We start from the raw sequence: 576,716 nt of genomic DNA, 5'->3' as shown, positions 1-576,716 counted from the left end.
TTTAAAATTCCAGATCAGTCTGAAATAATCTAATATCGGTCAATAAGCTTGCTTCTATCACAACGTCTGCAAGAGAGCGAATTAACATCTCTATTAAAGTTTTTCACTGTAGTCGCAGCAAACTTACAGCTTCATGCGGCTACAACTCTTTTCTTGGATAAATGTTATCTCTGATAACTTTGTCTCGTCTGGGTTTTAACCTTCATAAAGCATGTAGTTTCAATTCTTTATTTAGAGTTTCATGCTTTGTAGATTAAGTGATCATCTGATAGTCTTTCATTTAGTTCTTTCCATGGAATAGATGTTGTTAGTTCCCTAGCATTTCTGTTGGTCAAACTTTCAATAATGATAGTATTTTGTTGCCAATAGCTACTGTCAAGGTCAGGAGAACTAATTGTTATATCTTTTGCTGTCAAAATGGATGTCATTAGGGGCTCTATATTTGGGGTGTTACATAGCCTAATGTGCAACGGTTCTGTCTGTATTTTCATCTATGCTTATTTCATCCAGTGCATCAAAAACTTCTCGCATGTTATACTTACGAGAGGTGTCTGCATCAACCCTGTGTTTCCATCTTGTTGTTCCCAATGGCTTCAATGCTAGGACAGATATATGACCACTCAAGACTTCTCAGTGCTGTGTATGTGTAGAAGAGAAATTTTAAATTTTTCTCAGCAAATAAAAGAAAAAACTGCATATTCTAATGCCATTGCAGTATTATTCTATTGGTTATAGCTTCAACACTGAGAAAAAAGGGAATGAGGGAAAACTTAAAAGAAGTTACGGACAAAGAAAATAAAATTAATTTAGAGAACATGGCAAGAAGAAGAGCTGTGTAAATGGTATCAATGGTAGATTCAAACGAGAGAGAATGGTGGGGAAAGAATGCCAGGCATCTTTCCATGTGCAAACGCCACTTAATCATAATGTGTGAATTCAAAACACTATGGCATGTGACACACATTGCATAATTTACTTATTCTTTAGTTATTTATTACAAAGTTAATGTACCTTCTCTCATGACACACACGATTTCAGAGACTGTGTGTCCATACAGTTCATAGGCCCACTTACAGAGGCCACCTGGTTCAGCCCCCTGGCATGCTCAGGTGAGCTACAAAGAAAACAGTATTATTTAAGTGATCACAAACAAATGCTTGGCCTATTCTGTAACCTGTATTACTGCTGTCCAGTCATTGTGTTCAGTGTTATGCCCAACCTTTACTTCATTGTAAATTGCATGTTTCCCTACAAAGTACTACATTCCATTAATTGAGTTTGTTTTTGCTATAGCAAACTTGGTGATGAGTGAGGGTTACGTTTCCTCCACATGTTAGTGTCAGTGTTAAGTAACCTGATGAATGTCTTGATAGAGGAAATACTCTAATGTCTCATTGCCCAGAAGTAAGCTTTTGTGGAACAACAGCAGGCTCTTACCCCTGCTCTAAATCAAGCAGCATCTGCTTGTTCGCTGCAGGCTACTCTCCTGTCAGTGCAACCATGGTCCTTTTCAGCATATGATGAAGTGGCTGAAAATGGGACTCCTACAAAATATGGTTATGCCAACATTTCCAGGGTTTTTGTGTGGACAATGCAAACCTGTGTAGGGCTTTCTTTCTCTCCTGACTTCCGCTGTGCATTTGTCAGTTGTTTTCCCAACTCGCGCCTTTGCGAGAAATGGCCAGCTTATCATTTGATGAAATGTGCAAAGTTCTCTCAACTTATTACGGTGACAGAAACCCTGCCACTGCAATGCATATAGAATTTTGCGATTGTCAGAAATGCCCAAACGAAACTTACAAAGCCTGGGCTGAAGAATTACATGGGTCGATATGTCATTTGAAATTTGTCACTAGTGCCCACCACAAACCCTATGCTGATCACACTGTGCATTACGTTACTATTTGTCTGGACTTGGATAGGAAAGTCTGCAAAAAAGCACCTCTGCATGAAAGTCCAATGCTTATGGATGTGCTCAATATAGCACAGTCCTTTGAAGTGTCATGGGCCGCAGGTGATCGGGGAGTGTTGCATGGGGGGAGGTTCCAGAAGTTTCTCAGTCAAACACTGTTAGGCATGTTGCAAGTGTTCAGGTTGACAGGGAAGCCATTGTAGCATTACAACCTTTGACTCAGCATCATATGGGGCAGTGTCGGTTATGGCCAAAGCAGCAACAGGCTGTGCATCACAGAAGTGGTCATGTGCCCCCTCCCATCTTGCTGTACTGCTTCACTCAACACTAGCGTGCTGCTTGCCCTAAGTGTTGGGTGGTTTGCAACAAGTGTTGAAAGAAAGGTCACATGGCATTGATACGTAATTTCTCTTCAAATGTGGTAGATACAGTAGCACCGACAGACATAAACTGTATCTCTATGTCTTTCCCCGAACAAATTGTTTATTGACTTGTGTATGTTTGATAAACTGCTGAAAATGCAAGTGGACACAGGCGCTGCAGTGACTTGAGTAAATGCACAAACGTATTTGGACTAGGGCTCCCCTCCCTTCACACAGGTTTCATAGAAGTTGATTAGCGACAATAAACAGCAGATTCTGGTTCTAGGCCAGTGCTCCAGTCCTATCTCATACAAATCTGTGGTTCACCTTCTCACCTTCCTTGTAGTGGATCATTCCCATACTGCAGACCTGTTTGGGTTAGCAGTGTTTAACACTTTGAGTTTCTCCATTGCCAATGAGATAAATTTAGTGTTAGATCAAGTTTCATATCAGCAACTACAGTTTCTCTGCTCTGAGTTTTTGTCTCTGTTTTCCCCTGGGCTTGGTTGTGCTACCAGTTTTCAGGCCAACATTACCATGATAGAGTCTTCCCACCCTCGTCCCCCCCCCCCCCCCCCCCCCCCATGCAGCATGTGCCTGTCACATTGCGTGACTCTGTCAAGGCTAAATTAGATGTTGCTTGATGTCATTCAGCCTATTTCCATGACCACTGGTTATTGTTAAGAAGCCAAGTGGTAAACTTCGCCTCTGTGGTGATTTCATTGTCACAATTAATGCACAGCCCATGATAGATACATACCCTGTGCCTCGCCCTGACAAGTTGCTCACAAAATTGTCAGGCAGCCTCTACTTTTCCAAGATTGACTTATCAGAAGCATACCTCCAACTCACTTTGGATGAGGCCCCTAGGTGCCTTCTGGTTGTCAATATATCTTTCAGCCTACACTGATAATGACACTTACCTTTTGGTGTCGCTAGTGCGCCCGTAACTTTTCAGCATTTTTTAGAACAGCTGACAGCCTCTGTACCTGGCTGCATCAATTACCTGGACAATCTCGTAATTTCAGATTCTTCCACTGATGAACACCTTAGTAATCTTCGATTGTTGTTTTCTGTTTTGCAGTTTGTGGGTCTCAAATGCAATCTTGCCAAATCTCAGTTTTTTCAGCTGCCAATTGAGCACCTAAAAGTTAAGCCATTGCATCACCATGTTGACGCAACTGCAGCTTTGGCATGGCCAACTTCTGCTAAAGAATGCAGGTATTTCTAGATAAAGTCGCATACTACCATAAGTTTTTACCAGAGGCATCGACTGCTACTCAGCCACTGCACACTCTTTTGCATAAAAATCTGCCTTTTCTCTGGTCCCCAGCTCGTGGCGGAGCATTCACTTTGCTTAAATTGAAGCTCCAATCTGTCCTGCGTCTGGCTACTTTTCAGCTGGGTCAGTACCTCGTGTTGGCTACAGATGCCTCTCATCATGGTCTTGGTGTGGTGTTGGCTCAAAGATATGCAGCTGGGTCTGAATGATCCACTGATAACACATCTAAGACTTTAATTCCCACTCAGCAGCGGTATTCTCAAATTGAAAAGGAGGCTTTAATAATTGTGTTCACCCTCGAGAAATTTTATGTCTTCTTGCATGGTTCTAAGTTCCATTTCACCATGGATCACAAGCCATTGCGTGCTCTTTTTAACCCTTCAGCTTCTGTGCCAGACAAGACAACACATTGTTTGCAGCACTGGGCTCTCTTCCTCTCTTGTTATCATTATCAGATCAATTACTGGCCAACAGCACAACAGGCCAAAACCGATGACTTATCTCACCTTCCGATTGGGCCAGACCCGGTGTTTGATGAGGATGAGTTGCTTTGTTTCTATATAGATATTGAGAATCAGTATGTGATCAATGGTTTTCTCATCACTAGTGCCATGACAGCACACTGCAGATCCTGCACTTAGTTGGGTCCTCTCTTTTGTGCAGCACAGTTGGCCAGAAAAACTCCCGGGCCATGCCTCAGATCCCTTGCGCAATTACACTACTGGCCATTAAAATTGCTACACCAAGAAGAAATGCGATGATAAACGGGTATTCATTGGACGAATATATTATACTAGAACTGACATGTAATTACATTTTCACACAATTTGGGTGCATAGATCCTGAGAAATCAGTACCCAGAACAACCACCTCTGGCCGTAATAACGGCATTGATACGCCTGGAGATTGAGTCAAACAGAGCTTGGATGGCGTGTACAGGTACAGCTGCCCACGCAGCTTCAACATGATACCACAGTTCATCAAGAGTAGTGACTGGCGTATTGTGACGAGCCAGTTGCTCGGCCACCATTGACAAGACGTTTTCAGTTGGTGAGATATCTGGAGAATGTGTTGGCCAGGGCAGCAGTCGAACATTTTCTGTATCCAGAAAGGCCCCTACACAACCTGCAACATGCGGTCATGCATTATCCTGCTGAAATGTACGGTTTCGCAGGGATCGAATGAAGGGTAGAGCCACGGGTCGTAACACATCTGAAATGTAATGTCCACTGTTCAAAGTGCCGTCAATGCGAACAAGAGGTGACCGAGACATGTAACCAATGGCGCCCCATACCATCACGCCGGGTGATACGCCAGTATGGTGATGACGAATACACGCTTCCAATGTGCGTTCATCGCGATGTCACCAAACACGGATGCGACCATCATGATGCTGTAAACAGAACCTGAATTCATCCGAAAAAATGACGTTTTGCCATTCGTGCACCAAGGTTCGTCATTGAGTACACCATCGCAGGTGCTCCTGTCTGTGATGCAGCGTCAAGGGTAACCGCAGCCATGGTCTCAGAGCTGATAGTCCATGCTGCTGCAAACGCCGTCGAACGGTTCATGCAGATGGTTGTTGTCTTGCAAACGTCCCCATCTGTTGACTCAGGGCATCGAGACGTGGCTGCACGATCCATTATAGCCATGCGGATAAGATGCCTGTCACCTCGACTGCTAGTGATATGAGGCTGTTGGGATCCAGCATGGTGTTCCGTATTACCGTCCTGAATCCACCGATTCCATATTTTGCTAACAGTCATTGGACCTCAACCAACGCGAGCAACAATGTCATGATACGATAAACCGCACTCGCAATAGGCTACAATTATAAAAGTCGGAAATGTGATGGTACACATTTCTCTTCTTTACACGAGCATTACAACAACATTTCACCAGGCAATGCCGGTCAACTGCTGTTTGTGTATGAGAAATCGGTTGGAAACTTTCATCATATCAGCACGTTGTAGGTGTCACCACCGGTGCCAATCTTGTATGAATGCTCTGAAAAGCTAATCATTTGCATATCGCAGCATCTTCCTCCTGTCGGTTAAATTTCACGTCTGTAGCATGTCATCTTCGTGGTGTAGCAATTTTAATGGCCAGTAGTGTACGTCTCACTCCAACACTGCCTTTCTGTGTTTGCTAGGGTTCTTTTGTTAGCTAAGGAGGACACTACTCCACTAGTTGTTATTCCCGCTTCCTTATGCTGTAACATACTGTGATTTATGCATGTCAGTCATTGAAGGATCTTTCGCACCAAAGCTTTGGCCCAATGGCATGTGCATTGCTGGTGCATAGATGGGGACATTACACAGCTTATTGTGCTTGCACTCACTCTGTTCAGCAACAGGCGCCCACATGGGCGTCTTTCTCCCCCCTGGTTGATGCTGCAGTGCCTGTGGGAGCATCTACATGTTGATTTTGCTGGGCTCTTACTAAATCAGTATTGGCTCATTGTAGTGGATGCCTATTTTGAGTTTGCCTGGATAGCACATTGTCCATCCCTGTCCACAGCTGCCACTATTTTGGCCCTGTTCAAGATTTTTGCAATTGAGGGACTTCTGTAAACTGTAGTTACTGATAACGGCCCCCAGTTTGTTTCTCAATAATTTGCATCTTTTTGTCAGGTCAGGGGTGTTCACCATCTCACAGCTCCCCTGTTTCATCCTCAATGTAATGGTGAGGCCATACGCATGGTTCGGACATTTAAAACTCAGATGTGGATCTATGTATCCAGCAGGTCCCCTGAAGCTGCTTTAGACTTTTTTTTTTTAGCTTGTACCATTTCACTCCAGTGGATGACAAGAGCCCGGTGGAGCTGCTACATGGATGCCAACCATGGGCCCTCCTTCAACTACTGCATCCAACACCACAGCCATTCCGACAAAATGCGCCTTTTGGGCTTGTAGTTTTGGCTGCTGGTCGAACTGGGTTCCTGACGTCATTGAGCGTCACTGGAGCAGGTGCCTCTGCACTGTCCACACTCCCGACATGAGGACATCTCATTGCTTAGACCAGTCGCAGCTGCACATGGTGGTGTCTGTTCCAGAGGGACCACTGCCTCTCCCACTGCCGCTAATGCCTGTGCCACAGACAGTCCAGTTCATGCCACAATGGGGGTCACTGCCTGAAAGATCACTGTCTGAGATTCCTGCCTCTGCCCCTACCCTTCAACTGCTGTCGCTGGTGCAGCACCCACTGCACCTGACGCCACTGCCACCTCTGTTGCTGGGTCTCGTCATCTCTGATGGCCCCGCTGATGCCTCCAGCATTAACTGCTGATGATGACAAGTACATTACTATGGAGATGCTGTCCCCAGTAGCTGTCCCCTATAGCCTCTCATGAGAAGGTGAACAGTGCACCAAATCGTCCCTTCATCACTACTGTCTCTACTGGCTGGTGGCGACAGTAGCAACAGCATGTTTGGGTCATTGAAAGCATCTGATTCCATCCACCTGCATTGACCCACGATGGGGGTGCTGTGATCACTGTGGCTCGTTGCTTGGTTGTTACTTTTAGTGGCATACTCTGGTCACGGATGATGACACTTGAAGTTGTTCGTGTAATATGTGATATTGGATTGATTTGTGTCTGAATAATGAGTGTGGTAACATGAATCTAAAATGTGTGCTTTGTTTCCATTGAGTTATTATAATTTATTGACTGCTGTGGTTTATGTGTTAGGTATTTTTGCTAGGTGTTATTAGTTTCATGATTACCATTTGGAATGAAATTTAATTTTTTTAATGGTTTTTCATTAGGTATGGATATGACTGATACGTTTACAAGCTATCCTTTACGTGCGATTTTAGGCAAAGACATGTTGATGAGCATTAAGTTTCTGCAGCCTTTTGGTTGATAGCACAGTATGTTAGGGTGTCTGCTTGTGGGCAGTCAGTGAGGTTCACCAGAGACTACATCTACATCTGTACCCTGCAAACCACCGTGAAGTGTATGGCACAGGCTACATCCTATTGAATGGGTTATTAGGGTTTCTTCAAGTTCCATTCACGTACAAAGTGCAGGAAGAATGATTGTTTGAATGCTTCTGTGCATGCTGTATTATTCAGTCTTGTCCTCACAAATTCCAAGGTGAGTGATAAGTAGGAGGTTGTAGTCATCATTTAAAGCTCGTTCTTGAAACTTTGTTGGTAGGCTTTCTCAGGATAATTTACACCTGCCTCCAGGAGTGTGCCAGTTCAGTTTCTTCAGCATCTCAGATAAACTCTTCCATAGGTACAAACAAACAATGACCATTCATGCTGCCCTTCTCTGTATACATTCAATATCCCCTGTTAGTCCTGTTTGATACAGTCCTACACACTTCAGCAATATTCTGGAGTGGATCACACATGTGATTTGTAACCAATCTTCTTTGTAGACTGACTGCACTTCCCCAGTATTCTAACCAATAAAACAGAGTCTGCCACCTGTTTTACCCACGACTGAGCTTATGTGATCATTCCATTTCATATTCCTCCAAAGTTTACATCCAGGTATTTTACGAGTTGGCTGATTCCAACGGTGACTTATTGATATTATAATCATAGGATATTATGATTTTTCTTTTGTAAAGGCTTCACTGCTACTGCTGTAGAGGCTGGGATGCCACTGTTGTTAAGGTAGGCTGAGTTTGTGAGTTCATGAAATGACTTCTGGTGCAGTACACCCCTAACACAATTTCTCCCTGCCACTATTACACAGCGTAGACCCAGGGTCGGGTAACAGGATAGCAGAACAAAGGTTCTGCAACACTCCAATAAATTAGTAATGAAGTCACACAAATGAGTTAAATGACTTACTTCTCTTTATGTCTTGCGAATACGACGTCTGCAACCCTACTTGTAGTATTTAACACAAAAAAGGCCATCAATGGCTAATAGCAAATAATCGTAAATATACTTCACAGTACATAGCAAATGCAAATTACAACAACTGTCTCTTCACTTCTAAGAGTTCACTAAACGATATTCCCTCTCTAAGTCAACCCTGGAAGATGATCTATGACCAAGTGGACGAGAGCAGCTCTTCTATCTTCTGAGTAGGCTTCTGTCGGTTGTCATCCGGTCATTGGCGGATCGTACTCAGCTGGCAAATGGCTGAGGCGAAGTCGATATCTTCATCCTCAGTGCCGCCCGTGGTGATTTTCTATTGCACTTTCAACGGCTCGCATCTTTGCACCTGTGGTGCTTTTGCCCTGGCTGTGTCTTGTTGGGGTGACACGGCATTTTCGTTTTGTGAAGTGCACAGTTTTACATTTCTGGCCATTTAAAGTAAGTTGCCAATTTTTGCACCACTGTGAATTCTTTTCAAGATCTGACAGCATATGTATGCAGCTTCTTTTAGATACCTGCATCATCTGCAAAAAAGTCTGAAGTTACTATTAATATTGTCCGCAAGGCCATCAAAGTATGTATATTAACAGCAATGGTCCCAACACACGTCCCTAGAGCATAACTGAAGTTACCTCTACATCTTACAATTACTCTCGACCAAGAGTCCCGGCGTCTAGGACCATGGACCTATACATCTGGAGGTGGTCTCGCAATAACATCTGGTGATTGATTCAGTGTGGTACCTGGTTCTGGGCAGGCAACATGTGTGTGTGTGTGTGTGTGTATGTGTGTGTGCGTGAGTGTGTGTGTGTGTGTGTGAGAGAGAGAGAGACAGAGAGAGAGAGAGAGAGAGAGAGAGAGAGAGAGAGAGAGACAGACAGAAAACTGTGTTAGAATGGTTTTCTTTATGTAGGGAGAGTGTTCCAATTATGTTAAGCATAAGGGGAGGTTGGGTGTGCCGGGGACTGTAGCTAAAATTGATGAGTACCAGTTCAGTAAGAAATATGGGAGGGGCCATCTGCAGATTGGTTTGTGGGTAGTTATATTTTTGGAGTGGGGGGGGGGGGGGGGGCGGTGGGTATGCTGATTTTGTTCTCAAGGGTTTACGCGCTCGTAGCAAGAGGGAACCTGTGGGGCTTATTGAGGGATATGTTTTGTTGTTGTTGTTGTTGTTGTGGTCATAAGTCCTGAGACTGGTTTGATGCAGCTCTCCATGCTACTCTATCCTGTGCAAGCTTCTTCATCTCCCAGTACTTACTGCAACCTACATCCTTCTGACTCTGCTTAGTGTATTCATCTCTTGGTCTCCCTCTATGATTTTTACCCTCCACACTGCCCTCCAATGCTAAATTTGTGATCCCTTGATGCCTCAGAACATGACCTACCAACCGGTCCCTTCTTCTTGTCAAGTTGTGCCGCAAACTCCTCTTCTCCCCAATTCTATTCAATACCTCCTCCTCCTAATCTTCAGCATTCTTCTGTAGCACCACATTTCAAAAGCTTCTATTCTCTTCTAGTCCAAACAATTTATCGTCCATGTTTCACTTCATACATGGCTACACTCCATACAAATACTTTCAGAAACGACTTCCTCACACTTAAATCTATACTCGATGTTAACAAATTTCTCTTCTTCAGAAAAGATTTCCTTGCCATTGCCAGTCTACATTTTATATCCTCTCTACTTCGACCATCATCAGTTATTTTGCTCCCCAAATAGCAGAACTCCTTTACTACTTTAAGTGTCTCATTTCCTAATCTAATTCCCTCAGCATCACCTGACTTAATTCGACTACATTCCATTATCCTCGTTTTGCTTTTGTTGATGTTCATCTTATATCCTCCTCTCAAGACACTGTCCATTCCATTCAACTGCTCTCCCAAGTCCTTTGCTGTCTCTGACAAAATTACAATGTCATCGGCGAACCTCAAAGTTTTTGTTTCTTCTCCATGGATTTTAATACCTACTCTGAATTTTTCTTTTGTTTCCTTCACTGCTTGCTCAATATACAGATTGAATAACATCAGGGAGAGGCTACAACCCTGTCTCACTCCATTCCCAACCACTGCTCCCCTCTCGTGTCCCTTGACTCTTATAACTGCCATCTGTTTTCTGTACAAATTGTAAATAGCCTTTAGCTCTCTGTATTTTACCCCTGCCACCTTCAGAATTTGAAAGAGAGTATTCCAGTCAACATTATCAAAAGCTTTCTCTAAGTCTACAAATGCTAGAAACGTAGGTTTGTCTTTCCTTAATCTTTTTTCTAAGATAAGCCGTAGGGTCAGTATTGCCTCACGTGTTCCGACATTTCTACGGAATCCAAACTGATCTTCCCCAAGGTCGGCTTCTACCAGTTTTTCCATTCGTCTGTAAAGAATTCGTGTTAGCATTTTGCAGCTGTGACTTATTAAACTGATAGTTCGGTAATTTTCACATCTGTCAACGCCTGCTTTCTTTGGGATTGGAATTATTATATTCTTCTTGAAGTCTGTGGGTATTTAGCCTGTCTCATACATCTTCCTCACCAGATGATAGAGTTTTGTCAGGACTGGCTCTCCCAAGGCTGTCAGTAGTTCTAATGGAATGTTGTCTGCTCCCGGGGCGTTGTTTCGACTCAGGTGTTTCAGTGCTCTGTCAAACTCTGCACGCAGTATTGTATCTCCCATTTCATCTTCATCTACATCCTAATCGATTTCCATACTATTGTCCTGAAGTCCATCGCCCTTGTATAGACCCTCTATATACTCCTTCCACCTTACTGCTTTCCCTTCTTTGCGTAGAACTGGGTTTCCATCTGAGCTCTTGATATTCATACAAGTGGTTCTCTTCTCTCCAAAGGTCTCTTTAATTTTTCTGTAGGCAGTATCTATCTTACCCCTAGTGAGACAAGCCTCTACCTCCTTACATTTGTCCTCTAGCCATGCCTGCTTAGCCATTTTGCACTTCCTGTCTATCTCATTCTTGAGACATTTGTATTCCTTTTTGCCTGCTTCATTTACTGAATTTTTATATTTTCTCCTTTCCTCAACTAAATTCAATATATCTTCTGTTACCCAAGGATTTCTACTAGTACTCCTTTTTTTAACTACTTGATCCTCTGCTGCCTTCACTACTTCATCCCTCAGAGCTACCCATTCTTCTTCTACTGTATTTCTTTCCCCCATTCCTGTCAATTGTTCCCTGAAACATTGTACAAGCTCTGGTTTAGTCAGTTTATCCAGGTCCCATCTCCTTAAATTCCCACCTTTTAATATGCAGTTTCTTCAGTTTTAATCTACAGTTCATAACCAATAGATTGTGGTCAGAGTCCACATCTACCCCTGGAAATGTATTACAATTTAAAACTTGGTTCCTAAATCTCTGTCTTACCATTATATAATCTACCTGAAACCTTTTAGTATCTCCAGGATTCTTCCACGTATACAACCTTCTTTTATGATTCTTGAACCAAGTGTTAGCTACGATTAAGTTATGCTCTGTGCAGAATTCTACCAGATGGCTTCCTTTTTCATTTCTTACCCCCAATCCATATTCACCTACTGTTTCCTTCTCTCCCTTTTCCTACACTCGAATTCCAGTCACCCATGACTATTAAATTTACGTCTCCCTTCACTAACTGAATAATTTCTTTTATCTTATCATACATTTCATCAATTTCTTCATCATCTGCAGAGCTAGTTGGCATATAAACTTGTACTACTGTAGTAGGTGTGGGCTTTGTGTGTATCTTGGCCACAATAATGCGTTCACTATGCTGTTTGTAGTAGCTTACCCGCACTCCTATTTTTTTATTCATTATTAAACCGACTCCTGCATTACCCCTTTTTGATTTTGTATTTATAACCCTGTATTCACCTGACCAAAAGTCTTGTTCCTCCTGCCACTGAACTTCACTAATTCCCACTATATCTAGCTTTAACCTATCCATTTCCCTTTTTAAATTTTCTAACATACCTGCCTGATTAAGGGATCTGACATTCCACACTCCGATAGGTAGAACGTCAGTTTTCTTTCTCCTGATAACGACGTCCTCCTAAGTAGTCCCTGCCCGGAGATCCGAATGGGGGACTATTTTACCTCTGGAATATTTTACCCAAGAGTACGCCATCATCATTTAACCATACAGTAAAGCTGTATGCCCTCGGGAAAACTTACGGCTGTAGTTTCCCCTTGCTTTCAGCCGTTCGCAGTACCAGCACTGCAAGGCCGTTTCGATTACTGTTGCAAGGCCAGATCAGTCAGTCATCCAGACTGTTGCCCCTGCAACTACTGAAAAGGCTGCTGCCCCTCTTCTGGAACCACACATTGCACCTATGGTACGGCCATCTGTATCGCTGAGGCATGCAAGCCTCCCCACCAACGGCAAGGTCCATGGTTCATGGGGGGGGGGGGGGAGGGGGACGGAGGGTAATACTGCAGTGTCAGATGCATCTTTGTCCTATAGGATCCTGGAGAAGAGGGATTATGAACATTTAGTGGGTAACCATAGCATTCAGTTGAAGTTTTACGACACTGGAGCTTGCACTAATACCATAGAGGGGCTTAGTGGCAATTAATTCTGTTATAAGGAAGGATATGAACTGCTCTTCCAACTGGCAATCCATTTACATATTGCTGGCAGAAGAGTGACCCTCCGAACTTTTGGGAGGGCAGTAGGGAGGACGTATAGGTCGAGGATGGTGAGCTGAGGGGGTTGGGTTGGAGTGGCGAAGGCTGTGAGCATGGTTTGTGAGGTTGATGGGGCAGGTTATGGGTGACAGAGGTGATTTTTGAGTTTGTTTTGAGAGGACCAGTTTGGTTGGTTTTATTTTATTAAGGTTTGAATGATTTCGGTTTTTGTTTGCTTTTGTGTTTGGGGTTGGTATCAGGTGGGTTGGGAATGGGATCAATTTATGGGAGGGATGTTGTGGGGCCTGGGGGTGTTTTTACAGGATTCACTTTTGTGTGTGTGTATGTGTGTGGAGTGGGGGGGGGGGGTCACAACCTAGGTGTTTTTATCGGAGGCTTTTGTTGCTAAGTAACTTTTTGTTCGTGTTATTTTAATGTAATTTTGGTGCTTTGTCTGTTTTGGGTTTGTGGTATTTTGGTTGTCCTTTAATTGTTATAGTGGGTTTTTGGGTTTTCGAGTTATTGTTTGGCTTCTGGTATCATTGGTTCCTTGTCAGCTACATGAGTTGTGTGAAGTTTGTGGTACTGCTATTTTTTATTTGTGTTTGGACTGTAGGTATTGAGGGCTTTGTTTTAGCTATCTAGGTGAAGGGAATTTTGTGATTCCACATTTCAGAGTAATGTGTGTTGGTTTTTTTAGTACTGACAGTTTGTGTTGAGTTAAACAGGTGAATCGAATTGTGGGGTGCCATGTTTTGGAGTCGCATGTGATCGTATTGGATGCCTCGTTTAGCTATGTAGGTGAAGGGAATTTTGTGACACCTCGTTTTGGAGTTGCATATGTTGGTATCAGGGCCTCTGCTTGAGCTACATTATAAAAAGAAATGTATGTTTCCAATGGTTTTCGTGTTTGTGTCGTTATGTCGTACGACTGGATATTTTTTTGTGTTTGATTTTGTGGATATATTTGTTTTGGGATGAAGCTGTTTTTTCTATTGACGCATATCTAGCTTGTCCCCACTGAAAACACTGTACTTCCTGAGATTGTCCCATGGGCTTCATTTTTTTTTGCTGGAGTGAAATATTCTCGTGTTGTTTTCATGTTTGTTTACGTATGGAATGATGTTATGGCAGCCATATTGAATAGGCTGGAAGTAGGCTAGGCGTTTCCATCATCCTGATGATGTCATTGGTCAAAGCAGGTGGGTGCAGTTGGACGCTTCTTCTTTTTATGCGTGACCTCCTTTTGGTTAAGCTCCTTCAAAACCAAGTGGAGTCATTTGACTTTTCTTCATTCCGATAGTTGACTTCACCGACAACAGCTTTCACAGATAAATCTGCTACAGACTCATTAGTTTCCTATCACTTCACTTTATTTTTCCGTTTTAGCTGGTGGAGGGGTGAGTATTTACCAAGGTACAAAGTGTTTGAACAACAATACATCCTTAATCACCTGCTTGCAGTGTATACAGTGGTCCGATATTATTCTCAAACATAAGGCTACTGCATTTTTTGGGGTTCAAAAACACGTATATTATCACAACTGGGTCTACAATTGCAATGTTGCAGGAAAGCCCAATACATTTTTCTCAATTATTTTTATGTCAATACGAGTTCCACAAAGAGTCCAACAAACAATTCCTGACACACAAAAAGTACAAAAGTCAACTGAAACATATTGTTCATCAGAATTTTCGTATGAAACTTCATTTACATGGATTAATGACTTTTTATATGCAGTTGTGGATGTGTCCTCTTCACACTCACTGAAACAAACGTTATAACTTTCATTGTGATCAATGGGTGATGAAGCAGAATCACTTACACAATAGATGTTTGTAAATCACTTTTCCGCAGAACTTAACGCTTTTCATTTAATGATGAACTTCTAGGCATCCTAGGAAATATAACTATGACACTCAGCAACATAAGTAGGCTAACAAGAATAAAAAAAATTAACAAACCCCTAGCGAGACGTCAACGACACTCAAGAACCAAAACGTAACAATTAAAAAACTGGATTGTAAACAGCCGGTTGCTACGACAATGGCACCAACCAGAAGATCGCAGTTTTTTATACAAAAGAGTGAAATCTTTTGTTTCGTAAATGCGAAGCCTTGTACGCGAACACAGTTTGATGCCAAATTATTTTATAAGCTTAAAAATGGAAAATGTGATTTTCGTACCATTTTGAATCATTTCGACTCTCCTTTTAGGTCATAATTTAAAATGTCGAACTATCGACCAGTAAAGATGGTCGATGTGCACACACAATTATAATCGATAATTTCGTCGAGTTATTTTGGTCGAATATGATGTTTGCTGTTAGTAAGTTGATTGTGTTGGTATGGCGGTATCGTTTGGCAGGAGAGTAGCAGTAGCTACAACAAATCAATTAACTCTAAGTCGGAGATACGGATATTATGTATTGTAAGAAACTGCTAAATACCGATTGATTTATAACGTGACGATTGGACGTTGTTAACCTCCATGATGAATGATTGTAATGCAATAGGTTACCGGAGACTGGGCACGGTGAAGATGTTTCAAATAATCCATTGCTGCAGAGTGCTGCTACACCAAAATTCAGTGACATCACTGCAGAAAACTGCGTTTCCGCAATCGGTGTCCAGACTATGGACTACGAGACGAAGATAAAGCGTCTGGAGGAAACATTGGCATGTATGAATACCATACTGCATTCCATACACCACCTGGAAGTCACAATTTCTTACATTGTGCCGTCAAATATATTCCCAATGAAACATCGTGTGGCACACGTTACTCATTGTGTGACGTGTGTAGAAATAACCGCACTGTTGATATTAATTGTGTTAATTTGGGGATAGAGGAAAGGGGATGAAAGCGCTTTCTTATTGTAATCAGTTTACCCATAATCATGTCATTGCTCTGACAACTTGTATGATATTTTATGATATGTCCAGAACATAATTACGTGTTACACTATAACAACTTTCTCATAATATGTGAATTGCAGCAAACATGGACGCCAATGATAATTAGTGGAATAGGCCCCTATGTCGTACATTACACAACTCACGCATGTAGCAATTTTGTGTTTGTAATGCTTGAATGGCCTGGTTTGAAACTTGTGTAATGACAGGGAATTCATACCCATACTAAAATATTAGCTCATTTTGAATAAAATGATTTTTTTTATTAGGCCACATCATTATAAAACACTAAAGCAGTTACATTGCTGACACTTCAGTAGTCTTTGCAGTGGCCCCCTTTAGGGCAGTAACAGTTAGACACTGGTGAGTATCTCTTCCTACCGTATACATTGTCTACATCAGTGGTTGGGTGGCTACTGATGCCACTTATCTGAAATGCCATTGGACAATTTGATGGGAAGCTGCTATGGAAGGGAACAACTGTACAGTATGCTATTGCATGGTAGATGACTGGTAGGCAATAGCTAATCAGCAGCTTGTACCTAGGGTTAGTCTTTTCCCACAGTGAAGCATTGAAGTTGCACAGCAGTTCTCTTGTGGCTGCTGTTTATGCTTTTAAGCCTGTGTCAAATGGAGCTGCTGGCTGGTGAACACATGTGGTCCGCTGTAATTAAATTGCTAGCAGTCAGGCAATAGACAACTTATAGCCACCCTCCCTGTTCATTCTGATAGGGCATTTCATTATATCAAGCATCTCTACATGCTCCATGGCTTGCAACACTATCACCTTGACACCAGTCACAAGTATACTTCTTGCTTCATGCACGTTATATAGTCGTTTGTAAATTTAAATTGTCCATTCCAACATTATCTTCTAATCATGTAATTGACTCATTTCTTCAACCAATTGTTTTGCACAACCAACTCACTCCTCATACAGAAGTGCAGTAGATATTCTCCTTCTGGGTTTATTTTACTGCAGCCATGCAGTCCCACTGCTTTTTTAAAACCAGTTTTGTTTGTCCCAAGTTGTGCATTCATTTCTGCAGTTATAATTCTCTCTCTCCAGAGATTATCCTGTCTCGGGCATGGGTGTGTGTGATGTCCTTAGGTTAGTTAGGTTTAAGTAGTTCTAAGTTCTAGGGGACTGTGGACTTCATATGTTATGTCCCATAGGGGTCATTCCATGTCAGTTCAACCAGGGGCTTCCACTCATAGTCTCAGATTTGACTGAAATTCAGTACACTAATTCTACGATGTGTGGAACACTCGTGTACAAAGTATTAGTTTCCCCTGCCAATTAGTTCCAGAATTATGACTTATGAAAGAAGGTGGCGTGACCCGGAAATTGCAACCTGCATCTGGCAATCTATCTTCAGACCCAACTTCAGGTCTTAATAACTTTGGAACTATTCCACACCGTCCAGTGAAATTTTTACAACCCAGTAACATGCACTTAGAGAACACACTCTATGAATCAAAACACCAACAACATATTTCTGAGGGAAAATAAAAAATTCCAAAATGTGATTAAAAAAATGTAATACGTTAAAAGGTATATATTGTAGGTGCCCTCTATGCCAAATATAATTCACTCAAAAAGGGTAGGCCTATAAATTTTTTTGTGGTAAGCTTAATGTGGCCTAAACACACACAGAACTCATCGTGCCCATATCAGTCACAAAAACTGAGTTACATGCACACAAAAATCAAAAAATTGAAAACATGGGTTTTCGAAGTGTGGTAGCACAAAAGGGACAAGTGGTATCCAAGCCAAATTTCACACACTGCATAAGTAGACCATAATGATATATATCTCAAAATTTCAGCATGTTATTGCAAGACATTTGTGTACAATGGGAGTTGACATGTATTTAGTGATGTGGCCACTGTTCCACCACACAATTTTGTAAAAACATATTGTAAACTGTTCTGCCTCTTCTTATCCTTTCCCACAGCTGTTTAATCACTAAGCAACAACATATAGACAGATTAACACAACCTATCATTAATGTTTACTGCACCTTAACTGCTAAAAACCAGTCGATTGTTCTTCGAACAGAAGTTCTCCCACACTTAAGCTACTGTACTCTGTACATTGAGTGGCAAATTGTACTGTCTTCCTGACGCTGTGGTAGGAACTGGAACTGTCGTAAGAATATGTTCAAAAGGAATCCAACACCTGTCTGCCAAACGTGGTCAATGAAATGATTTTGCTGGTGCCATGAAGTTCACCAATACATCATCTTCTGCTTCACAGCACTCTGCAACACATCCTAAGAACCATGTGTCATCATAAACAGCAATAACATAGCAACTTGGTTGTATGTTGCTGCTTTTGCTTCTGATCCCTGAATCAGACACACTGTGAAGACACATGTTGTGCATGAACCTATAGTTATAACCGGACAGTCTGCTCATCTGCACATTGCCAGACTCCGCTGGAGAGAAGTGATGATGGCTCCTTGTGCCTGCAACAGTTTTAACGTGTTCTAGTCTACTTTTTAGCAACTCTTCGTCTGATTTCACCTCATCTTTCGAAACGTAGAATGATTGTATGCCAGAGATATTTTTCTGTGCCCAGGTAAATAATTGAAGAGGTCTTAGAATGTGACCTTCTGTAGGGTGGTGCAGACTAGCTCGTGATGCCATGTGCTTAATGGTACCACCAATACCATCACATAAATTTTTACCATGACTTGCTGCAAAAAAATTCCACTCTGTGTGAATCTGAAAATCATGGTAATGCATGAATAAATTTTTGAGATTTTTACAGTTTTTGTACTGACTAGCTGCCCCATCACTGAAGTATTTCACAAAATGTATGAGGCAGCTTGTTTTTCACATATGCCATGACAGTGCGGATGTGGGCATGAACTGCAAAGGCATCATGAATTAAACAGTCACTAAAAACGCACAGGTTCATGATAGACACATCACCTGATTCACCTCTATAGTAAATCACAAATGGCTGGAGAGTTGCTTGACTGTTGTCCCAATGATATCCTTGGATGGCATCTTGAACTATAAATGCATAATTTTCAGAAGAGTCTGCTGTTACTATAATTTCATCTTGTTTAAAATTATCCTTACAAAACTGGAGATAAGCCGATTGTGCTGTTGCTGTGTGTGGTCTGCTTGTCCGTTTTTTGACAACACATTTCAACAAAATCTTCCACTGTACTTTGCTTTGTTTCAAGACTTGTGCAATCCATGTGCATCCATCGTTTATAAGAAACAAGTTCATTGTCATCCATAAGGAGTTCAACATACAGTTTGTTATTCATGTGTTCTGCAAGATTTGCCTTATCAGGACACTTTTCACACCTGTGCATCATGTACTGGTACGAACTGATGTCACACACTATCAGCTTCATTGCACCTTTGTAATCCAGACCAGAATCCTTTATAGCAGCAAACATCGGCTTAGCATTTTGATGGGTCTCACATAAACAAACATTGTGTGTGCCCCTTGCACTTACAGGCACAACCCATTTTGGCCGAAGATTGAAAAAAGATGATAAACCTACTTTGGTATTGGGATACTTTTCCTTGAGTTGTACATATAGTTCTGATATGTTGCATAGCAACAGTCTTTTTTGCATCTGTACATGTACATTTCCCATTTTCACCGTTACATAGTCTTTTTTTCCAGGCATTATTCGGCTGTAGTCATTATTTTCATAAAACTCCGACACTAGCACCTTTATTTCTGAACTCAATTGCTTACCCTGAGCCTGCTGAAGTTGTGGGAGCACTCCTTGGGTTGCTTTTATTTTCCTAGCTTGCTTTACCACATATGTAGGAACATTGAATTCTTTTGCAGTGTAGTCAATAGACCAGCAGGAAGGTGCAAGGGTAAGAATAGCTACTTTTTTCTGGCGTGTGGATATGGCACATTTTTCTTTCAAATCGTGCACAATTTTGTCCAAATCAGAGCATTTCTGGCATGATTTTTGTTCCTTTGGAGCAGATAGTTCTTCCTCTTCCACCATTAGTGTGTTAGCTATTTTGTGTTTTAATTCCATTTGAGCTTGTTGTAGTTTTCTTCTACTATAGCTGGGCCTGTCTCTTTTCCAACTTTGTATGTCTTCATGGGAGACAAACCAAGAGCAGTCACTGAGGTATTTAATTGCTCATCCGCTGTGGTTGTAGGTGGTTGATACTCTTCGTCACTGTCATGTAAATTATCAGAATATTCTTCATTTTTTAGCGGTGTAACACACCTGGAACAACTTTTGTCCTGGTTTCATGTTAAGTCCCATGCACTGATTCACTTTCAATACTGATTTTATATCAATTTCTCTGAGGCTACACTTCACTGTCTTCTTATGAATCCGAAATGGATCAAAACAACTTCTTTGTAGGAAAGAATACTTATCCAGAAACACTTTCATATGATGATAACAAACACTAAAGTTTCCTGGAACTGTACTTCTTGTGCCCACAGGGTGTATCCCGAATCTCCATAGCAACAAATCTTGGTCCGATTCATCCAGATCATACAGTACAAAGCGAATGCTACATTTTGTTCCATATGTTGTTTTATGACATTCAGATGCTTGTGCTCTACCAATACTGCAATTTGTTTGAACAAAAACACCACTAGTACTCTCTTCTGCCTCCATACTGACTTTCCACATCCGTACTGACCAGTCTGAACTAGAATCTTGAGTAACATGTAATTGTTGCTTGTTTCTTTTGTTGTTCCTGCCTAACAATGACTCATTGTGTCCCTGAAAACTACCATTGTTTAACTTTCTGTTGCCTAATGGTTCCCAACAATTTCTGCAGTTTTATCTGAAACAAGCTGTCGGCATCATCACTATTACTTGCTAAATCGTGTTAAAAGAAACGTAACCAAATACATCTCTGTCACTTTTATTGTACACAAATGCCTTGCAATAACAAGTTGAAATTTTGCTACATATTATATTATGGTCTACTTATGCAGTGTTTGAAATTTGGCTTGGATATCACATGTCCCCTTTGTGCTACCACACTTAGAAAATCCATGTTTTTCAGGTAATTTTTCAAATTTTTGTATTTTCATGTGCATGTAACTCTGTTTGTGTGACTAATATGGACAATATGAGTTCTGTGTGTGTTTAGGCCACATTAAGCTTACAACAACAACAAAAAAAAATTATACCCTTTTTGAGTGAATTGTATTTGGCATAGAGGGCACCTACAATATGTACCTTTTAACGTATTACATTTTTTAAATCACATTTTGGAATTTTTTATTTTCCCTCAGAAATATGTTGTTGGTGTTTTGATTCATAGAGTGTGTTCTCTAAGTGCATGTTACTGGGTTGTAAAAATTTCACTGGACTGTGCGGAATAGTTCCAAAGTTATTAAGACCTGAAGTTGGGTCTGAAGATGGATTGCCAGATGCGGGTTGCAATTTCTGGGTCACGCCACCTTCTTTCACAAGTCATAATTCTGGAACTAATTGGCAGGGGAACTTAAAATTTTGTACATGAGTGTTCCACACTTAGTACCTTTGGTGTGCTAAATTTCAGCCAAATCTGAGACTATCAGCTGGAACATTTTCTCAAATTGGTTGAATTGACATGGAATGACCCTCATGCAAAGTGTCAGAAATGGACAAAACAGCAATCAGCTTGACCAGGCAGTTTTGCATCAGGGTAATTAAGAACAACTTAATTGGTGATATGAGTGGAAATTGAAACTTTTCATGAACAGCAGTTGCTAGCAATATAATCATTAGATCTAAAAGAAGAAAATAAAAATCAAGATATGAGGTGTGATTCGAAAGTTTTGAGAATGGATCCGCTACTATTTACTGGTTTGGCAGGCAGGTACACGGGGGGTGGGGAGTGAGTCATTGCCTTGTTCTTGAACGCCCTCTGACAGTAAACTGCATTTTCTTTATTCATTTTATTGTGGCAGCTGGTTGAGTGCGGGTCTGTTAGGACTTGTTGCCAGATTCTGTCTCCATGAAAATGGACGTATAAACAGCAACGAGTTCATGCGAAATTTTGTTTTAAAACTGGGAAATCAGCTTCTGAGACTTACGAACTATTAAAAACAGCTTTTGGAGGTAATTGTATAAGCCAGTCAAATATTTTTGTCTGGTTCAACAGATTTTAAAATGGCCATGAATCATTTGAAGATGAACCATGGTCCTGACATCCTTCCATCTCAAAAATGAATGAAAATGGTGTGAAAGTTTGCGACTTCATGTGCCCTGATCATAGACTTACAGTTAGGGAGATGGCTGATGAACTTAATTTAAGTTTCTGTGCAGTTCAGTCAATTTTAACTAAAGATCTGAACATGCGTTGAGTGTCCGCAAAATTCATTCCAAAAGTGTTGTCAAGTGACCAGAGACAATACCGACTTGAAGTGTGCCAAGAACTGATTAATCAGACTAAAAATGACCCAGATTTGTTAAATAGGGTAATTACATGTGACGATTCATGGGTATATGGATATGATCTTGAAACCAAAGTGCAGTCTTCGCAGTGGAAGACTGCAGGTTCACCACGACCGAAAGAAGCATGGCAAAGTCGGTTGAAGGTGAAGACAATGTTGGTTATTTTTTTCGATTCTATTGGTATTGTGCATCATGAATTTACCCCTGGAGGACAGACAGTTAACCAGGAATACCACAAATGTATCCTTGAGCATTTGCTCAAAAAGGTGCAGAAGAAAAAGCCTGCATTGTGGAAAGACAGGAGTTGGGTGCTACACCATGACAATGCTCCGGCTCATCGTGCCTTGTCCATTGTTGAATTTTTGACCAAATTAAATCACAATTCCTGTGCTTCCACAACTGCTATATTCCCCTGATTTGGCCCCTGCGGACTTCTACCTTTTTCCTAAACTGAAATTTTCACTGAAAGGGAAGCTATTTGACTCAATTGAAGACATCCTTAACACTCTTCAGGAAAAAATTTCCAGGAATGTTTCCAAAAGTGGAAACACTGTTGGAGTCGGTGTGTTCAGTTAGAAGGGGACTATTTTTAAGGAGATGCATCACAGTAGCATGTAAGTACCACCATTGTACAATTACAAGCCCATTCTTAAAACTTTTGAATCACACTTCGTATTTCAGAATTTGTAACACATGGACCTGTTATATACACCTGGAAAACAAATAAGCCAGATACCAAAAGAATAGAAGCACTTGGGATGTGTAATTGTAAAATAAGCTGATTAAAACTGAATTCAGGGGGGGAGGGTAAAAGATACAAAACATGGTTCCCATGGAATGAATGGTGGCAGATTATTAATAAGCCTGTCTGTACTAACAGTAATTGTACGTCAAAAATGTAATTGGAAGAAAGATTTATAAATTTCAATAATAGTCGTGATTGAAAACTATTGAATGCCAAAAAAAAAAAAAAAAAAAAAAAAACCCCTGTGGTTTAATTACTTAAAAGGCTGATGTACGTTAAGGCCAGAGTAACAGTAAATTTTTCCTTAAAAAAATTGAGGCATATCAAAAGCAGGAATATCTGGGAGTTATAGATTCCCATAAACAAAAAATAAGGCAGAGGACAATGCACAAGCTAAACAAGCAAACCTTTGGTCAGATAAAATTATAAAAAAGACAAAAAAAGGTTATGTGAATTAGTAATACAAAGCGTGAAAAGACAAAACAAGGTGGAAGCTATGTAAATGAATGGTTTGAGAAGTAAGAGTTTCAAGACGAGAGAAGATCCCAAATAAAGAAATCGGGAAATGAATGAAAACTCCTTCATACATCATTGAAGAGGTGGAAAAGCACTGTTTAAAATTTGTTGGACATATGATGAGACTAGGTGATGAACAGTGACAGGGAAAAGTACCATGTTGGTAACCTCTATACAAGAGAAAAAGAGGAAGATCCTGTGCATAGTGGAAAGATCAAGTGCAGCAGGGAGGATATGCAATGAAGAAATTTGTGAGAAGGTTTATGCAAGGAATGAGAGGCTTGTAAAGTGGGAAACTATGTAACAAGTGGTAAACAACTAAAAAAATCTGATGGGTTAAAATGTAGTGGCAGTAATGTAAAACATGCAAAAATCACTTTTAATGTGTAAAGTTTCCATTGTTGTTGTTGTTGTTGTGGTCCTCAGTCCTGAGACTGGTTTGATGCAGCTCTCCATGCTACTCTATCCTGTGCAAGCTTCTTCATCTCCCAGTACCTACTGCAACTTACATCCTTCTGAATCTGCTTAGTGTATTGATCTCTTGGTCTCCCTCTACGATTTTTACCCTCCACGCTGCCCTCCAATGCTAAATTTGTGATCCCTTGATGCCTCAGAACATGTCCTACCAACCGATCCCTTCTTCTAGTCAAGTTGTGCCACAAACTTCTCTTCTCCCCAATCCTATTCAATACCTCCTCATTAGTTACGTGATCTACCAACCTTATCTTCAGCATTCTTCTGTAGCACCACATTTCGAAAGCTTCTATTCTCTTCTTGTCCAAACTGGTTATCGTCCATGTTTCACTTCCATACATGGCTACACTCCATACAAATACTTTCAGAAACGGCTTCCTGACACTTAAATCTATACTCTATGTTAACAAATTTCTCTTCTTCAGAAAAGATTTCCTTGCCATTGCCAGTCTACATTTTATATCCTCTCTACTTCGACCATCATCAGTTATTTTACTCCCTAAATAGCAAAACTCCTTTACTACTTTAAGTGTCTCATTTCCTAATCTAATTCCCTCAGCATCACCCGATTTAATTTGACTACATTCCATTATCCTCGTTTTGCTTTTGTTGATGTTCATCTTATATCCTCCTTTCGAGACACTGTCCATTCCATTCAACTGCTCTTCCAAGTCCTTTGCTGTCTCTGACAGAATTACAATGTCATCGGCGAACCTCAAAGTTTTTACTTCTTCTCCATGAATTTTAATACCTACTCCGAATTTTTCTTTTGTTTCCTTTACTGCTTGCTCAATATAGAGATTGAATAACATCGGGGAGAGGCTACAACCCTGTCTCACTTCTTTCCCAACCACTGCTTCCCTTTCATGCCCCTCGACTCTTACAAGTGCCATCTGGTTTCTGTACAAATTGTAAATACCCTTTCGCTCCTTGTATTTTACCCCTGCCACCTTCAGAATTTGAAAGAGAGTATTCCAGTTAACGTTGTCAAAAGCTTTCTCTAAGTCTACAAATGCTAGAAACGTAGGTTTGCCTTTTCTTAATCTTTCTTCTAAGATAAGTCGTAAGGTTAGTATTGCCTCACGTGTTCCAAGTTTCCATTAATGCATATTTTACATGCCTTATTATGCTCTACATTCTGGAGATGCACTGTGAAATCTTATAGAACACTTTACTTAACATCATGAGGTCATTTAATTAAAGGTAAATAATGATCTGAACATATTTTTAGCCACTTAATTTTTTTCTGTCAGCATCAAGTGTTTTCACAAAATAGTGCAAAATACGACTATAATGAAGTATGCTGTTGCAGAGAAGCAGTCGAATGACGCACTTAAGTTTTTTTAATTTTTTGTGTGTGACTTGAGTTACTATTGTAAAAAAATGTATGAAATATTCCGACAATAGCTTGCTTTTGATATAGACGATTGCAGTTTAAGCAGTGCCTTTGAAATATTGTTGAGATTAAAAATTACGATATGTTATCCTTCTTGCTAACAGTGAATGGGGATTATGACAGCTGTCCAGTGTAGCATACTGCTTATATTGCTCTCACATTAGCCTATTTGGTGCAGATTAAGGCAGGGGCCTCGTAATAGGGAGGAAGGGTTTTAAAATCTCCGTATGCCCATTGTGATTTAGACTTCCCCTTTGGCTTTCCAGAAGCACATCATGTGAATGCAGAAAGGATTTCTTAACGAACTGCATGGCTGAAATCTTGATCTTCAGTAACTGTGATGTTCGTGAAATGTTAAACTAAAATCAATCTTGCTAATTCACAAACAAGAAACTTTGTTTCAGAGTTCAGACTGTTTGTTGATCCACGAAAAAGTTTATGGCTAAAATTTCTGTTGTTATAGAGTTACAGAAAAAACTACTTTGCTTTCCATTAGCGGGGATTATAATTATGCTTAACAATTCAGATAATTTCAGAAATTTCATAACCATATTTGCTCTCTCTGATAAATAACTTTAATGGAACTTGTGCAAATGGTAAAACAACAGGTGGTATCAAGAACAAGTTGTAGTTAGAAAAACATACAGGTGAACCCATATGTATGTATAAAATTGTAATGTCAGAGAGATTACAATAGACTGAGGGAGCAAAAGCAATTCAGGAGTTTGGAGTGCTAACGGTATAACTGCAATATTGGGCACTTATAGCTGGGAAATTGTTGAATGAAGTAAGCACACTCTAAGTTCCATGAGGTATCACAATTATCAGAAACGTGAATTTGGTGGTAGCAGTGATAGTGTTTCTATGGTTGCATAATTTTTTTTTGCCTTCATCTCTAGACACACTTTTTGTGGATACATCATTATGACTCTAATACCCCAAATTGTTCATTTAGAAAACAGCAACATAATTTTTTTGCATTTGTTGTAGAATGAAAAAAAAATTATATTAATGATGCTGAAAGACAGGCATAAGTTCAGTGGGGTGAGTGAGATATGAAGCATCACAAAATATAGAAAGAAAAAGAACATTAATTGTGGGGAAACAGTAAACATGACATTGAGGTAAGGACTTGCATGTCGTACACGAGGCAGAAATTTTGGAGAATATTTATGAACTTTTCATTATTACTGAACCTCCATGAAAATTTACCATACTATAATACAATAATATTTCTGATTTTTTTTTTTGCATCGTGCACAAAACAGTTGTAAACATATTAGTATGGTTTTTAAACTGATTTGAAGTTAAAGTGATATCATGTTTGTGGAACTGAAAGTTGTTTTTATTTTGCAGCAACTGAAACTTCTACAACAGACATATTTGAAGATGTTCTGGTTCCTATAGAAAAAATTGGTGCACCTCTTGATGCAACTTGGGGCACTATTAAGACTCTTCACATAGCAAATGCGAAAGTGGTACCTCGCAAAGCTTACATGGGTATTCATGAACGAGCCAAACATGTTCGTTCACTAAAGTATACCAGTGAACCTATCTATTCTACTTTCAAGGTAGAAGCAGAATTTAATAAGGATCATGTCTGCTTGTTTTACTTAATTTCTTAATTTTAATTCAAATATTATATGATATGTAAAATAAGGGGATCACTGCTGACACATACAACAACAAATACATATTATATTGTAGGTAGCAATATTATGAAAAGGAAAGTTGCTACTCACCATATAGCGGAGATACTTAGCCGCAAATAGGCACGATAAAGACTGTCACAAATATAGCTTTCGGCCGTAAGGCCTTCATCAAAATTAGATGACAGAAACACACATACACACTCGCCAAATGCAACTCATACACACATGACTGCAGTCTCAAGCAACTGAGGCCAACTGCGAGAAGCAGCACCAGTGCATGATGGGAGTGGTGACTGGAGGGGGGGTAAGGAGAAGGCTGGTGCAGGCAGGGGGAAGGATAGTAGGGTGGGGATGGTGGACCGTGGTGTGCTGTCGGAGAGCGTGCAGGGACAAGGTGGAAAGAGGGTAGCGTAGCTACGTGCAGTTGGGAGGTTAGATGGAGGGCTGCAGAGAGGTTGGGAGGGGGGGGGGGGGCGATAGCGGAAAATGAGAGAAGTAAAAAGACTGGGTGTGATGGTGGAGTGAGAACTGTGTAGTTCTGAAATGGTGGGAACAGAGAAGGGGCTGGATGGGAGAGGACAATGACAAACGAAGGTTGAGGCCAGGAGGGTTACAGAATGTAGGATATATTGCAGGGAAAGTTGCCACCTGTGCAGTTCAGGAAATCTGGTGTTGGTGGGAAGGATCCATATGGCACAGGCTGTGAAGCAGTCATTGAAATGAAGGATGTCATGTTTGCAGCGTGCTCAGCAACCAGGTGGTCCATTTGTTTCTTGGACGCAGTTTTTTGGTGGCCATTCATGTGGATAGACAACTTGTTGGTTGTCATGTCCACATAGAATGCAGCACAGTGGTTGCAGCTTAGCCTGTAGAACACATGACTGGTTTCACAGATAGCCCTCCCTTTGATTGGATAGGTGATGTTTGTGATTGGACTGGAGTAGGTGGTGATGGGAGGGTGTATGGGACAGGTCTATTAGAGGTGTATTATGAGCTATGAGGTAAAGGGTTGGTAGCAGAGGATGTGTAGGGATGGACGAGTGTATTTTGTAGGTTCAGTGGATGGCAGAATACCACTGTGGAAGGGGTGGGACGGATAGTGAGCAGGACATTTCCCATTTCAGGGCATGAAACAAGGTAGTCGAAACCCTGACAGATAATGTAATTCAGTTGCTCCAATTCTGGATGGTACTATTATGAGGGGAATGGTTCTCTGTGGCCGGACGGTGGACTTTGTGAGGTGTTGGGAGGGTGGAAAGATAAGGCACCGGAAGTTTGTTTTTGTACAAGGTTTTGAGGATAATTACGGTTTGTGAAGGCTTCAGTGACACCCTTGGTATATTCCAAGAGGGACCGGTCGTCACTGCAGATGCGATGACCATGGGTGGCTAGGCTGTATGGAAGGGACTTCTGGTATGGAACAGGTGGCAGCTGTGAAAGTGGAGGTATTGCTGGTGGTTAGTAGGTTTGAAATGGGCAGAGGTACTGATGTAGCTATCTTTGTGGTGGAGGTCAACATCTAGGAAGGTGCCTTGCTGGATTGAGTACGACCAGGTGGAGCAAAAAGGGGGGAAGTTGTGAGATTCTGGAGGAATGTGGACAGGGTGTCCTAACCCTCAATCCAGATAGCAAAAATGTCATCAATGAATCTGAACTGGGGTACTTCTATGGGCAGCGGCATGGCACCATCATGTTCCAATCTATTCATGGGCCATCTAGAGGAATCCTTCCTAAACACCCTGAATCCTAAACCCCTCACCTGGTTCAGATTCATTATTGACATCTTTGCAATCTGGATCGAGGGTGAGGACACCCTATCCACATTCCTCCAGGACTTCAACAACTTCCCCATTTGTTTCACCTGGTCCTACTCAGTTGGCTTAGACTGCAGTCATGCGTAAGTGAGTTGCATTTACATGAGTGTGTATGTATGTCTCTGTCATTTAATTTTAACGAAGGCCTTACTGGCTGAAAGCTATATTTGTGACATTCTTTTTATCATGGCTGTCTGCGACTCAGCATCTCCGCTATATGGTGAGTAGCAAATTTCCTTTTCATAATATTGTTACATTCCATCCTGGATTTTCCATTGTTTTGTGTGGTATGTAGCTTAGATTTAAAATGCACAATATAGGGACTGAAAGTGACATGTATTTAATGTGTTTTAATAATGTGATTCTTCAGTTGTCCATGAAGTATGAAACCTATATTTTCTCAAGGCAAAAGGTAACTGTTCAGGCACTGTATGTAAAAGCTTGAAAGACTTCCTGGTGAACTCCTGTTGGAATTGGTGGGGGATGTCTTCTTTAAAATGGCATGTCAGACAACATTTCTAATCTGTCAGCTCCTGAAACCATTTTGCAATACACATTTGTAAGAAATATTACTGGAGAAGCACATAGAATTAGATTTCTCCAGTGCCCAGCTAACCTAGAAAAATAGACCAAATCTATGAAAGTATCGAGAATATTATGTGAATTTAGATTTTTAGATTAGATTTACTTTCATTCCAATTGATCCGTAGTGAGGAGGTCCTCCAGGATGTGGAACATGTCAGAAAAACAACAATACATGACAAATATTTACAATTAAAACAAATAAGCTAATGTACCATTCCACAGGTCCCAAGTGGAATGATCGTCATTTTTTAATGAACACTAAGAGTAATTTTACAAATACTAATGCACTGAATTTAAAATAAAAAAGTTTTTTATTTATTTATAAGGTAATACAACTACTGTAATACTTATTTACAATGAACACATTACTGCACTGAAATGGTGCAGAAGTTAGATTATACTAACACACACACACACACACACACACACACACACAAATTTTCAATGAACACATTACTGCACTGAAATTGTGCAGAAGTTATGTTGTACTTATATACAAATCAGTTGGTTTTACTAAGAAATTCATCAATGGAATAGAAGGAGTTGGCCACCAATAAATCCTTTAGGCTTCTCTTAAACTGAATTTCATTGGTTGTTAAGATTTTTATGGCTGCTGGCAAGTTATTGAAAATGTGTGTTCCTGAATAATGCACACCTTTTTGTACAAGACTAAGTGACTTTAAATCCTTGTGAAGATTATTCTTATTTCTAGTATTGATTCCATGAATTGAGCTGTTGGTTTGAAAAAGCTTGCATTGTTTGTTAACCATCATAATTGGGAGATTAACCTATATTTCCATTTCTTTTTTTATCTTTTGATATTGTCTTGTGCTGTTTGAATATTTCTTGAAAATTCTTAATGTGATGTGGCTTAATGGCTCATGTGCCGAGTATTATGTTTTAATTTGATCACCTTTTAGTGCTGTTTTTTCTTTCTGCTGCTTGACATGACTTGGCTCTGGCCATGATTTGCAAATGTGACATTTGTCAAATGCACGCTGCTTCGAATTCATGGTTAAATGATAAGTCTCATTAATGATTGGATGAAAAAGTCAGTTCTCAGCTCAAAGGAAGACAAGAATACAACTCTTGGAACAGGACCATTATAATAAAGCATTGTGCTGTCAAAACCAAACTTCAGATTGATGACTATTTAATCACTGACATCTTCTATTTTTGCCTTGCCCACAAATTCTTGCAACAGCAGATGATTGAACCTCACTGCAACAGCTCTGTCACCACTACAGTGTTTTTCAGTATCAACATGAACAGCTACACCATCCATTATTGTCTGCTTGTTGTGGGGCACAAAAGCTACTATCTTACGTGAGTGTGTTTGCTTGAAGGATTGAACTTACCAATGCCGCCTGTTGGTTTTGACCCCTGACGTAATGATGCTGTGACATGTGGCACAAGCGAAGATAAAACAGAACACTGACAATATTTATTTTAATTTTCATATAATCTTCTAGAGTGTATGTTGCGGTGATAGCGTGGTATGTAGCAAAGTGCGAGATGTAGGTTAAATTGAAAGGAGGCAGTTTGCTTGGGAGTTGATGTAGGTACGAATATGGTGTCATGACAGTAATAATGATTCTTATTAAGATGTGAACTTTATGCATATTATATTGGAATGAGTGGTTTATGTCTACCATTTTGATCACTCCATCATAGGTCAAACTAAATGGGTGGTACTGGCTGAGTCAGTATTTTCCATCTACTAATCACACATCATAGCACTCAAAGGTTATAATGGGTACAGGAGTAATTCCATTAGATGTGGGAGGAATGAGTAAACACTTTGTTAATGATGAGTCATGATATACATAGGAATCCTAATTGTCAACAGTATACGTACCAGTAGGAACATCTTTGCAATGAGAAGGTGTTTGAGGCTTGAAAAGTGACCTCCCCTTTCAGTTACCTGCCACAATTTAAAAAATATATTACCTGTTGCAAGGTAAAAAATACATTAATCTGTTTGCATGTTGTATCTATTAGCTCATTTGACTTTGAAATCCCTACACAGCTTTCTGTATTCAACAGATCTGTCTCCTGACTAAAGTCAGTGGTACATGGACATTGTTAGTGGCGATCTGCCAAAATTTACTTCCCCATCTGAATGAATTCACATACATCCACTCCATGAATTGTTGTGTTGAAGTTTAGGACATTGGTATGCAGTTTATTGATAAGTAATTGTCTGCCATTACCTCTTCTCATGCAAGCCAAATTGTGGTAATAAAATTTTTCATTTGTCAGAGTTCACTGGCATGTGTTAGCAACCAGCAACTTTTGCAACAGAACTGGGTCATAATGATATTTTATAATCATTAATAATATAGAAAGTGGCAGGAAAACATTAGTATTGGCCAGGAACAAAAAAGAAGTGTGAAGAAGCACTAGAACGAAGGGCTCATAAATGGAGAAAATTGAGATGTTAAAAAAAATCATCATTTGGAACAATTCAAACAAGAAAGAAAAGAAATTTCAACAGTAATCTAGAAAATCAAAAGAACCTTTGAAAAAACTCAGCTTATAGAAATAAAAGAAAGTGTCACCAAAAATAATTCTAGAAATGTTTATCAGACTTCTAATACATACTTGAAGGCTACAAAGCATCAGGTATTTGTTTCAAAGATGAATCTGGCAAAATAGGATTAAATAACAAGGAAAATCTTAAAATATTAGCAATATTTTGTGGAGGTCTCTTAAACTGTCCAGTTCCAACAGTCCAATTTGAGTCTCCAGCAATACCAGAAAATCATGAAGATTTGCCACCAACAGAACTAAAACCTCATGGAGCCACCAAAACATTAAAAAATAACAGAATTATTGAAATTGTCAGGACCATAGATTAAAAGTGATATATACTTGTTTTTTGAGAACATTTGGAAAACAGATGAGAGTTAATCCATCCATTACATAAACAGGTAGACAAACAAAATGTCACAAATTATGGAGGAATGTAACTTCATATAAAATTTATCAAAAATTCTCCTGAACAGAGTTGTTGAAACTTCAGAAAACAGCTGGAAGTGTGTCAGGGTGTGTTTCAAAAGGGAAGGTCCTGCACAGAACAGATCTTTTTAATATTTTAAACATAGCTGCGCTACAGCAACGGTTCCACGTCAAAAAATTAAAAAACAGCTGACCAGATGCAAAGGATAAAGTAATCTTTACCTAGGTTTCAATAGATATAAATCTATCTTCTTCAGAAGACGGCCTGGGGACAATGAACATCATAATTTATATTCAAGGTAAGATACATGAGTCAAGAATAAAGTATAACACATATTAGGAGAATCTTGTATTACAACATGTGAGAAGGATTGCTGATACTTACAGTATTACATTAACATGGAGTGAAGTATCCTAGTCGTTTTTGCAAACATTTACATAACTCAGTTAATCCAAATAAAACATAGCCCTGAGAACAGGGTTTGTCAGACATATAAAAATTAAGAACATAGTAGTTAAAGAGCGCATGGGCGACTGAGTAAAATCGGCCAGCATAGTAGCACTGCGGCCAGGGCAGGTGGCGCTCAGGTCGCAAACTATTTGCCGATTAGCGTACTCATCCAAAAGCTCATAAACTGGCATTTTTTCATTCCGCCATTCATCGAATGGTAACCACTCCTTTATCACCTACGGCCCAAAAAAAGGAATTGAATGTCATCAAAGCTATTGCAGTCAATAATGGGTACAACCAGAATATGATCGATTACCTGCTCAATAAGAAAAATTCCCAAAATTGCTCGATTTTGAGAAATAACCTCCCCACAGATACCATAGAAACTAAAAAATTTATTTCCATCCCCTTCTTGGGTAACATATCTTATAGGATCAAACGTCTTCTAAATAAAAAATATAACTGTAACGTCTCTTTCTCTACAAATAACAGTTTAAAAAGAAATCTTGTACAGTCAGTAGAGATTGCCAGGGATTGGTTTTCTAATTCAGGTATTTACAAACTAACCTGTAATAACTGCCCCTCATATTACATTGGTCAAACAGGCAGAGCTGTGAAAACACGATATAAAGAGCATCTATTAGGTAAAAAAGGAATGAATATTCGCAACTCTACTTTTGCTGAACACCTCTTGATAGCCGGCCATACGCCTAAACAGTTAGAAGACACGGTTATCCTACACAGACAAGTCAAAGGACGGAGACTAGATCTGTGGGAAGAGTTATTTATTTTTAAACATCTTGAGCTCAAAGACGGCAATATACTGAATGATCAGCTGAACCTTGCCTGTAGACAATTTTTCGAAGGCTTTAAACCCGTACTGTTTAATATATAACATAAATGCTAGTAACCTCAGTACTCTATTTCCTCAGGAAGCTATAATGCACTTTCTTATCTTTTAGCTCACTGCCTGTTATATAATATATTTTTCTCACGATGTATGGCTGCCACTATACGGGCCTTCATGTAATAATTTTTTCTCATTCTAACATATGTATTAACTGGATTGTAGCCCAGGTTTCATAATTATGACTTAAGAGCCATTACGATTTTCTTAAATTTTTACTTATATACATCCTATGTGCTTCACTATTATGGTAATATAACCTTTATATTCTGGCTGTATATGCCACTACATATTACTCACGGCGAAAGCGCCACCTGCCTTTTTTGATGAATGTTCTACGTATTGCTCCTATAACTCCCAGAATGTCACAACGGGAGTGGTAAATGATTTTATTTATTTTTGTAACTCTATCTAAGGATGCATTTAATATTGATACTTCACATGTTACTTCAGTACGCTAATCGGCAAATAGTTTGCGACCTGAGCGCCACCTGCCCTGGCCGCAGTGCTACTACGCTGGCCGATTTTACTCAGTCGCCCATGCGCTCTTCAACTACTATGTTCTTAATTTTTATATGTCTGACAAACCCTGTTCTCAGGGCTATGTTTTATTTGGATTAACTGAGTTATGTAAATGTTTGCAAAAACGACTAGGATACTTCATTCCATGTTAATGTAATACTGTAAGTATCAGCAATCCTTCTCACATGTTGTAATACAAGATTCTCCTAATATATGTTATACTTTATTCTTGACTCATGTATCTTACCTTGAATATAAATTATGATGTTCATTGTCCCCAGGCCGTCTTCTGAAGAAGATAGATTTATATCTATTGAAACCTAGGTAAAGATTACTTTATCCTTTGCAACTGGTCGGCTGTTTTTTAATTTTTTAGATCTTTTTTACTTAAAATCGCTGAGTTTTGACCAGTAAACCTATAATAGTGCTGTTATTGACTTAAAGAAAGCCTTTAATTCAGTAGACAGAGAGACAATAGATAAAATCATTAGGGAATTTGGTCTTAAAGCAAAATTAGCAAACAAAATTCATCTAACTCTTAGGAAATACAACATCTAAAGTTAAATTTGTGGGAGAAGTATCTCAGCCATTTGAAACAAAAATTGGTGTTAGACAAGGGGACAGCTTATCACCTTTACTGTTTAACTGCATTTTAAGGAAAAAAATTATAAGATTCGGGATTTGGAGCAAAAAGATCACAAAATTTGAACCAGTAATTCTGAATAGGAAAAGAAATAGAATTAATGTACACTGCCTGACTTTTACAGCTGATTTTCAATACTTTCATAAAATCAGACAAAATCAATTACTCAGATAAATCTTCAGGGAAAAATAGTAGGTAAAGTGATCTAAAAATTTCAGCTGAAAAAAGAAGTTCATGACAAATATAAAAATGCACCAAAATACAAAGAAAAACAGACAGGTAAAATAGGGCACGTTAATAAATTTAAATATCTTGGAGAAACCATACAGTAGGATGGACCAAAAAAAAAGTTACAGTATGTGTATGGGTTAATAAAATGGAAAGAACATAGGGTTTGACAAAAAATATCTACAGCAAGAAATGCATATCTAGGAAAACAAAACTATATCACTGTGGTAAGACGAGAGTCTTGCATATCTGTGCTTCGATGAACTACAAGCTGCGCTGAATAGAGGTGCTCAAAAGACATATTATTAGAAAAATAATGGGTGCAGTACAAACTACAGATGGTTGGAAAATGAGGAGGAAAAGGTCTATGAAAATATAAAGAAAATATCAGAAACAATGAAGAAGCAAATAGTAATTGTCTTTGGGCACCTGCAACAAATGAATGAGAATGAGCTGATGAAACAGATATTACTGTATTTCTGGAAAAATAAATTGACAGTTCCATGGATTACAGAAATAAAAGATGTAGAGACAAACACAATCAAAGAATATGAAATAACAGAAAGAAACATGTTTAAAATGAAAACACTAAAGCTTTTCAAAGCAGAAGAAATAAGTATTCGGGTGCAACATTGGCAAAAGAAAGAAAAAGACAACATGAGGAGAAGATGGAATGTTAATGTGAACAATGCTGCATTGCACCATGGCTCAATATCTGCTTTAAGCTTAAGGTTTCCCTACTACTGGTAACATAAATGAGTGCAAAGGTCAGAGGAAGGCAATGTCACAGCACCGCATCAATACGCATGAACGAATAAGACGGGGCATAAATCTTAACCTCTGGAACTGTTTAGAGTTGTGTGTACTATTATTATTATTATTATTATTATGGATTTCCCACTTATTTTATGCTGTGTAGTCCTTATCCAGAAGTCATTGACAACTTTAATCCATAATAGTCCTGTTCTCTCCAACACTTACTTTCTCTTTATGGGTAAATCCATTTTGGTTATGAAAGTCAGAGTTTTCATAGTTTTACAAGCTGTGATGTAGTTGCGAATAAAGGTAGTGATCCAGGAAGTATAGAACTTCATTCTTTGTTTGTCATCAGAGTGTTGATTCTTGTACATAATGATCATCTTCAGATATGGTTAAAAAAGAAGAAGCCTTTATTCTACATCTGCGTCTACATACAGTCTCTGCAAGCCACCACATGGTGCATGGTGGTGGGTACCCTACAGCACAAGTAGTCGTTTCCTTTGCTGTTCCACTCACAGATACAGCGAGGGAAAAATGGCTGTCTATATGCCTTTGTATGAGTCCTAATTTCTGGTATCTTATCTTTGTGGTCCCTATGCAAAATGGATGTTGGAGGCGGTAGGATGTTTTGCAATTAAGCTTCTAGTGCCGGTTCTCTTAACTTTCTCAGTAGTGTTCTCGAAATGAATGTCTTCTTCCCTCCAGGGATTCCCACTTGAATTCCGAACCTACTGATAACAAATCTAGCAGCTTGCCTCTGAATTGCTTTGATGTCTTCTTTCAGTCTGAACTGCTAGAGATCCCAAACACTCGTGCAATACTAAAGAATACCGTAGATCACACTAGTGTTCTATATGGTCTCCTTTACAGATGAACCGCACTTATTCTAAAATTCTCCCAGTAAACCTAAGCTGACTGTTCACCTTCCCTACCACAATCCTCTTTTGCTAGTTCCATTTCATATCGCTTTGCAACATTATGATCAGATATTTAAATGATGTGACTGCTGAACCCAAACATTACTGTTTTTCATAATAATCTGTATTTACGTACATTTTTCTACATTAAGAGCCAGCTGACATTCATCACAGCAACTACAAATTTTGTCTAGATCATTTTGTATCATTCTACACTCACTTATCTTCAACACTTTCCTGGACACCATAGCATCATCAGCAAACAACCGCTGATTGCTGCCCACCCAGTCTGCCAGATCAATTATGTATACAGCAAATGGTCCTATCACACTTCCTGGGGCCACTCCTGATGTTACCCCTGGCTCTGATGAACACTTGCTGTTGAGGGCAGTACACTGTGTTCTACACTGCTGGCCACCGTAAATGCAACACCAAGAAAGACAAGAGGTAGCACAACAAGATTTATTTTGTAGATAACATGTTGACCAAGTATCAAATGATTACATTTACAGACGTCTGTGACATGTGGTTCCTGCCAGAATCAGTAGCCAGAGTAGCCGCCATTGTTGGAGATCACCGCTGCCACACGTCTCGGCATTGAGTCAAAGAGACATTGGCTGTGTTCCTGGGGTACAGCAGCCCAAGCAGCTTCCACACGTTGCCAAAGATCATCTGGTGTGGCAGCTGGGGATGTAATCTGGGTCACTCATTGAGCAACCATGACCACATGTTTTCTATCGGCGAAAGATCCGGAGAGCGAGCCGGCCAGGGAAGCAATTCAATCTGGTTATTGATGAAGAACCTTTGGACAATGCGTGCCACGTGTGGTCGCGCATTATGCTGTTGAAATATGGCTGTGGCCGAGCCCTGAAGGTAAGGAAGGACAACTGGCTCCAGCACCTCAGATATGTAGCGCCGGCTATTTAAAGTACCGGCAATGCGTACTAGAGGCGTGCGAGAGTAATATCCAATACCGCCCCATACCATAATACCCGGTGCAAGACCAGTGTGGCGGTGCATAATGCAGCTGTCCAGCATCCTCTCTCCACGGTGTCTCCACACTCGAATCCGACCATCGTGGTGCTGCAGACAGAAGCGTGCCTCGTCAGTAAAGACAACGTCATTCCATTCTGCCGTCCACATCCGTCTGTCATCACACCATTGGCGACGGAGACGTCTGTGGTTCTGCGTCAATGGTAGACAAAGCAATGGACGTCTTGCGGACAGACCACTCTGCTGTAAATGGCGTCGAATGGTACGCGCAGACACTGGATGATGCGTTACAGACGCAATGTGCTGTGCTATGGTTCGGGATGTCACTGAGTGATCCGTCACTGCCATGCGCACAATTTGCCTATCAGCACGTGCAGTGGTGCACCGAGGTGAATGCGATCGACCACGTCGGTCTGTCGTACCCTCCTGCATCCAACGGTCACATATCCGCATTACAGTTGTTTGGTTTCGTCCAACACGACTAGCGATTTCTCTGTATGATAATCCACAATCTCGGTAAGCCACTATCCTTCCTCTGTCGAACTCGGATACTTGATCAAAAGATGTTCGCTGTTGTCTACGAGGCATAACTGATCGTCTTGTGAAACAAACACAAGGTAAACACACGTGCCGAACGTACACTCGTCGAAATCGCCAAGCCTTAAATGGCGCTATGAGGTGGCGCCACAGGCGCGCGTGATGTGTGTCTGCGCTGAAATTCTAATCAGTTGCATATCTCATCGCTGCAAACCCATGGTGTAAATTTCACTTGATTCGGATGCTTCCTTCAGGGTGTTGCATTTACGGTGGCCAGCAGTGTATTAATTAAGAGGTCTTCAACTGGGTCACATATCTGGGAGCCTATTCTGTATGCGTATACCTTCGCTAACAATCTGCAGTGTGGTACCATGTCGAATGCTTTTCATAAATCTAGAAATGTGAGATTAGCCTGTTGCCTTTCATCTATAGTTTACATTGTATCATTTGAGAAAAGAGCAAGCTGGGTTTTGCACAAGTGATGCTTTCTAAAACCTTGCTGATTTGTCGACATGAGCTTTTTGGTCTCTAGGAAATTTATGATATTCCAACTGAGAATATGGTCTAGAATTCTGCAGAAAACCAATGTTAAGGATATTGGTCTGTAATTATTTTATCTTTCTTATATTCAGGGGTTATGGGCACTTTTTTCCAGTCACTTGGCACTTTGTGCTGTTTGAGAGATTTGTGATAAATGTAAACTAAGTAAGGGACCAATGACGTTGTATACTCTTTGTAAAACTGAAATGGGATTCCATTTGGACCTGGTGATTCATTTGTTTTCAACTCTTTCAATTGTTTCTGTGTGCCAGGAATGCTTATTGCTATGTCATCCATTCAGGACTCTGTGTGATCATATTATCCAAATATGATTAGCTTGGCATCGTTGTACAGGTATCATAATTGTTACCAAGTATATTTCTTGGTGCCTGACAAGTGAAACATTGTTTCTAGCTATATCTAACTGTGGTTATGTTGTGTACAACTAGTTGCATGTTGATATTCTTGGAAACATGTTAGAATTTAAGCAGAAATGTATTGTTCATTGTAAACACACTATTGTAAGAATTATTAATTGTTAAAAGATAGTTGTTCACACTGCAAGTGTTGCAAATAACTTTTTTGTTACTTAATTGGATAGATAAAAATTAATTGGTAAAAAATCTTCTCACCAAGCAGCGGCGGAACACACACATAAAAGACTGTTGTGATTGGCAAGCTTTCGGAGCCAGAGGCTGCTCTTTCAGGCAGAAGGGTCGAAGGGGAAGGAAGAAGGGCGAAGAAAAAGGACTCGAGAGGCCTAGGAAAAGCGGTTGATTTTGGGAAAGCCAACCAGAACCCTGAGTCAGGACAGACTTACTGTATGGGATGAGAAGGAAAGACTGATTCTTCCTTCTCATCCCATACGGTAAGTCTTCCCTGACCTGCGTTTCTGGGTGACTTTCCCAAAATCTACCCCTTTTCCTAGACCTCTCCAGTTCTTTTCCTACACTCTTCTTCCTTCCCCTTCAATCCTTCTGCCTGAAGAAGGAGCTACTGGATCTGAAAGCTTGCCAATCACAAAAGTCTTTTATGTGTGTGTTCTGCTGCCGCTTGGCGAGTAGATTATTTACCTATCCAATTAAATAATTTTATCAATAATTGATTTTTTTGTTTAGTGGTAACTTGTAGTCACTGTTATAAAGTTATTATTGTGTGTGTGTTTTGTTTTCATTCCTGATTTTGTACATATACATCATACTCCACAAGCCACATAATGGTGTGTGGCGGAGGGTAGTTTCTGTACCACTATCTGATACCTCCAGCCCTGTTCCACTCACGAATAGTGTGTGGGAAGAATGATTGTTGGTGAGCCTCTGTATTGGCTCTAATTTCCCGAATTTTCTCCTCGTGGTCAATACATGAGATGTTGATGTTGTTGTGGTCTTCAGTCCTGAGACTGGTTTCATGCAGCTCTCCATTCTACTCTATCCTGTGCAAGCTTCTTCATCTCTCAGTACCTAGTGCAACCTACATCCTTCTGAATCTGCTTAGTGTATTCAAGTCTTGGTCTTCCTCTACGATTTTTACCCTCCATGCTGCCCTCCAATACTAAATTTGTGATCCCTTGATGCCTGAGAATATGTCCTACCAACCGATCCCTTCTTCTGATCAAGCTGTGCCACAGACTTCTCTTCTCCCCAATCCTATTCAATACTTCCTCATTAGTTATGTGATCTACCCATCTAATCTTCAGCATTCTTCTGTAGCACCACATTTCAAAAGCTTCTATTCTCTTCTTGTCCAAACTATTTATCGTCCATGTTTCACTTCCATACATGGCTACACTCCACACAAATACTTTCAGAAATGACTTCCTGACACTTAAATCTATACTCGATGTTAACAAATTTCTCTTCTTCAGAAACACTTTCCTTGCCATTGCCAGTCTACATTTTATATCCTCTCTACTTCGACCATCATCAGTTATTTTGCTCCCCAAATAGCAAGACTCCTTTGCTACTTTAAGTGTCTCATTTCCTAATCTAATTCCCTCAGCATCACCCGACTTAATTCGACTACATTCCATTATCCACGTTTTGCTTTTGTTGATGTTCATCTTATGCCCTCCTTTCAAGACACTATCCATTCCATTCAACTGCTCTTCCAAGTCCTTTGCTGTCTCCGACAGAATTACAATGTCATCGGTGAACCTCAAAGTTTTTATTTCTTCTCCATGGATTTTAATAGCTACTCTGAATTTTTCTTTTGTTTCCTTTACTGTTTGCTCAATATTCAGATTGAATAACATCGGGGAGAGGCTACAACCCTGTCTTACTCCCTTCCCAACAACTGCTTCCCTTTCATGTCCCTCAACTCATAACTACCATCTGGTTTCTGTACAAATTGTAAATAGCCTTTCGCTCCCTGTATTTTACCCCTGCCACCTTTAGAATTTGAAAGAGAGTATTCCAGTCAACATTGTCAAAAGCTTTCTCTAAGTCTACAAATGCTAGAAACGTAGGTTTGTCTTTTCTTAATCTTTCTTCTAAGATAAGTCGTAAGGTCAGTATTGCCTCACGTGTTCCAGTATTTCTACGGAATCCAAACTGATCTTCCCCGAGGTCAGCTTCTACCAGTTTTTCCATTCATCTGTAAAGAATTCGTGTTAGTATTTTGCAGCTGTGGCTTGTTAAACTGATTGTTCGGTAATTTTCACATCTGTCAACACCTGCTTTCTTTGGGATTGGAATTATTATATTCTTCTTGAAGTCTTAGGGTATTTCGCCTGTTTCATACATCTTGCTCACCAGATGTATGTGGGGGGAAGTAATATGTTGTCCGACTCCTCCTGAAAAGTGCTGTCCAGAAATTTCAGTAGCAAATCTCTCCGCGATGCACAACGTTTCTCTTGTAACATCTGCCAGTGGAGTTTGTTTAGCATCTCCGTAATGCTCTCTCGCCAGTTAAATGATCCCGTGACGAAACTTGCCGCTCTTCGTTGGATCTTCTCTATCAGTCCTACCTGATAGGAATCCCAGATGGATGAACAATATTCAAGAATCAGACTGAACAAGTGCCTTATAAGCCAGTGCTTTTATGGGTGAGTTACATTTCCTTAAGATTCTTCCAATGAATCTGTCTGGTGTCTGCTTTTCCCACTATCTGATTTATATGGTAATTCTACTTAAGGTCGGAGTGGATAATTATGCATAGGTATTTTATGGCAGACGCTGTCTCCAGCTGTTTGTCATCAATAGTGTAGCTGTACACTAGTGGATTTCTTTTCCTATGTTTGCACAATATGTTACATTTATTTACGTTCAGGGTCAGCTGCCAGAGTCTGCACCATTCATCAATTCTGTGCAGGTCATTCTGCAAGTTCTTACTATCTTCTGGCATTCTACTTTGGTATAAACAACTGCATCATCTGCGAATAGCCTTAAAGGGCATCTGACGCTTTCTACTAGATCACTTATATATATTGTGAACAGCAACAGTCCTCTCACACTTCCCTGTGGTACTCCAGATATTACCTTTACATCTGTCGATTTAGTTCCGTTAAGAGCAATGTGTTGAGTTCTATCTGCAATAAAGTCTTGAATCCAATGGCAGGTCTGCTCCGATACTCCGTAAGCTCGTATTTTTTTCATTAAATGGCAATGTGGGATGGTGTCAAATGCCTTTCTGAAATCAAGGAACACAGCATCAACCTGAGCGCCATTGTCCATTGCGCTGTGGATCTCATGGAGGAACAGAGCGAGCTGAGTTTCGCAAGGTCTCTGTTTGTGGAATCCATCTTGATTTTCATAGAGGAGCTGTTCATTTTCCAAGATAATTCTTGAACATAAAACGTGTTCCATAATTCTACAACAGATTCACGTCAACAATATAGGCCTAGGCCTACAATTGTGTGGATCTGTCTTAGGGCCTTTCTTAAAAATGGGAATGACCTGCGCTTTTTTCCAGTCATTAGGTACCTTTCGTTGCTGAAGCGATCTACAATAAATTACTGCTAGAAGGGGAGATTATATAATGGTAAGACAGAGATTTAGGAACCAGGTTTTAAACTGTAAGACATTTCCAGGGGCAGATGTGGATTCTGACCACAATATATTGGTTATGAACTGCAGATTGAAACTGAAGAAACTGCAAAAAGGTGGGAATTTAAGGAGATGGGACTTGGATAAACTGAAAGAACCAGAGGTTGTAGAGAGTTTCAGGGAGAGCATAAGGGAACAATTGACAGGAATGGGGGAAAGAAATACAGTAGAAGAAGAATGGGTAGCTCTGAGGGATGAAGTAGTGAAGGCAGCAGAGGATCAAGTAGGTAAAAAGACGAGGGCTAATAGAAATCCTTGGGTAACAGAAGAAATATTGAATTTAATTGATGAAAGGAGAAAATATAAAAATGCAGTAAATGAAGCAGGCAAAAAGGAATACAAACGTCTCAAAAATGAGATCGACAGGAAGTGCAAAATGGCTAAGCAGAGATGGCTAGAGGACAAATGTAAGGATGTAGAGGCTTGTCTCACTAGGGGTAAGATAGATACTGCCTACAGGAAAATTAAAGAGACCTTTGGAGAAAAGAGAACCACTTGTATGAATATCAAGAGCTTAGATGGAAACCCAGTTCTAACCAAAGAAGAGAAAGCAGAAAGACGGAAGGAGTATATAGAGGGTCTATACAGGGGCGATGTACTTGAGGACAATATTATAGAAATGGAAGAGAATGTAGATGAAGATGAAATGGGAGATACGATACTGCGTGAAGAGTTTGACAGAGCACTGAAAGACCTGAGCCGAAACAAGGCCATGGGAGTAGACAACATTCCATTAGAACTACTGACGGCCTTGGGAGAACCAGTCCTGACAAAACTCTATCATCTGGTGAGGAAGATGTATGAGACAGGCGAAGTACCCTCAGACTTCAAGAAGAATATAATAATTCCAATCCAAAAGAAAGCAGGTGTTGATATATGTGAAAAGTACTGAACTATCAGTTTAATAAGTCACAGCTGCAAAATGCTAACACGAATTCTTTACAGACGAATGGAAAAACTGGTAGAAGCGGACCTCGGGGAAGATCAGTTTGGATTCCGTAGAAATGTTGGAACACGTGAGGCAATACTAACCTTACGACTTATCTTAGAAGAAAGATTAAGAAAAGACAAACCTACATTTCTAGCATTTGTAGACTTAGAGAAAGCTTTTGACAATGTTGATTGGAATACTCTCTTTCAAGTTCTGAAGGTGGCAGGGGTAAAATACAGGGAGCGAAAGGCTATTTACAATTTGTACAGAAACCAGATGGCAGTTATAAGAGTCGAGGGGCATGAAAGGGAAGCAGTGGTTGGGAAAGGAGTGAGACTGGGTTGTAGCCTCTCCCCGATGTTATTCAATCTCTATATTGAGCAAGCAGTAAAGGAAACAAAAGAAAAATTCGGAGTAGGTATTAAAATTCATGGAGAAGAAGTAAAAACTTTGAGGTTCGCTGATGACATTGTAATTCTGTCAGAGACAGCAAAGGACTTGGAAGAGCAGTTGAACGGAATGGACAGTGTCTTGAAAGGAGGATATAAGATGAACATCAACAAAAGCAAAACGAGGATAATGGAATGTAGTCAAATTAAATCGGGTGATGCTGAGGGGATTAGATTAGGAAATGAGACACTTAAAGTAGTAAAGGAGTTTTGCTATTTAGGGAGCAAAATAACTGATGATGGTCGAAGTAGAGAAGATATAAAATGTAGACTGGCAATGGCAAGGAAAGTGTTTCTGAAGAAGAGAAATTTGTTAACATCGAGTATAGATTTAAGTGTCAGGAAGTCGTTTCTGAAAGTATTTGTATGGAGTGTAGCCATGTATGGAAGTGAAACATGGACAATAACCAGTTTGGACAAGAAGAGAATAGAAGCTTTTGAAATGTGGTGCTACAGAAGAATGCTGAAGATAAGGTGGGTAGATCACGTAACTAATGAGGAGGTATTGAATAGGATTGGGGAGAAGAGAAGTTTGTGGCACAACTTGACTAGAAGAAGGGATCGGTTGGTAGGACATGTTTTGAGGCATCAAGGGATCACAAATTTAGCATTGGAGGGCAGCGTGGAGGGTAAAAATCGTAGAGGGAGACCAAGAGATCAATACACTAAGCAGATTCAGAAGGATGTAGGTTGCAGTAGGTACTGGGAGATGAAGAAGGTTGCACAGGATAGAGTAGCATGGAGAGCTGCATCAAACCAGTCTCAGGACTGAAGACCACAACAACAACAGAAGGGGAGCAAGTTTTTTCCCATAATCTTTATAGAATATAGGAATCTCATCTGGGACTGAAGCCTTTACACTACTAAGTGATTGTAGCTGCTTTTCAATTTTGTGATCGGTTATCTCAATAGCTGCCATTTCGCCGTTTGCACAACGATTGAAAGGAGGGACAGTGTTCGATCTTCCGGGGTGAAACAACTTCAGAAGACCGAATTCAGTATTTCGACCTTCTCTCTGTTATCTTCCATTTCGGTGCTGGTGTGGTTGCTGAGAGAATGAATAGATGATTTTGACCCACTTACTGATTCTACATACGATCAAAATCTCTTAGGGTGTTTACTCAGGTCGGTTAACAACGGCTTGCTTTCAAAATCATTGAACACTTCTCTCATTGCTCTTCTTAAGCTCATTTATGCTTCTGTCAGCTTTTGTTTGTCAGCTAGGTTTCTACTTCTCTTGAATCTGAGATGGAGTGCTCTTTGTTTACGTGTTTACGTAGCGCTTTTCTAACACGGCTATTAAACCATGATGAATCTTTCCCATCCCTTAAAAACATACTTGTCTAAGGCATATTGAATGATGCCTTTGAATTTTTTCTGTTTATTCTCCACATCTCCGTTCTCATCATCGAATATTTGTGACCACTGAGATACTGTGAATTTTGTATCCTGTCACCCTTGCTGAGCAAATATATCTTCCTAACTTTCTTAACATTCCTTGTAGGACTCGTCGTCATGTATGCTGTCACAGTTTATATTTGCATCTTTAATATAATGAAGAATGCTTCAGTAAATGTTTCATATCTTCCACAGAAATTAAGTGGTTGTGCGAAGACAGAGGAGCAAAAGCGGATAGTCCAAAAATTTTTACTTGAGGGTCGTTTAAATGGCTTAGATTTAGAAAGAAGCAAGAAGGCCAATCTTAACAATATTCTTTTTAAACTGGCAAAAGCGAAGACAGCATATAGAGATAAACTGGAGGTCAGTAATGAAGTTTATATCGAAGTTTTTCATGTTACAATGTGTAAACCATTTTTAATTTGTTGCACCTATTTTGTCTACAGATTGCCACGAATCAATTTAAACATGTGATTAAAGGTTCATCTATTATGACTGACTTTCCTGAAGATGTTTTGAAGATGATGGCAGCTGACAGGTATATCTTTATTGTACTCCTTGTAAATGGACAAAGAAAACCATTTATCAATTAATTATGTATGTATGCTGACTTCTTAATTTTTTAATGATTTTGTGCAGAAAGTTATTCTTTTACTATCTAGTATCTTTATACAGGGTCCAGCAGAATGAATAGTAGGATATTAAAAAGACAGAACTTGGAAACAAATTACAAAATTTATTGAGATAGACACTGAAAACAAAGAAAAATATATGATGTTGTGTATCATATATGCCCTCTGCTTGATTCTGAATGTGACACAATACAAATGGTTGCCATCACGTTCCGTGCATTCCTCCCCGTAGCAAACAGGAGCTTCCATCACCTGATTTGGCATGTTCAGTGGGATCTGCTCCACAGCTGTATGCAGCCTTTCCTTGATTTCAACTGTGGTATGAGGATGTGTAGCATACGCTTGACTGTTCAAGTATGCTCACAAGACACTGGGTAGTCAGATCAGGTGATTGTGCTGGCCAATGAACTCCAGGCCTGGAAAGAAGTCAACCTGGTAAATGATGCTGCAAGACATATGTGGACCGATGGGCTGTTGGCCCTACCTGTTGGAACCATATATCATTGAACGTTGGAAGGACAAAACGATTTTCCACTTGGACATAGTGATCGCTAGTAACTGTTATTGTGTGGCCAAATTCCCAAAAAAATATGGACTGATGGTGCCAAATGAAGCCATGCCACACTGTGCAGTCGCATGTTCACATTACAGGTATTTCTACCACAGATGAAGGGGATGACCTTGGTTATGTGGCACCCAGTTCTGTTTATTTGCATGACTGTTTAGATCCAAATTGGCTTTATCCAACGTTGGTATGTTGTCTTGCGTGTGCGGGTCAGCTGCTGCAAGTTCCAGGAACTGCAAGGTGAAGCTTCATTGGTAACTTCATCTTGCCCATTTAATTTCTGTACAGCCTACAATTCATGTGGGTGGAAGTGCAGGTTATCACAGATGATCCGACCGATCTGACATAGAGCCAAGTCATGTCTGCTAGCAGAATGGTGAGAACTTGGGATAAGTGCCTGGCACACCTCCTCCACTTGCTCTACTGTCTGCTGTGATCTTTGTCACCCTGGATTTCGTTGCACAAGATGCAATAGTCATGAATCGTTGCACCGACCTACAGTCATCCAGGACTTTATCATATGTTTCAACTCGAAATGGCAACAAAAGAGTCATGGAAATATAATGGGAGACTCATTATTTTTCAGATACACCTTGATGGTGAATGCTCGTAGCTGTGAATTCTTAACGGTGTTAGTTACAAATGTCGGTCATTCCTCAGTGTGCACATGTATTTATTATACACATGCACAACAGCGACAATGTACTATATGGCTCAAATTGTACTATTTATCCTGCTCGAACATGTATAAGGACAAATATGTTATTTTAGTGGACACTATTTTTACACTACCTTATGAATCCTATGGACCATTATAAATCTGTACTGTGTATGGTGTATCTTCATTTCAAGTGATCCACACCATCCTTTGGATCTTTAACTATAAATCAAATGTACCCAACTGTTTTTTTGTATTTTGAAATTTGAATTTTTGAAGCATACATGTCAATAGCTTTCCAATGAAATTAGATAATTTCTGAATCATGTCCTTTTGTATGGAGAATGTTAGTAATTGACTCAAACTAGCCATGGTATTGTGCTGCTTAAATAGTTGTGGACCTCTCCATAGTCCAGCTGCTTCTCTCAGCTGTTGTAGTCTTAGATGTTGTATAGACAGCTGTCAAAATTTTGTATTTTTTTGAAAGATATTATTTCCTGGTAATTTTCAATATGGAATTGAAGAATGTTGCTAATGACACTCATGACTCAGAAGTCTTTCTATCTGCAGATTGCTACTAATTAAAGCAATAGAAAATCTTGAATTGAATGACAACAAAGTGGAAAAAGTAGATTGTAACTCAGGGCATAGAGGAGGCATAATCCATCAATACAGGCAGTATGGAGCTGTAGGCTCTGCCTGTAAAGAATGAGCTTCACCAAAGATTACTGAAAGCATCTGACATACCGTAGTCACCATTACACTAACATGTTTTTTGTCTCCACTGTGCTTGAGAATGTCTTGTGCACAGAGAATTCAGAAATTGTGAACGACATTGTCATGCTAGTTTTCTTTCTTTTTCAACTCCATGAATTACATTTCACATTGCGGACTCCCAACTTAGGTAAATCTAAATCCTATATGCAAAATTACTATCGGCTGGTGTGGCCGTGCGGCTCTAGGCGCTTCAGTCCGGAACCATGTGACCGCTATGGTCGCAGGTCCGAATCCTGCCTCGGGCATGGATGTGTGTGATGTCCTTAGATTAGTTAGGTTTAAGTAGTTCTAAGTTCTAGGGGACTGATGACCACAGTTGTTAAGTCCCATAGTGCTCAGAGCCATTTGCACCAGTTTTTTGCAAAATTACTTTGCTGCAGAAGCCAACCAGGTCGTGGTCCTTGGACAGTCACATTGCAGCCTGCAGTGGCCACTGGATTTCTAGAGCATTGTGCAGATAGAGATCAGCGCTGGAATGTGTGGCAGGCGAGTGTACGCCGCTGTTCGACACACAATGAGAAATCGTTGGAGAACAGCACAACTGTCCAGGAGATCCGTATACAGAGGTGAGTTAATACCTTAATAATCCACTGCAAATACCTTAAGTGTTACAGAAACAGGGTGTATACGCTGCGGGACAATGGGGAAAAACCCGGAATTTTTAAGAATTCCGGAAATTTTTCGTTGTTTTCGTTTTCAGTTAATTTTTTTAGTTTTGACTGGTAAGAACTGGTACGCTAACAAACAATTTTACTTTAGCCCGTTACTGCAATATAATACTGCAGCAATAAAACGTAAATGAGGAAAAAATAAATAAATAAAACTTAAGTTGCAAAGGAAATGAGCAATTCACAGAAACGAAACATAGCACACACACAAGCGCCTGCCAACAGCAAAATGTGTCGATGGCTTTAGGACGAAGACTGCAATTATTCATAACAACAAACTACTGGGCGTGACGTCACAGCAGTTAACTTAACATTAGGTTCGTTTGAGAAGTCGCCAGTGGGCTTATGCGCATGCGCAGTTGAGTCTTGTAAGACTACCTTCTCATGCTTCTGGCTACTTGAAGTGCGGCTGTTAGCTGTATCCAAGGTAACTAAACCACTCATCATAAGAATAAACCTGATGTAAACGTTGCACTATGTATTCTTCCGCTTTTACTGGAACCTCATTGGACTTCGTTTCACATGGGACTACAGCCAAGTTGTCTCGAGTACTGTCAAGTACGATAATAAGGGCATGTTTTGTGCCGTACGTTATGCGCACATCGACTTAGCGATAATAAGGGACAACAACTTTGTTGTTGTTGTTGTTGTTGTTGTTGTTGTTGTTGTGGTCTTCAGTCCTGAGACTGGTTTGATGCAGCTCTCCATGCTACCCTATACTGTGCAAGTTTCTTCATCTCCCGGTACCTAGTGCAACCTACATCCTTTTGAATCTGCTTAGTGTATTCATCACTTGGTCTCCCTCTACGATTTTTACCCTCCACGCTGCCCTCCAGTGCTAAATTTGTGATCCCTTATTGCCTCAGAACATGTCCTACCAACTGGTCCCTTCTTCTTGTCGAGTTGTGCCACAAACACCTCTTCTTCCCAATTCTATTCAACACCTCCTCATTAGTTATGTGATCTACCCATCTAATCTTCAGCATTCTTCTGTAGCACCACATTTCGAAAGCTTCTATTCTCTTCTTGTCTAAACTATTTATCATCCATGTTTCACTTCCATACATGGCTACACTCCATACAAATACTTTCAGAAACGACTTCCTGACACTTAAATCTATACTCGATGTTAACAAATTTCTCTTCTACAGAAATGCTTTCCTTGCCATTGCCAGTCTACATTTTATATCTTCTCTACTTCGACCATCATCAGTTAACAAACTGCCTATTGGCTTCTGTCTCGGGTTCTTCGGCCGACGTTCATCTAATGATTTTTCTGACGTTTCGCCAGCACGAGTGGCTGGCATTGTCAAAGCTTCACCCTCCATTGCCGGCAATGGAGGGTGAAGCTTTGACAATGCCAGCCACTCGTGCTGGCGAAACGTCAGAAAAATCATTAGATGAACGTCGGCTGAAGAACCCGAGACAGAAGCCAATAGGCAGTTTGTCAACAAGTGGCCACGAAAGCCTTAACAATTTTGCATCATCAGTTACTTTGCTCCCCAAATATAAAAACTCCTTTACTACTTTAAGTGTCTCATTTCCTAATCTAATTCCCTCAGCATCACCCGATTTAATTCGACTACATTCCATTATCCTCGTTTTGCTTTTGTTGATGTTCATCTTATATCCTCCTTTCAAGACACTGTCCATTCCATTCAACTGCCCTTCCAAGTCCTTTGCTGTCTCTGACAGAATTACAATGTCATCGGCGAACCTCAAAGTTTTTATTTCTTCTCCATGGATTTTAATAACTATTCCGAACTTTTCTTTTGTTTCCTTTATAGCTTGCTCAATATACAGATTGAATAACATCGGGAATAGGCTACAACCCTGTCTCACTCCTTTCCCAACCCCTGCTTCCCTTTCATACCCCTCGACTCTTATAACTGCCATCTGGTTTCTGTACAAATTGTAAATAGCCTTTCGCTCTCTGTATTTTACCCCTGCCAACTTCAGAACTTGAAAGAGAGTATTCCAATCAACATTGTCAAAAGCTTTCTCTAAGTCTACAAATGCTAGAAACGTAGGTTTGCCTTTCCTTAATCTTTCTTCTAAGATAAGTCGTAAGGTCAGTATTGCCTCACGTGTTCCAATATTTCTACAGAATCCAAACTGATCTTCCCCTATGTCGGCTTCTACCAGTTTTTCCATTCGTCTGTAAAGAATTCGTGTTAGCATTTTGCAGCTGTGACTTATTAAACTGATAGTTCAGTACTTTTCACATATATCAACACCTGCTTTCTTTTGGATTGGAATTGTTATATTCTTCTTGAAGTCTGAGGGTACTTCGCCTGTCTCATACATCTTCCTCACCAGATGATAGAGTTTTGTCAGGACTGGTTCTCCCAAGGCTGTCAGTAGTTCTAATGGAATGTTGTCTACTCCCATGGCCTTGTTTCGGCTAAGGTCTTTCAGTGCTCTGTCAAACTCTTCACGCAGTATCGTATCTCCCATTTCATCTTCATCTACGTTCTCTTCCATTTCTATAATATTGTCCTCAAGTACATCGCCCCTGTATAGACCCTCTATATACTCCTTCCATCTTTCTGCTTTCTCTTCTTTGGTTAGAACTGGGTTTCCATCTGAGCTCTTGATATTCGTACAAGTGGTTCTCTTTTCTCCAAAGGTCTCTCTAATTTTTCTGTAGGCAGTATCTATCTCACCCCTAGTGAGATAAGCCTCTACATCCTTACATTTGTCCTCTAGCCATCTCTGCTTAGCCATTTTGCATTTCCTGTCGATCTCATTTTTGAGATGTTTGTATTCCTTTTTGCCTGCTTCATTTACTGCATTTTTATATTTTCTCCTTTCATCAATTAAATTCAATATATCTTCTGTTACCCAAGGATTTCTACTAGCCCCCATCTTTTTACCTACTTGAGCCTCTGCTGCCTTCACAACTTCATCCCTCAGAGCTACCCATTCTCCTTCTACTGTATTTCTTTCCCCCACTGCTGTCAATTGTTCCCTTATGCTCTCCCTGAAACTCTGTACAACCTCTGGTTTAGTCAGTTTATCCAGGTCCCATCTCCTTAAATTCCCACCTTTTTGCAGTTTATTCAATTTTAATCTGCAGTTCATAACCAATAGATTGTGGTCAGAGTCCACATGTGCCCCTGGAAATGTCTTACAATTTAAAACCTGGTTCCTAAATCTCTTTCTTACCATTATATAATCTATCTGATACCTTTTAGTATCTCCAGGATTCTTCCATGTATACAACCTTCTTTTATGATTCTTGAACCAAGTGTTAGCTATGATTAAGTTATGCTCTGTGCAAAATTCTACCAGGCGGCTTCGTCTTTCATTTCTTCCCCCCAATCCATATTCACCTACTATGTTTCCTTCTCTCCCTTTTCCTACACTCGAATTCCAGTCACCCATGACTATTAAATTTTCGTCACCCTTCACTAACTGAATAATTTCTTTTATCTCATCATACATTTCATCAATTTCTTCGTTATCTGCAGAGCTAGTTGGCATATAAACTTGTACTACTGTAGTAGGCGTGGGCTTTGTGTCTATCTTGGCCACAATGATGCGTTCACTATGCTGTTTGTAGTAACTTACCCGCACGCCTATTTTTTTATTCATTATTAAACCTACTCCTGCATTACTCCTATTTGATTTTGTATTTATAACCCTGTATTCACCTGATCAAAAGTCTTGTTCCTCCTGCCACCGAACTTCACTAATTCCCACTATATCTAACTTTAATCTATCCAGTTCCCTTTTTAAATTTTCTAACCTACCTGCTAGATTCGAGTAAATATGGTATTTTACCTCCGGAATATTTTACCCAAGAGGACACCATCATCATTTAACCATACAGTAAAGCTTCATGCCCTCGAGAAAAATTACGGCTGTAGTTTCCCCTTGCTTTCAGCCGTTCGCAGTACCAGCACAGCAAGGCCGTTTTGGTTATTGTTACAAGGCCAGATCAGTCAATCATCCAGACTGTTGCCCCTGCAACTACTGAAAAGGCTGCTGCCCCTCTTCAGGAACCACACATTTGTCTGGCCTCTCAACAGATACCCTCCGTTGTGGTTGCACCTACGGTACAGCCATCTGTATCGCTGAGGCACGCAAGCCTCCCCACCAACGGCAAGGTCCATGGTTCATGGGGGGGACAACAGCTTTACCTGCTCATTTTACTTGGACAGCACTGACCAGTCAGCTGGTACAGCTAGCCTGCTGTGGTGTGAGCACCTGCAGTTAAGACGTACCGTAAAAGAGGCGAGCAGAGGAGCAATAATACAGCTTCGAATATCATTTAATTTTTAAGCAGAATCAAATAAAACACTGCAAACCTACCACAATACGCTTCTTTGACGACTAGACTAAATCTACAACACTTTCTCGTTTTAGCAAATGTACTGTTGTAATTAAAAACAAGAATGATGAAAATTTCTGGCTTAACCACAGGGTAGTTTTTGTGCATTACCTGTGTGTAATGTAAGAGAGTATTGAAGGATTTCTCCTCATAGTTAAATATTGAAGCCACTGAAGGTATTACTTAGTCAATCATCTGGTAATCTCTTAGGTCCATCCTGATCTGAATTCGAGAAATACATTTCAGTTCTGGAAGTGACACCTGCTATGTTGATAACGAACCTATCAACAACAGAATCTACGAAGCCAACCAGGCGCAGCATTTTCTCTTGTTTTATAGCGAGCCGTTCTATATCCCGCCAGTATTCGGCAGTGACGTGTGAAAAAGCTGTGTGTGTTAGTTCCAGTACGTCTGGCAGTTTAACAGTCATGTTACTTCTCGGGCCAAATCCCGCAGCTTGGCTCCAGATCTGTTCTGTTGGGTTCATATTGTACTGATACAGTAGCAAATGTAAAAAATGCAGCATTTGTATGATGTGCTCGATGCTGTGAAAATGGTTGTTTTTGATGTTTCTACGATACTTATCTACCTCTGTGGTATAAAACGATGGACCTAGTCCAAATAAAGAGGATTTGGTGTTTCATTTTTGCCTTAAAAATCAAATTGTTATGTTTTCTTAATTTAAACAATTTTTATGAACAGTCTTTCGTAAAATATCGATAATTAAGAATTTGTATTTGAAATGGAAACGGGAATTTCGCATACAATATGTAATTAGAAACAAGAAAACATGCATTATTCATAAAAAATGATGATGAGTTTTATAATTACGAGATGCAGGTATTCCAAATTGAATGAGGAAAAAAAAAATTATACTGGGTAGATTTGAATCAATGCACATTTGGTTGACATATCATTACACTACTGACTGCGCTACATACAACATGGGTTTGTTGATCAACTACATTGTATTATACAAAGCAGGGAAAACTTCTGAAAAACATTAAGAACAGCCATTTATCGTCACTTTTAACCATGTTCCACTATGAAATAGACAGCAGCCTCAGCCATTTTCATACTGCGCATTAACAGCGTGACAATCAGAGCACAACACTGCAGAGGCTGTGACTATATACGATTTTTGGAATAAAAACTACGTAGCTAAAGCGTGATTAAGAGAAACGATGATGGCTGTTAACACATTTGAATCTCTTAAAGTTTCATTTAACGTAACTTAGCAATAAGATATCTAATACATAAGTAGGACATACTTCCAAGAGCGTAACACCAGTGTATGTGTGCTGCGGCTTCTGACCAATCATCGCGTTTGTGTCTGTCTATATCAGGTTTATTCTTATGATGAACAGATTGTCACGAGCTGTATCAGCAATAGAAACAAGCAGCCATGCTATCCGGAAACATTTCTCTGGCGCATCCAAGCTGCCACATTCGCGCATGCACAGAGCAGTCTGAGCTTTATTACTGTAATGAGGGGTAGTCTCCATGTGAACTGTGTTTACGTTTAGTTTTCCGTTTCCTCTTGGTTTACAGCTCTCAAAAACAAATGGATTTCTGTGGCCAGGAGCTATAAACTGAATTAAAATATTAACATAATTATGGAAGGCTAAAATATGTTATTAGTCTCAGTTTTCTGGTTTTATTTTATTCCCAGGTTTTTGGCAGTCAGGTATTAATTGCCTTGCAGAACAATGAAGTTATTTTTGACGATTTGCTAAAAAAAATTGTCTTTAATTAACCTTTTCTGCAGAGGCTGTCAATTTATTTGAAACGCTATTGGCTAGTGTCAACTGCTTGCGGAATTTCAAGTGCACATTGCTGTCTTTTGTGAAGTATAGCATTATGCCATAGAACTAAACATGAGATAATACAGTACTGGTACTTAAAGAAAATTTGCGTTTCAAAAACCACACTGAAAAGTTTGATATCAGCATGGGACGTACTTCTTTGTGAATCTGGACATACTAATGTACTCCTTAAGCCGAATTAAGGATTTTAGTATGGTGTACAATATTACGATGCTCTAGGTATCCTTTGATGTCCTGTTTTGTTTACGACGCAATGTAAGATCTTTTAATGCAATTATGTACGAGCGTACTGGCTACCTACGTCATTGTGTCTTTGCAGGCACAGTAAGCCATTTTCTGGTGCTCTCTGACAACTGCTGAAACGAATTCTAACAGGTTGCCGCAAAATATTGCAATTGGTTGTTTGAAAAGTGTTGCTTTCAAAGTACATTTAATTTTATGAAATATGAGTTACGGTATGTTCCAGTGCGAACGTGCTTTGAATTTCTTAAATCACAGAGTGTTTGATTTTCATTTAATGCTTAACACTTTGGGGGCCAGCCACTTTCAAACATTTACGTCATTACTTAAAATTTTACTGGCACAGTTGTGTAATATATCGAAGTGTAACACCCGCAAAAAAATACAAATATTATATGTGAAACCTTAGCTTTTCTTGTAGATTTAATTTAAACAATTAAGTTTCCCCTATTTGTGTGTACGCGCTACTTAGCGGTGATGTTGCTACAGGCTCACTCACTCACTCACTATATTGACGGGCCTGCCTTGGCCCGAGGTGTAGGAATTTAAGCTGGTTGAGCTGTTCCTCCTGAAATCCTCTCTGTTGGAAATGTTTTTCTTCTCGTTTTGGATTGGCCTCTGGTTTCTGTGGATGAAGAAATTTATCTGCCGGGTGATTCTGGTGGCTTCTTGTTCTTCTTTCTCTTGCTGCTTCCTGGCTGCCCGAATTCTATCTTCTTCAGGCGGGAGAAGTCAACTGGCGGCGTCTGTTGCTGGATGTACATGACTGCTTGGTCAGTCATGTACCGCCGGTCCTCGTCGGTGAAGATGGGGCTGCTTGTTTATCAGCTCCAGATCTGCACGCCTGACTAGTTTCCTCCCATGGATCTTCTGGTTCAAGGGTTCGCACCCCCAGTGGAATGGATAAGGTTTATGAGGTAGGGGAGGGATGTTGTCTACCGTGAAAGGGTAAGGATGGCCATCTTGGGGGTAGCTACCGTCGCGCAGGGAATCTGCGATCTTCGTCAGCACCTTCCTCACACAGTTCTTGTTGGGGAGGGGGAGGCACTCGAACGGCTCGTCTTCGTCTTCTCCCTCGGTTTTCATTGGCATTTTCTGTGTCATCTGCGTTTCCGCAGAGACAGGAGTGACGACTGCTTCCGAGGGGGCCGTCTCCTTGTTGTCGGCAGTTTTCCCTGACTGCATGACCACCTCCCTAGCAAACTGCGTTGCCGCGTTGGCCAGGGAGGCGGTTGTTTCTGTTGCCGCATCTACCCCCGTACTGGTGGGGGTCGGTGCCACGTCCGGCGTCGTGCGGGACGCGAGGTACAAAGCGATCCTTAGTTGAGTCACCTCCCGACGCGTCTCTTCTAGTTCCGCTCTCAGGGCCGCACTCTCCTCCGCCATGGCGGATTTGAGCGCTGTGATTGCGTCCTTGTTGGCTTCCCGCAGTGCTTGGCGGAAGGCGTCCACGTCATTTTTGTGGTGCAGCCCGTTTCCCCTACTAAGGTAGGAGGGTGGGGTGTCCACCTTTTCTTCTTGTTGGGCCACCTCTTTGTGTGTGGTGGCCAACTTCCGCTGCTTCCACGTCTTCTGATAGCTGCAGCTGCATGCATTTGCGGCATGCGAGCCACCGCAATTTACGCACGCTGCTGCAGTACCTCTTGGTTTGGTGCAGTTTCGTGTGTCGTGTGGTTTCCTGCACTTAACACACTCAACCATGCCGTCGCATTCCCTGGCTGTGTGTCCCAGCTTTTGACACTTATAGCACTGTAATTGTGCCACAGGCTTCTGCTTCTTCTTGTTGTTGCCGCAACCGTTGCTCCCGACTGCGTTTAGCAGGAGCTCAACAGCAGCAGCAATCTTGCCTCTTCCTCCATTCCTGCATCTTGGCACGGCATTGGGCTAGTGGCATTGGTGTGCGCGAGCGACGGTAACGAAGTGAGCCGTAGCGAGTCGAGCAGCAGAGTGTGCGTCGTGCGTCGCGTGTTGCTACAGGCTGACATCATCACGTGTCCTATGCTCTGAATCACTATTTTTACATGCGACACATCATCCGAAAGACGAAAACCGAGTTTCCAAAACTGTTTTTTCGCTGTCGTGTTGACATGTTAATGTCTGAAATGGCTTTGCTAGCACAGTTAACTACGGCGCCTGAAAAACAGCAGATGTGGTTTATGATTTTGTCAGCACAATCGCTATTTCTTCTCAGTTAGACGAGGTGTAAACAGATTCAGTCTAATATTTCTTCTTATCCTACACTGTACAAAAACCCACTCCGTCAATATTAGCCCAAATTTTTAAAAACTAGACAAAACCTGACAGCCCAACCACGTTTGAATACTGGATGTGTTTACATGGCAGCGAAAATCGATTGCCGAATAGGAAAACAGGCAAACAGAAGTGGATTTCCAGAATCGATTTTGAAGTGATTACGTGGCCACCCAGGAGTGGTATTGGGAGATCGATTTAAATAATCAGGTTTTGGGAGCCCCACGTAAACGCGATGAATATCTGCGATCATCGGCTGCCAAGATCACGTGACATAAGCTATGATTGGCTTACAAAAGCGCATGGTGATCTCGACTTCAATGCTTTGGAAACTAACGTTCTGTGTTTGGTGGAAATCGACTATATAATTTCGTAATACGAAAATATACAGCGTACATATTGCTGCAAATCAAAGATCTTTCCAAAACACATTTCTTTCTGGGGTTTCTTTCCTAAAGTGGCAGGAAGTTGTACGCCGGTGTATAAAACCTTAACGTTGAGTTAACCATTCAAAGGATTGATAAGTTTTACAACCCCGAGGGAGAGTCTACTGTCACTTACCATGGAAAAAGCGTATTTTCATCACGGAGAAAGTTTATTTTTTAACCAGGAAAACCCCGGGAATTTTTTTTTCTTGTCCGCGTATACACCCTGAGAAAGCATTTGAGATATTATCCTGCATCTTTTTTCACTTCAGTTCATTCTTTCTATTACACTTTGGGTGTCAGCACAACTAAATTTTTTAATATGGAGTTTCATTTAAAACGGCCCTTGCAAATACTGAAAAATTCTGCTATTTTGTGTGTTTTTAAAATTCTATTTTTTTATTAAAGTCAATAAGTTTTGATGTACTTAATTAATTTTTTTACAGTTACATATATATAGTTAAAAATTTCGTTAAGACATCTTGTTACATGAGTGCCTGCACTGAAAGCAAAACATGCTACAGCCCATTATAAATCAATTGTCTTCCATGTTCATACGTAACTTCCGATTTGATAATAGCTAAGAACTTTAAATGGAAAGCTGTATAGATATACAGTGAAAAAGCACATCAACATCCTTTTGTAATATTTCTCTCTATCACAAACCTCTATTGTGAACCATTTAGCACTCCGCTGGTTGCATTTTATCATGATGTGGTGCTAGTATAATACAAACTCTTAGTTACTGCATGCTGCCACAAGTTGTTTCCAAATGAGAACTCCTAGAGAAATTAATAAGAGTAGTAAATAACCAGTGATAAAATATTAAGAACTCTTTTTCGCTGATTTAAATTACTGTCATGGATCTGCAGTCATTAATTAAATAACTGTTAATATGTAAATATTTATGATGATGATGATGATGACAAACAAGTACATATGATTAATCAACACTACTATGTCGTTATAACCATTCTCTGTTAATAATACTCCACCTTTAAAGTTTACACATCATCTTTATTTCTGTATACTTGACTTACTAAATGAATTGTGAGATGGAAATGGATCAGACTTCTTTATTTTCTGCAGGAGGAATTTAGCAAAGCTCTTGGGATACGACAAGTATGCCGATTTGTCAATGGAAACAAAGATGGCAGGAAGTGTGGAAAATGTTCAAAAGATGTTAAGTCATCTTTTAGACAAAGGTAAACATTCCAGTTTTTTATTTATGCAAGTATTATTAGGTACTGAAGTAGTAAAATGAAAATAAAATTGTAAAAAATCATTTCAGCACTCCCTGTTCAAGAGGAAGAACTTCTACAACTGGAAACATTTGCAGCAGAACAGGGATTTGAAGGTCCCATGCAAATATGGGATGTACCTTATTGGAAGACAAGGCAGCAGAAACTGGAATTTGGGTATTTGTTTAAGATGAATCATTACTTGGATCATTACTTGGATCAGTATTGGGTTTTAATGATGTAGTGATGAGTAAATTATTTATTTGATTGCCGTTTGAAATGAGCATGGGAAACATAGTGTAGTGCAAAAGAGTAAGGCACATTTCCTTATAAAAGAGGGCAGGCAATATGTTCGTAATTTGAAATAATTAGACCTTGTTTTGAAGAGGAGGGAAAGGGAGAGGGGGTGTTAGTGCTTTGTCTTTGTTGAGGGTGTCACGAAGTAAGTTGGGATGTTTTTTACTTCCCCTATTGTTTTGCCATCTGCCTCCTTAAATTCATTTTTTCATTTATCATTAACATATTTGAGTGTAATCTGCATTTTCATAAAAGAGATAGGTTGGCCTACAGTTTTAAAAAATGTAACATCCCCCATGAACCATGGACCTTGCCGTTAGTGGGGAGGCTTGCGTGCCTCAATGGTACAGATAGCCGTACCGTAGGTGCAACCACAACGCAGGGGTATCTGTAGAGAGGCCAGACAAATGTGTGGTTCCTGAAGAGGGGCAGCAGCCTTTTCAGTAGTTGCAGGGGCAACAGTCTGGATGATTGACTGACCTGGCCTTGTAACACTAACCAAAACGGCCTTGCTGTGCTGGTACTGCGAACGGCTGAAAGCAAGGGGAAACTACAGCCGTAATTTTTCCCGAGGGCATGCAGCTTTACTGTGTGATTAAATGATGATGGCGTCCTCTTGGGTAAAATATTCCGGAGGTAAAATAGTGCCCCATCCGGATCTCCGGGCGGGGGCTACTCAAGAGGATGCCGTTATCAGGAGAAAGAAAACTGGCGTTCTATGGATCGGAGCGTGGAATGTCAGATCCCTTAATCGGGCAGGTAGGTTAGAAAATTTAAAAAGGGAAATGGATAGGTTAAAGTTAGATATAGTGGGAATTAGTGAAGTTCGGTGGTAGAAGGAACAAGACTTTTGGTCAGGTGAATACAGGGTTATAAATACAAAATCAAATAGGAGTAATGCAGGAGTAGGTTTAATAATGGATAAAAAAATAGGAGTGCAGGTAAGCTACTACAAACAGCATAGTGAACGTATTATTGTAGCCAAGATAGACACGAAGCCCACGCCTACTACAGTAGTACAAATTTATATGCCAGCTAGCTCTGCAGATGATGAAGGTATTGATGAAATGTATGATGAGATAAAAGAAATTATTCAGGTAGTGAAGGGAGACGAAAATTTAATAGTCATTGGTGACTGGAATTCGACAGTAGGAAAAGGAAGAGAAGGAAACATAGTAGGTGAATATTGATTGGGGTTAAGAAGTGCAAGAGGAAGCCGCCTGGGAGAATTTTGCACAGAGCATAACTTAATCATAGCTAACACTTGGTACAAGAATCATAAAAGAAGGTTGTATACATGGAAGAACCCTGTAGATACTAAAAGATTTCAGATAGATTATATAATGGTAGGACAGAGATTTAGGAACCAGATTTTAAATTGTAAGACATTTCCAGGGGCAGATGTGGACTCAGACCGCAATCTATTGGTTATGAACTGTAGATTAAAACTGAAGAAACTGCAAAAAGGTGGGAATTTAAGGAGATGGGATCTGGATAAACTGAAAAACTAGAGGTTGTACAGAGTTTCAGGGAGAGCATAAGGGAACAATTGACAGGAATGGGGGAAAGAAATACAGTAGAAGAAGAATGGGTAGCTTTGAGGATTGAAATAATTAAGGCAGCAGAGGATCAAGTAGGTAAAAAGACGAGGGCTAGTAGAAATCCTTGGGTAAGAGAAGAGCTACTGAATTTAATTGATGAAAGGAGAAAATATAAAAATGCAGTAAGTGAAGCAGGCGAAAAGGAATACAAACGTCTCAAAAATGAGATCGACAGGAAGTGCAAAATGGCTGAGCAGGGATGGCTATAGGACAAATGTAAGGATGTAGAGGCTTATCTCACGAGGGGTAGGATAGATACTGCCTACAGAAAAATTAAAGAGACCTTTGGAGAGAAGAGAACCACTTGCATGAATATGAAGAGCTCAGATGGAAACCCAGTTCTAAGCAAAGAAGGGAAAGCACAAAGGTGGAAGGAGTATATAGAGGGTCTATACAGGGGCGATGTTCTTGAGGACAATATTATGGAAATGGAAGAGAATGTAGATGAAGATGAAATGGGAGATATGATACTGCGTGAAGAGTTAGACAGAGCACTGAAAGACCTAAGTCGAAACAAGGCCCCGGGAGTAGACAACATTCCATTAGAACTACTGACAGCCTTGGGAGAGCCAGTCCTAACAAAACTCTTCCATCTGGTGAGCAAGATGTATGAGACAGGCGAAATTCCCTCAGACTTCAAGAAGAATATAATAATTCCAATCCCAAAGAAAGCAGGTGTTGACAGATGTGAAAATTACCGAACTATCAGTTTAATAAGTCACAGCTGCAAAATACTAACACGAATTCTTTACAGACGAATGGAAAAACTGGTAGAAGCCGACATCGGGGAAGATCAGTTTGGATTCTGTAGAAATATTGGAACACGTGAGGCAATACTGACCTTACGACTTATCTTAGAAGAAAAATTAAGGAAAGGCAAACCTACGTTTCTAACATTTGGCAGGGGTAAAATACAGGGAGCGAAAGGCTATTTACAATTTGTACAGAAACCAGATGGCAGTTGTAAGAGTCGAGGGGTATGAAAGGGAAGCAGGGGTTGGGAAGGGAGTGAGACAGGGTTGTAGCCTATTCCCGATGTTATTCAATCTGTATATTGAGCAAGCAGTAAAGGAAACAAAACAAAGATTCGGCATAGGAATTAAAATCCATGGAGAAGAAATAAAAACTTTGAGGTTCGCCGATGACATTGTAATTCTGTCGGAGACAGCAAAGGACTTGGAAGAGCAGTTGAACGGAAGGGACAGTGTTTTGAAAGGAGGGTATTAGATGAACATCAACAAAAGCAAAACAAGGATAATGGAATGTAGTTGAATTAAGTCAGGTGATGCTGAGGGAATTGGATTAGGAAATGAGACACTTAAAGTAGTAAAGGAGTTCTGCTATTTGGGGAGCAAAATAACTGATGATGGTCGAAGTAGAGAGGATATAAAATGTAGACTGGCAATGGCAAGGAAAGCGTTTCTGAAGAAGAGAAATTTGTTAACATTGAGTATAGATTTAAGTGTCAGGAAGTCGTTTCTGAAAGTATTTGTATGGAGTGTAGCCATGTATGGAAGTGAAACATGGATGATAAATAGTTTAGACAAGAAGAGAATAGAAGCTTTCAAATTGTGGTGCTACAGAAGAATGCTGAAGATTAGATGGGTAGATCACATAACTAATGAGGAGGTGTTGAATAGAATTGGGAAGAAGAGGTGTTTGTGGCACAACTTGACCAGAAGAAGGGATCTGTTGGTAGGACATATTCTCAGGCATCAAGGGATCACCAATTTCGTACTGGAGGGCATCGTGGAGGGAGACCAAGAGATGAATACACTAAGCAGATTCAGAATGATGTAGGCTGCCGTAGGTACTGGGAGATGAAGAAGCTTGCACAGGATAGAGTAGCATGGAGAGCTGCATCAAACCAGTCTCAGGACTGAAGACCACAACAACAACATAATATCTAATTTTGTGCGTGGTTTTATGTATGTAATTGATTTTCTAATTTATTTTGACTATCGCTAGTTAATATCTTCCATTATAGGGTGAAATCAGTAATTGTTTTGTAACTTAAATTGTATTGTTGGCTTATAAACACCTATAAATTCTGTACTAATTTTAAACATATGGAGGAACAATTAATAGTATTCTTAAAGGATCTATTTGGTTCTATTCGGAAATATGTTAGCAAAGCCATCCCTTCATTAATCCGAAAGTAATTACCAGTTTTGTCAAAAGTATTGTTTGTGTGACTATACAGGGTGGTCCATTGATCATGACTGGGCCAAATATCTCACGAAATAAGCATCAAATGAAAAAACTACAAAGAACGAAACTTGCCTAGCTTGAAGGGGGAAACCAGATGGCGCTATTGTTGACCCGCTAGATGACGCTGCCATAGGTCAAACAGGTATCAACTGCGTTTTTTTTTTTTTTTAATAGGAACCCCCATTTTTTATTACATATTCGTGTAGTACGTAAAGAAATACCAATGTTTTAGTTGGACCACTTTTTTTGCTTTGTGATAGATGGCACTGTAATAGTCAAAACATATGGGTCACAATTTTAGATGAACTGTTGGTAACAGGTAGGTTTTTTAAATTAAAATACAGAACATACGTACGTTTGAACATTTTATTTCAGTTGTTCCAGTGTGATACACGTACCTCTGTGAATTTATCATTTCTGAGAATGCATACTGTTACAGCGTGATTACCTGTAAATACCACATTAATGCAATAAATGCTCAAAATGATGTCTGTCAGCCTCAATGCATTTGGAAATATATGTAACAACAGTCCTCTCAACAGTGAGTAGTTCGCCTTCCGTAATGTTCGCACATGCATTGACAATGTGCTGACGCATGTTGTCAGGCGTTGCCGGTGGATCACGATAGCAAATATCCTTCAACTTTCACCACAGAAAGAAATCTAGGGGTGTCAGATCTGGTATGGGCCATGTTATGGTGCTTCGATGACCAATCCACCTCTCATGAAATATGCTATTCAGTACTGCTTCAACTGCACGCGAGCTGTGTGCCAGACATCCATCATGTTGGAAGTACATAGCCATTCCGTCATGCAGTGAAACATCTTGTAGTAACATCGGTAGAACATTACGTTGGAAATCAGCATACATTGCACCATTTAGATTGCCATCGATAAAATGGGGGCCAATTATCCTTCCTCCCGTAATGCCGCACCATAAATTAACCCGCTAAGGTCGCTGATGTTCCACTTGTCGCAGCCATCGTGGATTTTCTGTTGCCCAATAGTGCTTATTATGCCGGTTTACGTTACCACTGTTGGTGAATGACTCTTCGTCGCTAAATAGAACGCGTGCAAAAAATCTGTCCTCATCCCGTAATTTCTCTCGTGCCCAGTGACAGAACTGTACACAATGTTCAAAGTCGTCGCCATGCAATTCCTGGTGCATAGAAATATGGTACACGTGCAATCGATGTTGATGTAGCATTCTCAACACTGACATTTTTGAGATTCCCGATTCTCGCCCAATTTATCTGCTGCTGATGTGCGGATTAGCCGCGACAGAAGCTAAAACACCTACTTGGACATCATCATCTGTTGCAGGTCGTGTTTCACATGTGGCTGAACACTTTCTGTTTCCTTAAATAACGTAACTATCTGGCGAACGGTCCGGGCACTTGGATGATGTCGTCTAGGATACCGAGCAGCATACATAGCACATGCCCGTTGGGCATTTTGATCACAATAGACATACATCAACACGATATTGACCTTTTCTGCATTGGTAAACCGTCCATTTTAACATGGGTAATGTATCACAAAGCAAATACCGTCCACACTGGTGGAATGTTACATGATATCACGTACTTATACGTTTGTGACTATTACAGCGTCATCTATCACAAAGCAAAAAAGTGGCCCAACTAAAACATCCATATTTCTTCACGTACTACATGAATATGTAATAAAAAATGGGGGTTCCTATTTTAAAAAATGCATTTGATATCCATTTGACCTATGGCAGTGCCATCTTGCGGGCCAACCAGAGTGCCATCTGATTTCCCCCTTCAAGCTAGATGAGTTTCGTTCTTTGTTGTTTTTTTGTTTGATGCTTATTTCGTGAGATATTTGGCCTGGTCACTATCAATGGACCACCCTGTATATGTTAATTTCATGATTTAAACAAATAATACAGCTTAACCCTTGTATTAGAAGAAACTGTTAAAAAGACAGAATTTTTTGATGTATTCCGTTAATTTAATGAGTTAAGTTTTAATTGTAATTTCTATAAATTAAACATCAAAGTGTAGTTTCAGTGTCTATTATTGTGATGATATATAAGGACCCAATTTTTGGTCCCAAGACAGTCAGTCCACGACCAAGTTTCAGACAAGAAGCCTGTGTTGGTTAGATCAACAACAATGCATCAACTTAACCGTGAAATAAGTGTTACACAAATAGGCCATGTGTTAAAGCAATGAAAGTGTCTGTTCAGTTTATTTGAAAGACTGTGAAATGTGTGGTTAGGTTTTCACTGCTCATAGATATTCAGTATGAAACTATTGTAGCAGTATGTTGATGTTTACCTGCAAACTATTAATGAGGTTTATTGAAAGTTAAACAATTAAACAATAGTGCACTGACCATATAACTGTGTGTTGGGGGGGGGGGGGGGGTGGAGGGGGTTGTGAACAGTGAAAGTAAAGAACTGTGAAACGCAAATGTGCACCTGTCGGCTACATCATTTAAAGTAGTCAGTGTTGAACTTCCACCTCCCATTTTTTCAGCAAGTATAGCAACACAGTACATCAACACTGAGGACCATCAACAAAGAAATAAAGCAGGCGAACATCACAAGGGTACAAGCACTTTTGGCATTCTTCAGAAATTAAATATCTTTTCTTATGTTTCATGCTATTTTATTCACAGGATATATTCATATTCTCTGGCTCCATGTCATTTTATTTCTATGCCCTCTCCTGATGTAAAATGTATTTACTCTAACTGCATGACCAAAGTAGTTACTGTGCAGGGTGTTAAAGTTAGTAAGAACCATCTCAGTTCTTGATGCATTTATTATGATGTGACCAGTTTCATTTAATGAACTTTATCAGATGACTTTGCAACTGACCAAAACAAAAATGAGCTAAAAACTACTGTATCATACACATAATAAATGATATGCAACACACACTGCCACAGTCTTCATAAAAATTCCCACAGAAATATGTACTGATATAGCGACTCAAGTCTGGTCGTCTTATGTAAAGTTGAAGGCACATCCTGGAACATGTAGATGATTATGTCAAGTCTGGCATAGTTTATTCAGGCGTTTTATTTAGTAATGTTGTGGCTTGTCCAGCTTGCAGTTACCAGCACCAAAGGCGCAAAACTGGTTTGAAGTGATGGAAATCAGAGTTGGAGTACCATTAACATCAACTTTAAATGGCTTCTCCTTTTGACTCAGAACTATATATTGTGGCTGCAGAGGCGTATCCATTGTGTGTTATGCCAAATAAATACCTGGTTACATATCCAAAGGTTAGGAAAAATGGCAGGGCTATGATAAGCTGCTTATTCATCTCGACTGGCCATAGTTGGTGAATGTCCAGACACAACTTTTGAACAAAGTCTGATACCTCAATAAGGTCATTAGGCATATTGTTGAAGAATTCACTGGGCAATCAAACTGATTGGCCATAGACCAGTTCTGATGCTGTGGCGTTTCCCAGTAGCACAGTTGGTAGAGTTTCTGTCCAGTGTTGTGATTCATTGCATCTTAGAGCCACTTTTAACTTATGGTGCAACTGCTCAACTAAGCCTTCCACTGCTGGATGATAAGCTGTGGTCCGAATATGCTCCGTGCCTAATAAAACAGTAAGTGATTTGAATAGACTTGAGTCATATTGCCTGCCTTGGTCAGTAGTGATATGTAGGGGCACTCCAAAATAAGCGATCCATCCCTGAAAAAAAGGTGGTTGCAATGGTTTTAGTGGTGGCATCAGCCATAAGAAAAACTGCAGACCAATTGGCGAAGCAGCCGATGGCAGTTAGACAAGTGTGTCCTTCAGGTGGTGTTAAAGGTCCAAGAACAGCTTACCGTATTTACTTGAATCTAAGCTGCGCCTGAAAAATGAGACTCGAAATCAAGGAAAAAAAAATTTCCCGAATCTAAGCCGCACCTGAAATTTGAGACTCGAAATTCAAGGGGAGAGAAAAGTTTTAGGCCGCACCTCCAAATCGAAACAAAGTTGGTCCATTGTGCTTAGCAGTTAAGCTTTACCAGGTAGCCATTGCTATGCGTCAGGTGCTCCGTCTGTATTTATACAGATCATCATCATCATCATCAGTTATCTGTTATATTAGCAGGTCCTTTGCCTCTCCATTTTCTGCGATCCATTGCTTCCTTCTTAAGGCTGCTGTATGTTGTACCATCCATCATGTCATCCAGTATCTAGAATCTCTTCCTTCCTCACTTCCTTTTCCCTTCTACATAACCTTCTAAAACTGTTTTTATCAGTCCATCATTCTTTCTTAATATATGCCCAATCCAATTTCTTTTTCTTCTCCTTATTACATCTAGTAACTGTCTTTTCTCTCCCACTCTTCTCAGTACCTCTTCATTTTTTTTACTCTGTCCATCCAACTTATTCTTTCCATCCTCCGCCATGTCCAGATCTCAAAAGCCTCCAGCCTTTCTCTTTTTTTTTTTTTTTTTTTTTTTTTTTCCCCCTCATAGTCCATGTTTCAGCGCCACATAGAAGAACACTCCATACAAGACATTTTATGAGTCTCTTTCTGAGTTCTCTGTCCAGACCACTGCAGAAAATTCTCCTTTTCTTATAAAACACCTCTTTTGCCATTGCTAACCTTGTTTTAATTTCTGTGGTGCACTTCCAGTCGGTGTCTATCCTGCTTCCAAGATACTTAAAATTTTACACCTGTTCTAGTATTTCTCCATTCAGCATAATTTTTATTTTCTTATTTCCTCCTAGTGCCAATACTTTTGTTTTATTTGTGTTAATTTTCATTCCATACTTTTTTCCGTTAGTTGCAATGGTGTCCACCAAATCCTGTAATCCTTTTTCCCCTGTGGCTAAAAGGACCATGTCATCAGCAAACCTCAAACACCCTACTCTTCTTCCCCCAATTTCTACTCGTGTGTCATCTAATGAGCATTGGTCAATCATATTTTCCAAGTAGAGGTTGAAAAGAGTAGGTGATAGACAGCATCCTTGTCTTACTCCTTTTCCTAGTCTGATCCAGTTTGTACTTTCTCCTCTCACTTTAACTGAGACTTTTTGATTAAGATATAATGGTTTTCCTGGCCACTCTCTTTTCCCTCATTATAGTCGCCATCTTGTCCCAAACCACATTGTCAAATGCCTTTTCTAGATCGATGAAGCACGTGTATAGGTCTCTTCCTTTTTCAATAAACCTTTCTCCCAAGATTCGTAGGAGCCCTGTTGCATCTCTGGTGCCCGTATTCCGTCTAAAGCCAAACTGCTCCTCACCAAGATTCTCCTCCATTACTTTTTCAAGTCTTATATTAATTATTCTTAACATCACTTTGGCTGCATGTGAAATGAGGCTGATTGTCCTGTGCTCATTGAATTTCTTGGTTCCTTGTTTTTTCGGTAATGGAATCATTACTGTTGTCAGAAAGTCCTCAGGCCATTCACCACTGTCATATATTTTATTACATAACCTCAATATTTCTCTTATTCCATCTTGGTTCAAGCATTTTAGTATTTCTCCCGGTATTGTATCTGTACCTACTGCTTTGCCATTTTTCATTGCAGCTATGGCAGACTTTACTTCTTCCATTATGATGGTTGGTCCTTTCTCGTCATCACTTACACTGTTGTGTGATTCAAGTTCCAGAGTTTCTGGTTTGCTATTTGTGTCATATAGCTCTTTTAGATATTCTTCCCATCTCTGGAGGACATCGTCACGATCTTTGTACACTACCTCTTTGTCTTTACTCAAAATTTCCATAGTAGCACTTCCTGCTCTGTTTTATTCCCATGCCACAGTCTGTACTCCGATGTATAGTAAGTCGTATCTTCCGTTCCTGTCCAGTTCTTCAATTTTATCACATTCCTATTTTAGCCATTTTTTCCTAGCTTGCTATATTTCTCTTCACAGTTCATTATTTAACCTTCGATATATCTTTCTTGCATCTTCAGTGTTCTTGTTTTTCAATTTTCTTCTCTCCTCCATCTTGGAAATAATTTCTTGTGTGACCCATGGTTTTTTATCTTTTCCCTTTTACATATCCTATATTTTTCTGTTTTGCTTTAATGATTCCTTCTTTCAGCATATTCCAGTACTTGTTGGCATTATCAGGTGGTTCTTTGTCTTGTAATGTGTTTAGAAATTCCCGAGACAGTATTTCTGTAATTTGTTCTTTGTTGGATCTTATTTTCTCTAAATCCCACTTCTTCACCATGGTCGCCTTCAGTTTCTTTCATTCTTATTTCTATTTCTGCCATAAGTAAGTTGTGGTCACTCTTAATATCTGCACCTGGTAATGTGTGCACCTTCTTGATTCCATTCCTGTATCTTTCTTCTACCAGTATAAAATCGATTTGGCTTCTGTATTTATCCCCTGATGATTTCCAAGTGTAGAGCCTCCTCTTGTGGTTCTTGAACCATGTGTTTGCCGCTATCAGCTGCCTTTCCCTGCAGAAGTCAATTAACCATTCACCTCTGTCATTTCTCTTTCCAAGACCATGACTGCCTACTATGTTTCCCTCTTTCCCTTCTCCCACAATGGCGTTCCAGTCTCCGATTACCATTTTGCAGCATTTTTTTATTTGTGTCCATTATTCTCTCTATTACACTGTATGTTTCATCTACAATTTGGTCATCATGTTCTGAAGTTGGCATATACACCTGGACAATCAGTAAATATTTTTGTGCTCCTTTCAGCCTTACACCAATAACCCGGTCATTTGCGTAGTCTACATATTCCACACATTTAGCCAATTCCTTTGTCATAATCATTCCTACTCCATTCATTCCTTTTACTTCTCCTCCTGAGTAGTACAATACACATCCATCTGACTGCAGCTCTCCATGTCCATTCCATCTTACCCCAGAAACTCCTACAAGGACCATATGATTCTTTTCCATCTCTCTTTTAAGGTTGTCTAGTTTTCCTGCTTGTAGCAGAGTTCTAACATTCCAGGTACCAATTCTCATTTTGATTTTTTGCCTCCTTTCAAGTTGCCCCCCCCCCCCCCCCCCCCCCCCGGAGATCCGAATTGGGGACAATTTTACCTCCGGACACTGATTTAACATGAGAGGAAGCCAATTTTGTGCATAAAATTGAGCCTGCATTATGCAGGGAAGATAATCTGCGGTGGTATTCCGTTGCCTTCCGCAGTTCTGGAGGCCGCCCCTAACATGGGATACAGACGCCTTTTGCAGCCGCCCGCTCCGGCTCAGACGCTGCATGAGAAGTATAGGTTGGGAAATGAAAGACCCCTAGTCCTCGAAACCTAATAGCGTCAGGGTCGGAAAAGAACAAGAGCTGGCCGAGGGTGGCCAGATAGGAAAGATAAAAGTGAGGAGCCTGGCATAAGTAAGTGGAAGCAATGCCAGGACTCAGCTCGGGGCCCTGTGGTCGCCAGCCATGTATCACTAGGTGTGACTCCCTTCCTTTTTCGTGTACTTCGTCTGGTTTGAATTGATTGTTTATTTTTCTTTGATCTGATAAGTGCTGTTCTCTTTGTTATAGGTGTTTATGTCACTCTAAGCAGAAAATGCATTACTGTTCTGTGTCATGCATTGTTTGTCGCATTCTGATAATGAGTGTTCACGACCTGTCGCCGCTCGTGGCATGGCTTGCTTTTGTGCACGCTACAGCCGCTTACAATTAAAAAAAAAGAAGGGGAGAGAGAGAGAGGGGGGGGGCGGATCGTCCCATTAGCGAAACAATGGCAAGAGACTGCTATTTGATGTTACCTACACTCCTGCTTTCTTTGATAATGATCAACAAGAACCAAATAATAGACAGCATATGATAGATGATGTTCTGAATGAGAGTTTAGCGAAAATTTTTCTCCATTTGAAAATCTTTGCAGACGCCTCTTTAGTACATTAAATTCTGCACTGAAATTAGAGCCATCTTAGATTTAAAAATCTAGTCAGTTGCCGTGCTTCATTTCTGACTGTATCACTATTAGGCATAAGAATAATACGAATATAAACATGGCATGATATCTATATTCTTCCGCGTTTGCTGTTGTCTCACTCCAGTTTTGTAGTTTATTAGGCAGACAGGATTTAAATGAGTTAGCAGCAAACACGAAAGAATACATGGCAAAATGTTTATATTTGTATTATTCTTATGGTGAAGAGTATATTGCATGCGATTCACAATTCATATAAGTTCCTGTAAGGAACCATCTCTTCTCACAGGTAGGAAAAAATTCAGAACGTATAGTTGGCCATATTGACAAACATCCCAAACAGTCTTGCCAGTCGGATTTTCGTAGTACATTGAAATGCTGCTACATTCGAAGAGGGACAATACGGAAATTGTATTTACTTCATTGGATAATGTATAAAAAATGCAGTGGTCGAAACTCGAGGCGGAGAAAAAAAGCTCAACTTCCACCTTTTTTTTAAATTTATTTACTGACGCAGAGGGTTTGGCGCCAGTATTTATCTTGTGCCTGCAAAGCATGCCTGTGTAACGCTACATATATTCGACGGCAGAAGTTAGTTGTGGCGGCACCTACCAACATTTTTCAGAACTTCCGCTTACTTTGCACTCGATTCTAAGCCGCAGTTGGTGTTTTGGATTACAAAAACCAGAAAAAAAGTGTGGCTTAGATTCGAGTAAATACGGTATATGTGGGGCTCAAGTGACAAAAGCTGCCTTTTGGGTTGCCAAGATGAGTGGGGCACCATAAGTGCCAAAACTCAAAATAATTTCTATGCAGGATGTATCACAATTAGTAACAGCCAGTTGTGGTGTGCCAAGCTGAAAAGGGGTGGGGTGGGGTGGGGGTGGGGGGGGTGGGGGGGAAAGGGGGCAGGAATGCCCAACTGCAAGATTTGTATACAGTGTGTATCACAATTAGTAATGAGAACTGACATGGTTGAAAGTGTATGAGGGAAAGGAGGAGGGAGGAGGGGTGCCAAATAATAAGTTGCTTGTGAGGATAAATGTTCTCAAACTGGCCCTGCATATGTGAACATATTCAGATTATTGGTTGCATGGAACAAAAATATCAGGAGGTGCACTGATATGGTGGATGATGTTATGATGTTGACAGGCCACTTATAATTGTATCTCTATTTGGCAGAACCTTCAGGATCAGGCAGCAGACTGGGATCAACAGCAGACATGTTGTTTATCATGTGTAGCATCTTGTATAAGATTATTATAAATCTTTTGCCGTTAAGATATGTTGTTATCAACCAAAGACCTAGTTTATAAAGTGCATGACATTCAGTGTATATGAAACATAGTTACTAATTTGGTTCCATATTATAATCTTGAATGTGTTTAGTTTGTACTTCAGATATTTAATGGTGTAATCATTTTTCTGTGTAGGTTGGATGAAGATTCCATTCGGGAGTATTTTCCATTACCGAAGGTGCTCTCTGGATTGTTTATGCTTTGCGAATCTCTGATGGGTTTGCAGTTTGTTGAAGAATCTGGAGTAGACAAATGGAATCCCGATGTCCAGTTCTACAACATATTTGAGGTTGGAAGCACAGAACCTGTTGGCAGTTTCTTTATTGATCCTTACATCAGGTAGCTACTTAGCAGGAAAAAATGGTATTAGTAAGAGTAAACAAATTTCAGAAATTGGCTGTTACTGATACAGGAGCAGAAAGGAATAATAAAATAAGCTGGGAGTATCTACCAAGTATTTTATAAATTTGCAAACATAATTGATTTGGTCTTACAAAATATAATTAAAGATGTGCACTATATCTGTAAATGTCAGCTATGGTGGGAATGTTGTAGAATGGGAAGGAGAAGAGCAACATACCAATCATTTATTGTTGTCCCTTGGAACCATGTATTTGTCCATTGACAGAGACCATTTTTCTTGTACGTTTTGTGCCAAAATACCAAATTCACTAGAAACAAGTACAAACTAGAACTGCATAATTCTGTTATGTATTTTGGTCACAAATGCAGAAACCATAAAGAAAATTTGATCAAATACAGGAAAGTCATAGGTGGAATACTAATAATGGAAGGAATGAAGGTAACAATTCAACATGTATTTGAAGCATGGCATGGTTGACTTGAAAAAGTTTCCAAGTTATCAGGCAGTGTGTTTCACAGCTAACCAATACAAAATACGAATACTTTGGATTAAAGGAGACCAGTCACCAAAAAGCAGAAGCATTGAGTCATCAGTACACACACACACACACACACACACACACACACACACACACAAGAGAGAAAACTTGGTATATTTTGGAGTCATCCTTTTGTGAGCAAAACACACTCAGTCACTCAGTCACTCACCAACTCCTATGCCTACACACACACACACATACACACACACACACACACACACACACACACACACACACACACACACCAACTGAATTGAATAAGTCGTCGTCTTGGATACAGCAGATTGGACGAAGAAAGGGGTGAGGGGTGGAATATTGGAGACTGCAGAGAAAATCGTGTGGATGATAATTTTTAAACATATAAACCTAATTGTAGCTGTTGTAGTGGAGCAGGGGTCAGAGTCAGATGTAGATCAGTGACTTTTGAAGATTGAGGCTAAGTGAATCAGGAAAAAGATGCCATATGCTACTAAATGATAAAATTGGTATTGACCACAGTTTTTCAGTGGCTCATCTGTGATCAGGTCTGCATAAAAAACATGCAGTAGTTGCTGCAGAGTATAAATGTCACATGACTATTTACACATGTACTCCTACTTTTGATGTAAGAGATTATACGAGTAATAGAACTGTAACGCAATGTGCTGCTAATGGATGGGTAGGAAAAGTCCTACAACTGGGATTTTCACTCAGGTATGCTATGTATGACTGGGATCAAGAATGGGGTAAGGATAGGAAAATATGTTTTGTAAGTTGAGTGGTTGACGGAATGCTACTTGTGGGAGAAGAGAATGCTTTTGGGGAGGCTGTTTCTCTGCCCAGATGGTAGTCAAAGCTGTGGTAGAGGATGAAGTTTAGCAGTTTGTTTTGGGTGGCGGTACGTAATGAGAAAGTTTGGTCCTTTGCGAACAGTTTGCAGTTGCAGCTGGGGTATTATTGTCAAGGAAAGTGGACCAGATTTGGGGAAAAAGGTAGTGCATGCCTGTTAAGGACTCAAGAAGGCTTTCAGCATTCTGGAAGGGGGCTGCTCTCTACTCAAGATGTTCTGTTTTTGGGTAGCATGCATGTACAGAAGAGACTCTGATGTCAAAGAGATGGTTGCCATAAAAATAAGTATACAAGGACTGTTCAAAAAGTAAGCTGACTTCACAAATTGCGCGGGTAATGTACATTGGAGTATCAATCTATTTTTTTGTTTTGTTGGTACACATGTCCCGAACATATGTTCACAGTTCCAAGTGTACAGCACACTTCATTTGTTTTTACAGATAGAAAGGTTAGATGTTTTTTAGTTTGCTCGGCGATTTTTGATTTTTATAAAAAACAGAGCAAAGAATCTGCATCAAATTTTGTGTGAAAAATGGAATCAAGTGCTCTAAAACACTTGAAATGTTGACAGTGGCGTATGGTGAGTCTGCTCTAATTTAAAAAAAAAAAAAATGTTTAAAGTGGTTCAAGCTCTTCCAAGATGGCCAACAAGATGCCAATGATGAACCTCCTTCTGGACGCCCCAGCACATCAACAATAGAAGATAATGTCAAAGCTGTGGAGAAAATTGTTTTGGAAGATCATCAAATTACTATAAGAGAAGTTGCTGAGAATGTTGGTATATACGTCAGCTCATGTCATGCAATTTTTTAGATGTTTTGGGCACGAGACGTGTCAGCGAAGTTTGTTCCAAAACTTCTCAATTTTGATCAGAAGAACTGTCGCATGAGCACCGCTCAAGAGCTCTTAAATGACATCAGTGATGATCCTGATTTGCTCAGAAGGGTCATAACTGATGTCAAGACATGGGTTTACAGTTATGATTTTGAAATCAAAGCCCAATCATCCCAGTGGAAGCCTCCTAGAGAGCCACAACAAAAAAAAGCACTCCAAGTTCGATCAAATGTCAAAGTTTTGGTCAGTGTTTTTTTATAACTACCATGGCATAGTGCATCATGAATTTTTGCCCCAAGGTCATACAGTCAACAAGGAATATGACCTTGACGTTATGCACTGTTTGCGAGAAGCAGTACACAAAAACCATCCAGAATTGTGGAAAACAATTCATGGCTTTTGCATCACGACAATGCACCTGCTCATGCCTCAGCCATCATATTCACTGGATTTGGCCCTCTGTCCTCTGTGACTTTTTCCTGTTCCCAAAACTGAAGAGACCTATGAAAGGACGAAGATTTTCAATGATTGAGGAAATAAAAACTGTATTGCTGGAAGTACTCAAGGCTCTACTAAAAAGTGCTTATGAGAAGTGCTTCAAGGAATGGAAGAAGAATTGGCACAAGTGTATTGTATCTGAGTGGCGATTACTTTGAAAGAGACAATATGAATATTAATGAATAAATAAATATTTTTTCATAAAAATATAAACTCGCCTTACTTTTTGAACACATCTCATATTGTTGACCATTTTTGGGCTTATATTGCATGAAATGTCTGTGGAGCCATCAGAGAATAGGTGGCTAATTGAGCTGAAAAGGATCAAGTGAAACGTATTTATAACAAAATTAGAGCTGCTAATGACCCTTCCACAGATCCCAAGTGTAATAGTCCTGATGAGTGTTATTGTTTCACACATTTTTTCTTTTATCGTACAGTTTTAAATAGATATTAGAATGACTCCTCCTGCAGACAATTTTTGTAGCTGATACGAGACATGATGTATTCATTATTCATGTTCTGACTTCCTTTTACATCTCATCTATGTTATGTACATTTGTTAATGACTATGGGTCATTTACTGGGTGGATGTCCTCTTAGATCATTTCACTGTATTCTGCTCTATAGCCCATTATAAGTTGTGTGCATTTTAGATCTCATTTGTTCTACTTTATTTATCAACCATTCCACCTATCATGTGTCTCTGTGCCTTCAATTCTGAATGTCATATTGCTCATGTATTATGTTCTTTTCTGTAAATTTTCCATATTATTTTCTTATTAGCTCTTAAAGGTAATAACCATTGCTTATTAAAGTAGCTGTTATACTTTTACAAGCAGTAACAGTTTTGTGTGAATGCTGTTTTTAATCTTTCTACTGCGATCAGTAATCTCTTTTCTTTTTGTGAGCATAAAATCACTGGAACTCATTTTTGAAAGTATTTGTATGGAGTGCAGCCATGTATGGAAGTGAAACATGGATGATAAATAGTTTGGACAAGAAGAGAATAGAAGCTTTCGAAATGTGATGCTACAGAAGAACTCTAAAGTGTAGATGGGTTGATCACATAACTAATGAGGAGGTACTGAATAGAATTGGGGAGAAGAGAAATTTGTGGCACAACTTGACTAGAAGAAGGGATCGCTTGGTAGGACATATTCTGAGGCATCAAGGGATCACCAATTTAGTATTGGAGGGCAGTGTGGAGGGTAAAAATCGTAGCGGGAGTCAAAGAGATGAATACACTAAACAGTTTCAGAAGGATGTAGGTTGCATTAGGTACTGGGAGATTGAGCAGCTTGCACAGGATAGAGTACAATGGAGAGCTGCATCAAACCAGTCTCTGGACTGAAGACCACCACAACAACAACAACAACAAAATCACTGGAATGGGTGGTCTAACAGTTCTTAGCATATCCAGATTTAGATTTTCTGTGATTTTCATAAATCTTTGCAAACAATTTCTGGGATGGCTCCTCCAGTGAAATCATACCTGGTCCCATCCCTTGTCTTTCAAACTAGTTATCTGCTTTTAATGGCCTTACTGTTGTTGAAACATCAAACTCCAACCTTCTTTCTTCCATGTCATTCCGTGAGATAATATTTGTATGATGTAGTACTAAAATAGTATTAGAATCAAAACTTAAGAGTTTCAGAAGACTTAAGATCAAACAAGGCAGAAGATATAGGTAACATTCCATCAGAATTTCTAAAATCATTCCGTGAGATAATATTTGTATGATGTAGTACTAAAATAGTATTAGAATCAAAACTTAAGAGTTTCAGAAGACTTAAGATCAAACAAGGCAGAAGATATAGGTAACATTCCATCAGAATTTCTAAAATCATTTGGGAAGTTGCAACAAAACAACTATTCACGTTGGTGTGTAGAAGTATGAGTCTGGTGATATATCATCTGACTTTCAGAAAAATATCATCGACACAATTCCACAGATTGCAACAAGTGTGAGAATTGTCACAAAATCAGCTTAATGCTTATGAATTCAAGTGGCTGACAAGAATAATATGCATCAGAATGGAAAAGCAAATTGAGGATGTGTTGGATGACAATCAGTTTTGCTTTAGGAAAGGTAAAGGCCCAGGTAGGCAGTTCTGACATTGCAGTTGATAATGGAAGCAAGGCTAAAGAAAAATAAGACATATTCATAGGATTTATTGACCAGGAAGAAGCATTGGACAATGTAAAATGTTGCAAGATGTTTGAAATTCTGAAGTAAGAGTAAGCTATAGGGAGAGATGGCTAATGTACAAGAGCCAAGAGGGAATAATAGGAGTGGAAGACCAAGAACGAAGTGCTCAGATTAAAAAGGGTGTAAGATACGGATGTAGTCTTTCACCCCCTACTGATCAATTTATACAATGAAAAACAATTATGGAAATAAAAGAAAGGTTCAAGAGTGGAATTAAAATTCAAAGTGGAAGGATATCAATAACAACATTCGCTGATTATATTGCTATCCTCAGTGAAAGTGAAAAAGAATTACAGGTTCTGCTGAATCGAGTGAACAATTGGTTGAGTACAGAATACGAATTTAGAATAAATCGAAGAAAGGTGAAAGTAATGAGAAGTAGTTGAAGTAAGAATAGCAAGAAACTTAACATCGGGATTGGTGGTCACAAAGTAGGTGAAATTAAGGCAGTCTGTTACTTAGGTAGCAAAATAACAGATGGAAGAATTGGATATGTGGTGCTACAGGCGAATGTTGAAAATTAGGTGGACTGGTAAGGCAAGGAATGAGGAAGTTCTGTGCAGAATCAGAGAGTAAAAGGGATATATGGGAAACACTATCAAGAAGGAGGGACAGGTTGGTAAGTCATGTATTAAGACATCGGAGAATAACTTCGATGATACTAGAGGGAGCTGCAGTAGGTAAAAACTGTAGAGGAAGATAGAGATTGTAATACATCCATTACATAATTGAGGACCTAGGTTGCAAGTGCAATTCTGAGAATAAGAGGTTGGTACAGGAGAGGCATTCGGTGTGGGTGTATCAAACCAGTCAGAAGACTAATGAGTAAAAAATGCTTGATATAAAAAAGAGAATTCAGACAGGCATTTGCACAGACAGGCATTTGCAAATATTTAATGGTAAATATACAGTTAATTTCCTTTGATATCAAAGCTTTTTATCATTATGGACAAGGACATGAAAGGAAAAAATAAAAAAAATATTTGATATTATTGTTGCAAGTAGATCAATGAAAGGGAGGATGTTTTCATTTGAACTACATGACAGTTCTCTGCAAACTGCAACTCTCTAGCCAGTACAATTTTGACTTCTGCAAGCAAAACAGGAACCTCAGTTATAATTGTAACCCACTGCTGAAACTATAATTCAGAGTACTATGTGGATATTAATTTGTGGATTTATGAAACTGTAACTTGGTGAGTAAGTGCTGACTACAAATCTAAAGGTCTGGGGCTCAATTTTCAGTCATATGTAAGATTTTTTTCCGTGATTATTACTTCTTTGACCTTTTGGCAGTGATGTGGTAATGTGAAAAATGCCAATTTGCGTTGTGGTTTGGAATCGATGTTGGACTGTAGACACACAAATAACTTATTAAAAGACATTTTATCAGAGGCTGTTCTCATATCACTGTGTGGGTACTCCAGTTCAGAAATTGAAAGAATGCAAAAACATAGCACCTGCAGTAGGGCCATGCCTAGTTAAGCACTGTAATACTCAAACCACCCTTCAGGCTCTGACAAAGTTGCTTTTATTTTTGTACTTAATTTATATTTTACTTTCTCTCATGGTGGTCTTCTCTTTTCACTAGTTTAGTATGGCACTGCAAATGATATAGAAAGCCCTGAATCAGAGAACTTAAAAACCAAAAGATGTCAGTAATAACGTTCCATTTATCATCACAGTTAACTGGGTATTTTGAATTCTTTGTAATATGAAAAATAAAAAATAGCTCCAGATGTGTTGTGTGTTTCCACATACCTTAAAATAGCTTTGAAGCAGCATAATGAAATGATTTTATATTGTATAAATTCTAATTTTGTTTTAGGGAAGATGAAAAGTTGCAAATGGATGGAGCCTCTGGTTGGATGATTCCTATGGCAAATAAATGCACAATAATTGGAAGAAAGCCTTTAGCAGCTCTTGTGTTCAATTTTCGGCCGCCTCTTTACGGGAAGCCATCTTTGTTGTCCTTCACTGAGGTGAACCGCCTTTTCAAGACGGTAATGAAATTTCTTATGTTTGAATGAAGTGGTAAATTACACTTTGCACATATGGAAGCTGCTAATTGTTCAAAATTTTGTTTTTACAGTTTGGTCATGGATTGCAACATCTCCTTTCCAAGGCCTCCTACAGTGAAGTTAGTGGCCTTTCAAATTTGGAATGGGATGCTGCTGAAATAAGCAGCAATGTCTTAGATAACTGGTGAGTTCTGTTCCATATGTTTGTGAAGATATAATGGTACATAAATAACTTCTTCTTACAAGTTTATCATTACAGTATCAACACCATAGTCTGTGAAAATGTCAATTAGACAACATGGGTTGTTACATTCAGTGAATAAATAGAATAATGTTGTAGATGGCAGGGTATCGTATAAGTAACTTGGGAGTAGCTGGAAACATAATTATGGTCCATACAGACTGGAGCACTCAGAAACTAGACTGTGATAGAACAGTGCCTAGTATTAAGATGTTGAGGTAATTAGTGAAGTGTTACCTAACACATCGGCAACGTATGTGTGAAGTTAGTATGAATAGTAGGGCAGAAGAGTAAGAGATCCTCAGACAGACATCCTAACAGTGCAATTTAGGACGAGCCACACATACCTGTGCACAAGAACGTCCTTGTGAATGCAGTCTGTCAGCACACATGTGCGCATGCTGGCCTCAGCAGCCAGAGACAGTGGTTGTGTGTGTGTGTGTGTGTGTGTGTGTGTTTTGTTTATTCCCGATGAAGGTCTTTTTGCCAAAATCTTATTTTCTACTTTCTGACAGTCTTTTTTGTTGTGCCTATCTGTGACTCAGCATTCGCACCATATGGTGTGTAGCAACTGTTCTTTTCATTCTATTGTTGGATTTTCCATTATCTTTTATTCATTAGACAAAAGTGTGCAACTGTATTAAAATACTTCATGGACCACAGCATCAACCTGGAGGAAAATTATCTAAGGCCTTCTGGAGCTCATGAAAATACAGAGTGAGCTGAGTTTTACATAATCGCTGTTTGCAAAATCCATATTGATTCCTACAGATGCGGTTTTCAGCCTCCAGGCAGGTCATAATATCCAAGTGTAAAAAATGTGTTCCTTAATTCTGCAACATATTGTGTAAGTAATATAGGTGTATATTTAAGCTCATAAGTTTAATGACCCTGACTGAAAATTGGAATGACCTAAATCTTTTTGCAGTATCTTTGAATGGATCTTTGCTAAAGTGACCTGTGATAAACTGCTGCTAGAAGAAGCAAATTCCTTCACATAATGTATATAGAATATCATGAAGTTCTCTTCAGTTCCATTTACCTTTCTGTGAGTGCGTTTAGGTGGTGTACTGTGCTTTGATCACTAATCACAATTTAATCATGATAGTAGAATGTTCTGGCACAATATAAATAATTTAGAAGTAAAGAAAGCAACTTACCAAATAATAGAGACAGTGAGTCACCAACAGGCATATAAACGAGACTGAAAACTTGCTAGCTTTGGAATGCATCCATTTTCGAGCTAGAGCGCGCCCCTGTGCCCCCCCCCCTCCCCCCTCCACACACACACACACACACACACACACACACACACACACACACACACACACACACACACACACACACACACACTGCTCATTGATTGGGCTGAGGAATTGTGCCAGGTGGAGTGGGAGGGGGAGAAGGGAGGTGGGAAGTGGAAGGTAGGTTGGGGAAGAGTGGCTGATGGCTAGGAGAGAGGCAGCTGGTGTACAGGATTGGAATCCATGAGCAAGAGGTAGTAGGTGTATGCAATAGGATTGGAGCGGAGTGGATATCGAAGAGTTGACAGAACCAGGAAGGAAGGGGAGACTGTGGAGAAGAGGGTTTTGATGTAGGTTGAGTGAAGTTGGGTTTCTGGGGCAGAGTGGGGGTTGGCGTGGGATGGGGCTAGTGGAGATTGAGGTCAGGAGGATTACAGGACTAAAGGATGTGTTGCAAGGACAGTTCCCATCTATGTAATTCCAGTTGTTTGCGGGGAGAGGATTTGGATGGCATGGGTTGTGAAGCTGCCATTGAGAGCTTGTTGTGCTTAGCAATGTGTTCTGCCACATATTGGTCAGCTCTGCTCTTGGCCATCATGTAGTCAGCTCTGCTTGTGTCCACATTTTGGTGGCTGTCGTTCATTGTGGTGGACAGTTGGTTGGTTGTCATGCCCACATAGAATGCAGTGTAGAAATTATAGCTAAACTGTTATGACATAGGTGCTTTCACTGATGGCCCAGCTGCTGATGGAATATGGCTTATGCAATGGTCTGCTTGATAGACTTTAAAGAGAATAGAGACATACTTTTTAGTGGTTTATTTATTGTGAGTTTTCTGAGTTATTCATCTGCTTATCCATGGAGAGAAACATCATCAATCTAATGTATAAGAGGTGTTCAGTAAGTAATGCAATACTTTGTTTTCTTGTAAGCAGGATGATGGGAAGTGGGAGGTAGGTTGCGGAAGAGCGGCTGATGGCTGGGAGAGAGGCACCATATTATTCTGCACACTTTTGGCCACAAAATCCTATTTTTCAACATAATGCCCATTCTGCCTTTTGCCACCTTACTGGGAAAGCCTGTATGCCAACATTGTACCACTCTGCCACTTGACCTTCCCATCTTCCATGTACTGCTTCTTGAGGAATGCACCCTTTATTGGTCCAAACAGATGGAAATTTGAATGTGCAATATCTGGGCTGTAGGGTGGGCAAAGAAGAACAGTCCATTAAAGTTCTGTGTACAGCTTCTTCTGTTTTGGGAGGGTAGCACAATACACTTCAGAGTTGATTGTTGCACCATAATGGAGGACATCACACAGAGTAATCTCTTCAGTGTCCCAGAAGACTGCTGCCATAACTTTACTTGCTGAGGTTGTGGCTTTCAACTTTTTCTTTCAATTTTAACTCATTGGGTCAACATTTTGCTGAGATTTCGAGCTCTTCAAATTACCCGCCAGCCTTTCTCCCGAAGAAATGTGCAGCAGAAGTGTGAGCTCTTGCTTTCTCCTCTCAAAATAGTGAAAGCTATAATACTGTTTTCTCCATGCGGGAACTCCAACACGCACTCTCTTCTTCTTGCTCTTCCGCCCCAGGATCAGATGGTGTCCATGTCCAAATGTTGCTGCATTTATCATACCATAGTCTGCATTACCTCCTTCGCCTTTATAATTGAACTTGGACCTACAGTACTTTTCCCAGAAGATGGTGGGAAGCTATCGTCATTCCTGTTCCGAAACCTGGAAAGGACAAACATCTCCCCTCTAGCTATCGCCCCATTTCTCTCACGATTAGTGTATGTAAGGTTTTGGAGTGTAAGCCTGGTGGCTGGAGTTCTGAAGCCTTTTAACACCTGCCCAATGCGGTTTCTGAAAGCATCGTTCTGCAGTTGATCATCTTGTTGCTCTCTCCACTTATATCATGAACAATTTTCTAAGAAAATGCAAACAGTAGCAATATTTTTTGGTCTGGAGAGAGCATACGATACCTGCTTTGAGGACAGGCATCCTCCGCACACTGTTCTCTTGGGGCTTTCGAGGTCAGCTACCCCTTTTTATTCATGATTTAAAGTGCGAGTGAACACTACTCTCTCCCGTACTTTCTCCCAAAACAACGAGGTGCTCCAGGACTCCGTGCTAAGTGTTGTACTGTTTGCCATCGCCATAAATCCAATTATGGATTGTCTCCTTCCTGATGTCTTGGTCTCCCTCCTTGTGGACGATTTTGCGATCTTCTACGGCTCTCAATGGATCGGCCTTCTTGAATGACGTCTTCAAGGATATCTTGATCGCCTCCACTCTTGGAGCATCGAAACCGGCTTCTGCTTTTCTCCCAGTAAGACCATTTGTGTCAATTTTTGGCTTCGTACAGAGTTTCTTCCCACTGCCCTACATCTAGGCCCTGTCAACCTTCCTTTCGCGGATGTCGCTAAATTCTTGGGACTTATGTTTGACAGAAAAATGTGCTTGTCCTCCCACGTTTCCTGTCTTTCGGCTCGCTGTCTGCAATCCGTCAACACCCTCCGTGCTCTGAATGGTACCTCCTGGGTAGCGGACCGAATGGTCCTTCTCTGCCTATATTGCGTGTTAGTGCACTCGATATTGGACTATGGAAGCATAGTTTACTCCTGTGCTCGGCCGTCTATTCTTCAGCGTCTCGACTCTGTCCACACCGTGGATTGCGTTTAGCGTTTGGAGCTTTTTACACCAGCCCTGCGGAAAGCCTTTATGCTGAGACTGCTGAACCTCCGCTGTCCAATCGGCGAGCTGTCCTTCTGAGTCATTATGCTAGCCATCTGTCTTCCATGCCTGCTAATCCGGCCCATGACCTTTTTTTCGACATCTCCTTGGATTTATGGTATGCAGGCTGCCCTTCCTCTCTACCACCACCGGGAGTCCGCTTCCATCAACTGCCACATTCTGTTTCCTTCCACTTTCCTAAAACTTTCTTGACAACTGGGGGTACAGCACCGCCTTGGCTCTGGCCCCGGACCTGCCTGCTCCGTGACCTTTGTCAGCTTCCCAAGGATGGTGCCCCTTCTCTCGTTTATCGTCCGGCATTTGCAAATGGAGGATGCCACATTTATTTGCACTGACAGCTCAAAAATATCATTTGGTGTTGGGAGTGTCTATATTGTCAGCAACACCCCTAATAGATTTCGGCTTCCCAACCAGTGTTCATTTTTTACTGCAGAGCTTTACGATGTTCTCCAGGCTGTCCAATACATCTGTCGCCATCAGCTGATACAGTATATTATATGCTCAGATTCGCTCAGCTCTCTCCTCAGTCTCCAAGCTCTTTACCCTGTCCACCCTCTGGTCCATTGGATTCAGGACTGCCTCCACTTGCTCCTCTTGGGGGGCATCTCTGTGGCATTCCTCTGGATCCCAGGACACGTTGGTATCCATAGAAACGAGGCGGCCGATATAGCGGCCAATGCTGCAGTCTCTCTTCCTCAGCCTGCTGTTCATTTGGTTCCCTTCGCCGATCTACAGAGTGTTTTATGTCGTCGTGTTGCTGTTCACTGGCATGCACATTGGTCTACACGTCCCAATAATAAATTGTGAGACGTGAAAGCTCTTCCCTGTGCTTGGACCACCTCCTCCTCCCTAACTTGTTGTTGGGACTCCGAATAGGGCACTGTCTTTTTAGCCATCGCATTAGCGATCCTGCCGGCTTTGTCCTCACTGCTCTCAGCTGTGGATGGTGAGACACCTTTTACTTCAGTGCCCCTATTTTACTCTGCTACGTGCCCGTTTACAGCTGCCGACTGATATATCTTCCATTTTAGTTGATGACACGCTCTCAGCCGATCGTGTCCTCGAGTTTATCAGTGTTAGTGAGATGACATCAGTCATTTGAAGCTCTTTTTGGGGAAAACAATCCTCCCTTCTATAGTGGGTTTCTAAGCTTTCCTGTTTTTTTTAGTTTCCCCACTGTTTGAGTTTCACTCCCATTGCTGCTTATGTACAATTTTTTTTTTTTACCCTTCCCAAAGCCACACAATGAGCACTAATGACCATAGCAGTTTTGCGCCCTAAAACCATATAAAAAAATTTTTTTTCTTTGGAGGAGAGGCCGTGTGGTGCCATTCCATGGATTGCCATTTTGTTTCCAGTTCAAAGTGATGTTTCATCACCTACGACTATATTCGACAACAAATTGTCATGATCAGCCTCGTAACATGCAAGCAATTCTGCACAGATGGTCCTTCATTGCTCTTTATGCTCTTCTGTTAGGTGAGGAGCGCAGCAGGCACAAACTTTTGAGTATTCCAACTGGTGGACAAGTTGTCAGCACTACCAACAGAGACATCCAGTTGAGCAACAAGGTGTTTGATTGCAATATGTAAGTCACCTTGAATGAGAATGTACACACATTCCAACAGTGCAGGAGTCACAGCTGTGTGCAGCCGGCCAGCATGCGGGAAACTTGACAGATTTGCACGATCCTGTTGTGATGATGACGATGCTTCACCTAATGACTTGTCTGTCGGGTCTCTGTAGACACTCTGCAAGCACCCATGAAGATTTGTGATGCTCTTGTTTTCTGCCTAAAGAAACTCAATGACAACACTCTGCTTGGAATGCTTCTGATTTGCAGATACCATTTTGAAGGCTATGTGCATCATTGCCAAATATCGGAACTTAATGAAACTATAGGGACTGAAGTAAGACTATTCCACAATGACCCACAGCAAATTCCACAGTTTTTCAACCGGAATTGGCCGAGAAAAAGAAGCGCTCCATTACTTATCTAATGCCCCTTGTAGTTTGAATGTTTTGGTATATCGTATGGAAAATATGTACAGTTGCTTGGGAATTGAAGAGTGAACAAAGTGCTATAGTGGTTAAAACATTGGGCTCGTATTCAAGAGGAGCTGTTTGTATAAGTGGCCAGTGATCTTTAGTTAGTTCTTCCATTGTTTTCATATCGGACTTAACTGTCAACAAGATCATAGTCCATCATCTCCCCCCCCCCCTCCCCACAGCCCTCATTTGTTTAATGATTTCTATGTCATATTATTCTAGTAGTCAAACCTTTCTTGAGGGTAGACCATGTTCAAATGTCTTTCAGTACTGGATAAATTTTTAGTTCTGTCTCTTCATCTTGAACAGGGTGGTGCAATGGCTGGTGCAGTTGGCTGTCATTCCCCTAAACCACTTCAGGTGAATGCCAGAATGGTTACTTTGAAAAGGCCATGGCCAGTTTCCTGCCCCATCTTTGTCCTATTCATCTTCATTCTGAATGTTAAGCCCTACTCTTCTCTCCTTATAAATTCTCAGTAGTAGCTGTTTCATATCTGTAGCAATGACTATTTCTGTGAGCCACTTAGCATCCTTTCACCATGTAATTTTCCCTCTACATGTATACCTTCACTTTCTTGAGTGGAACAAACTGTAATAGTTGAAATGAAGGTATTTACCTGTTTCCTGTATTGTGAATATTTGTAAGATTTTTTGTTGCTTTACTGAAGCACACAGTAAACATATAAAGGTTTGTTTTTATGTCCCTCTTCCACAGTGGCTGTATTAAATTTTTTTTCTCAAGTAATTTAAGAGTATTTTACACTGCCATGTTTTGTATTTATTTAAAAAACACCATCAGTGGTTGTTCCTGAAATTGTACACAAAATTCATAAAGAAAAACTATTTTTAATGTATACAGGAAAAATTAGAAATGTGAAGAGTTTATATTTGCAAAACATGCGTGATGGATTGTATAGAGTGGAATATCATTCACCTCAGTGGGGTTCATGTCAGGTTGAGCATATTGCTGCAACTTGTGGTGTATGCAGTATGGCATAGTGCTTAGTATTGCTGGCCGATACACTGCAGGTCACCATTTCAAACGCGACTACCAGCAGTTTCTTGGTTATTTAGAATTTATCATTACTGGGAGATACAGGGTGACACAGAATAACTGGAATGTTTGAAATGAGCAGTGGCAGCCATGGGCAGGTGGCAGCACTGCGGGTTCATGACAGTGAGTAAACAGTCTGCCATTTGAGTAATCATGATCAGTGAAACGGACAACAGTGTGCATTAGCCATAAAAATGTTTTATAAAAACAATGATTGATTGATTGATTGATAGCAGCCCAGAGGTAGTTTAGACATTTTTATAATTTGGGACACCATGATGCTGTTCCGTCGAAACACACGATATAATGTTGGATTAATAACTTTGAAGAGACTGGATCTGCCTTCAAGAAGAAACCATCAGGATGACCAAAAAGTGTGCATTCTCCAGCGAACATTGATGTTGTACACGAGTCTGTCTTAGGGAGTCCATGGAGTTCAATTCATAAGCAAGCAGCAGTGGTTGGAATGCCCCGGGAGAGTGTTCGCAGAATTCATCTTGATTTGAAATTTTATTCGTACAAACTGCAGATGGTGCAACAATTGAAGGACAATGATTACCGGTTACGATTAAGATTCTATCAACAAATGGTAACAAAAATAAACAATGATGATGAATTACTAAACAAGTTGTGGATGTGAGATGAGGCACATTTTCGCCTCAAAAGTTATGTGAATAAACAGGACTGCCATTACTGGGAAAACACAAATCCTAATGACCTTTACACGCTAGTAAAGTGACAGTATGGTGTGGGGTTACATTACATGGGATTATCGGACTGTATTTTTTTGCAAATGAACAGAGAAACACAATAACTGTCAATACCGATTGTTACACAGAGATGTTACGAACTTTCATTACATTTGCATTGAACTTCTTTCCAAACATTCAAGAAGCCTGGTTTCAGCAGGGCGGAGTTATGTCACACACTGCACGGCAATCAATGATGCAGTTCACAATATCCCAGCTGAGATGTTGGAGCGGTCAGTGTGGAGTCTCAACAGCAGATTTCACGAATGTATTTGCACAGGACAACGCCATGTAAAGGACGTAATTAAAAAAAAATTATAAATGCCATCAATGTTTTGTAAGTGGAAAGTTGTAAGGTTTCAATTACTATGAATGAAATTTCTTTCCTTCATCACTTCTAGTTATATTGGATTGTGGAAATGTTCCCATTTTCTGTGTTACCCTTTACTTGAAATGTCATATGCCTGTATATTCTAGAATATTTGATGTTTGTATAAATAGCTCCACTCTCCATCGAGGAGGTCAGTCCCGTTCTGGCTATGTGATGATTATCTTAAGAAATGTGATTACAGTGCTAAATGTTGTAGTTCAATGACAACTGTGCTTTCGGACTTTGGTCTCAAGTGTGGTTACAACATGCCAGTATTACTGTCAATGTGTTGCTGTCCTGTAGTAGTCACATCTTTTCATTATTCAACCCTCTTTCTGTGTATGCCTTCCAGTTCACTGCCCTTTTCTCGGATTTACTCAGTTGTTGTTTGTTTTGTCATTTATCTTCTTTCTCCTCCCTGCTTGCTCTCTTATTCTTCAGTTTTGGAGTTTTTGACTTTTTGATCCTGTTGTAAATTTCTCCCTCCAGTTTTTTGAAGAGTTTTTGTATATTCTTGCAAGTATGTTGTGGTTGTAGATGATTATTGCAGCTGTCTTCAAGGCATGGCCTAAGGAAATTATAGCTCCAGAAAATACATTATTTAACATAATCCAGTTCTTTCTCTCATTTCGCAAACTGTTATGCTTTTAGTGTTTCTCTGATCGTACCATAAGTCTGTCTGAGGATCTAGTCTGGTGATTCATTGTAAGAAATTGAGGTTATGGTGGAGCTGTGTGTTCTCATATTTGAAAATTAAGGTACTTATCAAGGATTTTAGGAAGGGAAAATTATGCACAGTAAGGATGGAAACCATCAGAAAATAAGTATTTTTGTTTATTATTGGGGTTTATGGGTAACTAGTAAAGGAAAGTGGATTGACATGAAGATAAATATTCAATTGGTTGTTTCACACACCTCATGCTACATTCATTGACCACCACCTCACCCAATGTCCAGTTTTTTCTCTTTACTATTTCTTATTTCTTATGTTGTTATCTCTCCCAAATATATTTGTCTTTAGTTATCCACTTCCATCATGCCTGCTTCATAAATTGCCCTTTCTTGGTATGATACCCAATTATTTAGGTTTTCAAATCTTATTTATCTTGTCTGATGATGAAATTTCTTTGTTAACTTTCAAGCACCATGACATTTAAGGTTAGGTGAATGAAATGATTTATATGGCATTTCCAATGCAAATGTATTATGAAAAATACAAACATGAGGCCACAAGTTAATTTTGTTGTATTGGTCAGTAAGAATTCCTCTCAGAATGTTAGAGAATATGATCAGAGAGATGATTTCAAGAACTGCAGCTGAAATATAAAAAGTATTTTAAAATCTTGGTAAAATATGATACAGACACCGTCTATACACTCATAATAGCTTTCAATGTAACGTGAATTTGTTATTGTGAACACTGTCACAGAATTTTTTTTCTTTTATTAGGTTGTATCAAAGGAGCTTTCTGGAATCCTTAAGTGGACACTATGAAAGTGGAGAACCACTGCCAACTCCAATTGTAGAGCAACTGGTTCAGCTGCGAAACCACATGGCTGGATATGATCTCTGCAGAGAACTCTACCTCTCTGCTCTTGACATTGAATTACACTCTTCGTTAGTATGACAGTCATTCTCATAGATAGAAAAACATAGCTATAAATAAAAGTTATATTAACATTTTTCTGGATTGGACACTGTCTTACGTTGAACAGGTTGTTTTTAACGAAAGTCAGTATCATGAAACATATGTAAACTAATTTCATTCTGTGTGTTTTTACCTGTACATCTTTCTGTGTAAGTTCTTAAATTCAGACAGCATTTTTCTTTGAACTGTTGTATATGGAAGTAATGACAAAGTGCAACATCTCCACTCGAAATTACTTCCGAAAATGTGATGATGTGGACTAGTTGTGAGAGCTGGACATACCACATTGCTGTTGAAATGTATACTTAAGGCAAACTGTGAAAGTTCTGTCTATTCACCTTGTGTCTTGCATGGTTGTGTCCTTATCCCAGAAGGTCTCTCTCGGCCATAGCTCTGCTGATCACAACTGCCATGACTGTAATGAGTATCTATGATTATCTGAACTTGGTGAGTGATTTTGTATTTTTCATGGATACCACAGTAATTTTATTGCCATGGTGCAATGTGTACTGCTACACTTTGTGACACTCGGAATGTAATGCGTGTACATAATCCAATTTGAATGAAAATGCACTGTCACACTATGTATGTGACTGCCCCAGTGCACACACTTAGCTAGTCAGAAGCAAGGAAAGGCAACACTTCTTTATAAGGGTATGCTGTTGATAGCTAATAGGAGACAAAATAATGTCATTAACATGTTCACAATGCAGCAGTTGTTGCCCAACTGGGTTTAAGCCATATTGTACCACACTGCATTTTCTGTGAGGGCCAATCAGCCACAAATATTACAAAGGCTTAAGTAGTTGAAACAACTTTATTGTCTGATGTACAAATACAATGTAAGAATCCTGAACTGAAATAATCTGTAAAGAGACAATCTGTTTGTTGTGGTCTTCATTTAACGACTAGTTTGATTCAAACCTCCTGCTCGGATCTACTTAATCAACAGTAATTATGTAGAATTTGACTTGAAAGTAGCTGATACAAAAATAGTAGCTATGTTTTCTATTGTAATGTGTCCCCCCCCCCCCTTTCTCTCCAAGAGAACAAAAACAGATGTATCCTGTATTATTCTAATATTGTTACAGAACAGAATTTTGGGTGGATGTGATTGAACGAATGTGGCCACAATATAATGTTCTCCCATTGGACAAAAAGGATTCTCATCCCTGCTCATTTTCAGCCATATTCTCAGATGAATGGGCAGCAGCATATTACAGTCATATTTGGGCTCGTTTAGTGGCTGCAGATGTGTTCAGTGCATTTCTAGAAGCAGGACTTGAGAACAAAGAGGAATGCCAGGTTGTTGGTAAAAGGTTAGTCGATCATTAATTTTTTATGCTATAAGTTATGATTAGATGTGTTTCTCAAAGGAGTGGCTGTTGTGTGTTAGTTATGAGTACTTTTACAAATAATTGGGATCTTTTATATCGGTGCATTATCATTTTTGTAAAATTTTTTGATCTAATCGCATTCTTCTTGCTAGGACTTTCATCCAGGAACTGGCTGCTCATTGGTTCTTGAGCTGCCATGTCTATAGTACAGTTAGCAGGAGAAGATCCTTGACAGCTGTCATTGCTACTGCCGTCTTTCAACTGCAGAGAACAAGTGGCTGCGGGTTGAAAACATGCCAACTATACATTTGCAGCAACACTGAGATGTTTACAAAATCGCGTTATGTGATTGGTTGAAACACCTTCAACAAGCCCAATGCAGCTGTCAGTGGTCTTCTTTTGCCATCTCTTCTATAACTATCAAAACGGAGGTACTGTTGATGATAAATGTGCTTGCTATGAACAGACGTTTTTATGGGGTCATCAGAGAGTTGGAGATCAATGTTCAGGAAGGTGACATGCTGGGCTGAGGAGGAGCAGGTGAGGCAGATGAGAGAGATCATGAGGTTGTGGAGTAATGATGATAGTGTTTCTTGGACTGATAGAATTCATTGTATGTCTTATTGATGATAGTTGCCACGTCATTTTGAAGAGCATTTGCTGCATTATTCAAGAAGTGACAGTTACATGGTGCCATGAGCAAGCTGGGATTTTCTGTGTGGAGCTTGATGCATGCACTTTAGGTCGGTACAAAATTTACTGCAACAATATTAGAACAAAAACTGAGGTTATTCGTGAGGAGTAAAGATGCCTTGCTAAGCTCACTTTTGATTCCTGGCAGTCGGATGTTTCACTATCACTGCTGTAAAATGAGAAAAGCTTTGTTCAGAGACCTGACAGCTTTTTCACAAGAAAAATAATATGCTATGAGAGGAAAAGTTTTAAGGTGCCATTTTTGCTGAGTGCACCAAAGAAAGACAATAATAATGAGTTGCTTAATTGCTTATGGACCTAGCACTGACAAAATAATATTTGTTGCCTTTGTACATGCAAATAAATATTTTTCCAGAGGTTTTTTCAATCGGGAGACAGATCTGGGTATAAATTTGTACAGCAGCCCACAATCAATCTGTCGCACACCATGAAGTGGCTTGTGGTGTGTAGGTGTAGAACAATGACTGTTTAAGTGAGTGAAACACAAATGCTGCTTCTGCAGCTCACACATTTTGCAGGCCTCTACTTTCCTGAGAAAGACCAAAGTTTCGGTATACCACAATGTTTTCATGTATTTTATCATTGTTTTTGCTTCTGTGAGGCCCACTAAAATGAGTTGGATTACACAGTATAGTGAGCATTATAACCATCTCATCTTTGTTAAACCATGAGTAAATATTACACCATTCATTATCAAACTTGGCTTTCAATTTCAGCTTACATGCTGCCTTTTTGGTGTTATCACTTCTAATCATTAGTTTTGCTGTCTGGCAACGGTGGCGAATATACTTCATGATATGTAAAATTCAAAGTGACAGCAAAAAACTGTCTGATAAACTGCTGACTTGCTACTGGTTGTGAGTATGTTTGATGTAACAACTGGTGAGATTTACCAACTTGGCTCTCATCAAACAACAACCTGAAGTTTTAATTTCAGTTTATACCCAGCCACACTTACATTATCAAATGTGTCATCACAATTATAATGGATATGTGGTGGGGAAGGATAAAGAATTTGTAAATTACAGCTGTATTTTTCAGCTGCTTACCTGAAGACTGTCAAGTATAACTGTTCCAAAATGATGGAATTACATGTTAGCTGTGCTATTTCTCTTTGACGTATAGTGGGGTGTTTAATCGTGTGGGAAGTAGTAGTGGAATGCTGAACTAATGAAACAGTGAGGTAAGTTCCAACCATTGTGGAGGAAGGGAGGTGCTTGTAAAAGTATTTGAAATGTTGGTTCACAATTATGAAGCAGGATCTCACTTTATTTTTTTACTCACTCCATTATTTTTCGCGAACTTTTGGAATTCCTTTTCCTGAAATTAAGAGAAGTCAAATGATGCAGAAAGGTGGACCTGATAATTCAGTCTTGGCTAATGAATGAGATGCATAAAATATTGAGATTGAAGGCAGATGAGCAATATCTGAAGAGAAATGATAGCATCAGAAAATGGGAGGGGGGAATTGGAAACCTGAAGAGGAATGTCAAAATTGAGAACCTACGGCTAAGCTTCAGGAAATGGCAATGACAGCTGCTGTAAATAGAGCAGTGTAGTTAGTATCATTTACAATAGTATTTTAATACTACCAGGTTATTCGCCAAGGATTGAACAGGGATGAGGATAGGTGACTCAACAAGTTCTGTTTTGGCCTTCCTGCCATCTTTATGTAGATTATTGCACATTTTGTCCTTTGTGAATACAATTAAGCTTCAGTAGTAAAAGACTAAAATTTGCGTTTTATTATTCTATGTCTCTCTCTATTTTCTGTATTTACTACATAATGTGGTAAGTTTCCTATTGTATTTTTCACTCATTTTTGCTGCCATTGTTGATACTATTACAGCTCCAACCTCCCCATGTCAGTGGCAGCTACAGCTGTTATTCGGTTTCGAGTAGATTGCTTGTAATTATTGGAGTGTAAAATAAATGGGCAGCTTGCTTGTGTAGCGTAATATGTAGTAAAAATTAGGTTAAACATTTTACAAAGTTAAAGCAACATTAGTTGTTTGAAATCTAAAGATAAATTTAAAAAAGTGTTACTTTAAATGTCATTACATTGACCTAGCAGAAGTTCATGAGTGCAAGAATAACAATTACTTGTCGTATTGCTTTGTTACTTTGTGTATTGTAAACTGTAAGTTATGATTGTTTGCACAGGTTTCGTTCCACTTACCTGGCACTTGGTGGAGCTTGTCATCCAGGTGAAGTCTTCAGAAGATTTAGAGGTAGAGATCCTTCTGCCAAAGCACTATTACGATCACTTGGGATTAAACAGCCAAAACTGATGCAGGCTGTCAATGGATAAGAAGTTTAAATCTCTGTTACTTTCAGTTAAGTCTGTTTGCTGTGGAATTGTGGTGCTGTGGTGAATATCATGCAAAGACTGAAGTTACTTGTTTTGTTTCAGTCACATTGTAATTACTGTGGAATTTACTAGTGGTAGAGCACTTTATGAATAAAAACAGATGTAAGTTTTTGTAAAAATCAAACTGACCAGTACTACTTCCTCCTTCATTATCCTCAACTACATTTATTTGCCAGAACATTATGACTGCTGAACTACTGTCAGTATAAACTCATCCAGGTAATAGCAGCATCACCTGGCAAGGAATGACTACTAGTCAGTCACAAGCATGGTGCATGTAGCATCAGTGAGTGTGCTGTCCGTGTGTAGAATGGGGACAGTGCATGACCTATCTGAGTTTGACTGAGGGCAGATTATGATGGCCCAGAGGCTCTGGCACGAGCATTTCAGAAACTGCATGACTTATAGGGTGTTTGAGCAGTGCCTTGTTTTCAACATGTGGCTAAACCAAGGTGAAGCTGTGTCCAGACGTCATGGGGTCGGGTGGCTACCCCTCAAAAGAAATTTCAGATGTTATGGGCTGGGCAGACTGATAAAACAGGACAGGCCACAAACTGTGGTGGAATTAACATCAAACTTTAATGGTAGGCAGAGTACAAGTGTGACTGAACGCAGCCGATGACCCATGCATGTGTCTTTGATAACACCATGACGTTGACGACTACAGCTGAAATTGGGCAGGTGACTGTTGGCACTGGATGTTGGCACAGTGGCAGAGCATTCCATGCTCTGATGAATCCCAATATCTTTTTCATCATGCTGATGGGAGGGCACGAATCCGTTGTCTTACAGGGGAACAGTCCCTTGACATCTGTGCTGTGGGTTGGAGACAAGCTGGTGGCTGCTCCTTTATGAACTGGGGGAACATTCACATGGACATCCATAGGTCCAGTGGAGCTTGTGCAGAGCACCATGAGTCACAATGTTTTGGTTGATGAGTGTATATTCGCTGTAGGGAATGAACAGTTGAAAGTTACAAATTCAAACATGTTGTTTGATAACTCTGTCAATGGAATACAAGAATGTGTCAATTGTTGTTTGTACACTGTAATAAACTAAGTTGCTAAGATTGATTTATGGTGCACAAGTGTGACCAACAAGTATGTGTACATCATGGTGGCGTGGAGACTGGAAATTCCTCTAAAGTACACTGACATGGTCAGCCCTGATGTAAAGGTCTGTAATACAGCATTTTATGTTCACAAGTTGAAGAATGCAGGCTCTTTTTTGCCCCAGGGCATGCTCATACAGTCATCTGAACAGTGAGAAGATGATATGACAGTATGCTTTGACAATACAAACCATCGTTAGGAGCAAACCATATCTTAATATGAATTTACATAGTTTAGATGTGTCATGTGACACAGGTGATTTTCGGATACGTTATGAAGGTATGGACTACACAATACCCAGCCCCTCAGCAGAGAAAGTCTCCGACCTGGCCAGGAATCAAACCCTGCTGCAATGACCCCCGCAGCTACCAAGACAGACATAATGGAGTTGGTCAACTATAGCAAAACAGTGGTGTACTCAGTTACAGAATTAGCAGACGTGACTTGGGTATGAACAAGCAAGTTAATTATCCATATTTGGACCAATGACTACAACATCTGTGGCTTGCATAAGATATTGTTGATGAAATAGAAAAAAAGGTGGACTGTATATGAATGGTTGTCAGAGAGATGGAAAAGAACTTTTGGGATGGGGGGAGAGATAGTGGCCAAGAATGCAGACTAGTAGAGGTTTATATCATGGGGACTACAGGAACAGAAAGCATGTTGGAAGGACAGCTTCCAACAATGACGTTCAGGGGAAATGGGAAAGTTATTGTTGTATGTAGCACATTTGGCAACCAGGTAGTTGAGTAGAGTTTGTAGTTATGCAGTTTGGCAGTGGTTTTCGCATAGCTAAACAGCTAGTCATACATACATTAAATGCTGCACAATAGTTCCACATTGTTGGTAGATGATGTGACTGCTTTCACACATGGCCCTACCTCTTATTGGACTGAAAACACTTGCAACTGGATTGCTATAGGTGGTGGTAGTTGGCACATGGGAAGGTCTCTCACAGGCATTGCCAATAGTTAAATGACATGTGTGGTGCATGATAGGGACCACAGATGGATTAGAGAATGTTGTTCTAGCTCATGTGTCCGTAAGGAGGGGTGCGCAGACAGCTCACGCATGGGCAGTAAGCCAACTGAACAGTAGCCTACATAATCGTACTGATGTGGTCAACTGCCTGTGGCCAGGGATGACAAAGTGGCTCGCACACACACAGAATGTGGTGGAACAGGGCTACCTGGATGTAGCCTATATGACATGTACCTGAGTGCTGGCAATTTGATGGGTGCTCACATGTCCCTATGCCTAATGGGGTAGAGTTAAAAACTGCCTGGACAAGGATATTGTTTGTTTGGGTGGTTGGTTGAAGAATACTGTTTTTGGGGCCCAGAATAGGATTGTAATATGACATTTATAAAGTCAAAGCATACCAAGAAGTCATCAAAGCCCTGATAAAGGATGTAATAGAATTTTGAAGGCCTGAATGATAATGGACATTATGAGCAGTACTGGTCACTGGTTGGTAAACAGTAAAGATGTGCTACCTGGATTACAAAAAGAAATTACTGGACATTGCGGGGGTGGGGGCAGGAGAGCTGAATGTTTGTGTATGGGCTAATTGAGCAGTGTATAGTCTGACTGTAAAAACTGTCAGTGACATAAGCTTATTTCCCACTGCAGTTGTGACATGCATGGCTCAGTAGAAAAGCATTTTTTCAATGCTGAGGTGGTTGTAGTGACCATAGGATTGAGAAGGAATGTCCAGATGAAGTTGATTTGAGAATAAGTGCTGAGATTCTGGAGGTGGGTGAGAGGGTGACAGCCATGGATGAAGATATGTCGGTGATTATGAGAACAATATATATTGTTTCCCACATTGGGCAGACTATAGGAATGTAGACCGTACACTTTCTACAGTGATTGTCGAATATTAAGTATTGTACGTTATGAATTGATTACACATCTGTCATTTTCCTTTAATTGAATACAGTCTGTTTTCTACTGGTATGAGATGTTTGAGATGCCTTGGAAGAACTCTCCATATTTTAGAAAGATAATGAAATGGTCATTTGAAGCAGAAAAGTTAATCTAGATATGTATCGTAATATGAAAATTCCTGAATTAAAGATATTGGCATTTCATATTTTCATGGAATAAATTTTACCTGTTAATAAAGAAAACAAACCATATGTTCAGACACTGAGCCCTTGCATTTTTAGAATGGAAAGTTGCTATTTTTGTTTTAATGCATGGCCATAGAACTACTTTTCCTTCACACTTGTGTCCCCATACAAGAATTCCACAATGATTCAACAGCATTCTGGAGATTTTAGTTTTCAGCTGAGTACAAAGATGAAGGCAGGGTATCAGAGACAGTAGGTGAGATATATGGGGTGGACAGAAACAGTCTGAAAAGCAGCACCACAACATCCTGTGCAACACCTTTACAAGATTGTTTCAGACTGTTTTGGACCACTCTGTATGTTATATAATGAAAAAGGAGGGGAGGGGTGGAGTGTTAACAGAGATGAAGTCTAGTAGTAGTATGTTGGGGTATAAGGACATGTTGGAGGATATGCTTCCATCTTTGGAGCTCAGGGAAACTGTTACTAGGTGGAAGAAACCAAATAGATCATTTGGTGTAGCAATTACTCAGGCCCCTTCTGTAATTCTGTGGAGCATGCTCAGTGATTGGATACTGAGCATCACCAAAGCAGACAGTTATCCTATGCCTCTTCATGCACTTAATTTAGTGATGGTCATATCTGTATAAAACACTGTGCAATTGACACAAAGTTAGTTGATGAACATGTTGTTTTGTAAGTTGCTCGACTTACGGTACCGTAGGATTTGCCAGTGGTGTAGCTGGTAGTTGATGGCTGCATGGGGCATGTATTACATGGAAATGACTGCATGAATAGGAACATTGAGGTACAAATAATGTTTTGGAAATGTCCTAAGGTTTGAGTAGGGTGTTGTGGAGGTTAGAAGGGTGACTGAAAGTGACAGTGGTTGGCGTGTGAAGGTTACCAGGGAGAGAGGATCTCATTTCAGAGCTCAGCTTGACAAACTCATAGCCTTTGTGGAGTAAAATTTTTAGGCATTCAAGACATGAATGGTACTGGGTAATGAGGGTGTCGCTTCTGAATATTTTGGAAGTGAGAACTGTATTAGTCAGAGGGTGAGAGGAGGACACTTGACTGGCTAACTTGTTTGCGAATAAGATCTCTAGGGTAGTTGTGGGACATGTGAGTCCTTGTGAGGGGCCTTGTGTTTTAGGGATCTATTGGAGGTTAGCCTGGATGGAAGGAATGGGATCATTGGAACAGTTTTACGTGTTGAGGTTCCCAAGAGCTGATGATGCCCCTCTGCCACATAATTCACAGGGTCAAGTACTACAGTGGTCGAGTCCTTGTCCGCTGGGAGGATTATTAATGACAGTTGGAGTTCTGGGAAACTGTTACTAGGTGGGAGAAACCAAATAGATCATTTGGTGTAGCAATTACTCAGGCTCCTTCTGTAATTCTGTGGAGCAGAATATCTAGTCTCAGTTTGACTCAGATTTAGGGGTTTCACTGGTATTTTTCAGGAAGGACTGAGAGGCAGTGATTGGAGTGAGGAACTCATGAAATATGTTAACAGGATAGTTTGAGAGAAGAGGAGGAGGGACCTATTGGAACTTGGGTCGGAACTGTTCTAGAGAGGGCCTGCTGTTTCAGAGTGAGAATATTAAATAGCTGTTTGAGTTGAATGATCGTATTGCATTTCGAGATCTTATATATCTGCATTGACAATGTTTCAGTAGAACCTTTAAAATCCAAGAAGTCAGTCATATGCATTGGAATTACATGGAATGGATTCCTAGCTGACTCAACAATCTTATGTAAATCTTGCACAACAATGGCTATGCTTACCTTTCTTATTTCTCTATAATTGCAAAATCTCTGTCTCATCTCAAAAACCTGTGCCCACACACCAAAAACTTGTGTGTTGTCTCTTCAAACCACCCCAGGCTAAGTCAAGGAGATGTTGACAAATGGTATTTGGAACCCCAAAGGGAAGCACTTATAGCGTCCCCAGTGCTATGTTACAAAAAGACTTAAAAAACAATATTTATAAAGAAGAGACATTCAAAAATTGAATATATATTTTTACCATGTAGCCGTAAAACAATAATTTCTCTGTCGAGAAATGCAAAGAAATAATTTATGACAAAATGATCTAAAGAGACAAGATAGGCTCTTTTGTTAATTTTTTTAGTCATCACTTCCTATCTTGTCTTTGTTGTGTATAGACGGACATCTTTCAAGTGCTGGCAAATGTAAGCATATTTGTACGAGTTAAGCATATAATATACCGATTTAATATTATTGTGCACTTTTAATTTGTAAGAGGTGATCCCGATTTCATGTCCGCCTTCCTTGAATTAACCTGCATTCAAGTAATTTACAGTTCAACAATCGCAGCGGCCGATGCAGCCAACGACGCCATTACGTGGCGATATTAACTTATGAAAAATTAGCGGAAGCGAAATACTCGCCCGCTATTAACATAATATTAATTTTTCTCCACAGCCGCCCGACGTTGCAGAAAATATGTAGCTTTAAGATTCTTATTTTCAGTACCGTAGCCAACAGCCAGAGCCAGGACTCCGACTACAATACAATGGTTAACGGAGGTAAGAAAAATACTCTCGCGCGTGTGTGGGCCGCAGTTGTAATTAATAACTAAAGATCTTTTGCTTTAAAGTGAACTGACTAGCCGAGGAAATTAATATGAAAGGTTTATTCCAATGTTCAACTTATATGCTCATGTTTTAAGATTCTGCGAGTCTAACATTCATTAACGTAACAAATAATTTGAGATTAGTATTGTTAAAAAGGAGAAACAAAAGCATTTAACCGTAAATCAAAATTAAATGAAATATCATTTTTAATTAAGGCCCACCACGTAAGTTGCCAACAATCAAAAAATCAAAATAACAATAATAATATATTAAATTACGACGGCCGGATGCGAGACACTGCTCAGAACAACGATCATGCACCATCTAATAATAATGATTATTTGTTGCATGTCCATAGACTCATTCCAATTGTCAGATCACAGAGAAAATGTTTCAGAGTACTGATAACACAACAGCACTGTAAATACATCTTTGACAAAAATGGCACTGAGATTGCTTCCCATTTCCACTCTTCATATGATATGAGTACAATGAGGTGCATAGTTTTCTTGTCCTGTCTTCCCTTTTCTTCATAACATGTTTTGTTAATAAAGAATCAAACCATTTAAATTTTATATTTTACTTAAATACATTTTTTACATAAATTTAGGGGTTTTGAAGGGGATAAGTAAACAATTTACAAGAAGAATCCTCTGCACTAAATCAGTATATGGTACAAAGTTACAGAAATCATGCATAAATTTACAGCATTCACTTTATTTTGTATTCATCTACTTTACTACAAACATTTTGGAGGTATTTAAATTACTCCACGTAAACAGGCTTTTAAATTGATAACATTTATATTGTTAGCAACATGCACTTTGTATACGCATAATATACATATTTATATTCTATATACTGCTACAACATGTACCAGTTAGAAGCACAAAATTGAAGTACAAATATCCTCTTATATTAAGCATACCATATTGTTTTTTGTATCCTCTTACAGAGTGCTATTCAACAGTAATTAGTGCCAAATAACAGAACTTAATCAGCCTTCAGTTTAAATTCATTTGCTCCAGCAGAGTTGAGCTCATAAATTAGAATTTATTAAAAAGTATTATTGCCACTATTAAGAATCTTCTAGTGATACAACTTTCATGTGTACATTCTATTACTGTCAATTATAAGCACCTGTGGTCTAAGTACATGGTATCCAAATCGATAACTACATTCAGATGTTGGTGAAGATGAGAGAGATGTCATGGGGCTATGTCGGTTGGAAGAAAGGTGCAAAACACACACACACACACACACACACACACATATGCAGGTATGCATGCACGCACACACAAACGCACATGCACACACCTGAGAGAGGCAGAAAAAATTTATTGAAAAAATTATTCTGTTACCGTAGTTCCCATAACATTGCACAGCATATGGTACAAGCATAAAATAAGCAACTGTAATGGGATTCATTGCTGTTGCACAGTGAAATAAAACCAACAAGTGCATTTTCAACAGTAATTAATTGTATACAGCAGTTACTGGACACACTGCTCAGTCTTACCAGTACTGAAGTTTGAAACTTAACATAAAGCATGTAGTCATTGGGTTAATCTCATTTCATGTTGTGATGAAATGAGCCAAAAGTTTATTAAGTCAGTGAACTGGCAAATAACTTGCCATTTGTTGTTATGTGTAACTTAACTGTGTGTGATTACAGTAATGCGTATCAGTTGCTTGCCACAGTGGAATAAGTTAGCCTAAGCTTCAAAAATGCGTATGTCACAGAATGTTTTACTGTTGTCACACTGAACATAATCACTACAGCTGAAAATAACATACTAGAATTATCAAGGAGACATTACATATTAATAACCTGAAATGAATGCAAGATTTGCTTGATTTGCTGTAGTAATGATTTTTCAACACTGAATGTACTTTATTGTGGTTGTGATCCAACAGTAATTGTTTTGATTGTAGAGAAGGAAGCCCTTCAAAATTAAACAAAATCTTGTAAATTTCTGTCATTTTGGTTGATTTCTAACAAATCAGGTGACAGATTAGAGACAAACATGTTTCAGGTGCTTCCAATAATGAAATAGACTTTACTGCATATTATTTGATGAGCACTCTCCTAGTCACGCTGCCCTTTTTTTCATTCATTACATGTGTGCAGCTCAATATGCAAAGAACAAAAAAGTGCCCCATATAAATTCTTTTTCAATACGATACTCATACAATTAATACTAAATGAGTGTGACATGCTGCACTTGTGTGTAACACCTCATACATTAATACTTATTCCAGTGTTCCATGTTGTTTAATTGCCTTAACAGAAGTCACACTTCCTGGAAGGTAAGAAATGAGATCAAATGTGACATTGAAATATGAAATACCCTGTTGGTAAAGATTAGTGTCTTTGTGATTGCAATTATTTGTTGATACAGATTAATAATCACATAAGTAGTGTCCTATTTCTTACAAGGAAAGGTCGCAAGCAGTCAACTTCTTGAAACTGTCTCTAAGGTGATGTCAGTTAAGATCCCAGGTATCACACACTGTAGCTATTCAACTTAGTGGGCCCTCGCTTGTGATTAATTGACAAGAAAGAAATTCAGAATTTTATGTTAATCTCAACAGCATTAAAAAAGTTGCATTACATACTGTTGTTGTGTGGTGCGATATTTTTTTTTTTCCCAATTACTTGCAAACGAGGGCGCACGATGGTGAATGACTGCAGTAGGCAATACCTGGGATCTTAACCTAGAACACCGTATAAATAGTTTCAAAAAGTCGATCGCATCACTGGGTACCTCTCTTTGTCAGTATGCATTGCAAATGAACATAAGAGCTATTGGACAATGTGACAAACATTTTTTAAAATAGCTTACATTAAGTATCTTGTCCACAAAACCATATGTGTGCAATGTCAACATTTCCTGTAATTTTCTAAGACCTCCATCTTCATGCGACATTCTATGAGATGCAAAATTAACAAATGCAGTACTTTTGTTCATTTATGCCTTTCCATAAGAAACAGTGCAATGTTATAGTGAATGCTGGCTTTCAGTTATTAATTTATTAATTCATTGTGTTCCAACAATGATGCATTTAAGTACTTCAGATAATATTTTAAACTATGGAATGAGTTAAGGGAGCCAGTCACTCACTGTCTCAAAGAAGTGCGCGCGCACGCACGCACACACGCGCACACACACACACACACACACACACACACACACACACACACACACACACACACACACACACACACTTGTATTCACTCATTCCATTGCTTGTGTTCTACTAAGGATTCATTTTAAATTTATTTAATTGTGCAGTTATTGACCAATCAGACTGTGCATGCGAGTGTGAGATATGGTGACAGATAATACTGTGTGACGCCCCTGATCTGTGAACCAGACTAATGGAATTTAAATGTTTGAAACAGTTTGATATACATGTTCTGCCGATTTTTGATCCGCATTCATGTGTATCCATCAGTGAAACTTTCTTGATACCAGAACACAAAAAATTCTGCAATTCAGATTTTAAGATGAAGTGCACAAAAGTACTTAGTTATAGCAACACAATTTTAGGAACTTACTGACACATACCTACAACACTGTGTTATGGCACATGATAGCTTTACATTAATACTGTACAAGTTGTGCTAGCACATAAAAAAGTTTGTGTAAAATTACAAATATGATATAAATATTTTTATTTAAATAATAGTCAAAAATCATTGGTCTATGAACTAAGTGCATTGGCAGACTTTACTTTACCAAACCTGTGCAAAACTGACAACTGGGTTTCAGTTAGTGAAGTTCATTTCAAGTAGCTTTTGCTCCATAGTTCTTGTCAGAGATATGAACATTGAACACAAGCTAGACAAATGTAAATCTAATGTGGCTGTTCAGTCAGATTGCTTAAAGGCAAAAGAAATTGCAATAAACAAGTTGAATAAACCTATATTTTCCCAAAAGTAAATTTTCTAATTTAATTGCAAAAGAAAGGGTGATCAAATTACAATGTAGCTAAAAGCTCTCTCAAATGTGTTTGCCTTAATTACAAATTCTTTCTTAAACCACAAAGATCAAGTGGACTTTCTAATAAAGTCATAAAACTTAAACAGTATACTAGAAAATGAAAACCTTGTCTAAAGACTGGAATTTGTCCACAAACTCTGATACATTAAGTAATGATTATTTTTAAAATTTTGTTAAATTGGACACAGACTATACAAACAAATTCTGATACAGTTGATTATAGTACTGATTTAGCAGTTCGTAGGACAAGGGCAACTGCCCTTTACACACAGTCCTGAGCACATTCCAAATCCATTGCAACAACAGTCAAGGAGATAATCACAAAAATAATGCTGATGATCAAATAAAATTCTAGAAATTAATGTAGTACTCACAACTATCAGCTTGTTTGTTTCTTTTATGGTTTTTGGATGGCATTCTGTTTAAGACCCAACAAGTCACTCGTGTAGAAAGCAGGTTTTTTTTTTTTTTCTTACTTTGCCGTTTATGACTTCCCTGTATGTATTTCAGAGTGAAACATAACAGGTTTTCTCTTCCCACAATAAAGCAACTATTCTCACTGTTCTTTGTTTATTTCAAAAAGAATTAAACATGAATTTCTGAAACATCTGCAGATTTGCAGCTACAAGCAGTAAATCACTTCTCACTTTGTCTAAACACTAATTGCATCTTATACAGATCTTGCTCATTATATTATGGGCTTTAACAAAGGAAATTCATTTAATAATAAATTAATAAAAATTATCTAATCTGAAAAGTTCTAATATTGTAAATTTGTTCTTAATATACAGTTACTAATGCAAAAGACATTCAATTAAATAATGCCACCATTATCGTGGTTTGGCTAATACTTTTCTGTACAATCATGAACTTGCCACACTCCCCACTTTCTTTTCTGCTTTATTCCTGCAGTCTACAATTCTCACAAGATTCTGGTAACTTTCTTCTTCCACTAACACTTGTTGCACTTGCAGGATTTCACTCGCAGATCTGAGATATGTCATTATCTTATTAGATTTGGACTTAAGAATCCGGTGAATGATACATCTTGAACTACTAGCTTAACATATATTTTCACTGGTGTTACCAGAGGAAACCTGTTTTACTATGAATAGCCTGATTTTTGAGAATATGTTATTAGTTTTGCTTCTTATGCTGACTTACCATTCAGTTTGATATGTTACAGTTTATATATATGACAGTCTAATACTGACTTCTTGTACCTCTGTTACATAAAAACGTAATTATGAGAATTCTGGGATACAGCAGTTGGTAACCAAAAATAGGTAGCACCTTACTCACGATACCTTTCTTAAAATCTTGTAATGTAAAAAGCAATATGGCCATGAATGAGCGGAAAAACACACAGCAGCTGCTAAGAATATGCTGTAGTGTTATTTCTGTCACATGTTATTATTGCAGAATCTGTAAGTGAATGATCCTTTGTCACAAGATGTGGAGTTGCCTCTACCGGTTTCAGTCACATTTGCGTGCTCGATGCTGGAAGCGTCTCATTCGCCTGTGCCATTCATCTTTCCATTCTATGACAATAGAGCGCCGTCCTATGGTCAGACCAGGTTGGTCACCTTCACGTTCTTTTCCAAGAATCAAGTAGGACCTGTAAAGGAACAAAATCCTAAATTTATCCAATATTTGTAATGGGTTATCAAGTTTCTGACTTTGATTCATACATATTAATCTCCTGAGACTAGAAAGATTAACTGTGTAAGACAGACAGTACATCATCATGATAGCAGTAATGAAAATACCAATTAAGAAAGTCTTCCTCCACATTAACTCACAGAAAATGACAAAAAAGTCATAAAGGTTAAAGACAAATGCCCCTTTTTTTTCAGAAAACAGGTAATGGTGTGTAAAACTATTCACTGTGTGTGATGGAGTTACGGAGTGTGATCCTGCTGATGGTGATCCACCAGTGACAGAGGAAAGATGTTTAGATCTGCAGTCCCCTTGGTGTCGTTTGAGTACGACACGGGATATCATCACCAATGCCACCACTGGCACAAACCATTGACATAATTACTACTACTGCTGCTGCTGCTGCTGCTGCTGCTATTATTATTATTATTATTATTATTATTATTATTATTATTATTTCTTTCTTTTCTCAGACGTTATGTCTGGTCAAAAATGGAAAGTGACGCGGACCTTGATCAAGCGTGACTTCCTTTTAACTGTACGGTATATGTTATATTGCATTTAGGAACTTTCGGGTAATTGAACATGTATCAATAATTACGGATTTCTGTAGTTGTATATAGAAGTTTGGATGTAGCTGTATTGCATTGATGTACTGGTGTATATTGTGTGGTATGACTCCTGTAGTTGATAGTATGATTGGTATAATGTCAACTTTATCTTGATGCCACATGTCCTTGACTTCCTCAGCCAGTTGGATGTATTTTTCAATTTTTTCTCCTGTTTTCTTCTGCATATTTGTTGTATTGGGTATGGATAGTTCGATTAGTTGTGTTAATTTCTTTTTTATTGGTGAGTATGATGTCAGGTTTGTTATGTGGTATTATTATTATTATTATTATTAATAATAATAATAATAATAATAATAATAATAGCAGTATAAATATGACCCTACCCCTATGCTCACACTTACTAATCACCTTCTATAAACAGTTGTACACAAGATTGTATTGTATGTTAACCGGGGACTTAGAAACGATGGAGAGGCTCCGACCCCAGTGGAGCCACAGTGGTCCACAACCCCACGACGATTACCGCAGCCCACTTCACCCTTCCGTCGCCCCACACTGAACCCAGGATTATTATGCAGTTCGCCTCCTGGGGCCAAACCACACAATCACCCTGGGTTCGGTGTGGGGTGATGGTGGGGTGAGTGGATTGCTGTAGCCTGTTGTGGACCACTGAGGGCTACAGCGGGGACAAAGCCTCTCTGTTGTTTCTAGGTCCCCAGTTCCATACAATACAATACGATACAATAGAAGTCACACTTTGCATGTTAAATTTGTTTGGTAATTGTGCTTCATACCTATTTGAGGAACAAAGCAATACTGCTACTTAAATATACATTACTTATTAAAAGCCAATGATTCAATGGTCTTAAATTATCTTAATTTATATTACTCTGCTCGCGATGCTCTCAATGCAAGCACACATACATGACAAAATTAAGTTTAAAGAAACCTACTTGTTGGTTTTGACTTTGGGACATTTGCATGCCAGATCTTTCATGTGAACCCAGAGATAGGTATTGCCTCTACGCAGACGTGACTCCCTTGCACGTTTGTACACAGACTGGATGCTCAGAGAGAACTTCACCCAATCTTCCACTGTCTCACGCTCCAGCACTTTCCCTAGAATAGCTGGAACCAAAGAAAGCAATTACTACCATAGCATTAGTCCAAATGAAATGAATAAAATATTTTATATTACAGTAGCTATGCATTTTCTAGGTCAATAGGTGAACAATATGCTATACCTTGATGGCATTTCATTCACAGAAACAGTTTATCTTGGCCATCTTAACAGCAATAGGAACTATATGATTAACTGTTAATACTTACCAGACTAAACTATTTTGGAAAAATCTGTTATATCTACACCTCTGTAGCAAACTACTAAGATAGTGGTTTCAAGCACTTCATGACAATGGACAGATTTTCATCCAATTATTCAAGTGCCTAGTTATTTACACTAAAGAGCCAAAGGAAATGCCTGCCTGATTCATGAGGTCTTCATACCCATACATGTCCATTTGCTCAATACAATTTGAAACAAGATTCGTCTGAGCAGGAAACGTTTCCAGTCATCAACAGTCCAATGTTGGTGTTGATGGGCCCAGGCAAGGTATAAAGCTTTGCGTTCTGCAGTCATCAAGGGTACCCGAGTAGGCCTTCAGCTCCAAAAGGCCATATTGATGATGTTTCATTGAATAGTTCACACGCTGACACTTCTAGATGGCCCAGCATTGAAATCTGCAGCAATTTGTGGAAGGATTGCACTTCTGACATGTTGAATGATTCTCTTCAGTCATCGTCGGTCCCGTTCTTGCAGAATTTTTTTCCAGCCACAGCGATGTCAGAGATTTGATGTTTTATCAGATTCCTGATATTCATGGTATACTGATGAAATGGTCATATGGGGAAAATCCACACTTCATCGCTACCTTGGAGATGCTGTATCCCATCGCTCATGCGCCGATTGTAACACCATGTTCAAACTCACTTAAATCTTGTTAACCTGCCATTGTAGCAGCAGTAATCAATCTGACAACTGCACCAGTCACTTCTTGTCCTATATAGGCATTGCTGATCGCATTGCTGTATTATGCCTGTTTCATATCCCTATATTTGAATACGCATGACTATACCAGTTTCTTTCTGTGCTTCAGTGTATTATTTTTGGCACCTATTGTGCAATATGGTTACATCCTCAGCTGTTATCTTTGTAAACTTCATGATTCTACAGATCTCCTTCTCAAGAGAGGCAACCACTATACGAGGGCTGTTCAATAAGCAAAGCCCCACATTTTTTTTTCTCAGAACATATTTATTGTTATGAGTCAGAATTTGGTGACAATATACATCATCATGTCTTGTCCATGTTGAAATATTGTATCCCGGCTAAGACACAAGTTGAAAATATGGTCACTATTTTTTATTTACTTAAATTTGCCATATTTAGTGACAGTACCTTTTCCGTTAGACATTTGCAAGGCGATATTAGTCTTGGCTTCAGTTGTCTAAGTATGATTCCACAATGCATCTTTGTCGGCTGCAGAAAAGACATGGTTCAACGTGTTTGCCTCATTTTGGTGTTTCAAATACCATTTCTTCAAATGTAGTTTCTTTTTTTATGGTTAATACAAAAAAAATAGTAACATAATTCAAAATTATTTATGACAGCGACCTTCACATTGTTCTTCCGTCAACACACACCAAGAGTTAGCTGCCGACTGACTATAGTCAAAGACAACTCCAGCGTTAAAGATACTTTACACAATACACAAGCTTCCACTTGTAATCAGTCTCTTTGCTATTCTTCGATACATTTACTAATAGTAATCAATATGCTTTCACTCTCAAAAACAGAAGTAAATTAACATATAATAAGGCAAATTACAATAAATTCTGACAAAAAGTATAAAAAAAACATTTACAATTTGGTATCGACAAATACAGTAAAAAAAAAAATAACATCTCCCAGATCCATTACAATGTCCTAGTTTTCCAAGTAGTTTCCATCAAATTCTATGGCTGTATGCCAATGCTGTGGAAGAGCATGTATTCCCTGCTGGTAAAAGTTCTTATCCTGCAGGCGTAGCCATGTTTCCACTGGATAACTAACACTCTCATCATCTTCAAAGTGTGTTCCCTGTACAGAATCTGTAAGCAAGAATAATGGCATCTGCACAATTCAGCATGTCGAAAGCAGTGGCTGTGACAGGGCGTCCTGAGCATGGCTGATCATGGTGCTCTTTTTTCTGCATTTCCTGAGACTGTAACTTTCTTAACCCATGGCCTAACCATACTCCTATGAATTGCAGCATCACCATACACTGCACACAAAAGTTTATGGATGTTCATCACAGTTTCTTTTTCTGTACACAAGAATTCAATAACAGCACACTGCTTGTAACATGAGTCATATGTAGACGCCATTTTGACACCTACTACAGCTGTGCCACCTGCCAGAATGGTTTGAAACTTCACCGGCACACAGAACAAACATCAAATGTGAAGCGCCAACAAGGAAATTTGTCTATGTATTTTAATTGCTTTTTTTTAAAAAAAATGTGGGACATAACTTATTGAACGATCTGTAGTTCCAGAGAGAGGAACATGTCTGTTGTTCAATATAAGAACACTTTATTAGCTTTTATCATATACTGCATAGGAAACATGATTACTTTCAGAGAAGATACTAGCAAAAGTTAAATTTCATTGATTATTCAGCAATTATCTTTAATCACATTGCTTTAGTGAAGCTCAAAAATTACCTTTTTATGTAACCAGCAATTCAACAAAGACTTTTAACACTGTTTCATAAAATGGGAGTGGCCAAAGAACATTTTTTATGTTAAAACCATTAATTTTCATTTCATAGTTCATGTAAAGCAAATGGAGAGTTGTAGAACTGGACTACCTGAAAACATCACGTAGGATATCTTGTCAAGAACATCTAAGAAGTATAACAGTAAGGAAAATAAACCAGACTCAAGAAAGCATATCAGACAGAATAGAACAGCAACTCACATTGTATGCACATAAAATGCAAACAATGCTAATGACAGATGACCTAAGAAGATCTTGATATACCATCCTCAGGCAAGAAGGAGAAGAGGAAGACCAAAGGTTGCCTGGTTAGGTGGGGTAAAGGAAACCGTGGGGAAATGAGAAATAGAAGAATCTGAGGAAGCCTGTAGAAATAAGTGGTGACAAATGTGTGGGATGAGGTGAAACCTGTAGGAATGCCATGAGAGAGAGAGAGAGAGAGACATCACATGCATGTTTGTTATTTGTTATTTGAGTAGTGATTTTTTTGTGTTTGAAAACTGCCTCAATTTACATGTCCCATGATGAATCAGTGTTTACAATCAGAGTGCTACCCCCAGTAAGGAAAGAAAAACAAATAGTTTCTTTGTTGAAATATCTTCCTCAGGATGTCTCAAGCAGTTTTGTTAAAAATTAAAAAAAAAAAAAAAACACACAGAAAAAACACGCAGCAACAACTAGCTGAAGCTGATACTTCATGAATGCAAGTCTGATACCTTACATTTGCATAATATTGGTTAATATTTGGGCTCTTTGAGAGCAAAATGATTCACCAGACTGATGTTACAGCTAGATTTAGAATCAGAACCTCACTACGTCCCTATGAGCATTTTGTTGCTCATTGTACATTCAGAAAGAGATGAACATCAGGGAATATATATGGATTGTGATGCACATGATTTACTTCCAGCTGGATGGGTGAGCATTACTAACACCTCTGTGTTGTTGAAAACAAGAAAATCATAACATAACGACTTCCAGTTAATTTCTGATGTGAAAAAGGATTGGCCAGTCACTCTTAAAAATGATAACTTTATTTGTTAACAAGCACGTGAGCTCACTATACTGTTGACACTCATCATCCCTAGCAGGCCTAGCTTTGTCATATGTATGAACTGAACAACTGCCAGCATTCCAAAGTTTATCTCAACAAACTGGGTTTTCTGACTGCATTCTTTGAGGTTTTGACTCCTAGGCAAAGGAATTTTAAAACATTCAACCATACCAACATCAGACATGTGGGATCCTGTTCGAAAATGCCCTGGATCAACGATGTCCTAAAGCAGTTGATATGAATGTACTGGCTCAATGCATTACAGTAGTACATTTCCCATTTTTCCCAAACTAAGAAGCATGCAACTTTTAAAGAAGAATGATATGAAGAAGAAGACCAAGATATAATAACATATGTGAGAATAGACAGTATTCTGACTGTTCGATCTACCTACCATGCTGTGCATTTTTCTTCTGCTAAAAAATCTGAAATGTATACTGTTGAGCTGCTGTTTTTTATGCTATTTTATTTACACTGTGATTTGCAATATAGATTAGATATGAATGATTCTTTGTGATCAAGTAATAATAATAATAATAATAATAATAATGTCTGAGAAAAGAAAGAATAATAATAATAATAATCCATTTGACTTCAACTGCCAAATAAAACTCTCCTGTACATTATGTTCTTTAGCTTTATGCAACCATGTTGTTCTTGCATGTCATCTAGATACCTTCTGTAAAGACATTGTCTCGGTCTTCGCACTGTGATTTCATTTTCACTGCAGTCGTAACTATCTCTTCCATTTCAGTATATTCTCTGGTCCCTTTTTTGTTTCATTTTCTTTCTCTCATTGTAGCTCCCAATATCCATCTCTCCATTCTTCACTGAGTAGTCCACTATAGTTTTAACATTAACAGTCCAGCATCCTCAGTTATTTATTTTATCACAAAGCTTATCACAGAGCTCATAGCTCATAATTCAACAATAATTTTCAGTAGTCAATTAAAGTTCAATAAAAACTTTTGATGATATTGATTGGATTACTGGCACTCTCTTTGAAATTATGATACTAGTAGGCATAAAATGCATAGTGTGGGTGGTTGTCTATAACATGTACTGCAACTATACAGCAGTTATAAGAGTCTTAGGATGTGGAGGGGAGGCATTAGTTGAGGAGCGAGTGAAACAGGGTTGTAGCTTATCCCCAGTCTCAAGGAAGTTATTGTATTTGAACTGAGAACGTGTTCAAAGATTCTGCAACAAAGCAAAGTTAGCGATATTGGTTTTTAATTTTGTGGGATCATTCTTTTACCATTCTTACACACCATAGTCACCTGCACTTTTTACCAGTCACTGGAGACTTTTTGCTGGATTAGAGATTCACAATAAATGCAGGCTAGGTAAGGGACCAATGCTGTAGAGTACTCCTTGTAAGAGCAAGCAGTAAAGGGAACTAAAGATGAATCTGGAAAATAGATTAAAGCTCAAAGAGAAGAGAGGAATGGCATTGTAATTCTGTCAGACATGACAAGGGTTTGGAGGAACAGTGAAACAGACTGGATTATTCGACATAAAAGTTTTCTGGGTATGGTACTGCATCATAATGTATAAAACTACTGCTGCTGGAGAAAAACCAACGTTTCGGCCACAGTTGCAGCGGCCTTCTTCTGGGTCTACTGGTGCATTATAGCTATGCAGTGTCCCTTATATTTCATTGTTACTGTTCACTGTGCATGCCATTAGGTCATAATTTTAAAAGATACTTCGTTTCGTTGGTCACTTAAAGAAGAAGGAGAGGGAACTTTATTTTAATTGGTTATTGCTCTTGTGGTATGTGCCACGATTGGTGGTCACCGTCGAATGAGAAGTTGGCTGCTGTTTACCAAATGATGGATGTCGGCTGCACGGCACCAGTTACTCGCCGGTAGTGCTCGTGCCTAGTGTTGACAGTGCGGTCTGCTGGGCTCTGATCACTGGCAGCCAAGATGGGGCAAGCCTGAGGCCATCCTGTCTATTCATGTTATTAGGATGTTTATGTATTTCGATGCCCTCTCTGATTTTGCATTTTGTCATAACCGGCTGCTTGACCTACACACAGGCTTCGCTGAATTTTATTTCTTTTCTGCAGTCTTGCTGATGTTTTGCCACCGCAGATTTGTTGTGTTGCCCTAGACGAATATAACACCCATGTTCCCGAATGCGGATTGCTATTGGCCTGCCAGTCTCACCGATGTATGCTTCTCCACATGCGCATTCCACCTTGTACATGCCTGCTGTGTGTAAAGCATCCACCTTGTCCTTAGTGGAGCCTAGCACGTCCTGGATCCTGCGACTACTATAGAAGACAGGCTGCACCCCAACCTGGTGAAGGTAACATTTTTCACGTAATGTAAGTGCACTGTTGGCTGCAGTTTATCTATTTCTTGCTTATCTTGCTTTCTTGTGTTCATTGACAAGGCTATGTGGATCGACTTATGGCTGTGACCATTGGTTAGAAACATTATGCGTAGCCTTTTAAGCTCAAGTGTTTTGTTTTGAGCATCACTTAGGCGCTGCGCACAGATTGCCAAAGAACGGATGACCGAGTTGTTCTGTGCTGGGTGGTGGTAGGATTGGCGTGCAGATACCTGTCTGAGTGTGTAGGCTTGCGATATACTCTGTGCCTCAGTGTGCCCTCCCTTGTCCTCACAAATACAGCAGTGGACAACGACTGTCTACAAGCCTATGTATGAGCCCTAATTTCTTGTATCTTATATTTTGTGGTCCTCATGCGCAATACATGTTGGTGACAGTAGAATCGTTTGGCAGTTAGCTTCAATTACTGGTTCTCTAAATTTTCTCAACAGCATTTCTCAAAAAGAATGTCACCTTCCCTCCAAGGATTCCCAGTTGAGTTCCCAAAGCATCTCTAATACTTACATTTTATTTGAACCTAATGGTAACAAATCTAGCAACCTGCCTCTGAATTGCTTCAGTGTCTTCCTTCAATCGAACCAGTACAGATCCCGAACAATCGAGCAGTACTCGAGAATATGTTGCATCAATAACCTGTATCTGTTCTCCTTTACAGGCGAACCACTCTTTCCTAAAATTATCCCAATAAATTGAAGCAGACAATTCACCTTCCCTACCACAGTTCTCACATGTTTGTTCCATTTTGTATCGCTTTGCAACATTATGACCAGATATTCAAATGACTTGTCTGTGTCAGCCATGAAACTAGTAATACTGTATCCTTACATTACAGATTTGTTCTTCCTACTCATCTGCATTAACTTACATTTTTCCACATTTAGAGCTAGCTACCATTCATCACACCAACTAGAAATGTTGTCTAAATCATCTTTTATCTTCCTACAGTCACTCAATTTCAACACCTTACTGTATACCACAGTGTCATCAGCAAACAACTGTGGATTACTGCCCACCCTGTCTACCAAATTATTTATGTATATAGAGAACAACAAGGGTCCTATCACACTTTCCTGGGGCACTCCTGACGATACTCGTGTCTGATGAATGCATGCCCTTGAGGACAACTTACTGGGTTCTATTACTTAAGAAGTCTTCAAGCCACTCACATATCTGTGAACTAATTCTATACACTACTACCTTCATTAACAGCATGCTATGGGGCACAGCGTCAAACATCTTCTCCAAATCTAGAAATCTAACATCCGCCTATCGCTGTTCATCCATAGTTCACAGTATATCATGTGAGAAAATGGCAAGCAGAGTTTCGCAAAAGCACTGCTTTCTAAAACCAAGCTGATTTGTCTACATGTGTTCAAAGATTCTGCAACAAACATAAGTTAGGGATATTGGTTTGTAATTTTGCAGGACTGTTCTTTTACCATTCTTATACACCGGAGTCAACTGCACTTTTTGCCAGTCACTTGGGACTTTTTTCTGGATGAGAGGTTCATGATAAATGCAGGCTAGGTAAAGGGCTAATGCCATAGAATACTCTTTGTAAAACCAAATTGGGATTCCACCCAGACCTGGTGAATTATTTGCTTTCAAAACTTTCATTGTTTCTCTACACCAGGGATACTCATTACTATGTTGTCCATACAGGATTCTGCCTGACGGTCCAGTGATTATATGTTTGTACAATTCTCCTCCGTAAACGATTCCTTGAATGTGAAATTTAAAACTTTGGCTTCTGTTTTACTATCTTCAACTGCCACTCCAAACCTTATCAACAAGAAACTGAATGGAAGCCTTAGACCCGCTTAGCAATCTTACATAGGACCAGAGTTTTCTCAGTTCTCTCTCACATATTTTGCTAAGGTGCAGCAGTGGTAGGTATTGTATGCTTTGCTCATACAACAGACACACGAATCTCTACTAACCCCAGCTTGTTGTTATTTATGCATTCTCTTTTGAACGAGAGTGCAACAGTCTCTGTTTCTTCAGCACCTTCCAAATTTCATCATTAAACCATGGTTCTCTTCCATCTTTTATCAACTTACTAAGCATGTAACTCTCCAGACTGCAATTTACAATCTGCTTAAACTTTGTCCATTATTGTGTATCTCAGCATAGCACTTGCATCCTGCACCCTCAATTATTTGTTGGATGTATTCCAGTCCTACCTTCCCCCTGCAGTTTTTACCCTCTAGAGCTTGCTCTTGTACCAGGGAGACTAATCCCCAGTGTCTTGAAACTTGTCATGTTATCCAGCCCCTTCTTCTTGTCAGTGTTTTCTATATGTTCCTTTCTCCATCGATTCTATTGATAACCACTTCATTCCTTATCCTATCAGGTCACCTAATTTTAAACATTCTTCTGTAGCACCACATCTATTATGTTTTTCCACTGTCCACACAATGGTGTGCTCCAACCGCACATTCTCAGAAGTTTCCTCCTCAAATTAAGGCCTATGTTTGATAGCAGCAGACTTCTGTTGGCCTATGCTAGCCTGCTTTTTACTTCCTCCTTGCTTCATTTCTGCTACTCCTCATTACTTTCTTTTTCTTTTTTCTTTTTTTCCAGTTTACTCTCAGTCTGTAGTGTGTGTTCATTAGACTGTTCATTCTATTCACCAGACAATGCTTACGACAACTGCAGAAAATGACAGTTGACAGAAGATAATTGAAGGAAGGAAATCCCCAATTAGGCCCAGAAGACCACATGATAGTTGACCAACCACCGTGTCACCCTTGTCATTCATCATTGGATGTAATATGAAGGGGAATGGGGTCAGCACAACACACTGATTGACATTTTGACCTTTGAGCCGCTACATCTCAATCATGTAGCTCCTGCCACTAGCTTCATGAGGCTGTGTGCACCACAGTCCAATCATCCCACCAAGGAAAGGGCCCTGGCAGTACCGGGACTCAAACCTGGATCCCTCGTGTGAGGGTTTGTCACGTTGACCGTTTGGCTACTGAGGTGGATGGCAGAAGATAATGAGGAAAACGTTATATTCTAGCTGACCTAACGACCAACCAAGGTTAAGGTGGATGGAAGATGTAATGGATGATATAGCAAGATTGAAACCTGTGGAAGCAAGAAGGGACAGTGGTCAACAATGTCCTCTAACAGCTGTAGGGCTGAAGAAGTAATGGCAGAAAGTGCATCAAATGCTCTTGTTCATCCCATGACAGTCATGTAACTACAAGGTCCGGCAGAAAAACCTCCCCTTTAAGGAAAGCTAATAAAAACAAAACCAAATAAGGTAGAACAATTTTATTTATACTAAATAAAAGTACATATGCCATTTTAGAAAATACTCTTATGGTCTTACTTTTTAAATAAAACATCCCTTAAATGGCTTCCTGCACTGTCGACACACTGATTGAGTCTTTCCCTGAAGTTATTCATTACTCTTTGAGTCATTTCAGGTGGAATAGCTTCAACCTCTTGTGTAATTGCTTCTTTCAGGGCTCGTAAAGATTGTGGACGTTGTTCATAAACGTTTGCTTTTAAATAGCCCCAAAGAAAGAAATCACAGGGCGTTAAGTCCGGCGATCGTGGGGGCCAGCCAATGTCTCCACGCAACGAGATCACATGTCCAGGAAACATTTCCTTCACCAATGCCAGTGACTGCCGCACTGTGTGGGCTGTAGCACCATCTTGCTGGAACCACACGTTCTCTATTTCACCAAAAAGCTCCCTTAGTTGCGGTTGGAGAAAGTCGCGGAGCATGGCACAACAGCGTTCACTGTTGACGGTTAAATTCCTGTCATTTTCTTCGAAAAAGTAAGGACCGATCACTCCGGAATTGTAAACAGCACACCATACTGTTACTTTAGGGCTATGAAGTGGTCGTTGATGAAGTTCTTGGGGATTGTGTTCACACCAGTACCTGCAATTTTGGCTGTTCACTGTTCCGGCAAGATGAAAGTGTGCTTCATCAGAAAAAATCACAATATCGTTGGGACGAATGTTCCGAAGAAGGTCTTGGCACAAACTTACACGGACACCACAGTCTCATTCACTCAGTTCCTGCGTAGTTACAATTTTGTAAGGATGCATTTTAAGATCTCGATGCAAGATTCTTCTCACACTTCGATCAGATATCCGTAATGCTGCCGCATGCTTTTTAGCGGATCGTCGAGGAGATTGTTGAACTGAAGCTCTAACTGCATCAACATTTCCGGGGCCTGTTGCAGTCCGTGGTCGTCCAGGTGGTTTCCTTTTTAATGCGGAACCTGTCTCACGAAAGTTAGCAACCCAAGAATAAATTGTTTTCTTATCGGGAACAGGGTCCCGTCGTCCGAGCGCAAAGCGAACGCGAAAAGCACGTTGAGTATTAATAGGCGATTCGCCATTTTGAATAAAATCTTCCACTACGAAGGCACGATGTTCACCAGACCACGCCATGGCGTACACTGAAAACGGCACGTAGGCAGCTACTTAACGACGCGCCCTCCACCACTCTGCTCCTTCTACTGTCCGCTGCACGTTACTTTGTAATCGGGGAGTTTTTTATGCCGGACCCTGTATAACTTACTAACTACTGCATCTAGATGCTCAAATTGCATCATCGACCATTGTACGATGATGTACATAGTTGAATTTATACATCACATTGTCAACTAGTTGTATGATGTGTGTAGCTAAATTCATACATTTTCACTGTGGCTAACTGTAAGCGAAGAAAATGGCAAGTAAGAGGAAGTTATTCCTACTGCAGTAAATATTCCTTGTACAATAAGCTACAGACTTAGTGAACTTTGTTTGGTACTTACCATAGTCCCTGCGGCAGTACTTGTTCAGATTGAGCCTCCGTGTCCCTGCACGGCATTTTCCGCACTGGTCTGAAACACACAATTGCAGTCCTCACACGTCTATGGTACAGGAAGAGTAACATGTAAGTGGGAGTCATTACTCACATGGGAATAAAGTTTTCAGAATTTACAGTACAATGTAAACAATATCCAGTATCTAGACAGGAGGCCTATATCAGTTATAAAAATGAAGAAGTAGGGAATATCGTGATGCTTTGCCAGAACAACTTGAAATGAGTAGTTATTTGAAGAAAATTACATATTTAATATAATATGCTTTTAAATTGGACTAAGCAGTATAAAATGATTTCTTGTAGCTGCATACAAATTCTTAACCCCATAAATATTATTTTTAAAATATCTGCTTGTGAATTTTTAATAGCTGTGACAATGCTTGTCAGATTTAGAATAAAAAACACAGGATGTATGCAACACATAGTTGATGCATGAATAGTTCACCTCCTAACTATTATCTGTTGCATGTTCTTCATGTTTTTCATCATAAATCTTACAAGTACTGTCATAGCCATCATAAATTCTCAAGCACAAATTTTCAGGACTGTCCGTATGGTATCAGGACTCTGCATGGGATTAGGAGAAATTATTTTATAGTTTTTAGTCTGATATAAAAATGTTTTATATTAAACATTTATTTTTATTTAAATAATTATTTTCTGCTTTTTAGTATTGTGTGTATGAAATTCCACAATGTATTTTAACATGTTGATGGTATGACATTTGTTCTTAATTAATTATTTACACACACACACACACACACACACACACACACACACACACACTAGCTTTTTATCACCGCTTTAGTGATGTACACATCCATGGGCATATGCCTGGAATGCGTCCTGATACTACCCGCACAATATGCTGGTCCGGCAGGGCAGCCAAGATAGCAAATGTTATCAACCTCCTTCAGATCCTCCCCAGCTCTAGCCAACAGACCGAGAAGTTAGGGTGTTAATATTGCATTATCATCCAGGTACAAGCTGTGTTTAAAACATCAGTACTTAAGCTCATCAGGAAGCTGCAAACTTTGTACTGAATGGAGAGACAGACAAGAAAGAGACCTAATAAAAACATGTTAAAAAGACAGAACCGCTCTCGGAAAACATCTAATTTCGGGAAATTTTTTTAAACTTTTATTTTCAGTAACGAAGAAATTCAGGCTAACCTTTTTATTCACTGCCGCTTAAATACAGTGTGCGATTTGCAGGGGGGGGGGGGGGGGATGGGGGGGATTTCCCCCCCTCTGCATCAGACCATCCCCTCCTCTGGCTGTAGTTTATGCATCCCAACCTGGGATGTTTATTTCCTACGCACTGGAGTAAAACTTTACATATAATTTAAATTTGTGGAGCCAAACATTGAAAGTTTTTAATACAGTCTTACTATTAATACTATTAATATGTTTGCTTATTAATTTTGAAAAATGTTATGTAGTAGTTAAGCATTTCAAAACATTTAGAACTAAATCATCATTGTCATGTTGTCATTGTTGCTTTCGTCTAAGGTGCGTCATCCGTTTACTTGCGAGCTTGCGAGGGAAGTAGTGTGGCAGTCATACCGCAGCAGTCGTACCGGTGAGCTGGGGGCTGAAAGTCCCACCCACAGGGTGGTAACCGGCCCGGTACCTATGCGAACATTTATCGTTAGGCCACCTTTTGGCAACGGTATGGCGCGGACTAACGCGCCTGGGACGAAAGCACACATTACTAAATAACGCACCATCGTCTGCTTCTAGTTCCTAGGATACTATTTCGTGGACCTTCATTAAATACTCCTCTCTTCCACCATCGTTTACTTTTCCTTTGGTTTTCATTTCCGTTGTTAGCTGCATGTGCAAGTAGCAAGTAGGCCGCCGCTGCGATACTTTATCATCCTTTATACTGCAAGACTGACACACGTGTGGCACAAATTCTGTTGCTTTGGAATAAATTAACCTGTCGCATGCAATGCTACAAGACGACGCACGCCACATTTCCGTAGCATTCCACAATGTTGCAAGACGTCGCCCCAGCGTAAATGAGGCTTTAGAGCCAGGTCTGTATTGTATGATGGATGTGATGTGTTGCGTACGAAAGTAAAACCTGCAATCAGATCGAAACGTCGTGGAAAACTGTGAAGAGGTGTCACCCTGCAGCAAGATAACGTTCGCCCATATTCTGCCAAACGGACAGCCGACGCAATAAAGGAGTTGAGATTCGAGGTGCTGGAACATCCACCATACAGTACAGACCTGGCTCCAAGTGATTTTCACATGTTTGGACCCTTAACGGAAGCACTACAGGGAAGAAGATTTGAAAGTGACGAAAACGTCATTTCTGCAGTGCAAAATTGGTTACAGATGCAACCGAAAAACGTATTTTCTGATGAAATAAAAAAAAAACCTCGTAAAACGTCGGGAAAACTGCATTGAAGTCCAGGTTTCTATCATCAGAATAAGTACAGCTTTTCACAAATGTGCCTTTACTTTTTGAATTCCCGTCGTATACCTGTATGTAAATAAATTTTGTAAATAAGCTTTACCTATAATGCACTTTTAAAGATATAACAAGGGATGGCTTTTCTGATAGTGCATACGCGTGAATAGTGAGTTTCGGCATTAACATCTATTTATAAATAACTGTTTAACCATGGGTAACGCCACGGTCCAAGCTAGTAACATATGTAATTATACTAACCCCCTAAGACATCCCCCCCACTGGTAAAAGCACAAATCGCACACTGCTTTAATATAACGATATGGTTAAGTTTCCTCTAAAACAACAGATACTCGAAACACCAAAAAGTATAACTAAATCAAAGCGCAAAGAACAAAGGAATGTTGGAGGCTTTTATAGCTCGTCGACGACGATATCATTAAGAAACGCGAATTGCGACGCGCGAGACAAATTACGTGCCGTGCTGCTGCTCGAGTTTACACGGAAGCGATTATTGGCGTGATTTCAGGACTGCGAAGTCCGACCACTGGGTCGGATGACATACACTGATAACAGTGGCCTCCGATCAACTTCCGACGATAGTCTCTACAAACCAAATCAAATCAGGAACACAGTTCAAAGTCAACTGGTCAAAAGAAAAGTCTTGTACATTTTATGTCTGGCGATGTAATATTACAATGTGATAACAGTGAGAGCGGCTCTAGGCGCTTCAGTCTGGAGCCGCGCGACCGCTACGGTCGCAGGTTCGAATCCTGCCTCGGGCATGGATGTGTGTGATGTCCTTAGGTTAGTTAGGTTTAAGTAGTTCTTAGTTCTAGGGGAGTGATGACCTCAGATGTTAAGTCCCATAGTGCTCAGAGCCATTTGAACCATTTTTTTATAACAGCGACGATTTCACTGATGTTATTATCTGGCGCCATTGATTTTTTATCGCCTAGTATGATCTTGTAAATGCTTCTATGATCCTGATGATCGTTCACAGATTGAAAGTGGTTCTTCAACAGAGAAATTTTATCTCCAGCTCTTGGCGGTAAATCATAGCATTCTCCAAATCACACAAGTTTCCAAGGAAACAAACGGAACTTGTTTGTTTCAGTTAAACTTCGCCTGGTCCGTCACTTTTATTGAATACTGCCTCCAGTTAGCTAACGTCACCTCAATTAGACACAGGTCTCTTCCTGACAAGCACGTGTATACCCACGTAAACAGCAGTGTTGTTCACAAAACCGACAAAAGTGTAAGTGCACTGCACAGTCGCTCACTGGAAACGCACTTGTGTTGCACGCAGTGAAAGAAAAACTTCATGGATCACGGTACATCGCTAAATCTCCGAACCATAAATCGGTAACACCTTCAAATAAGCACTCTTCTACACTACTCGGCATAGGTAGAACACAGTTTACGATGACTCGCACTGGTGGTGTTGCAGAGACCGGTGGAACAATCAGGCGGTTCCTGTGGTTGGTGATAGTGGAGTTCACGAAATGAACAGGTAGCCAGAAGCATGCGAAAAATAATAATAATAATAATAATAATTCCTCGGAGCTATCCGAATCCAAAACAGCGTAAATACAGGCAAGGTACAGTTGAGTGCAAATTAATTGGGACAACGCATATATTATAACAAGCTGAAGTAGGTTAGCTATAATCAGTTTTATCCGCTCAACTGTTGGACCCTTGGCGGACTACTGTTGCCTTGACTATGAACAACCATTGTAGGTACTCTCCAGTTCTCTTGAGTGCTTTTATGTGTGCAGCAGTATGTGTTATTTCCGTGTTCTCAACAGGAAAACTTTGTGTTAAAATGGTCATTTCACCTAATAAGCGGACAAAAATAGTTACTTTCCACGAACACACATCTGTGGCCATATGAGACATTGCCTCTGTTGTTGGTGTGAGAAAATCTAGTATACCAACACTTACTTGGACATACATTGAAGCGCCAAAGAAACTGGTATAGGCATGTGTATTCAAATACAGATATACGTGGACAGGCAGAATACGGCGCTGCGGTCGGCAACGCCTATATAAGACAGGTGTCTGGCGCAGTTGTTAGATCGGTTACTATTGACACAATGGCATGTTATCAAGATTTAAGTGAGTTTCGACATGGTGTTGTAGTCGGCGCGCGAGCGGTGGGACACAACATCTCCGAGGTGGCGATTAAGTGGGGATTTCCCGTGCGACCATATCACTAGTGTACCGTGAATATCAGGAATCCGGTAAAACATCAGTCAGCAGCTCGTGGTCTAGTGGCGCCGGCACAGTAGCTCAGCGTGTTCGCTCAGAGAGCTGGCTGGTCTCTGTAATAAAAAAAAACTGGGCGAAGGGATCAACAACGAACTTCAACGGATGTCATGTGACGTCTGCTACGGTGAAAAAAAGTGGCTACCGTCGCTGCCTCTGCATCACTGGGTCCTGGGTTTGATTCGGGGCCAGGCTGGGAATTTTCTCTGACCGGGGACTGGATGTTTGTGTTGTCATCATCACTTCATCATCATTATCATCATCATCATCATCATCATCATCATCATCATCATCATTCCTGACAGTGGCTAGTTTGGACTGTACAAAAATTGGACTGTGTAAAATTGGGGACTTTGTATGGGCGCTGATGACCGCTCATTTGAGCGCCCCACAAACCAATCATCATCGTCATCATCATCATCATCATCATCATCATCATCATCATCATCATCATCATCCGGCAAAACAAATCTCCGACGTCGCTGCGGCAGGAAGAAGATCCTGCAAGAACGGGACCAACAACGACTGAAGAGAATCGTTCAAGGTGACAGAAGTGCAACCCTTCCGCAAATTGCTGCAGATTTCAATGCTGGGCCATCAGTAAGTGTCAGCGTACGAACCATTCAACGGAACATCATCGATATGGGCTTTCGTGTACCCTTGATGACGGCAGGACACAAAGCTTTACGCCTCGCCTAGGTCTATCAGCACTGATGTTGGACTGTTAATGACTGGAAACTTGTTGCCTGGTCGTACGAGTCTCGTTTCAAATGGTATCCAGCGGATGGACCTGTGCAGGTATGGAGACAACCTCATGAATCCATGGACCCTGCATGTCAGAAGGGGACTGTTGAAGATGGTGGAGGGTCTGTAATGGTGTGGGGCGTGTACAGTTGGAGTGATGTGGGACTCCATGTACGTCTAGATACGACTCTGACACGTACGTAAGCATCCTACCTTATCACCTGCATTCATTTATGTCCATTGTGGATTCCAATGGACTTGGGCAATTCCAGCAGGACAATACAATACCCCACACGTCCAAAATTGTTACAGAGTGGCTCCAGGAACACCCTTCCGAGTTTAAACATTTCCGCTGCCCTCCAAACTCTTATTGAGCGTATCAGGGATGCCTTGCAACGTGCTGCTCAGAAGAGATAGCCACCCACCTCGTACTCTTACGGATTTATGGACAGCCCTGCACGATTCATGGTCGTAGTTCCATCCAGCACTACTTCAGACATTAGTCGAGTCTATGCCACGTTGTGTTGCGGCATTTCCGCGTGCTCGCGGTGACCCTACACGATATTAGGCAGGTATACAAGTTTCTTTGCTCTTCAGTGTATAATGATACTGCCTCATTGTCTTCAAAGAGAAAAGGCAGATGTGGGTGGAAACACAAAGTCATCCCTAGAACTGACAAAAGTCTGCTTAGTAGAATTCATCCTCGCAGGACTAATAAGGACCTTCAGAGAGATCTATTGGCTACTAGGGTTGAAACTGATTGACTCTTCAACATTACAGCGTAGGCTCTCTGATAGTGGGCAGAAGGCCCAAAAGCCAATAAACAAGCTGTTAACATCTGCCGTGAAGAAAAAAACCCGTTGATGTGAGCCAAAATATGTAAATCTTGAACATCCAGTGGCTGGAAATGAGTAATTTTCACTGATGAGTCACATTTTATTGTTCATGATTGTCAGGCGAAGTATCCATGAGGCAGCGAGAACTGAGCGCCTTGAACGGACTATAAAACAGCCTCCCGAAAAAATGTTCTGGGTTTCTTCATTGCCAGTGGCTCTGGGGCAATAGTTCTAGTTAATGGCACGATAAATTCAACCAAATACATGACAATGCTTAGGCACAGGGTTGTGTTATTCCTACAGACCTTTGCAGACTGCAGAGGAAAGTTTCAGTATGAACTGGCCCTGTGTCATACTTCTAAAGCAGTCAAATCGTTCATAGAAGAAAACAACGTTAATCGGCTTCAGTGTCCTGGCAGTCCACCAGACTTAAATCGATTCGAAAATTTTCGGTAGAAAGGCGGCTCGTTAAAATGGGCTGTTCAACAAAAGAATGCATGCTAGTAAATGTGGTAAAATTGTGGTTTCTTGACGACGAACTACGAAAGATTTTCTGTAACCTGATCGAATCTGTGCGATAACGTATTCAAAAGCTCATTAACGCAAAAGGAGGGTACATTTGTTGTTAATATTCAGTACGTGCACAGTCAAGTTTGATCGTCATGTCCCAATTAATATGCACACTGCTGTATACTCTACTATCAATGGCAACTATCGAAGGCTTGAGAGAACAGCAGGACTGCCAGAGGAGTGTGGCGCTGCGGTGTGTATGGACACTTTCGCGTCAGCAGAAGGGTCCATGTGACGTGCTTGAGTATGTATGGACACTGTCAGTCAGTGGACAGACCCACATGACTTGCCTAGGTATGTATCAGTAGATGGGCGCAAGTGACCTGCCTGGGTGTGAATGGACACTGTCACGTCAGTGGATGGGCCCACGTGAAATGCTTGCAATGGCGGCAGTATCCTCCATGGGCGTAAGCTGTGACTGTAGTAGGAAGGCTGAGTATCATTGTCTATTCCTCTATCTCGATACTCTGGCTGGGCAGCAAATCTGACTAACTGTCCGCTACTAACAGACCCTCTGCCCCAGAGGGGTGATGACTCCGAAACCCAAGTGTGGCTACCGATTGGCAGCTTTGATTGTGCGCGCTCCAATGAGCTCCCTGAAAAATGTTTCAATATCCAAACGTTCTTGCGAAGCAGACTAGTAGCCACATGCAAACAGTTTCAATTTCATTGGTCATTTACCACATATGCTAACAACATGGCACTGGAAAATGGTGCTTCCTGCGAGGGCTTATCAAAAGTTCTTTTGATGTTCTGTCAAAACGTGAACATGTAAGGATCGACTGCTGCAGAACATACTGTGCTCTGGAACGTGCCTCCGCCTGCATTGTACTCCGTCGTCACATCTACCACAAATCGCCGTTTTTGCTGCTTTAGGCAGCGGGCAAGGTCCCACCTTCTATGATGAGGTGTGGATGTCCAACACCTTTTCACCTAGTCGTAGTTTCTCCTTCCTCCAACCACTTTTCGTAGATACATGAGACAGTAGGACGCGAACAGCAAATACGTGAGAATTGTGCCCAATGAAATACGAACCCATACAAAAATATGTGAAATTTGTGCTCGTTATTCCTGGAGTTTGGTTTAGTTTTGAAAGCAGGACGTATTTGCTCAGCTGCTGACTTGCTAGACTTAACACAGGCGAGGATTTTCTTCCAGGGTTTTCTCCCCTAGCCTTTGAAGATCCTTCTTCTCCACAAGGCAATGGTGTCTTCTTCTAATTATCCCCAGGGAGGATGGGTTACACCATCCGCCATCTCCACCACTCCGAAGGTCTCCTCCTCGTTTCAGCCACCTAGGAAGCATGATCTCGAAAGACAACACCATTAAGCAGAAAATACTCAGCAGGACATAGAAAGCATCAGTTTTTACAGTCAAATCAGAAATATTGTCTGTGTCGATGAAATGCCACGAAAAGCAAAAGCGACCATTTACTACACCTATTTCGTACCAGTCCTAACATATGGCTTAGAAACAAGTACCACACTAAACAAAGACTTTAGGTGAATTCAGGTAACAGAAATGGGATTCACTAGAACTGTGAACCAAACAACTAGAAACGACAAAATCAGGAATGAGGTGAACAGAAAAGTAGCTGGTATTGAGGTTCCTGTTACCAGAAACGCAGGTTCAGTGGTATGGACACATAATGAGAATAAACATCGAAAGACCTGCCAAGAGGTAGTTCAGCCTGAACCCCGTAGGAAGAAGATCACGGGGAAGACCAAGAAAAAGCTGGATAGAGACTGTAAGATCAGATGTAGATGAGAAAGGACGCAAATGGGAAACTGTCCTGGACCAGAAGGTGTAGTGTATGAAGACAGAAGGAGATGGCGAGCGCTTGTACAACACAACCGGGAAATTGGAGTTGGTTCAAATGGCTCCAAGCACTATGGGACTTAACATCTGAGGTCATCAGTCCCCTTGACTTAGAACTACTTAAACATAACTAACCTAAGGACATCACACACATCCATGCCAGAGGCAGGATTCGAACCTGCGACCGTAGCAGTCGCGCGGTTCCGGACTGAAGCGCCTAGAACCGCTCGACCACAGCGGCCAGCACTGGAGCTGGAAAACGATGATGGTGATTCCTGGAGCCTACATGCTCAATAAATCACGACCTACCTGCACCTTGAAAGACGTCTACCGGAAGGGCTCTGTATGTCCCCACTGAGTTGCTGTGGGCGCCCTGTCAGAGCGTCGTCGATGCCGCCATACAAATGAGCAGCACCTGTCGCGCTACACTAATTTGGGACCGCTCTATCGAATGGACATGTAAAATTCCTCTTTAAAAATAATTTTGTTCGTAAGGAGAAACAAACCTCCGCTTTTCTTCAATACTAGGCGTGGCATGAAAGATGTGAAGAGTGGTATTTGTTGGGTCTGACCCTGTCTACAAATCGCAGAAACAAAATTGTAAATATCTGACGACATCAGAGGAGATGCACATGACAGCTTATGATGAAACAAGCTCTGTATCACTGTGAGAGATAAAAAGGTGACCGAGTGTGCGGGGACTTACCCCAGTTCACTTCTACCAACGCCACGTAGTCACAACGCGCCCGTGCTTAGCATACGAAGTACTGCGCCATAATGTAAGGATGAAATTAGAAATTAAAAATTAAAATAACTTTTCCAAACCTTTTCTGTGTATGCTTCAACATATTAATCTTAGCACTGTGGAGTCTCAGAATAATCTAATGGATGTATTTCACTAAATACAGTATTTTAAGAAAAATTAAGTGACGCTAAATAAAAAAAGCTGAAAATTGTTCGGAATGTTCAAATATATGTTACAATCAAAAGTTATAATCTCAACTTGATCGGAGCAATATTTTGGTCAAAATCGGCGCTTCGACAAATTTAAGGCTCTAATTAGACTCAGAAAGATGAAAATTTGTATGTAGCCTCAGTTTGATATAAAACCACGAAATATGTAACACCAATAAGTTACCTCTATTGGCTTTCAAATTATTTACTAAAAATTAAATTTGGAACGAAAACATCCCTATTCATAACAGTTTAAGTATCGTTTGTATTTGTTACAGAAAGTTCTAATTGCAGCACTCGATTACATTTATGAAACAATACAGCTGTACCAAGTTTCAAGACTTTATGATGGATAACGATTACTACAAGGAATGCTTCGCTACCTGTCGGACATTTTATGTTATTGGACAAATGATCAAAAATTGACTTCTGAGTATTTCATCCGGGTGCTCAATCTCTTTTTTTTTTGGTCTTGCAGTGTAATTTGGACGTAGAACCTATCAAGTAAAAGGATCATGCAATCTTTTATACAGCTGTATAAGGTGATATAGTTTAAGAATGCATAAATAAGTGAGGTAAATATAGCGGGATGATAAGATACCGTATTTGATGAGGATGTTAAACTTCGTTGACCCCTGTTGGTTTTCGAGAGGAACAGGGGTTGTGTGAGGCTGAAAGTTTTAGTTTCTCTTTCCGTTCATTCCATACTCACCGGTAACAACACACACATCTTCACACTGCAAAACTAAAAGTTTCAGTATCCACGCATGCCATTAAAGCTTTAAAGCGAACATGTTAATTTTAATTTCCTTAGGTATACATAGGTATACTATCCTATTATATTTCATAGTTCCTCTACTTTTGCTTACCAGGCGACAGGGAAATAAGATTGAAGCTTCTGAAATGAGATTCCTAAGAACTACGAAAGGATTTACAAAACTAGATAAACAAACAAGTTCGATGCTACAAAGGAGTTAACAGTTCAACACATGAACAATGTTTTGGATGAATACAGAGTCTAGTGAAAATACAATGTGAAAAGAACGTCAGAGCGACGATTATCACTACCAGCAATAACATTTGTACCAAATAGAGAAAGAAGTACTGGAAGACCCAAGATGTGATGGCGTGAAAAAGGCTGACCCACGAAGACGAAACAGGCGTGACGTTCAACCCTTAAAAGTGGAGAAGAGGAAGAAGAAGGTGAAGAAGAAGGTGAAGACGATTATGACTATAATGAAGACGGATCGGGGATTCTTGTTTCTTCATATCACTCTGAATATCAGCACGCTGGCGGAATCCGCTCTCTAACATGACAAGCGCTGAGCACAGCAATTAGAGGCAATACATCAAGCGGACGGACATGAAGATAAAAAGAAGCCAACCCAGTGCCAAAGATGGGGCTCGCTCCAGCGACACATAGATCACCGCTACTCATCTTGGAGGTCTTGCCTAACCGGACCTGCACTTCCATTCGGAGTAAAGCAACTTGGTGACATCATACGATTTGACGAACAGAGGGACAGGGGGAGGGAGGGAAGGGGGGAATGCATCCGGTAATGGGCTTCAAGGCACGTCAAAATAAATGCGGTAACCTGTCTCTGTAACCAATGTCGTTCACAGGCGGTGATCGCAACAAGACGCAACGAGACGCAACAAGAGCTGCAGACGACAAACAATTGGTACAGGGACTGGGAGTTGACTCTGAACGTAAATAAATGTAGAGGGTATAACTAGGCGAAAAGATACGTTACTGATCGGTTGACACTGCAAGCAGTAACAACCGTGACACATCGAGGAGTAACCATCAGCCGCTAAAGAGGAATGACCACCTAAGATTAACTATAGAAAAAGCAGATGCCAGGCTGAGATTAAAAGGAATATTCTTAAGGAAATGTAGCTCCTCCACGAAAAAAGTGGCCCACAAAACACTTTTGAGATCGATTCTTTAGCATCGTTCTTCAGTCTGGGACACTTGCCAGCTGGGATTAACAGGAGAGAGAGAGAGAGAGAGAGAGAGAGAGAGAGAGAAGATCAAACGAAGGGCGGCATGTTTCATCACGGGACCATTTAGAAACTGCAAGGGTGTTTCAGAGATGGTCAACGAATTCCAATGGCTAAAAAAAGGCATGCGTTGTGAAACGCGGATAGTTTTATTACTGGGATTCCGAGAAAGTACATTCCAAAAAGGATCGAGCAACACATTAATGCTCCCTATGTACGTCTCATTAAATGACCAAGGCTAGGAAATAAGAGAATTACAGCTTATAAGCAGGTTTACCGAAGGTCGTGTTTCTCAAGCACCAATGGCGAACTGAACGGGGATTATAATGGCACCAAATGTACCCGCCGCTTGCGGAGTACAACTGTAGTAGAGACAACATTCGCAGAACTTAGCAGAGTTGATGGTGAAAAGTTCCTTATCTTTTATACGAACAGACATGATTTCGTCGTCAACCTATGGTCACTGCTCATTCTAAAGTATTATTTATTCACCGCTAGGATAACAAAGATAACTTTTTGAAAATTAACGGTTTCATTTTTTTTTTTTTTTTTTGCAAAACTTCCTCAGCTATATGTGGAAATATGAAAGTAAAATAGAATTACAATATACGTTAAAACTCAGACACTCAGAGTAAAAGTATTAGAGGTTTTCGAACAGACTGCCCTTATTTTGGATATCGTTTAGTTTCTGTTTCTCAGATTTATTTTTTTTTTTTTTGAAACATTAGTTCATCTCATCGAGACGTCGCGCGATCATGCTACGTATTTCTTCGAAGACTAGCTATTAAAAACCAGTCATAGGAAAGGCCTCCAGCCTCGCTTGGATCGGCAAGACAAGGTTAAATTTTATATGTAAATTGAAGGCAGAGAGGGGAAGAAAGGAAAGGAAAGAGAGGGGACCACAGCTGTCAGCTGCATCGGGACATTACAAGGAATCAGCGGCGACGAGCGAAAATGTGTACCGGACCGGTATTCAAACCCGGGACCTCCTGCTTACTAGGCAGGTGCGGTAACCACTTGCAAGGACTATCTCGGCACGCTTCACGGCCTATCCCTTCTTCCATCGAGGGCCACCCATCTGCAGTCCACGTCCATTTCCTCCAAGTTCGCTACTCCGAGATTCCCACAGGAAGTCGGACGTATTTGTATATCAGCACTGAACAAGGTGGATCCATTGCCCAGCTAGGCGTATCAATTATATGAATGCATGGTGTCAGCTCTTTCGGACATGTAAGCTTAGGGACCGATGACCTCAGCAGTTTGGTCCCATAAGATCTTGCCACAAATTCCCAATTCCACTGCGATCTATCTAACTACTAACTACATGCAGGGACTACTCCAGCCGGTTCCTAGCAACTTCCGTCGATTATTTCCAATAATATACAAATAAGAATAATACACTGCCTAAGAAAAAAAGTAAAGCACCAGGAAGATATGGTTGAACGTCACCATAATTTCGTGGACGTACACACAATCGGCGCTTAGTGCATTAGTGTTGTTCGTGTTTGGTGGTGTTACCAGGCCTGTTAGGGTATATAAGGAACGTGAACAGCTTCAGATATTGAGTTATCACTGTGAAGGACACGGGGACGCAGCGTACTCGTGTAAGACAACGTTATCAGTAACCATCAGATTTTGCAAAGGGCCTCAACGTGTTTCCGCATCTGGAAGGCTGGTAGAACCGGGCGTTATCCAGATTTTTGGGGGCATTCAGATGTGACAGTGGCCCGATTTTAGACTGCATATTTCTCTGCCTCGTGATGACTGGGTGTTGTGTGCTGTCCTTAGGTTTGTTAGGTTTAACTAGTTCTAAGTTCTAGGGGACTGATGACCATAGATGTTAAGTCCCATAGTGCTCAGAGCCATTTGAACCATTTTTTTTTAGACTGCATATTCAACGTCAGTGTTCTAGTCGACCACATCTGACGACCACACAGGAGGAACGCCGTATCGTGCGCTTCACATCTGCGTCTGCCGTCCGAGAACAAGTAATGGACTCCTTGTAACATTGCATGTGTCCCACACTTTTAGTCGGAGACTAGCAGCGGCCGGACTATAGAATTAGGGTCCCTTGCGTAGGCTGCCGTTAACACAGCGCAAAACATTGTGTTTGTGGTGGTGCCATGACAATGAAGCATGAATGAATCGCGTTTCTGCACTACCCAGCATGACCATCGTCGGTGAGTATGGAGAGAGGAACTCTGTCAGCACAACGCTACGTCACGAGCCACCCTGCATCCTCTTGGGTTGTCGTGCGGGGTAGCCGTGCAGTGTAACGGTGTTTTGCTACGGTTCGCATGGCTGCCCCCGTCGGAGGTTCGAGTCCTCCCTCGGGCGTGTGTGTGTGTGTGTGTGTGTGTGTGTGTGTGTGTGTGTGTGTGTGTGTGTGTGTGTGTGTGTGTGTGTGTTGTCCTTAGTTTAAGTTAAATTAAGTAGTGTGTAAGCCTAGGGACCGATAACCTCAGCAGTTTAGTCCCACAGAACTTACCACATATTGTTTCCTCATGTATTACCTCTCATGCAAAGTGTCATGGCGCCATTTTCAGCAGGGAAATCCTCGTTCACACACGACACGTATCTCTTTCAAGTGTCTGCATGACGCTGAGATACTCCCTTGGCCAGCAAGATCCCCAGAAGAGTCCCCAATAGAACATGTCTGGCTCCAACTAGGACGAGAACTCTGTCCTAGTGCCAGTATCCAAGATGTCAAGGGCCAGTTACAATATTTTTGGGCCAGCCTGCTCACGCGAGAAGAGAACGGCTTTATGACAACCTTCCCGTCGAGTCAGTGCATGCTACCACGACAGAGGAGATGTAATGTCATACTGATAAGATACGTAAATCTAACAGGCTCTTGTAATCACTTAACTAAGATAAAATACACTCTCAAGCCTTTAGGTTTCATTTAGTCTCTTGTTCAAAGACAGCAGGTCAAAAGTCACACAAAAGCACATCACTTGAAATCTGCATGAGAAGAAAAATAATTTATTGACTTTAATTAGACCTCGCAAAGGGCCCATGACACGATATGTGATTTCTGCCTACCGAGAATGTGCACAAAAATCTCCTACACTCGCCTAGAGAAGCAGAAATGACTCAAATAAGGTAACACCCCCATGAAAGATGTTTTAGGCTCTTTGTACTGGAAAAATAAGATTATCACTGAGAAACACTACCGACCGACTTCGTAAATATTGTCTCCGTCTCACAGAGCCCACGACCTGCTTCCTACACCTAGGAAGGCTGCCGACTCTCTGCTTTCGCAAGGTGATGACAATTCTGTGCTCCGTAATCACACTATTCTTGACATTCACAAAGATGAGACAGTAAAACACCTTACGGGGCCACAAAATACACCTCTATCACCCATGAGTGGTGATTACTCTCCTGCGATGTGTCGAGACTTTAACGTTAGATGCTAAGGAGGAGGAGGAGGAGGAGGAGATTACTGTTTAACGTCCCGCCGACAACGAGGTCATTAGAGACGGAGCACAAGCTCGGATTAGGGAAGGAAATCGGCCGTGCCCTTTCTAAGGAACCATCCCGGCATTTGCCTGAAGCGATTTAGGGAAATAACGGAAAACCTAAATCAGGATGGCCGGACGCGGGATTGAACCGTCGTCCTCCCGAATGCGAGTCCAGTTAGATGCTAAAGAAGAACATAAACACATCTTTCATCTATGGTGCTTACGAAATATTGTAGGCGTAACATACAGGTGCCACGTGACTAACGAGACGTTCCTGATGGCTGCCAAGCCACCGAGTATCGTCACCCACGAAAGTGCTTGCCTGAATCTTGTGTTAGGAAGTACTGGGTCATTGGACAACTCTACGAAATTCTTTTAAAATTCGAACCTTTCCGCCGATCTACATCTACGTCTACATCTAGTTATACATCTACGTCCGTAGTCCGCAGGCCACCTTGCGGTATGTGGCGGAAGGTACTTCGTACAGCACTGTCACATCCCACCTTTCCTGTTCCAGTCACGAATAGTTCGTGGGAAGAACGGTTACCAGAAGCCTCCGTGTGAGCTCGAATCTCTATAATTTTATCTTCGTGGTGTTTTCGCAAGGTGAAATTGGAGTAATCAGTATACACTGAAGTGACAAAAGTCATGTTACAGCGATAGGCACGCATACAGATGGCGGTAGATCGCGTGCATAAGGTATAAATGGGCAGTGCATTGGCGGAGCTGACAATTGTACTCAGGTGATTCACATGAAAAGGTTTCCAGCATGATTATGGCCGCACGACGGCAATTGACGGGCTTTCAACGCGGAACGGTGGTTGGACCTACACGCATGGGAAATTCCATTTCGGAAATCGTTAGGGAATCCAATATTCCGAGATCCACCGTGTAAAGAGCATGCCGAGAATACCAAATTTCACGTATTATCTCTCACCAGGGACGTTTAATGACGGGAGAGCAGCGGCGTTTGCATAGAGTTGTCACTGCTAATAACAATCAGCACTGCGTGAAATAACCTCAGAAACAAATGTACGGCGAACATATCAGTTAGGACAGTGCGGGGAAATTTGGCGTTAATGGGCTGTTGCAGCAGACGATCGACGCGAGTGCCTTTGCTAACAGCACCATATCGTCTGCAGCGGCTCTCCTGAGCTTGTGACCATATCGGTTGGACCCTACATGACTGGAAAACTTATGCCTGGTAGATGAGTCCCGATTTCAGCTGGTAAGAGCTAATAGTAGGGTTCGAGTGTGTCACAGACCACACCAAACTATAGACCCAAGTTGTCAACAAGGAACTGTGCAAGCCGGTGGTGGCTCCATAATGGTGTAGCCTGTATTTACATGGAATGGACTGGGTCCTCTGATCCAACTAAACCGATGATTGATTGAAAATGGTTATGTTCGGCAAGTTAAGAGACCAACGGCTTCCATTCATGGACTACATGCTGTATGAGACCAACGGCTTCCATTCATGGACTACATGCTCCCAGGAAGATTCGGTTTAGCGTCCCGTCGACACAGTGATCGTTAAAGACGGAAGACAAACTCTGATTGTGTCAAGGATGGGGAAGGAAAACGGCCCAACCCTTTCAGTGCAACCATCCCGGCATTTACCTGGAGCGATTTAGGGAAATTACGGAAAACCTAAATCCGGATGGCTGGACGCGGGGCGGGACAATTCGAGCGACTGATTTGGGCACCCAGACAGTACAACATTAATCTCTTCGAATATTTATGGGACATAACGGAGAGATCAGATCGTGCACAAAATCCTGCACCGGTGACACTTCCGCAATTGTCGACGGCTATAGAGGCAGCATGGCACAATATTTCTGCAGGGGACTTCCAGCGACCTGTTGAGTCCATGCTACCTCGAGATGCTGCACTTCGCCGGGCAAAAGGAGGTCCGACACGATACTAGGAGGCATCCCAGAACTTTTGTCACGTCACTGTGTTTCTTGACTCTTCTCGCAACGTACACTCTCCGAACTTTAACAATACACCAGACCGTGATGCACAACAACTCTGCCGGCCGGTGTGGCCGAGCGGTTCTAGGCGCTCCAGTCTGGAACCGTGCGACCGCTACGATCGCAGGTTCGAATCCTGCCTCGGGCACGGATGTGTGTGATGTCCTTAGGTTAGTTAGGTTTAATTAGTTCTAAGTTCTAGGGGACTGATGACCTCAGAAGTTACGTCACATAGTGCTCAGAGCCATTTGAACCATTTTTAGAACGACTCTCTTGCAGTGTCTGCCACTGGAGTTGGTTGATCATCTCTGTGACGCTTTCGTGCCTCCTAAAGGAACCCGTAACAAAACTCGGTGCTCTTCTTTGGACCTTCTCAATTACTCTATGAGTCTTATCTGGTACAGATCCCGCACCGACGAGAGATACACTACTGGCCATAAAAATTGCTACACTAAGACGAAATGCAGATGATAAATGGGTATTCATTGGACAAATATATTATACTGGAACTGACATGTGATTACATTTTCACGCAGTTTGGGTGCATAGATCCTGAGAAATCAGTATCCAGAACAACCACCTCTGGCCGTAATAACGGCCTTGATACGCCTGGGCATTGAGTCTAACAGAGCTTGGATGGCGTGTACAGGTACAGCTGCCCAGGCAGCTTCAACACGATACCACAGTTCATCAAGAGTAGTGACTGGCGTATTGTGACGAGCCAGTTGCTCGGTCACCATTGACCAGACGTTTTCAATTGGTCAGAGATCTGGAGAATGTGCTGGCCAGGGCAGCAGTCGGACGTTTTCTGTATCCAGAAAGGCCCGTACAGGACCTGCAACATACGGTCGTGCATTGTGGTACTGAAATGTAGGGTTTCGCAGGGATCGAATGAAGGGTAGAGCGACGTGTCGCAACACATCTGAAATGTAGCGTCCACTGTTCAAAGTGCCGTCAATGCGAACAAGAGGTGACCGAGACGTGTAACCAATGGCACCCCATACCATCACGCCGGGTGATACGCCAGTATAGCGATGACGAATACATGCTTCTAACGTGCGTCCACCACGATGTCGCCAAACACGGATGCGACCATCATGATGCTGTAAACAGAACCTGGATTCATCCGAAAAAATGACGTTTTGCCATTCGTGCACCCAGGTTCGTCGTTGAGTACACCATCGCAGGCGCTCCTGTCTGTGATGCAGCGTCAAGGGTAACCGCAGCCATGGTCTCCGAGCTAATAGTCCATGCTGCTGCAAACGTCGTCGAACTGTTCGTGCAGATGGTTGTTGTCTTGCAAACGTCCCCATCTGTTGACTCAGGGATCGAGACGTGGCTGCACGATCCGTTACAGCCACGCGGATAAGATGCCTGTCATCTCGACTGCTAGTGATACGAGGCCGTTGGGATCCAGCACGGCGTTCCGTATTACCCTCCTGAACCCACCGATTCCATATTCTGCTAACAGTCATTGGATCTCAACCAACGCGAGCAGCAATGTCGCGATACGATACGATAAATCGCAATCGCGATAGGCTACAATCCGACCTTTATTAAAGTCGGAAACGTGATGGTACGCATTTCTCCTGCTTACACGAGGCATCACAACAACGTTTCACCAGGCAATGCCGGTCAACTGCTTTTTGTGTATGAGAAATCGGTTGGAAACTTTCCTCATGTCAGCACGCTGTAGGTGTCGCCACCGGCGCCAACCTTGTGTGAATGTCTGAAAAGCTAATCATTTGCATATCACAGCATCTTCTTCCTATCGATTAAATTTCGCGTCTGTAGCACTTCATCTTCGTGGTGTAGCAATTTTAATGGCCAGTAGTGTAGTTGGGTACAAAATCCGAGCATTTCTCACGTATACAAGCCGACTTCCGGTATTTACCTTGTGCCCGAAGAAAATCAAGTGTGTTAGAAGAACTTGCTTCGAAAACTAGATCCTAAAACCATCCAACAAGTTTGACTCAAGATGGGGGATGCAGATATTAGTATCTGTGACAGAAAAAGCTGAAATGGCCAAAACTGAAGCAGGTTCCGGTACTTGATATAATCTCTATCGAATTCTACAAGGGGCAGACAAATGAAAACCAAAGTCGGCCGGGGTGGCCGAGCGGTTCTAGGCGCTACAGTCTGGAACCGCGCGACCGCTACGGTCGCAGGTTCGAATCCTGCCTCGGGCATGGATGTGTGTGATGTCCTTAGGTTAGTTAGGTTTAAGTAGTTCTAAGTTATAGGGGACTGATGACCTCAGATGTTAAGTCCCATAGTGCTCAGAGCCATTTGAACCATTTGAAAACCGAACACCCACCACAGCGGGACCATGGAGTGGTTCCTTCCAAAAGTAATCACCACACACGGTAAGACATTTATCCCGCTTGGAGACGAGATGATTAATTCCTGTTTCGTAGAACGCGGTCAGCTGCTGACAGATCCACAACCGCACCCACTCTTTCATTTCCTCATCCGACTGAAACTGACGTCCACACATGTTTTTCCTCAGATCTCCAGAGGTGTGAAGATCACATAGTGACAGTTACGGGTTCTACAGAGGACGTTGCAGTGTTTACCAACCAAATCGGTGACGCGTAGGTTTCGTCCGATTGGCAGTGTGAGGGCGGGCGTTATGGTGCAACAGGATGATTCCGTTTGACAGCATTCCAACAAACCAAGGGCTAACGGCAAAGTCAACAGTGGAAACATCCCAGATTTCCCCAGCCAAAGAAATTCAAAGCTATTTACACAAGTGGCCCTCTGCTCGAGTTCCTCGGGCGTGGAACCACAATCAGTGCATAGCGCTACGAAGACACTGCAGAAACTGCGATGAGTCATGAAGTCAAAGCGCTCTGAAAGGAATCGTCCTGTTGTTCTGTAACACCCGCCCCCACACTACCAATCGCACGAAGGCTGTGCTCCAGTGATTTGGTTGAGAATGACTGCAACATACGTCGTACAACCCGGATCTTTCACCGCGTGATTTTCACGTCTTTGGCGACCTGAAGGAAAACATAAGTAGGCGTCGGTTTCAAGCGGACGTGGAAGTGCAACAGCGAGTGCGGTTGTGGATTCGCCAGCGGCCGACCGCGTTCTACGAAGCGGAAATTGATCGTCCCATACGCACGGGGGACAAAAGTCTTATCGCGTGTGGTGATTACTTTTGAATAGAACCATTCCATGGTCCTGTTGTGGCTGGTGTTTCGTTTTCATGTGACTGCCCCTCATATAGCGAATTTAAGCCCGAGTTAGCCCCTCTTTTTAACGGTATTATGCTGTTGATTCACCGAATAACCCAGTAACTAAGTAAACATCGTGGTTATCGTATTTCGGCTTGTACCTTTCAGCGTCTCACTGGGTGGGAAATGGTTTTAAATTATGACACCGGCACATTTCTGCCGCTTTGTGACTATTATTTACAAAGACTTTTGGTGAATATTCGCTGTCAGAGGTACCTGTCACATATTACGTGCATGTTTAAGTAATTTTTATCGTAATCTGTTTCTTGCTGAAATGAAAGTCATCTGAGGCAGTTCGTATAGAGAGGAACCGGTCGTGAGTTAATAAACAATCCGAAAATAACAGCTATGGTGGTTTCGTTAACATTCACAGGGGACTCTATTTTGTCAAGGTTCCGTAAATTTTCACATTCGCCTTCATTCCAACACAGCGCCGATAACACATCCGCGCCAAGGAAAAAGCAAAGCTTCCCGTAAACAGCCTGACAGCAAAAAAAAAAGCGAGGTTGTACAGTAATCGCTAAATTCACACTATTTCCCGCCGCACTCGGTAATGCTACGGTGGTCTTACTGAAAGTAAAGAGCAACAGTTTTTAATATTTAAATCCTTATATCTTTTTAGACAAACCGAGTACATCATCTTAATCTCCATACTGTTACTTTTCAACATAGTCTCCAGTTCTTTGGACTCATTTTCCCATTATTCTGCAAGTTTGAAAACACCCTTACGATAGCAGTTAGTTCAGCTTCTCCAAGACACTGACGCACTGCATGCTGGACATCCTCCACTGCTCGTAGCGCTGGTCTCGCATCTGTTCCTATCAGAAACGTAAAGTTGGTAGTCGGAGGATACCAAGTCGGGACAGTAGAGAGGACGTATCCCACCCAGATGTCTTGATCTTCTCCATAGTGACACGTGCAATATGAGGACGCGCGTTGTCCTGTTGCAGGATGGTGATCTTTCCAGGGCGTTCATCGCGCAAAGCCCGGAGGAGCTTTAAAAGTAACTATAGTGGGCGTCATTCGTGGTTTGTCCAGGTCCAATAAAATCAACAATAACTGAACCCTATGCATCCCAGAAGACGGCGTCCTTAACTTTACCAGCACATGACACTCTTTTCGCTGTTTTCTTTGATGGCGAATCCAAGCGGTACCTTTCCATGCTCTGGCATTTTGTTTCAGGTTCGTAATGATGGAACCTGCTTTCATCACCTATCACAAAACATTCATTGATAAAGTTAGGTGGCTGCAGGTATTCCTCAGGCACACAAATTATCAGCTTGCTTTTTATAATAACGATCTATCTGATAAACTTCTGATAACGTTTATTGACTTCTGATTAACCACAAGGAACTGTACCACTTGACAATCAGCTATCAACAACAGAACGAAAGGTTATAGCACAGAGTTGCCATCAAAAAGGAAAAGGGACATATTGAAATAAAAATTAATTTGAAAGATTTGAACTGCTGTTCTCAACACTCATCAACAATAATAAATTTCATTTTGAAATCTGTGAACAATGTTTTGGTGATGGATCGTCTCCGAAGTTTGTGGTCTTGGGACCCGATGGGCAGCAAGTTTTCAATAACTTAAACTTTGAATCATGTCTTGCACAGAACTGTGTCTTGCTGCAAATTTTTCAGCGATTTGTTTCACTGTACCACCGGTGCCTTCTCCAATGAACTCACCAACTCTTTCCTTGTTCATTTCCACGCATCCAGCTCGCGGGAGACTGCTTCAAGTCTCATCTTCGATGCTCACGTTACCACCTTTGAAATGTTCTACCCATCTTCTGACACTGCTCATGCCTATGCAAACGTCTCTACAGTCCACCTGAAGCCCAAGGTGAATTTCACCGGCACATTTCCCACCTTAATAAGAAAAAAATGGTTCAAATGGCTCTGAGCACTATGGGACTTAACATCTGAGGTCATCAGTCCCCTATAACTTAGAACTACTTAAACCTAACCAACGCATCCATGCCCAAGGCAGGATTAGAGCCTGCGACCGCAGCGGTCGCGCGGTTCCAGACTGAAGCGCCTAGAACCGCTCGGCCACACCGGCAGGCCCTAAATAAGAAATTCAATGGCAGCACGCGTTGGAACGAAACAGCGATGTCGGTCATTTTGTGAGTACTGCCCTATGGTCAAGTGATATTGGTTTCTCATGACTTTCACTATGGCTCTCGGAGTTCTATGGTTATTACGATCGCAGAAATCACATCTAGAAATGTGTGAGAATTCTGTTGTTGTTGTTGTTGTTGTTGTTGACTTCTGTCGGAAGAATGGATTGACGCAGCTCTCCATGCTACTCTATCCTGTGCAAGCATCTTCGCCTCTACTACTGCTTACTGTATTCATCTCTTGGTCTCCCTCTACGATTTTACCCCCCCCCCCCCCCCACTTCCCTCCAATACTATATTGGTGATCCCTTGATGTCTCAGAATGTGTCCTACCAACCGATCTCTTCTTAGAGTCATATTGTACCACCAATTCCTTTTATCCCCAATTCTGTTTAGTACCTCCTCTTTAGTTACGTTACCTACCCGTCTAATCTTCAGCATTCTTCTGTAGCACCACATTTTAAAAGCCTCTATTGGCTTCTTGTCTAAGCCGTTTATCATCCATCTTTCCTTTCCATATCTGGCTACGCTCCATACAAATAAATTCGGTAAAGTCCTCCTAACCCTTAGACCTATATTTGATTTTAATAAATTTCTTTCCTTCAGAAACGGTTTTCTTGCCATTGAAAACCTACATATTATATCCTTTCTACTTAAGCCATTATCAGTTATTTTGATGCCCAAATAACAAAACTCATTTACTACTGCTTTTGTTAACGTTCATCTTATACCCGACTTTCAAGACACTCTCCATTCCGTTCAACTGCTCTTACAGGACCTTTGTTGTCTCTGACAGAATTACAATGTCATCGGCAAACCTCAAAATTTTTATTTCTTCTCTCTGAACTTTAATTCCTTCTCCAAAATTTTCCCTGGTTTTCTTTACTGTTTGCTCAATATACAGATTGAATAACACTCCCTTCCCAACCACTGCTTCCCTTTCATGTCCCTCGACTCTTACAACTGCCATCTGGTTTCTGTACAAATTGTAAATAGCCTTTCGCTCCCTGTATTTCACCCCTGCCACCTTCAGAATTTTAAAGAGAGTATTACAGTCAACGTTGTGAAAAGCTTTCTTTCTGTCTGCAAGTACTATAAACGTAGGTTTGCCTTTCCTTAACCTACCTTCTAAGATAAGTCGTAGGGGCAGTATGGCCTCGCGTGTTCCCATAGTTCTCCAGAATCCAAACTGATCTTCCCTGAGGTCGGGTTCAACCAGTTTTTCCAGGATTCTGTAAAGAATTCGTGTTAGTATTTTGCAACCATAACTTATTAAACTGATACTTCGGCAATCTTCACATTTGTCAGCACCTACTTTCTTTGGAACTGAAATTCTTGAAGTCTGAGAGCATTTCGCCTGTCTTATTCATCTTGTACACCAAATGGAAGAATTCTGTCATGGCTGGCTCTCCCGAGGTTATAACTAGTTCTGACGGAATATTGTTAACTTCCAGGGACTTGTTTCGACTTAGGTCTTTCACTGCTCTATCGAATTCTCGGATCTTCCATCTCATCTTCATCTAAGTACTCTTTCAGTCCTATAACATTGCCTTCAATTTCATCTCCCTTGTACAGATCCTCTAGATACTCCTTCTACCTATCATATTTCCTGCTTTGCTTAGGAGGGGTTTCCCGTCTGAGCTCTTGATAGTCATACAGATGCTTCTCTTTCATCCGAAGGCTTCCTTAATGGTCCTGTAGGTGGTATCTATCTTTCGCTAAGTGATCAGTGCTTTTAAATCCTTACATTTGTCTTCTAGCCATCCCTGCTTAGCCATTTTGCATTCCTTATCAGACTCATTTTTTACATGCATGTATTCCCTTTCGCCTGCTTGATTTTCTGCAGTTTTATACACTGAAGCGCCAAATAAACTGGTATAGGCGTGCGTATTGATATACAGAGATATGTAAAGTGGCAGAAAACGGCGCTGCGGTCGGCAAAACCTATATAAGACAACATGCGTCTGGCGCAGTTGTTAGATCGGTTACTGTTACTACAATGGCAGGTTATCAAGACTTAAATAAGTTTGAAGTGGTGTTGTAGTCGGCGCACGAGCGATGGGACACAGTATCTCCGCGGTAGCGATGAAATGTGGATTTTCCCGTACGACCACTTCATGAGTGTACCGTATCAGGAATCCGGTAAAACATCAAATCTCCGACGTCGCTGCTGCCGTAAAAAGATTCTACAAGAACAAGAGCAACGACGACTGAAGGCAATTGTTCAACGTGAGAGAAGTGCAAACGTTCCGCAAATTGCTGCAGATTTCAGTGCTGGGCTACCAACAAGTGTCAGCGTGTAAACCACTCAATGAAACATCATCGATATAGCCTTTCGGAGATGAAGGCCTACTTGTGTACCCTTGATGACTGCACAACACAAAGCTTTCCGCCTCGCCCGGGCGCATCAACAACGACATTGGACCGTTGATGACTGGAAACACATTGCCTGGTCGGACGAGTCTCGTTTCAAATTGTATCGAGCGGATGGACGTGTACGGGTATGGAGACAACGTCATGAACCCATGTACCCTGCATGCCAGGAGGGACTGTTCAAGCTGGTGGAGGCTCTGTAATGGCATGGGAAGTGTGCAGTAGTAGTGATATCGGACCCCAGGTACGTGTAGATACGACTCTCTGATAGGTGACACGTACGTAAGCATCCTGCCTGATCACCTGCTTCCATTCATGTCCATTGTGGATTCCGACGAACGTGGGCAATTCCAGCAGGACATTGCGACACCCAACACGTCCAGAATTTGTACAGAGTGGCTCCAGGAACAGTCTTTCGAGTTTAAACATTTCCGCTGCCCACCGGACTTCCCAGACATGAACATTATTGAGCATATCTGGGATGCCTTGCAACGTGCTGTTCAGAAGAGATATCCACCCACCTCGTACTCTAACGGATTTATGGACAGGCCTGCAGGATTAATGGAGTCAATTTCCTCCATCACTACTTCAGACATTAGTCGAGTCCATGCCACGTCGTGTTGCGGCACTTCTGTGTGCTCGCGGGGATCCTACACGATTTTAGGCAGGTGTATGAATTTGTTTGGCTCTTCAGTGTATATCTTCTGTGTCATCCAAGGGTTTCGTCTAACCCTCGTCTTTTTACCTATTTGATCCTCTGCTGCCTTCACTGTTTCATCCCTCAAAGCTACCTATTCGTCTTCTACTGTATTTATCTCCCCTGTTCTAGTCACCCCAATTCTGTAACGAATAAAACGTCTGTACCTCAGATTCCAGGAAGGTATGGGTGTCCCCGCTTGATCCCCCTCCGTCATCGGTGCTGGGGCAACACAGAGGCAGGATTCAGCTTCGGGCGGCAGAGGACGCTAGGAGTCTAAGAGCTGGGCGCGGTGGCTGAGAACACGTGTTCTATCGGGCCGATTACAGCCGGCCCACCTTCCTCCTTTCGGCGCATTATGCACAGTAGGGTGGTCGGGGCGGTCCGACAGGCGTATTAAGTCATTATTCCACCACGGTAGGCCGGGCTGCCAGCCACCCACCGCTCCTCTCTCGCTCCCTTAAGCATGGCGCCGTCGCAAGACCGACCGTCAGTTTCTCTTCATTCATAACCAAACCACCGCCCAGTCATAGTTACCGCCCGAGGGACGAGATTTCGATATTTCAGAGTCTCTTCCTTCCTTTTTTGTTCTGAGTTCTTCCGCATGTTCCCCGGCTGGCGTTTATATGCGTCCGTCTGTAATAATAGTGCTGTGTTTACGATCATGCCACACCGGTAAAGAGAGCGGATTCACCACGCGAACCACGCCAGTGGCGAACGAGCGGGCGCTGAAGTCAAGACTCTGGGCTCGGTATTAGTTAAAACATGCGTGTGGCATTCCTGATTCAGGTTATCCATGCTTTCCCTAAACAATGACTGGAGTGCTGACACCAAAGCTTTCAGATAGTCTGCGTAACCAATTATGTTAGTCACTGATACGGTATATATAGGAATCGTGTCAACCCCTTCAGCGTCAACTACAGCCTGAAGATGGCGCATTGAAGTGCCGAAACTGGTAGCTACGAAATAAATAAAATCATAAGAGCGGCTGTAGGCGTTTCATTTTCTCACAATAATGAACGGCCGTCATCCCCAATACTTCCTGTCAAAAGGATGGTCGTACAAATACTTTTATACTATTTGTGCGTTTAGAGAAAGCCTTTAATAATGTTGTCTGGAATATAGTCTCCGAATTTCTGAAGGTAGCAGGCGTAGAATACAGGGAGTGAAAAAGTATCTACATTTTGTACGGAAACCAAATGCCGTTATACACGGTCTAGTCGCATTTCCCTAAGTTAAACAAGATTAATGTCACGAGGACTCGCCAACAACGGCCATGTTCGTTCACTTCCCCGCACACATTAACCGACTGCAGCGAGAACGTTCGTGTATAGGGAAAATGGGTTAGCGCTCTGTCTAATGACGTCGACGTGTCGTCGACCTCGACGGTATGTTGTTAAAATATCTGAATGACAAAGTTTTACGTCCTACGGTTTTTTCGTGTTCTCTTGTTGGGAAGTGACACTGCAAATCACATTTCTCTTTTTCGAGAAAACGTTTACGCCTTTTGAGGTACAATGAACAAGCGATTAACTTCTTATTCCGGGACCACTCCAGCCCTTGCTATACACAGTGGTTTAAAAAAGTGAGAAAAGTATCCTATATGTTAAGTGCTGGTCGTCTGGAGCAAAACAAGAAAAAATACCCAGAAAAAAAGTATTCTCAATCGCTTACCTTAAGAGCTATGAGCATTTGTTCAGTAGAAGACATGTGTTTCACGGTATCGAAGATTAACAAATGTTCATGGCTTCAAAATATCCATTTTGGATCCCACATTTACAGGTCATTTATGTCTTCTTTTGGTCCATACAACAACCTCTCATGATATGGAATACATTTTTAATACCTTGTAAATAAATGACCTTCCCATCTTACTCAGATAGAGCAGAAATAATGCTCTTTTCTAATAACGCAAGCAACGCAACCAATCCGAAGAGAGTTGCAACAACAGTAGGATCAATAAATGAAATATTGAGAAGCGTTATTGACTGGTTCTCGGTAAACAGTCCATCGCTTAATTAAGAGAAAACTAAAGTCCAAATTCCATAGCAATAATAGTAATAATAATAATAATATGAATTACAAGTTGGAAAAGCTGGAGATACTAGAAAGACGTATATTTCGGAAAATCATAGGTCCAATCGAGGCTGAAACTGACTGGAAACTTCGGAGCAACAGCGAAATCTACAAAAAGGTGTAGAAAACTCAGAGACCATAAAAAAGATGATGGTATCATTTCTAGGACACCTGTACAGAATGGACAAAAGCAGACTAACCAGAAGGATGTTCGATTACCGGTGGAAAAAGAAGACAACAACGACGTGGAGTAAGGAAGCTCGTAAAGATCTGGAAAGGTTCAATATTCAGGAAGTTCAGATGTTAAATATGGACTCAAAAATTGGAAGGATTTAAATTCGAAAGAACTAAGAAGACTGGAAGAGCCTGGACGGATGAACAGAAGTAACAGCACAGCGTCTTTATGAAGGAGTACTGGAGAAAGGGAAAACTTAAGACAAAGAAGAAATGAAACTGTACGTGATAGTAAGTGGTAAATTGGCGAATAGAAAAAAATAATAACCCTCATTGTACACAACGATCAGAAATTGAATTGAAAATCATAATTTATAGATATTCTCAAATGCACGTGTTCGGCAACTTTTTCTCTACGAGTAATTTCTGATTTTGTTTATGAAAGTATTAGAAAATTACTTACTTTGCATATTCTCATGCACTGCTGACTTAAGAAAGGATTTTATGGTGCAGTTTTACCCAAACACACAAAGTATTCATTACACAGAAACACGCGGTAACGACAATATATGGTTTCCTTCGTCGAACTTCATGTATGCGAATGTTTAAAAATTTAAGCACACTAACAACAGCCTTACTCTCTTGTGCAGTTTGTTGTGAAGAATAGGCCACAATTTTTTTAAAGAAAAACAATAGTATCACTCATGAATATGACACTGGCAACAAAAATAGCGTCCACTATCAACAACTTAACCTTACTCTTGCACAGAAAGGATTGAAGCATGTAGCCATAAAATTGTTTTCGGAAACAGCTTAGCAAACTATCGTCGTGTCGTTCTTCCGATGCACTCGGGGAGTCGATACATGAGGGGCATATTCTCCAACTCTTCGTAACCAGATCGCCCGTACTGCTTTGTATCACTGTTAACGTACATCTAACACTGACGAAAAAAAAAAAAAAACTCAAGACAGAAGCGAGCAGTATTGAAGGCAAGTTTGAGGGTGTAGAGTAAAGTGGACATTACTGTTGTCAACAGCAAGTCCCGTGAGTGAATGAAACTAGGTTGTTTCCCAACAACACTCACAACACATACCCTGGACAACTGCACTGTTGTGCAGGCAACAGACATAAACAGGAGTGGGGTGTCAAGCGAAATTCAATTACTCTGTAACGACTCCTCGGCGACCACGTTCCGTTGTACCAAAAATCTCAGGTAATATCGCTGAATAACCTCCGCAACTTTGTTGCTGGACTTCTTGTTCGTCCTGTAGATATTTGTTGCCAATGTCCATGATGTGTCGTTAGGTGGTCTCTACGTCCTTACAAATCGTTATAATCATCATATACATTGCCATGTTATAAAGTGGTGAGTGCATGATGTGTCTTCAAAGTACAAATTAATACAAATAAAACAAATTCTCTTTGATTGATCTGGCAAGGTGTAAAGTCTACACAAAAGAAAATATCCCGAATTTGCTGAACTCCAGGTTTAGTGACCATTTATTCGCAGCTGGGCTTTTCGGAATTTTAGGCCGAATTTAAAAAAGAAGAGAATGAAGTTTAACGTCCTATGGGCACTCCGGCCATTAGAGACTGAGCGCAGACAGTCAGCGATGGTGGAGGACTTCAGCAGTGTCTCTGCTGAAAAGCTCATCCCAGAATCACCTGATGGTGTTTACGGAAACCTACACTACTGGCCATTAAAATTGCTACACCACGAAGATGAAGTGCTACAGACGCGAAATTTAACCGACAGGAAGGAGATGCTGTGATATGCAAATGATTAGCTTTTCAGAGCATTCACACAAGGTTGGCACCGGTGGCGACACCTACAACGTGCTGACATGAGGAAAGTTTCCAACCGATTTCTCATACACAAACAGCAGGTGACCGGCATTGCCTGGTGAAACGTTGTTGTGATGCCTCGTGTAAGCAGGAGAAATGCGTACCATCACGTTTCCGACTTTAATAAAGGTCGGATTCTAGCCTATCGCGATTGCGATTTATCGTATCGTATCGCGACATTGCTGCTCGCGTTGGTCGAGATCCAATGACTGTTATCAGAATATGGAATCGGTGGGTTCAGGAGGGTAATACGGAACGCCGTGCTGGATCCCAACGGCCTCGTATCACTAGCAGTCGAGATGACAGGCATCTTATCCGCGTGGCTGTAACGGATCGTGCAGCCACGTCTCGATCCCTAGGTCAACAGATGGGCACGTTTGCAAGACAACAACCATCTGCACGAACAGTTCGACGACGTTTGCAGCAGCATGGACTATCAGCTCGGAGACCATGGCTGCGGTTACCCTTGACGCTGCATCACAGACAGCAGCGCCTGCGATGGTGTACTCAACGACGAACCTGGGTGCACGAATGGCAAAACGTCATTTTTTCGGATGAATCCAGGTTCTGTTTACAGCATCATGATGGTCGCATCCGTGTTTGGCGACATCGTGGTGGACGCACATTAGAAGCGTGTATTCGTCATCGCTATACTGGCGTATCACCCGGCGTGATGGTATGGGGTGCCATTGGTTACACGTCTCGGTCACCTCTTGTTCGCATTGACGGCACTTTGTACAGTGGACGCTACATTTCAGATGTGTTGCGACACGTCGCTCTACCCTTCATTCGATCCCTGCGAAACCCTACATTTCAGCACCATAATGCACGACCGCATGTTGCAGGTCCTGTACGGGCCTTTCTGGATACAGAAAACGTCCGACTGCTGCCCTGGCCAGCACAGTCTCCAGATCTCTGGCCAATTGAAAACGTCTGGTCAATGGTGGCCGACCAACTGGCTTTTCACAATACGCCAGTCACTACTCTTGATGAACTGTGGTATCGTGTTGAAGCTGCCTGGGCAGCTGTACCTGTACACGCCATCCAAGCTCTGTTTGACTCAATGCTCAGGCATATCAAGGCCGTTATTACGGCCAGAGGTGGTTGTTCTGGGTACTGATTTCTCAGGATCTATGCACCCAAATTGCGTGAAAATGTAATCACATGTCAGTTCCAGTATAATATATTTGTCCAATGAATACCCGTTTATCATCTGCATTTCTTCTTGGTGTAGCAATTTTAATGGGCAGTAGTGTAATTTGAATGACCGGACGGGGTTCTGACTATCACCCCTCACGCATACTGCCAGTGCGCCACACTGCAGGTCTTTACGCTAAAGGCATGCAATGACAGATTCTAGTATTCCGGCAACGTACGCCACCATCCTGTTTGTTACCCGCGAAGCCAAACTGTCAGGAGATGTTGCCAGACGTCGACAAAAAAATTCTGATAAGCAAACGAGCGCTTATACGCGGATGTTACCGCAGGAATCGGCTGATTTGTGCGGGCAAGTGAGCTGGTTCAAATGGCTCTGAGCACTATGGGACTTAACTACTGAGGTCATCAGTCCCCTAGAACTTAGAACTACTTAAACCTAACTAACCTAAGGACATCACACACATCCATGCCCGAGGCAGGATTCGAACCTGCGACCGTAGCGGTCACGCGGTTCCAAACTGAAGCGCTTAGAACCGCACGGCCACACTGGCCGGCGCAAGTGAGCTGGCTTGAAGCGTTCGGCTAATAATCTAACATCATCAGGATCTTTTTTTATAGCAGTTGTTAACAATGCCTATATCGACGTCGCCTGTACACTTAATTATGGTTCATTGCGATTTGTAGCGCATGTTTATTTAGTGTTTGCGATGTATAAAGAAAAAAAAATGTTCCACGGTATGCAATTAAGACTTCTGACGTCAAGTAGCTTATGAATTATGTAACTCGTCAGTGCGTACCTATTACGATCGAGGCCGGCCTTCTGTCTGCATAACTTTCCCTGTAGTTAAACGATTCACTTCAGTATATTATTTGCATTTGAAAGTAAAAGAGAACGACTGCCAAGCTGACTGTGAAGTAAATTAATGCAATTCATTAAGTATACTTAGTTGTTTGCCTGTTCCGAGGATCAAATCTGCGGCAACTCGCTGTGACATTCCAGCGCCAGTGGATGTACCGATATTACGGGTGGACAAGGTGTATTTATTTATTTGTTCTTCGCACTGCAGCCTGTTATCTAGAAAGCTAAAATAGGCCATAGTGTCACATTCTTGTGGCTAGTAATAAATGTAGACTGGCAATGGCAAGGAAAGCGTTTCTGAAGAAGAGAGATTTGTTAACATCGAGTATAGATTTAAGTGTCAGGAAGTCGTTTCTGAAAGTATTTGTATGGAGTGTACCCATGCATTGAAGTGAAACGTGGACGATAAATAGTTTAGACAAGAAGAGAATAGAAGCTTTCGAAATGTGGTGCTACAGAAGAATGCTGAAGATTAGATGGGTAGATCACATAACTAATGAGGAGGTATTGAATAGAATTGGGGAGAAGAGGAGTTTGTGGCACAAGTTGACTAGAAGAAGGGATCGGTTGGTAGGACATGTTCTGAGGCATCAAGGGATCACCAATTTAGTACTGGAGGGCAGGGTGGAGGGTAAAAATCGTAGAGGGAGACCAAGAGATGAATACACTAAGCAGATTCAGAAGGATGTAGGTTGCAGTAGGTACTGGAAGATGTAGAAGCTTGCACAGGATAGAGCAGCATGGAGAGCTGCATCAAACCAGTCTCAGGACTGAAGACAACAACAACAACACGGCGAGACCTTCAGAGGTGGTGGTCCAGACTGCTATACACACCGGTACCTCTAATACCAGTAGCACGTCCTCTTGCATTGATGCATGCCTGTATTCGTCGTGGCATACTATCCACAAGTTCATCAAGGCACTGTTGGTCTAGTTTGTCCCACTCCTCAACGACGATTCGGTGTAGATCCCTCAGAGTGGTTGGTGGGTCACATCGTCCATAAACAGGCCTTTTCAATCTATCCCAGGCATGTTCGATAGGATTCATGTCTGGAGAACATATTGGCCACTCTAGTCGAGCGATGTCGTTATCCTGAATGAAGTCATTCAGAAGATGTGCACGATGGGGGCTCGAATTGTCGTCCATGCAGACGAATGCCTCGCCAATATGCTGCCGATATGCTTGCACTATCGGTTGGAGAATGGCATTCACCTATCGTACAGCCGTTACGGCGCCTTCCATGGCAACCAGCAGCGTACGTCGGCCCCACATAATGCCACCCCAAAACAGTAGGGAACCTCCACCTTGCTGCACTCGCTGGGCAGTGAGTCTAAGGCCTTCAGCCTAACCGGGTTGCCTGCAAACATGTCTCCGACGATTGTCTGGTTGAAGGTATATGCGACACTCATCGGTGAAGAGAACCTGATGCCAGTCCTGAGCGGTCCATTCGGCATGTTGTTGGGCCCATCTGTACCGCGCTGCATGATGTCGCCGTTGCAAAGATGGACCTCGCCATGGACGTCGGGGGTGAAGCTGCGCATTATGCAGCCTATTGAGCGGAGCTTGAATCGTAACATGACTTCCTGTGGCTGCACGAAAAGTATTATTCAACACTGTGGCGTTGCTCCGAACCATAACCCGTAGGCGGCGGTCATCCACTTCAGTAGCAGCCCTTGGGCGGCCTGAGCGAGTCATGTCATCGACAGTTCCTGTCTCTCTGTATCTCCTCCATGTCCGAGCAACATCGCTTTGGTTCATTCCGAGACGCCTGGACACTTCCCTTGTTGGGAGCCCTTCCCAGCACGAAGTAACAATGCGGACGCGATCGAACCGCGGTATTGGCCGTCTTCGGGAGTTGCGTGAAATGGGGTGATGAAAAACTTTTTTGATGTATGTATCTAAAAGTATGTGTATGGAACGATCTAAAATGTAATAACAACATAGAATTAACTGTGAGGATGGGGCGTGGGTCGTGCTTGGGTAGCTCAGTTGGTAGAGCGCTCGCCCGCGAAAGGCAAAGGTCCCGAGTTTGAGTCTCGGTCCGGCACATAGTTTTAATCTGCCACGAAGTTTCATATCAGCGCACACTCCGCCGTATAGTGAAAATTTCATTCTCTAAACATCCCCCAGGCTGTGGCAAAGCCATGTCTCCGCAATACCCTTTCTTCCAGGAGTACTAGTTCTGCAACTTTCGCATAAGAGCTTCTGTAAAGTTTGGAAGGTAGGAGACGAGGTACTGGCAGAATTACAGCTGTGAGGACGAGGCGTGTGTCGTGCTTGGGTAGCTCAGGTGGTACAGCACTTTCCCGCGAAAGGCAAAGGTCCCGAGTTCGAGTCTCGGTCCGGCACACAGTTTTAATCTGCCAGGAAGTTTCAACATGACATATTGTTTGTGAACTAACCGTTCTACGCTTTTAAACGTGGTCTGAATGAAGTGATGCCGTGCGCTTCAGTCTAGTTGTCAAATTTAAACATTAACTTGTAAATGCGTTATATACGCTAGTAATAATAATATCCTAATCTCTTGGTTGATACAGGCTCAACTTTTCGATTCAAAAATCGATCTAGGTGAATAGACAAGCATGTAACAGATTTTTAGTAATACATAAAATGTATTTGCAGTTACGAATATGGACAACCATCAACTATACAATGGATTGATGACAATGAAAATTTGTGTCCGACTGGGACTCGAACCCGGATATCCCACTTATCGCGAGCAGTCGCCTTGCAATTTTTTATTTTATTTTCTTTCTCGATCTCATTTTGTTCGTGACTGTGTGGAGCGGCTGGTGGATTTTATTTGTTGTTTATATGTTTTGTTTGTTTTTCACGGCCGATTAGCACCAATTGCGGGGCGGCTGGTGGATTTTATGTTGTTATTTAATGTAATGTAGAAAAGATGCATTTCCCGGCCGATTGACCATATGTGGGGCGGCTGGCGAAATTTAATTGTTATATAAATGTTCTTATTATTTATGCTGTCTTTTGCCGTTCTCAACACTGGCTCTCTAACTACAATATTGGCAACCAGAAAGTGATTAGCAAAACGTGAAGCCTGTAATTAGAATTCCTAGTGCCCACTTCATCTGAGAAATACATTTATAGCTACAGCTTATAGCTCTGAGGAATTAGGAGAGTTCTGGGATTCATAATCAAAAACCACTCTCACTAAAAAATTCACTTTATTCTGAAAGTCACAGACCAAAAAGAATCCACACAATCCAACTACCAGAGCAGTTCACAGTCTAATGCGCTGATGCAACTATAACTGTTCAAATTAAAGGTTTAAGTGAATGCTCGCCATAATTTGATGATAATGTTCATCAAACGCCACGCTAAATAATGGTAGAATGTCTGTCCCGCGGCGGCACGTGAAAATACGACATACGCGAACTGAAGATAGATCATTAAAGTCATCCCAGAATTAGCACTTCACTCGAAAATGATTTCATGGTTACGCGTATCCCGAGTAACTTATTACGGCATCCGAGGCTGTTTATAGTAATGATACCGTTGAGACGCGACTCCCGACACAGATGGTGCGCAAATCAGCGTCTGGAGAGAACTGGGGCCTTACTTCCTCGCGCAGCGTTCTTATATATAAAGCCGCGGTGCTGACGGCTAAGGGAACGCCTGATTAAATCCGCTCTCCCGACTAGCCGCTGGGCTAATAATTCACCACTTTTAAGTTATTGAATAAATTATTGCTTCGTTTGCTGATGGCCGATGAAGCTCTCAATTTAAATGTGCAATCAGCACACAGGTAAGTAATCATAATAAAAGTTTGACGTGGCTAAGTTAAATATTTTGGGCGAGAGAATTAATTTAATTACACTGCACGCAGTAGACGAGCTCTGAACTTGCCCTTTGGAGTTACGCTATCACTATAGTTTTATAGTTATTCAATTTAAACTTCTCACATCTTTATGATTATAGCGGATCTCCCTTCAACTTAAATTTAAGCATCCTAGCTTTATTTATTCGCCTACTTAATCTATCTTGCTTCTTTAATTTCTAAGACAAAAACCAGAAAATTATGAATTACAACTAAAATTTTTAATTTGTGAGATCCAAAATACTGTTTCTACTAAATTATTATGAAAAAGGAATCTAAATAAAAATTTTTAAGTTTCTAGCTCTCTTCTGTTGCGCCAATGATTTTTACAGAAAAACGTCCAAATTTCGAAAATGGTTAAAGTTATTGAACTGATATTCAACACATATTGATTTAATATTACTCCTGACATACTAGAACCGTTTCATGTTATTTACTTGATTTTTAAAGTATTGCGCAACATTTATGACGTCAGAGCTAGTTACAGCGGACTAGACTGGCACACAATGGAAAGACTGGCGAGAATTTTGTAAGGCGTTAGTAGGCTGCTTCCCTACAACTGTTCGTTCTATTTGTTCGGGGCGGACGTCCCATGACGCTTGTTCAAGTTCATGTCACTCCATTAACTCAGTTTTTTATTACAGACGGCGGTTAACCCTCTGACCGAACACGGTGAGCTACCGTGCTGGCTGCCATTAGGCTATCCCTGCACGACTCACAACCAGACGCCAACTTCCATATGTTGTCAACCACGCGTCTACAAGCCGTACTCGTGCATCCATTGTGAATATTCCCGTAGAGGGGAGACATTTTGTTCGAAAATCGCTTGCCCGGTGTCGCCGAATAAATACGACATTGCAGTGCCTCTGTTATTACGAATTACGATGAAATGTACCTTAGAACGTGGATGCATGCATGCACTGCAGTATCGTATATATCCGCCGACATCGGAGAAGCAACTTTGAAGTAAACTGTCTCCTCTGTACGGGACTAAACATACATACATACTGGAAGTATAGGTTTTTGACACATGGTTGACGACGAATGGAAGTTTGGGCATGCCTGTGAGTCCTGTTTGGGTAGCCAAATGGCAAGGCGACCGTTCGCGACAAGCGATAAATCCGGGTTCGAGACCCAGCCCGGCACAAATCTTCATTGTCGTCATTCCATTATACAGCCAATGATTGTCCACATTCGCAACTGCGAGTACATCTCATGTATTTCATACTGGCTTTAGTCACCGCAGTGCCTGTTCCTTCGGACACTTATGCATGTCTGAAGGTACATTGCATCGTAATTCTTAACAACACAGGCGCTGCAAAATCGAGTTTTAGTAATGTTGACGTTTCTTAGGTATCGAGATCATCCCAGTTGATATGCACATATGGAATGCAATGAGATGAAGTGTTCTCCAGGACCAGTCGACTATTTGAAGTCAGAGAAACAGCTTCAGCAAATCTCTGAGATGATTCACTACATCCACTGTGGATGGCGAACTGCAACTGTAATTTAAACAGGCAATTTACTTGGGTACGATATGCAGCCAGTCGTTTTTTTTTAAATTTTTTGTTACAATTTATTTTCTGTACACCTAACTAGTTTTCAACCACTGCAGGCTCGTTATCAGATGGAGGTGTTACAGAAACATCAGGTCTTAAAAAAAGTGGAGTTACGCACTGTGTTCGTGGTGCTGGCGGAAATAACGGAAAAAATGGTTCAAATGGCTCTGAGCACTATGGGACTCAACTGCTGAGGTCATTAGTCCCCTACAACTTACAACTAGTTAAACCTAACTAACCTAAGGATCTCACAAACATCCATGCCCGAGGCAGGATTCGAACCTGCGACCGTAGCGGTCTTGCGGTTCCAGACTGCAGCGCCTTTAACCGCACGGCCACTTCGGCCGGCTAATAACGGAAATGTAGTAGCGGTGACGAAAAGGTTATGAAACTTAAATGTTGTTATGTTGTAGGATACAATCAATGCACTGTTTCGTGTCGGCCGTGCCCTTTGAAAGGAACCATCCCGGAATTTGCCTGAAGCGATTTAGGGAAATTACGGAGAACCTAAATCAGGATGGTCGGACGCGGGATTGAACCGTCGTCCTCCCGAATGCGAGTCCAGTGTCTAACCACTGCACCACCTCGCTCGGTAAATGAATACAAGTGAAGACTGCGAGTTGCAGATGTGTTCATACGTTGACAATATACATGTAACACGAATCAAAAAGTTACACAGAAGATAAACAATTAGGGTAAAATATTTACTGCATAATTAAAGAGTGAATGAGCTACTAGCACATGTGACAGGTTTGCGTTTGTTCCATCTGTTCATCACATTCACTAGATTGTTCATATGGGGTAGTAATCTGTGCCATTACTCACTTGTACAACATTTCTGTTTTATACACTCACATAATTGTAATATCTGAATATACTGTAATATAAGAATTATTTGTTTAGAGTCTCTTGAGGTATAACATCATGCTCGTGTTTTGTATCAATATAGTCATAAAATGTCACATATCTTTGTACAGCTACGAATTCTCGCTGAAGTTTTGTGGACTATCTGTTTAGCATTAAGTTATCTGCGATGGCCTAAGAAGCCAACATGCCGATTCATAACGAACAAATAAATATTATAGGGGAACATTAATACTTCGTATTGAAGTTATTAAAATGTCTATGTTCCTCCAAGAACCGACGGAATATTCCATAAATGTTCTCCCTTTTGTCCTATATAAATTGAAGAGCCAAAGAAACTGGTATTGTATTGTATGTTAACTGGGGACCTGGAAACGACGGAGAAAAATGGTTCAAATGGCTCTGAGCACTATGGGACTTAACATCTATGGTCATCAGTCCCCTAGAACTTAGAACTACTTAAACCTAACTAACCTAAGAACATCACACAACACCCAGTCATCACGAGGCAGAGAAAATCCCTGACCCCGCCGGGAATCGAACCCGGGCGTGGGAAGCGAGAACGCTACCGCACGACCACGAGCTGCGGACGCCCGTTAATCCGTAAGATTACGGAGGGGTGGACACCTCTTCTGAACAGCATGCTGCAAGGCATCCCAGATATGCTCAATAATGTTCATGTCTGGGGATTTTGGTGGCCAGCAGAAGTGTTTTAACTCAAAAGGGTGTTCCTGGAGTCACTCTGTACAAATTCTGGATGTCTAGAGTGTCCCACTGCCCTGCTGGAATTGCCCAAGTCCGTCGGAATGCACAATGGACATGAATGGATTCAGATGATCAGACAGGATGCTTACGTACGTGTCACCTGTCAGAGTCGTATCTAGACGTACCCGGAGTGCCAAATCACTCCAACTGCACACGCCCCACCTCTTTACAGAGCCTCCACCAGCTTGAACAGTACCCTGCTGGCATGCAGGGTCCATGGATTCATGACGTTGTCTCCATAGCAGTATAGGTCCATCCGCTCGATACTATTGGAAACGAAACTCGTCCGACCAGGCAACAACTTTCCAGTCATCAACAGTCCTATGTCGTTGTTGATGGGCCCAGGCAAGGCGTAAAGCTTTGTGTCATGCAGTCATCAAGGGTAGACGAGAGACCATATCGATGATGTTTCGTTGAATGGTTCGCACACTGACACTTGTTTTGGCGCAGCATTGAATTCTGCTGCAATATGCGGAAAGGTTGCACTTCTCTCAGGTCGAACGATTCTCTTCAGTCGTCGTCGGTCCCGTTCTCGCAGGATCTTTTTTCGGCCGCAGCGATGTCGGAGACCTGATGTTTTACCGGATTCCTGGTATTCGCGGTACACTCGTGAAATGGCCGTACGGGAAAATTACCATTTCATTGCTACCTCCGAGATGCTGTGTTCCATCACTCGTGCGCCGACTGTAACATCACGTTCAGACTCACTTAAATGTTGATAACCTGCCAGCAGCCGGCCGCGGTGGTCTAGCGGTTCAGGCGCTCAGTCCGGAACCGCGCGACTGCTACGGTCGCAGGTTCGAATCCTGCCTCGGGCATGGATGTGTGTGATGTCCTTAGGTTAGTTAGGTTTAAGTAGTTCTAAGTTCTAGGGGACTGATGACCACAGATGTTAAGTCCCATAGTGCTCAGAGCCATTTGAACCATTTTTGAACCTGCCAGCAGTAATCGATCTAACAACTGCACCAGACACTTGTTGTCATATAGAAGCGTTACCGACGGCAGTGCCGTATTCTACTTGTTTACAAATCTCTGTATTTGAGTAAGCATGCCTGAACCTTGCCCTTCTAGTTCCACCCTTGGCCTGGGAAGATACTATGCCCTACCGTAACACGCCGAGAGTAACGATCTGCCGGAAGGCGCGGGACGTGCGTTTGGAGGTGACAGGGCTGGAGCCCAGCTTCCGCCCGCCCGCAGCGGCTTAACCCCGCTGACTGGGGCGTGGGTGGCCACTGGCGACGTTGCGGCGGCGGCAGCGGCGGCGGGGGATGACAGCGGCGATCTGGCGCTGATGTACGGCCCGTAATTCGCTTCGTTATCATAATAGAAGCGCTAAGCCGCTCATTTGTGGGAGGCGCGCGCGCACGTCGGAGGTCGACCTGTAGGGCTGTCGATTACGATCGAGAGTCCGCGTGTACCGCTGTCGATTACGATCGCGGAGGCCGAGTAAGAGGCTGTAACGGACCGGCTGCGGGCGGCCTCTGCTGCCGACTGCGGAAGCGCCTCAGAACTACCGCATGCTGCGTCCGATGCTACACTCGAAACAGATTGTAGTACGCACAAGAGGGCTCCCGTCTGCACGGTACCTCTGTTTATGGAGCGGAAAACGTGTGATCACCCAAAAGTGTGCCCACGGTGTGTCATCAGAAATCGGAAGTGATGACCAACCCAAACTACTGCGACGACCAAGACGTACTGCGTTTTCCGCTACGGCAAACGCTCCTGGTTCCACGATCTCCCCCACGACTAGTGATGTAAAATGCCTGGGCATTTATAAGTTGGGGCAACTACCCTGGGTAAAGGCACAAAATTCGTAAATGCCCATGCAAAAATGCATTTTAAAGATTAATTGATAAGCAGCACTTATAAAGAAATTTTACACTGATATTTTATACTGGAAAAGGTGTTTTACAACACTGCTCCTATAGTGGTTGGGTAACCATTTTGAAAAAGCTGCTTGACATTTAGGGAAGAGTCATTATAGGACATAAATTGGACTGTAAACGTAACTGAGGTAGTGCATAACAAAAACAGGAAACAAAACTCAAGTTTAAAAGTAAATCTTGAGTAAAGTATAGTTTACATTAAGTAGGCAGTCTGTAGATACTATTTTTTGCTTGCACTATACTACTGCAAAAATATTAGAGTAAAAAAAGTTTATCCACAATAATTTTAATTAGAGATGAGTCATGTGCCGATGCAGATTCCGATTCCACGACTGCAAGAATCAGCGATTCTCTAGGAATGGAGTACTATCGGAATCAAACGATTCCACTGTCTTCGGGATCGATTCTTTTGTTCGTGTTCTCATTTTATCTCCGCAGCAGCGCACTCATACGAAAGTAGATAAAGAGATGAGCAAAGTAGAAAACTATAGTCTGCCTCAAATGTCACTACATCTGACAATGAAGCTTCCCCCCCCCTCCCTCCCCACTGAAAGCAGTTTAACATTTAAGAATACATTTATTTTCAAGAAACACATACCAGCTGTTTAATACATTCATTAATAATTTTACTATCAATAATCATGCTTAAGTAACACTCAAGAGATATGACACGATTTGTAATGTGTGTTACATTATAAAGCGATGACCTCATGATAATGTTTCATGCGCGTGCGTGAGAAGGAGAGGGAGAGAGAGGGGGAGGGAGGAGGGGGGAGAGGGGGAGGGGGAGAGGGAGAGGGGCGGGAGGGAGGGAGGGGGGAGAGAGAGAGAGAGAGAGAGAGAGAGAGAGAGAGAGAGAGAGAGAGAGAGAGAGAGAGAAATTCGTCTCAGAACACAGTGTGTAGCCGTTTCTGTGTCCAGTGATAACGAAACGTTCCTTACACACATTTCGGAAACAACACATACTGTTGACGATCCACAGCTGCACGAAATAATTCGAAATTAATTTGCTGACTGCAAATTCCTTGATATTAGCCGTATGGGTACAGGTCTGGGAAGCGTGCACGGATGGCCGAAGTGGTTAAGATGATCACTCGCGATAAGTGGGACATCAGGGTTCCTAGTCCCCACCCAGCATAAATTTTCAAGTGTCACTATCGAGTAGTAGACCAATATCTAATACAGAAGACGTCAAGGAATTTGCATTTAGAGAATTAATTTCCAAGTATTTTGTACATCTGTGGACTGTCAGCAAGGTCTCTTCTAATAACTTACGGTTTTGCTGCCGGGTGACGTCGTCGACCGCCGCTGATATTTCGACAGGAGCACACCTTGAGAATGACAGGGTGTGCTCCTGTCGAAATATCGGCGGTGGTCGATGACGTCACTCGGCAGCAAACCAGTAAGTTATTTGAACATTCAATTCGCCGGGAAAAGTTAAGGTCTCACACGGTCTCTTCTTTCAGACATGCGTGTAAGTATTACAAGCCTATGCGGGAACACGACATAACAACATTGGCCTTGATTCCTCGTTGTCTCGTTCTTCCTGTAGTGGGAATCCAAAAATGGTTCAAATGGCTCTGAGCACTATAGGACTTAACTGCTGACGTCATCAGTCCCCTAGACCTTAGAATACTTAAACCTAACTAACATAAGGACATCACACACATCCATGCCCGAGGCAGGATTCGAACCTGCGACTGCAGCGGTCGCGCGGCTCCAGACTGGAGCGCCTAGAACCGCTCGGCTACCCCGGCCAGCGTGTGGGAATCCAAGTAACATTGCGAGCATTAGGTGGTGAATTCACCGGACTGCTATGTAAGAACATATGGAATGTTTGGTCGGTCCAGTACCCACCGCGCGGGGTAGTCGAGCGATCTAGGGCGCCTTGTCGCGGTCCGCGCGTCGGAGGTTCGAGTCCTCCCTCGGGCATGTGTGTGTGTGTGTGTGTGTGTGTGTGTGTGTGTGTGTGTGTGTGTGTGTGTGTGGTCCCTAGTGTAAGTTAAATTAAGTAGTACGTGAGCTTAAGCACCGTTGACCTCAGGAGTTTGGTCCCATAAGAAAAAAAAGAAAAAAAAAACTCTATACCTGCTACAGCTGATGTCAAGTGATTCGCATTAAGTGAATCAGTATCGAGTGAATCATTCGACTGACCCTTCCATCAAACGCCACAGCTAACTTGCTACAAGCTTCGAGAACTAATACGAGGCCTATGCCTGTTTGAACAAGTGCACAGTCACTAAGCTGCAACTCTCATCTACAGAAACTGGAAAATCTATTTCGAATTCTAAGCCCGCTGATGAGAAACCACTTGTCATTTCTTGTGTTCGGTGAGTGAAGGCACTAATAGTCATTTAGCACCCTCCCAATGTTTACCATGGCCAGAGTCGAGCGTTTGTACACAAATTTTCCGTTGAGAGACCCTCAACAAAGTTACCAATCAGCCTGAATTAACACTCTCTTAAATACGTCCGCATTTCCCGTTTCGTGTCCACAAAATTGGCTGTCTTTCTATTTCTTTGTACTGAACAAACGATGCTCGCCTTACGTATACATGTGCAACGAACAGCATTCTCGTTTTTATGATAGCAAATATCCCATTATAGTTTTACCTCCTAGCTCTACAAGCGCTATGCATTGAGTTGATGATCGGACTTCGTGCAAGGCAAAAAGGACCCCACTCCATGGTACTCTGCTGGAAAATCGCTGAAGTATGGCTCTATGGCTTGAAACGTTTTTACTATTTACAAGAATAGACGCTATGTTGAACATTTGTTACAAGTTAAACATTTTTGCCCGTGCATCCTCTTACTGATTGTCTCAAGAACACAGTAAAAAAGCACTTCATGACAGACCGAAATTTTCAACTCGCAGCTAGTTCCACACCATATATTCCAAACTCCAATTAACATGATAAAGAAGTGTAAATCATTTAGTGTACCTTTCTGACAAGTGTGCTGGAAAATGGAACACCAATTTCAACTGCAGTACACAAACTTACGGTTGTTACTATGTATGTATTCCTTCTGTCTAATCCACAACAAGCAGAATTAGTTGTTCTTTTCTGGACGTCAATAGTATCGCAATCAGTCCAGTCAGTCACTGAGGTGACAGAAGGCGCGGGATAGCGATATGCACATATACAGATGGCAGTAATATTGCGTACACAAGGTATAAAAGGGCGGAGCTGCTATTTGTACTCACGCCAGGTGATTCACGTCAAAGCGTTTGCGACGTGATTGTGGCCGTACGACGGGAATTAACAGACACTGAACACGGAATGGTGGTTGGAGTTATAATCCGTTAATCATAAGAATAAACCTGCTGTAAACTTTGCACTATGTATTCTTCCGCGTTTGTTGGAACCTCATTGGATTTCCGTTTCAGGTGGGATTGCAGCAAAGCTGTCTCGAATACTGTCAAGTACGATAATACGAGTAAGGATACGTATAGTGCTGTGCGTTACGCGCACGTCGACTTGGCGATAATACGGGACAACAGCTTTTCCGGCGCATTCAATTTGGAGAGCACTAGCCGGTTTACACGTAAAAAGGGACGAGCAGTGGAACAATACAGCTTCGAATGCCATTTAATTTTTAAGCAGAATGAAATAACACACTGTAAATCTCCCACAATACGCTCATTAGACTACTAAACGGAAACTGCAACAAGTTAATGTTTTTAGCTAACGTACTATTGTAATTAAAAACAAGAATGATGAAAATTCCTGACTTAACCACAGGGTAATTTTGCTGCGTAAGCTATGTGTAACGTAAGAGAGAATTGAAGGATTCCACCGTATAGTAAAATATTGAAGCCATTGAAGGTATTACTTACAGTCAGTCGTCTGGTAATCTCTTAGAGCTCCTTCCTTGTCCGAATCCGAGAAATACATTTCAGTCCTGGAAGTGTCACCTGCTATGTTTCTGACGAGCCTATTAACAACTGAATCCACGAAGCCAACCAGGCGCAGCATTTTCTCTTCTTCTTTTATGACGAGCCGTTCTATATCCCGCCAGCGTTCGGCAGTGACGTGTGGAAAAACTGCGTGCGTTAGTTCCAGTACGTCTGGCAGCTTAACAGTCTCGTTACTTCTCGGGCCAAATCCAACAGCTTGGCTCCAGATCGCTTCTGTTGTGTTCTTATTGTAATGGTACAATAGAAAATGTAAAAATGCATCATTTGTATGATGTGCTCGATGCTGTGAAAATGATTGTTTTTCATGTTCTTACGATACTTACCTACCTCTGTGGTACAGAACGATGAACATAGTCCAAATGAAGAGGATTTGGTTTTTCAGTTTTGCATTAAAAATTAAATTGTTATGTTTTCTGAATTTAAACAACTTTTATGAAGTCTTCCATAAAACATCGATAATTAAAAATTAGTATTTGAAATGGAAAGGGGAATTTCGCGTCCAATGTGGACGTTCATTATTTATAAAAAATGATCATGAGTTTTATAATTACGAGCTTTAGGTATCAAAATGCCTCTGAGCACTATGGGACTTAACATCTGAGGTCGTCAGTCCCCTAGAACTTAGAGCTACTTAAACCTAACTAACCTAAGGACATCACACACATCCATGCCCGAGGCAGGATTCGAACCTGCGACCGTAGCGGTCGCGCGGTTCCAAACTGAAGCGCCTAAAACCGCTCGGCCACCTCGGCCGGCCAGAACGAGAAAAAAATTGATACTGAGGAGATAGGAACGTACGTACCGCATTTGGTTCACATTCCATTACGCTACCAATTACGCTACACGTTTATCAACTGCATTATATACAACGGTGGGATAACTTCAACGCCTATTATCTCCGTAAATTTATGAATAGCATTAAGAACAGCCTCTTTCTCGGCACTTTTTAACCGTGTTGCACGCGCGTGTTTCACTACGAAACGGAAAGCAGCCTCAGCCATTTTCATACTGCGCATTAACAGCACGACAATCAGACCACAACGCTGCAGAGGCATTGATTGTACACGATTTTTGAAATAAAAAATACGTAGCTAAAGCGTGATTAAGAAAAACGTTGATGGTTGTTACTACATTTGAATATTTTAAAGGTTTCATTTAACATAATTTATTAATTATATATCTAATACGGAAGTAGGGCCTACTTTCAAGAGCGTAACACCACCAGTGTACGTGTTCTACGGCTTCTGACCAATCATCGCGTTTGTGTTTCTTTACATCAGGTTTATTCTTATGCTGAACGGATTATAGACGCATGGGACATTCCATTTCGGAAACAATAAGGGAATTCAGTAGCCGGACGCTGTGGCCGAGCGGTTCTAGGCGCTTCAGTCCTGAACCACGCGGCTGCTACGGTCGCAGGTTCGAATCCTGCCTCGGGCATGGATGTGTGTGATATCCTTCGGTTGGTTAGGTTTACGTAGTTCTAAGTCTAGGGGACTGATGACCTCAGGTGTTAAGTCCCATAGTGCTTAGAGCCATTTGAAGCATTTTGGAATTCAGTGTTTCGAGATCTACAGTGTCAAGATTGTGCCGAAAATACCAAATTTCAGACATTATCTCTCACCACTGACAACGCAGTGGTCGACGGCCTTCACTTAAAGACCGAGAAAAGCGGCATTTGCATAGATTTGTCAGTGCTGGCATCCGAGCAATACTGCGTGAAATAACCGCAGAGTGCGTCTGCTAAGAGCACGACATCGCCCTCAGCGCCTCTCCTGGCTCAAAATGGCTCTGAGCACTATGGGACTTAACTTCTGAGGTCATCAGTCCCCTAGAACTTAGAACTTCTTAAACCTAACTAACCTAAGGACATCACACACATCCATGCCCGAGTCAGGATTCGAACCTGCGACCGTAGCGGTCGCGCGGTTCCAGACTGTAGCGCCTAGAACCACTCGGCCACTTCGGCCGCCGCCTCTCCTGGGCTCATGACCACATCGGTTGGACCCTAGACGACTGGGAAACAGTGACCTGGTCGGATAAGTCCCGGTTTCAGTTGGTAGGAGCTGATGGTACGGTTCGACTGTGGCGCAACATCACAAAGACATGGACTCAAATTGACAACGAGGCACTGTGCAAATTGGTGGTGGCTGTGGCTCCATAATGACGTGGGCTGTATTTGCAACTGAACCGATCATCGACTGGAAATGCTTAAGTTCGGCTACCTGGAGACAATTTGCAGCCATTCATGGATTTAATGTTCCCAAACAACGATGAATTTTTTAGTGGATGATAATGTGCCGTATCAATGGGCCACAATTTTTCGCAATTGGTTTGAAGAACATTCTGGACAATTCTAGCAAAAGATCTGGCCACCCAGATATCCCAACGTGAATCCCATAGACCATTCATGGGACATTATCGACAGGTCAGTTCGTGCACAAAATCCTGCACCGGCAACACTTTTGCAATTATGGATGGCGATAGAGGCAACATTGCTCAGTATTTCTGCAGGGAACTTCCAACGACTTGTTGAGTCCATGCCACGTCCAACTGTTGCACTACGCCGGGCAAAAGGAGTTACGACACATTTTTGGGAAGTATCCCATGACTCTTTGTCACCTCAGTGTACCACTACAAAAGCAGAAGGAATGGTGAATAAAGTTCTTAAAAGTGTTGTTGAGTGTTTTTTTGCAAATGGCCACGCTGTCAACTACAGAAGGACACAACATATTCAGTTCTGCGCATCTAGACTACTACACTAATGAAAAGTGTAATACGTTGATGGGGAAATAATAACTATGGTCGGACCTTGAAAAAACTTAGGTTCCATACTGATAATAATTTAAACCAGAAAAAACATTTTTAAGTCATAAAACAACATAATTCAGCCACATTTGCATTTGGAATCATTGAAAATCTTTGGGAGAGTATTTTGCATACTTCGCATATTTTCATTCAGTAATGTCAAATGGAATTATGTTCTGAGGGAATTCATCTTTACAAAGAAAATTCTTCATTGCTCAAAAACGTACTGTAAGAATAATACGTGGTGCACACCTGCGATCATCTTGGGTTGGGTTGGGTTGTTTGGGGGAAGAGACCAAACTGCGAGGTTCAAATGGCTCTAAGGACTGTGGGACTTAACATCGGAGGTCATCAATCCCCTAGAACTTAGAACTACTTAAACCTAACTAACCTAAGGACATCACACACATCCATGCTCGATGCAGAATTCGAACCTGCGACCGTAGCAGCAGCGCGGTTCCGGGCTGAAGCGCCTAGAACCGTTTGGTCACAACGGCCGGCAACTGCGAGGTCATCGGTCTCATCGGATTAGGGAAGGACGGGGAAGGAAGTCGGCCGTGCCCTTTCAAAGGAACCATCCCGGCATTTGCCTGGACCGTTTGGGGGAAATCAAAGAAATCATAAATCAGGATGGCCGGACGCGAGTCCAGTGTGCTAACCACTGCGCCACCTCACTCAGTCATCATCTTGCAAACATCTTTCAAGGGATTACGCATTCGACTACTGCTTCACAGTATATTCCCTCACGAAGTCTGTTGTAAATAATCCACTGCGGTTCAAAACGAAGTGTGATGTACATAATTACATTAACAGAAGGAAAAACAACACTCACTTCTCCACAGTAATGTTGCTTTAGCACAGAAGTGTGTACACATTGCTACCACCAAAATTTTTGATCTAGTACACAGTGATACAAAATGTGTGACAGATAGCAAAGCCGGCCGGTGTGACGGAGTGGTTCTAGGCGCTTCAGTCTGGAACCGCGCGACCGCTACGGTCGCAGGTTCAAATCCTGCCTCGGGCATGGATGTGTGTGATGTCCTTAGGTTAGTTAGGCTTTAGTAGTTCTAAGTTCTAGGTTACTGATGACCTCGGATGGTAAGTCCCATAGTGCTCAGAGCCATTTGAACTGATAGCAAAGTTAAGTGTGAAAACAAACTGAAAAAGTTTCTTCTTCATTACGCCTTCTGTTCCGTGGAATAATTTCTGTTTTTGTAACGTGTAAAAGATGGTGGATAGAAGTTACAGACTCACTTCTGTGTATAAAAGAAAACCTTGTAAATGGCCAGCTTGTAGACATATTTAGCCCTACATATGAATTTGTAATGTGTGTACTGCGAATGTAAATTGATTCCTTCCACAGCATAACTATTAACCCTAAAACTGATCAATGGAACATGAAACTAACTAACTAACTAACAGCAATCTGTCAACCAGGAAATGTAAGAGGTGTTAACAGTAAGCTATAGACATACTGTTCAAATCTCTCTCTGCATCTAAATAGGCATTACTTGACGCCGCTGAAGTAGGTTTGCAATAAACTGACACGAAACAGTGCTAATAAGTCTTAAACTGTACTTATTCAACTGCATGTGAGACATACCTTTAATTTTTTTACAGTAACTGTTTCCTGAGGCTTAGAACGCGGACCAAAGCAGATCTTCCTGTTTTCCGTGTCGCCATCCGTTGCTCGATGCGTCTTGAAAGGCTAAGGAGATATCTGACTGATTCTCTGGAGAAACATGCTGTCAACACTGAACTCGCTTATCTTTCGGAAACAGCTGAAGTGTGTATCGTAACCGCGCAACGGCCATACTAGCGTGACGTCATCCGAACAATACCGAAGGTCAGCCCTTGGACCTCCGTGTTAAATCCTACCTGCCGTTCGTCGGACGTGTGGCGTTCTTGTTTCAATACGCTCAAAAATCTATTCAATAGTAAGCGTTCCTCTTTTCTGGCGAAGTTGTTCTAGTTTTTTTTCTGAACTTCAATAGCCTCAGTACATTCTGAAACAGTGACGATTGGAATTTGACAAAACTTAAGTGTCGTAGGCAACGAGTTCAGCAGAAAAGAGGAAGGACGTACACATCTTATGAGACACAGCATTATACAACAAACTGCGTCAACTCGTAAGGTGATGATTTTGAGGTTACGTCTGTGCATACGCAACTGAGAAAAAGATTTTTTGTTTTCCCATACACGTTTTAACTTATTTTACTGACTGAACTTATGTAGCGGCATGTTTTGATGTCTTTCACATATATGACGAAAAATATCGATACTGCCACTAAAGAAGCCTCAAGGTAAGGTGAAATGCGTCAGTTGCACATAGAACTAACCCAGAAATTTGGTAATTATATATTACTAGCAAGTGAGGTACATAGACCAATAATACTGAACCACCACCTCTGTTCTAGTTGTCGCCAATAGTGTGGGCGATCATGGTTTACGATGGATCACCACCGCTTTCGGTGTATCGTGAAGAGAATCTCAGGATGTTGTTGTGGTAGTTAGTTGTTTCGGGCGCTCAGCATCGTGGTAATCAGCGCCCTTGGATGACAGGACGAGTCGTTGTTCTCATTAAACGAAAAGCGGATGCCCTCAGTCCAAATGCTAATTACTCTAAATTCTCTGCTGTATGCTCTCATATTTTATTTATGTCTTGATACATTTTCTACGTTTTCACCGTGGTCCATGGTATTCTACACAAACATTCAGCTATCACTACTGTCGATATTTTTCCTTGAATTCTAAAAGTCAGTGTACCAACATTAAAAATTAATACTAATTTAGGTTTCACGAGTAAGGATGAATATAGGTGGTACTGAGTGATGTAGTACTATGTGATCTCACACTGGCGGCAGTAGTGTGACAGAGGATAAATAAACAATTATGTCAGAAAACGGCACACTATAGGGTGTCCCAGAAATGTTGCGACAACCGTTATGTGAGGTACATCATAAGGATTGCGAATTGCGTAGCAACCCATGACCGCAAACGTTAGGGGTAAGTGGTAGCAGACGAAGTAGCTTTGAAAGGAAACAAGTGAGGGAATTGCGGAATGGGGTGTACTGTCGGTGGTCCGTGTCTTCCGAACACGATTTGTCGACGTCGTAACTCGGCGTCTTTGTGAGTTATGTTTATTACTGCGACACTACGGCCGTCCTTTCGATGTTATCTAGTCGATGTCTACCACTTTCTGTGCTTCAGTACACCATCTTCAGGCCTTAACTGACGCTGAATGGATTCATTCCAATCGTATACACGATTGCATCAGTGGCCAACATATATATGAACTCGTTTTCGCAGACTACATGTAACAATGACGTTGTGTCCCCAACCATCAACTTGAGTTGTTTCCTGAGGCTGTTGGCTTTGCTGACAGGGTCCCATATTTCGCGACCAGTCTCAGGAAATACCTGACGAAACGCCGAGTTACGACCTGGTAGCATCGTGTTGGGAAGACGCGGACCACCAGTAGTACACCCGATTCTACGGGATGACAACGAATCGCCAGGAAAGTCTAAGAAATCATGTTATAAGAGAGTGATTCATTTGAAACATTTGTTGTACATAATGAGAACACGTGGTGTACAACATGGATCTAGCTATAAAGCTACAACAGATGCTCGAAGTATGCAGCATAAGACGCCACGCACGTCTAATACCGACGGGGCATTGACTGCCGGACACCCTCGAACACACTGGGAGTGTCTTTGATTGTGGCAATTGCTTGCGACGAGGTCCATTCCAGACTGCTCAGGATCGCGATACAGGAGAGTTTTCGTGGCTCCTCATACAAGGAAATCACCTCTCGAAAAACCCGGTGAGCGTGGGGGCCACGCCCAATCCATCGACGCGGGAATGACCTGTTCAAGTGCCTACAAACAGCCAGTCTAAAATGAGCAGGTACCGCATCACGTTGGAACCACAAGCTGCGCGTCACGTTTGCAAGAACATCTTCAAGTAAGCCGGAAAGAACCTGTTGAGGCGTAGCGCCTTCGCATCGCTCCTGTCACTTCTTATGACGATATCGTTATAGGCATGAGTCATCGACAGATGTCACAAGCTGACATGGACCTGAGTTACAGAGCTGCATGTAGTTGTACTAGTAGGCAGCAGAGGTCAGCAGTTGACGGACAGTGCTAGCAGTCGTAGTCAAAACAATGTTGTAAAGTTATGTTTGATTAATATTTAATGTATTTGCAGAATTATAATTGTTTTATATGCGTAGTAATTAGCAGTGTGAGTGTTGTATGAGTGAAGAAGAACAGAAGTAAATGAAAATTGTTTTTTTTATTCACGAAGTACCGGTTAAACAATACAGGGGATTTACTATAATTAAATGTGCAGTCAGTTTATGGTATCAATGAATCGTGAGTAGAACACAAATTAATCGGTAATTTCAGAAGTAGTGATTTTTTTTTGTTATGATTTTAGGGCGCAAAACTGCTACAGTCATTAGCGCTCGGTCTGTGACTTAGGAAAAAGTAAAAAACGAAACTGGAAACCAGCAGAAATGGGAACGAAACTCAAAAAATTGGAGAAACTAAAAATGGAAGGAAAGCTTAAAAAACACTATAGAAGGGGGTTGGTTGTCCCAAAAGAAGCTTCAAATGTCTGACGTCACCTCACTGGCACTAACAAACTCGAGAACGCGATCGGCTGAGCGCGTGTCATCTGCTAAAATGGAAGATATATCAGGCGACAGCAGTAGACGCACGCGTAACGGAGTAAAATAGGGGCACTCAAGTAAAAGGTGTCTTACCGTCCACAGCTGAGAGCAGTGGGGACAGAGTGGGGGAGGATCACCACTTAAAAGATGTCGATGGCTAAAAAGACTGAGCCCTATCCGGAGTCTAGTTAAAATTACCTCCTCCCGACGACGAGTTCGGGAGGAAGAGGTCCAAGCACAGGGAAGAGCTTTCACGTCCCGCAATTTATTATTGGGAAGTGTCGACCAATGTGCGTGCCATAAAAGAGTAACACGACGACATAAAAAACTCGGTAGATCGGCGAAGGGAATCGTGCGAATAGCTGGCTGAAGAAGAGAGACTGCAGCCTTGGCCTCTATATCGGCCGCCTCATTTCAACAGATACCAACGTGTCCTGGGATCGAGGGGAACGCCACAGAGACGCCCACCAAGTGGAGCAAGTGGAGGCAGTCCTGAATCCGGTAGACCAGAGGGTGGACAGGGTAGAGAGCTTGGAGACTGAGGAGAGAGCTGAGAGAATCTGAACAGTTAACATACTGTATCCGCTGATGGCGGCGGATGTATTGGACAGCCTGGAGAACAGCGTAAAGCTCCGCAGTATAAACCGAACACTGGTCGGGAAGCCGAAATCGATTTGGGGTGTCGCCAACAATATAGGCACTCCCTACACCTAACGATGTTTTCGAGCCATCAGTGTAAATAAATGTGGCTTCTTTCATTTGTAGACATAGAGCAGCAAATGCCCGACGATAAACAAGTGAAGGGGTACCATCCTTGGGGAAACTGACAAAGGTCACGGAGCAGGCAGGTCCGGGTACGGAGCCAAGGCGGTGCTGTACCCCAAGTTGTCAAGAAGGTTTTAGGAAAGCGGAAGGAAAGAGAATGGAGCAGTTGATGGAAGCGGACTCCCAGTGGTGGTAGAGAGGAAGGGCGGCCTGCATACCCTAAATCCAAGGAGGTGTCGAAAAAAAGGTCATGGGCCGGATTAGCAGGCTTGGAAGACAGATGGCTAGCATAATGACTCAGAAGGACAGCTCGAAGATCGGACAGCGGAGGTTCAGCAGTCTCAGCATAAAGGCTTTCCACAGGGCTGGTGCAAAAAGCTCCAGACGCTAAACGCAATCCACAGTGTGGACAGAGTCGAGACGCCGAAGAACAGACGGCCGAGCACAGGAGTAAACTATGCTTCCATAGTCCAATTTCGAGCGCACAAGGGCGCGATAGAGGCGGAGAAGGACCACTCGGTCCGCTCCCCATGAGGTACCATTCAGGACACGGAGGGTGTTGAGGGATCGCAGACAGCGAGCCGAAAGGTAGGAAACGTGGGAGGACCAGCACAGTTTTCTGTCAAACATAAGACCCAAGAATTTAGCGACGTCCGAAAACGGAAGGCTGACAGGTCCTAGATGTAAGGAAGGTGGAAGAAACTCCGTACGACGCCAAAAATTAACACAAACGGTCTTACTGGGAGAAAGGCGGAAGCCTGTTGCGATGCTCCAAGAGTGGAGGCGATCGAGACATCCTTGAAGACGTCGTTCAAGAAGGCTGGTCCGTTGAGAGCTGTAGTAGATCGCAAAATCGTCCACAAAGAGGGAGCCCGAGACATCAGGAAGGAGACAGTCCATAATTGGATTTATGGCAATGGCAAACAGTACTACACTTAGCACGGAGCCCTGGGGTACCCCGTTTACTTGGGAGAAAGTACGGGAGAGAGTAGTGGTCACCCGCACTCGAAATGTGCGCTCTGCCATAAATTCGCGAAGAAAAAGGGGCAGCCGACCTCGAAAGCCCCAAGAGAACAGTGTGCGGAGGATGCCCGTCCTCCAACAGGTATCGTATGCTCTCTCCAGATCAAAAAATATTGCTACTGTTTGGCGTTTCCGGAGAAAATTGTTCATGATATAAGTGGGGAGAGCAACAAGATGGTCAACTGCAGAACAATGCTTTCGGAAACCGCATTGGGCAGGTGTTAAAAGACTGTGGGACTCCAGCCACCAAGCTAAACGGCAATTCACCATACGCTCCAAAACCTTACATACACTACTCGTGAGAGAAATGGGGCGATAGCTAGAGGGGAGATGTTTGTCCTTTCCAGGTTTCGGAACAGGAACGACGATAGCGTCCAGCCATCGTCTGGGAAAAGTACTGTCGGTCCAAATTCGATTATAAAGGGAAGGAGGTAACGCACACTATGTGCTGGAGTGCCTTCAACAGAGGGGAGATCAAATCGGACTGACTGAAAATAGGGGAGAACAAAGCGGTCGTGGGGACGCAGCTTTGTTTGCTGAAGACAGAAGATGACCGGCGAGTAGGATCGTAAGAGGGTCGACAATTCATCCCGATTGGCTCGAATGCCGCGGATATTCCGGTGGATAATGGACATAGGGTGGACATAAAATGGAGGAATGTGACCAAGGTTGCCGTCAACCCAACGACTGATCAGAGCTTGCGACCGACAGCGTGGAACGGCATTCAGCCGAAGGCAGAAGATCCTGATCCATAGGTTGTTCAGGAGCAGCTCCTGCCACCAGCGATCGGCCGGTTGATCGGCCGCCAGCAGTGCGCCTCGGCGACACAGAAGACGGCCGAGGGCGGCTACCGCCAGGTGGTGGTGTAGACGAGACACGCCGTGGCAGAGAAGGAGAGGAACTGGGTTTCTTATTAGCCTTCTTGGAAACAGGATGTTTAGATGAAGGAGGAACCGATAGTTGTGAAGTTGGGGTACATAAAAAATCTTCATGAATAGGCTCATTTTTGGAAGTCTTGGTGTCTGACTTTTGGGCTCGAAATTTAGCAGAACCTGATGAAGGGTGAGCCATAGAGTGAGCAGGCGAAAGTGGGGAGGTTGAACTGGCGATCTTTGCGCTGGCCAATCTGATGATCGTTGCACTAAAGGTGAGATCACAAGTCTGCGTGGCCGCCTCCTTTGTTGGCCGAGGAGAGGCAAGGACAGTGCTGTATTTTTCTGTCTGAGGCACAGTGGGCTTTCGACTGGCGAATAATTTTCGAGCAGCAAAGGTCGACACCTTTTCCTTCACTCTGATTTCCTGAATGAGCTTTTCGTCTTTAAAAATGGGGCAATCTCTAGAGGAAGCAATGTTGTCACTCATACAGTTGATGCAACGAGGGGATGGAGGTGGACAAGCACCGTCATGGGCATCCTTGCCACACATAACACATTTGACCGGATTGGAACAGGACTGGCTGGTGTGATTGAACCGCTGACACCGATAGCAACGCTTAGGGTTTGGGATGTAAGGGCGAACGGAAATTATCTCATAGCCAGCTTTTATGTTCGATGGGAGTTGAACTTTGTCAAATGTCAAGAAGACAGTACAGGTTGGAATGATGTTCGTGTCGCCGGCCAGGGTGGCCGAGCGGTTCTAGGCGCTACAGTCTGGAACTGCGCGACCGCTACGGTCGCAGGTCCGAATCCTGCCTCGGGCATGGATGTGTGTGATGTCCTTAGGTTGGTTAGGTTTAAGTAGTTTCAAGTTCTAGGGGACTGATGACCTTAGAAGTTAAGTCCCGTAGTGCTCAGAGCCATTTGAACCGTTTTTTTTTTATGTTAATGTCAACCCTTTTCATGACTCTATGAACAGCCGTTACGCCCTGGTCAGACAGGTAGTGTTGAATTTCCTCGTCGGACAATCCGTCGAGGGAGCGTGTATAAACGACCCCACGTGAGGAATTTAAAGTGCGGTGCACTTCCATCCAGACAGGGAAGGTGTGTAGCAGTGAAGTACGCAGCAATTTTTGTGCCTGGAGGGCACTGACTATTTCTAACAAGGTGCCATTTCGTAATCTGGAACAAGACTTTACAGGACCTGCAATTGCGTCGACACCTTTCTGAATAATGAAAGGGTTGACCGTGGAGAAGTCATGACCTTCGTCAGACCGAGAAACAACAAGGAACTGTGGCAACGATGGAAGGGCTGTCTGTGGCTGAGACTCATTGAACTTACGCTTGTGAGCAGACATAGTAGAAGATGAGGAAACCATTGCGAAAGTATCCCCCATGATTTCCGGCGTCTCCGATGGCGCGCTCCTTCCTTGTGGGGGCCCTCTCTGAGGGCACTCCCGCCTTAGGTGATTGTTCATACCTCAGGTCACACCTCCCGAGAAAAAGACGGAGGGACCAATCGGCACTTTCGGAAGGTATCAGCTCGGGTAATCACCCCTCCCTGGGCCTGGCCGTTACCAGGGGGTACGTACGTGTCCTACCTGTCTACCCGGGGCTGGGAATTACGCGTTACCCCGTCACCGGCTACGCACGGAAATGCGTGGGTCGGCCTTCAGACACGCACAGGGAGGAAAAAAGAGAAAGGGAAAAACAAAGGGAAAGGAAAGAAGAGAGGTCTCAAACGCCGCAGCGGAGAAAAGGGCAAAGAGAAGAGGTAATTTAATTGATTAAATTAGTTAAGTCTCATGAGCTCTCATTTTAACAGTTCCCCTAATAGTCATAAGAGGCATGAAATGTTTTAATGTTTTATTGTTACAGTCAAGGACCAATACGAGCTGAACGGATCGTGGTGTGGAGACGCAATGGCCGAATACAATTAGTATTCTGCCATTTATTCGTTTGTAACTAGCTCCAGGGTCCCTCAGATTAACTGCCAATCATCACGAAGCGTTTTGCAAACGTGAATGCAAGCGCGGAACCTTAAATGATCTGGCCACAGTCTCCAAGCCGTGATTCAATTTCGCCCGTAAATAACAGAAACCGGCCCCGCAGAAGTAATGGTGGTATCAAAACATGTAAACTTCTCTAAATTTTACTAAACTTTCTAGAAGTTAATACGGTAACTAAAAAAAATGCCTCCACCATCAACAATGCCGTCTGCTCCAGTTAATTTTAACAGTTTTCTTTCCAGTGAATAATTTCAGTTTCTGCTTAAAACCGAATTTTAGCAATCTTGGGTGAGCAGACGCGTCACCACCCCCTATAGAAGTTTGTCGCAACATTTCCGGGACACCCTGTACGTTCTGTACAAAGCTTAGGTACCCGTAACGATTCACAATCGAGTTGCAGTGTCCAAAAAGTTATGAACAAGTGTAATCGCAAATATTGATTATTACCAATAACATTTCTGTGCAGGCATCCACTGACAACTTTAAGATACTTGGGAGAAACTTCACGATATGCATACGCAGCTGTACTTGCTTTTTTCTCCCTTTTTTCCATGAGTACGTGCAGAATGGATCAGCCTTCACTGATGTTGACAGATGAACAATCCTTGACAGTGCCTACCACTCATGGTGGTGAAACGTCAGGAAAATCATGGAGCAAATGCCGTCCCAATAGAAAAGCCAACAGGCAATGCGCCAACAAGTGACCACGACAGACTCGACCATTTTGTGAGACGATAACAGAATATCTGCAGCTAACAAAACGCGTGCTTACTTCTGTCGGGCTTAGTCTTAGAACAACATCTGATCAAAAATATCCGGACACCCCTACGGTATGCAGAATTCACCATTAGACGTCACTAGAGGTGGACCCTCCAGGGAAAGAGGCGGGAGTACTGGTTGTCAGTAATGAAGTAACAGGTGGGTCAGGAGAGCTTAGTGACTTCGAATGTGGGCTAGTTTACATCTAAATCTGCAAACACACTCTGCAAATCACACTTATGTGCCTGGTAGAGGGTTCATCGAACCACCTTCACAATAATTCTCTATTATTACACTCTCGAACAGCGCGCGATACGCCTATGTTTTGATGATGTTCATCCCAAAACCTGTATCACGTCAGTGACAATCTGTTCCCTATTTCTCGATATTACAAAACATGCCGGTCTTCTTTTAATTTTATCGATGCACTCTATTAATCCTATCTGGCAAGGACCCGCCACCGCGCAGCAGTACTCCAAAAGAGGACGGACAAGCGTGGTGTAGGTAGCCTCTTAAGTAGATCTATTGCATCTGCTATGTGTTCTGCCTATAAAACCCATTCTTTGATTCGCCTTCCCTACAGCATTTTACCAAGTGGACACCTTGCAAAGAGCCTGGCGGACAATGAGAAGCGTGCTGAAAACTGATGGGCACCTGCAGCTACTGGGACGGAGCACAGACACAAAAAACATCAAGAATGCACATGTGGATGCGTGTGAATCTTGTGGATGGCAGGAGCCGTTTTTACCTGCCTTAAAAAGCGAGAACGTGTCGAGAATTCAGGTACCTCACAGGCATTGGGGCAGGGCATAGACAGAATCTGCTAAGCATTGGCACAGGAAGGTGTGCGAGACTGAAGAGCCTGCTTAATTTTTTTTTTTCTGGACAGTAAGGACGTTGCTTGTAAATCACGAACCCAGCCCGCCTGGTTGGCCGTGCCACCTAACGCACGGCTTTCCGAGCGGGAAGGGGCGCATGGTCCCCGGCACGGATCCGCCCGGCGGATTTGTGTCGAGGTCCGGTGAACCGGCCAGTCTGTGGATGGTTTTTAGGCGGTTTTCCACCTGCCTCGGCGAATGCGGGCTGGTTCCCCTTATTCCGCCTCAGTTACACTATGTCGGCGATAGCTGCGCAAACACGTTCTCCACGTACGCGTACGCCACCATTACGCTATCACGCAAACATAGGGGTTACACTCGTCTGGTGTGAGACGTTCCCTGCGGGAGGGGGGGGGGGGGGGCGGGTCCACCGGGGGCCGAACCGCACAATGATCCTGGGTTCGGTGGGGGCGGCGGAGGGGTGAAGTGGACTGCGGTAGTCGTTGTGGGGCTGTGGACCGCTGCGGCTGCGGCGGGGACGAAGCCTCTCCGTCGTTTCTAGGCCCCCGGTTAACGTACAACACAATACAATACAATACAATACAAATCACGAACCCGGCAGATTATTTGGCGAAGCTCATACATGAGACTGTCTGGGTCTGACGTAGAGATAGCCTTTACAAAGAAGTTTTGTGTGGCTGTTCCCACAGTAACTAAGGAATGCACAAAAACTTCAGAACAATACGTGACGAATGCTGGGAGCAGCGTTGACAGTGAAAACGTGAGACTGATTACAAGTCACACACCAGTGCACAAAAGGAAGTAAATCGCCATTGTGCGCTGGGAGGCACGGTCAATGGGCGGCATTGCAAATTTACTCCTCTAATGGAAACGCCGAGAGGAGGGACACTTCGAGGAGTCGCTGAGCTTACCAAGGTGATGAGAAGGGAAGAAGATCCGTGCTCGCTAAGAAAATTGGATAAGGAATCCCGCCTTATGCAAGATACCTTTGGAGTTTCGTTTTACCCAGACATACCGCCGGCCTGTGAAAACCGTCGTTGAACGCTGTGGGCTATCGAAAAACCATCTACCTTCTGTTCTGCGGAAAGTTTAGCGTGTGAAAGGAAGGAATTTCAGGGTTACGAATACTGCAGACCTCGCCCGAGTCGGGCACGAACTGAAGGCGAGGAACGAAAACATAGCGAGTAACGAAATGTATGACTTGCTCCGCCGAGAATAAGAAACTGGAGGAACACAAAAACTAGAAAGCCGGCGTGAACGTACAGGTAAGAACACAGGCGAGTAACGATACGGTTCCGTTACGGAAAATACCGAGTTGGGCACCAACTGGGTGCGGGGAAGAACATTTGTCAGTAACAAAACGTTACAGGCGGTAACAAAACGCTACTTCGAGTCTCGAGGAATAGCCATTAATCAGTAACGAATACTTCGGATGTGCAACAGTCCTAGAGGTTGAGTTCTACTAGAGGCAAACATTGCCTCATTGGATATCTCGGCAACGCATTATCCGATTGCAGCAAACGAGGTGTCTACGGATACATCTCGTAGAACTGTATCGGACTGTGATATCTGATTCACTGAAATTATTCACATACTTAAATGAGAGGCCGAAGAGTGGATTTCGCGCAGTTGAAACACCCTTTCTTACCACATAAATAAAGCAGCATTAAAAGTAGCGGCAGTATTGTAAACGTTAGATATATAACAAATAATTTAATGAATAATCCAAACTGTTTGTTAATATTTACACTTATAAATACGAAAACGGAGGAAGACCATAGAAATTACTGTTTATAAATAAACTATGGCAAATAATGAATAACTGATAACAGCACAATATTTCTCGGAAAATTTCCCTGTGGTGTGGTGCATCGTAAGTTTGTAAAAGGTTAAAATTAATTCCGCAATTTTCACGTTCAATAGTTTAACTGGGTTCAGCGGTGCTTGATCGAGGTTTTCTGGGTGAACAGCGTCAGTTTAGTGGGGATTTAGGTTAGGACGCAGTTGGAGGCGGTCAGGCTGCATCAGTCTGTGTTTTATCAGATGAGGCGTGAAACAGTCGCTCATTCGTGTGTGTGAATTATCCAGAGTTCCTACTTTCAGACATAGACATTTTTCGGCGTCTGATAAACTTGTTACTTTTCGGGTTGCGTGTTATACATATAAGGTTTCGGTGTGCAGCCATTGTGGAATTTATAGGCTAATATACTGCGGAACTTTAACGGCTTTCTAAAGATAACTCGCGCAGTTAATCGTCGCTCATTCCGTTGACTTCAAGATCTTTAAAAAGTCGGCGAGGTTCTGAAATTAATTTACTGTAAACTGTGACTTTTGATTTTTCTATGTTCTTATTGGAAATAAACTCGAATTTGTGAAACTTGAAAAATTTTGGAGGGCGTTCGTGATTCTTTGCATAACAAATCCTGCTTGCATTTGTATCAAATAACTTTGTGGAATAATGGGTACGTTGCGACGAATGCGCCCCACAGACGAAACGTAGCCAAACTTGTAAGTCCGACCATATTTACGGGAGCCCATTGAAGTGTTTGTGTTGCGTTATGTGTGGGTAAACCTTTTCGAGCAGTAGCACGTGAGTAAAAAAATGGCTCTGAGCACTATGGGACTTAACTTCTAAGGGCATCAGTCCCCTAGAACTTAGAACTACTTAAACCTAACTAACCTAAGGACATCACACACATCCATGCCCGAGGCAGGATTCGAACCTGCGACCGTAGCGGTCGCGCGGTTCCAGACTGTAGCGCCTTTAACCGCTTGGCCACCACGGCCGGCAGCACGTGAGTACTCCGAGCTGATATAGAACTTGTGAACAGTTTAGGACTTTGATTTTCGGCGCGTTGATGAAAGAGATTGTATTTTATTTCGTCGTCCACACCACATCCGCATTCCCATACAACCCATGCGGTTGCAAGGTGCATGCCCCCACTGTTGAATGCTAGCAAGTTCGGAGGCAGCCATTGCGTCAGACGTTGACTGAGCGACGAAATTGCGACAGACGTGCATGGCTGTTCGCACACTTGTGCCATTCTTCCGTTCGCCGCACTCCTTGCGCTGCAAGGAAACACGCTACACTCCTTGTTCTTCTTCTGATGCGTCCATGCGGTGGATGGTTGACGCGCGCTCGTGTCCCTCTAGCGGCGAGTTTGTGTCTCTTACAGGGACCACGCCTTCTTCTGTAGGCCGTGGCATTGCAGCCGTTTCAGAGGTTTTCGTTTCTTTCTGAATGTATCTTATGTTTATAAATCAGTATACTATCTCAGGAAGGTTAAATGCTTGTTTCTCAGAGGCTTCATCAAAACTGAATCCAATGTGTGTTCGAAACTTTTAACTTCCAGACAAAACATTCAAACTCATTGCAACATTTCATAATTTAGTTCTCGACTTGCAGTTTGTTTACTGCACAGTCCACTACCACATTAGTTTTTTTTTCCTTTGCTTTATTGGAAGCAAACGCATTTTTCTACGCAGAAGGTGATAATTTCGTTGAATATTTTATATAGCGTGGATCGGAGGTTGATAGTCCATGCTTTTTTTGCCTCCTCTGTTTCGTTTCTTGTGAAGTAAAACAATTAGACAATTATTTCTGAGATATTGTCTTCAATGGTATATACGCAAATTCCCAATCTACAATGAAAAATATTGATGTAAATACATAAAACTGCGCTCAATCACTTTTTTTTGAAACAGTGATTTATTCATTCCATGAACCGACTTTCGAACCTTTTCAGACTCATCTTCAGATGGCGTATGGGATGTTACACAGTTGTTTCACGCATGATGTTGGGTGCTGGCTAGCGACAGTATGGGCGAGTTTTGTTTTGAATATCCGTCTGTCTGCTTCCTTGTGATGGCCGGTTGATTCCGCTGGATGCCGGCAATGTTTCGTTATCAAAGTGTATATGCATACATATTATGTACAAATGAGGAGTTTTGTGCTACCAAATGGAAGCAGACAGAGGGATATTAACAACAAAAGCCGCCCGTACTGTCGCAAGCCAACATCCAGAATTATGCTTAAAATACTTATGTAACTTTCTGCACACCCTTGACGATGAGCCTGAAAAGGTTCGAAAACAAGTTCATGGAATGAATAAATAACTATTTCAAAAAAAGTGTCTGGTTGCGGTTTTATGTATTTACATTGAATAAACAGTCACAGGTTCTTAAAAATCCTTAATGGATAAGCTTAAAAATATTTATATTGAAGCTGATCTATTTCCTAAACCGGCAAGTGTATACTATCTGATCGGAAGTATGTGGACTCTACTACGTAACGCGGAACTGAGTGTTAGACGACAAAAGAGGCGAACCGCGAGTACGAAAGGAGAAGGGGGAAAAAATGGTTCAAATGGCTCTGAGCACTATGGGACTTAACTTCTGAGGTCATCAGTCCCCTAGAACTTAGAACTACTTAAACCTAACTAACCTAAGGACATCACACACATCCATGCTCGAGGCAGGATTCGAACCTGCGACCGTAGCGGTCGCGCGGTTCCAGACTGTAGCGCCTAGAACCGCTCGGCCACCCTGGCCGGCGGAGAAGGGAAAATTGTATTGTTAGTAGACAAACAGTAACAGCAGAATGAGTCGCTCAGGAGAGCTCGTTGGTGTCATTGGAGGTCGTCCGAGTAACAAATCCATCTGGGACATTTCAAGTCCTCTAAAGCTGCATAGGTCAATTGTTAGTGACGTGACTAGGCAATATAAAAAGGAAGGAAGACCCACAAGTAAACAAAGACCCGGCAAAGCTTATGTACTGGAGGACAGGGAGCCCGTCGAGCACTGTGGAGGGTGGCTGTAAAAAATAGCATGAAATCTGCGGAAGGAATTACTAGTGAGTTCCATAGTGCTACTAGCAGTCCAACTAGCACAATGACTGTGTGTAGAGAGTTAAATGGAACATGCTACAATGCCGAGCAGCTCCCGATAACCCACACATTTCTGCAGTTAGTGCAAAGTGACGCTGAAGGTGATGTAAAGTGAGACGCCACTGAACAGTGGATGATTGGAAATGTCACCTGCCATCATATGTTGTGCCAACACGGAACTACGGAGGAGATGGTGTTAGGGGGTGTTTTACGGGTTTAGCACGTGATATCTTTATTGCACTTGAGAAAATACCAAATGCGGAAGGATACCAGCACATGTAACATCATCGTGTACTATGTGCAGTAGTGGAACAGTTCGCAGACGAAGACTGTAGAAGCACGAAAATGCACCCTACCACAATGCAGGATCTGCTATTTAATGGCCTGTGGTTTATAAAATTCCTGGAATGGACTGGTTATCAAGAAGTTCGACCTGGACTCAATGAAACGTCTTTGGGATGAGTTAAAACGTTGGCTTCACTCCAGACCACAAGGGTCCAACATCACTAACTTCTCTCTTTTCCGTTTCAGCCCCTGAGGAAGAATGGGCTCCCATTCCTCCACGGACATTCTGACTTCAAGGGGATAGTGTTCCCAGCATATTTCAAGACATCACAGAAGCGAATGGTGGACACAACCCATTTTAATGTACACTAGGTCTCAAGATACAATTGATCAGTTTAAGCTATAAAATAACCATTAATAAAAGCAAATTTGTTGACTGGTTTTAACTGAATTATCAGCCCGTCAGACTCAAATGTGTTGAAAGCAATTTGAACCGTCGTAGCGAGGTGGAACGAGCATGTGAAAACTGTGGTAGGGAAGGCAAATGGTCGACTTCGACTTGGCAGAATTTTAGGAAAGAGCGGTTCACCTGTGAAAGAGAGCCGGCGAGAGTGGCCGAGCGCTTCTAGGCGCTACAGTCTGGAACCGCGCGACCACTACGGTCACAGGTTCGAATCCCGTCTCGGGCATGGATGTGTGTTATGTCCTTAGGTTAGCTAGGTTTAAGTAGTTCTAAGTTCTAGGGGACTGATGACCTCAGATGTTAAGTCCCATAGTGCTCAGAGCCATTTGAACCATTTTTTTTTTTTTTTGAAACAGAGACAGTATACAGAACGACGGTGCGACCTATTCTTGAGTACTGCTCGAGTGTTTGGGGTCCGTACCACGTCGGACTGAAGGAAGACATCGAAGCAGTTCACAGGCGGGTTGCTAGATTTGTTACCGGTAGTTTCGAACAACACGTAAGTGTTACGGAGATGCTTCGTGAACCCAAAAGGGAATCCCTGGAGGGAAGGCGGCGTTCTTTTCAAGAAACACCGTTGAGAAAATATAAAGAACCGGCATTTGCTGACTGCCGAACAAGTCTACTGCCGCCAACATACATGGCGCGTAAGGACCACGAAGATAAGATACGAGAAATCAGGGCTCATACGGAGGCGTACAGACAGTCGACAGGAGGGGGAAATGACAATTAGTGGTACAGGATACCCTCCGCCACACACCTTACTGTGGCTTGCGGGGTATAGATGTAGATGTAGATATTTCTAAAATAAAAAAAGCATGAAATACACTATGGCAACGGCCTTGCCGCAGTGGATACACCTGTTCCCGTGAGATCACCGAAGTTAAGCGCTGTCGGGCGTGGTCGGCACTTGGATGGGTGACCATCCAGGCCGCCATGCGCTGTTGCCATTTTTCAGGGTGCACTCAGCCTCGTGAAGCCAGTTGAGGAGCTACTCGACCGAATAGTAGCAGCTTCGGTCAAGAATACCATCTTACGACCGGGAGAGCGGTGTGCTGACCCCACGCCTCTCCTATCCGCATCCTCCACCGAGGATGACACGGCGGTCGGATGGTCCCGGTAGGCCACTTGTGGCCTGAAGACGGAGTGCTTTTTAATGAATTACACTATCAAAAACTTGTCTCATCAAAAGTTATCACTTGCTGAATATGCGATTGTTAATTCCTTGAATATTATATTTAATGGGTGTGTCTACGTTATGCGGGATATTCTGTAGTCCTGGTTAAAGTGTTGATGATGTCAGTGATCGTATGCTGGCGCGGCTTCGTCAATGAACTGATTAACGTGGAATCCACCCCGTTAACCCAGTAACGGTAACAGGTGCTAAAGGAGTATTAAAACGCTGTAAGTCATTTGCGGAATGCTGTTAAATACACAACTGTGTGACGGCTCGTTAGCGCGAGCTTAGCCGAAGAGATCACAGCGGCTTTCGGCCCTCCTTGCAGGAGGCGAGCTGTTGCGTCCAGTGTGGGCCGTGCGTGGTAAACGCCGGCCCAAACTCTTCCTGCTATCTGCGTCGCCGTGTGACAAACTGCTTCACTGGTCCTCGTAAAACAGCTGTGTCCCGGATGAGTAATGCGGCTCATTACCGATTCACTTGGCATCCTAATGGAAAGCTCGCGTTTAATGACCCGGGCCACGCTCCGGCGACTGGTATAATCGTCACACGACTGTTATATACGCGTGTAATTATTTCCATAACTGCAGGAATATATCCCGGCGGCGCGAGAGTAAATCCTGCGGCTCGCATGCTCTCCCTGGAGCGATTCTCGGCAATTGGAATCTCCAGAGTAAGGCAGTTTATGTTCTATTTATGGCGTCACTCCAGACGTTCATTATCCCGCCCAGCCGCAGAGCACTCTTCTTCCTCCTACAGAGCGATACAATTTACTCCGCTATATCTTACTCTCGGTAGCGCAACATTCAGCGACAGAGCAGTAGCGAGGTTATACCGAGACACTGGCAGAAACGCCAAAGTTGTCCCCCCCCCCCCCCCCCGTTCCCCCTATAAAACTACCTATCTGTAAATATGCGTAGTCCTGTAGTTAAGCTCTCTAGGTCACAAGTAAAGTCATACAAGAGGTGAAGAATGAGTTTTTTAACCACAAAGTACGCATGACACGCCGGCCAGGGTAGCCGAGAGCGCTAACGCTCTGCTTCCTGGACTCGGGTATGCGCACCGGCCCCGGTGCGAATCCGCCCGACGAATTAACGACGACGGCCGGTGTGCCGGTCAGCCTGGATGTGGTTTTAGGCGGTTTTCCACATCCTCCTAGATGAATACCAGGCTGGTACCCACGCCCCGCCTCAGTTACACGGCTCGCAGACATTTGAAACTTTCACACTATTTCACGATTTACACTAGACGCTGACAGTTGGGGTACACTAACTCCGTCCCGGGGGGTAAGAGGTGGCGGCAGGAAGGGCATCCGGCCACCCCTTAAAATTAACCATGCCAACTCCGTTCTTAACCCTGCGCACAATCCGGGATAAAGGCAGTAGCAAAAGAAAGAAAGAAGAAAGTATGCATCACACGTTATGGAGTTATTTCCATCTACAGAAATCCAAGTGTGAAGGTGGCAGAAGGACAATAGCATTACCAAATGTGTACGTAACATGAGGTGACAGACTACGCATGTTACGTATACAACTGGTAACACTCTTGTTCTTGTGCTACTTTTGTACTTGGATTTCTGAATATGGAAATAACTCTGATACGCGTCATGCTTACTTTGCGATCAATAAAGTCATTGTCATTCTTCACAAGCGACCTAGCCAGGTTAATTAACACATTGGTGGTCGCTTTTTCCGCGCGCTATTCGAGAGTGGAATAAGAGAGAATTATTGTGAAGTTGGTTCGATGAACCCTCTGTCAGGCACTTAAGTGCGATTTGTAAAGTGTCCATGCAGATGTAGATGTAGAACACCTTTCTGCAATTTTTTCTAGACGGATTTAGCAAATTTTATAATTTTGTGCATGCCATCAAAACTCAGAAACGAGTCCCGGTACGATCAAAGGTGTTACATGGTGCGGGAGTCCACTATCCAGTTTTTACCTGAAGCGCGTACTTTTGAAGATCTAAGGGCTGAGAAGTTTCGCCCTCTAGAAATTTCTAGAACATTCCAGAACATTCGAGAGTATTCGAGGGCATTCTAGAGCATTTCACAACATTCCGGAATGTTCCGGAATATTCCACAACGATCCAGGACGTTCTGGAATGCTTGGTAATAGTCTACAACATTCGGGAAGATTCCAGGATCTTCGGTAACATTCAGGAACATTCCAGATAGTTGTGGAATATTCCAGAACATTCTCGAATGTTTTGGAATGTTGTGGAACATCGTGGACTATTCGAAGCCTTTTTGGTATGTTTTAGAATTCGAAGAACAGTTCTCGGTACGTAAAATCTCAAGAGCATATCGACGGGGTGAATTTCTAAAGCAAGCTAAAATTATCTTCTGGGACAAATGCACAATGGGACTTAAGAAATAACTCGAAGTGATGGACGGAACGTTACAAGACTTGCGAGGAAACTCTGCAGTGATGGGCGGAGTTCTACTCACACTCTCACGATATTTTCGACAAACACTTCCAGTTATCGCCTAGCCAACACCAGCAGATGAGATCAATGCATGCTTAGAAACGTCACATCTCTGGCCTCACATACAAATACTACGGCTAACAAAAATATGGGAGTTGAACTATAGAAAGACGAAACAACAGCGCAAAACAACAGTACATTTTGCTCAGCAACTTTTACAAATAGGCAAAGACACATATCCTACTGACCAGACGACAGGCCTCATTAAACTCAACAGTGATTTCTGCAACATAGCCACTGCTGAAAACGAACTCATCGACCAAATTTATTCAAACATTGTTCACAACTACATGAATCCGGACTGGCTATTTGAAACGGCAATTTTGGCAACTAAAAATAATATTGTCGACGATACCAACTTTAATATTCACAAGAAAATTCCCCGGAATGAGATTTTCACTCTGCAGCGGAGTATGCGCTGATATGAAACTTCCTGGCAGATTAAAACTGTGTGCCGGACCGAGACTCGAACTCGGGACCTTTGCCTTGGCAAAGGCAGAAGTGAAGCTGTGGGGACGGGGCGTGAGTCGTGCTTGGGTAGCTCAGTTGGTAGAGTACTTGCCCGCGAAAGGCAAAGGTCCCAAGTTCGAGTCTCGGTCCGGCACACAGTTTTAATCTGCCAGGAAGTTTCAAGAAAATTCCCGTTGAAGAAAGTGTGAGCTTTCCCAGAGAATTTCTAAACTCTTTGCAAATACCCTGCCTTCGACTTAAAACTGGATCTCCGATCATACTACGCGGAAACCTCAACTCACCAAAATTATGCAATGGAACAAGGATGATCGTCAAACAACTGCCGAATAACATAATCGAAGTCGGGCTTATGACTGGAAAGTGCGAAGGACACTCAGTATTTGTCCCCAGAATACTACTGATTTAAAGGACTGCAGTTTTCAATCATACTAAACTACAGTTTTATAATTAACAAAGCGCATGGACAAACTTTAAAATATTGCAGCATCAACCTCAAAGACTCCTGTTTATCTCACAGGTGGGAAATTCGAAAAATTTGTACATATATTTCCCCGGCTAACAAAATTAAAAATGTTGTTTATAAACAAGTATTGTAAATAGGTATAATATGTTTTGAACAAATTTTTTTATCTCTTATACTTTAAAGTTTATCCTTTTATTCCGACTGCCACACAATCTCATATCAACTCCCTTAGTAAAGCCGGGTACCCCAGCTAGTGTTAATAAAATGAAACCATTCTTGAGAATTATTGCTTGAAGGAACTATTGGAGGAAAAATACTGCACACAACAAATTTAAATGTATCATTGTAGTAAATAAATTAATAATTGTGCATCTGCATGTTTTCGTGGCGCAGTGACCGATACGTTAAATGGCTAAAAAAATTGCAGGACTTTTTTTTTAAACATCTAAATTCCATCCACAGAAAAATTCCGCTTGCAATGGAAATCGAAGAGAAGGGGTGTCTTTCATTTTTGGATGTTTTAATTCGTCGCAAAGGTGGGAGCCCCTTGGCAGACGCATTTTATCGGAAGCCGATTTATACGGACATATTTACGTGCAAAAATCTACCATCATCCTTCCCAGACAATGAGAGTTCTCACAGTTCAATGAGCACATCATAGTACTCAGAACGTAGACGTAATAGCATTGACGCAGCAGGAGTAAAGTGCCACTGTGCAGTGGTAACCTGATTGCCTCACTCCCAAGTCATAACTGCGTTGTGGTTTACTGGACAGATACCGACGCATTAGCAGAATGAACTTCTGCATTTAACTTGAGTTTTTCAAGCAAGCGCGTATTGTACGCAACGGATACGGAAGGCGCTACGGATAAAACCGAATGTGGATATGAGGAACGAAGAGAGAGACGTACAGAGATTTAAATTCATGGCTCTCCTGCCGTATGTGGGAAACATGTCGTGGAAAATAAGCTCGGATTCTCACCATGCCCAAAGTTATTTACGTGATCTACCCTTCTTAGCATTCTTTTGTAGCACCACATTTCAAAAGCTTATATTCTCTTCTTGTCTAAACTGTTTACCATCCATGTTTCACTTCCATATCTGGCTACACTCCAAAGAAATACATTCAGAAATGACTTCCTGACACTTAAATTTATACTCGATATTAACAAATTTCTCTTCTTCATAAACGCTTTTCTTGCTATTGGCAGTCTACATTTGATATCTTCTGTACTTCGACTAGCATCAGTTATTTTGCTGTGCAAATAGCAAACCTCATCTACTACTTTAAGTGTCTCATTTTCTAATTTAATTCCCTCATTATCACCCGATTTAATTGGACTACATTCCATTACCCTCATTTTACTTTTGTTGGTGTTCTGACGTTCATCATGTATCCTCTTTTCAAGACACTGTCCATTCCGTTCAACTGCTCTTCCAAGCCCTTTGCTGTCTCTGACAGAATGTCATCAGCAAAGCTCAAAGTTTTTTCACAAGCTACGACACTGTCGCGAATAAATCAGTGACCCTTATATAGCATACATTTCCTTTACTTTATGTCTATGGTCACAAAATCTTATGTCAATAGATTACCGGTTTCGGTCTATAATGAGCATCTTCAGAATTGCAGACAATCTGCTGATGTATTTATTTTCCCATATTTTGCTGCAGAGCTGAAGATAGTAATTACAGACCGAAACCGGTAATCTGTTTACAAAAATTTTTGTGACCACAGACATAAAGTAAAGGAAATTTACTCCAAGTTTTTATTTATTCTCCGTGGGCTTTAATTCCTACTCCAAATTTTTCTTTTGTTTCCTTTACTTCTTGCTCAATATACAGATTGAATAACATTGGGGACAGGCTACAACCTTGTCTCACTCCCTTCTCAACCACTGCTACCCTTTCGTGCCAATCGAATCTTGTAACTGCCATCTGGTTCCTGTACAGATCTCAAATATCCTTTCGCTCCCTGTATTTTACTACCCCAGCCTCCTTCAGAATTTGAAAGAGAGCATTCCAGTCAACAGTGTCAAAAACTTCCTCTTAAGTCTGCAAATTCTATAAATGGAGGTTTGCTTTTCCTTAACCTGTTTTCTAAGTAGAGTCAAAAAAAAAAAAAAAAAAAAAGGTTCAAATGGCTCTGAGCACTATGGGACTCAACTGCTGAGGTTATTAGTCCCCTAGAACTTAGAACTAGTTAAACCTAACTAACCTAAGGACATCACAAACATCCATGCCCGAGGCAGGATTCGAACCTGCGACCGTAGCGGTCTTGCGGTTCCAGACTGCAGCGCCTTTAACCGCACGGCCACTTCGGCCGGCTTAAGTAGAGTCAGTACTGTCTCGTGTGTTCGTGCATTTCTACAGAATCCAAACTGATCTTTCCCGATGTCGGCTTCGACCAGTTTTTCTATTCGTCTGTAAAGAATACGTGTTAGTATTTTTCAACCGTGACTTATTAAACTGACAGTTCTGTAATTTTCACACCTGTCAGCACCTGCGTTCTTTAGAATTGGAATCATCATTCTTGAAGTCTGAGGGTAACTCACTTTGTAGGGAAGCAGCCTACTCACGCTGTAGTAAATTCACATCAGTCTTTCCATTGTGTGCCAGCCAGTCCGCTGTAACTAGCTCTGACGTCATAAATGTTGCGCAATACATTAAAAATCAAGCAAATAACCTAAAACATTTCTAGCATGTCAGGAGTAATACTAAATTAATGTGTGTTGAATATCAGTTCGATAACTTTAGCCATTTTCGAAATTTGGACTTTTTCTGTAAAAATCATTGGCGCAACAGAAAAGAGCTAGAGAGTTAAAAATTTAAAATTAGATTCATTTTTCATAATTATTTAATAAAAACAGTCTTCTGGATCTCACAAATTAAGATTTTAGTGGAAATTCATGATTTTCTGGTTTTCGTCTCAAAACTTAAGGAAGCAAGATAGATTAAGTAGGCTAATAAATAAGGCTAGGATGTTTATATTTAAGTAGAATGGAGATCCGCTATCACCATAAGGATGTGAGAAGTTTCATTTGAATACCTATAAAACTATAGCGATAGCGTATCTCCAAAGGGCCAGTTCAGAGCTCGTCTACTGCGTGCAGTGTAATTAAATTAATTCTCTCGCCCAAAATATTGAACTTAGCCACGTCAAACTTTTATTATGATTACTTACCTGTGTGCTGAATGCACATTTAAATTAAGAGCTTCATCGGCCATCAGCAAAAGAAGCTATGATTTATTCGGTAACCTAATGTGGTGCATTACTAGCCCAGCGGCTAGTCGGGAGAGCCGATTTGATCAGGCGTTCCCTTAGCCGTCCGCACCGCGGCTTTATATACACTCCTGGAAATGGAAAAAATAACACATTGACACCGGTGTGTCAGACCCACCATACTTGCTCCGGACACTGCAAGAGGGCTGTACAAGCAATGATCACACGCACGGCACAGCGGACACACCAGGAACCGCGGTGTTGGCCGTCGAATGGCGCTAGCTGCGCAGCATTTGTGCACCGCCGCCGTCAGTGTCAGCCAGTTTGCCGTGGCATACGGAGCTCCATCGCAGTCTTTAACACTGGTAGCATGCCGCGACAGCGTGGACGTGAACCGTATGTGCAGTTGACGGACTTTGAGTGAGGGCGTATAGTGGGCATGCGGGAGGCCGGGTGGACGTACCGCCGAATTGCTCAACACGTGGGGCGTGAGGTCTCCACAGTACATCGATGTTGTCGCCAGTGGTCGGCGGAAGGTGCACGTGCCCGTCGACCTGGGACCGGACCGCAGCGACGCACGGATGCACGCCAAGACCGTAGGATCCTACGCAGTGCCGTAGGGGACCGCACCGCCACTTCCCAGCAAATTAGGGACATTGTTGCTCCTGGGGTATCGGCGAGGACCATTCACAACCGTCTCCATGAAGCTGGGCTACGGTCCCGCACACCGTTAGGCCGTCTTCCGCTCACGCCCCAACATCGTGCAGCCCGCCTCCAGTGGTGTCGCGACAGGCGTGAATGGAGGGACGAATGGAGACGTGTCGTCTTCAGCGATGAGAGTCGCTTCTGCCTTGGTGCCAATGATGGTCGTATGCGTGTTTGGCGCCGTGCAGGTGAGCGCCACAATCAGGACTGCATACGACCGAGGCACACAGGGCCAACACCCGGCATCTTGGTGTGGGGAGCGATCTCCTACACTGGCCGTACACCACTGGTGATCGTCGAGGGGACACTGAATAGTGCACGGTACATCCAAACCGTCATCGAACCCATCGTTCTACCATTCCTAGACCGGCAAGGGAACTTGCTGTTCCAACAGGACAATGCACGTCCGCATGTATCCCGTGCCACCCAACGTGCTCTAGAAGGTGTAAGTCAACTACCCTGACCAGCAAGATCTCCGGATCTGTCCCCCATTGAGCATGTTTGGGACTGGATGAAGCGTCGTCTCACACGGTCTGCACGTCCAGCACGAACGCTGGTCCAACTGATGCGCCAGGTGGAAATGGCATGGCAAGCCGTTCCACAGGACTACATCCAGCATCTCTACGATCGTCTCCATGGGAGAATAGCAGCCTGCATTGCTGCGAAAGGTGGATATACACTGTACTAGTGCCGACATTGTGCATGTTCTGTTGCCTGTGTCTATGTGCCTGTGGTTCTGTCAGTGTGATCATGTGATGTATCTGACCCCAGGAATGTGTCAATAAAGTTTCCCCTTCCTGGGACAATGAATTCACGGTGTTCTTATTTCAATTTCCAGGAGTGTATAAGAACGCTGCGAGAGGAAGCAAGGCTCCAGTTCTCTCCAGACGATGAATAGCACGTCATCTGTGTCGGGAGTCGCGTCGCGTCGGTATCATTGCTACAAACAGCCTCGGATGCCGTATTAAGTTACTCGGGATACGTGTAACCATGAAATTATTTTCGAGTGAAGTGTTAATTCTGGGTTGACTTCAATTATCGATCTTCAGTTTGCGTATTGTCGTATTTTCACGTGCCGCCGCGGGACAAACATTCTACCATTATTTAGCGTGGCGTTTGATGAACCTTATCATCAAATTATGGCGAGCATTCATTTAAACATTTAATTTGGACATTTATAGTTGCATCAGCACATTAGACTCTGAACTGCTCTGTTAGTTAGATTGTGTGGATTCTTTTGTTTTCATCTGTGACTTTCAGAATACAGAACGTTTTTTCAAGACCGTTTTTGATTATAAATCCCGGACACTCTCCTAATTCATCAGAGCTATAAGCTGTAACTATAAGTGTATTCTCAGATGAAGTGGGCACTAGGAATTCTAATTACAGGCTTCACGTTTTGCTAATCACTTTCTGGTTGCCAATATTGTAGTTAGAGAGCCAGTGTTGAGAACGGCAAAAGACAGCATAAATAATGGGAACATTTAACAACAGTATTTCCACCCGCCGCCGCACATATGGTTAATCGGCCGGGAAGTGTTTCAACATTCAAACATTTATGCAACAATTAAATTCCACCCGCCGCTTCACATAGGGCGCATCGTCCGGGAAAGGAACTGGTTTTACATTCAACATTCAAACAAATTTTATATAACAGCAACACACAAAATTCCACCCGCTGCCCCACATATGGTGCATCGGCTGGGAAAACAGGAAATAAACTGAGTGAAGTGAATGTCATTTTTAAAGATTCGAATTCGGGAGTGAAATGCGACACGCAACTGAGTAATAGAACAGTGAATGTGTTACGTGTGCATGTGGACGACGCAATTGGAATAACGACGCATCGGGATTGACGGAGCTGGCACTGAGTCTAGCGGCGCTGCCGGCATTGCGAGAAGCCAGTTTCGCCGCACCGCAGTCATCCGCCGGAGCAGCCGAAGCCACGCCTGCAGTTGCGGGCCACGCAAACGCACAACATCCGTCGGAGTGCCGTCTGCAGTTCAACGTGCCACGTCGCATCAGTAATCCTGGTACACCACGCCGGCAACGCCATACGTCGTGCAGAAGGAACTAAGTTAAGTGAAAAGCTATTAAAGTTTTTACTAACCTGCACTAAAAGACTGTCGGCAATGGAACCGCCAAAAGAAACTGAGGTGAAACTTAAATCAGAACCTATGTCTGTTGAAGGAACTGTAAATCCAGACAACGGTTTAAGTGTACATATGCGTGAAAGTAGTAATGTCAAAGTGAAATATGAAGTATTGTCTCCTGACAGTAGTGTCCGAAGGGGCAATGATTCAATAATAGAGACCCCTGTAGTAAAGCAGAAATCAGGAATTGTTAATTTATTGGATGATAGTTTATCTGATGAGTTAAAAACGAAACCGCCATCAGAAGTGGTAGAGTTTAAACAGGAGAAGTTAAATATGACTGATAAATCAGAAGTTTCGTTTAGTTTTGATGATTCTGGTGTTGGAGCTAGTTTTTCGTCACCTGAGTGTGATAAAAAGCCAGCTAGTGAGCAACCCAAAGATGCTGGGGCTATTGATTTGAATGTTATATTACAAGCAATAGCTGCCAGTAATGCAAAAATGTCAGCCAGTACTGCTAGAATGGCAGCTGAATTAAAGTCTGAAATAAGTGAACAGCTCAAAAGCAGTAATGCTGAATTAAAATCTGATATAATTGAGGTAAATAATAGGATTGTGGCCAGCCAAACCAATTTTAATAAACGATTGGAGGTAATGGACGATACCTTCAAGGCTGGTTGCAATAAGTTGAAAGAGGATCTGGACAGTTTGAATTATAAAATTGATTACAACCATGAGGATATTAAGAAAATGTTGCTCAACAGTTTTCTGAGATGTATAAAACAGTAAAATCCGAAGTTGCTGAGGTTCGCAGAGACTTCCAAATGGAAGATGCGAAGCTGGAGCACAAGTTAACAGAATAGATTGAGGCGGAGTCTGAACTGTGCTCAGATAGGTTTAAAGATGTTAATATAAAAGTAAACATATGTCAAGCAGAAGTAGATGCAATCAAAACTGATACTACTCATATTGTGCAAAGAGTAGATAATGTTGAAATGAAAGTAGAAAATATTAGTACTAACATTGCTAACATTGAGAGTAAAGTAGCTTCAGTAACTTCTGGTAATGGTAGTATACAACAAGTTGTAGCTGCAAACGCCGCTTTTATCGGGTGTCGGCAGTTCTTGCGGTTCGATCCAGATAAAAATATCCACCCACTAGATTTCTGGAACGATTTTGAAGATGTGATTCCACCAACTTGGTCTGAACGAGAGAAAATCTCATTTATTAGAAGCCATTTAGCAGGTGACGCCATGCGTTGGTCAGCTGATGTTATGTTGAAGTGTAAAACATTAGCGGAGTTTAAAACAGCTTTCATTAATGAGTATTGGTCTAGCAATAAGCAAAATGAAGTGTTGAGAGAATTTTGGAGTGGAAAACGCTTCAATGCAGGCAAGGAATCTATTAAAGAGTTTGCTAGGTCATGGATCTCACGTTTGTCACATTTGAGCGAAAAGCTAAAACCGGAAATGATAATACTAGGTCTTGAAGCCAAACTGCCATGGTATTGGCAAACTAGAATTATATCTGCCCCTAGAGACAATCTGGATCGTTTCATTGAGTATCTGGAACGTGTAGAACGTGTTGCTGCCAATGAAGAGCAAGCACGTAATAACAGAAATGCTAATAACAATAGTAGTAATTTTAAGAACGAGCAGAATGGCAATGTAAACATCAGAACAGTAGGTGTTCGCCATCCTAAGAGAGGTAGGAATTGGAGAAATAATTATCAGAACCAACAATGGCATCCAAATGATAATAATTTTGTTCAAAACAAAATTATGCATGTAAACAACAGTACGGAAAGCAATGCTATGCCAGTTAACTATAATGAAAATAAAGGAAACAGTAGTGGGCCGAGGCAGGAAAACTAGTTCCCGTCTATGAGGACACTGGCGCTCACCAGGCGGTTACTTTTCCTAAGCCAGTAGTTGCGGGAATTGGTAAGACAGATCAGAATACTCAGACTGAACATGTGGATGAAGAGTCGGTAGCATCTAAGAATACAGCAGAAATATTAGATCACTCACAGTATTTGATAGATATCGTGTTAGAGACGCTTTCTAAGTGGGAAGAGAAAGAGAAGGCGCAGCAGTGTAACGGTAAGGAAGAGCTACAAAATACTGAATTGTCAGGTGAAGAAGCAGAAGAAATTCATGATTATATTTACGGTGAGGATGATGTGCTCTTATCTAAAGTGCCTGTGCAGGATGTTGATACTGTACTAATAGATTTAGGACAGGAGGTAAGTGAGAATATAGAGGGTAGCCTGTTGGGGGTCGATGAACCCAGTAGTTGTGACCAGTTGTCACTTGAGAAGGAAACCGACGATAATGGTGAAAGTGGTTTAGCTGTAACTAGTATTATGCCCGGTCTGAAGGCGCAGAATCGCTCAGACTACAGTAATTTGGGTCATTTTCAGCAAACTAAATGTAATGAAGCCGTGCGGTGTTTCGATTTGAAATTAATAGACCGACTGGAAAAGGTAGCTGAAAATGTAATTCAGGAAACCCCGACACACTGTGACCTAAATGTAATGAAGACAGATGTCGATCACTTTAGTTGGAGACAAATCCAAAAGGAACTGTTGGATGAGTTTGAGGAACCACCTGTACAACCTAGAATAAGCCACCCTATAATAATAGTGAATATGTTGGGTATCAATGTACGTTGCCTCTTAGACAGTGGAAGTGAGGTGAGTGCGATATCTCAGTCCTTCTTTGATGCATTACCTGGTAAAGACAAGCTTACAGTAATGAGGGTATCAGGACTAAGAATAATTGGTGCTACTGGCAAGGTGTCAAAAACGGTAAAGCAAGAAGCTTTGCTGCCCTTTAACATTAATGGTAATTTAATTGATCATCCATGTTTAATTGTAAACAATCTCAGTATTGAGGTTTTAATTGGCACAGATTTCTTGTCGAAATGTCAGAGTGTTGTTGACTTTGAAAGAAGCCAGTTAAAAATGGTCTTGCCGATAACCGGAGTAATTACGGTACCTTTTATTGATAAACATGTAGTAACTAATGATGACAATTGGGAGCTGCCTATACGAATTCTGAAAAATAGGATATATTGGGACGAAAGTGTTAATCTTAGTAACAGTAAGCTAAACACAGAAGAAGAAGAAGCAATTATTTTGGACAAAATAAAAGCTAAATTGCAGGAAATCGATAAAATTTCAGCGAATCAGAAGGAAGAACTGAGAAAGGTTCTAAAAAGGCATCATAAAGTATTTTCAGATCGACGTGGCTTGGTCAAAGGTTATGAATGAATGCTGTAGGGAGGAGGTTGTTCTGTAACCTCTACACAGTGTGGCAGCTGTGCAGTCCCAGCTGTGTGAGATCTTCTTTCCATTTCAGGTCTCACTCATTCTTCATCTTTCTTATCCACCAAAATTTCTGCTCTTACTCTCAAACACATAAAATTTTCTGAAACCAATGAATGCTGTAGGGAGGAGGTTGTTCTGTAACCTCTACACAGTGTGGCAGCTGTGCAGTCCCAGCCGTGTGAGATCATCTTTCCCATTTCAGGTCTCACTCATTCTTCATCTTTCCTGTCTACAAAAATGTCGACCCCTTCTTTCCAATATGAAAATTTTCTGAAACCAATGAAAGCTGTAGGGAGGACGTTGTTCTGTAACCTCTAAACAGTGTGGCAGCTGTGCAGTCCCAGCTGTGTGAGATCTTCTTTCCATTTCAGGTCTCACTCATTCTTCATCTTTCTTATCCACCAAAATTTCTGCTCTTACTCTCAAACACATAAAATTTTCTGAAACCAGTGAATGCTGTAGGGAGGAGGCTGTTCTGTAACTTCTACACAGTGTGGCAGCTGTGCAGTCCCAGCTGTGTGAGATCTTCTTTCCCATTTCAGATCTCACTCATTCTTCATCTTTCCTATTCACAAAAATTTCGACCCTTTCTTTCCATTATGAAAATTTTCTGAAACCGGTGAATGCTGTAGGGAGGAGGTTGTTCTAGGAGCTCTACACAGTGTGGCAGCTGTGCAGTCCCAGCTGTGTGAGATCTTCTTTCCCATTTCAGGTCTCACTCATTCTTCATCTTTCCTATCTACAAAAATTTTGACCTCTTCTTTCCAATACGAAAATTTTCCGTCATGGCTATCGAGCCATGAGTTCTGTAACCATTCTATCCACCGATTAGTGAAGAAAAATACCTAATGTGAGAAACCTAACAGTGACATGAACAATAGAGAAGTATGACGTAATTAGGATATAAAATGTATTTGAGTAACAAGTATGTATAGAATCCTGGTAATATAGTAAGTACAAAGTGTTGTTTTATTGGAAATGGTCCCACAATAATATTTTAAAAAGATATACAAATTCGTGTACAAGCTGGATCTGAAGTGGTAGTGAAACCTAGTGTATGCATTAGAGCTAACTAAGAAATAGTAAGGGAGAGTGTTTAGTGTTATGGAAAATTATGCAGACAAGTTGTAAGAATAAACTCACCTTGTGTAGCAAGGAATGGCAGTGTAATAGAATTGAACAGTGTTTGTGGTTGAGACGTGAAGGACACGTCTTTGAAGTATTTATAAGGTTGGAGCTGGCCATTATTTTGGTGTAGTGTCTGACAGGACACACCTATACGTATTGAGGTTATGAGTTGGAGGCGTGAATGCGACCATAGGTACCCTTATGTTAGATGAGACAGAGCAGCTCATGGTGTCCTATAGGTTTAAGGAATTTAGCATTACGCTCGTCCATAATTACTTAATGCACTTTAGTGGTAGGTCGAGAGAGACTACCTGAGGTTTCAGCGTCCGATCGAGTGGAAATGCATTGCCACGTGAGCAAACTGATCAGCTGCAATACACTATAGATATGAAATAAATGTGCTATCCTGTGCTTTAAATTTTAATGGAGTGAGTATTACTTAAGTTCATACACTAGCAAAGTAAGTAAATACATAATGGCAGACGTGAAACATTATTTATAGCTCAGCATAAATACACTTCGATGAAGTAAGTACCTAATTACAGATGTGGAACTGACACAGCAGCAGAGGACCAATAAGTGGATTTAGTAGTCAACTAAACGTAGTGTGTTTTGAACACTCAGAACTGTACTATTACCAAAAGTTACTCACATGTACAAAGAAGCTGAGAATACAACTACTAATCAAATATACTCATACTATCTCTAAGAATAAGGTAATCAAAGATGGGTCAGCTAAGTAAATAAAATACAAATGTATCAAGAATGTACCGAGCATTGGTTCAGTGTTCCGGCCCAGAAATAATAAATTGAAATTAAATAGGATTCATGATTGTATGCCTTGAGCATAAATTCTCTCTAGTAAGTGACTAACGGCGTTTGAGCCATTTGTTTACCGATTTTATGACAGTCAAGTAACCGTGAGAGTAAAATTAGAAAGGTTCTGTTAACTTTGTTCCAGCAACATATTGAAGGATAAAATGTATATATCCCCATTTTATTGTGACCCACCCTTAGATATTAAGTGAACAGAGTCTGAGGCACTCTTTTTGTTTGTTCTACAGGACAAACCAGATAATGGCAGCCTGGTACCTGCGTGAAAGCGTGGAGTGACTTGGACACAACTCACAGTGACCCCTCCCCTTTCCCCATGTAATTTAGAGTGAACGTGAAGGACGCACACCATAGCAACTTCCCCTCCTCTACCCTTGTGAATGGAAGTGTAGAACGCCAGCCAAAGCGGCTACAACCACGTGTGTAAAAATTATTTGTGAAATATTCTTGCAGGTTTAGAAAAGACTGCTAAGATATAATCATCTGTTTATGTATCATGAATAACTTAATTTCTTTGAATTTGTTTATGTAAGCATGTATTTAATGTATTTAAGATTTCCATAATTTTACATATTTTGTGTGTTTGTCTAAGGCAATATGTATGCCAAAGTGTTTCATAGACTTTGCTTAAAAATTTGAGTGATAATGTTGCTTAAGAGGCAGTGAACATGCCCGCAATTTAAATAGTTGAAGTAGGTAATCAGTTTTCTTTTAATGTTCCTACATGTTTACATTTCAATTTTAATTTTCATAGGAAGTTAAGCTGTACTCTTGCTTCCCTTTTTGTAATTAAATTTTTTTTCGTTCATTAACATTCAAAAACAAAAAATTTAAGTAGAGGGTGATGTAGGGAAGCAGCCTACTCACGCTGTAGTAAATTCACATCAGTCTTTCCATTGTGTGCCAGCCAGTCCGCTGTAACTTGCTCTGACGTCATAAATGTTGCGCAATACATTAAAAATCAAGCAAATAACCTAAAACATTTCTAGCATGTCAGGAGTAATACTAAATTAATGTGTGTTGAATATCAGTTCGATAACTTTAGCCATTTTCGAAATTTGGACTTTTTCTGTAAAAATCATTGGCGCAACAGAAAAGAGCTAGAGAGTTAAAAATTTAAAATTAGATTCATTTTTCATAATTATTTAATAAAAACAGTCTTCTGGATCTCACAAATTAAGATTTTAGTGGAAATTCATGATTTTCTGGTTTTCGTCTCAAAACTTAAGGAAGCAAGATAGATTAAGTAGGCTAATAAATAAGGCTAGGATGTTTATATTTAAGTAGAATGGAGATCCGCTATCACCATAAGGATGTGAGAAGTTTCATTTGAATACCTATAAAACTATAGCGATAGCGTATCTCCAAAGGGCCAGTTCAGAGCTCGTCTACTGCGTGCAGTGTAATTAAATTAATTCTCTCGCCCAAAATATTGAACTTAGCCACGTCAAACTTTTATTATGATTACTTACCTGTGTGCTGAATGCACATTTAAATTAAGAGCTTCATCGGCCATCAGCAAAAGAAGCTATGATTTATTCGGTAACCTAATGTGGTGCATTACTAGCCCAGCAGCTAGCCGGGAGAGCCGATTTGATCAGGCGTTCCCTTAGCCGTCCGCACCGCGGCTTTATATATAAGAACGCTGCGAGAGGAAGCAAGGCCCCAGTTCTCTCCAGACGCTGAATAGCACGTCATCTGTGTCGGGAGTCGCGTCGTGTCGGTATCATTGCTACAAACAGCCTCGGATGCCGTATTAAGTTACTCGGGATACATGTAACCATGAAATTATTTTCGAGTGAAGTGTTAATTCTGGGTTGACTTCAATTATAGATCTTCAGTTTGCGTATTGTCGTATTTTCACGTGCCGCCGCGGGACAAACATTCTACCATTATTTAGCGTGGCGTTTGATGAACCTTATCATCAAATTATGGCGAGCATTCATTTAAACATTTAATTTGGACATTTATAGTTGCATCAGCGCATTAGACTCTGAACTGCTCTGTTAGTTAGATTGTGTGGATTCTTTTGTTTTCATCTGTGACTTTCAGAATACAGAACGTTTTTTCAAGACCGTTTTTGATTATAAATCCCGGACAATCTCCTAATTCATCAGAGCTATAAGCTGTAACTATAAGTGTATTCTCAGATGAAGTGGGCACTAGGAATTCTAATTACAGGCTTCACGTTTTGCTAATCACTTTCTGGTTGCCAATATTGTAGCTAGAGAGCCAGTGTTGAGAATGGCAAAAGACAGCATAAATAATAGGAACATTTAACAACAGTATTTCCACCCGCCGCCGCACATATGGTTAATCGGCCGGGAAGTGTTTCAACATTCAAACATTTATGCAACAATTAAATTCCACCCGCCGCCCCACATATGGTGCATCGTCCGGGAAAGGAACTGGTTTTACATTCAACATTCAAACAAATTTTATATAACAGCAACACACAAAATTCCACCCGCCGCCCCACAACTTGTCTCATACATGTTACACAGTAGATGGAAGAGTTTTGTCATGGCTGGCTCTTCTAAGGCCTTCAGTGGTTCTAACGGAATGTTGCCTACTCCCAGGGCCTTGTTTCGACTTAGGTCTGTATGTGCTCTGTCAAATTCTTCACGCAGCATCGTATCTCCCACCTCATCTTCATCCACGTCTTCTTCCATTTCCATAATATTGTTCTCAAGTACATCACTCTTCCATAGACCCTCTATATACACCTTCCACCTTTCTGCTTTCTTCTCTTAGCTTAGGACTGGCTTTCCATCTGAGCTCTTTATACAGTAGAGTGTTGATAGTTCGCGTCTCGGTATTTCGCGTCCCGGTATTTTGCGTCCCGGTATTTCGACTCACGGTATTTCAACTCACGGTGTTTCGACTCACGGTGTTTCGACTCACGGTATTTCGACTCACGGTATTTCGACTCACGGTATTTCGACTCACGGTATTTCGACTCACGGTATTTCGACTCACGGTATTTCGACTCACGGTATTTCGACTCACGGTATTTCGACTCACGGTATTTCGAGTCTCTATAGTTCGAGTCCCGACAGTTCGGGACTCGACAGTTCAAGTTTCCAGTAATCCGAGCGTCCTTAAATGATAAATAATGAAAACATCATTGCAAAAGATAGATAGGGAGAGTACAGCTCAGTGACAAAGCAGACAACAATGCACTCAACACCGACGATTAGCTCGCTGCCCTGTTGCACGAACATCTGTTGTCAGTATGGCACGAAATACCCCGGCTGCTGCCGGCTGCTACCGATCAAAACTGGGGAGTTCATACGCTGCTGTAGTTCCCAGTACCTGTACTGTACAGTATTGTGTGTCGTTTTGTTTGTTGACTGTGTGTTCCGTTATACACCTTACAAAGATGAGTGCTGTAACAAAAAAGAGGAAATTTGTGCCTTTGCATCTAAAATTAGAAGCACTAAGACGACTTGACAAAGGATAAACAATAAAAAAACTTGCTCTGGAATATGGTGTCGGTGAAGTTACTGTAGGTGACTAGCGAAGAAACTGACTTAAATTGGAACAGTTTTCTTCACAGAAATTCTCTCACGAATCTCTCAGTCGAATAAGTATAAAGAGGTCAGGCTTCGAAAAAACAAGTAAGGCACTGTTCATGCGGTTTACCCAACAGTGACAGAAGGGTGCTCCGATTTATGGCCCAATCTTGCAAGAAAAAGCTTTGTTTTTCAGAATCCAGCTGCAGGAAGGAGATGACAATTTCGCCGCTAGAGTGGGGTGGCTCGACAATTGGAAGAAGAGGTATGGAGCGCGTCAACTAGACGTATGTGGAGAAAACTCTCTGGTGACGCTCAGGCCGTTTCAAAATTTATCGTCGAGTTTAAAAAAATCATAACTGACGAAAATTTGTCTAATGAAGAAATATATAACTGTGACGAAACTGGGCTAAATTTTGAAATGTCACTAGCGAGAACACTTGCTTCTTGTGAAGAAAAAAGTGCTCCTGGGCACAAAAACAAACAAAGAGCGGCTCACAGTTATGGCAGCTTCAAATGCAACTGGCAACCACAAACTAAAACTAGTTGTGATTGGGAAGTCTGCCAAGCCAATAGCATTCAAGAATGTATCCATCTCCTAGGCGCGCAGTCCGGAACCGTGCGACTGCTACGGTCGCAGGTTCGAATCCTGCCTCGGGCATGGATGTGTGTGATGTCCTTAGGTTAGTTAGATTTAAGTAGTTCTAAGTTCTAGGGGAATGATGACCACACCAGTTGAGTCCCATAGTGCTCAGAGCCATTTTTTTTGTATCCATCTCAGCTCTTCCGGTTGTCTATACACATCAGAATAATACCTGGATGAATCAGGAAATCTTCAAGAACTGGTTTTTTAACTCATTTGCACCTGACTGCAAGAATTTTTTAAAAGAAAGGGGACCCATGCAAAGCAATTTTGCTCATGGATAATGCGTCCTCACATCCAAGTGCAGGAGAACTGCAGTGCGACGGTATTCACGCCTTGTTTTTCCCACCAAACGTTACCTGTTTCATTCAGCCCATGGATCAGGGCGTTCTGGAATGTCTAAAAAAAAAAAAATAGTATCGACGGCGATTTCTACAGTCAATCCTGCATTCCGAAGGCAACGAAAGCATTGTAGGAGCTTTGAAGAAAGTGACTTTGAAGGACGTCGTGTACTGGATTAGCGAATCTTGGAGCGAAATAAAGTCAGACACAATTTCTAAGTCATTCTAGACGAAAGTATGCCAGACACAGAAACTGAAGATTTAGCAGATGAGCACGGTCAACCATTGCGTAATTTAATCAGAAGATTGCCAGGGTGTGAAGAGGCAGAAGAGGTGGGAGTAGGCGAGTGGTTAAATTCGGACGAACAGTTGGAAGTGACAGACTCTTCTATAATTGACATGGTTGACATTCCATCGCAGTGTGAGAGTGACGAGGATGACGAGGCAGAGGCTGCACCGATGGTGAGTCACACCGATGGCTACGCTGCTCTCGAGGCCGCCATATGCTACGTGGAACAATAGCCTGAGGCGACACCAACTGACCTACTGCTCCTGAGACGGTGGCGTGACATTGCCGCGAGGAAACGTTGCAGCTTCGCCGAACAAAAGACACTTCACTATTACTTGCCTAAATAAATAATTATTGTTAGTCAGCCAATACAAATGCATGTGTAAATACTTTTATTTTAATAAAGTTCATATTTTGACCTGTATTACTTACAATATCATAATATTTCTTTTTCCTATTTAAATTTCGATAGTCCGAGTTTTCGATAGTTCAAGGTGGTTTCTATATTTAGTTACAATGAGTGGTGCAAATACACCTTCCACAACTTCCAAAGGATTAACAACTAGTGATATGTTGTCGACACAAAACATTTCATAAATTAGATCTCTGAGGGGTAATGCAGGAGTAGGTTTAATAATGAATACGAAAATAGCAACGCGGGTAAGCTACTACAAACAGCTTAGTGAACGCATTATTGTGGCCAAGATAGATACGAAGCCCACACCTACTACAGTAATACAAGTTTATATGCCAACTAGCTCTGCAGATGACGAAGAAATTGAAGAAATGTATGATGAAATAAAAGAAATTATTCAGATAGTGAAGGGAGACGAAAATTTAATAGTCATGGGTGACTGGAATTCGAGTGTAGGAAAAGGGAGAGAAGGAAACGTAGTAGGTGAATATGGATTGGGGCTAAGAAATGAAAGAGGAAGCCGCCTGGTAGAATTTTGCACAGAGCACAACTTAATCATAGCTAACACTTGGTTTAAGAATCATGATAGAAGGTTGTATACATGGAAGAACCCTGGAGATACTAAAAGGTATCAGATAGATTATATAATGGTAAGACAGAGATTTAGGAACCAGGTTTTAAATTGTAAGACATTTCCAGGGGCAGATGTGGACTCTGACCACAATCTATTGGTTATGACCTGTAGATTAAAACTGAAGAAACTGCAAAAAGGTGGGAATTTAAGGAGATGGGACCTGGATAAACTGAAAGAACCAGAGGTTGTACAGAGTTTCAGGGAGAGCATAAGGGAACAATTGACAGGAATGGGGGAAAGAAATACAGTAGAAGAAGAATGGGTAGCTTTGAGGGATGAAGTAGTGAAGGCAGCAGAGGATAAAGTAGGTAAAAAGACGAGGGCTAGTAGAAATCCTTGGGTAACAGAAGAAATATTGAGTTTAATTGATGAAAGGAGAAAATATAAAAATGCAGTAAATGAAGCAGGCAAAAAGGAATACAAACGTCTCAAAAATGAGATTGACAGGAAGTGCAAAATGGCTAAGCAGGGATGGCTAGAGGGCAAATGTAAGGATGTAGAGGCTTATCTCACTAGGGGTAAGATAGATACTGCCTACAGGAAAATTAAAGAGACCTTTGGAGATAAGAGAACCACTTCTATGAACATCAAGAGCTCAGATGGAAACCCAGTTCTAAGCAAAGAAGGGAAAGCAGAAAGGTGGAAGGAGTATATAGAGGGTCTATACAAGGGCGATGTACTTGTGGACAATATTATGGAAATGGAAGAGGATGTAGACGAAGATCAAATGGGAGATACTATACTGCGTGAAGAGTTTGACAGAGCACTGAAAGACCTGAGTCGAAACAAGGCCCCCGGAGTAGACAACATTCCATTGGAACTACTGACGGCCTTGGGAGAGCCAGTCCTGACAAAACTCTACCATCTGGTGAGCAAGATGTATGAAACAGGCGAAATACCCTCAGACTTCAAGAAGAATATAATAATTCCAATCCCAAAGAAAGCAGGTGTTGACAGATGTGAGAATTACCGAACAATCAGTTTAATAAGCCACAGCTGCAAAATACTAACACGAATTCTTTACAGACGAATGGAAAAACTGGTAGAAGCCGACCTCGGGGAAGATCAGTTTGGATTCCGTAGAAATACTGGAACACGTGAGGCAATACTGACCTTACGACTTATCTTAGAAGAAAGATTAAGGAAAGGCAAACCTACGTTTCTAGCATTTGTAGACTTAGAGAAAGCTTTTGACAATGTTGACTGGAATACTCTCTTTCAAATTCTAAAGGTGGCAGGGGTAAAATACAGGGAGCGAAAGGCTATTTACAATTTGTACAGAAACCAGATGGCAGTTATGAGAGTCGAGGGACACGAAAGGGAAGCAGTGGTTGGGAAGGGAGTAAGACAGGGTTGTAGCCTCTCCCCGATGTTATTCAATCTGTATATTGAGCAAGCAGTGAAGGAAACAAAAGAAAAGTTCGGAGTAGGTATTAAAATCCATGGAGAAGAAATAAAAACTTTGAGGTTCGCCGATGACATTGTAATTCTGTCAGAGACAGCAAAGGACTTGGAAGAGCAGTTGAACGGAATGGATGGTGTCTTGAAGGGAGGATATAAGATGAACATCAACAAAAGCAAAACGAGGATAATGGAATGTAGTCGAAGTAAGTCGGGTGATGTTGAGGGTATTAGATTAGGAAATGAGACACTTAAAGTAGTAAAGGAGTTTTGCTATTTGGGGAGCAAAATAACCGATGATGGTCGAAGTAGAGAGGATATAAAATGTAGACTGGCAATGGCAAGGAAAGCGTTTCTGAAGAAGAGAAATTTGTTAACATCGAGTATAGATTTAAGTGTCAGGAAGTCTTTTCTGAAAGTATTTGTATGGAGTGTAGCCATGTATGGAAGTGAAACATGGACGATAAATAGTTTGGACAAGAAGAGAATAGAAGCTTTCGAAATGTGGTGCTACAGAAGAATGCTGAAGATTAGATGGGTAGATCACATAACTAATGAGGAGGTACTGAATCGGATTGGGGAGAAGAGGAGTTTGTGGCACAACTTGACCAGAAGAAGGGATCGGTTGGTAGGACATGTTCTGAGGCATCAAGGGATCACCAATTTAGTATTGGAGGGCAGCGTGGAGGGTAAAAATCGTAGGGGGAGACCAAGAGATGCATACACTAAGCAGATTCAGAAGGATGTAGGTTGCAGTAGGTACTGGGAGATGAAGAAGCTTGCACAGGATAGAGTAGCATGGAGAGCTGCATCAAACCAGTCTCAGGACTGAAGACCACAACAACAACGGGTCGTACAGAAAGCATTTCATTTACACACAGCTCACAAATATTTATTTTCCATCTTGAATTCTTCAAGTATGAGTTATTAATCTTAATACAATAATACTACACATTTATTTTGAAAACACCGTTAAAGAAATTGAAAGGCTCCATATCACTCATTGCTAACACACATAATTCATTCCAAGGTTTCCTTTCTGAATTACGAAACTTTCTTCCAAACATAGAAGCTTCTATTACAATTTCTCGCAACATAGGTACATTTTCTGAGTTGTGAAAAATATAATCTGGTGATAAACGATAACGTGAAAGAATATAACGGATTTTTTTCATTTCCAAAATGTAAAATAATATCCTCTTTCAACAGATCCGGAACATTTAAGTCAATTGAATGGAGAGCATTGTCCAGGTGTCCTATTATTACAAATCTGCTCAACTTGTACAAAGCAGAAACCATTTCGTAGTGTACTTACAAAAAATTCACTAAGTGCAGCTTCGGCGAGGTCAGAGGTAGACGCAGTGTTCAGTAAGTTGTCAGAAGACATGGTTACTAAGACCCTAACATACCTCTTTATACAGGGTGTTACATAAAGGTACGGCCAAACTTTCAGGAAACATTCCTCACACACAAATAAAGAAAAGATGTTATGTGGAAAATGCGTGTGAAATCTTACGGGACTTAACTGCTAAGGTCATCAGTCCCTAAGCTTACACACTACTTAACCTAAATTATCCTAAGGACAAACACACACACACCCATGCCCGAGGGAGGACTCGAACCTCCGCCGGGACCAGCCTCACAGACCATGACTGCAGCGCCTGAGACCGCTCGGCTAATCCCATGCGGCATGTTATGTGGACATGTGTCCGGAAACGCTCAATTTCCATGTTAGAGCTCATTTTAGTTTCGTCGTCCACCTACGCTCAATGGAGCACGTTATCATGATTTCATACGGGATACTCTACCTGTGCTGCTAGAACATGTGCCTTTACAAGTACGACACAACATGTGGTTCATGCACGATGGAGCTCCTGCACATTTCAGTCGAAGTGTTCGTACGCTTATCAACAACAGATTCGGTGACCGATGGATTGGTAGAGGCAGACCAACTCCATGGCCTCCACGCTCTCCTGACCTCAACCCTCTTGACTTTCATTTATGGGGGCATTTGAAAACTATTGTCTACGCAACCCCGGTACCAAATGTAGAGACTCTTCGTGCTCGTATTGTGGACGGCTGTGGTACAATACGCCATTCTCCAGGGCTGCATCAGCGCATCTGGGATTCCATGCGACGGAGAGTGTATGCAGTTATCCTCGCTAACGGAGGGCGTTTTGAACATATCCTGTAACAAAGTGTTTGAAGTCACGCTGGTACGTTCTGTTGCTGTGTGTTTCCATTCCATGATTAATGTGATTTGAAGAGAAGTAATAAAATGAGCTCTAACATGGAAAGTAAGCGTTTCCGGACACATGTCCACATAACATATTTTCTTTCTTTGTGTGTGAGGAATGTTTCCTGAAAGTTTGGCCGTACCTTTTTGTAACACCCTGTATAGTGCATGGCGCAAATGACCGTGACCGATTACGCGCGATTTCTTTCTGTCGCCAACCTTTTGCTGGCGTGGGTGCTTGCCCAGATAGCCGGTGTGAAAAGCCAACTATCTCAGCACCACAGCCACAAGCGCCATGGCGACCTTGGGACCAGGGGACCAAGGGGGTGGGGGGTGGGGAGATCGAGTGTATGGTCAACGAATCGACGCACATGTGCGGCCGCACGCGCGTCATCATTCACCTCGAACTGCCGAGACTCTACTGTATTCATAAACGTATTTAAGTGTTACGTTGTAACGTCAATTTATTGACACCTTTCTTTCGATGAGCGCGATGAAGTAATGTCTGGGTGGATGTGCGGGAGCAGCTGATGACCTAATCTTGACGGGATATACAGGGTGAAAAGTATTTAAACCGACAAACTCTGGGAAGTTGTAGGGGACTTTTTTTTTAAAAAAAAAACAAACTTTTCCCTAATGTAAATTTTTCCTATGAGGACTATTTAAACCGATGGAGGCCGTATTACGCTCTTTCGTTGTTAGAGGCCGTATTACGATCTTCAGTTGTAGGCAACTGCTGTCCACCAGTGTAGTTGTGCATTGTCACTTGTTTACTAATGGAGCGATACGCCTGGAGTGAGTACACTGATATGGTTGGTGCGTACTACGTAGCGCACCACAACGGATGAGCTGCAGGGTTTATCAACAACAATATCCTAATCGCCGTATCCCGCATCATACGACCTTTGGCTAAAATGGTTCAAATGGCTCTGAGCACTATAGGACTTAACTTCTGAGGTCATGAGTCCCCTAGAACTTAGAACTACTTAAACCTAACTAACCTAAGGAAATCACACACACATCCATGCCCGAGGCAGGATTCGAACCTGCGACCGTAGCGATCGCGCGGTTCCAGACTGTAGCGCCTAGAACCGCTCGGCCACTCCGGCCGGCCATACGACCTTTGCTGTTGTGTAGCAACGTCTGCGTGAGACCGGGTCATTTAGCAGATTACCTGGGCACGGACGCCGTTTCACGGTAAGAACGCTGCAATTTGAGGAAGCTGTCTTGCAGCATGTGGAGCGGGATCCTTCAGTCAGCACTCGTGCAATTGCACGTAACATGGGGACGAATCAGACGAACGTAAGAACACTCCTTCGACAGCAATTGTTACGTCCATTTCACTTACAGCGTGTCCACAACCTGGGACCAGTTGATTATCCAACCAGAGCACAGTTTTCGCAGTGGTATCTGGAACAGTGTGGAATGCATCCTACATTTCAATCATCTCTGTTGTTTACCGATGAAGCAACGTTCGTGCGTGATGGAGTCTTCAATATGCACAATTCGCATGTTTGGAGTGAGGATAACCCATATGCCGCAGTTACTAGCGCTCATCAAGTGCAGTTCTTCGTTAATGTGTGGGTCAGTGTTGTTGGGGACTGTTTAATTGGGCCGTATCTGCTACCTAGGCCATTAAATGGCAGGCACTATTACAATTTTCTCGCCAGAGCATTGCCAGAATTGCTGGAAGACGTCCCGCTCCCTACAAGACAACGCATGTGGTTCCAACGTGACAGGGCGCCGGCGCATTTCAGTCGTCGTGTGCGTCGATTCGTGGACCGACGATTCCCAGAAACGTGGATTGGCAGAGGTGGTCCTGTACCATGGCCTGCTCGGTCCCCAGATATGTCCCCTCTGGACTTTTGTGTGTGGGGAGAGATGCGCAACCTTGTTTGCGCAACTCCTATTGCATCAGAAGAGGATCTGGTTGCCTGGATAGTAGCAGCAGCAGGAACAATTCAAGATACTCCTGGGATTTTTGCCCGTGTCAGACAGAACATGATCCGACAATGTAAACTTTGTTTACGTGTCAATGGAGGAATTTCTGAAAATCTACTGTAATTGAAATTGGGTTATGTTCAAAAATGGTTCAAATGGCTCTGAGCACTATGGGACACAACATCTTAGGTCATAAGTCCCCTAGAACTTAGAACTACTTAAACCTAACTAACCTAAGGACATCACACACATCCATGCCCGAGGCAGGATTCGAACCTGCGACCGTATTGGGTTATGTTAATGTGTTGTCTCTTAGTCATAAAAAAATGGGAAAGTATTTGCTGGTTTAATTAATTTGCCGCCAGAGAAATCTTCCTCTACCGGTTTAAATACTCCTCATAGGAAATGAAATGAAATGATCGTATGGCATTGTTGGCCGGGAGGCCCCTTGCGGGGAAGGTCGGCCGCCATATCGCAAGTCCTTTTTAGTTGACGCCACTTCGGCGACTTGCACGTCAATGATGATGAAATGATGATGATGAACACACAACACCCAGTCATCACGAGGTAGAGAAAATCTCTGACCCCGCCGGGAATCGAACCCGGGACCCTGTGCGCAGGAAGCGAGAACGCTACCGCAAGACCACGAGCTGCGGACACATAGGAAAAAATGACACTAGGGAAAAATATTTGTTTTTATGCCCGCTACAACCTCCCAGAGTTTGTCGGTTTAAATGCTTTTCACCCTGTATAAATAAATAAATAAAATAAAATAAATACCATTGTGTGTGGGAAGGTCGTAGTTCAAACTTTCCCAGACAAAGGAGCAAGACAGTGCTGGCACACCGGAGGCTACTGACCCACCAGTTTTAGGGCGCTGCGGCAACGGCCCAGAGGCCGGCTGGTGGAATCTCGCCCAGAGGAGCCGTCAGCGGGAGGACCGGCCGGTGGTGGCCACGCGGGAACGATAAACCGATCGCGGGGCGGGGCCGTGCGCAGCCGGCGATCCCACCGCCTCGGGCAGCTCTAGGCTGACAGGCGCGGTGAGACGCGCTTTCCTTTGTTCTTCCCTCCCATCTCGCCCGTCACGGGGGATCTGGCCCCTGATGCTTCTGCTTCCCGCGGACCTTTTTGTGATAGATTTGTGAGACTGAGGAGGCAGTCGCGCGCTCCTCGTCCCGTGTTAAGACCGCGCGCAGATTAACTCGATCGCCCACCCCGAGTGCCGCCGCCGCCGCCGCCGCCGCCGCCGCCGCCGCCGCTGCTCCTCCTACTCCTCCTCCTCATTCCCGGGGGCTTTAGCGAGGCTCCCGGCAGGCAATACGCTCTTTCTCTAATGCATTCCACAAACGTCGTGCCCTCGCCAACGCTTTATTTGTTGGCCCGCCGTTTTTATTTGATTATTCGCTCGCCTTGGCAAGCACTCTTGTTGCAGTCCCTGCTCGGGGCGAGGGGAGAACGAGGACAAAGGGATGAAGTGCGCCTCTGCTCTTGTCTTCGGTAGTCCAATCGGTTTGATGGTGTCCTCCTGCTCTGGCTTCCTTCCAAATCTCGACCTTCGGGACGTTTCGCCCGCAGATTGGTTGGTTGTTAGGAGTTTTAGGAGGTTATACGAGAGCTGTTCAATAAAGAACGATAATAATTTTTTTACTATCATAATAAGTCAAACTATAATTTTATATTATGATATTCTGATACACACTGCCGGACGGAGTGGCCGAGCGGTTCTAGGCGCTACAGTCTGGAACCGCGCGACCGCTACGGTGGCAGGTTCGAATCCTGCCTCGGGCATGGATGTGTGTGATGTGCTAAGGTTAGTTAGGATAGACTAGTTCTAAGTCTAGGGGACTGATGACCTCAGAAGTCAAGTCCCATAGTGCTCAGAGCCATTTGAAACATTTTTTGATAGAGACTCGTGAAATCTAGGACTGGTTCCAGAATCACAAGATTTCGCTTACTGTTTTTTTTTGTGTGTATTCTAAGGCAAACCGCTCTGGAAATCACACCATTGTTTTTCGAGAAAACGTTTATAACTTTTGAGGTACAGTGTTTTGAGGAACAATGAGTAAGAGGTTTACTTCATATTTAACTGGTAGGAAACAAAAGGTCGTGCTTGATGGCTCATGTAGCTCTCTTGACGAATCTGCTTTTGAGAGGTGACAAATTGCTACTGACCATTCCTGGGGTTTTGCTGTGGAGGCACTCCTGCTTTTGCTATACAGGATGTGAAAAAAGAACTATTCCATATTTTGAGAGGTGATTATATGGACCAAAATAAGACAAAAGCGTCCATGAAACATGGGCTCTAAAATGCACACCTTAAGAGATATGAGCAGTTATCCATTTTTGCTTCTATGAAACACGTCTTCTACTGCAAGCTCTTTGCTATTACGAGTAGTCTACAGACCGCAGTAAACGAATGAGGGCACATTTCTCTGTTAATGTCCGTGGATACAGTATGTAGTAAACATCTGTCAGTTTTGTTACTGTAACCTGTATTCACAGTTCTCGCTAAGTGCAGGGCATACATTAGTTATGATTGAACCATTTTGTATTTTCGTAACTTTACAAAATGCTTGTAGAGTGTAATTTTACCTTCGCACTCGCCAGTGTAATGGAAGCCTATTATTCCACACAGGAAATGGCAGACATGCTCATCTGTTGTAATAAGAGAAGATGATATCTACCATTTCCCATGTGGAATAACTGGCTTTGTGTATGTAGCTAAGTGCAATGATAAATCTACAACGTAAAAGCATTTCACAAACTTATCACACCACAAACTGGTTCTAATAAAACTAATGCATGTGTTCCAGTTACCCAGAACTGCGAATACAGGTTATAGAAACAACACTAGCTGTAGGCCATCCGTAATAACAAAGATTTTGCAGTAGAAGACGTGTGTTCCATAGTAGCAAAGACGGATAACTGCTCATAGCTCTGAAGGTATGGATTTTAAGCCCATATTTGCAAGATTTTTTGTCTTGTTTTGGTCCACACTATCATCCCTCAAAATACGGAGGTAGCTCATGCAGACGTATAGTACTTTCTGAAATCCTGTTAAATATAGGTAAACAACAGAGCTAAACGTACTGGATAAGAATCATATACCAGTTCAATCAGTTCTTTCGAAAATGGTGAACTGTAAAGAATGTTTTATTTACCAGTATTTACTTTGCACATAGGTACAGGGGTTAGACAAAAATATAGAAACACGACACGAACTGCATATGTGGGCATAAACACAGATACTAGCCAAACATGCATGTGGCACTGTTGCATCTGATGACGAACTGCATCTGTCGGAATGCCCACAATAAGTTGCAAGTGTCAGTTGTGGTCAGAACAGTGTGTAAGGTGGCAGACTGAATGAATGTCAATTTCGCACCTTATATGAAAGATTTTCTATGTCGTAATAAGGAGATGAATATATAAGCTGACATACTTCGGCGATAGTGAGAAGATTTACTTATCAAAATGTACAGTATGTGAAGCAAAGGGATGACACTAAATTCGACGGTATTAACACACCGAACCTAAATCCTGCGTCTCAATGAGCAAGAGGTGAAAAAAAGCTGCTGGAGGAAACATTTTAGTTTGGGGGCAGATGCGAGTGCACCGTCACAGCCCGAGTACAATGGAACACCTCTAAAAAGTGGTTGGTGACCTGCAGCACGAGGGACAACGAACGTACCAGGCGCTACAGCGAGGGGAGCAGGTAGCAGCGCAGAGCTACTTGCTACGGAAAAATAATTTAGAAAAAAACATTGGGGAATTTCCAGATGGATACAAACAGACCAGCGACGCAGTTGATCATGTGAAAGACCCGTAGTACACTCGTGATGTATGCGTGTAACTTTTAGGCGTCAGGAGCAGGCAAAACATGTCCGATTGGCTGTAATAAATTTAGAAGGAGAAAAAGGGGCGATGTTGCGATGCAGTTTAAAGTTAGGCCCTTTGCGATTGGCAGAGGTAGTTTCTACAAGATGAAGGGAATGCTCCCATTGGTCTGAAAAAGCCGTGACGTGAAGCACGAAAGGACACAGATGGAGGATAGTTTGCTACGAAAGACACAAGACCGAAAATTTCGGGGAGTCTCCTCTGAACCAGTGTCAAGTGTAGAACAAGGCGCATCATGCTCTGTATGACGTCAAAAGAAGAATTTTTGTGTGAACACTGTATTCACTTTGACTGACATTCAGCTAGAAATTAGCTGAAGAGTCGTCGAGCTCCGATAGCAGAGAAACGAAACAGCCACGTAGTTAATTATTCTTGCGAGAACTGAGAGGGCATTGAAGTATACACGCTGCACCATCTATGCACGCGTATATCGCTATATTTTCCAGACTAGGGATGAGTGCATGTTTTCTCCTGTATCGAGAAATATAGGACAGGTTCTGCTCACAAAATTAGTAAAGATTTTGATTAGCTTTTTGTAGGATTTTCAGAGGGCGAGGGCAGCCATGCAGCCAACAGCTCATTGCAGCTAAGGTAAATGCCGCTAGCAGAGGTGGTTCACCAGCTTGCGTCCACTGTGGACTGAAGCAACCTTGAGTAATCTTTTGCTCATCTTGTCACAAAAACTAACCATCCTCTGTATTCTTGATTGTCATCCTAAATAGTACAAAACTTAGAACCGGAATCGGATGAATTGTCGTAATATTGGCCAACTTCCCTGTATAGAAGTTAGAATAATTTTGTAGAGTACCTTCTATTTAAATTTGATATTGTTGTGTTCAGAGTTTTTCTACTAAACAGGACATAACGCGTTCTATTGACAAGTATCCCGTAAGTGTCATGTCACAATCTATGTAAATTTGTGTACTTCTTTGACAATAATTCTGAAATTAAACCAATTTTACAGCTAAACACCAATGTGCTCTGTGCTAGAATAAGGGTCCACTCCTAACCCCAGTCACTGATTATAGCGACACTAAAGCACTCACAGGGTGATTTTGCTGTTGTCTGACGAACGTGAAAAGGAGTAGAGTATCAGAAGTGTTCTGTGTAGTTTGGGTTCCTACACCAAATTAGACATGGTAATGTGTTGTGCTTTCTGGTGTTTCTATATTTTTGGCGAACCCCTGTAGATAACGCCAGAGCCAAGTGACGTCGAGTGCAGGCAGACTGTTCGTGCTCAAATGTTGTATGCTTCTGAATCAAGACAGCCGAAGTGTTTGGTGTTTCAAGACTCATCGTATCGATGATTCACACTGCATGCAGGGATAGGGAACCAACTGGCCAAGTTTATGTCACAAGACTGAAACATGGTGGGGGTTCATTAATGATTTAGACAGCCATATCGTGGTATTCCATAGGCCTCTTGGTTACTCTGCATGGTCGCATCAGTGCCAGGAATTATGCAACCATTTTGGTTGATCAGGTCCATCCCATGGAAGAATTTCTCTTCCCCAGCGGTGATGCTGTGCCCCCTGTTCATCGTCCAGAACTGGTTTCGTCAGCACGACAAAGAATTGTTGCATCACCACTGGTCAACACAGACACCAGATTTCAGTGTTATTGAGCCTCTGTGGTCTACTTTGGAGAAAAGATTGCGTGATCGCCATCCACCTCCATCAACGTCACCTGAACTTCCTGCTAGTTTGGTTTCCTACGCCATATTAGGCATGGTAATATTTTTTGGCGAACCCTTGTAGAAAACGTCAGAGCGCAAGTGAACTTCGCGACCAGAGACCTGGAATCAACTACAGCCATCGAAGTTCACAAGTTCGTATTTTGGAGTACTGATGCTATACTGCAAGGGGACCTATTTAATCTGCACAAGTAAATTCACAATGTCATACTACTCGATTACAAAAGCTGTAGCAGCACTCGCCATTACGGACAGCCCTTGTCGCTTCGGCCATTCTCGGATGACGCGCCACCTCGGCTAGAAGGCTGCGGCCGCGCGATCTGAATTTCAGATGCTATGCAGACTCGCCCGCGCCGCTTTGAATAGTTGTAAGTGCGCCGTGTAGCCTACCTATCGTTCCAGAGAGGGCGCTCCGGCGTTCTGGGAGGCCGGGCCTGTTCGAGCAGAGGCGCGCTGTTGCTCTGTTTGCTCTTCCCCCCCCCCCCCCTCCCCCGACCTGCCCCACCCTTATAACCTTCCGCCCCTCGTCGCTCCATCCTCATCAATATAAACATTACCCGACCTCCGGCGAGTACTATGGCTGCTGTTGACTTGCTATCACACTCGTCTGATTTACACTGCAGCAAACATCCTACTTTGTCCCTCTCTCTCTCTCTCTCTACACACACACACACACACACACACACACACACACGCATTGGAAAAAGAGCACAGGTGGTCTCAGTCTTCAAGAAGGGTCGTCGAGCAGATGCGAAAAACTATAGACCTATATCTCTGACGTCGATCTGTTGTAGAATTTTAGAACACGTTTTCTGCTCGCGTATCATGTCGTTTCTGGAAACCCAGAATCTACTTTGTAGGAATCAACATGAATTCCGGAAACGGCGATCGTGTGAGACCCAACCCGCTTTATTTGTCCGTGAGACCCAGAAAATATTAGATACAGGCTCCCAGGTAGATGCCATTTTTCTTGACTTCCAGAAGGCGTTCGATACAGTTCCGCACTGTCGCCTGATAAACAAAGTAAGAGCCTACGGAATATCAGACCATCTGTGTGGATAGATTGAAGAGTTTTTAGCAAACAGAACACAGCATGTTTTTCTCAATGGAGAGACGTCTACAGACGTTAAAGTTACCTCTGGCGTGCCACAGGGAAGTGTTATGGGACCATTGCTTTTCACAATATGTATAAATGACCTAGTAGATAGTGTCGGAAGTTCCATGCGGCTTTTCGCGGATGATGCTGTAGTATACAGAGAAGTTGCAGCATTAGAAAATTGTAGCGAAATGCAGGAAGATCTGCAGCGGATAGGCACTTGGTGCAGGGAGTGGCAACTGACCCTTAACATAGACAAATGTAATGTATTGCGAATACATAGAAAGAAGGGTCCTTTATTGTATGATTATATGATAGCGGAACAAACACTGGTAGCAGTTACTTCTGTGAAATATCTGGGAGTATGCGTGCGGAACGATTTGAAGTGGAATGATCATATAAAATTAATTGTTGGTAAGGCGGGTACGCCCGCATCTCGTGGTCGTGCGGTAGCGTTCTCGCTTCCCACGCCCGGGTTCCCGGGTTCGATTCCCGGCGGGGTCAGGGATTTTCTCTGCCTCGTGATGGCTGGGTGTTGTGTGCAGTCCTTAGGTTAGTTAGGTTTAAGTAGTTCTAAGTTCTAGGGGACTTATGACCACAGCAGTTGAGTCCCATAGTGCTCAGAGCCATTTGAACTATTTTAAGGCGGGTACCAGGTTGAGATTCATTGGGAGAATCCTTAGAAAATGTAGTCCATCAACAAAACACTCGTTCGACCTATACTTGAATATTACTCATCGGTGTGGGATCCGTACCAGGTCGTGTTGACGGAGGAGATACAGAAGATCCAAAGAAGAGCGGCGCGTTTCGTCACAGGGTTGTTTGGTAAGCGTGATAGCGTTATCGATATGTTTAGTAAACTCAAGTGGCAGACTCTGTAAGAAAGGCGCTCTGCATCGCGGTGTAGCTTGCTGTCCAGGTTTCGAGAGGGTGCGTTTCTGGATGAGGTATGGAATATATTGCTTCCCCCTACTTATACCTCCCGAGGAGATCACGAATGTAAAATTAGAGAGATTCGAGCGCGCACGGAGGCTTTCCGGCAGTCGTTCTTCCCGCGAACCATACGCGACTGGAACAGGAAACGGAGCTAAAGACAGTGGCACGTGAAGTGCCCTCCGCCACACACCGTTGGGTGGCTTCCGGAGTATAAATGTAGATGTAGACACACACACTCACACACACACACACACACACACACACACACACACACACACACAGAGAGAGAGAGAGAGGGAGAGACAAGAAGAGAGAGAGAGAGAGAGAGAGAGAGAGAGAGAGAGAGAGAGAGAGAGAGAGATCCCGGACATCGTAAAAAGCCCATCTTATTGGTAATGAAAACGAACTTTGATTGGTTCCTTTGCAGCTATCTTTTATCTAGTAACATAAATTCTTGGTAAGACACATCCAAAGGACTCAAAAAATAAATACTGACTCAGAAAGAACTCCCTGAAGGATTATGTTGTGTGCCGCCTGGGTAAAATATATGCATACTGAGCGATTGTAGTGTTAGTGATTTATCTGGCACGGTCATCAGCGATCAGATGCCACTCAGGAGGCCTGTCTGTTCAGTCTTTTTTGACGTAGGTTAAGACCCCAGGTATCACACATTGCAGCCATTCACAATAGTGGGCCCTCGTTTGCGAGTAAATGAAGAAAAAAAAATAGGATTTTTGTGTGACAGTAGCATTAAAAACGTTGCTATATACTGTACAATCTAGTTGCGTGATGTAATGGGTAGGATAAAAGCTTCAAATGCAGGAGGTTGTGGGCTCTAATCTTGTCAGGTACATATTTTTTTATTTTTAAATTTTTATTGAAATTACTTCGATCAATATTTTTATTCAGTTAATTGATTCAAATGTAGTTTTTTATTTCTATTCCTTTGTCATATCATTTTAATCACTGCATAAACTTCATTTGTTTCATTTTTCTTTATATCATTTTTTCCTATCGGAATTTTTGCGAATATGAATTTGATTACATTCGTCTATCATAACATGAATTTATCTGAAAATTCCGGTCTATCAGTTAAAAACAAAAGACGAAATAATCTATTTATGTTTGTGCAATGGTGTGGAAAATGTCTTCTTGTTACCAGATTTGTAATTTTTTTTGCATGGTAATCGACATATAAACGTTTAAAATATAACCTAAATACCTACTGCACTATGGACAATATAATTCAGATGGAAATTTAAATGAAAGACCGGCCTATAAGCAAAACTAAATTCAAAGAAAATGAGAAATAGATGTAATGGACGCAATAATGTTGACGAAAAAACAGAGTGATAAAACAAAAGAAATAAAATCGAAATTAATATATAAAATTAATTAAAACACACGAACAAAGATTTCAAGAACAACGAGGGAAAATAAAGATGTTGATGTTAAGATTAAAATTATGTGAAAAAGGAATAGAATTAACAAATTACATTTAAAACTGAAGAGAAATAATGATCAAAGTCATTTCGATATAGATTTAAAAATTAAAAAAAATTTCTGTGCCTGGCGAGATTTTAGCCCATAACCTCCAGCATGTGAAGCTGTTATTCTATTTATTACACTGCAGAACCAGTCTGTGCAGTGTAATATTTTTAACTGTATTAATTGTCTCAAAAAATTCCGAAATTTCTTTTCGTCAATTACTCGCAAACGATGGACCACCAGGGTGAATGGCTGCAGTAAGTGATACATGGGATAGTACCTTACATCACCGTATAGATAGCTTCAAAAAGTTGATTGCACCGCCGTGGACTTCTCCTTGTTAGAGGTGGACAACGTCTGCAGTATTCATTACAAGATACACCATCCCCCACAGAGACGCACGTAGTCCTGTTGAACAGCTTGGGCCGTTTGAATGGGGTCGCATTGTAGGCAAGAAGCTGGTCGAAAATATCGACGGATTGTTATATAAGTTGGGCACTACATATAGCTGGCGTGTCACCTTCTTTCGACAGAGATCTGTGGAATATTCCCACGCCCGTAGACTAGGTTCTCTGCGACCACATAAAACAGGCGCATGTTAAGATTGATGCATTCTACCAGCAGCGGTGGCCGATCGATCATCATTCAAGGGAGAGATCTGGACACATGCTGTGTCACCTGGGACCAATGGGGGACCATCTGCTCGCAGGACGAAGATCATTAGTGCTTCTGTTCAGGCTACCAGTAAAGTCATTACGTCACCAAGCACAGCTGCTCTGGTGTCGTGAAAGATTCGACTGGAGCGTGGATGGAGCTATGTTGTCGTCAGTAATGAGAATAGGTTCTGTCTGTACGCGAGTGATGGACATTCATGTGTATGGCGTAGTCCTGCTGACCTGCCTGTTCTTAGTGTATTCTCCCACGATGCAGAGGTCCCGTGGCTCATGGTATGGGTTACAACTGGCAGTCACATTCGGTGCTTATGCACAGTAAAGTAACCAGCGCCCGCCATATCTCTCAGACTTGTTATTACCGTGCTAATATCATTTCTTCGACAGGAAGGTGATGTGCTTTTTCAGCAGGACAATGCACGTCCACATGCTTCTGCTGCGACGCAATGTGCTCTTCTTGGTGTACAACAGTTGCTCTCGCCAGCAAAATCACCAGATCACTCGCCAAGTGGACACGTATGGAGAATGATGAAGCGGGAACTTATGCGTTCTTCAGTGCCCGCAAGAAACACTGCTGAATGGTGCAATATGAGTGGGACAATCGCCCGAATGATACCATTCGGCACCGGTACGATCGTTTGCAGGCGAGGCCGCCCGAGAGGGTTACAGTTTGTGCTGACGCGACTGTTTGGACAGGCTTTACTGTGACATGTATGTTTCATTTGATCTGAATTTTCCTATGTTCCTGCAGCGATCAACTACTTGTCATTAAAACGAACATGCGGTTGAGGGTGTTGCATTTTCTTCGACAATGTACACTCCTGGAAATTGAAATAAGAACACCGTGAATTCATTGTCCCAGGAAGGGGAAACTTTATTGACACATTCCTGGGGTCAGATACATCACATGATCACACTGACAGAACCACAGGCACATAGACACAGGCAACAGAGCATGCACAATGTCGGCACTAGTACAGTGTATATTCACCTTTCGCAGCAATGCAGGCTGCTATTCTCCCATGGAGACGATCGTAGAGATGCTGGATGTAGTCCTGTGGAACGGCTTGCCATGCCATTTCCACCTGGCGCCTCAGTTGGACCAGCGTTCGTGCTGGACGTGCAGACCGTGTGAGACGACGCTTCATCCAGTCCCAAACATGCTCAATGGGGGACAGATCCGGAGATCTTGCTGGCCAGGGTAGTTGACTTACACCTTCTAGAGCACGTTGGGTGGCACGGGATACATGCGGACGTGCATTGTCCTGTTGGAACAGCAAGTTCCCTTGCCGGTCTAGGAATGGTAGAACGATGGGTTCGATGACGGTTTGGATGTACCGTGCACTATTCAGTGTCCCCTCGACGATCACCAGTGGTGTACGGCCAGTGTAGGAGATCGCTCCCCACACCATGATGCCGGGTGTTGGCCCTGTGTGCCTCGGTCGTATGCAGTCCTGATTGTGGCGCTCACCTGCACGGCGCCAAACACGCATACGACCATCATTGGCACCAAGGCAGAAGCGACTCTCATCGCTGAAGACGACACGTCTCCATTCGTCCCTCCATTCACGCCTGTCGCGACACCACTGGAGGCGGGCTGCACGATGTTGGGGCGTGAGCGGAAGACGGCCTAACGGTGTGCGGGACCGTAGCCCAGCTTCATGGAGACGGTTGCGAATGGTCCTCGCCGATACCCCAGGAGCAACAGTGTCCCTAATTTGCTGGGAAGTGGCGGTGCGGTCCCCTACGGCACTGCGTAGGATCCTACGGTCTTGGCGTGCATCCGTGCGTCGCTGCGGTCCGGTCCCAGGTCGACGGGCACGTGCACCTTCCGCCGACCACTGGCGACAACATCGATGTACTGTGGAGACCTCACGCCCCACGTGTTGAGCAATTCGGCGGTACGTCCACCCGGCCTCCCGCATGCCCACTATACGCCCTCGCTCAAAGTCCGTCAACTGCACATACGGTTCACGTCCACGCTGTCGCGGCATGCTACCAGTGTTAAAGACTGCGATGGAGCTCCGTATGCCACGGCAAACTGGCTGACACTGACGGCGGCGGTGCACAAATGCTGCGCAGCTAGCGCCATTCGACGGCCAACACCGCGGTTCCTGGTGTGTCCGCTGTGCCGTGCGTGTGATCATTGCTTGTAGAGCCCTCTCGCAGTGTCCGGAGCAAGTATGGTGGGTCTGACACACCGGTGTCAATGTGTTCTTTTTTCCATTTCCAGGAGTGTATTTTAGAGATGAGCAACATTGTTAATATTTGCAGCTTTTCTTCCTGGTTGCTGTTTCAGTTACGTTTATCATGTAGACAAGATTAAATATTTTCCGTCTTTTGCCACTGAATGTTTATTTTGCTCTCCCACGTGTTTCATCTATTCGTATTAGACATCATCAGTGGTTTTTATGTTTGCTGTTCTTTTCGTGTGTCCATTTGTCGGTACGTATGCATTAGATAAACACAATATAAACTTCCGACAAATTTTAAGTCACATTTAGACATTTTATTGGACATAATTTTGCTCGCGATACACGGCTCATAACCTTGCTACAGGGTTAACGATTCAGGTGTAGCGTTCAGGTTATATACAATTAAATGGCTAAGTGTATTATACTCTTTAGATAGTATAAACGTTATGCCAGATGTCTTATTTAGTTTTTACGTACGCACACTGTCAAATTGCTGGTCACCTTATACGACTGATATACTATCATCCGTCTGCGCTCTATTATTTATAACCGTGTACAGTAGTAGAAATCAATATAAAGGCAGGGACCACAAAAGTGATAGTACAACGTCTGAAGCATACTTGTATCGAATTCACTGTGGAAGTTGTAGATACATATAACAGTTGCAATCATAACAGAATTACAAAGTGTCTTTCATAACACGAATAACAAAACCAGACGTTTTCATTTCCTGGATGGAAATTGGTATAAAGGCACTCAATCACTGTCCTGCTGTGTAAGTGCACTGTTAGTAATTCGGACAACCTCCGTTCTTCCTAATTACCTCAAGAATTCTCTTCGGCATTGGTTTTGTTAGGGATTGTAGTTCTTCTCGCCCACTCTTCTCGGTGTTCTTTTCAGCTCACATACGACCTAAAAATTGCCCTCCTTTGCGATAAACACGCCTTGCAACTATTCCCCAAAGGTTTTTGGCGGGTCTCAAACGCGGGCTACTGCTGGCCAGGGCAATACATCGATGTCTTTATCTTCGAACAAATTTTTAGTTGCAGCAGAATCATACTCAGATGCATTATCTTCTTGAAACATTGGACTTTCGTTACCTAGGTCCTAATACACAGCGACTGCAACCATTTCCTGCTTTTTTTGTTTTGTTTTGGATTTCTTCTGTCCATTCTCAGAGTTAATAATCACTGTGCACATCTAGAGGCTAGCTGCGGCTACGGCAGGTCGACGGTTTAGGTGAAGTGGAATTACCACTTCCTGAGAAAACAATTTGTATCCCCCTTCCCGGCCGCGGCGCCTGAGTAAGGGAGCGGTGAGCAAACAGGGTGCCTACCCCTCCATCCTCCATAATCCTCGACAATCCCCGATAGACGACCGAGGAAACGGGAATTGCCGGGCCATTTCGGCGCAGCGCCCAGGAGGCAGCAAATTTCCGGCGCAGGAAGCAATTCTAAACACTCATCTCGCGGTGCGCCGGCATTCGGAACCCGGCGTCTCCGCCCCTACCGCCATCGCCTCCGCTTCTTCCGAAATAAACAGGTTATTTGCGCGCTCTTAGCAGACCGCGTTAAACAGCAGCTACAGTGCTGGAGAAGTGCATTCGGGACAAACGATGCGTGCTGGAATTTTATGTCGGACGTCTACAGGATTTAAATAATAAGAAGAGTCTTTATCATTCACTTCATTTCTGCAAAGTAATCGAACATCAGCTGTTTGTTGCGGGGCGATTATTGAATTAATGGCTACCCTTAAGTCACGAACACATATTGGATACGTCCCCGTGTTAGTGAGTGTATTGAATACTTCATTACTTCCCGTACATCTATATCACTGATATTCAAGCCCATTTACTGTATGTGGCGGAGGGTTTTCCTTCAACTATCATTTCCCCCTCTCCTGTTCAGTTCGAAATTGTTGCGTGGGGAAACTACTATCTGTAAACCTTCGTATGAAGTCTGATTTCTCTAATTTTCCCCATTATGGTCATTTCGTCAGATCAACGGGGAGCAAGTAATATGGTCGGTGTGACCGAGCGGTTCTAGGCGCTTCAGTCCGGAACAGCGCGACTGCTACGGTTGCCGGTTCGAATCCTGCCTCGGGCATGGATGTGTGTGATGTCCTTAAGTTAGTTAGCTTTAAGTAATTCTAAGTTCTAGGGGACTGATGACCTCAGATGTTAAGTCCAATAGAGCCATTTGAAGAATTTGAACCAGTAATATGGTTGCTGTCTCTTCTAGGAATGTACACTTGTAGTCTCCTTCGTATACCATTTCTTAAAAAGAGACATAACAGCTTGTAATATTAACTACAGTTTTTTTGGAGACTATGGGAAGCTGCCATTTCAACGTATCCATACAAATGGAACTCTGCAAGGATGGCTACCGTAACTCCAGGCATACACATGAACACACTAGGTCGCATTCACCTAGATTGGTCGAAGTGGCTACGAACTCAATGACACCGAGACCTCCAAATCGCACCTGCGTAACTTTAAGTGCCAGGGTGTCCTCTAGCGTTACGAGAATGAAGGTGACCACTTTCTACCTTCAGTTGTGACAGGAGACGAAGCATCGGTCTGTGGAATATCGACGCAAAGACTCGCCCCAGAAAAAGAAATTCAAGACGCAGCCCTCAGCTGGAAAATTTATGGCCACAGTGTTCTGGGGCGCAGATGGTGTTCAAAATGTTCAAATGTGTTTGAAATCTTATGGGACTTAACTGCTAAGGTCACCAGTCCCTAAGCTTACACACTACTTAACCTAAATCATCCTAAGGACAAACACACACACCTATGCCCGAGGGAGGACTCGAACCTTCGCCGGCACCAGCCGCACAGTCCATGACTGCAGCGCCTGAGACCGCTCGGCTAATCCCGCGGGGCGCAGATGGTGTTATCTATGTTGATTTCCTTGATAGTGGAGCAACAATGAATTCAGAGTGTTACATCACAACGCTACGAACTCTGAAACGACGGCTAACAAGGGTCCGAAGGGAAAAGGGAAATGTTTTCCTGCAGCATGACAATGCCAAACCACACACTTCACGTGCCACCACAGCAGAACTTCAGAAAAAAATGGTTCAAATGGCTCTGAGCACTATGGGACTCAACTGCTGTGGTTATGTCCCCTAGAACTTAGAACTACTTAAACCTAACTAACCTAAGGACATCACACACATCCATGCCCGAGGCAGGATTCGAACCTGCGACCGTAGCAGTCCCACGGTTCCGGACTGCGCGCCTAGAACCGCGAGACCATCGCGGCCGGCTCAGAACTTCAGAGACTGAATCTCACCACCGTACGGCATCCTCCATACAGACCAGATTTAGCACCGTCTGACTTGAATCTGTTCGCGATAATGAAAGACGATCTGCGGGCATCATTATGCTTCTGATGAAGACGTTGAGAGAACTGTGAGACTGTGGTTGCGGAGTGTCGACGTCTTCCGTGACGGCTTCACTAAACTTGTTCATTGTTGGCAGAAATTTATCCAACTGGCTGGTGATTATGTGGAAAAGTGAATATTGGTAATTAAATATCACATTCTAAGGATTATTTCTACGTTTGATTTATTAAAATATTCCCATCATAACCCAATTAACCAAGGTGAAGGCATTACTTTTCATTCAACCCTCGTATGTTTGTTTGTGTATATATATATATATATATATATATATATATATATATATATATATATATATATATATATATATATATATATATATATATACTGTCCGTCCCTGGTAGCTGCGTGGTCAGCGCGACGGAATGTCATATCTAACGGCCCAGGTTCTATTCCCGGCTGGGTCGGATATTTTCTCCGCTCAGGGACTGGATGTTGTGTTGTCCTTATCATCATCATTTCATTCTCATCGATACGTAAGTCATCGAAGTGGCGTCAACTCGAAAGACTTGCTCGAGGAGAAAGGTCTACCCGACGGGAGGCCCTAGCCACGCAGCATTTCCATTTATATATGTACTCACCTCTTCCGCTGGTGGAGGCACCACCGCCACTTTCTTCACTGCCAGTAGAGATCTGCGTGGCGGCCACTCGCGGTATTTCTGAAAAGAAGGACACAGTATTCAAAATCGCCTCTCTCTTTCGCCAAGACAATAAATCATGACGTCCATCTGGAAATTTGATTGCTATATGTCAATATATTAAGAATAAGCCCTTCCTAATTCATTACTTTTTCAAAGATCTGTTCTAGACACAGCCAAAACAGGCAACGTATGATAACTCCAACATTACAAAGGTAGCATAAGAAAATTAAGCTCAGGCTATGAAAGAACATAATAAAATTAGGAAAGAGGTAGTATGACTTTGCAGGGGAGCAAGATCCACCGAATAGATACAATTTTTCTTTGAACTTCATTCACAGACAGGTTTTGGATGTATAGTGGACTAAAACAACTTAATATGCCTATTAATTCTACTAAAATAACTTATTCTGGCCCAACATACAGCACTTATAATGAAAATATTAATTTCCGATAGCTGTCTGCGAATGAAGTTGATCTTTGTTGAATCTTCTTCCGTTACAAAATTGGTTTTACAGTTGCGGACTCAGCCTAAGCATCCAGCACACGGAAATACATCAAGATATTCCTACTGTAGAATAACCTCAAGTTTATGCGGCTTGTTCTAAGATACCGCTGTTTATCTACTACAGATTGCTCAGTACTTGTCTAACCACACTAACAAATGACAAACAATATCGGTTACATGCATGCTGTGAGAAGAGAAGCGTAATTACGAGGAATACTGCACTACCTGACAACGCTATTAACAGGTGTTTTCATTTCGTTCAGACTAGGCAATGAAAAATTTGGAAATTTGTGGTAAGGTTCTATGGGACCAAACTGCTGAGGTCATCGTCCCCTAGGCTTACACACTAATTAAACTAACTTACGCTAAGAACAACAGACACACCCATGCCCGAGGGAGGACTCGAACCTCCGACGGGGGGAGCCGCGCGGACCGTGACAAGGCGCCTCAGATCGCGCGGCTACCCCGCTCGGCAGACTAAGTAATGATACAGTATATACAAATAGTGAGTAACACATATCTTTAAATGCTTGTCGAATTTGCAGGAACTCACCATTTCTTGCTTTACTTTTCAAAATACAAACTGTAGTCTGAGCATTTGAAATATGCTCTTACAAAGGAATGATGAACATCAGATGCATAGATTTAGTAAAAAATAAGAAAATACTGAATCGAATCGAGAAGAAGAGAGTTATGTGAAGCAACTTGACTAAAAGAAGGGACAGCTTGACATAACACATCGTGATGCAACAAGGACTTGTCAGTTTTTTAATGGAGGGGAGATGGAGCGGTAAAAATTATAGAGGGGGATCAGGTCTTGACTACAGCAGATAGATTGAAGAGGCTATAGGATTCAGCATTATTACACAGATGAAGAGATTAACGTGGAGCGCCACCGATGTTTCCGGACCACTGCACTGCCAGAAACAACAAATCTGGGAATAAATGGCTTTGAAATTATGTCTGTTTCGTGTATTGATGTTGCGTACAGTGTAGCTCCTCTTAAATCGACTTCGTTTGCAAATAATAGAGGCAAGGACTAAATGTGATGGGATGTATTTGGCCTTACCATCACGAAATGGTGGATGCTGAATGCGGACGAGCAGTTGTGTGTTACATTATAACACGAACATAAATTCCACTGACTGCCCATTAGAATTCCATTGTTATTTACATAAAGCTACTAATTCAATCTTCACATGTGCCTGTACCTAAGAACTCTTTATAAATAAGAGCAATAAAGATTTTGTAATGAACATAAACTGCAACAATAAAACCGATAAAACAATTGCTAAAATTTTAGTATATTCCACTGGATTAGCAGTGATGATATTGCTGGAGTAATTTATCAAAATATCACGTACGGGTAATTATTACTAAAGGATAACACCATCCGCACCAAAGTTGTCCCATGGAACATAGAAATGAAGACCGGTGCCCACTCCACCAGTCGCAAAACAATAGGAAAGGAAGAGAATTGGAAAACTCACGAACCGCAGGTTATAGTGCGCAAACACGTTCAGAAAATCACCAGCACAGTACGGCACATGTTTGGACCAAACCCCTCTCCCCCCAATGTTTCAAGTGCTATTCTAGTGTGTGAGCTACTTTACGAAAGGAATTTTACCATGTAATGTATCGTATGTAACTTAAATTAAAATCTAAAGTGCACCCAATGGATTTTGTTTTCATTTTGTAATGAGGAAAAGAAAAAACGAACAACTGCTACAAGCTTACATCGGCGAAGATCAGTTTGTGTTTCACAGAAATGTAGGAGCACGCAAGGCGATACTGTTCACACGACTGTACCTTAGACGACAGATTAAAGAAATGCGGGATTACAATGTTGATCAGAAAACTATCTTTGAAATTATGAAGGTATCTGGGATAAAATATATGGTCCGAGTGGTTATTTGGCACTCTGCACAGGAAACAGACTCGAAATGTAAGGAAAGTAGTTGTTGAGAAAGATGTGACACAAGGTTGTAGCCTACAGCCGATGCTATTCAGTCTGTGCATTTAGGAAGCCGTGAGTAAAACCACAGAAAAACTTTGGAGAAGGAATTCAAGTTCAGTGAGAAGAAATAAAACCTTTGAGGTTTACCGATGACATCGTAATTCCGTCAGAGGCAGCGAAGGACTTGGAGGAGCAGTTGAACGGAATGGTCAGTGTCTTGAAAGGAGAATACAAGGTGAACACGAACAAAAGATCACAAGCATAATGGAATGTAGACGAACTACATCAATAGATGCTGAAAAATTGGTTTAGGAAAAGAGACACTAAAAGTAGTAGACGGGTTTCGTTATTTGGGCAGTAAAATAACTGATGGCCTAAGTAGACAGGATACAAAATGAAGACTGGAAATGGCAAGAAATCGATTCTGAAGAAGAGACGTTTATTGACACGGAGCCGGCCAGTGTGGCCGAGCGGTTCTAGGCGCTTCAGTCTGGAACCACGCGACCGCTACGGTCGCAGGTTCGAATCCTGCCTCGGGCATGGATGTGTGTGATGTCCTTAGTTTAGTTAGGTTTAAGTAGTTCTAAGTTCTAGGGGACTGATGCCCTCAGATGTTAAGTCCCATAGCGCTCAGAGCCATTTTTTTGTTGACACGGAATATAAATTTGCATGTTGAGAAGTATTTTCTGAAGGCGTTTTTCTAGAGCGTAGCCTAGTGCGGAAGTGAAACGTGGACGATTAGCAATTGAGACAAGAAGAGAATAGAAGCTTTGGAAATGTGGCACCACAGAAAAATGCTGAAGGTTAGATGGGTAGACAGCGCAACTAATGATGAGTTTCACAAGCTGCGACATCGTCGCGAAAAAAAAAAAAAAAAAAAAAAAAAAAACAGTGACCCGTATATGTAATAAGTTTCCTTTAATTTAGGTCTATGGTCACAAACATTTTGTTAACAGATTACCGGATTCGGTCATTAATGACCATCATCAGATCTGTTTCATTAGGACTTTGTTTTTATGAATCAGATCTGATGATGGTCATTAACGACCGAAACCGGTAATCTGTTAACAAAAAGTTTGTGACCATAGACTTAAATTAATGGAAACTTATTAATGATGAGTTACTGAGCAAAATTGGCGAGAAAAATAAGTGGCCCAACGTGGCTAAAACAAAGGTTCGGTTAATAAATTCAGTATTGGAAGGAAGTGTGGGGAGAAGAATTTTCTAGGAATAGCAAGGGATGAATAAAGTATACCGGTTCAGTAGGAATCACCACCACCACCACCACCACCACCATGAAAAACAACAACAACAACAACAACAATGGAATTTTTATGGAATAGAGCAGTTTCTGATCCGTAGGTCAAAATCTTTGCGATGAATTCTCATTACTTTGGTCTACGGCACCATGTAAACAAAATAGGAATGATGAAAAGTATGTGTCTTGGTGGCGGTGCTAGAAGAAGTGAGGACTGTGCTTCTCAAACTAGAAACCAAGATTTAGCAAGAGACATTGCACCAACGGGACACACAATTTCAATGGGAGGCAGGATCGAAGCATGATTTGATGCTGTGACACACTCGCATGCATTATTGGACGAACATGTAGCAGCAGGATCTGCGAGCAGAGTACTCACTGATGCAGGGCGCGATGTGCGACCGGCTCTGTTGGTAGCCCTTGGCGCAGCGGTTGCAGGTGACGCCGGTCACGCCGTCCTTGCAGGGGCACTGTCCCGTCGTCTGGTTGCACGTCTTGCCCGACGCCCCGATAGGGTGGCAGTCGCACGCTGTGGACAGGAAAAGCACCAGTCAGCCAGCCGTTGGAACACACTCTCCAAACACTCTGTTTCTCATGGCTACACCTACAGCTGCACTTCATAAGTCAGTGTACGGTGTACAGTATTATTTTCCGCTCCTTCTTCCAGCCAAAGACGACTCGGTACAGAAATTATCTAATTTCGCCGTCGGGGCTATTGAAGTGTAACTGCCTCTTTCTTTCTTTCGCTTACGCCATAGTCCCGCAGCGATCGCAGGGTCGGCATGGTTACAACGGATTTGGCAATGTAAGCGTTAGGTATGGACGGATGCCCTTCTTGCCGCCACCCCGTACCCCCCAGGACGGAATCAGTGTACCCCGTCTGCTTCTAGGGCAAATCGTGAAATAGTGCGGACGTGTTTCAAATATCTGCGACGCGTGTAACTGAGGCGGAACGTGGGGACCAGCTCGGTATTCACCTAGCGGGATATGGAAAACCGCCAAAAAACCACATTCAGGCTGGCCGACACACCGGCCCTCGTCGTTAATCCGCCGGGCGGATTCGATCCGTGCCGGCGCGCCTACCCGAGTCCAGGAAGCAGCGGGTTAGCGCGCTCGGCTACCCTGGCGGATTGAAAAGTAACTGGTTCTATTGTATTATAATATAGAGATCGATACCATGAATTAGTACAGCATCCGAAACATGTTTATTTTCCGATTTATGGAGTGTCTCTTCGGGTTTTTGGCATTTTCATATGGTTTTGAGTAGGTAATTAACATTTCTGAATACTTTAACGTTTTAGATCATCTATTGGATACTAAAACACTGAAGTAGGCTGCGTATTGGATACTACAGTACAGTTGTAGGTTATGTATACACAAATGTCGGCAGATAAAACTTGAAAATCTAAAAATACATATCACAATACTGTCTTTGGTAATTGCACTTACATAAATTAATTGTGTTCAATTTCTGGTCTCGCGGACTGACAAAGGCAAGAAAGTTTTCAGACGAACGGTAATCACAACCATCTCTTTGACATTTATATATCTGAAGCTAATATCTTAAGAAGGAATTCAGTTGTGGCTAATATTTGATTCATTTCGACAACGACCACGTCTTGTGTGGAAATCCAAAAAGTCAACGAACTATTAAAAAATACAAATCGATACATACTCTGATGAAACACCTGACTTCAAAAGTAACATATATATGTTTAGTTATTACATTTCAATAATTTATCTCTCATTGAAAAGCTTGGAGGACAGAGTAAACACACTGATTTTTAGATTATGTCAAAGCTGCTGAACTGGGATGAAATTCAAGTATTACATACGTAAAATGAGCCTAAAATGGAAATTCTAACACACACTTAATTCGCACAAACACTGATACGAATGGATGTGTGTGATGTCCTTAGGTTAGTTAGGTTTAAGTAGTTCTAAGTTCTAGGAGACTGATGACCTCAGATGTTAAGTCCCATAGTGCTCAGAGCCATTTGAACCATTTGTTAAGAATGTTGGTTTTCGTACCATTATATTCACCCACTAAATAAATCAACATAGAATTCTTAATTATGGATTACACTGACTGACAAAAGAAGTTAAGCAGCCAGAAGACATAATGTAATTTCATAGACGTACACACCATCGACTGGTATGTGGATGATTAGAGCTGGAATTCTCAGCGACGTGTAGAATGGTTCAAATGTGTGTGAATTCCTAAGGGACCAAACTGCTGAGGTCATTGGTCCCTAGACTTACACACTATTTACTCTAACTTACCCTAAGAACAACACACGCACCCATCCCCGAGGGAGGACTCGAACCTCCGGCGGGAGGGGCCACGCAATCAGGTACAAGGCGCCTCTAACCGCGCGGCCTCCCCACGCGGCTATAGAATGGTCACCCGAGTGCACTGCATAGTTCGTTCAATGCCGTCTAAGATGATAATGCTGTCAGTCCTACTGCGAGAAGTTCAGATTACGATCCATCAGCGTCAAGCTCGCGAAATCCTGCCGTTGGTGAGGCCTAGCAGTATAAATGAATTAATAAACTGTTTGTATTGCTCTTGGGTGTTCAGGCGGGTGCAGTCGCTTCCCAAAGACGATATTTCGACAGCGTACCTTGCCTTCAGGTCATAGCTGTACAATGACCTTTTTCATTACATCGCGCCTCCTTTATTATACTCTTAATGCTCAACACCTGTTCCCTCACTACCAGGCCGCACGTCATGGTGGTGGTTGTGATGGTGGTGGTGGTGGTGGTGGTGGTGATGGGAGGGTGGAGGGAGTGGGGGAGGCAGGAGATGCTGGGCGCGAACGCCGGTTCCTCAGTGCTCTTGCCGCATCGGTCGGGCGCGTAAAAGTCGATCTCGGCCGTCGTTGAGACTTCGGATGGCTGAGCACTGGGTGCCACGCTTCACTGAGAGTGAAGCCACTGTCCCTGCTGACCAGCCTGTCGACCACTCGTTCTTCAACAACCTTCTTTAGAACGCAGTCCGATACGATGAGGTCTGTCTGTGTACTCCCACTTCTTCATATTTATTGAGTCCCTTACGGCTATGCAGTGGTCCCGAAATCGCAGATTTTGTTGGTTGCTCGAATTCACCTGCGTTCTTGGCACCTTCATTGACTGTCCCCGAAGTCTGGCCGATGTATGCCTTAGCGCATTAGAACAGAATACGGCGGACAGCCCGTTTACGGAGCCTCAAACCATCTTTCATCGTACCTAATAATGCACTCGTTTCCTGAGGTGAAAGGATAACGCATTTACTGTTAAGTCAAGCCAACAAAATAAAAATGGCTCTGAGCACTATGCGACTTAACTTCTGAGGTCATCAGTCGCCTAGAACTTAGAACTAATTAAACCTAACTAACCTAAGGACATCACACACATCCATGCCCGAGGCATGATTCGAACCTGACACCGAAGCGGTCGCTCGGTTCCAGACTGTAGCGCCTAGAACCGCACGGCAACTCCGGCCGGCTCGAGCCAACATCCTGTCGATTTTGTGCGGTATCTCGTCGGCGTTCTATTTGCTGGGCCTATACCTTCTGCCTGGAAGAATTTCGGATTTCTCTCCCACTGTGTCCGTATCCGTTCTTCTCCAATACGTACCGCTTAAACATCTATGCAAAGTGAAAGTTTTTTTCTGCAAATAATCTTAAAAAGCAAGTGGGGCCCTAGTCTGTCATACTAAGTCTCCAAAGGGCGCTAGTCCAGCAATGCACACTCACGAGTTCGACTAATAGGGAGACAGTTACTAACTACAGAATGAAAAAAACTCTTTGCAGATAAATCAGCACCACTATTTGGCCCTCAACAACCTGACAGAGAATTAGCAAACCTCACTGGGAGCGCAGAATGTGGCGTGGAGGTGAGTGTGTTTAAGAGAATTAATCACCAGTCGTAAGACGCGGCGGATAGATGACAGTCCACTTTGCTAGGTTTTCCACTGTTATCTGAACTCACCTGACGCCAATACTGGTGTGGTTATTTAAACACCATAACGGTCGATATCTTTTCCCACCGTTAACGCGTTCGAGATCCCATTTCATATCTATTGACGCCACCCTCGATGTGGCGTAAAATATCCAGCTTATTCCGTTGCGATTGAATGGGACGTAACATTGTATCTCTCTCGCTTCATCCTTTCTGGTATACAGCTAAGGTTTGAGGGAGGGGAGAGGGGTTGGCACGTTTTACGATACTAAGAAATATTCGCAGTCCGCAATTCGGCTAATCTCGAATATTTCCTGTAAGGCCCGTGACACTATCTTTATAACCAGCATCCCCGAGGAAGTTCCCAACTCAAAGACAAGACCTGCGTGTTTTGTGTTTTCTGTCAATACGAAACGCAATTAGAATACTATGCAGAAAACAGGCGAACAGTTTTGCATGTAAAAAAATGGCTCTGAGCACTATGGGACTTAACTTCTGTGGTCATCAGTCCCCTAGAACTTAGAACTACTTAAACCTAACTAACCTAAGGACATCACACACATCCATACCCGAGGCAGGATTCGAACCTGCGACCGTAGCGCCTAGAACCGCTCGGCCACCTCGGTCGGCAGTTTTGCATGTAGCTCGGGCACTGGTATACTCTGTAACACAGGTCCGCCGTCCCGCGCTTTAAGGGGACCAAAATGTATACGAAGTTAATGTCCGTCTAGCGGCTTAAAATTATCGTCTACGCTTTAATGGCTCATGTGGTGAGTAATATATTGCTCCATGTGTCTCACCTCAACAAGTAACTGCCGGGGAAAGGAGGAATATTTATAATCCACCTTTGTTGGACTGTATCCTACACAAAGAAAATAATGGGCAATCTACCAAATGCTCGATTTAGGAACAGAGGACTGAAGTGACAAGATAAGGTCGTTGTACCTAGTGTCGCATGGATACGAATAGGCTTGGATAACAGTCAGTTTTTGAAAGAAGGCGAAATAAAGGACAGTGTTAACGTACCGCCGATGTCTACGTCATTACAGTCGGAGAACTAACTCACGACAACGCAGGTAGGAATGGAAACTGTCGTGTCTTCATTGCAGGAACTGTTGCAGAATTCGCTTGGAGTGATTTAGCTGAAATAAGACAAAAACAATCAGGATGCTCGGACAGCGGTATAAACGCCGCTAGTCACAAATGTGAATCCAGTGGCTTATACAATTTATGACTACGCTCGGATTCGAAAAACTCTCTCTTGTTGTCAGCAATTTGAACTCAACTAGGAACGAAGCTGGCAGCCAAGGTGCAGCCGGTACAGTAACGAAATTGCAAATTGCACTCTGTGTGTCATTATAAATAAATTACAGGTTGGTACATTAACACACAGCGAGTGCTCCTCCACGGCCGATTTCCCTACTTGTCGGCTGTGACAGAGGACGCGCAGTATGAGAGCGATCACGTAACAAAATTCGCCGACACGCAGGTTCTCGCTGTGGAGAAGAGCTGCTATGCCTGCTTGTTCACAACACAACGTTCAGACTGACTTAACTCTTGATAACCTGCCATTGTAGCAACAGTAACCGATCCAGCAACTGCGCCAGACACCTGTTGTCTCATATAGGCGTTGCCGACCGCAGCGCCGTATTGTGCCTGTTTACATATCTCTGTATCTGAATACGCATTCCTATACTAGTTTCTTTGGCGCTTCAGTGTAACTTTCCTTGACAACTGTGCCAAATTTAGTTACATTGCCTTGAAAACTTCGGACTCTTCTAAGGTTTTTTTGAAAGCATTGTAACGCATACGGTCCCCCTTAACAATACCGACCACTCGTGCTGGCGAAACGTCAGGAAAATCGTTTAACAAACGTGTGCCTAAGATCCTGAGTCTTTAGGCAACAGACAATACGTGACCATGGCACGTGACGGTCTGCAGACGTCCTTGGCGCTTTGTGAGGTGCGAGGCGAGGCGCAGGCCGCCGACCGCCCACCGGCAGACACGCGTTCTCTCGCACCACCGCCTGCGCCAGCGCGGGCCCTCCGGGAGATTAATCGACGCACCGGAGGCGCCAACCCGAGGCCCGTGTGATGTATGGCCCGGCCGGCCGTTTTAACGAGCGACTCGGCGCCCGCCGATCTCCGGCGATACCTTTCCGCGTCGCTCCACCGAGCGCTAAGCGCTGACGCGAGCCCCTCTGCGTCGCCAGCGGTGCGTTTCTGCGGGTGGATTAGGTAGACATTCCGACTGTGTACGTTCCTAGAACAGTCAGCCGATGTATTGCTTCCTTCTACTTACATCTCGCGAGAAGACCACGAAGGTGAGAGTAGAGTGTTTCTGGCTCGTACGGCAATTGTTCTTCCCGTGGGTGGAACAGGTGAATAGGAAACTGACAGTGCGCTAGTTAGGGGTGGGGAAAACCGACCGGTTAAAACCGATTCCAGTATTTCAGTTCCGATCAAGCGGCATTTTTTCGGTATTTATTTGGTCTCGGCTATAATACGTGTATCCTTTTATTTTTTACTAGTAAGCGAGTAAAAAAAACGAAATATCCATTAACCATAGCAGGAGTGCTAAAACTTTTCGTTTTTAAATAAACCTTCTTAAAGAAGTAGTTGGGTATGTCATTTCGATTTTTGTAAGATATCGATGTGGATGTCAGGGAGGGAGGGAGGGAGGGAGGGACGGACGGAGGAAGGAAGGAGGAGAGAGAGAGAGAGAGGGAGAGGGAGAGGGAGAGAGAGAGAGAGAGAGAGAGAGAGAGAGAGAGAGAGAGTTATGTTAGTATTAAACTATCTTTGGTCTTCTTGTGGGACAGTCGTTGTCTCTGCGCAGTCTGATACATTGTTAGTTGAAGTGTAGTGGGTGATGGATGTATTCAGTAATGCTGTGTTGACTTGCGATTGTTTCTGTTAGATGATGAAAGGTTTATTGTAAAGGACAACAAGGTTGAATATGGTTGTGTTGAAAGGCGAAAAGAATGTAAATATTGAATAACGTAATTTTTTTTTTGAACGAAGTACTATAAGATAATACTGCAGCACTGCGCAGCTGGTTTGTCGGAATGATTATTGTCAGCTAGTTAACTTTGTTCACTTGCTGAGAGCTGTGAAGAAGGACCAGCTCTCTTCCCTGAGTAGCACATTAACATATAAAGTGATCACAGTGTTTGGTTTTTACAGAAATTCACTGTTAACATCGTACCCATTTTAAATCATTGTTCACTTTGTTAAGCTTGGAATTGTTAAGACCTATGTTGTGTGTGAAGATCACGCGAAGTTTTACTCTATCTTTTTGAATATATACTTCGTTCTAAAATCGTTGTCTTGGAATATCTTTTCATAGGAACAGTTACTCTCCCCACCCCATTGTTTATCATTACGCATTACCACATGCGGTATGCAACAGTTGGAAATTTTATTTAGAAATAGAAATCTAGCTTAGCCACTGCTGCTCGCTGTTTGTTGTTGTACTTTCGAGAAATGTGCAATAATGTTGTCAAGACGCGAGGCAAGCTGAAATTTTGATTAGGGCCAGATAATTTCAGCAGCGCGTTTAATGTAAAAACAAGTTATATTCAGACCGGTTACCGTTCAATTCAGGTTAGGTTCTGTGTAGTCAAAGGTTAGCGTACCATTTTAACTTGGGTAACAGTTTTGGGGTACATAGCTTTGGTAATACAAATATTTTCTATAAAGTGGGAGGGAAATTGGGGGTAAATTTCATACAGAATGGTTATAAAATTTCCATTGATTTGAAGTATATCTCATTACTATAGAAAACGGGGAAAACGATCAGTGCTATTCTAACAACAACTCCGGCAGAAAAGGACAACAAACACATTGCATAAGAACTGGTACAGCATTGCTGAGATGATAATCTCTCTGCTGCTGAGTGTCGTGTCTTAAGGTACCGCGTATGTGCAGTGTAAAAGACTTGCTTCTACCTCTTCTATACGGCAGTTTCTCGCTGTCGCCGCCGGACATTCGTTGTACTGCAGAATGGCAACAACCCTAGTTTGGAAATATTTTTACAAAGTGACGTATCAGTGAAGTACAATGCTTCATTTGCTTTAAAAGATTGAAGATTTGTCTGCCATATCTAGAAAACAATAAAATAGAAAGGAATTTATTGGTAACAGTAATATATCAAAAACTTCACCATAATTCGTTCACAGTAAACAATAAAAATAAAAAATAGTTGATCTGCTGCCTGTGTCTACATAATATGCCATTATCTGATTGTAGCTCTTGGAAACGGACAAAATAACACGGAAAACAGAGTTCTTCAACCTCAGTTTTCACCCTTTAGCACAGACTATCCGTAATGCCAAAAAGTGGTATGATCTCCGATTACAAAGTGAATTTTGAGCAGAGTTTCAAAAAATTAGGATCAATAAGGGAATACCGGTGATATTTAGTAGTATTTAACCACTTACCATTTTTCAAGAAAAGCAGCGAACGGTGGACGGACTAAGTTTTCTTTTATTTACCTATTTCAGTATTTTGATTCTATTATCGTGAAACGGAGGGAGACAAAATTTTTCAATCTTTGTTCTATTCTTATGTTTATTACAGGAAATAATAGGCATAAGAAACGTAAAATCAGTTATTTCAGAAACCGCTTATTCTGAGCGGTTTTAAAAGCCAGGTTCAACTGGTGTGGAAAAAAACATGATATAACTGAAAACCGATTGTTTCATCTCTAGTGCTACTTACCGTTTAGGTAAACATATAGTGCAACAACACAGTGCTAATAATTTTTCAGTTAATTCTTTAATTTCAAAGTAACACCTTGTATACGTATGAACTTTATTAATTTTGCCAGTATTCGCAATTTAAAAACTGTAATATAGTTATTACGAAAACGAATACTGAAAAATGTGCTAATAACTTTGTAGAAATTCGGGTAATGTCAGGAAAGATCGTGTTCTATAGAAGCCAAAGAATCGCTGGGCGCGAACGCGTGCAGTCAGTACAGGTGAGAAGGGGGGGGGGGGGGGAGGGGAGGGGAAGGGGGCGAGAGAGAGAGAGAGAGAGAGAGAGAGAGAGAGAGTTGCTAGTCTTCTGTGGTGAAAGAAGGACGCAAAGTGGCGGTGCTCAAGGGCGTAAAGGAGGGTGGACTCGAAATGGTGTTTAAGCATGGCAAGGCGTTGGCGAATGGATGAGGAAGCACATTATGTGGCCACAGTACAATGCACGTAAGAAGTATTGGTACCTGAGGAAGACTACTCTGTGGCCAAAATGATTAAAAGTTGCTCGTTGTTAAAGAAGAGCCTGTTGCCGATAATGGTCGTTACAAAATGCATTACGTCGCACCAGCTGCAACATGCCACAAAGTAGGATCAAGCCATTTATGTTTGCAGTTACGTACGCGACTTGCCAGCGTGGTAGTTTCAGTACCTTGATCATTGTAGTGCTTTTTAGTTGGACTACAAACATTTTGAGTGCTACTGGTTATCCCAATTCATTAACCATCAGGAGGATCCTATCCCTTCATCATTACTACCGAGAGAATCATTAGTGAAAGAGATAAAGATACCTGAATGATGAGAAAAGAATTACGTTTGCAATTAACTTAAATCAAGTAGTTAACGAAACTATATACAATAGTAATTAAAATTCATTTTGTATTGCAGTGCTTCCAATGCATCCAATTAGTAACTAATTAAAGACGCAGCAAAGTAAAAGTAATGGAAATAACTGACAAAGTGAAGTCCCTATGCTATTTCGACTAAAGTGACAATTATAATATTTATTTTTTGTCTGGATATATTGTTTGTTGTTAGTTAATGAAGTCATTAGAACTTTTCTGAGCTAACGTTTATTAAGAAACAGTGATTAGTCGTGGGTGTTTGCTCCACAAAACCTGACAACAGATAGCATTGCAGGACTGACGTCATTCAGAACATCTCGCGTGGTATATTGTTAATAAGTAGCCATTATTGCGTTTTGGTGATTACAAGTAATTTCAATGCATCTCTAAATATTTTAACATCATTTTGTCACACGTGGATTTTGCATTCAAAATCGTGTTTGTGCATGTTTGACCCTCTGCTACCTTCATTTACAATATTAATTATGAATTAAATTTCAATTCAGTCGTCAAGAAACAGTAAATTTTGCTCTCTTATAAGATGGCGACCGTAATTAATTAGTCTGAGGCCCAAATTTCATACCGTTTCAGTTACTTATTCCAAATTAAAGTTAACTACAGAGTATTATTAACTTCCATACAAGATTTCCTTTTCGATCTTTGTCGGACACGGTAGACAACTGGGTGACAACGTTCGGTTATAAACACGACTGCATTATTCCGGTTAGCTTTAGTCTTCTGAATAGACGTCTATCCTATTAAATAAGAAACATTAGGTAATAAAAAGTCATTAATATACCACAAAGTCCTAGCAGGTTATAAAAGTGTCTTGGGAGGGGATCAGATTTACCTCAACTGATTTTTGCGCGTCTGTTACAGTCCAGTAACCGATCAAATGCTGCTACAAAACAAAAGAGCTTATACAGGTTGACAACTACTGTACTATATGAAATAGAATCGTCATAACTTCTGGACTGTTTGTGTTAGGACGTTCAAACTGCACAGTTGGCCACGGGGCATTATGGGAATTATTATGTGCATGCGCACGCGGCTTGTTGTCGTCGGTCATTTCATTTGGATGGGCTCGTCAATAAGCATAACTGGCGCATTTGGGGGATTCAGAATCCGCATTTCGCGATCGAGAAATCTCTTCATCCTCAATGGGTGACTGTATGGTGTGCAGTGTCCAGTCACGGAATAATCGGTGCGATATTCCCTGATGGCTCGGTGACTACCGAACGGTACGTGAAGATTTTGGAAGGTGATTTCAACCCCAGTATCCAAAGAGACCCCGATTTCAAGAAGATATGGTTCATGAAAGACGGAGCTCGACCCTATCGAAGCAGGAGAGTGTTTGATGTCCTGGAGGAGCACTTTGGGGACCGCATTCTAGCTTTGGGGTACCAGGAGGCCACTAGGATGACCCTCGAATGGCCCAAATATTCTCCGTATCTGGACACATGCCACCTCTTTTTGTGGGGCTATATTAAAGACGAGCCGGCCGTGGTGGTCTCGCGGATCTAGGCGCTCAGTCCGGAACCGCGCGACTGCTACGGTCGCAGGTTCGAATCCTGCCTCGGGCATGGATGTGTGTGATGTTCTTAGGTTAGTTAGGTTTAAGTAGTTCTAAGTTCTAGGGGACTGATGAACACAGATGTTAAGTCCCATAGTGCTCAGAGCCATTTGAACCATTTTTATTAAAGACGAGGAATGCAGAAATAACTCCAAAACCATTGCTGTACTGAAAATAGCCATTCAGGAGGTCATCGACAGCATCGATGTTCTGACACTTCAGTATGTCATACAGAATTTCGCTATTACTGGTTACGAGTGATAAAACTGTCTCCCTGGATTTTGAACTTCTGTGGAGTGCACATCTTCGATGGCTGTACTTGGCGGTTTCATTGCACGTTTTTAAGACTCAGGAAAGGACCAGCGCGGCAGCTGTAAGGCCGTCCCCAGTGGTTGGGGGTTCGGATTTGGGAGTTTATTTACGGGCTACACGACCGGCCGGATTGGGCGCTATTGCCGCGGCATTACGTATTCGAGGCGGCGCTTGTAGCTCATTTCTCGCATCAGCCGCGGCACAATGCACAGTGGTGAGCAGTGCATCTAGGCCGGCGGGCTGTGGTCGGTCGGCCCGTGCGGTCACGGCTATCGGGCTGAGTGGCGCGGGCGGCCGACGCCCACGCGGTGCTGGGAGCAAGTTCTGATGAATGGCTGCCCACGCCTCGCAGTACATGAGCTGCCGGCACGGCTCACAGGTCCAGACGGCTATACAGGCACCCCCCCCCCTTCCCCTCACTATCGCAGGTGTGTGTGTGCGCGCGCGTTGTGTATGTGAGAGAGAGAGAGAGAGAGAGAGAGAGAGAGAGAGAGGCAAGGGGAGAGGGAGAGGGAGAGAGAGAGAGAGAGAGAGAGAGAGAGAGAGGCAAGGGGAGAGAGAGAGAGAGAGAGGAGGGGGGAGGGAGGGAGGGAAGGAGTGGGGGAGAGAGAGAGAGAGAGAGAGAGAGAGAGAGATACTACACTGCCTGACAAAAAAAAAATGTGAAGCACCTAGAAGAGGAGGAGGAAACGAAATGAAACTGCACAGGTTGAGAGAGAGTATGTGACGTTAGTTCAGTGATTACAAAATCTAGCCAACTTTAGGAAGAACTTGGTTTTATGTCAAAGAGGTAGGTGGATGAAAACAAAATGTCCAGACACTCTGTGACCAAAATGGTTCTGAAACAGAGAATGACAGACTAAAGGCCGAAATATTAAATATCTTTTTCCAAAGCTGTTTCACAGAGGAAGACTGCACTGTAGTTCCTTCTCTAGATTGTCGCGCAGATGACAAAATGGTAGATATCGAAATAGACGACAGAGGGATAGAGAAACAATTAAAATCGCTCAAAAGAGGAAAGGCCGCTGGACCTGATGGGATACCAGTTCGATTTTACACAGAGTACGCGAAGGAACTTGCCCCCCTTCTTGCAGCGGTGTACTGTAGGTCTCTAGAAGAGCGTAGCGTTCCAAGGGATTGGAAAATGGCACAGGTCATCCCCGTTTTCAAGAAGGGACGTCGAACAGATGTGCGGAACTATAGACCTATATCTCTAACGTCGATCAGTTGTAGGATTTTGGAACACGTATTATGTTCGAGTATAATGACTTTTCTGGAGACTAGAAATCTACTCTGTCGGAATCAGCACGGGTTTCGAAAAAGATCGTGTGAAACCCAGCTAGCGCTATTCGTCCACGAGACTCCGAGGGCAATAGACACTGGTTCCCAGGTAGATGCCGTGTTTCTTGACTTCCGCAAGGCGTTCGATACAGTTCCCCACAGTCGTTTAATGAACAAAGTAAGAGCATATGGACTATCAGACCAATTGTGTGATTGGATTGAAGAGTTCCTAGATAACATATCAATGAAGAGAAGTCTTCCGAAGTAAGAGTGATTTCGGGTGTGCACCAGGGGAGTGTCGTAGGGCCGTTGCTATTCACAATTTACATGAATGACCTTGTGGATAACATCGGAAGTTCACTGAGGCTTTTCGCGGATGATGCTGTGGTATATAGAGAGGTTGTAACAATGGAAAATTGTACTGAACTGCAGGAGGATCTCCAACGAATTGACGCATGGTGCAGGGAATGGCAACTGAATCTCAATGTAGACAAGTGTGATGTGCTGCGAATACATAGAAAGAAAGATCCTTTATCATTTATAGCAGGTCAGCAACTGGAAGCAGTTAATTCCATAAATTATCTGGGAGTAGGCATTAGGAGTGATTTAAAATGGAATGACCATATAAAATTAATCGTCGGTAAAGCAGATGCCAGACTGAGATTCATTGGAAGAATCCTAAGGTAATGCAATCCGAAAACAAAGGAAGTAGGTTACAATACACTTGTTCGCCCACTGCTTGAATATTGCTCACCAGTGTGGGATCCGTACCAGATAGGGTTGGTATAAGAGACAGAGAAGATCCAACGGAGAGCGGCGCGCTTCGTTACAGGATCATTTATTAATCGCGAAAGCGTTACGGAGATGATAGATAAACTCCAGTGGAAGACTCTGCAGGAGAGACGCTCAGTAGCTCGGAACGGGCTTTTGTTGAAGTTTCGAGAACATACCTTCACCGAGGAGTCAAGCAGTATATTGCTCCCTCCTACGTATATCTCGCGAAGAGACAATGAGGATAAAATCAGAGAGATTAGAGCCCACACAGAGGCATACCGACGATCTTTCTTTCCACGGACAATACGAGACTGGAATAGAGGGGAGAACCGATAGAGGTACTCTAAGTACCCTCCACCACACACCGCCAGGTGGCTTGTGGAGTACGGATGTAGATGTAGGTGCATGAGCACTCTTACCAATATGACGTCGCACACGCTCCATACACTGCTCCGTCTGTGAACTATGTGATAAAGCCGTCATGTACTCTCCAGAGACCAGCTGGCTCACAACTGTTGTCAACTGGTCCTTGATATTCCAGATACTGGCAGTAGGACGGAGTTGATGTCCGAACTGGTCCACACGTGTTCTATTGGGGAAAGATGTGGAGATCGTGCTGGCCATAGGAGTATCTCAACGTCACGCAGAAATTTTGGACACACATGTAGCACGCGTGGACGAGCACTGTCCTGTCGAAAAATGGCACCATGATACCGTCACAAGACAGGTAATACATGAGGACGCAGGCCCGTGACGTATCACTGTGCTATCAGTTGGTACCTCAATCACTATAAGCTGTGACCAGATGGCTCCCCACACCATGACACGAGAGGTAACACAGTTGCGTCTTTCCAAACCAGTGTAAGAAAGAGACCTCTCCCCAGGTCGCCGCCATACTCCCCAACAATGGTCATCCAGAGTGGTATGGAATTCAGATTCATTGCTAAACGTAGTGTGACGCCATTAATCAGCAGTCCACACCGTGCAGTCACAGCACCACTCCAAACACTGCTGTTTCTGTTACGGTGTTAAGTCAACACATCGGCGGTAATACCGCAATAGGGTTGCTGATGGCCTCTGATCAGTGGTGTGGGATGACACAATGTTGCAGGGAGTCCATTACATATTCTCAGATGGTAGTGTAGATTTAAAGACGTTACGACGTGCTTTGTGCACAGTACGGCAAACCTCCCTTGTGCTGGTCAGACAGGGTCGATTGGAAGCTTGAATTCGAATATGCCTGACGTCACGTTCCCTTGCACTCCATTGTCGAGCCACTGTCACATACGAGTGCCCCACAGATCTGGATATTGCACGATTCGGATAGCCGACCAAATGCAGACCCACAATTAGACTCTTTTCAGATTGTCAGGAGCTGATAACGCTGTCTCATACGTGAACGCAGCATCTCTTATCCTCGACAGAGATCACGCAACATCCGACGCTGTTGACGACTCTTATATAGGGTGTAACAAAAATGTATGGCACAAACTGCAGGACACATTCCTCAAAAGTAGACGAAGAAATTATCTTATACGAGGGTGAGTCAAATGAAAACCTAAAATTTGTAATAACAAATCGAAATTTCGCGCCGCTATCCTGTAAGTTGTTAAGCGTGCTACGAACAACCTGCAGATGGCCTGTAGGTGGCAGCATAGTGCAGATGCACACATACCGTCGCAGTATCAGTATAAAGATGGCCGCCCCACTTGCGAATTGCACCAGGGAAGAACAGCGTTCTGTTATTCGGTTTTTGCGTAGTGAAGGTGTGAAACATATTGAAATTCATCGACGAATGAAGGTTCAGTACGGTGATGCATGTTTGTCACAGCAGCATGTTTACGAATGGAGTAGGAGGTTCGCAAATGGTGTGACTTCAGTGGAACATACTCCTCGTCCAGGTCAGGCACAACAAGTTGTGACTCCACAGAACGTTGCAGCAGTTGAAGCCATAGTGAACGAAAACCAACCGCCGAGTGACACTGAATGACATTGCAGCATGTTCAAGATTATTGGGTCAGCACACCACATTGTGCATGATGTGCTCCAGTTTCACAAAGTGTCTCCAAGATGAGTGCCACGGCAGCTGACTCCTGAAATGAGAGAACGACGTGTTGATGCTTGTGAAGAACTTTTACGACGCTTTGAACGAGAAGGTGATGGCTTCCTTGCAAGAATCGTTACTGGGGACGAAACCTGGGTTCACTTCCACCAACCGGAAACGAAGAGAGCGAGCAAAAAATCGCGCCATTCATCACCACCAAAACCAAATAAGTTTCGAACAGAATCATCAGCAGGGAAGGTTATGCTGACTCTCTTTTGGGACGAAAAAGGCGTCATTTTAGAGAATTACATGCCTAGAGGGACCACTGTCACCAGTGCATCATACACAGATCTCCTAAAACATGATCTGCGGCCTGCAATCAAATCAAAGCGACGTGGATTGCTGTAAGCAGGTTTTGTTTTTGCAACATGACAATGCAAGGCCCCACACTTCCGCACAACAGCTGCAACAATCACAGACAGGCATTTTGAATGTCTTCCTCATCCACCATACTCACCAGACCTTGCCCCAAGTGATTTCCATACGTTTGGACAACTCAAAGACGCAATGGGAGAAAAGAAGTTCCGCTCTGATGAAGAGGTACGCCACGCGGTGCATGAGTGGTTTCGCGGACTACCAAAAGAATTTTTTTCTAAAGGAAATTATGCACTTTGTAAGCGCTGGAGGACTTGCATTGTGTGTGGGGGAGATATGTTAAAAAGTAATACAGCTTTGTACCACTTCTACACAATAAATAATATTTAAAAAAATATTTAAGGTTTTCATTTCACTCACCCTCGTATGAACATGGGTCTGCAAACATTTTCTTTCCACATTACAACTCATTTTCTGCAAATCACTAGTCATCGGAAACACACAAGGAAAGAACGTTAGCATTATGGTGAACACGCACTCTTGATGACGTCTGGCTACGTTGTGCATCGCCAGTGTTTTGTTTTACATGTCCCCGTTGCCATGCGACGTACATCATTGCTTGTTTACATGTAACATCAACTGTTCCAGCGATCAGTACGACCGTTGCAAGCACACGAGTTACTTCGTTGAGTTAAGCACATGCTTCGCTCGTGCAATGACAGTGTACACAAATACAGAGGTGGCAGATGCCCATTTGATGCATGGATTAGTTGACGGCAATGGTGCTAGTGCTCAAAGATTGTACTTAGAGAGATTTCCAGGATGAAGGTGCCCCAACAGTAAAACGTTTGAATCCATTGATCGTTGTCTTAAGGAACACGTAGAATTTAAGGTTGATTCTCGCGACCGGGAGAGGTTTACGAGGACACTACAACAGCAGGCGGCAACTCTTCATGCATGACGATCCTACTGTCAGTACAAGATATATAGCTGCAACACTGAATGTTGACCACGAGACTGTCTGCAAGTGTTACATGAGGACCAGCTGTATCCACACCATTTACAGCGTGAGCAGGCACTATCAGCAGCTGATTTTCCTACATGGCTACTCTTCTATGAATGGTATATTCAACAAAGTGTCCATCCTAATTTTAATGCAATGGTGCTGTTCACAGATGAGACGTCGTTTTGGCGAGACCAGATTGTAAATTTTCACAATTGACATGTATGGGCAGACGTCAACCCTCACACAAGTGTTGAAGCATGTCATCAACAAATATTTTCTATCAATGTTTGGGCTAGCATTTTCGGTGACCGGTAAGGCCTCACTTTCTGCCACTCAGGTTCAACCGACAAATTTATAAATTCGTAGTGAATGTTCTATCTGATCTGTTAGCAGATGTACTCCATGGATGATGGGGCGCCTCCTCATTTTAGTGGTAATGTCCGTCGGTTTCTAACTAACAGGTTCAGCTACAGATGGATAGGAAGAGATGGACCAATAGCGTGGCCTCCATGCTCTCCAGACGTAAACCCACTGGACTTTTATTTATGGGAGCATTTGAAAGTTCCTTGAGTATGGAACTCCAGTAGAAGATGTTCAGAGTTTCCATGCCCTTATTATGGAAGGCTGTGAAACTATACACAATACACAGGTAATACATCAGCGCATCTGAGATTCACAACGGCGGTGGGTTGATGCATGTATCAATGCCCACGGAAGGCATATTGAACATCTCCTGTGAGAAAGAGTTACATGTGGTATGCTGTTGCGTTCTGATTGTGTGTGTTTCGTATGATTAATGACATGGAAAAAATTAGTTGTAACATGGAAACAAAGCGTTTTCAGAACCATGTTCATACATTTCTTTATCTAAGTGTGAAGAATGTGTCCTGCAATTTGTGCTGTGCATTTTTGTTACACCCTGTATACTGCTACCAGAACAACAATAATGCATTTCGGTGTCCGCTCTACTTCTCCAAGAGAATACAACTCTAATAATTTACATACCTCCTATGGTCCATACGTGAATGAAGTTAAATTGACTTCTGACCATGTCTTAAGTGTACCTCGCTTGTTTTGACAGACAGTCTATTTGCAAGAACGAAGGAAGGAAGAGTAACCTTGAAAATAGTTACTTGTATCATCTCTCCTTTAATGCTCGCATCCAGCCATCATGGAAGCACAGATTCATTTATGACGGACTTTCTACCTCTAATTTTGCTGCAACCTCTCCACTGGCACACTGTTCTTCGAGACGAGATTCTCACTGTGTATGAAGGTAGTAACTGATCTCGAAAGAACAGAAACCACTGATGACCGTGCAGCTTCTCTAGAATAAATGATAATTAATTGAAACACTCAGCTGCCGACAGGTGTTGTTGATATACCTCGATGGGGACCGCTGAAAATGTGTGCCCCGACCGGAACTCGACCTCGGGATCTCCTGCTTACATGGAAGACGCGCTATCCATCTGAGCCACCAAGACACAGATGAATAGCGCGACTGTAAGGACTTATCCCTTGCACGCCTTCCGTGAGACCCACCTTCCCAATTGTCCACAATCTACATACATAATAGATATTTGTCCATCCACTCATTACTTTCGGCATCTAAGGTGACGATTCCCGTAAGAGTTCGGGCAACCTATGCGCATTCGCGCAGACGAAGGTCAATGGTCGTGTAGCCTTTAACTAGGTAGCAGGAGGCCCCGGGTTAGAGTCCCGGTGGGGGCACACATTTCAGCTTTCCCCATCGAGGTATATCAACAACACCTGTCGGTAACTGAGGGTTTCAATTAATTATCATTTATTCTCACTGTGGCTGAATTATCTCTGCAGGTCGATTCCTCCGTATGCTCTAAAAGGAAGTGTAGTGTCAGAAGGAGTTTGACTCCACAAAGGAGTGTACAGTGATCTGAAACTTCCTAGCAGATTAAAACTATGTGCTTGACTTGGACTCGAACCTAGGGGCTCTCCTTTCCTTAAGGACTGCTAGCCCCATTAGGTATATAGAAATATAGGATGTCCACACGAAACCTCGTGATTTCCCAATAAAATATAAAAAAATCTGTGAGACATAGATATTTGCTGTTTGCAGCATCATGTAATGCAACTCACCAAGTTTTGTGTAGATTTTTTCCAAACGATTCCTTTCGTTGTTTCACGTGATAAATAATTACCTGAAATGACTACACCTCAAGACAGAGCCCAATTCATGGTGTGGTACGCGGCGACGAAATCACCAACTGGTGTAATAAGAAATTTCAGACATGAATTTCAAAGGGAACCCCCACTTGTTACGAAGATTAAGACTTCTTATGACAAGCTCCTAGCCATTGGGAGTGTGAACAGTCAGTCAGGTTCTGGCAGAAAATACTTATCTAATGAAATCGTAGAAGAGATCAGAGACCTTCTAAACGAGCCCATCAATGTCAGTGCGACGGTTACAAAATGCAAATTGTGCAAGCACCGGAACGAACGACTAGCAGCTTCGCCTCGACTTTGTTATCACGATGTTGGAATGGATCAGGCAAAACCCCAACTACCTGGGAAACGTCGGTTTCTCTGACGAGCCAATCTTCCAACCTGTGGAAAGCACAAAATTCTCATCTGAGTTGCGTAAAACGCCCACATTTTTCGGAAACATTGATTATGATGTTGCAGCAGAATGTGTACCGGAGTTTACATGTTCGTGATTTCATGAGCTGAACGATTCCACAGCCATGGATAGGACGTGAAGGACCAACCAAGTGACCACCGCGGTCTCCAGATATAGTCCCTCCGGATTTCTTCCTGATGGGTTATGTGAAAGACACTGTGTATAACTCGCTTGTACATGATCTTGGTGACTTCAGCAGAAGAATTGTGAATGCAATAGACTTCATCATGCCAGACATGTTTGTATGCACTTCCGTTGGAATAGAGTATCGTGTAGGCACTTTACATGCTACGAAAGGAGCTCAAATATTTTGTACAACACTTTTTGAGTTACTTTACATGATACAGCAAACAGAAAATATCTATGCCGACAGTTTTTTTAAATTATTATTTAATTTCTTTTGGAAATCAGGGTGGTTCGTGTAGACACCCTGTACTGGTGATGCTCAGAAGATAGGAGAGATGCTGGTGGAAGTAAAGCTGTGAGGGCCGCTTGTGAGTATCCTCGGATAGCTCTGCCGGTGGAACACTTGCCAGCGAAACACAAATGTCGCATGTTCAAGTCCCAGTCGGACAAACAGTTCTAATCTGCCAGGAAGTTTCAGGGACGTGTGGTGCATTGGCACTCGTCTTCTTGAGCCTCTTTGATTCCGCATTGCCTAACATGCAGAGCACAACAGAGCTGCAAGTATCGTGGACAAGGCTGGTTAACTTTGTCCATTTCACCTTTTGAGCCATAAAGTGGTCATGAAGTGGCAACTAATATTTATTGAATCAAACTTACTAAAACATGTTAAACATCGAAGCATTACATACATACGTTAAGTTGGAAATGATTAGGACTACAGAGAGAAACAGTAGAAGAATAATTCATATTCGTCTATGCTTCCATGGCTTAAGAATTCTCCTATTCAAGTTGCATGATTCATGTGTAAGGGATATAGGTACTTCATGCTGTTACAAGGCAGTTTACGCTCAGCTGTCAAATAACCTATTTTTACAATGTAATATGTAGATCGCAGTAGTCAGTATAGTCAGTTCTTTATTGCTGCATGAAAACTGCAGACAGTACTCACAATTGCCAATGACTGCCCTGCTGATTACTCCTTCTTTCCTTTTCATAAGATGATGGAGACCTGTTATTTCTGCAACCTTGGGGGCTCCCTCACGACAGGGAAGTTAACTTAGGACAGGAGTGCCATAAAAATGTTTGGTGCTGAAATCTGTCCCATCTCTGTGCAGGTACAGAGCAAGGAAATGGCAGACTCCTGTGTCCGTACAACACAAGTATAGGAGAGAGCGGAGTACATTCCATAAAAATTGCATTTTGCGAAATGCTAAAAGGATTCCTTTCTGCTAGATAAGATCTGAAGACCTACTGAAAACACAAAGGTCAATACCATGGTACCAGCCATTGGACACTGCCATGCCATGCAGGAATGTTCGTTAAAAATCAGAGTAAGAGATTCTCTGACTTTTTCACAGTCATTATTTTGGTAGAAGATGTGTTTTCCCATGCATGCCTACATGCAAGGCTTTTGGTTGGCCATGGCTTGAAATATTCCGTATTGTGGGAGAGATTTTGTGCTTACTTTCCTGCGCCACACCATTATTTCCTAAGCACGACAAAATCCGTGAGAGTAAGAAATTGTCAAACTTGTTTATAAACAGTTTTATTAGTCGGAACTCACAAGGTCTGTTGCAGTTAGCTGGTGAGATTCCAACATTGCAGATCCAGTTAAGTATCGTAGATTAAAGTCAGAAAACACTTGCTGCTGGGACATCGAAGACTATACTTGCTCTTGTTCATGGGAAAGAACTACAGAGGGGGATGTGTCCGACTTAGAGCAAAGTACAGAGGCTGAACTGGACTCAGAATTCCCAGTTGCGACAGCAGTGGTCTTCCACATACACACATCCGTTAAAGAGTGGTGAGAATGAGACTTCAGTGCCCGCATCTCGTTGTCGTGCGGTAGCGTTCTCGCTTCCCACGCCCGGGATCCCGGGTTCGATTCCCGGCGGGGTCAGGGATTTTCTCTGTCTCGTGATGGCTGGGTGTTGTGTGCTGTCCTTAGGTTAGTTAGATTTAAGTAGTTCTAAGTTCTAGGGGACTGATGACCATGGATGTTAAGTCCCATAGTGCTCAGAGCCATTTGAGCCTTCTGTGCAGCCAACGAGGCGAACCTAGTTAATTTTCATCAGAGTTTCCCTCTGTAGAGCTAACATTCACAGCAAGCTAAATGCACCTAACACATTCTTGGGCAAAAGTATTGGTGTCCAGGGATCTTTCTTGAAATCACCACCATTTTCGGACTCACTGGCCGTAACTGCGATATACAGGGGGACAATTATTGAACTATATTTAAAAAAACGTAAATTAGTTACAAACTACGGCGTGTACGCGCTTTATTCAAATGTAAACGTCACTACAGATATTCAGATTTAACTTATGGCGTGTGCAATATGCCTGCCATCATTGGCGATGATATGGCGCAGACAAATAGCGAAATTCTGCATGACATGCTGAAGTGTTGGAACATTGATACTGTCGATGACTTCCTGAACGACTGTTTTCAGCTCAGAAAAGGTTTTGTGGTTATTGCTGTACACCTTGTCTTTAATATAGCCCCAAAAATGAGTCGCATGTTTTCAGATACAGAGAATATGGGGGCCAATCGAGGCCCATGCCAGCGGCCTCTGGGTACCCCAGAGCCAGAATTCAATCCCAAAGTGCTCCTCCAGCACATCAAGCACTCTCCTGCTTCGATGTGGTAGAGCTCCATCTTGCACGAACAACATCTTGTCGAAATTAGGGTCAATTTCAATAATGGGGATGAAATCATTTTCCAAAACCTTCACGTACCGTTCGGTAGTCACTGCGCCATCAAGGGATATCGCGCCGATTAATCCGTGACTGGGCAGTGCACACCACACAGTCACCCGTTGAGAGTAAAGAGACTTCTCGATCGTGGAATGCGGATTCTCAGTTCCCCAGATGCACCAATTTTGCTTATTGACGAACCCATCCAAATAAAAGCGGGCTTCGTCGCTAAAGCAAACCATGTGTCTGTGCATACTAATTCCCATCATGCCCCGCGGCCAACCGTGCAGTTTGAACGTCCTAACACAAATCGTTAAGAAATTATGACGATTTTATTTCATATAGTTCATGAACTGTCACCCTCTAGTTTCTTATTATGGTTTCGTATATCTGTTCAGCTCCACCAATAGTTCATAGATGCGCTCTCTTGTCCACACGTTACATGTTTGTATGTCTTACTCAATGGGTGAATCATTTCGTTTGGTGTCTTACGGCAAATAAACCAAATTTTTGTTGTAACTGCTAGTTTTCTTTTGTAATTTGGTGAAGCCGTTACTGTAATTTAATAAGTAGTTATCCACTGCGTAACACTGTTTCCCTTGAATCTACATGACCTTATGGGGAACTTCCCTTTCCTGCGAGCTGCCAGAGGTCATATCTGTAGCAGCTTGGTGGTACGTTAGAAGGTAGGCCAGCATCTACTTCGCAAGGTTTATAGCTCATATACCTGTGTTTCTAATACTTCAATGGAGATCTGTGCTTAATCAAATTTTCGTGACTTTATTTTCTTGCCTGTCGACAAGTCCGTCTTATCTTTAACTTGAATAAAATATTTTGCACTTCTAGAGTAATTACCAAGTCTGATTTGCAACCACTTAAAATACTTCACACACACGATCCAATAAAACTGTCCGGACACCCCTATGTAATCCGGAATTGACCACTACGTGTGGCTACGTGGGGTTTCCTACCGTGGGGTTCCTACAAGGGTGCAGCAGGTAGCGAAGCTGTCCAGAGCAACCGGTTCCCTAACGAGGTGTTTGCTAACTGAGCCTCCCCCACTGCTTGTCTACCCCAGTCGCTCACCCTCAGTGCAGGTGTTGTCACCGTTTCTCATACAGTGTCGTCGTCGATCAGCATCAATAATTTCGCAAAGTTAACTTGCCGAGTCTGGAGTTTTGTCATATATGTCATACGAAACTAATTATTTGTGTTTGGCGGATCTCATTCACAAAAGTACGCTTTTAACGGTATTTCTAAAGTTCTAATACACAATCTGCTATTTATTGAATTTTTATCCCAACAAAACTGAATTTTTACTTGGTAAATTTCTTACATAATATGGTCACTTGTCCTGTGAAGCTTCCAGAATTTTTGGTGAGGAAGGCGGAATGAGGACTCAGACAGCTGGTTGCGCACTTTTCTGTTCAAATGGTTCAAATGGCTCTGAGCACTATGCGACTTAACTTCTGAGGTCATCAGTCGCCTAGAACTTAGAACTAATTAAACCTAACTAACCTAAGGACATCACACACATCCATGCCCGAGGCAGGATTCGAACCTGCGACCGTAGCGGTCGCTCGGCTCCAAACTGTAGCGCCTAGAACCGCACGGCCACTCCGGCCGGCGCACTTTTCTGTCAGAGACTTTTAAACACGATCATATTTGCCTTTATTGTGCTCCAACAGGAGCATTTTTCAGCTGATTATTTTGTAGTTCATTTTATAAAGATGAAATTTCATCTATATTAAGCAACGAATTTTATCATCTGTAGACATCAAGAACAACACTCTAGTTATCGAGACTTTATACGTCGCATCTAACCATAGGAAAATATTCTGTAATTTCTTTCACATGAACACCCATTGTCGCGTAAATCTTTATCTAATTACTAACTGTAAACCCGGCGTTGCTCGGATATTTATTCATCCCAGTTTTATGCCAGTTCATCCCCTCTTCCCTCATCTCTCTTGTCCTATTCTCGTCTCTCTATCCACCTCCTCCTTCCGCCCATCCGTCTCTCTTTCCATCTCTTCCATCTGGCCCCCTCTCTCACAACACTTCCTCCTCCTCTCCATCCTCCTCTTCTTCTCCATCCATCTTCCCGTCTCTGTCCACCTCCTCCCCCTCTTTTTTCTAATAGTACGTCAAATTCACAATAACACCCCTAATTTATGTATTTATTACAGTGTTCCACTAGTCATTCACCACCTTCCCCCTTTCTCTGTTTACATGCTGCTCCCTCTCTCTTTTAATCTGCTTCTCTCACTTCTCTGGATGCACCTCCTCCCCCCTCCCCGCCCCTACCACGTTCTCCTCTCTCCGTAGATCTCCTCCTCCGCCTCCGTCATGCCATCTCCTCTTTCCCCGTCTATGAAAAAATACGTATATCTGCCAACTTTCATGCTGATTGACGAGAAGATGTTGAATTTATTTAAAGGTAGGCCAACCATCCGCCATTCAGCATACGTTGGCTTGTGTAAATGCCTCCACCACGAAAACATACATACATGATCCAACTCCCAAGCTGATCAGTCAAACGGTGTGTAATTCTGTTGTAAGGTACCCTCCGCCATACACCGTATGAAATTTCACGTTAACGGTGAGGTTCCCCTTGTTTTGAAGATCAAATGTACAAAATTTCATCAAGATCGGAGCAACACTGTGGCTTTAGTTGAAATCCGTAAGTAAAGTACCCTCCACCATGCACTGAACGAAGTTTTATGTAGACAGTGACCTTCCTCTTGGTTTGGGAAATAGGAATTCATTTTCATACACCCCGCTCACTCTATGCCGACTTAGTTGCGAAACATAAATAATATAAGGGGCAACATAGCTATTAAATAATAGTAACGAGATTACGAGAGCAGTCACTTTCAGTTTTACGTAAACTAACGTTATACCTTGTAAATTATCACGACACAAAATGAAGATAAGAAGCAATGTGGGACTTCCTTCCGTTTGCGTTTGAAACTCTCGGAGAAATCCTGTGTGATGAAGAGGGTGGGAGGGGGCAAGCAAGGGCAGCCTCGATCTGTTTTGCCGGCCCAGGCCTGTGACAGGTTTAGTTTGCCACTGCTAGTAGGAAATCCCACGGTAGGAAACCCCACGACACCCTACGTGTTAAGAGAGGCAAACCCATCACTATAAAAGGAGGAGGGAAGCATCACGTTGTCAGCAGATAAGCAGTAGCTGCAGGAGAACTCTGTGCCTTCGAACATAGACTAGTCACTGGATATCATCTCAACAACAGATCCATCGGGGACATTTCCATTCATCTAGAGTTGCTCAAGTCTACAGTTGTGATGTGATTTGTGAAGTGGAAACGCGAGGGAACAACCACACCTAATCGAGCACCACACAAGACCGCATGTAGTGACGGACACGGATGGTCGAGCGCTGTGGAGCGATGTTGTACAAAAAATCGCATGACATTTGCGGAAGGTATCATTCATGAGTTCCAAAGTCCTTTTAGCAGTCCATCTAGCACAATGCCTGTGCATAGGGAGTTAAAAAGAATGAGGTGCAATGATCAAGCAGCTCTTTGTAAGCTACACACTTCTGTAGTCAATTCTAAGCGACTCTTGAGATGGTGTTAACAGCGACGGCACCGGGAAGTGCCTGGAAATGAATGATAAGGAGTGATCAATCATGTTATACCCTGCCGCAATAGGATGGAAAGATTCGGGTTTGGCCAGTGCCTAAAGATCGTTACCTGCCATAATGTGTAGTGCTAGCAGTGAAGTACAGAAGTGATGTGGTATTGAGGTGTTTTTCGTGATTGTGGTGTGCCCCCTGAATATGTTTAAGAACACTGTAAATGTGGAAGGATATGAACAACTTTTACAGTACTGTGTACTGCATACAGTAGAGGAGCAGTTCGGAGACGAAGATTAAATTTACTAACAAGACAAAGCATGCTCTCATAAAGAAGCATCTATGGGACAATCGTTTGTAGAGAACAAGAATCCTGAAATTGACTGGCCTACCCATAGTCCTAACCTGAACCCAATGAAACACCTCTGGGATGAGTTATATCGTCAACTTCGCTCCACAACCTAGCGTCCAGGATCGTTACCTTCTCTGGTTTCGACTCCTGAGGAGGAATGGGCTGTCATTACTCAACAGACATTCAGACGTCTCACTGAAAGTGTCCCCAGCAAAGTTCAAGCCGTCATAAAGGCGAAGTGTGGACATATCCCATCTTAACGTACACTAACAGGTGTCCAGATACTTCTGATAATGGTGTGTACAGTGTAGTTTATAGTTTAAACATCTTTTCCAGGTTGAATCAAAGGGCAGGCAGATGTTTTGAGGAGCTCACCGAGGTAAGTGAATAAGTTGAGAAATGTATCTATTTCGTATAAGTTGTAAATAAATAGTTGCCACTATTGAAGTTCCACCTACCATATATATTATTTGTCATAATGTCCACTGATATGATGGCGACTATATCTGAACCAATTATTCTTTCCATAACGCGTCCTGCCATCTCGGCAAAATAACATAAATGTAATTTTTTTAACGGAATTTAGAACAACTGTGAAATGACGTGTGTCTCGTCGTAAGGGATTTTTTGTGCAGACTCGAGCTTTACATTTCGCTAGCCTGTAATATTTCCAAATTTATCGAGCATTTAAAATAATGATTAGTATTTTCTTAATATTAATTCATCTGATGAGTTTGCGTTAAAACTGAATTTGTAAAACGTGATCTTTTGTTCTGTAACATCAGTTCAGTGAATGTTACTTTTCAAAATATACGCTGAATTGTATTTCAGTATTACACCATAACAACTCTCGTTAATAGTCACACGATTCTATAATTATCCAAGTGAGTATGTCCCGAATGAGATACATTATTCTGTTATGATCTTTGTTTCTGATAGATCCTCAATTAATAGCAGCAAAATATGAGGTGACGAATGTAACTAGTTCCAACAATCGAAATATGGATTCTTACAGGCATCCTAAAATGCAAAGGCGCGCTGAAAAGTAATGCCTCCGAATTTTACCGTGGACACTTAAAGCTTTTTAAATAAAACAAATGTCATTAACATTCCGCTTCATCATTCTTCATGTCTTAATATTTATTTGTCAACATAGACACCCTGGCGACGAACGCATTTCTTCCAACAAGGGACCAATTTGTTTAATTAGTTAGTTAGTTGGTTGTTTAGTTAGTTAAACGTGCACTAGATAATTTGAACGAAGCTTTTATCGAAACGATGTGGAACGAGTAAGTTTACAGGATGTATATATATATACACCATGTGATCAAAAGTATCCGGACACATGGCTGAAAATAACTTATAAGTTCGTGGCGCCCTCCGTTGGTAATGCTGGAATTCAACATGGTGTTGGCCCACCCTTAGCCTTGATGACAGCTTCCACTCTCGCAGGCATACGTTCAATCAGGTGCTGGAAGGTTTCTTGGGGAGTGCAGCCTATTCTTCAAGGAGTGCTGCACTGAGGAGAGGTACCGATATCGGTCGGTGAGGCCTGGCACAAAGTCTACATCTACATCTACATCTACATCTACATCCATACTCCGCAAGTCACCTGACGGTGTGTGGCGAAGGGTACCCTGAGTACCTCTATCGGTTCTCCCTTCTATTCCAGTCTCGTATTGTTCGTGGAAAGAAGGATTGTCGGTATGCTTCTGTGTGGGCTCTAATCTCTCTGATTTTATCCTCATGGTCTCTTCGCGAGATATACGTAGGAGGGGGCAATATACTGCTTGACTCTTCGGTGAAGGTATGTTCTCGAAACTTTAACAAAAGCCCGTACCGAGCTACTGAGCGTCTCTCCTGCAGAGTCTTCCACTGGAGTTTATCTATCATCTCCGTAACGCTTTCGCGATTACTAAATGATCCTGTAACGAAGCGCGCTGCTCTCCGTTGGATCTTCTCTATCTCTTCTACCAACCCTATCTGGTACGGATCCCACTCTGCTGAGCAGTATACAAGCAGTTGGCGAACAAGCGTACTGTAACCTACTTCCTTTGTTTTCGGATTGCATTTCCTTAGGATTCTTCCAATGAATCTCAGTCTGGCATCTGCTTTACCGACGATCAACTTTATATGATCATTCCATTTTAAATCACTCCTAATGCGTACTCCCAGATAACTTATGGAATTAACTGCTTCCAGTTGCTGACCTGCTATTTTGTAGCTAAATGATAAGGGATCTATCTTTCTATGTATTCGCAGCACATTACACTTGTCTACATTGAGATTCAATTGCCATTCCCTGCACCATGCGTCAATTCGCTGCAGATCCTCCTGCATTTCAGTACAATTTTCCATTGTTACAACCTCTCGATACACCACAGCATCATCTGCGAAAAGCCTCAGTGAACTTCCTATGTCATCCACCAAGTCACTTATGTATATTGTGAATAGCAACGATCCTATGACACTCCCCTGCGGCACACCTGAAATCACTCTTACTTCGGAAGACTTCTCTCCATTGAGAATGAGATGCTGCGTTCTGTTATCTAGGAACTCTTCAATCCAATCACACAATTGGTCTGAGAGTCCATATGCTCTTACTTTGTTCATTAAACGACTGTGGGGAACTGTATCGAACGCCTTGCGGAAGTCAAGAAACACGGCATCTACCTGTGAACCGGTGTCTATGGCCCTCTGAGTCTCGTGGACGAATAGCGCGAGCTGGGTTTCACACGACCGTCTTTTTCGAAACCCATGCTGATTCCTACAGAGTAGATTTCTAGTCTCCAGAAAAGTCATTATACTCGAACATAATACGTGTTCCAAAATTCTACAACTGATCGACGTTAGAGATATAGGTCTATAGTTCCGCACATCTGTTCGACGTCCCTTCTTGAAAACGGGGATGACCTGTGCCATTTTCCAATCCCTTGGAACGCTACGCTCTTCTAGAGACCTACGGTACGCCGCTGCAAGAAGGGGGGCAAGTTCCTTCGCGTACTCTGGTTCAAATGGTTCAAATGGCTCTGAGCACTATGGGACTCAACTGCTGTGGTCATCAGTCCCCTAGAACTTAGAACTACTTAAACCTAACTAACCTAAGGACATCACACACATCCATGCCCGAGGCAGGATTCGAACCTGCGACCGTAGCAGTCGCACGGTTCCGGACTGCGCGCCTAGAACCGCGAGACCACCGCGGCCGGCTCGCGTACTCTGTGTAAAATCGAAATGGTATCCCATCAGGTCCAGCGGCCTTTCCTCTTTTGAGCGATTTTAATTGTTTCTCTATCCCTCTGTCGTCTATTTCGATATCTACCATTTTGTCATCTGTGCGACAATCTAGAGAAGGAACTACAGTGCAGTCTTCCTCTGTGAAACAGCTTTGGAAAAAGATATTTAGTATTTCGTCCTTTAGTCTGTCATCCTCTGTTTCAGTACCATTTTGGTCACAGAGTGTCTGGACATTTTGTTTTGATCCACCTACCGCTTTGACATAAGACAAAAATTACTTATGATTTTCTGCCAAGTCAGTACATAGAATTTTACTTTCGAATTCATTGAACGCCTCTCGCATAGCCCTCCTCACACTACATTTCGCTTCGCGTAATTTTTGTTTGTCTGCAAGGCTTTGGCTATGTTTATGTTTGCTGTGAAGTTCCCTTTGCTTCCGTAGCAGTTTTCTAACTCGGTTGTTGTACCACGGTGGCTCTTTTCCATCTCTTACGATCTTGCTTGGCACATACTCATCTAACGCATATTGTACGATGGTTTTGAACTTTGTTCAAAAATGGTTCAAATGGCTCTGAGCACTATGGGACTTAACATCTATGGTCATCAGTCCCCTAGAACTTAGAACTACTTAAACCTAACTAACCTAAGGACAGCACACAACACCCAGCCATCACGTTGAACTTTGTCCACTGATCCTCAACACTATCTGTACTTGAGACAAAACTTTTGTGTTGAGCCGTCAGGTACTCTGTAATCTGCTTTTTGTCACTTCTGCTAAATAGAAAAATCTTCCTACCTTTTTTAATATTTCTATTTACGGCTGAAGTCATCGATGCCGTAACCGCTTTATGATCGCTGATTCCCTGTTCTGCGTTAACTGTTTCAAATAGTTCGGGTCTGTTTGTCACCAGAAGGTCTAATATGTTATCGCCACGGGTTCCAAAACATCCCAAAGGTGATCTATAAGATTCAGGTCAGGACTCTGAGCATGTCAGTCCTTTACAGGGATGTTATTGTCGTGTAACCACACCGCCACGAGCGTTGCGTTATGAACAGGTGCCCGATCGTGTTGAAAGACGCAATCACCATTCCCGAATTGCTCTTCAACAGTGGGAAAACAAGAAGGTGCTTAAAACATCAATGTAGGTCTGTGCTGTGATACTGCCACGCAAAACAAAAGGGGTGCAAGCCCCCTCCATGAGAAAGACCACCACACCATAACACCACCGCCACCGAATTTTACTGTTGGCACTACACACGCTGGCAGATGACGTTCACCGCGCATTCACCATGCCCACACCCTGCCATCGGATCGCCACATTGTCTACCGTAATTCGTCACTCCAAACAACGTTTTTCCACTGCTCAATCGTCTAATGTTTACGCTCCTTACACCAAGCGAGGTGTCGTTTGGCATTTACCGGCTTGATGTATGGCTTATGAGCAGCCGCTCGACCACGAAAACCAAGTTTTCTCACCTCCTACCTAACTGTCATAGTACTCGCAATGGATCATGATGCAGCTTGGAATTCCTATGTGAGGGTTTGTATAAATGTCTGCCTATTACACATTACGACCCTCTTCAATTGTCGGCGGTCTCTGTCAATCAAAAGACGAGGTCGGCCTGTACCCTGTTGTGCTGTACGTGTCCCTTCACGTCTCCACTCCACTACCACATCGTAAACAGTGGTCCTAGGGATGTTTAGGAGTGTGGAAATCTCGCGTACAGACGTATGACACAAGGAGTGACCCGAGGAGTGGTTACAGGTATATATACGAGACAGGTTATTCGTAGAAATAAGTCGATTCCATTCTACACAAATGAACATACGTCTTGTCTTCCACTCTTCGGCACCTACTCGGTATAAGAGCGTCACTAATATTCTGCGAGTCAGTGACCCGAGCACGTTAGAAGTGTGTGAGTTCCGCGGAGGGACCTGGCAGTACGTGGCAGCACAATTAATTAATATGAAAAACGTATGTTTTTGGGGGTGTCCGGATACTTTCGATCACATAATATAAATTAGTGTTAACGTTGATGAACACATTGTTTTAAGTTCCACTCATGCATGTACTCTAAATTTTTATTTTATTTTATTCTGTTTTATTTTACCCTCACTTTAGGATGTTTGACTTCGTTAACAGAGCAACAACCTCACCTCTGCTTGCACCGCTTCCTCACTATCAAAGTGAAGTCCTCGAAGGCGTTCTTTAAGTTTTGGATACAGATGAAAATCTGATGGGGCCACGTCGAGACTGTATGGAGAATGATCGATGACAGTGAACACCAAGGCGTCGGATTGTTTCAGATGTTGCTGCATTCGTGTTTGGTCTGGAATTGTCATGCCGAGGCAGAAGGTGCTCCATGTGTAGACGAACTCTTCGAATTCGAAACTCGATTACAGCACGCTGATTCTCACGCAGGCACGTAGTTCCGTTACACACAGCCACATGCTACAATTCGGAGCCCTGTAGCGGCAGACGGTTGCGAATATGTAGACATGAAGATTAAAGAATTAGAATCTTAATGACGTTTGTTTCATTTAAAAAGCTATAACAGTTTTCACATTTAAGTTCGGAGGCGCTACTTTTCAGCACGCCTTCGTACAGTTTCACAAGGATTGTATTATATCTATGGAATCAGCAAACAACCAGCAATCTTGTGTTGTTGTTTTAAACCTGTCTTATGTATGAAAAAATTTACGTACTATAAATTTAGGATGGGGTTAAGGAATATGTTGCTAGGAATCGCCATCGACTTTGCTTCATTAAACGATAATCGATTACGAAATTATATCGCAAGCTTTTTCCTAATCGAAATGCCCACGGCAGGTCGTGGCTGTGAAAAGGTGCCGGCCGCAGTGGCCGAGCGGTTCTAGGCGCTACAGTCTGGAACCGAGCGACCGCTACGGTCGCAGGTACGAATCCTGCCTCGGGCATGGATGTATGTGATGTTCTTAGGTTAGTTAGGTTTAAGTAGTTCTAAGCTCTGGGGGGCTGATGACCTCAGACGTTAAGTCCCATAGTGCTCAGAGCCATTTGTGAAAAGGTCAGAGCCAAGTTTTACGGAGCAGAATGCGAAGATCCCGTGACACGTTTGTCCCTTGCGCAGCTTTCTGACAGATGCTTGCGCCGCACGGTCTGTCTACAAAACGGTCGCGATGGAGAACTGTAAGCTATTTCACTTCATGGGCAACAGGAAGGCTGTCTCTTTAATAAACCTCGCGTCTATAATTCAGGAGCTCGTCAGCGTAAATTGCCACGTATGTAGAGGGAAACTCTTAGATGCAGCCGCAGCTACACCCACGCTAGTGATTATCGCTGACAAAATGAAAGTTATCGACTGACTTGCTGAATAAGTGTCATTAAAATTAACGCCCTGGAGCTGCAGTACCGGCACTAGATTGCCATCGGTGCGAGCGTAACAGTCACCGGCAACCTTGAGCTCTCGCAGTGAATTACTCGAGAGCGGCAAAGCTGCGTCTACCGTGGCTCTAGTCCAAACACGAGCAGGTTTTTTCTGGCTGGAGTGGCCTCGTGCAACGCATTCCTGATAGCCGAGTCGTAACGTCTGATATCCCGTTGGCAGCCTGGGCTGTTTACATTCTGTTGTTAACTGTATGTGAGACACTGCTGACATTTCCACAGCCGAGGACAAAGACTAACAAACAATCTGATCAGTCCTGCCGCACTTTTCCTTCGTCGGCACCGAGTTAGCTAGTGCAGTGGCTTAAGACAGTGGAGTCCTGGGTTCCATGTAAATACTCTACGACTGCATGGCAGGACGCGTTATGGAAAGAATAGTTGGTTGAGATATAGCCCCCATCATATCAGTGGACTTTGCGACAAATAATATACAGGGTGGTCCATTGATAGTGACCGGCCCAAATATCTCACGAAAAAAGCATCTCACGAAAAAAGCATCTCACGAAAAAAGCATCAAACGAAAAAACTACAAAGAACTAAACTCGTCTAGCTTGAAGGGGGAAACCAGATGGCGCTATGGTTGGCCCGCCAGATGGCGCTTCCTTAGGTCAAACGGATATCAACTGCGTTTTTCTAAATAGGAACCCCCATTTTTATTACATATTCGTGTAGTACGTAAAGAAATATGAATGTTTCAGTTGGACCACTCTCTTCGCTTTGTGATAGATGGCGCTGTAATACTCACAAACGTATAAATACGTGGTATCACGTAACATTGCGCCAGTGTGGACGGTATTTGCTTCGTGATACATTACCCGTGTTAAAATGGACCGTTTACCAATTGCGGAAAAGGTCGATATCGTGTTGATGTATGGCTATTGTGATCAAAATGCCCAACGGGCGTGTGCTATGTATGCTGCTCGGTATCCTGGACGACATCATCCAAGTGTCCGACCGTTCGCCGGATAGTTACGTTATTTAAGGAAACAGGAAGTGTTCAGCCATATGTGAAACGTCAAACACGACCTGCAACAAATGATGATGCCCAAGAAGGTGTTTTAGCTGCTGTCGCGGCTAATCCGCACATCAGTAGCAGACAAATTGCGCCAGAATCGGGAGACTCAAAAACGTCGGTGTTGAGAATGCTACATCAACATCGATTGCACACGTATCATATTTCTACGCACCAGGAATTGCATGGCGACGACTTTGAACGTCGTGTACAGTTCTGCCACTGGGCACAAGAGAAATTACGGGTCGATGACAGATTTTTTGTACGCGTTCTATTTAGCGACGAAGCGTCATTCAGCATTAGCGGTAACGTAAACCGGCATAATATGCACTATTGGGGAACGGAAAACCCGCTATGGCTGCGACAAGTGGAGCATCAGCGACCTTAGCGGGTTAATGTATGGTGCGACATTATGTGAGTAAGAATAACTGGCCACCGTTTTATCGATGGCAATCTAAATGGTGCAATGTATGCTGATTTCCTACGTAATGTTCTACCGATGTTACTACAAGATGTTTCACTGCATGACAGAATGGCGATGTACTTCCAACATGATGGATGTCCGGCACATAGATCGCGTGCGGTTGAAGCGGTATTGAATAGCATATTTCATGACAGGTGGATTGGTCGTCGAAGCACGTTCACCGGATCTGACGTCCCCGGATTTCTTTCTGTGGGGAAAGTTGAAGGATATTTGCTATCGTGATCCACCGACAACGCCTGACAACATGCGACAGCGCATTGTCAATGCATGTGCGAACATTACGGAAGGCGAACTACTCGCTGTTGAGAGGAATGTCGTTACACACGTATTGCCAAATGCAGAAGTTGACGGACATCATTTTGAGCATTTATCGTATTAATGTGGTATTTACATGTAATCACGCTGTAACAGCATGCGTTCTTAGAAATGATAAGTTCACGAAGGTACATGTGTCACATTGGAACAACCGAAATAAAATGTTCAAACGTACCTACGTTCTGTATTTTAATGTAAAAAACCTACCTGTTACCAACTGTTCGTCTAAAATTGTGAGCCATATGCTTATGGCATATTTCATGACAGGTGGATTGGTCGTCGAAGCACGTCAACCGGATCTGACGTCCCCGGATTTCTTTCTGTGGGGAAAGTTGAAGGATATTTGCTATCGTGATCCACCGACAACGCCTGACAACATGCGACAGCGCATTGTCAATGCATGTGCGAACATTACGGAAGGTGAACTACTCGCTGTTGAGAGGAATGTCGTTCACTTGGTTCAAGAATCATAAAAGAAGGTTGTATACCTGGAAGAATCCTGGAGATACTAAAAGGTATCAGATAGATTATATAATGGTAAGACAGAGATTTAGGAACCAGGTTTTAAATTGTAAGACATTTCCAGGGGCAGATGTGGATTCTGACCACAATCTATTGGTTATGAACTGCAGATTGAAACTGAAGAAACTGCAAAAAGGTGGGAATTTAAGGAGTTGGGACCTGGATAAACTGAAAGAACGAGAGGTTGTAGAGAGTTTCAGGGAGAGCATAAGGGAACAATTGACAGGAATGGGGGAAAGAAATACAGTAGAAGAAGAATGGGTAGCTCTGAGGGATGAAGTAGTGAAGGCAGCAGACGATCAAGTAGGTAAAAAGACGAGGGCTAATAGAAATCCTTGGGTAACAGAAGAAATGTTGAATTTAATTGATGAAGGGAGAAAATATAAAAATGCAGTAAATGAAGCAGGCAAAAAGGAATACAAACGTCTCAAAAATGAGATCGACAGAAAGTGCAAAATGGCTAAGCAGGGATGGCTAGAGGACAAATGTAAGGATGTAGAGGCTTATCTCACTAGGAGTAAGATAGATACTGCCTACAGGAAAATTAAAGAGACCTTTGGAGAGAAGAGAACCACTTGTATGAATATCAAGAACTCAGATGGAAACCCAGTTCTAAGCAAAGAAGGGAAGGCAGAAAGTTGGAAGGAGTATATAGAGGGTTTATGGACGAATGGAAAAACTGGTAGAAGCGGACCTCGGGGAAGATCAGTTTGGATTCCGTAGAAATGTTGTAACACGTGAGGCAATACTAACCTTACGACTTATCTTAGAAGAAAGATTAAGAAAAGGCAAACCTACGTTTCTAGCATTTGTAGACTTAGAGAAAGCTTTTGACAATGTTAACTGGAATACTCTCTTTCAAATTCTGAAGGTGGTAAGGGTAAAATACAGGGAGCGAAAGGCTATTTACAATTTGTACAAAAACCAGATGGCAGTTATAAGAGTCAAGGGGCATGAAAGGGAAGCAGTGGTTGGGAAAGGAGTGAGACAGGGTTGTAGCCTCTCCCCGATGTTATTCAATCTGTATATTGAGCAAGCAGTAAAGGAAGCAAAAGAAAAATTCGGAGTAGGTATTAAAATTCATGGAGAAGAAGTAAAAACTTTGAGGTTCGCCGATGACATTGTAATTCTGTCGGAGACAGCAAAGGACTTAGAAGAGCAGTTGAACGGAATGGACAGTGTCTTGAAAGGAGGATATAAGATGAACATCAACAAAAGCAAAACGAGGATAATGGAATGTAGTCAAATTAAATCGGGTGATGCTGAGGGAATTAGATTAGGAAATGAGACACTTAAAGTAGTTAAGGAGTTTTGCTATTTAGGGAGTAAAATAACTGATGATGGTCGAAGTAGAGAGGATATAAAATGTAGACTGGCAATGGCAAGGAAAGCGTTTCTGAAGAAGAGAAATTTGATAACATCGAGTATAGACTTAAGTGTCAGGAAGTCGTTTCTGAAAGTATTTGTATGGAGTGTAGCCATGTATGGAAGTGAAACATGGACGATAACTAGTTTGGACAAGAAGAGAATAGAAGCTTTCGAAATGTGGTGCTACAGAAGAATGCTGAAGATTAGATGGGTAGATCATATAACTAATGAGGAGGTGTTGAATAGGATTGGGGAGAAGTGAAGTTTGTGGCACAACTTGACTAGAAGAAGGGATCGGTTGGTAGGACATGTTTTGAGGCATCAAGGGATCACAAATTTAGCATTGGAGGGCAGAGTGGAGGGTAAAAATCGTAGAGGGAGACCAAGAGATGAATACACTAAGCAGATTCAGAAGGATGTAGGTTGCAGTAGGTACTGGGAGATGAAGAAGCTTGCACAGGATAGAGTAGCATGGAGAGCTGCATCAAACCAGTCTCAGGACTGAAGACCACAACAACAACAATGCTTATGGCTATAACGCGCCATCTTTCCAAAGCGAAAAAAGTGGTCCAACTAAAACATTCGTATTTCTTTACGTACTACACGAATATGTAATAAAAATGGGGGTTCCTATTTAAAAAAAAACGCAGTTGATATCCGTTTGACCTATGGCAGCGCCATCTAGCGATCCAAGGTTCGTTAGACAAGGTTCGTTCTTTGTAGTTTTTTCGCTTGACGCTTATTTCGTGAGATATTTGGCCCGGTCACGATCGGTGGACCATCCTGTAATTGACAGGTGGAACTTCAATAGTGGCAACTATTGATTTACAACTTATAAGAAAAAGTTTTACTGTTCTTCAAAGTAGTCATCAGCATTGAGTATACCCTTAGTAGCGCCAGTTGTGTTGGTAGTCCGAATGGAGCGGCCTATTGCCCGACGAATCTCTGTAACATTTCTGAAGCAAATGCCACGAAGTGCTTCTTTCAATTTTTGAATCAAGTTTGAAATCAAAAGGGCTGAAGTCCAGGAGTGTGGTGAGTGATACATCACATCCAAGCCCCATTCCTCGAACAAACCAATCACAACTTGCACCACATGTGCCGGAGCATTGTTCTGCAAAATGATGGGCCTGTCCTGCAAAAAGTGTGGCCGCTTCTTTCTCGAAGCCGAGCGCAGGTTGTGTTCGAAAAATGGACAACTTAGAGAAAGAAGTGGTGACACTTTCTGCAGGATGTGACGATCATTTTGCAGGACAATACTTGGAAACATATGAGCAAATTGTACTGGTTTGTTCAACCGACGGGGCTAGGAAGTGCTGTACCACCTACCACATTCCCAGGACTTAATCCCTTGTGACTTGAGCTTGATTCCTAAGGTGATGGAAACACTTCATGGAATTCGCTTCAGAACTGTTACAGAGATTCGTCGGGCAATAGACCGCCCTAGTCAACACAGTTAGGGTATATTATGATTTCTGCAATGCTGACAACAGATTTTGCATAATGCTGGTGTCTACTATGAAGGAGAATGAGACTTCGAAACACGTATTTATTTTGTATAATTTGTAAATAAACAGTTTCCACTGTAAAGTTTCAGCCATAAAGGATAAAACTGTTCGCGTGAAAACTAATATAAATTAAAATAGTGCTAGCCATTACGCAGCTTAATTCTGCTATGAAGTGCATATTTATACTTCGTTTTTGGGAGCTCACATTCCTCAAATTGGTGGGTGCCGGCATTTTTACACATATAGAGACTTCTGTCAGAAGTCCCAGAAGGCAGTTCGGAGTGAGGTAGGTCGTTAGACTTACAATAGTTTATTTTTGCGAATGCTTTCCAAAAATAGCTTGGCAGCCATGTAAAGCCATTACAGATGCTTGCTTATATTGTCAAGTACGATTGTGAACTTTATTTGGATAATAAATATAATCCTATAGAGACACGTTTTGACTTATTGCTTGGTACATGGAACACGGTGCCTAGCTCGAGGGATCAAACTCCTGGAGTCGACTGCAGCTAGTTTAATTAATTCGTCACTGTCAGTCGGTGAAGTTCAAAAGTTGGCTTTGTGTCTTTGAATGGTGGCTCAGAAGTTAATTGTTTATTGACCTCGGATTTACAAAATGCCACAAACTTCCATCTCAAAGGACGACTGTCGTGCTCAACCAAGTGTAACTGGCAGCAGTTGCCGTCGGTAATTTGCAATTGTAACGACTGATACACTCTCCGCCTTGCAGCATGGGGGCTAATCGCAATGTTTTGATTATCACTTCCAAGAAATCAAGCTGCGACCGTGAAACTTGGTGCTGATGTTTGTTCATTTACACATTTTTCTCAACGATGGATGGCTATGCAGAGACCTGGGTGTGCAAGTTTGCTTTCTGTTTGTTCTGGAAAGGTCGCACCTCTAAAGTCACCTCGTCCTCGCTATGGGAACAGTTTCTTCTTCTGAGGGAAATAATTGGGTGCCAAGTTACGTGAATACGTACTTTCAGGCAAAATTTGATAGCCCGAAGAAGGAGAATTCTGTCCGCAACGTCTTCTACAGCTCAAGTCATGTGATTTTGGGACGGCCCATTTTAGCCCGTGTAGCAGTTAGCGTATTTTGAGTGTTGTTACTTCGCTGCTACAGACATCACCTTCAGAAGTACCGTGAAACTTTCCATACACATTTTACAGACATCTTAACAATTTGATAGTAGGAACTGAAACTGGATGAGAGATGCAAAGAGCAATGATACTGTGCTTTTTCGCCGCAATATCACAGCTCAGATTTGATCTTATTCAAGTTTTTTGGGTAGCCAGATAAGAAGTAAAGCCAACATTTTTTTACGTTTTATGTTGCACTTATTCACATTGTCGTGTCGAAGAGTAACCAAAAAAATTATTATTTTCTGTTTTTCTTTATTTACACACTTCTAAGGTACATGATGTTTGTTGGACTGCCTATCTTAAGGTGCTTGAAGTACTAGGACTTTTTCAAGGTCAGACAGGTCGCTAAATGGAAACCAGAGCGCAATTAAAAAATGTTTCTTTCGAAACATTTAGCTACACGTACCAGCAACTTCTCTATATATTCGCCACTCCGACCTAGATATCTGGCTTAGCGTTGTACCAAATTTCCAATATCCTCGTCATAAAAGGCAGTTACATGTAGGAGTACTTTCCACCAGTTCTCTACGCTGAAATGCTGCACGTTGCTTGTGCCAAAATGCTTTTCACATACAGAGTGATTCGAGTGAGCAAAGTGATGAAAATCAGAGGGAGCTAAGATCGAACTGTACGGCAGGTGATCCAGCACTTCCCATTGAAAACGCTGCAGGAGCGTCTTTGTCGCAAATGCAGTGTGCTGCTGAGCATTTTCATGAAGGACACTGCTTGACGACAATATTCCTCTTCGGTTGTTCTTAATTGCCTTCGTAGACGATTTTCTCGAACCGCCTGATCCACTCGTTGAACAAGATCGTAAGTTAACACTCACTTCCTACCCTGACCGCCTACATCATGAACGTCCGTACGTCTTGCTTCAAAGTTCCTGCACAATTACCACACTTTGCTGTCACGCACGGCAGTTACGTTACATCGTTTGTATGAAATCAGGAGGAGCATCTCGTTGAGAAGAAATATGCATATACGTACATTTATATCTGCATAGATACTTCGCAAGTCGCCGTACGGTGCGTGGCAGAGGATACCCTATACCACTACAAGTCATTTCTTTTGCTGTTCCACTAGCTAATAGAGCGAAGAAAAAACGACTGTCTGTATGTCTCCGTATGAGCCCTTATTTCTCACGTGTTATCTTCGCGGTTATTACGTACAGTGTATGTAGGCGGCAGTAGAATCATTCAACAGTCAGCTTCACATGCCGATCCTCTAAATGTTTGTCAATAGTGTTCTTCGAAAAGAACGTCGCCTTCCTTCCAGGGATTCCCATTTGAGTTCCCGAAACATCACTGTAACACTTGCCTGTTGATCGCACCTAACTGTAACAAATTTAGCAGCCCGTGTCTGAACTGCTTCGATGTCTTCCTTCAATCAGATCTAGTACAGACCCCAAACACACGAGAAGTATTCAAGAATGGGTCGCACCAGCGTCCTACATGCTCTCTCCTTTACAGGTGAACCACTCTCTCCTAAAATTCTCCCAATAAACCGAAGTCGACCATTCGCCTTCCCTACCTAAGTTTTCACATGCTCGTTCCACCTCATATCGCTTTACGATGTTACGCCCAGATATTTAAACGACTTTACTGTGTGAAGCAGGACACTACTAATACTGTATCCGAACATTACAGGTTTGTTCTTCCTACTCGCTTCCATTAACTAACACTTTTCCATATATAGGGGCTAGCTGCCATTTCTCACACCAATTGGAAATTTTGTCTATGTAGTGTTGTATCTTCCTACAGTCAATCAATTTCTACATCTTACCGTGCACCACGGCATCATCAGCAAACAACCGCAGATTACTACGCACCCTGTCCGCCAAATCATTTATGTATACAGGGAACAACAGCGATACTATCACACTTCCCTGGGCCACTCCTGACGAAACCCTTGTCTCTGATGAACACTCGCCGTTGGGGACAACATATTGGGTTCTATTACTTAAGAAGTCTTCGAGCCGCTCATATATCTGTGCTATTATTCCATATTCTGCTATGGCGCACCGTGTCAAATGCTTTCCGGAAATCTAGAAATATGGAATTTGCTTGTTGCCCTTCATCCATAGTCCGCAGTATCTGATGAGAGTAAAGGGCAAGCTAAGTTTCGCACGGGCGATACTTTCTGAAACCATGCTGACTTGTGGACATAAGCTTCGTAAGTCTCAAGAAAATTAGTGATATTCGAACTGAGAATATGTTCAAGGATTCTGCAGAAAACCGAAGTTAGGGATATTGGTGTGTAATTTTGAGGGTCCGTTCTTTTACCCTTCTTATGTACAGGAGCCACCTGCGCTTTTCTCCAGGCGCTTGGGACTTTTTGCTGGTCGAGAGAGTCGCGATAAATTCAAGCTTAATAGGGGGCTAATGCCTTAGAGTACTCTTTGTAAAACTGAACTGGGATTCCATCCAGAACTGGTGACTTATTTTCTTTAAAATATTTCAGTTGTTACTCTACGTCAGGGGCACAGGGGTTAATCTAATGACAGCACGCACTTCACACTTGGCGAGAGACGACTGTTCTAGCCACCTTCACGAGCTAACTGTACACTCAGAACACTTTTTAAATGCGACAAGACGCGATCAACGGGCGTATTAGGGACACTGCACAACACATCTCCATGCAAAGCTTAATCGGATTTTCACTGTGGTTTTAACTTCGTGACCGATAGAACTTTGAAAAAAAAATATCCCTCGTATTTTTCAGGCCAGTTTATAATGGCCACCCTGTATAACTACTGACTGGACATGAGGGGGTGTGGAAGTTATCTTTTCCTTTTTCCAAATGTCGTTTACTGGACGGATAAGTTGTTTTCCTCTTTTTCCCGATAATCACTAATAGCTCGATGAGAAACCCGACGACCAAGTAATCAGATACGAAGCAGAATCTCGCTCTAGCATGGGGAAGCAAGTCCACCGTGTTCTTTTCAAAGCTAAACTTGCGGACATCGTGTTTTAGCAATTTAGGGAAAACGCGGAAACACAAATTTTGATGGTCACATGGAGATTTGAACCGTCATCCTCTTAGAATGCAGTCCCGAACTGCAACATGCAACGTGCCACCTTAATAGAATCAGCATGCTGGGTATCTCTTTGTTTTGCGTTTACCGCGCTAGAGAAAAAGTCACGCGATACCTTGGAGTCCAACTGGACGAAAAGCGTAACTTCGCACAACATATGCTGACAATCGTAAACTAAGCAAGCAACATTATGCATCAAATTGTCCGTGCCTCAAGAGTGAGCTACAAGCTACAGATGCAGGGAATGACAACCTGTTGTTATGCCATTTTCATGTCCATCACGGGCTACGCAACAAGTGTTTGGGAGCACAGACTTCGGTGCACGCCGATCAGGCAAATCCTGCGATGTACACAGAGGGGTGTACTGCCCACACTAATAGCGGCCTTTGGGACTACGCCAAATGATGCGTTGCACGTGGTCTTCGGTATCAACCCGGTAGACATTCAAAAAATCTTAGACCAAAGTGTAACAACCAAGGCTCCACTCCTGGACTGGGAAGAGGGTACGTTGCAGAGTCAATGGTCCAACAGTGAAACAGTTCGAAGAGTCTACCAACTATTTCTTTCCATTCGAGAACGCCTGACGCTTGGGCCATCATGATACATTATCTGACGGAATACGGCCCAGATCCAGTTTACCTGCACAGTTTTAAGAGGAAAGACAATAACGTCTGTAAGTGTAGTCCGTACCAGGTTCGACTGAAGGAAGACAACGAAGCAATTCAGAGGGGGGCTGCTAGATTTGCTACCGGTAAGTTCCAACGACATGTAATGTTACGGAGAAGCTTCGGGAACTCAAGTAGGAATCCCTGGAGGGAAGGCGACGTTATTCTTGATTCTACTGCCGAACGATTCTACTGCCGCCAACTTACATTGCGCGTAAGGACCATGAAGATAAGATACGAGAAACTGGGACTCATACGGAGGCATATAGACAGTCGGTTTTCCCTCGCTCTGTTTGCGAGTGGAACAGGAAAGGAAATGACTAGTAATGGTATAGCGTACCCTCCACCATGCACCTTACCGGTGGCTAGCAAAGTATCGATGTAGATATAGACCTTAACTGTGACGCTTACAACGGAATCATGGAACCAATAGAGACTAACCAACTATTATACGAACATATGAAAAAATGAAATGATCGTATCGCACAGTTGGCCGGGAGACTCCAACGGGGGAAGTTCGGCCGCCGAGTGCAAGTCTCATTGCAGTCGACGCCACATTGGGCGACTTCCGTGCCGGTGATGAAGATGAAAAGAAGATGAGGACAACAAAACACCCATTCCATGAGCGAAGAAAATCTGTAACCCGGCCGGAAATCGAACCCGGGCCCGCTGCATGAGAGGCAAGCATGTTACCACTCTCTTTTTTTCATTTTGTTCGGTATTGTTCGTTGCGTTTGGTCTGGGCGGACGTCACAAGACATCCGTTCAAGTTGATCGTTGATTCCTTTACTCAGTTTTATTTTATTTTTATTATTATTATTATAGAGGGCGAGCAGCCCTCTGACCGAACACGCTGAGCTACCGTGCCGGCGGTCTAAACAGGCGAACATACGGACATATAAGGAGTTACGAATGGCTAACAATATCAGAAAACATTGTAACAGTGTTTCCCGGCATGAAAAAGACAAGTATGTCACATAGAAGCACTAATATTGGTACTGATACAAACATTGGTGAAATTATATATACACTACTAGGCATTAAAATTGCTACACCAGGACGATGACGTGCTACAGACGCGAAATTTAACCGACAGGAAGATGATGCCATGATATGCAAATGATTAGCTTTTCAGAGCATTCACATATGGTTGGTGCCGGTGGCGACAGCTACAACGTGCTGACATGAGGAAAGTTTCCAACCGATTTCTCATACACAAATAGCAGTTGACCGGCGTTGCCTGGTGAAACGTTGTTGTGATGCCTCGTCTGAGGAGGAGAAATGCGTACCATCACGTTTCCGACTTTGATAAAGGTCTGATTGTAGCCTATCGCGATTGCGGTTTTGTCGTATCGCGACATTGCTGCTCGCGGTGGTCGAGATCCAATGACTGTTAGCAGGATATGGAATCGGTGGGTTCAGGAGGAGTAATGCGGAACGCCGTGCTGTATCCCGACGTCCTCGTATCACTAGCAGTCAAGATGACAGGCATCTTATCCGCATGGATGTAACGGATCATGCAGTCACGTCTCGATCCCTGAGTCAACAGATGGGAACAGTTGCAAGACAACAAATATCTGTACAAACAATTCGACGACGTTTGCAGCAGCATGGACTATCACCTCGGAGACCATCGCTGCGGCTACCCTTGACGCTGCATCACAGACAGGAGCGCCTGCGATGGGGTACTCAACGAAGAACCTTGGTGCACGAATGGCAATACGTCATTTTTTCGGATGAATCCAGGTTCTGTTTACAGCATCATGATGGTCGCATCCTTGTTTGGCGACATCGCGGTGAACGCACATTGGAAGCGTGTATTCGTCATCGCCATACTGGCGTATCACCCGGCGTGATGGTTTGGGGTGCCATTGGTTACACGTCTCGGTAACCTCTCGTTCGCATTGACGGCACTTTGAACAGTGGACGTTACATTTCAGATGTGTTACGACCTGTGGCTCTACCCTTCATTCGTTCCCTGCGTAACCCTACATTTCAGCAGGACAATGCACGACCGCATGTTGCAGGTCCTGTACGGGCCTTTCTGGATACAGAAAATGTTCGACTGCTGCCCTAGTGAGCACATTCTCCAGATCTCTCACCAATTGAAAACATCTGGTCAACGGTGGCCGAGCAACTGGCTCGTTACAATACGCCGATCACTACTCTTGATGAACTGTGGTATCGTGTTGAAGCTGCATGGGCAGTTGTACCTGTACACGTCATCCAAGCTCTGTTTGACTCAATGCCCAGGCGAATCAACGCCGTTATTACGACCAGATGTGGTTGTTCTGGGTACTGATTTCTCAGGATCGATGCACCCAAATTGCGTGAAAATGTAATCACATGTCAGTTCTAGTATAATATATTTGACCAATGAATACCCGTCTCTAAGAAGCAATAAGCAATGAATAAATAAACAAAATCCTGTTCCCTTGCGCAACAACGCAGCTGTCTCTGCAGCAGACACGTTGTTGTAGCCGGAGAGTTAGTTTTAAATGAAGCCGTCAAGCACGCGCCGTGATACGGGCGTAGCGCACCGCTAGGCGTGTCTCGCCACCGCGTGTTATTAGATGTGAGCATGCCGCCGCTGCAAGCGCTGCCATCCGTCTCTGCACCTGATAGACCAGACGTTATCCGGCCTCCGCTCCGCGATGAAAAATGAGTCCGCAGATGCGTCATTCGTTTGTCCCGACAACAACAGCGGGCTGCGCCACTCATGCGTGTAATACCGCGCGCCTACAGTTGGTCAATGCACTCTTTTACACGTTCCAAACTCCTGTGTCTCCCGCTAAAGGTAACAATGAAAGTGACAGAAGATGATTTCTTGAAAAAGTGTATAGGCATGCGAACGGTGAGGTGACCCGCGGGTAAGATTGATATACATGCATAATCTCGCGGGCCTCCTCGTAACGTGACACGACAGCAGCGCTCCTAGCGAATAAATTAGAAACTATAAACTCCGTGATGTTCAAATTTACGCTGTAACGCACTGATATGAATGGTACAGCTTTCCCGACACGCCACACCAATAAATTATGCTTCAAAACACGAGTTTCAGCAGCTCTGTGGGACTCAACATGGATTCCGGAAACAGCGATCGTGTGAGACCCAACTCGCTTTATTTGTTCATGAGACCCACAAAATATCAGATACAGGCTCTCAGGTAGATGCCATTTTCCTTGACTTCCGGAATGCGTTCGATACATTTCTGCACTGTCGCCTCATAAACAAAGTAAGAGCCCACGGAATATCAGACCAGCTGTGTGGCTGGATTGAAGAGTTTTCAGTAAACAGAACACAGCATGAAACTTCCTGGCAGATTAAAACTGTGTGCCGAACCGAGGCTCGAACTCGGGACCTTTGCCTTTCGCGGACAAGGCAAAGGTCCCGAGTTCGAGTTTCGGTCCGGCACACAGTTTTAATCTGTCAGGAAGTTTCATATCAGCTCACACTCCTCTGCAGAGTGAAAACCTCATTCTGGAGAACACAGCGTGTTGTTCTCAATCGAGAGACGTCTGCAGACGTTAAAGTAACCTCTGGCGTGCCACAGGGGAGTGTTATGGGACCATTTCTTTTCACGATATATATAAACGACCTAGCAGGTAGTGTCGGAAGTTCCATGCGGCTTTTCGTGGATGACGCTGTAGTAAACAGAGAAGTTGCAGCATTAGAAAATTGCTCTGAGCGCTATGGGACTTAACATCTATGGTCATCAGTCCCCTAGAACTTAGAACTACTTAAACCTAACTAACCTAAGGACAGCACACAACACCCAGCCATCACGAGGCAGAGAAAATCCCTGACCCGGCCGGGAATTTTTGCGCTGTTGTTTCGTCTTTCTATAGTTCAACTCCCATGTTTTTGTTAGCCGTAGTATTTGTATGTGAGGCCAGAGATGTGATGTTTCTAAGCATGCATTGAACTCATCTGCTGGTGTTGGCTAGGCGATAACTGGACGTGTTTGTCGAAAATATCGTGAGAGTGTGAGTAGAACTCCGCCCATCACTGCAGAGTTTCCTCGCAAGTCTTGTAACGTTCCGTCCATCACTTCGAGTTATTTCTTAAGTCCCATTGTGCATTTGTCCCAGAAGATAATTTTAGCTTGCTTTAGTAATTCACCCCGTCGATATGCTCTTGAGATTTTACGTACCGAGAACTGTTCTTCGAATTCTAAAACACACCAAAAAGGAATCGAACCCGGGAACCCGGGCGTGGGAAGCGAGAACGCTACCGCACGACCACGAGATGCGGGCAGCGAAATGCAGGAAGATCTGCAACGGATAGTCACTTGTGCAGGGAGTGGCAACTGACCCTTAACATAGACAAATAGCGGAACAAACACTGGTAGCAGTTACTTCTGTAAAATATCTGGGAGTATGCGTGCGGAACGATTTGAAGTGGAATGATCATATAAAATTAATTGTTGGTAAGGCGGGTACCAGGTTGAGATTCCTTAGAGTCCTTAGAAAATGTAGTCCATCAACAAAGGAGGTGGCTTACAAAACGCTCGTTCGGCCTATACTTAAGTGTTGCTAATCAGTGTGAGATCCGTACCAGGTCGGGTTGACGGAGGAGATAGAGAAGATCCAAAGAAGAGCGGCGCGTTTCGTCACAGGGTTATTTGGTAAGCGCGATAGCGTTACGGAGATGTTTAGCAAACTCAAGTGGTAGACTCTGCAAGAGAGGCGCTGTGCATCGCGGTGTAGCTTGCTGTCCAGGTTTCGAGAGGGTGCATTTCTGGATGAGGAATCGAATATATTGCTTCACCCTACTTATACCTCCCGAGGAGATCACGAATGTAAAATTAAAGAGATTCGAGCGCGCACGAAGGCTTTCCGGCAGTCGTTCATCCCGCGAACCGTGCGCGACTGGAACAGTAAAGGGAGGTAATGACAGTGGCACGTAAAGTGCCCTCCACCACACACCGTTGGGTGGCTTTCGGAGTATAAATGTAGATGTACGTTCATTGTGTATTCACACAAGCTTCAGATGTTTACATTAATTTATGCTATCAAGGTGGAATGGGGAGGAAGGAAAAGAAAGGAAGGGGTTGTCAGCTGCATCGGGACACTGCGCGGAATCAGCGGCGGCGAGTGTAAATATGTAGTGGACTGGGATTCGAACCTGGGATTTCCTGCTTACTAGGCAGGTATGCTAGCCACAGCGCCATCCGGGACAGTGTTATCGCAACTGAGCGGACTATCTCAGTACGTAACACGGCCGATCCACATTCGCATCTAGCGCCACCTATTCGCAGTCCTTGTCCATTTCCTCCAAGTTCGCTACTCTGAGACTAAAATGGCTCTGAGCACTATGGAACTTAACATCTGAGGTCATCAGTCCCCTAGAACTTAGAACTACTGAAACCTAACTAACCTAAGGACATCACACACATCCATGCCCGAGGCAGGATTCGAACGTGCGACCGTAGCAGCTGCGCGGTTCCGGACTGCAGCGCCTAGAACCGCTCGGCCACACTGGCCGGCTACTGTGAGACTCCCACAGGAAGTCGGATGTATTTGTGCGTCCGCACAGAAGGAAGACCCGTTGCCCAGCTCTGCTTAATTCATTATAAGAATGCGTGGCGGCCGTTCCCTCGTACATATCCGAAAGAGCAGACACCACGCAGAATCCGTAGCTGTGATACATTGTACGGGGTGTTCAAAAAGTCTCTCTGCAGTGCCGTATGATTGTTAGATGTGCGAGCCGCATGGCGGAGTGAATATAACGAAATGAATCTCAGTGAAATACAAGTTATTAATTTATTGAATATTCATTTTTATTGAGATAAACGAAACACTGGAATGTTGGGAAGTAACCCTGGCAGGCGAACAATCATACGGCACGCGCGGCTAACAATCATATGGCACTACGGAGAGACTTTTTAAACACCTCGTATGTAAACTGAAGGTGGATAGTGGGAGAAATGGCATCTGAAGATTAGATGTCAGGCATCTTGAAATGTCATCATGGAAAATTAAACGCCTATAAAAGCATCTGGTTGCAGTTAATTCACTGTAAATTACCTTCAGTTTCGACAGGAGCAGTATTCTAATACTTGCACATCGGACAAGAATTATTTAATAATGTTAACCGAGAAAGAATACAGAACCGAAAAACGGCAATAAAATAGTCAGTCCCAGGTGACAAGCAAGTTCTACATGAAAGTTGGAAAAGAGGGTCTATGAATGCATTGAAAGAGATACAAATTTACACGAGTGCTAAAAGGGAACGGGACAATGTGCTGAATGAACAAACAGAACTGCATAACAAAAGGTTCTTGCGGAATTTTAACCGTGTGTTTGATGGGGTAGAACGGTTGTATATAATGCACATACAGTCTGTAATTACTGTTATTTTATAGTATGACAATTTTCTACCTTGTTAAGCGTGATTGTTTTTAAAATTCAGTGATTAATAATATCCGTTTTAAAGTCTGATTGCGTGTTATGGTGACTAACTATAGAACAGGACGTAAGCTTGAACGTATTTTTACGGTATACTGATAATTATTTACTTTATGGACCGCCTGACAGCTTCTGAATGAAACACAATTTTAGTGAAACGAACACTGAAAAACATTGAACAGGCACTCACAGACAAACAGAAATACTACATAACCCAGAAAAACCCACAAGCACCAACACTCCGCAGTCAACCAAAAGTACATAAAGACGGAATGCCAATGAGAGCTGTTAACTTCACAAAGTCCCAACATACCACATACCCAAACACCTCCAAAAGTTAGTTACTAACACTATAAAGTAGAAAACAACAGAACCGTGATAAACACAGGAAACCTAATAGAACACATACAGAACATACAGATACCACACACAGCATCACTGATTTCATTCGACAAAGAAAATATGTATACCTCCATCCCTGTCACAGAAATCATAGAACAAAATCTTTCATCCCACAGCAGCCTCGCCACAGAAGCAATAAAAGAAGTAACAAATATGCTCAGACTGACAACTGAACAAAACTACTTCCAGTTTGAGAATGAATATTATCTGCAAAGTGATGGATTGCCCATGGGATCCAAAATATCAGGAACATTAGCAAACATTTTCATCAGTCATTTAGAAAATCAGATATTTGAAAAGATAACCACTAATGAAAGTTTCAAAATCATATATTGGTACAAATATGTGGATGACATTATTTGTCTGGTAGATGAGCCAAGTGAAAAAAATAAACTCCATTCGGAAATCAACAAAGCTCATCAGAACATAAAATTCACACTTTGGAAAGAAAAAGAAAATCAAATAAATTTTCTTGTCATTACAATAAAAAAAAGAAAACGGCAGACATACATTTAACATCTTAAGAAAACCAACAGCCATGGACACAATAATACATTCCACGTCTAACCATCCCCACAACCAGAAATTTGCAGCAATAAGACATATGTTACATAGATTAAACAGTATCCCACTCAACAAGAGGAACTATGAAAAAGAAATGAGTACAATTACACAAATAGCTAGGAACAATGGCTATGACACACATGTAGTACACAGGCTCAATCAAAAAATAAAAACACAAATACAAAACAAACACAACATTTCCAGAATACAAGAGAACTCACAAGCTGAATACTTACAAACACACTCAACAAACACACACAGTGACAACACCAAATAGAGAAGAACCAGATGGTACACCATGACCTACAGACACAAACTAACACACAGAGCTACAAACATCCTAAAGAGACAGGACTTCCAAATAGTATATAAATCTGGGCAAACCCTCCAATCACACCTAAGCTAACCAGCCACCAAGAGGGACAAATTCCAACAATCGGGAATATATAAACTTGAATGTCAAAGTTGTGATGCAGTATACATAGGCATGACATGCAGGAATTTTAAAACACGATACAAAGAAAATATCAGTTGTTGGAAGTACGAAACAGACCATTCCACATTTGCAGAACATTTAAAACACCATAACCACCATCCTACAAACATGGAACAAGAAATGGAAATAATGAGAATAAGCAGCCATGACAAACATCTTATACAGATGCAAGAAAACTTCCACATTCAGAAAGCCATCGCTGAAAACAAACATGTGATAAATGAACAAACACACATCAGCACAGGTTCCTTACTACACCCAATAAAAGAAATGATAAGATAAAAAAAAATCGTCCCTCTCACACAACCAGAATAAAGAAAACTCTTCGCCCCTTCGGCTTCTGGAGACACACACACACGCACACACACACACACACACACACACACACACACACACACACACACTCACAAATGCATACACGAACAGTTGCAGATACTTCAATAATTACACTCGAAAGTTCGGCAATAACATTCGATCTTTGGCAATAACATCTGACAGTCGGCAACACAAACCAAAAAATTGCATCGAAAAAAGTGTCAAGTTCATAGTGCTGTGAGATGTGGGAAAAAAACGCAAATTGGCATTTATAAGAAGAACAACAACACCAAAAATGCAACAGGAGCGAAATATGTAGGAAGTCGTCCACGCAACCAGTAAGTACAGTTCAAAATGTTACTACTTAATAGGAAATACCAACCATCAGAACTGTTTATAATCGATAGATACAGTGACCAAAATGTAAATTAAATAGCAAACATATGTACATATTCCAGGCCACTGAAGATGCCTTGCAGAAAATAAAGGCAAAACGCGTAAGGCACTAAAATTGTGTTTCATTTAGTTGCTGTCAGACGGTCCATAAAGTAAAAACTATCAATATACCCTAATATTACACGCAACTGAGGAAGACAGGACTACAAAAGTTGAAGACGTTGAACGTATTTGTATATACGAGGTGGGATACATACGTAGAATAATTTTAAGCACATCGAAAAAGGATGTGATCGTGAGGCACCGTATCCCCAGACATAATGATAGGTATGATCAGATGGGCATTAGTGACTGTCTGCCAGTATACCTTTGGACAGCCGTTTACCGGCAAATGGACAGTGTCGAATTAACCTGAGGAGGACGATGGTACGTGTGATTAGCGAGGTGTGAGATTTATTTTTGTATGTCACTGCGGCAGTAATTATTTATCGCCCGTGTCTTTAATAATATCAAAGTATTCACTTTTAAACAGGTAACGGCTGTAATCAGCTAATAGTGATGTAAGGTCAGCCAAGGTGGAAAATGAAATTACCCTTCAGAGTCTTGAGTTTTCTTCAGATCTGCCATCTGAAACGTTACTCAAACAACGCTAACGCTATCAGAATCATAGAACTGAAACAAGGTCAGAAGCATTATAACTAATGCATATCATTTCGCTGGGTCTCTGTTGCAAGTAATCTATAGCATTACGCATTTATATAGCAGAGCCTGCTGAGGTCATCGGTATAAATGTTGTTAATGTTAACAACACAAACGGTTCAGAGATTCTTACGAGCATTAGCGATACATTAACAAGCCATTCGAGCACCGTCTGGTCGCGCTATTGCATTGGAAAACATTGTGCTTGAATACCAACGGATTTCTTAGAACTTAACGATCTGAGACTTGATGATTAGCGGCTTGTATTACTCTCTCGTCGTGACGGCGAGCACAATGTCTCTTCAATGACCTTTCATCCACTTCTTTATCCTCCTCGCTTTGCATTTAAGAACTGAATGGGATACTACTACAAGGCTGCGATGCAGTCGAATCGCCGCTCAATACGGTATTAATATTTATGAAACGACCTATTTCATGCCGTTCACCTATTACAGGTGACAGTAATTCGTGCGGGAGCTTTATCGACTATGCATACACAGTGAGGAGCGGCAGTTAATTTATCCACGCGCATGACTAAAAACGTCTTTCCCATTAATCGGTCGACCAACGACCGAGAAAACCAGACGGTTCGTAATTTGGCAGCAAGCTCACAAACGCCTTTGTGCGCGGGATTTATAGGCGACTGTAATGAAATGCAGTGCTCAGAAGACGACCCGTAACACAACAGAGCATGCTCTCGTCTCCGAACAATGGTCGTATGTTATCGGCAGCTAGCCTCACGGGAACCGCCCATACGGAGATCTTCTGCGCGGTAGTGATGAAACCGTGGATTCCAGAACACGATGGACGTTACTGAGTGGAAAGCAAGAGTATTGTTTGTAGCTGTAAGCCCGTACATGAACACGAAACGTAATCTTTGGTTATGTCACCACTGCTGTCGCCCATGAGATACGAGTTGTGGTCAGGAGGTTTTAAATCCACAGCAGGGAAAACAATGCAACCGCCTCAAGACTACAACCAGTGTCACCAGGATATAATACGGACATACTAAGGGACTGTAGTGTTGGTGATTCAGTTTGTCACGGTCATTGGCGATCAGACGGCGCTAGGAGGCCTGACTGATCATCCACTGTTTTGGCTCTGCAGCCAGAAACTGTGCTCAGTTTACAGGTGGACAGTGTTTGCAATATTCATTCTAGAATACAACCGTAACCGCCGATGAACACGCACTCTTGTTCAAGAGGTGTGGCCGTTTGAACAGGGTCGCATTGTTAGCCTGCGGGAAGCTAGATGGACGTATCGACAAATTGCTGCACATGTTAGGCACAGTGTATCGGTGATGTGTTGATGCTTTCAACATTCTACATCTACATCTTCATAGATACTCCGGAAGCCAATGTACGGTGCGTGGCAGAGGGTACCCTCTAACACTGCTAGTCATTTCTTTTCTTGTTCCACTCGCAAACAGAGAGAGGAAAAAAACGACTGTCTGTGTGCCTTCGTATGAACCGTAATTACTCGTGTTTACCTTTGTGGTCCTTACTCTTAGTGCATGTTAGCGGCATTAGAATCATTCGGAGTCAGCTTCAAATGCCCATTCTCTGATTTCTCTCAATAGTGTTCTTCGAAAAAAACAGTCACCTTCCCTCCAGGGATTCCAATTTGAGTTCCCGACATATCTCCGTAACACGTAAGTGTTGTCTGAACCTATCAGTAACAAATCTAGCAGCCCCCCTCTGAATTTCTCCAACATCTTCCTTCAATCCGACCTGGTACGGGTCCCAAACATTAGAGCAGTACTCGAGAACAGGTCGTACCAGCGTCCTACATGCGGTCTCCTTTACAGGTGAAACACATTTTCCTAAAATTCTCCCAATTAACCGAAGTCCCTAACCTAACTTAACCTAACCTAACCTAACTATTCGCCTTCCCCGCCACAATCCTCACATGTTCGTTCTAATTCATCTCGCTTTGCAACGTGTAATGGTTCTTTATTTACGTGACCATTACGACACTCCAACCCCAGTTCTCGGTTGGTTGGTTGGTTTGGGGAAGGAGACCAGACAGCGAGGTCATCGGTCTCATCGGATTGGGGAAGGATGGAGAAGGAAGTCGGCCGTGCCCTTTGAAAGGAACCATCCCGGCATTTGCCTGGAGCGATTTAGGGAAATCACGGAAAACCTAAATCAGGATGGCCGGACGCGGGATTGAACCGTCGTCCTCCCGAATGCGAGTCCAGTGTCTAACCACTGCGCCACCTCGCTCGGTCCCCAGTTCTCGATACCAGTAATATCGTACTACTTTTCTGCGAAGTAACAGACATATTTTTGTGACAATATTCACATTTGGTTTTATTAATGTATAGGTACTCCGATGTATCCATATATTACAGTGATATGGTACTTGTATGTATTCATTTCTGTGAGACTGTCATAATTTTTGACTGGCTTGTAACCGTTTTGGCGCGAATACGCACAGAGCAGTCTTTGTTTCACTTTGCAGAAATTAAGTTGTTATTTCGCTTTGTAGAAGAACAGTCAAGTCCTGTGTTAGGTTAAATTGGAAATTAAATATATGGAAATTGATACAAAACTGTTTTCTTGATGATGTGACAATTAAGAAGAAGTATATCTGAATTTACAAGAAATTTAATAAAAATGTGGATCGTGAACACCAAGTCAAAAATTATTTCTACCATACCATTGTTCTGATCTGGGATTGTTTGATCATTACGAATTTCCTGAAAAACGCATTTGTTAGGTCTTGAAATATTGTTAAAATGCAGATCTGGACCTTCTAGCAGTCAAAGTGGAATCACCCTAGAATCAACAAGATGAACCATAACAACTTCGACGAAATCTACGCGGGGATCCACTCAAGATAAGTGCCAAAATTAATGACTTTTTTACAGTGACTTCATTATTTCCATTCTGACGATACCATCCACAGTCAATAACTTTGTTGTTGCCCGATAAAGCGAACATATGCTGCGTGAGCAACATTATTAAACTGATTTCTAACCTACTTTGCAAGTGGTAGTATTGTTAGAAACGCTACACCCAGATATTTAAACATCAAAATGGTTCAAATGGCTCTGAGCACTATGGCACTTACGATCTGAGGTCATCAGTCCCCCAGAACTTAGAACTACTTAAACCTAACTAACCTGAGGACATCACACACATCCATGCCCGAGGCACGATTCGTACCTGCGACCGTAGTGGTCGCGCGGTTCCATGCTGTAGCGCCTAAAACCGCTCGGCCATTTAAACATCACTGTGTCAAGCAGTAGTGATACTGTATCCGAACACTACGTGTTTGTTTTTCCCACTCATCAGCATTAACTTACATTTTTCCACATTTGGAGCTAGCTGCCATTCATCACACCTACTAGAAACAGTGTCTAAGTCGTCTTGTATCTTCCTACAGTCACTCAACTTAGACACCTTACTGTATACCACAGCATTATCAGCAAATAACCGCAGATTGCTGCCCACCCTGTCCACGGAGAACAACAGTGGTCGGATCACGTTTCCCTGGGGGCAGTCCTGACGATATCTTTGTCTCAAATGAACAATCATCGTCGAGGGCAACATACTGGGATCTATTACTTAAGACGTCTTCGAGCCACTCACGTATCTGTGAATTACTCCATATTGGTGTGTGAACATTCTCACACGTATAGAAGATGTGCTGGACGTCCGTGTTTTGTATAGACGCAAGTCAAGATCAACTCATTACCGTGCAGCAGAGGCCGACCGAGCACCAGGACACATGCTGCACCTGCTGTGTGATCATAGACTACTGGGAACCGTCTGCTTGCATCAGGACTAACATCACTTGTGCCTCTGGCTAGGCTATCACTGACACTGCGGCAGCACCAAGTGTGGCTACTCTGGTGTCGTGAAAGAGTTGAGTGGACAGTGGAACGGCGCTCTGTTGTCTTCACTGATGAAAGCTGGTTCTGTCTTTATCTGAATCTTAGACTGCACGTGTATGGTGTAGATCTGTTCATCTGCCTAATCCAGAGTGCATTCGACCACGACACACATTCCCCTACCTTCCAAACTTTACAGAAGCTCAGAGCTTCTGTAAAGTTTGGTAGGTAGGAGACGAGATACTGGCAGAAGTAAAGCTGTGAGTACCGGGCGTGAGTCGTGCTTCGGTAGCTCAGATGGTAGAGCACTTTGCCCGCGAAAGGCAAAGGTCCCGAGTTCGAGTCTCGGTCGGGCACACAGTTTTAATCTGCCAGGAAGTTTCATATCAGCGCACACTCCGCTGCAGAGTGAAAATCTCATTCTGGATACATTAAATGTGTTCTGTCTCGGAAACCATTGAGAATATGGTGTATGTCCATAAGACGATTCTTGCTTCAGATAATCATTCCCGTCCCATGTCTTACTACTGATCTTTCCTTCTGGGGCAACCAGTGTAGTCTTCACGTGTGACGATGGTAATAACGTTTTCAAATGTGGCTTTTTAAATGGCAATCTTCGGTATGTCGTCAACAGTTTCATTATATTTAATGTTAGCATGTTCCTTGATACACGTAAATTTTACTTTCTTCCAGAGATTTTCGTTTTCCTATTTGGCTTTCAAACTATCCCTTACCAATGGATTAGTTTTCTTGAGAAGGGCTGATGTCCGCATGTGTTGGAGTAAGTTTCTACAGTCTGTTAAAATCAAAATGTTTCCTACTGTGATGATCTACAAGTAATGTAAAGTCTCAAGTATAGCTGTGGCTTCTGCAGAAAAACTAGAAATCAATTATTTGCAACCAGTCCTTGGACGCAGGAATGCGCAACCCACCCGGTTATTACCTGTGGTTTTCGAGTCGTCTACATAATCCAAAATACTCTGGGAAATTATCAGCAATGCATGATTTTAATAATTGCTCTGCTCCAGCTACTGTTTTTTTTTTAGAAAGTAGAAACTGTCGGAAGTTGAAGTTATTGCGTTACCCTGATATTCGGAGTTAGGGCCGGCCGTTGTGGCCGTGCGGTTCTAGGCGCTTCAGTTCGGAACCGCGCTGCTGCTACGGTCGCAGGTTCGATTCCTGCCTCGGGCATGGGTGTGTGTGATGTCCTTAGGTTAGTTAGGTTTAAGTAGTTCTAAGTTCTAGGGGACTGATGACCTCAGAAGTTAAGTCCCATAGTGCTCAGAGCCATTTGAACCATTTTTTTCGGAGTTAGGGCATGTTGGCGTTTCTCAGAGTTTAAGTGAAATTTCCTTTAAACTTATGAGGCTTGTACAGTAAAATAGGATGAATACAAACGAAACTTCCAAAAAAACTTCTATGCTATCATGTCGCAAGACAAATGGGAAGACCATTCAAATATTTGTTTATGTAAATCGGTATAGTCTGATTTAACAGAAGAATTATGAATTTCCAAATTGGCGACACAATCACTTGATGTTTTGTTCACTCTATGACAAACACTGGATGTAGTGCTGAATTTGCTCGCTTCGAATTTTATTTGAGAGTACCAGTCTAAATTGTGTTCTTTTAATTTAAGTAGGTGATAAAAAAATTTGCAAATCCCACTTCCTTAACCGAAAGTTCAATTTTAAAGTAAACTTCAATCTGACTTGTTTTTTGGCTAACTTAAAATATATGGGTGTGGTTTCAGAATTCGTGGGGTGAACAGAAACAGTAATCGTCAGTGTTTCTTCAGAAGAAGACAAAAAAATTGATGGAAATGGAGAACCACCTGGCACTTTTCTCAAAGTAGGAGATTATGCTGTTTTTGAAGTATTTGGAAAAAAATAAATTGGGATTGTATGCAAGTAAAGTTTGTCATTGAGAAGACAAAGTTTATTAAATACGTTTGTTGTGACAGATGAGATGTCAATCTATAATCAAAAATGTGTTGTTCAAAAGCTCTTTGTTACTTCTGGCGATAGAGCTTGCAGATTCAAAGACATAGTCTTTAAACACGATTTCAGTGAATTCATGTATTAACAAAGTAAGTTCATGAATTTAACGCAAAAATAATGTAGTTAGAGGTAATACTTTTTTATTTGAAGAAATGTATAAAAAACTGCAGTTCATCCAGTAGTTTTAGTTTTTGAATTGAATGAAACTACTGTATATTGATCCAGATAAATTTTGTTCCTTATTCTCCTAGATACAAAACAGGTTCTGATATGTTCGTATTCACCCTAAATGCCAACAAATAGTAAAAATAATGAATTTAACACCCCTCTCTGGAGTTAACCCTGGAATCGATTTCAAACAAATTTGGCACAGCAACAGCGAGCCTCCTGAGTATTAGCACTGTTGGGTTTATAACCTCCTAGTTCCAGTAAGAGCGAAGATTCAGGCAAAAACGCGTTTGTTCCAACCCCTGGCCTATAGGCTGGCACACACAACACGATATTGTGTGGGAATAGCATCAGCCTGCCAAATCGACCTACTTTACAGGGCAGCCTATATGTCAGGCACAAGAAAGAGTTTTCTTGGATCTGCCCTGCATGACAGATGTGCTGTGTTGGAGTATTAACGGCCTGCTTTATTGACCTGCTTTTCATTGTAGTCTGTATGTATGGGTAAATAAATAATTTCCAAGCCAGTGATGTGTAGCCTCCTTTGCAAGATAGGCATATTGTGGGAGTAGTATCAGCCTGCTTTATTAGAGTATCTTGTAGAGGCTACATATGCTGGTGAACATTGCTGGAGACAGGCTGAGATGGATAGAGGAGCAGATGGACAGAGAACGAGGGAGGAGAAAATGGACAGAGAGATGGGGGTGATGCATTAGACAGGTGGGTAGAGGGTTTTTGTGGGCAGGTGGAAAAAGAAGGTGGAGGCAGACATGGGGAAAAGAGAGAAGCATTAGTACATGGTCACAGGGAGGAGTGGAAAGATATGGTCACTGAGGGGGTGGAGGAAATACAAAGAGAGGAAGAGGAGGAAATGAAGAGACAGATGGAGTCGGCAGGTCCAGTTATGTAGATAGAGGTGGGAGAACGAAATGGACAGACAGACAGACAGGGAGGAAGAGGAGGCTCCAAAAAGGGGAAGGAGGAGGTACGTTCAATATATGTGTCAAATGGACACATGAGCAAAGCCACAGAGAAAAGGCTAGTCTAACTATAAGTTTAAATGAGGCACAACATCTATAGTTCTGATTTTCATATTTTTTCTTAGAATTATCAATTTTTTTATTTTAGATTTGAGAACTGTGTCTGCTCACACCATTTTACAGTACATGATTCTGATTTTTGGGCAGTGTTTATTCTCTACCCATTAATTTGTTCTTGAGACAATCTGTCGAGTTACTGTACGGGTGGGTGGCCAATTGCAGGAAACCTTTCCAGAAGGAATATGGCTCTCATTAATTTCCATCGTAAGGCGTTGGGCATTTCTATAACTTCCGCTAACAATAATGCAGGCTTGTACAACCAAGTCATTTATCGTTGCGAAAGATATTTCACACTTGAGAGTGTTTATGTAGGGAAGGACTAACACCATCACTAATTTTCAAGGTTGCAGCTTGATTCTTTCCTTCGAGTTGATAAATAAAGCTGTATGGCTACCCCTCGCAGATATTCCCCTCCGCATTTGTTTGCAGATAGCTCTGAACCTCGAAATGAGCGAGGATTGACGAGGGATCACGGAGCGGGAACCCGCGCCGAAGCACGCGCGGCAGTTGCGTCCCGACGCCGCGGAAGCACAATAAACAGGGACCGGGGCGAGGAGGTATCAATACGCGTCCGGCGCGCGCCGACGAGCGGACGAGCGCCGCTCGAGGGTAAACAAACCGCCAATGATGGACGACCTGCTGCGTCTATCGGGCGCGGCCGCCCGCGGCGCCCGGTCAAGCAAACATTTTTGTTATGTCTTGGAGAAACAATCATTCACAGTACATCTGAACCAGCAAACACATTTACATGCGTGAGAGCTTTTCCGGGGTGACGAATGGCGTGCCACTCTTCCCGTCCCTGAGCCTGGTCCGTTTCGCAGTTAATAAGCCCTGAACGTAAGTAAGTGCGTCCTTTATCAGCATTGCTGGCCGTTAAAATTGCAGGAAGGATGGTAAATCACGGAACTTCACTTATTGTGCTGATACAAGTGAAGGCATAGCTCTAGGGAGCCTATATAAATAATTTTTGACGTGGAAACATCTACTATTCACTCGCCGATCGAAGTCTCTAGGTGACAAAATGCCGGCAGATCTGAATCACTGGTAACTAAGAAACTAATAATGCGTAAAGAGTGGTTGAGCCCACAACGGATATCGCACACTCGTGGTAACAGTGACACAACTAAAAAATTCAATTCCTGAGAAAACTCGATTTAAAGAATTCAATAAAACTTATAAACACTACTGGCCATTAAAATTGCTACACCAAGAAGAAATGCAGATGATAAACGGGTATTCATTCGAGAAATATATTATACTAGAACTGATATGTGATTACATTTTCACGCAATTTAGGTGCATAGATCCTGAGAAATCAGTATCCAGAACAACCACCTCTTGCCGTAATAACGGCCTTGATACGCCTGGGCATTGCATCAAACACAGCTTGGATGGCGTGTACAGATACAGCAGCCCATGCAGCTTCAACACTATACCACAGTTCATCAAGAGTAGTGACTGGCGTATTGTGACGAGCCAGTTGCTCGGCCACCATTGACCAGACGTTTCAATTGGTGAGGGATCTGGAGAATGTGCTGGCCAGGGCAGCAGTAGAATATTTGCTGTATCCAGAAAGGCCCGTACAGGACCTGCAACATGCGGTCGTGCATTATCCTGCTGAAATGTAGGGTTTCGTAGGGATCGAATGAAGGATAGATACGGGTAGTAACACGTCTGAAATGTAACGTCCACTGTTCAAAGTGTCGTCAATGCGAACAAGAAGTGGCCGAGATGTGTAACCAATGGCACCCCATACCATCACTCCGGGTGATGCGCCAGTATGGCGATGACGAATACACGCTTCCAATGTGCGTTCACCGCGACGTCGCCAAACACGGATGCGACCATCATGATGCTGTAAACAGAACCTGGATTCATCCGAAAAATGACGTATTGCCATTCGTGCACCAAGGTTCTTCGTTAAGTACACCATCGTAGGCGCTCCTGTCTGTGATGCAGCGTCAAGGGTAGCCGCAGCCATGGTCTCCGAGCTGATAGTCCATGGTGCTGCAAACGTCGTCCAACTGTTCGTGCAGATGGTTGTTGTGTTGCAGACGTCCCCATCTGTTGCCTCAGGGATCGAGACGTGGCTGCACGATCCGTTACAGCCATGCGGATAAGATGCCTTTCATCTCGACTGCTAGTGATACGAGGCCGTTGGGATCTAGCACGGCGTTCCGTATTACCCTCCTGAACCCACGATTCCATATTCTGCTAAGAGTCATTGCATCTCGAGCAACGCGAGCAGCAATGTCGCGATACGATAAACCGCAATCGCGATAGGCTAGTATCCGACCTTTATCAAAGTCGGAAACGTGATGGTACGCATTTGTCCTCCTTACAGGAGGCATCACAACAACGTTTCACCAGGCAACGGCGGTCAACTGCTGTTTGTGTATGAGAAATCGGTTGGAAACTTTCCTCATGTCAGCACGTTGTAGTAGGTGTCGCCACCGGTGCCAATCTTGTGTGAATGCTCTGAAAAGCTAATGATTTGCATATCACAGCATCTTCTTCCTGTCGGTTAAATTTCGCGTCTGTCATCTTCATGGTGTAGCAATTTTAATGGCCAGTAGTGTAGAAATAGCATAAGCTTTCTTTAAATGTCAAATAATTATTGGTGGCAGTGAACTCCACTACATTTTCCGTACGTACCTTCTTTAACAGCCTGTATGGGGCACAGTGTAAAATGCTTTCCGGAAATCTAGAAATATGGAACAGCTTGTTGACTTCATCCGTAGTTCGCGGTATACCATGAGAGAAAACGGAAAGCTGAATTTCCAACGAGCGATGCTCTCTAAAACAACGCGGAATCGTGGACATAGCTTCTCAGTCTCAACAAAGTGTATCGTATTCGAACTGAGAATATGTTCTAAGATTCTGCAGCAAACAGAAGTGAATGATATTGGTCTGCAATTTTGCGTGTCCTTCTTTTACCCTTCTTATGTACTGGAGACACATGCGCTTTTTTCCAGTCGCTTGGGGCTATTGCAATAGAACGAGAGCTCATAGTTCGTAGTAACTGACAAAGTCATCGAGTAAATCAAAAGTGATATCTGGCGTTCACCGAGGAAGTGTTGCAGGCCCTCTGCCGTTCCTAATCTGTTTAACGATTTAGGAGGCAATCTGAGCATCCATCTCAGATCGTTTGCAGATGATGCTGTCATTTACCATCTCGTAAAGTCATCAGATGATCAACACCAACTACAATATAATTTAGATTAGATGTTATGATTAAATGGTGCGAAAAGTGGCAGTTGACTCTAAATAATGAAAAGTGTGAAGCCATCCACATGAGTACTAAAAGGAATCCGTTAAATATCGGTTAGACGATAAATCATACAAATATAAAGGCTGAAAACTGAACTAAATATTTAGGAAATACAATTACGAACAACTGAAACTGGACTGACAGCATAATAGTGTTGTGGGTAATTGCGATTTATTGGCACAACACTTAGAAAATCAAACGGGTCTATTAAGGAGACTGTCAGCACTACCCTTGCCCGCCCTCCTTTGGAGTATTAGTGTGCTGTGTGGGATCCGCATCCGGTAGAATCGACGATCGAACGTGTTCAAATAAGCACAGCACGTTTTGAATTATCGGAAAATAGGGAAGAGAGTTCCACTGATACGATACGCAAATTGGGGCGACAATAATGAAAAGAAAGGCGTTTTTTGTTGTGGCAGGATCTTCTCATTAAATTTCAATCATCACCTTTCTCCTCAGAGTGTGAAAATATTTTGCTGGCAGCTACCTACACAGAAAGAAATGATCATCATAATAGAATAATGATCATTGTAATAAAATAAGAGAAATAAAAGCTCGCACGGAAAGATTTAATTGTTTGTTTTCGTTGCGCGCTGTTCGAGAGTGGAACGGTAGAGAAATAGCTTGAAGGTATCAGAATGAGATTTTCACTCTGCAGCGTAGTGTGCGCTGATATGAAACTTCCTGGCAGATTAAAACTGTGTGCCCGACCGAGACTCGAACTCGGGGCCTTTGCCTTTCGCGGGCAAGTGCTCTACCATCTGAGCCACCGAAGCACGACTCACGCCCGGTACTCACAGCTTTACTTCTGCCAGTATCTCGTCTCCTACCTTCCAAATTTTACAGAAGCTCTTCTGCGAACCTTGCAGAACTAGCACTCCTGAAAGAAAGGATATAGCGGAGACATGGCTTAGCCACAGCCTGGGGAATGTTTCCAGAATGAGATTTTCACTCTGCAGCGGAGTGTGCGCTGATATGAAACTTCCTGGCAGATTAAAACTGTGTGCCCGACCGAGACTATGTCTCCGCTATATCCTTTCTTTCAGGAGTGCTAGTTCTGCAAGGTTCGCAGAAGAGCTTCTGTAAAGTTTGGAAGGTAGGAGACGAGATACTGGCAGAAGTAAAGCTGTGAGTACCGGGCGTGAGTCGTGCTTCGGTAGCTCAGATGGTAGAGCACTTGCCCGCGAAAGGCAAAGGTCCCGAATTCGAGTCTCGGTCGGGCACACAGTTTTAATTTGCCAGGAAGTTTTAGCTTGAAGGTAGTTCGATAAACTGCAGAATAATTCATGCAGATGTAGGTAAGTACAATTTTGTAATCTTAATACACAGCCCGTTAATTCTGGTGGGTGATGGGCTTGCTATTGTAAATAAATGATGATGAAATCATGTCCGTGAACACTGCAAAGAAACGGGTTTTCTAGTTCAAGGCACATTAAGTGGTTGTACTATGCTGCATGACTGAGCAAAAAAATCTGTGTGTCCTTTCGGATGCTAGTCGCGTGGGGCCCATAAGATTCTGCATGGCTTTCGCCACGGCCCTCCTAAAACCATCTATTGTTTATTTGCATGCCAGTCGTCGTATTCCTGCCAATGGGAGCACTAATATCGCGGAATGATAAACCCTTGCCGCGATCATTTCGCTGTCTATTCCGACACGTGCTGGTAGCATTTTTCTTTCTTACACATGGCATAACACGACCTTCTCAGAAACAACACCGAAAAGCAGTTTCTGAACGAGAAATCCGCTCCTTAATCTTCCCTCGTATACACAATATATATTCTAACTACTTCGTGTGGCTGCGCTGAAATGCTAATCATTTGCATACCCAAGCATATACGCTGGCCCAACAACTCACCAGATCTGAACCCGATCGAACACATCTGGGATGTGACTGAACGTGGTGTCAGAGCCCACCGCCCACCTCCCTGGAATTTACGGGAATTAGGTGACTCCTGTGTACAGATGTGGTGCCGCTCCTTCCAGCGACGTACCAAGGCCTCATTGCTTCCATGACGCGAAGCGTCGCAGCTGTTATCCGTTCCTAAGGTGGACATACCGACTATTGAGTAGGTGGTCATAATACTCTGGCTTATCAGTCTAATAATCCAGACAATTTTCACCACCATGTAAGATACGATAGAACGCACTTGTCATTGGCAGTGCACGTAACATCCAAAGATACTGATTCAGATGTTTATTTTGTAGTTCAAATAATTTCATTACTAAATTGCGTTAAATGTTAAACGAAATTTCTAAGATAGGACTCTATTGCACCACTAAAGATTTATTAGAATTTTGTTGAAATTTTCATTCAAACATTGTTTTCCAGGTTGGTCGGTTTCTTCAAAAATGGTTCACATGGCTCTGAGCACTATGGGACTCAACTGCTGTGGTCATTAGTCCCCTAGAACTTAGAACTACTTAAACCTAACTAACCTAAGGACATCACACACATCCATGCCCAAGGCAGGATTCGAACCTGCGACCGTAGCAGTCGCACGGTTCCGGACTGCGCGCCTAGAACCGCGAGACCACCGCGGCCGGCTTCGGTTTCTTCAAAACAATGTGAGGAAGTTTATTTAAATATGGGAAAATTTCTATTTCATCCAGAATATTTAGCAGGCTATGTTTTTAGCCGTGTGTGGTATTGACAGATATTATGTTACATCACTGGCTGTGTGCTTTTGTTCTTTCAGGTGTGAGAAAGTGAAGACAGACTAATAGGAGTGAGATTCAGATGCTCTCTAAATCTTATTTCGAAATTACGTCCTCTCTATCCTATGTATATTTTCTCACAGCTACCGCATTTTAACGTAAAAGCATTTGAACGCCTAGTTTTGGAGGGTTGTTCTAAGTACTGGTAACAGCGAGAAAATGTGAATGGGACAGGCAAGAAGGAATTTCAAAACAAGATTCAAAGAACATCTGAATCTAACTGGCATATACTTATCTCCATTTATATTACATCTGAAAGAACAAAACACACATCCAGTAACGTAACACAATGCCTGTACACATGGTCAAATAATGGAGTCTGAAAAAATTACGAAAAGTAAAATCTTTTCGCATATGAGGCGTATTCGGAAAGTAAGATCGAATTAGGCGCGAAATGGAAACCACTGTGAAAATCCGATGGAACTTTGTGCAGGTGTGTTTGACAGTGGGCAGTGTCTTTAGTCTGCCTGTCAATCGCTTCACGTCGCTCTCTTCAGTTCAGAGCGAAAAGTGATCATGTAGAAATGCCTAAAACAAGTGTCTCCCGCCAAGTATGTGGATCAGGTGAGAGATTTCGCCTGAAGCTATGCAGCCCATATAACATAAATGTCATGCATTTCTTTCTTCAAGACAATTTTCAGCCGCATTCTGCAGGGCCAATGAAGACGCTCCTGCTGCGTTTTCGATGGGAAGTGTTTGATCACCCACCATATACCTCTTAATTGTCTCCCTCCGGCGTTCATCTCTACTCACATGAAGCGCTGGCTATGAAGACAAAATTTTGGCGCAAACAACGAAAGGCAGACCAGCGTAGAGAATTGGTGGAAACTACAGGCGGCTGCTTTCTGTGACGAGGGTACAGGAAAGTTTGTACAACGCCACAACAAATGTCGTAAGTGGGAGCGGTGAATATTGAGAGAGGTAGCTGGAAGATAGGGATAACTGTTACGAATAAAATATTTTTGATTTTTACTCTAGGCGCTCAGTCCGGAACCGCGCGACTGCTACAGTCGCAGGTTCGAATCCTGCCTCGGGCATGGATGTGTGTGATGTCCTTAGTTAGGTTTAAGTAGTTCTAAGTTCTAGGGGACTGATGACCACAGATGTTAAGTCCCATAGTGCTCAGAGCCATTTGAACCATTTTTGATTTTTACTGTAGTTTCTATTTCGCAACCGATCGGACCTTACTTTCCGAACAGCCCTTGTATTTGACTAAAAATCCTGACATTAGTTTGAACGAAGAGACCGACATCCTGAGTTAACATTCTGATTAAAAGTCATATAATTTATAATTACTTGACTGTGATTGGCAAACGTCTTTGGCATGTGCTAAGAAACCACTATGTAAGACATGTTAAATTATATAAAAAAAGTAGCAGTCACGTTACGTAACACAGAACATTATACACTACACTACCGATAAATATGTTTCGAAAGTTATTTTGTCTTCTGTAGTGCAGAAGCCCCTGATGATGGGCATATGCCTGATAGGCCTATTAGATTGGCAATAAAAATAAATAAATAAATAAATAAATAAATAAAAGTAATCTCTGTTTGGCCACAAACGTCAATAAAAATACAAAAATGAGGCATTTCCAATATTTGCAAGCTGCAGAGTGCCACTTGGTCACGATATTCGTATCGATGAATTTGTTTAATGTCATGGGAACAGATTCTAAGCATTTTTTAATATCTTTTGTTTGTAATTTTTGATTTCATTCAAACAACTGTCACTTTGTTACCTATATCTCTAACGTCGATCAGCTGTGGAATTTTGGGACATGTATTATGTTCGAGTATAATGATTTTTATGGAGACTAGAAATCTACTCTGTAGGAATCAGCATGTGTTTCGAAAAAGACGATCGTGTGAAACCCAGTTCGCGCTATTCGTCTACGAGACTCAGTGGGCCATAGACACGGGTTCCTAGGTAGATGCCGTGTTTCTTGACTTCCGCAAGGCGTTCGATACAGTTCCCCACAGTCCTTTAATGAACAAAGTAAGAGCACATGGACTATCAGACCAAGAGTTCCTAGATAACAGAACGCAGCATGTCATTCTCAATGGAGAGAAGTCTTCCGAAGTAAGAGTGATTTCAGGTGTGCCGCAGGGGGGTGTCGTAGGACCGTTGCTATTCACAATATACAAGAATGACCTTGTGAATAACATCGTAAGTTCACTGAGGCTTTTTGCGGATGATGCTGTGGTATATCGAGAGGTTGTAACAATGGAAAATTGTACTGAAATGCAGGAAGATCTGCAACGCATTGACGCATGGTGCAGGGAATGGCAACTGAATCTCAATGTAGACAAGTGTAATGTGCTGCGAATACATAGAAAGAAAGATCCTTTATCATTTAGCTACAATATAGCAGGTCAGCAAGTGGAAGCAGTTAATTCCATAAATTATCTGGGAGTAGGCATTAGGAGTGACTTAAAATGGAATGATCATATAAAGTTGATCGTAGGTAAAGCAGATGCCAGGCTGAGATTCATTGGAAGAATCCTAAGTAAATGCAATCCGAAAACAAAGGAAGTAGGGTACAGTACACGTGTTCGCCCATTGCTTGAATATTGCTCACCGGTGTGGGATCCGTATCAGATAGGGTTGATAGAAGAGGTAGAGAAGATCCAACGGAGAGCAGCGCGCTTCGTTACAGGATCATTTAGTAGTCGCGAAAGCGTTACGGAGATGATATATAAACTCCAGTGGGGGACTTTGCAGGAGAGACGCTCAGTAGCTCGGTACGGGCTTTTGCTGAAGCTTAGAGAACATACCTTCACCGAAGAGTCAAGCAGTATATTGCTCCCTCCTACGTATATCTCGCGAAGAGATCACGAGGATAAAATCAGAGAGATTAGAGCCCACACAGAGGCATACCGACCATCTTTCTTTCCAACAATAATACGAGACTGGAATAGAAGGAAGAACCGATAGAAGTACTCAAAGTACCTCCGCCACACACCGTCAGGTGGCTTGTGAAGTATGGATGTAGATGTAGATGCAGATGACGGACTAGTTAGCCGACAACCGGTTAGTAGCACTCAATTAATGGTGGTAGATAACACAATTCGCTTGCTTTTCACCTTTAAGTACGCACCGAAAATGTTGCGAAGAATATGAGTTTATAGGTGGAGGTGTGACAACTGTCGTGAATAGGATGTGGACTCCTATTGAACAGGACGCGGAGGTGCGTACCAAATGCTGCTGTGGGAATTTCAGGTTTTTTTTTTCCCTCTCTTGTGCAGGCTGCGACGACAGGGTGTCTGCATGGCGCGTTAATCCAACAGCTACCGCCCGATCCACCCCCGGCCTCCAGTTCTGGCGTATGGCTAAGCGCAGCGCCCGGCCCATTCTAATTCACTTTCTCCTAATTACGTGCTCGGCTAAATGCCCGGGCTTATGGACCAGCGCAAATGCCTTTAGAGAGCCGGTAGGCCCAGGGCGTCGCGTGTTGGCAACAATGCCGGCGTGTAGCCGGGCCACCACTCCCCGTCCGCCGGGAGCCTACTAATTACCGTTTTATACACAAATAAATCAGGCCTGCCAACACCCTCCCCGGGCAGGCAGTTAGCCACGAGCGGTCGCTTTTGTTCGCCGCCGTAACCCCAAACTTTTCAGAAATAATTACAGATTTTTTTCCCCGTCCCGCTTCTTTAATTTACTCTGCAAACTAAATAATGAGCTTCAAGTCCTATTGGGCTAAGAGCTACCGCTGGAATTACGTTTTATCCTTAGGGGGGGTGGGGGTGGGGGAAAGAAGGGGTGACTGTATCGAAAGCAGCATTTCTTCAACGTGCCTTGGAGGCTTTAGCGTCAGGAAGATGTTATTTTCTGCATTTGTTAAAGAATTTCTTTTGAGAAATATTAACAGTGGAATAAATTAAAAAAAAACTACCATCTTCGGTGCTACACAATTATTTCTTTCGCCTTTTTAATGAGACCATACAAAGAACAACATTATAAAAAATTGTAACGTATATTTTATGCACGGTACAAATGCAGAATAATTATATAATGTCTAAGTCCAACATCTTTAGACAGAATATCTTTACCGAAATGGCACCTTCTGAAATTCTTTGGAATGGGAATTGTAATATTCTTCTTGAAGTCTGAGGGTATTTCGCCTGTCTCATACATCTTGCTCACCAGATGGTAGAGTTTTGTCAGGACTGGCCTCCCAAGGCTGTCAGTAGTTCTAATGGAATGTTGTCTACTCCCGGGGCCTTGTTTCGACTTAGGTCTTTCAGTGCTCTATCAAACTCTTCACGCTGTATCATATCTCCTACTTCATCTTCATCTACATCCTCTTCCATTTCCATAATATTGTCCTCAAGAACATCGCCCTTGTATAGACCCCCTATATACTCCTTCCACCTTTCTGCTTTCCCTTCTTTGCTTAGAACTGGGTTTCCATCTGAGCTCTTGATTTTCATACAAGTGGTTCTCTTTTCTCCAAAGGTCTCTTTAATTATCCTGTAGGCAGTATCTATCTTTCTCCTAGTGATATTTGCCTCTACATCCTTACATTTGTCCTCTAGCCATCCCTGCTTAGCCATTTTGCACTTCCTGTCGATCTCATTTTTGAGACGGTTGTATTCCTTTTTGCCTGCTTCATTTACTGCATTTTTATATTTTCTCCTTTCATCAATTAAATTCAATATTTCTTCTGTTACCCAAGGATTTCTACTAGCCCTCGTCTTTTTACCTACTTGATCCTCTGCTGCCTTCACTACTCCATCCCTCAAAGCTACCCATTCTTCTTCTACTGTATTTCTTTCCCCCATTCCTGTTAATTGTTCCCTTATGCTCTCCCTGAAACTCTGTACAACTTCTGGTTTAGTCAGTTTATCCAGGTCCCATCTCCTTAAATTCCCACCTTTTTGCAGTTTCTTCAGTTTTAATCTACAGTTCATAACCAATAGATTGTGATCAGAGTCCACATCCGCCCCTAGAAATGTCTTACAGTTTAAAACCTGGTTCCTAAATCTCTGTCTTACCATTATATAATCTATCTGATACCTTTTAGTATCTCCAGGATTCTTCCATGTATACAACGGAATGTTGTTATCGAATCAATAAAAAAAGTTGTATAAATCTATGAAATGTTCCTTGCCACAAGGAAACTACAACAATTACTTCTCGACTTGGTTATCGATGATCATTTGTAATTTTTTCTCCGCCCCTTTCACAAGATACTAGCTTACCAAGCAAAATGGAGGGTTACCGGGTACATGCTACTTTACCATCACGTGAGAAGTATAGAGTTCTAGATGTAGGATTATTCATACTGTTTATTATTCAACCATGTCATAAACGACAGAAATGGGAAACACATTCCAGAGACAGAAGACTCAGACGTCATAAGACTGTATTCTAGTCTATTCTAATTTGTGGGAAATGAAACCCGTACGTTGCATGTGAAGGAAAAGCTACAATAACAGGACAAAAAATTTGATTTTTATGATTCATCATAACATGTACAATATTTGAAAGATGTATATGTATACGTTTAATGTCGAGTGACTAACAAACAGGCAGAGTTGTGAAAACAAGATATAAAGAACACCTATTAGGTAAAAAAAAGGAGCGAATATACACAACTCTACTTTTGCTGAACACCTCTTGATAGCCGGCAGTACGCCTAAACGGTTAGAAGACACGGTTATCCTACACAGACAAGTCAAAGGGCGTAGACTAGATCTGTGGGAAGAGTTACAAATTTTTAAACATCTTGAGCTCAAAGACGGTAATATACTGAACGACCAGTTGAACCTTGCTTGTAGACAATTTTTCGAAGGTTTTAAACATGTACTGTTTATGGTATAACATTAATGCTGGTAACCTCTGTGGTCTATTTTCTCAGGAAGCTATGATGCACTTTCAAATCTTTAAGCTCACTACCCGTTATGTAATGTGGTTTTCTCACGATGTATGGCTGCCACTACATCGGCCATTATGTGATTTTGTCTGGCTCTAAAACGTTGGCTCCCCGAGAATATATATTAACTGGATTGTGGACCAGGGTTCGTAATTCTGTCTTAAGAGCCATTATTGTTAATGTAAACTTCCGACATATATACGGTTGTGTGCTTCACTAATATTGTAATGTAATTTTTATATTCTGGCTGTATATGCCACTGTACGTAACTCTCGGCGTAAGCGCCACCTGCCTTTTTGATGTATAACTACATTAATGATACCAAGGCTCCCATACTGTTATAACGGGAGTGTTAAACGCTTTCCTTCTTTTTATTGTTACTTTATCTAAGAACGCTATTAATACTGATAATTTACACGTTGCCTTTGTACGCCAATTGGCACATGGTTCGCGCCATGAGCGCCACCTGCCCTGGTCGCAGAGTACCTACGCTCGCCGATTACACTCAGTCGCTTGTGAGCTCTGCAACATCCATGTACTAATTTATATTTACATGACAAACCCTATTTTAGGGCTATATTTTAATTTGGACAAATGGACCTATGCAGACATTTGTAAAAACTGCGATGATACATCAGTCCATACTAATGTAAAATTGTAAGTACCAGGCGTCCTTCTCATATTTTTGTTATACAAGAGCTCTCTAATATGTGTTAAAATCTATTCTTGACTTAAATTCATACCTTTTAATATAAGCTATGATGTTCATTGTCCTTAGGGCACCTTCTGAAGAAGACAAATTTATATTTGTCGAAACCTAGGTAAAGAATTCTTTATCCATTGCAACTGGTCGGCTGTTCATAATTCTATTACGCGGAACCGTTGCTGTTGTGCAGCTATGTTTAAAATACTAACAAATTTCAGTTACCTGACAGCTGCCCATTCTTCTTTAAAGAGCACATAAGAAACTTTTTAGAAATATATTCCATTTTCACGTGGCAAGTGAAAATAATTATTTATTTTATGCAGGCACAGGCATCTTGGAAACTGAATGGCTCAGAATATATGCAATGGTAATGTCGAGTATTGACAATTTGATGGCTGAAATGGCTCTGAGCACTATGGGACTTAACATCTGAGGTCATCAGTCCCCTAGAACTTAGAGCTACTTAAACCTGACGAACCTGAGGACATCACACACATCCATGCCCGAAGCAGGATTCGAACCTGCGACCGTGGTGGTCGCGCGGTTCCAGACTGTAGCGGCTAGAACCGCTCGGCCACCCCGTCCGGCGACAATTTGATGTATTAATGTGACTGCACTATTTGTCAACGCTTGAGCACGTTCTTAGCTCTTGAACTGAGCAAGACTTCAGCGACTTAGCAGGAGCTGTCGTGCAGAGTAAGCTAGGAGCATGTGAGAACTGTGGTAAGGGGAGGCGAATGGTCGACTTCGGTTTATTGGGAGAGTTTTAGGAAAGAGTGGTTCAGCTGTAAAGGAGACCGCATACAGCACGGTGGTGCAATCATTTCTTGAGTACTGCTCGAGTGTTTGGGATCCATACCAGGTCGGACTGAAGGAAGACATCGAAACAATTCAGAGGTGGGCTGGTAGATTTGTTACTGGTAGGTTCGAACAAGGGGATGCTTCGGGATTTCAAATGGGAATCCCTGGAGGGATAGCGACGTTCTTTTCGAGAAACACTACTGAGAAAATTTAGAGAACCGACATTTGAAGCTGACTGCCAAACTATTCTACTGCCGCCAACACACACTGCGCTTAAGGACCATGAAGATAAGATAAAAGAAATTAGGACTCACACGGAGGGAGACAGACATTCGTTTTTCCATCACTCTGTTTGCGAGTGGAACAGGAAAGGAAATGACTAGCAGTGGTACTGGGTATTCTCGGTCACGAACCACACGGTGGTTTGCGGAGTATCTATGTAGATGGAGATGTACCAGTCATCAAGTTCAGAGTGTAGATACGTCCTATACCTTCTCAAGTATACCACACACGTAAGGTGGTTGGGACCGCGAGATTTAAGGATCATAGACCGTGAGATACAAGGACCATGCACGACTGGACGACTAGCAGAGTGTGAAGACTGTTAATAGTAAGACATCCAACAGAGTGACCTGTGGTTCGAGAAAACGCGATTATGGAAATCTTATCTGTTAATGACTGTGGACGTCAGTTATACCAGTCTAGAGAGACTATCAAACTCATATCCTCAGAGTTCAAGAAGAATTTAGTAATTGTAATTCCAAAACAGGCAGTTGCTGACATGTGTGAGCACAACTGAACCATCAGTTTAAAAGTCAAGGATACAAAATACTGGCATGAATTGCCTACAGAAGTACAAAATTCTTGAGGTCTTCGTGACCACTTATTGACATATTGTCTGTTGGCTTCCGTCGCGGGCTCTTTGGCCGACTTTTTTTTAACGACTTATCTGACGTTCAGCCATCAGGAGTGTCTGGCATAGTCAAAGGTTCACCCTCCATTGCTGATGGCGGACTAGAGTCGAACCCGTGGACAGGGATTCTATTTAATTCTCGATCCAACATCTGAAGCCTTTTCCCTGGTCATTACCGCTGTGGTTCTCTCCTTGCTACCTGCAACGGTCGTTCGCTGCAGCATTAGAATCTAGCGACCGGTTTCGCACCACATATCAGTGCATCCTCAGGCAATATTCGCTATTTATAACATGGTAACGTTGAACATAGCCCTGTAGCCACTCCCCACCATCCACGTCCAATATACCGTCATCTGGTGAAAGCGGTAGTTAAAATTTAAACATCTTTTCTAAAAATGGTGGGGAGTGGCTACAGGGCAATGTTCAACGTTACCATGTTATAAATAGCGTATATTGCCTGAGGATGCACCGATAAGTGGTAATAAACTGGTCGCAATTTAGTAAAAATCACTGATGCAGCCAGTGCGGAATGTTCTAAATGTCGAAGTTTGGCTGCGGTTGCCCGCCCTACAAAACAACATGTTACTAGAATCTAGGTTCTGTTTACCACGATGTTTTCTTCTTTCTTATTGAAACTACTGTCATGTGAATTTCTATGGTTTCCCTCAAAAATTGGGGTTTGTGGAAGAACACAAAAATTTGTAGAAGTCGGTCTGGCGGAAGTTAAGTATGGGTTCGGGAGAAATGTAGGAAACCCGAGTCAATACTAAACCTATGACTTATATAGAAGATAGGTCAAAGAAAGGCATACCTACCTTTACAACAAATTGCAGACTACGAGAAAACTTTTGACAATACTGATTGAAATTACTCTTCAAGATTCTGAAGATAGTAGGCACAAAATACAGGGTTTGGATGGTCATTAACAACTTGTGTAGAAACCAGACTGCAATTATGAGTCTAAGGACGTTAAAGGGAAACAGTGGTTGAGAACGGGGTGAGGCAGGGTGGTTTCCTGTCCCCAGTGTCTTTCAGATTGTGCCCTTAGCAAGCAGTAAAAAAACTACAGAGAACTTTAGAAAGAGAATTAAAGTTCAGGGAGAGAAGTAAAAAAGACATTGGAGACGGAAAAGAGCTTGCAAAAGTTTGGTAGCGCTTGGAATGAAGTTATAAGATGAACATCAAGAAATTTAAAACAAAAGTAATGAGTGTAGACTAATTAAATAAGGCGATAATGGGGGAATTAAAAAAAAAGGAAATGAGACACTAAAAGTAGTAGATGAGTTTTTTTATTTGGGCAGCAAAATAACTAATGACGTCCGAAATAAAGAGGATATAAAATGAAAACTGGTAACAGCATGAGGAACATCGTGGAAAAAGAGGAATTTTTTAACATCTAATATAAACTTAAGTGTTAGAAAGTCTTCTCTGATAGTATTTGTCTGGAGCGCAGTATTGTACGGAAGTGAAATGTGGACGATAAGTAGTTCATATAAGAAAAGACGAGATGCTTTTGAGATACGGTGCTCCAGAAGAATGGTGAAGATTAGATGGATAGACAGAATAATTAACTAGGAGGTACTGTACAGAATTGGGGAAGAAAGAAATTTATGGCAGAAGTTGCCTAAAGACGGGAGTGGTTTATAGGATACATTCTGCATTAAGGGACTGCCAATTTTGTAATGGAAGAAAGTGTGTGTATGTGTGTGGGGCGGGAGAGGGGGGAGGGGGGGGTTAAGAATTGTAGAGTGACACCAAAGGATGAACACAGTAAACAGGTTCACATGTATGTGGGTTGCAGCAGTTATGCAGAGATGAAGAGGCTTGCACAGGATTATCTAGAAGGGAGAGTGAACCAAACCAGTTTGCGGACTGAAGACAACAAATCGTCGCCACTATCTACTCTTTGGGGGTCGCTGCTGCTGCAAATAGTTTCTCCAGATACCTCCCCGATAATCTGCTCATACTCAGCTGGTGAACGTGCCTCTTAAAGCCTCTTAAAACTTTGGTTATTTGTCTTATCCCCCGGCCACCTCTGGGCTAACCGTGTCTTGTCTGCGTACTATCGTTGACCATTGTTTGGAGTGGTAAGCCAGCCTCCTGACACTGTTGTACTGTGTCGGAGACTCCTGGGATAGTCACTCTATATCCCGTCAGTGATATACAGTATCTTGGAAACGCCGTGAAAGCCTTCTAGTACTGATGTATCTTTTTGGTTAAGTATGTTGGAATCCCTGGGACAGTCTGTCTAACCAAGCCAAACGTGTGCATCTAGTTTCAACTTCTGGCACTAGCAAGTGAAAAACATAAGAACTGTTTTCATCTAAAGAGCAATGTCTAGACTTACAGGTAGTCTCTGTTCTTTCTGGGAGGCTATTGTGTGTCGTAAGTGAGGACGCGCTTGAACTTCGTCGTTCAATGTTATGACATCAGAGATACAGTATTACGTGGCACATGGGAGTAGGCATCTCTAGTGGCAAGACGGATGGTCTAATTCGCTAAAGAAGAGTAGGAAAGAGTCACAGAGATGAAACTTCCTGGCAGATTTAAACTGTGTGCCGGACCGAGACTCGAACTCGGGACCTGTGCCATTCGCGGGCAAGTGCTCTACCGACTGAGCTACCCAAGCACGACTCACGCCCCGTCCTCACAGCTTTAATTCCGCCAGTACCTCGTCTCCTACCTTCCAAACTTCACAGATGCTCTCCTGGAAACCTGCATAACTAGCACTCCTGGAAGAAAGGATATTGCGGAGACATGGCTTAGCCACAGCTTTGGGGTTGTTTGTAGAATGAAATTTTCACTCTACAGCGGAGTGTGCGCTGATATGAAACTTCCTGGCAGATTAAAACTGTGTGCCGGACCGAGACACAGTTCTAATCTGCCAGGAAGTTTCATATCAGCGCACACTCCGCTGTAGAGTGAAAATTTCATTCTAGTCACAGAGATGTTCATCCAACTCAAGTAGCAGACATTGCAAAAGAGGCGGTGTGTATTAAACTGAACTGTTGAACTCCGAAAGCGTACGTTTCTAGGAGACTCGACCAAAATATTGATTCAACCTGCATACACTGTCTAACAAAAGTGGGCGGGGGGGGGGGGGGAGGAAGAAAGGGAAGAGAAAGAGAAATAACACTTTACCGGTTGATAAGATGTATGAAGTTATTTCAGTGATTATAATATCGAGTCACTTTTACAAACCATTTGGCAGTCTGAGACGACGTTTCAGTACGACGTTGCAACCTCTCTGGTTTGGATGCATGCACTGATTCTGTCGGGAATGGTGTCATAAATCCGTTGTATACTCTTCTGAAGGAATCTCTACCCCACAGGTGTTGTTGACATCCTGGATACTGGTACAAGGACGAAGCTTGCCTCCAATGTAGTCCTACCCGTGTTGTATCAGGGACAGATCAGAGTATCTGACAGGCCACTGGAGTTACTCAACATCACGCAGACGGTTCACAGACAAAGGCTCCGTGTGTGGACGAGCATTGTGAAGTTGAAAAATAGCACCACGATGCTGTAGCATGAAGATGCACGATGCTGGTGACATGTTGTTGTGACGTCATTGTTCCCTCAATCACTAGTAGCCTTGAACTGAAGTCATAACCGACGGCTCTCTACACCAGGATGCCGGGAGTAACATCGTTGTACATCTAAAAACGCTGGAAGTATGGGATCTTTCTCCCACCTCGATCCTCGACGAAAATGGTCATTCGGGGTAGTGCAGAATCGTGATTCGTCGCTGAACACAATACGACGCCATTCATCAGTCCACGCTTCCCGGTGACGGCACCACTCCAAACACAGCCTTTTATGCCGTCGTAACGGCAGCCTACACATGGGACACTAATTCGTTAATCCAGCTGCTGGTAGTATCCTGCCAATGGTACGAGACTGCAAAGAATATTGCAAGGAGTGCATAACCTGTTCTCAGATGGCAGATGCAAGTGTAAATTGGATGGAAGGCACAGATGTGAAGCGGTTAAGATATGCTTGGTGGTCCTATCCTGTGGTGGTTACATGTGGTCGACCGGAACCTCGACAACGAGTATGCCTGCCTTCACGTTCCCACGCGGTCCAACATCGCAACACTGTCACATCCGAATGCCCCAAAAATCTGGATATTGCACGATTCGACCACCCAGTCAAAAGCAGACCCACGATGAGGCCCCCTTTCAAACTCTGTCAGGTATTGATAACGCGGTCTCACACGGGTACGTGACATATGCGTGTCCTTTACAGTCTCTTTACGCCCCTTATATATCCTAGCAGGCCTGTATAGCGTCCCCAGTGAAATAATACGAAAAGACTTAAAAACAGTATTTATAAAGAACAGACATTTAAAAATTGAATAATATGTATTTTTATCATGTACCCGTAAAATAATAATTTCTCTGTGTAAGTTTCGAGTGCAAAGAAATATAACAAAATGATCTAAAGAGACGACAAGATACGCTCTTTTGTTAATTTTTTAGTCGTCTTCACTACTTCTCTTGTCTTGGTTGCGTGTAGACGGACATCTTGCGAGTGCTGGCAAATGTAAGGATATCTGTACTAATTAAGCAAATAATATTTTGATTTAATATTATTGTTCACTTTTAATTTTTAAGAGGTGATCCCGATTTCATGTCCGCCTTATTTTGAATTAACCTGCATTCGAGTAATTTACAGTTCAACAATCGCAGCAGCCGATGCAACCAACGACGCCATTACGTGGCGATATTAACTTATAAAAAATTAGCGGAAGCGAAAAACTCGTCCGCTATTAACATAATATACATTTTTATCCACAGCCGCCCGACGTTACAGAACATAAGTAGCTTTAAGATTCTTATTTTCAGTACCACAGCCGAGAGCGAGAGCCAGAGCCAGGACTCCGACTACAATGCAATGGTTAACGGAGGTAAGAAGGAATACTCTCGCGCATGTGTGGGCCGCAATTGTAATTAATAACTAAAGATCTTTTGCTTTAAAGAGAACTGACTAGCCGAGGAAATTAATATGAAAAGTTTGGTTGGTTCAAATGGCTCTGAGCACTATGGGACTCAACTGCTGAGGTCATTAGTCCCCTAGAACTTAGAACTAGTTAAACCTAACTAACCTAAGGACATCACAAACATCCATGCCCGAGGCAGGATACGAACCTGCGACCGTAGCGGTCTTGCGGTTCCAGACTGCAGCGCCTTTAACCGCACGGCCACTTCGGCCGGCATGAAAAGTTTATTCCATTGTTCAACTTATATGATCATGCTTTAAGATTCAGCCTAACGTTCATTAACGTAAAAAATAATTTATAGTGAAGATTAATATTGTTAAAAAAGAGAATTTCACAAAAGCATTTAATTGTAAATCAAAATAAAATGAAATATCATTTTTATTAAGGCCCACCACGTAAGTTGGCAACAATAAACATAATAATAATAATAATAATAATAATAATAATAATATATTAAATTACGACGGTCGACGGACGCGAGACCTGGTAGCAACGCTAGACAAGAACAACACTAATGCCCTCTGGCGGGCCTTCTAACTGTCACAGAAAATTGCAGATTTAATGATTTACTTACCTGTCGTTGGTTTGTACTCGTATGTGTGCGAAGTTACATTGACATCCGGCCACGTCTTCTGTATGCTTCACTTTTTCTGGCAGGCAGTGAATATTTGTGAAAGGACGAGGCAGGTAACTTTTGGGAGGCTGGAGCCCACACCAAGGCTTAGCAACGGTTCTTCTTCCCACCTAACATTCACAACTGGAGCGGGGAAGCGGAGGAAGTGATCGTGGTGCACGAAGTATCATCAGCCAAACACTTTGCTGAGTCTTGCATAGTGTATATGTAGATGTGATAAGTTACCAAATGTTTGAGAGGAATGTGCCTCGGTTCAAGGTGAAGAGTACCGAGCGAGATCACCGGCGGCGGGCTCCAGCTGTGGTACCAGCTGATGCTGAGGCCCCTCGAGATGAGGGAGGAAGGGGTGGGGCTGGGGCTGGGGGCCGGGGTGGGGGCTGGTCCCACGCGTCGCACCTGGCTATGCCACCTCCGCCTCCGCCTGCCCGCTAATCCCCGCCTCCCCGGCGGCCTCACGCCGCTCCTCGTGACGTCGCACCGGCCTCAAGGCTGAGCGTCGGTCCAGTAATCCTCTCGTCTCGTTAAGCGCCAACTCTCCCAACCGACACCGCCTCCCGTATCGCACAGTGGCTCCTCCTCCACTCAGCAGCCGGAACACTCTTTCTGCCTCTCACACTCCGTGCTCCGTCTCTCTTCCCTCAAAAGACTACAACAGTACCAGTTCTTGTCACTTTGGCTACATCTCCTTTGGACATGGGCAATGGGAGGAAATCTGCTGTGTATTGGCGTAAGAGAAGAGACCAAAAGTAAATGGCTAAAGAGAGATGAACACATGTTAATTCCAGCTAACGAACTACCTAACCAGAAAAACATACTAGAAAAATCATCGAAGCACAACTTCTGTCTTAATAAAGATCTTACGTAATATCGGTAAGCGGGTCGAACGCTTCCATCCAGTCACTCACAGATCAGTCTGGCCTGGCAACGGAAGACAGCAAAACGAAAGCTGAAATTTTAAATTTAGCATTTGAGAAATCTTTCACGCAGGACGATCGTACAAACATACCGCCGTTTGAGTCTCGTACAGATTCCCGTATGGAGGACATAGTGATAGACATCCCTGGGGTTGTGAAGCAGCTGAATGGGTTGAAAATAAATAAATCGCCACGTCCTGATGGGATTCCAATTCGGTTTTACAGAGAGTACTCTACTGCAGTGGCTCCTTACTTAGCTTGCATTTATCGCGAATCTCTTGCCCAACGTAAAGTCCCGAGCGACTGGAAAAAAGCGCAGGTGACGCCTGTGTATAAGAAGGCTAGAAGGACGGATCCTCAAAATTACAGACCAATATCCTTAACATCGGTTTGTTGCAGGATTCTCGAACATATTCTCAGTTCGAATATAATGAATTTCCTTGAGACAGAGAAGTTGCTGTCCATGCATCAGCACGGCTTTAGAAAGCATCGCACCTGCGAAGCGCAACTCTCCCTTTTTTCACATGATATCTTGCGAACCATGGATGAAGGGTATCAGACGGATGCCATATTCCTTGACTTCCGGAAACCATTTGCTTCGGTGCCTCACTGCAGACTCCTAACTAAGGAACGAGCATATGTGATTGGCTCCCAAATATGTGAGTGGCTCGAAGACTTCTTAAGTAATAGAACCCAGTATGTTGCCCTCGATGGTGAGTGTTCATCGGAGGTGAGGGTATCATCTGGAGTGTCCCAGGGAAGTGTGGTAGGTCCGCTGTTGTTTTCTATCTACAAAAATGATCTTTTGGATAGGGTGGACAGCAATGTGCTGCTGTTTGCTGATGATGCTGCGGTGTACGGGAAGGTGTCGTCGTTGAGTGACTGTAGGAGGATACAAGATGACTTGGACAGGATTTGTGATTGGTGTAAAGAATGGCAGCTAACTCTAAATATAGGTAAATGTAAATTATTGCAGATGAATAGGAAAAAGAATCCCGTAATGTTTGAATACTCCATTAGTAGTGTAGCGCTTGACACAGTCACGTCGATTAAATATTTGGGCGTAACATTGCAGAGCGATATGAAGTGGGACAAGCATGTAATGGCAGCTGTGGGGAAGGCGTATTGTCGTCTTCGGCTCATTGGTAGAATTTTGGGAAGATGTGGTTCATCTGTAAAGGAGACCGCTTATAAAACACTAATGCGACCTATTCTTGAGTACTGCTCGAGCGTGTGGGATCCCTATCAGGTCGGACTGAGGTACGACATAGAAGCAATTGAGAGGCGGGCTGCTAGATTTGTTACTGGCAGGTTTGATCATCACGCGAGTGTTACGGAAATGCTTCATGAACTCGGGTGGGAGTCTCTGGAGGAAAGGAGGCGTTCTTTTCGTGAATCGCTACTGAGCAAATTTAGAGAACCAACATTGGCGGTTGACTGCAGTACAATTTTACTGCCGCCAACGTATATCTCGCGGAAAGACCACAAAGGTAAGATAAGAGAGATTAGGGCTCGTACAGAGGCATATAGGCAGTCATTTTTCCCTCGTTCCGTTTGGGAGTGGAACAGGGATAGAAGATGCTAGTTGTGGTACGAGGTACCCTTCGCCACGCACCGTATGGTGGATTGCGGTGTATGTATGTATATGTAGATGTAGAAGGTAACAGATGACACTGTCGACTTCGACATATTACTTGCTAAACTTCGCAGCCTAATTTTTTCGCCAAGTGCAGTGCAATCGTTTCGCTCATACCTGACGTATCGCCAATAATGCGTCATGTCCGGCACCGTAATGTCACATTGCAGGCAGGTAGTATCACACGTCTTCCAGGTTTCGGTATTAGGTCCTGTCTTCTGTTCATTGTATGTCAATGATGTGCCATCGGTTCTGTCCTACTGCAAATACCGCATGTGCGCTGGCTGATGACCTCCACTAGTATCTAAGTGCAAAACCAATAAATCTTAGTACCGACATGTGTGCACTATCAAAATCGGTGGAGGATATAGGGTTAAAGCTCAACTCATCTAAATCCAAGCGCTGCTGGTTGGTCATTCTAGGCCCATTAGCCAGAATTATCGGGGATCCCTATCATCTTTAGCACTAAATGTGATAAATACCAACTTCTCTCCCTCAGTAAAGAGTGTAGGAGTAATAATAGATGAAAATTAAAAATAGACTGCGCACGTAACTTCAATATGCAAGAAATCCTCAGCATCCCTCCCCCTGCAAAAAAAAAAAAAAAAAAAAAAAAGTACAGGCCTTTCTTAGAATACCTCAAGGCGCCTGTAACTTCCTGAATGCATGTGTCCATTACATCTGTGATGTCCGAATCTTTGATCATATTTCACAATATTATGCACAGCTATCCCGTCTAAGTGCAGAAGAGCACTGAGATTTTCATACCTTCTGTTTTCTTTACTGTAGCTCAACAACACGACAGAAACACCCGTTCGAATCCGAACAAAATCCTTTCTGTCCCTCTCCGTCGTTCAGCGACTTTCACAAAGTGCTTCATCTTATATTTTATTCACTTGGAAAAGTCAACAGGCACAATGTCCACATATGAGGATCCCAGAAACACCGCATAATTTTTGAGATTTATCGTGTCAGCATCTAAAAGAAAATAAAAAATGTAAAAAATTATGTCATTTCTAAACGAAGTATCTGCACTCTCTCTCTTCACGGGGAGGGGCATCACCGCTGTATCTAGTCCAGGTGAAGATTAGATAATACTGCATTTTACAATGAAGGAGAAATTGCAATTGATTTTCGAACAACTCAAAGTTAAAGTTGAATTTGCAACAAGACAGGACACCGTAGAATTGGCATACGAGAGTTTGCGCGTACATCAATCGACTTCATCCACGCTAATAGACTTATTTAATTCATAAATTATATTTTTAGGTGTTACAAATGCGGAAGTACCTGCCAAATCACTGAAATGGGAGAATGAAGATGGTACAGACATTACTGAGGTATGTCAGACCTAAAACGATAATTTATTGCGTATGTCTTATAAACCTTTTAGATAACATTTATTAGCAATTTCTTACGGAAAGCTATTTATGGAAACGAAATGAGACTGCTCCTGAAGACTAACAAAAGAGAAACTGAAGCAGCAATTAGGTGTCTATATTGTAGGGACTTACGTTATTGTGAACAGATACCAAGTAAGATACTGAATACATGTAACCCTGCTTTAGCAATGTACTAAGTTATATGTGTAACATTTTTTCAAACAGATATTGTCTCATTTCATATCAGCTCTTAGTACTACTTCTAGATATTTAAATTATGTGACGGTTTCCAGAAGCTAACCACTAATCTTAAAATGATGTGAATTTCCTTAGGGGAGGGAGGGATCATCACTCTTCTGACTGGTTTGATGCGGCTCGCCACAAATTCTCATCCTGTGCCTATATCCTAATCTCATAGTAACACTTGCACCGTACTTCCTCAATTATTTGCTGGGTATATTACAATCTCTGTCTCCCCCTACAGTTGTTACCCACTGCACCTCCATCAGGTACCATGTAAGTCATTACACGACGTCTTAACGTCGTCCTATCATTCTGTCCCTTCTTCTTATCAGTATTTTACGCTTTTTCCTCTCCTCGCCGACTCTGTGAAGAACCTCCACATTTCTTATCTTATCAGACCACCTCATTTTAATATCCTCCTATAGTACCACATCTCAAATGTTTCGATTCTCTACTTCTCCAGTTTTACCACTGTCCGTGATTCACTTCCATACAATGCTGTACACCAAATGCAAATCCTCAGAAATTTCTTTCTCAAATTAAAGTACGATGTCGGATATTGATAGAATTCTTTTAGTTAGGAATGCCTTCCATACCTTTACTGGTCTCATTTTTACGTCCTCTTTCATTCGTCCGTCATTTGTTACTTCTCTTCCAAGGTAGAACATTTCTTTCACGTCGTCTATTTCATTCACCAAAATTTTGATGGTAAGTTTCTCACTATTATCATTTAGGCTAATCCTCATTACTTTCGTTTTTCTTCGGTCTTTTCTCAATCCATATTCTGTGCTCAGTAGACTGTTCATTCCATCTGGTCCGTCATGTAATTCTTCCTCGGTTACAATGAGGATAGCAATGTCATCAGCGAATCTTATCATTCACATCGTTTTACCCTAAATTCGCAGTCTTGAACCTTTCTTCTATTTGTGACATTGTTTCTTCGACGTACTGATTGAATGGTATGGCGCAAAAGACTGAATTTGTCTTAGACCGTTTTTACTCCGGTCTTCCATTCTTATTGCTCCTTCTTGGTGCTTACACAGACTGTTCATTTCCCGCCTTTCCCTAAGGCATAAGCGAATTTTTCAGAAAATTTAGAACATTTTGAACCATTTTTTCTAGGTCGACAAATCGTTTTTAGGTGCCTTGATTTCTCTTATGTCTTGCTTCCATTACCAAGAACAATGTTAAAACGTTCTTTCTGGTGGCTTAACTTTCCGGAAGCTAAACTGATCCTCATCGAACAGATATTCATCTTTCCTTCCCATTCTTCTGCGTATTATTCTTGTCAGCAACAAGAAAACGTGAGATGTTAAGCTGGTCATGAGATAGTTCTCGCACTTATCGGCCTTTGCCATCCTCGGGATGTTGTGGATGATATTTTTCCGAACCTTTGATGATATGTCTCCGTACTCACAGATTCTACAAATCAGGCTGAACCGTAGTTTGGTTGTCACAGTCTCAAATGGTTTTAGAAAGTACGAAGGAATGTACCTATCCCTCTGCTTTATTTGCTAGCAAGACTTCCAAATCTCTGTCAATCTCTGACTCTTGTTTTGGATCACCTTTGTCTTCCATATCGACACCCGTATCTTTTTCTATCACGTCATGAGGTAGCTCCTCGCGTTCGTAAATGCCGTCAATGTATTCTTCCCACTTATCCACTGTCTCCTCTGCTATTAACTGTGAAATTATTCTTGCACTCTTGATGTTGACACCTTTGCTTTTTAATTCCGTCGGAAGTTGTTTTGACTTCCCTGTATACTGATTCACTTCTTCCAGCGACCATTTCTTTTTCGACTTCATTGCATTTTTCCTGCAGCCATTTTGCCTTGGCTTCCCTGCAGTTTCTGTTTATTTCATTTCTAACTGACTTATATTGTTGTACTCCTGTATTTCCCTCAACAATTCTGTAATCACTACTTTCATCGATCAATTGAAATGTTTCTTCTGTTAGCCAAGGTTTCTTCGCAGTTATCTTCCTCGTACCTACATTTGTCCGTCCAGCCACTATGATTGTCCCTTTTTAGAGGTGACCATTTCTCTCAACTGCATCCCCTATTGTAGCATTCATTATCGCAATATCTACAACACTAGATAACTTCAAACGCACGTCATTCTTGTTCAACACTAACGTATCCCACTTGTTTCCATATTGATTCTTCCGGACGATATTGGCCGGCCGCGGTGGTCTAGCGGTTCTAGGCGCTCAGTCCGGAGCCGCGCGACTGCTACGGTCGCAGGTTCGAATCCTGCCTCGGGCATGGATGTGTGTGATGTCCTTAGGTTAGTTAGGTTTCAGTAGTTCTAAGTTCTAGGGGACTGATGACCACAGATGTTAAGTCCCATAGTGCTCAGAGCCATTTGATCCATTTCGGACGATATTCTTAAACTTCAGTGTATTCTTATACATTACTAAATTGTTAGTCTCTGTCTGCTCTTGAGCACGTCCTAAAATCTAATATCTGACTTCGGAATCCCTGTCTGATCATGATACAATCCAACTAGGTGTTTCTAGTGTCTCCGGTACAGCAGCTCCTCTTGCGATTTTTGAACAGTGTTCACCTTATTACTCGCTGAAATCTACTGCAGAACTCAATTGGCTTTTGCCCTCTCACATTCCTACAACCAAGCCCGTATTTTCCCATACTCTTTCTTCTCTTGCTTCCCCTACTATGGAGTTCTAATGACCCACGATTACTATATTATGATCTCCCTTTATATACTGAATTACACTTTCAATATTGGTTGAAATGGCTCTGAGCACTATGGGACTTAACTTCTGAGGTCATCAGTCCCCTAGAACTTAGAACTACTTAAACCTAACTAATCTAAGGACATCACACACAGCCATGCCCGAAGCAGGATTGGAACCTGCGACTGTAGCAGTCTTGCGGTTCCAGACTGTAGAGCCTAGAACCACTCGGACACGTTCAATATTGTCGTATAATTTTTTCTGTATCTCCAACTTCCGCTTGTGACATAGGCATGTACACCTGACCTACTTGTAGCCGGCAGCTGTGGCCGAGCGGTTCTAGGCGCTTCAGTCCGGAACCGCGCTGTTGCTACGGTCGCAGATTCGAATCCTGCCTCGGGCATGGATGTGTGTGATGTCCTTAGGTTAGTTAGGATGAAGTAGTTCTAAGTCTAGGGGACTGATGACCTCAGATGTTAAATCCCATCGTGTTTAGAGCCATTTGAACCATTTGACGTATTTGTGTCCATTACGTCTTGAATAGAAACAGTGAAGTGGTCAAAAACAGTGTAAAACAACGCACTATGAATAGCGATGAGTACATAAACAGACGTGGAGGAAGACGGCCATGTACTTTCAAAGGAACCATCCCAGCATTCGTCCAAATCGATTTAGGAAAGATACAGCAAACGTTGACGGGATATACAGACGGAAATTCGAGAACTTTGCAAGCGCAGTAGCCAACGCTCTCACGCTCTCTCTCTCTCTCTCTCTCTCTCTCTCTCTCTCTCTCTCTCTGCCAGCACCGTGCGTGACAGTGACAAGAAACAGAGTTTCATCAAGTGATACTTGAGAACAAGGTGTCGAGAAGTCATGGGACGCAGTGAAAACGCGTTTGTGAGCTGAAAGTAACTGGCTGAAGTTCTGAGACCTTCCCCGTCTGAAACTCGTTGGCATGAAGACAATGGGGACGCGCGGACGTGTCCCCCTCGTGAGCAGTCGCTGCATGATTTAACGCCGTAATCGCCGCGCTGGGTGCAGTCGCTCCTTAAGCCAGGAGGTTAGGGGGAGAGGGGGGGGGGGGAGGGGGTTGGGTGCACGGGACGGCGTGCAAACACTGGCCCGCCGCATACTCGTCGATATTTAGAGTAGCGGACGGGTCCCCCGCATCGGTAGTACCAATTAGGGAGGCGGAGGTGGAGACGGGCGCCGCCCCCACGGCAAACAGCGGGGGCGCCGGCACAAAGGCGGCCGTGTGCCGGTGCGCCGCGCCAGACCAGGGGCTCCTTAAAACAAACAGCTGTAAATAGTTTTGACTGCGGGGGCGGGCGCGGGGCAGAGGGCGCGTCCTGTCAGGCAAATATTGACGGCGGGTGTCACTGAGGCGAGTCCGGCGCGCGGCTACTTGCCGGCCGGGACCACCTGCCTTCAGGGGGCGTGCTGCGAGGTGGTCGGCAGCGGCGAGCAAGGGAGAGCAGGGAAGAACGCACCGTGAGGCGACAAGTTCACTTAGAGACGGCGCACAGGCTCGGACATGCAGCTCGTGTAGCTCCCATTTCATCTACACCTACATACGTAACCCGCAAGCTACAGTGTGGTGCATGGCGGAGGGTACCTTGTACCATTACTAGTGATTCCCGCAATTTGCATGAAAATTGCTGTGAGACGACTATTTTTCAACAACCTACGCGTTTCGACCTTACATTTACACTTGTCTCGTTATCGAGAATGTTGACACGATGCAATGATACTACGAAAAATTTTATATAACTGACATGACACTGCCCTTGAAAGTGACGTAAAGTCGAAACGCGTAATGTTGCTGAAAAATAAAAGTGTGGTCAAGACATAAGAAGAGTTATCAAGAAACTAGTAATTCCCTCTGCTGTTCCACTCGCTGATGGAGCGATACAAAACTGACAGTCTATATGCCTCCGTACAAACCCTAATTTCTCTCCCCTTATCTTCATGGTCCTTTGGCGAAATTACGTACGGTGGCAGCAGTAGAATCGTTCTACAGTCACCTGAAAATCTGGCTGTCTAAATGTAATTACTCATGGTGATCTCCCCTTCGGCAGTCGCCTCCCGAATGGGCAACTTTTTCCAATGGCGAGCTATCATGAATTACAGGCCACAAGTCTTGTCAATACACATCGTGTTTCTTTGGATCAAATGGCTCTAAGAACTATGGGACTTAACATCTGAGGTTATCAGTCCTATACACTGAGAACTACTTAAACCTAACTAACCTAAGGACATCACACACATCCATGCCTGAGGCAGGATTCGAACCTGCGACCGTAGCAGCAGCGCGGTTCCGGACTGAAGCGCCTAGAACCTCTCGGCGACAACGGATGGGGCGTGTCTCTTTGATGAAGTGATTTGAATTCCCTTCCGTAACCTCATGGCGCTGATTAGTTGTTGTTTCTTCCGAGTTTTAGGGGCAGTTTCCCATTCCCGAGGCAAGAGAGTGTCCCAAAACTTCTGTACGCTCTTTCGCCCTCTTTGACGAGGCCGTCTGGCGAACGAGGGTGACTCGTTATGCCGGAAGTTTTCGGCCGCCTTCATTGACGATTTTTATTCAAAATTTAAGCAGTTAAGATTTAGAAAGCTGCAATTCGTTATACGAACTGCGAATTCTGCTTGGTTCTTTTTGAATCTCCATTCGATGGTCCGTCGAAGTTATTTTCTTGTAGCTAAATGATACGAGGGTGAGTCAAATGATACGAGGGTGAGTCAAATGAAAACCTTAAATATTTTTTTAAATATTATTTATTGTGCGGAAGTGGTACAAAGCTGTATCACTTTTCAACATGATCTCCCCCACGCTCAATGCAAGTCCTCCAGAGGTTACAAAGTGCATTAATTCCTTTAGAAAAAAATTCTTTTGGTAGTCCGCGCAACCACTCTTGCACCGTGTGGCATACCTCTTCATCAGAACGGAACTTCTTTCCTCCCATTGCGTCTTTGGGTGGTCCAAACATAAGGAAATCACTTGGAGCAAGGTCTGGTGAGTATGGTGGATGAGGAAGACACTCAATATGCAGGTCTGTGATTGTTGCAACTATTGTACGGGCAGTGTGGGGCTTTGCATTGTCATGTTGCAAAAGGACACCTGATGACAGCAATCCACACCGCTTTGATTTGATTGCAGGCCGCAGATCATGTTTTAGGAGATCTGTGTATGATTCACTGGTGACAGTGGTCCCTCTAGGCATGTAATGCTCCAAAATGACGCCTTTTTCGTCCCAAAAGAGAGTCAGCATAACATTTCCCTGCTGATGGTTCTGTTCGAAACTTCTTTGGTTTTGGTGATGAGGAATGGCGCCATTCCTTGCTCGCTCTCTTCGTTTCCGGTTGGTGGAAGTGAACCCAGGATTCGTCCCGAGTAAAGATTCTTGCAAGGAAGCTATCACCTTCTCGTTCAAAGCACCGAAGTAGTTCTTCACAAGCATCAACAAGTCGTTCTCTCATTTCAGGAGTCAGCTGCCGTGGCACCCATCTTGCAGACACTTTGTGAAACTGGAGCACATCATTTACAATGTGGTGTACTGACCCCATGACTAATCTGTAAACATGCTGCAATGTCATTCAGCGTCACTCGGCGGTTGGTTTTCCTTCACTATGGCTTCAACTGCTGTAATGTTCTGTGGAGTCACAACTTGTTCTGCCTGACCTGGACGAGGAGCATCTTCCACTGAAGTCACACCATTTGCGAACCTCCTACTCCATTCGTAAACATGCTGATGTGACAAACATGCATCACCGTACTGAACCTTCATTCGTCGATGAATTTCAATAGGTTTCACACCTTCACTACGCAAAAACCGAATAACAGAACGTTATTCTTCCCTGGTGCAAGTCGCAAGTGGGGCGGCCATCTTTATAGTGATGCTGCCACGGTATGTGTGCATATGCATTATGCTGCCACCTAGAACTTAGAACTACCTAAACCTAACTGACCTAAGGACATCACACACATCCATGCCCGATGCAGGATTCGAACCGTAGCGGTCGCGCGGCTCCAGACTGAAGCGCCTAAAACCGCGCGGCCACTACATTCGGCTGTTGTTGGTGTTCTTAGAGTAAGTTAGTTTAAGTAGAATGTAAGTTTAGGGACCGGTGACCTCAGCAGTTTGGTCCCTTAGGAATTCACACACATTTTTTTTAAATATTTCATGTGTTGCAGTTTCGATGATCCATCTCCCAGAGCAATCAAAAATTGCTTCGATGTATTCCTTCAGTCCGACCTGGTACGGATCCCAAACATTTGGAGCAGTGCTCTAGAATAAGTCGCAGCAGCGTCCTATATGCGGTCTTCTTTGTAAGTGAAACACTCTTTCCCCCAATAAACCGAAGTCGATCATTTGCCTTTCCTACCACAGTTTTCACATGCTCGTTCCACCTCATATCGCTTTGCAACGTTGCGCCCAGATATTTAAACGACTTGACTGTGTCCAGCAGGACACTAGTAATACTGTATCTGAACATTACAGGTTTGATCTTTCTACTCAACAGCATTAACTTACATTTTTCCACGTTCATGGCTAGCTGCCATTCATCACACCAACTGGAAATTTTGTCCGAGTCGTCTTGTATCTTCCTACAGTCTCTCAACTTCGACACCTTACCGTATACCACGGCATCATCAGCAAACAACCGCAGACTGCTGCCCACACTGTGCGCCAAACCGTTTGCATATATGGAGAACTACAGCGGTGCTATCACACTTCCCTGGAGCACTCCGGACGATAGCCTTGTCTCTGATGACTCTATAAAAGGGACAGCGTATAGAACACTTGTGTGGCCGATTTTTGAGTACTGCCGGACTGTTTCTGAATCCCACCAGGTCGGATTTCAGAGGCGTGCTGATAGATTTGTTATCGGTTGTTTCGATCAACAAGCAGTATTGTGGAAATGCTCCGTAGACTGAAATGGGAATACCTGGAGAGAAGATGATATTCTTTTCTGAAACACTGTTGAGAAAATTTAGAGGAGCGACATTCGCGGCTGACAGCAGAACAGTTGCATTACTGACAACGTACATCTGGCATTAAGGACTGCGAAAACAAGATAAGAGAAATTAGAGTTCGTATGGAGGCATATAGACAGCTGTTTAACCCTCGCTCCATTTGTAAGTGAAACAGGAAAGAGAATAACTAATAGTGGCAAAAGGTACTCTCCGCCATGCACCGCGTGGTAGTTTACGAAGTGTATATGAAGATTTAGAAAGAACTGTGTCAAGTGGTTCGAAGTCAAGCACAGATCACATACACGTCTGCAAGAAGGATAGCAGAAGCGATCCATAAACCTATCCTTTAACATTATTGCTGTCCATGTGTTGTAAAATCCTACAACATATTATGAGTTCAGACAACATAAGCGATCAGGAGCAGAATGATCTCTTGCATGCCAACCATAATGGCTTCCGGAAATACTGATCACGTGAAATTCAACTCGCTTTTTGCTCAGCCTTGGATCACGGACATCAGGTGGATACAGCATTTCGTGACTTCCGAAAAGCATTTGAAAAAAAAAAAATGTTCAAATGTGTGTGAAATCTTATGGGACTTAACTGCTAAGGTCATCAGTCCCTAAGCTTACACTCTACTTAACCTAAATCATCCTAAGGACAAACACACACACCCATGCCCGAGGGAGGACTCGAACCTCCGCCGGGACAAAAGCATTTGACTCGGTATCAAGCTATGTTTACTAACAAAAAAGCGCCCAAATGGGATATCAAACAAAATTTGTGACTGGGTTGGGTGTTTCATAGTGTGATGAACTCAGCATGTTATCTTGAACTGGCAGTCATCGATAGACGAAGAAGTAATTTCAGGCGTACTCCTGCATAATGTTTGGGGGTCCCTTGCTGTTCACACTATAAACGAATGAAGTGTCAGGTAATACTAATTGTGATCTCAGATTTTTTCAGATGATTCACTTATCTGTGCAGAAGTATAGCCTGAAAAATCTGCTCAAATATTGAGTCAGGTCTTGATAAGATTTCAAAGTGGTACAAAGACTGACAACTAGTTCTAAATGTTCAGAAATGTAAAATTGCATATTTCTCAAAGAGAAGTATCCTACGCCTACAGTATCAGTAAGTCACACATAGATAGAAGGAAGGAAGGGAGATTGGGTTTAACATCCTCACGCTTGGAATCTGTCAACTCGTTCATATACATGAGTGTAACATGAGTGTATACATTACATGAGTGTAACAGGGAGAGATCGACTAGGCTTCCGTTCCTTGGAAAGATACTTGGAAAATGCAGACATTCTACAAAGAAGACTACTTACAAAACATATCTTCTCAGAATATCCCTTAAGGGTGCGGGAGTCATATCAGATAGGACTAACAGGGATAATGAACGTATTCAAATAAGGGCAGAACTAATAGTCAGCCGTTTGTTTGACTCTCAGGGGGATGTTGCTGAGATGCTAACGAACTTGAACTGGCAGACGCTTGAAGATATACTCAAATTCTCCCACGAGAGTCTATACGAAGTGTCAATAACCAGTATTATGTGAAGCATCTAGACATAATCTTCAGCTACGTAACGCGAAGACGACTAATTACAGCGTGTACAGAGGTATTTAAACAGTCATTTTTGCCGTCACACGTAAATGATTGTACCGGAAAGAAACGTTACTACGTGTATGTGGGAAATACCATCTCCGATGCACTTTACAGTGGTTCGCAGAATACAGTAGATAAAGAAAGGAAATGGACTATGTTCTTTCAAGGGAACATCTCAGCATTCGCCTTGAGGGAAATCACGTAAAACCTAAATCTGAATCTGAATTTCTTTTAATAATTCACATAATGACAAAAGATAAGTATGCATCCCTGTCAATGTTTGTATAATAATTACTTATTACGTTAAGGTCGCCCTTGTAATTATAATGATAACATTACCGGTTTCGGCAATTTACTGCCATCTTCAGATGTGACTCATTCACTAACAGCTTCGTCATGCTATATGTATTACAGCTAAGCACTCTGAACTTAATGAAGTAGTATAAAATCTTGACATATTTCTTCAGCCACCTTCAGTCTCTGAATCAGGCATAATTACAGAAAATGGAGGATTTTGTGGTGGTAAGTTCCTATAGGAGCAAACTGCTGAGGTCATCGGTCCCTAGGCTTACACACTACGTAATCTACCTTAAACTAACTTACGCTAAGGACAAAACACACACACACACACACACACACACACACACACACACACACACACACACACACACACACACGCCCGAGGAATGACTCGAACCTCCGACGGGGGGAGTCGCGCGAACCGTGGAGAGGCACCTGAGACCGCGCGGCGAGGATTTTGTTATTTGCAGCACAATGTCTCATGTGAGCCAGAGTTTCCAGGTCTTCGTTTGGTATCTCTGGCGCCAGCCAGGTATCGCTGCCCTTAATCCAGGTCTTTAGTTCTTGTACATCTTTATTCCTCTCAATGTGGAACGTCACGAGCTCTCAGAGCGTTTCCCGTTCGACCTAGAAACCTGAGTGAAACGATAATTACTGGTAAAGTGGTTATAGCTACCACCTGATCTGTCAGCAGATGGTATTGTAGTACTCACTATGTGGACAGACCTACCGTAGGGTTAGTAGAGATCACTCTCACTCTTATCTTCGTAATGAAGGCTAAGATAAGACACAAACCATTCCCAGTTACAAGATCTTCCTTTCCTTCGAGGAAACTTAGGACAGGATAGAATGTAGTAGGAATTATAAGCCTTTTAACATTCTTTGAGAGACAGTAGCTTCAAGAATACGACAGTTTGATTCAGTTTTAAGCAAGAATTGCAGTCTACCAAAATGCTAACAGCTTATTTGCTGACATGACGCATAATTTTTGTTACTGATTCCGCCTATAGGTAGTGTGCATCTTGGGTCAATTTTGGGGAGTGGGTGCAGAAACCGTATTTCGCCCCCCCCCCCCCTCCCAATCGAGACAATCTGCTGTGTGTGTGTGTGTGTGTGTGTGTGTGTGTGTGTGTGTGTGTGTGCGCGCGCGTGCGTGTGTGAGAGAGAGAGAGAGAGAGAGAGAGAGAGAGAGAGAGAGAGAGAGCGCTTGCGCGTGTGTGTAATGCGGCGTGGATATTATCAAAACCGACGAAGCACAATAATCGCTAAAGTAGTCTTCGAAACGAGTTTTGAGCGCTAATCATCGCTTCGGAAACGAAAATTCAATTCTGTAGCCGTCAAAGGCAAAGTTAGCGGACTGAATCAATTTTCAAACTGCTATTGTCGCCCGGAGCAACTGGATAGGGAAAAAGCAATTGCAAAGCTGTTTGTCGAGTCATAATAAAACGTAAAATTCACTTTATTAATTGAAAAATCTGTCAAGTATTTAACTGTCGTAACATGGAAATTGGAAATCACAAAACAAACTTGACGCCCAATTGAACTTGTATAGCGTCAATTTGGCGTTTGCGAGTATGAGAGAAATATCGCAACAAAAACTGTACTCCGTACTGTAAGCGTGAAAACGTGTGCAGTTGTTATTCCAAAGTCTACAGTCATACTAAGGATGGTAAAATTCGAAGATACACGATCGTGTGTTTCTGATGCTTACAGACCGATAGGTATCGTGTGAAGTGCAAAACAGACAGTAATTAATACTGAGTAAACAGTGAACTTTTCTCTGCTTTTATGCGTGGATGAAATGAGGCAGTTGTCGCACGTGTAATAGACGCAAATCGCTTGGTCATTGGTGAAACAATGAGTGTGTACGGTATCAGAGCCAAACATTTCGAGAACTGTGCTTTGATGTGAAAAAACTTTAACTGTGTCGTATCAACCATAGAACTGAAACTGTTACTGTGAGGCAACGGAGTAGGATATTGTTTAGACGAATATACAGGGTTCCTCAAAAAGACTACGACAACGCTTAGTACGCAGAATGAAACAGTGAACTTGGAAGGTAGGAGACGAGGTACTGGCAGAATTAAAACTGTGAGGACTGGTCTTGAGTCGTGGTTGGGTAGCTCAGTTAGTAGAGCACTTGCCCGCGAAAGGCAAAGGTCCGGAGTTCGAGTCAAGGTCCGGCACACAGTTTTAGTCTGCCAGGAAGTTTCAACGCTTAGTACGTTGCTTGGGAAGGGGAACTGATCGGTTCTGAACGAGGAACTCACATCCGCAACGCAAGGCTTGGGCACTGGAGAGCTTCGAAGTCTCAGAAGGAACGGTTGTGACGGTTTGTTGTGGAAATAAGTCATGTAGTTGACGGTATTACATTCAGAAAGTTTTGGGCATGGCTTCTGTAGCCTGTCTTGTTCTATCACTTGAGCTGCAGGCTACTTCAGCACTTGTCTCAGGCTTCGCTCAAATTTTAACTGTCGCTAATGTTTCCACTTATTCCACAGACTACACTTGGTTAGTAGTGGTGCTATTTTATTCCCACATACCCCATGACGAAGCTTCTGCTAATAGTATTCGGAAAACCCAGGTGGAAACATCAATGACAGTAAAAGTTTGAGTCAAATCAAGAAGCATACTCAGACATCCAAATGGTTGAGGCGACTGCTTGCGATATGCAAGGAACCCCGGATAGAGTCGCTCTCTGACACCAATTTTCTGTTGTCACTATACGTTCAAATAAATATTGTCAGTGCTTTGTTCTATTCTGTCAGCGTGTGTATGATATCACACGCCACATCATCGTTGCATCATGTGCCGAAGTCGGCGACTTGTGAACCTGAGTCTTTTCGGCAATGTATCACCTACACAACAGGTGAATTATCGAGCCCCTTACAAAGGAAGAGTACTTACTCACGGAAAACATTTCTAATCGCGGATTTATGCTGGAGGCAAAATTACGAAACCAGTTATAGTGATCACTGGTCGACTGTATATTTCTTAAATCGCAAGGATTGACAGACAAATGCCAGTTGTACACGGTCCAGTCACATTAATCTACTAAATTACAGGCCCATATCGTTAAAGTCGATATGCAGCAGGATTTTGGAACATACATTGTGTTCAAACATTATGAATTACCTCGAAGAAAACTGTCTATTGTCACACAGTCAATATCGGTTTAGAAGAAATCGTTCCTGTGAAACACAACTAGCTCTTTATTCACATGAAGTGTTGAGTGGTATTGACAAGGGATTTCAGATCGATTCCTATTTCTGGATTTCCGGAAGGCTTTTGACACTATACCACACAAGCGGCTTGTAGTGAAATTGCGTGCTTATGGGATATCGTCTGAGTTAAGTGACTGGATTTGTGATTTCCTGTCAAAGAGGTCACAGTTCGTAGTAACTGACGGAAAGTCATCCCTGTAAAACAGAAGTGATTTCTGGCGTTTCCGAAGGTAGGTAAGACCCTTATCTATACAAACCATTTGGGAGACAATCTGAGCAGCCGTGTTAGGTTGCTTACAGATGAAGCTGTCTTTTATCGACTAATAAAGTCATCAGAAGATCAAAACAAATTGTAAAACGATTTAGAAAAGAAGTCTGAATGGTGCAAAAATTGGCTGTTGACCCTAAATAACGAAAAGTGTGAGGTCATCCATATGAGTGCTAAAAGGAATTCGTTAAACTTCGGTTGCACGGTAAATCAGTCTAATCTAAAAACCGTAAATTCAACGAAATACCTAGGTATTACAGTTACGGACAACTTAAAATGGAAGGAACACATGAAAATTGTTGTGGGGAAAGCTAACCAAAGACTGCGTTTTATTGGCAGGAGACTTAGGAAATGTAACAGATCTACTAAGGAGACTGCCTACGCTATCCTTGTCCGTCCTCTTTTAGAATACTACTGCGCGGTGTGGGATCCTTACCAGATAGGACTGACGGAGTACATCGAAAAACTTCAAAGAAGGGCAGCACGTTTTGTATTAGAGCGAAATATGGGAGAGAGTGTCACGGAAATGATACAGGATTTGGGCTGGACATCATTAAAAGAAAGGCGTTTCTCGTTGCGATAGAATCGTCTCACGAAATTCCAATCACCAACTTTCTCCTCCGAATGCGAAAATATTTTATTGACAGCGATCTACATGGGGAGGAACGATCACCAAGATAAAATAAGGGAAATCAGAGCTCGTACGGAAAGATATAGGTGTTCATTATTTCCGCGCGCTATACGAGATTGGAATAATAGAGAATTGTGAAGGTGGTTCGGTGAACCCTCTGCCAGGCACTTAAATGTGAATTGCAGAGTATCCATGTAGATGTAGATTAATGTGACCACCATCTATGATCGGTATCGTCGTGCAAAAACCTCACACAGACGCCAGGTGGCAGCATTAGCGGTGGAGGGGATATAAAGCGTGTTGTGGGACGATGATAACAGTGCAGTAGTTATCGTCATGCGGAAACGGAGTCATTTATGTGTAATTCAAAAGGATATGATCATTGGATTTCGGGCCAAGGATGGAAGCAAGTCTGTAAACTATTCGAGTGCCTCTGTGGTAAAAACTATGCCGTGCACGTGAAATGGCGCTACCCAAAACCATCGCCGAGGCAACTGTGATGCACCCGGAGCACAGATGATGGGTGCAGAGATGTGTACGGTTGAACAGACGTGCAACTATTGAGCAACTGACCGCCCAGATGAACACAGGGGGTACCAACATCTTCTCTTCAACGACCGTTCAGCAAACTTTGCTGCGGTTGCGCCTCTGCAGCAGGTGCTTGATTCGTGCACCGATGCTGACTGCTTTTCATCGACGACGAGGGCTGAAACTTGCTTGACAACAGCGCAACAGGATGTCAACTGTGTGGCAAGAGGTGATCAACCGAGAAACCGAGCGCAACTGGCCACAGCACTGGGGTGTCCATGACCCCACATCCCTGTCGGTACCTTCCGGAACCTTCATGACTCTCTTCCTGCACGTCTAGTAGCGGTCCGTGCTGCGAAACGTGGTTATCCAGCCATCTGACAGGTGATCATGTTAACGTGACTAGATAGTGTAATATGAATATTTAGTGATATTCTGGAACCACTAGTTTATCGCCTGTGGGTACTACAATTGGATTTTAAAAACACGCAAAAAGAGAAAACTGTACTCACGCAACTTGGCCATAATTCCAAACTAACAAACAGCTAAATGGCGGTACGTCAATGAATCAAAATCATCATGACTATAAAGATCCAATGAGCGACTAGTTTAAAGAACATGCATCGATGTGGGGCAAGAGTCCAAAAAAATCTGGGCAATGTGTGTGAAGCAAGTAGTTTATTAACGGATAAGGAGATATAAATGAAGTTATCACATATCACAGTTTCAGTCTATACGCATTCCCTGAACACGGGACGCTACAGCGTACTTTGAAATTCTGACATCATATAAATAAACAGCCGGACCATGGAGGTCTCGTTCATGCGCAGATGATGCGCCGGCGCAACCGAAGAATCGGTGGTCTTATGGGGAATGCGCGAATAATCAAATAAGAACAAGGAATATGGGATGTCCACGTACTGTATCCTAAAACTTTTAAGGAAAATATAATAGTGAATCTGTATTAAACTGTCACTAATGACGTCAATACCGTGATGGCAGCCTGCGAGGAACAAAATGAAGTAAAGACATTGAACGACAAGCAACGACCACCAGATACTTACACTACGGCAAGGGGAATAGATCCTGCTGGAAGTAATACCAGGAGATTAGAGTTTAACGTCCAATCGACAAAGAGGTCATTAGAGACGGAGCACAATCTCGGATTGGGGAAGAATGGAGAAGGAACCATCCCAGCATTTGGCTTAAGAAATGTAGGGAAATCACAGAAAACCTAAATCAGGATGACCGAACCGTCGTCCTTCCAAATGAGAATCCATTGTACTAACTTGGAAGTAATAACAATATCCACTAAACAAACAGCAAAAATCTAAAATATAAATTATAAAATATATTTGCAAAAATTATGATTTTCGCAATTCAGACGGATCCTAAAATCTCAAAAATACACATCTTTTTACAATTTTTGTTTTTCTCAACCTCCAATTTTTTCATTGATCTGCAGCTTTTCTGTTACGTGTTTATGGCCTTCTCTGTAACTTTTTGTGCCGAATACACCTGCTGTAGGGTCAATCTCCGATATTGCACTGCTCACGGAATAGGCGACCTGCACGTAAGATTTCTTTTATCTGTTGATAGGGAAGCAAAGAAGGGAAAGCAGAAAGGTGGAAGGAGTATATAGAGGGTCTATACAAGGACGATGTACTTGAGGACAATATTATGGAAATGGAAGAGGATGTAGATGAAGATGAAGTGGGAGATATGATACTGCGTGAAGAGTTTGATAGAGCACTGAAAGACCTAAGTCGAAACAAGGCCCCGGGAGTAGACAACATTCCATTAGAACTACTGACAGCCTTGGGAGGCCAGTCCTGACAAAACTCTACCATCTGGTGAGCAAGATGTATGAGACAGCGAAATACCCTCAGACTTCAAGAAGAATATTACAATTCCCATTCCAAAGAAAGCAGGTGTTGACAGATTTGAAAATTACCGAACTATCAGTTTAATAAGTCACAGCTGCAAAATACTAACACGAATTCTTTACAGGCGAATGGAAAAACTGGTAGAAGCCGACCTCGGAGAAGATCAGTTTGGATTCCGTAGAAATATTGGAACACGTGAGGCTATACTGAACTTACGACTTATCTTAGAACAAAGATTAAGGAAAGGCGAACCTACGTTTCTAGCATTTGTAGACTTAGAGAAAGTTTTGACAATGTTGACTGGAATACTCTGTTACAAATTGTTAAGGTGGTAGGGGTAAAATACAGGTAGCGAAAGGCTATTTACAATTTGTACAGAAACCAGATGTCAGTTATAAGAGTCGAGGGACATGAAAGGGAAGCAGTGGTTGGGAAGGGAGTGAGACAGGGTTGTAGCCTCTCCCCGATGATATTCAATCTGTATATTGAGCAAGCAGTGAAGAAAACAAACGAAAAATTCGGAGTAGGTATTAAAATCCATGGAGAAGAAACAAAAACTTTGAGGTTCGCCGATGACATTGTAATTCTGTCAGAGACAGCAAAGGACTTGGAAGAGCAGTTGAATGGAATGGACAGTGTCTTGAAAGGAGAATATAAGATGAACATCAACAAAAGCATAACGAGGATAATGAAATGTAGTCGTCTTCACTCGGGTGATGCTGAGGGAATCAGATTAGGGAATGAGACACTTAAAGTAGTAAAGGAGTTTTGCTATTTGGGGAGCAAAATAACTGATGATGGTCGAAGTAGAGAGGATATAAAATGTAGACTGGCAATGGCAAGGAAAGCGTTTCTGAAGAAGAGAAACTTGTTAATATGGAGTATTGATTTAAGTGTCAGGAAGTCGTTTCTGAAAGTATTTGTATGGAGTGTAGCCATGTATGGAAGTGAAACATGGACGATAAATAGTTTGGACAAGAAGAGAATAGAAGCTTTCGAAATGTGGTGCTACAGAAGAATGCTGAAGATTAGATGGGTAGATCACGTAACTAATAAGGTGGTATTGAATAAGATAGGGGAGAAGAGGAGTTTGTGGCACAACTTGATAAGAAGAAGGGACCGGTTGGTAGGGCATGTTCTGTGGCATAAAGGGATCACCAGTTTAGTATTGGACGGCAGTGTGGAGGGTAAAAATCGTAGAGGGAGACCAAGAGACGAATACACTAAGCAGATTCAGAAGGATGTAGGTTGCAGTAGGTACTGGGATATGAAGAATCTTGCACAGGATAGATTAGCATGGAGACCTGCATCAAACCTGTCTCAGGACTGAAGACCACAACAACAACAACAACAACAATAGGGAAGCGATAGCAGACAGGACAGCTAACTCAGTTTTATTCTGCTCCACTTAGACTTCCTCGAATAATAAATTCCGTTCACGCTACAGTCTGGCATCGGAAGGTCCAACCAACCCTCTCTGAGGTGACATCCCGAGCGTCAGACGACCGGGGTCGCCTTCCTCTTAAAAACGCTTCGCGTTTCTGGAGGGCAGAGCAGGAGGCAGGGGTCAGGGGGAAGGGGGAAGGAGCGTGCAGGAGGGTGCAGGGGAGGATATTGATAAAAATTGTCAGCTGCCACGGATGGAGGGCGCCGGGGTTATTAAAATGGTGCGCTCCGTCCCGGCCGCGGGGCGCCTGGAAATGAAACTGTTAATGGCAGCAGAATTACACCGCGTGACGGATGCCTCACCGCAGACGCTGGAATTTCATTAAGGTCAGGCAGGGGCCGCGTCTTGCAGCGCCTGATGACCTCATGCTGGGGTCCTCCTAGCGCAGTTCCCGTACCGCGGAACACATTCGCTCCCTTACACAAGGCTGGCCGGGCGTCTCCAGAGAACACTGCTACGCGACATTCTCACTAAAAGGCTCATCTTCTGTTAAGCACCTGTTATCTTCCGATCCAGTGAGAATGAGATGCGGATCCACTTTCGAGAGTCTCGTGCTATTAATGAGAGGCTTCTCAAAAGTAAACTGCTATTTGTGTGTGTTTGCATGGCAATCTTCCGCAGAAGCTGTTACAATAAATTGTTCCTTATTTTTCCCGTCTTGAGCTTGGCGCAGTGGCTAGCACACTGGACTCGCATTCGGGAGGACGACGGTCCAATACCGCGTCCGGTCATCTTGATTTAGGTTTTCCGTGATTTCCCTAAATCGCTCCAGGCAAATGCCGGGATGGTTCCTTTGAAAGGGCACGGCCGATTTCCTTTCCCGTCCTTCCCTAATCTGATGAGACCGATGACCTCGCTGTCTGGTGTCCTCCCCCAAAACAACCCAACTCTTAAGCTTACTGCAATTAATGGGTATTTTTACACCATACATGTTTCGCTTTTGCTTTCAAAGCATCTTCTGTGGTCATTCCGAAAATATGGGTACATAATACGTTAGTCCATTTTGGTCTCCATAGATAAAAAACAGTATTGCCTTATAAACTTCTCTCTTGTAGGCATACTCTCAAATCACTGCTTTATCCTTCCTTGTTAGCGGAGATTGAAGTCTAAAGAAACTTGGTTTCACCTCCACTCACGGAAATGTTTCGGCATTTTTTTTTATTGAAAGCTGTTTTTCTTACGCTGCATTGGTGTCATTTTCACTTCATCTCACTTTGTAAAACTTCAAAACAGTGTTAGAACTGTGGTTTCATGAGTTCAGCACACAGCACAGCGTTCATATCTGTTTTTTCTTTTTTTTTTCGGTGTAGGTTTTGAGCGTTGCCAACCTGTGAACGGAATAGTTCTTTTATTTTTCATATTTGTGTGTGTGTGGTGGTGATGGTGGTTTGTGATTAACGTCCCGTCGACAACGAGGTCATTAGAGACGGAGCGCAAGATCGGGTTAGGGAAGGATTGGGAAGGAAATCGGCCGTGCCATTTCAAAGGAACCATCCCGGCTGTGTGTGTGTGTGTGTGTGTGTGTGTGTGTGTGTGTGTGTGTGTGTGTAAGGGGGAGAGGAGGAGAGAGAAATCGTAAGACCAAACAAAAAAAAAGAACATTATCACCCTGCACGAAAACTAACATATTCAAAAAAAACTATGACAGAAAACAAGAAATTCATGAATGATGAGACCAACCTGGCAAACCACACACTGTTTAAATTAATGGACCACTTAATATAATCTATATTAATAATAAGTCTGTAGAAGTGTCGTGCCTGTCTGTCTGAATACGCTTTTCCAAAACTACTAGAAGTATTTTCATAGGGTTTTAGCATGTAACTTGAGTGTAACTTGGGTCACCATATAGATTTAGTTTACCAGAACTGGATCACGGAAAAAGGTAACGTTATTTAATGTTTTACTAAAACCGTCGTATCTGTCTGTCTGTACGGCCGGCCGGCCGATGTGCCCGAGCGGTTCTAGGCGCTACAGTCCGGAATCACGCGACCGCTACGGTCGCAGGTTCGAATCCTGCCTCGGGCATGGATGTGTGTGATGTCCTTAGATTAGTTCGGTTTAAGTAGTTCTAAGTTCTGTGGGACTAATGACCTCAGAAGTTAAGTCCCATACTGCTCAGAGCCATTTGAACCATTTTGTCTGTCTGTCTGTCTGTCTGATGGTTCTAATGGCTCTGAGCACTATGGGACTTAACTTCTGAGGTCATCAATCCCCTAGAACTTAGAACTACTTAAACCTAACTAACCTAAGGACATCACACACATCTATGCCCAAGGCAGGATTCGAACCTGCGGCCGTAGCGGTCGCGCAATTCCAGACTGTAGCGCCTAGAACCGCTCGGGCACCGCGGCCGGCCTGTCTGTCTGAACACGCTAATGGCTTTCATGTGGTTTTCAGAGGCAGCTTTAGCATACCTTGGAGCAACGTACAGAGTTTTTTCCATCAAAATCTGATAATGGAGACAAAAGATATGGTAACTAAAAATTTTGTCCACATTAATACTAAAAACGTGAAAGCAACTCTGTTACGTTATCACGACTAACCTTTCTGAACCGATTACCATGAAATCTGGTGCGGAGATAGTGTGAACCCTCAGGAAAAACATAGGCTGCTTTAGAAAGTGTATACTCCAAATACGAACTGATATGAAGAATATTATACGAATTACGGAATATATATGATTTTTGGAAAAGTAATTTACTCTTTGACTTTCGATTTATGTCATATTTGTGAAAATGCTTTTCTTGTCTGATAGGTGCTAATGGTACGATTAAAAGTAATGAATACAGTACTTATACAATCGTCGGTGTGTTTAATCTGTACTTCCACACTATTCGTTGTGCAATGTACACATTGTATAATGTATAGCTATTCCAATAGGACTTAGCACAGGTTGACACTCCTGCACTTGCCCCTCTGTACGCATTGCTCTGCAACGAAACTGCGCATGGCGGCACGACGTATCGTGCGTTAGGAAGAGTTGGGTGTGGGAGGATTGGACGCACATCACGAGCTATGCTTATCTTATTTTAACAGGCAGACTCGCGAGGGCAGCTGACATTATCATGCTCACAGTAGCTTACTTACTCATCATCACTCATCATAACAAAACTACTAATGTGTGAGCACAGCCACAGGTAACAGTATTAAATATCAACATACGACCACACCTCAACAGATGTCAGCCACTCGCTACCGCCACTCACTCCTCTTGCCCCCTCCCCCCCCCCCCCCCCCACACACACAGCACTCAGTTCCCACTCACCATGATTATTTTCTCCCAGATGATTTCTATCTGCTACCACCCCTTCTCACCAAATACTATTCCACACACACACACACACACACACACACACACACACACACACACACACACACACACACATTACATGTATGTATACCACACAGACATACACTCGCCTGCCTATGCGAATGCAGGGAAAAAAACTATTGCATTCAGAGATTGGCAACTCTCTCAACCTACACAGAAAACAAATGAATAGACATCACATTGTGCTGAGTGCGGAACACACGAAACCACAGGTCTAATTCTGTTGTGAAACCTTACAAAGTGAGGAGGAGTGGAAGTAACGCCAATGCAGCGTAAGAAAAAGTGGCTTCAGAAAAGGTGAGAAACTGCCATAAGTCGATGTGAATACAAGCTCTTTTTCTACTTCTACCTCCGCTTATAACGAAGACAAAGGCAGTAGTTTGCAGAGTATGTAAACAACAGGGAAATTTAGAAGAAAACACTGGTTTTGCTCTATAAAGACCAAAATTTACAAACGTATTATGTATCGATACATCCAGAATGACCATATAAGATGTATTGTAAATAAAGTCACAACACATGTGGAGTAAACATACTCTTTAACTGCAGTAATCTTAAGACGGAAAATCTAATAATTGAAAGTTCTATTTATTTGAAAATGAGATTGGCATAAAATCGAGAACCATTTCATTAGTCTGTCAAATCCACAACAACCTCGTTCACAAGCCTTACATCAGAGTTACAAGGTGACTTTTGAGTCAAACTGAATTTGTACAGTTTCAAATGGCTCTAAAGACGTCCATTTTCGCTACAGTTCTCTGGATCAATATAGAATTTCGTGACCCATGGAGATTTCCCGTTTTGTTCTCATGGAAATGTCTGTTGAGCGTCCATGTAAGCAGGAGATCTCGGGTTCGAGTCCCGGTCGGGGCACACATTTTCACCTGTCCCCATTGATGTATATCAACGACACCTGTCGGCAGCTAAGGGTTTCGATTTAATCATCAAAATGGATATGGATGCAAAACCGGGCCCGAGGCAATTGTTGTTCGCCAGGGCCCAAGGATGAGAAGTGTGTACGACGACTGCGATGATATGTACGGTCGAGTACAAGTACAACTGTTGAGCAACAGACCGCCCAGATGAACCAAGGGGCTACCAACGGCGTTTCGTCAACGGCCGCCCAGCGAATGCTGCTACGTATGGGCCTCCGCAGCAGGTGCTTGGTTCATGTAGCCATATTCACAGTTGTTCATCGGCGACGGAGGATGGAATTTGCACGCCCTATCGCAACTGGAGGTCCACCGAGTGGCCACAGGTGGCCATTTCAGAGGAATCACGTTTTATGCACTATCGAACAGAAGGCCGTTGGCATGTACCGCTTGAAACGTCTGAAAGCAAACAAGGAGGGAGCGTTACGGTCTAGGGAATGTTTTTGTGGCATTCCCTTGGTGATCTCCCTACGCTGGAAGCACAATGGATCAATACAAGAACACACTACCGTTGGGGACCGTGTCCAACTCCCTACACGCAGTTTGATTTTCCTCGCTAAAATGGCATCTACCAGCAGGACAATGGAACATGTCACACAACTCGCAGTGTACGTGTGTGGTTCGAAGAGCACCATGTTGAGTTTACCATACTGCCCTGGCCACCAGACTCCCCGGATTTAAATCAATCGAAAATTTGTGGAAACACATCTGTCAGGCTGTTCGCTCCATGCATCGTCAACCGATAAACCTAGCGCATCTTCAGAATATCACTGACCCTCTTCCTGCATGTCTCGCAGCAGTCCGCACTCCGAAAGGTTGTCATTCATGCTTTTGACAGATGGTCGCATTAATGGGACTGGACAGTGTGTTATATTATTCAAGTTTAATGAAAAATTTCGAGAAGCAGAAGTAATTCTTGAGTCAACGGACGGGTATCTGCCTATTTTGGACCAAACGAGGGATAGGTAGGTTGTAAGCGTGTTGTCATATCGCTGGCTTAGTTGTGGAGTATCATTGCGGGCAGTCGGGTCTGTCGAGTCGAGCATGGGACGCGGAATTTTTTTTAAATGGTTCAAATGGCTCTGAGCACTATGGGACTTAACATCTGTGGTCACCAGTCCCCAAGAACTTAGAACTACTTACACCTAATTAACCTAAGGAAATGACACACATCCATGCCCGAGACAGGATTCGAACCTGCTACCTTAGCGGTCGCGCGGTTCCAGGCTGTAGCGCCTAGAACCGCTCGGCCACAACGGCCGGCGACACGGAACTGTTATGTTGTGTAGTGTGTAGCTCTGCATGTGACAGGCATTGTTAGTATGGAAGCTGAAGTGTTGCTCCAAGTGATGGAATATGGAAATGATTCAGAGGAAAGTGCGTAATGATATAATTAAAAGTGAGCAGTGCTGCCGATGACGTATTTGTGCATCCTCTCGTTTCGCGTCACACCGTTCATCAATCATCCGCGCCGTGTTCGGTCTCCAAGAATGAACTAATGTGAATCGGTTACACTATTTACCACGAAAGAGAGCATTTAAGTGCCAGTGTCTTGTAGCGAGCGTGAGAACGTGCGTTCGATCATCGCGTTCCGCATCATCAGCAATCAACCACGTCGCGACGGTTACGCGCACGCTCGTACAACTGAGAACTGCGACCTGTAACTTTAACTTTGTGAACAGTGTTAAAATTTATTGCTAGTGTCAAGTAGGACTGGTACCAGATATCTGTGTATGCGTGACGAGCGTAAGGACTTTCGTACGATCATTCGGCTTCCGCATCATCAACGATCACCCGCGTCGTGTCGGTTACGCGTACGCTCGTCTGAGTCATATTGTGGACTGGTAATCATACATTAATTGGGATAAACACTTATGAATTAGAATGTAAGCAGTGCAACCTGCGATTTTCTTTAATCGTCTCAGAATATAGTTGTTCATACCAGACGTCGAACAGTGCTGTTTTTTACGTTGAGTGGCTCCCCTAAACCGCTTGCATATTTCGATAGATAATTTCAGGCAAGCCAACAGCAGTGCGAAGCAGGACAATACTACCGCCGCGGGATTATCAGGTACGTGGTGTGGACAGGGCGCACGGTCAAGAAAAGCAGAAGCGACAAAAGTTACAGTTTAAAGTACCCCCACCCAATTGTACCCCCGGGCGTGTTACAAGGTGATTGTTCAAATGGCTCTAAGAACTATGGGACCTAACATCTGAGGTCATGGGTTCCCTAGACTAAGAACTACTTAAACCTAACTGACCTAAGGACATCACACACATCCATGCCCGAGGCAGGATTCGAACCTGCGACCGTAGCAGCAGCGCGGTTCCAGACTGAAGCGCCTAGAACCGCTCAGACACAGCGGCAGGATAGGTGATCTTGTCCGTTTCACGGAAAGCAAAAATCTATAATGCTGCAGTCTTAGAGCACCGGTACAACGTGAATCGCTTTTCAGTGTTAACACATCACGGCAACTCTGCTACGCGAATTAGCGGTATATGTGCACGGTGGAAGAGTTTTGTACTTAGGTCTCTTCTAAAGCTCCAAGCTATGCATCTCTGCCTTTCGTAATCCAAAAGTTCCCGCCGCTACTCCCAAACTTTTGCACGCCCTTGAGGCTTGTCCGTGGGACATCTGCAGCTGGCAGCAAACGGACGATTTGCTAAAACGACGCTCAGGGGAAGAGTGTTGCTGTGTCTTCCGAGAGGAGCAGTATTACTTAGCGTGTGTCCCATCTCCTAAAGCAGAATTTTGTGCAATGGTTACACTAAGCTCTATTGTCATGATGGCAGAGAGTGTGTAACGTCTCTTGCAGCGGTCTCTCCGCGATATTTTCAGAAATTTTATAAATTATATAACTCAGTACATATCTCGAAATATCTCTTCTTATCTTACCGATTCCTAAACCTTACTATACGATGATTATCAATGCAAAGTAGTTTCAAGCCCTATTATTCCTTGGAGCGTCCATTTACTCCATGGAATAGCTTCTCTGCTATCTGTTTTCTCTTCTGAAAAGAATGAGGCAATGCTTGCCGATTAGCCGTGAAAGAAGGAGGATGTATATGTATGTATTGTATAGCTAGTCGCCATCTTGATGAGATTCTGTATGAGAAGGAATTTAATACATGAACTAAACTAAAGTAAGTGGCTAAAATGGTTCAAATGGCTCTGAGCACTATGGGACTTAACATCTTAGGTCATCAGTCCCCTGGAACTTAGAACTACTTAAACCTAACTAACCTAAGGACATCACACACATCCATGCCCGAGGCAGGATTCGAACCTGCGACCGTAGCAGTCCCGCGGTACCGGACTGCAGCGCCTAGAACCGCACGACCACCGCGGCCAGCAAAGTAAGTGTGTTCGCGTATTATTTAACGAATTATTATTGACAGTATCTGCTTACTACGCTGTGTTGCACGGGATCAGTGGGGAACGTCTGATTTACACTGGACGAACCTGCCGTTTTGTATGCTCAAGATATCCAGATCTCCGGTCTTCCCCATGTGATCACCGAAAGTTAATAATTATTACAAATGTTTTCAGGAGATCGACTGACAATTTTCGTCGCACCGAGACTTCGAAATTGCTTCACTGCCTTATGGAATTTAAGTTAAGCTCAATTTAATCAGGATAGAACAGTATTGAACTGTCTGAATGTGATAAGCCTGCTTTGTGAATGAAAATTCCCTTAACATACGCATGTTTTTACTATCCTGATCAGTGAAGCTAAATCAGGCCGGTGTGAGAGAGGTTTTTAAATTTTTTGAATACCACAAAAAAATATTAAAAGTGCAAACATATATGGTGTCTATTTGCTCGTTTGAAGAACTTTCCAAATCTAAGCACATAGACAGAATTACTGCCTCAGATATTCAGTGTTTTTGGAAGACTGTCAAAGTGTTTTCAGTCATGTACTGTTTCCAAATTTCCATGTACTCACTTCCCGTGTTTGCCGTGTTTGCTGTTGGTTTTATGACTAGCTAGAACAGGCAGCGTCAAGATCCAGAAGCTTCTGGGATAACTGGTAAACAAAGTCCAGGTTCTGGATGAATAACAAATGTTATGACGATATGTGTGACATAACGAACCTACATTCAGTACAATCGAAACATGTTTCGCAACCGTTGGATATGTACAAAGTTGGAGCGGACTCAGCTTCACCTATCTGCTTAAGATTTTGCTTAAGTCACCTAAAGTGTATTACGGGACGTCGCTGTCATGAAGATCACGACCAAATTTCTCTTCCATTTGCTCAATGAGCGAGAGTTTCGCCCTAATCACGTCCCTAATCACCGATCTTGTATTTATCTGCTCTGAGACTAAAGGAAGCTGTTTGGAGAGCCAACGGTTTTCCTATGCCGTGTTAAGCTCGTGAGGTGTTCCGTTTTTCGTTTTTCCATGTTTTTGTCGACTCCTGTAAGATATTTGCAAAACTTGTTTTCGTTATTATCAAATGCAGCATTTACTAAAATTCTAGAAAGACAGTTCCCCATTGTATCTTTGTTTTTCACGTAAAAATCTTTACTCAAGCCAAAATAATTATATTAAAGGGCAAGTATTTTGAGTCTTACCATTGCTCCATTTTTAATTAGGTTTACTTTAATATTCTTTACCGTCTCATGATTTGATCTCTCTGTAGAACAGTTGGAATGAGGTAATTGATACCAATACCTTGGTGTAATGCAATCAGTCTGCAACGCACATTACTACACTAGTGTGACAAGCAGCACGCAGAATAGTACTTATATATATATATATATATATATATATATATATATATATGGGCGCAATATTAAGTAGGGAATACTGAAGGTACAGAAAGAAGAGTAGCACGAATGTTCACAGGTTTGTTTGTTTCACAAAGAGCGTCACGATGATGCTAAGAAACCTGAATTGGTAGACTCTTGAAGACGTCAACTATGACGCGAATGGCTACTAAAAAAATTTAAGACCCATTATAACGTACGAAATCGCTTAAGCCCTCTATGTGTCATTGCTGTAAGAATTGTTAAGATAATACACTGTGTGGTCACAAGTATGCGGACACCTGGCTGAAAATGACTTACAAGTTCGTTGGCGCCCTCGATCGATAATGCTGCAGTTCAATATGGTGTTGGCCCACCCTTAGCCTTGATGACAGCTTCCACTCTCGCAGGCATATATTCAATCCGGTGCTGGGAAGTTTCTTGAGGAATGGCAGCCCATTCATCACGGAGTGCTGCACTGAGGATAGGTATCGACGTCGGTCGGTGAGGCCTGGCACGAAGTCGGCGTTCCAAAACATCCCAGATGTGTTCTTTAGGATTCAGGTCAGGACTCTGTGCGGGCCAGTTCATTAAAGGGATGTTATTGCCGTGTAACCTCTGCACCACAGGCCGTGCATTACGAATACGCGCTCGATCGTGCTGAAACATGCAGTCGCCATCCCCGAATTGCTCTTCAACAATGGGAAGCAAGAAGGTGGTCAAAACATCAATGTAGGCCTTTGCTGTGATAGTGCCACACAAAACAACAAGGGATGCAAGCCCCCTCCGTGGAAAACACGACCACACCATAACACCACCACCTCCGAATTTTACTGTTGGCACTACACACACTGGCATATGACGTTCACCGGGCATTTGCCGTACCCACACCCTGCCATCGGATCGCCACTTTGTGTACCGTGATTTGTCACTCCAAATTGTCCAATGTTTACGCTCCTTACACCAAGCGAGGCGTCGTTTAGCATTTACCGGCGTGATGAGTGGCTTATGAGCAGCCGCTCAACCATAAAATCCAACATTTCCCACTTCCCGCCTAACTGTCATACTACTTTCAGTGGATCCTGATACAGTTTGGAATTCCTGTGTGATGGGCTGGATACATGTCTGCCTATTACACATGACTGCCCTCTTCTACTGTCGGCGGTCTCTTTCAGTCAACAGTCGAGGTCGGCCGTGCTGTACGTGCCCTTTCGCGTTTCCTCTTCATTATCACATCGGAAACAGTGGACCTAGGGATGTTTGACAAAAGTGATACCAAATCACTTGACCACGTTCGAAGCCCGTGAGTTCCGCGGAGCGCCCCATTCTGCTCTCTCACGATGTCCAATGACTACTGACGTCGCAGACTAGGAGTACCTGGCAGTAGGTGGCAGCACAATGCACCTAATATGAAAAAAGTATGTTTTTGGAGGTGCCCGGATACTTCTGATCACATAGTGTATTAGACTAATTATGTCACGCACAGAGGTATTTCAGCATTTATTCTTCGTGCTATCCACACGCAAATGCAACGAGAAGAAATCGTAATTTGTGGCACAATGGCAAGTACCCACTGCTATGCGTTGCACAGTAGTTTGTGGAGTATGTACAAACATACATACATTAATCCTTGTTCCATATATCATGAATACGACATTTCGTAATGATGTGGAACATGTCACTTTAACATAAGTGTTTTTTCAACAAAATAATTAATTGTTATTTCTTTACAAGTACTACTTCATATCTAAGAATTCATCTATTGAGTAGGAGGAGTTGTCATTCAGAAATTCTTTTAACATGGATGCTGCTTTGCGACTGGCTGTGATGTTTCTCTGCCAATTAGAAATTAGCATACTTGCGAGTGCTTTTTGGGGACTAGAAACTTCTTTTGTGTAGAAGGAGGAGTAGAGTCGGACTTGGATCTCGTAGTGATCAGACATATTGATACGTGCTCCTCTGAAAATTGTTACTATTGTGATCTTACGGTACTAAAATGTTTGAGAAGTGCCGTTAAGTGTAGAAGAAAATTCGAGTCAACACACGCTGGGTGTGAAATTGGGAACATTTGGTGACATCTGAATCATTAATTATCACGTGGCGTGTTGCTTACTCATGAACTTGAAAATTTTGCCCCGTGAGACTAATACTAGCAACGTTTGAGCGAGCAATTCTATGGGAAACACTCCGTTCGTAAACTTTCGGTGAAGAATTACCATAAACTGGCTACGGTTATGAATGATGTGTGCGTGCGAACTTTTCAGAGTATGTGCAGTTTTGAGTAAGGCTTGGTAGTGACTGGTGTATGCAGGCTTATGGTAATAGAGTGAAATATTACGCACGCAAATCCTTTCACTTAACGGTTTCCTTCCACTGCCAAAGTAACTTTAGAACGACTTGAGAATATGGCATGAACAGCTGTTCTTTCTGTAGTTTTTTTTCCGTTAAGAAATGCTTGCCAGTATCTGTAACGAGGCGTGGGCGTGTAAGAAGAAATCCACCGCCAGGTGAGTGGAACTTAGCAAACACGCTGCGCCGTCGCAAGTCCTCATGGACCGATTAAGAACAGTCTTTTCTTAGAAATTTATTTGCAGTCGCAAATTTTCCTTCGCCTTTCCATTTTTTGTCTTTTTTGAAAATATTAATAAATAGAATATATTGAGCTTCATTTCGGTTATTTACAGTGTAAGCGAGGTAAAAACGGAAAAAAAGTTTCCGCACAAGGAGTCGACACGACGAACCTCGGATAACCATTCTGTGCTGTTTTCGCTGCGCCAACCGCTGCCTCGAAACTACGTTAACATAAATGGCTCACGTCTCTCCAGATTCGATCCATAATTTTTCTAAATGCTTGGCCATCTTGAGCTCCCATTTCCGCCACTTTCCTGCATACACCACACACTTGGACGAAGTCAGTAATGGCGAGCAGGTGCGGTCCTCTTCTTAGTCAGAGCCTTGCTGTTTGTTCCCAGAATGAACCTTGGCGATGATTTCTCGGGTTACCAGGAGAATTATGGCTTCCTGTTGTTGCAACGCTTCGACGAGTTTTCGACACGCCATCTTCAGGCGATAACCCGAGAAGATTTCATCGATGAAATTCGCCGAGAAAGCCTGCATTCTCATATAGAATGAAACTTGCACATTGCAATGGAGTGGATGCTGTTTTGAAACTTCCTGACTCAGTAAAACTGTGTGCTGGACTGGCAATCGAATGCGAAAAAAGCCAAATTCAACGACCGAGCTCAGAATGGTTCAAATGGCTCTAAGCGCTATTGGACTTAACATCTGAGATCATCAGTCCCCTAGACTTAGAACTACTTAAACCTAACTAACCTAAGGACATCACACATATCAATGCCCGAGGCAGGATTCGAACCTGCGACCGTAGCAGCCACGTGGTTTCAGACTGAAGCGCCTAGAACCACTCGGCCACAACGGCCGGCTGAGCCTTAGGCCGCAAGGAGTTTTCATCGATCAGGAAGTTTCAAAATGCGCATGTTCCGTTGCTGTGTGAAAGATGATTTATATAGCCGAACCGTATTTAACAGCTTATTTACGCTTTGAACAACAGTCTTATGAAGTGAGTGGCCGAAGACCCCCAGCGAGGAGCTGCACGCCTTCGACGGTTAATACTCGTATTAACCACGCCGCTTGCACTGTACGAGGCGGCGCTCTACTGGGCTTTGCCGTTGTGTGGCGTGGTGTGGTGCAGTCCGGGACGCGTCCGCCGGCGTATATCGCTCGTCGCGGCGCGGAAGCACGCCCCCCACTGTTTACTGTAGCGGCCGCCGGGATGGAACTGCGCCGATGACAGACGCCCGCGCAACCCACAGGGCTGGCCGCCTCACTATCTGTCCGGTCTAGACCGCAGCGCGCACCCTTCTGCTTCTGTGGTCACGCCCCATCCAGTTTCGTCCTTGGGCGACCTACACTGTCATTCTTTCTTCCTTTCGCTTGTGCCTTTTTCCCGCAGGTACGCAGGGTCGGCATAGTTAATCGGATTTGGCAATGTTAGATTCAGGGGTAGCAGGATGCCCTTCCTGCCGCCACCCCGTACCCGCCGGGACGGAATTAGTCCACCCCAACTGTCTGCGTCTAGTGTAGTCCATGGAATAATGCGAAAGTGTTCAGATGTCTGCGAGCCCTGTAACTGAGGCGGGGCGTGGGGACCAGCCCGGTATTCACCTAGGGGGATGTGGAAAACCGTCTAAAAACCACATCCAGGCTGGCCGGCACACCGACCGTCATCGTTAATTCGTCGGGCGGATTCGATCCGGGCCGGTGCGCCTACTCGAGTCCACGAAGCAGCGCATTAGCGCTTTCGGCTAACGTGGCGGGTTTTGGGCGACCTACACTGACGAGCCAAAACATTACTACCACCTGCTCAGTAACCCAGCTTCGTTCTTGAGCGACCTACACTGATGAGGTGAAACGTTACGATTCTGCTTAGTAGTGTGTTGGTCCACCTTTGGGACGCAGAGAACCAATGATACTGCGTAGCATGGGTTCGGCAAACCCTTAGTAGGTTTCCTGAGGCTGTGGTACCAAAAGCCGTCGCACAGGCCACGCAATTCTTGTAAATTACCGCCCGGTGGTTAGTGGGAGCGGAGTGTTCCAGTTGTGTTCCATCGGGATCAAATCAGGCGTATTTGGTGGCCAAGACGTCAACGTGAATTCGCTGTCATGCTCCTCAGAACCATTTTAGCAAAATTCTGTCCGTGTGACATGGACAATTATCCTGGTCCATCGCCGTTGGTGGGAGGCAATAAGTATGAAGGGACGTTGACGGCCTTCGCGTGGTCCTCAGCTATTATAGTGCCTTCAGCTACTACCACAGGCCCCTTGGAATCCCAGATGAATGTCCCCCTTAGCGTAATACTGTCCCCACCGGTCAACGTCCGTAGCCGTGTGCATCACGTGTTCCCACTTTTCTCCATATGAAATTAAGTCCAGCGTTGTCGAACAGGATCGTTTTGTTGGTCCACTGTTGTGGCATGGGGAGAGGTAATACTGCGTGGCCGTACTAATCTCTAGATCTTTGAATACGGAACACTTACTGGTCAACGTTATTGTAGCTCTTTTCTCCTTCCCCAATTGGTCTTTCCAGCGCTGCATTCGTCCCTCACCTAATTTTTATGGATATTGCGCAACTTCACAGACAGCGCAGAATGGAGCAGCTCTTGGAACGAGAGGATATTCGGCGAATGGAATGGCCTGCCCGTTCCCCTACCTTAAATCCCATCGAGCACGTGTGGGATGCGTTGTGATGAGACTAACACATGCACCAACGACCATTCGGCATCTGCGAGCCGCGCTGGTGGAAGAATGGAACATCCTACATAAGAACTCCTTGCTAACCTTGTGGCCAGCATGGAATCACATTGCAGGGCATGCAATGCCGTCCATAGTGGTCACACACCCTATTAAGAACAATGTCCCGCCTTTTTTAATGTCCAGTGGATCATCATAAATCGCAGTGACTTCAATGAATTATTGTCTTTGAATGAAAGTGTCATTGCCCCTCGGTGTGGCCGCGCGGTTTGAGGCGCCATGTCACGGATTGTGCTACCACTCCCGCCGGAGGTTCGAGTCCTCCCTCGGGCATGAGTGTGTGTGTTGTTCTTAGCATAAGTTAGTTCAAGTAGTGTGTAAGTCTAAGGACCCATGATCTCAGCAGTTTGGTTCCTTAGGAATTCAAACAAATCTGAACATTTATTGAAAGTGTCATTTCTGTTCGTCTAATTGCGTAAGCCTTTCAGGTACCTTCTTTACAATACTGTACCACTTCTTTGTATGTACATCATGCGAAAGTTACTTTCATCCTTAACTTTTGCGCGTGTATGAAGTCAATTGTTACAATGAAGCCTGTTATCAGCTGCCATCAAAAGTTAAACTCGAGAACGAGAAAAAAAAATAATATTATAGTAGTATTTCCCTCCTACCTTACACGCTACACCCTCGCGGTATTTGGCAGACTACTATCACTTAAATGAATCATAAACAAATTTATTTCTTCCGTCACATTTCACTGAAAGACCACTGCGATGAACGTTTTTACTGTAAAATATCGGGCACCTTAAAGGACATCACAGTTCAGTCCGTTATCTGATCCCCATTCTCCAGTTCATGCCTTCAACGTTGTTCCACTTCCGTACGACATAGGGGAGAGATGCCTAAATTTTACTTCGTTGAAGATTTTACTTCTTATAGCGTAAATAGTAAGCCACAAATTTATTTAAACTATACTACCCTTCACTTCAGGACGCTGTTCTTGGAATCCGATTTAAAGAATGGAAATACTTCAAAAAATACTCTACTTGGTTTACTAAAAAACTGAAATGGTACAAATTAGGAACCTGGTTTCGTAATTTGGCCCAGTGAGTGCTTAAAATGTACCACTTTTATAAACTACATCCGCGACCTTAAAATGTGTACTAGTTCAAGACTAAGGAAATTTTCCGTATTTTAGTTCTTACATCACTATCTGCAGGGCTAACCACTGCACCTTTGTATGGATTCACATTTTGCATTTAATGCATCTAATCATTTCTTCCATTCAATCTTTCTCGCACACCTCGGAGTGACATTCCTCTCTTTTACGAATGAGTCCTTGGAGAGACACCCAAGGAGCGACTCTAAAGCCTCCCTTTTCACGGACAGACTATAGTCCTAGATTTCTTCTCCTTTGCTTATTCAGGTCTTTTTGTGTGGATTGCCCGTCTCGGAAATTTTATACGAAGCTTTCATAACCGCGCTACTTCTACGGTCGCAGGTTCGAATCCTGCCTCGGGCATAGATGTGTATGATGTCCTTGGGTTAGTTAGGTTTAAGTAGTTCTAAGTCCAGGGGACTGATGACCTCAGATGTTAAGTCCCACAGTGCTTAGAGTCATACGAACCATTTGAAGCTTTCATCATTTCCCTAGAATTCGCCGATATTTCTTGTATGGACACCTTAAGTCCAATTTTTGCTTGTCATGGCTTCTACTACATTCAAATCACGGACCAATCCGTTTCGTTTTCTTACGTCCGACATGAGTGAACCGTACATCTTATTTTCAAATGTAATAATATGCTCTTAAATTTGTTTTCGAGACATTGCAAAACACTTTACTCCGGCCAAATGATTTTATACCCCGTTTGGATTTTCATTTTTATTTTCAGCATGCCTCTTAAATGTTAGGTTAGGCACACTTTATATCCATGCACAATCACTTAATCCATGATCCTCATTAAGATTCACTATTACAGCTAAATGCAATTCATCTGAGCTCCACTATCAATGACGCCTTTCTGTTGCCGTACTGTATACAATATAATTATTTAATTAATAAATTACGATAAAGAAGTGATTCAAAAGTCACCACATCATTTCTAACCATTATGTTGCACTAATAATGAAAAACACATCTTTTAAAGCTCAGTACAGGAGCAACTTTCTCAAATTGCACCGAAGCAACAGCGGGAACGCACAGGAACTTATGTGATATGTTACAGACAACGTCGCTATTTTCTCGTTGTCAATATCCAATTCTGACTGTCACCCGTAATAAGACGTTATGTTGCCACTTACATTATAACAGCATTTCTCCATATACGCAAAAAGTTAGATGACAATTGCAACAAAATCCACCTGTGTCTGCAGACGACCGGTTCCTCGAGACACACAGCTCATAGCTGGAAATATGGTTCGAACCAGCACTTAGTTTACTCTGCTCAGTACATGAAGGGTGGTACAAGAGGAACGAATTTGATATTAATGGTACAGATTAGTACCTGGTACAATAAAGGCAACTCTGCCAAATTTCCTTGTATTGTTTACAATATTGCGGAAATTACTGCCGTATAACACAATTATCCACGTTGTCGAGTCTTACACACTCCTGGAAATGGAAAAAAGAACACATTGACACCGGTGTGTCAGACTCACCATACTTGCTCCGGACACTGCGAGAGGGCTGTACAAGCAATGATCACACGCACGGCACAGCGGACACACCAGGAACCGCGGTGTTGGCCGTCGAATGGCGCTAGCTGCGCAGCATTTGTGCACCGCCGCCGTCAGTGTCAGCCAGTTTGCCGTGGCATACGGAGCTCCATCGCAGTCTTTAACACTGGTAGCATGCCGCGACAGCGTGGACGTGAACCGTATGTGCAGTTGACGGACTTTGAGCGAGGGCGTATAGTGGGCATGCGGGAGGCCGGGTGGACGTACCGCCGAATTGCTCAACACGTGGGGCGTGAGGTCTCCACAGTACATCGATGTTGTCGCCAGTGGTCGGCGGAAGGTGCACGTGCCCGTCGACCTGGGACCGGACCGCAGCGACGCACGGATGCACGCCAAGACCGTAGGATCCTACGCAGTGCCGTAGGGGACCGCACCGCCACTTCCCAGCAAATTAGGGACACTGTTGCTCCTGGGGTATCGGCGAGGACCATTCGCAACCGTCTCCATGAAGCTGGGCTACGGTCCCGCACACCGTTAGGCCGTCTTCCGCTCACGCCCCAACATCGTGCAGCCCGCCTCCAGTGGTGTCGCGACAGGCGTGAATGGAGGGACGAATGGAGACGTGTCGTCTTCAGCGATGAGAGTCGCTTCTGCCTTGGTGCCAATGATGGTCGTATGCGTGTTTGGCGCCGTGCAGGTGAGCGCCACAATCAGGACTGCATACGACCGAGGCACACAGGGCCAACACCCGGCATCATGGTGTGGGGAGCCATCTCCTACACTGGCCGTACACCACTGGTGATCGTCGAGGGGACACTGAATAGTGCACGGTACATCCAAACCGTCATCGAACCCATCGTTATACCATTCCTAGACCGGCAAGGGAACTTGCTGTTCCAACAGGACAATGCACGTCCGCATGTACCCCGTGCCACCCAACGTGCTCTAGAAGGTGTAAGTCAACTACCCTGGCCAGCAAGATCTCCGGATCTGTCCCCCATTGAGCATGTTTGGGACTGGATGAAGCGTCGTCTCACGCGGTCTGCACGTCCAGCACGAACGCTGGTCCAACTGAGGCGCCAGGTGGAAATGGCATGGCAAGCCGTTCCACAGGACTACATCCAGCGTCTCTACGATCGTCTCCATGGGAGAATAGCAGCCTGCATTGCTGCGAAAGGTGGATATACACTGTACTAGTGCCGACATTGTGCATGCTCTGTTGCCTGTGCCTATGTGCCTGTGGTTCTGTCAGTGTGATCATGTGATGTATCTGACCCCAGGAATGTGTCAATAAAGTTTCCCCTTCCTGGGACAATGAATTCACGGTGATCTTATTTCAATTTCCAGGAGTGTACATTGTTCGCAATTTGCTGTTTTACCTTTTCGGTAAATGTTTCAATTCCACCCATTTCAGCATCGTCTGTCACATGACGTAATTTTCTCACCATCGACTCACTCTGCTTTAACATCTTGTTCATACGCTCCGTCACTTTTTCCATGCGCGGTGTCACTGCTTTCTTCTTCTCATCGCCAAAAAACTTTAATATTGTTAACAGCAAGCTTTCACTGGCAGGTAAGAACCCGCACTAGTTTAGTTGGAGCGTAGCTGTATAGCTTGTTTGTGAACTGTTGAACGAGAGAGCGGCTCCCCACTTTGCGCACTGCGTTACCTCACAAGGTGCTTCTGCAAACTGTTTCACAAAGCTACACCGGCCCCGCCGTGGCGCTCTTTAAATCTCTGGCGATGCAGTGTGCAGATACATTCGGGCAGCGTTCATTTTTAGACAAATGCGTTACGATCATACGGAATACAAAAGATGATTGCTCGTCCCGAAACGCAACATTACAGAGTAAATTATGTTAACGAAGGAACGGAAGTCAGGATTCATATATCTACCCCATATTCCCTCCATGGGACTTTTTGCTCCCAAAAATAAAGAAAAACTTTAAAGGGGCAGTCTTTTACAACCATAGATGAGATTAAAAGCGCGTCGGTGGGAGGACTAAAAGCTATCCCGAAGAAAGTGTTCCAGAAGTGTTAAAGGTTTTCGAAAAAGCACTGGTTTAACGGTATTATATATGAAACGGAGAATATTTTGAGAGTAATAATATAGATGTAGCCTAATAAATAAACGTATCAATAGATACAATATTCACAACAATAATGCTGTTGCTTTCACTAACAACGCCAGGACTCAGATAACATTTTCTGAAAGTAATGTTGTCTACCCAAGTTTTCGTTGATAAAAAACGTAACAGTTGGTCACATAAGCTGCAACAAATGAACCCATCAGTTTCACAATCACACAATTTCTCTGTGGCCTGTCAAGATGTTTTTGAAGTTGCGTTCCGTTTTCGAAGTTTTGACTCTTGTAATTCCTTTGTAGTAACACAGTTCACACCCACTTATTTGTTGTTTTCATTTCTGTGAGACGTCTATATGGTATCTGCCCGCTCTGACTATTCATTACATTTACTTGCGAAGGTAAGGTATTCTTACCACATGACTCATGTTCTATAGCCGCGTGGGGTAGTCGTGCGGTCTTGGGAACCTTGCCACGGTTCGTGCGGCTGCCCCCATCGGAGGTTCGAGTCCTTCTTTGGGCATGAGCGTGTGTGTTGTCCTTAGCGTAAGTCAGTTTAAGTTATATTAAGTAATGTTTAAACCTATGGACCGATGACCTCAGCAGTTTGGTCTCATAGAACTTACCACAAATTTCCAATTTCATGTTCTATAACCAATATATAGTGTGACAACTGCCAGGACTACAGAAAGGGAAGAAATATATCAACGATCGGACGGACAGTTCATAAGTTTGTAGAAAAAAAGGACACCGTGGCTCTTCTACTTCGCTCGATGTTGCACGTGAAGATTTTGGACCGTTGGCTGTTTCTATTTTCCGTTTTCTTCTCAGTGCAGTACACCTTCTTCCTGTTTTCATGTTTTCATATTTTATCTGTGTTCAGTTTTTGATGGGCTATCAAATGGCCCAGCTTACCACTAAATCTGAGGGTCGTGCGATGGGGAGTTTCCCTTGTTAGTGACGTGACCACGTTAGTTACCGCTACTGGCAGATATAGCGTTCGCTTTGCCGAGTAACGGGTAGAAGGAAGCAGTGGCAAGTGAACGCCGCTCGGAAGGTTCCGCCGCGCGGAGCACTGCATCGCGGGCTGCACAGCTGTCAGGCGCCACGCCGAGTCTTGGCTTGGCTTGGCTGGATGTCCGGCGTAATTACTCGTAATACGGGCGCAGAGCGGGCGGCACGTCTCGGCGATCAGATAGCGCCGGCCGACCAGCTGCGAGCGCCTGCCGCTATCTCGGGCCCGCGCCCATATTCGGCGCCGCGGAAATTCATAAACACCTACGGCGCAGCTACCATCGCCTTATACGGCGCTCGGTCGCTGGGAGGCGCCGTTTCTCTCTAAGGCGCCGGCGAGTTCTCGCGCTAAAGGGGAGAAAGTGCGCTTAACCACCCGTCACATCTGTCCCTGCGCGCCGTCCGCGAGAACCTGGCTAACGGCTGCTGCTTACCGACGCCTGGCGACTGGATCTAATCTCCCGTGATGTACTGCAGCTCTGAGCTGCACCTTCGACCTCTACAGGTCGCGTAAGGAACGAATGGAAGGTTACAGCTCCTAGCACTGTAAGGTAACTGTTTGTATTACATTGTTTGCTTCATTCTGGTGCCGAAGGCCAAATGTGAATTAACTGCACTACTAGTGAATACTTAGCCCATAGTATACAGTGATCAGCCAAAACGTTATGACCACCTGCCTAATACCAGCTATGTCCACATTTGACATGGCTAACAGCGGCGAAGCGCAGTGGCGCGGAAGCAATGAGGCCCTTGTACGTCGCTGGAGGGAGTTGGCACCATATCTGCACAGACAAGTCAGCTAATTCCTGTAAATGTCAGATCCCAGTTGTGTTCGATCGAGTTCAGATCTGGAGAGTTGGAGGAGCAGTAAATCAATTGCCACTCGCCACTGTGTTTCTTGAACCACTCCATCAAACTCCTCGTCTTGTGACATGGCGCATTATCTTTCTGAAAATTGCCTCTGTACATGATCGTCATGAAGGGGTGTAAATGGTCTGCAACCAGTGTACGATACTTCATGGCCGTTATGATGCCTTCTACGAACTCCACTGGACACATGGATGCACACGTGAATATTCCCCAGAGCATAATGGAGCCGCCGCTAGCCTGTCTCCGTCCCGCAGTACAGGTGGCAAGGAGCTACTCCCCTGGAAGGCGACGGTTTCACGTCCTCCCATCGGCATGACGAAGGTATCGGGATTCATCAGAACATGCAAAGCTCTGCCATTGCGCCAACGTCCAGTGCAAATATGGTCACGTGCGAAAAAAGTGGTCCAACTAAAACATTCATATTTCTTTACTTACTACACGAATATGTAATAAAAATGGGGGTTCCTATTAAAAAAAAACGCAGTTGATATCCGTTTAACCTATGGCAGCGCCATCTAGCGGGCCAACCATAGCTCCATCTGGTTTCCCCCTTCAAGCTAGACAAGTTTCGTCCTTTGTAGTTTTTTCGTATGACGCTTATTTCGTGAGATATTTGGCCCGGTCACTATCAATGGACCACCCTGTATACAACGGCGTTATGACACACTTCCCAACCGAATCAGTCCATGCGTCCAGGCCAGAGGGAGTGCAACGTGGTGCTAGTAAATAGGCTCGTACTGCCTTTTTTTTGTTCATTTCGCTCTGTTTTGTTATCACTGAAATATCATCATATAACCTCTCAATCTGTGAAGTTACATTTCGTTTTCTGCTCCGCTTCCGGGTGCTTCACTATTTTTGACAGGCAGTGTAGTTGTGGGATGCGTAATGTTAATTATTGCTGTATTGATTGATTGATGAACATTAAATGGGGATGATGCCTGAATTAAAATGAACGGTGGGGAATTTTAAAACTGCTCTTTCCGAATCTTAATTGTGGTTTGCGCTGGCGTACGCTGGCGCCAGCGCACCATGCAGCATAGAGGTTACGAGAGAGTCGATAGAGGCCAACGACAAGACTCGCTGGAAACGCGCCGCCAACGCCCTCTCAGCCGCCAGTATTTAGGATCGCCGCAGCGGACCGGAGGCTTAGTTTAGCCAGTTAGTTTAGTCAGTTAGTTAGTTCGAGTCTGTACGCCGTGAGGCATCCAGCGTGTCACAGCGACGGAGCCGCAGACTTAACGTCTAGCAGAGAGGCAGGCAACACGTACCAGCCTTATAGTGAACATAGCAATGAGGCTACGTGCACTATACAGGAGAGCTTGTACCTCAGCATATGGAGTTAAGTAGATCTTTGTTTATGAATAAAGAATCCAGTTATTAATTGCGTGCAGTTTGTGTTATAGACGAGGATACCGGCCACCAACCAACATCCTCTGCTTGTCTCCGGTGGTACAGCTCTACAGAGACAACGAGACGACATAAAAGCGGCTAAAGAGAATACAACGGTAGCAACTGCACCAGCTCGCTCGAGTCCAGAGAGAAAAGTTTACGCTTATTTTCAAAGTTAATTGGCCCGTGTCTTGTATACCACTTCACGGAGATAACGATGGAACGTGATTACTGGAGTTTATGTTCGGCCGCATTTCATTCACCACTGACCCCTTTTCCGCCCGCGGTGTCCACGTGCGGAGGGCGATCACAAAGAGCGACTGGCCTGGCCGTATACCTGCGCCGTGATTTACTCGCGTATACACCTCGCCTCGACCCGCTGGGCCGTCTGCTGCCTGCCTTTCGTCCGCCAGCAAACACTGACCAGATTGGAAAAGTTGCGCCCGCCCTGGTGTTTGCGTTGCCCACCCAGGACACAGGCGCTCGCCGTTAAGACTCATCTACCCGCCCAACCCAAGCCACCACACACCACTGTCGCGCCCCTTACGGCTTCGAGCATGCTCCAGTACAAAGTGTCGACGCGGGCATTCACCGTAATTTTCAACTGTAGACTTAACGACATGGCCGTAGCTGGAACTAACTTACAAGGGGAGGCCACGACGTTTGGAACGCGGATTTACTGCAAATTTCGTACACTCGTAGTACTCCATGAGGACATCAAAATTTGTAAACAGTAGGGTGTACTTCTCAAGCGTTGCTGAGAAAATAGCAAGATAATTTCGGTCGTCAAATATATATCTGTGTGTGGCCATTTTTAACATGAAGCGGCTGCAGCCTAGTGGTGCCGGCACGGTAGCTCAGCGTGTTCGGACAGAGTGTTAGCTACCCTCTCTAATAAAAAACTGAGCGAACGGATCAACGAACAAACTGAATGGGTGTCATCGGACGTCCACCCTTGAACGTATTCAACGAACGATATAGAACTAAATGCCTTTTTTTAAAAAAAAAAAAAAGAAAGTGGTTGGCGTTCAAGCCCCTGGATCGAGTTCCGTTCGTCAGTTTTTTTTATTTACAACACAGTCATTTTCTTTACTATTTATATTACAATTGATATAATGGAAAAATACGTGTAATTGGATGAACTTTTATTAAATTTACAATGTTATTTGGCAGTCTACTAATTTTTATTATCACAAATAATACAATATTCATAACTATCGACTAGTAAAAAAAACTAAAAATGCATGCTTGTCCGTGATTTGAGAAATCCCTTATACCTGGAAGGAGCCCGAAACGACTTGTTACCTCCAAGTTTTGACCGGCACAGACGGCTTTCGAAAGATGTACAATTAATCGTCGTATTCGACATTACGAGTACAAGTTGCAGGATGGTATTTTTCGTAAAAACTTGGAAAACATAAAGTTAAACGGCACCAGCTGCAGTGAATAAATGCTATGTTTCCGCATACGCGAGGTCTTTTGACGTTTTCCGTGGAAAAACAAACCTCGTTAACATGTTCAAAAACCTTTCTTTCAGACGATAATTTGGAAGCAAATCATGCATAGTGCAGTATTTCCTTGAAAATCGGCGCTGATAATTGGTTATGCAATATCGAGTGTATTTTAATAGCGTCTTCCGAGAAGCAATTTCTCGTTATCTTTCGATTAAATACGAATAGTTTTGAAGACACGGACAAGCATGCATTTTCAGTACCACTTTATGCGTTTGGTCGTTTACTAGTCGATAGTTATGAATATTACATTATTTGTGATAATAAAAATTAGTAGACTGACAAATAACATTGCAAATTTAATAAAAGTTCATCCGATTACACCTATTTTTCCCATTATATCGATTGCAATATAAATAGCAAAGAAAATGACTGTTTTGAAAATAAAAAAAATATCTGACGATCGAAACTCGATCCAGCGGCTCGAACGCCAACCAATTCTATTTTTTTTTTTTTTAAACATTTTGTTCTATATTGCTCGTTGAATTTGTACAGAGCGGACGTCCGATGACACCCTGAGCTTGTTCGTTAATCTATTCGCTCAGTTTGTTTATTAGAAAGGGAAGCTAACACTCTGACCGAACACGCTGAGCTACCGTGCCGGCACCACGCCACTGCAGCCGCTTCATGTTAAAAATGGCCACGCACAGATTATATATTTGACGAGCGAAATTATCTTGCGCTTTTCTCAGTAACGCTTGGGAAGTACGCCCTACTGCTTACACATCTTGTTGCCCTCATGAAGGACTACGAGTGTACGAAGATTACAGTAAATCCGCGTTCCAAACGTCGTGGCCTCCCCTTGTTAGTCGCAGACTGAGTTTACAGTCACGCTGCAGTTCACAGTGAGGTGCGCTGTTAACTTCGCTGTCCAAGTACGGAAAGCGACTGCGAAAGGTGTCTTCGCGGGCTGCTGCGACGGCTTATTATCGACGTCATTAAATTTATTGATGAATAGAACAAGTGAGTGATACTGATGCCGGAAGAGGTGACGGAAAGTGCGAGCCAACCACTAAGGTTCAGTGAGACGACGAAGTCTAAATTACGCCAGGAGTGGAATTGAGCACAGTGGAATTCAAATACACTATCTCATCTAATGTATCCGGACACCTATTATAGGGCATTAATTTGAGGTGTGTGTACGCTTGACCTTTATGATGTATCGTCACAATTTAATGTGAACAATTTTGTCAGTGAAATGACTGACTGACGCTGTGCGATAAATATTGCAGAGAGATATGAATAACCCTATCATCTTGATTCATATATAATTTTTGTTGTTATCTGGTATGTTCATTATTACGACTATTGTTCTGCGAACTATTGTCCTCGTTAAGATTACCTTGAAACTAATGGAATGGCTCTGAGCACTATGGGACTTAACATCTGTGGTCATCAGTCCCCTAGAACTTAGAACTAATTGTACTTAACCAACCCAAGGACATCACACACATCTATGCCCGAGGCAGGATTCGAACCTGCGACCGTAGCTGTCTCGCGGTTCCAGACTGAAGCGCCTGGAACCCCTCGGCCACACTGCCGGCCCTTGAAACTACTACAGCTCTATAGATATATTGTGTCGTTTCAGAAGAAATGAAAGAGCTCATCTCAACTGATTATTTGGTGAGACCTGAAGTTAATTATTCTTCTACAATTACATTTTCATACATATCTAGAGAGTTTACTATATCTACGTTGACGTGCGTTTGGACAGACGCTGGAGACGTGGCGAACGAACCTGTAGCCACACGGCGATTCTTTACAGACTCGAGAACCCGCAATTAAATTCCGTTAACAGCGCTTTACCAAGATTTCGTCACTCAACATAATACGCAGACGATAAGCTTAGTTAACAGTACATCACTTGAAAGCCAACAGTACAAACCAAACTCTCGTCTAAATAATTTTCTAACACGACATAATACACAGCAAAAAAGATACATCGACGAGCTGAATTTTGCTGTGGTCACTTTCAAATCCAAGGAGCGTTCAATAAGAAACGCAACACCTTTTTTGTGAAAGCTGGTTGGTTTTATTCACGATTCAGATAGACCATCCCCATTCTTCTGGATACGAAATCCTATTTTTCGACATAATCTCCTTTCAATGCGACGTCATTACGCCACCTTACAGCGAGGGTCTGATTGTTCACACGATACTATTCTACAAGTCGATGTCGGACCATATGTCTTGCTGAACGAATAACCTGCCCCATCATCCACGTACAACTTCCCGTCGAGTACATCCTTCATTACGATAAACGGATGTAAGCTGGACGTGCGAGTTCCGGGTTGTAGGGTGGATGCGGATGAACAGTTAAATTGAGTTTTGTGAGCTCCTCTCAGGTGGGCAGACTTGTGTTATGGGGAAGGAGAAGCTCGTTGATTGTAATCCGTCGATCACCTGGAATGTGAGTGTCCGCGCGTTTCAACACTGCAGGAGTCACAGCTGTGCAGTCAGCCGCCACGAGAGAGATCGAAGAAGTGTGCGCGACCTTGTTTCGATTATGACAGACGCCTCGCCCAAAGACTCACCGTGCTTTTGTTTACTGCCAAGTCTCCGCGGATCTTCTGTGCTCGTCTATAAACATCTGCGATGCTCTGGTTTTCCACCAAAGCTTGGAACGCACCTCCATTACAGACGGCATTTTGAAGTCTCTGTATGGCGTCGTGAAATATCCGAACTTGAATAAAGTGTAGAAGCTGAAACAGGAATATTCCTGGATGACCTACAGTCAAATTCCACGTTTTCTGAACCGAAACTGGCCGAGAAAAAAAAGAGTGTTGCATTACTTATTGGACGCCCCTCGTAGGTATTTGGATACCTGTGGAGGGGTGGCAGCAGGTTCTTCCTCAAGAGCCGAAACTAGGGAAGCCAGTGATGTCGGACGCTAGGGTCTGGAGCGAAGCGTACGTTCAACCTCGTCCTAGCGGTGTTCGTTGTTGGCACTACACGTGATGGCAGGTAACTTTCACCAGGCATTCACCATACTTTAACCGTTCCATCCGATTACCACAGAGTATAGCATGATACATCAACAAAAGTTACTCGTTTCCAGTCATCCACTCTCCAATTGCATCGTTCTTTACATCACGTCAAGCGTCGCTTAGCGTTGACTACAGAAATACGCGGGCTACGAGGAGCTACTCGATAGATGTACCCCATTGTACACTACTGGCCATTAAAATAGCTACACCAAGAAGAAATGCAGATGATAAACGGGTATTCATTGGATGAATATATTACACTAGAACTGACATGTGATTACATTTTCACGCAATTTGGGTGCATAGATCCTGAGAAATCAGTACCCACAACAACCACCTCTGGCCGTAATTACGGCCTTGATACGCCTGGGCATTGAGTCAAACAGAGCTTGGATGGTGTGCACAGGTACAGCTGCCCATGCAACTTCAACACGATACCACAGTTCATAAAGAGTAGTGACTGGCGTATTGTGACAAGCCAGTTGCTCGGCCACCATTGACCAGACGTTTTCAATTGGGGAGAGATCTGGAGAATGTGCTGGCCAGGGCAGCAGTCGAACATTTTCTGTATCCAGAAAGGCCCGTACAGGACCTGCAACATGCGGTCGTGCATTATCTTGCTGAAACGTAGGGTTTCGCAGGGATCGAATGAAGGGTAGCGCTACGGGTTGTAACACATCTGAAATGTCACGTCCACTGTTCAATGCGAACAAGAGGTGACCGAGACGTGTAACCGATGGCACCCCATACCATCACGCCGGGTGATGCAACAGTATGACGATGACGAATTCACGCTTCCAATATGCGTTCACCGCGATGTCGCCAAACACGGATGCGACCATCATGATGCTGTAAACAGAACCTGGATTCATCTGAAAAAATGACGTTTTGCCATTCGTGCACCCAGGTTCGTCACTGAGTACACCATCGCAGGCGCTCCTGTCTGTGATGCAGCGTCGAGGGTAACCGCAGCCATGGTCTCCAAGCTTATAGTCCATGCTGATGCAAACGTCGTCGAACTATTCATGCAGATGGTTGTTGTCTTGCGAACGTCCCTATCTGTTGACTCGGGGATCGAGACGTGGGTGCACGATCCGTTACAGCCATGCGGAGAAGAAGCCTGTCATCTCGGCTGCTAGTGATACGAGGCCGTTGGGATCCAGCACGGCGTTCCGTATTACCCTCCTGAACCCACCGATTCCATATTCTGCTAACAGTCATTGGATCTCGATCAACGCGAGCAGAAATGTCGCGATACGATAAACCGCAATCGCGATAGGCTTCAATCCGACCTTTATCAAAGTCGGAAACGTGATGGTACGCATTTCTCCTCCTTACACGAGGCATCACAACAACGTTTCACCAGGCAACGCCGGTCAACTGCTGTTTGTGTATGAGAAATCGGTTGGAAACTTTGCTCATGTCAGCACGTTGTAGGTGTCGCCACCGGCGCCAACCTTGTGTGAATGCTCTGAAAAGCTAATCATTTGCATATCACAGCATCTTCTTCCTGTCGGCTAAATTTCGCGTCTGTAGCACGTCATCTTCGTGGTGTAGCAATTTTAATGGCCAGTAGTGTATTTAACTACTTGCGCACAGTCACTGTGCTACCTGGATTGCCAGTAGCACTTTGGAACTCGCGTCTGATTCCTCTCGCTGATTTAATGACACTTTTTACAATGACCCTCCCCAATGCTCGACCGTTCCTGTCTACCAATACATGAAGTCCGCCTGGTCTTGGCTTAGCTATGGTTGTTCCTTTGCGTATGCAGTTCACAATCACATGACCAACACTCGACATGGGTAATCTTAGAAGGGCTGAAATGTCATTGGATTTGTTACTTAGCTGACAGCCAATGACTACTCAACGTTCGTAGTCATTGAGTTCTCTTGACCGATTCATTATGCTAGAAGCGCTTCTCCACTCACAGCTCAGTAAGCCCCCCCCCCCCCCCCCTTCTTTTATACTGGCATGTCCATCTGTCATGATTCTAATGGCCAGTTCTGCACTACGGAGGGGTGACCGGATACTTATTTCTTTTTATTTTTATTTTATTTTATTTATTTTTTTTGCACCATTCACGAATGTTACAGGGAAGGAGAAAAATAACAGTGGTACCCCAAGCTGCCCTCCACTACACCTACATCATACTACGCAAGCCCCTGAATGTGTGTGGCAGACGGTACTACATACCGCAAGGTGATTTGTGTAGCATAGATACAGATGTACGGTGCCCGAAATAAGTAAACAGACATCGTTATTCTTCTGCGTAGTTTTAACAACGTCATACATTTGCCATCGACGTCGTCGTCATTATCATCTATCTGACATTCAGTGCCGGATTAAGGGTACCTCTGGAGTTTTCCATGTTGTTAAGATTTTGGGCTACACGCATCCACGTCGCTCTTCCGTGTCCTAAGAAGTTAGCTAGCTCACCTTCCAATAAATCTACGTGATCAAAAGTATCCGCACACCTGGCTGAAAATGATTTACAAGTCCGTGGCGCCCTCCATCGGTAATGCTGGAATTCAATATGGTGCTGGCCAACCGTTAGCCTTGATGACAGCTTCAACTCGCGCAGGCATACGTTCAATCAGGCGCTGAAAGGTTTCTTGGGAAATGGCAGTCCATTCTGCACGGGGTGCGGCACTGTGGAGAGGTATCGATGTCGGTCAGTGACGCCTGGCACGAAGTCGGCGTTCCAAAACATCCGTAAGGTGTTCTATAGGATTCAGGTCAGGACTCTGTGCAGGCAAGTCCATTACAGGGATGTTACTGTAGTGTAACCACTCCGCCACAGGCCATGCATTATGAACAGGTGCTCGGTCGTGTCGAAAGATGCAATCGCCATCCCCGAATTCCTCTTCAACAGTGGGAAGCAAGTTTCTCGTTTCCATCCGCAGCGCCACAACAATGTGCCCTTTGTCAAAACGGCTTATATCAGTGGATTTCCGCATTTGCGGCCATTATCTTCGCTATAAAGGCTCCCTATTCGTCTCTCTTCCACTTACATTCTTTCCTTGCTGTATCACGTGCCCGCACCACCACCAGGAGGCATTCAACTTTGCGGTGGGCAGTGATCATAATGTTTTGGCTCATCAGAATACATGTAAATGCTATTCGTTTCTTAAATCAAAAGTAAGGGAGCGTGGTCTTTTTACTCCGATCTTCACTTCTTCTTGTGTTTCAAACGGTTCAGACCGATCTAAGCGCTATGGGACTTAAGATATGAGGTCATCAGTCCCCTAGACTTAGAACTACTTAAACCTAACTAACCTAAGGACATCACACGCATCCATGTCCGAGGCAGGATTCGAACCTGCGATCGAAGCAGCAGCGCGGTTCCGGACTGAAGCGCCCAGAACCGCTCAGCCACAGCGGCCGGCTCTTGTGTTTCCTTGGCTAATAAAGGTACGTGTAATTGCTCGGTGTAACTGGTAATTATTATTGAATACTAACAGTTAACTTCATACTGAAAAGGGGTTTGTAAATCATTTGTAGAATCATTTATTGGTCACATTAATTTGTTGTGTGAGTTTATGTTTCAGAGAAAAACGACCGAATGCCATACTGCTTCGTGTCGTTTAAATATCCCTTACATACAAAGTCGAACTTGCACATTTTTCTTGAAGTCCGAACTGATATTTGTCATCATATTTCTTATGTGTTAACTAGTACAGTATTCTCACGCTCAAAGAATGCTGTCAAACAATGAAGGAATACATGGTACGATACAACACACGATGGCAACAATATGATAAAAAGTAATTTAGCTATATTAAATAAAATAATTCACCTTTCTAGTGATGTCTATTACACTGCATCGTGCCATCGCACTTTTAACGCATTGTCCCAAGGGAACCATTCTTAAATGCATTCCCTACGTTTTTATCACGTCCAGATATGTTTTCTGAATTTTATTCTGCCAGTAAGGAAAAGCTACGTTACATCCGTCAATAACTTGCTGAATAAACCTCAGTTACCGAATGGTTTTTGCTACAGAAACCTGTTCCTCACTGCCAAATCAAAAGAGATAATACGCACTGAATACAAAATTTCCTTTTCAGGCACACTCTCAAAGGCGTACTCCTTTTAATCTTTTTCTGTATCAACGTAATTCTTGTGCTTTAATGACTTAATAGGTAAAATTCGTGTAATGTTTGTAATAGAGAAAAAATTATAAGGGACGTAAAGGATAACAGTTTACAACGTGCCACAATGGTGTAGAGGAAATTGAATTTGAATACTCTCTCGCCATCTTCCGTCACCGACTTAGTAAGCCCAATTTTTGAAATTTTTCATTTCTTTAACTGCCACGTGAGGGTTATGAAACAAAAATAAGCTTTTATAAACGTTATTCAAAAACTAATTACCTTTTGAATTCGATCTCGTACTAAGACTGTCAGAGAAGCACAACGATTTAATTGGTAATTTTAAGCTTTTAAAATTCACGAATTTTTGAGGTAAACTTTAACGAAAGTAAGTTTTACAATTTTTAAGTGCAAGAAGAATATGTATTTAATAATTAAGAACTATTTTAGCGAGAAAAAGACATGAGCTTCAGACGGTTAAGACTGACTATGCCGGAGCAGAAGAGAGCGGAAGGATATTCAAAACCTCGCGCTACACTCATGTGCTGTAGCTTAGGAGGTTTTTGTATCCTAGTTTGAGGTTACTTCCCAGCTTGACAAACCGCAAATACCTTACATCAGTTTGTTCGACACGGTTTCCCCTACACCACCGTGGCACGCTGCAAACAGTTACGGTTTACACTTTGCAGAAATATTTACGAAGTTTTCTTTGGCCAAGTCAAACACGACAACGTTATGGCTACGTTCTTACTAGTGCATCCAACTTTCTCGATCATGACTGTACTGAGACAGGACCCGAAAGTATAAACCTTGCACTAACACGTATCATTGGGATTAGTTGAAAAGTATAACCTTGCACTAACACATATCACTGGCAATAGTTGACAGATGTCAAAGGATGAAAAGCATGTCTGCCATATTTTCAGGTTTTAAAACTTCCTTAGTGGCGAATTGGAGCTTTACTGGAATCTCAAACTTTCACAGAGATATTCGCAAACGACTGGCTCCATTATGGAAAAATGAGATTCGTAAAATATTTTTGCAAACTGGTCTTCCATAGCTGCATTTTGCGTAATGAAAGACGTATTTATATGAAACAATAACACGAGTAGTTTGGACAGGGCTTGCAAGAAGTGTATACACAGCCTTTTCAGCGAGAGTACATGTGTGACCAGTTACCATAAGTGTGCTGTATTACTGTATTAGTGACATGTAATACAAAAACTGATGTTTTCATATTGAAGCCACTATTAAGGAAACTATGGTTTATATGTGAAAAAGCAGTATGCTGAAACGGCTTTTGTCCAGTGCCAGAAGATGGTCCGCATGGACCGAAACACTAGCACATTTCAATAACGTTTATACAGCAGCTGACAGTGAATGTAAACAAAATAAAAACACTGTATGTATAAATGATAAGAATATTCTGTGATTTACAGAACTCTTTTCGCTAAGACTGTGTTCGATACACCACCAGTGATTCAACACGCCCATTATTAGCTTCCAAATAATTCTGTTCATTTGAAGGACGGTGTTGGTAACCTTGAGGAGCTATTCGCTATTTTACTACGTCACGAGGCCAACGAACGGCCGTTGTTTCTATAGTCGCAGATATTCGGATTCCTTGCCGCCGAAATTCCGGAGCCAGCTTGTTTATGGCTGAATTACGAGATTCTGAAAGAAATCTGCTGCCGCCAGCAGCGATTTGTTTCTCTGAAATGTTCAGCGCCAAATACTTTTCTGAGTTTTACCTTTCTAAAATTAGATCATGTAAACCTTGAAAGTCTTTGCTCCAATCGTTTTGTTCTTTGTTGAGACTTAGTGAGACTGCTGTGCTTCCAAAATAGATAAAAACGTAAACAAAGCTCGAGCATTGCAAGAATCGCCCTATTGCAGTTGACGGCCCCAGATATACGCCTGCTTCTGTTGGCAACTAACCCTGTCCCAGCAAAATGAAGCTGACCACGAATGCCGCGGCAAACATGAAATAAGACCCTAGCGGATCGACCGAAAATAGTGAAGCAGTGCGACCGTTGGCAGAACGACCCAAAGCGTCCAGTTTTATTGCGCTAAAAATTTAGGTACTACGTCTTTCTGTAAAAGTAATATATTTGGTATCAGAGACCTATAAAATTTTAAATAAGTTAAAATTGGAGTGATATGAAGAGGACTGGATGCTGTGTATGGAGTGTAAAGGCTGGGCACATGCAGGATGTGCGGGTCAGGAGAATATTTTGTATTTTATTTACGATCTATGACGTAAATAGAGAGCTAAACATTGGTGAACTGATGTGAAATAGTAACAATAATTTACCACGCATATTTGCTCTGTAGTATCAGTGCAGTGTAACATTAAGAACTGTTAGAAAAGAGAATGGTTGATACTGTAAGACACTTCCTACAAACCTTGTAATTATAGCTCTTTTACTTTAGATGTAATTAAATACTATAATTATAAAATCACTGCACTGTGTTGTTCATAGAACATGTCTCGAGGTAGGAGAATATTATATTAATATTCCGATTACCTACCACAGTTACACCCGACCGATACTGCCAAGGACCAGATCAAAGAAATTAATTGAACAAATCTGCTGTCATCCAGATGTCTCGTTTCAATCTCCACAGGTGACAATCCAAGGATCATTTAACAGTAGTAACAGCTCCTATAACACTCCCTAGAGTATGAAAGCTGGGTGTGAACACACAAAACTGTCACTAGAGAGCAGAGCTGTGAAATTGCATTTCGAAGGACAACTTAAGAATTTACATGGAAAGACGTGTTTAGAAACGAAAAGATAATATGACCATGAAAAAGAGAGGCAGTTGGCATCAGAATGCAGGAATACAGATGAAAAGAGGGTACCGAGAGGATGGGAGATACCGGATTTTCAAAGGCACCTCCACAGTTTGTGCCTAGAAGGAGAAGAGTTGTGGGAAGAGCAGGGAAAAGATGGAAGAAACCGCTGTGAAGGCGGAACAGGTAATAATCTAAACCTTTGAGTGGAGAACAGTAATAAGAGGAGAAGGATGAAAAAAAACCCGGATGTTACCACTAGAATGAATTATAGCTACCCTTTCGCCTTCATTGGCTTCTCCTGCGTGAGTCTGAAAAGTTGGTGGCCACTTTCTTTCCCCACAATAAGGTAAATGTGTTCTGCTCCGTTGGTATCGAATTGGAGATAAGATTGTGCTCTTTTGACAGATGATGGTCGAGTGTCTTTTCCGTTTTCCTGGTAGTTTTCGAAACGCTTGACTGCAATCACAGGCGTGTTTTGTGTTTTGTTTCATTATATTAATATCTCAATGAGGTCACTTTTGTTAGAGACACCTCATTATGATTGAGCTAAGAATACGATTTTGGATGGTTGTGTTGTAGATCACATTTGTTGCCCTTCTTGTAGATGGGCGTGACCCGTGCTTCTTCAACTGCTGAGCAGACATGCTTTGTCTCCCACAAGATATGGGAGGCACCCTACACAGAGTAGCGCAAAGTTGCCTACAACTCAGGCGCGACTTAGTTTAGATTAGACTCCAAAGATGGCGCACTAGACAAGGACTATGTTACAAATCCGTTTGAGTTACACAAGTAGTTCCCAGATGGACATCTACCTGCCGGACGTGAATGTATGAATGCAGCTCCACTCAGCAGTTAGTCAGCAACTCAAGGTAGTACCTCTGGGCAGGTCGCGGCGAGTGTCTTAGGACTCATTTACAGTCGCCGCCAAGGACAGCTTAACTGCACGTTTTCATTGACGCCATTGTGCCACTTCCTGAGGCCTTTTCGTGTCTGTTCTGAGCGGCAGCTTGTCTGTAATGTTTTCCTCGGCCACCCATAAGAAAACAATGTGATTTCAACGTTGGATGCCGCAGATATGATCTCCATCGGGCAAGCACCAAAAGAAGGGGTGAAATTCACGTGAGAGGGGCTGCGACGACCTTCTCACCGTGTGACACGTCCGCGGTGGCGTTGGGCAGAATTGTTAAGAAATCAGTGCCAATGTGACATCATGAACCCACTTCTGAGCAGTGGCCTGTTCGTCACTTGTGCCGACGCCTTGCTGCTTGACGTGTCGCCGAGCCCGGGGATGACGTCACAGGGCGCCATGCTGCTGCACGGTTACAGAAGAGACTGTAGGCAAACCGCAGCCAAATTTCACACTTATGCGTCGCAATGGAAGGTTGTTACAGGGTTCCGAAAAGTGATCCTTTAATTCTGTTGCGCCGTGTACGTTGTCACACGCACTCTTCAAATCCAGTTACGTACTGCAAAACTACGTTTCTAGCATTTGTAGACTTAGAGAAAACTTTTGACAATGTTGACTGGAATACTCTCTTTCAAATTCTGAAGGTGGCAGGGGTAAATTACAGGGAGCGAAAGGCTATTTACGAATTGTACAGAAACCAGATGGCAGTTATAAGAGTCCAGGGGCATGTAAGAGAAGCACTGGTTGGGAAGGGAGTGAGTCAGGGTTGTAGCCTATCCCCGATGTTATTCAATCTGTATATTGAGCAAGCAGTAAAGGGAACAAATGAAAAATTCGGAGTAGGTATTAAAATCCATGGAGAAGAAATAAAAACTTTGAAGTTCGCCGATGACATTGTAATTCTATCAGAGACAGCAAAGGACGTGGAAGAGCAGTTGAACGGAATTGACAGTGCCTTGAAAGGAGGATATAAGATGAAAATAAAAAAAAGCAAAACGAGGATAGTGGAATGTAGTCGAATGAAGTCGGGGGATGCTGAGGGAATTAGATTAGAATGTGAGACACTTAAAGTAGTAAAGGAGTTTTGCTATTTGGGGAGCAAAATAGCTGATGATGGTCGAAGTAGAGAGGTTATAAAATGTAGACTGGCAATGGCAAGGAAAGCGTTTCTGAAGAAGAGAAATTTGTTAACATCGAATATAGATTGAAGTGTCAGGAAGTCGTTTCTGAAAGTATTTGTATGGAGTGTTCCCATGTATGGAAGTGAAACATGGACGATAAATAGTTTAGACAAGAAGAGAATAGAAGCTTTCGAAATGTGGTGCTACAGAAGAATGCTGAAGATTAGATGGGTAGATCACATAACTAATGAGTAGGTATTAAACAGAATTGGGGAGAAGAGGAGTTTGTGGCACAACTTGACTAGAAGAAGGGATCGGTTGGTAGGACATGTTCTGAGGCATCAGGGGATCACCAATTTAGTACTGGAGGGCAGCGTGGAAGGTGAAATCCGTAGAGGGAGACCAAGAGATGAATAGACTAAACAGATTCAAAAGGATGTAGGCTGTAGTAGGTACTGGGAGATGAAGAAGCTTGCACAGGATAGACTAGCATGGAGAGCTGCATCAAACCTGTCTCAGGACTGAAGACCACAACAACATCAACAACAACAACAAGTGCTCGACTAAGACGATGGCGTAATAAGGCCCGTCAATGAAGACCAAAAAGTTCGAATGACGTTCTGCTGGATTTGAGAGAACTGGGGTCGGACAGCGAAGTGAGGAAACGCGCCGTACTGCAACCAGAAGAGAACGAGAGGGAGGCTGGTACTGCATTGGTTGCATGATGGTGAAGATTCTTTCACTGCAGGATACAAGATTGGTGAGAAGCTGTAACTTTTCGTGCGATGGATATTTGTGATTGTGCTATGTGGGACTGTGACGGGTGCAGGTATTTCAGACATTTCTGCAGGGAGCATCGCGTCTGTGCCCAGTAAATCAACCGAGTTGATAATGTATCCGGACCGGAAGCCAGGGCAGCCAGCAGGCACCAGGCACCAGGCGACGATCCCGGCGCTGGCTCTGCCTAATTGGCCGTCACGCTCCGCTCGCAGCGCGGCCAGGACCGCGGCGGCCCACAAAAAACTCCGCGTCGTGCAGCGTCACCGGCCACGTGACCATCCATTAGCATATGAAGGGCCGACGGCACCTGGCCGGCGAGGGCCGCGGACCTGGGGCCCCGTGCACACCAAGACGCCCCGTGTCAGCCGCCTCGGAAACGCAGCCAGACTCGTTATTAACCTAACTGTTGCTCTTACTTCAAAGACCAGCCTTGTTTCTGTCTCTAAAGTAGGTCACCTGACACACACATAGTTGTAAAACTACCGTGGGCTACAGCAGAATATCATAACTAACTGTAGAGTATGGTAGTTTTCATAGTAGCCTCCGTCAGTTAACATCGTAACCGCGTTACATCTACGTTAGGCGTGCTGCATATCTTTCGGGCGATCTCTTTGTTGCATAAGCGGCCAGCGTCTAATTAGATTCCGCTAGAAACCGGAAACAGTGAACTGTCTACAAACTGAGTGGGAATATACAAAGAGTCACATGACCTATGGTACTTTTCTGGTTGAAATGGCTCTGGGCACTATGGGACTTAACATCTGAGGTCATCAGTCCCCTAGAACTTAGAACTACTTAAACCTAACTAACCTAAGAACATCACACACATCCATGCCAGAGGAAGGATTCGAACCTGCGACCGTAGCAGTCGCGCGGTTCCGGACTGAAGCGCCTAGAACCGCTCGGCCACCGCAGCCGGCGAACTTATTTGTTCTGCATAGTTATCCTCCTATCTGTTACTTAACAATAACCAATATTTATAGCGAAATTGAAATCGTCAATGTTTAATTAGGATTTTTTTTCGAGAATTATTGATTTTTAACGTGAAACTTACGGATGCTGAAGTAAAAACAACAAAACAATACGGATTTGTCATACGGCGCTAGAAAACGGAATTTCCTCGTAAGAAGGGTAAAATAAGAAGGGTAAAATAAGAAGAACGCAAAGTAAACATATCCAACATCGCTTCAGTATTTAGTCGAGCTTAAATGAAACATCTGATAACAAAATACCAACAATAATTATATAGATTTTTTTATGTTTGTGCATGTACATTGTACTTGCTTCAAAAGTAATTGCTTTGGCTACATAAAAGCGCAAAAGTTAGACGATAAACTAATTTCAATTACTGATGATGATGAAGTCCCATACACTGTAACAGAGCGTAGGGGAACGATGCGGGAGACCCGCACAGCCGTACTGGGCAAGGTCCTAATGGAGGTGGTTTGCCACTGTTTTCCTCCAACGGTAATGGGGATAAATGATGGTGATGATGAAGACGACACCAAAACACCCAGTCATCTCGAGGCACGTAAAAATCCCTGAACCCACCGGGAATCGAACCCAGGATCCCGTGCTCGGGAAGCGAGAACGCTACCGCGAGACCACGAATTGCGGACAATTTAGATTACTATAAAATGCAATTTATGTTTTGTAAGGATGTAAAATATACAAAGGGCTAACACTGAGCGAGATGTGCTTCTAATTATGTGCAAAACATGCCGCGCGGAGTGGCCGCGCGGTCATAGGCGCTACGTCACGGATTGCGCGGCCCCTCCGCCGGAGTTCGAGTCCTCCCTCGTGTGTGTGTGTGTGTGTGTGTGTGTGTGTGTGTGTGTGTGTGTGTGGTGTGGTGTGTGTGTGTGTGTGTGTGTGTGTGTGTGGGTGTGTGTGGGTGTGTGTGGGTGTGTGTGTGTTGCTCTTAGCATAAGTTAGTTTAAGCAGGGTATAAGTCTAGGGACCGATGACCTCAGCAGTTTGGTCCCTTAGGAATTCACACATTTGAACATTTTTTTTGTGCAAAACAAAGAAAAAGAAAACAAGTCGTCGGCTTCCAGTGTGAGGTCTCACACGTTCATTTATGTTTCTTTCCCTACCAGTGCTACAAATACTACTGGGAATCCTATCATTTACTACTGAACTGTAGTTCTGGTAGAACACAGGCTTTATAGACGGTATTAGGATACAGCAACTTTGTCGTTTATTCAGTACACGGCTTTAATTCACAATGGAAATCTTCTGGTCAGTTTGGCGATCATTTTAATAGAGTGGTGTGCAAGTCCGACGTTATGTAAGTTTGTTTACACGTCCACATTCCGCAGCAAATTAACAGGAATCTTAGTATGATATTAAGTACAGACATGCGACCATATCTCTACGTATGTCGCTCAATCTCTACCAAGATCCTTCGCCGCACACTTTCCGTTCACCATTATCATTTCCCCCCAAGCCTTCCCCTCCCCCCAGTCTTCCCCTCCCCCGTAAACGTGATTCACAATCTCACCCTTCCCCCCTTCACGAGATGTCTGCTGAACATCTAATACAAGTTCATTAATTTACACATTCTCTCTCTCTCTCTCTCTCTCTCTCTCTCTCACACACACACACACACACACACACACACACACAAACTTTATATATACGGAGAGAAACAGTTCTATTCACAGTTTGACAACATCCGCAGCCTTCACAGAGAACAAATTATTAATAAACATAAAGACTATGGTCATTGGGCAACATGTGAAACTAAAATACTATTTCTCCTGTGAAGTTTTACGAAAGCGAGGTGAATTGGAAAACGCACCGAAGGTGCGCGGGGTAGCCGAGCGGTCTTGGGCGCCGTGTCACGGTTCGCGCGGCTCCCCCCGTCGGAGGTTCGAGTCCTACCTCGGGCGTGTGTTTGTGTGTGTGTGTGTGTGTGTTCTTAGCGTAAGTTAGTTTACGTTAGATTAAGTAGTGTGTAAGCTTAGGGACCGATGACCTCAGCAGTTTTGTCCCATAAGACATTACCACAAATTTCAAAAATTTCCGAAAAGCATCAAAACAGTGTAAGAAATATTGCGTTAAAAGAAAGCGAATGCCCAAAGTGAACGTGCAACCAAGTTTCTTTCAACCTCACCCTCAGCTAACAACAAAGGGAAAAGCAGTGCTTTGCAGAACGTGTAAAAAGAAAAAGAGGCAGAAATACCGTAAATAAACTATACGCAATTTTACGAGGAAATACTGTTTTTAATCTATGAATGCAGTAGTGTAGAAATGTAATTACTATGTGCCCATATTTTCTGAATTATCAGAGATGATTTAGAAATGAAAGTGAAACGTTGTAGGTGTAAAATACGCTTTTTTTCAGTAACCTTAAGAAGGAAAAACCAATAATAATCGATAGCATCAGATTCTCGTACAGAATTTCCATTTGTTACCAAGAACTGTAGATTTCTCTCGGTGTAAAAAGTACATTAGTGAAGATGTGCAGAAAGACCAAGCCTTTAATGTTCCAACAGTACTAGGGATCTTCTCCTTTGACACAGTCATGTCGATTAATATCTAGGCATAACGTTACAACACGGCAGGAAATGTAAACAGCAAATAAAGTCAGTCGTGGGGAAGACAAATGGTCAACTTCCTTGGAAAAACACTTTCCTATTGTAGTTCACCTACCCCGTACAAAACGCTGGTGCGACCTATTCTTGACTATGACCTGAGTGTTTGGGATCCCCATCAGGTGGGATGAAAAGAAGATATCGAAGCAAATCAGCGGCCTGCTGTTAGATTTTTACGGATGGGTCCGATTAGCATGTATTACAGAAATGCTCCGTGAACTTAATGAGAATCCTTGAAGTTTAGAAGATATTCTTTTCACGCAACACTATTGACAAAGTTCAAGAGAGGCGACATTTCCGATAGACTAAAGACTGATTCTATTGCCACCAACGCACATCTAGTGTAAGGACAGCGAAGACACAGTAAGAGAAATTAGAGCTCGTGTGGAAGTATATGGAAGTATGGAGGCATTCGTTTTTTCCCTTGCTCCATTTGCCAGAGAATGACCAGCAGTGGCCCCTCAGCCATACCTCTCGTTTCATGACTTAATATTTACTATTTACTGATTTCCATTCTATGTTTTCATTTCATATTATTTCTATCTTTCTTAATTAAGTAATTCCATTTCATGATGAAATTTGTAAACACTAAGGCCATAATACTGCCAAAAAAAGGAAGGTGATTCTAGTATGCTCCATTAACAGGTGTTCATTCTTCTGCTCTCAGTTTTGAGATCGGAAAACTTACTCTGTGGGTGATGATAGCTTCGGTGGAACCTTATTACCTGATTGCTTTATCTGTTTAGAAATTTTTCCAGTATCTTAATGGAGTCCAATGAAAGCTGCTAGAATGGTGTGTATATCATTCCGTATAATAACATTCACTCATGAGCCAAAACATTATGATTACTGTCCACCGTGGCGTTGGATGCCGCCTGGTAGAATCCCGAATAGGTGACGCGATAACAGTATGCAAGTAGAGCAGACAGGGACGGGGGATCATCCTAGTGAAGATATGGGCTGCAGATGGGGAAATCCACTGAGACAAGCGACTTTGACAAAGGGCAGATTATTATTACGCGGAGCCTGTGAACGAGTATCTCGAAAACGGCGAAACTGTTCGAATGGTCACGTGCTACTGTCGTGAGAACCTACGGAAAGAGGTACAAGGACAGTGCAACTACCACCAAGCGCTAAATGATTGGACGTCCACGACTCTTCACAGAACTTGTGATTCAGAGGCTTGTCTGCTCTGTAAAGTAGGATAGATGGTGACCTGTGGCGTCTCTGCTGAAAGATCACAATGCTGGTGCATGCAAGCGTCCTGTATTAACGTGCCACAGCAATGCCTGGGCGACGTGGTTACCGTCGTCGCTGGCGGCGCAGCGTTCCTGTTTATCGTTCTTTGAAGGCGATAGACATTGATCTTGCTGGACAGTTCAATAAACAACAACTAATTGGAGGTCCAAACGTGTTTCGTGGACTCCGTTTGAACTTTACATGTGATGTACAAGCCGTGTTTGGAGGTAGTACATGGCTCACAGTTGCTGTAGTATGGGGCAATCATTGTGATTATGGTGGCCTTGAAGCATTTCCAGATGCAAATATTCTTACATGGAAGACATGGAGTATAGCAGAGACAACAGGACTTTTAGCTAAGCAGCCATATGGTACACTAGTTCCCAGTATGCCATTTGTGTTGAGTACTAGAAGGAAGAAGAAATTGAATGCAGATGAATACTTGTTTATATGGGCTGAAGTTGGTAATGGAAATTGTAAAATAAAGATAAATGGTGACTGTATGTTATATTACAGATAATAAAGTTTGTCCTACCCTAGAACCATCCTTATCTATCCCGTGAGATTTTTTTTTTTAATTAAAAACAATATTCACTTAAAGATTGTGGCTGAGCGCCTCCTGGTTGCTCGCTAGGCGGGTGACCTTGAGCTGGACTTAGTCGCTGCGCTGGCCGCTGTTTCGCAGAACACCGTTCATCGTACATTGTTAAATATGGAACTCCGCAGCAGGTCATCCCTACGTCTTCACATGTTGACCCAACGACATAGTCAATTACAGCTGCAGTGGGTGCGGGACCATCGGGATTCGACCGTGAAAGCAATGGAAACGTGCCGCGTCTTTGGGTAAATGACATTTTTGCTACATTAGGACGATGGTCGTCTCCAGGAACACCGTCATCGAGGTGAACGGCGGCTCGAAACGTACAGCGCGCCACGGGCCCAGGCTGGTCGGTGCAGTATTATGCTGCGCTTGCATGGAGCCCGTGATAGTAATTGGAGAAAGGCTGACAGCTCTGAACCATCTACATCCCTTCACGCTTGATGTCTCCCAACGACGATGTCACCTTTCAGCAGCATAATTGTCAGTGTCACGGAGCCAGATCTGTGCTACAGTTGTTTGAGGAGCATTATTGTGGACTCACAATGATGTCTCGTCGATCAGAGTCGTCTGATGTAAATCCTATCAATCCCATCTGGGTCGCTGTAGGGCGCCATTACCGCGTACGCAAATCCGTTATTTATGCGAATTACATGACCTGTGCGTAGACATCGAATGACACCTCCATAAACCTACAGACAAACTGTTCGATTCCTGGTACACAGAAGCAGTGAGGTATTTCGTTCCAGAGACGGACAAACAAGCTATTAAGCAGGTGGTCATCATGGTTTGGTTCATCAGTGTATACTGAATCAACCCAAAGGGGGACCGTTAGAACCCCTCACATAAATTCAGTCAAAACTGAACAATATACTGAATAAAGGCCTGCCCCTTTTCTCCCCTCGCTCCCCCCATCCTGACGCGCGCCAGGCACTTGAAATCAAATTGGTGATGCTTTTGGTAGAAGTATCTCCAGCAGAAAGACAGCGCGTAACGGAATAAGAAGAGATGGTCAGGCGAGATGACGATGCGCTGTATAATGGCTGGAAGAGTGCTTGTAGGGTAGTTCACTAGGAAAGAAGGAATGCTGGGCGAGAGAGAAAACAAAGTTTAACTCAAAAAGCAATCGGGTTTAACTTGTTTCCAACTGGTTGAAATCTCTACTCACAAGAGGCAATGTCGTGACTGACTAACTCATATATCGCCCAGCCCAAACCGCTAAGGATAGAAAACGTGAAATTTTGAGATGGTAAGGATCCTATACGATAAGCGTCACTTAGAAAAAATTTTTCAAAATTTCAATCCTTAGGAGATGAAACACGGGATGAATTTTTTTTTTTAATGTCGTTATTAAGCCAGTTCTGAAGCTAGATCTACGAAAATTGGTTTTTTGTTTCTCGGTCAGAAATAAACATGTGTTTCAGCATTTTTGAAAATTTTGCTCTATGGCGGTGAAATAGTGGATTAAAGGTTTTTTTGAAAACATATTATTAAATAACTACTAAAGTATTTTTAAAGCTATGTCTATGGACAATGGTATTTCACTTCTCGGTTACAAATAAAAAAGTACATGTTTCAGTGTTTTTGGAAATTGAATCCCTAAAGCGCTGAAAAAGAGGACGAGATATTTTACGAAAATATTTTATTTTGAAAGCATTTTAGTGTTAAATCTATGAAAATTTAAATTTGGCTTCTCTGTTAGAAATAAAAAATAGGGATGTCACTGTATTTTGAAAATTGAACCTCTATGGGGGTGAAACGAGGGAACGAAAATTTTTATGGAAATATTTCATTGTGTAAGCATTTTTGAAGCAAAAACTATGAAACTTTGTATCTGGCTTCTCTCTTAGAAATAGAAAATACGTGTATCACTGTTTTTGGAAATTAAGTCCCTAAAGTGGTCAAATAGAGGGTGAAACGTTTTATGAGAACATTTCATTGTGAAAGGATTTATAAAGCTAAATCTGAAAATTGGTATTTGAATTCTCGGCTAGAGACGAAAAAACACGTGTTTGAGTGTTTCTGGAAATTCAACCCTCAATGGAGTGCAATAGACGATGAAAATTTTTGAGAAAGTATGTCGTTCCATTAAAAAAATTTAAAGCTAAATTTATGGAAATTTGTATTTCACTTCTCGGTTACATATAAAGAAATACTTGTTAGTGGATGGCCGGCCGGAGTGGCCGTGCGGTTCTGGGCGCTACAGTCTGGAACCGAACGACCGCTACGGTCGCAGGTTCGAATCCTGCCTCGGGCATGTATGTGTGTGATGTCCTTAGGTTAGTTAGGTTTAATTAGTTCTAAGTTCTAGGCGACTGATGACCTCAGAAGTTAAGTCGCATAGTGCTCAGAGCCATTTAAACCATTTTTGTTAGTGGATGAAAGTTGCTATGGAAACATCTCCACAAGAACACAAAAGGCTTAATTAACAAAAACTTTGAACTCCAGCTACCAGAACCATTTTTTGGTCAATAGTACATGCTAAGAAGACCGTGCTTATACGGCCTTGATTAGCATGAAAAGCTTAGAAAGGTGCTGCAATCTGTGAACAACATAAAAATTCGATTAAATAAAAACAAAAAAAATCTCTGCAGGCCATACAGTCTACCCGAGCGAAGGAGTGGGTGCTAAGCTAGCGAGTTTATATTTTTAAATCAAATGAAGTAAAACCAGTATAAGAGCCAGGGTACACCGCCAATAGAAGAGGAAAATGTTCTTTCGCATACTTTACGCAGAACTGCACAGCAACCCGATCAGGTCCAGTGGGCTTTCCCCTGTTTTAGTTGGTTTTCTACCACGTAGTCAGTAATTTGGATATCAGGAAGTATTCAGCACCCAAGGCACGATCTCGCAGTAGCAGCGAAAGGGTTAATTCTCCAGCCTGCTGGATCCAACTGCCCGGCATAGGCGGCATCTAGCGCTGACAGCCTGCTGGCTCTATAAGGAGAGGTTTCCTTTTCTGTTCCGCACTGTGGCTCTGCCTGCCCCCGCCTTTCGGTCTCCCATCCCCGTGGCTGTGGCGGGTATTGCGTAGCGTTGCGTTGCCACTGGGGCCCATTGTCTCTAAATATACTCTCGCAGTAAGCGCACTTTTTGTAGCGGGAATGCCGCAGACCGGCTGTCCCGAGTTATAAATACGGGGGCAGCTTTTGTGAGGGGCGGCCGCGGAAGGCACACACTTTTCCCTTCCTTCCCCTTTCCCTTTGCTTTCGTTTCCGCCTCTTATCTGCGCCCGTCCTCAACTTTTAGGGACTGATTTACTGTACTCTGCTGTACAGCGAGGAGTTCTCTGCTCTCTTCCTCAGCAGTGAGTTAATGGAACAGAGATAAGACGTGCGTATACATCTAGGTAAGACCTTGAATCTTATCTCGCACCGGTCACCTCTAGCTTTACTTACCATTATGAGTAAATGCGCCCATAGCCTTGCTCAGTTACGTACTGTCTCACCGTGACCCTTGACGAACAAGTTGCTGGTTGGAGCCCCACTGCCAGAAAGGCTACGAATCTATTCTAGATTTCTTTTTGTAAGGTACCAGAAAGCAGACCAAACTTACACTACTAAGAGACCGGTAGCATTTTTATTTGTACCATTTGATTCAATTTCGGACTTCTTGTTCGCGATACATGTTTACAGCTGAATTGCTCCATACATTTGGGTCATTTCAGAAACATCATCACCTTTAATTCGAGAGGAATCTTTTCAGTTTATGATTGTTCAGTAAAGGTAAGCATAGGCAGCCCGGTTGGCCGTGCGGTCTAACGCACGGCCTTCCGGGCGGGAAGGAGCGCCCTGTCCCCGGCACGAATCCGCCCAGCGGATTTCTGTCGAGGTCCGGTGAGCCGGCCAGTCTGTGAATGGTTTTCTGGCGGTTTTCCATCTGCCTCGGCAAATGCGGGCTGGTTCCTCTTATTCCGCCTCAGCTACACTATGTCGGCGATTCCTGCGCAAACAAGTTCTCCACGTACGCGTACACCACCATTACTGTACCACGCAGACATAGGGGTTACACTCGTCTGGTGAGACACGTTTCCTGGGGGGGGGGGGGGGGAGGAGGTCCACCGGGGGCCCAACCGCACAAGGACTGTGCGGCTGGTCCTGGCGGAGGTTCCAGTCCTCCCTCGGGCATGGGTGTGTGTGTTTGTCCTTAGGATAATATAGGTTAAGTAGTGTGTAAGCCTAGGGACTGATAACCTTAGCAGTTAAGTCCCATAAGATTTCACATACATTTGAACATTTGGACTGCGGTAGTCGTCGTGGAGTTGCGGACCACTGCGGCTGCGGTGGGGATGGAGCCTCTCTGTCGTTTCTAGGTCCCTGGTTAACATAACGTAGTTAAACATAATATTTTGTAAATAAAGCTAATCATCTTATTTTATTTGCAGTAAATAAACAACAACTTTTTCTATTTTCTATTAGGTGCACAATTAAAAGTTCGAAATTACTCGAAACAAGGAAACTATTATTTCAGAGATTACAAACAATAATTTGTCGTTCATCAGATAGCGTTCACCTCGCTGACTGAAGTCACATAGTCTACGAGACTTCAATGAAAATAATTTATGTGAAGAAGTAAATTAAAAATAATAATAATGTGAATACGATAATAATTCCAGGAACTTTCGGTGTTGAATGAAAATTTAATTTTAGAAATTAAAACTGTATTCTGCTATATATATATATATATATATATATATATATATATATATATATATATATATATATATATATATGCTAAATGGTCTAAAATTCCACTAGAAGATTGTTTTTCTGGAACGTTCTCATGCCAAAACTGAAGATATTTAACGAGAAATGGCGTACCAGTTATATCTCAGTTTCTCCGAAGTTCCCAAATGCGCAAAATTTACGTCATTTGTTTCCGACATGAAAACTGTGCGTAGCCTTTAGAGGCTAGTGTCTTACCGCTACTCCGTTGCAGAGCAAAAATTTATTCTGGGATTATAAAATTCCTCGAAGGAGACAGCCGGTCCCGGTTTGCACAGCACGGGCAGGAGAGCGTTATCAAACCGCTACTGTCGTCGAGTGGTGCCATTGTTGCGGAGTAGGTGTCCTCAGCCAGAGCGCAGTGCAGGTGTTTTAGCGGGCGGCAGCAGCTGGCAGCAATCAACGAGGAGTGATGTGCGGCGCGGCGGCTACCGACAGGCCGCGGCCAGCGAGAGACGGAGACACGAGCTGCTGTGACAGGCTTAACTACTGTGGGCGGGCCGTACTTAGGCGGCACGGCAGCGCGATAAAGGCCCCGGGCAGGTAGGTAGGCGGCGTCAGTATCTCGGCTCGTAAAGCTGAGTGTTCCATTACGCGGCGGCGCGCATGCGGCCAGTCGATAGCATCGCAGGCCTTCCACGGCGGTCGTGCCTTTTACACAGCCTGCAACCATGTGTACACACACACACACACACACACACACACACACACACACACACACACACACACACAGAGAGAGAGAGAGAGCAGGGGGCGATGCACGCCGCCGTACATCAACCAGCGCTGCAGAAGCCACCGAGAGACGCTCTAATTAACGAAATCCTTCGGGCCCATTCTCAGCCTCTTGCGCGTCTCCGTTAATAGCAGCACCGACTCCCCGCGTCCCAGTAATTTCTGTTCCCTCTGCCTGCCGGCTGCGAAGGAGTCGACGCAAATGAAGACACTCGGCATCTGCAACAGACTTTCGCTTTCCGGCAGCTATTGAAAAAGTGCGCGGCAATTTACGGTCGCCGGTTTTAGGCAAGACAGCATCGCCGTTGCGTCTGGAGGTCAAAATGAGGACATGGACCTGCTCGCTAAGCATGCAATGCGCAATGGGCACCTTTCTTTCCAATTTCGATTTCAATGCATCGTGTAAGTAAAGCGAGGGAACACAGCGCATGGAAGGATGAGTGGGGGAAACAAAGTGCTTCTATTGATAGTAATATGACGTAGTAAAACGTAATCATTTGACATCGCTGGTTCTCTGGAACTTTCGCGCCTTTTTTTCAGCAGGGACACTGTCATGCTACTTCGTTAAACAACGCCCAAACCTTACCAATCATGCGCCAGTATGAGGGTAGAGAATCTTTGTTTGGACTCCGCGCAGAACGATTGTGCGTAGATAGTGTGGTGTCATCACCAGACACCCCACTTTTTTTTTCCTTTATTGAGTTTCGATTTCCCCTAAAGGGGGCGGTCTGGCAGCAGCGTATTACGCCGCTCTTCAGCCCACAGAATTTGTTGTAAAACAATGAAGAAAATAAAAAATAATAACAGTTGGCGATAAAATCGGTGACTTAAAGGTAAAATGGCAGAAAATTCTGCAGCTTAAAACATAAAACACAGGGTTGATGATGCTAATAAAATACACAGGAAGCAGAAAAATAATAGACAGACAATTAAAAAACACTGCGACAGTCTGGGTTCTGTTCGCAAAAGATATAAAATGCACACCCAGCGACAGCATGATTTCTGTTCGCAACACTGTGGAAAGACGCACAACACCGAACACTCACTTAAACATAGCACTAAAAAGTTGGCACAAATATGACATACCACACCCGAAAGCAGGTAGGGGGAAACTGGTCAGATGACGGGAAAAAAGGGGGGGGGGAAGGAGAGGAAAAGTGAAGGGGGAGGGGGGGAAAGGATCCAATGGAAGATGAGGATCCATAAGAGGGGTGGGGGGTGCTGAGCAGACGTGCCATGGAGTGGGGAAGGCAGAGGAGGGGAGTACAAAAGGACTCGGGGGGGGGGGGGGGAAGGAGATAGGGAGAGGGTAGGCGGGGAGAAAACACAGGATGGAAGGGGGGAGGAAGAGGGAGCCCATGGAAAGGACGGAGGAAAGGAGGGGAGTGAGGATCAGAGTTGATAGGAGGGATAAATGGAGGGAGAGAGGGCACCATCCGGGAGGGGGAGTTGATGGAAGCCACCTTGGGAAAGGAGATGTAGGGTGTAGAGATGGAGGGTAGGGGGGATACAACAGTGAAGACGTGGCAGGGGGCGGGGATGGGAGAGGAGAAGAGCAACCAGGGGGGAGGGGGTTCAAGGCTGGGGGAGGTGTAGAGGATGCGGATATGTTCGAGGAAGAGGAGCAGATGGGGGAAAGGAATGAGATCATAGAGGATCCGCGTGGGGGACGGGAGGCGTATACGGAAGGCGAGGTGGAGTGCATGACGCTCAAGGATCTGGAGGGACTTATAGAATTTGGGGGGGGGGCAGATATCCAGGCAGGACTGGCATAACAGAGGATGGGACGGATTAAGGATTTGTAGCTGTGAAGGATGACACCACACTTGCTAGGTGGTAACCTTTAAATCGGCTGCGGTCCGTTAGTATACGTCGGACCCGCGTGTCGCCACTATCAGTGATTGCAGACCGAGAGCCGCCACACGGCAGGTCTAAAGAGACTCCCTAGCACTCGCCCCAGTTGTACAGCCGACTTTGCTAGCGAAGGTTCTCTGTCTACTTACGCTCTCATTTGCAGAGACGACAGTATAGCATAGCGTTCAGCTACGTCATTTGCTACGACCTAGCAAGGCGCCATATTCAGTTACCAGAATGTATTCTGAGCAGATAATATTGTGAATCATGTACCGTCAAGAGCGACGTTCATCATTAACGGATTAAAGTTAAGTATCAAACTAATTACATCCGCTTTCTGAATCATAATTCCTTGTCATGTTCCAGACCTCACGTCAGTATAGTTCTTCCCTCCTCACGCCAGCCTGCGTGAGCTAAAACGCGTGCATTTCGGCCTCCTCTAGTAACACGGTGTTGGCTCTTCTGCCAACACAACAGATAGATCGCATCAAAATTATTTGAGCAGTTTGCTAAAGTGGTGATCTATGAGTTTGGAAGTATAAGGCTGATAGGCAGGGTAACAGTGACCTATGATAGCGTTAATTCGCGGAAGTTGCGCGTAATTACACATGAAATCAGTGGATGAAACAGCATCGTCGTTGTTAGTAGCTCCTGTGAGCAGAACTACCTGAAAAAATGTAAAAAGGCTATCGTGGACAGTTACAACCTGAAAGAAAAATTCGGAGAAGCAATACGCCACTGGAAAACTTCAGTGTGAGAGTGGGAAACATTTCACTTTCAAGACGAGTGTGGTTTGATGTAGGCAAAGTTAGGAAGTGTGTTGCTTGCAAACAGTCAATAGACGAAGTGAAGTGTTCTGCGCTGTTATCCTTTCAAGGCAACATTTTTCCACTTAAATTTGAGGAACTTTAATATTCAATAAGTCACATTAAAAACGCACTTTATCGTATTAGGTTATAAGGTCAACTCCTTTTAGATACGACTCGTATTCTCTGTCTCCACCACACCATACCACGTATGATCCCCGGAGGGATAAAGGAGGTTACAAAATACGATAGAGGCGCCGCCAGTACCGCAATGTGCAACCTGCTTACACCAAGGTGAGTGTGGTTCACTGATTAGACATGCGTTAGTAATACTTAATGTTTCTCACGCCGATGCGATTTCATCTCAGCAAATTCTATATATTAGCGCAGGAAAGGCGGCGGAGACTCTGCAGTTGATTCATATGTTTTAACATAAGAAGCTGATTTACTTCAAATTTTCTTCTCGTATGGGCAGTGTAATAGTAACCACATTGTCAGTATTGTAACCAATAAGATACATAAATGACAATCACTTATCAACGAACGAACTGAATTGCAAAACAGAAGGCATCGTGACAATTTTAATGGTATTCCGCTTACAGCTAATCAAAACCAAAATAGTACTTCCATTCATAGTTCTCACACTAGCAGATAGGTTTAACACACACACACACACACACACACACACACAGCAAATCTACAATTTTTAGAAGACTCTCCATTCTGTTCTTGGTTTTCACATTTTCCACCTTGTGCGTACAAACTGTCAAAACATCAGTAACAGTGAAATTTGTGCCGCGCGGAATTAGCCGAGGGGTCTGCGCCGCTGCAGTCATGGACTATGCGGCTGGTCCCGGCGGAGGTTCGAGTCCTCCCTCGTGCGTGGGTGTGTGTTTGTCCTTAGGATAATTTAGGTTAAGTAGTGTGTAAGCTTAGGGACTGATGACCTTAGCAGTTAAGTCCCATAAGAGTTCACAAACATTTGAACATTTTTCGAAAGTTGTGTAAACTGAAACGAATAGAAACACAACATCTGAAGACGATGCCATTTCTATACAAAACGAAACGTTTCTAAATATCTATCTTTTCGCTAACTTACTATCCCACCATTCTGTTTCCCATTTTGTAGCGGCAGTATGGTATGCTGTTCTATACAGATAATCAGTGGCGAATAGCTTGAAAAGACGAAATCCGTTGCGAAACGAAAGAAAGCTTTAAATAAGTAACAGCCTCAGTAGGGAAAAATGCCGCATTCATTCTCTAAGTAACTAAGTGAGATGAAAATTTCCTGATAGCATCACCATCATCCTCACATCAGAAAACGCGAAAACTTACAAAATAAATATGGACTTCTTAGAAGATATTGTAATTAAATAAAGACCCTAAGCTGTCGACAGGCGTTGATATAAATAAACGGGGACAGCTGAAAATGTGTGCCCCCACCGGGACTCGAACCCGGAGCCTCCTGCTTACATCGCAGACGCTCTATCCATCTTTCTTTTTCCATTTTGTTCGATATACACTCCTGGAAATGGAAAAAAGAACACATTGACACCGGTGTGTCAGACCCACCATACTTGCTCCGGACACTGCGAGAGGGCTGTACAAGCAATGATCACACGCACGGCACAGCGGACACACCAGGAACCGCGGTGTTGGCCGTCGAATGGCGCTAGCTGCGCAGCATTTGTGCACCGCCGCCGTCAGTGTCAGCCAGTTTGCCGTGGCATACGGAGCTCCATCGCAGTCTTTAACACTGGTAGCATGCCGCGACAGCGTGGACGTGAACCGTATGTGCAGTTGACGGACTTTGAGCGAGGGCGTATAGTGGGCATGCGGGAGGCCGGGTGGACGTACCGCCGAATTGCTCAACACGTGGGGCGTGAGATCTCCACAGTACATCGATGTTGTCGCCAGTGGTCGGCGGAAGGTGCACGTGCCCGTCGACCTGGGACCGGACCGCAGCGACGCACGGATGCACGCCAAGACCGTAGGATCCTACGCAGTGCCGTAGGGGACCGCACCGCCACTTCCCAGCAAATTAGGGACACCGTTGCTCCTGGGGTATCGGCAAGGACCATTCGCAACCGTCTCCATGAAGCTGGGCTACGGTCCCGCACACCGTTAGGCCGTCTTCCGCTCACGCCCCAACATCGTGCAGCCCGCCTCCAGTGGTGTCGCGACAGGCGTGAATGGAGGGACGAATGGAGACGTGTCGTCTTCAGCGATGAGAGTCGCTTCTGCCTTGGTGCCAATGATGGTCGTATGCGTGTTTGGCGCCGTGCAGGTGAGCGCCACAATCAGGACTGCATACGACCGAGGCACACAGGGCCAACACCCGGCATCATGGTGTGGGGAGCGATCTCCTACACTGGCCGTACACCACTGGTGATCGTCGAGGGGACACTGAATAGTGCACGGTACATCCAAACCGTCATCGAACCCATCGTTCTACCATTCCTAGACCGGCAAGGGAACTTGCTGTTCCAACAGGACAATGCACGTCCGCATGTATCCCGTGCCACCCAACGTGCTCTAGAAGGTGTAAGTCAACTACCCTGGCCAGCAAGATCTCCGGATCTGTCCCCCATTGAGCATGTTTGGGACTGGATGAAGCGTCGTCTCACGCGGTCTGCACGTCCAGCACGAACGCTGGTCCAACTGAGGCGCCAGGTGGAAATGGCATGGCAAGCCGTTCCACAGGACTACATCCAGCATCTCTACGATCGTCTCCATGGGAGAATAGCAGCCTGCATTGCTGCGAAAGGTGGATATACACTGTACTAGTGCCGACATTGTGCATGCTCTGTTGCCTGTGTCTATGTGCCTGTGGTTCTGTCAGTGTGATCATGTGATGTATCTGACCCCAGGAATGTGTCAATAAAGTTTCCCCTTCCTGGGACAATGAATTCACGGTGTTCTTATTTCAATTTCCAGGAGTGTAGTTCGTTGCGTTTGATCTGGGCGGACGTCTCAAGACATCCGTTCAAGCTGATCGTTGATTCCTTACTCAGTTTTTTATTACAGAGAGCAAGCAGCCCTCTGACCGAACACGCTGAGCTACCGTGCCGGCTCCATCTGAGCCACCGAGGGCACAGAGGATAGTGCGACTGCAGGGATTTATCCCTTGCACGCTCCCCTTGAGGCCCGCATTCCCAACTTAATGTCCACACACTACAATCGTAGTGCCCCTGCCCATTACACTCATTACTCACGGCAGGCAACCTTACCGAGTCCCGTAAGAAGTTCGGCCATGCGTGTGCGTCCAGCACAGAAGATGGAGGTCAACGACCGGTTAGCCTTAACTATATGAAGATGGTATCTGTTCTTTCGGACATGTATGAAAGAACAGATACCATCTTCATATATTCTTAGAGTGTGACCTGCACGTGTAGCTGTTTATTCTCACGAAGAGCTTCTGCACCCTACCATAAACTGTCAGTCAGGCGATGGTGTTAAATCAATGTATTTCTTTGTGTTTACACCATACAATCAAAACGTAGTCTTACAGTATTACTTCAGAACAAATCAGTGCAACTGTAGTATATTTTTTAACTGTTTCGCTATAAAAACCTGAAAGTAGTGGTGTGCTACCGGGTGTACAGTTGAATTTTTGTTTCGGTCTATCGCACGAAATTCCGGCGATCAATGCAGTTGTCTTCTTCAGGTGGTGATGTTATGTGTATTCGCTGTCTGGAATCCAACCGGAGAATCTCAACAACTCGGGAGAACACTCGGAAGCACAGCATTAACCAATCAGCATGAGCAAACATAAATTAAACGTATTATATTTACTCTATTAGTACCACAGGGTGATTCAAAATTTCACTTTCGTTTTCCTTTTCATGAATTGTGCCTAACATTACTAATATTCATTCGTCTTGTTCACAACGAGATAACAGAGTTCGTGAGAGAGAGTTTCCATCAGCTAATCCTATCAGGGCTGATATCAGAGCACTGCTGCAGTTACTTTTTGATAATTTTTTGAAACAACCGTTCGAAACAATTGAACTATCTCAGTCGAAGCAGGAAGTGGAAGAGCATCAACTTAGTCCCATAGTTTCACATAAAATATGATGCTTCGATCAATATTAATTAATTAATCAATATGACTACATCTTTCAAAATACACTGCCTGGCAAAAATCCTATTCCAAATTCGTATTCCCCAAATCAAGACCTGTAGTTTGATACATATAATAACAAAATTGTATTCGGTTTCTGTTTTGGGAATTTCATAGCAAGTTTTGTTTATGTGAGGTATTTTTTCAGGTCTTCTATTCTGATTTCAGCCAGGCGCCATTAAAATATCATGAACTTGATTTCCGTGCTTACAGAATCGGGACTCTGTGAGGTATTCCCATGCCTATAGTGATTAACTTGGCCACACTAGAAAGCTGATCTTTGGATTAGTCTAACGTTATGTAACACTAGCTATGGTTCGGTTGACAAAAACGTGGAAATCCACTGTTTCAAAAGAACAGTGTTTGGTGGACAGTATTAAGGAGAGGATCACACACACCGTCACTGGATCTCGATCAGTAATTTCGTTTGAAGCAACTTCATGGAGACAGACTGATTTCAGTCATCTTACAAGGGAACCTCCCCATCGCACCCCCGTCAGATTTAGATATAAGTTGGCACAGTGGATAGGCCTTGAAAAACTGAACACAGATCAATCGACGAAACAGAAAGAAGTTGTGTGGAACTATGAAAAAAAAAGTAAAATATACAAACTGAGTAGTCCATGCCAAGATATGCAACATCAAGGACAATGAGTATTTAGGAGCGCCGTGGTCCCGTGGTTAGCGAGAGCAGCTATGGAACGAGAGGACCTAGGTTCAAGTCTTCCCTCGAGTGAAAAGTTTAATTTTTTATTTTCAGTTTGTGTGACAAACTCTTATGTTTTCATCACTATTTTGGGAGTGATTATCACATTCACAAGAAAACCTAAATCGGGCAAGGTACAAGAATCTTTTTACCCATACGCTAAGTGTACAAGTTAGGTGGGTCGACAACATATTCCTGTCATGTGACGCACATGCCGTCACCAGTGTCGTATAGAATATATCAGACGTGTTTTCCCGTGGAGGAATCGGTTGACCTATGATCTTGCGATCAAATGTTTTCGGTTCCCATTGGAGAGGCACGTCCTTTCGTCTACTAATCGCACGGTTTTGTGGTGCGGTCGCAAAACAGACACTATACTTATTACAGTGAACAGAGACGTGAATGAACGAACGGACAGATCATAACTTTGCGAAAATAAAGAAAGTAAAATTTTTAGTTGAGGGAAGATTTGAACCACGGACCTGTCGATCCGCAGCTCCTCACGCTAACCACGGGACCACGGCGCCCCTGAACTCATATTCTCCCTGATGTTGCTTATTTTTTTCATAGTTCCACACACCTTCTTCCTGTTTTCTCGATTGATCTTTGTTCAGTTTTTCAAGGCCTATCCACTGTGCCAACTTATAACTAAATCTGAGGGGGGTGCGATGGGGAGGTTCCCTTGTTAGAATTCGAGCCGAACTGTGTGTTTCATCCACATGCGGTCAGTGAAAAAAACCATGTCATTTTCGTAATTAACAGTAACACAGGGTGTCCGGAAAGTTCCGTTACAAACTTCTATGGCTTGTAGAGTGCAGTGAGCCGCTAATATTTTAAACTGAAACCGTTTTCCGGAAACGCGCAGTATCCGTGCTACGGCCACTTGAAAACATGTTGGTAACGCGACCACTTTCACAATTAATTGATTAGGCGTGACCCGGTATATCACTTGTTTTGGAATTCCACTCATTAATAGCCAAAGAAATTGCTCGTGTACATGTTGAAGAGTTCTGTTCAACGTGATGCAGTACGATCTCTTCCAATTTGGGAGTGCGGCGTCTCTTTGGAGCACCACAGTTACGCCTACTGACAATGAAGGCACCATTTCTAGAAGCCGTTGCTTAATTGTGGCGAAAAGGGTATGCGATGGAGTCGGAGGTTGTGGAGAACGATCTTCCACTACTGTGAGCTTCGCCATTCAGAAGGCTAATGTCAGTGTATTCTGCAAACGTGTACTGAACCACGTTGCTCTAACACTCAGACACGTGAATGAAGCTCCAAGCAAGTCACAGAGGTAGGATAGACGTCAGACGACATCAACTGATCCGGTGTAACTACGCCCCCCCCCCTCCCCGCCCCCTGCCATGACTACCCTGTTGCATACCTACCTAGCAAACTTCAAATGGCTGTGCAACGGAAACGGTACCATTCCGGACACGGTTTACGATTCAAAACATTACGTATTCACTCTCCTCTACAAGTCCATCGGGCATTTCCGAACACCCTATATGAAGCCAGACATGGACCGGCACCTCTGGACAAAACCGACGACATCAAAAAAGGTAAGTAAATCCATCGTAATTGTGGATTTAGGAATCTAGACAGTTATTTTCATGGGAGCGCGTATACGTGCTAAAAATAAACATTAGGTACACTGCGATTTAAGTTTATAGAATAACGATTTCTAAGAATAATCGCGAATAAATAATGAAAAGCTACTGAATCGTACTGGGGAAAAAAGGAGTTTACGGTACAACCTGATTGAAAGAAGGGGAATGGTTGACAGGCAACGGCCTGAGGGACCAAGGAAGCTTCAATTTTGTAACTTAAGGGGGATAGGACGTGAAACGGGCGGCCTTGGAGCAGGAGAGGCACCACAGGACATTTTAATTTAATCTGTCTATAATTTTACAAATAAATTCATAAAACTTTGTCAGCATGACCAGGAAGGATTCAGGATTAACATTCATAGCAGTGGAAGTTCAAAAACATAGTAAAACAATTTTTTTTGCATGTGAAATTTCATCAGTTTTTCACTTAGTATTGGCTGCATTTGTTGCTGTAGGTACACTTTTGTTCATAAGTAAGAGAGATTCTTCGATGAATTTTGCACAGCATACAAACCATACTTACAGGTGTATGAAACTCTAGAATTTCCCAAATATATTAAAAACTGGGGTAAGAATTGAGGTAACTAGCTATAAAACTCGAGTTTTCTCTAAATATGAAGTTTAAAATGTAACAGTTCATTCATTTTTCCATAGATTAAATAAATTCTAGAGTTTCACAAACCTGTAAGTATGGTTTGTACGCTGTGCAAAATTTATCGAAGACTCTCTCTTATTTATGAGGAAAAGTGTACCTATAGCAACAAATGCAGCCAACAGTAAGTGAAAAAAAATCATGAAATTTCACACGTAAAAACGTTATTTTGTCATGTTTTTGAACTTCAGCTGCTATGAGTGTAAAATCCTGAATCATTCTTGGTCATTCTGACAAAGTTTTATTAATTTATTTGTAAAAGTATAGACACTGCAAATTAAAATGTCCTGTAGTGCCTCTTCTTCTCGAAGCAGGTCCGTTTCACGTCCTACTCCCCTTAAGGAAGTTGGAGGGAGGGAGGGAAGGAGGGGAGTGGTGGGGGGGGGGGGGGAAGCCGCAGTACAGTTAGCAGGTTCAAATAGGTATAGCTTGCAGAGATGAAGAGGCTTGCATAGGATAGACTGGCGTGGAGAGCTGCGTCGTATCAGTCTTAGGACTGGAGACAACAACAACAACAACAACAACAACAAATGGCTCTGAGCACTATGCGACTTAACTTCTGAGGTCATCAGTCGCCTAGAACTTAGAACTAATTAAACCTAACTAACCTAAGAACACCACACACATCCATGCCCGAGGCAGGATTCGAACCTGCGACCGTAGCGGTCGCTCGGTTCCAGACTGTAGCGCCTAGAACCGCACGGTCACTCCGGCCGGGCCCGCATCTCGTGGTCGTGCGGTAGCGTTCTCGCTTCCCACGCCCGGGTTCCCGGGTTCGATTCCCGGCGGGGTCAGGGATTTTCTCTGCCTCGTGATGGCTGGGTGTTGTGTGATGTCCTTAGGTTAGTTAGGTTTAAGTAGTTCTAAGTTCTAGGGGACTGATGACCATAGATGTTAAGTCCCATAGTGCTCAGAGCCATTTGAACTCCGGCCGGCCAACAACAACAACAACATGCGATCAGTATGTTAACTAATTGTTACTGACGCTCGCGGCTGCAAGATCATCGGTGCCCAAGATAGCTTTCACTCTGTTGCATACTCTCCTCGAACTTTCTTCTCAACACACGGAAACTTTCTAAACCTGCCTCTTCGCTGCCGACTTAGACAACTCTCTCAGGTTGTCATGTCGAATACTAGAGCTGCAATACTCAGACATAATATGACACTACAGTTACAAAACATCTCTAAGGTCTGCTAAATGGAGACACGAGATGAAACGTAAAATCTCAGCAGTATTCTGGCAAAGCAATTGCAAGGAGTCGTTTGAAAACTGTAGCAAACTAAATGCACCTGTGAATATACAGCTAAGGACGACGATGATGTTGCGCAGAAAAACAAAGATTCAGGCTTTAGTGAGACTCAGAGAATGTAAGTAAGTGAGAGAGTGAGTGAGTGGAGAGAGAGAGAGAGAGAGAGAGAGAGAGAGAGAGAGAGCGAGGGGACAGGGTGGGGGGGGGGAGACTGGTGGGAGGCGAAGAGCGGACGTACTCGTCTTGTTGGGAATCCTGGCATCGATGTCAGGGCTCCGTAGCGCTGTAGTCACTCGGAGGCGAGGTCCTAATTAACGGAAGTTCCTGAGTTCACGGTTACCAGCTGATAACTCCATCCGACTCTTCCCTTCCTCTCATCTGCTTTCTCCGGGAGGTCAGAGAGCACTTCCAGAACAAAACCAAGCCTTCCTACTCGCGTTCCAGGAGATGGGCTATTCCGACCACGAAGTAGTAAAGCAGCCATAAGCTCATCGTTTGGTTGATCACCACAATAATCCAATAGACATCGCCTTATTGGGTGCGGTATGTTACACGCTGTCTTACACGTAAGATCCATCTTACCTAATCAGCCACAGGAATACTCGCACTGTACCGGAAAAATTTGACTTATGGTGAGGCTTTGTATTTTCGTGTATACAACGTGTCTCCAATCTCTATCTGTTATTTAAGTGCACGAAAAAAAAATCCTAAAACTTGAAACGTCCCCTTAGAAAACTTAATGAATTACTGCGACGATAAACCTCTATCATTATTTGATTTTCAAACAGCTGAGCAGAACTGAACGTACTCAGACATTTCGCTCTTTACCTATTCTGATTAACATTAACTGACAGCCAATATTTTTAGCGCGACGCAATCTGACTTTCAAAAATCCCTACAAAAGAGTGGTCCTGACTAACAATAACCTATACATTTCATGAATCACTTACCTCACAAAAATCTTCGCTACTCGAACTACTGCAATACAGCGAGCGCCAATACTGCCAGCTAAATAAAAGATTCTAACTACTGAAGGCACTAACTACTGATAGGCATAGTTAGCAAATGAAAGATTTTAATAGAGAACAAACAATGTATTTACCTTAATAGTCATAATATATATAGCAGTTCATGACATCCATTCTTACAAATGTACTGTTTCTGATGGACACACGTCCAGATCGTCCGTTCTCAAAAATCCGCCATCTCACTTCCCCACATCCACCACTGCTGGCGGCTCACCTCCAACTGCGCAACGCTACGCGCTGTTAACAGCCAACAGCCCAACACTACAATAGCGAATATTACAACAATGCCACCCAGCCACAGATTGCACACAGCACAGCCAGTGATTTTCATAGAGAGCGCTACGTGGCGTTACCAATATAAAAACCTAAACAGCCTACTTACAAACTAATCACAAATGTAACCCCTGTTTTCGGAATATTAACAACCAATCACCGGCACTGAAAAGAGAAAATAGCTAATAGGCAGGGTTTACTAATATTAAAGTCCTCATGAATTTGGCAATTGGTATGAATAGCACTCAGACTTATCAGGAAATGCAACCACTTACGGAACACAGGAAAAATTATACTGAAATATTAGAAACTATGGAATATTTATAGAACTCCATGCACGTCATCATGGTAGTGTAAGTTAACGTGGCGTAGCATCTAGCATATGGCAGAAGCTCCTGTATCAGTGGTCCCCAGCCTTTATTAGACGATTAACCCCGAGTGCAATCAGACATTAGCTAGTACCCCCGCCCTCCCCCTTATTAGTCGGGTGTTGCCACCCGCCGCCCCCCAATCGCCCACGTTATCACCAACTTTAGTATCTAACTAAACTGTAGAATCAAAGACTTTTCATGGTCCACCCACTACATACATATGTTATGCTTTGTCCCGTACATCGATGACGGTAAAAGTGAGACATAGGTAACAATGCTAAATATCTCAACGCTATATGATGTACAGTTTGTGTCTGTGTGCGTGTGAGGGGTGGGGGGGAGGGGTGGGGGGCTGTAGTTAGAATGAACGACGAAGGACTTCATGGTACACCCCAAGTGCTATCCACATCTCCTTTTCGATAAGGAAGGTAACTATCCGCAGTTAGGGTAGACACTTGTTACAAAACATACTTCCTCTGCATTACTCTTCTCCATTGCGGCACTTGCTTGACTTGCAAGTTGCAATCTCACTTAAATCAACCAAGTTAAAATGTGTGCACTATACTTAATGTTCGTAGGTCACTTTGTTGCTGGACTCCTTAGTTCTGAACTGGCAGAAATTGGACGACTTCTGGCTGTTAATGCTTTGTGTCTAACGGCAGCCACCAATAGTAATAATAATAATAATAATAATAATAATACTTTAATAATAATAAATCTATGTACAGCACTATAGTAGCCATTATGTAGTTACTACCGTGTCGCACTGTCAATTAATTCATTTATCTTTTGAAGCGAGTAATGAAGCAATTTGTTGACTACTGCAGGCACTATCTAAAACTTGGAGAAGACATTGTCTTGAGATATTTAGCTTTTGTTACGCACGTCTCACTTTTATCATCAGCGATGAACGGGACAAAGCATAACATACGTGTGTAGTGGGTGGACCATGTGAGGAACCTATAACCTCCACCTCATTAATGATACTAATTGAGAAAAAGTAGTAATTGATAACACATATAATCAATATTAGAGTCTTATAAAATTGTGATCATACTAATGATCCGCTTGTCCCGGCGGAGGTTCGACTCCTCCCTCGGGCATGGGTGTGTGTGTTTGTCCTTAGGATCATTTAGGTTAAGTAGTGTGTAAGCTTAGGGACTGATGACCTTAGCAGTTAAGTCCCATACGATTTCACACAGATTTGAACATTTTTTTGAAAGTAATTTAATTTCGTGACTGAGACAGAATCGAATCGCTTAGTTTTTACTCCTCAGAAAATTTCATTTCACCCCGCAAGGGGTAATTACCTACAGACTGGGTACCACTGTACTATATGATACGTTCATTCGAGCAGTCTCGGTAGTCATCCAAAACTCTTTGACATCAATAGTGCGTTTGGACGCATATAGATCGTAACTATTTGTTTAAACACTTCAAGGCGTCAGCAGGTGACTTTTGGTTCAGAGAGATGCCGTACTATAATTTTGGAAGATACCCCAGTACGTGGTGTAAACATGGAATCCATCTAGGAAATGGACGTGGTCTGCTGGAAGTTCTACTTACTAGTTTTTAGTTTAACAGTCACTCCATATTCATCAAATGGTAGCTAGAAAAACGCAAATCACTTATCGGGGATCAGCATACAGCGTTTCTCGTACAGACCACATGATCAAAAGTATCCGGACTCCTGTTCTTCCTTATTTCTTTGTGCCTTTGTCCCGAATCAGCGCTGGGTCAGCATGTTAGTAACGGATTACGCATGGTTAAGTTTAAGCGGTGGCCGTATGCCCTTCCAGTCACCACACTGCCACCCCCCCCCCCCCCCCCAACCGCTCATCCACCATCCTAGAACGGATTACGTACAACGCAGTAGTCTACCTGTAGCATTATTTGTGTGGAAGCGAGCAAAAGTTGTCTAAATGTCTGAGGATCGTGTAACTGAGGTGGCACGGAGGTACCAGCCCAGCAGCCACGTAGAAGGGCGTGGGAAACAGCTTAAAAACCACATCCAGACTGTCCGGCACATCGACCCTCGTCGTTAATCCGCCGGGAAAATTCGATACGGAGTGGGGCACCTTTCCATCCCGGAAGCGGCGCTTTAACAATCATAGCTATTCTGGAGGGTTATCCGGACAACTATTAGTGGGCAGTGCTTATCCTTCGTCTTTAAGAGGGCTTGAACTGTGCTGGGGACGCTTTCAATGACGCGTCACAATGTCTGTGGAGGAATGGCAACCCATTCTTCCCCAAGAGCCGAATCAAAGAAAATAGTAATGTTGAATGCTTGAGTTCTCCGGTGGAGTCGACATTCTAACTCATTCCAGAGCGTGTTGAGACACACTTTTGGATGAGTCAGGAGACACTAAACACTTATAATATTAGTGATAATGTTTGTAAACAGTGAACGTGTTATGCCATTGTGATTTTTTTAGGTTATCGATGTGCGCGTCAGAGAGAGAGAGAGAGAGAGAGAGAGAGAGAGAGAGAGAGAGAGTGAGAGTGAGAGAGAGAAAGTTATGTTACTGTTAAACCATCTTTGCTCTTCTTGTGGCACAGTCTTTGCCTCTGCGCAGTCTGATACATTCTTAGTTGAAGTCTGGTGGGTGATGGATGTATTCAGTAGTGTTGTGTTGACTTGTGACTGTATCTGTTAGATGAAGACAAGTTTAATGTCAAGGACACTGAGGTTGAATATGATGTATATACTGAAAGGCGAAGACAATGTAAATTTTGAATAACGCTTTTTTTTCGAAGAGAAGAAGGTTGAGGTACATCTACATCTACATACATACTCCGCAATCCACCATACGGTGCGTGGCGGAGGGTACCTCGTACCACAAATAGCATCTTCTCTCCCTGTTCCACTCCCAAACAGAACGAGGGCAAAATGACTGCCTATATGCCTCTGTACGTGCCCTAATCTCTCTTATCTTATCTTTGTGGTCTTTCCGCGAAATATAAGTTGCCGGCAGTAAAATTGTACTGCAGTCAGCCTCAAATGCTGGTTCTCTAAATTTCCTCAGTAGCGATTCACGAAAAGAACGCCTCCTTTCCTCCAGAGACTCTCACCCGAGTTCCTGAAGCATTTCAGTAACAAATCTAGCAGCCCGCCTCTGAATTGCTTCTGTGTCCTCCCTCAATCCGACCTGATAGGGATCCCAAACGCTCGAGCAGTACTCAAGAATAGGTCGTATTAGTGTTATATAAGCGGTCTCCTTTACAGATGAACCACATCTTCCCAAAATTCTACCAATGAACCGAAGACGACTATCCGCCTTCCTCACAACTGCCATTACATGCTCTGCAATGTTACGCCCAAATATTTAATCGACGTGGCTGTGTCAAGCTCTACACTACTAATGGAGTATTCAAACATTATGGGATTCTTTTTCCTATTCATCTGCATTAATTTACATTTATCTATATTTAGAGTTAGCTGCCATTCTTTACACCAATCACAAATCCTGTGCAAGTTACCTTGTATCCTCGTACAGTCAATCAACGACGACACCTTCCCGTACACCACAGCATCATCAGCAAACAGCCGCACATTGCTATCCACCCTATCTAAAAGATCATTTATGTAGATAGAAAACAACAGCGGACCTACTACACTTCCCTGGGGCACTCCAGATGATACCCTCACCTCCGATGAACACTCACCATCGAGGACAACGTACTGGATTCTATAGCTTAAGAAGTCTTCGAGCCACTCACATATGTGGGAACCAGTCCCATATGCTCGTACCTTAGTTAGGAGTCTGCAGTGGGGCACCGAGTCAAACGCTTTCCGGAAGTCAAGGAATATGGCATCCGTCTGATACCCTTCATCCATGGTTAGCAAGATATCATGTGAAGAAAGGGCGAGTTGGGTTTCGCAAGAGCGATGCTTTCTGAAGCCGTGCTGATGCATGGACAGCAACTTCTCTGTCTCAAGGAAATTCATTATATTCGACTGCACCAATGCGCAGGTAGTTTGTCGGAATGATTATTGTCAGCTAGTTAACTTTTGTTCACTTGCTGTGAGCTGAAAGAAAGACCACCCCACTTCCCTGAGTCATGAATTAACATACCAACTGATAAAGCAGTTCGGTTTTTATAGAAATTCTCTTTTAACATCGTACCCTTTTTAAGTCATTGTTCACGTTGTTAAGCATCGTATTGCTCCGAACAGTGGTATGTGTGAAGATCACGCGGAGTTTTACTCTGTCTTTTTGAATACATACTTTATTCTAAAATCGTTGTCTTGGAGAACATTTTCATAAGAATATTACTCTCCCCATCCCACTGTTTAAAGAAGGTTTATCATTACGCATTACCACATTGCACCATGTGGTATGCAACAGTTTGAATACCATTTGTAAATGTTATTTAAAAGTAGATATATAGCTTAGCCACTGCCTGGTTGCTGTTGTGCTTTTGAGAAATCTGCAACAATGTTATCAAGACACAAGATAAGTAGAAATTTTGATTTGGACCAGATAATTGTTTTACTTCATTTCGCATACAACGTAAAGAGAAGTTCTATTCAGACCACTTACAGCTCAATTCAAATGAGGTTCTGTTTTGTCAAAGGCTAGCATACGAGTTTAAGTTGAATAACAGTTTGTGGGTACCTAATCTCGGTAATACGTAGACTTTTTATAGAGTGGGAGGTAAATTTGGGCTAAATTTCATACAGAAACACATAGTGAGGAACTTACAATTTTATACTTACTATTCTGCCAAAAGCATTCTGCAATCAGTGTGATAATACATTATACATATTTCGACATACAGGCAATGTACCTGATCTGTACATCGGAACTGCAATCTGATGATGAAATAAAGCCTCTGAAAAGCGTCGTAAATAACAAACTAAACATTTAATCAACAGTTACTTCCTTTTTTAAACTCAGAGTCAACAGAACATACTACCAACCAGTCGAACGTTTAAACATGCTTTGACTGACTCAGTTTTAATTTAAATATCATCTTGTGTGGGAATGTATGTGCCTGAAAACTGATTGCGACTTCTTTTTTTTTTTGAGGGGGTGTGGGAGCTGCTTCAAAGTTGTTCCTAAAACGAAATAGAGGAGTGTCTCGTATTGTAGATTTGGTGGAATTGGGTCATTGAAAACAGTCCCTCACAAAAACAATTAGAACACTGCGAATAAAGCGTGCTTTTGCTATCAATAAATGTTAGCAACGTTACGCATAAATTCTTAAAAGGAAACCAAAACTGAAAACTTTTAATCATATATTATTACCTGACTGAGGATATGTATGTAAAAATGTTTAACACTTTTAATATTAAAATGATTCAGACAAAATTGAAATTATCTTATGCTGTACTGGCAGTCGAAAGCGCATCCGAACCAACTTTTAATGTGTCAAAATATAGGTTACAGAACCTGAAGCATACTATCAGGTATCGATCGAGATCTTTGCTACGAACCTTCGAAAACATGGAAATTATATCACAACCGTAAGATTTCATTTATGAGCCAATGCCCCTTGTTGCTTAACTGAATCTGCAGAGATGCAGAGCTCTGGTGATTTTTTGTATATATTAAAAGTGAAGACTCTCCACGCCAACACTTGCATGACGACCATTCAGAAAGATCCGTCATCTCTGCTTTGGTTAGTATCTAAAAAGAATTCCGCTGAAAATGTAGCGATTTATTTCGCTTGGCTTGTTAACCATTTGTAACTTTCAGAGAAGCTGGGAAGAGCGTCTGTGACGAGGAGGGAATGCTGAAGCAGTTCCAGTAGATTGCTCTCGCATGGCTGGGACGTGGATTCTGAGGGTGCGTCTCTCCCTTAGGAGTCCCCGAGCAATACCTCTTCTTCTTTTCACGATGACGGCTCGGAAACAATATTAGGTGGCCTGTCCGCAGAGCACCCGGGGCACTGCCACGCTTCGCCAGAGGCAACATAAGTTGCGGAGAAGTCTTTTATCAAAAGCGACAGCATCTTAAGACGTGCCTCGCGAGGCCGGGAGGGCTTGGCTCCGCCAAATATTTTGTATAAAGCCGAATCAAGCGAAGCCAGTGTCAGACTGCGTTTGTCAGCTAAGAGCGCTGGGAAGAAACAGTCCACCCAGGAAGCATGGCGCCTTAAGATGGTGCGTAAGAGTGTGACTACAGTATACCATGCCCAGGTGAAGCCATGCATGGACGATTAAATCAGATTGCGGGAATGAGGTTGCTGCAATTCGCCAGATCGTAGAGTGCAAAATATCTTGGCCGGTAGATGTACAGTCGACACAGCACGTGTGGGGAGAGCGCTAGTGGTGGGTGTTGTTGGGAGGCGCTGTAGGGGAAGTGCCGTTCTAAACTGAAGTTCACATTTTTTTGTAGATATTGAAAGTGAAGGCTCTTCACGCCCACACTTGCAAGGCGACCATTCAAAAACATCTGTCACTTCTGCTTTGAATAGTATCTAAAAAGAATTCCGCTGAAAATACAGCCGATTTATTTCGCTTGGCTTGTTAACCATTTCTAACTTCCAGGTAAGCATCATGAGAGGTGAATTTTGAGCAAAAAAATATACATTTCTCTTGTAGCCATGTTAAAATTTACTTCTTTTGCCAAAACACAGCGGACTTCACAAAATGTCACCTAACTAATATGTTGTGCAAACACAATTGCAAGAGAATTCTGAAGCAGTGATTTTGAGAGAGGGCAAGTTACTCTCTCACCTATTTTCTGTGTACGGAAAATTATTGAAGATTTTATTGCAACCTCACACAGCTTGAGCGAGACTCTAGAAAGTTAATGGCCTGAGCAGACGCTGATGGAGTCTGGTAGGGCGCTAAAAGCACGAGGTATTTTTATGGTTCTCAGCTTGTAGAAACGGCATGTTGGGAGTTGAAAGCAATTGGCAGCGTGCCCATCCATCAGTAAATCTTGCCGGACATGCCCACAGCCATACAGGGCAGATAGAGCAGCTCCTTGTCGAGATGGGTCTCCAGCAGAACAATGCTGTGATACCTGCTGTGGCACCAGGCGATTCCTGGGCTGGAGACGACAGGCTGAAGGAATTTGTCTACACAGTGGAGTCATAAACTAGGCATTGTGTGCAGAGCCATGTGTAATAAAAATTCACAAGTTTTTGTGTTTGCCGAAACTGCAAATAGGCCTGTGAACCACTTCCATTGGCCGCCTTGGCTGTATAAAAAACTCGAGCGTCTGAGAAACGTTTAGAGATAAAATCTTTATTACACCTCACAGCTAGGACTAACAAGCTCCAAAGCACAGGCGATTTAGATAACAATCTTTAAGATTGTATCTGTTCACTTGTTGGCCTGAGAAGTGACATGACTTTGGAGAAAATCATCTTCCCCCTCCACAAAAACTTAAAAAAGTCAGGAATTGGCAGTTTCTTTTTTTTTCCAGAGATGCAGATTTCTTAACTCTTGCCTGGTTCGTCAGGAGTTTGTGCTGTCGTGTGGGAGGTGAGATTTAGCGCCTCTAGAGCCCTGTGATTAGTTCAAGTTGGCGTGAAGGCAGTGTCGTTCGTGCACTTTGTAGGAACACTGATTTTTTTTTCTGGGGAGGTGCGAGGCACTCAGGTGCTGGGCTTGGGTCTGGTAGGAGACTTCTGGTCGATGCTCTGGTATGTGTGGTTGGTGCTTGGGACCTGTCCTGAGACTGACTTCACTTGCGAGTAGTTTAGGCTGGGGAGCCTGTGGTGAGGTTCTTACTGTACCGACAGTGTGATTGCAACCATCTCGGACTGTTCGTTTGCCGAGGGCACACTTATTCGTTTTTGGTTAACCAGTCTTGACGTTTGGCATCCTTGTGCACTCTGTCGTATAAGTGAGTCAAATTGGTCCTTGGCACGACCAGTGAACGGACGTGTCACACACTGAAATCTAACGTGATTTCAGGGCTCTGGTAGAGAGTAAATTGTGATCTGTCTGCCTGATGACTAGACCGTGAGATTTTTGCATTTCTTTGATGGCCTCGATCGATTCACAGATGCCGTCTCACGTCTCGCCTCGCCAGTTGCAAGTTACATCGCCGCACGAAGCAAACAAGGTAACGTACAGCCGCTCCATCCCTGTCAGGGCGTACAGATCTCAATCGCCACTTGCTCTCAGCTGCGCCTATATAGAGAAACTTCTGTAGATTTGAACAATCAAAGTCTACTCAGCGTCAGATCAATTCAAATTGCGTTATCCACATTTTTAGGGCCAGAGTACTTGACTCACTTTGCCAACCAAGATCCTTGTATATTGTGATCTTAAGCAACCTGTTAGTCGTTTACGGTATTCAATCAATAACTTGTTTAAAATAATATATGTCTTTTTTTCTTTTGAAAAATAAATGTTGTTAGAACTCCAGTAAATTTTTATTCATTTCCAATCATTTATATAGTCTCCAAACAAGGTTAACTTTCAATTTGTTAGGCTTACTAAGTCAGGAACTGAGGAAAAGTGAGAGCACTAGCTCATGGAAAAGCACATCCTCGATACAAAATTAATGTGTAATGTTTTCAATTATGTTGTTCCGAAAACCATAGCATTTCTTGTTTCACGAGCTATGGATGGCCCTTTAAAATTACATTCTTTCATCGAATAAGTCTGTAGTTAGTAGAATAACACAGTAAATCATGAAGTTTTGCATAACAGGCATATCGAAAAAAAACTCTCTTCTTTGTTTGCTATCGTTTGGCAAAACCTATTTTCGATACCTCAAATCGTTTATGAAATATGAGGAATGTTGTGGATATTTTATTCTGGTTTTATCGCTGCCGCGGTGCGATCGCAAATGAGTATGCTGCATCAGATCAATTTTCTCAATACTGGTGACAGATAGAGGCCTCCACCCAAATCTACAGAAAAATTCGATATGTTAGCTAAATCCACATGCAGAAACATATTGCGTAATATGCACCAAACGCAAAATCTTAACGACTCCCATATGTCATTGCTAACCTTTTCGAATTTCTTGCGATGTCTTACGTCTATGTAAATATCACAATAACTACAACCATTAACAAAACGATCGTCACACCAACATAAACCTGACATATAAACCCACAAGTGATGCAAAAATGTATTTTTTTACCGAATAGTTTCCGTAGAATCGTTTAAGAAAAATTTCAGGGCGTGCACCTTGATTCTGTCATCGCCGACCAGCCGAAAGGTGACAAACACTGTCGGTCTCACCTACTGAACAAACGAATGAAGTCGCCCAGAGCGTTCGAATTGTCCGGAATGTTCTTCAAAGCAATGGCGAACAGTTGAGGGCCCTAGACACGGTGCAACCTCATCCATACAAATTCCATCGTTGTTTGGTAGCATCAAACCAATGAATGGTTGGATATGGGTTCCAAGTAGCCGCGAATAACCATTTCCAGTCGATGGTCGGTTCAGTTGGACTAGAGGATCCAGTCCATTCCACAAAAACACAACCCAGACCATTATGGAGCCACCACAGTCTTGCAGTATCCCTTGTTGACAACTTGGGTCCATGGCTTCGTGAGGCTGCCCTACACAGTAACCCTATCCTCAGCTCTTATCAACTGCAATCGGGACTCAACTCACCAGGCCACCGTTTTCCAGTCGTCTAGTGTCCAACCGATATGGTCACGAGCCCAGGAGAGCCGCTGCAGGCGACGTCGTGCCGTTAGCAGACACACTCGCGTCGATCGACTGTTGCTACAGCCCATTAATGCAAATTTTGCCACAGTATACTAACCGATACATTCGTCGCGCATCTCACATCGATTTCTGTTGTTATTTCACGCAGTGTTGCTTGTTCGTTAGCACTAACAACTCTACCGAGACGCCGCTGCTTTCGGTCGTTAAGTGAAGGCCGTCGGCCACTGCGTTGTCCGTGGTGAGAGGTAATGCCTGTAATTTGGTATTCTCAGTACACTCTTGATACTGTGGATCTCGGAATACTGAACTCCGAAGCGGTTTCCGAAATGGAATGTCCCAAACTCCAACTATCATTCTGCGTTCAAATACTGTTGATTCCTGTTGTGCGGCCATAATCACATAGGAAACATTTTCTTATAAATCACCTGAGTACAAATGACAGCTCACCCAATGCACTGCCCTTTTATACCTTCTGTGCGGTGTGCTACTGTCATCTGTATATGTGCATATCGCTGTCCCAGGACTTCTAAGGGGCACGGGTAACACCAGATGTTCAGTGTTCCACTGTGAAGGACACGGACATGTAGTTTACTCGTATGAGACAACATTATCTGCACCTACCAGAGTCGTGAACAGGCCTCACAGTGCGTTTCCATTGGGCCGACTGGTCGAATCGTGCAATATCAGGATTTGTGCGGCATTCCGCTGTGACACTGGCCCAATACTGGACTGCTGAGGACGCGAGGGCAGGTGTACTCGTCAGAAAGCTTCCGGTGGGCCACGTCTGACCGCTACATGGGAAGAGCACCGTACTGCGCACAAAACACACCGTAACCCCTTCACATCTGAGGCTGCGATGAGAGAACAATTAACGGAGTCCCTGCAACATCCTTTGCCCATCCACATCATTGATGGAAGAACGGCAGGAGCCAGACTAGGGAATAACCACCCCATGGGTAAGGTAATGTTAGCACCAGATCACTAAAGGCTCCCTTTCAAGTCTCACCGCGGGCGGAAGCACGGACTGTTGAGGAATAGTGTAGCACTGCAGTCCGCAATGCATTGCGGTTCTGCACAATGCTGGATGACCACTGTCGGCGAATATGGTGCCGACTTGGGGAGAGGTATCATTCTTTGAGTCTTCTAGAGACGTACAGTGATGTTACTCGTGGCGGTTATGATGTGGGGAGCCATCGGGTATAACTTGACGTCACAGCTGGTAGTGACTGAGGGCACGATGTTACATCACGGACGTCCTGTGTCCTCATGTATTCTCATGCGACAATATTGTGATTGGTCGGTTAATGCGGGGGGGGCCAAATAGCGAGGTCATCAGTCCCTTCGGATTAGGGAACGGTGGGGAAAGAAGTCAGCCGTGCCCTTTCGAACGAACCATCCTGGCATTTGCCTGATGCTATTTTAGGGAAATCACGGAAAACCTCAATCAGGATGTCCGGACTCGCATTTGAACCGTCGTCCTTCCGAATGCGAGTCCACTGCTGGTCCGCACGTATGACATGTCTTTATGAGCTGTCTTCGTGATGTTGGCCAGCAACAGATGGAACATGTGTGGGAACAGGTCAGATGGAAACTCCGTCCCCGTGCCAGCATTTGCGACCAGCTACAAAAGTTGCGAGCCAGCTTCCCTTAGGAGTGGATACAAACACTTCAAGACACCATTCACAACCGAATCCGTGTATGTATCCATGTTACAGAGAGCAGAACGTCACACCAAGTGGGCCCATACTGCCAAGTTCTTCGTTAATTTGATTCGATTTTGTAAGCACTGAAATAACGCGACATAGCCTCTCAAACTGTGAAGTTTCACTTCGTTTCCTCCTTCCCTTCTGGGTGCTCTACTGCTTTCTATCAAGCAGTGTATTCACCGAGCTTGCTCTAAAAGCTTCAGCTGTATTTTCACCTGAACTGCTTTACGTTCACGATACACCTGTATACAAGGCTACACTCCAGACAAATACCTCCAGAAAAGACTTCGTAACACCTAAATTTTTGTTAGATGTTAAGAAACTCCTCTTTTTCAGAAATGCTTTTCTATCTATTGTCGGTCCGCATTTCATATCTTCTCCAATTTAGCCATTGTCAGCTATTTTCTGTCCAAATACAAAACTCATCTACAACGTTTAGAATCTCATTTCATAACTGAATTTCCTCAGCACTATCTGATTTAATTAGACAACATTCAATTACCGTTGCTTTACTTTTATTGATATTCATGTTGTAACTTCTTTTCAAGACACTATCCATTCCGTTCAACTCTTCTTCCAAGTCCTTTGCTATATCCGCAAATCTCAAAGTTTGTATTTCTTCTCATCGAACTTTAATTTCTACTCCTTGATAAATTTACTCTTTGAAAAACATGGGTAATAATTTAGAACTGTGGTCACCTAGGTCTCAGTTACTACTTCCCATTCATGTACTCCATCTATTATACGAGGGCTGCCTGGAAAGTATGGTCCGTTAGGTCGTGAAATAGAAACGACAGAAAAATCCAGTGAAGGTTTGCACAGGTGTGATGGACAGAGTCTGTAGTATGTCTGTCGAACGCGTCACGTCGCTCTTTTCAGTTCTGAGCACACAGTGAACACACAAAGATGCCTAGAACAGTTGTTTTCTACCAAGTACGGGTGGCAGCTGTGACGCTTCGCCTGATTTAATGCAGCCCCACACAACGTACCTGTCATACATTTCCTTCTTCAAGAAAATTCTTGGCCGCAAACCGCCTGGGCAGTTAGAACGCCCCTACAGCGCTTTCGATGGGAACTGTCTGATCACTCACCATACGACCCGGGTTTAGCTCCCTCTGATGTTCATCTCTGCTCACATGAACCGCTGACTATGAAGACAACATTTTGGCACAGACAAAGAACTGAAGGCTGGAATAGAGTAGTGGCGGAAAGCACGGGCGGCTGCCTTCTATGACGAGGTTATTGGTAAGGTGACACAGCGCTAATGTGTAAGTCGGAGTGGCGACTATGTAGAGAAGTAGTTGGGAGGTGTAGTAAGCAGTTGTAAATTAAAAAAAATTCCAGGAGACGAGGTACTGGCGGAAGTAAAGCTGTGAGGAGGGAGCGTGAGTCGTGCTTGGGTAGGTCAGATCGTAGAGCACTTGCCCGCGAAAGGCAAAGGCCCCGAGTTCGAGTCTCGGTCCGACACACAGTTTTAATCTGCCAGGAAGTTTCAAACAAATTTTTGACTTTCACTGTGATTGTTATTTCGCGACCGATCGGGCCTTACTTTCTGAATAATCTTCGTAACTGCAGTCTACTTCCTACACATTTTATAAAATACCTTTCACTCCCTGCATTTATTCCTGCTACCTTCAGAATTTCAAGGTGTTTAGACCAGTCATCACTGTCTAAAGCCTTCTCTAATTCTAGAAAAATTATAAATATAGGTTTGTCAGTCTTCAGCCCATCTTCTAACATAAGTCTTATGGTCAATATTGTCATTGTGGGTAACATCAAGATGATAATTTATAGTGTATCGTAAGCTAGCGACAGTGGATGTCCCGTGTGGCACGCTTTACTGCGAGATGTTTGGTGGCATACCTAGACCGCGTGTACTGCAACCTTCTCGACCTTGACACGCCCTGATAACCAAGTTGGGTCCCAAACGGCGAGGCACGAAGACTGAAACTTGTAGCAGCCGGGCTGAAGTGTGAGCAGCGGGCCGCTGATTGCTCTCTTGGAGTCGGGACGTGATCCGTGGGTCGCAGCCCTTGAAACAGTTTTTATTTCGCCGACACGGAAATAATATTAGGGGCGGCGAGGGCGGGACCGCCCCCCAGAGGTCGGCACGTGCCCCGAATCCCACCTCCAGCTTCCGTCTTCATTATCCGCGCTTCCGCCCTGTTTTCAAAACCTCGCGCGGTCGCCCTGGGGGAGAAAAACTCTGCGCCACCGCCGGCGGAAGAAAAGAAGGGGAAGGCGAAGGGGGAGCAGAAGAGGGGAGGGGACGAGAGGAGAGAAGGAAGGCGCAAGAGGGCGGTACGAGTGCAGAGAATCGTGTACTTGCAGTTGTGCATCGTGATAAGCACGTGGCCTTTATGTTTCTTTGCGTTAGAAAGGGTTTTTATTCAGTACAGCAGTACCCAATACAAGAAACTCATTTGGGATATCTAGCCAGACTTACCATTGGACGGTGACATTCTTGACAGGCAGACAGTAGTTAATTTCCGTGGACAGTAAGCCTAATACGACAGGACTTCAAAAAGTCAAAAAGTAAATTACGCATTATGGCGGGTGAAGTGATTTCTTACTGAATGCAGCAATTGTATTGTCGCCAGGAAATCGGAAAAGTGCTGAATAAATATTTTCTTGCGTGTTTAAAGACACGAAGCGACAAAAGTACGAAATCTAATAAACTAAGATAATATTCGAATCTGCGATGCAACAAAATCGTCATCGTCATCAGTGTTCTGACAAAAGGCAGGTTTTCACATGGTAGTTCTCCAGGCTGTTCCGTCTTCTGCCATCCTCTTCAGGTCTGCATAATTTACTCTTCCCTTTATGTCTTCTATCATCTTGTACCTCCTTCTTCCTCTCAGTCTTCTAAATTAGATTAGATTAGATTATTTTTTCGTTCCATAGATCCGTGCTGAGGAGATCCTCGTGGGTGTGGAACATGTCAATTTTTTTTAAACTGAAACTGAAATAACAATACTAATAGTATGAATATATACATCATTTGTTTCTGTTAAAAAAATCGTCAATGGAGTAGAAGGAGTTGGCCACAAGTAAGCCTTTCAGGCTCCATTTAAACTGATCTTTATTTGGAACTAAATTTTTTTTATTTCCTGGCAAGTGATTGAAGATGAGTGTTCCTGAGTAGTGGACCCCTTTTTGAACTAAAGTAAGTGCTTTTAAGTCCTTGTGCAGATCATTTTTGTTCCTGGTATTGTATGTATGGACTGAGCTGTTTGTTGGAAAAAGAGATATATTATTTAGGACAAATTTCATTAAGGAGTAAATATACTGAGAAGCAGTAGTTAGTATACCCAGTTCTTTGAAGAGGTTTCTACAGGACGTCCGTGAAATTACTCCACAAATAATACGTATTACACGCTTTTTGACTCTGAAAACTTTTGTTTGACTTGAAGAGTTACCCCAAAATATTATACCATATGACATTATGGAATGAAAGTAGGCAAAGTATGCAAGCTTTTTCATTTTTATGTCGCCTATGTCAGCTAACACTCGAATTGCAAATACAGATTTATTAAGGCGTTTCTGCAGTTCTGTGGTGTGTTCCTCCCAACTGCATTTATTATCAAGTTGTAATCCCAGGAATTTAAGACTGTCAACCTCTTCTATCTGCTCTTCTTCATACTTTATGGATATGCTGGGTGGAAACCTCTTACAGGTTCTGAATTGCATATCGTGAGTTTTTTCGAAGTTTAATGTCAGCGAATTGGCTTTAAACCATTTATTAACATCCATGAAAATATCATTAGCAGATCTTTCTAGAACTACACTCGACATACTATTTATTGCAATACTTGTGTCATCTGCAAACAAAACGAACTCTGCTTCTGACAGTGTAACTGATGAGAGATCATTAATGTACACAAGAAAAAGCAATGGCCCAAATATGGGTCCTTGTGGGACACCACACGTAATTTCTTCCCATTATGATGATGACTGATGACTTAATTCACTAGTCCCTTGCACTGACACCTTTTGTTTCCTGTTAGCGAGGTATGACTTGAACCATTTTGCAGCACTGCTCGTGACACCATAGAATTCTAATTTATTTAGAAGGATGTTGTGGTTCACACAATCAAATGCCTTTGACAAATCACAGAAAATACCTGCTGCTTGTAATTTGTTATTTACTGAATTAAGTACATTTTCACTGTAGGTGTAAATAGCCTTCTCGATATCAGAACCCTTCAGAAATCCAAACTGTGTTCTTGATAATATGTTATTTGTAGTCAGATGGTTGAGAAGCTGCCTGTACATTACTTTTTCTAAAAATTTTGAGAATGCTGGTAAAAGTGAAATTGGCTGTAGTTTGATGGTATCTCTTTATCCCCTTTCTTGAATAGAGGCGTAACATCTGAATATTTTAGCCAGTCAGGAAATGTCCCAGTTATAATTGACTAGTTACACAAGTAACTTAGAATTCTACTAAACTCACAAGAACATGCCTTAATTAACTTTGTTGATATTTCATCATAACCACTAGAATTCTTTGTTTTTAAAGATTTTATAATGGAAGTTATTTCTTTTGGTGAAGTGAGTGACATATTCTTGTACCTAAAGCTATTTGTAAAGGGTAGTTTCAGATATTCAAGGGCATTATTTACTGATCCTGACAATCCCGTTCTATCAGTAATAGATATAAAGTACTTGTTAAATAGATTTGCCACACTGTGCCCATCGGTTACTAATGTGTCATCTACCCTTAGTGCTACTTGCTCCTGTTCCTTTCTGGTTCTACCTGTCTCCTCTTTCACTATATCCCATATTGTTTTTATTTTGTTCCCTGACATTGCTACCTTCTTACGTAGTGCATTTGTTTAGATGTCTGAATAAATTTTTTTTAATATTTTACAGTATTCCTTGTATTTAGCTAAATCATCAGCATTGGAGCTATTCTTGGTCGACAGATACATTTTCCTTTTTGTCTTACAGGAAATCTTTATTCCTTGTGTAATCCATGGCTTTATTATAGACTTCTGTTTAATTTGAGTAACTTTTAGAGTAAACCAATCCTTCCAAAGCATCTGCTAGAAAGCACTCCCTTCTCAATGAATGTCTCAACCAGTTATTTTTCCTTTCTCTTACAACCTTCAGCAGACATCTTCTCTCACCAACCCTTTCCAGTACTCTTTCATTACTCACTCTTTCCATCCAGCTTATTCTCTCCATTTTCCTCCACATCCACATCTCAAATGCTTCTAACCTTTTTGCATCCTCTCGTCTCAGCGTCCATGTTACTGCCCCATATAGTGCCACACTCCAGACAAAACATTTGCCAAGCCTTTTCCTTAGTCATTTATCTAATTTGGCACATAAGTCTCCTCTTTCTGTTGAATGCCTCCTTCGCTATGGCTATGGCTATGGCAATTCGATTTTTCACCTACTGGTGACATCTCAAGTCTTCAGTTATTGTGCTTCCAAGATATTTAAATGCACTTACTTCGCTAATGGTAGATTGTCCTATTTTAATATTGGACAATATGTGTCTTGTACTAATGACCATACTATTTGTTTTTGTTGTGTTTATTTGCATCCCATATTCCACACAAGCTTCATTCAGACCTTTAAGCATATTAATCACTGTCCGCTCACTTCCTGCCACTAATACCATGTCATCAGCAAATCTTACACATTTTATTCTCTTTTCACCAATATATATTCCTCTTTTCCCATCTAAGCTTTTCTCAGTAATCTCTCCAAGGTATACGTTAAACAACAGCGGGGAAAGGCAACAATCTTGTCTAACACCTCGTCCAATGCTACTTCCTTCCGACATTTCATTTCGAATCCTTATCCTTACTTTCTGGTGTAAATATAGACTCTGTATCAGTCGTCTCTCTTTCCATTCTACTCGTTTCCTCTTCAAAATATCCATCAACTTGTTCCACTGAAGTCTGTCAAAAGCCTTTTCTAAATATATAAAAACAGCAAAGATTTCTCTACCTTTTTCCATATATATTTCCCCTATAGTTCTTAACGGGCCAATAGCATCTCTTGTTCCTTTTCCTCTTCTAAATCCGAACTGCTTCTCTGAAATCCTTCTATCCAGCTTGCCATAGCCTTCTATTCAACACAAAATCAAAGAAAATAAAATATTCATTGTTAAGACTAATTGTGTAAAGGCTGTGATACTATTAACAGTTACTTCTGTTCGAGTGCTTGGAAGAATAAGACGCAAACTTGTACGCTAACATTTTATTACGTGGATGGGAAAGTCTGTGCTGTAATAATTTATATTTGCTATTTCAGATTATAATTATTGTTCGTTAACATAAAATATACTAACGCGAATTCTTTACAGACGAATGGAAAAACTGGTAGAAGCGGACCTCGGGGAAGATCAGTTTGGATTCCGTAGAAATGTTGGAACACGTGAGGCAATACTAACCTTACGACTTATCTTAGAAGAAAGATTAAGAAAAGGCAAACCTACGTTTCTAGCATTTGTAGACTTAGAGAAAGCTTTTGACAACGTTAACTGGAATACTCTCTTTCAAATTCTGAAGGTGGCAGGCGTAAAATACAGGGAGCGAAAGGCTATTTACAATTTGTACAGAAACCAGAGGGCAGTTATAAGAGTTGAGGGGCATGAAAGGGAAGCAGTGGTTGGGAAAGGAGTGAGACAGGGTTGTAGCCTCTCCCCGGTGTTATTCAATCTGTATATTGAGCAAGCAGTCAAGGAAACAAAAGAAAAATTCGGAGTAGGTATTAAAATTCATGGAAAAGAAGTAAAAACTTTGAGGTTCGCCGATGACATTGTAATTCTGTCAGAGACAGCAAAGGACTTGGAAGAGCAGTTGAACGGAATGGACAGTGTCTTGAAAGGAAGATATAAGATGAACATCAACAAAAGCAAAACGAGGATAATGGAATGTAGTCAGATTAAATCGGGTGATTCTGAGGGGATTAGATTAGGAAATGAGACACTTAAAGTAGTAAAGGAGTTTTGCTATTTAGGGAGTAAAATAACTGATGATGGTCGAAGTAGAGAGGATATAAAATGTAGACTGGCAATGGCAAGGAAATCGTTTCTGAAGAAGAGAAATTTGTTAACATCGAGTATAGATTTAAGTGTCAGGAAGTCGTTTCTGGAAGTATTTGTATGGAGTGTAGCCATGTATGGAAGTGAAACATGGACGATAACCAGTTTGGACAAGAAGAGAATAGAAGCTTTCGAAATGTGGTGCTACAGAAGAACGCTGAAGATAAGGTGGGTAGATCACGTAACTAATGAGGAGGTATTGAATAGGATTGGGGAGAAGAGAAGTTTGTGGCACAACTTGACTAGAAGAAGGGATCGGTTGGTAGGACATGTTTTGAGGCATCAAGGGATCACAAATTTAGCATTGGAGGGCAGCGTGGAGGGTAAGAATCGTAGAGGGAGACCAAGAGATCAATACACTAAGCAGATTCAGAAGGATGTAGGTTGCAGTAGGTACTGGGAGATGAAGAAGCTTGCACAGGATAGAGTAGCATGGAGAGCTGCATCAAACCAGTCTCAGGACTGAAGACCACAACAACAACAACAACAACAACAACAACAACAACATAAAATAACTGTTTTTATTTAATGTTCATATGTGCGTAAAGCACCTTTTCTCAGAGTTATCATTTTCAGTGAAGCAGATGTACGTTAATTTTTGACCACCTCTGCTGCAGCATTCTCTAAATTCACCTAAAGCTGGGCTCTGCGCCCTCATATTCGCTCAAAACTGGCTTCATTAATCAAGAGAAGTAAAATGTGCAAGCAATACAAGCACATTTGGTCAGAATTTTAAATTATTTCAGGTACACCAGAACGCAGTCAGCCGCGTGTGTGATCAACGCAGCTCATTTCCTTTTACTACTGTCAGCTACTTAGAAATGTCTACTAGGTCATCAGCAGCCGTACCTGAAGACACCACTTTTACCCTGAAAATAAGATAGCTCATATTCTTCTATTTAATCTCCTGTTTAAGAGAATAGTCGTCGTCACACGCTTATGCAGCTAGTCACATCTATAAGCAAATGAGATTTTCACTCTGAAATGGAGTGTGCGCTGATATGAGACTTTCTGGGAAATTAAAACTGTGTGCCGGACTGAGACTCGAACTCGGGACCTATGCCTTTCGCGGGCAAGTGCTGTACCATCTGAGCTACCCGAGCACGACTCACGACCCGTCCTCACGGCTTCAATTCTGTCAGTACCTCGTCTCCTACCTTCCAAACTTCACAGAAGCTCTCCTGCGAACCTTGCAGAACCAGCACTCCTGGAAGATAGGATATTGCGGAGACATGGCTTAGCCACAGCCTCGGTGATATTTCCGGAATGAGATTTTCACTCTGCAGCGGAGTGTGCGCTGATATGAAACTTCCTGGGAAATTAAAACTGTGTGCCGGACTGAGACTCGAACTCGGGACCTATGCCTTTCGCGGGCAAGTGCTGTACCATCTGAGCTACCCAAGCACGACCCAGCTTCAATTCTGCCAGTACCTCGTCTTCTACCTGCAGAGTGAAAATCTTATTCTGGAAACATCTCCCAGGCTGTGGCTAAGCCATGTCTCTGCAATATCCTTTCCTCCAGGAGTGCTAGTTCTGCAAGGTTCGCAGAAGAGCTTCTGTGAAGTTTGGAAGGTAGGAGACGAGGTACTGGCAGAACTGCAGTTGTGAGCGTGGGTCGTGAGTCGTGTTTGGGTAGCTCAGATGGTAGAGCACTTGCCTGCGAAAGGGAAAGGTCCCGAGTTAGAGTCTCGGTCTGGTACACAGTTTTAATTTGCCAGGAAGTTTCAAATGTATGCAGCTCGTGGTCTAGTTACTAGCGTTGCTGCCTCTAGATCACGAGGTCCGGGGTTCTATTCCCGGCCGCGTTGGAGATTTTCTCTGCCCGGGGACTGGGTGTGTGTGTAGTCCTCATCATTCGTGACAGTGGCCAGATTGGATCCTGTAAAAATTGGACCGTGTAACAACTGGGAATTTGTACGGGAGCTGATGACCGCGCATTTGAGCGCCCCACAAACGAAACATCATCATCTTTAAGCAAGTAGTAATTATTGTGAGACGGTCGACTTTAATACGTGTACTATTACGTGAAATGGACATCATTCTTTAACAGGGTCCTATTATACAACTTATATGGAGTTTGTATGAAACTTAAAGAACGTTCAAAGCAAAGATTTATAGAATAACAATAATCATTCTCCTTTCTTATTTTTCATCAAGTTTAGGAAAATTAGATTGCAAGATTGTTTCCCTTTTGATCCTCAAACAGATTTTTAATAAGTCAGGATTTATTATACGCTACACTTGAGAGTGTCACCGTGTCCCTTTAAACAACAATCGTAACGATAGAAATCCACTCCTTGGTCAGGAGCGATTCGAAAATGGCTGTATGAACGTCCTCATAGCTGGAAAATCTATTCCTGCGAGCCAGTTCGTCGATCGCCTGCACATTGCCGTCTGTGGTCGACGTCGAGTTGTTGTCTGCGATATCGATGATTTTCCTTCTGTCTACATCTACATATATACTCCGCTAGCCACCAAGCGGTGTGTGGCGGAGGGCACAATTCGCTCCAAAGTCATATTCCCCCCCCCCCCCCCCCCCCCTCTTTTCCACTCTCGGATCGCGTGAGGGAAAAACGACTGTCTGAACGCCTCAGTAAGAGTTCTAATTTCCCTTATCTTTGAATGATGATCATTGCGCGATTTGAAAGCTGGTGGTAATAATATATGCTCTACATTCTCGGCGAAGATCGGATTTCGGAATTTAGTGAGCAGCCCCTTCCGTTTAGCGCGTCGTCTATCTGCAAGTGTGTCCCAATTCAAACTATCTACGAGAGTACGGCGTACAGTAGTTAAGGGGCTTAAATTAGAAAATTTTTGATAAAACTCATTCACATTGCCAAAGGCAAATTCAAGTCGTGCCAGAGGCGGAGGTGGAAGCAGGAACCGAGCCAGTAGGCCGGAAGTGGGTCAGATCGACAACACATTCCGACACCGCCTGCCGAGTAAGGATACGCTCTCTGCAGACAGCAGACTGCGGCAGAAAACCAAAGGAAGCGAGACAAGCGTATGCGTTAGCTCGCGACACATGTGGCAAGAGACTATCGCCTTCATAACGGCACATAACGAAGGACCGACACGGTAGTTAACAGCCTGTTAAGTGAATACACCAGAATAAGGAGGACAAATTCGGTAATTACGAGCCGAGGTTTGCATCGTAGCTTCACGCCAACTACCTTTAAATATTCCAGCTCTCGTCATGAATTGATCATTGGGATCGATGACATTCGTAGTAACAGCACTTGATTCCGTGATTACGACACTGTAGTGATTCTACAGGATCACAATTATCGAACTACACTATGTGATCAAAAGTATCCCGACGCCCCCCAAAACATACTTTTTTTTATATTAGGTGCATTTTGCTGGCACCTATGCCAGGTACTCCTTATCAGCGACCTCAGTAGTCTTTAGACATCGTGAGAGAGCAGAATGGGGCGCTCCGCGGAACTCACGGACTTCGAACGTGGTCAGGCGATTGGGTGTCACTTGTGTCATACGTCTGTACGCTTGATTTCCACATTCCTAAACATCCCTAGGTCCACTGTTTCCGATGTGATAGTGAAGTGGAAACGTTAAGGGACACGTACAGCAGAAAAGGGTACACGTCGACCCCGTCTGTTGACTAATAGAGACCGCCGGCAGTCGAAGAGGGTCGTAAAGTGTAATAGGCAGGCCGCGATGAGTGGCGTTTGAGGCGTCGTGTCACGGACTGAGCGGCCCCTCCCGCCGGAAGTTCGGGTCCTCCCTCGGGCATGGGTGTGTGTGTTGTTCTTACCATAAGTTAGTTTAAGTAGTGTGTAAGTCTAGGGACCGATGACCTAAGCAGTTAGATCCCTTAGGAATTCACAAACATTTGAACATTTTTGTAATAGGCAGACATCTATCCAGCCCATCACACAGGAATTCCTAACTGCATCAGGCCCCACTGCAAGAACTATGACAGTTAGACGGGATGTGAGAAAAACTTGGATTTCATGGTCAAGCGGCTGCTCGTAAGCCAAACATCAGGCCGGCGAATGCCAAACGACGCCTCGCTTGGTGTAAGGAGCGTAAACATTCGACGATTGAACAGTGGAAAAACCTTGTGTGGAGTGACGAATCACGGTAAACAATGTGGCGATCCGATGACAGGGTGTGGGTGTGGGGAATGCCCGGTGAACGTCATCTGCCAACGTGTGTAGTGCCAACGGTATTCGGAGGCGGTGGTGCTATGGTGTGGCCGTGTTTTTCATAGAGGGGGCTTGCACCCCTTGTCGTTTTGCTTGGCACTATCACAGCATAGGCCTACACTGACGTTTTAGGCACCATCTTGTTCCCACTATTGAAGGTCAATTCGAGGATGGCGATTGCATCTTTCAACATTATCGAGCATCTGTTCATAATGCACAACCTGTGGCGGAGTGTTTACACGACAATAACATCCCTGTAATGGACTGGGCTGCACAGACTCCTGACCTAAATCCTACAGAACACCTTTTGGATGTTTTGGAACGCCGACTTCGTGCCAGGCCTCACCGACCGACATCGATACCTCTCCTCAGTGCAGCACTCCGTGAAGAATGGGCTGCCATTCCCCAAGAAACTTTCCAGCACCTGATTGAACGTATGCCTGCGAGAGTGGAATCTGTCATAAAGGCTAAGGATGGGCCAACACCGTATTGAATTCCAGAATTACCGATGGAGAGATGGAGGGCGCCACGGACTTGTAAGTCATTTTCATCCAGGTGTCCGGATACTTTTGATCATATGGTGTATATGAAATAAATTCGTCATAACTTCTGAACAGTTTGCGTCAGGAGGTTCAGCTGCACGGTTGGTCGCGGGGCATGATGGGAATTAGTGTGCGCATGCGCACGCACGTTGTTGTTGTATGCAATTTACACGTGAAAATGTTGTGGTAGAGCGTGCCTGAGTATATAGCGCTTGTGAAGGCCTACTATGCGAGCAGTAACAGTCCAACTGCGGCTGATCGGAAGTTTGCGACCGAGTTCAAGCTTAGGACAACCGGTCAAAGTGTGCTAAGGATCAAGAATTTGATTCGCAAGTTTGAGAGAACTGGTAGTGTTCGTGTTGACAGTTTTGGCAATAGCGCTCGTCCAAAAAGGGTGAAAACGCCTGAAAGCATCGAAAAGACACGCGCCGTGTTTCAAACCAGCCCCAGGAAGTCGATCAGACGAGCTGCAAGACAGATGGGAATCAACCGGGAGACACTGCGACAAATTACTGTTGAAGACCACACAAAATTCAAACCCATCAGCCATTAAGTCCCAGGGCAATGAAAAGTGACTTGGTTTCGCCAACACTATTGTCCGCAGAATTGACGAACAGGACTTTGATGTGTACATGGTTTAGTTTAGCGACGAAGCCCACTTTCATTTGGATGGGTTCGTCAATAAGTGGGTATGGTGTGCGATGTCCAGTCACAGAATAATCAGTGCGATATTCCTTGATGCCTCGGTGACTACCGAACGGTACGTGAAGGGTTTGGAAGATGATTTCACCCCCATGATCCAAAGTGACCCTGATTTCGACAAGATGTGGTTCATGCAAGACGCAGCTCGGCGCCATCCAAGCAGGAGGGTGTTTGCTGTCCTGCAGCAGCACTTTGTGGACTGCATTCTGGCTCTGGGTACGCAGAGGCCCCTGGCATGTGCCCCGATTGGCCGCCATATTCTCCAGATCTGAACACAAGGGACTCCTTTTTGTGGGGCTATGTTGAAGACGAGGTGTACGACAATAATCCCAAACACCATTACTGAGCTGAAAACAGCCATTCGGGGGTCATCGACAGAGAAGCGACGTTCCGACACCTCAGCGGGCTATAGAGAATTTCGTTATTCGTCTGCATATCATCGCGAACGGTGGCACGCACATCGAACGTGTCATAACCCAAATCAGACTATCTGTAGTGATGTTTAAATGTTGAATAAAGCATGTGCACGCCGTAGTTTGTAACTTATTTACGCATTTTTCATTTAGTTCAATAATTGTCACCCTGCATGTCCCAGAAGCTCCAGCTCTACGAACTAGCCGAAGATGTACTCAAGATGATGGCCTTCACCTGATGAACTACATGCTCCTCGCCGCCTACCATCTTCTGTTGGAGAAACTGTTTTCCGGCAACGCTACATCGTAGATTGCTGCCAGTACTGGACTTCAACACGGAAGCCAGCATCAGGGCCTCTTGGGGTCCACGTTCCTGTTCAACACACTACCGCCTTCGGGTACTGAAACCTACCAAGGGCAGGGAGGACATCAACCGACACATGACTACCGACGCCTGGTACATCGCGGATAGGTTATCGAGGATCATCGTAGAGTTCAGAGTGGGACTGAGTATACTCCAGCAGCCAGCACGATAAACACGTCTTGTTGGGCAATGGCCGAGCCTGCTCGCCAGCAGTCCGCCGAGACGTCAGGGTCGTCGACACCATCATCTGGGCGTGTCAACGATGAGCTGACTCGACGGACGTCAGCCAGAATCCAAGAAGCAGCTGAACGAGCAACAGCCGAGGCTGGTGGGCGAAAGAAAGACGACTTTTAAATACTGTGAGTAAACAACTGAACGCTCGTTCTGTTCTGCTAGCATGGTTGGCTCTTCATAGGTCCCAGCAACTATTCTGACTTGACGCAATGGTGTCTCCGCTCGGCTCTCTGTACCTCGCCATAAGCGTTATCCACATCTGTTGGGCTTGGTCAAACTGATGACAGCATTTCACTGCGGCTGGACGAGACACCGCCTTTGGTGCCACAGACAACCTGATTTTTACGGTGAATCTATGTGGAATTGAGACTTTTCGCTCACATGAATCGTACTGTCCCTCGTACTTCAACTTTGGAATACGTTTCCAGTTGCCACACCATTTCACTCGCACACTATGATGCACCGAATCTGTCTGCAGTAGACCCAGAATATGTAGTCCCTTCTGAAAATGCGCCACTATCAAAGCGCAATGGTCTCAGCGTGGGACGAAGTATGTCACGTACATTCTGAAGTCTTTTCATATCACACCATTCCAGTGCTATGGAGAAAGATCTACATCTACATCTACATACTCCGCAATCCACCGTACGGTACTGGTTGGTTTGTTGATTTGAGGTGAGGGAGAGGGCGGGAGGGGAACAAACAGCGAGGTACCGATCCCATCGGATAAGGGAAGGATGGGGAAGGAATTCGGCCGTGTCCTTTCAAAGGAACCATCCCGGCATTCGCCTGAAGCGATTTAGGGAAATGACGGAAAACCTAAATGAGGATGGCCAGACGCGGGTTTCAACAGTTGTCCTCCAGAATGCGAGTCCAGTGTGCTAACCTCTGCTTCACCTCGCTCGGTCGGTGGCGGAGGGTACGCTGTACCACAACTAGTAGTTTCTTTTACTGTTCCACTCGCAGGTGTATCGAGGGAAAACGACTGTATTGCCTCCCTATGAGCCCTAATTTCCCGTATCTTACCTTATTGATCCATACATGAAATGTATGTTGGCGGCAGTGGGATCGTTCTGCAGTCAGCTTCAAACACCGCTTGTCTAAACTTTCTCACAAGGGAACCTTCCCATCGCACCCCCCTCAGATTTAGTTATATGTTGGCACAGTGGATAGGCCTTGATAAACTGAACACAGATCAATGAAGAAAACAGGAAGAAGTTGTGTGGAACTGTGAAAAAATAAGCAAAATATACAAACTGAGTAGTTCATGGGAAGATATGCAATATCAAGGACACTGGGAACGCAGGAGCGCCGTGGTCTCGTGGTAACGTGAGCAGCTGCGGAACGAAAGGTCCTTGGTTCAAATCTTCCATCGAGTGAAAAGTTTAATTTTTTATTTTCAGTTTATGTGACAAACTTTTATGTTTTCATCACTTTTTTGGGAGTGATTATCACATCCACAAGAAAACCTAAATCGGGCAAGGTAGAAGAATCTTTTTACCCATTCGCCAAGTGTACAAGTTAGGTGGGTCGACAACATATTCCTGTCATGTGACGCACATGCCGTCACCAGTGTCGTATATAATATATCAGACGCGTTTTCCTGTGGAGGAATCGGTTGACCTATGACCTTGCGATCAAATGTTTTCGGTTCCCATTGGAGAGGCACGTCCTTTCGTCTACTAATCGCACGGTTTTGCGGTGCGGTCGCAAAACACAGACACTAAAGTTATTACAGCGAACAGAGACGTCAATGAACGAACGGACAGATAATAACTATGCAAAAATAAAGAAAGTAAAATTTTCACTCGAGGGAAGACTTGAACCAAGGACCTCTCGTTCTACAGCTGCTCACGCTACCGCGGGACCACGGCGCTCCTGAGCTCACGTTGTCCATGATGTTGCCTACGTGTTCCATGGACTACTCAGTTTGTATATTTTGCTTATTTTTTCACAGTTCCACACAACTTCTTCCTGTTTTCTCAATTGATCTGTGTTCAGTTTATCAAGGCCTATCCACTGTGCCAACTTATAACTAAATCTGAGGGGGGTGCGATGGGGAGGTTCCCTTGTCAGTAGTGTTCTTCGAAATGAATGTCTTCTTCCTTCCAGAGATTCCCAGTTGAGCTCTCGAGCGTATCCATAGCATCTGTATGCTGATCGAACCCACTGCTAATAAATTGCGCCTCTGAATTGCTCCAATGTCTTCTTTCAATCCGACCTGGTGAGGATCCCAAACACTCGAGCAGTACTCAAGAATATGTCGCACTAGCGTCCTATATGCGGTCTCTTGTACAAATGAACTACACTGTTCTAAAATCCTCACATGCTCGTTCCAATTTCGTATGTCTTCGCAGTGTTACGCCCAGCTATTTAAACGACCTGACTGTGTCAAGCACGACACTGCTAACGCTGTATACAAACATTACGGGTTCGTTTCTCTTCCTCATCCACAGTACCTCACATTTTCCTACATTAAGAGCCAGCTGTCATTCATCACACCATTAGCAATTTTCTCCAGGTCATCTATTATCAACCTACAGTCACTTATCTTCGACACCTTCCTGTACACCACAGTATCATCAGCGATCAACCGCAAACTGCTGCCCACCCAGTCTGCCAGATCACTTATGTATAAGATTCTGGGAGTGTTGCCGATAGTACAAGGTGTTTCAAAAAGATTTATTTTATCTCACAAGAGGGTATATCTTCTACATGAATGAAGGTAAAAACATATCAGGAATTTACGCTTACGAGAGCACTGTTTTTATTTTCTAAAGAGCCAGCCGATTTTAGAAGGATGTATCTTTCATTCGCATGGAATACAATTTTGGGCGTACCTAGTACGATTACGTTCAGGATCAATGGCGGATCATGAATCGTACTTGGGTAGCTCAGTAGGTAGAGCTCTTGTTCGTGAAAGGCAAAGGTCCCAGGTTCGATACAACATACAGTTTTGATCTGCAAGGAAGTTTCACATCAACACGCACTCCTCTGTCCAGTGAAAACTCATTCTCGAGGTTATAACATGAACGTCAACAAAAGTAAAACAAGAGTAATGGAATGGAATCGAAGATTAGGAATCAAACAGAGAAAATGCCCGACAACTTTTGCTGTTTGGGTAGCAAATTAACTGACTATGGAAGAAGTAAAAATGATATAAAACGAGACATTTACAGCATAAATTTCATACTTGGAAAATATTTTTAAAGTTTTTGTTTGAAGTATAGTCTTATATGGAAATGGAGCAAGAACTACAAGCATCACACACAGGAAAAATCTATAGCTATTAAAAATTTGTCTTACAAAAAGATGCTAATGATTATGTAATTAGATCACCTTCCGGTTGAAGCTCGTTCTTGTGTCCATTTTTACTTACAAATGAATTTCTTTTTGGGTGGGATCCGTCTTAAGCAAACACAACATTTTTTCTTCTTTTTACCCAGACATGCTTCGCTGGCATTACAGCATCGTCAGTGGTTTTTTTAATATTATTTCTGTTACATAACAGAAAAATTGATCTTTACTATCTGCACATGTAGAAATTCGGGTTGTTAAGAAGGTATTCACAAATGTGAAAACAGTCAAGAGTTTTTATAACCACCTTGTTATCACAGGCTACGGTTTTGTGGTTTTCTGTGTTTTCCCTCACAGTTTTTTCTTCTTTCACAGTTTGTCATCTGCAACCATAGAGAAATTAGGGTGAAAAGTTATGTAAATCCAAAACCTACAACTGTGAAAATTATGGTTAAGATTATTTTTTTGTGGTAGATAATGTGTGTGTGTGTGTGTCAGCACAAACACACACACACACACACACACACACACACGCGAGAGAGAGAGAGAGAGAGAGAGAGAGAGAGAGAGAGACTTTCATATAGAAAAACGTTGTTCGCCATAGCATTTCCGTGCAAATGTAGGGCAAAGTATAGAAAAGCACAAAGAGCACAGCTAGTGGTGAAAATGCATTTGTAAAAAGTCTTGCCTGTTTACAAATATGTGAATACTTTCTTAAAAATTCAGATTTCTACATGTATAAACAGCAAAGATCAGTTTTCCTGTTAGTTAATACAAAGAAAATACAAACGCCCACTGGTGATGCCGTAACTTAAGCGAAACATGTCTCGGGAAAAAGAAGGAAAAAAATAATTGCCCTTCCTCAAAGCAGACAGCATCCAAAACAAATTTATAGGCAGATCAGGTAATTTAGGGCCCAACTTGACTAGAAGAAGTGATCTGATGACAGAGCGCATCGTGAGGCACCGAAGAATCGTCAGTTTGGTTATGAAGAGAAGTTTGGGGGATGAAAGTCGTGGAGGGAGACAAAGACTTCATTACAGCAGACAGGTTTAATTCGATGTACGTTGCAGCAGTAATGCAGAGATGAAGACTCTTGTAGAGGAGAGCTGTATCAGTCCAGTGCTGGGACTGTAGAGCACAACAACTTATGATCCCAGAGTCTGACTGCTTCACACTTTCAGCGAAGAGAACTCCCTTCTCACACATTCCCGTGAGCGGTGACTCACTGGAGAGCCCTGGAGCTGGTGTTGGCGAACACACGACCCTACTACGCCAGACTGCAGCGTGTCTGGCCGGCAGTGAGCACAAATATACAGCGCCGACGCCCGGTACCGCTGTTTGCGCAGCAATATTTAACTCGCGCAACATCCTCGAAAAACGCCCCGTTTTAGCTCTGTCCGTTTCCGGCCTCAGCGCAAAGAAACTCGCGAATTGCCCGACTGACGCACGCTCTTTTCATTTATTCGACAGCCACATATACAAGCAGGCCGGAGTTTGGCTGCCGTTTGGTGTTCTCCGGAGAATTGCGCTGTCGGCACTTCGAACTGTAAATCACAGCGATCGAGCTAATAAAGGAGTTGCGAGTAGGATCATACCATGCGCCGTATTTCCGCATTCGCGCTGCTTTGCTTCGCTCTTCGTGTTGCGTAATAATCTGATTAAGGCGTTTCATAAACACACTGCAAAAATATGACGAAACGTTGAAGAGATTTAGGAACTGAAAACGACGTGAAAAACTATGAAACTTCCTGGCAGATTAAAGCTGCGTGCCGGACCGAGACTCGAACTCGGGACCTTTGCCTTTCGCGGTCCGGCACACAGTTTTAATCTGCCAGGAAGTTTCATATCAGCGCACACTCCGCTGCAGAGTGAAAATCCCATTCTGGAAACATCCCCCAGGCTGTGGCTAAGCCATGTCTTCGCAATATCCTTTCTTTCAAGAGTGCTAGTTGTGCAAGGTTCGCAGGAGAGCTTCTGTAAAGTTTGGAAGGTAGGAGACGAAGTACTGGCAGAAGTAAAGCTGTGAGGACGTGCTTGGGTAGCTCAGATGGTAGAGCACTTGCCCGCGAAAGGCAAAAGTCCCGAATTCGAGTCTCGGTCTGGCACACAGATTTAATTTGCCAGGAAGTTTCATATCAGCGCACCCACTGCAGAGTAAAAATCTCATTTTGTAAAAAAAAGAAAAAAAAATTGTTTTCCAGGTATTTATTGGCTTTCGCAATGTCGTGAAATATTCGATTACTGAGCATTGAACGTATAAATACAGAAAATCCGTTCACACAGTCTCTATACAGAAAAGGAACTGTCGTGACTGATTAACTGACTGATCATCGCCCAGCCCAAACCACTAAGGCTAGAAACTTGAAATTTGGAGAGGGTGTTCATCTTATACTGTAGGCATCGTTTAAGAAGGGATTTTTTTTTCGAAATTTCATCCCCATTTTTCGAAAGAATGTCGCTGTTAAGGCAACTTTGTATCTAGAAAAACGATAATCCGAATTTGATTTCTCGTTTAAGAAATTAAAAAAGTGTTTCAACATTTTCCTGAATTCAACCGCTGTGGCCGTGAAATTGTGGGCGAAAGTTCTTCTGAAAACAAATCATCATCAAAGAACTACTAAAGCATTTTAAAGGTATATCTACAAAAACTGTCATTTGACTTTTCGGTTAGAAATACAGGAATACTTGTTTCACTGGTTTCAAAAATTCAACTCCTAAGGTGGTGAAATAGGCGATGAAAAGTTTTATGAAAAGCAGAATAGGTTTTTTGATCAGAATTCATTCGGAAGACACCATGCTTCGACGCTCTTTACTAGCGTAAAAAGTTTAAAAGATGTTTGAAATTTGTGAACTAAATCAAAGAAAGCTAGTTAAGAGTCACCATGACAAATCGGCTTAGTCAGAATTATATAGGAAAAGAAACAGATCTTCAACACATAATGTTTTCATTAGCCCTATTATACGCTCATAAAATTATTTTTGTTGTAATTAGTACGAAAAGTAACTATTGTTCACGGTAATACTGATGTCGCATTTAAATGCGATTCCATGTACAGGAATATCCGTTTGAGATAAGGGAATTCAGTAGCAGGTGTAAGTTTGGCGCTAGTATCTATGGAACTACTTATCCGATTTGTCTCTCTCTCTTTTTTTTTAACGTGCTTTACGAAACTAAATTAAGACTGTTGAAACACTTTTATTGTGCAGAGACTCGCAACCACGTAAATGTTCACTAACTCTTTTGTCGTGTAGCAACATACAAATTCGATTAAAGAAAAACAAAACAAAAATCGATGCAGACAATATGGTCTATGAAAACGAGGCGGCAGGCACTAAGGTAGTAAGTTATACAGGGTGTAACAAAAAGTTACAGCTAAGACACATTTCTGACTCGGAGAAGAAAACATAACATAAGACCATGGGTGAAGAAATGCTTTAGCCGGCCGCTGGTGGCCGAGCGGTTCTGGCGCTTCAGTCTGGAACCGCGCGACCGCTACGGTCGCAGGTTCGAATCCTGCCTCGGGCATGGAGGTGTGTGTTGTCCTTAGGTTAGTTAGGTTTAAGTAGTTCTAAGTTCTAGGGGACTTATGACCTCAGCAGTTGAGTCCCATAGTGCTCAGAGCCATTTTCGAAGAAATGCTTTATTTCCATATTAGAACTTCTATGGAATTACTGGTAAGTATCTCCGTAGTTTCAGAAGACAATTGTGCGAAAACTGAAAAACATACAGAAAATAGGCACACATAACTTTTTAACTCATATTACAACTGTTCAAGGTGGATATCAAATATGACGTGGCAGACGTCAGTATGCACGTGCAGTGCTGACACATACTGCCAGGGAAGGCGTAACAGCAGCCCACTCTGTAAAGCGCTTTGGGTTGCCTGCTTGCAGGCGTAACCCACAGTGCGCATTAAAAATCGTAATTTGTGATTGGTATTCTAGGTATTGATGACAGTCATTTTTTCTATACGTCCCGTAGTTTTCGCGCTATCGACTTCTAGCTTCCTTGAGGTACCTAAGAACAGCCCCCGTATAGATCCTCTTAATACATTGATCATGGGAAACACACAGGAACAGAAAGCATCAATATACCACACGCAACTCTTCCACACGGGGGCCAGTTTACAAAAACCTCGTTTGGACAATTCCAGAGTCATATCGTTTAGTACAGGACTCTTACCAAGTCACTGTATATTTAGTAGGCGCAAGGGCATCACAGGGATGCTCAAATTTGGAAATTTGTCGTAAGGTGTTATGGGACCAAACTGCTGAGGTCATCGGTCCCTAAACTTACGCCCTACTTAATCTAATTTAAACTAACTTACACTAAGGACAACACACACATCCATGCCCGAAAGAGAACTCGAACCTCCGACGGGTGGAGCCGCGCGGACCGTGACGAGGCGCCTCAGACCGCTCGGCTACCCCGCGCGGCAGGGATGCTCAGCCAGTTCCAGGGGCAGACGGTACACGACAGGCACCTAAAGCACCCGTTCACTGTCAAAATTCCACACGTTCCCCGAACGGTCAAGTGATACACTTCCTTGCACATACAGGGTGATTTTCCTAAATGGGGACGAACTGCAGGAAACTATTTCTTGGAGTATAAGGAACGAAGTCATATCAACATAGGGCTGGAAGTGCGCTCCAATGGAAGTACACGCACCTGAAGATGGCTATAAAAATATTTTTGACATTGTAGGTTTCAGTGATTCAAAGCACACATGAGAAGACACAAGGCAAGTTGGAATGTTCTACCTGTACAGGTGTTTTAGCGCCACATTCAGGAGAGCAGTGAACTGGAGCACCATCCTGTGGTAGCCGCACCACCCTTCGTCCTAAGGCTGTTGTTAAAATATCGATGTATCGATACTTTTTCCAAAAATATCTACATATATCGGCGATATGTTTTTTTTAACCGATATGTCGATATCTAAATGGCAATATCGAGTGCTATTGTTTTTATTTTATATTATATTTTTTTCGTTATTTTCAATAAATATTTGAAGTCGTTCTTTTAAAATCGTACTACATCATAATTTTACTTTCACCATTTGAAGAAGTCTTACTACTTTTTGAGCATTCATCACGTCCAGTCTTTCTCATTGACCGGGTGAAGTAAGTATCGATGGCACAAAGAATATGTCAGATTGCACTGGTGGATGGAGGTGTGAATGAAATAACAAGGTGTCCGATGTGAAGAAATAGCACGCCAAATTTTATCGCTCTTTCCTAACGGTTGTCAACGGCCTTGCCGCAGTGGATACACCGGTTCCCGTCAGATCACGGAAGTTAAGTGCTGTCGGTCGAGGTCGGCGCTTGGATGGGTGACCATCCACGCCGCCATGCGCTGTTGCCATTTTTCGGGGGCACTCAGCCTCGCGATGGCAACTGAGGAGCTACTCTACCGAATAGTAGCGGCTTCGGTCAAGGATACCATCATAAAGACCGGGAGAGCGGTGTGCTGACCCCACGCCCCTCCTATCCCGCATCCTCCTCTGAGGATGACACGGTGGTCGGATGGTCCCGGTAGGCCACTCGTGGCCTGAAGGCAGAGTGCTTTTTTTTTCCGAACGGTTGTGTTTGTCCTGCGTCCCACATTGATTTCTGGTGTTATTTCACACAGTGTAGCTCGTCTGTTAGCACTGACAACTCCACGCAAACCCCGCTGCTCTTGGTGCCGTTTCTACTCCAGGAATAACAGCAACCAAGCAATGCCAATCTAACGTTGCCACAATAACTGACAGCAGATGACAGACGCGAGTGCCTTTGCTAACAGCAGGACATCGCTTACAGCGCCTCTCCTGGGCTCGTGACCATATCGATTGGAACCTAGACGACTGGAAAACCGTGGCCTGGTCGGATGAGTCCAGGTTTCAGTTGGTAAGAGCTGTTGGTAGGGTTCGATTGTGGTGCAGACCCCACGAAGCGACGGCCCCAGATTGTCAACAAGGCACTGTGCTAGCTGGTGTTGGCTTCATAATGGTGTTGTCTATGTTTACATGGAATGGACTGGGCCTTCTAGTCCAACTGAACCCATCATTGATTGTAAACGGTCACATTCGGCTACTTGCAGACCTTTGCAGCCATTCATGGACTTCGTGTTCCCAAACAGGGCGGGAATTTTGATGGATATTACCAGTCCACAACAGTTCGATATTGGTTTGAAAGACATTCTGGAGAATTCGAGCGAATTAATTAGCCACTTGATCGACCGACATAAATCCCATTGGCCATTTACTGGGCAGAAGCGAGAGATCAGTTAGTGAACAAAATTTTGCAACGGTCACACTTTCGCAGTTATGTACGGTTGTAGAAGCAGTATGGCTCACCATCCAACGACTTGTGTCCATGCCACATGGAGATGCTGCACAACACTGGGCAAAAGGAGACCCCATAAGATATTAGGAGGTATCCCATAACTTTTGTGACCCCGGTGTATATCATGCGGATAGACTTCACACATTTTGTTCTTATGCTACATGAAAGTGACATTCATGAATTGCTTTTTGTGTCACGTGGTTTAGAGGTTCTTCATATTCTCAGGCAGCAATTACAGAATTGAAAAGCCATCCTCATTGCAGTGATGAACGCTGTATGCAGAATGCTAACGCTGTTCCATTTAATTTACTGTCCTTTAAAAATTAATGCACATTATTCGATATTCAAGCATAATCCTTGCATGTCATATTTATTTCCCGTTGTGATGAAATATGGAAGTATGTGCGTGTTTTCCTGGGACAGAGGAAAAGTAGATTCTCCACAGCTTGAAGATGGCAGGACTTGATTAACACTACTTTTGCGGGCTATTTTGGCTTTTTGTCACACATACATCTTTCAACGAACCTCTGCCTTTCGTCCGCAAGTGCTCCTCTACTACACGTTGACATATCCGATCAAAACTCATAACTCGTCCTCAGAGCTTTAAATCTGTTAGTATATGTCATCTAGTGCTTCCTGTGAGGGCGGACCGTGAGTCGAGCTTATATAGCTCAGTCGGTAGAGCGCTTTCCCGAGAAAAGGAGAGGTCCCAGATTCGATTCCTAGTCTGCCAGTAAGTTTCAAAACACCGTACAATCCACCGCAGAGTTAAAATTCATACTTGATATCGTAGACATAATTTGTTCCCCAGATACATCTGAAGATGGACTGAGTATTACAGAATGTGCCTTTACTGTTTAAATTAAATGAACTACCCTCTGAGCCGGACGTGGTGGCCGAGCGTTTCTAGGCGCTACAATCTGGAACCGTGCGACCCCTACGGTCACAGGTTCGAATCCTGCCTCGAGCATGGATGTGTGTGATATCCTTAGGTTAGTTAGGTTTAAGTAGTTCTAAGTTCTAGGAGAGTGATGAGCACAGCAGTTAAGTCCCATAGTGCTCAGAGCCATTTGAACCATTTATCCTTCCTCCCATAATGCTGCACCATACATTAACCCACCAAGGTCGCTGTTGTTCCACTTGTCGCAGCCATCGTGGATTTTCCGTTGCCCAATAGTGCATATTATGCCGGTTTACGTTACCGCTGTTGGTGAATGACGCTTCGTCGCTAAACAGAACGCGTGAAAAAAATCTGTCATCGTCCCGTAATTTCTCTTATGCCCAGTGGCAGAACTGTACACGGCGTTCAAAGTCGTCGCCATGCAATTCCTCGTGTATAGAAAAATGGTACGGGTGCAATCGATGTTGATGTAGCATTCTCAACACCGACATTTTTGAGATTCCCGATTCTCGCGCAATTTGTCTGCTACTGAAGTGCGGATTAGCCGCAACAACAGCTAAAACACCTACTTGGGCATCATCATTTGTTGCAGGTCGTGGTTGACGTTTCACATGTGGCTGAACACTTCCTGTTTCCTTAAATAACGTAACTATCCTGCGAACGGTCCGGACACTTGGATGATGCCGTCGAGGATACCGAGCAGCATACATAGCACACGTGCGTTGGGCATTTTGATCACAATAGCCATACATCAACACGATATCGACCTTTTCCGCAATTGGTAAACGGCCCATTTTAACACGGGTAATGTATCACGAAGCAAATACCGTCGGCACTGGCGGAATGTTACGTGATACCACGTACTTACACGTTTATGACTATTACAGCGCCACCTATCACGAAGCGAAAAAAGTGGTCCGACTAAAACATTCATATTTCTTTACGTACTACACGAATACGTAATAAAAAATGGGGGTTCCTATTTAAAAATACGCAGTTGATATCCGTTTGACCTATGGCAGCGCCATCTAGCGTGCCAACCATAGCGCCATCTGGTTTCCCCCTTCAAGCTAGACGAGTTTCGTTCTTTGTAGTTTTTTCGTTTGATGCTTATTTCGTGCGATATTTGGCCCCGTCACTATCAATGGTTCAAATGGCTCTGAGCACTATGCGACTTAACTTCTGAGGTCATCAGTCGCCTAGAACTTAGAATTAATTAAGCCTAACTAACCTAAGGACATCACACACATCCATGCCCGAGGCAGGATTCGAACCTGCGACCGTAGCACTATCAACGGACCACCCTGTATATGAAGTCGATGATGCTTGTTTCATGGCACGAGTAGTCAAAATTAGCAAAGTGCTCACTGAGGAAGTCTGTAACCTTTCAGATAGTAAAAAAACTTAGGTACACGTCGGAAACGAAAATAATATGTGCAGCCTGCTGCGTCGTGTGTTTTGGGTCCGTCAGTACAGCCGGGACATTTGCGTGCGGTTGACAGGTTCGTGGAACAAAGTGTGTAGTGAGCAGGCCGGCCTCCTCAGCCGGCGGAGTTTCGCGCATCGCCTCCAGATGCCGGCTTATTGCAGAGCCGGCCAGGGGCCACGAGGCCAGGGCAGGCCGGGCCTGGCGGTGCTGTGTCAACAGGCGCCGAAATGAGGGCCGCGGTCGCCGCCGTATCGGCGTCTCCAATATCGCTGCCGGCAGCCGCAGCCGCAGCCGCAGCGGTCCGCAAATACGGACAGAAACAAAGCCCGGAAATGGAGCCGCCCCACATCAAAGAAGTCGCGGCGGCCGCCGGCCTGCCTAAATACCATCGGCAGTCCCGCAGGCCAGGGCCTCGCCCGCACAGTCCCGCTGCCTGCTGCTTCCAGTACTCCCTGACGAGAGGCTTGCCGTCTGGAAGCTAGCCCACACTTTTACTAGGCACTTCCTTCAGTAGAGCTGGCTAAGTGCTGGAGCAAGGGGAAAATTGCTACAGGAGTCGGGTTGATGTTGAGGGCAGCATTTTGTACAGGAACAGGGCATATTCAGGACAATGCGCCGTAGGAACAGCAGGTACCAGGAACGACCGGGACTGAGGTGGGTGATCTTCTGAAATGAGCAATGAACTTCACAAGCCACGATACTATCAACTGTACTGGACTGACCTCAAATTAAGAAGGAAAGTTATCGTGCATAGTTGAGCGGTCAACGAATATGACTGCGTTACGGAAGGCTCGAGTTGAGTTGCCAGTGCTAGAGTCCACGCAGAATACTGTGGCCGGCGTGGGGAGAGCAATTGTGGTGGGGGTTACAGGCAGGCGCTGTAGGGGAAATGCTGAGCACTGGAGGAGTAGTCTAAACTGAAGCCCACACTCACATTTTTTGCAAATATTAAGTGTAGTCCCTCCATGCCCAGACTTGCATGGTGATCATTCAAAAAGATCTGTCACCTCTGCTTTGATTAGTATCTACAAAGAATTCTCTTGAAAATGCAGTGATTTATTTTCACCTGGTTTGTTAAACATTTCTAACTCTAACAGAAGCGTCATGAGTGGCCAACTTTGAGGGAAAACTACACATCTCTCTTGTTTCCATGTTAAAATTTTGTTGTGTTTCCAAAACTCAGCGGAGGTGCAGACTCTTAAGTCACTAACATGTTGTACAGACACAACTGCGACAGAATTCTGAAAGAGTGGTCTGTTAAATTTATTAAGTGAGGAACTGAGGAAAAGTAAGGTCAGTAGCTCATTAAAACAGCACATCCTAGGTACAAAGTAAATATGTAATGTCTTCACTTATATTGTTCCAAAACCCATAGCCTTTCTCGTTTCACCTGGTGTCAAAGGGCGTACGACCATCCACAAATCGCTTCAGGCATATGCCGGGATGGTTGCTTTGAAAGGGCACGGCCTTCCCCATCCTTCCCTAATCCGATGGGACGGATGACCTCGCTGTTTGGTCCCCTCCCCCATATCAACCAACCTGTAATGTAATTTCATTTTATAGTAATAAAATTAGTTTGCCGCGTAACTTCTACGCTTTTATGTAAACAAAGCCATTATTTTTGATGAAAGTGCTGTTTACCATGATCAAATACAAGAGTTTCCTGTTATTGATAAATGTGATAGTTGCTTATGAGTAACTGAAACGTGTTTTATATGAAGTTCGACGAAGTAGTGAAGAGATGTTTGATACCTTTTTGTTTTGCGTTTTTTATTACGTTTTTGGTGGGGTAATTGCATTTTCTAGTACTAATGATAAATCTGCATCGTTTTCTTTATTTTGATACAACGTCCCTCTGTTTCACACATCAACAATTTTCGAAAAAATCTGAATTAATCATTGACAATTTCAGTTTTGCTATAAATACTGTTATTTTTAAGTAACGAACAGGAGAATAACTACGTAGAACAAAAATATTCTGTAAATTACCCGGCGCTTTGTATACTACTGGCCATTAAAATTGCTACACCACGAAGAAGACGTGCTACAGACGCGAAATTTAACCTACAGGAAGAAGATGCTGTGATATGAAAATGATTAGCTTTTCAGAGCATTCACACAAGGTTGGCGCCGGTGGCGACACCTACAACGTGCTGACATGAGTTAAGTTTCCAACCGATCTCTCATACACAAACAGCAGTTGACCGGCGTTGCCTGCTGTAATGTTGTTGTGATGCCTCGTGTAAGGAGGAGATATACGTACCATCACGTTTCGGACTTTGATAAAGGTCGGATTGTAGCCTATCGCGATTGCGGTTTATCGTATCGCGACATTGCTGCTCGCGTTGGTCGAGATCCAATGACTGTTAGCAGAATATGGAATCGGTCGGATCAGGAGGGTAATACGGAACGCCGTGCTGGATCCCAACGGCCTCGTATCACTAGGAGTGGAGATGACAGGCATCTTATCCGCATGGCTGTAACGGATCGTGCAGCCACGTCTCGATCCCTGAGTCAACAGATGGGGACGTTTGCAAGACAACAACCATCTGCACGAACAGTTCGACGACGTTTGCAGCAACATGGACTATCAACTTGGAGACTATGCCTGCGTTTACCCTTGACGCTGCATCACAGACAGGAGTGCCTGCGTTGGTGTACTCAACGACGAACCTGGGTGCACGAATGGCAAAACGTCATGATGGTCGCATCGGTGTTTGGCGACATCGCGGTGAACGCACATTGCAAGCGTGTATTCGTTATCGCCAAACTAGCGTATCACCGGCGTGATGGTATGGAGTGCTATTGGTTACTCGTCTCGGTCACCTCTTGTTCGCATTGACAGCACTTTGAACAGTGGACGTTACATTTCAGATGTGTTACGACCCGTCGCTCTACCCTTCATTCGATCCCTGCGAAACCCTACATTTCAGCAGTATAATGCACGACCGCATGTTGCAGCTCCTGTACGGGCCTTTCTGGATACAGAAACTGTTCGATTGCTGCCCTGGCCGGCACATTCTCCACATCTCTCACAAATTGAAAACGTCTGGTCAATGGTGGCCGAACAACTGGCTCGTCACAATACGCCAGTCACTACTCTTGATGAACTGTGGTATCGTGTCGAACCTGCATGGGCAGCTGTAACTGTACACGCCATCCAAGCCCTGTTTGAAACAATGCCCAGGCGTATCAAGGCTGTTATTACGGCGAGAGGTGGTTGTTGTGGGTACTGATTTCTCAGGATCTATACACCCAAATTGCGTGAAAATGTAATCACATGTCGGTTCTAGTATAATATATTTGTCCAATGAATACCCGTTTATCATCTGCATTTATTCTTGGTGTAGCAATTTTAATGATCAATAGGGTATATGCTCATTCAATTTCTAGATGCTTCCGCTTCCGGTTTTTTGGAGGAGTCTTGTGAAATACCGATCGCATACAGAAGGAAAGCGATCGTTATGAGGTATCGCCAAATAGGTATGCAGGGCGCCTAATGTACAGGTAATGTGGGTACGACCTTACTGACCAAAGCAAGTGGGAAAATTACCGTAGTCTACGGTATTTTTACAATTCTAGTGTTACTGCAGACTATGTACTATACATTAATCTAATCTACCACTTTTGAAGGAACTATCAAATCTATAGAGTTCTCTTTGGACTTCTCTCTACGACATTTATTAAGCTGGGTCTTTTAATATGACTTTCACTACACCAAAGGCGCTTAACTGATGTCTCGGTTATAGCGGCTGGCTATAATGGACGCAGATGATGATCGGCGTCAGTTGGGAGGGGGAAATTAGTGTTTAACGTCCCGTCGACAACGAGATCATTAGAGACGGAGCGCAAGCTCGGGTGAGGGAAGGATGGGGAAGGAAATCGGCCGTGCCCTTTCAAAGGAACCATCCCGGCATTTGCCTGAAGCGATTTAGGGAAATCACGGAAAACCTAAATCAGGATGGCCGGAGACGGGATTGAACCGTCGTCCTCCCGAATGCGAGTCCAGTGTGCTAACCACTGCGCCACCTCGCTCGGTAAACGTGTCAGTTGGAATTGTATACTAGAACTGTAGATCTGCAGTTGGACGAATTTATGAGGTGCGACCCCATTTATCTGTGCTAACCACTGCGCCACCTCGCTCGGTAAACGTGTCAGTTGGAATTGTATACTAGAACTGTAGATCTGCAGTTGGACGAATTTATGAGGTGCGACCCCATTTATCTGTGATCTACTTTGCAGAAAGGGAAAGTAGCTTCAGTTACCAGCGTTCTCTGCGGTGGCTGACATCACTAGCGACGGATCGATCTGACACTTTGAAGGACCTGTGGAGGAAGCATATATTACTTCGATTTAGAGTTGTGCAACTACTGTAGGCTGCTGTAGACTATCAAAAGTACGAGAAGACTACTGTACTTTTCCTGGTGGTTTTGGTCAGTTACGGTTGTACCAGAATTACCTGTAAGTTTGCTATGTTGCATACTTATCGTAGATGTGTTGCATAGCTCGAAAGGACCGCCTCCTTTACGTATGCGATCAGTATCTTACTAGATTCTCCTCAAAACCGGAAATGGTTAACTGTCTAGAGAGTGAGTGAGGGTATATAAAGGAACAGGTAACCTACACATCATTAAAAAAAAAAAAAATGGTTCAAATGGCTCTGAGCACTATGGGACTCAACTGCTGTGGTCATTAGTCCCCTAGAACTTAGAACTACTTAAACCTAACTAATCTAAGGACATCACACACATCCATGCCCGAGGCAGGATTCGAACCTGCGACCGTAGCAGTCGCACGGTTCCGGACTGCGCGCCTAGAACCGCGAGACCACCGCGGCCGGCACACATCATTTCAGTCCTACATAGTTATCCTCTTGTCTGTTACTAATAAACAAACATTATTTATAACAAAACTGAAACTGTCAATGTTAATTCAGATTTTATTCGAAATTTGTTTATTTGTAACGCGAAACAGAGGGATGTTGTAGCATAAATAATGAAAAAATGCAGATTTATAACATAGCGGCAAAATCTCAATTTCTTCAACAACAACGTACAATAAAATAAACAACAAAACAGAAATACGTCAAATATGGGTTCGATATTTCGTCGAACTTATATAAAACATGTTACTATTATTCATAACCAACTTTCACATTATCAATAATTACAGGCAATTCTTGTCTTCGATCCTGGTGCTGAACGTCCTACTGAATACAAAATAACAAAAATAATTATAAATATTCTTAATTTTGCGCGTATAAGCTGTACTTGCATCAAAAGTAATTGTTTTGATTAGATAAGCACAGAAGTTACGTGTAAACTAATTTTTATTACATATAAAATACAATTTATATTCAGTAAGGATATAAAATACACAATGGACTAACTCTGAATGACCTGTGGTTCTAATTAAGTGCAAAACACGCAGTCAACCTACGAAGCAAACAAACAAAACAACAAAGAGAAGTCGTCGGTTCCTTGTTTCTCTCTCACACATTCATTTATGTTGCTTTCCCTACCAATGCTACCAATACACCCGGTAGTGTACCGAAACTACCCAACCGTAGGTTTGGTACAGAACAACGCTACTTCCATCCGAGAGGCGACAGATCGGAACTATGTCTGACATAGAGCGTGTCTGCTCGGTGACACCCTCTGGCAATTACGCAGTCGTCGTTGTTGTGGTCTTCCGTCCAGATACTGGTTAGATGCAGCACTCCATGTTACTCTATCCTGCGCAAGCTGCTTCATATCCAAGTAACTACTGCAACCTACATCCTTCTGAATCTGCTTAGTGCATTCATCTCTTGGTCCCCCTCTGCCCTCTGCCCTCCAGTACTAAATTGGTGATCCCTTGATGACTCAGAACATGTCCTACCAAACGATTCCTTCTTCTAGTCGATTTTATTCAGTACCTCCTCATTAGTTACGTGATATAGGCCTAACTACGTAATCTTCAGCATTCTTAAGTAGCACCACATTTCGAAAGCTTATATTATCTTCTTGTCTAAAGTACTTATCGTCCACGTTTCACTTCCATACATGGCTACACTCCATACAAATACTTTCAGAAACTTCCTGACACTTAAATCTATATTCGATGTTAACAAATTTCTCTTCTTCAGAAACGCTTTCCTTACCATTGCCAGTCCACGTATTATATCCTCTCTACTTCGACCATCATCAGTTATTTTGCTCGCCAAATAGCAAAACTCCTTTACTGCTTTAAGTGTCTCATTTCCTAATCTAATTCCATCAGCGTCAACTGATTTAATTCGACTAATTCCATTATCCTCGTTTCGCTTTTGTTGATGTTCATCTTATATCCTCCTTTCAAGACACTATCCATTTCGTTCAGCTGCTCTTCCAGGTCCTTTGCTGTCTCTGACAGAATTACAATGTAATCGGGAAACCGCAAAGCTTTTATTTCTTCTCCATGGATTTCAATTCCTACCCCAAATTTTTCTTTTGTTTCCTTTACTGCTTGCTCAATACACAGACTGAATAACATCGGGGATAGGCTACAACCCTGTCTCACTGCCTTCGCAACCACTGCTTCCTTTTCATGTCCCTCGACTCTTATAACTGTCATCTGGTTTCTGAACAAATTCTAAATAGCCTTTCGCTCCCTGTATTTGACCCCTGCCACCTTCAGAATTTGAAAGAGAGTATTCCAGTCAACATTGTCAAAAGCCTTCTCTAAATCTAGAAATGTAGGTTTGCCTTTGCTTAATCTATCTTCTAAGATAAGTCGTAGGGTCAGTATTGCCTCCCATAGGTCGGCTTCTACCAGTTTTTCCATTCGTCTGTAAACAATTCGCGTTAGTATTACGCTATGTAGCTATAAAGCTACGTGGACAGCAGCTCGGACACAAATAGAGCCTTGTGGAAATTCTTTCATGAACTCTTTACTGGGTCAACTCAGTTTCGCTCTACCCCCACACCTTAGCAAATTGTGAAGGACTGTTGGATGTCTACTGTAATGAGTAAGCACAAAATACATGTAGCTGTTCTTTGTAGTATTAAAGCAACCAATACTTGCCGAGTGCTTTAAAGCGAAATGAGGCGCGAAGGAGGTCAGTACTGTCTGCTGGTGACAGTGAATGAACGTTGGGAGGCAGTGACGTGACGGTGAACGTGCTCCAGGACACACCAAGGCCAGGAGGTGGCAAGGATCAGCGAGAATAGAGAACAGGCGGGTGGAAGAGGGAGCGGGGGAGTGGGGGAGTGGGGGTGTGGGGGAGGGGTCTGTGGTGGTCGTGCGACACGACCGCTCCACGGCGTGACGCCATATTTCACAGGCCGGCGCAGCGCGGCGAGAGGCCTTTTCATACGTTACTAGCTGGGGTGTCGCCTGCGGGCGACCCGAATCACGCCATTACGAGACGGCAGTGAACGAGTCAAGTAACTGCAGCGTCTCAAACTTTTCGGCTCACTATGTTACTGGAAGAGCTGAGGGACGTAAGGTGAAATTGAGTTATTAACTAATTTCTTTGATTATTGAATATACATCGCGCTTTTATGGAATAGCCCGGCCGGAGTGGCCGAGCGGTTCTAGGCGCTACAGTCTGGAACCGCGCGACCGCTACGGTCGCAGGTTCGAATCCTGCCTCGGGCATGGATGTATGTGATGTCTTTAGGTTAGTTAGGTTTAAGTAGTTCTAAGTTCTAGGGGACTGATGACCACAGCAGTTTAATCCCATAGTGCTCAGAGCCATTTGAACCAATTTTTTATGGAAGAAACTGTTTTCTCTTGTTACCAAAACATGTTTCTGCACCTCTGTGCCATCATCAGTGGGTTTTGTTTATTGAAAAACTGTAAAACGTGAACATATTTTAGGTTGCAACTGATCTAACAAAATGAGGCCTAAGACAGTTTTTGTTCGTTTTTGTTCTTAACTTAATTTTACATTATATGGTTTTGCAGGACCATCAGTATGGCGTCCCGCATTTGTACCTTATCACCTGCAAAACAAATTATGCAAATGCGAATTCTATCAGCGTGTTAACCCATCCCCCGATTTTTAAAAACGTGATTTTGGCGCGATAAAATGTTTTGCGTAGGTATTTTGTTATTAATCGCGTTTTATTGTAACCACCTCCGTTCGCGCTCTGAGGAAGCCGCACACACATATGTTAAATGTACTTTATGCCTTTTCGGTTTTACAAACGTCTTTTCGCTTCATAAAACACGGTGTACACGATGTTGTTGTGTGCCCTAACCCCGTCGACGTTCTGTGTAAGCTCCTTTAGCTGTCTGTGGTGCCTTTTCTGTTAGTTCCTTTAAACTGTCAAATAATGTGCCTTTACGGAAGGTATTTTCATTTAAAACTTGTTTCCTTCTGCTGTTGCCTTCTGTATTTGGAAGTTCACTCCTAATGTAAGTTTATGGCTGGATTTCGTTTTATTTTTTTATTTTTTAGATCTGTTACTATTGTGGTTGGATGTGGTTATGGGCAACTAGGTGTTCAGTAAATGTGGTGTAAGTGCTACTACTTTTTAAGGCTCTGAGCTGTTCTGGGTATCTTGTGAAAAGTTCCTGGTTGTTTGTTCTACGTAATCTGATTGGCAAGTGTTGGACGAGAGCTCATACATTCCTGATCCGCTGAATTTATCTGTGGGTGTCTCCTGTGTTCTGAGTTTTTTCTGTGTTGTGCTGTCTGACCTATATCCTATTTGAAGTCCCTGTTACACACACACACACACACACACACACACATAAATACAAATACAAATACAGTGGGAGGGGGAGGGAGAGGGGGAGAGGGGGAGAGGGGGAGAGGGGGAGAGGGGGGAGAGAGAGAGAGAGAGAGAGAGAGAGAGAGAGATAGGTAAAATTAAGCGAAAATTCAAATTACGCCCCAAACTCGTTCGGAAACAAATGAATGCCGACAGGTTTAGGACACACAAGAACCGCGTTTTGTGAAACCAGAAGGCGTTTGTAAAACCGAAAAGACACAAAGCACATTTAATATGCATGTGCAGTGCCTCCAGAACGCGGAGGAAGAAAGGTCACAACAAAACGTGAGTAATAACAAAATGTATCCTCAAATACGCAAAACATTTTGTCGCACCAAAATCACGTTTTTAAAAATCATGGGATGGATTGAGTCGCTGGTAAAATTTACATTTATATCATTTGATCTGCAGACGAGAAGATATCAATACGGGATACCATACAGATTGTCCTGCAAAACCGTTTAATGTAAAATCAAGGTAATGACGGAAATGAACAAAAACTGTGTTTAGGCCTCATTTTGTTAGATCAGTTACAACCTAAAGTAAGTTCACATTTTACAGTTGTTCAATAAACAAAACCCGCTCATGGTAGCACGGAGGTGCCGAAACGTGTTTGGGTAACAGGAAAAAACAGTATTTTGCATAAGAGGTGGAACGTATATCCAACAACTTTAACAGCAAACAAGAAAAAATACAAGAGCTGCAAATACAAAAAATGGATGTGTTTAATGTATTAGGGTTAAAGTAGTATACGAAACTACGTAATTGTGTTTATTTCGGTAAAATTTTCTCGGGTGCTCTGCCGAATGATTGCATCATCTTGTCGCAAAGTTTCCACGGGTTTCGTATCAATCATTCTCGCCTGACGATGATGGGCACGAAACTCGTGGGAACGTTGCGACAAGGCGACACCACCACTCTGCGGATTCCCCGAGAGCATGCAGTCACATACATGTGTTTACTGTGTTTTCTGCATGTTACCCAGAAAGAGCAGAGCACATCAGCGCCGATACTTCCTTTGCAATAGGTCTGATTGGCGCCGGTCGCGGAAAACCTACCAGCCTAAGGATAGCGCAGAACGAGAAGCGTCTCGACTCGCCTGCGTCGTTGGTATTTAATTAGTGATCATTGTAAAAGAAAAACAAAAACAAATGTATCGATATTGTATGTGGCAGATGAAACGTTTGCATATCGTAGATTAGTCAGTATGCTTCTTCTGCCCAAATATATAGTCTATCTTTATCTGCCAAACTATTAACTGTATTGAAAGTCATACATTCATTACGGCAGGAAGTTGTTGCATATTGCATATGATTGCTTGTGACGAATGTGATAAAGCTGATTCACAAGGATACGATGAGTGAAAGAAGCGTTTGGAGGTTTCAATATTTATTAGAAGAAAAAATTTGAAGACTGACATTAAACACCTTTGGCTTTACGTAAATTTACAAGATTGGGGAAATAATTTTGCAGAAATTAAAGCAATTTTAACCAAGTATAGGAAGTGAACAATCCTAGATATACGCTGGTTACTATTTACTTTTACAAATATAGAGGGTGTTTCAGCCAGAGCGAGCAAAAATTTAACAGGCCATAGAGGATGCTTTACTGAACAATTTGAGGTAGGTAATCGGGGGTCGGAGAAGCCATTTTAAGAACATAACAGGAATAAAATCACCTTACTGTGTACTTTTTGTTACATTAGTTACAGTTAACTGCAAATACCATCGTTGACACAATGACCGTACCATTTGTATTGTATATTACAAAATGTGCTGAAACTGACGCCCTCAACCTAAATGCAAGAATAGCATCCGCGAACAACATTCTGACACACAATGAGAAATATCCCTGGTGCCTTTCAATCACATCACAGGCAAGTACAATTCTGTCAACTAATTCCATCTCTGTATCCACTGGGTTCTCATACACAAGTGACTGCAGATTTCCCCATAGGAAATAATCAAGGGGATTCAGGTCAGGTGAACTGGCAGGACATCATGGAATAGGACCTCCCATTCCACCGACTAGGAAATACTGTACCGGTACTGCTCCATCGTATTGTACTGTACTTCTCTGAATAGCACTGAGTAATGAAGGGGTCTGTCGTCGCTTGACATCACGTTCTGTTATTGGACAATGTAGATACAATACAAGAGAGTCACCTTGTGGACAGGTAAAGTAAACGAAACCTGCAACATGGCTTCCTGGAAATTCGGCTCGTCTTCCTCGTTTCTTTGGAGGAAATAAAGAATGTACATGTAAATAAACAGCACAGTACGTGTAAACTTGTACGCATGTGAGTTGTAAATAAGCTGGAAAACTGTAGTGCTAGACAAAGCGGCAGACGAGTTTACTTCCACATCTCCTTAAGCTGGCTTCTCCGACCACAGGTTTCCTTATTCAGCTTGTTCAGTGGCGTATTCTCTATGTCCTGTTACATTGTTGCACGCTCTTACTGAAACAACCTGTATAGATAAAGCCTATAATTAACAGCAAAAATTATGTAAACCAGAATTCAGCAATAAAACTTCGACTGCAATGTATGATATAATCAATGGAAAATCTTTGAAACAGCACAAAAAAGAGGATCAATGTACGTTTAGTAATGACAGTAAATTCAAGACATTAACACACAACTTAAATCTTGTTTCTTTTCGTTCTCATTTTAATAGAAAATTTACTTTGAAGTATATCAGCTTTTGTATCATCTGTACAAAATTATAATTTCTTTTGTTACTGTTCGTTTATACTTTTTCGAGTATTTTATCAGCGATCTACATAATACGAAAATAGTGGGTAGTGTAAATACAACATTCATTTTTAGACATGGTGTTAAGGAAACCACTTCATACTATAGAAATCACTGAAAATTCTGAGAGAGAGTTCCTATCAGTGTTCTAGCAGCATAATTCTCGTTTAGGGTGTCGGCAATGCACTGAACTACTCCCCAGCTAAGTAACATTTTGCAAAGTCAGTCTCGGAATTTCGGTTTGCCTACAAATCAATAAATTATTAAACTGTTCTTGTGTTAATGACTGTTGTTTATATTTTAGCATATGACTCCTATTCCCATCTATAATTTTTCACTGAAAGAGTGAATTGCGATATATATTTTCACGGAGTGAATTATAATTAACGGCTTCGTTATAGACAGTAAGAAAACAATACTATTGTTTTCAAATAATGATATCCGACGAAAGGTCGCTGAAAATGACCCTAATATTGAGTTAAAGCAGTTCAAGTGGCATTAATCACAAGAAGTGTGGTTGAACTGTGAAACTTTAAAGGTTAAAAATTGAGAATAGATTTAATATAAATTTTGCATGTAAATAAGAATTTAGAGTAAAAACTGAGCGTTCATTACCAAATCGCGACTATTGTCTCAAAATTAATTTCAAAGATTAAGTTTCTATTTCACGTAACAGATATGAGACCAATTTGCGTGTGAATGTCACTACAGTCGTTTCTGAGCACTACATTGTCTACAGAAATATCTTCATTAGGATATTGTTTATGAATTTTCAATTTTTATATTTTTTTGTCTGTGTTTGAATATGATTCCATAATACTGCCATGTTTTTGTTATATGATGTAGTATGCAAAGGAAGTGTTGTTAAGACTCATTTGAAGTCGTTGGTCTCACCTCCGTCAATCTCGAGTAAATCATTTTTTATAACTTGAAAATTTACTTTAAAACACATGTTAGAGTCAAGTGCTCTTACTGCATGTGACTGCATTTACGTTGATTGTAACAGGACGTTGGGTGTCTAACCGGCCTCAACTACACATTCCTTAGCAGGAAAGATAATTCACATTATAAATCCCGACGGCCGCGTTACAGTTTCCACAGCTGCAAAATATCAACCACGGAAATTTTTAAAGACATACCCACGGCCGGGAAAAAATTAGTACACCTGCATAGACGACATCGGTTTTGATCCTATGACGCCATATGTCACTTGTGGGATGGCAGATGTACTGATAATGGCTTCAGCGTCGTTCGCCTAACAATAGCACAGTGGCATAGCTACCAGAGCGACGTATGTATCTGCCTTTTAATAGGTAGGTAATACCAGCTCAACAAATTCACCCGTGATAACGCACTTACATTTACAAAAAATGGTTCAAATGGCTCTGAGCACTATGGGACCTAACTGCTGTGGTCATCAGTCCCCTAGAACTTAGAACTACTTAAACCTAACATCACACACATCCATGCCCGAGGCAGGATTCGAACCTGCGACCGTAGCGGTCGCGCGGTTCCAGACTGTAGCGCCTAGAATGGCTCGGCCACTCCGGCCGGCTTACATTTACATAACATTGAATATTACGGAACATACTTCTATAATTAACAACAGAGTCCCACAACCTTTTAGGAAACGAGAAGGTAAAAAAAAGAATATTTTGGATTTTGCGATACACGAACCAGCTACACACGGCACTGTACGCACCGCTTTGGAATTCTACATCTCTGTTCCTCAAACCACAGCGAACTTCTGCGACACACGATAATGTCTTGTATGCTAACACCTCCTAATCGCTTTAATCGCCAATCTGTTATCAACTGACATTTATTTATAACAAATAGAGCCAAGAATAACGCCTTTTTGATGTTTATAGAATAAAAATCCGCTTCAGTTGCTAGTAATTTCATAAATTTATTTCACAACAGGTTTTGAAGCTTGAAGCTTCATCTTCAGGTGCCACCAAATAATTATTAGCATATAAATGGCGGCGGTCGGGCCAGTCAATCATTGGGGATCACACCCACGTCAAAACAAACGCATGCGAGTTCCGTGTCGTGCTGTCAAGGCGGGCCCTGTGGTTGCTGGTATTAATCTCCCACGTATTTTTTTGACGTGGTTGTGATCGCCAAAGGTTAGCTGGCCCGACCGCAACACAGTTATGTTTTCATAATTATTTGATGGCACCTGAGGATGAAGCTTTAGGCTTCGAGCTCGTTCGGAATAAATTTATAAAATTACTAGCGTATGAAGCTGATTTTTATTCTATACCTATGTGCCGTAGTTGCGGATGTTCAATTGATCTAATATGTTGTGCCTTTTTGATGGTTATTTAAAGAGCCGATGCCTTGAAATGGCATACTTTCCTACCACGCAAATTATAATGTGGAAATTTCTGATCACCAATATGAAGTTTCCCGTCATTTTACTACAACAAATCGTATCAATAACGACACGTTTTCGAGAGATCCTCAATCTCCTTGAGTTTTCAAACGGCTCGTATTCATACGACGTACGTTATAATATAAAACCCACCTAATATGGGCTTCGATTGAAATGCAAATTGGCGTCTCCCAGTTCTGTACTGAAGAGATAGGTGGTTGCATGTAACGTAGGAGGCGTCCTTCCATCTCATTGGTCTACGTTGAAACGCGCGTACACAATATTGGATGTGACTCATACTGCTGTGCTCTTTCAGAAAGACTCCACGGGATTCGTTTTTCACTCTATGACGTCAGAAACTCGTCACGCTCAGCGTTGACACTCGAATGCACGGTCCGCAGGTGCCGGAGTGACACGGTATACGCGTCCAGCGCAGAGGCAGCAGCGTCCTGAAGATGTGCTGGCGTGCAGAAATGGCTGGCCAGCTGCGAGCTCCGTGCTCGGGCACAAAACAGCGCGGCTACACGATGCGCTGCAGCCTAACGCGCCGTGAAGTCCGCTCTCCTCCTTTCCTTTTCTATTTTCCGGTCTCTCGGCAGCCGTGGAGGCGAAAAAAGGAACGGTAATAAATAAGAATGAAGCGAGGAGGAGAACCGTAAAACCTGTCGGCCGTTCTTCCCGCAGATTCCGCAGGAGTGCCGCTCAGCGATTGTGATGCCTGTACATAGGCATCCCTGCCACGCGTCCTTCAGCGCCCGCCAGATGTCCGGACAGGCTTTCCTTCTTCACGGATCATGAGCAACGCACAGGGTTTAGGAGTACAGTAACTGTAGTAAAGTTATTTCTTTGCTAACCAGAATGGTCTATTGTGTGTTGATCTCCACAGCTTCCGACCTTCATGTATGATAAGCTAATTGTGATGCCCATGGACTTGGTCCAGTTTAGACACCCTGTCCCCACGCACATTCTAATGTTTTAAGCTTACAACCATTGTGTCACACACACACACACACACACACACACACACACACACACAAAATCACCCACACAAAATCACCCACTCTTTTTGAACAACAGTCCGTCCATTTCAAAAATTGTAAAAAAAGCAGAGAGAGAGAGAGAGAGAGAGAGAGAGAGAGAGAGAGGGAGGGAGGGAGGGAGGGAGGGAGAACATCCATTCACCGTCCAAAAAGTCTTGAAGGCCAACCGGCTGCCATGTCATCCTCAGTCCTTAGGTGCTACCAGCTGCGGATACGGAGGGGCATATGGTCAGCACATAGCTCTCCCGGCCGTTGTCACTTTTCGTGACCGGTGGCGCTACATCTCAGTCAAGTAGCTCCTCAACTGGCTTCACAAGGGCCGAGTGTACCCCGCTTGCCAACAGCAGTCGGCAGACCCGGATGGTGACTCATCCAAGTGCTAGCCAAGCTCGACAGCGCTTAACTTCGATGATCTGATGGGAACTGACGTTATCATTGTAGCAAGCCCGTTGGCGAGAACATCTATTAGCGGACATTTGTATGGCGTGTGTCCACCCTTCTCCTTCATGATGCCTTGAACTCTGAAACTTCCTGGCAGATTAAAACTGTGTGCCGGACCGAGACTCGAACTCGGGACCTTTGCCTTTCGCGGGCAAGTGCTCTATCAACTGACATACCCAAGCACGACTCACGCCCCGTCCTCACAGCTTTACTTCTGCCAGTACCTCGTCTTCTACCTTCCATACTTTACAGAAGCTCTCCTGCGAACTTTGCAGAACTAGCACTCCTGAAAGACCCGAGTTCGGGTCTGGATCCGGCGCACAGTTTTAGCCTGCCAGGAAGTTTCATATCAGCGCACACTCCGCTGCAGAGTGAAAATCTCATTCTGGACTTGAACTCTGCTGAAGACATTGAAACACGTATGTTGTGCGGCAGCGATGCTGAGACATTGTAGAATCTCTGACCAGAGCAGTTGCGCTCGACTCGCAGTAGCGAGCAGTCAGTCAGTCAGTGTGCAGTAGTCAGTCCTCAGTAGTGCTTGGAGTCGGTTGCTAGCAGTAGCGGAGAGCAGTCGGCGGGCGTCGGCATCGCAATGGTCGAGATTCAGGACGAGGTATAATTTATTTAAATAAATAATCATGCAGCTTTGCGCTCATCAGATAATGTAACGAACACTCATTGTAATTTAACTTTCAAAAATCGCCCCCAATAATAATTTGGATTTAAAAACAAATTTACAAACAATCATTCAAATTCCCTCCATTTCCCTTTAACAAAAATTTTTTTTAAAAAAAAAAAAAAAGGCAATTGCAATGTTTTTCCTCCAAGCCGCAGCCAACAATAAGAGCAGAATTTTGACATGCAGTTTTAATAAGGTAAGAAATTTATTCTGAATTCGCACAGGGCAAAGACCGACATTTCGGTTAAATTGATTTTTGAGTATCACTGTAGTTTCATTGTCATGGGATTCTCGTTCATTATTTTATGGGAACTTGCACTTGAGTCAGATTGCTAAATTTGTTTAATTGTCTTTGTCATTAATATTTTTGCGGGAAGGTTACGCTTGGTTCCATTTCTATTAAGTATTGTCGTTTTAAAATTTCTGTGGGAAGGTCACACTTAGCTGTGGTTTCATTTCTAATAAATATAGTCTTTCGAATATTCTTGTGGGGAGGTTACACTTGGCGACACCCAGTCCAGGATCGTATTTCGTGTGAATCTTTTGAAAAACAGTCAGATATCTGCTCTTATTGCTTAAATATAATTATAATTTGGCGCAACGCTTTTATTAATTTGTGACTTTCTTTCCTCAGATCATCGGCAATTCGTTGCTCTGTTGTATTTTGTTTGTTGCTTTTGCATTGTGCTTATTTGTTTTGTGATTAATTGTGACTATTGTAAAAATGCCGCGAAAGACTGTGAATAGTGTATCGCGAGGTATTATGAATGAATTTACCGACTTAAACAACGTGAACGATAGTAATTGTGACACGCAGTGTAATGATGACAATCCTGCGTTCACCGACAATCAGTGCGTTCCAGTCACCTCTAATGATGATTTTTGTCTTAATGATGAACAAACGAACTCGGTTATGTCCTCTGTTGATTTGACAATCGATGACGCGGGACGCTCTATTGTAATGAGCGCTGCCCAACCTAACACAACCGGTTTACTAGATTCAAGTAACGTTCAGGCAAATATTTCAAATGAAAATGAACGGGACACAGAAAGTACGCCGGATTTATTTAATTCCGAAATAGTGAGTGACAATGTATATCCGACTGAGAAACCTTTTTACAAATCTCAGAATAACCAAATGGTTGCAGAAAGTGAAACAATTCGAGATCCTCCATTAAATAGCACAGAGAATAGAAATGCTAATTCTGTATCGGATCCAATTATGGCGCTATTGCTGCAACGAGTTAACCAAATTCTTGAAGAGAACAAACAACAGAGTGAAGAGTCCAAACAACAGAATGTAAATCTCAAACAACTTAATGAACAGGTCAAACAACAAAGTGAAAAATTAGATAACAATTCCAGACAGTTAAATGAAAAATTAGATAACAATTCCAGACAGTTAAATGAAAAATTAGATAACAATTCCAGACAGTTAAGTGAACAAATTAGAGCCGTTGCCGCGCAGTGCCATGACACTAAGGAACAGTTACGCGAGGAAATCGAGGCTTGTTCGCGAAAAAGTAGCGAAGAAATTAAGTCTGTTGCTCAGGAATTAAGGGAATTGCAAACAGCTGCAACAGAAACACTCAGAGACGAAATCAGTACAGTCGCTAAACAATGCTCCGAAAAAGCTACACAATTACGCGACGAGTTTAAAGTTATGACGGTAGAACTTTCGCGCACAATGGATGAAAAGATTGACGCGAAATTCGAGCAACAGAACACTCAGATTAACGAACGTCTTAGTCTTCACATACAGAACAGTGATACGCGTTTCCGCAAATTTATTGATGATCAAAATAAAGTAAAACGTCAAGTAATGGAAACAATCACTGCTCAGAGACAGGAAGACAAACGTAAAATGTTTGCGAAAGCAAAAACATACGTAGACAACAATATTGTTACAATGTCCGACAAAATTAATACCATCGAACGGTTGAACGCGGAATTACGTGATGAAATTTCTGATCTTAAATCAAAAACGGATACACACACAGCAGATATTCAGACAGTGACAGACAGATTTGAAGAATTAGAAATAACACAGGATTCCGATGTCGTCAAAGCTGACGTTAAAAATCTGAACGAAATTACACGTAAGTTGCAAAAACAGATTAACGCGTCCGATTCTAAAAACGATGATCAGGCAAAAATACTGACTGAAAAATATGACGAATTGGCCAGTCGTATTGATGCTATTGAAAGTACTAATGACAGCAAATCAGACGACATTTCACCGGTCTCATTTAACCAAACACCTGAATTTCAAAATTTACAGCAGACAATTAATGAGATTGATTCATCTAATAACACTTTACGTAGAAAATTGTCTAGTTTACAACAGGAAGTCACAGAGATGAAAAGTATTTCGGTTAATAACGCATCACAGCAGACGCCACTTTGCGAACATTTGTCAGATTCGCGCAACGCGTGTAATTTGGGTAATCTACAAAGAGCACACGACTTTGATTCCGAACAATCACAGTTCAACAGATTCTCTTACAACCATGAACCTGTTCCATCACACAGAGACGATAATTTCGATTACAAACATTTTCTGTCAGTAAGAAAGTTTAAAGTGTTTAAAAACGACAGAACACAGATTCACCCGCTAGATTGGATCCAACAATTTAGCTTTGCTTTTCCACCGACTTGGCCTGTAACGCACAAACTGGAATTTATTTGTAGCTTTTTGGAAGGCGAACCGGCAACTCGTATGAGACCGATCGCGAGACAATGTTATTCAGTAGAGGAATTTCAGAATGCTTTTCTATCAGCGTACTGGTCGAAGACGACACAGCGCGGAATTAAAGATCAGCTAATTAGTTTACCAAATTATGAGAACTCCAATTTTCCCAGTGTTACGCAATTTTTTGAACACATGGTGCAACAAAATCAGTATTTAAATGAACCTTATAGTGAATCTGCACTTATACAATTATGCATTTCTAAATTGCCACGGTCATTAAGAGTTTCACTTCTAACCGGTCAGCAAAAAGAAAACATTTCGGCATTCAGGGATCTGCTGCAGCTTTTAGAAGTACAGCAATCTGATTATTCTTTCGTAAACAAAAATTTTTCGTATAATAACCAAGGTCAACAAACATACAGCAATTATGATCAGACGCGTAATTTCAATAGGAAAAATAACAGACGCTTTAGGAATGATAACCACCAAAACTTTAATAACAGACAAAATTCTAATTATCAATATCGTCAAAATTTTGAGCAACAGGAATCACATTTTGGTAACAATAGACGTTTTCCACCACAACAGCATGAAAGTCAGCCGGTTAGCATACCTAACCAACAATGGAATGCACAAGGTCAACCAGGCTTTAATGTTTCGCCGCGTGCACGTGTAGTCCCTGATACAACAAACAGTAACGCACGGCAGCAAAGAAACAACTACGTACAGAAAACACAATACTTCAATTCCTATCGCAGTGCACCGTATAGGAATGAATATTACGACAGACGTAGAAATAATGAGGACAATTTTCAGCGTACATCTAACAACAGTCGGTCATACCAACAGCAAAATTATCCACAAGAACATATTCTAGTAAATGAACCCGACAGTAGGTATCATCCAGAGCGTAATACGTCTGGAAGAAGTAATAGAACTGTTCAAATTGTAGAAATGCCACAACATCATCCAGAAAATAATAACACGTCAGATAGAATCTGACTAGATACTGTACAGGACGCATCTTCCAATAATACAAGCACTAGTTTTGACGCGCAAAATGTTGTTCACGAAAATGTAATTACGTTTGACGACATCAGAGACACTCTTTTGCAGGAAAGACCAGTTGTTCAGAGAACTATTTCACATCCTGTCATCGAAATTAAAATTGGTTCATCGAAATTTTCAGCAGTAATTGATTCCGGATCACCTATGTCAGTCATTAATGAGGAAACTTTTAACGAGTGTAACAAAGAGAATACGTATCCCACATTACCATTAGGCAAAACAAAAGTGAAAGGAGCAGTATCGAGTAAAGGAGTAGACGTTAAATTACAGACACATTTATCATTTTGTATTGGAGGTCATACTTTTCACTCAAATTTTTGGATTGTTCCCTTGTTGACAACAGACGTAATTTTAGGTACTAATTTTCTCGTACAACACGACGCAGTGGTTGATTTTCAAAATTCTTATTTAATGTTGAAGGATAAAAATGTGCAATTGGCTTTGGAATTTCAGCATTCACTATCGACAGAAGAGGAAACAATTAATCGCACAGAGGTTATTTCCGCAACACGTAACATAGACTGTAATCCCACATTGTTCACGGACACGTACGTACATAACTATAATACTCCAGACGAAACTGACTACGACGTAATGCAGATGATTTCCGATAAGGCTAAACAAAGCAGTGCAAATACAGACGACGAACGAACGCAATTACACAAAATTCTTTTGCAGCAAGCTCCAGTTTTCGACAATATTCCTGGTACTATGTCCGGCTTTATGTATGAATTTCAAGTGAAACAGCACGATACATTTAAAGCAAAGCATTATCCCATTCCATATATCCACAGAGAACAGGTTAAAAAAGAATTGCAGGATATGCTCGACCAAGGAATTATAGAACCAGCAGTTAGTCCGTACATAAACCCGCTACATATTGTTAAGAAAAAAGATGGCTCACTTCGCCTCGTACTTGATTCACGTCACATTAATGACATTATTATTAATGAAACAGATCGACCACAGACATTAGAAGAACTACTACAGAAATTTCATGGTACTGCTATTTATTCTACGTTAGATTTGAAATCAGGATTTTGGCAAATTCAACTTCATCCGAATTGCAGAAAGTACACAGCTTTTCTCTGTTTTGGTGACTGTTATCAATTTTGCAAATTACCGTTCGGCTTAACTATTTCTTCTGCTGCTTTTATTCGCGGTTTGAACACAATACTTCCGACAGAACTGAAAGACAGAATTACGACGTACGTAGACGACATTCTTATCGCAGAAGCTAATTGGACTGAACACAATAAGATTTTAGAACGACTATTGCAAACTTTCCATGCACAAGGACTCACAGTTAATCTCAGTAAATCGCATTTTGGTAAAACTTCTATAAAATTTCTTGGACACGTAATTTCAGCAGAAGGCATTGCGCCTGATCCGGAAAAACTTCAAGCTCTACGTGACATTACTGTTCCTACGACGAAGAAACAATTACGCAGTTTTTTGGGTTTAATTAACTTTTTTCGCAAATTTATTCATCACTCTGCTTTAGATACACCTAGATTATGCCAATTAACAGGTAAAAACACTATTTGGTCATGGGATAAGCAAGCACATTCTGAATTCGTGAACCTGAAACATGCTTTGTTGAATGCTCCACTTTTATCACACCCAGATCTTACTCGAAATTTTTCCATTGCCACCGACAGTTCCAATACCGCTTTAGGCGTACATATTTTCCAGGAAATTGAAGAAGATGGCTCAATAGTAATTAAAAACATTGCATTTGCAAGCCGCATTTTGTCACCTGCTGAACGAAATTATTCCGTTACTGAACTAGAAACATTATGTGTTGTATGGGCTTTTACGAGATTTAGGCATTTTCTTTATGGAAGACACACGACCGTTTACACAGATCACAGAGCTATTCAATTCTTACTTTCGGCTAAATTCACTCACGACAGGTTAAGTAGATGGAAACTTTATTTGCAGGAATTTAATTTTACGATTGTTCACATTCCCGGCACACAAAATGTTATAGCAGACGCACTTTCGCGTTCTCTCAGCAACAATCAGCAAGACGTAACAACCAACTTCTGCAAAGCAAATTTCAGCGTCATGTACATTCAGCAAGTCGCATTTGAAAATTTTATTTCATCTTCATTACAGGATATAGCACGAGAGCAAAGCAAAGACAATGTGTGGAAAGAAATTAAACACCTTTGGCAAGATAAGAATAATGTTACGATTAGGAACCACTACACTGTACGCAATGACATTCTGTTTCGCCGTTCTCATCCAGACAGCAACAATTGGTTATTATGCATTCCTGACGAACTGGTTAACAAATTAATCTGGTACACTCATTTAAGCTACGCACATTATGGAGCAAGAAAATGTTTTCTGATACTGGGACAGAACTGTTATTTTGCCAGCATGGAAAAACGTATACGACGAGTTTTAGCGTCATGTAAAATTTGCCAGAAAGCTAAGTCTGACACAACTTCACACATTCCTCCATTATATCCCATTATACCAGTTAAATTAAGACATATGGCCGCAGTAGACATTTTTGGTCCAATTCCGAGAACTAACAGAGGTTTTTGCTACATCTTTGTCGCTGTTGAACTCACTTCAAAATTTGTTACTTTCACTCCGTTACGTAAAGCTACTGCCAAAACTGTTTCGAAAGCATTTGTAAAGCATTTCTTATTTCATGTAGGACATGTGATGAAAGTAATTTCTGACAATGGATCACAATTTCGTTCTACTATATGGACACGCATGTTGCGAGCTAGAAACATTTCTCCGATCTATATATCCAAGTACCACGCTTCTTCGAACCCTTGTGAACGATTAATGAAAGAAATTGGTAAACTGTGTAGAATATACTGCCACAAAAGACATGTTAATTGGGACACACACATACACTCATTTCAAGATGTAATTAATTCCATTCCAAATGAATCCACTATGCTATCTCCGTCTGTTATACTGAAAAACGTTGAACCACCAAACAAAATCAAAGAGTTAGTAAATTTTCCTACATCTCGTCGATTACGACACCACGAAATAATTGACATTGCGCTGAATAACATCAAACGTGCCGCAGAGCGCCGGAGAAGACAGCAAAAACAGGTTTGTAGACGCCGAGACTTTCACGTTGGACAGAAGATATTAGTACGTACACACTATTTATCCAGCAAATTAAAAGGTAAGTGCAGTAAATTTGAACTTCTATACGCAGGTCCATATCGGATTCGCAGCATTCCTCACCCTAATGTTGTACACGTCGAAACTTTGAGAACCAGGAAAAGTAAGGGGAACCATCATGTGTCAAACATTAAACCCTTTATCGAATGAAACCACTTTACGATGTAACATGCTATGAGGCCATTTACACATTTTATGACCACTTATGCAATTATATTCACATGACTAATTACTGATGATTATCGTATTTTTTCTTGGCAAGTGCCCGGCAAGGTAAGGTTAGCAGGTCGCTCTTCTTGTCGTTACACATCAGACCGTGCATATTTTCCAGATGAACTTACACATTTTGTGACCACTTATGCAATTACATTTATGTGACTACCTATTGATGATTATCGTATTTTTTCTTGGCAAGTGCCCGGCAAGGTAAGGTTAGCAGGTCGCTCTTCTTGTCGTTACACACTAGACCGTGCACATTTTTTCAGATGAACTTACGCATTTTATGAATAATTATGCAATTCTCTATAATGACGCATTAATTTTATCAAATTCTCTCTCCATTGAAGTCTTTAATTATCGCATCTATTAACTACACTACATATAAGCTGAACACAACGAATGTCACATTTTGTCTTTCTTATGTATGTACGATTGTTTTCATGTTTTGTTTGTATGCACTGTGAACTAGTTAAGGTATAACACACACCATTTGACTTTGACATTTTGCCTTGTGATATCTCAACATCGTGACTGTTTTACATTTTCCTTTTTTTTTTGCTGCTGCATTACGATATTCTCTGTACACTTTTTGCCTTTAAACACTGTCTGTGCTTTGAGATATTACGTTTTCTGTCATGTTATGTTGTATGCTTAATTGAGTCACCATTAACCAGTCACTATTTAATGGGTATATGATTTAAATGCAAGACATTAATCTTTGTTCATCAATTTCAGAAATAAATGATGCGTACAGGAAATGAATTAAACAGAAGTGGGAATTTCACCTATGGAATAAACGAAAGAAGATGCAATAAGCTAATGAGGACGAGTAAATGGATCAGAATTAACAAGCATTAACCAGAATATATTATACACATCGCAGAATAGCAGTCTTAACTAATTTTTTCTTTCAGAATACAAAGCGATTGATGCAAGCTGTCAGACAGAACTACACATTTTAGTTTTAAGTGATGAAATATGCTAGGGATTAGGAATAGTTGTGTGATGAATAATGAAATGATTTTTGCAGATGATAATGAATGCTGATAATGAACAATGATGAAGAATATGGTACTATGAATAATGAAGTTTTTGTTTACAGGTGATGATAATGATGGAGTTATGATGATATGAATAATGAAGTTTTTCTTTACAGATGAGGATAATGTTGAAGTTATGTATTTATGCTATGTAGTTATTTAAGTATTTGTTGCAGTTTACTTTGACAGCAGGTGTTATATTGCGTAGTAGGATGACTGAAGGTTTTGGAAAGGACAGCTATGGAACACATTTTTTATACACATTTCACTACCTGTTAATTCGAAGTTCACTACTTTTCAGCATAGTCTGCGTTTCTTCTTTCAGCTCAATAATCCATTTTGTATTTTTCTTTCAGGAGAAGCTTTTTATGATACTTACTAAACTTGTTACCTATTATACCTGTTCTAGTACTTGCATTTTTTTTTTTTTTTACCCACTTGTGTCTATCATTGATAAATGTGATAACCTTGCTACAGCTGACTCATGACGAATGACGTTACACAATCCTTTCATTTATAGGAATAACCTAGAAGCAATTTTTTCTCTTATTTCCTCTTGCTTTCCCTTATAATTACCCAAAGCAATGCATTGCTAGCAGAAAAAACAAAATGTATTAACAGTCCCAGATAATGTCACTAGTTTATGATAATTCTGAATAACACTGATCAGCTCTGAATAGTATGTCACTTGAATAATGACTTCTTAATGATATCAAAACATAATTGCCACTATCTATTGTAATGAGAGTACTTATTATGCCCATGCTTATTAATGCTACTAATGTTTTATACTATTCAATACTTGCTGGCCACTGAGTGCCCATAATTAATGTAACTTATAACGCCCATAATTAATGTAATGCTATGACTGTAATTAACTGATTTTTAATAATGATTTCTTAATGATATGAAGAATACTGAATGATGAATAATGTTTTATACTATTCAATACTTGCTGGCCACTGAGTGCCAATAATTAATGTAACTTAACGTTTTGTTAGTGTTTTCAATGATGACTTCCCATATTAATACTGAATGATGATAAATATTTTGTACTAATCGAAAGTTGCTAGGCCACTGAGTGTTAATAGTTACTTGTAAATATGTCATTTGAATGAGGAAAAATGTTTTGTAATACTCAATACTTGATGGCGATTGATTACCACTCTTGTCTTTAAATTAATTAATGAACATTTTTCTGTAATACTACATTCATGGTACAGAAATGTTCAATGACTAGAGTATGGATACCGCAAACTACTTATGTAATCACTAATCAAGACTTGTGTGTTAGTTAATGTCCTTCACCTTCTGACCTAACTACCTGAAATTATTGTAACATCCATTTGTCTTGTCCATCCTCATTATCATGGAGCACTATATTTGGTTTTTGCACTAATTCTACGTTGGTGTGCCGCCTCTTAAAAGCGTGGTGTTGACACGACATGCTGTCCACCACTGTAGGCGAAGAAACTACTTATGTAATCACTAATCAAGACTTTGTTATGGAGCACTGTGTGCCGCCTCTTAAGAGCGTGGTGTTGACACGACATGCTGTCCACCACCGTAAGCGATGAAGACGTTATTCTGGTCCCACTGTTTGGTGTACCTGGTATACTGCCAAATGATAGTATGGAATACTACTACGACGTTTCACTGTCTTGATACGCTGATAAATACTTCTGGGAACGGAACTGCAGATTGTATCACTTAGTTGTGATTCTGTGGAAAGATATGGACTTTCAGTGCAGCTATGTGCAAACTAACGTGCTACAACCATGATGCAATCCTTCCTTTCCTATCCTAATAGTGAAAATCATTTTTTTACTAACACCATTTATGTTCATGGCCTATACATTTTTTTTCTCGATTTGTTGAACTCTAGTGCGAGTACACTTGTGTCACTTGTCGACATGATTTTTGCCATTTGTTGTCAAAATACTAAAGACATTTTCGATTTGTTTTGAAGTGCAGTATGTGTGCACTCTTGTCATCTATATTGTATATACTTTTTGTGATTTGATGATTTTTTCTACTCTTGCGTTTATTTGTTATAAAAATGTTCAAAAGTTTTCAGTGCATGTGCACTTATGTGAATATGTTTTCAACTGAACTACAGTGCCTGTGCACTCTTCTCAATTTTCGATATGATTTGTGTTCATTCTGTATACCTTTTATGATTTATGTCATTTGTTACTCTTGTATATACATTTCGTCTTTTACTGATATGTTCTCCACTGCAGTGCATGTGCACTCATGACACTTGTCAACATGATTTTTTTTTGCCTGTTATGAAACTGCTAAAGAATTTTTCCGTGTGTGTGCATTTTATTATCTGTCAAATAATTTGTATATACATTTTTCCTGATTTGTTTTGTACTTATATTTTGTCTTGTCTGTAATGTTTTGTAATTGGTGCATGCGCACAACATTTAATTCATGTATTACATCCAAATATTTTGTAAATGTTAATTAATTAAAGGAAAAATTTGTTACAATGGCAAGTCCAAATGACTCACCATCGCTGCCAAATTTTTGCCCCCCCAGTGGAGGGTTATGAAACACGTATGTTGTGCGGCAGCGATGCTGAGACATTGTAGAATCTCTGACCAGAGCAGTTGCGCTCGACTCGCAGTAGCGAGCAGTCAGTCAGTCAGTGTGCAGTAGTCAGTCCTCAGTAGTGCTTGGAGTCGGTTGCTAGCAGTAGCGGAGAGCAGTCGGCGGGCGTCGGCATCGCAATGGTCGAGATTCAGGACGAGGTATAATTTATTTAAATAAATAATCATGCAGCTTTGCGCTCATCAGATAATGTAACGAACACTCATTGTAATTTAACTTTCAAAAATCGCCCCCAATAATAATTTGGATTTAAAAACAAATTTACAAACAATCATTCAAATTCCCTCCATTTCCCTTTAACAAAAATTTTTTTTAAAAAAAAAAAAAAGGCAATTGCAATGTTTTTCCTCCAAGCCGCAGCCAACAATAAGAGCAGAATTTTGACATGCAGTTTTAATAAGGTAAGAAATTTATTCTGAATTCGCACAGGGCAAAGACCGACATTTCGGTTAAATTGATTTTTGAGTATCACTGTAGTTTCATTGTCATGGGATTCTCGTTCATTATTTTATGGGAACTTGCACTTGAGTCAGATTGCTAAATTTGTTTAATTGTCTTTGTCATTAATATTTTTGCGGGAAGGTTACGCTTGGTTCCATTTCTATTAAGTATTGTCGTTTTAAAATTTCTGTGGGAAGGTCACACTTAGCTGTGGTTTCATTTCTAATAAATATAGTCTTTCGAATATTCTTGTGGGGAGGTTACAACATTCAATTGGGTGTCAGAATGTCTGGAAAAATGGCCCATTCTTCCTCAAAAGCCGAAACCAGAGAAGATAGTGATGATGGCCGCTTCGGTCTGGAGACAGTTCGAAGTTCTGACCCATCCTGAAGGTGTTGGATTCAGGTCGGGATTGTAAGCAGGCCAGTCCGCTTCTGAAATGTTATTGTCCACAAACCATTACCTCACACACGCTATTTTATGGCAGGGTGCGCTGTCATGCCGATACAAACAATGATCCTCTCTGAACTGATCCTCTATTCGACAAAGTGCACAATGCTGTAAAATCCTTCCACATTTAGCGTTTTCTGAAGCGAAATAAGGGGACCACACTTGAGCCGTGGTAAAAATTGCTGTTTTGAAGAGCGCGACGCAGCGCGTAGTGTGAAGCAGTCGCCCTCCGTTTCTGGCGGTGGCGCCGCTGTGGCAATCGCAGCCTTTGTGTCTCCCTCTGGTGGGAAACGGGAAAAGTTGCCTGTTCACGTGCATTTAAGGGGCGCTATGAGCTCGGCAGGGGTCAGTCTGTCAGTCTAGGCGAGTGTGGTCAGGTGGTCAGTCCGAATGAGGCTGGGTCAGTCTCGCGTCACCAGTTGCTGGTCTGTCTCTCGTTCGCATTTGTGCGGCAGTGAGTGTCTGTCGTCGGAGTGCTAGTATGGCTGTCGTTTGGATCAAACTTCAAAGCCAGAAAATGAGAGTCTTGCCACTCCGCCAGTAACAGAACTAAGCTAGTGGTCGCCCGGTCGGGGCTGAGTTCCTGCATCTGAGTCTGCGCTTTAGGCCGCCAGTCTGCTCGAGTTGCTCGGGCAACGGTCATTGGCGGTTGGATCGGTCGGTTGGTCGGTCGCACACTGAGACACAAGATGACTGGTCCGCCTTGAGCGTCGGCGCATGTGAGGTCGCCAGGTGAGTCCAGTGGGCCACGCCGTATAGAAAGGTGTAGTGGCTTCGCGGCCGACACGAGGGCAACAAGAGCGAAACCACGGCATCGGGCGGGCCGAGGCGAGCTGCGACGCCGTGAGACGAGAGATCGGCGCGCCTTCCTGCGTCCATTGAAGCGGCTGGCAGCGGACGGTTCGGGAGAGCGTTGGGGGTGCTGCGCCAGGTCTTCGCCAGAAATCGCAGTTTATTAGAAGTTTAGTGATTGGAGATATGTTGTTTCATTAACTTGTTAAATTCTACTTGTTTTCTTGGTGAGGTCACCAGCCGCTTTGTTTTGGGCCGTCCCACCATTCTTCTCCGTTTTCCCACCCGCGGGAAGGTGGTTATTGTGAACTGGGTGGTCCGTTCTCCCTTGTGGAGTTGGGGCGGGTTAGAGCAATCTGCGGTTCGGGTTGGTCAGTAATCCCCCTGTCCATCTGCCATACATTAATAACTGCCTCTGTCATGTTTGTCGGATTCGGTGTTAACGTATTTATTGCTTAAGGTGTAAAGGCCGAATTCCTGAAATGTTTTTATCTTGCCTATCATCTTGCGAGGTGGTATATGTGTAATGTAGAGCATGTTGGTACATTTTATGTAAAACTGCGTTTCATGGATTTTTATTTAAATGGTCATTTTAGTATATAAAGTTGCCACCCTTCCACCGTAAGAGTTCTTTTAAAAACAAGTTGCACTTTCGGTGGCAAATAATTTTTAATGTGAGTGTTTTGTACCATTTCCATGCCTCTTATGAGATGCATAGTTTGTGTTTGTATGAGTTGTTTAAATTTTTAGTTTAAAGTAGTCTGGTGTGTTGCAGATTTGCACTAGTGTAGTCTTTCAGAGGTTGTTGTGAACGGTAATGGCTACGGCCGTGTTAAAAGGGAGCGGGAAGCTACTCAGCACGAAAGCTCATATCATAAAAAAAATTGTTATTTCTGCCTCTGAATAAATTGTAACTTGATATTTACAGGGTGCTTTCCGATTGTAATTTTAAATCTGTTTTAAAAAAAAGGGCTTTTAAGAATAAAATTTTCATTTATTTAAAAAAAAAAATATTTGTATCATCAGTTACCAATTGGCAACTACTTCCACGCTCACATAGTGTGATTAAATTTGTTAATGCTCTTGATGAAACGCTAGTAAATAAATTCTTAAGAAAAGGTTTTGAAAGTAAAGCCACGGTTCAAGACTGTAACCACGAAACGCACCCTCATACCTTAATATCACATCTTCCGTACTTCAATGTTCGCAGTATACATGATGGCAGCTTAAGTTTTTCAGACATTCGTTTAAGCCAAACCATCTCATTGGATTGCAACACTCGTTCCAGTCATCCACTGCCTAGTGGCATCGCTGCTTACACCACCTCAAAGTTAGCTTATCATTGGCTGCGGAAAGTGTGGCTTACTAGGAGCTGCACTTGTATTGTATCAAGTTATTTTTAACTCGCTACGTACAGTCATTGTCCTAGCTGGAGTGCTGGTAGCGGTTTGGAACTGACGAGTGATACCTACGCCGCATTTCATGCGATTCTCTACAACCACCTTCCGAAATCCACGATTGCCCTGTCCATCATTACATATGGTCGGCCTGATCTCGGTTTAGCAGCGGTGTCTACTCCGCAGCCACTTCACCAACTGTCGATTTGGCCAGGTTTAGAATGGCTGAAATCTCGCTGATAGAGACGTTACTCAGATGACATCCAACGACTCGTCCACGATCCAAGTCCCCTAAGTGACCCATTACACTGCTACTGCTTCTTCAATCATAACACAATACTGCCCGCCTCTTTTTATACTGGCGGGTTCACTTCTCTTGACATCTAGTGAACAGTTCCACATTACATAGGACACTTCTGATCAGAAAGCGCCTTTTTGCCTGGAACTTAATAATAATAATAATAATAATAATAATAATAATATTATTATTATTATTATTATTATTATTTTTGTCATCAGTCTACTGACTGGTTTGATGCGGCCCGCCACGAATTCCTTTCCTGTGCTAACCTCTTCATCTCAGAGTAGCACTTGCAACCTACGTGCACAATTATTTGCTTGACGTATTCCAATCTCTGTCTTCCTCTACAGTTTTTGCCCTCTACAGCTCCCGCTAGTACAATGGAAGTCATTCCCTCATGTCTTAGCAGATGTCCTATCATCCTGTCCCTTCTCCTTATCAATGTTTTCCACATATTCCTTTCCCCTCCGATTCTGCGTAGAACCTCCTCATTCCTTACCTTATCAGTCCACCTAATTTTCAACATTCGTCTATAGCACCACATCTCAAATGCTTCGATTCTCTTCTGTTCCGGTTTTCCCACAGTCCATGTTTCACTACCATACAATGCTGTACTCCAGACGTACATCCTCAGAAATTTCTTCCTCAAATTAAGGCCGGTATTTGATATTTGTAGACTTCTCTTGGCCAGAAATGCCTTTTTTTGCCATAGCGAGTCTGCTTTTGATGTCCTCCTTGCTCCGTCCATCATTGGTTATTTTACTGCCTAGGTAGCAGAATTCCTTAACTTCATCGACTTCGTGACCATCAATTTTGTTGTTAAGTTTCTCGCTGTTCTCATTTCTACTACTTCTCGTTACCTTCGTCTTTCTCCGATTTACTCTCAAACCATACTGTGCACTCATTAGACTGTTCATTCCGTTCAGCAGATCATTTAATTCTTCTTCACTTTCACTCAGGATAGCAATGTCATCAGCGAATCGTATCATTGATATCCTTTCACCTTGTATTGTAATTCCACTCCTGAACCTTTCTTTTATTTCCATCATTGCTTCCTCGATGTACAGATTGAAGAGTAGGGGCGAAAGGCTACAGCCTTGTCTTACACCCTTCTTAATACGAGCACTTCGTTCTTGATCGTCCACTCTTATTATTCCCTCTTGGTTGTTGTACATATTGTACATGACCCGTCTCTCCCTATAGCTTACCCCTACTTTTTTCAGAATCTCGAACAGCTTGCACCATTTTATATTGTCGAACGCTTTTTCCAGGTCGACAAATCCTATGAAAGTGTCTTGATTTTTCTTTAGCCTTGCTTCCATTGTTAGCCGTAACGTCAGAATTGCCTCCCTCGTCCCTTTACTTTTCCTAAAGCCAAACTATCGTCACCTAGCGCATTCTCAATTTTATTTTCCATTCTTCTGTGTATTATTCTTGTAAGCAGCTTCGATGCATGAGCTGTTAAGCTGATTGTGCGATAATTCTCGCACTTGTCAGCTCTTGCCGTCTTCGGAATTGTGTGGATGATGCTTTTCCGAAAGTCAGATGGTATGTCGCCAGACTCGTATATTCTACACACCAACGTGAATAGTCGTTTTGTTGCCACTTCCCCCAATGATTTTAGAAATTCTGATGGAATGTTATCTATCCCTACTGCCTTATTTGACCGTAAGTCCTCCAAAGCTCTTTTAAATTCCGATTCTAATACTGGATCCCCTATCTCTTCTAAATCGACTCTTGTTTCTTCTTCTATCACATCAGACGAATCTTCACCCTCATAGAGGCTTTCAATATATTCTTTCCACCTATCTGCTCTCTCCTCTGCATTTAACAGTGGAATTCCCGCTGCACTCTTAATGTTACCACCGTTGCTTTTAATGTCACCAAAGGTTGTTTTGACTTTCCTGTATGCTGAGTCTGTCCTTCCGACAATCATATCTTTTTCGATGTCTTCACATTTTTCCTGCAGCCATTTCCTCTTAGCTTCCCTGCACTTCCTATTTATTTCATTCCTCAGCGACTTGTACTTCTGTATTCCTGATTTTCCCGGAACATGTTTGTGCTTCCTCCTTTCATCAATCAACTGAAGTATTTCTTCTGTTACCCATGGTTTCTTCGCAGCTACCTTCTTTGTACCTATGTTTTCCTTCCCAACTTCTGTGATGCCCCTTTTAGAGATGTCCATTCCTCTTCAACTGTACTGCCTACTGCGCTCTTCCTTATTGCTGTATCTATAGCGTTAGAGAACTTCAAACGTATCTCGTCATTCCTTAGTACTTCCGTATCCCACTTCTTTGCGTATTGATTCTTCCTGACTACTGTTTTTAACTTCAGCCTACTCTTCATCACTACTATATTGTGATCTGAGTCTATATCTGCTCCTGGGTACGCCTTACAATCCAGTATCTGATTTCGGAATCTCTGTCTGACCATGATGTAATCTAATTGAAATCTTCCCGTATCTCCCGGCCTTTTCCAAGTATACCTCATCCTCTTGTGATTCTTGAACAGGGTATTCGCTATTACTAGCTGAAACTTGTTACAGAACTCAATCTTTCTCCTCTTTCATTCCTTGTCCCGAGCCCATATTTTCCTGTAACCTTTTCTTCTACTCCTTCCCCTACAACTGCATTCCAGTCGTCCATGACTATTAGATTTTCGTCCCCCTTTACATACTGCATTACCCTTTCAATATCCTCATACACTTTCTCTATCTGTTCATCTTCAGCTTGCGACGTCGGCATGTATACCTGAACTATCGTTGTCGGTGTTGGTCTGCTGTCGATTCTGATTAGAACAACCCGGTCACTGAACTGTTCACGTCTGCCCTACCTTCCTATTCATAACGAATCCTACACCTGTTATACCATTTTCTGCTGCTGTTGATATTACCCGATACTCATCTGACCAGAAATCCTTGTCTTCCTTCCACTTCACTTCACTGACCCCTACTATATCTAGATTGAGCCTTTGCATTTCCCTTTTCAGATTTTCTAGTTTCCCTACCACATTCAAGCTTCTGACATTCCACGCCCCGACTCGTAGAACGTTATCCTTTCGTTGATTATTCAATCTTTTTCTCATGGTAACCTCCCCTTTGGCAGACCCCTCCCAGTAAGAAATAGCTCCAATCCACCGATACCGGTTAACATTTTCTACAGGTTTCCCTTCGTTCTGAGGCAGGTGTTGGAACTGTACATGGTCTCACAAATGTTCCGAACTGGGAACGTCTCTGCCCCACTACCATATCGACTGCTACTCGGTTGAAAAGAACTAGGCTTCTGAAAAGGGTAGGTCACACAGTTCGCCTAACAGTTCGGGCTACAGAATATAACTTATTAAAAAATTGGAGCAGCTGCTAACAGCTCTTCTCTAAACAACAATATCAACGATACATAACCCTGCTGAGATACGTGTGTTAATTGCGTCAGGCCGTTGAACGTATCACGCTGCTGGTTTAGGCGAGCATACGTTTCATGAGAAATCCGATCCATTGTGCAACTCTGCAACATCGCGTAACCCCGCATTAGAGCTCAATTGTGTCTAGAAGAAAAGGATGAAGGCTTGAGTGCGACTTGCCGATGTCGAGACGAAGCACTAAGTAGCTAAGTGGAAGACAACACAGAAACGCAAACATCGTATTGACGGCGTCTATATGACGTTCACCAGAAGTGTTGTAGGGAGACTGCAGAAGACTTAAGACAAGATAGTGGGCCAGAGGTCTGAAACCGGCTTCTACAGAATACGTTCCTGTCTCTTCTCTGCACCATCTCTCTCAGCTCGTGTCTTAATAGTCCCACAATCCATTAAAGACCATTTGAAAAAAAAAAGTATTTTTAACCATCAGCTGTTTGTCTTAAAAACCTATATGTCTACCGGTTTCCGTCATGGACCATTTGCAAAGGAAGTAAAGTGAAAAAGCATATTTCATATTCCTTTTAGGATTATAAAACCTCAAAGCTGTCATAGTAAGAATCCAAAATCAGTAGTCAAATACACCACTTACAATACTAATGAACAAGTTTCACAGTGATTAATGTCAAAAGGACAAGTCTCGGAGCATGGCTGAAAGTCCATATAACTAAAACTAACAAGATATAAATATCAGCAGGCCCGCATTGTGGATCCTCACTATGATAGCTTCTGATATGTTTTCACTTTACACCCTGTGAAGTATATAGGAAGATTTTGCTACGGGAAGCTAACGAGTAGGTAATATCACAAAGCGGACTCATGTAATAATGCGCCAGGTGGTCACATAGCGTGAGAATGGCCGGGCTAGCAACAGGTGTATTCTACTGAAGCATAGAGAAACAGAAGGGATTCACTTAACACGCTGGGGCCAAGAAGCGAGTGTATTACTATTTAGATTTACTGATCAAACATTAATGTACAGCTACAACCGTGCTGATGACGTTACTTCCACTGAGAACTTGTTAATAATAACTTTATATCACTCAGTTCAGAGAAATTCTAACTACAAATTTTAATTACTGTTAGTGCTTATTGATGGAAAGGATGGACGCCTGCGACCAGAGAAGAAGAAACCAACTGGGACAACAGGTACATCTTTACAAGACGAGAGATAAGCAAGTGCCCTCCAATTATGGTAAGGATAGGTAACGCGGACGCTAATTACTCAAATCCTCCGTGTTCGTTAATACTGGTTATTATTATTATTATTATTATTATTATTATTATTATTGTTGTTTTTGGGAAGTGTTATATTCAGGGACCCACTGTGTTCTATTTGAGGGTAACAATTTGCATCTTATGGGAAATATAGTTCACGTGTCCTTGCTGTTGTCTTCAGTCCATAGACTGGTTTAACGCAGCTCTTCATGCTAATCTATCCTGTGCAAGCCTCTTCATCTCCGAAATACTACTGCAACCTACATCCTTCTGCATCCGCTTATTGTATTCATCTCTTGGTCTCCTTCTTCGATTTTTATTCCCCCCGCCTCCCCCTCCCCCAAGCTTCCTTCAAGTACTAAATTGATGATCCCATGATGCCTCAGAATGTGTTCTATTCTTAAACCTATACTCGATGTACCCTTGTGAACGCTTTACAGTCTAAACCGGTAGGCATATATATTTTTAAAATAAACAGCTGATGGCTGAAAATGAATTCTTCGTCTACTTTACGTAATTGTTTGTCAATGAACCAAAACATTGAAGACCAGTTGGATGACAGCTACTAATTACTAGAAGCCGTTTTTGCAGCTCAAAGTCTCTGCACTCTTCCTGCGACAGTCTGTTTTTGTTCCTCTGTTCATCCCGCTAAGGCATTTCCCACCTCTCTGAACGATTTGTCGAAAACTTGGGGTTTGCCACCAAACATATTAAAAATCAGTTTTGCCTGCCTCTACTCACAGATCTCAACCAGAGGTCCGTAATATTTCAGTCTTCTTTTCCTAATTGGCGTCCTTAATCTTTCGTTTTGCAGGTACGGTTCTTCCCTTCCTTTTAATCCGTACTTTCCACCCACGATCGTTGGACCCATTATTTTGCGGAGGAACTTTGTCTTGAATTTTTCGGCACCCTTAGTTCTGGCATTCTTTTCATTTGGTAGAAAATCTCTAAATTAAATAAGAGTTAGAACATGACGACACTCTTCGAGGAAGAGAAGATGTTCTCCACCACCCTGCACCAGATCAGGAAACACATTCGTGTCTTCGGAGTTCTTTGCGCCTCTGTGGTTGAATAACATCCAAGGTGGCGGCGACCTTTCCCGCTCTGTGACGTCACGTGCGTAACCTGATCTGCCCCGCACCGCCGCACGACTTGCCTTCCTGGTCTTGAGGAAATGCAAACCCCTTCCCTCCCTCCCCCACTTCACTGCTTCGCGTATGTTAAGAAGAAGACCTCGCTGTTCCCGGCAGCCGGTAGCTCTCACTCGTCAAGGTGATGGCGAAGACAACTGTCGAAAGCTAGATAATTGTGATAATAGACGCGTCATTGGTGATTTTACGTTTTCCTCATGGTCTAAGGCATGTATCTGTGCTAGCGTTTCGTCCCCTAATGATGGAGACTTCCTCAGAAGCTATAAAGACTTTCACAAGATTTCCGAAATCCAACGAGCTAGAGTTCTAAAATCAACGAACCATGTCGTTATAGCCACTCATAATGTCTCCAGTGTTAGGAGACGAAAGAAACATGTCTCTGAGTTTGGCATCAAATCCATATAACTAAAATCACCAAGGATATATATATATATATATATATATATATATATATATATATATATATATATATATATATATATATAGCTTAGGAGGACCAGATATCTTCACAGAAATGGCGGGATTTGAGACAAACTGAAAGATGGCTTCTCACAGTTCTTTGAGTGTCTATAACAATTTACAGTGAAATGTTAATGCAAATCTGAGGACATAGGAGATCCCTCAAAATAAGGCGCATCTAGTGACACAACAATATCTCAATATCTTTAAGACTACAGACGTTAATATTTCACAATGTATAAATATTTACACAATGAACCTCTGAATTAACAACTTTTAATCGCTTCGCGCGGTTTCAACAAACGATATCGCGGATGATAGCAGTGCACTATAGCTATCATCCCTATAAAGCTACGTATATGTACCTGTTCTAATATTGGCTTATGATGTCTTTTACAATTTTTTTGCTACGCAAATGTTTGTCAGAACATTGTATTTTCCACATTTACACGGCTAATGTGTAGAGCATTAGTGCATAATATTTTGTCATACTCGTGTATTTATTTAACGAACAGTTTACTTTTCTTGACAGTAACTTTATTTAAATGTTGATTGCTATTAGAAACCTGAGATAATTTAAAAGTCGTCAGTCGAATGTTAGCGGACACCACAATTGAAAATAGAACCGAAAAACGCTGATGTCAAGAAGGAATAATTAGCTGTTTATACAATACTTAAGAGCCGGCCCGATTGACCGAGCGGTCCCAGGTGCTACAGTCTGGAACCGCGCGACCACTACGGTCGCAGGTTCGAATCCTGCCTCGGGCATGGATGTATGTGATGTCCTTAGGTCAGTTGGGTTTAAGTAGTTCTAAGTTGTAGGGGACTGATGACCTCAGAAGTTAAGTCCCATAGTGCTCAGAGCCATTTGAACCAATACTTAAGAACAGTCTGTTGTCATTTATCTTGAGCACACTTGCGCAAGAATGCTGGCTTGCTTATTTATGAACCAACTATTACTTATATTTATTGTAAATGATCTGAGTATAACCGAATATAAGTTTGTCGTGCGGATGACCTTCACCAATGGAAAAGCAGATAGTAGAAAAACACTACGGGAGTCAAGTGTAGACTGGGACTTCTCGAGTGAAGAGCTCAACGGAGCAATTCCAGACACTTGTGACAAATGGTGGAAAGCAGACCTGCCTATGGTACCTACGTGATTCAGTCATATACGTGATTGATTCTGGGCGGTGAATGGCCACTACTATACTCTAACTTTTGAGGGGACTTTATATTTCGACAGGTTGGAAAGTGCTTCAGAGAAGGACTCTTACTTATTCCGCTTGTGTTAAGGAAAGAGGATCGACAGAGTGTGAGTTACTGTTCCTTGTATCTCTGTCCCTTGTATGGTGTGAATCATCATTTGAACTATGAACTGTTTTGGGCTGGTAGATATTTCATGTATTGTGATCACGAAATAGACTTAGTTTTCGCCTATCTTTGATGACTATTTAGTTTGGGGATTTTTCTACTATTCTCAGAACGATGTCAACGTAACTTTACTGCATTTGATAAGGGTATTTTCTGTCTATTTTAAATGAATATCGTAAGACCTCTTTTGGTTTATTTGAGATGTCCTTTCTTGAATAAACATTTTCAACATAATTTTCCATCGTCTAAATCAATTACAGGCTTTAGAATGGAACCCTTGCTATTAAATTAATCATTTATCTTTCATTCTACATTTCTGTGTGTTTTTATTAATTTGCTATTTATGCCAATGCATAGAAAATTTGACTGCAGGATCACAGTTACAGGTTACATTTTGCAGCGAATTGGCTGCGGGGCAAGAAGGCAGACGTGCCCGGCTCGACAATATGACTACGTCAAGCTATTCTTTTAAACAGAGCCGTCCATAGCCCAGGTGTCTAAAGAATCAGTAACTGCAGGTCCTGAGCAGCTTGACAATATCACTACATAGAGCTATTCTTTTTAAAAAGAGCCGTGCATAGCTCCGGAATCTAAGGTACGAGTAACTGCAGGTAAAGACGCAACTAGTTTGCTCATATGGACTGCTGTTTGGGAAGAGTAACTATTCAGAAGTAACCGTTAGGTAACATCCCAAAACACACACACACACACACACATATATATATATATATATATATATATATATATATATATATATATATATATATATATATATATATATATATATATATGAATGATAGGATCTGTCGCTCAGTACATAAGGTGTGGCTGGTCCTGGGTTACCTGTGGTTGTTCCTTTGCGTTCCCGTTTCACAATCGCATCACCTATTGTCAACATGGGAAGCTTTAGAGGGTTTGAAACATCTCTGATGTATTTGTTACCCAGGTGATATCCAACGACCAGTCCCCGTGCCAACCCGTGCCAAGATGGTTCAAATGGCTCTGAGCACAATGGGACTTAACATCTGAGGTCATCAGCCCCTAGACTTAGAACTACTTAAACCTAACTAACCTAAGGACATCACACACGTCCATGCCCTAGGCAGGATTCGAACCTGCGACCGTAGCAGCCTAGCAGCCGCGCGGTTCCGCATTGAAGCGCCTAGAACCGCTCGGCCACAGCCGCCGGCCCCGTTCCAAGAAAGTGAGCTCTGCTGACTGGCCCACTCCGCAGTTATGCTTCTTTACTGCTAACACAATACTTGTCACCTCCTTTTACGCTGCCAGGTGCACCTTTTGGGCATCTAGTGTTTTTTTAATTATTAAATGACTTTTGGGCATCACACATACAGCTCCAGAACAAAAAAAAAAAAAAAAAAAAAATACTTACTTCCACTTAAACTGAACTTTAGTCAGTGATCTAAGCAAATTAACATCAATTCCACTGTACACAGGATTGCTCTGATACTTCACATAGACGGTGTACGGACCATGAAGGATTGTTTTGCCGAGGTGAGACGCTGTTGTAGGTTCGCCCGTGGCCTGAGGGTGCCACCATAGCGAAAATTCGTAGTCTGAATACGAGGGTTGTCCGGAAAGTAAGTTTCAAAGAACATACTACTGGTACTGCACGTATCAAATCAATATTTGGTCAACATCTTGATGGATACAATCATTCTGAGGGTTGCATTTCTAGCAATTTGAAAATATTACATACTGTGCCAAAAGGACCACTGCTAAATACCTTAGAAGAAATTGAAATTTTTTCACTTCACAAAAGTAATCCATTATCTGTTTTAAACGAACAACTTCAGTTCAAAGACAAACATTTCTTTGAGCTTTTCCATGATCTGCTTTAGAATGTTCACTCTTCTGTCCTTTGTTTTAAAAGGTTAAAAAAATTTAAAAAATAAAAAATATATATATATATTTTTAATTATAAAGACTTTTAGCAAATATTTTATCTTTACATTGTAATTGTCTTTTACCAAACATTATTTTATGATTGACTATCTGTTTTAGAATTTTTGCTTTTATGCTTTTAGACTGCATATTGCTAATTCACATCGTTTTATTTTTGACACTGGCTCATAATTTTATAATTTTAAATTCTTTCATTTCTATTTGCTTATATGACTGGCATATAACTTGAGGAATAGCAATGCCTTAAAAAAAAAGGCATATGTAACTTCATAGACAATATTTCATATATACGGACAACTACTTCGTATCGTATTTGGGCAGCATGTAGTATACATGTCAGCTACAGATTATTGTAGCTTACTCTTTTCGTTTCAATAAAGACAAGTTGCTGCTCAACAATACATCGTCTGACGCCACAGTCTTTGCCATTCTACTTCGCAACAACTTCGTTGGAAAGAAGTCTGCTGCCACATCTTTGCACTGGCGTTTGTCCTCACCATGGCAACCACTAGTTCGACTATCGACTTTACAACAACTTCAGTGAAAAAAGCCTGCTGCTTCATCTTTGCAACGGCGTCTAACTTCACCATAGCAACCAGTGGTTCCAAATGGTTCACTGACAGGCCTTCAGAGGGCAACCCATGTACTGCCAAACCGAAGTTCAGTTTCCTACATATTTCAATATTTTTAACGCTTCTTAATTGACAATAGCTGTTTAATAAGCTAAGTTTAGTGTGTATTTATTTCTAATTCTTGACAATGTTCTTTTAACTAAGAAATTTTAAATTGTAATTCGACTTATAACTCATTGGTTAATAATGACATCATGCAGTCACAAGTGGGTGGAGCCACCGTTATATATAGTAAGACGTGCACTGGTTTCTCCAGTAGTGATTCTCCAACAGAAATAGGTTCCTACTCAATGGTAATTCAACGTTTTATAGCTTTATAACTTTATGTATTTTGTTTAATGTATGTAGCCCTCTAATTAGAGCTTTGTATACAACTTACAGGTCTGAAGATGACCACAGTAGTGGTCGAAACCGGTCACCTTGTTAAATAAATCGTGATCAAGACTGTTTTTAATAGTAATTATTTATAAGACATTGATCACTGCTGTTCCCGTAATGCATTCAAAAGTAATTTAAGATCCGATCGCTCGCGAAATGGAAACCACAGAGAAAACCAGAAATGTTTTATTTGTAACAGTTAGGTACACCTTCCATCTACTTCTCTACATGTTGTCGTAGTGTTGTATCAACTTCCCAATATCCTTGTCATAGAAAGCAGCCGCCTGTGCTATCGGCCAGTTATCTGCACTGCTCTCACTGGTCTGTAGCTCGTTGTCAGTGGTGAAATTTTGTCTTCATAGTCAGCGGTTCTTGTGAGCAGAGATGAGACTCAGGGGGAGCCAATTACGGACTGTATTGTGGTTGATCAAACACTTCTCATCGGAAACGCTGCAGGAGCGCCTTCATTGCCCCTGCAGTGTGCGGCCGAGAATTGGCATGAAGAAGGTACTGCTCGACAGTTGTGTTATGTGGGCTGCATGACACAGGCGAACTCTCTAACCAGGCTCTCATACACTACTGGCCATTAAAATTGCTACACCACGAAGATGACGTACTACAGACGCGAAATTTAACCGACAAGAAGAAGATGCTGTGATATGCAAATGATGAGCTTTTCAGAGCATTCACACAAGGTTGGCGCCGGTGGCGACACCTACAACGTGCTGACATGATCAAAGTTTCCAAGCGATTTCTCATACACAAACAGCAATTGACCGGCGTTGCCTGATGAAACGTTGTTGTGATGCCTCGTGTAAGGTGGAGAAATGGGTACCATCACGTTTCCGACTTTGATGAAGGTCGGATTGTATAGCGACATTGCTGCTCGCGTTGGTCGAGATCCAATGACTGTTAGCAGAATATGGAATCGGTGGGTTCAGGAGGGTAATACGGAACGCCGTGCTGGATCCCGACGGCCTCGTATTACTGGCAGTCGAGATGACTGGCATCTTATCCGCATGGCTGTAACGGATCGTGTAGCCACGCCTCGATCCCTGAGTCAACAGATGGGGACGTTTGCAAGACAACAACCATCTGCACGAACAGTTCGACGACGTTTGCAGCGGCATGGACTATCAGCTCGGAGACCATGACTGCGGTTACCCTTGACGCTGCATCACAGACAGGAGCGCCTGCGATGGTGTACTCAACGACGAACCTGGGTGCACGAATGGCAAAACGTCATGTTTTCAGATAAATTCAGGTTCTGTTTACAGCATCATGATGGTGGCATCCCTGTTTTGCGACATCGCGGTGAGCGCACATTGGAAGCGTGTATTCGTCATCGCCATACTGGCGTATCACCCGGCGTGATGGTATGGGATGCCATTGGTTACACGTCTCGGTCACCTGTTGTTCACATTCACGGAACATTGAACAGTGGATTTTACATTTCAGATGCGTTACGATCCGTGGCTCTACCCCACATTCGATCTCTCCGAAAGCCTACATTTCAGCAGGATAATGCACGACAGCATGTTGCAGGTCCTGTACGGGCCTTTCTGGATACAGAAAATGTTCGACTGCTGCCCTGGTCAGCACATTCTCCAGATCTCTCACAAATTGAAAACGTCTGGTCAATGATGGCCGAGAAACTGGTTCGTCACAATACGCCAGTCACTACTCTTGATGAACTGTGGTATCGTGTTGAAGCTGCATGGGCAACTGTACCTGTACACGACGTTCAAGCTCTGTTTGACTCAATATCCAGGCGTATCAAGGCCGTTATTACGGCCAGCGGTGGTTGTTCTGGGTACTAATTTCTCAGGATCTATGCACCCAAATTGCGTGAAAATGTAATCACATGTCAGTTGTAGGATAATATATTTGTTCAATGAATACCTGTTTATCATCTGCATTTCTTATTGATGTAGCAATTTTAATGGCCAGGAGGGTACTTGGCGGGAGACGCTATTCCCTTTGCATCTTTACGTGCTCACTGTTCACTCAAAACTGAAAAGAGCGTCGCGACGCGATCGACAGGCATACTAGAGATACTGCCCGACACATCTGTGCAAAGCTTTACCGGATTTTCCCAGTGGTTTCCATTTCGCGACCGATCGGAACTTACTTTTTGGACAACCCTCGTATTACTAAAAATAAAGGAAGATAAACAACCAGATGTAAATCGCAGTTTGTTTTTATTTTAAATTACCAGTTTTTGGCAATGTCGCCTACCTTCAAATCATATGTCATAGTCGCAGAGTAATCTGTCGTAATGGAACTGTTAGTTCACTGTAACATTCGCTTGTGACGGATATTTCCAGGTTTCATCGAATAATATTTGAAGGCCACCGCATACGTAAAATTCATACTAATGAAGATACAGAAAAGGCAATGACACCACATCAAAGAGAAAATGAGGCAGAGTTATAGCACTTTAGATATTGACGACGGATGGTTTGAATGTATCTGTTAAAAACTTCTGGAGGCTTTAAGTAATCGTAACGAAAAAAGTGCCGACTGATTGCGCATGAAAAGCATTATCAGAAAACAGATTCTGAATTTCTATTAAAGCAGTAAAATTTGAGTTACGAGACGGAATGTTGACTGAGTGTTAAAAAACTCATTTTAGTACAAAATAAATTGCAAAAAGAATAAGTGTAGCGGCCGTATTAGATAATTCAAGTATCTGCAGAGCTTAACTCTCCTTACGTTTAAGACAGGTAACAGGAAATTATGGTGATGTTCACCATTTCACTGAGTAAGATGAAAATAAACAAAAAAACACAGCATCCCAGAAAAAAACTAATATCACTACGGAATATCGGGTGAAATTTTAGTCCTAATTCGTGAGTAAATACCTATAGGAGCGGTAAGTTCAACGTGATTTTTATTTGAGGAAATACGATAATTTTTTACTTCGTCCCTCTCAGTTGCATTAATATACAACTTTTACGTGAGTGATTACTGGGCTGGGGCTGACACACCCGTTCTCAAACCACACGCCTTGCTGTTAACCGTAACTAGCCATACAATGTTGTGTCAAAACGCACGAATAGCTCCTGTACAAAAAGTCCACCTGTGGGGAACAAGTAATCTCGTTAATATTATTCTGTGTGTCTACTATTGCAAATGTAGGATAATATTAACGAGAGTACTTGTTCCCCACTGGTGGACTTTCTGTACAGGAGCAGGGTATCCATAAATGTTTACCCTTATTTCAAGATTAAATATTAATTATATTTATGACCCTAATGTTAGTTTTTTGTTACACGCCTACTAGAGAACCCATGAAGTTTCTGTACAGCTGAGTCTGATTCAAAACTTTCGCTACATGAAGCGCTGTGTAGCTATATCGTAAAAATGGCCTACCCCAGGAGAGAGCTCAATGTATTGTGAGACTAGCAGAAACTAGATCACCGATTACCGATTACCATGCAGCGAATTTTCGTGCCCCTTTACGGAAAGAGAATAACTGATGTCAAGCTAATCAGAACATGGGTGGGAACTTATTTATCAACAGTGTCGGTTCAGAAGCGAACATTTATTTCGGAGCAGACTGTGCAGACCGTTCAAACTGCATTCATGAGGTCGCCACATCAATCGACTGAATCGATTAGACGTGCTTCGACCGAGCTTCAAGCGCCGAAGAGTATAGTGCATGAAAAGGCTCTCAAACGTCTTAAATTGTATGCGTAGAAGGTCCAAATTTTTCAAGTATTACGACCAGATGATAGCCCAAAACATGAACAATCTGCAGTAGACACGCTGAACGATCTAAATGAGGACAATGATTTTTTGAAGCGTGTGTTCTCTTCCTATGAGGCTATATTTCTTGTTTTTAACCCAGTAGCCGCCATAATGTACGGATCTGGGGATCAGAAAATCCTCATGTCATACGAGAATACATTCGGTACAGTCCAAAGGTTAATGTGTCATGTGGGTTAATGTGTCATCAACCGATTGGTCCATTTTTCTTCCTTAAAAGCATTGTAAGTGCAAATGTTTACCTGATACGCTAGTGAATTATTCCGTTACAAAGCTACAGGATATGCAAGACACTATCATCTTTCAGCAAGATGGCACACCCCTCTTTGGGCTCTGGAAATCCGCAATTTTCTTAATGAGACCTTCCCCAACAAGTGGATTGGCAGAAGCAGCCCAATTCCATGGCCCCCGAGATCACCTCACATTACCACCTCAGATTTCTTTCTTTGTGGGTATGTGAAAGATATTGTGTACAAAACAGCTGTTCCTGATATTGCGACATTGCAACAACGCTTTGGAGATGCCATTGGAACAATCACACCAGATATGTTTGCAGACTGTGTGCCAAGAGATTGAATACCATTCGGCCGGGGTGGCCGAGCGGTTCTAGGCGCTACAGTCTGGAACCGCGCGACCGCTGCGGTGGCAGGTTCGAATCCTACCTCGGGCATGGATGTGTGTGATGTCCTTAGGTTAGTTATGTTTAAGTAGTTCTAAGATCTAGGGGACTGATGACCTCAGTAGTTAAGTCCCATAGTGCTCAGAGCCAACTGAATACCAGCTTGACATATTGCATGTTACCAGAGGTTCACATGTTGAAGTTATTTAAATGTTTAAGTGTATTACTTGCTTTAAATGTTAATGTAAGGTCTGAAACTTACTGAGTAGAGGCATGTATGGTATAACGCATGTTTCATTTACTATACACAAAAAAGAGATAAAATGTTTTGTTATCAGGGTAAACATTTATTGCACCACGTATCACTTACTATAGAGTGACCCACCAGCTTAGCCGAGAGCACTAATGCACTGCTTCCTGGACTCGGGCAGGCAAGCCGGCCCCGGATCGAATTCGCCCGAAGGATTACCGACGATGGCTGGTGTGCCGACCAGCCACGATGTGGTTTTTAGGCAGTTTTCCACATCCCACTACGTGAATACCGATCTGGTTCCCCCGTTCCACCTCAGTTACACGACTCTCAGACATCTGAAAACGTTCGCACTATTCCATGGATTACTCTAGATGCAGACAGCAGTGGTACACTAATTCCATCCTGGGAAGGGGGGGGGGGGGGGCGGGGAGTTCGGGGTGCCGGTAGGTAGGGCATCCGGCCACCCCTTAAAATTAACTTTGCAAATCCGTTCCTAACAATGCTGATCCAGCAAACCCCGCGGGACAAGGCACCAGCAACATAAGAAGAAGTAACACGTACTATAGAGCGGTTGGGTGCAATGCCTCGAGCGACGTGGACAGCACACAGCACGAATCAGCAAGCGGGCAGAAATCACGGTGTGGTGTCACGTCATTATTTTATTTTATTTCTCTTTTTTGAGGGGTGGGGCGGGAGACGTACAGAAACAAAAAGGCGAGGTAATGGGAAGCGGCGACATGAGCAGCTTGGCTTGGCCCCCGGGGACGGCCACTGTGCGGTCCGAGGCTTCCCAGGGGGGCCGTAGCCCCCGCCTCCGCCGCCTCCATCGCTCCCGCAGCCGGGGGCTATCGGGGCGGCCATCGCCGCACAAAGGAAGGTCCGTCCGGCCACACACAATGGCGCACTTGCCGTTGCTCCTATCGCTCGTGCAGATAGAGCCCGCGACTGCATTAACGCTTCCTCACCCGCGCCCACGGCGAACACTCACTTTGCGTGCTCGGCCCCAAAAATTGTTTGCCGCCGGGTCGGGAAGCTACAGTGGCCACCTGGCGTGTCTGCACGCCCTTTGTTAGCTCGCCCAGTTCCCCCCTGGAAGAGCGCAATATTTCGCTGTGCTTGAACGCCCTCTCTCGTCCCGTCTGGTAAAAAGGCCGTTTCCTCACATTCCCATTCGTGTCATAAAAGAATGGCCGGGAGCGTGTCGACAGTATTACGAACACGCGTGTTACGCACGCGGAGCAGCCTCTGTGCTCTGGAACAGAACTGCTGTGTAGAAGGGTCTCGTTGTGCACGCTTGTAAAATTTCCAGACTCACAGCTAATTGAGAAAGTTGGAATTCAACGTCTACATTTACAAAATACATTTACACTTCACTAGCTACCAACCGGTGTGTGACGGGCGTACGTGATCTACCACTATTATCTGCCCCCCTCCCCCATACTATTCACGGGTAGTATGCGGAAAGAATAAGTGTCCGTAGCCCTCTGCATGGCGTCGTACTCTCAGCGAGGTGTGTGCTGGTGGACATTATTTACTCATTTATTACATTGTAGCTTCTTGGCTACGGTCTTTCGCGACGTATTCCTTGAGTAAAAATCTCTCGGTGTACATGCCGCGTCAATTCAGCAGTCGAAATTAGACTTAGCGATAATAACTTTAATAGAGACAACGGCTATGCACTTAGAAACACTTGGAAGAGTGCACTTTACCTCCTGATTCAAGGGATGGCGCTGCAAGCAACGCGGGATACCAAGTACATCTATGGAAGTAGAGGGCACCACTTCACTACGCGCCATATCGCCCTGCTGCTATGACGTATTCCAGCCAATCAGAAGTGGTCCTTTGCATATAAAAGTGGGAACCTCGCTAGTTCACGACAGTCAGTTTTAGCCCTGACGACGACCATGGAGGTAGTGGTCGAAAGCTTGGAGTTTTATCCTGAATTGACGCGGCATGTACACCGAGAGATTTTTACTCATTGTAGCTTCTTACTTATAACTGAAACACAGGCTGTACACACGGGCAGAAAAAATTATAACACCTGAAAAGACGAGAGATAGGGGGGGGGAGGAGGAGGTAAGTGTTTAACGTCCCGTCGACAACGGGGTCATTAGAGACGGAGCGCAAGCTCAGGATGGGGAAGGAAATCGGCCGTGCCCTTTCAAGGGAACCATCCTGGTATTTGCGTGAAACGATTTAGGGAAATCACGGAAAACCTAAATCAGGATGGCTGGAGACAGGATTGAGCTGTCGTCCTCCCGAATGCGATGGAAAGACGACGTCTTGTCTACCATTTAATATGGATTGTTCACAGCCAGAAGGGTCAGTGTGGTGCAAACGTATAAAGCAAGCAGGCAACCATGCCACAGAGACGCACTCGTTTTTCCTACAGCGAAATGAGCGAGTTAGACAGGGATGAAATTGTGGTCTTCCGAGTGGCAGGATTGTCCTTTCGGAGAATTGGGCGTTTTAATTGGACGTGATGCGTCAGTTGTGCAACGACGCTGCTATCAGTGGTCACGTGAATATTCTCACAATCACAGACGAGATTCAGGACGTCCACGCAGCACAGACGAGATTCAGGATCGTCGTATTGAAAGGCCAGCAGTGGCAGATCGCGCGGCTACCACAGCACAGATAAGAGGGCGTATGAGACCAAACATGTCGTGCGGCTGGTCCCGGCAGAGGTTCGAGTCCTCCCTCGGGCATGGGTGTGTGTGTTTGTCCTTAGGATACTTTAGGTCAAGTAGTGTGTAAGCTTAGGGACTGATGACCTTAGCAGTTAAGTCCCATAAGATTTCACACACATTTGAACATTTTTTTTTTAACCAAACGTGTCAACACGAGCTGTTGCGAACCGGTTATTAGCAGTGGGAGTACGGGCACGCACACCTCTAACTCATCTTCCAATCACGCCACAGCATCGACGTGTAGGGCTCGATTGGGCCCCTCAGAGGATCGCTTGGAAGAAGGAATGGCACGCCGTGATCTTCAGCGATGAAACCAGATTCTCACTGCATGCAAGTGGTGGTCGTTTGTGTGTGCGACGCAGATTTGGGGTTGGGGTTGGGTTGTTTGTGGAAGACCAGACAGCGAGGTCATTGGCTTCATCAGATTAGGGACGGACGGGGAAGGAAGTCGGCCGTGCCCTTTCAAAGGAACCATCCTGGCATTTGCCTGGAGCGATTTAGGGAAATCACGGAAAACCTAAATCAGGATGGCCGGACGCGAGATTGAACCGTCGTCCTCCCGAATGCGTGACCAGTGTGCTAGCCACTGCGCCACCTCGCTCGGTAAACGCAGATTTGCTGAGGGCTGTATCGTAGAGTGCAGTCGTCCAGGACTCACTGACCTCACCCCAGGCCTTTTGTTCTGGAGTGCAGTAAGCTACAATTCTCGTTCACTTTTGGTGTTTTCGGATAGGACGCTAACCAGCGCTCGGTCCATGCAGAACATTTCTAGACCTGTTCTTCTGCCGTCCTTGCAATAGGAAGGTGATAAGTTGTTCAAACAGGATAATGCTCGTCTACACACTGCCTGTGAAAGTCAATGCCACCTGCAAAATGCGCAGCAACTTCCCTGGCCAGCACGATCTCCGAACTTGTCTCCAATCGAGCCCGTGTGGGATTTGATGGGGCTAGACGTGAGTCGTGCGACTCGTCAACGAACGACTCTTATAGAGCTACGTGCACAGGTCGAGCAATCGTGGCATAAAGTATCCCAGGACAGTATTCGTCAACTTACGTTCGATTAGATGCCAGAGTCAGCGCCTGCATTGTCACCCTTTGAGGCTACACCGTATATTAATCTATCTATCTATCTACATAAATTTTCTAGAATGAAATTTTCACTCTACAGCGGAGTGTGCGCTGATATGAAACTTCCTGGCAGATTAAAACTGTGTGCCGGACCGAGACTCGAACTCGGGACCTTTGCCTTTCGCGGGCAAGCGCTTGCCCGCGAAAGGCAAACGTCCCGAGTTCGAGTCTCAGTCCGGCACACAGTTTTAATCTGCCAGGAAGTTTCATATCTACATAAATGATCTTTTGGATAGGGTGGATAGCAATGTGCGGCTGTTTGCTGATGATGCTGTGGTGTACGGGAAGGTGTCGTCGTTGAGTGACTGTAGGAGGATACAAGAGGACTTGGACAGGATTTGTGATTGGTGTAAAGAATAGCAGCTAACTCTAAATATAGATAAATGTAAATTAATGCAGATGAATAGGAAAAAGAATCCTGTAATGTTTGAATACTCCATTAGTAGCGTAGCGCCTGACACAGTCACGTCGGTTAAATATTTGGGCGTAACATTGCAGAGCGATATGATGTGGGACAAGCATGTAATGGCAGTTCTGGGGAAGGCGGATAGTCGTCTTCTGTTCATTGGTAGAATTTTGGGAAGATGTGGTTCATCTGTAAAGGAGACCGCTTATAAAACACTAATACGACCTATTCTTGAGTACTGCTCGAGCGTTTGGTATCCCTATCAGGTCGGATTGAGGGAGGACATAGAAGCAATTCAGAGGCGGGCTGCTAGATTTGTTACTGGTAGGTTTGATCATCACGCGAGTGTTACGGAAATGCTTCAGGAACTCGGGTGGGAGTCTCTAGAGGAAAGAAGGCGTTCTTTTCGTGAATCGCTACTGAGGAAATTTAGAGAACCAGCATTTGAGGCTGACTGCAGTACAATTTTACTGCCGCCAACCTACATTTCGCGGAAAGACCACAAAGATAAGATAAGAGAGATTAGGGCTCGTACAGAGGCATATAGGAAGTCATATTCCCTCGTTCTGTTTGGGAGTGGACCAGGGAGAGAAGATACTAATTGTGGTACGAGGTACCCTCCGCCACGCACCGTATGGTCGATTGCGGAGTATGTATGTAGATGCAGATGTAGGTGTTCCAGTATGGGTCGATACCTGGTACCTCTGAACGAAATGTGCTACTGATCTGTAAATGTAATTATATCATGTACCTCATATGAACAGTTGCAAAAAAAAAATCTTGAGTCAACTGGAAACCTGTAGAAGCGTATAGTAATTTTTTTCAGCAGTACGTATTCTTACACAAATTATTACTAACAACAACAATTTTTCCCTATACATCGGTAATAATGATATGACATTCAAGGCAATAGTACCTCCCATCATCGTGATTATTTGTAGTATTTATAAAAACTACCACTACTACCGCACCTCAGTATGAAAACTATTGTATCTCTACAACTTGTTTTGCTCCACATCTCTTTGCTATACACTGCAAGTAACTGTAACAGAATGAACAGTAGTAACGCCAACTTTTGTCTGCCGCATTTCACAACACACTCCATCGCTCCACGGCCTGTAGCAGACCCTACCCGATCCTTGGGCATTGTGAACGGCGTTGTGGTTGTATCTGCCCCTTCCGTTGTGTCTCGGCTCCCTGGTTGTGGGATTAGACCTCCCTGTTTCGAGGGAGCATCTTTGTAATCGTCGGAGAGTACAGTCATACGCCAGCCCACGTCACCCCAGTTCTAGTTACTTACGTGGCGAGACACCGCCCACGGCTGCGTGTCCACTCTAGTGTTGTTATTACGATCGCCATCCATGTGGAGCTGGCTGTTTGACTGCTACAGCTGTTGACCTCAACAGTCTCCGCTGCGTTTCTTCTATCTTCTGTCGCAACCTCGCCGTAGTGCAGTAGTCGACAGTCCCGATTTCTCCCCACGTGATTTCTAAATTTTGGAGCCCTAAGAAAGACATTCGCGGCCGTCGATTAACTTCAGACGAAGAGTTCACTCCTGGCTACAATTATGGTTCCATAGGCAGCCGCAATCATTTTTTCTGTGAAGGCACTGACTGTCTTGCCTCACAGAGGTATAAATGTATTAACAGTTATGGCGATTACTTCTGCAATAGTAAACAGTTTATTTATTCATCAGATTACCTTCCATTTATTTATTTTCTTTCCATTTGTCTCGTTTTCATTTGACTGCTCCTTTTATGTATGTACTTTGTTTTCTATGTGCCGCTATAGAACTCTGTCAAAGGCCTTTCCCAAGCCAAGAGACGCAGCATCAAGGTGAGTTCAAGTGTCTAGTCCTAACACGTTACGCAAGTGGCACCTAAGTAGTACATACGTGTCAGTGGGTGATACGAGACGATCAGTTAGGCCCTTCTAGAATATGTGGTCATTCACCTACTGACTTACTAATATTTTTCCTCATATTCGATCCTACATCTACTATTTAAATTTACAAAAATTAACATATGTTGTCTTACACACTTTTCTCAAAAGTATATACTTTTTTTTGATAGGAATTCTGTATAAATCAGTCCTTACTATTTAGTGAAGTGATGAGGAGTGAAACAGTACTGTTTTAGAAGCTTTTGTCGGTGTGGTATAACCGAAAATATAGTAGGTATGTGCAACGCCACTAGACGTTTTTCACATTCATACTGTGTATCACTTTTCTTCTTCCTTAAGTGGCACGCTACACAATTTCTGGAGGGTGTTTTCTTGGTGGGACTGGGGAGAATAAACCTAACAAATCCTGAATACGATTGCTTGTAACTAGCAAAATATCTGAAAACGTCGAGTGTCTTATGCACTACTAAATAGATCAGTTTCTCAACTTTCCAATGGTTATAATATGTCATGTCCTCTATTGACAGAAAGAAGAAACACCAAGAAGCATCTACAGCTGCTAGACCCATCTCACAGCCGGCAATGTAATAACGTATTGAAATCTGCGACCGGTCGTGGGCCGGCCGTATCAGCTAATGGGTTAACAGAATACGCCATTAAAACCGCGTTCTATATCTGTAACAGAGTAGGGTTTGGGTGATGAGGGTGCATAACCAAGGCAAATGGATACACTAAGCTGGAAAAACATCTACACTCCTGGAAATGGAAAAAAGAACACATTGACACCGGTGTGTCAGACCCACCATACTTGCTCCGGACACTGCGAGAGGGCTGTACAAGCAATGATCACACGCACGGCACAGCGGACACACCAGGAACCGCGGTGTTTGCCGTCGAATGGCGCTAGCTGCGCAGCATTTGTGCACCGCCGCCGTCAGTGTCAGCCAGTTTGCCGTGGCATACGGAGCTCCATCGCAGTCTTTAACACTGGTAGCATGCCGCGACAGCGTGGACGTGAACCGTATGTGCAGTTGACGGACTTTGGGCGAGGGCGTATAGTGGGCATGCGGGAGGCCGGGTGGACGTACCGCCGAATTGCTCAACACGTGGGGCGCGAGGTCTCCACAGTACATCGATGTTGTCGCCAGTGGTCGGCGGAAGGTGCACGTGCCCGTCGACCTGGGACCGGACCGCAGCGACGCACGGATGCACGCCAAGACCGTAGGATCCTACGCAGTGCCGTAGGGGACCGCACCGCCACTTCCCAGCAAATTAGGGACACTGTTGCTCCTGGGGTATCGGCGAGGACCATTCGCAACCGTCTCCATGAAGCTGGGCTACGGTCCCGCACACCGTTAGGCCGTCTTCCGCTCACGCCCCAACATCGTGCAGCCCGCCTCCAGTGGTGTCGCGACAGGCGTGAATGGAGGGACGAATGGAGACGTGTCGTCTTCAGCGATGAGAGTCGCTTCTGCCTTGGTGCCAATGATGGTCGTATGCGTGTTTGGCGCCGTGCAGGTGAGCGCCACAATCAGGACTGCATACGACCGAGGCACACAGGGCCAACACCCGGCATCATGGTGTGGGGAGCGATCTCCTACACTGGCCGTACACCACTGGTGATCGTCGAGGGGACACTGAATAGTGCACGGTACATCCAAACCGTCATCGAACCCATCGTTCTACCATTCCTAGACCGGCAAGGGAACTTGCTGTTCCAACAGGACAATGCACGTCCGCATGTATCCCGTGCCACCCAACGTGCTCTAGAAGGTGTAAGTCAACTACCCTGGCCAGCAAGATCTCCGGATCTGTCCCCCATTGAGCATGTTTGGGACTGGATGAAGCGTCGTCTCACGCGGTCTGCACGTCCAGCACGAACGCTGGTCCAACTGAGGCGCCAGGTGGAAATGGCATGGCAAGCCGTTCCACAGGACTACATCCAGCATCTCTACGATCGTCTCCATGGGAGAATAGCAGCCTGCATTGCTGCGAAAGGTGGATATACACTGTACTAGTGCCGACATTGTGCATGCTCTGTTGCCTGTGTCTATGTGCCTGTGGTTCTGTCAGTGTGATCATGTGATGTATCTGACCCCAGGAATGTGTCAATAAAGTTTCCCCTTCCTGGGACAATGAATTCACGGTGTTCTTATTTCAATTTCCAGGAGTGTATTATCCCTCTGGAAATAATAATCAGACACAGAAATCTGATGTCTTAGGAATATTTCCGTATACTCTTTCTCGTGACACCTCATAAACTAGGTGAAAACGAGAAAACATTTTTGTGGTGGTGGTAGTGGTGGTAGTTAGTGTTTAACGTCCCGTCGACAACGAGGTCATTAGAGACGGAGCGCAGGCTCGGGTTAGGGAAGGATTGGGAAGGAAATCGGCCGTGCCCTCTCAAAGGAACCATCCAGGCATTTGCCTGAAACGATTTAGGGAAATCACGGAAAACCTAAATCAGGATGGCCGGAGACGGGATTCAAAAATGGTTCAAATGGCTCTGAGCACTATGGGACTCAACTGCTGAGGTCATAAGTCCCCTAGAACTTAGAACTACTTAAACCTAACTAACCTAAGGACAACACACACATCCATGCCCGAGGCAGGATTCGAACCTGCGACCGTAGCGGTCGCGCGGTTCCAGACTGTAGCGCCAGAACCGCTCGGCCACCAGCGGCCGGCGAGACGGGATTGAACCGTCGTCCTCCCGAATGCGAGTCCAGTGTGCTAACCACTGCGCCACCTCGCTCGGTAAAACATTTTTGTGTATGGGTAACAGTCAAGAACTTGGGTAACGATTCGCCTTTCTCTTATGCTACACGGGTTGCAATTGCTTTCAGTGAGGCAGGCAACGGCGGCACATAGTGTGGGAAACGTTAGTGAGCACCTAAAGTTGTTCAACAGCTTCAGTTCACTTCAAATTGTTAACTATAAAGCAGTACAACTGTTTTGTCAAATATCAAAATGAGTTTTTTTATTCTTACATGTCTATGTTTTGTGCTGCCCCGTTAGGTTATTTAGTTAGAGTCTTTTATCTACTATTATTATTTTTTGTTTTGCCGTACTGTGTGCTTTCAAGTACAGTATTGGAACAATTCTAGCCAGCGCTGAGCGGTTCGTTTCATATGCACATACTATTTGTTGGTTTCACTGAAAGAAATTAAAATATCAAAGAAAGGTTGTGTGGTTCAATGGTTTATCAAATCTTGCAATTTTGTGCCTATTTGGTGTAACGAATGTCTGTGTGGTGGCTTATTATTTATTAAAAGTAGCTTCTCAGTTGGCTCCACGCGGATCTGTCTGTTCGTTTTACATATCTTCTCATCTCAGTAAAATCTCCAATGAAGTCCCCTGGAAATCGAACCTGTGTCAATAACTAAATACGCTGACCATTACCTGACGGAGGTGGTGTAACTACGAACAGGTCGTTTCTGAGATAACCGAGAGAAAAGAACTCTGTCCTTTCACCATGCTATGTATAAAAGTTGCTGTCAGCATGGTGATGAGACGAGCGAATGTGAGGATTGTTCAAGCGTGCTTGAAGAATCGAATTTCAAATTAAGTTATCCAGTGCACTCATAATATTTGAGTCTACGTTAGTGAAAGATGGATTATATTGGTAGTTTTGAATGTATGGTAACAGAGCTTTTGTGACAACAGACGTATGTGTTGTGGTGCCATACCTGACTACAGGTTTACACATCTGTAGACAAACGTATCTCTCTCCGTACATCCATCTTCAGACCAGAGGATGCCAGCTGATGATATGTATTTTTGGAGTATGAATCAATCCTTCAAGTGCTCTACCAAATAAGCTACCCATATAAGACACCCGACCCGTACTTGCAGCTTTACCTCCGACCTTACCTCATCTCCTACCTTCCAAACTTCACGAAGGTCTCCTGCGAAACTTGCAGGACTAGCACCCCTGACCGAAAGGATACTGCGAAGACAGCCACAGCCTGAGGAATGCTTCCAGACTGAGATGTTCACTCTGCAGCGGAGTGCACACAGCTTTAAACTGCCAGGAAATTTCACGCCAGCGTAGCCTCCACGGCAGAGTGAAAATCGCTTTCTTCAATATTCATCCTCACAATAGAGCTCTGAGTAAGATCCTGACTTGTAGTGGCTACAAACGGTAGAAGAGCACGATGATGGCATCGGAGGCCTTGCGCTTCCCACAAATTCGCATCATCTTAACATATGGCAAATTATTACGATTGCCATATGTGAATCATCCACCATGCTCCAGTCCAGGGTCGAACCGAGGGGGTGGAGAGGCAGGCCCTCACGAAGGGTGCAGGCACTCATACAACAAGGAAGAAAAACGGTTTAAGGTGCGTGAGTTCTCCAAACTATCTCATTGCTGTCTTCTGTCTACGCGTTTCCATCGGCGCACGACAGCAGACTCACGCTGTTGTCACAGTACCATTTCTGAAGCGTCTTTTCGTTCCAGTTGCATCATCAACTAACGACTGTTAACTAACTGAAGTCTATTCCTAATATGGTGTATGTGCCAATAGGACACATGGTTCACGCAGCTGCCGCCTACACAGCTCACTAATGTTCAACAATGAAGTTCTTGCTGCTCTTTCGGTACTGTATTGTTGTCGGAACTCAAACACCGGCGAGCGAGCGCTGAAGTAAACACGCCATTTGACCTGTCGCATCTCATTTTTGCCTATTTCTGCCGACTGAGGACTTGAGCGAGACGCGACTGTGGAGTAAGCAAGGAAAAAAGATAGAGAGGAAAGTCAGTTTGTTTGTGCTTTCGGTCAGTACTTTTGCTGCTCGCGGGTTTCAAATGGCAGGACCTGCTGTGAAAATAAAAAGAAATAATCGAAGAATAAACCTTCCATGGCTGATTAATAATATAAGGGGCGATCAAAATGCTTCCGCTCGAAGAGGGGGGAAATTAATGTTCTTGCTGCTGTTGCAGTTGATCCGCAAGTTAGCTCCAGCGTAATCGCACGAGGAGGTGGAATGAGTCAGGCAAGCGTTCTACGCATTCTCCATTAACATAGATCCCACCCTATCACATCTCTTTCCATCACGAGCTGCATGGAAATGATTATGAGAATCGTGCTACTTTCTGCACATGGACATTGAGACAGGATACTCCAGACGTATCAAGTATCTTGTTTAGTGATGATGCCTCATTTACCAATCATGGCCAAGTAAATCGCTGAACATGCTCTACTAGCCTGTTGACAATCCACGTTGACTTCGTCAGGTGGAACGTCAGCATCCATTGAGCGTAAACGTGTAGTGTGGGATAGTGAACCATCAGATTATGGGCCTGTTTTTCATAGATGTGGTACTAAACGCGCACAAATATCGCAGTCTCCTAACAGGCTGATAGAAGACGTTGCTCTGCAGACTAGGAGGAACCTGTGGTACCAACATGATGGTGGTACAATCCATAGTGTACGAAGTACTACAGCACATCTTTACAATTGTTTCCAAATTTTTGGATTGAACGCAGAGGACCTGTACCTTGGCCAGCCCGTTCCCTGGATTTGACGCCTGTAGACCTTTCTCATTAGGGACAGATGAAGGAAGCTGTCTGCAAGGACATACTGAACTACGCCCGATGACCCACGACGACGTATTACTGCAGCTTGCTTGCACATCTCCTCTGAAATGCTAGCACTTGTGGAGCAGTAGTTCCATACCAGAATGGAAGCGTGTATTGCCGCTGCCGGTGGTAATCTGAACACAACCTGTGACGGTCAAATGGTTCAAATGGCTCTGTGCACTATGGGACTCAACATCTGAGGTCATCAGTCCCCTAGAACTTTGAACTACTTAAACCTAACTAACCTAAGGGCATCACACACATCCATGCCCTAGGCAGGATTCGAACCTGCGACCGTAGCAGTCGCGCGGTTCCGAACTGAAGCGCCTAGAACCGCTCGGCCACCACGGCCGGCTGTGACGGTCAGTTGGTCTCGTTAGTGGTCAGAATTCACAGAACTAGCGTATGCACTTATGTTGTTCTTTAGCGAGTGCTACTGCAGGTTATTGTAGAAGTGTCAATTGGGAACGTCTCCAAATACCTCGTAAAAGACTCGCATTAGAGTCCTGCAACAAACACCACTGACATTATAATTTACCCTACTTTAATTTTGTTAATGTGAATAGGCATTGTTCTATTTTAAAAAAATGCACTTTTGCGCAAAAGCACAATTCGTAAGCATTATTATTGTAGCATCCTCGTCGCCACTGTAGAATCTTGTACTGCAGGGAAGCAAGGGAAAGAATGTTGTTATGGGTGGCCGGTATCCTCTTTCTACAAGACAAATGCACACGTGGATTATTACGGTTCTTTATTTACATGAACATTTACTCAACTTGAATAGAGTGTATGTCCCGATATTGACATATCCATCAGAAACCTGGGTTATGAAAGGAAGAGGGAAAGGCAGAGTACAAGCTAGTGAGATGAAATTCTTGAGAAACAGTATTGAAATGACAAAGATAGACAGGTTAAGAAATGATAGGATCAGAAAATTAATGAAGGTGGAACAATTACAGGAGGAGGTAGAGAAATCAAGATTGAGATGGTATGGACACGTTAATAGAATGGAGGAGAAGAGGATAGCCAGGAGGATACACGAGATGAAACTGGAAGGAAAGAGACCAAGAGGAAGACCGAGAGACAGATGGCTGAAAGGAGTAGATGAATGCGTCCAGAAGAAAAGAGAAGACCAGACCAAGGTGAAGACGGAGAGATGGTGGCAACACAGAAGACGATGGAGAAACCTATGTTCCATACAGACCCGGCCAGAGACTGGAAACTGTCCAAGATGATGATGATGATGATGATGATGATGATGATGATGATGATGAGTACAGTCCATGTCTTATGGTATAAGCTCATCCATAATAGTCCTCTTGCAGCTAATATCGGTAATCTTGCAATTAAAACCTTTAGTCTCACTGCTGGTCTCACAATGGTCACTAATCCAGTCGCTACGTACTGTCGTAGCCTGTGACCCGCTCTTCGAATGTACTGACAGACGCCAACAGAATGAGTGAGTGAATCAGGCCCTTCGGACAGCAGCGGCGGCCTAAATACATGCTGTCAAGAGGACGTTGGCGGTATGTTGCTTGCAGGTGTGTCTCTGGCCTCTCTCGTGATAGACGTGCTTGATCCTATGCCTAGTTATCGATCTTCGCGCTTCATCTTTGCCGACGGCTGTGTTGGCGACAGCTTCAGAATTACAATGTGTTTATTGGCTAACAATACGAGCCCCAGGCTACCGATCCAATCTGTGAAAATCGCACATCAATAGCACTTTCCACTCCAGCAATATTTGCAGTCTAAGTTTTTGGTGATACACACTGTGTACAGGCACCAGAGTAGCGCGACGTTGCATGTGAGCTGCAGCAACGCCCTCAGACGGTAACCTTTTGATCGCCTCTTCTTATATTACGGAAATTGTCAGTTGTCGTGCATACAGTCAGCTATACTCTGTTCTCCTTCGCGCAAACAAATGTACTCTACTGGCCACCAAAAATTGTTACACCACGAAGATGACGTGCTACAGACGCGACATTTAACCGACAGGAAGAACATGCTGTGATATGCAAATGATTAGCTTTTCAGAGCATTCACACAAGGTTGGCGCCGGTGGCGACACCTACAACGTGCTGACATGATCAAAGTTTCCAACCGATTTCTCATACACAAACAGCAGTTGACCGGCGTTGCCTGGTGAAACGTTGTTGTGATGCCTCGTGTAAGGAGGACAAATGCGTACCATCACGTTTCCGACTTTGATAAAGGACGGATTGTAGCCTATCGCGATTGCGGTTTATCGTATCGCGACATTGCTGCTCGCGTTGGTCGAGATTCAATGACTGTTAGCAGAATATGGAATCGGTGGGTTCCGGAGGGTAATACGGAACGCCGTGTTGGATGCCAACGGCCTCGTATCACTAGCAGTCGAGATGACAGGGATCTTATCCGCAAGGCTGTAACGGATCGTGCAGCCACGTCTCGATCCCTGAGTCAACAGATGGGGACGTTTGCAAACAACTACGTTTGCAGCTGCATGGACTATCAGCTCGGAGACCATGGCTGCGGTTACCCTTGACGCTGCATCACAGACGGTAGCGCCTGCGATGGTGTACTCAACGACGAACCTGGGTGCATGAATGGCAAAACGTTATGTTTTCGGATGAATCCAGGTTCTGTTTACAGCATCATGATGGTCGCATCCGTGTTTGGCGACATCGCGGTGAACGCACATTTGAAGTTTGTATTCGTCATCGCCATACTGGCGTATCACCCGGCATGATGGTATGGGGTGCCATTGGTTACACGTCTCGGTCACCTCATGTTCGCATTGACGACACTTTGAACAGTAGACGTTACATTTCAGATGTGTTACGACCCATGGGTCTACCCTTCATTCGATCCCTGCGAAACCCTACATTTCAGCAGGATAATGCACGACCGCATGTTTTAGGTTCTGTACGGGACTTTCTGGATACAGAAAATGTTCGACTGCTGCCCTGGCCAGCACATTCTCGAGATCTCTGACCAATTGAAAACGTCTGGTCAATGGTGGCCGAGCAAATGGTTAGTCTCAACACGCCAGTCATTACTCTTGATGAACTGTGGTATCGTGTTGAAACTGCATGGGCAGCTGTACCTGTACACGCCATCCAAGCTCTGTTTGACTCAATGCCCAGGCGTATCAAGTCCGCTATTACGGCCAGAGGTGGTTGTTCTGGGTACTGATTTCTCAGGATCTATGCACCCAAATTGCGTGAAAATGTAATCACATGTCAGTTCTAGTATAATATGTTCGTACAATGAATACCCGTTTATCATCTGCATTTCGTCTTGGTGTAGCAATTGTAATGGTCAGTAGTGTATGTCCTGCCGTTGGCCATTGGCTGCACTCCTCAAGCATGTGGTGATGTTAAACCAGTGAAAATAGATCTTACATACGAATAGGTATTTTGCTGTTATTCTACCACGAGTGAAACATTGACTAACGGGAAAGCGTCGGAAGTCTTAAGTTTCTTTACTTAACACTCTCGTCAACGTTTAATCGATTTAGTTCTTCTTGTATCAAATCTCACTTTGTTTCAGTTTTATTGTCCTACTTACGAAATTACAAAATTTGCTAAGTCTGGTTGGTTGTTTGGTTAATTTATGGGAGGGGACCAAACAGTAAGGTCATCGGTGCCATCGGATTAGGGAAGGATGGGGTAGGAAGTCGCCGCGTCCATTGAAAGGAGCCATCCCGGCATTTGCTTGAAGCGATTTAGCGACATCACGGAAAACTTAAATCAGGATGGCCGGACGGGGGTTTGAACCGTCGTCCTCCCGAATGCGAGTCCAGTGTGTTAACCACTGCGCCACATTACCCGGCGTCTGCACAGAGTGTTTGTTTCATGGGTAGGGGCAGGTTTGTTAGCCCTGCGAGGAGCGCAGGATTATCCCGGTACGGCCCGGCACGTCTGCAGAAGTGGGAATCATGGCAGACAGCACGGTTCTAGGTATTTGCACGCACCTGTTAACTCCCGAGTCCCTCTTTGAGCTCGAAGCGCCTCTATGCGTGCGCGTGCTGATCTGGATCCCAGCAGGTGGTCATAACAAAGGAAATTGGTGCTATAGTCCGCCGGAACGCGGTCACATCTGAACGGTTCTGAGACGGCACGTCCATTGTCGTCGGGTTTCTCGGAAACGTCTGTCCAGAGGCAGTCAGACTCGGGGCGCAGATATACCACAAGGCGGGGCGGAGCGGCGCCTCCGGTCCGGTGGCGGCGAAATTCATCGCGCCAGCCGGCGGCCGGAGGGAATGCGGCTTCCGGCGAGCGCCGATACTAGACGGCGGGCCTTAATTAAGGAGCAGCACAATGTTATCTGAGGCCGGCCCGGGCTGCTGGCCACTGGCTGCGTCCGCCAGCCACTCGAGCTGTGCTGTGTCTGCGCCCTCTCCAGCCGTCGGACCGCGCGCGCCGTGATGCGAATCTGCCTCAATAACTGGAAATCTCATTACGCCTCGCGCGCAGGCAACCCGCAACCCGCCGCCCACCGCCTCTGTGATCGTCCCGGGGAACGCGTCTCGCTGCGGCTGGCCAGAGCGAAGCGACAGTGGCCGCGCCGGTTTTATCTCGCGCGCGCTCAGCTGTACGCGTCGTAGCGACTGCGACAACTGGAACTCACTCCCCATCGTCTCCCGTCAGTCAGACACATCTGTTTTTCGAGTACGAGGGAGTGGCATCGCGGTCTACAGCCATACTGGCGTCCAAAATTAAAACAACAAAGCACTATTTCCCCGTTCTGTATCTAAGTCATGATATAATCATACAAACTGTAAACAGATGTCCGTACGATCGTGTTCTGCACGGAAGGTGGCATTCCTGTCAACGGAAAACCACGACAACGATGACGTCAGGACACCCATCAAACGCAGTAGTGTCTGCCGGGTATTCCCTCAGCCACAGTTGCTGTACACACAGTCACAGACGGTGCAGTATGGCAAAGAGAAGATGTCTAACAGACTCTCTACGTTAGAGGACCGAAGGAAGAATGGAAATAGGACAGTCGCAAATTTGTGTGGCCCATTGGCTGAATGTGAATCGTTCTGTTGTTTCTCAGATGTGACGACAGTTTATACAGACAGAAACTGCATCCCGAAGACCAGGGCAGGTCCAACAGTTTGAGACCTCAGAAAGAGATAACCTTTGTTTGGCTGTAAGGGCACGAAGGTACCGCCTTAGTACTGCACGGAAACTGGCATCTGACAGTGTTGTATCGAGGCAAATGGGGTACAGAAGGCTTCGTCAGAGTGGCCTTTATTGCCGAAGAACTATTGTATGTGTACCTATGACGCGTCTTCACAGAAGGGAACATCTAGAGTGCAGTCGTCAACATGTCACCTGGACAGTCGTACAGTCAGTCAATGTTCTTTTGAAAGATGAATTCCGATTTCGTCTGGAGAGAGATTCTCCACGGATTCGCTTATGGAGAGAGCGTGGAACACGATTTCGGGACCCAAACACTGTGAAAAGAGACCGATATCGGGGAGGATCCCTAATGGTGTGGACAGGGATTGTGTTACCCACACGAACACCTCTTCACGAAATTTTACGGGTGACTCGGCAAAGTTTAACTGCCGTCAGGTATCGTGACAAGATCTTGGGATCTCGTGTGCGGTTGCTGCGACGGGCAGTGGGCCTAAACTTCTTACTGATGTCTAGGATGCGAGCTGCATTACGTCAGTATCCATCAACAACTCTCCAAGACTTTTGAGTAGCTCTGCAGGAGGAACGCGCGTTATTGCCTCAACAAGAGATTGATGACATCGTTCACAGCATACCCCGTCGTTGCCATGCCTGTATTGCTGCCAGAAGTGGTCATACCCTATACTGAGCCCATTAACCAGTTGTCAGAATGTGTGTTAAAAATTTGAAAAAAATTAACATTTCTGTCTACCGTTATGCATGCTGCGGTTGTTTACGTCCTGTATTCTTTACATTGTTTCTAGTTCATTATCAAAAAAATGGTTCAAATGACTCTGAGCAGTATGGGACTTAACATCTGAGGTCATCAGTCCCATAGAACTTAGAACTACTTAAACCTAACCAACCTAAGGACAGCACACACATCCATGCCCGAGGCAGGATTCGAACCTTCGACCGTAGCAGTCGCGCGGTTCCCGACTGAAGCACCTAGAACCGCTCGACCACCGCGGCCGGCGGGTTCATTATCAAACCGAGCAAAATTTCCGTGTGTTGCTTTAGTTTTGGACACCAGTGTATGTTCTTGCCTCCGGAAGATTTGGGGACTGATGACCATAGATGTTAAGTCCAATAGTGCTCAGAGCCTCCGGAAGATTACTGGACCTATTTTTTTATGATATTACAGTGTCTGTGGTCTTAAGAAGAACGCTACAGTGTTCCTTCGGACACGCATGCATTTATCTATTGATATTGGGCAGTGACTCTCCATTAAAATGTCCTCCCCTGCGCGGGAATTACATAATGTGTGTACGAGAACAGGTCGTGATGCAGTATCGACGACATGTGGGAGTTTGGGTCTGACAGCGAATCGTGTACGGATAGCGAAAGCAGTTAAAGCGACCGCTCGCGTTAAGCGAGAAATCCAGGTTCGATTTCAGGGCTGTCACAAACTTTCATTGTCTTCACTCCCTTATACAGCTGGTGGTTGTTCGTATTCGCAACTGCGAATACATTTCATGTAATTTGTTTTTAGATAGGTTCCGCCTTGAGCAAACGAAACTTTTTTCCTTTTTTTTTACTTTAGACATGTTTCGCTGATGTTACAGAATTTTCAGGTGTTTTTATTTCTTTCTATCAAAGAACAGGAAAAATCGATTTTTACTGTTGGTGCATGTAGAATTTAAGTTTTAAGTAAAGCATACACAAATGGAGACTGCCTCAGAAGCCCAATGGTTGGCGTCGCTGCCTTCGATGCGGGACCCGAGTCCGTTCCCCAGTACCTCCGTAGATTTTTTCTGAGGTAGGGAGGTCTGGGACGGGATCCATTCAGCCTCCTGAGGCTCAATGCGGAGCTGCTGGGGTAAAGAAAGAACGGCACGATCAGGATTCATCTATTGGCACTAACGCCTGGAGATGATGACGAGCTGATTGCGATATAGCGTATCCTAGTAATCACAAACCAAAATACGTGGCAATTATTTTTCTTTGCTTACCTGGTATTTAAAAAGCAAAGACTCTTATTTACCAGTCTATGAATACCAATGTACCGGGTGATCAAAAAGTCAGTATAAATTCGAAAACTTAATAAACCACGGAATGATGTAGATAGAGAGGTAAAAATTGACACACATGCTTGGAATGACAGAGTTTTATTAGAACAAAAAAAAAAGTTCACAGAATGTCCGACGGATGGCGCTGGACAGAAAAACGTCAGTGACTGCGCATGAGAATCGTGTATAAAAGGAGCTGTAATGAGAGAGAGAATCAGATGCACCAGCAGTCGCAGCATGTTGACGTTACCTGAAAAGGCGCTTTAGTGAAGCTGTACTATCAGAATGCGGAATTTGCTACTTCAGCGTTACGATCCTATCGCCATAGGAAGTGGATTCGAACGGGTAAAGGTCCGTTGACAAATGCAGCTGCGGCGAGAATGATTTCGAAGTTCGAAGCCACGGTTGTTTAGACGATAGACCCCGTAGTGGCCGACCGAGCACAAGGCGTAATGCTACTGAGACAGTTCAGGAAGAAATGGAGACTGTAGCGGGTTCGTCTATGCACGGGGATATCAGCGCTCGTGCAGTCGCACGTCGCACCGGCATTCCACACACTACTGTTTGGTTGGCACTTAGGCGTACCCTCCGATGCTATCCGTACAAAATCCATCGGCATCATGAATTGTTACCTGGCGAATTAGTGAAGCGGAGGGCATTTGCGGTGTGGGCGTTTCAAAAGATGGCGGAAGATGACGATTGGTTGAGTAACGTGCTGTGGACCGACGAAGCTCATTTCACGCTCCGAGGGTCTGTCAACGCCCACAACTGCAGAATTTGGGCCTTTTTTCCTCGAGGAAATGCGTGATTCTGGTTTTGTAACTGCTACCGTGACGGGTGAGAGGTACGCCGATATGTTAGAGAATCGCATCATCCCCAGCCTGGCTGATAAACACCCGCTGGAACGTACGATGTTTATGCAGGGTGGCGCTCCACCCCATATTGCTAGACGCGTGGAAGATCTCCGGCGCGCGTCGTTTGGTGATGATCGTGTGCTCAGCCGCCACTTTCGTCATGCTTGGCCTCCCAGGTCCCCAGACCTCAGTCCGTGCGATTATTGGCTTTGGGGTTACCTGAAGTCGCATGTGTATCGTGATCGACCGACATCTCTAGGGATGCTGAAAGACAACATCCGACGGCAATGCCTCACCGTAACTCCGGACATGCTTTACAGTGCTGTTCACAACATTATTGCTCGACTACAGCTATTGTTGAGGAATGATGGTGGACATATTGAGCATTTCCTGTAAAGAACACCATCTTTGCTTTGTCTTACTTTGTTATGCTAATTATTGCTATTCTTATCAGATGAAGCGCCATCTGTCGGACATTTTTTGAACTTTTGTGTCTTTTTGGTTCTAATAAAAACCCCATGTCATTCCAAGCATGTGTGTCAATTTGTACCTCTCTATCTACATTACTCCGTGATTTAATCAGTTTTCACGTTTATACTGACTTTTTAATCACCCAGTATATTACTAATCTCAAGAGCCTGAGAGGCTAACTATTTGTTACATTATTTTGTTTTAACAAGCCAATGTTTTACATTATTCTATTACTTCCGTACTTACTTTCCTTTGGCTGTCTTCTCATTGTGGAACCAACATGTAAGTTAAGTGTACACCTTGCTGCTTAAGGAATAATAAGTTAACATTTATTGTCTAACTGTGCTTAATTTCGTAGTATTAAGTGACATATCTTACTTCCATTATCGCCGGCCGCTGTGGCCGAGTGGTTTTAGGCGCTTCAGTTCGGAACCGCGCTGCTGCTACGGTCGCAGGTTCGAATAATGCCTCGGGCATGGATGTGTGTGATGTCCTCCTCAGACGTTACGTCACATGGTGCTTAGAGCCATTTGAACTTCCATTATCCGAATAACATTTACCGAATTACACACGTTATTTGTGACCTTCAGAGGCTATTTTCAAAGGGCTGGAGCCGGATTCTTCAGTTTCAGTTTTGCTCTTTCGTTAATGAATCAGTTAATAGAGAAAGAACGTATCTTCGGCAATATCGAAGTCCGATTACATCAATTTCTTCATATTTTTCAGTGTAAGAGTTTATTAAACTTTCACGGTCGAGAGTCTCTGAAGAATGACGACAGACAACCAAACGCACTGGCCTGAAACATCCTTTTTATGGCGATGAGAATAATTATTACAGATTTTTTTATCATTTCAGGTCATTAAAGATTTCTTGTAAAAAGCATCTATGCAGTCTGTAAGAATAAAAGGCAACCCATTGTCATTGGATTGTGCCATCGTGACGCGTCACTCAAATTTTAAATCATTCGCATTTTACAAAGTCGCTTAGGTGGAGGACTTTCCCCTTTGAAGAAGTTTGTCTATCGAGAGGGCACTTTTGAATGTGTGTCCCGATCATAGATCGTTCCTCTTACTACCTTATAGGCAGCAGTCGGCCAGTCGGAACAGATATAAAACATAATCACAATGAAATGAACACCCATAGCTGCTTACAGGCGTTGACATACGTCAACGGGGACAGATGAAAATGTGTGCCCCGACCGGGACTCGAACCCGGGATCTCCTGCTTAGTATAAACATAATCTGTAAGTCGTGGTGTTATTATTATTCACAAACTGAAAAAAAAGGAATTAACACATTCTGTGGCTAGGCAACTTAAGAGAAAAAAATTATTTATGTCGAAAACTACATCTGGAATACTAAACTGTTGTGGTTTACATTATTTACTCTATGTGTGTGTGTGTGTGTGTGTGTGTGTGTGTGTGTGTGTGTGTGTGAGAGAGAGAGAGAGAGAGAGAGAGAGAGAGAGAGAGAGATATTTAACATTCCAGGCATAATTTTCGATGTAAGTAAGTTTTTCTCTATTAAGTCCTCTATGGTTGCAGATGGAAAACTATACAGCATGTTGGAACAAGATATATATTTTGCTTGTTTCCAGTTTATGAGTACTTTGCTCAAAAACTGAAATTCTGTATGTACATAAAGTAAACAGGAATTTATTCCATATAAAAAAATAAAAAAGACTCACTGAAGGTTCTGTAACTGCACCGAAACATGTCTGGGCAAATAAGAAGGGGAATTACGTTTCCTCAAGGTGGAACCTTGACGAACACAAATTTAGTCGTATAGTAAACACATCCACAAATGTGAGCGCCAACCTCAAGATGAATATCGGAGTAATTTCTGCCACATTCCCATAGTTTTCATACAAAAACAGAATGACGTGGAGGCGTCGTTTAACAGCTATTCATTACCTGTTCATAGATCAGTATTTGGAGTCGTTCTTTAATGAAATATGTCTGTTTTAGCTGCAGTTGTGTCCACAGACAAAACAAATTTTACGAATTTCGATAACCTGCCGAATTGCCTCTCGTTACTGGAACTGACATAGCCTCTTATTTTCTGTTCTGCATTGCAGTACAGTTTCTTCTGAGTACTCATTTTTAAGTGTATAGTACAGCCAGTCAGAAGTACATATTTATATCACCTTATTAAAATGCAGTGGACTGTCCATATTTTAAAATAATCAACATCACAATATTTAAACCGAAATTTATCCATGTTATGTGGAATTAGCTAAGGTCAACGACTGTATTATAAATTTATGAGATGATTCTAACCACTTCAGTCCCTTTTTTCTGAAAATTTAAGAACACAATGCGTTTCCGCAGCATGTCGCCATTATCAGGTGTATTACCATTACATATACATTGATCTGAAATGTGATAAGGACTATTTGTAGGGTTTGCCAGTGAGGTGCCATCATCAATGTGTTAATCTCTTTGTCACACCCAGAAAATAATCCTAATTACACTATATATTAATGCACACTTAACTGTAAAGCACCTGATGATAGCAGCATGCTGCCAAAACGCGTCGTACTAATAAACATCAATAAAAAGTGAGTGAAGCAGTAAAATTACTTCATAAATCACAAAAAAATGTTTCCTTAATAATAGTGACGTAAGGTATCATCTCCAAGTATAAGAGAGTACCTGCTGCACATCTTGAATTGGCCGAACAACACAGAAATTGGACAACAGCTAAATGGTAAATGTAGCGTGGCTCAACGATTCATGATTTCATCTTTTCAAATGATATAACGCGTCAAGTGCGCTGACGACTCGATCGTAAACCCACTGGAGGAAGTAGTTCAGACAGGCGATGGTTCTGTGATGTCTGGTAGATGATGTTCGTATCATGACTTGAGCTCACCCATTCAGGATACCGTGAATGCGAACCAGCATGTTTATTTCAACATTGTCTGTGACCAGATTTGCCTTTACTTCTACACCTTCGTGGCACGAATTCCCTTCCAAGACGACGACAGCATTATGCACATAGCTGAATGCAACTTTGCTGCTGACTGGTTAGCTAAATCATCCGCTCTTAATCTCGCAGAAAAATGTGGCACTATTTGCAGCAGTGGGTGAACTGGGCATGGGACAGCTGAAGAAACTTGTTATATCTTTTTGCGCCGAAATGAGGCCATCATTAAACATAGAGGTAGTATTAGCGTGATGTCAACAGCAGTCGACAAATTTATTTGTGTTACATGGTTATATTCCCAATCATTTCCATACACAACGCTGTTTCTTTTCGGATAACACGGACTACATCCAGGCTACAGCCTCTACCACGGCGTTATACAGCACATCGGTAAGAGTATCCTGAAGCTCCTACGTAATGTGGAATTGAGTACTAAACGTTGCGAGAGGCGGATCCGCCAGTATAAAAGGATGTAGTGAAGGCTGTTTTGTCAATAGAGATGCACTAATTGCACAATGGGCAGCAGAGCTGAGTGACTTCGAACGTGCACTATTCACCGGATGGCCCCTCAGTGACAAATGCATCAGGGACATTTCAACCCTTCTGAATCTGCCCAAGCTGACTTCGAACTTGGATTAGTTACTGGATGGCACCTTGTATTGTATTGTATTGAACTGGGGACCTAGAAACGACAGAGAGGCTTCGTCCCCGCTGTAGCCTTCAGTGGTTCACAGCCCAAGAACAGGCTACAGCAGTCCACTCACCCCACCGCCGCCCCACACCGAACCCAGGGTTATTGTGCGGTTCGGCCCCCAGTGAACCCCCCTGGAACGTCTCACACCAGACGTGTGTTACCCCAAATGTTTGCGTGGTAGAGTAATTATGGTGTGTGTGTGTACGTGGAGACAGTGTTTGCGCAGCAATCGCCGACATAGTGTAACTGAGGCGGAATAAGGGCAACCAGCCCGGATTCGCCGATGCAGATGGAAAACCGTCTTAAAAACCAACCACAGACTGGCCGGCACACCGGACCTCGACACTAATCCGTTGGGCGTATTCGTGCCGGGGAGCGGCACGCCTTCCCGCCCGGAAAGTAGTGCGTTAGACCACACGGCTAACCGAGCGGGCGGATGGCACCTTACTTAGTAACAAATGCATCAGGTACATTTCAGTCGTTCTAAATTTGCCCAGGCTGACGGCCAGTGAAGTGACTGTGAAGTACAAGTATGAATCACACATCAAAACCAGGCAAATCTCATGTACTGACAGACAGGGATCGTCAACCATTATGGAGGGTGGTTATACAAAATCACAAGAATTCACCGGAAGGAATCACCTGCGAGTTCCGGTGTGTTACCAGCAGTATAGTTAGCATGATGACTGTGCCTAGGGAGTTAAAAATAATGGAGTAAAATGGTCGAGTAGCCTGTTTTTTTTAACTAGTTTTTTTCTTATGGGACCAAACTACTGAGGTCATCGGTCCCTAAGCTTACACACTGCTCAGTCTAACTTATACTAACTTAACGCTAAGGACAATACACACATCCATGCCCAAGGGAGGACTCGAACCTCGACGGGGGGAGCCGCGCCAACCGAGGAAGGCGCCCTAGACCGCGCGAACCGTGCAAGACGCCCCAGACCGCACGGCTACCCAGCGCGGCGAGTAGCCTGTGACAAGTCACACATACTGAAGTCAATGCTAATCAAACGATCGAGATGCTCTAAAGAGCAACGCCACTGGACAATGGATGACCAGAAAAGTGTGATTTGGAGCGATAAATCACGTTGTACCCTGTGGTAATCCTAAGGAACTATATAAATTTGGTGAATGCGTGGAGGACGTTACCTAGCATTTTTAGTGCCAACAGTAAAATGTGGAGGAAGTGGTTCTATGGTATGGAGGTGTTTTTCGTGGTTCGGGTGTGGTCTCCTTATTGTGCTGAAGGAAATGGTAAAAATGAAAGGTTATGAACACATTGTACAGAATTGTATATTGTGTAACCTCGAGGAACAGTTCGGAGAAGATGACAGGTTGTATCCACATGAAAAATACACTCTGTCATAGTAGCACCTGTGAGGCAATGATTTGTGGACGGTAACATTCTTGAAATGGACAGCCCGTGAAGAGTTCCCACTTGAACCCTATGGAACGCCGCTGGGATAGAACGCCGTCTTCTCTAGTTTCACCTGATGAGCAGAATGCTCTGCCATTCCTCGACAGACATTCAGACACTTCAATGAAAGTTCCGCAGCAGAGTTAAAGCTGTCATAAACGTGAAGGATGATTATACCCTATATTAATCTCCTCTAATAGGGGTCCGCATGCTGTTGGTCAGGTAGTGTATATGAGTGTATACGGCTTTCACGCACTGCAAACAGTGTCGCACTGATGGAGATTGACGCCTTGGCTGAGTATAAAATTCACACAGCGTCCGCTACTATCTCGATGACGGGGCCAAGTTAGCTGGCAGGTGGCCTATCGGAGGCATCTTCCCGGAACAAGAGATGCGAACTCCAGCAGGCGCCTGAGCGTTGGAACAGCCTGATGCGATTGGTTTAAAGTACGTGCGGCGGCTCTCTTCCTATAATTTAACTAAATAGCAACAGCTCTAGCAGGGAAACCAAGACAGGCAGTTCGAAAGCCACAGAGAGACGCGACGTGGAAACTAACGGTATGATAAGTTTCTTCGACTCTTCCTCCGAGATTCTGTGGCTTAGTTTGAAGGCTCACTGGAGCCTGCAGTCGGAAACTGCGTGCTATCATGAATATACAAGGTGCGGGACCAATTACGTAACGTATTGCACAGCTAACTAGAAGACTTGTACAACAGTCTTACTAAACTTTGGCAACCTCGCTTTTTTATCTGTTAAACAGGGTTAAAAGAGTCATTATTCTAACAACGATGATAAATGCTCTGTAGCAGTCTAACTACCCGTACCTTCACAAAACTTCCTACATCCAACCACTGGGCTGTACGGATTTCACCAGTAACTATCAGTATGCTATAGCTAACCGATTCCTCGAAACTTATACAGAAATACACTCCTGGAAATGGAAAAAAGAACACATTGACACCGGTGTTTCAGACCCACCATGCTTGCTCCGGACACTGCGAGAGGGCTGTACAAGCAATGATCACACGCACGGCACAGCAGACACACCAGGAACCGCGGTGTTGGCCGTCGAATGGCGCTAGCTGCGCAGCATTTGTGCACCGCCGCCGTCAGTGTCAGCCAGTTTGCCGTGGCATACGGAGCTCCATCGCAGTCTTTAACACTGGTAGCATGCCGCGACAGCGTGGACGTGAACCGTATGTGCAGTTGACGGACTTTGAGCGAGGGCGTATAGTGGGCATGCGGGAGGCCGGGTGGACGTACCGCCGAATTGCTCAACACGTGGGGCGTGAGGTCTCCACAGTACATCGATGTTGTCGCCAGTGGTCGGCGGAAGGTGCACGTGCCCGTCGACCTGGGACCGGACCGCACCGACGCACGGATGCACGCCAAGACCGTAGGATCCTACGCAGTGCCGTAGAGGACCGCACCGCCACTTCCCAGCAAATTAGGGACACTGTTGCTCCTGGGGTATCGGCGAGGACCATTCGCAACCGTCTCCATGAAGCTGGGCTACGGTCCTGCACACCGTTAGGCCGTCTTCCGCTCACGCCCCAACATCGTGCAGCCCGCCTCCAGTGGTGTCGCGACAGGCGTGAATGGAGGGACGAATGGAGACGTGTCGTCTTCAGCGATGAGAGTCGCTTCTGCCTTGGTGCCAATGATGGTCGTATGCGTGTTTGGCGCCGTGCAGGTGAGCGCCACAATCAGGACTGCATACGACCGAGGCACACAGGGCCAACACCCGGCATCATGGTGTGGGGAGCGATCTCCTACACTGGCCGTACACCACTGGTGATCGTCGAGGGGACACTGAATAGTGCACGGTACATCCAAACCGTCATCGAACCCATCGTTCTACCATTCCTAGACCGGCAAGGGAACTTGCTGTTCCAACAGGACAATGCACGTCCGCATGTATCCCGTGCCACCCAACGTGCTCTAGAAGGTGTAAGTCAACTACCCTGGCCAGCAAGATCTCCGGATCTGTCCCCCATTGAGCATGTTTGGGACTGGATGAAGCGTCGTCTCACGCGGTCTGCACGTCCAGCACGAACGCTGGTCCAACTGAGGCGCCAGGTGGAAATGGCATGGCAAGCCGTTCCACAGGACTACATCCAGCATCTCTACGATCGTCTCCATGGGAGAATAGCAGCCTGCATTGCTGCGAAAGGTGGATATACACTGTACTAGTGCCGACATTGTGCATGCTCTGTTGACTGTGTCTATGTGTCTGTGGTTCTGTCAGTGTGATCATGTGATGTATCTGACCCCAGGAATGTGTCAATAAAGTTTCCCCTTCCTGGGACAATGAATTCACGGTGTTCTTATTTCAATTTCCAGGAGTGTAGATGAAGATGGTATCCGTTCTTTCGGACTGTCCGAAAGAACAGATACCATCGGTGACCATGCAGCTCTCTAGAATGAAATGATAATTAAATCAAGACCCTAAGCTATCGACAGGCGTTGATATTCATCAACGGGGACAGTTGAAAATGTGTGCCCCGACTGGGACTCGAACCCGGTAACTCCTGCTTACATGGCAGACGCTCTGTCCATCTGAGTAACCGAGGGCACAGAGGATAGTGCGATTGCAGGGATTTATCCCTTGCACGCTCCCCGGGAGACCTACATTCCCAACGAATGTAGTGTGTGGATAGTATTCCCAACCCTTTTGACTACAGAACCCTATTTTTCAACATAAACTTCGTTCAATGCAACGGCCTTGCGCTACCTTACTGGGAGACCCTGTTTGCTCGCATGGTACCACTCTATTAGTCGATGTAGGAGCCAAAATCTTGTTGCAACAATAATCTCCCCTTCATCCAGGTAGGCCTACTGCTTTGCTCGCAGTGCATCCTTCATTGGGCCAAACAGATGGAAATCGGTGGTGCGAGACCCGGACTGTAGGGCGACGGGGAACACAGCGTCCACACACTTTCGAGTACCGCAACTGGTGGACGAGTGTGTCAGCACTACCTGTAGAGATGGCCAGCTCTACAGCGAGGTGTTTGTTTGCGATCCGGCGATCACCCCGAACGAGAGTGTTCGCACGTTCCAACACTGCGGGAGTCACAGCTCTATACTGATTGGAGGCGGACAGGTTCGGGCGACCTTGTTGCGATGATGACAGATGCCTCGGTCAACGACTCAGCGTCCTTTTGTGCACCGTCAGGTCTGCGCAGACATTCTGCAAGCACCTGTGAATGTCTGCGATGCTCTGATTTTCCGCCAAAAGAAACTCAGCGACAGCTTTCTGCTTGGATCGCACCTCTGTTAGGGACACCATTCTGGAGGATACGTTCACGAAACTATGGGAAATGAAGCGGGAATATTTCACTACGTCCCACAACAAATCCCGCACTTTTCCAACCGAAATTGGCCGAGAAAAGAAATGTGTTGCATTACTTATTGAACGCCCTCGTATATATTAGCCATGAAAATAAACTAAACTCCGTTCCAACAGGACATAACGGCCCAACTGTACCGACCGGCCGCCGTGTCATCCTCAGCCCACAGGCGTCACTGGATGACGATAGGGAAGGGCATGTGGTCAGCACACCGCTCTCCCGGCCATATGTCAGTTTACGAGACCGGAGCCGCTACTTCTCAATCAAGTAGCTCCTCAGTTTGCCTCACAAGGGCTGAGTGCACCGCGCTTGCCAAAGCGCTCGGAAAAGCGCATAAACTAAATATATACCAAAGCATAACCTAAATATACAGGGTGTTACAAAAAGGTACGGCCAAACTTTCAGGAAACATTCCTCACACACAAAGAAAGAAAATATGTTATGTGGACATGCGTCCGGAAACGCTTACTTTCCATGTTCGAGCTCATTTTATTACTTTCCTTCAAATCACATTAATCATGGAATGGAAACACACAGCAACAGAACGTACCAGCGTTACTTCAAACACTTTGTTACAGGAAATGTTCAAAATGTCCTCCGTTAGCGAGGATACATGCATCCACCCTCCGTCGCATGTACTCCCTGATGCGCTGATGCAGCCATGGAGAATGGTGTATTGTATCACAGCCGTCCACAATACGAGCACGAAGAGTCTCTACATTTGGTACCGGGGTTGCGTAGACAAGAGCTTTTAAATGCCCCCATAAATTAAAGTCAAGAGGGTTGAGGTCAGGAGAGCGTGGAGGCCATGGAATTGGTCCGCCTCTACCAATCCATCGGCCACCGAATCTGTTGTTGAGAAGCGTACGAACACTTCGACTGAAATGTGCAGGAGCTAGCTGCATCGTGCATGAACCACATATTGTGTCGTACTCGTAAAGGCACATGTTCTAGCAGCACAGGTAGAGTATCCCGTATGAAATCATGATAACGTGCTCCATTGAGCGTAGGTGGAAGAACATGGGGCCCAATCAAGACATCACCAACAATGTCTGCCCAAACGTTCACAGAAAATCTGTGTTCATGGTGTGATTGCACAACTGTGTGCGGATTCTCGTCAACCCACACATGTTGATTGTGAAACTTTACAATTTGATCACGTTGGATTGAAGCCTCATCCGTAAAGAGAACATTTGCACTGAAATGAGGATTGACACATTGTTGGATGAACCATTCGCAGAAGTGTACCCGTGGAGGCCAATCAGCTGCTGATAGTGCCTACACACGCTGTACATAGTACGGAAACAACTGGTTCTCCCGTAGCACTCTCCATACAGTGTGCTGGTCAATGTTACCTTGTAAAGCAGCAACTTCTCTGAGGCTGAGATTAGGGTTATCGTCAACTGCACGAAGAATTGCAGGTGTCCTCGTCGTTCTAGGTCTTCCCCAGTCGCGAGTCATAGGCTGGAATGTTCCGTGCTCCCTAACACGCCGAACAATTGCTTCGAACGTCTTCCTGTCGGGACGCCTTCGTTCTGGAAATCTGTCTCGATACAAACGTACCGCGCCACGGCTATTGCCCCGTGCTAATCCATACATCAAATGGGCATCTGCCAACTCGGCATTTGTAAACATTGCACTGACTGCAAAACCACGTTCGCGATGAACACTAACCTTTTTATTCTACGTACTGATGTGCTTGATGCTAGTACTGTAGAGCAATGAGTCGCATGTCAACACAAGCACCGAAGTAGACATTACCTTCCTTCAATTGGGCCAACTGGCGGTGAATCGAGGAAGTACAGTACATACTGACGAAAATAAAATGAGCTTGAACAAGGAAATTAAGCGTTTCCGGACACATGTCCACATAACATCTTTTCTTTATTTGTGTGTGAGGAATGTTTCCTGAAAGTTTGGCCGTACCTTTTTGTAACATCCTGTATACCATCGAAAGTATGTAACTGATATGATACTACGTTAATTTCCATTCAGTGCTATTCGTGGAATACTTGACGCTATTAAAAGCAAATCAGAGTTTTGAGATCAAAGATTCTTGCTACAAGGCCTAGCTCCTAGAAGTGAAAAGAATTTATGTTAAAAGCTTATGGAATATCGTACTTCACGTTTTCTCGCCGTAATTATCAGGCTTTCCTCGTCCTACTCATGTTACATAAACGTCTATGTTCGTATGTAACGTCGTTTTGTCTTAAATAGAGCACCCTGTAATTACTGCGTCTACGGAATTCATTTCGTAATACTTGACGTGGTTAATTCCCCAGGAAATGCTAAGTTACAAGGTTGCTCGAGATGTTACAGTCGTTCTAGATGCAATGGCAGGAGACGCGATGCCTTGCCCCGAGTGCCTCCGATCAGATCCGCAGCCACGCTGGAGTGCCTGACCCCGAATCCTAACGGGCGAATATGGAGCTTCAGCCGGAATAAGGGGGCACAGAGAGCCGCCGGGGTTGTGCTGCGGCTGACGGAGAAGCTGCCGCCGGCGCTAATTATAAAGACAGGACACCCTCCTCCCTCCCTCCTACCCTCCCTCAACTGCGCCATCACTTGCAGCCGCCTCGCCTGCCGCCCTCTGCCCTGTGTGTGACAAGATTACTCGGATACGGCCAGTCCGATCTTCGCACGCATCATCCACCTGCCATCAACGATGCTGCACCTTGGTATCCTCCATTATACACTAAAGCACCAAAGAAATTGGTATAGTCATACGTATTCAAATACAGAGATAAGTAAACAGGCAGAATACGGCGCTGCGGTCGGCAACGGCTATATAAGACAAGTGTCTGGCGCAGTTGCTGGGTCGGTTACTGTTGCTACAATGGCAGGTTATCAAGATTTAAGGGGGATAGGACGCCAAACGGGCCGACTTGGAGCAGGAGAGGCACCACAGGACATTTCAATTTCCACTGTCTTTAATTTTACAAATAAATTTATAAAACTTTGTCAGCATGACCAGAAAGGATTCAGAATTCACACTCTTAGCAGCGGAAGTTGTAAAACAAAACGAAATAATTTTTTTACCTTGTGAAATTTCATAATTTTTTTCACTTACTAATGACAGCATTTGTTGCTTTAGGTACACTTTTCTTCATAAATAAGAGAGATTCGTCGATGAATTTTGCACAGCATACAAACGATACTTAAAGGTTTATGAATCTCTAGAATTTTCCAAATCTATTAAAAACTGTGGTAAAAATTGAGGCAATTAACTACAAAATTAGTGTTTTTTCTAAATATGAAGTTTAAAATACAACAGCTCATTCGTTTTTTCATAAATTAAATAAATTCTAGAGTTTCATACAACTGAACGTATGGTATGTATGCTGTGCAAAATTTATCGAAGAATTTCTCCAACTTACGAAGAAAACTGTACCTATAGCAACAAATGCAGCCATTAGTAAGTGAAAAAATGATGAAATTTCACACGTAAAAAAAAAATTATTTTGTTATGTTTCGAACTTCCACTGCAATGAGTGTGAGTCCTGAATCCTTCCTGGTGATGCTAATAAAGTTTTATGAATTTATTTGTAAAAGTATAGACAAAATGTTCAAATGTGTGTGAAATCCTATGGGACTTAACTGCTAAGGTCATCAGTCCCTAAGCTTACACCCTACTTAACCTAAATTATCCAAAGGACAAACACACACATCCATGCCCGAGGGAGGACTCGAACCTCCGCCGGGACCAGCCGCACAGTCCGTGACTGCAGCGCCTTAGACAAGAGTATAGACAGTGGAAATTAAAATGTCCTGTGATGCCTCTCCTGCTCCATATCGGCCCGTTTGACGTCCTACCCCCCTTAAGTGAGTTTGAACGTTGCGTTGTAGTCAGCGCCCGAGCGATGAGACCCAGAATCTCCGAGCTAGTGATGAAGTGTCGGATTTTCCCGTACGACCATTTCATGAGTGTACTGTGAATGTCAGGAATCTGGTAAAACATCGAACCTCCGACATCGGTGCGGTCGGAAAAAGATCCTGCAAGAACGGGACCAACGACAACTGAAGAGAATCGTTCAACGTGACAGAAGCGCAATCTCTCCGAAAATTCCTGCATATTTCAATGCTGGGCCATCAAGAACTGTCAGCTAGCGAACCATTCAACGATACACCTTCGATATGGGCTTTCGGAGCCGAAATCCCACTCATGTACTTTTGATGACCGCACGACATACAGCTTTACGTCTCGCCTGGGCCCATAATCACCGACATTGGACTGTCAGCGACTGGCAACATGTTGCCTGGTCGGACGAGTCTCGTTTCAAATTGTATCGAGCGGATGGACGTGTACGGCTACGGACGCAACCTCATGACTCCATGGACCTTGCAGTCCATGTCCATTGTGTAGTCCGACGGACTTGGGAAATTCCAGCAGGACAATGCGACACCCCACACGTCCACAATTGCTACAGAGTGGCTCCAGGAACACTCTTCTGAATTTAAACACTTCCGCTGGCCCCCAAACTCCCCAGACATGAACGTTATTGAGCACATCTGGGATGCGTTGCATCGTGCTGTTTAGAAGAGATCTCCACCCCCTCGTAATTTTACGGGTTTATGGACAGGCCTGCAGGATTTATGGTGTCAAGTCCCTCCAGCACTACTTCAGAAATTAGTCGAGTCCGTGCCACGTCGTGTTGTGGCGCTTGTGCGTGCTCGCGGGGGCCTTATCCGATATTAGGCATATGTACCAGTTTCTTTGCCTCTTCGGTATATAAATTATGGCCAAGTGAAACGGAGGCCTTCGCTGTAGCGATGTTGTATGTATCCCAGTGGATAAATGTGTTTCCCAAGATATGGTGTGGTGGTATTCTCAATTGTGCAAGCGAGTTAAGGCAATACGGAATCGCCTATCCCCGCAATGTTAAATTATGCCTAGTATAGCGATCGTTTTATCACGAACAACTGGAAACAGACAGAGAAAATTATTACTGTATGTGCCTCGACATTCTGTAACAGTACTGAAACAACAGTTTTTTTATCAGATTTGTTACTTACAGAGATATTTTATATTTACTTTGTATTTAATTTTTACCGTTTGTTTGCGTGGCCCTCTTCCGCAGCAGCTATTGAAACCTGTTACTGTAGGTTATCTGTTTTGAACTGACTGCAGTTTAATTAAAAAAGAGTTACACCAGACGTGTTTCGCTTTTATTTATAAAGCATCTTCCGTGGTTTTTCTGCAAATTGGATACATAGGTTTGTACATTTTTTGTTGTTTTATGTTAAAAACAGCGTTTTGTTCATAAAGTTGTTGTGCACGTTACTTACGGCGTTCTTTGCATAGTCTGCACCTTTCCTCATTGCTAGCAGAGGTTGGCGTCGAAAGGCTTCGTTTCACATTTGCACTTGGTAGTTTTTGCCATTCTGCATTATTATTTCGCACTGCAACAGTGTTTATATGTCTGTTCGTTTGTTTTCGTTGCCAACGTGAGAGGAGTGGGGGTGGGTTCACAATTTCTCTTTTTTTTGTTTTGGAGCAAGGGGGGGGGGGGGAGGAGGAGCGGGATGGGCCTGGACTGTGATTTCTTTAAACTGACTGACCACTTAATATAACATTCAATTTACACATACAACCACAAGCTCCATTTACCATCTCTTTCCAGATTCTGTCTATGATCACAGTCCAGGTCTATCCCCGTTCCTCCCGCTCTCAAACAAAATAATAATAATAATAATAATAATAATTTGAATCCACTCCCACTCCTCTCACGTCTCTGCCTACATACAAGACAGTTTCACTAATACACACACACACACACACACACACACACACACACACACACACACACACACACACACACACACAAATGAAAAAAAGTAGTAGTTTCACAGGTTGTCAACACTCACAACGTGAACAAAAACAATCGAAACAGACATAAACACTCTTGCAGTGCGGAATGAGAAATAGTTTAAGAAACTGAAATTTAAATAACGCAACCAAATAAATACTGCCGAATGGCAAAAACTGCCAAGTGCAAATGTGAAACGAAACCTTTCGACGCCGAACGCTGCTAGTAAGGAGGGAAGGAACTGAATATGTAAAGAAACACTGTAACTAACTTGCACAACAACTTTATGAACAAAACGCTGTTTTTAACCTAAAACAAATAAAAATGCACAAACGTATGTATCCAATTGCAGAGTAACCACGGAAGATGCTTTATAAATAAAAGCGAAACGCGTCTGGTGTAATTCTTTTTAATTAAATTGCAGTCAGCTGCAGACGGCTAACCTATAGTAACAGAGATTAAATTTTTTCAGTAACTTTTCACTACGTTATCACCTCTAAATCTTTTGTAAATCAAATAATTCAAATTAATTGTTTCAGTATGTACAAGAAACACGTGTGACTACGTCATTAAAATTTCAGACTTCTAGGTTCAACAGTAGTTGAGGTAATGTTCACAGGAGAAGTAACAAGTAACCTTACGGAAAACGGAGAAAGAAGATTAAAACATTCCTGGCCCATTCTCTTCACAGTCTTCATAATCGCCTTCAAGTATTCTTTGGGAACCTCTTTGCACTTGCCTTGCTTTTTTCACTAGTGTCCTGATTATATTGCCTGCACGCCTTAGTTTGTACCGATCAAAAATCAACATACATGGTCTGTGGGGAAAACAACAGGCAAACTCAACTTATCAGGTACCTGGCATTTAGTAACAGTCCCAAGACTGAAGGTTGCCACAGCACCATACACTCCAAAATGCGGTGTATTAATTCCAACAAACTCTGTTCTTGGGAGGCGCTGTCATATCACACTTTTCCAGCACTGTTGAGGTTCTGCGTTCTTCCATGAAGACATCTCACCAGAAGACTTCTGTCAGCCAGATCTCTGAAGACGGGCTTTGTTTCTTCCATGATGGCCGGTGATAGACTGTACATAGTCGTAAGCATCAAACTTTGAGGTTGGCCTGGAAACTTACAGCTGTATTTACAAACACTGCATGTTAAATTAAACTGGGCAGCCAGGCCAACTGGGATTCTACTGTCAGAGGAACGTTTCCTTGACATTTTTTGCAGAACACGCTGTTTTCAAGAGCTTCGCGCAATATATTCGCATCAACGAGTTCAAAAAATTCCTTCTCTATATCAAATAAATTATATTTCTCTTCAAAATCTCTGAGTTTTTTTTATGGGAAGGATACTGTTTTCATTTGGAGTAAGTTCGTTCTGCAAACAAGAAGTAAGTGGACTCGCATTTTCCAACAATGATGATGCAGAAATGCTTCACTTTGCTAGTGAACCATCGTTTCTTTTCTTTTGCCAATTCACACGCTTTTTGAACACTTTTGTCCTAGCTCTAGGTATTTGCACTGCGGAAAACGAAGCACTAAATAGGAAAACACTCGACACAACAACAAACAATCCAAAGTCAAAAATCAAGAGTAGCTTCATGAAAGCGGAGACAAACAATTTCGGACAAATAGTGCACAAAGAGCGGAATATTTGAATTCATGCCACATGAATGTAGTGCCAAGAAGTTTATGGTGAGCCATGACAAAAGTGTTTCACAAAAGCACAATACTCGACCTCACAAATTTATAAAAATAAAATATTTATAATTATAGTAGAGCCGTTTATGATATGTTATTTTAAAGAGGAAACGTGGAGGAATGTAATAGACCAATAAAACGAAAATCGATTTTTTTCACCCAAAGTATGATTCCGTACTTCCTCAATGGAACATGCGACATGGAACTGTAGGACACCGTGGAAAACTGGAACCGTAAGCAGCTCAGGAGTTTCTGCACTGAAGCCATCCACTCCATTCCTACGCGCTGAGATCGTCGTATCAGTATCAACGGCAGTTATGTATATTTGTGCCGTTACACATGAACTATATTTATAATATTGTTATTATAATTTCCTTACATATAATTGTAGTCTCCTTTTCATTTGGGCACATTTTATAAAAACGCTACTTCACGTCTCAGTGTCAAATCAGTGCCGGAATATTGTTATTATTCGTTGTCAGGGCTTGTCAACTGCTGAAGATGGCCTTCCATTCCAAACCATTTCGTGTATTACTACTGTGCTCACAAATCCAAATTTCCTCAAACGCGTTAGTGACGGCCCAAAATGAGTACATTGTACCAGATGAGAAAAGTGTCACACCACATTACTCTTTTGAATGTAAACAACTGAGTATGTGACGTGATGGTAACGCGTTTATTACTGTGCTGTGTGCGAGACACGTAAATTTTCAGGAAAAATGTTTAAATTTCGGTATATAACCTCACTGGCACAGTCAGTAATTAATCGTCACCATACTTCAGATTAATGTACATGTAACCACAATGCACCTGATGATGGCAGCATGTTGACGAAACACGTACTAATAAATATTAGTAAAAAGTGATTGAACATTAAAAAAACTGGTAATACAAGGACCGTTGTCAATTCGAGGAAAAAAAGAAGAGTCAACAGATGAACCAATGGATGATAGTTTAGTGCAAGTGTTACGTGATTTTACGCAGATGTATTAGCTTCAAAGACTGAAAAATTTACAACTCATTCAGTTTTCTACTGTCAAAAAGACGTCTCGTCCCATTAAGGTAGTTTACAACGAGGAAAAAAAATCTAGAAGTTCTACGTTCGTGGGTGTACGTAGCGATAAAGTCAACTGGAAAGTCGCACAGAAGATCTGTCACAGAATTTAGCATCAGACACGTTTGCCTTAAGAATAACTGTCAGTTATGGAGACTTAAAAAACAGCAGCTTAACAGATTTTGGATACTTTCTACCATTAATGTACCACGGGCAAATACTTACATACTGGAGTAACTTCTCATGATGGCTCTAAGTATTCACTTCACAAAATAAAGAACGCTACACAGAATTATGTGGAATGATTCACACAAACGTACACATGACAGAAATTTGATTAAACAATCGAGAGTGTAAACAGAAGATTCACAATATGTCAATTCACCGAAGGAAGTTGTTACAGATAAACACGTTCAGTTAGAGGGTAACATAAACTGCACACTACGTATACATCATCAACACCTACACCTTCCTCCCGAAGGAGGGGTCAGTTGAATGTTCTGCGGTATTTTAGTATATGAACGAGAATGAGCGTGTCTGTGGCCACTTGAAACTTACCATACGTCGTCGCAGGAACCATCCTCAAACACCGTATGACGTCATCAGGGTAGCCATCGAAGAAGGGAAAGGTTTGGGCATAATGACGCGTCCTTCTCACTGACAAATGGCAAGGAGCAGCCATCCATGTTATAACGTACGAGGCAGAGCAACAGAATACTAAATCTTAACCAATAACAGGGTACGATTCCACAGATGGGCAAAGAAGTACACTTACGGACAGACAGCCTATATTTTCGTAATTGTTTTGGCTGTGTCCACCGTTACACAGTTATTTTTTCATTCTGACGCAACGAAATACCTTATACTATGAATTGGATTAAAAAAAGGAAAAATACCCCCAGAGAAATGAGAAACGCGTGGTTCCTGAAGAGGGACAGCAGCCTTTTCCATAATTGCAGGGTAACACTCTGGATGATTAACTGATCTGGCCATGTAAGATCAACCAAAATTCCCTTGCTGTGCTGGTACTACGAACGGCTGAAAGCAAGGGGAAACTACAGCCATAATTTTTCCCGAGGGCATGCAGCTTTACTGTATGGTTACATGACAATAACGTCCTCTTGGGTAAAATATTCCGGAGATAAAAATAGGCCCCCATTAGGACCTTCGGGCGAGTACTACTCAGGAGAACGTCGTTATCAGAAGAAACAAAACTGGTGTTCTACGGATCAGAGTATGGAATGTCAGATCCCTTACCCGGACAGGTAGGTTGGAAAATTTAGAAAGGGAAATGGATAGGTAAAAGTAAGATACAGTGGGAATTAATGAAGCTCGGTGGCAGGAGGAAGACGACTTCTGGTCAGATGAATACAGGGTTATAAATACAAAATCAAATAATGGTAACGCAGGAGTAGGTTTAATAATGAATATAAAATAGGAACTCAGGTAAGGTACTAAGAAAAGCATAGTGAACGTGTTATTGTAGCCAAGATAGACACGAAGCCCACGTCTACCACAGTAGTACAAGTTCATATGCTAATTAGCTACGCAGACGATGATAAGATTGAAGAAATGTACGATGCGATGAAAGAAATTATTCACGTAGTGAAGGGAGACAAAAATTTAATAGCCACTGGGGACTGGAATTCGATCGTAGGAAAAAGAAGAGAAGGAAAAGTAGTAGGTGAATATGGAATGGGGGTAAGGAATGAAAGAGGAAGCCGCCTGGTAGAATATTGCACAAAGTGTAACTTAATCATAGTTAACACTCGGTTTAAGAATCATGAAAGGTTTTATACATGGAAGAGGCCTGGAGACACTGGAAGGTTTCAGATAGATTGTATAACTGTAAGAGAGATATTTAGGAGCTAGGTTTTAAATTGTAAGACATTTCCAAGGACAGATGTGGTCTCTGGCCACAATTTATTGGCTATGAACTGTAAATTAAAACTGAAGAAACTGCAAAAGGGTAGGAATTTAAGGAGATGGGATCTGGATAAACTGAAAGAACCAAAGGCTGTAGAGAGTTTCAGAGACAGCATTATGAAACGATTGACAAGATCAGGGGAAAAAGATACAGTTGAAGAAGAAGAGGTAGCTTTGAGAGACGAAATAGTGAGGGCAGCAGAGGATCAAGTAGATAAAACGACGAGGGCTAGTAGAAATCTTTGGGTAACAGAAGAAATATTGAATTTAATTGATGGAATGAGGAAATATAAAACTGCAGTAAATGAAGCTGGCGAAAAGGAATACAAACGACTCAAAAATGAGATCGATAGGAGGTGCAAATTAGCTATGCAGAGACGGCTAGAGGACAAATGTAAGAAGGTAGAAGGCATATATCACTAGGTATAAGATAGATACTGCCTACAGGAAAATTAGAAAGACGTTTGGAGAAAAGAGAACCATGTCTATGAATATCAAGAGCTCATATGGAAAATCAGTCCTCTTCAAAGAAGGCAAAGCAGAAAGGTGGAAGGAGTATATAGAGGGTCTGTACAAGGGCGATGTTCTTGAGGACAATATTATGGAAATGGAAGAGGACGTAGATGAAGATGAAATGGGAGATATGATACTGTGTGAAGAATTTGACAGAGAACTGAAAGACCTAAGTCGAAACAAGGCCCCGGGAGTGGACAACATACTACTGATAGCCTTGGGAGAGGTTTCCATCTGGCGAGCAAGATGTATGAGACAGGCGAAATGCCTTCAGACTTCAAGACGAATGTAATAATTCCAATCCCAAAGAAAGCAGGTGTTTGCAAAATACTGACAGGAGTTCTTTACAGTCGAATGGGAAAACTGGAAGAAGCCGGCCTCGGGGAAGACCAGTTTGGATTCCGTAGAGATGCTGGAACACGCGAGGCAATACTGACCCTACGACTTATCTTAGAACATTAGTTAAGGAAAGGCAAACCTACGTTTCTAGCAGTTGTAGACTTAGAAAAAGCTTTTGACAATGCTGACTGGAATACTCTCTTCCAAATTCTGAAGGTGGCACCTGTAAAATTCAGGGAGGGAAAGGCTATTTACAATTTGTACAGAAACCAGATGGCAGTTATAAGAGTCGAGGGACACGAAAGGGAAGCAGTGACTGAGAAGGAAGTGAAACAGGGTTGTAGCCTACCCCCGATGTCATTCAGTCTGTATATTGAGCAAACAGTAAAGGAAACAAAAGAAAAATTTGACATTGGAATAAAAATCCATGGAGAAAAAATAAAAATTTTGAGGTTTGCCGATGACATTGTAATTCTGTCAGAGACAGCAAAGGATCTGGAAGTACAGCTGAACTTAATGGACAGTGTCTTGAAAAGAGGATATGAGATGAACATCAACAAAAGCAAAACGAGGATAATGGAATGTAGTCGAATTAAATCAGGTGATGCTGAAAGAATCAGATTAGGAAATGAGACACTTAAAGTTGTAAATGAGTTTTGGTATTTGGGAAGCAAAATAACTGATGATGGCCGAAGCAAAGGGGATGAAAAATGTAGACTGGCTATGGGAAGGAACGCGTTTCTGAAGAAGAGAAATTTGTTAAAATCGAGTATAGAAAGTGTTTCTGCAAGTATCAGTACGGGGTTTATGGAAGTGAAACATGGACGATAAACAGTGTAGGCAAGTAGAGAATAGAAGCTTTCGGAACATGGTGCAACAGACGACTGCTGAAGAATTAGATGGATAGATCACGTAACTAATGAGGAGGAACTGAATAGGATTTGGGAGAAGCGGAATTTGTGCCACAACTTTACTAGAAGTTGCCGCGCGGGATTAGCCGAGCGGTCTGAGGCGCTGCAGTTATGGACTGTGCAGCTGGTCCCGGCGGAGGTTCGAGTCCTCCCTCGGCATGGGTGGGTGTGTTTGTCCTTCGGATAATTTAGGTTAAGTAGTGTATAAGCTTAGGGAATGATGACCTTAGCAATTAAGTTCCATAAGATTTCACGCACATTTGAACATTTTTGACCAGAAGTTGGTAGGACACGTTCTGAGGCATCAATGGATCACCAGTTTAGTATTGGAGAGAAGCGTGGAGGGTAGAAATTGGAGAGGGAGACCAAGAGATGAATACACTAAGCAGATTCAGAAGGATGCAGGCTGGAAAGGTACTTGGAGATGAAGAAGTTGCACAGGATAGAGTAGGATGGAGAGCTGCATCAAACCAGTCTCTGGAATGAAGACCACAACCACAGCAACATGTGAAGTATCAAAACTGGTAATATAGTAAACTGCGGAAATGCGCACTTATCTGCAAATAAGGGATACGTCACATGGGGATTCGCTTCGTGCTACGTTCATGTTTCTTTTTTTTCTACTTGCATTTGACAGATTTCTGTTGCTTTCATTTTGGTGACTTTCCGCAGCGTCAGTAACCATGTTCTCAGCCTTGGGTGTATGAAAAACGAAATGCAAACTAGTCTAAATCACTTACGCAAAACCGCTATACAGGACAAGTGTCGCATAAATTTGAGTATTACTTATATAAATCTTGACACCTGCTTACGTTATGGGTCGTCTGAAAATCCGGTAGCTGTTCATTATTCATAATAACGCAGTCGCCGGTATACGCACACAGGGTTTTGAAAGTATGAAAAAAAAAAGATGACGGTTCAAAACCACTGCGAATGGCTCTGCTAGATTGAGTCAAATGTATACCTATACAGGGTGTATAAAAACATGTGTCATAAACTTTAGGAATTTATTCTTGACAGCAAAACACTACAAAACTTGGTGTAAGCACGGGTCAGAAAAATCCTTTCGTTATGGAAGAGGTACGAAAGGAATTCCATGTAGTTCCTGGTTGTGTAATTTACCTCAAATGTGCATTTTTACCCACTTTCTTGTTTTCAATTACTCACGGCATTTTTTTCGTTTTGTTTCATTGCTGTTTGTTCTACTTTAGAGTAACTTTTATCACAGCACATCACAACGCTATATTCAGTGTCAGAGGTGACAGATACGCACCTCATGTACGGCCTAGCAGATGGGAAAGTGGATTCAGCACGTCAGCTTTATGCTGAACGTTACCCTGTGAGGTGATTACCTCGCGCAAGAACGTTTTTACGACTCCACCAACGCTTGTGATAGAGAGGCTCATTTGAGCTTAAACCACGCTTTCTGCATACTGTTGATGAAACTCCATAAACTAGTACAAGGAGAAAAGCGGAGAAGGGGAGAAGTTAACCGCGTGACTATCTAGAACGTTATGCATGAAAATCTTCTACACCCTTTCACCTTCAGCGAGTGCAAAAATTAAACGAGGCAAACTATCAGCCAAGAATAACTTTCTGTCAACGCATTTTATGGCAGTGTGGTGCGTTTCTGCAGTTCTTAGAATGTATCCTGTCCACTGATGAGGTTGGCTTTTAACGTGAAGTAATCTTAAATTCTCATAACAATCACGTCTCGGCTTATGAAAATCCTCATGAATTGCGACGAGACAGACATCGACAGAGGTTCAGTCTCAACGTGTGGTCACTAAACATCGAGGTCATTAGAGACGGAGCCAAAGGTCGGATTGTTTCAAGGATGGGGAAGGAAATTGGCCGCGCTCTGCTAAAGGGACTACCTCGGCATTTGCCTAGAGCGATTTAGGGAAATCACATAAAACCCAAATCAGGACGCGGGTTTGAACCGTCTCCCTCCCGAATTCAAGTCGGGGTGGAAGCACTCAAACATCTCACTGGCCCGCTACTTCTTTCCGCTACGTCGTACTGGACAAACGTGTCTGATGCTTCTGATATAAGAGTTGCTCCATTTACTTGATGATATTACTCTAGACGTCATCCAACTAATGTTGTTTATGGACGATGGTGATGTGCACCTCACTTTACACGGACAGTTCGCCAACATCTCGCTGACCAATCTTGGAAGAGATGGATTGACAGGCGAGGGAGATCCATTGCATGGCTTGTCCGATCGCTAGATTTGAATCCAATGGATTTTTTTCTACTTTGGAGGCACTTAAAACCCTTGGTACACTCAACTCCGGTACCCAAAGTCGATGTTCTGAGGGAGCGTAGGCAAAGTGAATTGTTATAGGTTGTCAATGTGCTAACAAAGTTCACTTTGCTTCTTACCGTGATTTTCCAGTATATGGTTTTGAAGGACCATCTGTATGGTGTCATGCACTGATAGTTTGTCATCTGCAAACCAAACGGTATTTAGGCGACACTTTGTTAGACTAGGTACATCCTGATATATGGTAATTGTTTACAGTTTTCAATAAACAAAACCCACTGATTATAGCACAGAGACGCCGAAACATGTTTGATTAAAACTAAAAAAAAAGTGTTTTTGCATAAAGGCGGAACCTATATCCAATAATTTAACTGCAAATACGGAAAGAATGACAAGAACTGCAGATCCAAAAGCTGAAAATGGATTATTTTGACCAAATATGGAACACACCAGGAGTTTTCCAGAACGCACAGCAAAGCAGAACGCAAGCTCTGGGGACACATGGAAACAGCTGTTCACTTCGAACAAGCCTGTAAATTTAAATGTGTTTGGTGAATGCATCATTTTTGTGCCATGAAAAATAAACCATTTCATAAGGTAAACGTGTTTGGTAAACGTATCATTTCTATGAAGTGGATAATAAATCCTTTATACCTCCGCAATGATGGATTTTCGACCATGTTCATATGAACTTTCTTGATGTCAAAGATTTGTTTAGGAGACGCTCCCCCAGAACTTCGACAATGGGTACAGGAGTTGATACACAAAAGATTTCGAATTTCCCCAAATGAAAAACGAAGCTTCAACACTGAAGTCCTTTCTATACGTTAGAAAATGTTAAGATTAATCAACAGGAGCATTTAACGACATACCAGGTTGCCATTCATGTTGAAATAAGGCAGCTGAGAACACCGATTCGCCGGCCGGAGTGACCGAGCGGTTCTAGGCTCTACAGTCTGGAACCGCGCGACCGCTACGGTCACAGGTTCGAATCCTGCCTCGGGCATGGATGTGTGTGATGATCAAAAATGGTTCAAATGGCTCTGAGCACTATGGGACTTAACTTCTGAGGTCATCAGTCCCCTAGAACTTAGAACTACTTAAACCTAACTAACCTAAGGACATCACACACAACCATGCCCGAGGCAGGATTCGAACCTGCGACCGTAGCGGTCGCGCGGTTCCAGACTATAGCGCCTAGAACCGCTCGGCCACCCCGGCCGGCTGTGTGTGATGTCCTTAGGTTACTTACGTTTAAGTAGTTCTAAGTTCTAGGCGACTGATGACCTCAGAAGTTAAGTCCCAAAGTGCTCTGAGCCATTTGAACCATTTTTGGACACCGATTCCACCAGGATGCAATCAAATGCTGAAGAATCCAGACGTTTGCAGCGCCTGGATATGACCTGCCTTCACCTGTGCACAAGCGGCGAGCTTAGAAGCGACAGAGCAACGCCGCGTGGTTTCGCAACAGGAGCCCGACCCGTCTTTCCAGACCATAACTCAGACGCTAACGACACAAAAGGAGACCAGCAAAAGATTAGAGGGCAACCGCGCTTCCTAAATGCGCGTTTCACGCGCCGCCTGTCATGAATATTAATACCCTCTTCGCGCAGGCATGCTCCTAATGCTGAAAAATGTTGCTCTCCTTAGCCAAAAACACTTCCCGCTGGCTAAGCCTCAGATTAGATGGTACTGAACTTCGCGGAGGAAATACTTAGTCTCTCGCGCTGAGACACGTTGCGAGAATATAACGAATTAAGTTCCTCACGTGAAGACTTCAAGCGAAACGACTCAGTGAGGGACTGTAAAGCTGTTAACGTGGCCAGTGCCCAAGGCTGTAGTCTCGGATCTGAAGCGTGAAGTGATACCAGAGCGTATATAATCTACCTTTACTCCACCCTGAATTCTTCCATCGCTCTGCAGATACTGAATTTGCATCTCGTATCAGACAGCAAATCGCGTAAAAAAGAAATACTTGGAAAACTAACTCACTAAAATATTGACTGATGGATTTTCTTTGTGATTTACAGCTTTTCATGATTCATTTTCTGGTCTCAATGTTTGTAAACCTGGAAATACTCTATCTACGTGCAGGATTAACACGAAGTCTTTCCCAGATTACAAAAATTTATTTCTAGTGAACTGTGCTAGATACGTTAGTCGACACCTTAGTGGAAACAAGGACCCCAGAGTAGTATACATTCCCTCAGAAGTACTGATATCATTGTAGGACCCAGTCATAACAGCTCTCTTTTACCTGGTATGCAAGATATACGAGACTGGCAAAATACCCACAGACATAAAGAAGAACGCAATAATTCCAGTTCCAAAGAAAGCACTGCTGACAGGCGTGAAAATTACCGAACAATCAGTTCCGTAAGTCATAGGTGCAAAATGCTAACATGAATTCTTAGCAGAATAATGAAAGAAAGAAAAAACTGGTAGAAGCCAACCTCGCGGAAGATCAGTTTGGGTTTCTGAGAAACTCAGGAACAAGCGAGGCAATACCGATCCTACGACTTATTCTGGAGCACAGATTACGAAAAGGCAAACCTACGTTTATAGCATTTGTAGACTTAGAGAAAGCTTTTGACAATGTTGACTGAAATACTCTCACTGAAATTCTGAAGGTATCGGGGGGAAAATTCAAGGAGCGAAAGGCTATTTACAGCTTGTACAGAAATCAGACGGCATGAGTCGAGGAGCAGGAAAGGGAAACAGTGGTTGAGAAGGGAATGAGACGGGATTATGGTTTCTCCCTGATGTTCTTCAATCTTAACACTGAGTGCGCAGTAAAGGAAACCAAAGAAAAATTTGGAATAGAAATTAAAGTTCAGGGAGAAGAAATAAAAACATTGGGGTTTGCTACTGCATCTGTAATTCTGTGAAAGACAGCAAAGGACTTGTAAGAGCAGGTGAACGGAAGGGACATTTTCTTGAAATTGGGATGTAAGATGAACATCAACAAAAGCAAAACAAGGGTAATGGAATGTAGTAGAATTAAGGAATTAGATTAGGAAAAGACACACTTGAAGTAGTAGACGAGTTCTGCTATTTGGACAGTAAAATAACTCATTATGGCCAAAGTAGAGAGGCAATGGCAAGGAAAGCGCCACTGAAAAAGAGAAAATTGTTAACATCGAATATGGACTTAAGTGTTAGAATTCTTTTCTGAAGGTATTTGGAGTGTATGGAAGTGAAGTAGACAGTCTGGACTAGAATAAATTATAGGCTTTTGAAATGTGATGCTACAGAAGAATGGTGAAGATTAGATGGGTAGAACACGTAACTAGTGAGAAGGTCTGAATAGAATTGGGAGATAAGAATTTTTTTGTACAACTTGACCAAAAGAAGGGATCGGTTGACAGGACACATTCCGAGACATCACCTGTTTAGTATCGGAGGGAAGTGTGGGAGGTAAAAATCGTAGAGGCAGACCAAGGGATGGATAAAGTAAGCAGATTCAGAAAGAAGTATACTGAAGTAGTTATTTGAAGCTGGAGAGGCTTGCCCAGGATAAAGTAGGATGAAGTGCTGCATCAAACCAGTCTTTGGACTGAAGACAGCAATGCGATTTGTTGCACATGGTAGCTTAGTTGAAGTTTTTATGGCTACACTTCTACGTGTGCTCTGACAGCATCTGATTTCTTTCCAGTATCTCTTGTTACTGGTAGCGTGATTTAGGAGCCCTGGTGTCACACTTGCTTCTATGCAGGAGAAAGAGCAATGCGTTCTGTGGACTAGTGAAACACTGTCGCCTATTACCGTTTAGCGAGAGCTCTGAAAATTCCTATAGTCGAGGTGTGCCAGACGTGAAGAGCATCGAAGCGTCATATGGAAAGTTTATACAGGCTGCCTGTGTTGGTGACAACAACCGGCAGACCTGAAGTGGTGACGACGCTGTTAATCGCGTGTGTACAGCATTTCGATGCAGTCTGCGGAAATCGACTCGTCATGTTTCCAGAGAAACAGGCATACCTCAGAGCACTGTGGTGAAGATTTTGCTCAAACAGATGCGTTTCCATGTATAAAAAGTACACCTTCAGCAAGCTTTGCAGCCAGGTGATAGGCCCAGACGTGCTAGGAACATGCCGGAACGAATCGACGCAGACATTGACTATCTTAATGAAGGTTGTTTTTCCGATAAAGCGACTTTTCACGCCTCCGGGAAAGTAAATAGGCTTTATGTCTGGATCTGGGGGTCGGACAGCCTATATATCCTGGTACAGCAGGTAAGGGACGACCCGAAAATGAATGCGTGATGTGGCTTACTGCACAACACAGTTGTTGGACCGTTATTTTTCACTGGAGCTACCACAATGGCAACAGTTTACCAACACATGTTAGAACATTACATTGTACCTCAGGGACCGGTGTTTCAGTTACGCTAAGAATAATTTTTTTCACCAGTTTTTGGACCTGACCCTTCCAGACAGATGGATCGGTGACAGGGTCCAACATTATGGCCACCACATTCACAATACTTGACCCCTCTTGAATTCTTTTGTGGGATTACGTTAAGGATACAGTGTTCAGTTCACCAGTTACTGATGTGCTAACTCTTACGGGACAAATACGAGTCACTGTCGACGAAGTGAACGATGAGCTGTTGTCCAAAACATGGAGAGAAATTAAGTGTCACCAACACATTCTACGGACAGCAAACAGAGAACATGTGGAAGAATACACATAAAAAATCCTATGAGTTAATCTATCATTTGCAGGAGTGTGTGTCGAGTGTAGTTCCTTGGAAAGAAATTTTTGTAATCAGGGAAATACTTTATGCTCATCCCGTACATCGGCTCAGGCACCATAGAAATGGTTCAAAAGGATTCGAAACTGCGATCGTAGCAGTCGCGCGGTTCCAGACTGAAGCGCCTAGAACCGTTCGGCCACACTGGCCGGCTGGCACCATACAGATTTAGAAGAGGCTTCACGCTTAACTGTTGGTCCTTTCTGTTCCATAGTTGGACCTACACGCTATTTGCTGTGTGACCAATGTTCTGGTAACTCAGTCTGGCTGTCTAAAAATAAAGACGCCCGAGAAGTTCCCGTGTTCTGGGAAGATAAAGGCATTAAGGACGTTACACCCAGCTTCCAAAGGGGATGCCAGCTACCTGAATCGCTGTAAAGCTGAGGGTTGTTATACCCCCTCAGGCACGCCCCCTTGTTTACTCTGAGAGGGCAATCTCGCTGCCGGTACTAAAAAAAGCGTCGGAAATTCAAATTTCAACCCTTCCGCGAGGACACCGGCCCGGGGATTTGTTAATGGGCCGCTTCCTCAAAAGCGTTCGGGCTCTCCCGGTGAATAAAGTGAGTGCCGCGCGGACGTTCCGTGCCGAGGGCCGAAGGCGATATTTCAGGAAAATAACCCTCTCGGCAGTCAAGGGGGCGAGATACCATTCCAGAATCCAATTATAATTTCCATAATCGATAAGCAGCGTATTTTCCGATACGTTTAAGGACCCTGGCCGATGGCATAAAGTGTGCGACACTTTTTCGGAATAGCTTAAACATTCTATCGGAGAGTCCGTTATTTACAGTAGTCGTTCATACGAGGGCCGGTTAAGGGAGCGTGCATGGATCTGAGTGCTGAGCTGTAAATTTTCCGCGTTTTTTTTTTTTTTTTTTAAATCGTCCTTTCAACATCGAGTGTTAGAACCACTGAAGAGCGAAGAGCCACTGGTAGCGTTGGGCACGAAAGAATTCTGCGCCTTTAGGTATACTCAGAGGTGTTCGATTGGCTAAGAAACGTCTCAAAGATGCAAATCAAAATGTCTTTGGTAGAGCCACAACAAACACTTGTTGCTAACTTTTCTTCAGAGCCGCCTCTCATCTCCAACCAATCTTGGTACCGTGTGGCAAGCTTTCTTAAAACCCTCTACATCCGTGGTCATCAAATAGATGCCCGCGGTTCTCGGTCTGTTTTATAATACTATGTATGTACTAACGTACAGCCGAATCCAAAAAAGTCATCTACCCTGAAGAGCTTCTTAAGAGCGTAGTTTTCTTGCTCACAAGGGAAATCCCCCAGAGCAACCCCGTCAGATGCAGCGGTAAGACGTCCCAGTGGATAGCTCGACAAATACTGAACACAGATCAAGCATGAAAACAGGAAGAAGGTGTACTGAACTGTGAAAACAGAAGCAAAAACGAAACTCTGAACAGTCCAAACCCGAGGTATGCAACATGAGCGAATTTCAAAAACGACGGCGTCGTGGTTATGTGGTCACGGTGTTGGACTACGAAGGGAGAGGTACGTGTTCACATTTCCCTCGTGCCCCCTTTTTTCACAAAATTATAAACTGTCCTCCCGGTCACTGACGTGTGTGTTCGCTGTATTCACATTTTTGTCTATGAGTTGGTGTAACGTCCGTCTGCAACAGCGAGATGTAAGGAAGGGTCCACCAGACGTACTTACCTCCTATTTGTTCCACACGAGTACCACATGTTATGACTCTTGCGCTCGGTATTGAAAGTCTGGACTCTTCAATTCCTTTGTAGTAATACAGGCCGTCCCAAAAAGAATGACCCGATAATATTGAGACAAATGTCACTAGGTAATTGAAACAGCGCTAGATGTCTATAGTTCCACAAAAAATCCGCTAGATGCCGCTACGAGCGCTGACCTGGAGCGTGCAGCCAGTCTCGCGCAATATGGCGTCCGCGCAACAGAAGGCGTATTGCGTTACTGAATTTAGTTGTACTCAGTCAGTGATCGCAGTTCAGCGGGCGTTTCATATTCGATTTCGTGCTAAACCACCACCACCAAAGAACATTCGACGGTGGTATAAGCAGTTTGAAGAAACAGGGTGTCTCTGTAAAGGCAAAAGTCCTGCCGGCAACACGTTCCTGAACAAACAGTGGAACGAATCCGACGACCATTTGAGCGGAGCCCCCGCAAGTCTACGTGTCGTGCTAGCCGAGAGTTTGCGTTACCGCACATGACAGTGTGGCGTGTGTTACGGCGTCGTTTAGCCCTCAAACCATACCGTTTACAACTGGTGCAAGCTCTTCGAGATACTGACAAAGTGAAGCGAGTGGACTTTAGCAATGCTGTTCTACAGGACATGGAAGATGACACTTTTATGTCACGGTTGATATTCGGCGATGAAGCAACTTTCCGTACTAGCGGTAAGGTTCACCGTCATAATGTTCGTATACGGGGGCTCGAAGATCCTCATGAAACAATTGAACACAAACCTAAAGTGAATGTTTTTTGTGCTGTTTCGCAAAGCAAGCTTTATGGACCCTACTTTTTTGACGAAGAAACCGTAAAAGGACAATCATATCTTGCAATGCTATGGAACTGGTTATTCCCACAACTTGACTCTGACAATTTCATCTGTCTGCAAGATCGAGCACCACCGCACTGGCACAACAACATGCACAGTTTCCTCAATGCCTCAACGTTGGATAGGGCGTACAGGACTGCGAGACCAGGCTTTACACTCTTGCCCTCCTAGGTCCCCTGACGTAACACCATGTGATTTCCTCCTGTGGGGATAAGTTAAAGCCGGCCGGAGTAGCAGAGCGGTTCTAGACGCTTCAGTCTGGAACCGCGCGACCACTACGATCGCAGATTCGATTCCTGCCTCGGGCATGGATGTGTGTGATGTCCTTAGGTTAGTTAGGTTTAAGTAGTTCTAAGTTCCAGGGGACTGATGATATCAGCTGTTAAGCCCCGCCGGCCGCTGGTGGCCGAGCGGTTCTGGCGCTACAGTCTGGAACCGCGCGACCGCTACGGTCGCAGGTTCGAATCCTGCCTCGGGCATGGATGTGTGTGTTGTCCTTAGGTTAGTTAGGTTTAAGTAGTTCTAAGGTCTAGGGGACTTATGACCTCAGCAGTTGAGTCCCATAGTGCTCAGAGCCATTTGAACCATTTTGTTAAGCCCCATAGTGCTCAGAGCCATTTGAACCATTTGATATGTTAATGTATTTACGTTCCTCCCTTACCCCGTGACACCGATGAACTAAAAACCAGAATATCAGCTGCTGTTGCTTCAGTGACAGAAGACACCTTACGCTCATTTTGGGATGAATTCGGCTATCGGCTATATGTCGTCTGCGCAGCCAGTGGAGGACATATTGAAAATTTATGATGGATTTTTATAAACTTCTTTCTTTTCTGAGTAATTTAGTATGAAATTTGTTGGTGTTAAGCCCTTCTTCCTAATAAATAATTCTATTTAAAATCTGGTCATTCTTTATGGGACACTGTGTATAGTTCAGAGCCGTTTATTTGTTGTTTTCATTTCTGTGACAGGTCTATGTGGCACCTCGTCTGCTCTCACTATTCATCACATTTATTTGCGACGGTAATATATTCTTACCACATGACTCACATTCTATAACCAATGTATAATATGACAGTTGGCAAGACAATAGAAGGAGAACAGATACGTCAATGACCGGACGGGAAGTTCATAATTTTGTGAAAAAGAACTTGGACACGAGCGAGATTTGAACATGGATCTCCCGCTTTGCTAACACCATAACCACACAACCACGACACTGTTATTCTTACAGTTCGCTCGACGATGCACAACTTGAGTTTGGACCGTTCACTGTTCCTATTTTGCTTCTTTTTTTCACAGTTCAGTACAACTTCCTCCTGTTTCCATGCTTGATCTGTGTTCAGTTTCTGACGGGCTATCCACTGGGATATTTTACCATTAAATCTGAGGGGTGTGCGATTGGGAATTTCCCTTGTCAGTAACAAAAAAACGATATTTACAGAGAAACTGCTTAATTTTAATTCAGCTGTGAGATAAAGAAGAATTTGCCACTTACTTCAGGCACAGAGGGGTACGTAGCGTGGTCACTACGGGGTCAGAGGGAAGTGCGAGATGGCCGTGCGGTTCTAGGCGCTTCAGTCTGGAACCGCGTGACCGCTATGGTCGCAGGTTCGAATCCTGCCTCGTGCATGGATGTTCAAATGGCTCTGAGCCCTATGGGAATTAACTTCTGAGATCATCAGTCCCCTAGAACTTAGAACAACTTAGAACTACTTAAACCTAACTAACCTATGGACATCATACACATCCATGCCCGAGACAGGATTCGAACCTGCGACCGTGGCGGTCGCGCAGCTCACGACTGTAGTGCCTAGAACCGCTCGGCCACACTGGCCGGCGGGCATGGATGTGTGTGATGTCCTTAGGTTAGTTAGGTTTAAGTAGTTCTAAGTTCTAAGGGACTGATGACCTCAGATGTTAAGTCCCATAGTGCTCAGAGCCATTTTTGAAGTGCGAGATGCGGTGTGTTGTTGTTTGTCTTCCAGAGCTGACAAACCAAAGGACGTGTGCGCCTAGTATCGATCAGCTGCTATAGTATAAATTTAAAACGGATGTAAGAAGGATTAGCGTATACCATTGTAGGAATGGTCATCTTCAGATGCGATACGACTTTGCAGCAAGGAATATGAACTTAAATTAAGACTGTTGTAATTCAACGCAATGCGTAGAAGAAATATGACAATGAAAACATTTAGTAAACATTTGTGGCCGTGTTTCAAATGACATAACGCATTTAAATATAATTACAATTACCGTTATTAATCAAAATTATTCGCGTATACGCAAGAACACTTCATCGGGCAATTATTATGTCACAAATTTCCGGTCGCTGAGAGTGGCAGCAGTCTGAAAAAGACGACGGTCGACATGAAGAGTTCCGAATAGTGCCGACTTTTATCAGTCAGTATTTGGGGGCCAGCGGCCAACATACCGTGCCCTTACTATAGCAATGTACTGGAGGTTCAATATCATATTCATTTATGTAGGTTACCAAGTAATAATAAGAACGAGTTACCGCCATACACTGTCAGTATTGGCTCTTGTCCAAGAACTTGTCGACCACTGCCTTACTTACAATTCCATCGTTTGGGATTGCAATCAGTTTGATACTGAAGTATTTACAATCATGGTCTACGAACTGCTGTGGAGCATCAGATCATGGGTGTTTGAAAAGTTTCCCTCCGAAGATCCGAATTTGTAGCAGTATTATCCTAAAAGGAGACAACTGTTAATTTCATCTTTCTGGGTGGCAAATGTAAGTTTAAAACGTACCAGCACATACCACTCTCCCCTCTATTCTTCAAACGATTGAACTGCCTTATATAAAACGCTTCTCACTGTTTATGACGCCATAACTCATAAAGAACGTGTCGTACAACGATATAACTTTGCAAGCACTTTCAATGCTGTATGTGGATACTGTTTGCAGAATGTACTGCGAATAGAGTCAGTGGTAAAGAAGTTATAACTTAATACGTCATTCCTTATGCTCAAGTTTTGCAGCATGAACAGAAATTTGTGGTAAGCGATAAACTTTTTTTCCTTTCATTATTTTTTTTCTGGGATGGCGGAGAGGAAATGTTTCAAGGTGGTTTGAAATTATTTTGGATGTCGATAGGTGATCTTATCTCATGGACTGGATGAATATATTCGGGACAACTCGCCCGTAGCGGCTACATTGCCTGAAGACTTGTACACAGTTTCAAAGTGTAATACTTGACTTATTCTGTTAATTCTTTAACGTAAGATTATAGTTCTTAGTGAGTAGATCATGACAGGTATTTTAAACTTTTACATACGGTCCGTAACTGAAGAATGGAAATGGAAAACGTTGTAAGGGCCACTTACGGGACTTTTCTTTTTTTGACTTGTCGTGCTTCTTCCGCCGTCCATGCAGTGAGCGACACGTTCCGTTGCCGGCCGTTAGACGGCCTGTCTGTTGCCTGCTACCAAAGTAGAGGGTCTCCTGCCTGCTATAAGAACCCTAGTCTCGGTGTAACATCGTTCGGCCGTTGCAAGTAAGGAATTGAAAATCACGCTTAACCAATCGGTGATCACATTCCTCTGACTGACACACCTAATTTAGTTGCCGCTGATCAGACATGAAAATCATGACGGTATCTACGCCAGCGTACGTTCAAAGTCCGAGAAGGTGAGTACCAGTGCACCACGCTTCCCGATTAGAGCAGTGGTTACTAACCTGCGGGTAAAATTTAATTTTCTTGGGGGTCATGAAACTAAATTTTCCAAAGGTAATAATTATTATCACTATTCCGTAAGACTGAAATACAGACCCCTAATTATTAATCTTTTTCTTCAATGTGAGATATAATGTGGTGGAAATTACAGTTCGTGAAACGTGTGTGAACATCTTTCACTTGCAGTCCACTAGACACTTCGCACCATTCATCTAGGACAGTAAAATGGTTCAAATGGCTCTGAGCACTATGGGACTTAACATCTGTGGTCATCAGTCCCCTAGAACTTAGAACTACTTAAACCTAACTAACCTAAGGACATCACACACATCCATGCCTGAGGCAGGATTCGAACCTGCGACCTTATCGGGCACGCGGTTCCAAACTGAAGCGCCTAGAAGCGCACGGCCACACCGGCCGGCTAGGACAGTAAAAGTGAGACTCATACAATGACATATCTTTAAAACATCTCTTGAATATGCCTTCTCCGAGTTGTAGGTGGTTTCACAGTAGACACGAAATTGATTCATTATTCACTTTGCAACAACAAACTAATTGACGCCACAACACAGCAGTAACTACGTGATGGCTACCTTACTGCTGTAGGGTCTCCGCATTAATATTAATATTGTTATTATAATTATTAATGGCAATAGCAATTTCTTTCAGTTCATAAGTAAGGAGTCCATTAGTAAAGTGATTTGCGCACAGGAGACGTAAGTATAGTACACACATTTTAATTTGGTTAATTTTTAAATGGTATGGTTGAAACAAGTGCCGCTACGGGAGGCGTGATGCAGAACAAGCTTGTTTTGTAACAAGCGGCTACTCTCAATTTGGATAGTTAGCTTTCCTTTCTGAGAAGGAGCTGTAGACGTCACTTGCGATGGTTGGTTCAAATGGCTCTGAGCACTATGGGACTCAACTGCTGAGGTCATTAGTCCCCTAGAACTTAGAACTAGTTAAACCTAACTAACCTAAGGACATCACATACATCCATGCCCGAGGCAGGATTCGAACCTGCGACCGTAGCGGTCTCGCGGTTCCAGACTGCAGCGCCTAGAACCGCGCGGCCACTTCGGCCGGCTCACTTGCGATGCTTTGATAATTGCTTCATCATTCTATAAACGCCGGCCGCGGTGGAAGAGTGGTTCTAGGTGCTTCACTCCGGAACCGCGCAACTGCTACGGTCGCAGGTTCGAATCCTGCCTCGGACATGGATGTGTCTGGTGTCCTTAGGTTTAAGTAGTTCCAAGTTCTAGGGGACTGATGACGTCAGATGTTAAGTCCCATAGTGCTCAGAGCCATTTCTATAAAGATAGATTGCTAGAAATAAACAGTACCAATTGTCTCTTTCTTGACTCGTTCGAGGTTTAACAAAACGTCTAAAAACCGAAATATCATGTATCTTTAGTGAAATATCATTTAATTTTATATATTTTGAAAATGAAAGCGTTCAAAGAAAATTCTTTTTCATTCTAAATAGTTTCGGGCTAATATAGATGAAGACGGGAGTCGCGAGATGCAGAGCGGAGAGAGAGGGGGAGGGGCTAATAGCTAATACCTGATTACGCTCAGGGGTAATGCTCTAAGAAAGGTTGGTAACCGCTCGATTAGAGATTACAGTGGAAGTTGTCAAAACAGGACCTAACAGCCGCGTGATTCTCACTACAAAGAACGTAGGACAGCGGCAAACCAATGAAAAGGCTGCCACTAGCTTAGAGAGGCAGAAAGTCATCGCACTTCTTTTACCGCATTGATGGCAACATGTGAGCGATGCTGAAAGCAGGGAAGGTAAAATTACAAGGCTGGGTAAATGATCTTTACGTTAGAACTGGTTCGAGGTTTCCATATCCGTCACAGAGCTCTATATGGTATCTAGCGCTGCTCGAACAACCACGTGATATTCAACTACCGTGGTGAGAGTGCAAGCGATGCATCAGAAACTACGAACTAACACCAAGAAGCTATAGTTCTGCTTGAAAGATGGCATTATCGTGAAACAGGAGGAAATGACATTAAATTATACCAATTATTTTGTATTTCTATTTGTTTGCAATGAGTTCACAAGCAGTTTGTTTGAATTTATAAATATTCATGTTAATGTTTGAATGAAGCTAACATTAAAAGAACAATATGTTGCGCTTGAAAAACTTACTTAACTCTGAACACAACACAAAAGGAAAAAAATATTTACTTTGGGTATTAGAGGCTGAAATGATGTAACAAATGCACTGCTAATGAGCATTTCAATCCCTGTTCTCAAAGTAGGAAAAAGGGATAAAAGTTATGAGCTCTTAATGAAATTGAAAACAAGACAGTAACGTTCAAATGAAACGAGGATGAAATTTAATTATTAATTACATGGCTTATGATAGAAATACGGGGTGACAGTTATGGGGGTATATGAAAAAACACGTAAATTAGTTACAAACTACACCGTGCACAAACTTTACTCATCATCCAAACGTCACTACGATATTCAGATTTGGGTTACGTCTTGTTCGATATGCCTGCCGTCATTGGCAATGATGTGGCGCAGCAGAATAGCGAAATTCTGCATGACCCGCTGAAGTGTCGGAACATCGATGTTGTCAATGACCTCCTGAATAGCTGTTTTCAGCTCAGCGCTGGTTTTGGGGTTATTGCTGTGCACCTTGCGTTTATTATAGCCCCACAAAAAGGAGTCACATGTGTTTGGGTCCGGAGAACATGGCGGCCAATCTAGGTCGACGCCAGTGGCCTCTGGGTACACCTGAGCCAGAATTCGGTCCCAAAAGTGCTCTTCCAGGACACCAAACACTCTCCTGCTTCGATGGGGTCGAACTCCGTCTTCCATGAACCGTATCTTGTCGAAATCAGGGTCACTTTGGATGATGGGGATGAAATCATCTTCCAAAACCTTCACGTATCGTTCGGTAGTCACCGTGCCATCAAGGAATACAGCACCGATTGTTCCCTGACAATATTCATCACATGGTCACCTGTTGAGGGCGAAGAGACTTTTCGATCGCGAAATGCGGATTCTCAGTCCCCCAAATGCACCAGTTTTGTTTATTGACGAACCCATCCAAATGAAAGTGGCCGACAACAACTGTGCGCGTGCGCATGCGCATTCTAATTCCCATAATGTCCCGCGACCAACCGTGCAGTTTGAATGTCCTAGCGCAAACAAAAGTAGCGTCCTAGATCTAACGTTATTATAGCCATAATAATAGACAACACTAGACTACATGCGAATTTGTACCTAGATGTAAACACGGCCCGACCGGATGCGGGATTCTGGTGTGGAGGATCAAGCCACATCAGGCCCCGTACACCGGTCGTAGCGGCTAAGTAGTCAATGAAGACGCAACGTACGCAGTTAGGTGGTGGGTCGTAAAATAAGGGCGGCAAGTGGAAAGAAAAAACTGTTCAGAAGTTACGACGATTTATTTCATATTAAACTAACTATAAGAAAATTAATTACAGCGTCAAATATGTGGTAGAGATATTACCCACAGACGTCATGAGATCACGGGACAAGCGAATACTCTAGAATTAGACCGATCGTGATTGAGATCTTTAATTTATTTGTTATTTGCTGTTTTTAATTATGACCTGTACCCTATCAGAAAACTGCAGTCTCTCTTCCACATTTATTTTTATTACTTGAATGTATAGTGTATTAATAAAACCGTTTCCTTAATTTAGAAATTATTTACTGTACCACGCCTAACCAATTGCGATCGCGAAAATATCCGAGGTTGAATCTGAAAGTAATGCCTCCTGTGTCATAAAAAATTTAATAATGAGCATATAACAAAGGAATTAGTGCAGATTCTAGCCTGAACGGTTCTCTGCCCAACACTGCCATGCAACACAGTCACCGTGCATTTGTACACATTTGTGCCATGGTCGGCGCCAAGCATCAAATCCGATCTGAACAAATTCAGAGTCTTGCCTTCTGACCTTTGCTTTCTCGCTGTTGACTGGGAACTCTAAAGCGTCTCTCCCCTCGGAATCACTTCATCAGCGCGTCGACGACTGGTATCTGAAATATCCGTTTCTCCGTTCCCAGACTTCTTCACCCAACACATTTCTGTTGTCTATTACAGCTTCGCCATACAGTTTCCTCTTGGATTAGGTTAGTAGAGCTTCAGACTGATGAGTCAAGAATCAAAACCCCGAATTTTTCCAAAGCGGTGTTGGTGCCTGTTCAACGTTACGCAAATCTGTACAAAAGCATCGTGACTGCGTTGAACGGCAGTGTTGTGGAGAGGATATTTCAGGCTACGATCTATACTAAGTCCGTTGTTATATATTTATTATTAAATTTCTTATAACACAGAAGGCATCACTTTTTGATCCACCCTCGCATTACAGAACTAACACCCATACCTCCAGATGTCAGACACTCAGATCGGTACCAAACGTTGTGCGTCGGTAGAATATCAACCAAAACACCGATTTAGTTCGTGCTATGCGCTGTCGTCCAGTAGAAAATGCGTAAACGGTAATTAAAAGTAAGTCCAGAACTACGTAATTTACGAAAAGCGTATCTGAGAGCTGCGACTGCGCTGATGTATGCTAGGAGAGTTCGTAGAGCGTCAGATCGACATACGAAAGGTTCCCAGTTCGAAACGCAGCGATGGCCTTTTTTTTTACAGTTTGTGCGTGAAATTGTTATATGGGAGAACATATTTCTGGCATGTGAAAGGTCGTTTCGGAATTTGTAGCAATGTTACTTCCTGACAGATTAAAACTGTGTGCCGGACCGAGACTCGAACTCGGCACCTGCGGGCAAAGGTCCCGAGTTCGAGTCTCGGTCCGCCACAGAGTTTTAATATGTCAGGAATTTTCATATTAGCGCACACTCCGCTGCAGAGTGAAAAATTCATTCTGTAGCAATGTTGTTTTGGCAGTCTGCTTTCACTTCATTAGTTGTAAGTAGCAAACCTGTACATATATACGTACAGGTAACACCACGACTATCTATAAATATGTACTCTGTAGGTTTGCTAATTTCAACTAATGAAGCGAAAGCAGACTGACAAAAGAACATTACTACAAACTCCGAAACGTCCTTTAATGTGTCAGAGAAATGTTCTTCCTCTGGCATGGATGTGTGTGATGTCCTTAGGTTAGTTAGGTTTAAGTAGTTCTAAGTTCTAGGGGACTGATGACCTCAGAAGTTGAGTCCCATAGTGCTCTGAGCCACTTGAACAATTTTTTTTTTACTTTTAATTACCGTTTACGCATCTTCTACTGGACGACAGCACACAGCACGAACTAAATTGGTGTTTTGGTTGATACTCTATCGACATACAACGTTTGGTAGCGATATGAGGTCTGGCATCTGGAGGTTTGGGTGTAAGACACGTCATGGAGAGAGTACCATTAAAAGATTCTAGATAGCGGCGTGGCTGAAAATTCTATCACAGCTACAGTGTTTCCCAAGCTGTATCGTTAACTACTCGAGCCGTCCGAGGCGCGATCAAGCACAGCACTGCAATGCAATACAGATTCCTTTCAGCCACCCACAAATGGAATAGGAAAGGGGTACTGCTACTGCTGAACTGCACGTACTGCGCTGTCCACTGTACGGTGGCTTGCGGAAAACAGGTGTTTTAGTCTTGTCACCTGATACCTTACGCGGGAGCACGTGGAGTATCGGTCACTGGACCACACCTCCAGCCAGTCGCGCTGGAAGAGTCTCACCTGCGTATGAAGCCGTCACGTCGCGCTGGCCCGCTGCTCGCATAACGATAGGTGAGATACTCGTCAGGTAATTGTGGCAGAGGGGCCGGTTCTTACCTTCCGGTGCGGAGCGGACGGCACTGAGTTATCTGCGCCGGACAGGCGTTCGGCCGCGGCTCCAATTACCCCGAACCTGGTCGAGATCTCAGCGGACGGGTATTTATAGCGGATGTATACATCTTAATCACGTGATGGACGACCCATAGTTAGGGTTCCGTTCCGAGACTAATGCCACCTCTAATGTGGCGCGTGGGGGGCCCGGCGCGCGAGAATGGGGCAATAAAGCACTTTTATATTTATCGCACTCGTGTTAATACGGACACAGCGCGGCGCGGCACGAGGCATGGTGAGTTGAGGTGAGGTGCTGGTCCCACCACGCTCCGTGGCGCCGCCTGCCACGCCCTCTGGCATCGCGGGACACGCCGTAGTGACTGAGACCACGACACGAGGCGTGCGAGGGCACACGCCCACACGCTCTCGGCTCAGCTACATTACCTGCTGGGCTTTCCCGTTGGCACAGCTGTGTCGTCTTTCTAATCTACCACGTACCTGCCAGTTGATGAACTTAACACTACTGGCCATTAAAATTGCTACACCAAGAAGAAATGCAGATGATAAACGGGTATTCATTGGACAAATATATTATACTAGAACTGACATGTGATTACATTTTCACGCAGTTTGGGTGCATAGATCCTGAGAAATCAGTACCCAGAACAATCACCTCTGGCCGTAATAACGGCCTTGGTACGCCTGGGCATAGAGTCAAACAGACCTTGGATGGCGTGTACAGGTACAGCTGCCCATGCAGCTTCTACACGATACCACAGTTCATCAAGAGTAGTGACTGGCGTATTGCGACGAGCCAGTTGCCCGGCCACCGTTGACCAGACGTTTTCAGTTGGTGAGAGATCTGGAGAATGTGCTGGTCAGGGCAGCAGTCGAACATTTTCTGTATCCAGAAAGGCCCGTACAGGACCTGCAACATGCGGTCGTGCATTATCCTGCTGAAATGTAGGGTTTCGCAGGGATCGAATGAAGGGTAGAGCGACGGGTCGTAACACATCTGAAATGTAACGTCCACTGTTCAAAGTGCCGTCAATGCGAACAAGAGGTGACCGAAATGTGTAACCAATGGCACACCATACTATCAAGCCGGGTGATACGCCAGTGTGGCCATGACGAATACATGCTTCCAATGTGCGTTCACCACGATGTCACCAAACACGGATGCTGTAACCAGAACCTGGAGCCATCCGAAAAAATGACGTTTTGCCATTGGTGCACTCAGGTTCGTCGTTGAATACACCATCGCAGGCGCTCCTGCCTGTGATGCACCGTCAAGGGTAACCACAGGCAAGGTCTCCAAGCTGATAGTCCATGCTGCTGCAAACGTCGTCGAACTGTTCGTGCAGATGGTTGTTGTCTTGCAAACGTCCCCATCTGTTGACTCAGGGATCGAGACGCGGCTGCACGATCCGTTACAGCCATGCGGATAAGATGCCTGTCATCTCGACTGCTAGTGACACGAGGCCGTTGGGATCCAGCACGGCGTTCCGTATTACCCTCCTGAACCCACCGATTCCATATTCTGCTAACAGTCATTGGATCTCGACCAACGCGAGCAGCAATGTCGCGATACGATAAACTGCAGTCGCGATCGGCTACAAACCGACCTTTATCAAAGTCTGAAACGTGATGGTACGCATTTCTCCTCCTTACACGAGGCATCACAACAACGTTTCACCGGGCAACGCCGGTCAACTGCTGTTTGTGTATGAGAAATCGGTTGGAAGCTTTCCTCACGTCAGCACGTTGTAGGTGTCGCCACCGGCGCCAACCTTGTGTGAACGCTCTGAAAAGCTAGTCATTTGCATATCACAGCATATTCTTCCTGTCGGTTAAATTTCGCGTATGTAGCACGTCATCATCGAGGTGTAGCAATTTTAATGGCCAGTAGTGTACCATGTCGTCTTGTGATGAAATCATGTCATCCCTTACGTACGGTTACTCAGCGTACCACAAATTAAAAAAGTAATAAACCCTTTACTGCGGAAGTAACCCAACAGTTATAAAACGGGAAAACCTGACTTACTACTGGGTTCACTGTACAGGTTGAATTCTAACTCCACTGGTAAAATTTCAGAGATTGTCCAGAGATGTCGACGGTATCCACTTTGTGTCTAGTTTTGAAATAGCGAGAAACGATACTGTATAAGTGGCGATAAAAAAAGTTTCCGTTTGTGGGCGTTACTGCAGCCTATATGCAACGAAGCTCGACTCCGATGCGGGTATTTAAGCACTGACATGTTGGCAAAGGATCAGTGTAGCATTCTCATCCTTCCGTCGTGTGTGGGGTAAATGTGGAAACGTGGACTATGCTGACGTTATTAACAAGTGCGTCCAAACAGGACCAACGTGCTGTTATTCTTTTCTTCGCTGCCAAAGAACTAACACCGACAGACATTCATCGGAGTGCGCGGAATGTGTATGAGGCAGCACGTCTGTCGAAAACCGCCGTTGTGGAATACTGCGCCAAGTTCCGTGCTGGGTGCTGCTGCTTCCTGATAACACAGCTTCCTAGATTGCAAATATCGTAACGCAGAAGTTATGCCAAATCAAGTCAGACTCACTCGAGCGACCACCCACAGTCCTGATCTTTCCCCATGGATCACTCCCCATGCTATTACCAGCCGCGCGAACCGTGGCAAGGCGCCCATACCCGGGCGGCTACCCCGCGCTGCAGTTGTGCGTTAACAGCAATAGACAACAGTACGGATAGAAGCAACGCTGAACATCGCTGTACTGCTTTTCCATTGCATTCAGTGAACTCATACATGATGTACATCTCAGCCAACTCTGCCTGCGAATCACGTAGCTGAGATGCCCTTTTTGCCAATTTTTATATACTAGAAATACCTGATACCTGAAATCCTAAAGACGTCGCGTAAAAATGATTTTCTTACACAAGAGCAATAAATAACCACAGCGAAATTGAGGAACAGCTGCACAGGATCGACGCTTGGGATAAGGGCTTGCACAGTACTGTGGCGCGGATCATCAACGGAGCCATGAAGTTTAGCGCGCTTCCAATATCGGAATTCACGCTCTCTTTGCGATGTGCTTGAGCTACATTATGTGACGTGTTACGATGCTCATTAGTCAATGAAACGCACAAAAAAATGGCTCTGAGCACTATGGGACTCAACTGCTGAGGTCATTAGTCCCCTAGAACTTAGAACTAGTTAAACCTAACTAACCTAAGGACATCACAAACATCCATGCCCGAGGCAGGATTCGAACCTGCGACCGTAGCGGTCTTGCGGTTCCAGACTGCAGCGCCTTTAACCGCACGGCCACTTCGGCCGGCAATGAAACGCACAGTGGTGTACTTGGGTTGATTATTGGCGCTGCTGGATTTGTAAACGGGTGGTGATAAGGGGCGCCAGCCTCTCATTGGCACGGTATATGAGCTTGAAATACCTACCAAAATGGTTCAAATGGCTTTGAGCACTATGGGACTTAACTTCTGAGGTCATCAGTCCCCTAGAATTTAGAACAACTTAAAACTAACTAACCTAAGGACATCACAAACATCCATGACCGAGGCAGGATTCGAACCTGCGACCGTAGCGGTCGCGCGGTTCCAGACTGTAGCGCCTAGAACCGCTCGGCCACTCCGGCCGGCTGAAATACCTACCACTTGCATGCCAACGATATAAGCCATGTAGCCAAGTAATGCCACAGACAAGGGTTCCAAGGTCACATCAGTGGATCGGAAAACGTGCTCTTCTAACAAGCAATACAAGACTTCTAACTCGTTCTTTGTAATGTGTCGTACAAATAGCCTCAAAGGCGAAACAAGTTAAATGTTCCAAGCTATTTACATGAATTTAGAAAATTAAAAGCATTTACACGGGGGTGAAAGCGGAATATTCTCTATAATTAATTTGCACCAAGTCCATCTACTTCATAAACACCTCTGCCCGCTAGCTAATAGCTACTCCAATAGACGATGTCCACTGACCTACGACGTGCCCACACACATATCCGCATTACCTGCCTTTGAAAACGTATGAGGACTCTACGCCCATACATTGAATCACACTCACGAAGTACAGTTAGCATTCTGTACTGGAAAAATGGATCACTAGCTTCTGAAACCAGAAACACGTGATACTTTTGAAACAAGTCCGCTTTTGCTCCATTGCTTCTACCCGATTTTACCCCAACTGTACCTTATCTGTAAATTTTCTTCTGGATAAGAAAGAAGGTAAAGGATCGTTTGAAAGTGGATATGTTCATAAAGCCTGTTAAAACTATTATTCATTATGTAACTACTTAGTTTGCTGAACAACAACACGTCTGACACTACCTAGTCTTGTGACGGTACTGATGTTGTCAGCTGTCTTCTTGGACTAATGGCCAAAACTCTGTTACCAACTAGTAAAGAGAAATATGAGAGTTCCCTCTTTCAGCCCTGTACCTGGTTATACCACAAGTTTCCCCAACAGTATTATAAAGTAAAGAAAATTCATTTTTCCAGGTCTAACTGTAGTACTAAGTGAAGAAATGTACTTTCATTAAACCATTAGTTCTGTATTCTCTTCAAGGGCTCGCCAGGTGAGGTTTTTCGGCATTTACATGACACTCTGCCGTGAGTCAAACAAACCTGTGACCACTCGCGCTTCCCCTTTTTGCTTACTTCCAATATCCCCCGTTAATCCCACTGGGTATGGGTCAAAATTGGCAGCGGGGTAGGGGTTAATCGTCTATGAACCACGTGGTGCACGGCTTGGCCTAAGGTACGTACATATTCCGCAAGCGATCTTAGGTTGTGTGGCGCAACGTAGTTGGTGTGCCACTGGACTGGAAACAGGGTAGGGACGGGCAAATGATTCGTAAGCAGTCTCCTTTGTATACTGACAGCATTTTCCTAGTCTTCTACTAATGAACCGGCATCTGCCACATCTCTTACATACGACTGATCGTATGTGATAATTCAATTTCATTTCCTTACAAATTATTACCATCATTTATTTGTATACTTTGACTGATTTGAGTTTTTACTCATTCATATGGCAGTCATAGGGCGCTACATTTTTGTGTTTTGTGAAGGACACAGTTTTATATTTCTGGACGTTTAAAAGAAGTTGGTAATTTTCGTACCACTTTTGGAATTTTGTGAAGATCTGGCTGGATATTTGTGCAGTTTCTTTCAGATACAACTTCAGTATAGTAACTGCATGACCATCAAAAAGTTGCTATCAGTAATGTCTGCAGGTCGTTAACATACAACAACATGAGCAACATGAGTTCCATAGCAGTTCACTGGGGCGGTTCCGAAATTACTCCATATGGTTCAAATGGCTCTAAGCACTATGCGACTCAACATCTGAGGTCATCAGTCCCCTAGACTTAGAACTACTTAAACATTACTAACCTAAGGACGTCACACACATCCATGCCCGAGGCAGGATTCGAGCCTGCGACCGTAGCAGCAGCGCGGTTCCGAACTGAAGCGCCTAGAACCGCCCGGCCACAGCGGCCGGCCCTAAACAAAACATGGAAAGATAGCATCATGTAAACCTAATAGTGGGTGCAAATCAAAACTAAATGACAGAGATCGACGTACGCTAACACGAACTGTGGAAAAAAAACACAAAACTGGCTAAAGTGACTGCAGATATCGATAGCCATCTTCGAGAGCCCGTATCAATCGACACTGTCCGCCGGGAACTCCATAAAGCGAACATTCATGGACGAGCTGCTATATCGAAACCATTAGTGACGAGAACCAACACAAAGAAGCGCAAACATGGTGCCAGGAGCATAAATCCTGGACGGCTGATCAATTGAAACACGTCATATGATCCGAAGAGGTTCTGATCGAAGAGTGGCATAACATTCTACTGGAGACTATACAATCATTGTATGTCAGTATACGAAGAAGAACCGCAACTGTGTTACGGGCAAATCTGGGTTCAACCCCTTATTAAAAAACGATTCCCAAGTACAGGTGTTCACATTATTTTACCCATCGCCTGTATGTCGGATCATCATATGCCAGGATCATCTGGTCGAAACTTCTTACTTTACAACTGACGTGCATCTGTGGCGGCAAATAAAATAATATTAAACTTCAGCACCGAATACCAGCCTAGCGTCAATTCGGTTGTACCTTCACAGAGGAAGACTGCACTGCAGTTCCTTCTCTAAATCCTCGCACGAACGAAAAAAATGGCTGACATCGAAATAAGTGTCCAAGGAATAGAAAAGCAACTGAAATCACTCAACAGAGGAAACTCCACTGGACCTGGCGGGATACCAATTCGATTCTACACAGAGTACGCGACAGAACTTGCCCCCCTTCTAACAGCCATGTACCGCAGATCTCTAGAGGAATGGAAGGTTCCAAATGATTGGAAAAGAGCACAGGTAGTTCCAGTTTTCAAGAAGGGTCGTCGAGCAGATGCGCAAAACTATAGGCCTATATCTCTGACGTCGATCTGTTGTAGAATTTTAGAACATGTTTTTTGCTCGAGTATCATGTCGTTTTTGGAAATCAGAATCTACTCTGTAGGAATCAACGTGGATTCCGGAAACAGCGATCGTGTGAGACCCAACCCGCTTTATTTTTTCACGAGACCCAGAAAATATTAGATACAGGCTCCCAGATGATGCCATTTTCCTTGACTTCCAGAAGACGTTCGATACAGTTCCGCACTGTCGCCTGATAAACAACGTAAGAGCCTACGGAATATCATACCAGCTATGTGGCTGGATTGAAGAGTTTTTAGCAAACGGAACACAGCATGTTGTTCTCAATGGACAGACGTCTACAGACGTTAAAGTAACCTCTGGCGTGCCACAGGGGAGTGTTATGGGACCATTGCTTTTCACAATATATATAAATGGCGTAGTAGATAGTGTCGGAAGTTCCATGCGGCTTTTCGCGGATGATGCTGTAGTATACAGAGAAGTTGCAGCATTAGAAAATTGTAGCGAAATGCAGGACGATCTGCAGCGGATAGGCACTTGGTACAGGGAGTGGCAACTGACCCTTAACATAGACAAATGTAATGTGCTGCGAATACATAGAAAGAAGGATCCTTTATTGTATGATAGTATGATAGCGGAACAAACACTGGTAGCAGTTACTTCTGTAAAATATCTGGGAGTATGCGTTCGGCACGATTTGAAGTGGAATGACCATATAAAATTAATTGTTGGTAAGGCGGGTGCCAGGTTGAGATTCATTAGGAGAATCCTTAAAAAATGTAGCCCATCAACAAAGCAGGTGGCTTACAAAACACTCGTTCGACCTATACTTGAGTATTGCACATTAGTGTGGGATCCGTACCAGGTCGGGTTGACAGAGGAGATAGAGAAGATCCAAAGAAGAGCGGTGCGTTTCGTCACAGGGTTATTTGGTAAGCGTGATAGCGTTACGGAGAAGTTTAGCAAACTGAAGTGGCAGACTCTGCAAGAGAGGCGCTCTGCATCGGGGTGTAGCTTGCTGTGCAGGTTTCGAGAGAGTGCGTTTCTGGATGAGGTATCGAATATATTGCTTCCCCCTACTTATACCTCCAGAGATCACGAATATGAAATTAGAGAGATTCGAGCGCGCACGGAGGTTTTCCGGCAGTCGTTCTTCCCGCGAACCATACGCGACTGGAACAGGAAAGGGAGGTAATGACAGTGGCACGTAAAGTGCTCTCCGCCACACACCGTTGGGTGGCTTGCGGAGTATAAATATAGATGTAGATCTACATCTACATCTACATCCATACTCCGCAAGCCACCTGACGGTGTGTGGCGGACGGTACCTTGAGTACCTCTATCGGTTCTCCCTTCTATTCCAGTGTCGTATTGTTCGTGGAAAGAAGGATTGTCGGTATGCCTCTGTGTGGGCTCTAATCTTTCTGATTTTATCCTCATGGTCTCTTCGCGAGATATACGTAGGAGGGAGCAATATACTGCTTGACTCCTCGGTCAAGGTATATTCTCGAAAATTCAACAAAATACCGTACCGAGCTACTGAGCGTCTCTCCTGCAGAGTCTTCCACTGGAGTTTATCTATCATCTCCGTAACGCTTTCGCGATTACTAAGTGATCCTATAACGAAGCGCGCTGCTCTCCGTTGGATCTACTCTATCTCTTTTATCAACCCTATCTGGTACGGATCCCACACTGCTGAGCAGTATTCAAGCAGTGGGCGAACAAGCGTATTGTAACCTACTTTCTTTGTTTTCGGATTGCATTTCCTTAGGATTCTTCCAATGAATCTCAGTCTGGCATCTGCTTTACCGACGATCAACTTTATATGATCATTCCATTTTAAATCACTCCTAATGCGTACTCCCAGATAATTTATGGAATTAACTGCTTCCAGTTGCTGACCTGCTATATTGTAGCTAAATGATAAGGGATCTTTCTTTCTATGTATTCGCAGCACATTACACTTGTCTACATTGAGATTCAATTGCCATTCCCTGCACCATGCGTCAATTCGCTGCAGATCCTCCTGCATTTCAGTACAATTTTCCATTGTTACAACCTCTCGATATACCACAGCATCATCCGCAAAAAGCCTCAGTGAACTTCCGATGTCATCCACAAGTCCATTTTTGTACATTGTGAATAGCAACGTTCCTACGACACTCCCCTGCGGCACACCTGAAATCACTCTTACTTCGGAAGACTTCTCTCCATTGAGAATGAGATGCTGCGTTCTGTTATCTAGGAACTCTTCAATCCAATCACACAATTGGTCTGATAGTCCATATACTCTTACTTCGTTCTTTAAACGACTGTGAGGAACTGTATCGAACGCCTTGCGGAAGTCAATAAACACGGCATCTACCTGGGAACCCGTGTCTATGGACCTCTTGAGTCCCGTGGACGAATAGCGCGAGCTGGGTTTCACACGATCGTCTTTTTCGGAACCCATGCTGATTCCTACAGAGTACATTTCTAGTCTCCAGAAAAGTCATTATACTCGAACATAATACGTGTTCCAAAATTCTACAAAAAAATGGTTCAAATGGCTCTGAGCACTATGGGACTCCACTGCTGAGGTCATAAGTCCCCTAGAACTTAGAACTACTTAAACCTAACTAACCTAAGGACAACACACACATCCATGCCCGAGGCAGGATTCGAACCTGCGACCGTAGCGGTCGCGCGGTTCCAGACTGTAGTGCCAGAACCGCTCGGCCACCAGCGGCCGGCAAAAATTCTACAACTGATCGACGTTAGAGATATACACTCCTGGAAATGGAAAAAAGAACACATTGACACCGGTGTGTCAGACCCACCATACTTGCTCCGGACACTGCGAGAGGGCTGTACAAGCAATGATCACACGCACGGCACAGCGGACACACCAGGAACCGCGGTGTTGGCCGTCGAATGGCGCTAGCTGCGCAGCATTTGTGCACCGCCGCCGTCAGTGTCAGCCAGTTTGCCGTGGCATACGGAGCTCCATCGCAGTCTTTAACACTGGTAGCATGCCGCGACAGCGTGGACGTGAACCGTATGTGCAGTTGACGGACTTTGAGCGAGGGCGTATAGTGGGCATGCGGGAGGCCAGGTGGACGTACCGCCGAATTGCTCAACACGTTGGGCGTGAGGTCTCCACAGGACATCGATGTTATCGCCAGTGGTCGGCGGAAGGTGCACGTGCCCGTCGACCTGGGACCGGACCGCAGCGACGCACGGATGCACGCCAAGACCGTAGGATCCTACGCAGTGCCGTAGGGGACCGCACCGCCACTTCCCAGCAAATTAGGGACACTGTTGCTCCTGGGGTATCGGCGAGGACCATTCGCAACCGTCTCCATGAAGCTGGGCTACGGTCCCGCACACCGTTAGGCCGTCTTACGCTCACGCCCCAACATCGTGCAGCCCGCCTCCAGTGGTGTCGCGACAGGCGTGAATGGAGGGACGAATGGAGACGTGTCGTCTTCAGCGACGAGAGTCGCTTCTGCCTTGGTGCCAATGATGGTCGTATGCGTGTTTGGCGCCGTGCAGGTGAGCGCCACAATCAGGACTGCATACGACCGAGGCACACAGGGCCAACACCCGGCATCATGGTGTGGGGAGCGATCTCCTACACTGGCCGTACACCACTGGTGATCGTCGAGGGGACACTGAATAGTGCACGGTACATCCAAACCGTCATCGAACCCATCGTTCTACCATTCCTAGACCGGCAAGGGAACTTGCTGTTCCAACAGGACAATGCACGTCCGCATGTATCCCGTGCCACCCAACGTGCTCTAGAAAGTGTAAGTCAACTACCCTGGCCAGCAAGATCTCCGGATCTGTCCCCCATTGAGCATGTTTGGGACTGGATGAAGCGTCGTCTCACGCGGTCTGCACGTCCAGCACGAACGCTGGTCCAACTGAGGCGCCAGGTGGAAATGGCATGGCAAGCCGTTCCACAGGACTACATCCAGCATCTCTACGATCGTCTCCATGGGAGAATAGCAGCCTGCATTGCTGCGAAAGGTGGATATACACTGTACTAGTGCCGACATTGTGCATGCTCTGTTGCCTGTGTCTATGTGCCTGTGGTTCTGTCAGTGTGATCATGTGATGTATCTGACCCCAGGAATGTGTCAATAAAGTTTCCCCTTCCTGGGACAATGAATTCACGGTGTTCTTATTTCAATTTCCAGGAGTGTAGGTATATAGTTCTGCACATCTGTTCGACGTCCCTTCTTGAAAACGGGGATGACCTCTGCCCTTTTCCAATCCTTTGGAACGCTACGCCCTTCTAGAGACCTACGGTACACCGCTGCAAGAAGGGGTTCAAATGGTTCAAATGGCTCTGAGCACTATGGGACTCAACTTCTGAGGTCATTAGTCCCCTAGAACTTAGAACTAGTTAAACCTAACTAACCTAAGGACATCACAAACATCCATGCCCGAGGCAGGATTCGAACCTGCGACCGTAGCGGTCTTGCGGTTCCAGACTGCAGCGCCTTTAACCGCACGGCCACTTCGGCCGGCTGCAAGAAGGGGGGCAAGTTCCTTCGCCTACTCTGTGTAGAATCGAACTGGTATCCCATCAAGTCCAGCGGCCTTTCCTCTTTTGAGCGATTTTAATTGTTTCTCTAGCCCTCTGTCGTCTATTTCGATATCTAACATTTCGTCATCTGTGCGAAAATCTAGAGAAGGAACTACAGTGTAGTCTTTCTCTGTGATGTAGAACTTTACTGGTAGACTTACAAGAGTGATGGGATGTGTACTTACACGGCCACGCCCCGGCGACTGCAGGCGCCCACTGTATTTAGCGGTCCAGGCGTGTTAAAACAAGGCCGCCCTACCGCCAGCCGCTGCCGAACACTGCCGCAACAATCGGCTCCCCGCAAGCCGGCGGAAGCCACCCCCCGGGCATCGGACGCCGGGTGTCACGCCGGCTCGTCGCTACATGGCGGCGGCATTAGCCGGACAGGACAGGACAGGGCAGAACGGGAGCGCTCGCCGCAACCTGATACGCAGGGCCGTAAATCGCGTCTGGAATCGCGTGCCGCTGCGCCGAGAACAATGCCGGCAGACCGGCCAACCGGGCGAGTCGCTACGCTAACCGGCCCCGACGGGGCACACCGAGCGGCGGTTCACGCACAGACAGGCTGCACCAGCACGCGTTCCCCACGCTGCCTGGCGTGTCCGCCAGCCTCCACACTGGCTTCCAGAACTGTTTTTCACGTCGATAGCATCTCTGCAACGCTACATGTGGGCCTCTGTCTCACTTTGAGGCACCCCATCGACGAGAAAGAAAGGTGCTTTGTTGTGTACATAGTTCCGCGTAGTCAGCGCGTACACAACTTTCCCAATAGAGCGCAGGCGCAGCGCTCGTCCGTCACCGCACTACGAGATGGCGCTATCTTAGAGACGGACCAAATTCTGCTTCCGCCGATCCGCGTATTAATATGTAACGCAGCCAATGAGATTGCTGCTTACGTAGAACCTTTTCGCCTCGCGGATTACACTCGCGCAGTGATACCTGAACGCTCGAGGTATTATAACGAGTGTACAGACCTCCGATTAGTCAGTCTGCATTAGTCTGCAGTCAAGTTTCAGTCTGCGCCTAATAATAAGATTATCATATTCCTGTACATAGCCATGAAGAGAAATGTATAGACACTTTGTCAAGTATCAGAGATATGTGAGAATAAGATGAACATACCAAGACCAAAGGAACTTCAGACTGTCGATTGTAAATAGCATCCAGAACCAAGTTAAGTTATTTTTATGCTTGTTATTATATTAATAAATGTGTGTGAAAATTAATCAAGTTCTGTTTAAAGTTGGTCACCGTCAATCTGCTACTCTAAGCGTGCAAGTGGCATTTCTATCGTCTGACCTAACGGCAGAAGATAAACACGCCACGATAAGACCACGAGACATATTGCTGACACTCGCCTACTTCGTTAGAGCGACAAGTCAAATAATCTGATGGTGTGTGTACCGAAGGTCTTACAGTACGCACACTACATGCTTGCTTCACAAGCATTTTTCGCTGGAGTGCACCTGCCTGAGCGCATCCATTACTTTATTAATATACCAGCGATTCAGTCAGTGCTTCGCAACTGCTGAAGGTGGATACACACTTGCCGGGACATCACCATCACGTTTTTGAACGTCGACGGTCAGAAGAATTCCTGAGCGTTCACACAACACGGCACGTCAACGGCGAAAGAACGTCTTGGCGTTACAGCTGGTTCATAAAATACTCACCAGAGGCGCTATTTCGCAGTTCGTGGTAGAGAGCCTGTATAGGGAGAGATTGGCCAACCGGACTATACAGCATTTTTCTAGCAAACTGAGGGCGGGACTTTTGAATGGATAGTGGTGGAGCAGTGGAGTACACACTCACCGAATCAAAAGCACAAGACAGTATGGCGAAATCATTCGTTAAATGCCTTTGTTTATAAGAATAACGTGTACAGCCAATTTACGGGTCTGTTTTCAAATTTAACTATGTATATTGCAAGTTTTTTATATGTAGTAAAAAGCAGAAACGACTAATTTCGCATAGATAAGAGTACTTGGTTTGTTTCCACAAGGCTCCTGTTTGATTTATGTCAGCCCTGTTGACTGCGACTGCCCACTGCTTTCGTCTTTTTTCATTGCCTGGAAATGCTAACTTGCGAAATCCACCTTCGCCTCTATTTGAACAACCAAATGCAGCACAACCTGGCATCGTTTACGAACGTCTGCAGAACGAATTACAAACGTCAGAAACAATACTGTACAATTACTAACGTGTTTACTTCAAACATGTAGGCCTACCGACTTCATCACAAAACGCTTCATTATTTCAACTCGTATTTAAGATCGCAAACGCTAATTACGTCCTAAAAACGATAGACAACTAAATCGAACATGCATGCACAACGCATAATAAGTCTCTCAATAATTCAAATAACTTTTAAGCGTTTCCAAAAGTCCTCTGAACTTCAATTCAACTCAAAAGCACGGCGAACATAGGAAGCGTGAGAGACCTTTTGGCGCCATTTTTCTGCCAAAGCTAATCAACCAATCACGGGGAACTTCACCTATGGCCGGCCGCAGTGGCCGTGCGGTTCTAGGCGCTCCAGTCCGGAGCCGCGCTGCTGCTACGGTCGCAGGTTCGAATCCTGCCTCGGGCATGGGTGTGTGTGATGTACTTAGGTTAGTTAGGTTTAAGTAGTTCTAAGTTCTAGGGGACTGATAACCACAGCAGTTGAGTCCCATAGTGCTCAGAGCCATTTGAACCACCACTTCACCTATGGCCACTCTCTCTGTATACAGGCTCTCTAGTTCGTGGTAGATCGCCATAAAATGCCGAAATTTTGTTTACAGTAGTTTGCAACGATTGCTGTTGCACTTGATGATAAGAAACAGAGAGCAAACAGAGGCTGGGTTAGAAAAACGTTAAAACATCGAGACTGTGAAGGAGAGTTCCACACTCTTTACAAATGGTTCAAATGACTCTGAGCACTATGCGACTTAACTTTTAACGTCATCAGTTGCCTAGAACTTAGAACTAATTAAACCTAACTAACCTAAGGACATCACACACATCCATGTCCGAGGCAGGATTCGAACCTGCGACCGTAGCGGTCGCTCGGTTCCAGACTGTAGCGCCTAGAACCGCACGGCCACTCCGGCCGGCCCACTCTTTACACGCAGCTGCAAGAGGTGGAGTCATTGTTCTATAAATGTTTCAGAATGTCTAAACAAGAGATTTTTTACCTGTTAAGCGAGGCACAAATAAAAATTACGAAGAAAATTCAAGATTTAGGTCTCCAATATCGCTTCGAAAGAAGCTGACGGTTTGCCTACGGTATGTCTAGACGGGCTATGTTTACATATATTTCTGCTACACGCTTTTTGTCGTTAATTTATTACGAATCCTATTTTAAACTTCTGCATGCAGCATCAGCTTTACTCCCGGTTTTTCTTTACGCTATTCCACTGGAAAAATCGTGAGTAAAGTACATTGAAGAAGATGTGAATCGTTTATTATGCAATGTTCTCCTTCAGTGTAAAACAATGTTTTAACTTGGTATTGTCTTCCAGTACATTGTCAAGGCGTTTTTGCAATACCAGTCACTGGGCAATACTTTCGTATTAGTTCACACTGTGTACTCAGTGTAACATTTGCTTGGCAAGTAGGTGACACTATGGCCCGTCGAAACATTCTTACCGAGAAACGTTGACGCGACGTGACGTGACGTATCGATAACGTTCCGTTGACGGCGTTTGTAAATGCCATCATTTGAACTACAGAGGAGAATCTTTTGACGTGACGGTGACGTTCCGTCAGATGTGTGTGGGAATTGAATGTACGTCCTAATCTAGGCCTCCCCCCCCCCCCCCCCCCACGGCCATCTCCTTCCTCCTCTCGATGCTCATTTCCTCCTCTCTCTGGCTCACTTCCTCTCCCGCCCCCCTCCCCCGACATTGATTATTCCTATTGGAAAGGAAATCTTGACTGGAAATTAAAACTGTTTAAAATGAATGGGTGGATCGGTTAGGATCATTGGTATGCGGAGTATGACCGAGACCTCTCCAACTGCTGGATTTGTGAGGACAGTAAATTAAACGCCAGTATTTCGCATGATTTTAATATTTGGACAGGTAGGATTACAAAGCTTTCAACGAGTTAGATTCCGCTGCAGAATTCCAATGATAAGGCACTAGGCCATAAATACGACTTCCTTGTTTTCTATCAAAACCGAATGCGACCAAACAACGGAAACTCCAGGTAGGAATATCAACAATGTAGAGAGATTGCTACTTACCTTAAAGAAGAGACGTCAAGTTGCAGACGGGCACAATAAAAATACACTGCCATATGGATTTTCGCCACGATGTTCATCACTAAGAAAGAGACGCGTGGGCAAGGGGCCACACCTCGCGCACGCTCAACAGCTAATTTCAGCATCTCAGATCAGTTACAGAAACTAGGGCCTGAATGCAGCATCACGCAAAGTTTTAATGCTAGAGATCTACTGCATGAAATGTTCAGCATTTCAGACCAATAACAGAAACTACGGCCTGAACGCAGCATCAAGTGAAGTTCTAATGGTAGAGCACAACTGCGATAGGTGCGCTTGATTGCGGGAGTGCATGGTTGTGTATGTCTATACTTGTAAAGACTGTGGCCGCAAACCGGCTACGAGAAATAAAATAAAACTGCACATTGTTGTCTATGATTTTTTTGTCTTAGATAAACAACTTATCGAGATTTTTGCTAACAAAGTTTCCTCTTTTTATTTTACATATATTTTTAAACAATATATATTTAAAAAATATGTACCCTCTGTCCTTCTGAACGTTAATTATTGAGCAAAAATTTTAAGGAAAGTGGTTAAGAACTTTTCGATATTTTAGCCAACAACGTTTCGTTTTTCATAGTATACACATATTTATATACCTTTTTTTATTTATGAATTTGGCCAGCCATGGACCGCGTACAACTTAAGACTTATGGTGTTTCTTTTTCTTCCGTTCTTCCCAGTACTACTTCATTTTCTCGCCAACTGCTCGTCTCTGCTCATCTGTCCACACTCTCTTGGGTCGAGGTTTTTGCTCATCTTCTTCATAATTTGCGTTTTCTATAAGTAGTCTAAACTGATTCCTGTCACGTATTATTTCTTCTGTAATACCTATTTTGTTGGCGTCTTTCTTTACTGCTTCTATCCATCCTACAGTTTTTTTTTCAGCTTACTAACGTAATTAAAAATTTTCTTTGTAATCCGTGTTTCTTCCATTCTCTTTAAATGTCCATAAAATTTTAGCCGTCTCTTCCTCATTGTATCTGTGATCTTTTCTGTATTTTTGTATAGGTGTTCATTTCTCCTTTTAATCCACCTACTTTCCTTGTTTTTCTCAGGACCTAGAATTTTTCTTAGTATTTTTCTCTCTCTTTTTTCTAGTTCTCTTAATTCACCTTTCTTATTCAATGTTAGGCACTCTCATCCATATGTTGCTTGTATCCTAATAACTGAATTATAATGTTTAATCTTCGCTTGTATGGATACTGATTTCTTTTTGTAGTAGTTTTGTGTTAATTTATATGCAAATTCTAACTTTTTTATTCTTTCTTTATTTGTTGTGTTATCCAGTCCATGTATATACCATATGTATTAAAAATGTAGCGTATGTCCGCCTGAACATTTATTAGAGCAACGTGTAAAAATCTATAGCAAATCGGTCAAGAATTCTTGGAGATTTTTGATAGCGACGTTAATATACGATTTGTCTTCATAGACGTTGACGAAAAAAAAAACATCGCAGCACCAGAAAATAATTACTGTAGAGTAATTAAATTTCGAGAACACATTTTTCTAGGTGGTATATGTGACTGATTAACATTGCTAGATCACATGTTAATGTATGCGCGAGATAAGCGATGGCAGATATGAAATGTTGGTACGTTAAGAACCGATGTAACCGCCTGAATGCTGAATGCAAACATGGATGCATTATGTTGTACATGTGCCTGATACCAGTTTGAGGAATGGAACTTCATGCCTTTTGCTTTCTGTCGGTCAATATAAGGACGGTTTATGCTGTTTGTGGATGACGCTGGAGTTGTCGTTCGATGACGTCTCACATGTGCTCCACTGGAGACAGATCTGGTGATCGAGAAGGCTAAGGCAACAGGTCGAGCATGTTGGCTTACAAAATCGGTATGTGGACGAGACTCATCCAGTTGGTAAACACACTATGGAATGCTATTCATGAATGACAGCATACTACAGGTCGAATCACCAGACTGACGCACGAATTTGCGGTCAGGGTGCGCGAGATAACCAAGAGAGTGCTCCTGCTGTCATATGTAATCGCACCCGACACCATAACTCAAGGAGTAGGTACAGTATGCCTATCACGCAGAGAGGTTGGCCGCACGGATTCAGAAAATATCTTTCTTTTGAAACACAATTAGCTGTTTATTCTAACGAAGTGATGAGTGATATTGACACGGGATCTCAAATTGGTTCTATATCTCGAGATCTACGTAAGCCTTTTGACACAGTTCCCCACAAGCAACATCTAATAGCACTGTGTGCCTGCGGATTATCGTTCAATTTGTGCGACTGGATTTGTGATTTCCTGTCAGAAACATTACGATTCGTAGTAAGTGACGGAAAGTCATCGAATAAAACAGAAATGATATCTGGCGTCACCCAAGGAAGTGTTATAGGAACTCCGCTGTTCTTAATCTATGTAAACGACTTAGGAGACAATCGCAGCAGTCATCTTAGATTGTTTGCAGACGATGCTGTCATTTACCGTCTAATAAAGTCATCAGAAGATAAAAACCAACTGCAAAATGATTTAAGCAAGATATCTGTGCAGTGCGGAAATTTGCAATTGACCATAAATAAAGAAAAGTGTGAAGTAATCCACACGAATAATAAAAGGATTGCTTTAAATTTCTACACGATAAATCACAGAAAACTAAAGACTGTCAGTTCAACTAAATCAGGGCTTCACAACATACGTGCTCGCTGAGCAAGCTGTGAGCAGCAAGGCGCGAGCACGGAGCAGCGCGAGCACGCTACCCCCACTACCGGACCAGAGCGGAGAGTGGGGAGAGTCACGTGGGGCACACAACAGCTGCCGCCAGTCGATGTAAATCCGCGGCCACCTGCAGGGATATCACTCACGAATTATTACTGCGACAAATGAAACAAATAAAGGAGAATGTACAGGTGCCACATAATTTTATTAGCTTTGCATTAATTTGTGAACTGTTGCACAATAAAAGGTGTCACTGAAGTGTGGGATTCTCGGTTATCTTGTACTTTTTGCCCTTTACAATTGCGTCTATGTTCGGAGTAATTGTTCTTGTGCATTTTAGGCGCAGCGTGCAGTTTAAATTTCGATCAGACAATGCGTTTCTCAGGCGCGTCTTGTTACATTTCATTGCAGAGAACAGTTGTTCACAAACATACGTGGAACCGAACATTGATATTATTGTCGCCGCCAGTTTGTGCAAACGAGGAAATCTATCCTGAGGGAAGTGTCTGTAGAATTCCAAAATGTTTTTCTTGTTCTGAAAGTTGTCTCTGTATTCTCTGTCACACTGCAGGTCAATAATTTCTTGCTGCAGCTCAGGACGAATCTCTTAAATATTCGCTGAATATGGAGAGAACAGATCAAAATCACTGTCTAGTGCTGTCAGATCTTGAAAGCGCTGATTAACTAAACTATGTGAATAACGTTCACAGTCTTTGTGACATCTTGCATGGATGATAATTTAGGAAAATGAGTTAGGTTTCCTGTTTCCAGCTGACTCACCCAAAGTGTCAGTTTCATTTTAAAAGCTCGTATTCGATCTATGAAATGAGTAATTAGCAGATCTTTACCTTGTAGTAAAATGTTCAAAGCATTCAGATGGCTAGTTAAATCTGCTACGAACGCGAGATCACACATTCAAACGTGCGCGCGCATTTCCCCTCCCTCCCCTCCCTCCCTACTCCACGACCTTGCAGCTGCTCGCGAGCACGTGCCTGAGCAGACGCGAGTACTCGCGCTCAAAACCGGCCAGTTGTTAAGCCCTGAACTAAATACATAGCAATTATAGCTACGAACAACTGAAATTGGCACTTTTCGAATAAAAAGGCAGTTACCGTCTTTTTATTTGAAAACTGGATTGCTGTTGCTGAAGTGCACTGGAAATGGAGTGGAAAAACTTAAATCGAAACGAACACACAGATAATTTTGCGGGAGGGGGGGGTGGAGGGGGGCAAAGATTGGGTTTAATTGGCAGGAGACATAATAAATGCAACAGGTCTACTAAATAGATTGCCTACACTATGCTTGTTCGTCCTCTGCTAGAGTATTGTTGTGCTATGTGGGATCCTGACTGGACAAGATTGACAGAGGCTATCAGAAAAGTTCAAAGAAGGACAGTGTTATCGCGAAATAGGGGAGAGCGTGTCACGGATATGATACGCGAGTTGGGATGGCATTCGTTAAATCAAAAGCGTTTTTCGTTGCAGCGAGATGTTTTCGCGAAATTTCAGTCACCAAAGTTCTCCTCCGAATGCGGAAATATATTACCGACACCCACCTACACAGGGAGGAGTAATCGCTGTAATAAAATAAGAGAAATCAGAGCCCGCACGGCCAGATATAAGTGTTCGTTTCCGCGCGCTGACAGAAAGTGGAATGCTAGAGAAATAGAGTGAAAGTGGTCTGATGAACCCTTTGCCAGGCGCTTAAGTGTAAATTGCAGAGTATTCATGTAGATGTAATAATGCAGGGGTCATTGCCAAAAGGGCAACCAAATGCAAAAAGTTGAATCTCTCAATTAAAACTGGTAAAGTAAATATAGTGAGAAAGGTTGGTATGAAAGATGGATGATTTCAAGTAATTTTAAGTAGTTACCAAAAGTATTATTATCTTACATGACAACTAACTTTTACTACGCGATTATTTACATTAGGATGAACGAAGGGTGTTCCTTTCCAAGCAGACTATTAGATATAGACTGAGTGCATGCAACCAATATTCAGTTTACAAAAAGAACGAAGAATTCAATAGAACTAATTTTTTTCTATAAAAATGTAATTTGGTTCAGGTGTAGCTCATTACGGACTGTATGCCTAGGGAGCAGTTTGTTTCGTGGGTGTATGTTCTGTCTATTCAACTAACTGAAGGCAGTTTGTTTAATGCCATACGCGTTTCGCTTCTTTTATTTGCAAAGCATCTTCAGTGGTCTGTAATACACGTTTCTTTTTATACATATAGTAACTGTATTATGTGGTAGTTACAGCATGTTACTATGTTATATTTTGTAATGTTTTTCTCTTGCTTTTTAGGTTAGAATCAACTTTCGTAGAACAAATTTCGTGATGTGAACTATCTTTTGATATTATTTCCAGCGCTGTTTGCCCATGTGTGTGGCACTGGAGAGGAGTTCATTAGTCTCCATGCTCTAGTTGGCAGATTTCTGGCATTCATTCACGCACATTTGATTCAACATATCGCTTACATCACTTGCATTTTATATTTTGTGTTCAACATGTGTGTGTTTTCGGTGTGTAGTGTTGCCAACTGTCGCTCTGTGATTATTCTCGTCTTTTTTACGTATTTGTGTGTGTGTGTGTGTGTGTGTGTGTGTGTGTGTGTGTGTGTGTGTTTGTGTGTGAGTGAGTGTGTGTGTGAGAGAGAGAGAGAGAGAGAGAGAGAGAGAGAGAGAGAGAGAGAGAGTGTGTGTGTTCCGGTTGATAATGTATCGACATACAAGGAGGAAGATTCATTAATTATGTATTCTACTTATGTTTCGGATCTCTGTTATTGTTTTAGTGGCTAACATGATCAGAGAGTTGTTGCTTGCATGGATTTCATCACTGACTACCTTCTTTTTCACTGCAATAGATTTTTGTATGTGAAAGTTTTCTTCAAATGTAAGGAGCTTTTTATCGTGATTATTCACTCTAATGTCTGATGTCCTGTTCCATGCTCCATGTTTTAATAGGTGTTCGGCGAAGGCAGAATTGCTATTTCCATATTTACAACTTCTTATATGTTCTTTATATCTAGTTTTGAAGTTCCTACCAGTATCCCAAAATATACTGATTTATATTCTATGCACGCTAACTGGTATACAGCTTCTCCTTGGTATGAAAAGTGATTGTAGTGTATTTCTTGTTCTGTAAGCAATTTTTAATCCCTGTTTCTTTAATAAATTTGCTATCTTGTGCGTTGCTTTGTGCTTGTATGTTGAAATGTACAATTTTCTTCTGTTAGTCATGTCACGAGTGTCACTGCTTCATGTTTCCATGTGTGCTGTAGTGACTATTGGGTTCTTTGGTGTTTGTGTTCTCTGGTTGTTTTCATTTTTCTTTAGTTGTGTTTTATTTTGTTGGTTGAGCTTTTGTTCTATATGAGCGTTGTAACCATTGTTTGTGGCTATGATTTGTATTGTTCATAATTCTTCATCATAGTTTTCTTTGATGAGTGGGATGTCATTTAGTTGGTGTAACTTGAGTCGAAGGGCTGCTAATTTTTGATTTTGTGGGTACCTGGATGAAGCACGTATAATCGTGTCTGTGGCTGTTAGCTTTCTGAAAATATCAAATGTGTGTTTATTGTTGTCTCTCTTTACTGTTATATCCAAGAAATGTATTTGCTTTTCTGTTTCTTTTTCCATGTGAACTGAATATTTTTGTGTGTATTGTTTATGTCTATCTGAAGTTTATCATTTTTCTATGCTGGTTCATCTACCATACAGATTATGTCATCCGCATATCTGTACCAGTAAACAATTTTGTATCTTTTCTTTGTGATGACTGCATCAAAGATAGTGTTTTCTATGCAGTTGATGAATATGTTTGCCTATGTTCCTGATATAGGGGATCCCACTGGAAAACCATCTTCTTGTAAGTAGAATTCCTTTCCAAATTGGAAGTAATTTTGGTGTGTGATTGCTTTGTTTGTTCTTCCAAATTAGCAATAGTAGTAGTAGTAGTAGTAGTAGTAGTAGCTTTATGCATCTGTAGATCTCTTTTTACAAGGATATAGGTTGTGTCAAACTATTTACAAGTTTAGAGCAATTTAAAATAAGCTAATTTGTATACTCATACATTTACAGACTTCTAGTTACAAACAATCATTAGATTTACTCCAGGTATACAATACTTTTTTCCTTACAAATAACTTATTAAATAATGTAATGCCACACTGTTCTCACACACACGCACACACACACACACACACACACACACACACACACACACACACGTGATATCTGGGCCATTTTCTATACCGCAACTTCCCATTTGCTATCCTGAAAAACTGAGTCAGCATACCTCTATAATGAGTGAGATGTTGAGATCAGGAAGAGGAAGAAGTGTTAGTATTGTGCTGTGTTTAGCTTGGGGGGTAAGTATTTCTAGAAAAGGAAATAAGAAGGAAAAAAACTTAGTGTGAAAGTCTTATGTGGAATGTTGTATGTTTTATAATCACTATTATTATTTATGTGTATAACTTTTTTTACCAAACCCCTACTCTGTTTTATCTAAATAATACTTCAATGTAGAAAATGTATTGCGTAAAAGGTACGTTTTGGCTGCCTTTTTAAATAAGTGTATTTTTGTAATCTCTTTTAATATCTTTTGGTAGTTTATTGTACAATTTTATTCCTTGGTATAAAATGCTGTTTTGAGTTTTATGTTTATTTTTTCTTGGTAAATGTACGTTGAGTCTTGCTCTTGTTACATGGTCGTGGACAGAGCTGTTTGTGCAGTAATTACATTTGTTATTTTTGGTGTATTCACATGGAGCAGTTAAAACACCAGTGTTTTGAACAGATCTTTACAATGAGCTCCAGTACTATTTTTGGTTATTATTCTTGTGCTTCTTCTCTTGAGTTTGAAAATAGTGTTCATATTTTGTGCATTTGTTCCCCAAAAAAGAATGCCATAGCTAAGATTCAGTGTACATATGAATAGTACATAACTGAAAGACACTGCATGTTACACACTGATGATAGGACTCTACGGGCACAACATGCTGTTTGCGAGTACCTTTATGTGTTCACACCACTTCAACTGAGAATCAATATTCATTCCTCGAAATTTTGCATTTGTTACACAGTCTGTAGAGGTGCCATCTACATTTCATTTAACATTGTCATTTTTCCTCTTCAAACTGAAATTCATGGCATTAGTTTTCTTCATGTTCAATGTCGCTTCATTGATTATTGACCAATCATAAACATCCTTGAGAGTTTCATTTGCTTTCTCTGCAAGGAGTTCTTTTGTTTTCTCAGTTACTATAATATTGCTGTCATCAGAGAAGCGAATTTTTTCACCATGAGTAACTCTACTGGGAAAGTCATTGATGTATATCAGGAATAGTATTAGTACTAGTATGCTACCTTGCAGGACCCCTATATTAATGCATTTTGGTTCTGATAGGTGTTTTACTAAATGCTTAGATCCATCTGTAGTGTGTGTTATCTCTACGCTTTGTACCATATCTGTTAGGTACGATGAAAACCAGTCATTGGCTACCCCTCGTATCCCTAAAGCTTCCAATTTATTTCATAGAATCTTGTGGTTGACTGTATCAAAGGCCTTAGAGAGATCCAAAAATATGCCTGTGACACACTTATCTTTATCAAGAGCATCAAGTACAACTTTTGTGACTCGCTTAAAAGATTGTATTTATTCATGTAATTCACGAATCTGTCTTTCATAATTGCTTCTATTATTGGTGACAGCAGGGAAATGGGCTAGTAATTTTCTGTCTTCTGCATTACCTTTCTTAAGCAAAGGTACAACTCTTGCCTGTTTTAACTACTCTGGAAATGTCCCTGATGTAAAGGATTCATTTATTATATTTGTCAAGAGGCCTTGTATAATCCCTATGCATTGTTTCAGTACACACATTGATACTTCATCTAAGCCTATTGCCTTTTTAGTTTTTGAACAGTTTTATTGACTTCATTCTCTGTGATTGGAAGTAACATAATTATATTTAGTGCAGGTGTTACATTTGTTTTGGGGAATTTGTTTGAAAATTCTCTGCAATACTAGAAAAAGGCTCATTTAGATAGTTTGCTAAATGTTATGGATTATTTATTACTTTATCCTCCTCCATCAGCAGTATGTTATTCTGGGTTTGTTTGCCTCTCCTCGTTTCCTATTTTATAACATCCGAGACTGCTTTGCTTTTATTCTCTGCATTATGTATTATTTTTTCATTAAATGACTTTTTTGCAGCAATCAGCATCTTCCTATAGATCTTTTAGTATCTATGGAAGAAATTTAAGAATTCTGGATAATTTCAACTCTTTTTCATGGAACTGAAGTACGTAAGTGTTTGGGAGGACTTCTTAATACCTGCTGTTATCCATCTGTTTTTGTCAGATGTTGATACCGACATGCATACTTTTGGAAATGGCTTTTCAAAATTAAGTTTAAATAATGTGGAGAATTTAGTGTGTTTCATATTGACATTGGTTTCCTTATACACTTCATCCCAGCTTTGTTTTGCTAATTCTTTGGAAAAATCTTTTATTTTGATTGCTGATAGATGTCGTTTGTAGGCTTGTAGTTTGGGGAAAGGTTCGATGCCTGTTTTTACTGTTGTGCCGATAATAAATCTTACCCGTATAAACCCCACGTACAACAGACAGCAAACATAGGAGGCGAATCATTTACAGCTACTGGCTGCTGATGAGCAATTCCGGCACAACTTGCTGTCTAGTTCCAACTTCCAGTTAGTCCCTGATGATCGTCAAATGAAAATTTCCCGACTGTCTTTGTAGGTAATACTCACAGAACTGCGCCGATGTCATGACTCAAGAAGTCTAATCGTCTTAGGTAACATTAAAGACACATCCTGGAACATGGCGAGCACACAAACACTCCGCCGAATGCCCGGCACAAGCACATCTAACAGTAGATGCAGGGAACACAACATGCTCTGCACGCTGGACTACTTTTTTCTCTGAAGTATCGCTTCTTTTACTTCTGAGAATGGTTTTTTAATGTGATCAGAGGCAAAATAAGACAATGGATATACGTCCAAATTAAATCGTAGACCTCCCAACAAATGGCTGGTGTGAGAGAAATTTATATCACCTCTAATACGGATCTGATGTTTGGTTGATGCACGGCCGCCTGTATTAGAGGCCGGAGGACTGAAATGTGGCAACTTTACGTTAAGGCCTACCGCATGGCTGTGGCTATAAAGTAGCGAACGGAAGCATTTGTTTACGTACTTTCGCGGTGTCTGTTTTATCCGACATTACAGTGTAATTATGCTACAATGGACTCTGCAAAAATTATGGCAACTAGTCGTGACTACAGTCGAAGATATAACACAATGTAAGTATACAATCCTGTGAAGTTTGTAGTGTTTTTACATGTATATGTGCAAGTGTGCTACGTGAACGACTTTCGTCTACACAATTGCAAAAAAAAGTTCTACTATATTCTACATACAATTTGAAAACAAAGTTTTGAATTCATAAGTTTAGTATCAGAATCTTCTCCTAAGTGATTTTGTGTTAATATTACGAATATTTCTACACATATGATTCTATTTGTAGACTTGTGTTTCGTGATGTCCAAGCAGTAGAAAAAAACCAGTCCCCTCAAATTCTCATTTACTATTTTTACAAAATAGTATTTTGATTTAAGATGTTAGCAATTAATGCATCATTCTATTTGCAGATGCCAGAAAAATGTTGTGTTCCTGGTTGCAATAGCAACTACAAATCCAGCAAGGAAGAGGGTTACTTCTCAATGTTCAGATTCCCTACTGAAGAGGAAAACAGAAAACGATGGACAAGAAATATCCCCAGAGAGGACTGGACTCCATCAAATAGAAGTGTTGTTTGCATTAAACATTTTGAAGAATGTGATGTATCAAGAGTGGAGATTTACAAGGACTCCGAAGGGAACTGTCACGAGTTTCCTCGTCAAAGGCCATTGCTTTTACCAGAAGCTGTGCCAAAAATATTCCCTGGGTTACCATCGTATTTAAGTAAGGTGCAGCCTCCAGAGAGGTGTGACCCAGAAATAAGAAGGAAGCGTGCACACCATGAAGAGAAGGATGAAGCCATGCTAAATGAGGACATTATTGCAAATTTTCAGTGTTTGTGTGCTGAGTACCAGGATACAATAAACAGTGTAGGAAAGTGGAGTGTTAGTGTTAAAGAGAATAAGATATTCTTTTATACTATAGATTTTTCTGAAGACCTGTGATTAAAAAAAATCTAACATACTAATGAACAATACACAAAAAACATTCGTTAAAAATTATTATTATTATGCCACCCTCATATATAAAGGTGTGAAAGATATGTTGCAGCTGTCAGAATCTTTTATATTAGTTTGTCATTTATATAGGAAGGAACATGATAATACATTTCAAATAACAGACTGAAATAATTGCAAGTCTGCAAATAATGTTAGTAGGCACCTCACAAAATTGTTTGCTGAACTTGTATCTCCAAATCTCGGGTAAGAAACGTCATAATATACTGCTATGAAGCACGTGTGAGTTATTGAAAAGTTCATCGTTGCAAGGAAACGAGAATAAAATGCGTAATTCCGACATAAAGTCGGCGTAATACTGCGAGAAATTAGCTTTTCTAGGTTACTGTGTTGTTTATAGGGACCAAATCTACAAAAAAAAGAAAGTGATTCCGTATTTATATCTGACACGTCGTCTGCATTCGACGAAATCTAAACTTGTCTCGCCCTAGCTGGTCACGCTAGCCGGCCTACTGACGTCACAGGACACGACGTTCTCAGCTTGACGACTCTGGCCTCTAATACAGGCGGCCGTGGTTGATGTCATATCTTACGAGGCCAGACGAACAAAAGATACAAGGCCCGTTGAATTATGGCAAGTCTCTAAGACGTTCCCATATAGGCTATACACTGCAGTTTGGAAGAAAGTTTCCGTTGGCGAATAATTAACTTAGCTTAACCCTATAAGTAAACACACATGCACATCTCTTCACTTTCTCCACCCTCATCGTAAAGTTCCATCACACTACTACGCTTCCACTGTGCTGAGAAAGGGTCTGCCCCGCTAATGTAACGACCGCTAGCCACAGAGTGTGTGCACGATGTGGGATGGTAATCTAAGTCGTCGCGCATTACTGCATAAACGCATTAATCAGACACGCCGCCAAGTCATAATTTGCCAGTAACAAGCGACCATGTCTAAATACGCATCGGTCGTATCTTACGGGCACCGACAAATGCCGTTGGAACAGGTTCCGAAACACCTTTGCGTGACCATACTCGACTTGTTCGCTAGGATTCTGCTGCAAAAGCTACAGCAGTGGCGCGTCAGCTTAATGCCAAGCGGGCACCGCATTTCTAGAAGAGAGGCTGTTGCAGAAGTAAGACTTGCAGAATTCAACGAACACTTGCGCCTTAGCTCGCTCAGACGTCGGCTGAAAATTCTTTGCGTATTGTTAGTAGCACGTACACTGCCCTCCATAAGTTTAGAAACACCGAGTGATTATGGACAATGGAAAGGAAATACTCGTACGTTATAAAGCGGCAATTTATTGTTTTCTACATCTTTCCTGAGCTCAAGAAATGCATTAGATATATGGTCCAAATGGCTCTGAGCACTATGGGACTTAACTTCTGAGGTCATCAGTCCCCTAGAACTTAGAACTACTTAAACCTAACTAACCTAAGGACATCACACACATCCATGACCGAGGCAGGATTCGAACCTGCGACCGTAGCGGTCGCGCGGTTCCAGACCGTAGCGCCTAGAACCGCTTGGCCACTCCGGCCGGCCAATAGATAGATCAAACTATTGAATTTTAGATTCTTCAGAATAGCTACGCTTTGCTTTAATGACTGATTTGCAACTCTCCGCATGCGTGAGTCGCTTTTACCAGGCTTTCAGTTGGAGTTAGTCTCCATTCTTGCTGCAGGACCTCCCACAAGTGTGTCCCACTCACAGATCCCCATTTTCGTATAGTCCTGTCCATCCCACACCATGGTAGCTCGGCTGGGTTACAGTCACAGGACTGGGGAGGCCATTCCATGTTTTTCGAAATTTTCTGGACCTCTAGAGGCTTCACATCTGACACATGCGGAGTGTATGTTTCCGGACATTGTCTTGCTGCAAGACAAACCCTTTCCCAATCAGACGCAAAACTGACGTCTTGTCATGACGCTGAAGAATGGCATAATAATTCTGTTGGTTCATTTTTCTATCTAGTTTCGCCAAATCTCCGACTTTATTCCCTACAAAAAAAATCCCCATGCCACCACAGAACTCCCCCTATGGTGCACAGTTGAGATTATGCATTGAGGATTCAAGCGTTCATGGGGTAAACGGCGTGCGAACTACGAACTTACGGCGTTTACTTCCAGATATTTCGAACTTGGATTCATGAGTGAACAAGACTCTTTCCTAATCCCCTACTGTCAAATGTCGCTGTTTCGTAGCCCACTGAAGCCTTTTCTTCTTGTTAACAGGGCGCAACAATGGTTTCCTTACTGCTACATAACCCTAGATGTTGTTTCCTGCCAGGCGCCGCCTTACTGTAGACTGACACACTAGTGTATCCCTAGTTGCGTTTAGTTCGGCAGTCAGTTCACGGGCAGTTTTGAAAGTATTACGTCTAATGGTCACTACCAAATACTTTTCCTGGCTTCCTGATATTTCCCTGGATGTTCCTGAGTGAGGACGATCGTCATAAGAGCCTGTATCTCGATGCCGCTGTATGATCTTGACGAGCATTCTAACACCCAGTCACGCGACTACTGTAACTACGTTCGCTTAAAACAGTCCGTCAGCCTATCACAAAATTGCAGACACTACCTGCAGCTAATTAATGACGAATACAGTGGCGGTGCAAGTTAAACTACCCCGCAGACTACTTCAACAGAGGCGGCCCTTGCAGTTCTTGCCTCCTCTGCGCTTCGGCACGCCCGGGCGAGATGAGCGCGACAGAACAGAGACGCGACAAAACCTGTGCCACGCGGCGCCCGACCACCCGCCCGGCCACCCACGCACGTAACAGCCGCGCGAGGACGTGCCCGGCATCCGAGCGCATTCTGCAGATTACATTCCGCGGCGGGGCGCTGCTGCTGCTGCTCTGTTCCAAACTGGAGAATGCAACGCGCATTCCCTGCACCCGGCGGGGCTCTTGGCAGACGGCTTAATGAACACCGGCGCACCAAGACAGCGAGCAATCCGCCACCCTCCACCCACAAGCCCCACTCATGGTTCCAATTCTGCTCTCCAGCGTCGGAGCATTGCTAAAGGCAACAAGAAATCTGGGAGCCCGCTGGAAACAACTATTGCAGAGAACAGTAGGTCTGCCGCTATTTACAAGTAGAGATCCTGTGACCCATTCCGATCCTGGAGAGCTTCAGCATACCACATCTACATCTGAACACTGCAAAAGCACTGTGTAGAGCATGGCAGAGGATAATGGCCACTGTACCATTTCCTGGAGCTGCTTTCTGTTCCATTTACGTACGGGGTTCTGGAAGATTAACTGTTTTGGACGCCTCTGTGTGCGATGTAATTAGCCTAACTTGGCCTTCGCAGTCACTCCTGGAGCGATACATAGGAGGTTATACACTGAAGAGCCAAAGACATCGGTACACCTGCCTAATATCGTGTAGGGCCTCCACGAGCACGCAGATGTGTCGTAACACGACGTGGCATGGACTCCACTGCTATCTGGAGGGAACTGACACCATGAATCCTGCAGGGCTCTTCATAAATCCGTAAGATTACGAGGAGGTGGAGAGCTCTTTTGAACATCACGTAGCAAGTCATCCCAGATACGCTCTATAATATTCATGTCTGTGGAGTTTGGTGGCCAGCGGAAGTCTTTAAATTCAGTAGAGTGTTCCTGGAGTTACTCTGTAGCAATTCTGGACGTGTGGAGTGTCCCGTTGTCCTGCTAGAATTGCCCAAGTCCGTCGGAATGCACAACGGGCATGAATGGATGCAGGTGATCAGACAGGATTGCCGTGTCACCTGTCAGAATCGTATCCACACGCATCAGGGGCCCATATCACTCCAGCTGCACACGTCCCATACCATTACAGAGCCTCCACCAGCTTTAACAGTCCCCTGCTGACATGCAGGGTCCATGGATTCATGAGGTTGTCTCCATACTCGTTCACGTCCATCCTTTCGATACAATTTGAAAAGAGACTCGTCCGACAAGGCAACATGTTTCTAGTCATCAACAGTCCAATGTCGGTGTGGACGGACCCAGGCGAGGCGTAAGGCTTTCTGTCGTGCAGTCATCAAGGGTACATGAGTGGGCCTTTGGCTCCGGAAGCCCATATCGATTATATTTCGTTGAATGGCTTGCACGCTGACACATGTTGATGGCCCAGAATTGAAATTTGCAGCAATTTGCTAAAGTGTTGCACTTCTGTCACACAGAAAGATTCTTTTCAGTCGTCGTTGGTTCCGTTCTTGCAGGATCTTTTTCCAGCCGCTGCGACGTCAAAGATTTGATGTTTTACCGGTCTCCTGATATTCACGGTACACTCGTGAAATGGTCGTGCGGGAAAATTCGCACTTCAAGCTACCTCGGAGATGCTGCGTCCCATTGCTCGTGCGCCGGCTGTAATAATGTGGTGTCACCGCCAGACACCACACTTGCTAGGTGGTAGCCTTTAAATCGGCCGCGGTCCATTAGTATACGTCGGACCCGCGTGTCGCCACTGTCAGTGATTGCAGACCGAGCGCCGCCATACGGCAGGTCTAGAGAGACTTCCTAGCACTCGCCCCAGTTGTACAGCCGACTTTGCTAGCGATGCTACACTGACAAATACGCTCTCATTTGCCGAGACGATAGTTAGCATAGCCTTCAGCTACGTCAATTGCTACGAACTAGCAAGGCGCCATTACCAGTTATATTGAGCTTATTATTAATGTACAGTCAAGAGCGATGTACACCGATTATGGATTAAAGTTAAGTATTCCAGCAACAGCGTACCTTATTGGCTATATTAATTACATTGAACTGTTCCAGACCTCACGCCAGTCTGCGTGTAATTAAACGCGTGCATTTCGGCCTCCTGTAGCAACACGGTGTTGGCTCTTCTGCCAACACAGCAAACACCACGTTCAAACTCACTTAAATCTTGATAACCTGTCATTGTAGCAGCAGTAACCGATCCAACAACTGTGCCAGATACTTGTTGTCTTATATGGTTGTTGCCGACCGCAGCGCCGTATTCTGCCTATTTACACATCTCTGAATTTGAATACGCATGCCTATGCCCGCTTCTTCGGCGCTTCGGTGAAAAACATTCCTAGATTCCTCCTTGAAGTTGGTTTTTGAAATATTATTAGAACTCTATCCTATCAAAAAATTCTAACACCTTTATGATGGGTTGAACTTAAGTCGAAGTTCTAACTCATCTCGAAGAGTATATCCGTTGTATTTGTTCTTTTGAACATATCCGAAACAACAGACACCATTTTGATCATGTAGCCACTATGAATCAAGATACCAATGAATTAAAGACAGTAGCCGCCAGTGGGCAATGATTTAAATCAATGGGGAAAGTTGAAAAAGACCGCAAGTACATGGACGACCATAACACGCCTCCTGTCACATCCAAAATCTAAACTTATCCACGCACTAATGATTTAGTGCCACTTGCCCATTATCCTCATTGCCCGCAACAATCCGCTAATTCCCATAAGCACGTTAAATGTATTCACAGTTGCGAATAAGGACAACCATCAGCTGTAGAATGGAATGACGACGATGAAAATTTGTGGCGGTCCAGGGCTCGAACCCGGGTTTCCCGCCTATCGGGAGTGGTCTCCTTACCATTTGGCTACCCGTGCACGAGTCAACACCAGATCCAAACTTCCATATGTCATCAACCATGCGTCTACGACCCGTACTCGTACATTCATTATGTATATTCCTGTACACGTCAGACGTTGTACTTGACAGTCGATTGCCCGGTATCTGCAGATAAATACGATATTGAAGTGCCTGTGTTATTCTGATAACGATGCAACAAGTTCGAGCTTGGTGTGCACCTTCATTGATAGAATCAGTGGCCATCCTCGCCTTAATTATATATGTGAACACCATTTTGATCCTGCAGCTGCGACAGATCAAGACAGAAGCTGCCACTGGGCACTGATTTAAAACGATGAGGAAAACTAAAAATTTGTGCCGCACCGCGTAGTCCATGCAGTCATGATAACCAATTTGTCCAGATGGCCTAGTGTTCAGTGCATCTGCCTAGTTAATAGGAGACACGGGTCCAAATCCAGATCTGGCACAAATTTTCAACTTTCCTCGTTGACTTAAATCAGTACCTACTGGCACCTACTGTCTTTGAGGGAGAAGTTGATGAAACTGACCAAAAATGTCAACTTTCGATTTATTTTTTATTTGTTAGTACACCTCACGGACAATACTTTCTCAAAGTTTCAATGTTGAAATCGCATCCGAAGTGCCTGAAAATTAATTAAAGGTGTGACACGGCCTCGCTTCCACGCCCACGTTTTGGAACAGCACTTCAATACCAGCTCAGTGAACAACGATTCTGTGTATTACTTTCAACGAAACGTGTGGGGGACACATCTAGAAGGCCGTAATAGGTACTCTTTGGTTTTATAGATCATCTTTGGCTGATCCTGCACTTTTCAAAAAGTATGTTCATGGCAAAACCCAAAACGATGCCCTAAAAACACATTTGCATTTGCCACAGTTGTCAGAATTGCAACTTATGATGCAGTTATTGTATTTAATGATGGGAACGTCAGGAGGATGAAGGTATTAGAAAGAACGGGCTTCAAGATAGGAAATTTTATTCAAGACATCCTGAGAAAAGTAGATTTACAGCGCGTCTCTGCAGCTGCAAAGTCGGTTGAAGACCTGGTAAAGGAAAGAGGATAAACAACAAGAAACCAGAATACAAGCCTTGAAGGGAAAGACGACCCAGAGTACAAATGTGGTGCCTTCTGAAGAAGTGACATAAGGAAAAAAGTTAGGTTGAGTTTAAAATTGCGTTTCCTGAAAAGCCTGTTTTTTTTTAAAGTTTATTTACCTTTTCCTCAGATTCTATGAACGCTAGAATTATGAAATTTTGTACATATATTTCTGCAAACCTAAAAAAACGTTGCCTCAAGAGCAAATTTTGAAATTCGGATTGCAAGCTGAGATTTGGGCAAAGTGCTTAAAATTTTGCATTAATTTAAAATTGTACTTGTGGAATTATAATTAAAAAATTATGAAAATTCTCCTATTTGTACTACTCCAAAAACCTCATGAGAGAAGCTTACAACGTATAAAGAAATGAAACAGAGAAATTTTTGTAGAAATCTCATGAATACTTTGAGGAAAAGGGACATACATTGTTTTTTGAAAATAAAACTTCGAATTTCATTCAAAAAATGTTGAATATATATAATCTAAGAATTTTGTGTGTAAATGTGTTACTTTCATGTAGAGTGGTACAAAATTTCAAAGCCATATCTCCAAAACAGTGGATTTCTTGAATTTTTTAAATAGTGTGTATTTTTCATCAACGTCCCCCCTTAATTCCTTTTGCATCCTCATTCCACAGGTCTTCCGTTGTTTTCAGGTAGGGACTCAGGATAGGCCAGTCCTTTTCAAGACTACTGTCATCCGCAAACCACTGCCTCACAGGCGCTGCTTTATGACACGCTGAAACAGTCATCGTCTTTAAAGTGTTTCTCAGATTTGCGCAGTACATAATGTTGCAAATTGTCGCATTTGCGTTTACTTAAGGGCAAGGAGGGCACCAGACCCTAACAACACCATATTGCAACAGCGCCTCCCCTGTATTTTACACTTGGCATTACACACAACGACACGTAATTTTCTCCAGACATTAGTCAAATCCAAACTTTCTCATTGCAGTGCCACAGGGTATAGCGTAGTTATCACTCCAAATCACTCGTTTACAGCCACTTACTGCCCAATGCCGTCGTTCTTTACACCAGCTCAAGCGCTGCTTAGCACCGAGTAAAGAAATGTGTGGCTTATGGGATTGTATACCATTCTTTTAAATTCTCGACACATAGTCACTCTGCCAGATGGACTGCTCGTAGCACACAGGAACTCACAAATGATTCCTTCCACTAATTTCATACCAATTTTTACAACCACCCTGTGCAATGCTCGACAGTGCATGGTGTCTGCCTGGTCTTGCTTTAGGTGTGGTTATGCCTTCTCGTTTGCAATTGACAAACACATCACCATAAGTCAACTCGGGCAGCTTTAGACGCATTGAAATGTCTGTAATGTATTTGTTACTGAGCTGACTGTGAATGACTAGTCCACGTTCGAAGTCACTGAGCTCTCCTGTTTGCTGGCTTTTAAATAAAAAAAAGTTAAATCTGGTGTGGTGGTGGCCCTCAACTACGTACCCTCAGACTCAGAGTTGAAATATTAAAAGTTTTGGCTGGTTTCGTTGTCTAGGGGTTGGGATACGTAGTTGCCGCATTACAAGCCAAATACTGCTGAGTCTACAGTATACAATATGAATATACACATGAATCGAATGGTCGAAGGTTCCTATCAATCAGCAATTCCGAATTTTGAATGTTATACAGAAATTTATAAATGAAAGTTCGCAATTAAATAAATTCTGCAGCTACTATTTTAACGACTTTAAAAGATGGGTATGATAGCGGAAGTTCGTTTAAGAATGTCCTTTATTACTGTAAAACACTTATTGGTGTCGATGGTCCAGAAATTAAATAAAATATAGGTTGAATAACAGGGAAACAATAGATTCCTAGTTTACATAATTAGTTAGGAGCAACAACATAGCTCGCGACATATTCACTTCTAAACGCGCACTACGTCTTAACTGCAGAAGCCACGGAAATCTCACATGTGCACAAGACGGCACTAGGAAATATTTCATCTCCCGCGACCATGCAAAAACTGCTCCACTCCCCAAGCCTTTCCCGTGGCCAAGCGTCCGTCGCGCCATATTGTCCAGGACCCTCCCATGCCCTCTCCCGTACTGTACTCTCGCGCCGCACTCCCACACAGTCTCTCCACGTGTCCTTTTTGGAACGGACGCTGTGATTGGCTAGAGCGTTCCCCCCTGTCTCCAAGCCAATGTACACTCACAAACATAATGAAACACATTGTAAATACTCTATTTACATTTAAATAACTTGAAATTAAATAAATATTTCCATGGCTGGACCATAAACACACTCTACCATACATTATTAAATACATAAACAAACTAAATAAACATATATCAAAGGAATAGAATAGAAGTAACCCAGTAGCCTAATGTCTCTGTGCTTTCTAAAACACAGTAAATAACTGACGAATTTCTTCTTGAATAGTATATATTGGATATAAACAAAGACAAAAAAAATGGTTAAAATGGCTCTGAGCACTATGGGACTTAACATCTGTGGTCATCAGTCCCCTAGAACTTAGAACTACTTAAACCTAACGAACCTAAGGACATCACACACATCCATGCCAGAAGCAAGATTCGAACCTGCGACCGTAACGGCCACGCAGTTCGAGACTGAAGCGCCTAGAACCGCACGGCCACACCGGCCGGCTAAACAAAGACATAGATGAATAAATATATTTAGAAGCATGCTGCTACCGTTTTTTTCGTGTAACTGTGGAGTACTTATGGCCTCACGCGATCGATAGTAATCGGCCACTTTCACCTCCAGTAACTCATGTACTATTACAGTTACATGCCTGTAATTTATACTAATTTAGCTTTACACTAATAGCTTTCTAAAGACGCGTCGATCGACAAACTCGACGTTTAGATTTTGGAAGTTCGTTGCTGGGTGTTACTTGTATAATTTACAGTCAGATACTAAACTTTAAACTAATAAAGATACTGAAAATCTGATTACACCATCAAAATCTTCATGCAAATAATGGTAGAGTACATGTTTCTTTTTGAGGTATCTCAATTCATCTGGCTACTATTAATTTCTATAAGAACTGTGAAATGTCTGCCATTAAGGTTTCACAAAGTCCGCCATCTTTGGCACTCCTGGCATATCTCCTTCATCGACACAGCATCAGCATAGAATTTCCAGCCACGCGGTCCCTGGACCCCGGCTAACATTCGGCACCATGCGGCCACAGACGAGCCGCGGCTCGCTGAGAGGCCCCAACGCGGCCACGCCAACTCCGAACTTAGAATATTTTCAGGGCGCCACAACTCACCCGTTACCTCACCTACAGCACAATACTCCCAGCCTGCTTTAATTCTAGCGGGTCCACATTTTGACACAAATGCTTCAAATGGCTCTGAGCACTATGGGACTTAACATCTGTGGTCATCAGTCCCCTAGAACTTAGAACTACTTAAACCTAACTAACCTAAGGACATCACACAACACCCAGTCATCACGAGGCGGAGCAAATCCCTGACCCCGCCGGGAATCGAACCCGGGAACCCGGGCGCGGGAAGCCCGAGGCAGGATTCGAACCTGCGACCGTAGCGGTCACGCGGCTCCAGACTGTAGCGCCTAGATGAAAGAGTCAGACAGCATAAGCGTAACAGTCATGGTTGTATGTTGAAACAATTTGTTGGGAGTTCGTTATTTGCATTTCTGAAATTTGTACATACTTTGGATGTTTCAGACACTAAGCGACAATTTTGAATCGCTTATTATTCGCGATTATTCGGAAGAAAAAAATGGTTCAAATGGCTCTGAGCACTATGGGACTTAACTTCTAAGGTCATCAGTCCCCTAGAACTTAGAACTACTTAAACCTAACTAACCTACGGACATCACACACATCCATGCCCGAGGCAGGATTCGAACCTGCGAACGTAGCGGTCGCGCGGTTCCTGACTGTAGCGCCTTTAACCGCTTGGCCACCACGGCCGGCTATTCGGAAGACCAAGAGATGAATACACTAAGCAGATTCAGAAGGATGTAGGTTGCAGTAGGTACTGGGAGATGAAGAAGCTTGCACAGGATAGAGTAGCATGGAGAGCTGCATCAAACCAGTCTCAGGACTGAAGACCACAACAACATCATCATTCGCGCGCAGTCTTTGGACAGAGTAGCTGTGTCGCTGGAAGACGTGGTTTGTTTTGTCATCTTGGCAGCGATGAGCGCGCATGTCCTATAGTGAGAGTAGCAGTGAGAAAGGCGCCGAGCAGAGGACTCCTGGCAACATAGAGGTAAAGTTAAGTGCAACGGTGTTTAAGTAAAATGATTCGTGGTTGAATATTGTGAAACAGAGGAGTAATATTTGGTTAGTGATTTAATATGAAAAGCGTGTGAAAAGGAATTAAGGTAATATATTTCTATTGGCACTGCAGTCGCGAGTGGTTAGAATCATTGTTGTATGAGACATACATATCAGGGACCTTTAGATTTTTCATTAAAGATTGAATAATTTTCACTGTAAGGTATTTTTCATGTATATTGATGATTTGTCTGACATTTGTGATAGTAAGAGTTTGGTATCAATGTTGCCCTTCGTCAATGTTAATGAGTGTCGTAACATTAATTTCTTACAAGTAATATTACATCAGATAATTTGTTAAAGAAATATTTCATCTAATAGCACAGTCCATATCCTCGATCCAAGTCAATTTCATTTAAAGCGTGTCTCACTCAGTGATGTGTATAAAATAGTTTATTTGTTGTCTGGAGCATTGCACTAAGCTCTCAGCAACTGTGCTTAGAAATCTGCAGCTGGCGCAACGTAGAGCAGCAAGCACCGCGTTTCCAAGCAATTACATTACCAGGTATGATATTTTTATTTCAGAGTCAGTTTGGTCCGAAAATTATCAGCGCACAGGGATCTCTTCATGAACAGCATTATTTCGCAGATCATTACGCACAGGGGTCACTTTGCTTAATTGAAGAGATTAAGAGTAAAGTTCAGGTTTTAATCAGTTTGCACACCTTAGAAAGATTATAAAACAAGGCCAAATTCATGTACTATTCTCGCAGGCAGATATATTTGTTTTCTCTCGCATTTGGAAATGTACGCAGTCAGCGGAAGCTTAACAGCAGCACAGTTCCAACCAACCGAGCCAGTACGAAATCATAAATCAAGTGAAAAGAGTTAAAGGAAACTTTCAACGTCACTACGCATAGTCATTATCCGTGGCATGTATCAAGTAACAGCTGCTCACTAATTCCACAGTGAACGAACCAAGCAATACTGAATTTAAATAACTTGTTAACAAAGATACGAATTAGTAAACAAAGTCATTTCGAATGCTTTCACTCGCTTCCAAAAAATGCCACGCTCCTCGTCGTTCAGTTGGTGGACAATGAACGGAGCAAAAATAGGACTAACCGCCAAACACGGAAAAAGGTGGCATAGCATTTAAGGCATTGGACGCGTATTCAGCGAGAGTAGTGTTTAAATACCCGTAGTTTCAGTAGTTTCACTAAAACTAATCAAGGCAATAGTGGAAAGGTTCCTTAGAGTAGGGCAGAGCATATTTCGTTATGTATTCTTCCTCAACACGTCCTCATGCTTCGTGTTTAATAACTTCGACGTCGACATGACATTAAACAATAATTCCCTTAGTTTCACCTAGAATGTACTTTTAAAGTAATAATATCTATGTTATTTCATCTACCTTATGGTGTTGTACAAAGTTAGTCCTAAACTATCCCTCAGAACTAATAACAATCGAAGGTCTCTCGTTCATTTCAGCCAGGAGTGCACTCTCTCCGTTAATCGATTGTATTATTCAATAACCGTGTTGTTTTATCTGCGGTTTGAAAATTGTGAGAAAAAAGTTTCCGTCGAGAATTTACAAATCTGAGCTACAGAGTCCCTTAAATAAATTAGTAGTAAAAATCGTTTTGTTACTCTGACATAACAAAGTTTATTATTAAAGGAAACTATTTTTTGTAACTGGTACCTAAGTTTTGAAAACGTTGCTTTTTTTGCTTCAGTTTCCTAGGTGAATCAAAATGAATAATGGTAAATATTCAGAGGTTGCTGTAACTGATACTATGCCAATATTCTCCCGGAAGAGTGTACCTGTGAATATGATAAACGCCTTACGTGGGGCAACTAAATCACAATATTAAGAGCTGAATTCTCTATTCTTTAAACTGTTAACTTCAGTACCAAATGCGACAATTAACTGTTTACATTGTTACATGATCAAAGAGATAGCGGTAGTGGGAAAAATATTAAATGAAATGTGTCTCTCTTACCTACCTTTATGGAGACGTACAGAATGCGGAAAGTTAAAAGTTGCTGGTACGCCGGCTGCATCTTAGTTCCGTGGAACAGGAATAATGAAGCTGATGTTTGCCGAACTACGACGCTACTTGGAAAGCAACGTCGGCGTATAGCAGTAATGGCGGTAGAAAACTGAAATAGGGCACGTTGCTTAGAAACGTAAAACTGCAGAATCAACAAACGGAACAGCGGGCTGCTGTGGCGACACTGATGCATGGTTACGGAGATGTAAACAGAATCTCAGGAAGACGAATAGCGTCTCTGGAACATAAAAATCCTAGAAATGTTATAACTGTTTTTATGTATACGCAAGTAGTCCGAGACGCTAAATATTTCTGAGCTTCTCCCTCTATTTGGGTTTTGTAGGAACTGCTTGATTCTGTGGAAGTTGTTCCTTAAGGAATTCCACATATTCTTTGCGGGTGTGTTACGCTTATGAGTACACGAATAGAAAGAAACGAACGGGGTAAAGCGTTATGGGTGCTGCCATTCATGATACTGAATGCGCCTGGTAGCGTTGTGGGAATGTGAAGCGAAAAAAGTTTGTAAGCGGAGCATTTAGGGTATAAGGCAAGAGAAGGTAATGATGAGAAGGCTCGCCTTAGATGTTGGCGTGCAGTGTAGCTGGAAATGGATCGAGAACGACCGTTCAGCTGACTTTCAACGAGACACTGGAGGCCTTATACACGGTCCACTCACATTAACGTGATACGGCCTATTTTTCGATGTCAACATGCAATTACCACTCACTGACGTCAGGTGGTAGCGATAACAGTGGAGGGTATACAAAGCGTCTCAAGTCCAAACGGACATGATCGTTGGCTTTCAGGCCAATGGTGCAACCATTTCCGAAAAGGCGGAGTCTGTAAACTGCTTGCGTGCTGCCGTGTTTAAACTATACAGTGTGTGACAGAACAGTGTTTGGTGGCCGCGGCGGCCGAGCGGTTCTAGGCGCTTCAGTTCGGCCATCCAGATTTAGGATTTCCGTGATTTCCCTAAATTACTCCAGGCAAATGACGGGAAGGTTCCTTTCAAAGCGCACAGTCCACTTCCTTCCCCGTCCTTAACCCAATCCGAGCTTGTGCTCGGTCTATAATGATCTCGATGTCGACGGCACGTTAAACCAGGCTTCCTTGCTTCCTTTCATGCCAATACCGATCCACTGAGTGACAACAGGTGGCCGTTTAAGACTACCACGTTTTAGGCTCCATCGGGCGGATGGCGTGTACAGTCCTGCAACAATCGCCAGAAGGATCGAGGCCAGAGGAAGGAGACTCATGGTCTGGGGAATATTTTCGTGGCATTCCCTAGACGATCTTGTCATTCTTGACGGCAAATGGATCAAGACAAGTATGCGTATAACCTTGGGGACCCTGTCCTCTCTGACATGCAGTTTGTTTTTCTCGGCACGATATTACCCACCAGCAGGACAATGCAACCCCTCAACAGCACGCAGTGTACGGACATGGTTTGAAGAGGAGCGGGATGAGCTCACCGAACTCCCCTGACCACCAAGCTCTCCGGATTTGAACCAATCGCGACTCTTCCTGCACGCCCGCGCTGCAAAAGGAGGTTATTCATGCTTTTCACAGGTGGTCACACTAATGTGACTGGACCGTGTAGCTTCGCCGTTTACATTTGTCTCTTGAACGTCTCTCCAACCACCTGTCTGAAGATACAAACTCAAACGAGGCTGTCCTGAAGGAACCAACCCTGACCGCCGTCTTGCACACGCCCGGGGGAAGCATCACCTACAGATTGTAGGGAAGACGCGACCACATAGTGTCCACAGCATGGAAAGCGCATTGTGTACTGTGCCCTTGGCGCCACACTATCGGGAATCATGGTGTCCCGTCTAGCGTCCAAAATTGGCGCCATTTTTACTGCACCAAAACTTTCGAAGCAGATTCTTTGCACTAATTTGCAACTGTGATATGCAAATGATTAGCTTTTCAAAACATTCACACAAGGTTGGCGCCGGTGGCGACACCTACAACGTGCTCCGTGCTGACATGGGGAAAGTTTCCAACCGATTTCTCAAAAATGGTTCAAATGGCTCTGAGCACTATGGGACTTAACATCTGTGGTCATCAGTCCCCTAGAACTTAGAACTACTTAAACCTAACTAACCTAAGGACATCACACACATCCATGCCCGAGGCAGGATTCGAACCTGCGACCGTAGCAGTCGCACGGTTCGGAACTGAAGCGCCTAGAACCACTCAGCCACCGTGGCCGGCACTGATTTCTCGTACACAAACAGTAGTTGACCGGTGTTGCCTGGTGAAACGTTGTTGTGATGCCTCGCGTAAGGAGGAGAAATGCGTACTATCACGTTTCCGACTTTGATAATGGTCGGATTGTAGCCTATCGCGATTGCGGTTAATCGTAACGCGACATTGCTGCTCGCGTTGGTCGAGATCCAATGACTGTTAGCGGAATATGAAATCGGTGGGTTCATCACAGACAGGAGCGCCTGCGCCTGGGTGCACGAATGGAAAAACGTTATTTTTTCGGATGAATCCAGGTTCTGTTTACAGCATCACGGTGGTCGCATCCGTGTTTGGCGACATCGTGGTGAACGCACATCGGAAGCGTGTATTCGTCATCGCCATACTGGCGTATCACCGATCGTGATGGTATGGGGTGCCACTGGTTACACGTCTCGGTCACCTCTTGTTCGCATTGACAGCACTTTGAACAGTGGACGTTACATTTCAGATGTGTTACGACCCGTGGATCTATCCTTCATTCGATCCCTGCGAAACCCTACAGTTCAGTATGATAATGCACGACCGCATGTTGCAGATCCTCTACGGGCCTTTCTGGATACAGAAAATGTTCGACTGCTGCCATGACCAGCACATTCTCCAGATCTCTCACCAACTAAAAACGTCTGGTCAATGGTGGACGATCAACTGGCTCGTCACAGTAAGCCAGTCACTACTCTTGATGAACTGTGGTATCGTGTTGAAGCAGCATTGGCAGCTCTACCTGTACACGCCATCGAAGTTCTGTTTGACTCAATGCCCAGGCGTATCAAGGCCATTATTACGGCCAGAGGTGGTTGTTCTGGATACTGATTTCTCATGGTCTATGCACCCAAACTGCATGAAAATGTAATCACATGTCAGTTATAGTATAATATATTTGTCCAATGAATGCCCGCTTGTCATCTGCATTTCTTCTTGGTGTAGCAATTTTAATGGCCGGTAGTGTATCAGACAACCCAGTACAGCTACCCCCAAGACATTCCGTGAGAGGACGTAATCGACATAACTTGGCGGTATCATTACACAACCTTTTAGAGACTCCAGTGACAAAGAATTGCAAGGTGAGAGATTCCATGGTGAGATATTGGGCCGGTAGGTTATGTAATGTAATAGCGGTGGGTCTGCGAGATGCCTCACGGAGGAATTACCTTTGCGGTGTCGCGGTTAGATCTCAACTTGGCGGTACGTGTTGCAGGACCAGGGGGCCGACCGGACACCTGTTGGGAGTGAAGTGCGGCGTGGCTTACCTTTGCAGGCCTTGCGGTGCGAGATGGGCTTGGTGGGGTCCCGGTAGTAGCCCTCGCGGCAGTAGTGGCAGTGCCGGCCCGCCGTGAAGTGCCGACACTTGAGGCACACGCCGCCGCTGACGCGCCCCGACAACTTGTACAGCTCCATGTTGAAGCGGCAGCGGCGCGCGTGCATGTTGCACTGGCACGCTGCAACAACCGGAACAAAACGCCTGCGTTAGTCATAGTGTCTACCAATACGTGATACAGATCATGGCGCGAACAAGTGAACCTCTGAAACGCCCTCTTGGTCATTCCCAACTACAAGTGAATTTCAGTTGCTCTCTTTCAGCACAGATGTGAAGATTATTTCAATAGAATCTACAGGTAGTGTTATGGGATCGTTACTGCTTATAATACACGCCGATGTCCTAAGGACGAAGGAAATTTCGGATTATGTGACACTGCCAAGTAACATAGCTCGATGACTCTTGGATAATACATAGAAAGAACTGCTGCAGTGAAGTATAGAAGGCAAGTAAAACAAACACGCACTGAGGCGAACAGAAATAATACTTTTATTCAAAGACAATAATTACACTGAAGTCTGGTACACATTTCAAAAAGCGAAACATAGTTCTTTATAGCGCTGGTTGGTTGGGGGTGGGGACCAAATAGCGAGGTTAAAAAATGGTTGAAATGGCTCTAAGCACTATGGGACTTAACATCTGAAGTAATAGTTCCCTAGACTTAGAACTACTTAAACCTAACCAATCTAAGGACATCACACACATCCATGCCCGAGGCAGGATTCGAACCTTCGACTGTACCAGCAGCGCGGTTCAGGACTGAAGCGCTTAGAACGGCTCGGTCACAGCGGCCGGCAATAGCGAGGTCATCAGTCCCATCAGATTAGGGAAAGATCGGGAAGGAAGTCGGCCGTGCCCTTTCAAAGGAACCATCACGATATTTGCCTAAAGCGATTAATGGAAATCTCGGAAAATCTAAATCAGGATGATTGGACGTGAGTTTGAACCCACGTCCTCTCGAATGCGAGTCCAGGGCGCTAAACTCTGCGCCACCTCGCTCGGTCTTAATAGGGTGTCATCTCTACTAACGGCAAGGCAAGCTCTGCAACGTGCTCCCATGGTGCCCAGAAGGTTGCTAAGAAGTTATTTTCATACGACGCTCCGTTCCTCCACCAGTGTAGCTGACAACTGCTGGAGGCTCGTTGGTGCATGTGGACGTGCTCCAAAATACGTCTTCTAAATGCATCCCATATGTAGTCGACAGCATTTAAGTATGGG

The 576,716-nt window shown here is 43.0% G+C and overlaps 2 protein-coding genes and 1 pseudogene across 2 annotated transcripts; 2 read left to right on the top strand and 1 right to left on the bottom strand.

The window, feature by feature from the left end:
• Positions 1 to 15,303: 15,303 nt before the first annotated feature.
• LOC126253269 (uncharacterized) lies at positions 15,304 to 94,625 on the top strand. Its single transcript, XM_049954483.1, has 14 exons — positions 15,304 to 15,437; positions 15,523 to 15,689; positions 26,814 to 27,028; positions 45,983 to 46,150; positions 46,234 to 46,325; positions 48,800 to 48,985; positions 59,254 to 59,369; positions 59,456 to 59,582; positions 72,806 to 73,009; positions 79,774 to 79,948; positions 80,038 to 80,150; positions 89,881 to 90,048; positions 91,171 to 91,398; positions 94,294 to 94,625. The coding sequence occupies exons 1-14, from the start codon at positions 15,355 to 15,357 to the stop codon at positions 94,439 to 94,441; spliced, it is 2,190 nt and encodes a 729-aa protein (XP_049810440.1). The 5' UTR covers positions 15,304 to 15,354; the 3' UTR covers positions 94,442 to 94,625.
• Positions 94,626 to 100,921: 6,296 nt separating this feature from the next.
• Positions 100,922 to 575,615, bottom strand: LOC126253268 (netrin-3-like). The gene is made up of 6 exons (XM_049954482.1): positions 575,431 to 575,615; positions 229,873 to 230,022; positions 225,714 to 225,791; positions 118,554 to 118,622; positions 107,486 to 107,660; positions 100,922 to 105,919 (listed from the first exon to the last, which is right to left on the bottom strand). The coding sequence occupies exons 1-6, from the start codon at positions 575,603 to 575,605 to the stop codon at positions 105,778 to 105,780; spliced, it is 789 nt and encodes a 262-aa protein (XP_049810439.1). The 5' UTR covers positions 575,606 to 575,615; the 3' UTR covers positions 100,922 to 105,777.
• Positions 183,259 to 183,376, top strand: LOC126254305 (5S ribosomal RNA; annotated as a pseudogene).
• Positions 575,616 to 576,716: the final 1,101 nt, after the last annotated feature.

This window comes from Schistocerca nitens, chromosome 4 (assembly GCF_023898315.1).
Source record: "Schistocerca nitens isolate TAMUIC-IGC-003100 chromosome 4, iqSchNite1.1, whole genome shotgun sequence".
In the NCBI taxonomy this organism is placed as follows: Eukaryota; Metazoa; Arthropoda; class Insecta; order Orthoptera; family Acrididae; genus Schistocerca; species Schistocerca nitens.
Note: the sequence above shows the minus strand (reverse complement) of the source record. Positions and strands in the feature narration are given on the sequence as shown.

Coding starts and splice junctions, on each gene's coding strand:
- LOC126253268 (XM_049954482.1), bottom strand. CDS start 575,605: ATGCACGCGCGCCGCTGCCGCTTCAACATGGAGCTGTACAAGTTGTCG. Junction 107,661..118,553: donor GTACTGCCGCAGGGACTATG/GTAAGTACCAAA, acceptor CTTTGGTTCCAG/CTATTCTAGGGAAAGTGCTG. Junction 105,920..107,485: donor CCCAAAGTCAAAACCAACAA/GTAGGTTTCTTT, acceptor GTTCCTTTACAG/GTCCTACTTGATTCTTGGAA.
- LOC126253269 (XM_049954483.1), top strand. CDS start 15,355: ATGGCGGTATCGTTTGGCAGGAGAGTAGCAGTAGCTACAACAAATCAA. Junction 46,151..46,233: donor CATATAGAGATAAACTGGAG/GTCAGTAATGAA, acceptor TTTTGTCTACAG/ATTGCCACGAATCAATTTAA. Junction 59,583..72,805: donor CAGCAGAAACTGGAATTTGG/GTATTTGTTTAA, acceptor TTTTCTGTGTAG/GTTGGATGAAGATTCCATTC.